The sequence below is a fragment of the Dendrobates tinctorius genome, unplaced genomic scaffold (assembly GCF_039654945.1).
Source record: "Dendrobates tinctorius isolate UK_male_01 unplaced genomic scaffold, ASM3965494v1 ptg000157l, whole genome shotgun sequence".
NCBI classification, from domain to species: domain Eukaryota; kingdom Metazoa; phylum Chordata; class Amphibia; order Anura; family Dendrobatidae; genus Dendrobates; species Dendrobates tinctorius.
Genome location: NW_027361824.1, coordinates 18,219,009 through 18,655,648, shown reverse-complemented (window position 1 = coordinate 18,655,648; position 436,640 = coordinate 18,219,009). Strand labels below are relative to the sequence as shown.

Below are 436,640 nucleotides of genomic sequence, written 5' to 3'. Positions count from 1 at the left end.
CTCTCTCTCTCTTATCTCTCTCTCTCTCTCTTATCTCTCTCTCTCTCTTATCTCTCTCTCTCTCTCTCATCTCTCTCTCTCTCTCTCTTCTTATATCTATCTCTCTCTCTTCTTATATCTATCTCTCTTCTTATCTCTCTCTCTCTCTCTCTTCTTATCTCTCTCTCTCTTCTTATCTCTCTCTCTCTCCTTATCTCTCTCTCTCTCTCTCTCTCTCCTTATCTCTCTCTCTCTCTCTCTCTCTCCTTATCTCTCTCTCTCTCTCTCCTTATCTCTCTCTCTCTCTCTCCTTATCTCTCTCTCTCTCTCTCTCTCCTTATCTCTCTCTCTCTCCTTATCTCTCTCTCTCTCTCTCTCTCTCTCTTATCTCTCTCTCTCTCTCCTTATCTCTCTCTCTCTCTCCTTATCTCTCTCTCTCTCTCTCCTTATCTCTCTCTCTCTCTCTCCTTATCTCTCTCTCTCTCTCTCCTTATCTCTCTCTCTCTCTCTCTCTCTTATCTCTCTCTCTCTCTCTCTCTCATCTCTCTCTCTCTCTCTCTCTCATCTCTCTCTCTCTCTCTCTCTCTCTTCTTATATCTATCTCTCTTCTTCTCTCTCTCTCTCTCTCCTTATCTCTCTCTCTCTCCTTATCTCTCTCTCTCTCCTTATCTCTCTCTCTTCTTATCTCTCTCTCTTCTTATCTCTCTCTCTCTCTCTTCTTATCTCTCTCTCTCTCTCTTCTTATCTATCTCTCTCTCTTCTTATCTATCTCTCTCTCTTCTTATCTATCTCTCTCTCTTCTTATCTATCTCTCTCTCGCTCTCTCATATAAGTATTTGATACTCTGCCGATTTTGTAAGTTTTCCCACCTACAAAGAATAGAGAGGTCTGTAATTTTTATCGTAGGTACACTTCACCTGTGAGAGACAGAATCTAATAATAAAACCCAGAAAATCACATTGTAGGATTTTTACATAATTAAATTCCATATTCTTGCATGAAATAAGTATTTGATCACCAACCAACCAGTAAGAATTCTGTCTCACAGTCCTGTTAGTTTTTCTCTAAGAAGCCTCCTGCTCTGCACTCATTACCTGTATTAATTACACCTGTTTGAACTCGTTACCTGTCCACACACAATCACACTTCAACCTCTCCACCATGGCCAAGACCAAAGAGCTGTCTAAGAACACCAGAGACAAAATTGTAGACCTGCACAAGGCTGAAGTGGGCTACAAGACAACAGGCAAGCAGCTTGGTGACAAGGCATCAACTGTTACCCCAATTATTAGAGGATGGAAGAAACACAAGATGACTGTCAATCTTCTTGGGTCTGGGGCTCCATGCAGGATCTCTTTGAAGTTTACCTGTGACCATCTGGATGATCAAGAGGAGGCATGGGACAAGGTCATATGGTCAGATGAGACCAAAATAGAACTTTTTGGTATCAACTCCACTCGCTTTGTTTGGAGGAATAAGAAAGATGAGAACAACCCCAAGAACACCGTCCCAACCGAGAAGCATGGTGGGGCAAACATCATACTTTGGGGGTGCTTTTCTGCAAAGGGGACAGGATGACTGCAGCGTATTGAAGGGAGGATGGATGCGGTCATGTATCACAAGATTTTGGCCAACAACTTCCTTCGCTCAGTAAGAAAATTGAAGATGGGTCGTGGCTGGGTCTTCCAGCATGACTATGACCCCAACACACAGCCAGGGCAACTGAGGGGCTGCTCCTGAAGAAGCATTTCAAGCATCTGCATTGGCCTAGCCAGTCTCCAGATCTGAAACCAATAGAAAATCTTTGGAGGGAGCTGAAACTCAATGTTCCCCAGCGACAGCCCCGAAACCTGAAAGATCTGGAGTAGATCAGTATGGAGGAGGGGGCCAAAATCCCTGCTGCAGTGTGAGCAAACCTGGTCAAGAACTATTGGAAACAAAGGTTTCTGGATCAAATATTAAGTTCTGTTTTTCTATTGTATCAAATACTTATTCCATACACTAAAATGTAAAATCATTAATTACGGTATGTAAAAAAATTCCCCACTGTATTTTATCTATCTTATCTATTTATCTCATCTCTCTTTCTGTCTATCAATCTACAGTGGATACGGAAAGTATTGAGGCCCCTTTAAATTTTTCACTGTTTCATCGCAGCCATTTGGTAAATTCAAAAAAGTTCATTTTTTTTCTGATTCATGTACACTCTGCACCCCATCTTGACTGAAAAAAAACAGAAATGTAGAAATTTTTGCAAATTTATTAAAAAAAAGAAAAACTGAAATCTCACATGGTCATAAGTATTCAGCCCCTTTGCTCAGTGTTGAGTAGAAGCACCTTTTGAGCTAGTACAGCCATGAGTCGTCTTGGGAAAGATGCAACAAGTCTCTCACCCCTGGATTTGGGGATCCTCTGCCATTCTTCCTTGCAGATCCTCTCCTGTTCCGTCAGGTTGGATGGTGAACGTTGGTGGACAGCCATTTTCAGGTCTCTCCAGAGATGCTCAGTTTGGTCTAGGTCAGGGCTCTGGCTGGGCCAGTCAAGACTGGTCACAGAGTTGTTCTGAAGCAACTCCTTTGTTATTTTAGCTGTGTGCTTAGGGTCATTGTTTTGTTGGAAGGTGAACCTTTGGCCAAGTCTGAGGTCCAGAGCACTCTGGAAGAGGTTTTCATCCAGGAAATCTCTGTACTTGGCCGCATTCATGTTTCCTTCAATGGCAACCTGTCCTGTCCCTGCAGCTGAAAAACATCCCCATAGCATGATGCTGCCACCACCATGTTTCACTGTTGGGATTGTATTGGGCAGGTGATGAGCGATGCCTGTTTTCTCCACACATACCGCTTAGAATTATCACCAAAAAGTTCTATCTTCGTCTCATCAGACCAGAGACTCTTATTTCTCATAGTCTGGGAGTCCTTCATGTGTTTTTTGGCAAACTATGTGGGCTTTCATATGTCTGGCACTGAGGAGGGGCTTCCATCGGGCCACTCTGCCATAAAAGCCCGCCTGGTGGAACTTTGCAGTGATAGTTGACTTTGTGGAACTTTCTCCCTCTGCATCTGTGGATCTCGGACACAGTGATCTTGGGGTTCTTCTTTACCTCTCTCACCAAGGCTCTTCTCCCACGATTGCTCAGTTTGGTTGGACGGCCAGGTCTAGGAAGACTTCTGGTGGTCCCAAACTTCTTCCATTTAAGGATTATGGAGGCCACTGTGCTCTTGATTCTCATTTGGTCTGACATGCGCTGTGAGGTCTTTTATAGACAGGTGTGCTCCTTTACTAATCAAGTCCTATCAGTTTAATTTAAACACAGCTGGAGTAGAACCATCTCAAGGAGGATCACAAGGAAATGGACAGCATGTGACTTACTGTAGATATGAGTGTCTGAGCAAAGGGTCTGAATACTTATGACCATGTGATATTTCAGCTTTTCTTTTTTAATGAATTTGCAAAAATTTCTACATTTTGTTTTTTTTTTTAAGTCAAGATGGGGTGCAGAGTGCACATGAATGAGAAAAAAATGAACTTCTTGAATTTACCAAATGGCTGCAATGAAGCAAAGAGTGAAAATTTTAAAGGGGTCTGAATACTTTTTGTACCCACTGTATCTATCTATCTTACATTACACATGGTATTTTTGGAACTATAAAGCACACTTTTCAGCCATACATTATCTTTGTGTGTTTTCTAGTCCGGAGGTGGCTTCTGGTGATGGAGGAGAACACTGACACCGCGTCCTTCCTTACCACGGCGTTCTGCAGCCGCACAGCTCTTTCCCTGTAACACTGATCAGTCTGGTTGGTGCAGGGCACAAATCACGGACGTTATCTTTGACCCATCCCCAATATTAGACCGCTCACTGACAAAGGGATAAAACTTAGACTATTAATTATTGATTAATAAAGGTTAACATGTACAGATAGTGCAGCCGCTATTCACACCCTGGAGTCAAGGGATTTGTGAAAGTGAGGGGGCAGTTTGTACCTCATCCTATATGGGGGGGATTTTGTCTATTTGTCATCAGCGTGTGAACATTGACTGCACAGTCTGTATATTTTACACTATTAATTATTGGTTAATAAAGGTAAAGTTTTATCCCTTTGTCAGTGAGCGGTGATTGGTGCAGAGCAGGAGAGAAAGCGACCAGGAGCTGCGCATCACTAAACTGCACTGATCCCGCAGGTCCTGACGAGCTGAAGGAGCTTTCAGGACAGAGGAGTGTGATGGTGTTTGCAATGTATCTGTGTGTGATGAGGCAGATCTGTCTGTGTAAGATGTAGAAGAGCTGTGTGAATGTGCTCTAGCAGAGCAATGTGTGTGTATAATGTAGCAGAGCTGTGTGTATGTAACATAGCAAAGCTGTGTGTGTAATGTAGCAGAGCTGTGTGTATGTAACATAGCAGAGCTGTGTGTATGTAACATAGCAGAGCTGTGTGTATGTAACATAGCAGAGCTGTGTGTGCAATGTAGCAGAGCTGTGTATGTAACATTGCAAAGCTGTGTGTGTAATGTAGCAGAGCTGTGTGTATGTAACCTAGCAGCGCTGTATGAGTGTATAATGTAGCAACGCTGTGTATAATGTAGCAGAGCTGTGTGTATGTAACATAGCAAATCTGTGTGTGTATAACGTAGCATCGCTGTGTGTATGTAACCTTGCAAATCTGTGTGTATAATGTAGCAGCACTGTGTGTATAATGTAGCAGAGCTGTGTGTATGTAACATAGCTAAGCTGTGTGTGTAATGTACCAGAGCTCTGTGTGTGTATTGCTGTAGAAGATCTGTCTGTGGTTTGATGTGTAGCAGAGCTGTGCGTTTGTATGTATATTTAGATCAGAGCTGTGTGCGTACAACAGAGTTGTGAGTAGCAGAGCTGTGTGTGTAGCAGAGCAGTCTGTATATACAGCACAGATTTGCGTGTGTGCATATATACAGAAATGCTGTGTGTATGTGCACTTCTATCAGAGATCTATGTGTATATAGAGCAGGGCTAAGTGCATATACTCTACATGCAGCAGTGTTGTGTGTATGAGTGCGCTGCAGAGTGTGCGTGCTGTGAAGCTTTAGGTGAATAACACACTGTGTCAGGTGCGTGCGTGCTCCTGTGTGTGTGAGTGCACATCGCTCTCCTGTCTTGAATATTTGCTACAATGAATCCATGAAATATATGACATCATGGATTATTTCCTAATCTGGATGAAAATCACTGTAGCGAACCATCAGCTGTGCCAAGTGCTAGGTCTTAAAGGGGGTTGTCCAGAATTAGAATAATACTACACCTTTTTTTTTTGTCCGGAATCGCCGTCGCCACCTCTAACTATAGGTTGTCTGGTATTGCAGTGCCACACACCTCCCATGACCAGGGGTGGCACGGTTGCTGAAAGAAAGAAGCCATATTTTACTAATGGGGTTGGAAAACGTGGCTGCCATCTTCCATAAAAAGCAGCTCCTAAGTTTACAGGTTGTATCTGGTATTGAAGTGAATGGAGTTGAGCTGCAATACCACTCGCATCCTGTAGAAAAAGGTGGCGCTGTTCTTTGGAAGAAGGAGAAAGCCATGTTTCTGAAATCCACAACTCCTTTAAAAATCGAAAACTGAACGGTAGGATGAAATGTTTTCCTAGTCCCTGTATGTAACCTTGGTGTGTAGCATGACGGCACAATCTGCTGGGGACAGGGCGGTGTAATTGCAGCTGCCGTTCGTTTAGTCGCACATTATCCCCTTTTCCTCTATTACCCTGTGATTACATTGTGAGAATAGATGGTAATAACACCCGGTGTGCGTGCGAGTCGCTGCTGCCATCATAGTCACCTCTCCCGTCCATCATATCTCCATAATTACCCCCGCCATAATCTTGTCTTGCATTTCACATGGTGTTCGTCTGGAAGATTTCACTACAAATCCCTTGTATCATTAGGACAAAGTCTGCAGTGCCAGAAAAACAAACAAACGTAGGTTTCTGCACAATTTTACGTTTTCCTGCAGATTTCACCATTTGCATTGCACACAACGTTTATACTGCCACATGTAGGAAATAGTTTTTACCGCTATAACCAAATATGGGGAAAAAACCTATAATCCAACATGTATACATAAAAAAGTGGTGCCACTAATGACCTGGCACCTGGGGCTTGTCAGCACCATGAATCCTGACGAAATTGTATAGCGGTATCATGTGACAGTGTGTGGCACTTAATGTAAGGAGCTGTCATTCTGTCTCATTATTTGAGCACTCTAAGGCGGTAATAGGCATTGTGTCCTGATTATGATTTACTTACATACAAAGTTATTTGGTCTCTTGGTTTATATTAGTTGAGAACTGTATGGTGATATTTATTTGAGCATTGTGTGGCCCTCTTATCGGATTCCTTTACGCATGGAGCTGTTGTTTTAATTACTGCATGTTGATATTGTTTGTGCTCTATATGGCGCTATTAACTTGGGCATTGAGTGGCCATATTAATGGATTGCTTTATGGAGTTGTTACTCTTTCATTCTGTAGTTCTGTTGAGTATTGTTTGGCGGTATTCACGTAGGCATTGTGTGTTGCGGTTATTGGATTGCCTTTTTGTGTGAAGTTGTTACTTAGTCACTCTGTGGTGGCATAATTTGATAACTGTATGGTGATATTAATTTAGGCATTGTATGACTGATATTGGATTGCTTTATATGTGAAGTAGTTACATTGTCACTCTTTAGTGATATTGTTTGAGCACTATATGGCATTGTTTAGACATTGTATGGCACTTTTATGTGAGCACTGCATGGCAGCATTATTTGAGGCGTTATATGGTACATTTATTAAGCGCTATATGGCAGCACTAATTTAGACATTGTATGGCACTTGTATGTGAGCACTGCATGGCAGCATTATTTTAGGCGTTATATGGTACATTTATTAAGCGCTATATGGCAGCACTAATTTAGACATTGTATGGCACTTGTATGTGAGCACTGCATGGCAGCATTATTTTAGGCGTTATATGGTACATTTATTAAGCGCTATATGGCAGCACTAATTTAGACATTGTACAGCACTTTTATTGAGTACTGTATGGCAGTGTTCATTTTCACATCATAGGGCATTTTTATTCAGCATAGTATGGCAGTATTTTGGCATCATATTTCACATTTATTGAGCACTGTATTGCATCATTAATTTATGCATTGTATGACACATTTATTGAGCACGGTATGGCAATATTATTTTAGGCATTGTATGACCTGTTTATTGAGCATAGTATGACAGTATTAATGTAGGCATCGTATGGCACTTGTTGAGCACTGTTAGGCAGTATAATTAATTTAGGCATTGTATGGCACTTTGACCTGTTTGGCGGTATTATTGGATTACTTTATGTATAAAAATTGTAGACATTTGCGTACTATATGGCAGAACGTACTGTGGCGTTGTATGACGCTGCTATTTAGGCACTCTGCAGTATATTTTGTTGGTGTCAGCTTTGTATAACAATGTATTAAGACAAACAGGGCATTCTAATGTGGGCACCACACTGTACGGTTTGTCTGTGCACTGTATGGCTGAAAAGTACCGCTTAGGGTATCATCCATGAGCGATCCACTCTGCACTGGTTGTTTCAGATTACTTTGCTGTTCTGCAGTTTAGCAGAATTTCCAGACTATTGGAGGCTGGGCAGAAGAAAAAAATGAATCCTGGCCCTTTAAATATTATGATGAAGAGATTTGCTCCATATCATTGCGTGCAGCGTGGACCGCTCATAGATAGGTATGGCTGGAAATTAAAGGGGAGGTTCTAACTTAATGCAGAGGAAGCTTGGCCACTTGATAAAATACTGCGTTCCAAATCCTAGATTTCAGCAGCTCTGCTAGCTGTCGGTGAATGGAAATGCTCCTGTTTTCCTGCAGAGAACCTGTCCAGCTCACACAGCTGCGGGGCTGTGATACACATGTAGTGAGTCTGCTGGAAGGCTTATACCTTCTACTCTAATAACTGCCCCGAGTAGGGACGATAGAACGTGCACGCCTGCCGAATATGAAGGCCCCAGGGGCGGCTCCTGACAGCTCTGCTCGGTAGTCCCCATCTAACCCCCCCATCTCCTCCTAGGTGACAGGTTCTGAAATCCTGCACAGTATCAGGTCGGTTGAGCTCCAACTTCCCCAGAGATTTGCCAATTTATGGGGCTGCAGCACTGTATCCCCGGCACTGTTTACCTGTCCCAGATACTTCTTTTTTTGGCAAAGGCTGTTCCTGCCCCTTTCCCTGAGATGGGGGCTCCGCTACTGCGGTACCAGGCTCAAGCTAAACATAAAGCAGCACTCCGCAGCAAGCTTAACGTTCTCGGACGTTTATTCTGTGGTTAAATGCCCAATAGATGTGAACGGACAGCTGGCTCTCTCCATTCAATTCCATGGAAGTTTTGCATAGTTCTGTACTTGTGGGGGGTTGGAAACGGGGCCCCGTTCTCGAGATACATGTGAGTCTCCCTTCAAGACCCCATTTCCAGCCCCTGTAAGTGCAGATCTCTCCTTTGACTTCTATGGAAGATTCCATAGAAATGAATGGACAGAGCCACCTGTCCAGTCGCAGAGGCGTGCAGTGGGACCCAGACGTTCATAGCGTGATATCAAAGATGAGAATATCCCTTTAAGTCTAAATATTGGGGAGCGTTCTGCACCCTCCGTGGAGTGTTACTTCTAGAGGAAGGTTCTGTGGATTTATTAAACGTTGCAATGTGTCGTGTGTTGCTGAGCTGGCGATTGCGGCGCACATGGCGCCCATCTTGCCCGATCGTTAACGGGCACTGCCCTTCTCTGGCTCTTCTTGCAGAGGGATGCCCCGGCTTGTGTAACGGCAACGGCAGGTGCACGCTGGACATGAACGGCTGGAACTGCGTGTGTCAGCTCGGATGGAGGGGCTCAGGATGTGACACGTCTATGGAGACCGCCTGCAGCGACGGCAAGGATAACGATGCCGGTAAGCACCCTGCTCGCAGTGGTAATGGTGGAAGCGTCCCTCTCAGCGTAATTATACGGAGTGCTTGTCATCCATCCTCCTGATGGGGTAATTGCAGGAGGCGCGCGGCCATTATTTGCGTGCAGGTAATGTTTGTCATTTACTTCTCCTATAATTATCGTCAAAATCCGCTCGCTTCAATCTGAGGGTCATTTCCACGCATTTCAAGCCGAAGAAAACCGCGCCGCCTCACTAGTAACAATACCGCCAACGCCGTTTATTTGTTTAGGGACTGGAAGACAAAACCCCAATCCCTTATTAACTCTTTGTGCTGTTGGTTTAAAAGGATGGTCCAATTGTACTACAGTGTGCTCAGGGTCCCTGTGTCCACTACCTTGTTCCACATCCACTGACCTTTAGTCTAAAGAAACAGTCAGCAAGCAGGTAATCACACCTGCCCTAGATACGTAGCCGAGCTCATATGATGCACTGCGGCAGTGAAGCAACAACAGCTCAGCCAAGAGTCCACCAGCAGAATAGTGAGTGCAGCTCTGGGGTATAATACAGGAGGTAACTCAGGATCAGTAATGTATGTACACAGTGACTGCACCAGCAGAATAGTGAGTGCAGCTCTGGGGTATAATACAGGATGTAACTCAGGATCAGTAATGTAATGTGTCACGGTCACGTGCGGCTGGACACTGTGCCCCCAGCAGGGCAGATTTAGATGACACGCGTGACCCTGGATACACCGCCTCCAGTGGGGCGAATTTAAATAATAAGACTTGCAGCTGGATACGCCGCCTCCAACAGGCGAATTTAGGTAATACACGTAACACATAAATCTGGAAACCCCGCCTCCAGTAAGGCGAATTTAAACCATAAGGGAAACCTGGGTAACAATAACAATGGGGGCCCTGCGATAGGGAAGGGGAAAGTGGAGACCTCCTGCACTCCCCTGAGTCAGTGACTCTACACTCCTAACGTTCCCTAGGCCGGTTCCGCACCGGGCGCCGATCTGGATACCTGATATCCCTAGCTCGCCCTGCACCTAAACCCTCACTAGGGAATTGGTCGGTGCGGAAACTAATCCCACCACTGCACTAAACACACATAAGGAAAAATGACAATACAGGGGAACACCACTTAGCTTTGCTCTGTTGCTTATGCTCCCAGCAACAGAGCCACCACCTGCGTGCATCTTTTCCTCCAACCAGATCCATCACCATAGTGCAGCCTTGGAGCAAGCAGAGTCCACCACCTATGTGCAGCTGTCCCGAAAATGAGTCCAGCTTCTGCCAAATAGTCCAGCATGCTTGAGCTCAGCTTTCAGCAACCAAGTCCAGCATGCTGAGTGCAACTCTACACCATAGTCGCCGCTCCACCAAACCATGCAAGCACTTCCTGCTGACACCATAACTGCGACTCCACCACGCCATGCCAACCCTTCTTGGAGACACAATAGTTGAACTCGACCAATCCATGCCAGCACTCCTTGCAGGCACCATAGCTGCTACTCGAGGGCTCTGACTGAGCTGCCCGTGACTCTCCTTCAGCTCCCTCCTTCACCCAGGCTTTCTTGCAGAGGAAGACCTGTCACCAACAGTGATTGATACACCTGACACTCTTTTATAGAGCATTCACACCTGTTACTTAATCACGTGCACAAACTAAGGTAACCAAGTGCAATGACCCTAATGGCCAACGGGGGAAAACTACAACTGAAATCACCACAGTGCACTGACCCTAATGGCCACCGGGGGGCAAAAAATCACCTTTGGCACACAGCCAAAGGAAAAAAGTTAACTTGTGCATTTAAACTGTCAGATCCAACCTGGATCATGACACATAATGTATGTACACAGTGACTGCACCAGCAGAATAGTGAGTGCAGCTCTGGGGTATATAATACAGGATGTTACTCAGGATCAGTAATGTATGTACACAGTGACTGCACCAGTAGAATAGTGAGTGCAGCTCTGGAGTATAATACAGGAGGTAACTCAGGATCAGTAATGTAATGTATGTACACAGTGACTGCACCAGCAGAATAGTGAGTGCAGCTCTGGGGTATAATACAGGATGTAACTCGTGATCAGTAATATAATGAATGTACACAGGGACTGCACCAGCACAATAGTGAGTGCAGCTCTGGAGTATAATACAGGATGTAACTCAGGATCAGTACAGGATCAGTAATGTAATGTATGTACACAGTGACTGCACCAGCAGAATAGTGAGTGCAGCTCTGGGGTATAGTACAAGATGTAACTCAGGATCAGTAATGTATGTACACAGTGAATGCACCAGCAGAATAGTGATTGCAGCTCTGGAGTATAATACAGGATGTAACTCAGGATCAGTAATGTAATTTATGTACACAGTGACTGCACCAGCAGAATGGTGAGTGCAGCTCTGGAGTATAATACAGGATGTAACTCAGGATCACTAGTTTTTTCTTGACCGTGTCAGTTTAGTATATGTACTCGGTTGCCATTTTTACATTTTGCTGTTACATGAGACATTTTCTGCCTTTCCCCCTCACATTGTGCTCTATTGGGGGTTTGACGCTTGCTGTTACATATGATATCTTGTATCCAGTCCAGACTTGATATAAATGGCGTATCACATAAGGTCATCTCCACAGCGGTCTCCCCTTGTATCTACTTTCTTGATGAAATCCACATTTGTAAGGTGTCAGATTGTTTATCTGGAGTTATTAAATATCAGCATTCATGAGGAGCGCTCAGATATCTTACAAGGCAAAGAAACCGGTAGTGCGGGCGCGATGGCAACAACCACGGAAGTAAAGGGGACTCTGGTGAGGAGCGGGGCGTCAGATGCTATTATTGGGGTATCTGAACGATTGACAATGATAAGAAGATGACTGTGACTGTTAGTGTACATAGCACTATTATGGGGGCACTGACTGATTAGTGTTGTGGGCTCTGAATGCCGCTGCAATTACAGTATATGGGGGCACTGACTGTGGCTGGCAATGTTATGGGGGCACGGTCTGTGGCAGGTAGAGGCTATGGGGACATGGACTGGCTAGCCAAGTTACAAAGACACTGATTGTGGCTGGGATTATTACAGGAGCCCTGACTGTGGCTATTATGGGAGCTCTGTGGCTACTAGGGCGCTGACTGTGGTTGGAACTGTTACTATGACTGGGGCCATTATGGGGGCACTAACTGTGGTTGGCAGTATTATAGATGCACTGACTTTGGCTGGGACTATTATGGGGGCACTGACCGTGGGTGGGGCTGTGACTGGGATTATTCCAGGGGCACTGACTGTGGCTGGGACTATTCCAGGGGCACTGGCTGTGGGTGGAACTGTTATGGGGGCACTGACTGTGGGTGGGACTGTTATGGGGGCACTGACTGTGGGTGGGACTGTTATGGGGGCACTGACTGTGGGTGGGGCTGTTATGGGGGCACTGACTGTGGCTGGGACTATTCCAGGGGCACTGACTGTGGCTGGGACTATTCCAGGGGCACTGACTGTGGCTGGGACTGTTATGGGGGTACTGACTGTGGGTGGGACTGTTATGGGGGCACTGACTGTGGGTGGGGCTGTTATGGGAGCACTGACTGTGGGTGGGGCTGTTATGGGGGCACTGACTGTGGGTGGGGCTGTTATGGGGGCACTGACTGTGGGTGGGGCTGTTATGGGGGCACTGACTGTGGGTGGGGCTGTTATGGGGGCACTGATTGTGGGTGGGGCTGTTATGGGGGCACTGACTGTGGCTGGGACTATTCCAGGGGCACTGACTGTGGGTGGGACTGTTATGGGGGCACTGACTGTGGGTGGGGCTGTTATGGGGCACTGACTGTGGCTGGGACTATTCCAGGGGCACTGGCTGTGGGTGGAACTGTTTTGGGGGCACTGACTGTGGGTGGGACTGTTATGGGGGCACTGACTGTGGGTGGGACTGTTATGGGGCACTGACTGTGGGTGGGGCTGTTACGGGGGCACTGGCTGTGGGTGGAACTGTTATGGGGGCACTGACTGTGGGTGGGACTGTTATGGGGGCACTGACTGTGGGTGGGGCTGTTATGGGGGCACTGGCTGTGGGTGGGGCTGTTACGGGGGCACTGGCTGTGGGTGGGGCTGTTTCGGGGGCACGGTCAGCGTATTACCCCTTTTCATGTACATGTGAGGACCGGTTAGTGGGACTTTTCTTCATGCCACCGCGCAGAGCGAGAGCTAATCCTGCTCCGTCTGACTCTGGAATTACTCGGCTCACAGAGCCGGATTAGTGTAAGTGCGGATATCATAAACCTGGAGATTTCCTTAATTGACATCATAAAACAAGATTTTTTTTTTCTACTGGAAGCTGCTCGCATCGTAAAGATCAACTGCTCCACGTAATGAGCCGAATGTCTCCTCTGTAAAACATGCAAGTGTAGCAGAGGTGAACCCGGCACTAACTCGGAGAGCTTGCCCAATGCAGAAGATTAGGTGCAGTCCTATGTAAAACCACGGATGATGAATCGTAGCAACTACATGAGTGGTATCCAATGAAAACCCGAGCTCTGCTACACTGGCGGACTCTAACTCGGCTGCATTTGACCCCCCAGCACTCGTCCCCTGTAGAATCAGTGCACTGAACGTTATAGTCTGTTACGACACTACTACAGATGAAGCAGAGCTGGATTTGTTCTCAACCCCTGAGAGTTATAATATCATGTTGGATTTACCTGCAGCTCCATGTGAATAATTATAATATTTCTATGGCTCCAGCGTATTCCGCAGCATTGTACGGTCCGCTCTGCTACATCTGACTGTGGCACGTCTGCAGCGCTCTGTTCTCACATGAACCTCCTCAAATTCTCATCCTTTTCCCAAACGCCCTTATAAGCCTCTCCATCCAGCTTATTGCACGATGCTCCGGTGTAACTAAATACTTCCAGTCCTTCTGGCTTCTTTGTGCAAGACTTTTTTTTCCCTCTCGTCTGGCAGATGTCGCCATGTGGACGTATCCGTCTTCTCACAGCCGAGTGACTCCACAAGTGACCACTCCAGAAACCACTGACTGCTCCGGCACTCGCACGCAGAGATTCTGCACTTCTGTCTCTAAGAGACGGCGGAGGGAGATGGTCCCCGTAATCATACTGGGGTTTACTGTCCTGGACAAAAGGGCCCGATACTCCCCACTGTCTATTCCAATGATCAATGCTGTTCATTGCTAACAATGAAGTCCCTCTGAGCACTGTCCGACACAGGATCAGTACCTCAGTCCATTACAGACCTTAAGTTACCTCCTGTATGATCCTCCAGAGCTGCACTCACTATTCTGCTGGTGCAGTCACTGTGTACATACTGTACATTACATTACTGATCCTGAGTTACATCCTGTATTATACTCCAGAGCTGCACTCACTATTCTGCTGGTGCAGTCACTGTGTACATCCATTACATTACTGATCCTGAGTTACATCCCGTATTATACCCCAGAGCTGCACTCACTATTCTGCTGGTGCAGTCACTGTGTACATTACTGATCATGAGTTGCATCCTTTTTTTATACCCCAGAGCTGCACTCACTATTCTGCTGGTGCAGTCACTGTGTACATTACTGATCCTGAGTTACATCCTTTTTTTATACCCCAGAGCTGCACTCATTATTCTGCTGGTGCAGTCACTGTGTACATACATTACATTACTGATCCTGAGTTACATCCTGTATTATACCCCAGAGCTGCACTCACTATTCCTCTGGTGCAGTCAATGTGTACATACATTACATTACTGATCCTGAGTTACATCCTGTATTATACCGCAGAGCTGCACTCACTATTCTGCTGGTGCAGTCACTGTGTACATACATTGCATTACTGATCCTGAGTTACATCCTGTATTATACCCTAGAGCTGCACTCACTATTCTGCTGGTGCAGTCACTGTGTACATACATTGCATTACTGATCCTCAGTTACATTCTGTATTATACTCCAGAGCTGCACTCACTATTCTGCTGGTGCAGTCACAGTGTACATACATTACATTACTGATCCTGAGTTACATCCTGTATTATACTCCAGAGCTGCACTCACTATTCTGCACATTTCTGAGCTGTGGTCTCTGTATCCCTTGCTGGTTCAGTGTTTTGTCTTGTGATATTTATTCCGGGAAGTGTTGTCTGATGTAGAAAATACTGCCGCACTCGCGTTCTTCATCAGCTATTGAGATTGTACCATGACATGCTTGTTGACTGTTTCCAATAGTAACCAGGAAATCTTTCCAGGTGATTGGTCAGTTTGCTTCTGTGCTTGGACCGTGGGGGTCGCACAGTCTCTTGTGTCCAGCGCCTCCTCCCCTATATACTCTGTCACATGTGATCAAGTATATCGTGGCTCTTTTGTGGGGGGGTCCATGACCTATGCCGGGGGCCAAAATCTTATTCCTCCCGTTACTAGTGTTATAAATAATATTAACCTTCAGATTTTTCTTTTGCAGACGGGTTGACGGATTGCCTGGATCCCGACTGCTGCCTGCAGCAATCCTGTCAGACAAACGCCCTGTGCCTGGGCTCGCCAGACCCTCTCGATATAATCCAGGAGACCCAAGCCCCCGTGACCCATCAGAACCTGCAGTCCTTCTACCACCGGATTAAATTTTTGATTGGCCGGGACAGCACTCATTCCATTCCAGGAGAGAACCCGTTTGATGCAGGGTCAGTAAATGCTAATCAATTTATTGTTGTAGCAGAACCGAATCTTTTGTCTAGCATTGCCGAGCCGGATTTTTGTCTGGCATAGCAGAGCTTTGTTTTTGTCTAGGAGTAGCAGAGCCGAGTCTTTGCCTGGCATAGCAGAGCAGAGTTTGTTCCTTGCAAAGCAGAGCCAAGTTTATATCTGGTGCAGCAGAACCAAGTTTATATACGGCAAAGCAGATTCGAGTTTGCCTGGCATAGTAGGGCCGAGCCTTTTCCGCGGCGTAGCAGCAGGGCCGAGCCTTTTCCGCGGCGTAGCAGCAGGGCCGAGCCTTTTCCCCGTCGTAGCAGCAGGGCCGAGCCTTTTCCCCGGGGTAGCAGCAGGGCCGAGCCTTTTCCCCGTCGTAGCAGGAGGGCCGAGCCTTTTCCCCGGGGTAGCAGCAGGGCCGAGCCTTTTCCCCGTCGTAGCAGGAGGGCCGAGCCTTTTCCCCGTCGTAGCAGCAGGGCCGAGCCTTTTCCCCGTCGTAGCAGGAGGGCCGAGCCTTTTCCCCGTCGTAGCAGGAGGGCCGAGCCTTTTCCCCGTCGTAGCAGGAGGGCCGAGCCTTTTCCCCGTCATAGCAGGAGGGCCGAGCCTTTTCCCCGTCGTAGCAGGAGGGCCGAGCCTTTTCCCCGGGGTAGCAGCAGGGCCGAGCCTTTTTCGCGGGGTAGCAGCAGGGCCGAGCCTTTTTCGTGGGGTAGCATCAGGGCCGAGCCGTTTCCTAGCAGAGCAGGGACGAGTTTTTGATGTTTATTATGTCATAGGACTATTATAATTTGTTTTCTATTGGGCCCTCATCCTCTACATAACAGTTGGGTATTATATGCCGTTGAGTGTGTTTCCCCGGGGGATGGGGGTGGTGACTTTTTTTGCATCAACATGGCAGCCGTTAGTGGGACCAGTGTGGACATGAGGACTCATGCAGGACATACGAGAGGGACGGGGCGGTGTCCCTTAGGCATCTTTGATTTCAAAGGGAAAACCTGCTCCACCTGCCCTTCTCCATATGCCTCTGTATTTTGCATGCACAGATGGAGCAGCTTTTATTGCACGGGCCGTTCATCTCCTGCTGCATTACTTTCTCTGTAGTCATCATATGACTAGTCCAGAATCTTTATAATATATAAATATTAATTTCCTTATTCTGCAAAGAGGAGAAAAAAAAAAAAAAAAAGCAGCTTTTTGGAAACTGTCAACATGCTGCTGACATCTTTACAGTAAGAGATCCATCAACAGCAGCTTGTGAATGGTTTCCGTCACCATAATAATGCATCTGCTCACTGGTTATTCTTCTCTGGGTGGAGTTCCTATTCTTTTGGATGTTTTATAGGTATTTGATTGAGTGAACGAGCTGCCCTCAACAGGGGGGGGGGCTCATCCCACTGCAGCCGCAGCAGCTTCCCCAGTGTGGCCAGGCCCAGGGGTATACATTTCAGGAGATGCACATCAATTAAGTGCAATATTAAAGTTGTACATAAATTGCCCTTGTTCAACCAGTTCTGTCCGGAGCAGAAAAAACTTTGGACGCAGCATTTTGTATTGTGCAAAAAAAATAAAAAATCATGTAAAGGTTTCTAAAATAATATAAATAAATTATCACAAGAATCATTTAAAATGTAAATATTTGTTAAAGTTGAAAAATTAAAAAAAAGTTACTTTTTAATAAACATGCTGCCCCCTAGTGGATATTCCATATTTACCTCCATAGCAGTCTGCATGCGCCTCTGCTGATACCTATCTGTATGTATGAGTTGCCTCCACTGCTGGACTCATTAACTACCTGTGTAATCATCACATGTATAGTTCAGCAATGCATATAAATATACAATTACATTGTCCTTTTGAAATTTTTTTTTCTTATTTTTTAAATTCTGGTTCGATTTTCATTTTTTGTTTACAAAAAACAGTGATGGAAACCATCAGCAAGTTGCTGTTCAAGAGGTCCCATGCACTTTATAGCTCTCTTTCATATGGAGTCACAATAGGGTCTCTATTGTAGCACCAGATCCCTCAGATTTTGGAAAACTGGGTGGGACTTAGTTTGTTTTGAACCAGCCTTTACCTTCTAAGCTCCTCCCCTTAAAGTTATAGGCATCATTTTATTTAAACATGATCTGTCTTCAACCACCACTAGGTGGAGCTCACTGCATACAGTGTTGTTAACAAAGGGGTTGTCCACTTTTGGACTAATTAATTTCTTTCCTTAAATGTGTATTTGGGGCTAAATATTCTATTTAAAATTGATTTTTATAAAAATTTATAAAAAACGTTGCACCTTTTTGCCTCCTATAGCCTCCATATTGCCCTATCTCTCCAGCTGCGGACAGCTATCTCAATTACGTGAGCTCGTTTTCACAGTCTGATGGGAGAGTCAGTAATTCGTTTATCTTTTCTTCATTTTTTTTTCTTTTGGTCTTTTTCTGACCTCCTCTAAGCCATAACAAAGTTGGATGTGTAGGGGGGAAAAAAGAGCCTGTAAAAGCAAAATGGTGCAAAATTTTTAATTAAACCCAAAAGCAAAAATAAATTTTAGCCCCAAATACATCTATTTAAGTAAAAAAAATTGTATGTAATGTTTTTTCCAAAAGCTCTCTTTAAGGGTTGTCCGGGATTTTTACATAGATGACTGACCAGCTACTTTTGGTGTCGCCGGCTGATGCAAGTGCTCAGTTGAGGCATTGCTGATGACCGACCAGCTGTTTTTGATGCCGTCGGCTGATGGAAGTGCTCAGTGGTGGCGTTGCACAGCACAGCTCTGTCAATGGCATAGTGTCCGTGTCAGAGTACTGCACATGCTCCACCTATTCCAAACATTAGGATGCGGATGTGCAGTACCTGGCCGCTGCCACAATACAGTTGATGGCACTGTGCAGCTCTGCAACTGAGCACATCCGGCTGGCAGAATCGGGAACGGCTGGGGTGCCGAGGGTGGCAACCTCACCGATCAGATGTTGATAACCTATCCTAAGGATAGGCTAATATTGTAAAAGTCTTGGACAATCCCATTACGTTCCGTATTGTTTTTTTGTTTTGTTTTTTTTGCACTGCATGTGTGCTTCTAAAAGCCAAAAATGACCTAAGTGAAAGTCTACTGACCCCCAAGTATCAGTTGTGCCCATACCGTGCTGACGATTTGCATTACTCACCCTCTTTACTAAAACTTCCCTTTTTAGTGGTAAACATCAAACTTCGACCCAATGAGCGCGCAGCTCAATCTGCAGAAGTAAAAACAATCTCGAAAACGTCCACATTTATTTTAATTCTCCCTGCGTGTTTCCTGCCCGGGAATCCAGTTAAATACGGTATAATCATGCCTGCGCTCGCTGATATTAGGCAGTCATGCCTTTCTGGTGGCAGCGGCTTTAGAAACCCGCGTAAAAGCGCTCGCTCAAAGAACGGCTGGATGTAAATCTCTTCTCACACTGTGTAAATGGATCTCGCCTCGTGAGCTTTCAGCGTTCCCATCCCAAGGCTGCCCAGAAGCGGCACAGACTGTGCCATTCCACTCGCTATGCCAGGCCCATTACTGAACAACGTCTACCATGGAGAGGAATAGATTTAGCCGTATTTATAGATAATTTTGCTGTTGCTTTTCCAGAACTCTTAAGGGTGTTTACACGTTTGTTACAATTTGAACAAAACATCAATTGCTTTTTACTTAGCTATTTTACTTTTTTTTATTGTTGGGTTGTATGAGGTGGAAAAAAAAACATTTAAAGGAGAACTTCAGCTTTTGGTGAACCCTTTCCCCGCTACTTTTTTTTTCAACAGGGTTGTCTGACCCAATCCTTGCTTTCCCCTATATTTTATGCCAAGAACTATGACTACATTGTTCGCTGCAGGGTACAATGGGCAAGGACTGGGTCAAGTGTCATCCCATAAGGTGCTTGCATCCAGTTGTGGCCCATAATCTGGGCAGATGAAGGGCTTCTTGGACACTCCTGATAACGTGGTATACATACACAATGCTTATCAATCCAAAGGTGGTGTAAATAAGGGAGGGTCCACTTTGCCATCCAAGTTCCCAAATATAACTAAAGGATCAATTGACATCCTTCTCTAAATGGCTTGTATTTTTTCCCTTTGTTGTCATAAGGGAAACCAAAAACTGTTCATGGGTTGACCGATAACTGCTGAATTGCACACACCGACTGTTATGAATGAGTCACCGGAGGAAGAAAAAACAAAAATGCAAGCTAAGTCCAGAAAACCGGAGAGGTTGGTAGCTAGTGGATTGCAGACCCCTGATCCTATTCACCACAACTAACAGTAGCCGTGGAGCATTCCTACGATGGTCCTAGACGCATCTTCACAGCCGGACAACTAAATAAGCCTAAAGAAAGAAAGGGGAAATCTAACCTGCCCCAGAGCAGACCCCAAAGCAATAGACAGCCCCCAACATGTATTGTCGGTGAAAACAGATGAAAACACAAACACAGACAGAAAGACAGGCAGAGCAAACGATGGGGCCCAACTAACTAGATAGGAAAGGACAGAAAAGATGTTGGCTGCAATCCGCAAAAACCCTACCAAAAATGTCCCAACACGTCTGATAGGAAAAACGGCCCTGAAGTCACTAGACTTCAAAATCCCTATATCAGCACTCCGATATATTCTGAAGACAGAGCAAAAGAGATTTAACCGATCAGGGACAAAAATGGAAATTCAGCAAAGCCCCAGCCGGGGCTGGCTGAACACAAAACTAAGCAAATCAGACAAAATCTCATGGAACAATAACAGAGCAAAACTTGGCTTTAGAAGACAGGAACTGAACTGGAGGCCAGAGCTCAGAGCAGAGACATCACCAGCAACCCTACAGGGCGTCGGCTGCCTTATATCCACTCAGAGATTCCGGATGTCCAATCGCAGTCCACCTGTTCAGGTGACAGTTCTCTCCCATCCAAATCAGTTTCACGACCTCCCTTCACCAGCAGAGGGAGTTCATCGGACATCAATGGTGGACCCTTTTAAAATCTTACTACGTCTTATTTGCCATCTCTTTCGAAATTTGCTGAGGCTCCTGAAACACTGCAGAGGTCTCCGTGAAAGCGGCGCTGCACCAACTCTTTTGATTTACATTGACGCTAAACTCTTGACAACTAGGGGTGCATTCAGAAGGTGGGAGCATGGCACATATGGAGTGTGACTTGCCTTAGCAGTAATCTAAACGCAGCTTTGGAAGGGACTAGAGTATATAACTTATGCCTTATTTTCTTTATACGAATTATTATTTTTATTTTTCTTGTACCCTGCATTTGCAAAATTGAGCAGTGAAAAAAAAACCAAAACACTGGACTACACCAGCTTTATCTACAGATGGGAAACAGCTGTGATTGCTGCATAAATATTTAATGGATGGAGGATTTTATTTTTTTATTTTTTTATTTTTTCATCTAAGTGGTTCTCAAACCTTTCTGGTCAATTTTTTTTTAAGTGCAAAAATAAGTCAACCTAAGCTGTTAAACAAAGTAGGGAAAATAATGTTTTTTTAGGATTTTTTTTTTTGATTTTTTTTTTATAAAGCATATGACTTTCACCTCTGGGGAGTGATTATTCTGTTCAAGTGAAAGCACCTGATGTGAAAATGGAATAATAAGGATTATCCGGTGGTCTGAAAAACACACATTTTAAGAGCAAATACAAAAAGGGAAAAAAAAAAAATCAGTTTTAGAAATATGAAAATGTTGACGTAAATTGTTAAAGGTAAAAGCTTTATCAGCGTCATAATAAGATAATAAATCCTTTGCTGGAAAAAAAAATACTAAAAAAAAAAAAGTACTAGGAGTAAAGACGATGCAGAGAGCCCGCATTATCCACCACATGTGAGTGTGGTTTGACATGAGGGTGAAATGAGAGATGTTTTAGATGCATAGTTTATAAAAAAAAAAAAAAAATTGTATAGTGCCGCCATGACATGCAAGGGTGCAATATGTACATGATGCAGTGCAGCGTATAAGAGGTACAGTAAAGGTTCCTATGGGTGCCCTATAGCCATGTGTATGATGCATAACCAAAATGTTTTCATCCTCTGACTTGATATCCTGCGAGAGATATGGGAGGGGGCACGGGTTTGAAGTTCGGTTATTCATCCCTTTGCTGAGTTTTCATCTGTTATATCATCTGAGGCTCCTTTTATCAGTGTGATCTGAGAAATCTGCTCAGCCCAGGTCTCAGCTTCCCTTACAGACTCTGTAAATAATGCAAAACTCAACTCCCCTAAGGGAGAGGCGGGAAGACTCCAGCGCTGAGCCGTCCCAGATGACGATCTAAATTACTATGCAGTTTTCAGATACATAGAGCTCTAGATCAGGATCTGAGAGGGGGAAGGGGACTGGAATTGGATGAGACTTGCTGCATTATAAAGAAGGTTACAGATTATACTAAAAGTACACCCTCATACTAACAATAATACTGCCCCCATGTAGAAAAGAAACATAGGCAAACACAGGGGGGAACATACAAACTGCTTCCAGATGTTGTCCTTGGTGGGATTTTAACCCAGGACCCCAGCGCTGTAAAGCAGCAATGTTAACCACTGCACAACTAGCCCCATCTTATATACAGGAATATAACTACTATAATACTGCTCCTGTGTACAAGAATATAACTACTATAATACTGCCCCTATGTACAAGAATATAACTACTATAATACTGTCCCTATGTCCAAGAATTTAACTACTATAATACTGTCCCTATGTACAAGAATATAACTACTATAATACTGCTCCCTATGTACAAGAATATAACTACTATAATACTGCTCCCTATGTACAAGAATATAACTACTATAATACTGCTCCTATGTACAAGAATATAACTACTATAATACTGTCCCTATGTCCAAGAATTTAACTACTATAATACTGTCCCTATGTACAAGAATATAACTACTATAATACTGCTCCCTATGTACAAGAATATAACTACTATAATACTGCTCCCTATGTACAAGAATATAACTACTATAATACTGCTCCCTATGTACAAGAATATAACTACTATAATACTGCTCCTATGTACAAGAATATAACTACTATAATACTGCCCCTATGTACCAGAGGCGTATCTAGGCTTTCTGGCACCCGGGGCAAGAATTTGGTTCGGCGCCCCCCCCCCCCCCCTCCCAAGTACATATGCGACTTGCACAGTTAGTCATGTACCCACGAGCTGCTCTCCCTAATGCTCTCAATGTTCAGTAAAAAACTGAAAGCAGGAAGAGAAGCTCGTTGTCACAGGACCATAACTATGAAAATCGCATATGAGTGAAGTGTCCATGTGATGACTACTGGAACCTGCAGAGCTGAATCCTGACATTGCAGCTTCTGAATTCTCACAACGAATGCACTGCACACTTTTAGGATTCTCCCTTGCCGATGTACAGTCATATCAGCACAAGTATGTGATTTACATACTTCTGGCCACATTCCGACTAGACGTGTCCGGCCTCGCTCCGTTCATTTTCATGGAGTGAGGCCACACGTCTAGTCAGCATGTGACCGCATGTATGTAAATTTCTGGCACGAGAGAATCCTGACAGCATTCAGTGAGCACTGTGAGAATTCAGAAGTCTGCAGTCACATAGAATGTCTGCAGACTCAGCGAAAACCTGGACAATCCCTTTAATGCTCCTAACAAATAAAAACATGAGACTTAGTCAGTGTCACAAATAACATTTACATCCAGGTACCTTATAGATGACGTCGTCTCTGCAGTCGTTCTCCTTTTCTTCATCTTGTCCAAACCCCATGATGAGTTTTCTCATCCACAGCCGTCTCTGCAGACTTCCATCTTCTCCGGTCTTCTGCAGCAAATCTCCACACGATGCCCTTAAAGATAGAAGTGTTATTATAATGCTCCCAAATAAAAATATCTGCAATATACTGTCACCTCACACTATTCCCCTCCCTCCTCATACTGTCTCCTCATATATTTACCCCCTCACTCTCTATACTGTCTGCTCACACATATCCCCGACTCCCCATACTGTGTCCACATACATTCACCCGTTCGCACCCCTTACTGTCTGCACCCATCCCCATACTGTTTCCTCATACTCTTCATTTTGTGTCCTCAAATCTCCCCACACACATTAAATACCATCCCCACTCCAAATCCCCCATCACTAATCCCCCACACACATTAAGTACCCCCCCATCCCCACTCAATAACCCCTCATCCCTACTCCCAAATCCCCCCACACATTATGTACCCCCACTCCAAATCTCCCCACACATTATGTACCCCCACTCCAAATCCCCCCACACATTTCCCCCCACTCATTAACCCCCATCCAACCCCCATCTCCACTCATTAACCCCCACAGTCATTAACCCCATCTCCACTCATTAACCCCCACAGTCATTAACCCCATCTCCACTCATTAACCCCCCAATCATTAACCCCCATCCCCACATTAACCCCCATCTCCACTCATTAACCCCCACATTAACCCCCATCACCACATTAATCCCATCTCCACACATTAACCCCCATCCCCACATTAATCCCATCTCCACACATTAACCCCCATCCCCACATTAATCCCATCTCCACACATTAACCCCCATCACCACATTAATCCCATCTCCACACATTAACCCCCATCCCCACATTAATCCCATCTCCACACATTAACCCCCATCCCCACATTAATCCCATCTCCACTCATTAACCCCCACACATTAACCCCCATCTCCACTCATTAACCCCCCACTCATTAACCCCCATCCCCACATTAATCCCCATCTCCACTCATTAACCCCCATCCCCACATTAACCCCCTTCCCCACATTAACCCCCATATCCACTCATTAACCCCCATCTCCACTCATTAACCCCCATCCCCACATTAAGCCCCATATCCACTCATTAATCCCCATCTCCTATCTTCGGTGGTTCTTCAGCTCCACAGTGGAGCACACTTACCACCAGGGTTCTCTCTGGGTGCCGGGGAGTGACGTCAGCAGCGTGATCACATGACCTGATCACTCTGCTGACGTCGCTCTGACCCGGCGGTCAGAGCTTCAATTGTACTGGCTTCTGTATAGACGCCAGTACAATTGCTGCCTGGGAGTCGGCGCGGCCTCCTTCTCTGCGTCGGCTGTCAGCTTGACAGCCGACACAGAGAACCGCCGACACACAGGACGGGGGGCGGCAGAACGCAGCCGCCGGGGGAGAGACACTGCCGACCGCTGCATTAGGCGGCCGGGCGGCCCGACTGCGCCCCCCTGCTGCCTGCGCCCGGGGCAACTGCCCCGGCTGCCCCCCCCTGGATACGCCACTGCTATGTACAAGAATATAACTACTATAATACTGCCCCTATGTACAAGAATATAACTACTATAATACTGCCCCCTATGTACAAGAATATAACTACTATAATACTGCCCCCTATGTACAAGAATATAACTACTATAATACTGCCCCCTATGTACAAGAATATAACTACTATAATACTGCCCCCTATGTACAAGAATATAACTACTATAATACTGCTCCTATGTACAAGAATATAACTACTATAATACTGCCCCCTATGTACAAGAATATAACTACTATAATACTGCTCCTATATACAAGAATATAACTACTATAATACTGCTCCTATGTACAAGAATATAACTACTATAATACTGCCCCCTATGTACAAGAATATAACTACTATAATACTGCCCCCTATGTACAAGAATATAACTACTATAATACTGCCACTATGTACAAGAATATAACTACTATAATACTGCCCCCTATGTACAAGAATATAACTACTATAATACTGCTCCTATGTACAAGAATATAACTACTATAATACTGCCCCCTATGTACAAGAATATAACTACTATAATACTGCTCCTATATACAAGAATATGACTGACTACTTCTAACACCAATTTCTGTAGTGTTTGTGTTGATATATAATCTCCTTTCCATTTTCCCCTTGGATCCTCCTCTTGTTTTGCAGACATGCTTGTGTGATCCGCGGTCAGGTGATTACATCAGACGGGACCCCGTTAGTCGGCGTGAACATCAGCTTCGTCAGTGCGCCTCTTCTGGGTTACACCATCAGCAGACAAGATGGCAGGTAACACTATCTGCACCAAGAAAAAAATGACCTTTTTTTTTTTTTTTTTTTCCTGTTGGTTTTTTTTTTTTTTTTTTGCTTTAGATTGTTGTGTGGTTATTACATATTTGATCTAATATCTATGGTTCCTGTCATTAATGGTGGAACTGTTTTGCTCTCAGTTGGGTTCTGTCCATGCTTAGCTTTACACAGAGTTAAAGTCAGCCATATAATACCGCCCAGTAGTGCACGAAGCCTATTGGCACCATGCGGCCATAGCTCTGTAACATAATTCACTCGTGACCCCAGAGGAGCGGTTACTGTGGAGAAGCTGTCGGGAGTAAAAAATTAAATAGTACAGCTCCCCCATTCCTTCCATCTTCTAAATGCATGTGCACAAGTCCTGGACCCCCTCTGTGGATACTGGGGCACCACTTTGTAGACTTCCACCTACTGTGCTGCCTTGTAGACTTTTGCAACCAATTTTTCATTTTGCGTATGCAGCTTTTATGTGTTTCCTTGGTTACAGACATCAAACATACTTTATGCAATCTGACCCTGCAGGTCCTTATTACTCCTCTCTGTCTGTAGTTACCCAGAAATACACAGGACTGCAGGATCTGACTACACAGGGTTTGATTGTAGTCTGTTACCATAGTGATATGTGCGTTTGCATTGAAGCTACATGCACACTTTTTTTTTTTTCTTGTTATGACGACTTTGCAAAGTTAGTTACATTTTTCTTTATTTGTGATAGATTCCAATAATTGAAAACAGGTTTGCAAAAGTATTCATACCCTCTAATGCGAATTTCAAAAAGCCCCGCAAAGTATCTCGTTTGTAACTCTTTACCGCCAGTCACCGAATAGATTTACATTAGCTTTCAACTTGCAGATGTAGAGTGGAAACGACATGTAAAAGTGTCACGGCAAGGAGATTTATGTGACAACGAAGAGGTGTGCGGAAACATCTGGGAGCAATCATCATAAATAAGTTATCACGCCATGAATACATTTGTTTGGAGCCTCGTAGGAATCCTGGCGTAACAAGCCCTATAATATATTGACAATTACCCAGTAATGCTTATCAGATTAGCTCACATTCTTTATTTTATTATTTTTTTTTTTCATTTATTTATTTTGGATTTTTTTTTTATTATCCGCTGATTTACATTCAATATTAGATCATGTGACCCTGGCAAGATTGAATTTAAATAAATATCAGATTCATTTATAAAAAAAAAAAAACATATACACACTGCTTAAAAAAATAAAGGGAACACTCAAATAACACATCCTAGATCTGAATGACTGAAATATTCTCATTGAATACTTTGTTCTGTACAAAGTTGAATGTGCTGAGAACAAAATCACACAAAAATCATCAATGGAAATCAAATTTATTAACCAATGGGGGCCTGGATTTGGAGTCACACACAAAATTAAAGTGGAATGTAATGTCCAAGTTAAAATGATGCTCAGTATTGTGTGTGGCCTCCACGTGCCTGTATGACCTCCCTACTGTACAACTCCTGGGCATGCTCCTGATGAGGTGGCGGATGGTCTCATGAGGGATCTCCTCCCAGACCTGGACTAAAGCATCCGCCAACTCCTGGACAGTCTGTGGTTGGTGGATGGAGCGAAACATGATGACCCAGATGTGCTCATTTGGATTCAGGTCTGGGCAACGGGTGGGCCCAGCCCATAGCTTCAATGCCTTCATCTTGCAGGGACTGTCGACACACTGCAGCCACATGAGTTCTGATATTGTCCTGCATTAGGAGGAGCCCAGGGCCAACCGCACCAGCATATGGTCTCACAAGAGGTCTGAGGATCTCTTCTAGGTACCTAATGGCAGCCAGGGTACCTCTGGCGAGCACATGGATGGCTGTGCGGCCCTCCAAAAAAAATGCCACCCCATACCATTACTGACCCACTGCCAAACCGGTCATGCTGAAGGATGTTGCAGGCAGCAGATCACTCTTCATGGTGTCTTCAGACTCTGTCACGTTTGTCACATGTGCTCAGTGTGAACCTGCTCTCATCTGTGAAGAGCACAGGGAGCCAGTGGCGAATTTGCCAATCCTTGTGTTCTGTGGCAAATGCCAAGTGTCCTGCACGGTGTTGGGCTGTGAGCACAACCCCCATCTGTGGATGTCGGGCACTCAGACCATCCTCATGGAGTCGGTTTCTAACCGTTTGTGCAGACACATGCACATTTGTGGCCTGCTGCAGGTCTTTTTGCAGGGCTCTGGCAGTGCTCCTCCTGTTCCTGCTTGCACAAAGGCGGAGGTAGCAGTCCTCCTGCTGGGTTATTTCCCTCCTACGGCACCCTCCACGTCTCCTGGTGTACTGGCCTGTCTCCTGGTAGCGCCTCCAGCCTCTGGACACTACGCTGACACAGCAAACCTTCTTGACACAGCAAACCTTCTTGCCACAGCTCGCATTGATGTGCCATCCTGGATGAGCTGCACTACCTGAGCCACTTGTGACCAAAACATCTGCCAGAAAGCATTGGTACTGAGATGTGGTCTGTGGTCCCCACCTGCAGAACCACTCCTTTATTGAGGGTGTCTTGATAATTGCCAATAATTTCCATCTGTTGTCTATTCCATTTGCACAACAGCATGTGAAATTGATTGTCAATCAGTGTTGCTTCCTAAGTGGACAGTTTGATTTCACAGAAGTTTGATTTACTTGGAGTTATATTCTGTTGTTTAAGTGTTCCCTTTATTTGTGTGTATATACTTTTATGTGTGTGTTTATATATGTATAAATTGCATTTGTGTAATTACTTTTGGAATTTTTATTTTTAATTGTTATTATCTAATTATATATACTAGATCATGTGATCCTGACATGAGTCACATGATCCAATGTAAATAAATGTACAATGTATTTATTTTCTCTTTAATTTTTTACTTTCTTTTGGAGTTTATTTTATTTAATTTTTGCAAGGTGATTACATATCTTAAATTGTGACCCTAACATGATCTAATAATTAAATGTTAGGTTTATTATATACTAAATGTTCATTTTTTACTTTTGGATTTTTTCTTTTAATTATCAGTGAATTATCAGTGAATTACTATATATATATTTGTCATGTGCCCCTTGCATATGATAGTTAGCTGAATTGTGTCACTATACCTCTCTAGGGGGAGTAGTTAACGTGAAAGTTAAAAATTTTGCTTGCGTCATTATGTAATTAAAAAAAATACCCTTTTTTGATTTATTTTTTTTAAATTCAGAATATATTTTCTATTGTGATCCTTTCTATTATGGTATTGATTTTAAATTACATTTTTATTGGGAATTTTGTTAGTTTGATTTTACAATTTTTTTTTATTAAAAATAATTGTTTCATAAATTTCCATTTTTTTTTTATGGATTTGTGTGTTTTTTTTGCTCATTCATTTTTGACAGCTTTGACCTGGTAACCAACGGTGGCATCTCCATCACATTGCGGTTTGAGCGGGCGCCGTTTATCACGCAGGAGCACACGCTCTGGCTGCCCTGGGACCGCTTCTTTGTCATGGAGACCATCACAATGAGACTGGAGGAGAATGAGATCGCCAGCTGTGACCTGAGCAGCTTCGCCCGTCCCAATCCCGTCCTCTCGCCGGCCCCGCTCACGGCGTTTGCCAGCTCGTGCTCGGAGAAGGGTCCCATCGTCCCTGAAATACAGGTAAAGAAAAAAATACAAGAACTTGGCGGCTCATTGGTTTTCTGAAAGTTTTGCATTTCATTCTCTTGTCACATCCAAAGCTGCATTGAAAATGTTGGAATCACTGTGTCATCAGCTTCCACCAAGTAAGAGCTTCTTTAGAGAGATGTAACCACCGGGGGCGCACAAAGAGTCGAGAAGTAGTTCAGCATAGGAGAAACCAGAAATTTGAATGCTGCTCTGGGTGTGAATGGAGAAAACCTTCTCCATTGTCATTGTTTTGTTTTGTTTTTTTCTTTTGCCTTTTTAGTTCTCAAACTTGACTTTTATATTCTCCTGTCACATCCGGATCTACATTCTCTATTTTTTTCACACATTTTTATTCTCCTGTCACCTCCAGAGCTGCTTTCTCAATTCTTTCACTTTCATTTTCCTGTCACCTCCAGAGCTGCATTCAGAATTCTGCTTACCGCCTCTTGAAAGTTCCTAATAGAGAACTGTTTTGTAGCTCTCATCGCCAAAGTTCAATTTTTGTGGACATCGGGGGGGGGGGATGTGAATCAGTTTAGGTAAAGTGCTAACAGGAAACATGCAGTAGTTTGAATGCTGCTCTGGATGTCACTGGAGAAGGAGTCCTTTATATCATTACAAGTATAACGCCACAGTTGGTATTCTGACTTCTGCATTTTTAGTTCTCATTCTTGAATTTTATTCTCCTGTTACATCAGGAGCTGCAATCTCTGTTCTTTCTCATACCTGACCTTTATTTTTCTTACCATATCCAGAGCTGCATTCAAAATTCTGCTCATCTTTCTATTGTAATTTGCTAACAGATAGGTCTGATCACAAAAGTTCATTCTTTGTAGAGAGCGGAGTGGATGCGAGACAGTCTAGGCAAAGTGCTAACAGGAAATGCTGCTTTGGATGTGAGTGGAGAAGATGTAAGCCAAGGTCTTTTTCAAAGTAAAAAAAAATATGTTTTAGCAGAAGTATTTTTAAAATGTTGATACATTTATACAAAGATTCCAAAATTATTTTCTCGCTCACATCCGAAGCTTCAGGGTAATGTGAGGTTATTCAAAAATCTTAATGCAGCTCTTTATGTGACTAGAGAAGTCTTTAAAATTATAAATCTGGTCAGGTAGTGGAAATCAAATTGTGCTTTTGTACAAGTATTGACACTCTTGTCACATTCAAAGCTGTGTGGTTTTGTACAAGCATTTCTAAGAACACAATAATCTTGTCACATCCAAAGCTGCATTCTTAAAGTGACAGGCACAACGCAGAAATATCCAAACTTTTATCATCTTCAGCAAGTGTAGAAAAGGATCCTCGGCGGAGCCACCTGCTTAATGGCAGCCATTTGTTCAATTAGCTAACGAGATCTTAGAGTCGTCTTAACCATGAAATCGAGGACTTCAAGCCTCCTGAACACTGTTTACATTTCAGGCGGGATAAATGACTCTGTCTGGGTGATGGAAGACTTCACCCTGGAAGGAAATTAAAGCGTACTTTACATGCGTGCCATTGTTTACCGCCTCAGGAAATCAGCCATATTGCTAAACTTGCAGATTTAGTTTTTCTGCCTTTAGCCTCAATTTATAATACATGACTGGCTTAACGTCCTTCAGAGCTGCGATTCCTCATGTGGAAAAGTGGAGGCAGCGTACTTCACATGGTTGGCGCTTTCCCTTGGTTCATATTGGGAGCCAGTACTGCACCCAAAGGAGGCATCACAGAGCTTTCTGGGACATGAATACGTCACCAGAACCACCATCAGTACACAAATATGTCATCAGAACCATCATTAGTACATGAATATGTCACCAGAACCATCATTAGTACATGAATATGTCACCAGAACCATCATTAGTACATGAATATGTCACCAGAACCATCATTAGTACATGAATATGTCACTAGAACCACCATCAGTACACAAATGTCACCAGAACCATCATTAGAACATGAATGTCACCAGAACCACAATCAGTACACAAATATGTCACCAGAACCATCATCAGTACACAAATATGTCACCAGAACCATCATCAGTACACAAATATGTCACCAGAACCATCATCAGTACACAAATGTCACCAGAACCATCATCAGTACACAAATATGTCACCAGAACCACAATCAGTACACAAATATGTCACCATAACCATCATCAGTACACAAATATGTCACCAGAACCACAATCAGTACACAAATATGTCACCAGAACCATCATCAGTACATGAATATGTCACCAGAACCACCATCAGTACACAAATATGTCACCAGAACCACCATCAGTACATGAATGTGTCACTAGATCCACCATCGGTATATGAATACAGCAACAGACCCACAATAATGCTCGATTATGTCACCAGAACTACCATCAGTGACCTCAATCTTCCTTCTCTGCCCTTTCCTTTTTCCTTTTCTTTCCTTTGTCAGTCTTTACTTGCTTTACATTCCTCATCTAGAAAGATCCAACCCCTTAGTGACCAAACCCCATTTTTCAATTTTGAAATGTATCACTTAGCGTGGTAACATCTCTGGAATGTTTCAATATTTCCCCCGTGATTCTGAGCCTTTTTTCTTTCGTGACACATTGCACTTTGTTTGTGGTAAACTTAGCTTTAGTTCTTTGTTTATTTAAGGAAATATTGAAATATTTTGTAAAATTGGCAGTTTTCACATTTGATTGTCACACCACACAAAAAAGCTAATAAATAAAATTTTCCATTTGTTTCTTTTACGTACCCATCATTTTTTTTCAAACGTCCTTTTATTTTTATATTTTTTTAGGGTGTTGGAATGATGAAAAATGTATTTTCAAGGAAATTTAAATTATTTATTTTTTTAAGAAACTATTGACTTTTGAAGTGACTTTGAGAGTTCTGTAGATTGAAAAAAAAAAACGCAAATTAATAATTTTTTTTATTGTATTTTTTTTTTTAAACGGCGTCTCATGATGTACTCAAAACTGTGGTCAGGAAGTTTAACCAATCAAGGATTAATCAAGTTGAATGAAAAGTTGATGGTCATTACAGCAAAATATGGTGATTTTTTTTTTTTTTTTTTTTTTAAAGGCGCTACAAGTAGAAATTAAAATCCCTGGAACCAAAATCAAACTGAACTATCTGAGCACAAGGAGCGCGGGTTACAAGTCCGTCCTGAGAATCAGCCTCACTCACCTTGCCATCCCGTTCAACCTCATGAAAGTTCACTTAATGGTCGCTGTCGAGGGCCGTCTCTTCAGGAAGTGGTTTGCGGCCGCCCCGGATCTCTCTTACTTTTTCATTTGGGACAAGACCGATGTGTACAGTCAAAAGGTCTACGGGTTGTCGGAAGCTTTCGGTACGTTGTCAGACTAGTTCAAGTTTGTTTTATGTTCCATTCACACCCAAAGCTGCAACTATCTGTTTCTGGGTGTTATTGAAACCCTGAAATTTTACAGATGCAGATAGTGCCCTCTTCTATCCAATTTGAGTAGTCGCCCATCACTAACCGCAATTTCATCTCTTTTTCCCTTCCCAGTGTCTGTGGGCTATGAGTACGAATCCTGTCCCGACCTCATTCTCTGGGAGAAGAGGACTGCGATATTACAGGGCTATGAAATCGAGGCTTCCAAGCTGGGGGGATGGTCTCTGGACAAACATCATGCTCTCAATATACAGACCGGTGAGTGATACCGTGTTTTTTATTCATCAGACTTGATTTTAATTTTTTTTTATTTTTTTTCATGAATCATCAATAGTACAACATGAATATAAGAAGCTTTTGTAATATGTCTTATCAAAGAAACCAGCTTCTTTCTCCTTCTGGACTGATCATTCATTCTCAAAATTTGTTGCTCCTTCCTAGAATGTGTGTTCCTCTAGCTCCTCCCTAGAATGGCTGTGTTTCTCTCTAGCTCCTCCCTAGAATGCCTGTGTTTCTCTAGCTCCTCCCTAGAATATCTGTGTGTTCCTCTAGCTCCTCCCTAGAATTCCTGTGTTTCTCTAGCTCCTCCCTAGAATGTCTGTGTTCCTCTAGCTCCTCCCCAGAATGTCTGTGTGTTCCTCTAGCTTCTCCCTAGGATGTCTGTTTCTCTCTAGCTCCTCCCTAGAATGTCAGTGTGTTCCTCAAGCTCCTCCCCAGAATGCCTGTGTTCCTCTAGCTTCTCCCTAGAATTCCTGTTCCTCTAGCTCCTCCCTAGAATGTCTGTGTGTTCCTTTAGCTTCTCACTAGAATGTCTATGCGTTCCTCTAGCTTCTCCCTAGAATGTCTGTGTTTCTCTATAGCTCCTCCCTAGAATGTCTGTGTTCCTCTAGCTCCTCCCTAGAATATCTGTGTGTTTTTCTGTAGCTCCTCCCTAGAATGTCTGTTGCTCTAGCTCCTCCCTAGAATGTGTTCCTCTAGCTCCTCCTTAGAATGTGTTCCTCTAGCTCCTCCTTAGAATGTGTTCCTCTAGCTCCTCCCTAGAATATCTGTGTTCCTCTAGCTCCTCCCTAGAATATCTGTGTTCCTCTAGCTCCTCCCTAGAATATCTGTGTTCCTCTAGCTCCTCCCTAGAATATCTGTGTTCCTCTAGCTCCTCCCTAGAATATCTGTGTTCCTCTAGCTCCTCCCTAGAATGTGTTCCTCTAGCTCCTCCCTAGAATGTCTGTGTGTTCCGCTAGCTTCTCCCTAGAATGTCTGTTTCTCTCTAGCTCCTCCCTAGAATGTCTGTGTGTTCCTCTAGCTTCTCCCTAGAATGTCTGTTTCTCTGTAGCTCCTCCCTTGAATGGCTGTGTGTTCCTCTAGCTCCTCCCTAGAATGTGTGTTCCTCTAGCTCCTCCCTAGAATGTGTGTTCCTCTAGCTCCTCCCTAGAATGTGTGTTCCTCTAGCTCCTCCCTAGAATGTGTTCCTCTAGCTCCTCCCTAGAATGTGTTCCTCTAGCTCCTCCCTAGAATATCTGTGTTCCTCTAGCTCCTCCCTAGAATATGTGTGTTTCTCTGTAGCTCCTCCCTAGAATGTCTGTGTGTTCCTCTAGCTCCTCCCTAGAATGTCTGTGTGTTCCTCTGTAGCTCCTCCCTAGAATGTCTGTGCGTTTCTTTAGCCCGTTTCCATAAGCACTGTCAAACTGTCATTTGATATCTCAATAATGGGAAAAATCTTTCTCCATTAAATACAGATTTTACCAATGAACTGAGAGTGATAAATCATTCCAGGCAAAGAAATAAGTGGATTTTTATGATTAAATATATTATAAAATTGTTTATTTTCATGTGTACTATTAATTTATTAAATAAAAATGTTACTCTTTAATTATATTTCCAAAAAAAAAATTGGATTCTGACTCTTCGAATTCTGTCTGATAACAAGGAACAAAGATTACATTCACCTATGCTGAAGCAAGTTGAAAAAAATGTAGAATTTAGATGTAGTGTCCCTTTAAGAAGATATGTTTCCTCCCTCTTATTTGCATTTTGAATATTTAGGCGGTAATACTCTTAAAGGGAAAGATCACCTCATATTTCTAGTATATAATAATAATCAGTGTGTGTATGTAAGAAGAGTAACCCGTTTCTTCTTTTTGGGATCAGGTATCCTTCACAAAGGCAATGGAGAAAATCAGTTCATTTCCCAGCAGCCGGCTGTGATCGGAAGCACCATGGGCAACGGGCGCCGTCGAAGCATCTCCTGTCCTAGCTGCAATGGCTTGGCAGATGGTAACAAACTTTTGGCACCAGTGGCCCTGACTTGTGGCCCCGACGGGAGCCTTTTCGTTGGAGACTTTAACTACATCCGAAGAATCTTCCCCTCCGGCAATGTCACCAACGTCCTGGAGCTAAGGTATTTGGAGTAGACATCACAGAAGGGGTCACCCTATTGTTTTGTCCCTAAAAAAAAATGTCGCTCTCAATTTGGAGGACCCAACTTATTCATTTGAAAAGGTGCTGTGCAATACCTCCTTTCACCTGTAGTGGCCGCTGTATGGAAAACGTAAGGCTGGCCACAACTTTCCCTGATCCCAACTGATCGTTGGAAATTCTTAACTTCCTTTATTAAAGAGGTTTTCAGGTGGAGCTGACCCTCTCAGTAGAGGTGGTCCTCCATTTAGTGGCATGCTGGCCCTGCCCAATAGTGGTCAGTTTAATTTTTTTTTTTAGCCATTTTTATTATAAGCTGATTCCTATAGAGGGTATATTGAACACAGGAGCAGTTTCCTTTTTTTTTTAGCTTTTCTCTTAAGCACAGCTCAACGGTGACTTGTCCTGGCCTCTTTATTTTTCATTCATGACCGCTAACCAGTGCCCCCTAATGGCCGAATTAATAGCAAAAAATTAATATTGAAAAAAAAAAATTAAAACAAAATGTGCAAATGCAGAGCGGAGTTTATCATTGGGTAGAATGTGTTTGTTTTTTTTCTTTTTTTTACATTGGTCTGCAGGATGACCCACTGACTTCTCTCAATTCAGTGGGTTATAACCATGCACAAAAAAATGACTTCCCTGGCAAATTCAGCTCTGCTACATGTGTATTCTCTCCGCTTGTTAAAATTAACCTCTTTACTTTCCTACGTCTTTTACTAACACTTGCTTTTTTCTCTCCGTCCCTCTTGTCTTCTCTTCAGAAATAAGGATTTCAGACACAGGTAAGAGCTCCTCAGCTCTCCGTGCCATCCTGTCTATTGTGGGCCCCTTTAAGGGGGTCTCATTAGGAATCAACCAGTCATTGGAGGGTTAATTTGCTGATCAAACTTACTTGCCTCTTGTATTTTTTTCTTTGCTTATGTATTTATTTATTATGTATTTTATACTTGCTTTTTTATTTTTTTTAATTTTGCTCTTAAAGGGGAATTCTCCCTTATTTTGTTTTCTAAAAGATCTACTCCCATCCCTCAACCTATTTCTGTCCATGAAAGGGTTCAGAATGGCCATCGATTACGACCTAGTCTCCTCCATGTTGCTCAGGGAATGCATAAAGGGGACTCAACAGTGAACAGACTGAAAATTCATGAACCGTGATGATGGGGCTGAGGTCACTTTGGAGCAGTGGCACACAATGAGAATTGTGGGATGGAGGGCTCAAGTATCCCATTTTCTTACATATTTATGTCTGAAGGTATCTAAAGGGGGTTGACCTCCCCCCCCCCATTTCTAATTGCCCGTTTCAGGTTGGCCTATTCGTTAGAGTGGAGAGATGCTACAAACAGTAACTGTTACTCTCGGGGAGCTGACACCTAATTTTCACCTGAAACTTTTGTAATCATAGATGGTCCTACTGGCTGGGGGGCCCTATGTGATCAGCTTCAGAAAACCCCTTTTATGGTGGAATTTCCCTTGAATTGACTTATAAAAGCCTCTAAACAGTAAGACTTGGCGCAAGAGGAACAGGGCTCTAAAGAATAGGAACTTAGTCAAAAGGGACAAGGCCCTAAAATTTAGGGTCTGGTTCTAGAGGGCTCTAAAGAGCAGGGACTTGGTCAAGAGGAACAGAGTTCTAAAGAGCAGGGATATAGTGAAGAGGAACAGGGCACTAAAGAGAGGACTTGGTCAAGAGGAAAGAGGCTCTAAAGAGTAAGTACTTTGTGAAGAGGAACAGGTTGCTAAAGAGCAGGAACCTAGTGAAGAGGAACAGGGCGCTAAAGAGCAGGGACTTGGTCAAGAGGAAAGGGGCTCTAGAGAGCAGAGACTTGGTCAAGAGGAACAGGACTCTAGAGAGCAGGGACTTGGTCAAGAGGAACAGGGCGCTAAAGAGCAGGGACTTGGTCAAGAGGAAAGGGGCTCTAGAGAGCAGGGAGTTGTTCAAGAGGAACATGGCACTAAAGAGCAGGGACTTGGTGAAGAGTAACAGGGCGCTAAAGCGTAAGGACTTTGTAAAGTGGAACAGGGCGCTAAAGAGCAGGGACCTAATGAAGAGGAACAGATCACTAAAGAGTAGGGACATGGTCAAGAGGAAAGGGGCTCTAAGGAGCAGGGACTTTGTGAAGAGGAACAGCGTGTTAAAGAGTAGACATTTAGTGAAGAGGAGCAGCGGGGCGCTAAAGATCAGAGGCTTGGCTAAGAGGAGCAGGGCTCTACAGCATACTTCCCTACATATCTTCCTTAAAATCGCTCCTTTCTTTATCATTGAAAACCTCTACGATCCAGTGCCACCGGTGGGCCAGAAAAATTTGAAAAAAAATCCTCTATTGACCATTATCTAAGAATCTTGTTTCCTTCCCGCATATAATTGCCATACAAAGCGGGCGCCATTTATTACACCAGTCATTTTTCAGCATAATGTGCCTTTAAATTGGAATCTAATGGTTTTAGCAGAGATTGAACCTGGCACCGTTAATCAGTGACAGACATTGCCATCCATTCATCTTGGCGTGGCTGGTGAGCTTGGTTTTCTGCATGCCGTCATGCATGGAGAAGATGGATGGGGGGAATGTGTCACCCAGACTCCTCGCTGCTGAAATCTTCACTTTAAGACGAGGGCTGCTTGGCTAATTGCCTGGCTCGTCTTGATACATACTGTAAGACGTGATGGATGGCGGTTTTTGCTCCTCACGTTGCCGGCAATGAGCTGCGATATTAGATCCGTTGTAGCATTGTGTCTTTCATGGTTAATTAGCTCCGGCGCAGTTTGTTCAGGGAGTAATTCCAGATATAATATTTCCTGCTCGTTAGTCCACGAGAATCCACCAATCATGATTAGCCGCCAAGACGGCACAATTGTTCTCCTTGGCGTTAATTAGTGACATTTTATTAAAAGGAATTCCCCCGTTATGATTAAGGCGGAAAGTAAAAGGGGGTCATCCAGTCTTTATTCAAAGGGTCAAGGTTTGTAAGATTTACACTTGCGGTCAGTGAATAGAAACGATGTTTATGTTCGAAAGCTGAAAACCTTTTTCAGCTGAGGGATTGTAACGGTGTTCTGTATAGGGTAGGGGGTGGCTCTGACATCATTAAGGGGGCTTTCAATACAGCGCCATGACCACCCCTAAATGGTACAATCCATGCCTCCAAGCAATGTCTCCTTTTATGACCCCAAGAAATGGTGCAGCCTTGTGCCCTCCAGGGTCGGTGCAGCCTTGTGCCCTCCAGGGTCGGTGCAGCCTTGCGCCCTCCAGGGTCGGTGCAGCCTCCTGCCCTCCAGGGTCGGTGCAGCCTTGTGCCCTTCAGGAAACTGTGCCACCCTATACTTCCCAATAAACTACAGCTAGACTAGTGAGCCCCCACCTCCTAAGAAAGTGTGCAACCGCATTTCCTACAAGAAAGTGCTCATTCCCATGCCCCCAAGAAAATGGTGCAGCTCTCTGTCCCTAAGAAACTGCTCAGCCCGTTGCTCCTTGAAGTAACACATCATAGCAAACTTATGCTACCGTACAGTCAGTGACTTTGTCCAAAGGGTTCACTTCGGTTAGTGCACTGTGCCCCCTCTCATTATGGATCAACACATAGATTCTGGTCATCTTCTGGCATAATACTGTGACATAAATATTGGGGGTTGGAGGAGGAGCTACAGGACGTCCTACCAAAGGTGCATAGAGAACATTCTTGCACATTTGGTGCTTTAATGCAATGCAAGTGTAAGGAAATGGACAAGTGAGAAGACGCACACAATTAATGCCTAACCGAGTGTCTGCAAGCGAACACTGCCATCTGCTGGACAAAGATAGGAAAAGAGAAAGCAGAATTCATTACATTAGTAGGAACTGAAGAGTGAAGTGCATGTTCCCTGAGGGAAGAAATTGGAGGAGACACCAGGTCAGGTGGTAGCTGTGATGCAGTCAGTAATTATAAAAGGCCAAGGAGGGCAGTGAAAGGGAGGAGTTGGGATCTGGACCAGGATCTGGATCAGGATGGACGTGTGGCCCGACCCCATTTAAGACCCTCCCATGGGTTTTACTTTCGGCCCCAGAGCAAATCAAATCCCATCCGACTATTGGATCCACTTTAAAATACTGCAATACAGCACTATTCCGTTTACATTTACTCCCAGAGGCTTCTCCTCTCACTCCGGTGTTGTCATCCTAAATTTGTCCCTAGCCGCTCGGACTCCATTTTTCGTCTGTGGATAGATTCGGGGATGGATGGAGTAGAAAACTGGGGAGAGGGAGCCTCCTGGCCTTCTCTGAGTGACCTTACCGCCAAAACAGATCCAATACCCCTGGGCAGTTGGAGGTGTTTGCAACTTACCCACTTTTTCAGCAGCCTTCCCCCTAAAAGTTCATTTAGACGACCCAAAACCCAATTTGAGCTTTTATGTAATAGCCCGGGCCCAATCAGACACACCTTAGCTGAAACCTACTCTATGTAGATGGCCCCCTGAGCCGTTAGCCCCCTTCTTTCCTTGCGCAGTGGGAGAGAGGTTTAAATATTTCTTTTACGGAAGATCAGACAACTCAAATTTTTTCCCTTGTACTCTGTGCCTTGATTAGCTCTAGGTTCCAGGAGGCTGGCTATAAGATTTTGTCCAGATGGTACAGAGTGCCCTCGAGGTTGCACACCATATTTCCGGAAATTGACCCCAACTGCTGGAGGTGTGGAAGGGCAGAGGGCACGATTTTTTATATTTTCTGGCAATGTGACGTTTTGCAATCATTTTGGACAGAGGTGTGGGAAATTATTTGTCCGGTTACAGGCTGTTCCGAAAAGTTGACTCCGGCTCTGATACTTCTCCAACATAATGAAATCCCTCTCCGGATCTATAAATCCTCTCTGTTGAAATTTTTGATCATGGCTGCGAGGGCTTGCATCCCGGAGAGATGGAAGAGTCCCGCTCCTCCAACCATAACTCAGTGGATCGCAAAAGTCAATGAAATTATGTATATGGAGGACCTCACCTCATCCATACATGAATCATACCCAAAGTTTTGGGCTACTTGGCTTGGATGGATGGATTTTCGAAGCTCTAGTGAGTATTGTGATCTAATGCTGGAGGCAAACCCCCCTGAGGTTAACTGAAAACATCAGGCTGAGTGGTGGACTTGGTCGGGTGGGTCCTCCTTCCCTTACCCCCTCGTTTTTTTTTTTTTTTTCCTCTCTTGGGCTCCATTACTTATTTCCCCCACTCTTTTTTTGCTTCAACTGCTCTCCTTCTTCCTCTGTTCTGTCTTTTCTTTCCTATACTGTTCGTTATAAGGTAAAAAAATGTAAGACCTTCCGAATTGACCTCTACTACCGGCTCCCCGGATGTTAAGGACTCGTGGACGATTGTCTTGGTCGGGAGTTAAGTTGTATTGCTTGTATTGGTCTACTTGTCTGGTTTCAATTATTAAGTTAACCTGGATTTCGTTGTGAGTCTTTAAATAAAGAATTATAAAAAAATAGGATGGACGTGTGGTGCAGCGAGGGTGGCTTATATTTGTCAGTACGAGTGACTAGACCAGAGTAAAGGACTGAGATACTGAACACAGCTAAGTGTTTGGGGCCAGAACTGAGTGAGCGAGACTAGGGCCAAAAGAAGTGGGTAGATCATGTTAGAGGGACACTCGTGAAATCCGCAACATGAGGGCCAGAAGTACAGTACACAGGGGACCGGAGCATTAGCCTAGACTCCCATTAGGAGCGCTTCTATCCGGACAAGTTTAGATGACAAAAGATTTTAGTGGTCTCCAATAATCTGCGATCTTTGTTTAATAGGTATCCTAATCATTCAAATTACTGTGTTAGAGTAATAAACCATCTTTGGATAAGTTACCGCTGTGTCCTCATCTTCTGCACTGTTCCATCCGCGTACCTACACAGGTCACAATAGATAATAATGAAGCCAATCATCTGCATGTTACAGCCGGAAAATCTGAGATTTCAGCTTCTCCCCATCTCCTCTGCCCTGTTTGGTGCTTATTCTTCTGTGTAGGGAAGGTCTGTAGTCAGGCTTATGGGGGTTAATTACACTGCGCCGGGAGGGGGGTATCCAGGGCACAGAGCAGTATCAATTTGCCCCCTAATGGAGCACAACGTTCAAATGGACGACGTAAATGAGCCGGATCACAAGATTCTCACCTTCTCTACATATTTCCAAGTCTCCAGAATAAGAACCATACCGCCACCATTATCCTAAATATTCAGTAACAGACAGAGCAATAATAATCTAATCTTATAAAGAATCTGTCGTCCAATCACTGCTTCTACTGTAGACAAAAAAAGTAAATAAAATCATAATATTTACATAACAAATAATTCTTAGGCTATGTGCACACGTTGCGGATTCTGCTGCGTTTCCGCAGCGTTTTTGCCGCTGCGGAAACGCAGCAGTTCCGCTGACCAAGTACAGTACAATGAAACCCTATGGGGTTTCAAAAACGCTGTGCTGACGGTGCGGTTTTTTCCGCGCGGTTTTGCTGCGGGTTTTTTTCCGCAGCATATCAATTGTTTCTGCGGATTCCGCTGCGGTTTCACACCTTTAACATAGTAGAGGTGTGAAACCGCAGGGCAAAACCGCAGACCAAACCGCAGGAAAACCGCAGGTCACTTTACCTGCGGTTTTACCTGCGTTTCCGCGCGGAAAAAACCGCAGCGGAATCCGCAACGTGTGCACATAGCCTTAGACTTAAATTCTTGTACATACGGATAGTATTTTAGTAGTTATACTCTTGTACATAGGGGTAGTATTATAGTAGTTATATTCTTGTACATAGGGACAGTAATATAGTAGCTATAATCTTGTACATAGGGGCAGTATTATAGTAGTTATATTCTTGTACATAGGGAGCAGTATTATAGTAGTTATATTCTTGTACATAGGAGCAGTATTATAGTAGTTATATTCTTGTACATAGGGGGCAGTATTATAGTAGTTATATTCTTGTACATGGGGGCAGTATTATAGTAGTTATATTCTTGTACATAGGGGCAGTATTATAGTTATATTCTTGTACATAGGGGGCAGTATTATAGTAGCTATATTCTTGTACATAGGAGCAGTATTATAGTAGCTATATTCTTGTACATAGGAGCAGTATTATAGTCGTTATAATCTTGTACATAGGAGCAGTATTGTAGTAGTTATATTCTTGTACAGAGGAGCAGTATTATAGTAGTTATATTCTTGTACATAGGGGCAGTATTATAGTAGTTATATTCTTGTACATAGGAGCAGTATTATAGTAGCTATATTCTTGTACATAGGGGCAGTATTATAGTAGTTATATTCTTGTACATAGGAGCAGTATTATAGTCATTATAATCTTGTACATAGGAGCAGTATTGTAGTAGTTATATTCTTGTACATAGGGAGCAATATTATAGTAGTTATATTCTTGTACATAGGAGCAGTATTATAGTAGTTATATTCTTGTACATAGGAGCAGTATTATAGTAGCTATATTCTTGTACATAGGAGCAGTATTATAGTAGCTATATTCTTGTACATAGGGGCAGTATTATAGTAGTTATATTCTTGTACATAGGAGCAGTATTATAGTCATTATAATCTTGTACATAGGAGCAGTATTGTAGTAGTTATATTCTTGTACATAGGGGCAGTATTGTAGTAGTTATATTCTTGTACAGAGGAGCAGTATTATAGTAGTTATATTCTTGTACATAGGGGGCAGTATTATAGTAGTTATATTCTTGTACATAGGGGCAGTATTATAGTAGTTATATTCTTGTACATAGGAGCAGTATTATAGTAGTTATATTCTTGTACATAGGAGCAGTATTATAGTAGTTATATTCTTGTACATAGGGGCAGTATTATAGTAGTTATATTCTTGTACATAGGAGCAGTATTATAGTAGTTATATTCTTGTACATAGGGGCAGTATTATAGTAGTTATATTCTTGTACATAGGAGCAGTATTATAGTAGTTATATTCTTGTACATAGGAACAGTATTATAGTAGTTATATTCTTGTACATAGGGGGCAGTATTGTAGTAGTTATATTCTTGTACATAGGGGGCAGTATTGTAGTAGTTATATTCTTGTACAGAGGAGCAGTATTATAGTAGTTATATTCTTGTACATAGAGGCAATATTATAGTAATATTCTTGTACATAGGGGGCAGTATTATAGTAGTTATATTCTTGTACATAGGAGCAGTATTATAGTAGTTATATTATTGTACATAGGAGCAGTATTATAGTAGTTATATTCTTGTACATAAGGGCAGTATTATAGTAGTTATATTCTTATACATGAGAGCAGTATTATAGTAGTTATATTCTTGTACATAGGGGGCAGTATTATAGTAGTTATATTCTTATACATGAGAGCAGTATTAGAGTAGTTATATTCTTGTACATAGGGGGCAGTATTATATTAGTTATATTCTTATACATAGAGGCAGTATTATAGTAGTTATATTCTTATACATAGGAGCAGTATTATAGTAGTTATATTCCTTTACATAGGATCAGTATTATAGTAGTTATATTCTTGTACATAGGGGGCAGTATTATAGTAGTTACTGTCCCTATGTACAAGAATATAACTACTATAATACTGTCCCTATGTACAAGAATATATTATAGTAGTTATATTCTTGTACATGGGAGCAGTATTATACAGTTGTGGCCAAAAGTAATACTCAGTTTCTTCCTGAAAATGATTGCAATCACAAATTCTTTGGTATTATTATCTTCATTTAATTTGTCTTAAATGAAAAAACACAAAAAGAGAATGAAGCAAAAAGCAAAACATTGATCATTTCACACAAAACTCCAAAAATGGGCCAGACAAAAGTATTGGCACCCTCAGCCTAATACTTGGTTGCACAACCTTTAGCCAAAATAACGGCGACCAACCGCTTCCGGTAACCATCAATGAGTTTCTTACAATGCTCTGCTGGAATTTTAGACCATTCTTCCTTGGCAAACTGCTCCAGGTCCCTGATATTTGAAGGGTGCCTTCTCCAAACTGCCATTTTTAGATCTCTCCACAGGTGTTCTATGAGATTCAGGTCTGGACTCATTGCTGGCCACCTTAGAAGTCTCCAGTGCTTTCTCTCAAACCCTTTTTGTAGTGCTTTTTGAAGTCTGTTTTGGGTCATTGTCCTGCTGGAAGACCCATGACCTCTGAGGGAGACCCAGCTTTCTCACACTGGGCCCTACATTATGCTGCAAAATTTGTTGGTACTCTTCAGACTTCATAATGCCATGCACACGGTCAAGCAGTCCAGTGCCAGAGGCAGCAAAGCAACCCTAAAACATCAGGGAACCTCCGCCATGTTTGACTGTAGGGACTGTGTTTTTTTTCTTTGAATGCCTCTTTTTTTCTCCTGTAAATTCCATGTTGATGCCTTTGCCCAAAAAGCTCTACTTTTGTCTCATCTGACCAGAGAACATTCTTCCAAAACGTTTTAGGCTTTTTCAGGTAAGTTTTGGCAAACTCCAGCCTGGCTTTTTTACGTCTCGGGGTAAGAAGTGGGGTCTTCCTGGGTCTCCTACCATACAGTCCCTTTTCATTCAGACGCTGACGGATAGTACGGGGTTGACACTGTTGTACCCTCGGACTGCAGGGCAGCTTGAACTTGTTTGGATGTTAGTCGAGGTTCTTTATCCAACATCCGCACAATCTTGCGTTGAAATCTCTTGTCAATTTTTCTTTTCCGTCCACATCTAGGGAGGTTAGCCACAGTGCCATGGGCTTTACACTTCTTGATGACACTGCGCACGGTAGACACAGGAACATTCAGGTCTTTGGAGATGGACTTGTAGCCTTGAGATTGCTCATGCTTCCTCACAATTTGGTTTCTCAAGTCCTCAGACAGTTCTTTGGTCTTCTTTCTTTTCTCCATGCTCAATGTGGTACACACAAGGACACAGGACAGAGGTTGAGTCAACTTTAATCCATGTCAGCTGGCTGCAAGTGTGATTTAGTTATTGCCAACACCTGTTAGGTGCCACAGGTAAGTTACAGGTGCTGTTAATTACACAAATTAGAGAAGCATCACATGACTTTTCGAACAGTGCCAATACTTTTGTCCACCCTCTTTTTTATGTTTAGTGTGGAATTATATCCAATTTGGCTTTAGGACAATTCTTTTTGTGTTTTTTCATTCAAGACAAATTAAATGAAGATAATAATAACAAAGAATTTGTGTTTGCAATCATTTTCAGGAAGAAACTGAGTATTATCTGACAGAATTGCAGGGGTGTCAATACTTTTGGCCACAACTGTAATAGTTATATTCTTGTACATAGGGGCAGTATTATAGTAGTTATATTCTTGTACATAGGGGCAGTATTATAGTAGTTATATTCTTGTACATAGGGGGCAGTATTATAGTAGTTATATTCTTGTATATAGGAGCAGTATTATAGTAGTTATATTCTTGTATATAGGAGCAGTATTATAGTAGTTATATTCTTGTACATAGGGGCAGTATTATAGTAGTTATATTCTTGTACATAGGGGCAGTATTATAGTAGTTATATTCTTGTACATAGGGGGCAGTATTATAGTAGTTATATTCTTGTACATAGGAGGCAGTATTATAGTAGTTATATTCTTGTACATAGGAGGCAGTATTATAGTAGTTATATTCTTGTATATAGGAGCAGTATTATAGTAGTTATATTCTTGTACATAGGGGCAGTATTACAGTAGTTATATTCTTGTACATAGGGGGCAGTATTATAGTAGTTATATTCTTGTATATAGGGGGCAGTATTATAGTAGTTATATTCTTGTACATAGGGGGCAGTATTATAGTAGTTATATTCTTGTACATAGGGGCAGTATTATAGTAGTTATATTCTTGTATATAGGGAGCAGTATTATAGTAGTTATATTTTTGCACATAGGGGCAGTATTATAGTAGTTATATTCTTGTACATAGGGGCAGTATTACAGTAGTTATATTCTTGTACATAGGGGGCAGTATTATAGTAGTTATATTCTTGTATATAGGGGGCAGTATTATAGTAGTTATATTCTTGTACATAGGGGGCAGTATTATAGGAGTTATATTCTTGTACATAGGGGGCAGTATTATAGGAATTATATTCTTGTACATAGGGATTAGTATTATGTCAGGAGCATAAAGATTTTAAAAATATACATTTTCACTATCCTCTGCTGTTAGAATTACCTTATATTTCCAGCACCTTTTTGGTGAATTCGTTGATTCTGCTTAACTGTTTAAGAAAAGATTGGGGACGTGAGAATGAGGAGCCTTGGCTTATACGGTAATTTAAGGTCCCCAAGATGAAGAAATGTTATGGGTTCAACCTTTGCTAAGCAGAGGTCTATAAGATTTAACATGCTGATGGAATTTCTTTAAGTTGTCTAGTGGGATTCATCTTCGAAGCTTGAGATGTTTGGCCTGTTGAACACTTCCCATTGTGTTATTGAATGTGGCTTTAGGTTTATTTCTGTGTTGTTGTTTTTTTTTTTTTTTTAAATTGCCATTTCTTTGTCTTTTTCGTTCATGTTGTTCCTGAATAATCACATTTGGCTTTTTGCCCTCTTTCCTCGACCTTGTGTCTTCCTTGATGTTCCGGAGCTCTGATGTGACCATCTTTCTTTGTTTCTTTCCATTAATTACAGCCACAGCCCGGCCCATAAATATTACTTGGCTACAGACCCAGTCACTGGCGCCATCCTTCTTTCCGACACCAACAGCCGACGGGTCTACAGGATAAAGTCAACTACAGTTGTGAAGGACGTCGTGAAGAATTCCGAAGTGGTGGCAGGAACCGGAGACCAGTGTCTACCCTTCGATGACACACGTTGTGGAGATGGAGGCAAAGCCATAGAAGCCTCTCTTAACAACCCTAGAGGTAAAGGAAATTATGATAACCATGAGTGCAAAATGGCAGTCAGCAGTTTAACCAGGTTTCGACTCCTCCGTACCAGTGAATTCGAGATAGATGGGTGAATATTTGACATAAACATACTGAGTCTTCCTCTTGGATGTGAGAGGGTCCAATTGTTCCTTCAAAGTTCATGTCTCATTCTTAGAAGAATTGCATATGTCTTGTGTCTTTTTGTTGTGACCTCTCAACTGGAGAAGAAAGAGTGTTAAATTTTCCACTATTGTTGAGAGAGACTTGTTAACTAGATGGAAGTCACTGATTGATCGTAGATGTGGTCTATGGGTGACAGCACCTAATCTACATGTTCTTGGGGCGGTCTCGAATTGTTAGTCCCATTGATTAATTAGGCCAGAAACCAGCACTTTTCCAGAAATGATGACCAAGTCCCAATTCTGGATTTTTTTTATTTTAGGGTTTCATTTATTGGGGGTCTATAAAGGAAAGTTCTGCTTTCCTTTCAACAGTTACATATTCCCTAAAATGCTTATATGGGATTCTCCAGGTGTAAGATATTATTCGCCTCTCCTTAAGGAAGGTCTGACACCCGGCACCGCCTCCAATCAGCTGTTACCTAGAGCTGTGGGTAGTTGTCTGAATTTCATGTTGTATGGAGCCACAACAGCACATCCTGTTTTTGAGTATTGCAGCCCAGATCACATTGACTTGAATTTTCTGAGTGGTGGGAATGTCGGACCATCACTGGTCTGATATTGGTGACCTGCCATAAAGCCCCTCATACATATTAGCCTAAAGTATATCAGGGAATTCATTTGTATGGTGGCCTCTAGATTCTTCCCCGACAGATGATGCTGGGGTGGAAAGAAGGATGCATCTTGTTGATTTCCAATGGACGATCTTTTGGATGACCACCTCTGACCATAGCACTCTTGTAGGGAGTGGAGGAGCACTTGGCCGGCCACAGCACTCCTGAGTATGAGGGAACCAGGAGAGTGATCTGTCTGCCAAACCTTCGCTCAGCCAGCAGCCATCTAATATGTAAGGGGGTTGGGGTTAAAGGAGAGGTTTTCAATATCTTAGTCCTAACTAAAGGGCACGGTTGCACCATCTTAAAGGGGTTGTCATAACTGCTGAAGTGTCTCATGTAAAATAGAAAAAAGTCTCATCTCCTCCTGGGCAGGCCCTCCTCCGATGTCTCCCTTTGGTCTTGTGATGTCTTGTGACCGCTGCCGCTAATCAGCGTCGGAGATGGGTATTATTTTATGATGGGGTTGAGCTCTTCAAAAAAAAACAATAGGGTCAATTTATGTTTCTCTTAAACTCCCAAAGCAGAAGAAACAAGAAAACCACTTAGACTAAGTAGTCAGATGCTGTTTGTATCTTCTGGAGAACGTTTTCTGACGTCCTAATTTCGAACCTTTATGGGGTTGTTTAGTAAAACATGGCCGCTTTCGTCCATAAACAGCGCCACTCTTAGGTTGTGTCTGGTATTGAAGCTAGAATGGAACTACGGGGCTAAGTAAGTTGCAATGCCACTAAAACTAAAATAATGTTTAAAAAAAAAAAACCTAAGAAAAAAGTTTTCTTCTGGACAACCCCATTAATTAAAAAGCAATTCGGTTCCTTTAAGCATTGAAATGTTCTAGTAAATGACTAATTTTCCCCATGGAGGAACGCTCTCGCATTTCTGAAAACGCTTTCGTTCATATATCACAAGTTATGGAGCGGGGTCAGGAGGATTTATTTCATTCCTTTTTCGTCCCTTTGTTCCCATTTTTCTACAAAAAAAAAATGCTGTGAGGCCTAGATTAACATACAAAAAAAAGATATATTCCTCGCACCATAAACCGGGAAAAAAAGAAAAAAGAAACTTCCCTGCCTTCAATCAATCCCAAACCACAAGTGACTTTTAAATCGAGCCATATGAGACCTCGGCTGCATTTTCATAATTTCACTGTAATCCTCGTCCGCTGCGAAATGTCTCCACCATATGTAGAATTAGACGTCGCAAAATCTTTATATCCGAAGGGAATGGCTTTCAGGAAGACTTATCCGCACGCCTTTGTCATCTCGGTGAACCGTAAACTGAAGACCAAGCCTAAGTTTTCGTGGATTAAGGAACTCGATATCTCCCCCGACCCCCGTCCTGTTGTCACTCGTCATCCATCGCGGGGCAATTAATAATCCGCTGGCCCCTTGTAAATTTATAAATCCAATTATCACATTATTTAAAGGGCCGGAGTCGAGGCAAATGGGTCCCCTAATGCGTTCTAAAGCTGACGACGGTATAGTGACTCGGGGAGGATTTTGTACCTTTTTTACGGCCGGAATTCAGAAATCTTTTTTCCAGCCGCATAAGATTTGCTTTGTAGGATCGCAAATTAGGGCACCGAGGGATTATACAGCGACCTCAGGGGAGCCAGGGTTGGCAAAGAACGGGTTAAGCGATTGCAGGATTCTGTTGTGTGCCATAAACGATCTCCATTGATCTCCAATCTAAGTGAACCCCTCCATAAAAAGGCTACTCTAAACTATGAACATCATCGTCACCCCTACCCGTAGAAAAGCATAGCTCCTCTTTTCCAGAAACAACGCCACTCCAGTCCGCGGGTTGTACGTGGTATTGCAACTGTTTTTGGTTTAGTTTAGTGAAGCTTAGTTGCAATACCAGACACAACCTGTGGAAAAGGATGGCGCTGTTTCTGAAAGGAAGTAGAAAAGGAATCCTGCAAAAAAATGGATAGTGGGCGATGTTCTCCTGTGCGTTTCACTCTCCTTACAGTTAGATGGCGCTGTTCTCGCAGCAGAAGGAACATTAATGACTGATTAAGAGTCTGGTGGGAGGAGCAGAGCACAAACAGAGTCACAATGTGCTCATGGGAACTGTAGTTTTTATTGCATTGTGCCGAATTAAAAAAAAAAAAAGAATAATAGAAAACAGTAAAGTGAAAACCGGGCGCAGGACGGGAGGAGGTTAGAGAATCCACCGTTACGTTATAAAACTTGAAGCCACCCCTTTAAGACGCCCTGGTGCAGATTTTGCCGTCGCGCTCCACAGACTCCACCTTTCTGTGGGTTAAATCTCTTCTATTTGTGCCTGATTAATGAAATGCGCGGGGAGGGCGACTTTTCTACATTAATCTCTATGTTAGTAACGTATCTTGCGTGTTGCTCGGAACGTGAAGAAATTATTTATCAAGTGATAACTGCAAATGCAGAAAAGAAAAAAAAAAACCCACCGCCGCATGGGACCTCCTGCTGCTTCTGTGCACGCTTCTAAAATGTGTCGGTGGATTATTGGAGTCTTGCGGGGGCACATGACAACATGGAGGCCCCAGCGCTTCACACCGCCGCCTGGGTGTTTAATTAGAATCACAGCTCTGTACGCCGGGCGCCGTAATCGCTACAGCCTGGAAGACAGACCTTCATGTTGGAGTCGATCTTACGCTCAGCATTGATCAGAGTTTCGGACGTGAGCTGTCATCTCAGTTCTGGGGAGTGGGGGGGTGTCTTAAAGTGATAAGTTGTATGTAGCCATGTCCATCTATAATTACTGAATGACTAAGACTTCTACCAGAATGGAGGTGATAGCTTAGTGTTGAGTAAGAGCAGACTGTCTGATTCTTAGTATCATCATTGGGGGCATCATGGGTATTCCTGGCCTGAAGAAGGCTAGAGCATTCTGTGCCATGCAAGGACCAGAGGAGCATGACGTTATTGTAGTCTTATTGCACGACATTTAACATAATGAAATGATAATGCACCATGGTCAGACTGTCACAGGTAATATCCACTGACTTCCATTTACAATCTTTTATGATTTCTATTGACTTCGTTTCACTATGATGTATAATATATGTTGACCATAAAATGTTTCTCATTGACCATAATGTAAGATTGCCATTGATCGTAGCATATGGTTTTCATTGACCGTGGCGTATGGTTTCCATTGATTGTGGCGTATGGTTTCCATTGACGGTGGCGTGTGGGCTTCCATTGAGGTGCCTTGTGGGTTTCCATTGACTGTGGCGTTGTGCGTTTCCATTGACGGTGGCGTTGTGCGTTTCCATTGACGGTGGTGTTGTGCGTCTCCATTGACGGTGGCGTTGTGGGTTTCCATTGACTGTGGCATGTGCGTTTCCATGGCGTATAGTTTCCATTTACCTTTTGCTCGTGGTTTCCACTGCCGGTGGAGCTGTTTCCATCTCCATGACACACTGTTTCCACTGACCATTTTTTTATGATACCCATTGACTTCCTGCAACATCATGACAGCAATGCAAACACCCGGTTTTCGGGCAACCAAACCCGAACAGTAACACGAACTTCCTGGATAAGTCCGTGTTAGGGGTCCATGCACGAACAGTAGGTGTTCGGTACGGACGACGAACTTTACAGTTCGGGTTTTCCCACCTCTACTTCTGATATCTAGCCTTAGCCTAAAGGTAAGTATGCAGAATTTGAATATCGGATGGTCCCCTCCAGGTCACATAACTTTCCCTTTAGAAGAGCCGCTGGGTTACACTTACATCTAATGGTCATTGGGGGTATGAACGTTGGTGACAACTGCTGCTCTTGATGGTAGGTAGCTACATTGACTGCAAAATAAGTATTCAATGGCATAAAATGTGTTGGCATTCCAGACTTGTTCCAAATTGGTCGTCAAACTTAAATGTCTAGTCTAGACTGCTATTTCTGGCTTGCAATGCCCAGGACTAGAGCTTTCTAAGCAATATACCTGGTTATACCATCCAACTAGGAACATTTCTTTGAAGGCATTTGGATGGAGAATTTGGTGCACCATGAGATTTTGGGTTTTCAGTTCTTGCCTTAAACACAAGGCTTCTGTTGACCAGTGGTCAGTTTCTAGATTGAACACGTTTCGCAACCAAATAGAATCTTGACATGTTGCTCCTCTTCTCCAGGCATCACTGTGGACAAATACGGCCTCCTCTATTTTGTCGATGGAACCATGATACGACGCATCGACCAGAACGGCATCATTTCCACCCTCCTGGGCTCCAACGACCTGACCTCGGCCAGACCCCTGAGCTGTGACTCCATTATGGATATCTCGCAGGTACCATTATGTCCTTTCCGTAGAGGTTTCTGGTAAGATAATGTGACTCAAGTTGGATCCGATTAGCTGGCACGGGTATGCGTAACTCACTCTCTCGCCCAAAATTTACAACAGCGGGGAAGTAAGAGGATTTTGGTCGTATCAGATTGCAAATTAGTTGCATTTGGAGACCTGCTGTGCTTTAAAGAGCCGAGGATAAAGACATGTTGCCATTTGTTTTCCTCATTACGGTAATGATAAATCTGGTTTGTGAAGGATGGAGATCAAGGAAAGCGGTTTAATCTTCCGCTGAAAGTCAACTTTTTTCTTAAGATCCATCGGATGTTCTGTATATTGCATGCCCGCCGCCGCGTCTTGTATGGTCTGACATCCCTCCTATAAGATGTTTTTATAGACTTCTCATTGTAAATGACCATTTATGGAAAACAGCCTTCTCTTTACTAACATTAGTTATATCATCTTTTACTCTAATTACTACCAGAGCTGCATTCAAAATGATGCTCACTCCCCGGTATGGTCTTCGACATGCTCCGTAATTTCATTGCGTAGAGGAGTCAAAAAATAAACTATATGTGTAAGCAGCAAAATTTCGATGCAGCTCTAGATGTGACCTGAGGACTTGATGAGTATATCTGATGCAGTCACTACAACTAAACCTATTGCAGTTTAATTGATCAGTTTCCTAAACTTATTCTTTAGTCACATCCAAAGCTGCGTACAAATATCTGCTACGCTCCTTCCTATACCTGTGATGGAGAATTTTGATTATGAGCTCACTTGGAGACATGGATTATGGGGATGGATATGACCTGTGCATAGACCATACATAACGGGAAGTAAAATGCAACCTTATGCTGTAGCACGGACACCAAGACATAGCAGACGTGCTGCCAACAAGCATGATGTGGGCCTCCTCCTGGATCTCTCCAGCACTGGTGGGGTCAGAGGTGATGAAATATTTAACCCAGCTATAATAAGAAATGGGGTTTAAAAATTGAAAATCTCCTCTGACTGCCGAGAGCGTGCGCCTCTACTTGATTTCACAGAGCTGCGGTGTGAGCGCTGCTCCGAAGATTATTGCAAGCTATGGAAGCATGCATTATTAAAGAGGAAAGCACAGACTGTAATGTTCTAATACAAGAGGGGGTAAAGTCGGCCCGTGGCCAGGAGGACAGTGCATAATTCAGGGCTTGGCCTGGAACTCTGACAAGAAGAGACTGCAGCAGAGGGAAGAGCAGCATACCAGCGGTGCCTCAGGCCTCATATTCAGCGAGAGGCAAAGATCACTTCTCCGTGTTTATAGCTTAAACTTACATCATGTCTTATACTCTAGTCACATCCAAAGCTGCATTCAAAACTCTACATGTTTTCTATCAGTTCTCTTGCTGCGGTACTCAATACTGATAGGTGACTTCTGCCAGAAATCTTTTATCTGTGGTGGGGCATGGACAACAGTCCAAACAGACCATTGCATGTTTCCAGGTACAAGAGTTGTGGGTGGTGGTCATATTGTCCCCATACACATTGAGTGATTGTTATCCCATGCACTTAGGCAATATCTCCTGGCCTTCAACCAGTTGGAAGATGCTGGGTCACCAAAAAGTCTATATTGACTTCTCATCAGCCTAACTTCCTGGTGGCCACCTCAAGATAGATTTGTTCTTGTCCGAACTGGCACTTAATCTGTTCTATGAAGCTACGTAAAACTTGGACAATATTTTGTTTGGTGCATCTCTAGTTTCTTGATTCCAATTTCCAGAGACTCGAGTTGCTCAATATCACTATGCTCACCATCATGGTCCAAGCAGGTTGCTATGTGGGCCAAATTGTAGCTTTGGGTGAGTAAGATGAAAGCCACTTCAGAAACAGCTGAGGTTTTTCTTGTAGGATTTGCTTCGACTTTTTGTGTTTTTGTTCAGTTTCTGATTTTGCTATTTTCTAGGTTCGTCTTGAATGGCCTACTGACTTGGCGGTGAACCCGATGGATAACTCTCTCTACGTCCTTGACAACAATGTGGTGTTACAGATCTCTGAGAATCACCAGGTGCGCATTGTGGCAGGAAGACCGATGCATTGCCAAGTTCCTGGCATTGACCACTTTCTGCTAAGCAAGGTAGCCGTTCATGCCACCTTGGAGGCCGCCACTGCTTTGGCCATGTCTCACAATGGGATTTTATATATTGCCGAAACTGACGAGAAGAAGATCAACCGGATAAGGCAGGTCACCACCAATGGTGAAATCTCTTTGGTAGCTGGAGCTCCAAGCGGTTGCGATTGTAAGAATGATGCCAGCTGTGAATGTTTCTCTGGAGATGATGGCTACGCAAAAGATGCAAAGTTGAACTCCCCATCGTCTCTCGCCGTTTGTGCCGATGGTGATTTGTATGTGGCCGACCTTGGGAATATTCGGATTCGCTTCATCCGCACCAATAAACCCTTCCTCAACAGTCAGAACATGTATGAGGTGTCTTCTCCCATTGACCAGGAATTGTACCTATTCGACACCACTGGCCGACACCTCTACACTCAGAGCCTGACAACCGGAGATTATCTGTACAACTTTACCTACACCGGAGATGGAGATCTTACTCTTATCACTGATAACAATGGTAATACACTCAACATAAGACGGGATTCCACCGGCATGCCCCTCTGGTTGGTGGTACCTGATGGACAGGTCTTCTGGTTGACCATTGGCACTAACAGTGCCCTGAAGAGCGTGTCAGAACAGGGGAATGAGTTGGCTATGATGACCTACCATGGGAATTCGGGTCTTCTCGCCACCAAAAGCAACGAGAATGGCTGGACAACATTTTACGAGTGAGTATGAACCTAACCAACCTTTGTGAAATTCTGTTTCCTCCTAAAAGTTCTTAGTTGTCTATTTCTACAAACTTTTATTCAGGCATGTACTTTGATCCCATGACAACCTCTAATGAGACCATTGTTTTTTCCTTTGTATAAGGGTTGTCATCCTGCTTTCGTAGATTCTCAAATGATAAATCTTGCAGGCAATATTTATGCTGGGTCAAATTTAAGGTGGACATTTAGATCAGGTTCCCTGGGGTCTATTTGCCAGTTCCTTATTTTAACTTTGGAGAAGAGGTGACCACATGAATGTCTAAGGGTATTTAGGTTGTCCCCCATTACCTTCATAGAAATCAGTGAAGAAGTCCAGGTTTGACTAACATAGGTAGGTGCTGTCAGGGTCCCAAAAGTGGGATAGGGACCCTCAACCTGATTTTTGTCTCGGGACCTCCACCATGGTTCTACCTCCTCTGATGTGGCTTTATGGAAAAGGTGGCCACATATGTGTCTAAGGATTTGTAGACTATCCCCCATTGTCCCGATCTTCATTGGAGAGGCCCGATCTGCAACTTACATGTGACTGTGATGAGGGTCAGGTGGGGTGAAGGTCCTAAAAGAGGGAAATGGAAGCCAAACCAATTAGGGACCTTCACCAAACCTTATAGATGTTCTCCAATCTGTAATTGATAGAAAGTTCTTTTTACTATAAGCTGAATGGCCCACTACTGGGATTTCCTGCGATCTGCTGGGATCTGATGGAAAACCTGGAGGAAACTGTTCAATTTTCCTGCAGTGACACCCCAGGTGAAATAAAGTATTACATCATGCTAGTTCAAACCATGAGAGAGAACAGAGAACACCATGAAAGGGTTTGTCTAGAGACTAAAAAAAAAATCTACATACAATGCCAAGTGGCTGAGAAGTTGACAGGTGGACAACCCCTTACAATCCAGCCACCAATGGTGACCATATTAGCTGTCGCCAAGATAATCTGAGAGTAGAGGAGGACTTAAGAAAGCTTTTCATTTTGGATAGAAATGTTCTTTAGCTAGATCCGCACGGGTCAAATACCTTCCATCTATTTTTATGGGAATCGGAAATCTGCTTCACAGTACACGGCCATAAATCGTGACCGTGAAGGATTATTGTACTTCCCTTGTGGGAGAAAACATTTTTATGGTCTTAAGTTTAAAACCTAAGAGCGCGGCCACATAAATTATTGAGCGTCTCGGAAAGAAAGAGCCGTCTATAAATGTATTTCTGCCAATAGTAAATTGGATACAAACTTGCGCGGGGTCAGAGTTTTCCATTCGAAGCTCTGATGACAAGCCACGTGGTGGCATTGAAAGCCCGAAATTAGATCTGGCGAGAGGACGGAGGTTCCGGTAATGGTAATTTATAGCTCGTACAGAAAAACGTTTTTCATCAACTTTTAACATGAAGGAGGAGAGAAAATGATTCCCTGTGGCATCCAAGAGCAGAACCACAACTTAGAAAAACGCCAATTGTTATTGTTTGTTTTAAAAAAGACGTGATGCTCCAGTGTCAGTCTACACTGCAGCTCTGTCATTGTTTTCGCCAATAAGTGACGTTGGCTTACAAGAAATGCCAACCGGGAGCTGATTGTGTGCTAGAGACCTCACTTTTACGTTTCCGTCTCTCCTTGTTTTTATACCAGAGGCACAATATTCCCCGTTACATCGCAGCACTCCGCATCCCACCTTGCAACGAGCACCAAAATTGCCGGCAGCCATTAAACCCTGATGATTGTCTGCAGCAGCTTTAGTTATTATTAGCTCAATGTACACAATTTTACTCTCGTCCCTGTTAGTAAAGATGCTAATAGTGTGTACATTGTGACCTAGTTATTTATTTTTTGCAGAATGTGCCAAAATGGATAAATGTGCCTCTGCTACATTACAGGCGGATTTTGCCTTCTGCTCTATATAATTTTTTTTTCCCCTTTCCATGTCATTATTTATTTATTTATTTATTTATTTATTTTTTTAAAAAACCTTGTTTCTTATCAAATTTTGTTATTTTATTTTTATTTCATTTGCTTGTTTATGTTTTTGCTTTTAGCTTGATTTATGCTTGATTTATGTAATCTCATCCATTTAATTTATTTTTATTTCACATTTAATTTTACAAAAATAATTATCAATTTCGCACAATAGGCTCTATTCACTTTTTGGCTAAATTGGATCTGGTGTATGAATATTTCTAATTATATTTGGGTTTGACATGTCTCCTATGAGCAAATATGCTTTCATTCTTTTTTTTAATTTGTTTCTATTTTATTTACGGTACATTTATTTCTGTTTTAGTTGATTTTCTTTTTCATTTTTTGTTATGCTTGACTTTACCTAGGGTTATTTTATTTTTTTGTCATTTTTTTTTCCTTTAACAAAACTGACAATTTTTATCAGGTATGACACCCTAGTAAGGCTAGTTTCACACTAGCGTTTCCGGGCGCATCGCACGGCCGCCGCTAAGCTCCGCCCCCGGCCGCGCCCCCTCCGGTCAGCTCCTCCTCTGATCGCATGACGCTGCATACAATCAGCTTACCCTATTTTTAGCATTGGGTACACTGGCCGTGTGCTGGTATGTTTTTGACAGCGCACGCGCCCTTTTTGCGCTGCGCTGATGTGCGCCAAACGCACTGTGTTGCATTTTTGTCAGTTTTTATCTTTTTTTTAACCAAATTGGCAATTTCTATCACAATAGTACAACACATTGTCTTAATGATGGTTCCCTTTAGTGGTCAGTATAATATCACCAAGTAATAAAGATGTATCTGCTCCTCGGGGGCGGGTTCGCTAAAACACTGCCCACACTAGACTAAAACATTTTTCTATTGGCCACATTTTCCAGGAAAAGCCACAAAGCAAAGATGGAGCAGGAACCATGCTTTTATATGGAGTCTGGGTGACTCTGATCGCTTCATAATTGTGGCTTCTGTAACCTGATACTTCCTGGGGTTGTCGTACTTCGACAACAAACACAGTGGTATTGAACGTAGTTGGGTTTTAATACTAAATTCCAATTTCTAAAAATATTTTCTTTCCAGCTGACCCCATTGTCCCACCTGCACAACTCTGTAAAACCTAGAAAGACACTTGAAATGTTTCCATCTCTTCACCATGTTTCTCATTTTCAGGTACGACAGTTTTGGCCGCTTGACTAATGTCACCTTCCCCACGGGGCAGGTCAGCAGCTTCCGCAGCGACACCGACAGCTCGGTGCATGTCCAGGTGGAGACGTCAAATAAAGAGGATGTTACCATAACAACCAACCTGTCAGCATCGGGCGCTTTCTACACGCTGCTGCAAGGTAAATTGTGCCTGCACATGGCCAAAACTGGTCAAAGAGATGTAGCAGAGCAGAATGTGTTAGGGAAAGCTCTCATTAGTGCATTTAGATAATAAGGCTGGGCCCGACGGGCATTGGTACTGCTAGGACCCAACATACTCTGTTCCAGCTGAGTCAGACAGGCCTTGGCCCGGCGTGTGCTTGACAGGCCTTGACTCGGCAGGCCTCACCTTGGCGTGGGCTCGACAGGGCCTCGGCTCGGCGTGGGCTCGACAGGGCCTCGGCTCGGCGTGGGCTCGACAGGGCCTCGGCTCGGCGTGGGCTCGACAGGGCCTCGGCTCGGCGTGGGCTCGACAGGGCCTCGGCTCGGCTTGGCTTGGGCTCGACAGGGCCTTCGGCTCGGCGTGGGCTCGACAGGGCCTTCGGCTCGGCGTGGGCTCGGTTCGGCTCGGCCGGCCTCAGCTCGGCGGGAACTTGGCAGTCTTCAGCTCGCCAGTCTTCGACTTGGCCGGGGTTCGGTAGTCTTTGGCTTGACCCAGGGCTTGACAGACCTGGGCTCGGCGGGCCTCTGCCCGGATTGGGTTCGGCAGGCATCTGCCCGTCGTGGGTTCGGCGGGCCTCTGATCGGCGTGGGTTCGGCAGGCCTCTGCTCGACGTGGGCTCGACAGGGCCTCGGCTCGGAGTGGACTCGACAGGGCCTCGGCTCGGCTTGGGCTCGACAGGCCTAGGCTCGGCAGGCCTCAGCTCGGCGGGAACTTGGCAGTCTTCAGGTCGCCAGTCTTCGATTTGGCCGGGGTTCGGTAGTCTTCGGCTTGGCCCAGGGCTTGAACAACCTGGGCTCGGCAGGCCTCTGCTCGGCAGGCCTCTGCTCGGCGTGGGTTCGGCAGGCCTCTGCTTGGCGTGGGCTCGGCAGGCCTCTGCTTGGCGTGGGCTCGGCAGGCCTCTGCTTGGCGTGGGCTCGGCAGGCCTCTGCTTGGCGTGGGTTCGGCAGGCCTCTGCTGGGCGTGGGTTCGGCAGGCCTCTGCTGGGCGTGGGCTCGGCAGGCCTCTGCTGGGCGTGGGCTCGGCAGGCCTCTGCTGGGCGTGGGCTCGGCAGGCCTCTGCTCGGCGTGGGCTCGGCAGGCCTCTGCTCGGCGTGGGCTCGGCAGGCCTCTGCTTGGCGTGGGCTCGTCAGACGTGACTCAACTTGAGAAAATCCAAATATTGACATGACAATTTAGCGGCACAAGTAGAAAAAGGAGCATATGGGGACTGATTGCTAATTTATGTTATGGGTTCTTCCGCAACTCCCCTTTCAGACTGGGCCCAACAGACTCGATTCTGCTACATTCTCTCTCTCTTTCTCTCCCTCTTTCTCTGTTGTATTTTAGTTTGACCAAAACAAAGTCACAAAACCAAACTGCCCCTCTTGTTTTCCAGATCAAGTGAGGAACAGCTATTACATCGGGGCGGATGGGTCCCTTAGGCTCATTCTGGCCAACGGCATGGAGGTCGCCCTTCAAACAGAACCTCACCTCCTCGCGGGTACTGTTAACCCCACCGTCGGCAAACGCAATGTCTCCCTGCCTATAGACAATGGTCTCAATCTGGTGGAATGGAGACAGCGCAAGGAGCAGGCCCGGGGGCAGGTCACTGTTTTTGGACGGCGACTGAGGGTAAATTGATATTTTTATTACTTCCGCCATTATGGTTCCATTGAACAGCTTGGAAATACACATTGACATAAATGGCTGCATCACTGTGGGCATTAATCATAGGTCATGTCAGCTAACGTTTGTGGGGTTCTTCACCAAGGTCTGGTGAGGGTTGGTTATGCTTAATACCTCAAATTTAATATATAAGAATAGTATTAAAGATGTTGATTATCCCTCCAGGTCCACAATAGAAACCTGCTGTCTTTGGATTTTGATCGCGTTACAAGGACTGAGAAGATCAATGATGACCACCGGAAGTTCACCCTGAGGATCCTGTACGACCATGCTGGTAGGCCAAGCCTCTGGTCACCATCCAATGGCCTAAGTGGAGTAAATGTGACGTACTCGCCTGGAGGTCATGTGGCAGGAATTCAGAGAGGAACCATGTCTGAGAGAATGGAGTATGACCAAGCGGGAAGAATCGTATCCAGGACCTTTGCCGATGGGAAGTCATGGACCTATACCTACCTAGAGAAGGTGTGCGGACCTTGATATCCTCTTAGAAATAATTTTGATGTAATCTCTGCACACCGTGATTAAGTGAATGGTGACTCAATTAACAATGTAAACATTTATTTTATAAAAAAAAATTCAAAAATGTGAATTTAAAACATTTTTATTTCACAAAATGCAATATAAACTTTTGTCTTTTAATTAAACAAAAATAAGTATTTTTTATTAAATTTGCGAAATTATTTTTTTTCAAATATAATTTTTTTAAATTAAATGAAAATATAAAAAACACAAATTTAAATGTTAAACTATTTTTATTTAATTTCAAAAATTATATTTAAAAGAAAGTGTTTTCACAAATGTCATCTCAAACTATATTTAAAAAAATTGTAAATATTTTAATTTAAAAAATAGCCATGATTTTCTAAGTGCCGTAACATTTTCTTTTCAATATTTTTCTTTTTTTAATTTAACTTAAAGTGATTGTCCATTACTTTTTTCATTTATGACTTATCTTAGGATGTCCAACACTTGTCACCCCCGCCGATCGGGTGTTGTCAGTGGCGGTAGCCACCGGTTGGAAATGCTCACTTGCGGAGCTGCTCCATCTTCTGATAGTGGCGGCAGCTGGATACTGCCCATGTGCCTCCTATTGATTTTAATAGGAGCAGATGTGTAGTACCCTGCTGCCGCCACTATCAGAAGATGGAGAGACTCCGCAAGTATATCCGTCCGGCACCCACCACCGCCACAGAGAACAGCTGATTGGCGGTGGCGTCAGGTGTCTGACCCCGACCAAACAGACATTGATGACGTATCCTAAAATGAAAAAGTAGGGAACAGCCTCTTTAAGATATGAAATTGAAAAATATGTAAACATTCAGTAATCGTGGCTATGTGCCATCATTCACCATTTTTGTTTTCCTTTTTCTTTTTTTTTTTCCCAGTCCATGGTGTTACTACTTCATAGCCAGAGACAATACATCTTTGAATTTGACAAAAACAATCATCTGTCTTCAGTCACCATGCCCAATGTGGCTCGACAAACACTGGAGACCGTCCGCTCCATAGGTTACTATCGGAATATTTACCGACCCCCAGAGGGCAATGCCTCCGTTATCCAGGACTTCTCGGAGGAAGGGCAAATGTTGCAAACTCTCTACATGGGCACTGGAAGAAGGATCATCTACAGATATGGAAAGCTATCAAAGCTTGCCGAGATCTTGTATGACACCACCAAGATTGCATTCACATACGATGAAACGGCCGGTATGTTGAAGACTGTGAACTTACAAAATGATGGTTTTACCTGCACCATCCGTTACCGGCAGATCGGACCTTTAATTGACCGGCAGATTTTCCGATTTACTGAGGAAGGAATGGTCAATGCTAGATTTGACTACAACTACGACAACAGTTTTCGGGTCACCAGTATGCAGGCCGTCATTAACGAGACTCCACTGCCCATCGACTTGTACAGATACGATGACGTATCCGGTAAAACAGAGCAATTCGGTAAATTTGGGGTCATTTATTATAATATCAACCAGATCATCACCACGGCAGTCATGACCCATACTAAGCAGTTCGACACGTATGGACGAGTACGGGAACTACAGTACGAAATCTTCAGATCCATGATGTTTTGGATGATGTTGCAATATGACAACATGGGTCGTGTGGTGAAGAAAGAGCTCAAGGTCGGACCGTACGCAAACTCCACTAGGTACACCTATGAATATGACAACGATGGACAGTTACAGACAGTATTTGTCAATGACAAACAACAATGGAGATACAATTACGACCTGAATGGTAACTTGCATCTGTTGAATCCTGGAAACAGTATCCGCCTCATGCCTCTAAGATACGATTTGAGGGATCGGATCACCAGACTTGGAGATGTTCAGTATCGGATGGATGAAGACGGTTTCCTGAAACAGAGGGGGAACGATATATTTGAGTACAGCTCTGCCGGTCTTCTCGTGAAAACTTATAATAAACTCAGTGGTTGGATGGTGAAGTATCGATATGACGGTCTTGGAAGGAGAATTTCCCGGAAGACCAACAACGGTCAACATTTACAGTTCTTCTATGCCGATCTTGCCAACCCTACTAGGATCACACATTTCTACAACCATTCTAGTTCGGAGATAGCTTCTTTATATTATGACCTACAAGGCCATCTCTTTGCCATGGAACTAAGCAGTGGAGATGAGTTTTACATTGCTTGTGACAACATCGGTACTCCCATGGCGGTCTTTACCGGTTCTGGACTTATGATCAAGCAAATCTTTTACACCGCCTATGGCGAAATCTATCTGGACTCAAATCCTAACTTTCAGCTTGTTATCGGCTATCATGGTGGCCTCTTTGACCCTCTCACTAAGCTCATCCACATGGGTCGCCGAGACTACGATGTATTAGCCGGTCGATGGACAAGCCCTGACCATGACATATGGAAGCAGCTTAGCACCACCAACATTATGCCGTTCAACTTGTACATGTTTAAAAACAACAACCCTGTGAGCAGATCCCAGGATACAAAATGCTACATGACCGGTAAGTCCAGTGGAACCTCTTGACCTATTTACAATTTCTTCTTTTTATGGTTTACGGTGGGTTTAGGTTTAGCTCCAAAAGGTACATTAATGACCTATGTGTGTGGCGGCGCACCAGCGTCCCACCGGCTAGGAACACAAGCCAAGATCTCAAGAACCTTTAATTCATTCCTTAATTTCTTTATTTTTTTTTTAAAGTTGATGGGCTTCACCCCATGCTTGAGTCTGCACCTTCTTGTATAATTTTCAGCGAAAGACATCATTATGTAGTATATACAGGTTATGTAGTCCATGACCTAGAATGCAGATTTTGGCCTTTTTTGTAGGCCATTCCTGATGACCTCCTATTGAAATAATTGATATCAATCAGGTTGATAAGAATCTAACCGATCAAAGGAGACCTTTTACATTAAGAAATTTTGGTCTCCAGATGTTAGTGTCACGTATCCACTAATTTTCATTCTGAGCACCCACAATAGATGGTTTCTCTGGGGTATTTTTTTTTTTTTTTTTGTTTAGCACTGTTACTCTTTTTCCAAAAAAGGTGCCTGAAACTGGTCATAGTTTTACTTTTCTTAACAATCAATTTTGCAGGAAATTTCTACAAAAAAGTTGCATTAAATATTCCATTTTGTAAGACTTGAGCCAATCAAAATTGCACATGGGGAGCAAAAATATTTTTCAATTGTTTAATTTGACTAATTGTGCCCGTGTCTTACATTCCCCACTGTAGGGTATGTGTCTATGTTCTGGATTTGTAGCAGAAAAAAATGCAAACGAGCCTTTTTTTTTTTTTTTTTTCCTTCAGCATTTTGATGCATTTTTCACATTTATTATGATGGGTGAAAAATGTTGAAGGAATTCAAATCTGCAAAGTAAAAATATGCAGCGTGTAGACGAGACATCAGAGATCTCATTCTCTTTGTGCTGTGTTTTCGCTGCAAAATTGCAACGTGTGAACATTTTTTGGAATTGTTTTCACGGTGTACGTTTTGTGCTAAAAATGACGTCTGAATAGGATTCTGCTCATTGATACGATTACGGCGATACCAAACTTCTTCAGGTTTTTTTTCTCTTATCAGAAGTTTGAAAAGTTACATTTTTGGGGTTCTGTTCCGAAACCCATAGTTTTTATTGTTTGGGTGATGGAGCTGTGTGATGGTTTATATTTTTACATGGGCAAGACATCGTTTTTAATATCATTTTGGGATAGATGTGATGTTTTGAGCGCTTGATACAGAATTTTTTTTGGGAAATGCAGCAACCAAAATATTGGCGTCCTTGAATTTTTTCCGTTTACGGTGTTTAACAATCGAGTTAATTATGTTTGATCGGACTAAATATGTGATTTTTCTTTATACCTTTTTATTATATTTATTTTTAATAAGGGAGGGATTTGAATTTGTACGTGTTTTTTTTTTTCATATTTTTTTAAACTTTTTAAAAAAAATTTTCACTGTTCTTAATAGTCATCTGATCGCTTGTGCTATGTACGGCGATGCCATCGCATTGCTGCATATAGTAAAAATCATGCCGTCATTTGAAGCTCGGCCACAGGCAGTGTTTCAAGGGTGCTCCGTAATGACAAACACGGTGGTCTTCAACAGACCCTGGCTGTGATGGCAACCCATCTGCGAGCCGCGATCACGTCATGGGCGAGCTGATGAGCGCTCCCTCACCAGCGCATTGTTAATGCCACTTTCAGAGCTTGATAGTGGCATTTAACAGGTTAACAATCGAGACTGACACTTCGTGCCACCCGCCATTGTTAGGGGCAGCTCCTGGTTGCAACACACAGCCATCACCTGCCATGTATGTGGTGAGCCTTCTCCATACTCCCGCTTCCGACTTGCAAAGGGGTTAAAAGGGGGATCTGTTAGATTTTTGCTATGGAAGAGCAGCATGATGTAGGGGCAGAGATCCTGATTCCAGTGATGTGTCACTTACTGAGCTGCTTGCTGTAAGTTTGAAAGGGATCGCTGTTTTCTCTGCTGTAGATGGAGCAGAGCTGTGTATAACCCCGCCCACACCGTTGATAGGCAGTTTCCTGTGCACACTGTACATTGTCAGCCAATCAGTGGTGGGGGCGGGGTTACACAGATTAGTTGGACTGCTGCCCACATGATATCTAGTCCGGCATTGATAATCTGCTGTTAAAAGTATATTGTATTGCAACTACAGCAAGTGCTGGCCAAGTGACACAACACTGGAATCGGGCTTTATGCCCCTACATTATACTGCTCTTAGATTACATATAAACTCCTGCTGACAGATTCCCTTTAAAATTAGATTTGCTATAGGGAAATTTTTCGGTTTCAGAATTCGAGTAATATACTCTTGAATGTCAAGTGTTTTTTTTATTTAACCCTTCCTTTGCCGTGTAGCCCAGATTCTTTGCTCTTTTATAAAGGATCATATATACAGCTTTATTAATTAGTAACGTCCTACCAATCGCGGGCTGGCACTTAATTAAACGTTGGCATTTGATCGTGACCTCGGCCTTTTTAAGTTTCATCTTTTCAAGGTCGTTAATAAATGGCGGCACGTGACGTGATTGATTATTGTACCGGGAGTCTTTCCCCCAGAAGAAAGTGTTCAGGAGGATGCGGCCCGTACGTGAGATTAACCATCCGTGCACATTGCAGATGCCGCCGTTGTTGCTGCTGCCGCCGGTGCTCACATCTGTTCTGTTACGACCTCATTGCGATGTCATCAAAAACCTCCATGAATTACCGAGCGATTGTAGCTTGTGCACTTAAAGGACTCGTCCTCGTTTCTAGAATGTGCCATGGGTTAAATCTTGCATAACGCCTTGAGAAACTTTGCGAATGTTTTGTCTCGGACTGGTTTTCCTCTGTTTTTGTTTTTTATTCTTCTCCACTCGAGAACGGTCGGTGACTACCTGGTATGAAGCCATGGGTCCAGGTCATGTGACCTAAGGAGTGCAACAATGTAACAGTCGACTAATGCAACAGGATCTGGCTACACATGGAAGATTTTTAGATATTCTCTTACTTAAAGGGGTTGTCGCACAAAGGATTGGTCCTGTATCCCGTGTGAATGGAGCGGCGGGTGCAAGCGCATGTTGGTGCTTCCTTTATTGTTGTGGATCTCTTCTGATCGGTGGGGGGTCCTAATGGTGGGACCCGGAGTCTTCAGATTGTTAATTGTGAGCAACCCCTTTAAGTCACCCATACAGTTCCAGTAGCTGTCAGCTGAACCTCTGCGACCTAACACACTCCCCATACACATGCACACTTGGTTTGGCGGAGCGTGCATGTGTTCTCAATGAGCTGCTGCCCTCCTGTCCTTGGTGACGGTATCTCTTCCCTGAGAACATAGTTTGGACATGTTAGAATTCAGGTTTCTTTAAGTAACTCGCCCGAATTCTTCTCTGTTCCTTACCCCAGATGTCAACAGTTGGCTGCTCACCTTCGGCTTTCATCTGCACAACGTGATCCCCGGTTACCCCCGGCCGGACATAGATGCCATGGAGCCTTCTTATGAATTGGTCAACACTCAGATGAAGACCCAAGAATGGGACAACAGCAAGGTAATGGGATCCACCAGAGCGACGACATTTCCATAACTGTTTTTATCCATCTGCCGAAGGTCAACGTTTCGCTACTTATCTTGGGGGCTTCTGCGGCTCATAAATGGCAGGAAGGCTTACTCAGCATTGTGTTCATAACAAATACTTCTAATAGTTTCCCCCCGCTTATATTTACTTCGGGGACCCTCGTATCATAAGAACAAGCAGCTCCGACTCCCCATTTTTCCAAATGAGATTACTCCAATTAACTTTACCATTTATTCTCTGCCGGCACGCATTGGCACCCATTCTGCCACAAGCGTTGGAACCCCTGCCCATCAGTCATCTATCCTATGGCAGGTGGCATCTCACTGCCTCCCCTGCTTGCTCAGTGTCTGTGATTTTAGCAGGCAGAAAGTGGTTTCTGCAGCTCTCATCCCGTGGCCGCTGGATCGGGAACCTGTGAATTGATTGGCGCCCTCTCTAATTGTAGAACAAACCCTCAACTGAACTAGGTCTGGATATATATTCAACCTCTGAGCATAAACATGTCATTTTTTCAATTCAAATTTTTTATAGTGATACAAAGTTGAAAAATCCCCTGCACAAAAATAGTGCAAAATGACAATTTCTTATTCCAGCCACCACTAGAGGGAGCTCGCTGCCTACTAGTTCAATGTGTATTGAGGTCCTAAGCTCCCCCTAGTGGTGGCTCCAGGAAGTCAGAAAGTTATCATTTAGCTATATATCTATGTAGTGGATATGTTTTTGTTGTTTTTTTTTTTTTTTCTCTCTACGCGACTGTATGACTTCTGTTTATTTCTTTTTTAATTTTCACTTATTTTCATTATTTATTTGCTTGATGTGAAATAGTGCCGGTCAGATTCCTTGAACGAAAATGTGTATTGGGACCAGACTGTCCCAAAGGAGCGTCCAGAAGGTCAAATTTCACAAAGTTTTAGTGAAAGGTCGCTAACTTTCTAAAAACAAGATGTGAAAAGCTGAGAAGGCCGTGCCCCCTCCCCCACACCTATGGTCTCCCAGGTCCACAGTTAAAACACTTTCTCTGTGAGATTTCACACCACGCTCCTGTATCCACACATAATGGATTTTACACTTTCAAGTGGTTACGGCTAAATGACTTTTTAATTTGTGATGCAATCAATTATGGATGTCCAAAGGCGTCCATTAGTCAGAGAGCGCGGCCACGGGAACAATCCAGCCTGTGTGCGCTATTCAGTACTGCGGTCGGCCTCATCAGCCTTTTATAATGCTAAAATTGGGGCGATGGTAGGGGGGGCAGTTAAAAATGAATATTAATCCTTTTAGGCTTGGTTTGTTCCTGAGAGTCCGTTTTTAAAGGGAAAGTAACACCAGGGTCAGATCCCATGAGGTTAGGGAAGCCATACAGTGCCCCAAACTGCGGGGGTACAGGTGGTCCCGTACAATCTCCTTCTGAAGATCCAGCTTGTCCGAGGTCAACACTGGCGTCCTGTCACATTGCCAGGTTTAGGATCTGTCTTGTACTAAAACTGTGGGTTACACATACAAGACTTCGCTCCCCAAAAAAACAGGATACGCCAAGTCAGGAAGGAAAAATAGTTTTTCCCCTATTAAAACCAAAACCACTTTGGGAGTAAAGAGTTCTGTGGTTGGCACAAATATGGAGGCTCAGTTGCTGCCACTATTTTAGGGGCTCTGGGTGGGACTACTGCTGTTTTAGGGGCTCTGGGGCTGTCTCTATTTTAGCGGCTCTTGGTGGGGCTGCTGCTGTTTTAGTGGCTCTGGGGCTGTCTCTATTTTAGCAGCTCTACGAATGTCACTATTTTAGGGGCTCTGGGTGGGGCTGCTGCTGTTTTAGGGACTCTGAACTTATCTCTATTTTAGGGGCTCTGGGCGGGGCTACTGGTGTTTTAGGGTCCTTATTTTAGGTGCTCTACGACTGCCGCTGTTTTAGGGGCTCGGGGGCTGTCTCTATTTTAGGGGCTCTGGGTGGGACTACTGCTGTTTTAGGGGCTCTGGGGCTGTCTCTATTTTAGGGGCTCTTGGTGGGACTACTGCTGTTTTAGGGGCTCTGGGGCTGTCTATTTTAGGGGCTCTACAAATGTCACTATTTTAGGGGCTATGGGTGGGGCTATTGATGTTTAAGAGGCTCTGGGGCTGTCTCTATTTTAGGGGCTCTGGGTGGGACTACTACTGTTTTAGGGATTCTGGACTTATCTCTATTTTAGAGGCTCTGGGTGGGATTACTGCTGTTTTAGGGGCTTGGGCTGTCTCTATTTTAGGGGCTCTGGGTGGGGCTGCTTCTGTTTTAGTGGCTCTGGGGCTGTCTCTATTTTAGGGGCTCTATGAATGTCACTAATTTAGGGGCTATGGGTGGGGCTACTGATATTTTAGGGGCTCTGGGGCTGTCTCTATTTTAGGGGCTCTGGGTGGGACTACTGCTGTTTTAGGGGCTTGGGCTGTCTCTATTTTAGGGCTCTGGGTGGGGTTTCTGCTGTTTTAGGAGCTGTGGGGCTGTCTCTATTTTAGGGGCTCAGGGTGGGGCTACTGCTGTTTTAGGGGCTCTGGGGCTGTCTCTATTTTAGGGGCTCTTCAACTGCCACTATTTTAGGGGCTCTGAGTGGGGCTACTGCTGTCTTAGGGACTCTGGACTTATCTCTATTTTAGGGCTCTGGGTGGGGCTTCTGCTGTTTTAGGAGCTGTGGGGCTGTCTCTATTTTAGGGGCTCTGGGTGGGGCTTCGGCTGTGTTAGGGCTCTGACTGTCACTGTTTTAAGGGCTCTGGGTGGGACTGCTGCTGTTTTAGTGACTCTGGGGCTTCCGTTATGGGCTCAGCGGCTGCCGCTATTTAAGGGGCTCTGCGGCTGACTCTGTTTTAGCATCTCTACAACTGCCACCATGTTAAGGGGCTTTGCAGCTTCACTATTTTAGGGTCTCTGGGTGGGGCTGCTTCTGTTTTAGGGGCTCAATGGCTTTTAAGTGCCCAGGTTATTTATGAAGGGTTTTGGACACGTGACTGAACATTTTGCCCAAAATATCAGGCTGATCAATCTCTAAAGCAGTAACGTGACATAACCCTGATGATAGAGGGTGAGAAGCCGTGGCCTTTAAACCCCTGACTGTTTTTTGTTTCCCAATTGTCATGTTTGCGAGGGTGTGGAATGGGGGGATGTGTCATGTGACCCCTTCTTTGCCCCACTGAAAGGCTGAGAGATCGTAAAGAAGAGATTATAATTTTGCTTTCCAATCTGCTGATTTGCGGGTGCAACCTCGTGTAATTAGGATTAAAAAAATGTTTTCATAAAAATATATACAGAGCGATAATGATGGATGGTGTCTCTTTAAATAACTGACCATAAAACAAAATAATTCTACAACAATTCGGGTCCTTTGTAGAAGCCGCGCTGTGGCTGAGAACTCCACACACGTCCGACCTTTCCACGCCGGAAAACTTTCATCCGTCATTTCCAGCCGCTCTTCAATAATCTGACACTCCGCTTGATGTTTTTGTAACTAGAAAGACTTCAGATCAATCATCCTAAAGTTCTAGTTGTTGTAGATGAGAAACAGAAATTCTGGAGGAAATCAGAAGACCCTCAAGAGACAGACCACCCACGGGGAAGAGTCAGGGGTGTTCAAATCCTTGTTGCTTTGTTAACTTGTTACTTAAAGGGACGATAAACACTTTTTTTTTCTCCCCGTGGTCTTCCAATGTAAGGACAGGCAACTAAGTTCTTAAGAATCCCAAATGAGTAAATTAGAGGGTCTTCGTAATGTAGCAGTGGGTGGGGGGCTTCTGCTTTAGCCCAACAGAAAAACGGTCAGAAACAGAAGTTGTGATACTTTTGAGGCCCCTTAATTTTAGCGATGAGTTGGGGGGGATTTTCTCTTATTCCTCTAGTATGAAAAAAAAAAAATTACCCTGAAAAATAGTAAATTTTTAAAAAAACATTTTGCCTTGTTTTGCAGTCAATCTTGGGCGTCCAATGTGAGGTTCAGAAGCAGCTGCAAGCCTTCGTCACCCTGGAAAGATTCGACCCCGTCTACAGCTCCCCCATCGCCGGCTGTCGCTCGAAAAAAGGCAGCAAGAAATTCGCCACCATCGGCTCCATCTTTGGGAAAGGGGTGAAGCTTGCAATGAAAGATGGCCGCGTCACCACCGACATCATCAGCGTGGCCAACGAGGACGGGAGGCGCGTTGCCGCCATTTTGAACAACGCTCAGTATTTGGAGAACTTGCACTTCACCATTGATGGTGTTGACACTCATTATTTTACCAAGCAAGGACCTCCGGAAAGCGACCTGTCCATTTTAGGTCTCAGCGGTGGCAGGAGAACCTTGGAGAACGGGGTCAACGTCACCGTATCTCAGATCAACACTGTTCTGGGTACAAGGACTAGACGATACACAGACATCCAGCTACAATATGGCACCTTGTGCCTCAACACTCGTTACGGGACCTCCCTGGACGAGGAGAAGGTTCGCGTCCTGGACCTGGCCAGACAAAAGGCAGTGTCTCAGGCATGGCTCAAAGAGCAGCAGAGACTTCGAGACGGCGAGGAGGGTCTCCGAGCATGGACAGAAGGAGAAAAACAGCAATTACTGAGCACAGGACGGGTTCAGGGCTACGACGGTTATTACGTCATTTCCGTGGAACAATATCCAGAACTTTCAGACAGCGCCAACAACATCCACTTTATGAGACAGAGCGAGATGGGCAGAAGGTGACATAGACGGTCATTGTGTTGACTTCTTGCCAAAGACAGCTACTGTGGTGGTGGCCGCGTACCCGAACTGTGTTGTAATCAAGCCTTTTTTTTGTTTGTTTTTTTTTGTTTTTTTTTTAATAAAATAATGCAAAAAATCCTAAAAATGAAATAAAAGCTTAAAAAAAAAACAACAACAAAAAAATCGGACCTAGTAAAGAAAAATAAAAAAGAGGCGTCCTTGAACTTGAAACGTTGCAACTTTTCTACATTTTTATTTTTTAACTAATAACGTTGGCCTTCACACCAGTTGGAATTTCATCGGAAGGTGTTTCAGCTGTTGCGTCATCACAGCAAGGTTTTTTTGTTTTTGTTTTTTTTGTTTTTTGTTTTTTTTTTTTACCTTTTGTGAGGATTTCAAGATGTTACATCGGGTCTCTGTTGCAAAAATAATGGGAAAAAAAAATAATTAAAGAATGGATGTCTGGGCAGAAAGTTTTGTTTCATCATTCTCAACTCTGGAGCGGGGATCGACGCGGCTTTTGTGTGTTTTTTTTTTTTTTCGATGGAGATGAAGAAGAAGAAGAAGCAGTGGACAAAAAAAATATCTATTCAGCTCTAACTTTTTGAGAACTGAAGATTTTGCCTTGATTTTAACCAAAACTGTTCGGATCATTTACCTTGTGTCATGATGCAGTATGCGGGAGAATGGATTCATGGATTCTCTGTCCCCCAATGTGTTGCTTGTGTTACATTTTTCGAAAACAGTTGATAGTATTTTCCCCTTAAACAGGTTTGGGTGGGTGAGACTCTGGATGGCTCAGCTTCTTTTTTATTTTTTTTTTATTTGTATTTTTTTGGGGTGGGGACGATTGGACTCGATGATATCTTAAAAAAAAAAAAAAAAAAATGCTTACGCCTCTAGAGGACTCCACCTTCACTCAGGGCCGCAAAATGTTTTTTTTTTTTTTTTTTTTTTTTTTTGGGTGGGTGGGGGAGCTCCCGATGGTAGACCATGATTTTGACATGACCAATGGTTTTATTAGATTTTTATGTTTTTGACATTCATTATGTTAAAGGGTGGCAGTCATTTTTTTTTTATTCTTTTTTTTTTATTTTTTATTTTTTAACTATTTAGGAACCAGAGAGCCCCCCCCTCCCTTCCCCAAATCACTGGTTTCGAGCCGCGGAAAAAATGTCTGCCAGCCCTTATCTATTGGAAGTCGTCCTTCTTATCGGAGCGTCATCTCATCCATCGGTCACTGAATGTGTTATGTGCATCTCATCTCGGACCCATCCAGACTGTTCTTTCCTGCTGTTCAGCTACAACCGTCATGGACCTTGGCCAAGCAAACATGCAATTCTATTGGCGGGGCGTGATAATTTTTTAATTTATATATATTTTTTTTATTTTTTCTTATTTAACTGACAGCTGTTACGTTGGGAATGGATGCGTCGAGGTAGCGGGATGATTCGGACTCCTTTGTAACTGAGCAGCGCAGGTGATAACATGGCGCATCCTCCGTCATCAGTGCCCGCCGATATATCCTCCGTAATCGGTGCCATACCAAGTCAGATGCGTAGAGATCTTTGGCATGGATCGGTCTTTGGTTCTATTAGTAACCAGATATTAGATGGTTAATGTTCTTGAAACTTTTATTTTAGGGGGCTGGGGGGGATTAGAACTTTTTTTTTTTTTTTTTTCCATTTTTTTTTTTTATTTGTTTTTTGTTTTTTAGTAAAAAAAAATTGGATTCATTCCCAACAGGAGGAAAAAAAGAAAAAAAAATAGTCCCTGTGGGAAAATGTGTTCCTTTTATTCCCTTTTGCTGAGATTCAACCCATTTTTAAAAAAAAAAAAAAAATTTTTAAATTCTTAAAGGGATTGTCCAAAAAAAAGGTTCCCTTTTTCAAGGAATACCACACACAGCCTGTGGATAGGGGGGGCGCTGTTTTTGGAAGGAAACAGGCGTGTTTTCTAATCCTGGACAATCCCTTTAAATATTACTTAGGAAACAAACATTAAAGCGCAATTCTTATGGCTTTAGATTATATAGGGAAGTTTTACAGTAGTATTGTTGGGCTCTGTTCACACAGGCCTTGTGGATTTTGTTATGGTGCCCACCAGCCACCGATGACGGTGATTTGGGGTTTTCCCGCTATGGCGTCCACCGTTTCGACAGGATGAATACGTTCATGCCCTTCTTCCCTAGACTTTCCCTTCACTCATTCTACTGATCAGCTTAAAGGGCAACTCCACTTCCATACATAATCCCCTCCACTGAGCAAGAGACCGAGCTCCTCCCATGCTTAAAGGGGCTGTACCAAGATCACACGTCATTAACTACCACTGGAAAGGACCTGCCAATCGCCTGGGACTTGCACTGATCACGGGTCAGGAGTCCTCCCCTTTAAGTGAACATATCACAATACATTTAGAAAAATGTGTCTCTTCCTTTTGTAATTTTTTTATGATTTTTGGAATTGCTCTTTAAATGTTTTTTTTTTTACACTTAACTGTATGTTGTTAGGTCTAAAAATATAATTGGGTTTTATCAAAACATTTTTGCCCCATTTTCTGCTTTTACAAGCTCTGTGGTCATAAATCGGCCCAGAGGAGGTCAGAGAAGATGGACGCAAGAGTTACAGACTCTCAATCTGAGGGTCCTTGATGGAGTCTCAGTTAACTCTTTCTGCAGTAAAAAATGGACGCTACAAGACACGGTGCAACATTATTAATGAATCATAATTTTTTTAAAAATTTAGCCCAAATTACTTGTATTTAAGTAAAAAAAAAAAAAAATTCTCATAAGTGGGAAAAAGCCCTTTAAGGAACTGGTTTTCAGCACCGCAGTATGGTAGAGGCATGCCCGCTATTCCTGCGACTCCCGGGGTCCGATTGCCCCCCCATCATGTTTCACATTTCAGTATTTTTATCCTTTCTGTTTCCCCTAATGCTATAACTTCCGCCTGTTCTTCACCGCCTGGAATCGGTCACGTCCCTCCCTTCTAGAATTACTGAATTGAAGCCATGGGGTTTCTTCAAGGCCCGGAGCAGCGAGCGCAGCGCTCGCCCTCTGATCCATAGAAGTTGATGGCAGATAAGGAGCGTCTGATGCGGCCACCGAATTAGCAGCTGAAATCAGTTACAAACGGGTCTGAGCTTCCTGGAAAACATCTCCATGGGATGGCGACTGTGTAGATAGAAGTGTTTACCGGTTATCCCTTTACTGGTTATTCTGTGTCTTGTATAAAAGAGGAAAAAAAAAAGAAAGAGAGAAACTTAGAGATGTTATTTTGTAACAAAAAAGTGAAAAAATACAATAAAAATATAGTGATGAGAGAATAAAAGTAATTTAATAAAGAGACAGAATCTTCTTTTAATTAATTTTTTTTTACAAGTTTTGAAAAGTTAGAGGTTTTGTGAAAAATGTCTTTCGTATAGAAGTTCAATTACTGATCCTGAGTTAAATCCTGTATTATACCCCAGAGCTGCACTCACTATTCTGCTGGTGCAGTCACTGTGTACATACATTACATTACTGATCCTGAGTTACATCCTGTATTATACTCCAGAGCTGCACTCACTATTCTGCTGGTGCAGTCACTGTGTACATACTTTACTGATCCTGTACCCCAGAGCTGCACTCACTATTCTGCTGGTACAGTCACTGTGTACATACATTACATTACTGATCCTGAGTTACATCCTGTATTATACTCCAGAGCTGCACTCACTATTCTGCTGGTGCAGTCACTGTGTACATACATTACATTACTGATCCTGAGTTACATCCTGTATTATACTCCAGAGCTGCACTCACTATTCTGCTGGTGCAGTCACTGTGTACATACATTACTGATCCTGAGTTACATCCTGTATTATACCCCAGAGCTGCACTCACTATTCTGCTGGTGCAGTCACTGTGTACATACATTACATTACTGATCCTGAGTTACATCCTGTATTATACCCCAGAGCTGCACTCACTATTCTGCTGGTGCAGTCACTGTGTACATATATTACTGATCCTGAGTTCTGCAGCAGTGGGGGTGACATGCTCTCTCTGTTCTGTACACTGTGGGTCACTTTCGTCCTTCAGCCTACACAACGGCAGGTCCAGAGTGGAACGATGCGATGACACAGGGCGAGAGTCTCGGTGCGGTGGCGTCACCACATTCTTCTGTATCCTGTAGCCATCTGCTGCTGAACTCGCTCAAGTTTGGTGAGTCATATAAAAATATAAAGCCAGCTCACTGACTTGATAGGAGCACGGAACACCATCCCGCAGTGGTCAATTCAATGTAGAAATAAGGAGAAAAATCCAGCTCCACACGAAATCAAGTTTCCAAATTTATTCCGACATGGATAATGAACAAGTCAGCTCCAGGACTGCATCAGCTCACACAGGAGCGACATCAGCGACGCGTTTCGATCGCTACAAGCGATCTTTATCAAAGCTAACATATCAAGATCACACACTTGTTCATTATCCATGTTGGAATAAATTTGGAAACTTGATTTCGTGTGGAGCTGGATTTTTCTCCTTATTTCTACAAGTTTGGTGAGTACATGATGCGTGGAGGCAATGAACGTGGCCTTTACAAACAGTGGGGGGCTCCTAAGGAGGACCCCATAAATACTAAGTGGAGGCCATCATATGGAGTGTGGGGGCTAGTGAGGGGCAATGACACTGATTGGAGGCTACTAAAGGTGCCATGATACACAGTGGGTATAACAGTGTTGGGGTCATCAAACAGTTTGTGGACTACTAAGGTGGTCAGTATGCTGTGTGGGTGGTAATATACAGTGAGGGGGCATTATACTGTGTACAGGGGAGCATCATGCTGTGTATAGGGGAACTTTACAGGGGGAGACTAGGAACATTACTACCATAAGGCTAAGTGCACACATAGCGGAAGTTACCGCTGGAATTCCGGATTCCATTCCGCGGGAAAATCGCATTTTAAATTCCCGCGATTTTCCCGCGGAAAAACTCGCGATTTGCAAGCGTAATTAGCTTGCAGAATTGCTAGTGTTCTCCAAGCGATCTGTAGCATCGCTTGGAGAACTGATTGACAGGTTGGTCACACTCGTCAAACATAGTGTTTGATGAGTGTGACCAACGTTTTACTATGGAGGCCGCCTATGCGGCATCAGTAGTGAAAAGATCTAATGTTAAAAATAATTTAAAAAAATTAAAAAAATCGGCTTATATTCACCTTCCGATGACCCGTGCAGCGTCTCCAGGCCTCCGCGATGCTCAGGCAGGTCCCGTTCCCAGTGATGCCTTGCGGCAATGACCTTTGATGTCGCGGTCTCGCGAGACCGCTACAGTATCGCGTGATAGCAACATCAGCAAAGGTCATTGTCACAAGGCATCACTGGGAACGGGACCTGCCAGAGCATCGCTGAAGCCTGGGGACGCTGCGCGGGACATCGGAAGGTGAATATAACCCGATTTTTTTTTTTTTTTTCTATTTTTTACAGAGATATGGTACCCAAAGGCCAGAGGACAGTCTCCTCTCCTCCGGACCGTGGGTACCATCCGCAATTGTTCTGCTTACTTTTCACATGGTGGGCACAGCCACATGCGGAAAGGAAGCAGAACAATGCATTCCTATGTGGGCGGAATTGCCGCGATTCTGCAAAATAATGAGCATGCTGCGTATTTTTCCGCGATGCGATTCCGCCACGGGAAAATCCGCAGCATTAGCACAGCATTGCGGAATCCCATAGGAATGCATGGGATCCTTTTTTTTGCGCTTTCGCGGCAAAATCGTGCGTTAAAAACCGCTGCGAAAAAACTGCGACATGTGAACGCAGCCTAAATATAAAGTGAGCACTTATTGTTATAGAGGTTATTGTGACTGTCAAAGGGGCACACACAGGGCAGTATTATTTTCTAGGGGACAAAATATCGGCACTGTTTTCTAGGGCACTTGCACCCGGCACTACTATATTCTGGAGGGTTGCTTTACCATCTAGAGGACACAGAGAACCACACAGCAGGTGCAGTAGTAATAGAGACACATACGGCGGCAGCATGGGGGTATCAGCAGGATGAGGAGCTTGTGCAGGTTAGAAGTAGATGGGGACGGTGCAGGAGATGTGAGATATCTCTATGTTGTAATCTCTGCAGCCGAGTCCTGGATGGAGAAGTTGTCGTGGCGGTCTGGGCCAGATGGAAAATTAAGAAACGGTGAACGATTCCACCAGAAAGAATGTCAGCTGTAAGTCACCATCTATAACTGTGCCGTGATCTCTTATACACTGGGGAAAATAAGTATTTGATACACTGCCAATTTTGCAAGTTTTCTCACCTACAAAGAATGGAGAGGTCTGTAATTTTTATTGTAAGTGCACTTCACCTGTGAGAGACAGAATCACATTGTAGGATTGTTACATAATTAAGTTGCATCTTATTACATGAAATAAGTATTTGATCACCGACCAACCAGCAAGAATTCTGTCTCTGAGACCTGTTAGCTCTTCTGTACCAAGTCTTCTACTCTACACTCGTTACCTGTATTATTTGCAGCTGTTTGAAATCGTTACTTTTATAAATGACACCTGTCCACACACTGTCACACTCCAACCTCTCCACCATAGCCAAGACCAAAGAGCTGTCTAAGGACACCAGGGACAAAGCTGTAGACCTGAACAAGGCTGGAATGAGCTCCAGGACAATATGCATGCAGCTTGGCGAGAAGGCAATAACTGATGGCACAATTATTTTAGAAAATGGAAGAAACAATCTTCCTGGCTCTGGGGCTCCATGCAAGATCTCATCTGGTGGAGTAAGGATGATTCTGATAAAGGTCAGGAATCAGCACAGAACTACACAGGAGGACCTGGTCAATGACCTGCAGAGAGCTGGGACCACAATGTCAAACATTACCGTTAGTAACACAATATGCTGTCATGGATTAAAATCCTGTAGGGCACACAAGGTCCCCCTGCTCACGCCAGTACATGTCCAGGCCCATTTGAAGTTCACCAATGACAATCTGGATGATCCAGGAGAGGCATGGGAGAAGGTCATGTGGTCAGAAGAGTGAGTACAACCCCAAGAATATCGTCCCAATCGTGAAGCTTGGTGGGGGAAACATCATACTCCTGAGGGTGGAGCTACACATGAGTAGTCCACGAAACGTGGCTCCTGAGTCACAGATTGGCGACCCCCTACTCTAACAAGAAGCAGTGATTGCCAGCAGAGCCCATTTAAAAGTTTGGGCAAAATTTTGCACCCCCTTAGATGAAGTAGCAGCCCCCTACACTACGCTACCAACAATTCTCTAAAATTCCGTTGATTTTAGATAATGGCTGAGCACCAGTGATCTTATTTAACCCTCTTGGTCCATCACTGGCACCAAGAACACGCCTTTACCCGGGGAATGGTCAGTCCACTGTATGGCGCTGATCACAAATTACGTCTGATCGATGCCGGTGCACTGTATCCGATCCCCACTGATCTAATATTGGCGATTGATCCTAAGAAGGTGGAACTCGGGTTTATTGCTTCCGCCAAGGGATAAGTCTTCCTCTACGTCAGGTTCTGGATGTTCTTACGGGTAGAGACCTCCGGTAGGAATCTATTTTTGAGTAAAGTTCAGGCGTCCACTTAGTCCTTCAGTTCTATATCCAGATGTATTAGAGAAGGTGTAATCTTCCATCCCGGGCATTACCGATACCATAATGAGCATAAATCAAAAATTGAGAGGAGAAAACTAATAAGGTAGCCTTTGAGCCGTGTCTTATAAATGTCAGGATGATCGATGACGGCTCTATTCATTATGCAAAGTCGCTGCACTTAACATGAAATTTTAGAATCTGATTTTATGTTCTACACAAAGAGCCTCCCCCGCCCCGGTACACCGCCGTCTGCCGCACTTCACTCACTGCCTGATTGAAACCAAGACTTCAGATTCTAGTGAATGACGAGAGGAGCTCGACCAGGAAGCTGAGGAGAAGTGTGGAATAAAGTCCCACAGCACAAAGTATGAGTCTGGCGTCACCTCCAAACTGATTCGCAGTCCAGCCCTAGATGGGATCGCTAAAATAAAGTTTCTTGTAAAGTTTCTTCTTCTTTAAAACTGATGATGTATCCGCTATATCCGTCATCGATACCAAATCGGAGGATGTCCAACTCCTGACACCTCCACCGATCCGCTCACCAAAGGCATCAGAATTGGCGCAGCTCTGTACATTGTGTAGCATCTGTGGATGGTGCTCACGCTATGTACGGAGTTCGACCACTTTTGGTATGCTGCAGCCCTTTCAATCGGTTGATCGGAATGTTGCTGTGAGTCAGCTCCCACCAATCAGGTGGTCATTATTAATGGAGATATTGCCTTTCAACTTTTTGCCCTCCTCAGATCCAGCGCTGTGTCTCCACCCCTACTCCTATGTATGCGTATAGATTGCAGCGGTGACGTCACATCTACTGCACTGCAGCCAATCACCGAGCTCAGCGGCTCTGCCGATGTGGACCCCATGAGCCACTGAGCTAATTGATTGATTGTCTGCAGTGCTGTAGATGTGACCTCACTGCTGTGGTGGCGAATCGACGCTGGACCAGGGGAGGGCAAGTACCAGATGATATTTTTTTCACAGCAAACACATTTTTACAAAGGATGAAAGGAAAAAACCCCTTTAAAGAGGTCTTGTCACCTGGTCTAAAGTGACTAGTGACTGCTCATTTTATTCCCACAGCCCCCTGGGTAATATTTTCTTTTATTTTAAGTCCACCATGTGATACCAGATATATATATTTTATACAAATTTTTATTTCTTTACAAAGGGACGTGATTCAAAAGGATCCACTTGGGCGTGTCTAGGCTGCTCTGCATAAATACCCTGTGAGCGACATCCCTTTGGTAAAAGAATAAACTTTAGTATTAAATAAAAATCACCGATATTTCTTAAATTGTATTGCAGAGTTAACAATAAAAAAACAAAAAAAAAATCAGAATACTCCAGTAATCTGCAGGCAGGGTTGCAATGATTGTGGTTGTAGAGGGTGGACCATGGTCGGGCCCATGCGGCAGGTATGTAAGTTGATGCCAGCAGATATTCCACCTGGATGTGTGTCAGAGGACGCAAATTCAGCTGAAATGTATTGTGATGCAGAGACCCGCCGGCTCCCTGCACTGCAATACAAGTCACCAGCCAATCAGAGGCCGGCAGCTGATGCAGACAGGCTGTGAATGTTGTAGATTGATGAATTGTTGTTATTTACCTTGTAATTCAGTAGAAAAAAAGGAAAACCCATGTAAATTACGTATTGATATAGCTTGGATGGATTACGGTACTTAAAACTTAACTTTTACTCGGTATATTAAAATGATTAAACAAAATAGCAAAAAAGTGAAGACGTGTGCACAAGTGCCTTACTGCAACATGTGGACAGTAAGGTGTAGTGGTACCAATAAAGTCTCCGATAATATATCCTACATGAAAATTCAAGACTACTAATTTTAATATTGCCAAAGGAAATGAGTTTCAACGTGCCCAATATATATATATACAGAATCCTCTCCTTGGGTATTGATTCATATCCCCTTAATTCTTTAAGAGACACTTATGTTAATTATTCTTTCATCGGGAGATCATATCGCAAATTAATATTGATCATCAAGCAATTTTGAACAAATACAGTAGGATAAGGGCATACATGATTTGTGTATGCAACCCCACAAAAATAATAATCCTAGCCCAAGCAACCACTACATAAATACCAATATAAAACAAGATGGGTTAACTATTCGCCCAGTGCAACCTAATGCAGCATACATAGCAGAGTGCCACTAAATTACACCATAAGATGCTCAAGAGTGGTTTATGGGATCGTGCTTCCTCCCATCATACCAAAAGCATGCATGGAAACCATCAATTCTTAAAAGTGCAATTCATTTCCCATTTCCCTTCAACCTAGGGTACAAAATGAACATCAGCACATCGCATATGTATCTTTTAAAGCAGGGATAAGGAACCTCAGGCCCCAGGGCCATTTACGGTCCTCGATGACCTTTTATCAGGCCCCCGGGCAGATTCTCAGGGATCGCATTCTTGGGCAGGGAGCTGTATTTGCCACAAACTCATTAATTTCTTCTTGCTCTGTTAGCACACACACGCAGTGTTCACTAATGAACACATAAGGGCATGCATTGAAAGATTACGTCCTGACACCAGTGCCAGAGTCAGGATGTAATTTGTGGGCGGAGTTTATACTGCCCCCGAAGGATGGTATAAATATCCAAATGGCCCTTGGCAGAAAAAAGATTCCCCACCCCTGTTATAAAGGAAGAGAAAGGTTTGATCTCACCCAGTTTATTAGAGGGGACATCCGGTACCGCATTCATCTCGCCCCTTGACTATTTGGTAGTAATCAAAACCTTAACTTCATTTGACGTCTCACGACGCATTTCGTCCTTGGGGATTCATCAGGGGTCTTTTTCATGCTGATGTCCATTTTGTACCCTGGGTTGAAGGGAAATGAGAAATGAAATGCACCTTTAAGAATTGATGGTTTCTATGCATGCTTTTTGGTATGTGAATACATTACCATAAAAACATCAGTACATGAATACAGCACCAAAACCACCCACAGTACATAAATGAATCACCTAAACCATCATCAGTACATGAATGTAGCACAAAATCATCATGAGTCCTTGGGTACTGCACCCTAACGATCATTAGTATATAAACACAGCTACAGAACCACCATCGGTATATAAATACATCACCAGATCCATCATCAGTAGATGAAAGCAGCAGTAGAGCCATTGTTATTACATGAATTCACCACCAAAACCACCAATCAGTGCATGAATGCAGCACCAGAACTATCAGTACATGAATACAGCAGCAGAACCACAATCAACGCATGAATGCAGCTCCTGAATCATCATCAGTACATGAATGCAGCTCCTGAATCATCATCAACACATGAATGCAGCTCCTGAACCATCATCAACACATGAATGCAGTACCTGAATCATCATCAGTACATGAATGCAGCTCCTGAATCATCATCAGTACATGAATGCAGCTCCTGAATCATCATCAACACATGAATGCAGCTCCTGAATCATCATCAACACATGAATGCAGTACCTGAATCATCATCAGTACATGAATGCAGCTCCTGAATCATGATCAGTACATGAATGCAGCTCCTGAATCATCATCAGTACATGAATGCAGCTCCTGAAAGATCATCAACACATGAATGCAGTACCTGAATCATCATCAGTACATGAATACAGCTCCTGAATCATCATCAACACATGAATGCAGTACCTGAACCATCATCAGGACATGAATATATCACTAGAACCAACATCAGTAAATTAATAAAGAACCAGAACTACCATCAGTACATATAGTACCAGAGCCACCATCAGTACCTTAATACAGCACCAAACAATTGCAATGTGAGGTCAGCCACTATATACAATTTTATTGTATGAATCTGCAATTCCCATTATGTCCTAAACAATGGTAAGGAGATGATGGTTGTTGTTGTTACCAGCCATTATCAGACTCTGGACAATACAGGAACCACAGTACTGATTAGACGCGGTCACTTACACTATTAAACTTTTAAGTGTAACTTCGCATTTTAGAGATATCTTATATGCATTAGACCGTTTAATTCTGAGTAGATTGCGGAGATCTGGGTCCTGAGACCCTCACCGACCACTCAAAAGACATCTTGGAAATGCATGGTTCAAGAGACAGGAGCCTATGACGTTTGACTTCATCCTTTGTTCTCTGATGCCTCTTCATAGATTGATAGATGGTGGAGAACCTGGCCCCGAGATCCCCACCAAATCAGCTCAGAAATGAAGGGTCTAAAACACGTAACAATTCTTCTTAAAGTTTAACAGTTGCCGGGGGGCTACGGGACGATCAGGACAGGGACGTATTACATAGGTGACACTTGATGGAGATTGCTCCGGTCCAGCACCGGCACTTAAATCATACAACCTGGCTCTGATTCATACGGGTCGTGTTTGGGCAGCATGAATCAGATGACCGGTTCCCCTAAAATATAATAGTTCTTGGCAGCATGTTGTCTTGTGCAAAAAAGTGCTGCCAAGAATAATGTTATTCTATGTGCAATATCCAAGAAGTATCATTTCTCCTTGCAGAGAATGACATGCTAAGCATGTCGAGGTCAGGAGACTTAAAGCCGCAATGCTCCTTTGGGAAATATGCTAATTATGCAAATTGTCTCTTCAGAGAGGAAGAGGACTAGAATTCTAGTGTCACCTATTGGAGGTAGCAATCCTAAAAGTCAATGTTGACCCTTTACCGAGCCTTGTTACATGACTTAGGATAAAAGCCAAGCCAGAATTTTTAGCATATTTCCCAGAGGAGCATTGCGGTTTTAAGTCTCCTCACCTCGACATGCTTGGCATGTCATTCTCCACAAGGAGAAATGATACTTCTTGGATAACGGTCAGACGCCTCTTACATAGCCAAACCAGATCTCCCACTTTGCACTGATGAGGGGCAGTACACCGAAACAGTGTCTGCAAATGAAGATTCTGGCTTGGCTTTTATCCTAAGTCATGTAACAATTCTATGTGCAGACATACATATTGTCGATCATTCTCTGCGCATAACCTGTTTGCACAGAACTTTTATTAAACGACTGTCGATCGGCTTCATATAGCCAGTTGACAGTCGTGTAAAGGCTGTGATTTCCCCCCGTGTAAATGCTCCCTTAGAGATCTCCTCTGATTGGAGTGGTAGTCTTCCCTTTGTTCATCTGGTCCAGATGCCATTTTGACTTGCCACAGCAGGTCTTCGGAGACTACCATCTTTTCTGGTCTCTTGCAGAAGATCCTGACATGATGCCATAAAAACAATTGTCAATATAGCGCCGCCTCAATAAAAAATAGCCACCTATGTTGTGCACTAAATAAGCCCTAAGCTGTGCCCCTGAATAAATAATTGCCCCTAACTGTGCTCCCAGCACAAAAAATTACCCACACACTTTTTCTCTTATAGCCTTAACAGTGTCCCCCATTATATACTATGAGTGAGACACTGTCCTCCCTTATGAACTATATAATCGCAACACTGTCCATTATGAATTATACTGAGTACAATGTCCTCCCTTATGAACTATGGCCTCCAGACAGTTCCCACCTTGGGTGCTCCTTATCGCTTCACTATACATCCTGTGGTAGATTGGCTCACTCGGCTACTCACAGAGGTAGACACAGGAACATTTCTTGTCCTCGTTTATTTAACCCCTTTCCGATATCAGGCGTAATAGAACGCTGGTGTCGGACTCCCTCCCTTTGATGTGGGCTCCCGCGCTGAGCCCACATCTTTTCCGGCACATATCAGCTGTTTTGAACAGCTGACATGTGTCTAACAGCCGCGGGTGGAATTGCGATTCGCTCTAAACTAGTTAAATGCCGCTGTCAATCTGTGACATCAGCATTTAACTCGAGCTTCCAGCAAGCGCGCTGGAAATCCCACCCATCAATGACCCTGTCATGTGATCGCGGATCACCAATGGATCAGCATGACAACCAGTGGTCTCCAGCAGACTCCTATGGTTGTCATTGCCAGATTGCTATAAGCGACGCCTGGTGGCCGGCGCTCATGGCAAGTGAGCAATTCTGCTACAGACAGGCGATCTGATCATCGCCTGTATGTAGGAGAGCTGATTGGATTGTGGCAGCATCTAGTCTTCCATGGAGACTATTGAAGAATGCCAAAAGTTAAAAAAAAATTTAATTTAAAAAAAAAAAAAAAAAAGTTTAAATCACCCCCTTTTGCCCCATTAAAAAGAAAACAATAAAAAAGAAATTAAACATACACATATTTGGATTAACCTGATTGCTAAACGGTGTAGCAAGAAAAAAAATCAAAATGCCAGAATTACATTTTTTTGGGTCACCGTGTAGGGAAGGTGACCGGACGGACGGACTTGTCAGAATAGAGAAAGGAAGGTTTGCACAGTTTAGACAGGTGTCAGTTATTACAGTGGTGAAACAGCTAGGAAAGTGTAGTGGATGTGCAGTACCTTGGGTTGACCATTAGAGGGCAGGGAGGAGTGTGAGCATAGGACTTGAAATCAGCTTAGGGCTCAAGAAACCGTTGGTCATGGGGGGAGGAGTCAGAGGGAACCGGGAAAGTTATAAATTTGACAGGAAGGTTCCAGAAAGTTCCAGTCCCCAGGGGGAGCTCAAGTGACAGGAGGACTACGACAGTTTGTGCACTGTGAGAGAACCAAACCAGGGGGACTGAGGAGAGAGAAAGTCAGGGGGGTGGTCCTGAAAGGAAAGTACCGCAGTATAGACGAGGCACTGAGGTAAAGCATACCGTACTGAGAGAGACGACTGATCAGCAAAAGTGCTGTTGGTTTACGGGCCTAAGGCGGCCACAGTGATGGATCTGACAGGAGCGTCGAAGAGTGAAGAGGAGACGGTGCGTACATGTACGTCCCCGGTGTAAAGTACGGTGTGCGTGAAGCGGCCCTGGAGATGGATGGCCGCGAAGGAAATATTGTGGTGTACTGTGAGGGCCGTCAGTCGGACGGTGAGAGAATAAACTTGGACCTGTTGAACCCGAAACTTGCCTCATCTTGTGTCTATACGTTGCTGCGCGGTACCCAGAGGGACCACCCCCCAGCCCGGCCCACCGACCCTACACTTGGCATAGTCGGCAGGATCGCCGCCGCTAATACGTCATCTTCTGCGGCAGGCCTGCCCCAAGGGATGGAAAAAGACTCAGACTGCTCTGTGTGGATTATAAGCACCTGTGGAATACAAATCACCCACCTGTGGATTACAAATCGGGAACGCTGTGGAGGACCCGCGTTGTTAACAGAGGATCCGGGGCGGTACCAGGTACTGTGCAGGATGGCGGTGTTACTTCAATGCAGAGGAGAGGTCCGGGTGTTTACAGTTGTTCAGAATGGACTGGGACCCCCTCCAACGTACCCCAGGGGAAAGCGGTATGTACCCGGAGGCCGACGCTCCCATACACTGGATCTTGGCAGATGCGTGGAGAGGCCTGCCAACGGCCCACCCAGCAGAGGGAGTGGCACAGAGGAAAAGCTTGGCTGCAGCTGCTTGGCGCCATTCGACTGCTGCCCAATGGACGGTATGAGACGCTGCGGGTGTCGAGGCATCTGGCGCCTGGAGTGCCGATGGCGGCGGGAGGTCGGGCTTCGCCAGAAAACGTCCCCCTCAGAGCCACGGGCAGGCAGCTGGATGTTGAGTGGAGAAGCGGAGCCTGTGCGGAACAAGCGGGAGCAGCCACCGAAGTTACCAGCAGAGAGCCTCCCTGCGGAGCCCCTGAGCCTGGAGGCTAGCCCCGCCCGATGGCAGGGTGAAGAGCGGAGACTGCGGGAAGAGCCGCGTGATGACTTGACAGAGGCCACGGCGCCGGGGAAGGTGAGAGTTCCCCCGGCCCTGACAGTGACTCCGCAAGCGGCTCCTACCATTCAGCTGCAGCACGTGGCACCCTGTGTTTCCGGGAGCCCGGCTAAGGAGGGCCCTACCATCTATGCAGAATTGAGCAGGGCCTCCGCTTCTGGTTCTGAACCGCCGCGCCCGGTGTCACCGGTGCGGAGTCTGACCATAGAAGACGCTGTTGCATCCCCTCTGTCACTAGTGACCTCATCTTCAAAGTCGGCCGCTACCCCGGCTCCGGCTGAAACTTTAGGTGCGGCCTGCCCTGCGGCCGCGGTTATGCCGGCGCTGGAACCGACTGTGGCCTGTTTGACAGGCCCCGTGGCCCAATCCTCTGAGAACACGGCTGCTCCCACCCGCCACCCGGCCCCAGCGGCTGTTGGGCCGCTGACATCATGGGCCACCTCTGCCCCGCTCCCTTCTTTGGTGGAGCCCCGCCCGCCGGACTCCGGAGCTGGCAGTGTACCCTCCGTTTGGGTTGCGGAGGTTATCAAGAAGGAGAAGGCCCGGGAGCAGGAGATATGGAACCTGCTCCATGCAAAGGGAGAGGCTGGTATGGCGGCTACGAGATCTTTGGGGCGGCTCGTGTATACGAACATCGCCAAAGGATACGGATTCATACGGGATCTTGCGACTGGCCAGAAGGTTTATATAAACATTACCTCTATTTGTCATGGCCGGGCTTTGCAAGAGGGGGATCTGGTGTCTTATTATAAAGAATACTGCCCCCGTGGTTACTATGCGGTAGCCGTGCTTGCAGAGTCTGAGGAACACGAGCCCCCGTAAAGAGAACTGTTGCGGACACTCTCGGTATCCCGGGAACTCCACGGCTGTGGGGCCCCTTACTACTGACCACCAGAAGGTGGATTGAACTGTCAGGAGTTTGTTGCACCGTTGTGCAGGTTATAAGGACAGTTGCGTTCTGAATGAAGATTTTTCTTATTTCCTATTTGTTGTTTAATTGTTGCGACTATCTCCTCTTTCTTTTCTTTTTTAAGTTCCTTTTATGGGAAAGTATACGTAAATATGTGGCATGACAGAGCGGGGATACGTAGAAGAGAGAGAGTGTCCATGTCCAAGGAAGGGGGGGAAGAAGATATGTGATGTTTTGTTATATGTTGGTTTTAAAGCATTAGTAAAAAGAAAAAAAAATGTAAAAAAATGGGGTACTTGTGATATTGTAAAGTTGTTTTGCTGTATAATATGCACAAGAAAATGCAACAGGTCCGGGTAAGAGAGGGTCTGAGCGACCAAAGGGAAGTGTGAGACCCGAAGGAGGTCTATGTGTTGAGAGGGTCTGGCAGACCGAGACGCCGACCATGACATGTAACCAAAAGAAAGGCAAAGAGATGGAAGACGTGAGAAAGACAGTCATCCCAGGTCAGGTCCCTGACACCACGGACACCCCTGAAGGAAGAAGGCGGACGCCGACAATGATCTGGTATGTGTAAGGCCTCGATCATGGCGTACCGGATACTGGAAGTTGACAGAAGGGGAGAGTAGGGGAAGGTACACGCCGGAAAAGAGAATCCAGGTGTACCTAGCCCAATTTGAAAGACGTTTTCATGTGGCGTGCGTGCTGGTGAGTAGCAGTAGGCTGCTCGAAGCATGGTGCTCCCGGTTTGGTTCGGCCCCCGCGGGTAGTGGGTTTGGCCCAACAGCTGGTCCGACAACAGAAGGTAGGGTAAGCTTCGGAACGACGAAGGCAGGGACTAGGATTTTCGAGGGCGACAATAGACAAAGGAAGAGAGAGTGTAGGGAAGGTGACCAGATGGACGGACTTGTCAGAATAGAGAAAGGAAGGTTTGCACACTTTAGACAGGTGTCAGTTATTACAGTGGGGAAACAGCTAGGAAAGTGTAGTGGATGTGCAGTACCTTGGGTTGACCATTAGAGGGCAGGGAGGAGTGTGAGCATAGGACTTGAAATCAGCTTAGGGCTCAAGAAACCGTTGGTCATGGGGGGTGGAGTCAGAGGGAACCGGGAAAGTTATAAATTTGACAGGAAGGTTCCAGAAAGTTCCAGTCCCCAGGGCGAGCTCAAGTGACAGGAGGACTACGACAGTTTGTGCACTGTGAGAGAACCAAACCATGGGGACTGAGGAGAGAGAAAGTCAGGGGGGTGGTCCTGACACGAAAGTACCGCAGCATAGACGAGGCAAGGAGGAAAAGCATACCGTATTGAGAGAGACGACTGATCAGCAAAAGTACTGTTGGTTTACGAGCCTAAGGCGGCCAGTGATGGATCTGACAGGAGCGTCTAAGAGTGAAGAGGGGACGGTGCGCACATGTACGTCCCCGGTGTAAAGTACGGTGTGCGTGAAGCGGCCCTGGAGATGGATGGCCGCAAAGGAAATATTGTGGCGTACTGTGAGGGCCGTCACTTGGACGGTGAGAGAATAAACTTGGACCTGTTGAACCCGAAACCTGCCTCATCTTGTGTCTATACGTTGCTGCACGGTACCCAGAGGGACCACCCCCCAGCCCGGCCCACCGACTCTACAACTGCAACATTGCATTAAAATGCAATAATGTGTGATCAAAAGATCGTATCTGCGCCAAAATGGTATCATTAAAAACATCAGCTCGGAGCGCAAAAAATAAGCCCTCACCCAACAAGAGATCACGAAAAATGGAGACGCTACGGGTCTCGGAAAATGGCGCAATTTTTTTTTTAAACAAAATTTGGAATTCTTTTTCACCACTTAAATAAAATAGAACCTAGACATGTTTGGATTCTATGAACTCATAATGACCTGGAGAATCATAGAAGGTCAGTTTTAACATTTAGTGAACATGTTAAAAAAAATACAAAACAACACTGTGGGATTTTTGCAATTTCACCACACTTGGAATCTTTTTACCATTTTCCAGTACACGATATATTAAAACCAATGGTAGCGTTCTAAAGTACAACTTGTCCCACAAAAAACAAGCCCTCACATGACCATATTGACCAAAAAAATTAAAAAAGTTATGGCTCTGGGGAGAAGGGGAGCAAAAAATGAAAACGCAAAAGTGAAAATACTTCCGATCATAAAGGGGTTAAACTATACTGCGTAAACCAGTGCAGGGTTCAACAAAATAATCATGGCCTTTCTTGCATATTGGGAAGTCAAAAGATCACATATAGCACCATCCATATGGCTGCAGGGATCCACCCGCTCAGGACAAACAGGTTTCAGTAATTAGCCTATACTATAAACAGAGCTCTCCTCTCCAGGCACACTGAACGACTTAGAAGGCTGACTATCTACCTTTTAAACCCAACCCTGGGGAGAAGATATAGTGGATAAGTAGTGAACAGTCTCCCACCTGCTCTTCAGATGTTCACTTAAAAACCTAGCCCTTACAACCCCTCTTATCACTTAGTGTGCTGGAGCATTGTTCCTAGATTTATATCACTGAAGCTAATAACCTCAGTGATATATATCTCCCATCCAGTACTTTACCAACCCCCATGCTGACCCTTCTCCACGCTGTGCCATCTTGACACTGTCCCCTCATACTAGCCCCTCTTCTTACTGTGCTACATCTCTATACTGTGCCCTTCTCTATTTTGTTCCCCTTCTCCATACTGTGCCCCCTTTTCACACTGCCCATGATAGTTTGCCCTCACACTATAGTACTGTCCCCTGATACTGTTCCCTCACTTTCTATACTGCTCCCATAATGTGCCCTCATACAATATACTGACCTTCCCCATACTGTGTCCTTTCCCTGTCCCGCCATACTGCAACCCCCTTCCTAATCTGTAGTAAAAGTTTCTTGAATCTTGGCTCTACCAAGTACTTATCTGCTCCCCGCTCCTGCGTCTCCTCCTCCTCTGTGGCGCTCTGCAGTATGAGGAGGTGTCATCAGACAGACGCCAGCAGAATCAGCACGCCGTCAAACGTCAGGGCAGGGAGGCTATTCCTCTGACCTCGGAAGTGTTTGTGAATAATGCAACCCCTTTTCTGCATATAGATCAGTTTTTTTTATATGATGCATTTTTTTTTTCCTTTTCTTCTGACGCCCCCCCCCCGCAATCTGCCGCCCTAGGCACTGGACCTCCGACATAAGCTGTCTTATTTCAATGTTGCTTGTTCTTGGTAACACTAATATTAACAGCTTCTTTGCAAATCCGATTACTGCTTCCAATATTTCCAAAAATACCTTGAGACTCCGTTTCGTCTGTGCCCATTTACATGTCCGCCATAAGCTCGCATTTCTTACCATCCTCCCCCACAATTTAACCTCGTTCTCCAGACGCCCCATAAACATTCTATGACTCGCTCCTCTTATTGACTCATTTTTACGTCTTTTTTTTGCCCACATGTATGTAATAAGATTTCGCCTCTTGCAGGTTCACATAAGAGAACAGACATTTCTTTTATGGCTGATCCCCAGAGGAGCGCCTGTCATATAAAATAGTCCGCGCCGACCCACACGTGCACGTGTTTAGCGCTGATTCGAACCTGCTGCCGCTGCGTGTGCAGGTGCTGGGGGGGGCTGCGGGTCGATCCGGACGGGGACGTATTACATAGGTGACGCTTGATGGAGATTGCTCCGGGTCCAGCACCGGCACTTTCCAAATTTGTGCTTTTAATGGAAATAAGATTGTGCTCCAGTCACAGACGTCACAGCTCACATGTGGTGCATGAACCCCGTTATTAAGGGGCATCGCGCAAAATCCATGAGAAGCCTTAAATCACCGGATCCAGATATTGTAACGGGCAGATGCTGGAAGTTTTATGGCCACTGCTTTCTAGATACTTGTTTTAATAAATATGGATCCACATTGTGCTTGTCCTCAACGCACGGAATTCACAGTTACCAACTTTAAAGAAGAGTAACTAAACTTTAATTATTTTTTTTTTTAGAACTTTGTCCAAGTTATGAAACTTTGCAAATCCGTATATTCAGGAATTAATCTTCATTCCTGTAAAATAAAAACTCATTTAAGCGGCTTCCATGGCAATTTTTTACCAATATTTCTTTATTTGCCTTCAGCTGCACTGATATCAGAACGTACTCATTTGGAGTACAGATGATGGCAGTGATGGCTCAGCACCTCAGTCACTAACCCTGGGGAGAAGCTGCTGCAGGAGATTGCTCTGATAAGCAAAACACTCATAGGAGAAGACAGGAGCCAACCCGTCACTGCCATCATCTGTACTCCAATTGAGTGCGATCGGATCAGTGCAGCTATAGACTAGGGAAAATTAGGGGTCTGGAAACCGCTTGCATGCAGTTTTTTTGTTTTTTCTTTTTTTTTTATAGGAATGAAGAGAAATTGGCAAATATTTGCCAAGTTTTATAACTTTCTATGCTGGACAAAATTATGTTTGAAAAAATAAGTTCTTTAAAAAAAAAAAAAAAAAATTGCCCCCCGAAAGCCCCATCCTAGAATGCCCTGTGTGCCTTCAGTAGATGAAAAATAGTATAAATGTCTCCAATTTCAGGTGGACTTATATGGGAGCTCAAATCACACATGGTACATGTGATGTAATCCCCCCATAAATACCCTTAAAAAAAAGATTAACCCCCTAAGCAAATATAGACCCTCGTCCCCCTAAATATATACATCCAAAATAAATATAAGCTGTCTTTAAAAATAACCTCGGACGAGACTACCCCTTAATATAGACTTGAAAATCCAATAGATCTGCATCAGCGATCAGACTCTCCACCTACTTATATAGACCCCCCTATTTAAGCACACCTGAGACCATACCCCCCCATTCATGCAGACCCCAGACCAGACTCCCTACATATTCAGATTGTAGCCCAACTATTTATACAGAGCAGACGCACCGAAATCTCACCCTGTACCCCCTTGGGGCTGCTGTCAGGACCCTGTATGTGGTGACCCCAAGAAGTGCAAGAAAGTTGGAGTTCTGCCAGTTGGTTTGGCAATTTTCGGTACCTCCATAGAAGTGAATGGAGGCGAATAGTTTTCCATTCCCAGTGGCGCAATTCCTGACCCGTAGAGAAGACGCACGTCTATCGGTGACTTATGTCAGATACTGTCGTTCTGCCATGTATATCCGAGAGGGCACAACACAAAGCTTATATAATTAAGGCTCGTTTTGGAGGGAACAGTTCCCGGTACTGGCCCATCTGTATTGGGGGCATCTAATAGTCTATCCAAAATGGATTAACCCTGTAAGATATTGTGGGAGAAAAATGTGATGACTTTATTCCCTGATGAGTTATCAAAAACTAAAATGTCTAACTTCCCCCAAGTTTTTGTTCTCCTCCTTGCCCACACCAATCTGTTTCCATAACAAATGTCCATCCGAATCGTGAAAAAAAATGGGCGTTTAAAAAAAGTTTGACATTCTAGGGGATAACGTGGGTTTTTGTTTTTTTTTTTACCATTTTTCATGATTTGACATCATGGCACTGAGCACCTAAAACGCATCGTTTTGCACGGATAGTCGGCGCTCTCGGGACGCTCGTTCTGAGCTAACGAAATAATTCACCGACGCGTTTCACCCAATTAGCGTTCGTTAATGCAGATCTGTTTTCTGGTGAAATGAGTCCCGACATGTCTCATGTGTCTGTGTAGAGCCGGCAGAAAAGGACATGGAGAGCTGAGCTCGGTGCTTAACCAGGAGATACATTTTCTGCTAAGTGCCCCCCACTGCAGACTCTTTATTATGGCAGGACCCCGAGAACCGGTGCGCTAAGGCCTCGTTGCACAACAGCGAAGCAGAGACGCTTAGCCGGCTGTGAGTTACCAGAACGCCTGAATCCGGCAACCGTCTCCCCGCGTCACAGGGTGGTAGGACTTGCAGAATATTCCTGTAATATTGTAACCTCTTTATATTGTCGATATAACTGTGCCACGTCAAGAAAACGGGACTCTACAATACTGGTTTTTATCAATTAACAAAATGCAAAGTGAATGAAGAAAAGAGAAATCTAAATCCCATCTATTCTTCTAGATATTCTAAATATTGTTCCAAACATCTTGGAGACCTGACCCCAGATCTCCTGTGTATAAGAAGAAGCCTCTCTGATGGAATTACATGGTGGATAAGTAACTGGTGTATTTCTCACCATTGAGGACACCATTAATCCTTACCAAATTCATAACTCCATTTACTGAAATACATCCCCATTCTTGTAGGACCCTCCACTGTGCGTCACGCTCCTTCAGACCCTCATTATGGTGCCGCTCTCTAGCTTTCCTAGCTGATCTGTGCAGCTTCCATTCAGAGAGAGACCCTGGCATGTCTCTCTCTTGCTTAGCTATACAGCTCACATTTTGGCTGGTCACTCACCAACAGCACACACAATTCTGCTTCATCCACCATGATTACACACATCGTGAACACAGGCCCTGGTTCTAGTAAAGCTAGGCAGGTACATCTAAACAAATCCTGCAGAGCTAGGACTTAACCCTATCCTACCTGGCTCTGCTACACTAGCTATCTGTCTGTTTAAAAATAGAAAAGACGTAGACGCACCAGGATAAGGAGGGTGCAGCGCCTCCATGGCAAAGACTAAACCATCCAGATAAGAAGTAACGAATGGAGGCAGCATACCAAGCAATATGGCAAAAAACAAACAGGGTTTAGTAGCCCATAGTGACATTTCGGTTCTGAGGTCCTTGACTAAGGTTCTTACCTCAAATCCGAAACATTGCCACTGCCACTTTGGGCTAATAAACCACCATCTTTTTCTGTCTATCTATTATCTATCTGTCTGTACTTGAGTTTCAGCTTGCGCTTCCTAGAATTTTCCATCCAATCCTTTAATAAATGGCGGGATTGTGTATTACAGTCTTTGCTGATAAGTAATAATAACAGCGGCAGACACTAATTGGCTACAATGTAGAATAAAAGCGGCAATTTATCCGTGTCAATAGCGAACACATTCCGCAAATGGTAAGAATAAAATATGTGGATGTAACAATTAATAGACGGAACGACTCCAATAAACAAATGAACATGTGCGAGGCACAAAGAGAAGAAGGCAGAAACAGCTGGGAACGAGCAAAAGACGATTAATAACACAGAAATTAGGGAAATAACGTCGTCTACAGTAAATCCACCTGGAGCTGGAGGAGATGAATATGTTCCGAATTTGAGAAACGCGGTTTAAGGTGAGCGTTTCTAAAGAACAGCGCGTTTTACAGGTGGGATACATTTCAGGGTTGTGCTCCGGGCCGGAACCTGGAGTTTATTTATGCCGTAAATCAAGAACAAGGTCCCTAAAAGCAAAAGGCAAAAGAGAAAGAAAACTGTAAGTTAGATAGACGAGAGATAGATAAATGATAGATATGAGAGTAGATAAATAACAGATAAATAACAGATAATGACAAATATAAGATAGATACATAGAGGAAAGACTGAAATTACTATAGATATACCAGCGTGGGCCATTATATGGATACACCTAAAGACAATGGGAATGGTTGGTGATATCATCTTCCTGTTTGTGGCACATTAGTATACGGGAGGGGGGAAACTTTTCAGGATGGGTGGTGACCATGGTGGCCATTTTGAATCCAACTTTATTTTTTCCAATGGGAAGAGGGTCATGTGACACATCAAACTTATTTAGAATTTCACAAGAAAAACAATGGTGTGCTTGGTTTTAACGTCACTTTATTCTTTCATGAGTTATTTACAAGTTTATGACCAGTTATAAAATGTGTTCAAAGTGCTGCCCATTGTGTTGGATTGTCAATGCAACCCTCTTCTCCCACTCTTGACACAGTGATAGCAGAAGTAATGCTAGTCTAAGGGGGTCAGATTCCTTGTAGGAATGCTCGGACCTGACACCCATAATGTGGTGGTGCACCATCTTGCTGTAGACAATCAGGGAATGTGCCATCTTCAGTGCATAAAGAGGGCAACACATCATCATGGGGCAATGTCAGATATCCAGTGGCATTGGGGTTTCCATTTATGAAGAATGGCCCCACTATCTTTGTGCCCCATATACCACACCATACTATCAATTACGGGTGTCAGGTCCGAGCATTCTTACATGACCAGTTTCCTGGAAAGTGGATTGGTCGTCGTGAGCCAGTTGAATGGCCACCAAGGTCTCCCGATCTGACCCCCTTACACTTTTATCTTTGGGGTCATCTGAAGGCAATTGTCTATGCTGTGAAAATATGAGATGTGCAGAAGCTGAAACAACGGATTCAGATGCTGGACGGATGACACGGAGATGGCATTCCAGGAACTGAAGAAAACTCTGTGTAAACATCCTGTTCTGGTCGCACAGACTTCAGCAAAGAGTTTGTGGTCCAGACGGATGCGTCAGAATTTGGTTTGGGAGCCGTCTTAAGCCAAGTAATAAGTAGAGAAGAACATCCCATCTTGTATTTGAGCCGAAAGCTCTCGTTATGCGAGAAGAACTACGCCATCATCAAGAAGGAGTATTTAGCCATAAAATGGACCGTGGATACAATGAGGTACTGTCTACAAGGACAGAGGTTCAAACTTGTGTCCGATCATGCCCCTCTGAGATGGTTAAGGGAGAAAAAGGCTAAGAACGCCGGGGTGACTAGGCGGTTCTTAGGCTTCCAGTATTTCAAATTCCATGTATAACAGCGGCCCGGAAAGTCACACGGGAACGTACTGTAGATGCCCTCTCCCAAATGACCTATCTGGTGTCTGAAGGTGCCAAAGCACCCCGGCTTTGGGCAGAGGGGGGAATATGTGACAGGGTCACTGGCATGGTGTGTGAGGTGAGATATGTGTCATGGAGACTACTTTTCTCCATGATCTAGGGACCCCATAAGTTTATTTTCAGCATGATATGTGCTGAAGGAGTTAAGCCGCTATGTTATGGGCGGGATTTTAGGTGAGTAGGTAAGAGATGGGTGTAACATTTACTCACCATGTCTCCACCTCAAGGGTATGGTTGGGGAAATAAATGTCCAGCCATATTTTTTTCTGTGGTCTGTGTTGTGTAGAGGCAAGAAAGCCCTAGGCTGACGTTCCTGTGGGAGCTGCCGTATGTGTTGGCCCAGAAGTGCTGGGCAGGACTGTTTATGAACGTTTTATTTCCTTTTGAGCCAGAAAGGCTGTTTTTCTATTACCATTTTGAGGTTTATGATACAATAAACCACCCAGTGACTTTAACCCACGTGTGCCTGTGTCTACCTCGAGGAGCAGGTAAGTGAGCCGACCTGCCACAATAGATAATAGATACAGTAGATGATAGAGACTTACTAGATAGATAATAGATAGATGATAGATAAAATATATGGGATAGATAAATCAATCTATCAATGAATCCAAAAAATGGAGGCAGCACACCAGTAGATAGAAAATCACGTGCAGTTTAATTGCTCATGTGGCGACGTTTTGGTCTAAGGTGTGGACCTTTCTCAAGTAATACAAAAGTGCAAGTGCATGATATTTATGGCAACCAAATTACCTAGGTATGTACTTAGCAGCAATTAACAACAGTTCTATCCTATATCACAATCATTTACATAAGATATAGACATAATGTGATAATAATTGATAGAATGTGCTACAGCGCTTAATTCATAAAACATACAACCACATAAGTAGATATTTGAATCAATAACATCATTAGTGATCGGTGACAGCTGAAAACGATTGACCCAATATATGACTCACCCCAGTCATATTTGAAAAGCTGAGATAGATAATAGATGATAGATAGGTAATAGATAGATAATAGACAAATAATATATATTTATATATAGATGATAGATAGATTAATAGATGATAGATAATAGATAATGGATAGAATGTTAGATAATATATAGATAATACTTAGATAATTGATAGATGATAGATAATAGAATGATAGATAGATGATAGATAATAGATAGGTAATAGATAGATAATAGACAAATAATATATATATATATATAGATGATAGATAATAGATTAATAGATGATAGATAGATAATGGATAGAATGATAGATAGTAGATAGATAATAGATGATAAATTATAGATTATAGATAGATTATAGATAGATCTGAGATAGATGATAAATAGATGCTGTGTATTCCAGTTTTAGGGGGTATTTGCCTGCTGAATCTCCCAAATTTTCTCTTTGATATAGTTAAGTGAACACAAAACACTTAAAATGTCCAAACATTAGAGAGGTTTTTCCACTCAGATTTTCATCCAGCAGTGCAGCCTTTTGATAATATACTCACTGTTAGGATTCAGTTTGAGTGGTCGTCACATGACCACAATAGAACACGGAGAGAAGAGGATGAGAACCTTAGGCCTCTTCCACACATCAGTTTTTTGGTGTCAGTCGGAATCCGGCAGTTTTGGAAAAAAAAACGGATCCATCGCAGATTGTGAAAAACTGATGCGACGGGTCCTTTTTTTCGCTGGATCCAACTGCCCTACCTTGTAATAATATTGGAGCATGCTCAGTTTAAAAAAACTGAATCCGTCGCTGGATTCCGTCATTTGACGGACAGCGAAGGATCCTGCGCCCATAGGCTTCCATTATAGCCAACGACGGATGGCGCTGGATCCGTCGCTGTCCGACTTTTTGACGGAGACAAAAAACGTTACTTCATCTGTCGTCTCTGCCTGACGGGCACAAAATTTCCGACGGACCCAGAGAACAATGAACGAAACATGAGGCCATCCGTTGCAATCCGTCGCTAATACAAGTCTATGAGAAAAAAATGGATCCAGTGGCATCAGTCGCTAGATACATTTTTTCTAAAAACGACAGATTGCGACTGATGGAAAGGGGCCTTAGTGTTCTCTTGTGGTCACATGACGACCACCTGTGCTGGCTAGCAGAACAAAGTCCTAACAGTGTGTATGTTACACAATGCTAGTATTCAGGAAGCTGCACTGCTGGATGACAGTTTGCTCTGGGGTGGAAAACCTTTTTAAATAATCACCCAGCACCAATTCTTGTGTGCTTTGTCCATACATTCATGATTCCCCCCAGTATTGTCAATGCAAGCAAGCGGGCATGTGGCTGATTGTATGCGATTTGCATGCTAGTTTTCATGTGCTGACTAGACTCATCCAGCTTCTCTCTATTCACTTGTATGGAGAGAAACTGAATGTGTCTAGTCAGCAGGTGACCACAAGTATGCAAATCACATACACACAGTCACATGACTCCCTGCTTGCACTGGAAGTACTGGGGAATCATGACACAGTGCACTTGACACACTGTCACAATTGAGAAGGACTGGACGTCCCTCAAAAATTGATGAGAAGACTTGAAGGAAATTAGTTCTGGAAGATGCAAAGAGTCTTACAGCAACACTAAAGGAGCTGCATGAATTTCAGGCCAGTCCTGGTTGTGACATTCTTCATATGTCTGGACTGTGGGATAGGCCGGCAAGACAAAAGGTTTTATTTGCAAAGAAAAGTTTGGCAAAGGCTTGTGGAAATGTGTTCCGGTCTGATAAGACCAAAGTTGAACTTTTTGGCCATTATTCGAAAAGTTATGTATAGGGTAAAACCAACACTCTGCATCACCAGGAGAACACCATACCTACAGTGAGGCTTAGTGGAGGCACCATTGTGCATTGGGAATGTTTTTCAGCAGCTGGAACTGGGGCTTTAGTCCAGAGAATTATGAACAGTTCCAAATATCTGTCAATTTTGTGGCTATTTTCAGTGCTACAGATCGACTTTCGTGCATTTCAATAGGAGCTGAGGTGCAGTTCCCAAGTTTGGCCACTGTACAGTGTATGGAGCTGATGGATAAAATATAGCGCAGTTTTCTCTTCTACTGAATAAAATCCTGACTTATCGCCTCCTAAACTCTTTTGTTTCCGATATTTCCAGCACTCGTGACTTGTAAATCTGTAATGGACGGCAACTTCCTAAGAATGGTTTATTGAAACCTCTAAAACTATATGAGATTTGTCCTCAATGTCGGATTAAAATTCAGCTTGGTATTTACCTTCCTTTTATTACATTCACCACCGAATACGAGCCGTCGCTTCCCGCATATTTATAAAATGTCACTTGATCCGTTCGTTCTGTAGGGAACGCCGTCTAATCATATATTTGCTTCCTTGGTAATTCCCTAGTAAAATTTATAAGGCACAAGCTCGCAGGCTGAAATTAAAGCTGCCTCCTGTGTACAGGTCTGTCGGCCCCAGAACGCGCCGAAGCTGCGACATGATTTAAAACTGAGTATTTCTTCCTATTTTTTTTTGGGGGGGGGGGGGCACCTCTGTTCTGAAGCTAAGAAACGGGATCCAGGAAGTCATTAAACACAAGTCACATCGGCAACTGGAAATAAAAAAATAAAAAAAAAAACTTTCTTTTTTCCAAAAACAGCGCCACCCATATCCATAGGTTGTATTTGGTATTGCATATCAGGATCATTCACTGTCCCTATATGCCACAGATTTGACTTAAAGGGAATCTGTCACCCCATTTTTCGAGTATCAGCTGCTGGCACCGCCATCAGGGGCTTATCTACAGCATTTTGTAGTGCTGTAGATAAGCCCCCGATGTAACCTGAAAGATATACTCACCCAGGGGCAGTCCGGGTCCGGTTTTGGTCCGATGGGTGTCGCGGTCCAACTCTTCTTGGTCCAGTGATTTTGTCAGTCTCTACTGTCCCACAGACACAGAAAACAAGGGTATTTGGAATACCCAGCTTGTTCCCCCAGCAGTATGCACAAGACCTTCCAATCCCCACACAACCGTGCTCTTCATATTTAAGTTTATGAAGAACCAATTCCAAGTTCTCGTAGGTTTCCTTCAAGTGCACGGAATGACCTACAGGGATGGAAGAGTAAAAACCACCATTGTGGAGTGAAACTGCTTTGAGACTTCTTTTTGAAGAATCTATAAAAAGACACTATTGTGCTGAATCATATTGGATTTTGAATTGACCCATCAAACCTTTCGACATCGAAACAATAAACCAACAGTGTCTTCCTGGTCAAAGTAAAGAACAAACTTCCTTTCACGATGTCTGAACCCTGAAAAAGACTCCCCTGGAAACATTAAATTCCTGCTTTTACACCTTGATCCACGTAATTCAGATGCATCTTTGGGAAGATTCAAGTCTCTTACTAAATCCTTCATCTCCGCCTGGAAAAAAAAATATTGGTCTTGTACAGTTGTGCTCAAAAGTTTACATACCCAGGACGTACTTGGACATTCCAACATGACAACGATCCAAAACACAAGGCTAAGTCCACCTGTCATTGGCTACAGCAGAACAAAGCGAAGGTCCTGGAGTGGCCATTTCAGTCTCCTGACCTCAATATCACTGAGCCACTCGGGAGATCTCAAGACCGAAGTTCATGCTAGACAGCCCAGGAATTTACAGGAACTGGAGGCTTTTTGCCAAGAAGAGTGGACAGCTTTACCATCTGAGAAAATAAAGAACCTCATCCACAACTACCACAAAAGACTTCAAGCTATCATTGATAAAACAGAAAGCAAAAAACACAAATATCCTGAACTAAAAGTAAAAAATATACTGCAAATAATGCATAAAGGTAATAATAATAATAAGGGTATTTAGTAAACATAATTTTGATCAAAATAATGTACAAGCCATCCCGCCACGTCACGGCAACCCTTGTGGGACAGTCCCTACTCTAGTATTTAAAACCTTTTCACTTGCCAAGTGGCGTAAATGTGAACAAGGGTCGAGCGGCTGAACCACTAGTAACAGCTTGGGCCAGACTGGATGGCTTTCCCAGCTCAGAAAAAGGGCGGTCACACCATATATGCACTGAATGCACAATGAAATGAATAAAAAACAAATCTGAACTGAGAAAAGTAAGTTAATGTGTATGCACAATGTAAGTGCATATTAACACATGACCATTAACCAGAGAAAACAGAAAGCAAAAAACACAAATATCCTGAACTAAAAGTAAAAAATATACTGCAAATAATGCATAAGGGTAATAATAATAATAAGGGTATTTAGTAAACATAATTTTGATCAAAATAATGTACAAGCCATCCCGCCACGTCACGGCAACCCTTGTGCATACACATTAACTTACTTTTCTCAGTTCAGATTTGTTTTTTATTCATTTCATTGTGCATTCAGTGCATATATGGTGTGACCGCCCTCTTTCTGAGCTGGGAAAGCCATCCAGTCTGGCCCAAGCTGTTACTAGTGGTTCAGCCGCTCGACCCTTGTTCACATTTACGCCACTTGGCAAGTGAAAAGGTTTTAAATACTAGAGTAGGGACTGTCCCACAAGGGTTGCCGTGACGTGGCGGGATGGCTTGTACATTATTTTGATCAAAATTATGTTTACTAAATACCCTTATTATTATTATTACCTTTATGCATTATTTGCAGTATATTTTTTACTTTTAGTTCAGGATATTTGTGTTTTTTGCTTTCTGTTTTCTCTGGTTAATGGTCATGTGTTAATATGCACTTACATTGTGCATACACATTAACTTACTTTTCTCAGTTCAGATTTGTTTTTTATTTATTTTTTTTTTTTTTTAAGCTATCATTGATGTTAGAGGGGATAATATACGGTATTAAGAAATAGGGTATGTGAACTTTTGATCAGGGTCATTTGGATGTTTTGAGTTGTCATTATGATTTAAAAAGAGAAAACTAAGTAGTTTGACAATAAATGGCTTCACCCAACCACTAACCATGAGTGGAGAAAAAGATTTGGTGTTATCATTCATATTCTCTGAAAAAAGGCCAAGAAAGCAAAAATTCTGCCGGGGTGTCTAAACTTTTGAGCACAACTGTTTCACCTCCAATGTCAGCACTTGATTCATCATCTGGTTCAGGTATGATTCCATCTTTATCGGAGCTAGGTATCTTTTCCAAGGTATCAGGGTACTGGTATATCTGTACCATGGGGGATGGGACAAAGTGGAGATTGGGGTACAACATGGAATGCTTCAATTTGGAATTATAACCTTTCACATTGCAAGAACAAAAGTAACAGTCGTGACTATGGTTCTTTTGCCTTCGCCATACCATAGGAATCCCATAACGGAAAGCTTTTCGGAGGTCCTCAACACACTGTTTGTACACTTTATGAGGCACCCAAACTTTATCTTGATCTCCAAGTTTTAGTCCGAAGTATGCGAAGTAGACTTTTTTGTTCACAAAGTCTGTAATATTCAGCTGTTGATTCACCACAAATGAAACAGAAACGGTCAGGAGAATTAATACACTTCCGCAAAGCCATAACGCTAATACGGGGAAACACGGTTGATGACTGAAATTAAAATCCAAGGTTCTGGAAAGCATAAGGACCTTTCATTATGTCACTCTCCTTAATAGGAAGATCATTTGTCCCTGGCACATGCATAGGACCATATCTTGTAAGATAGTACATAGTATTATACCTGTACATGATAGTATTTTCAAAGACATGCTTTAGTCTGTTATGTTATTTTTTATGTATTTTTCCTTTACACTTAGTATTTAAGGACTTTTTTTTTTCAAGACAAGGGAAAGAATGAAATTTTCCTTAGTATTGTATGAAGAGTTAGCTCACGTGGGTCTGTCGGCCATCAGGGTATTGTATTCAACTCTTTCACATAAATGGATGCTGTCACTCACTGGAACGAAGGAGAAAAAAACAATAAGGAAACCTATGTTACTGTGGAGCGACAACTGGGAATATATGTGTCATTCAATCCAGGATGTGCCAAAAAAATGTCCTTTTATGTGACAACAAAACGAGCGGCTGCTTTATTTCCAATGAAACGACATCCAGGTATCTGTTGACAATCACTATTCTGTTAACAGTTCAGATGCCGATACTTCTGTAACCCATCCAATTCTTTTTAGATAGCTATTGTCAGATCCATCTATGTTTGGCAAAACTGCCTTACAGTCAGCTCTATCAGACATCAATCCTGGCAATTACAGTGTTACATACTCATGGTCATTAAAGAGGTTGTCCACTACTTTGACACTGAGGACCTTACGATAAGTTGTAAAAAGGATGAAAATGCGTTAGCTAAAAATGCAAACTTCATGGTAATGTTAGGATATGTTGTTATAGTCTAAGATATGTGGAACCTGTCTAATGTGAGGGATAGGTATGTGCATTAATACGTTTTGAAAATGAAATGCCCTAGATTTAACATACCCAGGCTGCAGGAGCAGCAGGAGTGATGTCTGAAGTGTTGATTGCAAAGCCTAAAGAGTTAGCACACTGAGCGGCTGTGGGTGATGCTAAGCCATTGGCAGTATTGAGTTAGCATTAACATTTCTACCCACACCGTTTTGTTGATGTTTTGAGTTCAAAGAGAGAAGAAGGCAAGGAAAGGGGTAACACTTTTTAATCGGTGTGCCACCCCAGGAAGTCAGTCAAGACTACAGAGGAGCAAATAAGAACTGCAATGGCTGTTGTCTGTCCCAGGAGAAAGAGATAAGCCCTCCTGGTTGAGAGAGCCTCATTCCAGAGAGAGCAAGGTTTGCCACCTCCTGTGAGCGAAGCATGTATCTGCTGACAGGGCAAAGTTAGTCAAAATAAGAGCAGAAGGGAACATAGAGACTTTTCCTGACTGCGAGGTATGCTGTACAAGAAATGTCTGAAGCCTGAGTGTGAAGAGAAACAGAACATCAGAGACGATACACAAGTGCCTGTGCGTGACAAATTTTTCATACGGTAAGTGTCAGAAGGCCACAAGTGTGCACGCTGACAAACAAGAGCTACTGCAGGGGACTGCTGCCAAGAGAGGTGACTTTGAGAAGGATCCATAACCCAAACCAGCTTTGTAGTCTTGTACTGCGCTGCACTGCAAAGAATGCAAATGCACTGTGATTGTAGTCAGGAAGTGCAGCTGAAGTGTTTGCCAGCCGATCGTTGCAAGTACGAGCCAAGTGTCGCCAGTTTTCGCTCATTGATGCCAACCAACTTTCTAGCTCCATTCAAATCTGTTACCGCTTAAAGAGACATCGTGATCATCAAGCTTTTTAACTTCTAGTGAATAAAATTCACTTGAACTGTGGCTGATTTCTGTCAGCATTGCTTTTATCATACAAGTGGAGAGACCACTCTGTCCAACAAGGTTTAGTGTATACATAGTATCTAATGGGGCCAACACACACAGTTCCTCGGAACTCCTACATTAGGTCATCAATATCAAATTGCTGGGGGTCCGACATCCAGGACATCCATTGATCAGCTGTTATCAGTTTTTGTGGCTGGATGTAAACAGTGCAACAATGTACAGAGTAGAACGGCGCAGCTCCGCATACTGTTTAGTGGTTGTCAGGTACTGCAGCTCAGCTCCTATTCAATAGAATGGACGACAACCAGTTTCCAGAGCTGTGTGGTTCTGCTTCCTAAGTGGTTTACATCCAGCTGTTGTATAAGACCCTTACCATTCTTATATTAATGGCCTGTCGGAGGGATAGTCTTATGATAATGTAGCAACTCACTCAGGAAAATAGGTAACACACAAAAACTGCAACTGACCCTGCCGGGTCCTGTACAGGCTTGAGATCCTGACCCTGAAGTCCCTAGTAGTTCTTAGGTGAGCAACGATAGCACTAACCACAGAATAAATGATGGCAACTCAGACCTATACTGCCTGAAAGGCCGTCGAGCACTTCCCATTCCTCCTAAAGAACCGGAGCGCAGAGGAGAGTGCAAATTACCTACAGAAGGGAAAGTGTGCTAAAATAGAAAGAGATCCCAAAGTAAGTCAAACAAACCATGAAATATATAAAAAAAGGTTAAAACCAAAACCTGGATAAGGATTAAGAAGGAATTAATAAAATACCCAATATTGTATAAAGAAGGAGAAGGGACAATAATATTGGAGGAATAAATAAAGCCTTTATTGAAGGTGATTGGCAAAAAAATGGCACTATGTTAAAAGGTGCCCGCACACAAAGATAAAAACAACAATAAAAGACAGACAAGTATATATGAATAAATAAAATACAATAGGGACCACATGGAGGTTACCAAGTATAAGGGGACTAAAATAACAAAAATGATAAATAATCATCCATTGTAATGAAATTCATAAATACATATTAATCCAGTCCCACATAAATACCCTATAACATGCCACACCAAAAAGTATAAAATATACAATGAATTAAATATTTGTCACCCTATATGGTGTGGTGGTGGTCCGGAAGAGTCTATTTTTGAGTGTTTTTTCACTCTTGTCTGTTGGACGCATGGATCTCTTATGGATGATTTTACATACTGTATATCATTTTACATATTTGACATACATTCTCTATATTTGTATAGATTGTTTTTCATTATCATTTCCATTACGTCCTTTTTCGTTTTGGTACTATAAAAAAGATTAAGTACATACTGTTAGAGAATATGCCACCAACTTCCTGAAAAGAAACAGAAGATAGGTGCAGGTAAAGAACATAAACAGGAGAGAGATAAACCCTAGTGTGACGGACTCAGCTCCTGCTGAGCCCATTTTTGAGTGGACCCTCTGTGTCGTGACACCAACTCACGAGGGCGAGCTGACCTTGTGTGAATCCACCCCCTAAACAGGGAGTGTCAGGGGCAAGACCAAGGGGGTGAGCCACCACGACTGCTGGCACCAGACAGCCGGCTCATGGAACACTATGTGAGTGACTGACGACCAGGGACAAGCAGGAAACCAGACAAGACAAGAGGTAAGTGCAAGGTATCTTCATTGAGAACTTCAGGATACATTCATTGCAAACGTAAAAACAAAACGTGCAGGGTGCGTGCGTGGGCACGCCAAGGTCCATAGCATAGCACGTGCCAGGTGGCACGCCTGGGTACGGGTAAGGCACAATGGCATCGGACTCCGGACCGCTGGCAACGATTGACATGATCAGGTATCAGGCTGCGGACATCAGCTCCAGACATCAGGCCGCAGTCATCCAGCTTACGATCTCTGGCAGCAATCGGCAGGTTCCGGGCATCCGGCAGGCAAACCAGGGTTCAGGCAAGGAGGCACGACAGATATCCAGGCGTGGTGCGAGTTAAAGAACATGCCAAGGTCCGAGGCTAGGTGCGTGTGTAGGGGACACGCCAAGGTACAAGGCTAGGTGCGTGTGTAGGGGACACGCCAAGGTACAAGGCTAGGTGCGTGTGTAGGGGACACGCCAAGGTACAAGGCTAGGTGAGTGTGTAGGGGACACGCCAAGGTACAAGGCTAGGTGCGTGTGTAGGGGACACGCCAAGGTACAAGGCTAGGTGAGTGTGTAGGGGACACGCCAAGGTACAAGGTTTAACCAACGAGACAGGGCGCATGTGTAGAGACATGCCAAGGCACAAAGTAACAAGCAAGACAGGGTGCATATATAGAGACACGCCAAAGCATAGGATAAGACAGAGTGCGTGTAGAGACACGCCAAGGCACAAGGTACAAGACAGAGTGCGTGTAGAGACACGCCAAGGCACAGGGCAGGACGTGTGCTAGGAGCCACGCGGGACGCACACCTCACTGGCCAGTGCACACTGCTGTAACGCCAACACGAGGCACGACTAAGGCACAGGAGGCGGGCAAAGGAACCTTCGTGCTAGGAGCCACGCCAGGGTTCAAGACAGGGTGCGTGCTAGGAGCCTCGCCAGGGTTCAAGGCAGGGTGCGTGGTAGGAGCCTCGCCAGGGTTCAAGACAGGGTGCGTGCTAGGAGCCTCGCCAGGGTTCAAGGCAGGGAGCGTGCTAGGAGCCACAACAGGGGGCATGCCACACTGGCCAGTGCACACGGCTGTAACGCCAGCACGAGGCACGACCCTGGCACAGGAGGCGGCCAAGTTGAACCCACGCCGGGGTTCAAGGCAAGGACAAGGCAAGGAAGAAGGTACGGAACACAGAGCAGAACATAGGCAGAAACAGAGAATCAGATCAGAGCGAGAACAGAGCTAGCAGCGGAGCGTAGGCCGAAGCCCAGAGCCGCGCCAAGGAAGAGCCTTGGGACTAGACATGGAAAAGAGCACTAAAGAGAGGAGAAATGGTGCGTGTGCCAGGGAGCCCTACAGGGCGCCATAGGAGAGAGCAAGGCAGAGCAAGCAAAGACTGAGACCATAGGGAGGAACACAAGGCAAGGAATAGCAAGGCAGAGAACACAGGAAGGACTACAAGTCAAAGCATGACAAAGACAAGACATGGCACAAGACAAAGGGAGCGACCGAGCAGACATACAGCCCTGCAGGGAAGCAACACAATAATCAGGCCCTGAGCATAGGACTGATATAGGGCATAGCACCTCCTCTTCTGGGTCAGGACCAGGGGAGAACTTCCAGTTCAGATGCCCAGGACCACAGAGTGCAGTCACATGATCAGGATTCCAGACATGAAGAGATGATTGCAGAACCAGTGCTGAAACCTAGGCAGGTCACATGATCAGAGTTCCAGACATGACGAGATGAATGCAGAACCAGCCTATGCTGGACCATAGGAAGAACATGATCAGGGATTCTAGACATGACAAGATGATCACAGAAGGCAGAGCAGAAACGCAGGCATCTTGCAGACCAACAGTCATGAGGTGAGTGTGCACACTGCTCCAGGGTCATGAGGCAAAACAGGCATGGCGGATATGGCGGACGTGACACCTAGCTGGTCTTTCACTGACTGGCTTAAACTACCCTAGTATGGCTGGACATCAAAATGAGACTATAACCTGAAGGCAATACCAGCAGGGGGATAGTATATAAAGCCACATCCAAAAGGTGATCGGGCAGACAAATAAGTAAACGAAAACACCTGTAACCCTAAAAAGACTGAAGCAAGTATAAAAGAAACTAAACACCCAGAGAAAAGGTGTATCTACTGTGGTTCGGCGGACAGAGAAGACAACCACAAAGCACAGGCTCAAGGGATCGAAAGGCCGGACCTCTATTCCTTTTGACTTGGGCCATACTCTTTAGAGGCCTGTTCCTCTTGATCTAGGCTCTACTCTTTATAGCACTTTTCTTGATCTAGCCCTAGTTTTTAGAGTCCTGATCCTCTTGATCCAGACTCTATTCTTTAGAGCCATGGTCTTCTTCAACAAGGTCCTAGTCTTTAGAGCCTGTGGCGCTCGCGGCCGTGCCCAGCCGCGCCGCCGCTCCGGTGGCGCCGGCTGTTGCCGCCCCCTGCCGGCGCTTCCGCCGCAGCGCGATATCTTACCCTGCGCCTCGTCCTCCGACGTCCCTGCGCCCCCTCCTTAGGTCGCGGGCGGGCGCCAGCGCTCTCTCTTCGGTCAGCGGTGGGCGGCGCTGAGGGCGGTGCGTACCGCCCACTTCCGGGTTCCATGATATTTCAGGCGTTCTCTCCGTAGAGAGGACGCCTGAGGATAGTGTGTTGCCTTACACTGTGTTCTGGCCCCCTCTGTCGTGTTAGGGATCTAGTTTAGGTCCTCTTTCCGTCCCTCTGCTGGTCTCAGTCCTGTCTCGCCTCCTCCTTGTCTCTCCCTCTCTCCGCTCCCTGGGCCTCGTATGTAACCGTCTCTGTACTTCCATCTGTGTCCTCCTAGTGTGCACTCCCTCGGCTCCTGTGCCTCCTCCTGTGTCCCCACTAGTAGCGGCTGCCCGCCGCCTCCTCATCCTATAACCCTGCTCTGTCCAGTATTCTTGGCCGCGCTGTCGCTCCGTGTCCCCGAGCCGTCCCTCCTGGTACCGGCTGTCGCGGTTCTGTCCTCTGCGGTGTTGCCCCTAACGATCCCTGTATAGGGGTCGGTCATCACCTGGCGTGCTCGACCCAGGGGCTCCAGATCCGCGACCCAGAGGGTCCACTCTCGGACATTGTCCTTCCCTGTCCGTTACAGTATCCTCAGGCCATGTATCGACTACCGGGGCCTGAACAACATCACGGTTAAGAATCGATACCCGCTCCCTCTGATTCCGGAATTGTTCGACCGGCTGAGAGGGGCTCGGATCTTCACGAAGCTGGATCTACGGGGAGCCTACAATTTGATCCGGATCCGCGCAGGGGATGAGTGGAAGACGACCTTCAATACCCGTGACGGCCATTATGAGTATTTGGTCATGCCGTTTGGTCTCTGCAATGCTCCAGCCGTGTTCCAGGAGTTCGTTAATGAAGTGTTTCGGGATCTCCTGTATTCGTGCGTAGTAGTGTACCTAGATGATATTCTTATCTTTTCGCCTGATCTATCCTCTCATCGGAGAAGCGTACGCATGGTCCTGCACCGACTCCGGGAGAATCACCTCTACACCAAAATTGAAAAATGTCTCTTCGAACAGACCTCGCTACCCTTCTTGGGGTATATTATCACAGACGCCGGTCTAAAGATGGATCCCGAGAAACTCTCTGCAGTACTCAAGTGGCCCCGTCCTGTCGGTATAAAGGCCATCCAGCGTTTCCTTGGATTCGCAAATTATTACCGACAGTTCGTGTCGCATTTTTCCACGGTGACAATACCCCTCACGGCCCTGACCCGTAAAGGAACTAAGCCAAACAGCTGGTCTCCCGAGGCTGAAGACGCCTTTCTGGCGCTAAAACGCTCCTTTGCCTCAGCGCCAGTCTTACATCGGCCGGTGGTCAGTAGGCCTTTTGTTCTAGAAGTGGACGCCTCTTCCACCGGAGCTGGGGCGGTTCTCTCTCAGCAAGCCTCCTCAGGTCAACTGGTGCCCTGCGGGTTCTTTTCCAGATCCTTCTCACCTGCAGAGTGCAACTACTCCATTGGAGACCGGGAATTGCTGGCCATTAAGATGGCTCTAGAAGAATGGCGGTACTTGCTCGAGGGGGCGGTGTATCCCTTTACTATCTTCACGGACCACAAAAATTTGGCCTATCTGCAGTCCGCGCAGAGGCTCAACTCCAGACAGGCCAGATGGGCCTTGTATTTTTCTCGGTTTGATTTCAAGCTGCACTTCCGGCCCGGCGATAAGAACGTCAAGGCGGATGCACTCTCCAGGTCCTTACAGTCGCCTGAGGAGGACGAGGGTCCATCATATATTATCGAGCCTACCAAGATGATCACGGTGACCCCTGTGAACTTTTCTGCTCCTCCACCAGGCAAGACCTTCGTGCCTCGGAATAAGCGTCTGGAGGTGTTACTCTGGGGGCACTCCTCCAAGGTTGCTGGGCACGTCGGGACCAAGAAGACCCTCTCGCTTCTCGCCCGTTATTACTGGTGGGCCACTCTCCGCCAAGACGTGGTGAATTACGTTGCTTCTTGCACAACCTGTGCTCGGAACAAGGTCCCAAGGACCCTTCCCTCTGGCCTTCTCCATCCGTTGCCTGTTCCGGAGGCCCCATGGCAACAAATTGCTATGGATTTCGTGACTGACTTGCCTCGCTCAGCCGGTTGCACCACCATCTTAGTCGTAGCAGACCGCTTCTCCAAGATGGCTCATTTTGTCCCTCTGGCCGGATTGCCGTCAGCCCCGAAGTTGGCCGAGATCTTCATCCACCAGATCTTCAGGTTACATGGTCTCCCCCTACGGATTGTGTCTGATCGTGGGGTTCAGTTTACGTCTCGCTTTTGGAGGGCTCTCTGCCGACTTATGGGTACATCCACCGATTTCTCCTCCGCTTATCATCCACAGACCAACGGGCAAGTGGAACGGATAAATCAGGGCCTGATAACCTATCTGCGTCACTTTTCCAACGCTCATCAGGACAACTGGGTCTCACCTCTACCTTGGGCAGAATTCGCCCATAACAACCACCCCAGTGAGTCGACGACCAAATCTCCGTTCTTTGTGGTCTCTGGTCGCAATCCGGGGGTTCCACTGCCCTTTACCACGTCATCAGGAGTTCCGGCAGCAGATGCTCTCGCCATAGAATTTTCTAAGATTTGGAGGGAGACCAGAGAGTCCCTCGTGAATGCCAGTGCTCGAATCAAGAAACATGTGGACAAGAGACGAAGGGACCTTCCTCCGTATCATCCTGGCGACAAGGTCTGGCTCTCGACCAAGCACATCCGCTTGAAAGTTCCTTCCAATAAGTTGAGTCCTCGTTACATCGGCCCCTTCGAGGTGCTAAAACGCATCAATGAGGTGGCTTATAAACTGAAATTGCCGGCCTCACTCCGGGTCCCCAACGCCTTTCATATCTCGCTCCTGAAACCAGTAGTTCTGAATCGGTTCCAACCAGCCTCCATTGCCCCTCCTTCGCCTGTTGGTTCGGATGACATCTTTGAAATAAGGGACATTTTAGCCATGAAAAAGGTCAGGGGGAGATCCCTCTTTCTTATTGATTGGAAAGGGTTTGGCCCTGAGGAGAGGTCCTGGGAGCCTCGAGAAAACATCAACGCCCCCCTAATATTGAAAAAATTTCTGGCCAATCTCAGAAAGGGGGGATGTAAAGGGGGGGGTACTGTGGCGCTCGCGGCCGTGCCCGGCCGCGCCGCCGCTCCGGTGGCGCCGGCTGTTGCCGCCCCCCGCCGGCGCTCCCGCCGCAGCGCGATCTCTTACCCTGCGCCTCGTCCTCCGACGTCCCTGCGCCCCCTCCTTAGGTCGCGGGCGCGCGCCAGCGCTCTCTCTTCGGTCAGCGGTGGGCGGCGCTGAGGGCGGTGCGTACCGCCCACTTCCGGGTTCCATGATATTTCAGGCGTTCTCTCCGTAGAGAGGACGCCTGAGGATAGTGTGTTGCCTTACACTGTGTTCTGGCCCCCTCTGTCGTGTTAGGGATCTAGTTTAGGTCCTCTTTCCGTCCCTCTGCTGGTCTCAGTCCTGTCTCGCCTCCTCCTTGTCTCTCCCTCTCTCCGCTCCCTGGGCCTCGTATGTAACCGTCTCTGTACTTCCATCTGTGTCCTCCTAGTGTGCACTCCCTCGGCTCCTGTGCCTCCTCCTGTGTCCCCACTAGTAGCGGCTGCCCGCCGCCTCCTCATCCTATAACCCTGCTCTGTCCAGTATTCTTGGCCGCGCTGTCGCTCCGTGTCCCCGAGCCGTCCCTCCTGGTACCGGCTGTCACGGTTCTGTCCTCTGCGGTGTTGCCCCTAACGATCCCTGTATAGGGGTTGGTCATCACCTGGCGTGCTCGACCCAGGGGCTGCAGATCCGCGACCCAGAGGGTCCACTCTCGGACATTGTCCTTCCCTTTCCATTACAGAGCCCTGATCCTCTCGACTAAGATCCTACATTCTAGATCCCTGTTCTCTTTGCCCAGGCTCTATTCTTACAAAATAGATAGTGTGGTGCCCCTGAGGGTTCAGTCGCCACAGAGGTACTGCACCTCCTCCTGACTTGTGGTACCCCACCATTCAGGTAAGGTGGAGACACCTGACCACACTCCAACACCTGCATCCCACACAACATAGTAGTGTAGCAAAGCACCCTTTGGTGGCTCCCTGCTTGGAACACGAAGAGTGCTGGGAGGTGGGTGGAGCTTAGTCTGCACAAGAGAGCGGGAGATTATTAGGACTAGGTCAGTCTGACGAGGTCAGTCTGTGAGAGAAGATCCCCTGAGTGGGATGGATTGAAGGAAGTGCTGCAGCAGACCTCAGTGACCTGAGTCTGCTGGCACAGCAAAGAGATATTCGGAAAGCCTAATTCTCCATAAGAAAGATAGTTTTGTACAGAACGTAAGGAGAAGAAGAGAACTAAGGATTAGGGTTAGAGCAGAGCCCTTCCTCAAGTTCTAAGCGCTTGGCCGGGGTCCGGTCCCCGAGGTTGTATGGATACTAATGGTCCTGCAGCAGACACCGGAGGAATAGAAGTCATCACCACTTTATTCCCACACAAGACTTGGGGGCACAACAGCAACGTGAGTGAGCCGGGACTTAGTAGCAAGGAGTCCCCGAAGCAGGCTACAGCTGTCTACTGTACAAGTAGAGTTCAAAGAACATCTGAAAGGAGGAACTCCAGTGTAACTCAGTACTGTGAGTACTTCAAATATGGGGTTAAAAGGGAGACGTTCAGAAAAGGCATATGTTGGAGGAGTGTTGGAACGGAGTACTTCATCTTGCCTGGAGGTTGGCTGAGCCCCCAGCCTGGAGGACACAGCACCGAGGCGGGCACCTGTATGCACAACAGACTGTGAGTAAAGCTATGGAACTACATGCCCTAGTGTCCTCCGCTTATTCCTGCGCCAACACACTCAGCACTGCTACATCTCGGTGCTTAACACTGCACCATTACACTCTCCTCACTACCTCTCCATCTACACTGCCCTGGGACTACAGCCCTACCTGTGGAGGGCCACAACATCATTGCTGCACCACACCATCTGTCCCAGAGGATCTGTCTGCAGCATCGGCTTAACATCTTCATTGCCGAACACCACAGGTGGCGTCACGAATCATTCACTTAGGCTAGTTTCACACTAGCGTTTAAACGACGCGCGCACGGCGCCGCTAAGCCACGCCCCCTGCCGGCTCCCTGCCCGCCCCTTCCTGTTATCGCCTCCTCCGAGCGCAGAGGGCTGCATGCGTTATGCGCACCCTATCTTTAGCATAGGGTGCGCAGGCCGTGCGCAACTATGAATATAGCGTGCGCTGCGCATTTTTGGAGGTGCGCCATGCGCGCCGAACGCAGCATGTTGCATTTTGGCGCGCACGGCGCACATTCAAAAATGCGCAGCGCACACTATATTCATAGTTGCGCACGGCCTGCGCACCCTATGCTAAAGATAGGGTGCGCATAACGCATGCAGCCCTCTGCGCTCGGAGGAGGCGATAACAGGAAGGGGCGGGCAGGGAGCCGGCAGGGGGCGTGGCTTAGCGGCTCCGTGCGCGCGTCGTTTAAACGCTAGTGTGAAACTAGCCTTATAAACTTTAATCATCAGCCACACTATTCCTTTTACAATGGACGCCCAGGGCCACGGACCGGGTCACAGCTACCGTGACATCTCCCATTGAACTCCATGGGCCCGGTACCGAGTACCCCGCCGCCCTGGGTGCGAGGGCGATCCATTAGCTGTTGGTCTAACATTATCGTTCCCTTCTCTCCCGTACCCAGGAATACTTGCTTTGGCTAAACGCTCTTGTGTTCTCTATGAGAGAACTGCTGCCAAACTCCTCTGGCGGTGACTTATCTAACGGAGAACAAAGTGATCGGCCATTGAAATTCTTATGGTTGGATGCTACTTTTCCTTACTTTTTGTGGGAAAGTCAAAAAGTCCCGTACACGTAAGACTGTAAGACTGTTGGCCAATCCCACTGATATCAGCTAGTTTTATCGACTTTAGTTTATATGTATGGGGCCCTTTGGAGCCATAAGCCTTGGTATCTACTCTCAAAGGTCCTATTTCTTTCACAGTTATGTTCAGTCTGACAAACCCCAACACTGACAATACCCTGCAGGAAACAAGGCGCCAGCCATAGTTCTACACTAACCATCTCAGCTTACCTCTATCAAAGCTCTAGCTTAGACCCTTTCCCTAGAAGTTACCATTGTCTTCTAGAAGAAACCTCACCAAACCACCCTCCTCCATGATGAGCCCTTCCCTAGCCCCTGATCCCCAAATTAAACAGTCATGTTGTTAGCCCACCATTTGGTCCTATGACTACTAGGCCTTGCTGAGATACGGTAACTACCCTCTTAGAGAGACTTCCCCCTGCACATTGAATTAATTTCCACACCTCCCACCATCAAGCAGCCCATTGATATTTTTCCTTCATGGGCAAACCGCCATCGGCCCCTGGTTCTGCACCACTGGACCATTGTCCATGAGCACGGACCTCCTACTAATTCTATCATTCAAAGTATCAACGACCAGATCGGCTAGTGGAAATTATGTGTTAGGTCAGCAAGTCATGGGATAGGAGAAAGGGTGTCATCATCATTGGGAACCATAGGAGTCAGACCGGCACCACAGTATTCTAGAGCACAAAAAGAAGTGGTGTGGAGGTCAATGAGCCCTTTTCGGTGGGTTCTTATAGATTTCATTGGGCTACATAACTCAGTACTGGTCTTGCATGATGTTTTACCTACATACAGTGTATGAGCCCTGCAGTTCTAGTGGTAAGACATGAGGGCATAGGGAGCCTAGAGCTGTTTATTCTATGTGTGTAAGGTCAGAAAGTCATAGCATCCTCGAGGGTAGATCACACTCAAGCCCTAGTCACCCAACGAGTGACATTGAGCCCTGGCAAGAATAAAGGCAGCGGCAACAGACCAAACATAAGCATTTCTCCGAAATCCTCTACTACGGCCCTTTTTTATTTTTCCTCTCATCTGTCACTTCTTATATAATTTTTCTTGCAGACTGCAGTCATTTCATTTTGTTGTTTGCATCAAATTTACAATTCTCTTTGGCAGCCCGCGCCCCCTGAGTACATTTCCATCATCAGCTTATATGGCAACCTGAGATCGACTGATCGCTGCAGAATAGCAGTTTTGTATTCCATTTCTCGCCTAAATCGCTCATGATTTTATCACGCGGGATGGAAAATACGTACGCTTCCCAAATGCAGAAATGGTTAACCCTGTCTGCTGCCTGATGCCGAGCGAACGCTTGCAGACTGTCTTTGCAGTGAGCAACTTTTTTTTGTTTTTCCATTGAGAACGCTGAAGACGCTGAAGACGCTTCTCTTTATCTTTTATAAGATATTAACTTTCTGCATCATTTACTATGAATGACACATTATCTTTATTCTCTGGGTCAATATTTGTATAGGGTTTTTTCTGTTTTGCTGAAATTAAATAAAGGTTTTATTAAAAAATATATTTTCTTTTATGCCATCACATTTTTAGACATTTTAGGGGCTGGCTGTGTGGACATGCGTGGGGCTGGCTATGGGGACATAACAGGAGGGACTATCATATTATGTGGCAGACTGTGGAGAACTTTATACTGGGAGCTGTGGTGGACATTATAACCGGGCTGTGGGGTCATCATACTATATACAATATGTGGGGGCATCATATTCTACAGGAAACTCTAGGGACCATTGTATGGGGGCTGTGGAGGGCAACATACTATATAGCGGGCTGTGGGGCATGCTACAGTAGCTTGCAAAAGTATTCCCCACCACTACCATCACCACCACCCCGTCTCCCTTGGGCTTTTACCTATTTGATATATTACAACTTGTTGCGTTGTATGCGGATGCGTATGCGTGCGGTATTTTGACGTGTCTGTCAAACGCAACATGTGCATTTTCTTGCGTTCGACGGGCACGTCAAAACGCCACACGCGGACGCATCCGCCTGATTACCCAATGTTAAAGATAGGGACGCATGCGTAAGTAGGCTGAGCTTTAAGTAAAGAAGTCCGCAGCACCACGCTGCGGACTCAAATGCTAATTTGAACTTGTTCTACGTGTCACATGTCTCTTAGTATATACACTTTACCTTTTCTGAAAGACCACAGAGGCTGAAACACTAATAACAAGAGGCACCACTAACCAAACACCACCATGAAGACAGAGGAGGTCTCCAAAAACCACCATGAAGACCAAGGAGGTCTCCACACAACACAATGCAGACCAAGGAGGTCTCCACACAACACAATGAAGACCAAGGAGATGTCCAAACAATACCATGAAGACCAAGGAGATCTCCAGACAACACCATGAACACCAAGGAAATCTCCAAACAAGTCAGGGACAAAGTTGTTGAGAAGTACAAGTCAGGGTTCGGTTATAAAAAAAATCCTCACAATCTCTGATGATCCCCCGAAGCACCATGACATCCATTATCATGAAATGGTAAGAATATGGTACTACACGAGACCTTCCAAGAGAGGGTCGCCCACCAAAACTCTCAGCCAGGGCAAGGAGGGCATTAATCAAAGATGCAACACAGAGACCAAAAGTAACTCTGAAGGTGCTGCAGAGTTCCCAAAAAGAGACTGGAGTATGTGTCCATACGACCGCAATAATCTGTCCCTTCATAGAGGTGGCCTTTATGGAAGAGTCGGCAGAAAAAAGTCTTTGCTTACTGTACACACAAAAATTGTAACACTCGTTTTGAGTTTGCCTAAAGACATGTGGGAGACTCCCTAAATGTACGGAGGAAGGTGCTGTGGTCAGATGAGACCAAAATTGAACTTTTAGGCCACCAAGGTAAACATTATGTCTAGCGTCAAAGCGGCACAGCTCATCACTCCAAGAACACCACTCCCACAGTGAAACATGGTGGTGGCAGTAGCATGCTGTGGGTGTCATGGTCATGCGTGGCTGGACACAGCGCCTCCAGCAGGGCGGATTTAGATGACACGCGTGACCCTGGATTCACCGCCTCCAGTTGGGCGAATTTAAATAATAACACGTGCAGCTGGATACGCCGCCTCCAACAGGCGAATTTCGGAAATACACGTAAGTCTGGAAACCCCGCCTCCAGTAAGGCGAATTTAAACAATAAAGGGGAAACCTGGGTAACAATAACAATGGTGGCCCTGCGGTAGGGAAATGGGGAAGTGGAGACCTCCTGCACTCCCCTGAGACAGTGTCTCTACACTCCTAACATTCCCTAGGCCGGTTCGCACCGGGCGCCGCTCGGGATACCTTTAAACCCTAGCTCGCCCTCCACCTAAACCCTCACTAGTGAAGTGGACAGTGCAGAAACTAATCCCACCACTGCACTAAACACACATAAGGAAAAGAGACAAAACAGGGGGACACCACTTAACTTTGCTCTGTTGCTTACGCTCCCAGCAATAGAGCCCACCACCTGCGTGCATCTTTTCCTCTGACCGGATCCAACACCATAGTGCAGCCTTGGAGCAAACAGAGTCCACCACCTGCATGCAGCTGTCCAGAAAACAGAGTCCAGCATGAGTCCAGCTTTCCGCCAAAGAGTCCAGCATGTTGAGTCCAGCTTTCCAGCAACCGAATCCAGCATCATGAGTGCAGCTCTACACCATAACTGCCACTCCACCAAGCCATGCAAGAACTCCTTGCTGACACCATAGCTGCAACTCCACCAAACCATGCCAGCCCTCCTCGCAGACACCATAGCTGCCACTCCAGGACTCTCACTGAGCAGCCCGGGACTCTCTGTTAGCTCAATCCTTCACCCAGGCTTGCCTGTAACTGAGGACTAATCACCAACAGTGATCAACACACCTGACACTCTCTTATAGAGCAATCACACCTGTTACATAATTGCATGCACAAACTAAAGTAACCAAGTGCAATGACGCTCACCGCCACCGGGGGGGCAAATTTAGAACAAAAGACACCACAGTGCAATAATCCTAATGGCCACCGGGGGGCAAAAACCAAACCTTGGCACACAGCATTTATCTGTCAGATCCAACCTGCATCATGACAGTGGGATTGTTTTCCAGTAGCAGGGACAGGGAAAATGGTCCGAGTCGAGGGGAAGATGGATGATGCAAAATACAGGGATATTCTTGAGCAAAACATGTCAGTCTGTCAGTGATTTGAGACTGGGAAGGAGGTTCACCTTCCAACAAGACAATGAACCAAAGCATACTGCTAAATCAACAGTCGAGTGGTATAAGAGGAAACATGTAAATGTTCTGGCGTGGCCGATTCAAAACCTAGACCTTAATCCAATTGACAATTTGTGCTCAGCCTTGGCTGTTAACCAGGCTAAACCATAAAACCTGGAGCAGTTTTGCTTTGAGTTATGCATGGGCAAAAACTGGAACTAGAGAAGAGCAGAGTTAGAGAGTGGAGACTGATGTAGCAGTGATGGAACTAGAGAATAGCAGAGTTACCGAATGGCGGGTGATGTAGCAGTGCTGGAACTAGAAAAGAACAGAGTTACAGAGTGGAGAGATGTAGCAGTGCTGGAACTAGAACAGAGCAGAGTTACAGAGTGGAGAGATGTAGCAGTGCTGGAACTAGAGAACAGCAGAGTTACAGAATGGCGGGTGATGTAGCAGTGCTGGAACTAGAGAACAGCAGAGTTACAGAATGGCGGGTGATGTAGCAGTGCTGGAACTAGAGAACAGCAGAGTTACAGAATGGCGGGTGATGTAGCAGTGCTGGAACTAGAGAACAGCAGAGTTACAGCAGAGTTACAGAGTGGAGGCTGATCTAGCAGTGCTGGAACTAGAAAAGAGCAGATAATGTAAAAGAACTTGGCACTCAAATGGCAAAGTGGATTAGATCCTTTGTTTTATTTGCATCCAGATTGTATGTTAAACGTTTTCGATCCGATAATGGATCTTCATCAGAACTTCTCTAAAAGAGCATATATACAAAAATAGAAACAAATCTTTATTATTGAGTGTCATATTTTTAGAGAAGATAACAAACATTACAATGCATAAGAATAATATATACTTCAAGAAACAAGGTTGAACTATTGTCAAGGAATATAAATCTTGTCAAACAGTATCTTGAAGGTGAATCCCAGGTGTGAAGTGATCCGTGAGGTAAGGTATATAAATCGATGTTAAGGAGATATCCGCCAAAAATACCTATAAAATCTACATCAGAAGTGAAACCATGATCAAGGATATTATGGAGTTCCAGTATCAAGGTGCCAACCAAAAAGTGAAAAGAGCAGAGTTACAGAGTGGAGGCTGATGTAGCAGTGCTGGAACCACAGAACAGCTGAGTTACAGAGTGGAGGCTGATGTAGCAGGGCTGGAACTAGAGAACAGCAGAGTTACAGAGTGGAGGCTGATGTAGCAGCGCTGGAACCACAGAACAGCAGAGTTACAGAGTGGAGGCTGATGTAGCAGTGCTGGAACTAGAGAACAGCAGAGTTACAGAGTGGAGGCTGATGTAGCAGCGCTGGAACTAGAGAACAGCAGAGTTACAGAGTGGAGGCTGATGTAGCAGCGCTGGAACTAGAGAACAGCAGAGTTACAGAGTGGAGGCTGATGTAGCAGTGCTGGAACCACAGAACAGCAGAGTTACAGAGTGGAGGCTGATGTAGCAGTGCTGGAACTAGAGAACAGCAGGGTTTTCCAATTTAGGCTGAAGTAGCTGCGCAGTTTGCAGTGGTGGTGCTGTTTAGTTGCAGGAACACCAAATTACCTGGTTGGATGATGACATGGAGCGCGTCTTTTGCTGCAGTCAGGTGAGGAGCCAACGATAACCTCCAAGCTGCACAGATCAATCTAGGCGCAGCCATAGAAAGAGGAGGTGGCGAGAGCCAGCAGGGGCCATGCAGCCTGGGTGACAAATTTCTTTTATTTCTAGCATTCAGTTCAATTCTTATAAAACCAGATACATTTTTCTCTGATTGATCTCAGACATCGCAGATCCTCAGCGAAGCACTCCCAATATAGGAAACACATTGCAGCCCGTCCAGAGCTATGGAGGCGGACGGCTGTATACATATATATCAGTCTGTACATCACTGCTCAATGTGTTTCCTACACTCTCAGGCTTTCTACTGATCCAGACATGTTGTATCAGCATTTTGTATCTTTTTTATCTTTGTCATCTACATGAAAAGGCCTAGATGTCTATGGCTGTCTTCTTCCAAAATCAGCGCCACCTCTGGGTTGGTTCCAGTATTGTAACTCTAGATCCATTGTAGATCCATTGGAGTGGATTGTGCAAAGTTGTAATACCGCAAATAACCTGTAGACAATGGTGGCGCTGTTCTTTTTTTTTTTTTATTCTTTTTTCCTTCTGACAACCCTTTAAATAAAGCTCTGTGGCATCCTCAGAACCAGCAGGTCATGGAACTTTTTATTTATAGTGAAATTAATTAACACAGCATCCAATAATTCAGGAAAAAATCTGATAATGAGGTGGGCTGGGGGGGGGGTTTGCCCGAAATTTTATAGAGAACACCAAAATAAGAAAAGACAATTTTTTTTTAAAGGACCGAAATTGCAGATTGACTAAAGTGGCGGGTCCTGTATATGAGGAGCACAGTGTGCCGAGCTTGTGCCATGATGTGACGTGGGCAGTGTCATGATCTAAGGATAGAAATGCAGAACAGCGGATGGTTACAGATGTAGATAGCGGTAGGATTGGAGTTCTGCAGCGGCACAGAGTATTTCAGGAGAGCAGTAAGGACTGTCACACTTATGTCTGGAGTCTCGGAGTCTTTACATGAGAAGTTATACCCCTCCCCCGCTCGCCGTATACACATTCGGCGTGCGCCGTGAAGTCACGGTTATACGGGTGCAGATGATTGAAGTTTTAGCGGTCTTCCTCTCGTTACATTTCCAAAATAGATCAGAGGCCTAATTATGTAAACGAAGACTTTGTCTGCTGCTTACTGCATACCCAAGCAGCAATTACGCCGCCGCCCTATAACTAAATGAATATGGATCTGAATTAATTGCCTGAATCTGTTTAATGTGATAAGATTCCCGACACGTCCCCCTCGCGTCCCTCTGCTGACACCGGCAAAGCAAAATTTATATAGGATAATGCCGGGTGTCGAAGTTTTGTAAATAAACCTCCATCGTACAGGGAAGTACTATAGCAGAACTACAAATTCCAGCATGCCCTTATGGGGTTAAAACCAGTCCCTACACTGTTAAAACCTGTGTGTGGCGGGCAGGACATTTCAATATGTCCTTCGTTTTTCCAGCGAGTAGGGGTCAGGATGGCGCAGGAGCTGTTGCACTGATAAAAAGAAATGCCTGCGTCCTAGGTAGATAGAAAGTAGGGGAGAGTGGAGGACTGAGCGTCAGCCCGGGTTGAGAGGCACACAGTTAGGTCCTGAGAGGTCCAAGGTCTGGAGGGGTGGAGACTGGCTCAGTAGGTACCCTTTTGTCTTTTGATTTTTTTCTTTTTTTTTTACCATGAGTTATGCAGTCACCAAATAAATAGGACAACCGACCTATGCACATATATGCCTGAGATCTCGACACAAAAGGATGTATAAAAGATGAAAAATAGCTCAATATTAACCTATAAAAATAATCCACAAAGAGCAAAGCATTAGTTCAGGTAATTAGAACCCATTATATCAAATGTTTGGCTCAAATACCTAGATGTTTCGCCAGTCTAACAGCTTCTTCAGGGGTTCAAACAGATAATGTATAAATAATATAATATGCATAATAATATGTATAAAATATGAAATGGATCAAAAAATATAAATAGCAATAAAAAGTATACAGTACCTAGTCTATAAAAGTGAAAGTGATTGGGTAAAAGTAGTTGTGTAGTTGTCATATTGACTGTTGTGTTCCAGTTTTTCCTTATCAGGGAGCCATCTTACATCAATAGGATGCAATGTCATGATGTTTTTAAAGAGGCGCTCTATGCCATCTTTTGTGAATGACATCGGAGACAATTGACAGAAAAGTGTCCATATATTTTTACCATCTGCAGGAAGTGATTGGGTTGGACTTGTAGGGATTGTGGTCTATAAATTGAGCATTCAGATAAAAGACATACAATCGTGTCTTATGTAGGATTCTGTCAGTACAAGAGAACAGTCATTACCTTGCCACGCTCTAATAATGAGATGACTCCGCTTATTCTGTCTCAGTCTACACAGCAAAGCAGACAAGTGATTTACAGAAAACAGGAAGCATCCTCCCACTGTGACACCTCTAGTGGTCAGTTTGAGAATTGCAATATTTTAAGATATGCAAAAAATTTAAAAAAATAAACTAGTAAGATGAAATAAAAATGTCATTGGAAAGCTACGTTAATTTCTAGCTGATAAAAAGTTCTAGCAAAATTAAATCTATGTTCTATAGAGGCAGGCAGACAAAATTCCTGTGGAAAAAGAACACATTTCTCCCTAGAGCAACCTAATAACACACAAACCGAGCTATTACCTTTTACCAAGTTGCCGCATTTAAATATGCAATTTTCAGGTCTGTAATTTGGGTCACTTTTCAATAAACATTCAAGATTTTCGGTGTTGTGATATATTTTTTCCTACCTTTTAGGAAAATGTAAAAAGGGTAAAAATGAAACCCCGGGAACCTTTGGTAAATTGTGTGAACAGTAGGCAGTTATCATGTGCGAATGAGAGGAGAGGCGCGAGGAAGAGGTTAGGTAAATCTCTATCATTGAAAGGGTAATGTAGACAGGGACGGTGTTACCAAGGAGACTCGTATTCCGGAATCAGCGGCGTGATCAAGGAGAGAAAAGTGCAACCCATGAGATAAGAGGAAGAGCGGAAAATACAGACGGGAAAACGACAAAAGGCGCTAATGCAAGAGCAGGGGTCCAAGATAAACTCAACTAATGAAAAACTATAGTAATATATTCAATCAGGACGTACGGCAGTATTATAGTAGCTCTCTACTATATACGGTAATCGTCTAATTCTGTTTGTCTGTTTATAACGGAAATCCCACGTCGCTGATTGGTTGGTCACGGTCCGATGGGTGTCGCCGTCCTGTCCGGCGCCTCCCATCTTCATACGATGACGTCCTCCTCCTTGCTTCTAACTCGGCTCCTGCGCACACATACTTTATCGGCCCTGTTGAGGGCAGAGCAGAGTACTGCAGTGCGCAGGCGCCGAACTTCTCTGACCTTTCCCGGCGCCTACACAGGAGCCGAGGCTGAAGCAAGGAGGAGGACGGCATCATATGAAGATAGGAGGCGCCGGACGGGACGGCGACACCCACCGCACCCGCCCCCCGGTGAGTATAATCTAATGTGTTTTTCTTATTTTTCAGGTTTCATCGGGAGCTTATCTACAGCATTACAGAATGATGTAGATAAGCCGCTGATTGCAGTGGCCCCAGCTTATGGGGCAAAAATGAGGTGACAGATTTCCTTTAAATAAACTACATACATAATATAGAATACCCGAATCGGGCCACCATCTAGTATTCTTATACATAGGGGCAGTATTATAGTAGTTATATTCTTGTACATAGGGGAAGTATTATAGTAGTTATATTCTTGTACATAGAAGCAGTATTATAGTAGTTATATTCTTGTACATAGGGGCAGTATTATAGTAGTTATATTCTTGTACATAGGGGGCAGTATTATAGTAGTTATATTCTTGTACATAGGGGCAGTATTATAGTAGTTATATTCTTGTACATAGGGGCACTATTATAGTAGTTATATTCTTGTACATAGGGGCAGTATTATAGTAGTTATATTCTTGTAAATAGTGGCAGTATTATAGTAGTTATATTCTTGTACATAGGGGCAGTATTATAGTAGTTATATTCTTGTACATAGGGGCAGTATTATAGTAGTTATATTCTTGTACATAGGGGCAGTATTATAGTAGTTATATTCTTGTACTTAGGAGCAGTATTATAGTAGTTATATTCTTGTACATAGGGGCAGTAGTATAGTAGTTATATTCTTGTACATAAGAGCAGTATTATATTAGTTATATTCTTGAACATAGGACCAGTATTATAGTAGTTATATTCTTGTACATAGGGGGCAGTATTATAGTAGTTATATTCTTGTACATAGGAGCAGTATTATAGTAGTTATATTCTTGTACATAGGGAGCAGTATTATAGTAGTTATATTCTTGTACATAGGGGGCAGTATTATAGTAGTTATATTCTTATACATAGGAACAGTATTATAGTAGTTACTGTATATTCTTGTACATAGGAGCAGTTTTATAGTAGTTGTATTCTTGTATATAGGAGCAGTATTATAATAGTTATATTCTTGTACATAGGGGCAGTATTATAGTAGTTATATTCTTGTACATAGGGGGCAGTATTATAGTAGTTATATTCTTATACAGAGGGGCAGTATTATAGTAGTTACTGTATATTCTTGTACATAGGAGCAGTTTTATAGTAGTTGTATTCTTGTATATAGGAGCAGAATTATAATAGTTATATTCTTGTACATAGGGGCAGTATTATAGTAGTTATATTCTTGTACATAGGGGGCAGTATTATAGTAGTTATATTCTTATACAGAGGGGCAGTATTATAGCAGTTATATTCTTATACATAGGAACAGTATTATAGTAGTTATATTCTTATACACAGGGGCAGTATTATAGCAGTTATATTCTTATACATAGGAGCAGTATTATAGTAGTTATATTCTTGTACATAGGGGGCAGTATTATAGTAGTTATATTCTTGTACATAGGAGCAGTATTATAATAGTTATATTCTTGTATGTAGGTGCAGTATTATAGTAGTTATATTCTTGTACAAAGGGGCAATATTATAGTAGTTATATTCTTGTACATAGGAGCAGTATTATAGTAGTTATATTCTTGTACATAGGGAGCAGTATTATAGTAGTTATATTCATGTACATAGGGAGCAGTATTATAGTAGTTATATTCTTGTACATAGGGGAAGTATTATAGTAGTTATATTCTTGTACATAGAAGCAGTATTATAGTAGTTATATTCTTGTACATAGGGGGCAGTATTATTGTAGTTATATTCTTGTACATAGGGGCAGTATTATAGTAGTTATATTCTTGTACATAGGGGGCAGTATTATAGTAGTTATATTCTTGTACATAGGAGCAGTATTATAATAGTTATATTCTTGTATGTAGACGCAGTATTATAGTAGTTATATTCTTGTACAAAGGGGCAATATTATAGTAGTTATATTCTTGTACATAGGAACAGTATTATAGTAGTTATATTCTTGTACATAGGGGTAGTATTATAGTGGTTATATTCTTATACAGAGGGGCAGTATTATAGCAGTTATATTCTTATACATAGGAACAGTATTATAGTAGTTATATTCCTATACACAGGGGCAGTATTATAGCAGTTATATTCTTCTACATAGGAGCAGTATTATATTAGTTATATTCTTGTACATAGGGGGCAGTATTATAGTAGTTATATTCTTGTACATAGGAGCAGTATTATAATAGTTATATTCTTGTATGTAGACGCAGTATTATAGTAGTTATATTCTTGTACAAAGGGGCAATATTATAGTAGTTATATTCTTGTACATAGGAACAGTATTATAGTAGTTATATTCTTGTACATAGGAGCAGTATTATAATAGTTATATTCTTGTACGTAGGGGCAGTATTATAGTAGTTATATTCTTGTACAAAGGGGCAATATTATAGTAGTTATATTCTTGTACATAGGAGCAATATTATAGTAGTTATATTCTTGTACATAGGGGGCAGTATTATAGTATTTATATTCTTGAACATAGGGGGCAGTATTATAGTAGTTATATTCTTGTACATAGGGGGCAGTATTATAGTAGTTATATTCTTGTACAAAGGGACAATATTATAGTAGTTATATTCTTGTACATAGGAGCAGTATTATAGTAGTTATATTCTTGTACATAGGGAGCAGTATTATAGTAGTTATATTCTTGTACATAGGGGGCAGTATTATAGTAGTTACTGTATATTCTTGTACATAGGAGCAGTTTTATAGTAGTTGTATTCTTGTATATAGGAACAGTATTATAATAGTTATATTCTTGTACATAGGGGCAGTATTATTGTAGTTGTGTTCTTGTACATAGGAGCAGTATTATAGTAGTTATATTCTTGTACATAGGGGGCAGTATTATAGTAGTTATATTCTTGTACATAGGGGCAGTATTATAGTAGTTATATTCTTATACAGAGGGGCAGTATTATAGCAGTTATATTCTTATACATAGGAACAGTATTATAGTAGTTATATTCTTATACACAGGGGCAGTATTATAGCAGTTATATTCTTGTACATAGTATTATAGTAGTTATATTCTTGTACAAAGGGGCAATATTATAGTAGTTATATTCTTGTACATAGGAACAGTATTATAGTAGTTATATTCTTGTACATAGGGGGCAGTATTATAGTAGTTATATTCTTGTACATAGGGGGCAGTATTATAGTAGTTATATTCTTGTACATAGGAACAGTATTATAGTAGTTATATTCTTGTACATAGGGGGCAGTATTATAGTAGTTATATTCTTGTACATAGGAGCAGTATTATAATAGTTATATTCTTGTACGTAGGGGCAGTATTATAGTAGTTATATTCTTGTACATAGTATTATAGTAGTTATATTCTTGTACAAAGGGGCAATATTATAGTAGTTATATTCTTGTACATAGGAACAGTATTATAGTAGTTATATTCTTGTACATAGGGGCAGTATTATAGTAGTTATATTCTTGTACATAGGAGCAGTATTATAATAGTTATATTCTTGTACATAGGGGCAGTATTATAGTAGTTATATTCTTGTACATAGGGGACAGTATTATAGTAGTTATATTCTTGTACATAGGGGCAGTATTATGTAGTTATATTCTTGTACATAGGAGCAGTATTATACTAGTTATATTCTTGTACATAGGGGGCAGTATTATAGTAGTTATATTCTTGTACATAGGGACAGTATTATAGTAGTTATATTCTTGTACATAGGAACAGTATTATAGTAGTTATATTCTTGTACATAGGAACAGTATTATAGTAGTTATATTCTTGTACATAGGGGCAGTATTATAGTAGTTATATTCTTGTATATAGGAGGCAGTATTATAGTAGTTATATTCTTGTACATAGGGGCAGTATTATAGTAGTTATATTCTTGTATATAGGAGGCAGTATTATAGTAGTTATATTCTTGTACATAGGGGCAGTATTATAGTAGTTATATTCTTGTACATGGGGGCAGTACCCCAGGACCCAAAGCTGCAAGGCTGCAGTGCTAACCACTGAGCCATGGTGCTGCGCAATAATAAAATTAACACAAACTTTGTGATTTTACCTTTTCATAGATATCAAACATGATATGGCTATTGTCAGCAATCTAGCCACTATTAAATTGGGGCTTTATAGGCCTGTCTCACAGTTATGGAAAAATATGCATATTCTTCCCCTATTAGTCCTGAATTTAAAAATGTATATCCATCAATATTAGATTGATGCAAGCCCCAATATTCATAACTTTCCACAGGCACCGAACTGTCTAGTTGCAGATGTCCAGTTTCCACTGAAGAGAACAAGACTTACCTCTAAAGGTGTTCGCTTCCCTTCCTCTTGAATCTACAAATCTCAGTCTTTCTGACTTCGTTTAACAATAGACATCCTGTTTTAATTACATATACACTATGGGGAGTCTCTATAGCTTCAAAATGAACTTGAATGGTTAGCTCTTTGTATCTTAGTTAGCTTTTGTCATTACACCATATGTTCAATGTAGTTCTATTTCCAAAAGGGTATTAGATTGTAAGCTCTTTCTGCTGGAGATTGGGGGGGGGGGTGGATGCCCCCACCCTGGAGATGCTTTTCATTTTTCTATAACAGTGAACTTTACAGGTTCATCAGACATGTGGCTGCTCCATTTACGTTGATGTCATTTTCGACGCATCTGTTGATCTACTGCATACATTTTGGTTGTCCGACATTATTTAGTCTACTTGCATTTTGCTAGTGATTGCAGGGTCATTGGAGTGGGTTGATGCTATATTGAATGGTGCTGCAGGGGCTGCTGTTTGATATTAGGTCCCGTTATTCATATCTCCTTTCTTTGTTTCCTTTGATCTCGATTTTATCCCAACCATACTGGTAGGTTAATGGATTTTTAAGTATATTTTCCTTACTCCTTATGACCGATGTATCCTTTAAAGGGGTCAATGGAGTTATAGATAAGAGTAGAACGTAGGAATGAGATAAGATATATGTAAACCTTAAAATACGTGGAAATTTTTTGTCTATGTACAGGTCCTAAATTTATGGATAATTGTATTGATGATGCTAGATACTATGCCAAAGAAATTTGGCTCTTGCTTAGGATTCAATGGCATGTATAATCGAGCAGCAAATCTGGATAATGATGTGGTAGATACATGCTCTCCACCACCTTCAGCACTGGAGACCAAAAGGGCCATAATGCGCTGGCCAAGATCAAGACATTTTTGCAACTAGTTTTGGACATGGGCTACTGGCATTATCTCCATATAATGCCATCCACCAAGAGATTACTTCAGCTCCCAGTGAATCCATATGCAAAGACTTCCTGTTAGTGGCAGCTACAAACAAAATTTTTGCACATATTTTTATGGATACTGGGGTCAAGGTTTGAATCAGGTCAAGGGCAACATCTGCATGAAGTTGTATGATCTCCTGATGTTTGCATAATGCTGAGGACAGGTTACAAACCAGGCAAACGCTCTGCCGGCGAAGTGGCACTGTTGACACACTGGTGGAATATCGGAGAAGCAGAGCTGAGCGATGCAGGAAGTTCCGTAGTAAAACTGGTCTAGCAGTATTAGAACAGCAAAATAGTAGTGCTGAGTTTGTTACGGAGTCAAGGCTGAGCTTTCAGCAAATCGACCAACTTAAATTGTTTTGGCAAATTCGCTTATTACGAGTCATCGCAGTCTCAGCTGTGCTACATCAGTCATCACTGTACTAACTCTGCTACATCAGACATCGCTGTCTCAGATCTGTTTCATCAGTCATCACTATCCCAGCTCCTGAAGATCAGTCAGTTGTTCCAGCTCTGCTATATCAGTCATCGCTGTCCCAGATCTGTTAGATCAGTTTTTCCAGCTATGCAACATAAGTCATTACTGTCCCAGCCCTGCTACATCTGTCATTTCTGTTCCAGCTCTGCTACATTAGTCATCGATGCTGCAGCTCTGCTACATTAGTCATCGATGCATCAGCTCTGCTACATCAGTCATCACTGCTCCAGCTCTGCTACATTAGTCATCGATGCTGCAGCTCTGCTACATTAGTCATCGATGCATCAGCTCTGCTACATTAGTCATCGATGCATCAGCTCTGCTATATTAGTCATCGATGCTCCAGCTCTGCTATATTAGTCATCGCTGCTCCAGCTCTGCTACATCAGTCATCGCTGCTCCAGCTCTGCTATATTAGTTATCGCTGTTCCAGCCCAGCTACATCAGTCATCACTGCTCCAGCTATGCGACATTAGTCATCACTGCTCCAGCTCTGCTACACCAGATGAAGATGTCTTCGATATCACTCCATCCTGACAGAGGATGAATAAGATGACTGATATTGATCATTGATAGGGAAATACTAGAACCTGTTGTTATTTCTCAACCATTAGGATATTGGACTGTTTCATCCTCAGACATAGCAGAGTTTAACCCAGGACAACACGGCGGGCATTTCTCCACGCGGTCACTGACGGCTGCGTTACCGGCTGCTGCACATCTAAATGTTTTGCCCGCTGATACACAACACAGAGTTAATTGGTCAATTTGTGGAAAATTAGAGATTGTTCCAAATTCAGGCATCCTCATCGCCCCCCCGCGGACCCTAGAGGAGCGGAGCCATGGACCGGAGCTCGTAGTCGCACACAAGAGGCGGCGTGGGATTAACTCGCCAATTAGTTTTATTGCTGAGTATGATGCGAATAATAGAGAGAAATGCTCCATATAGCGGCAGCGCCGGCCTTCGGCAGCGAGCCGCCCATCCTCATCGTCATTTTCATTAATTTGTCACACTTTAATTACGTCCTCTGCATTAGTTGCCAGCTCAATACCCAGGTCAGACGGTGTTAATTATAATGAACTTTTTCTTTTTCGTGCTTGCTTTGTTGTTTTTTGGCTTTTTTTTTTTTCTCCTCTGCCGGTCGATTATTTCAAGTGGAAATAAGAGAAAAAAAATTTTTTTTAATTTTTGCAGCGGTGCTGGAAAATCAAGCTGTATTGTCAGCGGTTATGGTGCAGCGGTGCCCTTCACTTGGGGCACAGGGCTAAGAGGGCAATTATCACCGCGCTCAGACCAAACGAGATGCCCTAAACAAGATGGAGGGCACACCTGGAAATTGCTATAGGCTGGGAAGGCGCCAACGCTGATGGAGTCGATAAATGGTTGTAATGACATGGCGGGCGCCCAAGTCTTGTCTGTGAAGTGAGAAGAAATGTTAGCACCTTCTGTGCACGACTCTCCAAGGACAGTAACCATAGTAACTTGTGTGATTCCCCGCACACAGGAAGTGGGACAGGAAGTAGCTGACTGCATTTCCTGTTGACATTATTTATTTTACCTAGATTGCCTTCTCTGACACACGGTGGTCAACTAAATTCTGCACACACAGCTCTGCTATAAAACACTCAGCTCTACTACATAGACACACAGCTCTGCTTCATACACACAATTCTGCTAAATACAGTTCAGTAAGGCCGTACTGGGCCGCAGGCCCTCAAAGGGAGGACGACATGACAGGGTTGAGGGGAACTATAGGAAGGTGACATGTAAGGGGTTGGGTAAGGAAAGGGTTAAAGGCTTGAACAATAACAAGGGGACGAGGCTTCGGAGGGGTAGGAGGGGTCACATGAGGGAGGTGGGGGGGTACTATAAGAGGGTGTCGCCATCTTAGTGGGGCAACCATTTTAGGTGCCCCATTACAGTAGGAACAAGCTCCCACCAACCCACCCAGATTTATGTGGTTATGGTGGAACTGTGTACAGGATCCATAGATATGGGGTGTATAGTGGGTTAAGAATTCATGTTTCCTAACAAATGTTTTGCATTTATGTATATTCGTCATGGCAGCTCGGCGTGGCGGGAGTGGTCCTCGAGGTTGGTGGTGCCGGGAAATGGCGGTTTGGAGGGGGGGGGATCTGTAAGGTCCTGGACTCCCCCTTGGGTGGATTAATGTGGAACGGAACATAATGGTCACACTGAGGAACAGAAGCGGAAATACGCGGGTATTTCGGGTGGATATTGTCCGGTTGAGTCTATTAGGGTCTCTGAGCTGGTGCTTCACGGCTAGAGGCAGGACTCGTCCTGGGGACAAGGTTTATGGGGTCATTGACCTGTGGCAGTTACAATTTTGGGGCCTTGAGGACCGCCCCTCCTTTGGGAACATTGTTTTGTAAATGTTTGTTAAAATGTTAATAAAAGGCTGCTGTGGCCAATTTATCCAGTAAAGGTGTCTGAGTCATCATTTAGTGGGTTCGGCAATCCTATATTAGAGGGGGAGGAATCTATAGGTATCGCGAATACCCATTGTCATGCTACATACGCACAGTTCTGCTACACACAGAGTTCTGTTACATACACACAATTCTTCTATACATACAGCTCTGCTACATGTACACAATTCTGCTACACATACAGCCCTGCTACATGTACACACAGCCCTGCTACATGCACACAATTCTGCTACACATACACCTCTGCTACATGTACACACAGCCCTGCTACATGCCCTAATTCTGCTACACATACAGCTCTGCTACATGTACACACAGCTCTGATACATACATACAATTCTGCTACACATACAGCTCTGCTACATGCACACAATTCTGCTATACGCACAGCCCTGCTACATGCCCTAATTCTGCTACACATACAGCTCTGCTACATGTACACACAGCTCTGTTACATACATACAATTCTGCTACACATACAGCCCTGCTACATAAACACAATTCTGCTAAACATGATTTTTTCAAGCTAAAAGGCACGTCACATAGTCCAGATAATAGTAATTTCATTTTATCATGTAACACTCTGCTGCTATAACAGTGCTAAATATTATGTTTATTGTGTCACAAAAAATCTATACATTGACCATTATTACCAATAATACCATACTAGGCTAAAATACTGCAAGACAATGACTACTGTCATCACTACAACTCAGTGAATATATCATATGTCTACATACTAAACACACAATACAAAGACCAATACTACCACCATACATCTCTGTATACTACTATATATACCACTTTAAAACACTAAACAAAACAATATTACCGCCATACAGTGACCATATAGTCATATATATATATATATATATATATAGTGATTTACAGGTTAATTTCTTTCTCATTGACACTTCTTCCATGTGGCATAGACTAACATGGCGATTACTTGACAACTTGTATCTGCAGACAGAGTGTGACAGATGCATTTTACTTCTCACATTTCCAGCTCATCCCCACCTATTACCAACTCCCCCCATCATCCTGCTGCTCCCAACTCTTTAGCTCAAATAATAATGTCTCCAGAGCGCCCAGGCCGTCAGTATCACACATTGCTCAGATACACAGCTCAGCAGTCACACAGAATAGGGTTAGATACATGATCTCAATAGTAAGTATCATACATGATGAAATTAGATACACTATTTTAGTAGTCTGTATCACACATGATCGGCTTAGATACATTATCTCAGCAGTCACTATCACACATGATGGGATTAGATACACCTTCCCAGCAGTGTCCGTGTGTATTCTGGCTCAGATACAGGCTCTTCTGTTGCTGGCCCCTGTCATTTACGCTCACTTATTGGTAGCCGACTGTCCTAGAATCCGGCGCTTCCATAATGCATGAATTTTTCACAATCTCAGTGAGGTTCTGTGAGCGGCGGATCGCTGCGGAGCCCGGCGTAATTACAGCTGCATGTTTCATTATGCCGCTAAGATAACGCACTCGGCAAATGTATATTTAATGCGTGATATTTAGATGACATGAGCGAATAAAACATGCAGATTCTGGAAAATATATTTACACAGCGTCCTGATTACACGAGACAGCCAGGAGAGACGCACGCTGAACTTAGACACCCAGACACTGCGCTCATGGGGAACAGCGGGGATTATAATCTGATTAACCCACTCATTGCCAAACTGCAGCCAACTCCACCCAGTCCCTAAATGCTGCACACAAAAACACTAGTCCCAGAGGGTGCACACATGCCAGTCCCAGAGGGTGCACACATGCCAGTCCCAGAGGGTGCACACATGCCAGTCCCAGAGGGTGCACACATGCCAGTCCCAGAGAGTGCACACATGCCAGTCCCAGAGGGTGCACACATGCCAGTCCCAGAGGGTGCACACATGCCAGTCCCAGAGGGTGCACACATGCCAGTCCCAGAGGGTGCACACATGCCAGTCCCAGAGGGTGCACACATGCCAGTCCCAGAGGGTGCACACATGCCAGTCCCAGAGAGTGCACATGTAAGGTACTAGCAGGAACGCGTGATGCAGTGACGAGCAGGAAGCAGAGCAAGAGTTAACAGGTTCTTTACGCAAAGAGATTTTAACGGTTACTACTCCACACAGGGAGTACGAATGTATGGAAGTATACAAATACAGGAGGGGGTAAAACGGTAGGGGGATGTATCGTTAACAATAGACAGTTAAAGCAAATTAACTTACCAATCTGTGGCTCCCAGACGGAAGAGGTTGAAAGATCCCACGATGGCAGCGCAGTTGGCGCGAAACATCTCTGAATCGGACCCAGATGAAATTGAAGCACTGTCTCTTTACCGAAGCGGCGTATCCTGGCCTTTCCAGACGTGGTCTTCCAATCCTGGAACACGGTGTTGAACAAGCGATTGTAGATGACGCAGCAAGAACGACATAAAGTCTCGAGGTGCAGGCCACAGCAGAGTCTCCCGAATCAGCGTGTAACACGAGGTCAGTACTGCGAAGCTTGTCAGTCACTGCAAGGGGTACCAACCGGTCAGGGCTGGCGGGTTCAGGGGTCTGCAATATGCTCAGCTCTGTTTGTGTACAGGTTGCTCGCGCAGGGAAGGACAGGCCACCGAAAAGGCCTCCTGGTTGGCGTGGAACAGCGGAGACAGAGTCAACCATCTCCTTGAACGTACCGTCTTCCCGCCAGAAGTCCCGTTTTCGCTCGTTCAGCCCCTTTTATGTCCACCCCGCCCCCTACAGTCAGGTGCAAAGGTCTGCTACAGTCAGAATGTCCTTCCCCCAGCAACAATGGTGACAGCCCTGACAGTTCCAGCCCGGGCACACAAGAAGCCGCCCTAGCCTGGTCCATCTCCCTACACACACATGTCAGTCCCAGAGAGCTCACACATACAAGTCCCAGAGCGTGCACCCATGCAAGCACAGAGAGTGCACACATGCAAGCCCCAGAGTGCATACATGCAAGTCCCAGAGAGTGCACACATGCAAGCCCCAGAGAGTGCACACATGCAAGCCCTAGAGAGCGCACACATGCAAGCCCCAGAGGGCCCACACATGCAAGCCCCAGAGAATGCACACATGCAAGCCCAAGAGAGTGCACACATGCAAGCCCGAGAGAGTGCACACATGCAAGTGTGGTAAAGGCAAGTACGCAGGATGCAGTGACGAGACGCAAGACAGATTGAACTTTAGGTAATAGCTTTTATGGATTGATGCCGGTAGGGCTATACTAAGCAACCAAACAAAATAACAGAAATCGTCCTCGCAGGGACCCAATACAAGCGAACACTGGTAATGAGAACATGACTACTCCGGCAGCGGCCGGTCAGTATAGAGCCGCGGTATGGCCAACTACGGGTTCTTAGTTATATTATGTCACTTATCTGTCCTGACGTCCCTCGGCGTCCTGGACGATGGTACTTCGGCGTCGCAGCCGCTGGGCCCAGCTGCTGAGGATCTGGCGTAGTCTTCGGGCGTTCCTGCGCCCAGGCGAAGCAGGGGCACAACAGGCCCTAGAAGAGTTCTTTGGCGGAGTGTCCCCCAGCAGAGGCAGCGGAGTACCGCCCCGAACCAGGGCGGGCAGCGGCGGTGTTGAGTGGCGGTAGGTAGGCCACCGGCGCAGCCAGCAGCTGCACGAGGGAGCCAGCGGCGGGCGACGGCCCAGCCCTTGCCACGGACTGGAGCGGGGTGGTGGTGGCTGCGGGCAGCAATGGACAAGCCACAGCCACGGTCGGGAGTGGAGCGGTAACGGCTGCAGGCAGGCCACAGCCGTGAGCTGGAGTGTGGCTGCAACGGCCGAGGGAAGGTCGCAGTCGCAAGCTGAAGTGAGGCGGCGTGGGCCGTGGGCTGGAGTGAAGCGGTGGTTTCCTGTTGGTGAGCTCGGCAACGTCTCCCTGCCGTCCACCGTGAGTCTCTCCTGTCGCTGTCCTCTCCTCTGGTTACTGCTCATGGTTCTGGCTCCCTGGCGCTCCCACGGTCTCCTGCTCCTTCTCTCCTGTACTGCTGACTCACTCTGACTGGCGTCCTCCGCCCCTTTTATATAGGCTCCTCCCCCAACCATGCTGTCCGTCTCGGCGGTCCATCTCCTAACTCTGCTCCCCGGAAACAAACCCCCTAGGAACCTAGATGACGGTCCCCTTGGTTCCGGCCCGGACACTCAGCGGAGGCCCTTCCTCCTACACAAGCCCAAGAGAGAGCAAACATGCAAGCCCTAGCGAGCACACCCATGCAAGCCCCAGAGAGTGCACACATGCAAGTCCCAAAGAGTGCACACATGCAAGCCCCAGAGAGTACACACATGCAAGCCCCAGAGTGCATACATGCAAGCCCCAGAGAGTGCACCCATGCAAGCCCCAGAGTGCACACATGCAAGCCCCAGAGAGTGCACCCATGCGAACCCCAGAGAGCCCACACATGCAAATTCCAGAGTGCTCCCATGCAAGCTCCAGAGAGTGCACACATGCAAGCCCCAGAGAGCACAGACATGCAAGTCCCAGAGAGCGCAGACATGCAAGTCCCAGAGACCAGAGAGTGCACATATGCAAGTCCCAGAGAGTGCACATATGCAAGTCCCTGAGAGTGCACACATACAAGCCCCAGAGAGTGCAGAAAATGTAAAGTTTTTTTCTATCCGATGGTGAGTGCGCTCCTCGGTATTGTAAGCGTCATGTCACATTCTCTATTTAATATATTGGAAGATTATACCAAGTGTCTGCCGCTTCTTATCTTCACCGACAACTGTGACCTCATTACTGTCAAAACATGAAATGGACAATGTAGTCGTGACCCCGCCGCGTGCGCACAAGCTGGAATTCTGCATCTCAGCATAAATTACTGTCTACCGCCAACACAATCAATACATTGCTGAAATGGTGAAAATGCCAAACATCTGCAAAGACAGCACAACGGTGATCTCATGATGAAATGCATCATAAGCGAACAGGACATTAGAGACGTGATGGTGCTATAATGAGTGAAGTGCAGGCAGGCAGCATGACTGGCAACAAAGGACCAAGCCACAACAGAAAAGTATGGGTCTCTGCCCAAAAGCCGTACTTTGGCACCTAACAGCCATAGAAGGCCCTATAAAACCCCTCCAATCCCGAATGTAGATGTTCTCAATTGTGGCCATCATGTGCACCTCTCTGACCTCTAAGGAGTCACCCCACCACTCTGTCCGGCACAAACTCAAAGGGCCATCCACCCAACGCAAAGATAACCAACATGGGTGTGTAGCTTAGGAATGCCAGCCATGTAGCCCTGGAGGGTTTTGTAGCTAAATTGGCATGTTTGACCATGGTGGTCCTTAGCGTTGCATTCTGAAGGGATCCTAATTCTTATATCTTCACTGGCCTAAAAACCAAATGACACGGATCGATAAGTCAGGAGTAGGTTGATCCTAGGAGGAGGCTGATGAAAACAGTTCTCAGTCTACCTGGTGATGGACACTTGTTTTAGAGGAACTCTTAAGAATCTTTAATGTTGGCAGCACCCACCGATTTTAACAGTCTTGGTTGACTATTAGGTTTCCCAATTTTTCTCAAATGAAGAAAATCCGTCATCCCTATTTGAGATGACGATACACAGCTACTGGTGACGCAACCAATTACACCTATATATGGTGAGGTCAAGAGTAACAGGTGTCGGCTAAATGAGCATTCACATATGTGTGGCCAACTTTATATTGAGCCAGTCCTAGAACCTAGTGATTCCCTTAGATGTCACTTAGAGGTTTGCAGCTGCTTTTGGTGGGGATGTTTGAGGGTTTTCTGCTCCACTGCTACCTGTATGGACCAGTAGTAGTGCCCATAAGCATTCAACGGACCAGTAATGGTGCCCATAAACGTTCATCGAAACAACCAATCCCGCTGAGATCGACCAATAATCTCACCTGTATGAGGATCAACTAGTAGTCGCTCTCAGGGGCATGAAGGATGGTCAACTTGGATTTTATCCATCTTTCTATGGGAGATAACTGCATGTTGAAGGGGCCTGGCTTATTCTGTACCCCCCATTGAAATATACATGCATGTTTGGCCAAGGTGAGCATGCATGTTGTGAAGAGTAGCATGGCCTACATGAGCAACCGTTATTCAATGTGCCTGATTCTCAACTTGGCACGTTATCACCAATACAAAAGGATGGCTAAAATGGAATTGTGACAGTGTATGCTCACCAACACGAATTCCCCCATATGGTAATTGCTCAAGGTTCAAGTGTCAATCACAATGTCCTGCATCATATAAAACTAACACCAGAACAATAGTGTCAGTAACAATGACCCATACAGCACCAGTCACAGATCTCCATACAGAAGTAGACCCCATGCAGCACCAATGGCAGTGCCGCCATACAGAAGCAGCCTCTGGACCGACAATAGTACCACTAGCAATGCCCTATACAGCATCAGTGGCAGTGCCGCCATACAGAAGTAGCATCCAAACCCACAACAGTGCCAGTGACAATTAGTATGCAAAAAAAATCATTGTATTATGCGCAAAGTGTAAATACACCTTGCCACTACAAACCACTCAACTGTTGAATCATATAGAAACCAGAGAACCACAGAAGTTTTAATAAAATTACAAAAGTCTTTATTAATTCATTATAAAGTTAAAAAATACTCAAATAAAAAGAGATGTGTTCTGACAGACACCAAAACAGGACCAAGGGGAGGTGAAGCTAAGAGCAGTGAAACGCGCGTCGGGGTGCATTGGACCGGCTCCTAAGTACTGGGTGAGAGCATTTTTTATCCCCCCCTCTGTCCTCCATATAAATATCTGGTCATATGGATATGGTATATGGCAAATGGCAATAAGATGTGATATTATGGAGGATAATTTATGGTTACCCGGTCCCCATAAAATATAATGGTGGTGATTTTTATACAAAATTGAGAGCCTGGGGTTTATTGTGTCTATTGTGTATTGACATAATACAGGGGCTCACTTGTGGAATATATTATCGGACATATAAGACTATGATGTGGATATGTTGTACTTAGTGCCATATGGTCCTGTTTTGGTGTCTGTCAGAACACATCTCTTTTTAGTTGAGTGTTTTTCAACTTTATAATGTAATAATAAAGACTTTTGTAATTTTATTAAAACTCCTGTGGTTCTCTAGTTTCTATAGTGCCAGTGACAATGCCCCATACAGCACTGGTGGCAGTGCCCCCATACAGAAGTAGACTCCGGACCAACAATAGTGCCACTAACAAAGCCTTATACAGCACCAGTGGCAGTGCCGCCATACAAAAGTAGACCCAAACCCACAACAGCGCCAAAAACAATGTCCTATACAGCACCAGTCACAGTGCCCCCAAACAAAAGCAGACCCCGGACACATAACATTGCCAGTAACAATACTCCATACAGCACCAGTCTCAGTGCCCCAATACAGAAGCAGCGTCTGGAACCACAACAGTGCCTTTTTATTCCCACTGCTCCCCTGAATATGCTCGTTTTGGGTATTTTTATAAATACACCTCACAATTCCATAGATATAGGTTTTTTTTGTGATAACTTTTATGATCTTTACCAAGGGGGCGGTGCTCACAGGGTAATATCGAAGAGCAGTCCAAAGACACGCCCCAGAGGATCCTGTGAGTCACACTCACTAAAAACTAAAAAGGCCATTATCATTGAAACCTTCTGGGACTATCACACTGGATATGGGTATCATACTACTGTATGTGGTAGCCTGTGGGACTGTTTATGAGGAACTGAGGGACCAATATACTGTGTGTGGGCTGTGTGGAGGCATCATACTGTGTGTGAGGGGCTGTGGGACCATCATAGCGTTTCATAAAAGTGAAAGGGAAGAGCAACAATTCTGCACACAATCTGTTTTTGAAAGATAAGACATGTTGTTTTTTATCCTATATAACCAACTGAAGCCCTGAAAAATATCAGTAGTAATAACAATTTATAATTATAATATTATTATTAGTATTATTACTTTACTATATACGAAAATTCTGAACATTGCAAACAAAATTGTGTCTCCATTTCCTGAGACTCAAAATATTTTTATTTTTCAGTCGATAGAGATGTGTGAGGTCTTGTTTTTTGATGGGGCGAACAGCAATTCTGGAAATATTTATCTTTTTCTTTATGGTGTTTTTGGCACAGGTTTTATATTTTGATAGAAGGTTTACAGATACGGCTGTACCAAATATGTTTTTTTTTTCTTTACTTTTAAAGTGGGAAAATAGGGGGGATTCAATTTTTTTTTATTGCTGAAAAAAAACTTTTTTGTTACTTTATTTTGTAGTGCCTCTCTGATTTCTCTGCAGCTTTACAGCTTATAGCAAAATTGATGGTTCCCTATGAAGACCGTAATACGGAATTATATTATTTTGGAGTGGTCACATGATCAACCAAGGCAGTAATATAAAAATGTGTCAATACTTATATGACTGATTCCAGCAAATAAATAAATGTACATATATGGTAAAAATAGTGCCGCCCGAAGTAACAATGTCGGCTAATAGTAATAAAATGTCACCGCTCCCATCAAATCTGACTTCCCATAAAATCATATAAGTATTGCCCCCACCGTATTAACAAGCGGTGACACATGCGGCGGTAATTGATATAGCGATATTCGTGGTAACAATACAGCGGGTGTCAGCTTATCAAACCAGTTTATTAGGGCCGCTGACAGTCACCGCGCTGATATCAAAGTGATTGTGTGTGATTCACCGAGAAACACGACTCCGGAGTGACAGCTGCGGTAATATCCTCCCTGTGAGTGGCAGCACGGTGCACATTAATTATCAGCGAGGATGCAGCATTGTATCCTGTGCGGATGAGGCTGAGCCCGCACCGCGCGTCCATATAAATAAAGCCACATTTACCGTCCATTCCTAGCAGGCACCAAGCGTGTAAAGGTATAGAGGATGCAAAAATATTCACCAAAAAATCTGGGGAAAAAAATGTAATATTCTAATACAGTATATTTTATCATTATAATTATGTTGTGATACGCGATAAAAGCACTGACATGACACAGCGGGGGGAATAACATGGAATAGATGGTGACAATGGCTGCCAGCTGACAGCTACGGAAGCAGGAAAAATGTGTGGGTCTTGTGGAGTGTTCCCGGTATACGGCACGTCTTGTCGGTTGTTCCTGGTATACGGCGCATTTTGTGGGGTGTTCCCAGTATATGGGAGGTCTTGTGGGGTGTTCCCAGTATATGTTGGTTATAGTGGGGTGATTAGGTATACGGCAGCTCCTCTAGGGTGTTCCCTTTATAAGGTAGGTCTTGTGGGGTGTTCCCGGTATAAAACAGATCTTGTGGGGTGTTCAGGTATACAGTATGGCCGCTCTTGTGGTTTGTTTCCAGTATACGGCAAGTCATATGGGGTGTTCCCGGTATACGGAAAATCCTGTGGGGTGTTCCCAATATACGTTGGTTATTGTGAGGAGTTCAGGTATATGGCAGCTTTTGTGTGGTGTTCCCTGGTATACGACAGGTCTTGTGGGGTGTTCCTGATATACGGCAGTTCTTGTGGGGTATTCCTTTTACGGGAGGTCTTGTGGGTTGCTTTCGGAATACAGCAGGTCTTGTGGCATATTCTCGGTATACGGTAGATCTTGTGGAGGGTTCCCGGTATAAGGCTGGTCTTGTGGGTTATTCTTGGTATAAGGCAGGTCTTGTGAATTGTGCAGGTCTTGTGGATTGTTCTCAGTATACGGCAGGTCTTGAGAGGTGTTCCCAATATACAGCAGGCCTTGTGGGGGGTTCCTGGTATATGAAAGGTCTTGAGGGGTTTCCCTGGTATATGGTAGGTAATGTTGGGTGTTTCCGGTATTCGGCAGGGTGTGTGGGGTTTTCCTGGAAAACGGTAGGTCTTGTGGGGTGTTCCCGATATACAGTGGGTCTTCTGGGGTGTTCCCGATATACGGTGGGTCTTGTGGGGGTTTCACGGAATACAGCAGTTCTTGTGGGGTGTTGACGTATATGGGTGGTCTTGTGGTTTGTTCCCAGTATATGGTGATTCTTGTGGGGGGGGTTCCGTGTATATGGCAGGTCTTGTGGTTTGTCCCAGTATACAGCAGGTTTTGTGGGATGTCCCCGATATACGGCGAGACTTGTGTTTCAGGCAAACAGGAGGTCTGGTTTGGTGTTCACTATATACGGTTGATGTTGTGGTGTGTTCATGCTATATAGCAGGTCTTGTGGGGTGTTCCCAGTATATTTTGTTTATTGTGGGGTGTTTCAGCCAAAAGCAGATTTTAATGAGGGCAATCTGGGCTACTATACGGGGACTGAGGCTCTGGGGGGTCCCATGATAGGATTGCCCTCAGTAAAATGTTTTGTACCGTCATGTGTGGCGCACATATCCCTGAGCTCCCTTGGCAGCGCCAATGACACAGAATGGCAGTGGAGAGCCCGGGGAGCTCCTGTTGCCTCTGCTGTGATGTGCAAGCGCGATGACATCATCAGCTAGTGCCCGCGCAAAAAGGTTATCGCGTGCCTGTATGTATGCACTGGCCAGTAGAAGTGGAGCCTCTGGGACCGGAGGGGGAACGGGAGCAAGGTGAGTATGTCTGTATGTGTTGTTTTTTTTTTTTTTATTAATATGTATATGGGATATGAGGGCTCGTATTGTGTATAGGAGGCTACATGCAGGCTCATAATGTATATAGGGCTATATAATGTTTCTCACTGTATAAAGGAGGCCAAGTGCAGGCTCATAATGTATATAGTAGGCTATGTGCAGTCTCATAATGTATATAGAGAGCTCATACTGTATATAGGAGGCTATGAACAGGCTCATAATATTTATAGAGTGATCATAATGTGTATAGGAGGTGTGACAAAGTCACTGGCAAAGTACTGAAGGGGATAGTTGAAAATCAGGGCTACAGAACTTCAACTTTCATGCTGAACACAGGCCTGGGAAGCTGCATGGTAACACAGATGTCTTGTCCTGTTTGGTGACTGAAGGTGTCAAAACCCCATCTTAGGGATATGTGACTAAGTCACTGTCAAAGTCCTGGAGGGTTTGTTTCACTGAGTGTTAGTTTCAGAGATATTAACCTGGGAAAATGCTCCAGCACACTAAGTGCTGAGAGGGGTTAATCAGCCATGTTTAGTGCTGGGCTGATTGAACAGCTGTAGAGTTGGAGGAGTGCAGAGGATAAATACCCAGCCATCTAAAGCATTCAGTGTGGGGTGAACCTGGAGGTGCAAGATTTTGAGCCGTGTTTTCATGTTAAGAGAAGCTGAACCTTTTGTTGTTTGTACCCAGTGGCGGATTATAATGAGGTCAATTTGGGCAGTTGCCCCGGGCCCAGTGGGGTTAAGGGGCCCACAACCCAGGCCAGTAAATTGCCCCATTATAATCCGCCACCGCGCAGGGCCGGATTATAGGCAGGGCAGGCGGGGCTTCAGCCCCGGGGCCCCCACCACAAGAGCTTCTAAGGGGGCCCCCACCACATTCCTGCTGGCTGCTGCAATGGCACTCCATCTTCTCCCCACCTAAAAGTGAGTGACCGTGGGGGCGGCATTATGTGCTCTGCTACCAGCAGCATCTACAAGTAGCCTGAACGCTGATGCTGCTGGTAGCGTGCAAAGGCTTGTGATGAGATCACAGGAGGGAAGGTGTCAGGGCCCCGATCATGTGACCCCTGTCTCCTCCCCTCCTGTGACCTCATCACAGGTCCTGTGCGCACAGCACTGAGAGCAGCCATGTATGTGGAGTGTGGCTCTGCGGGTGGAGGTCGGTGCTGGAGGCCCCATTATTCTCTATGTGGAGTGCGGCTCTGCGGGTGGAGGTCGGTGCTGGAGGCCCCATTATTCTCTATGTGGAGTGCGGCTCTGCGGGTGGAGGTCGGTGCTGGAGGCCCCATTATTCTCTATGTGGAGTGCGGCTCTGCGGGTGGAGGTCGGTGCTGGAGGCTCCATTATTCTCTATGTGGAGTGCGGGTGGAGGTCGGTGCTGGAGGCTCCATTATTCTCTATGTGGAGTGCGGCTCTGTGGGTGGAGGTCGGTGCTGGAGGCTCCATTATTCTCTATGTGGAGTGTGGCTCTGTGGGTGGAGGTCGGTGCTGGAGGCTCCATTATTCTCTATGTGGAGTGCGGCTCTGCGGGTGGAGGTCGGTGCTGGAGGCTCCATTATTCTCTATGTGGAGTGCGGCTCTGCGGGTGGAGGTCGGTGCTGGAGGCTCCATTATTCTCTATGTGGAGTGCGGCTCTGCGGGTGGAGGTCGGTGCTGGAGGCTCCATTATTCTCTATGTGGAGTGCGGCTCTGCGGGTGGAGGTCGGTGCTGGAGGCTCCATTATTCTCTATGTGGAGTGCGGCTCTGCGGGTGGAGGTCAGTGCTGGAGGCCCCATTATTCTCTATGTGGAGTGCGGCTCTGCGGGTGGAGGTCGGTGCTGGAGGCTCCATTATTCTCTATGTGGAGTGCGGCTCTGCGGGTGGAGGTCAGTGCTGGAGGCCCCATTATTCTCTATGTGGAGTGCGGCTCTGCGGGTGGAGGTCGGTGCTGGAGGCTCCATTATTCTCTATGTGGAGTGCGGCTCTGCGGGTGGAGGTCAGTGCTGGAGGCCCCATTATTCTCTATGTGGAGTGCGGCTCTGCGGGTGGAGGTCGGTGCTGGAGGCTCCATTATTCTCTATGTGGAGTGGGGCTCTGCGGGTGGAGGTCGGTGCTGGAGGCTCCATTATTCTCTATGTGGAGTGGGGCTCTGCGGGTGGAGGTCGGTGCTGGAGGCTCCATTATTCTCTATGTGGAGTGCGGCTCTGCGGGTGGAGGTCGGTGCTGGAGGCTCCATTATTCTCTATGTGGAGTGCGGCTCTGCGGGTGGAGGTCGGTGCTGGAGGCCCCATTATTCTCTATGTGGAGTGCGGCTCTGCGGGTGGAGGTCGGTGCTGGAGGCCCCATTATTCTCTATGTAGAGTGGGGCTCTGCGGGTGGAGGTCGGTGCTGGAGGCTCCATTATTCTCTATGTGGAGTGCGGCTCTGCGGGTGGAGGTCGGTGCTGGAGGCTCCATTATTCTCTATGTGGAGTGCGGCTCTGCGGGTGGAGGTCGGTGCTGGAGGCTCCATTATTCTCTATGTGGAGTGCGGCTCTGCGGGTGGAGGTCGGTGCTGGAGGCCCCATTATTCTCTATGTAGAGTGTGGCTCTACGATTCGTGACCCCCGTCACGTGACAAGGGGGGCCCACAGAGTCTGAACTGCCCCGGGCCCTGGCTACCCTTAATCCACCCCTGTTTGTACCTGAAGCTGGCAGATTCCTGTAGCAACAAGGACTGTGCCATACGTTATATTTTGGTTTTCCTGTTAGGCAGGGAAGGCCAGGTTTGTTTTGCACTGGTTTATGCAGTATATTTAATAAACCAGTTGAAGATTTAAAGTGACCTCTGTGTTGATCTGAGTGGGCTGATCTACCAGAGAGGCTATGTGCAGGCTCATAATGAATAGAGGAGACTATATGGGAGCTTATTCTGTATATAGAAGGCTATGCGCAGGCTCACAATGTACAGTTGAAACTAGAAGTTTCCATACACTATATAAAATGCCACATCTGCAGGTTTTTCTCAATATCTGACATGAAATCAGAATAAACCTTTCTTTTCCCGTTTTAGGTCAATTAGGATTACCATAATTATTAATATTTGCTAAATGCCAGAATAATGAGAGAGAGAGAATGTTTTAAGGTGTTTTTATTACTGCAAAGTGAGAAGTTTCCATCCATTTCATTAGTATTGGTACCATTACTCTTACACTGAATGACTTGGGTCACACGTTTTGGATCTCCTTCCACAAGCTTCTCACAATAGTTGGTGGGAATTTGGGCCCATTCCTCCTGACAAAACTGGTGTAACTGATCCAGGTTTGTAGGTCACCTTGCTCGCACCGGCCTTTTCAGCTTTGCCCATAAATTTTCAATAGCATTGAGATCAGGGCTTTGTGATGGCCACTCCAAAACTTTGACTTTATTATCCTGAAGCATCATTGTAACCATTTTGGCAGTATGCTTCGGGTCATTGTCCTTTTGGAAGACCCATTTCTGCCCAAGCTTTAACATCCTGGCTGATGCCTTGAGATGTTGCTTCAGTATTGCCACATAATCTTCTTTACTCATGATGCCATCTATTTTGTGAAGTGCACCAGTCCCTCCTGCAGCAAAACAACCCCACAACATGATGCTGCCTCCCCCGTGTTTCACAGTTGGGATGGTGTTCTTAGGCTTCCAAGATTCTCCCTTTTTCCTCCAAACGTAACAATGGTCATTATGCCCAAAAAGTTCAATTTTAGTTTCATCAGACCACAGGACATGTCTCAAAAATTAAGGTCTTTGTTCCCGTGTGCATTTACAAATATTAAACTGGCTTTGTTATGCTTCTTTTGGAGTAATGGCTTCTTCCTGGCAGGGTGGCCTTTCAGCCCATGTTACAGTGCTCATCTCACTGTGGATATTGACCCAATCTTATCAGCTTCTGCCATCATCTTCACAAGGTCTTTTGCTTTTGTCCTTGGGTTTATATGCACATGTTGAACCAAAGCAGGTTCATCTCTCCCAGAACCCGTCTCCTTCCTGAGCGGTATGATGACTGGACATTCCCATCTTTTTTGTACTTTCATATAATTGCACAGATGAACGAGGCCCCTTCTGGTATCTTGAAATTGTACCCAAGGATGAGCCAGACTTGTGCAAGCCCACAATTCTCTTCCTGATATCTTGGCTGATTTCTTGAGACTTTCCCATGATGCTACACAAAGAAGCATTGTGTTTCAGGTGTGCATTAAAATATATCCACAGGTGTGTCTCTAATTAACTCAGATGTTGCCAAAAATCAAAAGCTTCCAAACACATGACATTATGATATGGGCAGTCCATAATTGTTTAAACCAGGGTTCCCCAACTCCAGTCCTCAAGACCCACCAACAGATCATGTTTTCAGGATTTCCTTTGTATTGCACAGGTGACGCAATTATCACCTGTGCAATACTAAGGAAATCCTGAAAACATGATCTGTTGGTGGGTCTTGAGGACTGGAGTTGGGGAACCCTGGTTTAAAGGCATCGTAATCTTAGGCCGGGGTCACACTGCGTTTAGGCAGTCTGTTAGACGGACTGCGTTACACCGCTAGCGGGTATAGCATAACGCAATCGCATTATGCTATACCGTTTAACCAGCCCAACATCGCTATGCATTGGAATAAGTTCAATATAGAATCACTGCACACGAAGATTATGCCTGCATCCCCCACTGCGCCACCAATGATCGATAATCCTTTGAAATATTGCCTAGCAGTGACATTATTTACCCGGTGACCACAGACACTCTTCTCAAAAGGGCAACTATGTGATAAAGGCTGTTGTCAGGCCGAAACGTCAGCTGTCGCTTCTTCACCGTCAATTAATAAAAATACTTCACTTTGAGCATAATCTACGTGTGCAGTGATTCTATATTGAACTTGTACTTACGGGAGCCTTGGCTCCTTTTCACTAGCACAATGTACGCAACCTTCCAGTCGAGTGCTAACCATCTCTATTATCTAACGCTATGCGTTGAACGGGCTGGTTAAACGCAATGTGAATCTAGCCTTAGTGTATGGGAACTTTTAACTTTGCAGTAAGTAATAAAAATGCCTTAAAACATTCTCTCTCTCTCTTTCTCTCTCTCTCATTATTCTGGCATTTGGCAAATATTAAAAAATATGGTAATCCTAATTGGCTTAAAACAGGAAAGGATTATTCTGATTTCATGTCAGATATTGAGAAAATCATGCAGATGTGTCTTTTATATAGTGTATGTAAACTTCAAGTTTCAACTGTATATAGGAGGCTATATGGGGGCTTATAATGTACTAGCTGAAGAGCCTGGTGTTGCCCGGGAATAGTAACTAACTGTAGTTAATTATAACAAATTATAATGATTATCCTCCATCCCATAGTCCCGTGCCCATATACTGAACATACATATCCTCCATCCCATAGTCCGGTGCCCATATACCGAACATACATATCCTCCATCCCATAGTCCGGTGCCCATATACCGAACATACATATCCTCCATCCCATAGTCCGGTGCCCATATACCCATCATACATCCTCCATCCCATAGTCCCGTGCCCATATTCCCATCATGCATATCCTCCATCCCACAGTCCAGTGCCCATATACCCATCATACATCCTCCATCCCATAGTCTCGTTCTCAGTTACCCATCATACATATCCTCCATCCCATAGTCCGGTGCCCATATACCCATCACACATCCTCCATCCCATAGTCCCGTGCCCATATACCCATCACACATCCTCCATCCCATAGTCCCGTGCCCATATTCCCATCATACATATCCTCCATCCCATAGTCCAGTGCCCATATACCCATCACACATCCTCCATCCCATAGTCCCGTGCCCATATTCCCGTCATACATATCCTCCATCCCACAGTCCAGTGCCCATATACCCATCACACATCCTCCATCCCATAGTCTCGTTCCCAGTTACCCATCATACATATCCTCCCAAGTGATGGGTGTCACAATATGGAAACTGCTAGTTGTACCAGCCTCTTGCACGGTACCACCAGCGGAACACCGCCGCACCACACAATCACACACTGTATATGCCATACACACTACACACACACACTCTATACTTCGTACGCACCACACACACACACACACACACTGTATATGGGACGCCCTCACACCCAGGACATTGGGGTACTCGGTACCGGGCCCGATGGTCCTCAGTGGGAGATGTCACGGTAGCTGGAACCCGGCCCGTGGCCCTGGGCACCCATTGTAAATGTTCAGTGTCAATGTGTAAGTCGTGACACCACCTGTGGTGTTCGGCAATAGAAATGTAAGCCGACACTGCAGACAGATCCTCTGGGACAGATGGTGTGGTGCAGCAGTGATGTTTTAGCCCTCCACAGGCAGGGCTGTAGTCCCAGGGCAGAGTAGGTGAAGTGACACGTAGATGGTGTAGTGTCAGGCGCAAGGGATGTAGCAGTGCTGGGCAGGTTGGCGCAGGAATAAGTGGAGGACACCAGGGCTTGTAGTTCCAAAACTTTACTCACAGTCTGTACTACAAACAGGTGCCTGCCTCCTTACCGTGTCCTCCGGGTCAGAGACTCAGTCAACCCCCAGGCCAGATGGAATACTCCTTTCCAACACTCCGCCAACATGTGCCTTTCTGAACGTCTCCTCTATAGCACCTTTAGATGAAGTACTCCTAGTACTGAGTTACACTGGTGTTCCTCCTGTCCGATGTTCCTATGAATTCTACTTGTACGGCAGACAGCTGTTGCCTGCTTCGGGGACTCCTTGCTACTTAGTCCCAGCTCACTATCCAGTTGCTGTTGTGCCCCCAAGTCTTGTGTGGGAATAAAGTGGTCACTACTTCTATTCCTCTGGTGTCTGCTGCAGGACCATTAGTATCCATACAACCTCGGGGACCGGGCCCCAGCCTTGCGCCCAGAACTTCTAGGAAGGGTTCTCTTCTAACCCACGTCCTCTGTTCCCTTTTACTGCTCACGTTCCGTAGTAGTCTTTCTTTCTATGGAGAATCAGGCTTTCAGTCGATGTTGCTCTCTCTCTTCCTTTCCCGTGCCAGCAGCTCCAGGTCACTGGGATCTGCTGCAGCACTTCCATCCATCTATCCCTCTCTCCGGGGATCTTCTTCTCTCCAACTCTCTAACCAACTGAACTGTTGTCCTAAACTCTTCCCGCTCCTTGTAATGTAATCTAACTCCACCCGCCTCCCAGCACGTTTCGTGTTCCAAGCAGGGAGCCACCACCAATGGGTGCTTTGCTACACTCCAAGCAGGGAGCCACCGAAGGTGCTTTGCTATACTCCAAGCAGGGCGCCACCAATGGGTGCTTTGCTACACTCCAAGCAGGGAGCCGCCGAAGGTGCTTTGCTACACTACTTTGTGGTGTGGGCTGCAGGTGTTGGAGCGTGGTCAGGAGTCTCCACCTTACCTGGATGGTGGGGCACCACACCTCAGGAGGAGGTGCAGTACCTCTGTGGCGACTGAGCCTCAGGGGCGCCACATATACGCTGTACACAGCCTCTTGCACGGTACCACCAGCGGAACACCGCCGCAAACACGCCGCCACCGGGATCAGCCGAATGATTCACTGACCGCAGCCATCTTTGCATAGGAGGAGCGCATGCGCAGTTATAATGTGAACGCTGCTATCTGTCTGCACAAAGATAGCGGCAGCCTGATTTACTGCGCCTGCGCGAATGAATCAGTCGGCTGATCCCGGCGGCAGATGAGCGACATGTCTACAGGCAGAGGAATCCGGTCATGTTAGAGGAGTTTTCCCACAAGCGAAAGTTCATTTTAATAATTGTCTGTGTTGGACCATGTACAGAACATACCACAGCTCCTGGGCAGGGGAGGAAGCAAAAGACAATACTGACATTACAGCAGGGGATCACAGAGGATTCATTTTATGAGGTAAAATATTTCTATGACTGTTTTTAAACAATATTTTACCTCACAAAATGTATCCTCCGTGCTCTCCTGCTGTAATGTCAGTATTGTCTTTTGCTTCCTCCCCTGCTCAGGAGCTGTGGTATGTTCTGTACACGGTCTGACAAAGACAATTTTTAAAATGAAATTTCGTTTGTGGGAAAATCCCTTTAAAAAGCAATTATCAATGCCAACATGGACCCTACTAAAAAGTACACCAATGACAATCAAAGGAAAGCAGCAAAGGCACAACATCGAAGACAGCAAAGGGCAAATGAGACTCTTAAAGAGCAACAGCATCGCTGGGACAAAAACAATGCATGTAAGCGTAGGCGTCTAGCAGATGAGTCCCCTGATGGAAGAGCACATGGGTACACAGGTCAAAGAAGAGATGACATGAGAGGAGAAGACAGCAGATGGGGGAGAGATAAAGCACACAGGGATGAGAGAGACAGAGCACAGTAATACTGTATATAAGGAGCTATGTGGGGCTTATACTGTATATAGGAGGCTATATGGGGCTCAACTGTATATAGGGAGCTATGTGGGGCTTATACTGTATATAGAGAGTTATGTGAGTACTCATACTGTATCTAGGTAGCTATATGGGGGTTCATACTATATATAGGGAGCTTTGTGGGGCTCATCTAATATATAAAGCTCAATGTATGTATGTGTGTATGTATGTTTGTGTGTACTGTATGTCCGGGATCGGCATCTGCACCGTCGCAGATACAGCCACAAAATTTTGCACAGTCACACGTCTGGACCCTGAGAGCGTCATAGACTATGTTGTGAGGCGAAATTTTAACATCGCATGTTCCAATTCGCCAAACAATTTTGCCCCTATCTACATACTGGGGAAAAAGTGTATGTATGTATGTGTGTATGTCCGGGATTGGCATCCGCACCGTCGCAGCTACAGCCACAAGATTTTGCACAGTCACACGTCTGGACCCCGACAGTGTCATAGGCTATGTTGTGAGGCAAAATTTTAACCCCGCGCCTTCCAATTCACCAAACAATTTTGCCCCTTTGTACATAATGGGGAAAAAGTGCATGTATGTGTAGGGTCGTTGGGCCGGGCTGGGGGGGTGGTCCCTCTGTATACCATGCAGTGACGCACAGACAAAAGATGGAGGCAGATTTTGGGTGCAACAGGTCCAAGTTTATTTCCCGCCGTCCGACAGACGGCCCTCACAGCACACGGCAAATTCTCTTCACGGTCCTCCGTATCCAGGCCCCGTTACACACACACACCGTACTTATCACCAGGGATGTAAATACACGTACCGTCCCTTTTCACTTAACGACGTTCCTGTCAGCTCGGTCACTGTGGCCGCCTTAGGCCCGTACACCAACAGTAATTTTTGTGGTCAGGTATCATCTTCAACTCGGTATGTGTTTCCCCGGGGCCTCGTCTGTACTGCGGTACTTCATGTCAGGACCACCCCCCTGACTTCCTTTCTCCTCAGTCCCCTGGTTAGGTTTTTCCTCACAGTGCAGCAACTGTCACAGTCTCCTCGTCACTTGAGCTCCCCCTGGGGACTGGAACTTTCTGGAACCCTCCTGTCAAATTTATATCTTTCCCTGTAACTCCGCCCCCCCATGACCAACGGTTTCTTAGCCCTAAGCTGATGTCAAATCCTATGCTCACACTCCTCCCTGCCCTCTAATGTCAATTCCAGGTACTGCACTACACTATCCTAGCTGTTTTCCCTTCTGTCATAACTGACATCCTGCCTGACAAGTGCAAACCCCTTTGAAACCTGACCAGTCAGTCCGTCCATCAGGTCACCTTCCCTACATATGTATGTATGTATGTATGTATGTGTGTATGTGTGTGCGTATGTCCAGGATTGGCATCCGCACCGTCGCAGCTAGAGCCACAAAATTTTGCACAGTCACACGTCTGGAACCCGACAGCGTCACAGGCTATGTTGTGAGGCAAAATTTTAACCCCGCGCCTTCCAATTCACCAAACAATTTTGCCTATTATTCTTATCATTTCTATGGTGTTTTCGTCCTTCTGTAAAGCTGGAAATAACACAATTTATTACCGTGCCAACACAGACCACCCTCTGACACAGACTGCAGGGGGAGCCCAGTATCACACAGGATAGGATTAGATACACAGCTCAGCAGTCAGTATCACACAGGAGAGGATTAGACACACAGCTCAGCACACAGTATCACACAGAATAGTATTAGATACACGGCTCAGCAGTCAGTATCACACAGGAGAGGATTAGATACACGGCTCAGCAGTCAGTATCACACAGGAGAGAATTAGATACACGGCTCAGCAGACAGTATCACACAGGAGAGAATTAGATACACGGCTCAGCAGACAGTATCACACAGGAGAGGATTAGATACACGGCTCAGCAGACAGTATCACACAGGAGAGGATTAGATACACAGCTCAGCAGTCAGTATCACACAGGAGAGGATTAGTTACACGGCTCAGCAGTCAGTATCACACAGGATAGGATTAGATACACGGCTCAGCAGACAGTATCACACAGAATAGGATTAGATACACAGCTCAGCAGTCAGTATCACACAGGATAGGATTAGATACACAGCTCAGCACACAATATCACACAGAATAGTATTAGATACACGGCTCAGCAGTCAGTATCACACAGAATAGGATTAGATACACGACTCAGCAGTCAGTATCACGCAGGATAGGATTAGATACACGGCTCAGCAGTCAGTATCACACAGGATAGGATTAGATACACAGCTCAGCAGTCAGTATCACACAGGATAGGATTAGATACACAGCTCAGCACACAGTATCACACAGAATAGTATTAGATACACGGCTCAGCACACAGTATCACACAGAATAGGATTAGATACACGGCTCAGCAGTCAGTATCACGCAGGATAGGATTAGATACACGGCTCAGCAATCAGTATCACACAGGATAGGATTAGATACATAGCTCAGCAGTCAGTAACACATGATAGGATTAGATACACGGCTCAGCAGTCAGTATCACACATGATAGGATTAGGTACACGGCTCAGCAGTCAGTATCACACAGGAGAGGATTAGATACACAGCTCAGCAGTCAGTATCACACAGGAGAGAATTAGATACACGGCTCAGCAGACAGTATCACACAGGAGAGAATTAGATACACGGCTCAGCAGACAGTATCACACAGGAGAGGATTAGATACACAGCTCAGCAGTCAGTATCACACAGGAGAGGATTAGTTACACGGCTCAGCAGTCAGTATCACACAGGATAGGATTAGATACACGGCTCAGCAGACAGTATCACACAGAATAGGATTAGATACACAGCTCAGCAGTCAGTATCACGCAGGATAGGATTAGATACACAGCTCAGCACACAATATCACACAGAATAGTATTAGATACACGGCTCAGCAGTCAGTATCACACAGAATAGGATTAGATACACGGCTCAGCAGTCAGTATCACGCAGGATAGGATTAGATATACGGCTCAGCAATCAGTATCACACAGGATAGGATTAGATACACAGCTCAGCAGTCAGTATCACACAGGAAAGGATTAGATACACGGCTCAGCAGACAGTATCACGCAGGAGAGGATTAGATACACGGCTCAGCAATCAGTATCACAAAGAATAGGATTAGATACACGGCTCAGCAGTCAGTATCACGCAGGATAGGATTAGATACACGGCTCAGCAATCAGTATCACACAGGATAGGATTAGATACACAGCTCAGCAGTCAGTATCACACAGGATAGGGATAGATACACATGTTGTTTATCAAAAGGCTCTTGGATGAGTTGAAAATAAAATACTATCAATACTTGGGTAATCGTTTAGTTAATTTGTGTTGCAAATCTGTAGTGTTGAATATATGATGTGAAATGTTTTTATGTGCAATATAATCATTATAATTTGTTATAACTAGCCACAGTTGGTTACTAGGCCCAGGCAACGCCGGGCTCTTCAGCTAGTACTGTATATAGGAGGTTATGTGCGGGATCATAATGTATATAGGAGGCTATATGGGGGCTCATACTGTATATAGGAGTCTATATGGGGGGTTCATACTGTGTATAGGGAGTTATGTAAGTGCTCATACTGTATCTTGGTAGCTATATTGGGGGCTCATGTTGCATGTAGGGGGCTATGTGGGGGCTCATACTGTACGAGGGGCGATCCAAAAGTAATGATAATCGGTTATTTCTATTGCACACAGAAATTAAAATAAAATGTTTTCTTCTCTCTTAGGTACCCACTAGTCCAGGAAAAAAAAATCACTTAAATAGGCCACGATTCCCGGGAGCTACATTCATTTGAATATGAACTGCCAAGGAGTGAACATCAAAATGGAAAAAAACGAGCTCAGAGCTGTCATCAAATACCTCTGCTTGAAAAAAATGTCTACCAAAGACATACACAGCGACTTGGTGGAAACATTGGGGGACTCTTCTCCTCCATATTCCACAGTTGCATGCTGGGCCAAGGAATTTAAGCTGGGAAGAACATCGACGGAAGATGAACATCGCGAAGGACGCCCATCCACGTCCCTCAATGAAGAAAACATGAAAAAAGTTGAAGTTGTGTTGGCAGATCGAAGAGTGACTATCAGGCATGTAGCTGAGGTCACAGGGATCTCATATGGCAGTATTCAAAGAATCCTTGCAAAAGAATTGCATATGAGAACGGTCTCCGCGCGTTGGGTGCCAAAAATGTTAACCGACGAGCAAAAGAAGAAACGAGTTGACGTTTCAATAGCAAATCTCGAAAAGTTCCAAGCAGACAAGGAGAATTTTTTGTCACGTTTTTTGACCATGGATGAGACCTGGATCCACCACTTTGATCCCGAAACTAAACAACAATCGATGACATGGAAACGAGCCGACAAACCGACGCCGAAGAAATTCAAAGTGTCAAGCTCAGCAGGGAAGGTTATGGCGTCCGTTTTTTGGGACGCTGAAGGAATTATTATGGTGGACTATTTGGAGAAGGGAGCCACTATTACGGGCTCCTACTACGCAGAACAAATAAGAAGATTGCGGGAGGCTGTCAAGGAGAAAAGGCGCGGCAAACTGCGGGCTGGAGTGCTGCTTCACCAAGATAACGCACCGGCTCACAAAGCTGCAGTGCCATGGCTACCATTCAAGAAGCGGGCTTTGAACTGGTGGAACACCCCCCATTCGCCAGATCTAGCCCCCAGTGACTTCTTTCTCTTTCCTCGGCTCAAGGAACACCTCCGGGGCAAGAAATTTGACGACAATAGCGACGTGATAACCGCTGTTGGGGAGTTTTTCAAGGGTCAAGATCAAGAATTTTTTTCGAAGGGAATTCTAAGTTTAGAAAAGAGATGGACTAAATGTATAGACTTGTTAGGAGACTATGTAGAAAAATAATTTTTTTTTTTTACTATATTCATTGTGTTTATTATTGATTATCATTACTTTTGGATCGCCCCTCGTATATAAGGGGATGTCAGCATACTTAATTTTGTTCAGTATTAAGTCATACAATTAATAACTTTTTTTATATTATGTAAATTTTGAGCAGAATTAATTTCAGGCTATTGGTTCAGCCTCCCCAATAGTCACTGTCTCTCATATGGCCCCTATGCAAAATTAATTTCCCACCCCGATATGCAGCGGGTCTTGTGGGATATTCCCGGTATATGGTCGGTCTTATAGAGTCCAGCTGGTATCTGTCAGGTCTTGTAGGATGTTCAGGTATATTGTGGGTCTTGTAGGGTATTCTTGGTATACAGCAGGTCTTGTGGGGTGTTCTTGGTATACGGCAGGTCTTGTAGGGTATTCTTGGTATATGGCAGGTCTTGTGGGGTGTTTCTGGTATACGGCGGGTCTTGTAGGGTGTTCCCGGTATGCAGCAGGTCTTGTGGGGTGTTCCTCGTATACGGCAGGTCTTGTGAAGTCTTCCCAGTATATGGCAGGTCTTGTGGGGTGTTCCCGGTATACGGCAGATCTTGTGGGGTGTTCCCGGTATACAGCAGGACTTGTGATGTGTTCCCGGTATACGGCAGGTCTTGTGGGGTGTTCCCGGTATACGGCAGGTCTTGTGGGCTGTTCCCGGTATGCGGCAGGTCTTGTGGGCTGTTCCCGGTATACGGCAGGTCTTGTGGGCTGTTCCCGGTATGCGGCAGGTCTTGTGGGGTGTTCCCGGTATATGGTCGGTATTGTAGAGTCTTCCTGGTATACGGCATTATAGCATCGGATCTATGATAGAAAGTAATCAGGACACCCAGAGCATCGCAGCTCACGGAGGACGTCTTGTGACTTTGACATGTCACCTTTCGGATCCCACATTGCCATGGTATGATTTATATTACGGCGCTGTTCATCTCTGGCAAGGGGATCGGTGCTGCCACCTTCCAGGTGCCCGCTGAGAGAGCAGGAGCCTCTTTATAACGTGTCAGATATCCATTACCCTCAGTTCAAGCTTTTCATCAGAGACAACCATGCTGTCACCGGAGCAGGGTCGGCCGCGGCCACCGCGGGTCTGTGCAGAAACGTGCCCTTGTCTCCTCTCTGCTCCATGGCAGGAGGACACAAAAGCCGTGAAGATGAGCTCACGTGAAATATTAGGACCCAGACACACACGGCTGATCTGTCCCATACCTGCAGCTGTAAGAACAGTGGGGGCACTGGGGCATCCGGTACTGCCAGCTCAGTACTAGAAATGTATATGGATGTCACTGTTATTATGGGGGCACTGTGGATATCGCTGTTATTATGGGGGCACTGTGGATATCGCTGTTATTATGGGGGCACTGTGGATATCGCTGTTATTATGGGAGCACTGTGGATGTCACTGTTATTATGGGGGCACTGTGGATGTCACTGTTATTATGGGGGCACTGTGGATGTCACTGTTATTATGGGGGCACTGTGGATATCGCTGTTATTATGGGGGCACTGTGGATATCGCTGTTATTATGGGGGCACTGTGGATATCGCTGTTATTATGGGGGCACTGTGGATATCGCTGTTATTATGGGAGCACTGTGGATGTCGCTGTTATTATGGGGACACTGTGGATATCTCTGTTATTATGGGGACACTGTGGATATCACTGTTATTATGGGGGCACTGTGGATGTAACTGTTATTATGGGGACACTGTGGATGTTGCTGTTATTATGGGGGCACTGTGGATATCGCTGTTATGGGGGCACTGTGGATATCACTGTTATTATGGGGGCACTGTGGATATCGCTGTTATTATGGGGAGCACTGTGGATATCGCTGTTATTATGGGACACTGTGGATATCACTGTTATTATGGGGGCACTGTGGATATCACTGTTATTATGGGGGCACTGTGGATATCACTGTTATTATGGGGGCACTGTGGATATCACTGTTATTATGGGGACACTGTGGATGTTGCTGTTATTATGGGGGCACTGTGGATATCGCTGTTATGGGGGCACTGTGGATATCACTGTTATTATGGGGGCACTGTGGATATCACTGTTATTATGGGGGTACTGTGGATATCTCTGTTATTATGGGGACACTGTGGATATCGCTGTTATTATGGGGACACTAGATATCGCTGTTATTATGGGGACACTGTGGATGTTGCTGTTATTATGGGGGCACTGTGGATATCACTGTTATTATGGGGACACTGTGGATGTCGCTGTTATTATGGGGGCACTGTGGATATCACTGTTATTATGGGGGCACTGTGGATATCGCTGTTATTATGGGGACACTGTGGATATCACTGTTATTATGGGGGCACTGTGGATGTCGCTGTTATTATGGGGACACTGGATGTCGCTGTTATTATGGGGGCACTGTGGATGTCGCTGTTATTATGGGGGCACTGTGGATATCGCTGTTATTTTGGGGACACTGTGGATATCGCTGTTATTATGGGGGCACTGTGGATATTGCTGTTATTATGGGGGCACTGTGGATATCGCTGTTATTATGGGGACACTGTGGATGTCGCTGTTATTATGGGGACACTGTGGATATCGCTGTTATTATGGGGGCACTGTGGTAATTACCAGCGTCAGCCTATGTTAGATGCGGTGGTGACGCCGGTAACTTACTGTGAATTGGACTTTATCTCTCATAATGGTTGGATAAAGAATCCGTGCGCGCTGTGCAGGGTAATGCTGCCCCCTACTGGTGGACTGACAGCTGTACAATTAGGCCCTAAACATTAGGGTGTGTAGCCATACCCCAGGACTGTGCTGAGGCCTAGCTGTAGTGGGGGCACAGATTGCAGGTGCTCCCGGGCCTAGAGTGACCAAAAAGTCCATTAAACACTCCAATAACGACCGGTGATAGTTGGGGCCCTTTTAGAGATTTTGCATTGGGGCCTATAAGTTTTGAGTCAGGCCGCTGCCGGGACGGACTCTAATCTGCAGCCGTTTCGCCCTCTGCTAAGAGGTTGTGTTTTCATGAGCGCGCCGCTCACCTGGCTCCCACTACCTACGTGGCCCGGGGAGCAGGGCACCCTGAAGATGCACAGTATTTAGGGGGAACAAATTAGGTTTCTGATTGAGCTGCATTCACTTGTCATAGCTGTGCACTGAACAAGTAGAGCTGCAGTGTAAAGCATGGGGATAAGAGAAAAGCCCATTACACAAGGGGTCACTTTCAAGCTCTCTAAATTTCCAATAGACAAAACTGCTGAGGTGGAGATGTAGGATAACAAAGCAACGCTGCAGGATAAAGCATGGATGAGGATCCAGGAAAAGACTCTTTAATGGTGGGTAGTAATGAAGGTAAATGGCACTGTAGAAATCTCTTACCTCTACAGAACTCTTCGCTCTGGGGGACGGCGGGTAAAAGGGGACATTGTGGATAGCGGTAGATTAATTTCTTTATTAGAAGGAATGATATTGCCCCAGGTTGAAATGAATAGGAGCCCTCAGAATAGGAGCCTGACTTCAGGGGTGCGGGCCGTCAGGTGGACATTCTTGGCTCAGGGTAGCGGTCAGGTGGACATTCTCGGCTCAGGGTAACGGTCAGGTGGAGGACAATCTCAGCTCAGGGTAGCGGTCAGGTGGAGGTGTCATGTCGGACGCTGTTCACACCACAGCATCCGGCAGGCAGAGGTAGTTCCACCTCCAGCCACTATAGCCTCAGTGGCGCCGGTTTGATCTTCAGGCTCTCGGGGGTTAATCCTGCTGGAGACCAGGTTGGAAGGTTAGTCACGCCCACGGTCTTTAAATAGTCATACTGGCATATGGGCGTCGCCGATTATAGCTTGTGTTTCATACCAAGTGGTTCCGGTCTGGAGTGGAGGTGTTCAAGAGAGAGAGATTCATATCTGGTGTCGTATGATCCGTCGTTATCCTTTCTCCTTCCCATATTTGTGTTTAGTTGTGCCCTGTTCACATTACTGTTTATTCCTGTGTGTGTGCGGCGCAGTGCAGTTTAAGTTCTCCCTGTCTGTCATTATTTGTGTGGGAGCTTTGGTGGTGACTCCTCACTGGGTGGAGGGTGGAGGGTTAAGTGCAGGGCTGAGCAGGAGATAAGGAAAGGTCGGAGGCTCAGGCATTTGCACCTTCAGCAAAAACCCTGGGTTGAGGGTCAGACAGGGTTTCCCCTAGTAAAAGGGACACCACAGGGGCCCCGGGTATTTCAGCCTTAGTTGAACTAAGCCCCCGTGACATTATAATCGGCCCACATTTTTTCAGGAGTCCATGGATCCATTAGATTCCATAACCCGCCAGTTGGCGGCGCTGTCCATACAGGTCTCCGAGTTGAAAGGGGCAGTTCAGCAGCAGGGCCTGGTAGTAGCAAAGGTGCAAACGGCATCAGCAGGTATCGGTGCAGAGCCGAAGTTTCCGCTGCCAGAACGATTTTCAGGCGATCGCAGCAAATTTGTCGTATTTCGGGAGGCCTGCAAGTTATACTTCCGCATGCGGCCAATATCCTCAGGTAATGAGGCCCAGCGAGTAGGGCTGGTGTTGTCATTACTGAGTGGTGACCCCCAAGCATGGGCATTTTCCTTACCAGCTGACTCTGCTACATTTCATTCGGTCGATAATGTTTTTTCTGCCCTCGGGCTCATTTACGATGACCCTGACCGACTGGCTCTAGCGGAATCTAAAATCCGCGCCCTCCGCCAGGGGGAGCGCTTGGCAGAAGACTATTGTTCGGAATTTCGCCGCTGGGCTGTAGACACACAGTGGAATGACCCAGCACTGCGGAGCCAGTTTATTCATGGGGTATCAGGGAGGGTGAAACAAGCCCTCCTGATGTATGAGACTCCGGCATCATTGGAGTCTGCCATGAGTTTGGTGATACGTATTGATCGCCGTTTTCGTCAGGGGGCACAGGAGACGCTACCTCTGGGGGAAAACAGAGGTGCAGGTGTGGTTGAAGTAGATGAGTCCCCTGAACCTATGCAGATTGCTGGCGTGGCACAGGTTCAGCCTCGCGCTCCGGGATTCCGGAAGCCCGGAGCATGTTTCTACTGTGGTAAAGGAGGTCATTATGTTAACGTTTGCCCGGTACTACCTAAGAGGGTCACACCGGCGGAAAACTGTTAAGCTCAGAGGGTATGGAGGAGACCCAACTGAGCGTATGCATATCCTCCATGATGGTATCTCAATGTATGCTCCCTGCCAAGGTTATTATCGCCGGCAGAGAGCTACCTATATCAGTGTTTGTGGATAGCGGTTCCGCCACCAATCTCATAGATGAGGAGTTTGCACACACCGCCGGGTTTAAGATCGAAAAACTTCCTCACCCCATACAGGTGGTGACCATTAATGCTGTTCCCCTCCCTCAAGGGGAGATTACTGAGTTTGTGGCAGAGGTGAAACTCCACATTGGGGTCCTACATTCTGAGTCGGTTACATGTAGGGTCCTCCGTAATCTCCCAGCTCAAATGGTCCTGGGTTTTCCATGGCTGTCCAGGCACAACCCGGTAATTGATTGGAAAACTCAGGACATAGTACAATGGAGTGGTTTCTGCCAAGACAATTGCTTGGCCATATGTGTGTCCGCCGTGACGCCCAGCCTGCCGGAGGCTTTGCAGGATTTCGCGGATGTTTTCTCTGAGAAGGGTTGCTCAGAACTGCCTCCACATAGAGCCTATGACTGTGCTATTAGGTTAAAACCCGGGGCCAAATTACCTAAGGCCAGGATGTTTAATATTTCTGGTCCTGAGAGACAAGCTCTTAAAGACTACATCGCGGAGAGTCTGAGCAAAGGTCACATCCGGCCTTCGTCCTCGCCTGTAGCCGCGGGGTTTTTCTTCATTAAGAAGAAAGATGGGGGGTTACGCCCGTGTCTGGATTTCCGAGAGTTAAACCAGATTACGATCCGTGATCCCTACCCAATGCCGTTGATCCCGGATTTGTTCAACCAGGTAGCGGGGGCGAAATGGTTTTCCAAGCTGGACCTCAGGGGGGCGTATAACCTCATAAGGGTCCGTCAGGGGGATGAGTGGAAGACGGCGTTTAACACTCCTGAGGGTCATTTTGAGAGTCTGGTTATGCCGTTTGGGTTGACCACCGCGCCTGCCGTTTTCCAACATTTTATTAATGATGTATTTGCTCATGTCCTGGGGAGATTTGTGATTGTATACCTGGATGATATCCTCATTTATTCTAGCGATCGGGACACTCATTTGGAGCATGTTAGGCAGGTGTTACAGTTGCTCCGGGAGAACCAGCTCTATGCTAAGCTGGAAAAATGTTTATTTTTTGTCCAGGAGTTCCCCTTTTTGGGATATATTGTGTCCGCAGCCGGTTTTAAAATGGACACCGCTAAGGTGCAAGCGGTGTTGCAATGGGAGAGGCCGGAGAGTCTGAAAGCACTCCAGCGGTTCCTTGGGTTTGCGAATTATTATAGGAAATTTATAAAACACTTTTCGACTGTCGCCAAACCGCTCACGGACATGACAAAAAAGGGTGCCGATCTGGCGAACTGGCCTGAGGTGGCTATACGTGCATTTGAGCGTCTGAAGAATAGTTTTGCTTCAGCCCCCATTCTGGTGCAACCAGACGTGTCTAAACCTTTTGTGGTAGAGGTTGATGCGTCGGAGGTGGGAGTGGGGGCAGTACTGTCTCAAGGCTCGTCCTTGAGCGAGATGCATCCATGCGCCTACTTCTCCAAGAAGCTGTCGCCGGCCGAACGGAATTATGATATCGGCAACAGGGAGTTGTTGGCCATCAAACTGGCTTTTGAGGAATGGCGACACTTCTTGGAGGGGGCGGCTCACCAGGTCACAGTTATCACCGACCATAAGAATCTGCTCTATCTGGAGTCGGCCAAGCGTCTGTCTCCTAGGCAGGCTCGCTGGGCATTGTTTTTTACTCGTTTCAATTTTCTTGTGACGTACCGTCCCGGGGCTAAAAACACCAAGGCGGATGCTTTGTCTAGGTGTTTTCCGGGGGGAGAACCGCGGGAAGAGCCGGTACCCATCCTCCAGAAAGGGGTAGTGGTCTCGGCTCTCACGACTGAGGTAGAGGCGGAGATTGCCGAGTCCCAAGAGGAGGTACCACCAGGACTTCCCGCCAACAAATCATTTGTACCCCTGCATCTTCGGCCTAAGGTGTTGAAGGAACACCACGATTCGGTACTGGCTGGTCACCCAGGGGTGAAGGGCACCTTAGAGCTGGTATCGCGTCGTTTCTGGTGGCCCAAAATCCGGCAGGATGTGGTCTCGTACGTGGCAGCTTGCATCACGTGCGCTAGGGCTAAGTCACCCCGAACCCGTCCTGCTGGCACGCTACAGCCTCTGGGGGTACCCAATAGGCCATGGACAGAAATCTCCATGGATTTTATCACTGACTTGCCAGCCTCGGCAGGGAACACGGTCATCCTGGTGGTGGTTGACCGTTTTTCAAAGATGGCGCATTTTGTGGCGTTGTCCTCTTTGCCCAATGCTAAGACGTTGGCTCAGGTATTTGTGAAGGAGGTGGTCAGACTCCACGGAGTACCGTCTGACATAGTATCTGATAGGGGTACGCAATTTGTGGCGAGGTTTTGGAAAGCTTTTTGCTCAAGGTTGGGGATCAAGTTGTCACATTCATCGGCGTTTCATCCACAGTCTAATGGACAAACTGAGCGCATGAACCAAAATCTAGAACAGTATTTACGATGCTTTGTGTCCGACAACCAGGAGGAGTGGTCTACTTTCCTTCCTCTGGCCGAATTCGCATTAAATAATCACCGCCAAGAGTCATCAGGAGAGTCTCCATTCTTTTGTGTGTACGGTCAACATCCTCAGTTTTGTACCTTACGTCAGGGTGACTCCGGGGGTGTCCCGGAGGAGGATCAGCTAGGAGCCCAATTGTCATCAGTCTGGAGGCGGGTGAAACAGCGTTTGTTGAGCATGAGTGCCAGGTACAAACGGGTGGCTGACAGTAGACGCGTGCCAGGTCCGGACCTGTGTGTGGGTGAATGGGTGTGGTTAGCTACGAAGAACATAAAACTCAAAATCCCATCTTTAAAATTGGGCCTTTTAGGATTTCTGCCATCATTAATCCAGTGGCTTATCGGTTGGAACTTCCTGCGGTGTACAGAATACATAACGTTTTTCACAGGGCTTTATTGAAAAAGGTGGTAGGCTTGGTGGACACGACGCCGATGCCACCTCCAGTCATGGTGGATGGCGAGTTAGAGTTCGAGGTCGCCAAGGTAGTGGACTCTCGAGTAGTACGCCGTACTCTTCAGTATTTGGTGCACTGGCGGGGGTATGGTCCAGAGGAGAGGTCTTGGGTTCCAGCCTCAGACATACATGCGGATCGGCTGGTCAGTTCTTTTCACCGTCGTCATCCGGACAAGCCGGGTCCTATGAGTCTTGAGGGCCCTGGGGTCCCTCGTAGAAGACGGGGTACTGTCATGTCGGACGCTGTTCACACCACAGCATCCGGCAGGCAGAGGTAGTTCCACCTCCAGCCACTATAGCCTCAGTGGCGCCGGTTTGATCTTCAGGCTCTCGGGGGTTAATCCTGCTGGAGACCAGGTTGGAAGGTTAGTCACGCCCACGGTCTTTAAATAGTCATACTGGCATATGGGCGTCGCCGATTATAGCTTGTGTTTCATACCAAGTGGTTCCGGTCTGGAGTGGAGGTGTTCAAGAGAGAGAGATTCATATCTGGTGTCGTATGATCCGTCGTTATCCTTTCTCCTTCCCATATTTGTGTTTAGTTGTGCCCTGTTCACATTACTGTTTATTCCTGTGTGTGTGCGGCGCAGTGCAGTTTAAGTTCTCCCTGTCTGTCATTATTTGTGTTGGAGCTTTGGTGGTGTGACTCCTCACTGGGTGGAGGGTGGAGGGTTAAGTGCAGGGCTGAGCAGGAGATAAGGAAAGGTCGGAGGCTCAGGCATTTGTACCTTCAGCAAAAACCCTGGGTTGAGGGTCAGACAGGGTTTCCCCTAGTAAAAGGGACACCACAGGGGCCCCGGGTATTTCAGCCTTAGTTGAACTAAGCCCCCGTGACAGGAGGACATTCTCTGCTCAAGGTAGCGGTCAGGTGGAGGACATTCTCTGCTCAGGGTAGCGGTCAGGTGGAGGACATTCTCTGCTCAGGGTAGCGGTCAGGTGGAGGACATTCTCTGCTCAGGGTAGCGGTCAGGTGGAGGACATTCTCTGCTCAGGGTAGCGGTCAGGTGGAGGACATTCTCTGCTCAGGGTAGCGGTCAGGTGGAGGACATTCTTGGCTCAGGGTAGCGGTCAAGTGGACATTCTCGGCTCAGGGTAACGGTCAGGTGGAGGACATTCTCTGCTCAGGGTAGGAGTCAGGTGGAGGACATTCTCGGCTCAGGGTGGGGGTCAGGTGGAGGACATTCTCTTCTCAGGGTAGGAGTCAGGTGGAGGACATTCTTGGCTCAGGGTGGGGGTCAGGTGGAGGACATTCTTGGCTTAGGGTAGCGGTCAGGTGGAGGACATTCTTGGCTCAGGGTAGGGGTCAGGTGGAGGACATTCTTGGCTCAGGGTGGGGGTCAGGTGGAGGACATTCTCTTCTCAGGGTAGGAGTCAGGTGGAGGACATTCTTGGCTCAGGGTAGCGGTCAGGTGGAGGACATTCTTGGCTCAGGGTAGCGGTCAGGTGAAGGACATTTTTGGCTCAGGGTGGGGGTCAGGTGGAGGACATTCTCTGCTCAGGGTAGGAGTCAGGTGGAGGACATTCTCTGCTCAGGGTAGCGGTCAGGTGGAGGACATTCTCTGCTCAGGGTAGCGGTCAGGTGGAGGACATTCTCTGCTCAGGGTAGCGGTCAGGTGGAGGACATTCTTGGCTCAGGGTAGCGGTCAAGTGGACATTCTCTGCTCAGGGTAACGGTCAGGTGGAGGACATTCTCTGCTCAGGGTAGGAGTCAGGTGGAGGACATTCTCGGCTCAGGTGGAGGACATTCTCTTCTCAGGGTAGGAGTCAGGTGGAGGACATTCTTGGCTCAGGGTGGGGGTCAGGTGGAGGACATTCTTGGCTTAGGGTAGCGGTCAGGTGGAGGACATTCTTGGCTCAGGGTAGGGGTCAGGTGGAGGACATTCTTGGCTCAGGGTGGGGGTCAGGTGGAGGACATTCTCTTCTCAGGGTAGGAGTCAGGTGGAGGACATTCTTGGCTCAGGGTGGGGGTCAGGTGGAGGACATTCTTGGCTCAGGGTGGGGGTCAGGTGGAGGACATTCTTGGCTTAGGGTAGCGGTCAGGTGGAGGACATTCTTGGCTCAGGGTAGCGGTCAGGTGAAGGACATTCTCTTCTCAGGGTAGGAGTCAGGTGGAGGACATTCTCTGCTCAGGGTAGGAGTCAGGTGGAGGACATTCTCGGCTCAGGGTAGGAGTCAGGTGGAGGACATTCTTGGCTTAGGGTAGCGGTCAGGTGAAGGACATTCTCTTCTCAGGGTAGGAGTCAGGTGGAGGACATTCTTGGCTCAGGGTGGGGGTCAGGTGGAGGACATTCTTGGCTTAGGGTAGCGGTCAGGTGGAGGACATTCTTGGCTCAGGGTAGGGGTCAGGTGGAGGACATTCTTGGCTCAGGGTAGCGGTCAGGTGAAGGACAATCTTGGCTCAGGGTAACGGTCAGGTGGAGGACATTCTCTGCTCAGGGTAGGAGTCAGGTGGAGGACATTCTCGGCTCAGGGTAGGAGTCAGGTGGAGGACATTCTTGGCTCAGGGTGGGGGTCAGGTGGAGGACATTCTTGGCTTAGGGTAACGGTCAGGTGGAGGACATTCTCTGCTCAGGGTAGGAGTCAGGTGGAGGACATTCTCTTCTCAGGGTAGGAGTCAGGTGGAGGACATTCTTGGCTCAGGGTGGGGGTCAGGTGGAGGACATTCTTGGCTTAGGGTAGTGGTCAGGTGGAGGACATTCTTGGCTCAGGGTAGGGGTCAGGTGGAGGACATTCTTGACTCAGGGTAGGGGTCAGGTGGAGGACATTCTTGGCTCAGGGTAGGGGTCAGGTGGAGGACATTCTTGGCTCAGGGTAGCGGTCAGGTGGAGGACAATCTTGGCTCAGGGTGGCGGTCAGGTGGAGGACATTCTTGGCTCAGGGTAGGGGTCAGGTGGAGGACATTCTTGGCTCAGGGTAGCGGTCAGGTGAAGGACAATCTTGGCTCAGGGTGGCGGTCAGGTGGAGGACATTCTTGGCTCAGGGTAAGGGTCAGGTGGAGGACATTCTTGGCTCTCCCACTCCCATTGTCTCCCGGGTGTCCCTCCTGAGACCTTGCGATCTCGTCTCCCCTGATCGGAAGGTTCAGGGAGGAGGGGGGGTAATGTTAGGAATCTGGGTTCTATAATGCCTATGCAGGAATCCAGATTCTCACATTTGTCTCCAGAGGCTAAGTCCTTTTTTCCAGCTTCTGAGCATGCCCACGGGACGAGCTCCCATTGAAGTTCAGGAGTCACGTGCCCAGGTCCTGCTCCTGATTTAATTGGCTTAGCTCAGGGCTCTGGAGATTTCCGGCAGGTCCCGCACTCTATAAAAAGTGCACATGGCCGTTCTGCCATGCTCTAGTATTTTTATACTGCTGCTGTGTGAATGGTGACAGATGCTTGGACTGGTGACTGACTCATTAAGAAACCCCTTCCCTCGGTTATTACGTCTGTGTGAGTGGTATTCTGTCAGCACCTGCGCTAACGCCAACGCGCACAAGCTCCATCTTCCAGCAGCTTAGCGTCCTGCATCGTGCTTGCAGCCTTTCCAGGCGTGCGCAGTTGCGACGCCGCGCACACGTGTACACGGTAAGGCTACTTTCACACATCAGGTTTTCGGCGTCAGGCGCGATCCGGCGTCGTGCCGGAATGCCGGATCCGGCAAATGTTTTGTAAAACCTGATGTGCCGGATCCGGTTTTCTGCCGGATCCGTCTTGTTCTTGACAGACAAAACCGTATCCGTCTCATCCGGTTCATCCGTTTTTCTATCCGTTTTTCGACGGATTACGCCGGATCCGGTTTTTAAAATTGACCCTTGTGGCCTTCCGAACCGGATTGGCTACTGGAAAACTATATATAGCATGTTCCTACAGCCCTTCTTTGACAGGTTGTAGAGAAGAAAGTGCAGGTTGGAGAGAAGAGCAAGTTACTGGCGAAGATGGATGTTGTCATTGGAAATATTACCACTAGAAGTTCTGTGACGGTTTCAGGGACAATTTTGCACTATACTTTATGTCACCTCAAGGCAGAGTACACTGGCAGGATGACAGAGTGTGAAAGATTTGTGCCCAACCAAACTTGTGTACCTTCTGGACCAACAGTATATACCTTTGCCAACCAAAGTTGGCTATCTTGTCATGTCTTACTATTTTTACCTTTAGGCCACAGGTGTGTACCTGGTTGTGTTTTATGCAAAGTATTTCACCTTTTAACAAAAGTTGTGTACATTGGTAGGAAATCACCAACAATAAACACAACTTTTTAGGTGAAATACTTTGCTTCAAACACAACCAGGAACACAACTGTGGCAAAAAGATAAAATTTACCCACAGTTATATACCTGGTTTTGAATACCTTTTTACCTTTGAAATACCCTGTATTTAACCTTTTTTTTTAAACATAGTTCGCCGCAGAAAGAAATGACAGACAACCATTGTGAAACGATAATTTAACTTTTATTTAAAATTTTTTTTTTTTTTGTAAAATGTTTTTAAAGTGCAAAAAACTTTTTTAATAAAGGTTTTAAACCCAATGGGCATTTTTATTACAAAAAACACACATTACAAATCTGTGTACTGTGGGGTGGAAATACTGCTGGAGGGGCTGCGGGACACTTCGACACTGGGTGTGTGGAGAGAGGACTGGGATCGTGGTGGGGAAGGAACAGTTAGAGGTGAAGGTGTGGAAAAAGCTACAGAATGGGTGGACATGTGGGAGGCAGAAGAGGTGGTGGGCGGTGGAGTGGAGGGTTGGGCAGGGACTGTAGGAGCAGATGATGTTGATGGAAAGTTGTATGGGGAAGGAGTTTGGTACGGGGAAGGAGTTTGGTACGGGGCAGGTTGCTGGAAGTGGGGAGATGTCTGGTACTGGGGAGGTTGCTGGTACTGGTGAGGTTGCTGGTATGTAATAGGAGGGGGAGGATGGAAAGTGGCTGGAGGGGGTGCAGATGTAATAGGAGGGGGAGGATGGAAAGTGGCTGGAGGGGGTGCAGATGTAATAGGAGGGGGAGGATGGAAAGTGGCTGGAAAGGGTGCAGGTGGAGGAACTACAGCGGTGGGAGGTGGAGATTGGGAGGTAACCTGCTGTAGAGCACCGTGGCACGAATGCATTACATGCATCTGCTGGGTAGGAGATAGTGTTGCCATGCGCTCCACAACAGACCTGAAAAAGGTGTGGTTTGGCGAAGATCTTGCTTCTGAATGCATGGTTTGCAGAAGTGTCTTCACCTCCAGAATGCTGGAGTTGATCTGCTGAAAGCCTGCGGAGATTTGCTCTGACAAGACTTTTAGACAGTTCTGGAAAGATGCATTCAGATGCAAGAACTCTTGCGCATAACTCTTTTCCTGACCCCTCTGCCGCTGCCGCCCAGTACCCGCAGGTGTACTAGAGGTGGCAGGGGCAGAAGGGTGGGGTAAAGGGAAAGCGATCTCCTCACCAGCAGCTTCATGTAATGTAGGCGGCCACGATGCTCCTGTGCTGGTGGATGGGACAGATGGGTCGAATGTGTGGGAAGGCTGGGAAGGTGCAGATGTACCGGGGCGGTCGAAGTGTCCCTCGGTGCCGGTCTCCTCAGGGATCGCCTCAGAAGGGTCCAATCGTGCTGCTCACCGTGCTGTGGAATAAAGAGAAAAAAAAACAATTAAAATACTGACATGGTATGGCCCTGGCTGAAAAAAAAAAGTTACATCTAACGTTTTTTTCACATGTGGTGTGTAATATTTACCTTCTGGTGAGCATTGTTTCCCGGAGGAACGACAGGGCTTGTGCGTACTTGTACTTGCTCCTGCGTCCTCCAGATCCACTCGGGGCCCACATCTCTTTATTGAACTCCTTCTTGAAACGATCCCTCACAGACCGCCACCGATTCACAATTCTGTTCCCTGAAACGAGAAAGGACAAAGTGGTTAGTATACAACATCAGTGTTTCCCAAACTCCAGTCCTCATGGTCCCCAGGGGTCATGTTTTCAGGATTTCCATAGTAAATAGAAATCCTGAACACATGATCCGTGGGGACCACGAGGACTGGAGTTCGGGAAACACTGGTTTACATCAAGCAACCGGTACTGTATATACTTACGCTCTTTAATCTGGGCCCGAGCTTCGAGGTCCTCCCAGCGGTCCACAAGGAGCGAACAGATTTCCTCCCAGAGTCGTCGGGTAACGATCAGGTCAGCATGGCGGCTGTCAGCCATATTCCAGAGCGGCTCCCTTTCTCTGACGAGATCGATGAGGCGGTCCACATCGAGTCCTCCATCCTCACCGTCAGAGTCGGGAGCACGCTGTGAAGGCTGTTAAAGAAAAAGACAAAAATAACATAAGCCTCCACAAAAGAAATGAAATAAAAAGTGCAAAAAAAAAAGCAAAAATATTTATACTTACACGCTGGTGACCGCCGCGTTGCTGTCGCCGACGACCCTGGGAGGCACTGCGAGGACCTCTTGGCCGAGCACCAGATTGGGAAGACTAGAGAAGAAAACAAAAAATGTTATGTCTTTGGATGTAGGCATTTGTTTGCTGTGTGTGGTCTGCAGAACATTGTTTTCTATGTGTTGTGTGTAGTGTGATGTTGTGTTTCTGCGTTTGATGCAAAAAACTTACCAATTGTGAGCCCACTCCAGGTGTCTGTCCACCCCTTCCTTCTTCTTCTGGGAGCTCCTCTTCATCTTGTGATTCCTGTTTTGAAATAAAAGGCAATGAATAGACATATATTACAGAGATGATGGATTTTGGAAATAAAAACTTACCGTCAAACGCTGACGATGCGAGGGAGGGCTCCCAGAAGAAGATGTGCTGTCCTGTTGATGGCCAGACTCCATGGCTGTGGGTATTGCTGCTGCTGTTGCTGCTGCCAGTGATGCCATTTCTGCTGCTGCTGCTGCTGCTGCATCTCTTTGGCGGCTGTTGAATAAAGAGAAACAAAGGGCCAATGAATATCTTGATATTCCATGGCCCTAGTTTGGAGGAATGGGGGATTTGATAATTACCGTCTCTCATCTGCTGCTGGACTCCCCTCCTCAGCATGTTCCATTTGCTGCTCCATTTGGGGTGGTGCTGATGGTGCTGCTGCTGCAGATGTCTGCTGCTTTCTCCTGCTCCTGGTTCTTGGCTTGGGTGGCATGTTGGGTGTGGCTGAGGGTCCCATTGTCTTGCTTTTATATATCTCCTGTGGGCAGAGCTACTGAGCATGCTCAGACCAAAAAACCGGATCCGGCGCATTGCGGCGCTCATAGGCTTTCATTGTGTGAAAAAGCCGGACGCGCCGGATCCGGCGTGTCCGGCTTTTTCGCCGGAGACCAAAAACGTTACAGTAGCCGTTTTTTCCAGACGCCGGATCGCGACACATTGCCGGATCCGGCGAAAACCGGATGAAACGCATGGCCATCCGGCGCGATCCGGCGCAAATGCAAGTCAATGGGGGGGAAACCGGATCCGGCATTGCATTTCGCCGGATCCGGTTTCTGTCAAAAGCGCCGGATCGCGCCTGACGGCGAAAACCTGATGTGTGAAAGAGGCCTAAGTCCGCTCGGTTGTAGTGACTATCCTTAACTACTCCGGTTTCCGGCTACCGCACGTGTGCCGCTGAGATCCTGTGCTGTTAACAGGCTCAGCGACACTATTTTGTGTTATTTTTCCCTGCAGCTCTGTGTGCTTTAACAGAGCTTGCCTTATTGCAGCTGGGTGAGTTAGAACCCTGTGCATATTAGTGCTCTGCCTCTCCCAGCAGCAGTTTTGTCATCCACCGCACGGTGGACCCCGAGTGGCGAAGGCACTTTAATTTTTTTTTTTTTTTTTTTTAGTGCCTTCCGCCACTCCTAACACTTGGCTCAGGGTAGCGGTCAGGTGGAGGACATTCTTGGCTCAGGGTAGCGGTCAGGTGGAGGACATTCTTGGCTCAGGGTAGCGGTCAGGTGGAGGACATTCTTGGCTCAGGGTAGCGGTCAGGTGGACATTCTCGGCTCAGGGTAACGGTCAGGTGGAGGACATTCTCTGCTCAGGGTAGGAGTCAGGTGGAGGACATTCTTGGCTCAGGGTAGCGGTCAGGTGGAGGTCATTTTTGGCTCAGGGTGGCGGTCAGGTGGAGGACATTCTTGGCTCAGGGTGGCGGTCAGGTGGAGGACATTCTTGCCTCAGGGTGGCGGTCAGGTGGAGGACATTCTTGGCTCAGGGTAGCGGTCAGGTGGAGGACATTCTTGGCTAAGGGTGGCGGTCAGGTGGAGGACATTCTTGGCTCAGGGTGGAGGTCAGGTGGAGGACATTCTTGGCTCAGGGTAGCGGTCAGGTGGAGGACATTCTTGGTTCAGGGTGGCGGTCAGGTGGAGGACATTCTTGGCTCAGGGTAGCGGTCAGGTGGAGGACATTCTTGGCTCAGGGTAGCGGTCAGGTGGAGGACATTCTTGGCTCAGGGTGGCTGTCAGGTGGAGGACATTCTTGGCTCAGGGTGGCTGTCAGGTGGAGGACATTCTTGGCTCAGTGTAGCGGTCAGGTGGAGGACATTCTTGGCTCAGTGTAGCGGTCAGGTGGAGGACATTCTTGGCTCAGTGTAGCGGTCAGGTGGAGGACATTCTTGGCTCAGTGTAGCGGTCAGGTGGAGGACATTCTTGGCTCAGTGTAGCGGTCAGGTGGAGGACATTCTTGGCTCAGTGTAGCGGTCAGGTGGAGGACATTCTTGGCTCAGTGTAGCGGTCAGGTGGAGGACATTCTTGGCTCAGTGTAGCGGTCAGGTGGAGGACATTCTTGGCTCAGGGTAGCAGTCAGGTGGACATTCTTGGCTTCGGGTAGCGGTCAGGTGGAGGACATTCTTGGCTTCGGGTAGCGGTCAGGTGGAGCCTGGAGGACATTCTTGGCTTCGGGTAGCGGTCAGGTGGAGGACATTCTTGGCTCCGGGTAGCGGTCAGGTGGAGGACATTCTTGGCTCCGGGTAGCGGTCAGGTGGAGGACATTCTTGGCTTCGGGTAGCGGTCAGGTGGAGGACATTCTTGGCTTCGGGTAGCGGTCAGGTGGAGGACATTCTTGGCTTCGGGTAGCGGTCAGGTGGAGGACATTCTTGGCTTCGGGTAGCGGTCAGGTGGAGGACATTCTTGGCTTCGGGTAGCGGTCAGGTGGAGCCTGGAGGACATTCTTGGCTTCGGGTAGCGGTCAGGTGGAGGACATTCTTGGCTCAGGGTAGCGGTCAGGTGGAGGACATTCTTGGCTCAGGGTAGCGGTCAGGTGGAGGACATTCTTGGCTTCGGGTAGCGGTCAGGTGGAGGACATTCTTGGCTTCGGGTAGCGGTCAGGTGGAGGACATTCTTGGCTTCGGGTAGCGGTCAGGTGGAGGACATTCTTGGCTCAGGGTGTTATCTCTTGTGTACTAAACTTTGGAGTGATGATTGCAAAATTGTTCCCATGCAGTAAAAAAAGATGACAGCATCTGCGTGTGCTTGTGTGCTGGTGGGTAACTGGGTGACTACAGGCAACGCTGTACATCCTGACGCATTAGTGGCGGTATTCCATGTGCAGACCCCCAAGACGGCTGATGACATCTCTGCTGGAGTGACAAGGATAAAAATACAGCAAAAAAGGCAGAGATGCTTACCTGTCAAGGCCTCCAAACAAATGCAGTGGACCCATATAGTTAAAATGGCGGCAACACAGGTGCAAGAATACCGATGAGACAACCGCTCACATCCTACCATTCCATGGAGGGGGCGGCTGCTTGGTATATAAAGGCACAATGAAGACTTGTATGTGGCGCTGTTCACACTATGGCAATGCACAGCATCCAGGTTAACAGCCAAGTAGTGACACCCTTCTATTAGCTCAGGCGGGCTGCCCAGCGCTATCAAGATGCATCCCATGTGAACAGACACCACAGTTTACAAGACCAAAAGGGCCCAACTGCACCCTGAATAAAAAGTGCAAAAAACAAACACATTAAAAAATGTGAGGTATTAGCTGATATTTTTTCCTCGTCACGGATCCCCATGTTTACGAGTCCATAACACTAAACAGCAACAGCACAAAAAGAGGACTTGAAAATCCTCCAAAAATTCAAAAATAGGATGCAGTGGACCCATATAGTTAAGATGGCGGCAGCACAGGTGCAAGAATACCGATGAGACAACCGCTCACATCCTACCAATCCATGGAGGGGGCGGCTGCTTGGTATATAAATGCACAATGAAGACTTGTATGTGGTGCTGTTAACCTGGATGCTGTGCATTGCCAGGGCCGGCGTTATGGGCAGGCAGACCAGGCAGCTGCCTAGGGCCCCTGCTCCCCCAGGGGCCCCTAGCTAGCGGCACATCACACAGCCGCTATGGGGCTCCTGTGAGGCAGGGGGGCCCGCCTGCCCCCAGCGCCACTCCCGCCGCCGCACTGAAGGAGGCAGCGATGGAGGAGAGAGCGTCAGCTGACGCTCCCGCTCCCATCATTCCCCGCTCTGCCTCTGACACAGCGGGGGTGCGATGACGTAATCGCGCTCTCACTGTGTGCCAGACAGAGCAGGAGGAGACAGGAGCAGCCAGCAGCGCGGGCACGAGGAGAAGGTGAGTAGTGTTTTTTGTTTTTTTTTTTAAATCAGTGTGAGTACTGGACTGTGGGGCCACTCTGGGGGGACTATATACCATGCTGGCCTGTATCATACCATGCTGGGGGGGCTATATACCATGCTGGCCTGTATCATACCATGCTGGGGGGGCTATATACCATGCTGGCCTGTATCATACCATGCTGGGGGGGCTATATACCATGCTGGGCTGTATCATACCATGCTGGGGGGGCTATATACCATGCTGGGCTGTATCACACCATTCTGGGGGGCTATATACCATGCTGGGCTGTATCATACCATGCTGGGGGGGCTATATACCATGCTGGGCTGTATCACACCATTCTGGGGGGCTATATACCATGCTGGGCTGTATTATACCATGCTGGGGGGGCTATATACCATGCTGGGCTGTATCATACCATGCTGGGGGGGCTATATACCATGCTGGGCTGTATCATACCATGCTGGGGGGGCTATATACCATGCTGGGCTGTATCACACCATTCTGGGGGGCTATATACCATGCTGGGCTGTATCATACCATGCTGGGGGGGCTATATACCATGCTGGGCTGTATCACACCATTCTGGGGGGCTATATACCATGCTGGGCTGTATTATACCATGCTGGGGGGGCTATATACCATGCTGGGCTGTATCATACCATGCTGGGGGGGCTATATACCATGCTGGGCTGTATCATACCATGCTGGGGGGGCTATATACCATGCTGGGCTGTATCACACCATTCTGGGGGGCTATATACCATGCTGGGCTGTATCACACCATTCTGGGGAGCTATATACCATGCTGGGCTGTATCATACCATGCTGGGGGGGCTATATACCATGCTGGGCTGTATCATACCATGCTGGGGGGGCTATATACCATGCTGGGCTGTATCACACCATTCTGGGGGGCTATATACCATGCTGGGCTGTATCATACCATGCTGGGGGGGCTATATACCATGCTGGGCTGTATTATACCATGCTGGGGGGGCTATATACCATGCTGGGCTGTATTATACCATGCTGGGGGGGCTATATACCATGCTGGGCTGTATTATACCATGCTGGGGGGGCTATATACCATGCTGGGCTGTATCATACCATGCTGGGGGGGCTATATACCATGCTGGGCTGTATCATACCATGCTGGGGGGGCTATATACCATGCTGGGCTGTATCACACCATTCTGGGGGGCTATATACCATGCTGGGCTGTATCATACCATGCTGGGGGGGCTATATACCATGCTGGGCTGTATTATACCATGCTGGGGGGGCTATATACCATGCTGGGCTGTATTATACCATGCTGGGGGGGGCTATATACCATGCTGGGCTGTATTATACCATGCTGGGCTGTATCACACCATTCTGGAGGGCTATATACCATGCTGGGCTGTATCATACCATGCTGGGGGAGCTATATACCATGCTGGGTGGGGCTATATACCATGCTGTGCCGTATTAAACCATTCTGGAGGGCTATATACCATGCTGGGCTGTATTACACCATTCTTGGGGGGCTATATACCATGCTGGGCTGTATTATACCATTCTGGGGGCGCTATATACCATGCTGGGCTGTATTATACCATGCTGGGCTGTATTATACCATGCTGGGCTGTATTATACCATGCTGGGGGGGGCTATATACCATGCTGGGCCGTATTATACCATTCTGGGGGGTTATATACCATGCTGGGCCGTATTATACCATGCTGGAGGGCTATATACCATGCTGGGCTGTATTTCACCATTCTGGGGGAGCTATATACCGTGCTGTGCTGTATTATACCATTCTGGGGGCGCTATATACTATGCTGGGCTGTATTATACCATGCTGGGCTGTATTATACCATTCTGGGGGGGGCTATATACCATGCTGGGCTGTATTACACCATTCTGGGAGGGGGGCAATATACCATGCTGAGATGTATTATACCGTGCTGTGCTGTATTATACCATTCTCGGGGGGCTATATACCATGCTGGGCTGTAATATACCATGCTGGGCCATATTATACCATTCTGGGGGGCTATATACCATGCTGGGCCGTATTATACCATTCCGAAGGGCTATATACCATACTGGGCTGTATTACATCATTCTGGGGGGGGCTATATACCATGCTGGGCTGTATTATACCATGCTGTGCTGTATTATACCATTCTGGGGGGCTATATACCATGCTGGGCTGTATTATACCATGCTGGGCCATATTATACCATTCTGGAGGGCTATATACCATGCTGGGCTGTGTTACACCATTCTGGGGGGCTATATACCATGCTGGGCTGTATTATACCATGCTGGGCTGTATTATACCATGCTGGGGGGCTATATACCATGCTGGGCCGAATTATACCATTCTGGGGGGCTATATACCATGCTGGGCTGTATTACACCATTCTGGGGGGGCTATATACCATGCTGGGCTGTATTATACCATTCTGGGGGTGCTATATACCATGCTGGGCTGTATTATACCATGCTGGGCTGTATTATACCATGCTGGGGGGCTATATACCATGCTGGGCCATATTATACCATTCTGGAGGGCTATGTACCATGCTGGGCTGTATTACACCATTCTGGGGGGGCTATATACCATGCTGGGCCATATTATACCATTCTGGAGGGCTATATACCATGCTGGGCTGTATTATACTGTGCTGTATTATACCATTCTGGGGAGATATATACCATGCTGGGCTGTATTATACCATACTGGTCTGTATTATACCATTCTGGGGGGGCTATATACAATGCTGGGCTGTATTATACCATTCTGGGGGGCTATATACCATGCTGGGCTGTATTATACCATGCTGGGCTGTATTACACCATTCTGGGGGGCTATATACCATACTGGGCTGTATTACACCATTCTGGGGGGGCTATATACCATGCTGGGCCATATTATACCATTCTGGAGGGCTATATACCATGCTGGGCTGTATTATACTGTGCTGTATTATACCTTTCTGGGGGCTATATACCATGCTGGGCTGTATTATACCATACTGGTCTGTATTATACCATTCTGGGGGGGCTATATACAATGCTGGGCTGTATTATACCATTCTGGGGGGCTATATACCATGCTGGGCTGTATTATACCATGCTGGGCTGTATTACACCATTCTGGGGGGCTATATACCATACTGGGCTGTATTACACCATTCTGGGGGGGGCTATATACCATGCTGGGCTGTATTACACCATTCTGGGAGGGGGGCTATATACCATGCTGGGCTGTATTATACCATGCTGTGCTGTATTATACCATTCTGGGGGGCACTATATACCATGCTGGGCTGTATTATACCATGCTGGGCTGTATTATACCATGCTGGGGGGGCTATATACCATGCTGGGCCATATTATACCATTCTGGGGGGCTATATACCATGCTGGGCCGTATTATACCATTCCGAAGGGCTATATACCATACTGGGCTGTATTACATCATTCTGGGGGGGGCTATATACCATGCTGGGCTGCATTATACCATGCTGTGCTGTATTATACCATTCTGGGGGGGGCTATATACCATGCTGGGCTGTATTATACCATGCTGGGCTGTATTATACCATGCTGGGGGGCTATATACCATGCTGGGCCGTATTATACCATTCTGGAGGGCTATATACCATGTTTGGCTGTATTACACCATTCTGAGGGGGCTATATACCATACTGGGCTGTATTACACCATTCTGGGGGGGCTATATACCATGCTGGGCTGAGTTATACCACGCTGTGCTGTATTATACCATTCTGAGGGGGCTATATACCATGCTGGGCTGTATTATACCATGCTGGGCTGTATTATACCATGCTGGGGGGCTATATACCATGCTGGGCCGTATTATACCATTCTGGAGGGCTATATACCATGCTGGGCTGTATTACACCATTCTGGGGGGGCTATATACCATGCTGGGCCGCATTATACCATTCTGGAGGGCTATATACCATGCTGGGCTGTATTACACCATTTTGAGGGGGCTATATACCATTCTGGGCCGTATTATACCATTCTGGAGGGCTATATACCATGCTGGGCTGTGTTACACCATTCTGGGGGGGCTATATACCATGCTGGGCTGTATTATACCATGCTGGGCTGTATTATACCATGCTGGGCTGTATTATACCTTTCTGGGGGGGTTATATACCATGCTGGGCTTTATTATACCATTCTTGGGGGGCTATATACCATGCTGGGCTGTATTATACCATGCTGGGCTGTATTACACCATTCATGGGGGGCTATATACCATGCTGGGCTGTAATATACCATTCTGGGGGGGCTATATACCATGCTGGGCTGTATTATACCATGCTGGGCTGGATTACACCATTCTTAGGGGGCTATATACCATGCTGGGCTGTATGATACCGTGCTGTGCTGTATTATACCATTCTGGGGGGGCTATATACTATGCTGGGCTGTATTATACCATGCTGGGCTGTATTATACCATCCTGGGGGGGCTATATACCATGCTGGGCCATATTATACCATTCTGGAGGGCTATATACCATGCTGGGCTGTATTATACTGTGCTGTATTATACCATTCTGGGGGGGCTATATACTATGCTGGGCTGTATTATACCATGCTGGGCTGTATTATACCATTCTGGAGGGCTATATACCATGCTGGGCTGTATTATACCCTGCTGGGGGGCTATATACCATGCTGGGCTGTATTACACCATTCTGGGGGCTATATACCATGCTGGGCTGTATTATACTGTGCTGTATTATACCATTCTGGGGGCCTATATACCATGCTGGGCTGTATTATACTGTGCTGTATTATACCATTCTGGGGGGCTATATACTATGCTGGGCTGTATTATACCGTGCTGTATTATACCATTCTGGGGGGCTATATACCATGCTGGGCTGTATTATACTGTGCTGTATTATACCATTCTGGGGGGGCTATATACCATGCTGTGCTGTATTATACCATTCTGCAGGGCTATATACCAGGCTGGGCTGTATTATACTGTGCTGTATTATACAATTCTGGGGGGGCTATATACCATGCTGGGCTGTATTATACCATTCTGGGGGGCTATATACCATGCTGGGCTGTATTATACCGTGCTGGGCTGTATTATACCATTCTTTTGGGGCTATATACCATGCTGGGCTGTATTATACCATTCATGGGGGGCTATATACCATGCTGGGCTGTAATATACCATTCATGGGGGGCTATATACCATGCTGGGCTGTAATATACCATTCTGGGGGGGCTATATACCATGCTGGGCTGTATTATACCATGCTGGGCTGGATTACACCATTCTTAGGGGGCTATATACCATGCTGGGCTGTATTACACCATTCTGGGGGGCTATATACCATGCTGGGCTGTATTATACCGTGCTGGGCTGTATTATACCATTCTTTTGGGGCTATATACCATGCTGGGCTGTATTATACCATTATGGGGAGCCTATATACCATGCTGGGCTGTATTATACCATTCTGGGGGGGCCACATACCATGCAGGGCTGTATTATACCATTCTGGGGGGGCTATATACCATGCTGGGCTGTATTACACCATCCTTGGGGGGCTATATACCATACTGGGCTGTATTACACCATTCTTGGGGGGCTATATACCATGCTGGCCTGTATTACACCATTCTGGGGGGGGGCTATATACCATGCTGGGCTGTATTATACCTAGCTGGGCTGTATTATACCATTCTGGAGGGGCTATATACCATTCTGGGCTGTATTATACCGTGCTGGGCTGTATTATACCATTCTGGGGGGGCTATATACCATGCTGGGCTGTATTATACCATTCTGGGGGGGCTATATACCATGCTGGGCTGTATTATACTGTGCTGCCCTGTATTATACCATTTTGGGGGGCTATATACCATGCTGGGCTGTATTATACCATTCGGGGGGGCTATATACCATGCTGGGCTGTATTATACCATGCTGGCCTGTAATACACCATTCTGGGGGGGCTATATACCATGCTGGGCTGTATTGTACCATGCTGGGGGGCTATATACCATACTGGGCTGTATTATTCCATTCTGGGGTGCTATATACCATGCTGAGCTGTATTATACCATTCTGGGGGAGCTATATACCATGATAGGCTGTATTATACCATGCTGGGCTGTATTATACCATTCTGGGGAGGCTATATACCATGCTGGTCTGTATTGTACCATATTGGGCCGTATTATTCCATTCTGGGGGGTTTTATACCAGGCTGGGCTGTATTATACCAGGCTGGGCTGTATTATACCAGGCTGGGCTGTATACCATGCTGGGCTGTATTAGACAGCCCAGCATGGTATACAGCCCAGCATGGTATGCAGGCTGTATTATACCATGGTGGGCTGTATTATACCATGGTGGGCTGTATTATACCATGGTGGGCTATATACCATCCTGTGCTGTATACCATGGTGGGCTGGGCTGTATACCATGGTGGGCTGGGCTGTATACCATGATGGGCTGGGCTGTATACCATGTGGTTCTGGGCTATATACCATGTCGTGCTGGGCTATATACTATGCGGCTGTGTTATATACCATGGGGGGTACATTTTACATTATATTCTATAGGGGGAGGCTGTGTTATATAATATGGGGGGCTACATTATATTCTATGGGGAGGTGGGCTGTATTATATTCTATTTGGGGCTGCATTATATTCTATGGGGGGCTGTATTATATTTATTATATCCTATGGGGGCTGCATTATACTATATAAGGAGGGCTACATTGTATTCTATGGAGGGGCTACATTATACTATATAAGTGGCTGCATTATATCCTATGAGGGGGTTGCCATATATTCTATGGAAGGGCTGCATTATACTATATGGGGGGTGGGGCTGCATTATATTCTATGGGGGGTTACATTATATTCCGTGGCGTGGCTGCATTATACTATAAGAGGGGGGCTACATTATATTCTATGGGGTTTACATTATATTGTATGGTGGAGATGCATTATACTCTGTGGGGTGGCTGCATTGTGCTCTATTGGGTGCATGCATTATACTATATATGGGCTGCATTATACTGTATCAAGGACTGTGGTGAATACATTATATGAAGAACTATGGGGTGCATTATGCTATGGGAAGTGAATTGTACTACCTGAGTGACTATGGCGGTGCATTATACTATGAGGAGTGTATTATACTACACTGTGTTCCAAATTATTATGCAAATTGGATTTAAGTGTCATAAAGATATAATTTTTTGTTTATCAGATAAACTCATAGATGGTATTGTGTATCAGGGCTCTTTGGATCACTGAAATCAATCTCAAATGCCTGTGATAATTAGCTTATCAGATGAGCTCAATTAAAGGAAAACTGCTTAAGAATGATGTTCCACATTATTAAGCAGGGCACAGGTTTCAAGGAATTTAGGAAATAAAAAGGATCTCTCTGCTGCTGAAAAGCATCAAATAGTGCAATGCCTTGGTCAAGAGATGAAAACATTAAATATTTCCCAAAAACTTAAGCGTGATCACCGTACTGTTAAGAGATTTGTGGTTGATTCTGAGCACAGACATGTTTGTGCTGATAAAGGCAGAATGAGGAAGGTTTCTGTCAGGCAAGTTCATTGGATTAAGAGAGCAGCTGCTAAAAAGCCATTACAAACCAGCAAACAGATATTTAAAGCTGCTGGTGCCTCTGGAGTCCCTTGAACCTCAAGGTGTAGGATCCTTCAAAGGCTTGCTGTGGTGCATAAACCTACTATTCAGCCACCCCTAAACAGTGTTCACAAGCAGAAATGGTTGCAGTGGGCCCAGACATACATGAAGACTAATTTTCATACAGTCTTGTTTACTGATGAGTGTCGAGCAACCCTGGATGGTCCAGATGGATGGAGTAGTGGATGGTTGGTGGATGGCCACTATGTCCCAAGAAGGCTGCGACGTCAGCAAGGAGGTGGAGTCATGTTTTGGGCCGGAATCATGGGGAAACAGCTGGTAGGGCTCTTTAAGGTTCCTGAAGGTGTGAAAATGACCTCTGCAAAGTATATAGAGTTTCTGACTGACAGCTGTCTTCCATGGTATAAAAAGCAGAAACGTGCCTTCAGGAGCAAAATCCTCTTCATGCATGACAATGCACCATCTCATGCTGCAAAGAAGTCATTGGCTGCTATGGGCATAAAAGGAGATAAACTCATGGTGTGGCCACCATCTTCCACTGACCTCAACCCTATAGAGAACCTTTGGAGTATCATCAAGCAAAAGATCTATGAAGGTGGGAGGCAGTTCACATCAAAACAGCAGCTCTGGGAGGCTATTCTGACTTCGTGCAAAGAAATACAAGCAGAAACTCTCCAAAAACTCACAAGTTTAACGGATGCAAGAATTGTGAAGGTGATATCACAGAAGGGTTCCTATGATAGCATGTAACTTGGTCTGTTAGGAATGTTTTGGTGTTAAATAGCTTTTTTGTTCAGTGAATGTGACCTCCTAATGCTGCAAATTCCACAAATGAACATTTTCAGTTCTTTAAAACATATCAAATGTTTAGAAATTCTACTGTGCCTAATAATTTGGAACAGTGCAATTTGAGTTTTTATTCATTTTGGAGATTATACTGTTATCATTGGGAGGTTTCTTCAATAAAATTTGATGTATACTCTAACCGGTGATGACTTTTATTAGACTGACTGTCATTTGTACCGACTATTTAGGAAAATCTGAGAAAAATATCATTTGCATAATAATTTGGAACACAGTGTATTTTGAGGACTGAGCAGTGTATTCTAATATATGGAGGGCTATGAGGAGTGTATTATATTATATGGAGGACTGAGGAGTGTATTATACTATATGGAGGACTATGGGAAGTGTATTATACTATATGGAGGACTGAGGAGTGTATTATACTATATGGAGGGCTATGGGGAGTGTATTATACTATATGGAGGACTGAGGAGTGCATTATACTATGGGAAGTGAATTGAACTACATGGATGACTGAGGAGTGCATTATACTATATGGAGCACTATGAGCAGTGTATTATACTATATGGAGGACTATGGGGCAGATTATATTATATGGAGGACTATGGGGTGTAAACTGTAGATGTGCTGCTGATAACATGATACTGTATGGTGATCTGTTAGGGTGTGTGCATACGTTGCGGATTAGTCTGCGGCTTTTTCTGCAGAGAATCCATATCTCTTGCCAGAAACCGCAGGGTAAAACACATGCATTTTTCCTGCGGATTCCTAGCATGTGTACAGCGGATTTGATGCAGGTTCTAGTGCGGTTTGGCAGTGCGGATGAGAGATTGATTGATTTGTATGTCCCAGAACGTACTCTGCAGCTGCGGTTCCGCAAAAAAGAAGTAACATGCTGTGGAAAATAAACCGCAGCAAATCTGCGCGGAATTTTCCGCAGCATGTGCATGGCGGATTTGGTTTTCCATAGGATTACATGGTACTGTAAACCGCATGGAAACTGCTGCGGATCCGCAGGACCAAATCCGCTGCTGATCCGCAGCAAAAACCGCAATGTGTGCACACACCCTTAGTGATCCATTAGTGATCGTTCTATCCCCATCATTCTTTCTCAGACGGTGGAAAGAGGCCGGGAAACAAGTATTGAACGACTTCTTCAATTTTGTCGATCATTTAGCGGCCTGAACTCAGCGCATGTAAATACAATAGAAATGCTTCTGTGTGATGTGCAGTATGTTAGCATTTGGGGCCCCATTTTAAACTTTGCCTAGGGCCCCACTTTGCCTAAAACCGGCCCTGTGCATTACCATTGTGTGAACAGTGCTATTGCTTAGCACATTATGATGGTGTACTAGGCGGCAGTATTATATTAGTACTACTGCTTAGCACTGTGGTGGTGTACTAGGTGGCAGTATTTTATTAGTGCTACTATTTAGCACTTTTTGATGGTTACTAGGTGGCAGTATTATCATGAATGGTCCTGAATGCTGCAGCCAGGATCATATTCCTCGCCAATCGTTACACCGATGCCTCTACCTTGTGCCAGTCATTACACTGGCTACCCATCCACTCCAGAAATCAGTATAAACTTATTACCCTCACCCACAAAGCCCTCCATGGCTCAGCACCACCCTACATCTCCTCCCTCGTCTCAGCTTACCACTCTACCCGCGCCCTCCGTTCTGCTGATGACCTGAGGTTAACATCCTCAATAATCAGAACCTCCCACTCCCGTCTCCAAGACTTTTCACGTGCTGCGCCAATTCTTTGAAGTGCACTTCCCAGGTCAATACGATTAGTCCCCAATCCCCACAGTTTAAGTGTGCCCTGAAAACGCATTTGTTCAGACTGGCCTACCGCCTCAACACATTAACCTAATCTATCCCTGTGTGGCTCATTTCAAAATTTTTTACCATAATCAGGTTCTTCGCATCATGTTCTCATATGCCTTTTGCAATTAATAGCCCTCTGTGTCTGTACTATTACATATTTAGACTGTTAACTGGTTCATGCAGCAACAGGAACACCCGATTCTTACACCATGGCTGGTCCGAGCAATAAAAGCAATTGTTACCATCCACCTTTCGTGTCCCCCCTTTTTCCTCATAGACTGTAAGCTTGCGAGCAGGGCCCTCATTCCTCTTGGTATCTGTTGATGTATGTGGTTATTGTTATGCTGTAATGTCTATTGTCTGTACAAATCCCCTCTATAATGTAAAGTGCTGCGGAATATGTTGGCGCTATAGAAATAAAATTATTATTATATTAGTGCTATTATTTAGCACTGTATGATGGTGTACTAGGCGACAGTATTATATTAGTACTTTTGCTTAGCACAGTATGATGGTGTACTAGATGATAGTATTATATTAGTGCTGCTGCTTAGCACTGTGGTGGAGTACTAGGTGGCAGTATTATATTAGTACTATTATTTAGCACTGTATGGTGGTGTACTAGGTGGCAGTATTATATCAGCACTATTGCTCAGCACTGTTTGATGGTATACTAGGCAGCAGTATTAAATTAGTACAATTGATTAGCACTGTATCATGGTGTACGGGGCGGAAGTATTAGCACTATTGCTTAGCACTGTATGATGGTGTACTAGGCAGCAGTATTATATTAGTACAACTGATTAGCACTGTATGATGGTATACTAGGTGGCAGTATTATATCAGCACTATTGCTTAGCACTGTATAATGATGTAACATGCCTTTAAATAGGAAAATATTTAATTTTTACAGCACTGGGTTGCATGAAGCAAGAAATGATTGCAGTTCCGCCTGTCAATCACCAGCAAGAAAGGCAGGCATGTAAAACCAGTGGGCACAACTGTTTATCCATGCCCCGATGCATAATCATAATTAGCATATTTGATTAAAGGGGTTTTCCATTTTTGGATACTTTTTTTTCCTTAAATGAATATATTTGAGGCTAAAAAACAAAACAAAACCATTTTTGCAATTATGTTTCATTAAGCATTTGACTTTTAAAGGTACTTTTGTTTTCCTGCACATTCAACTTTGATGTGGCCTGTGGTCATAAAACAGCTGAGAAGAGCTCAGAACAAAAGAGACAAGAGAGTTACACACTCCCCGTCTGACAATCATAGCGGACTCACTGATGGATTCTCAGATAACTCATTCTGCAGCAAGCAACAGACAGTGCAACATAGAGGCTGCCGAAGGCGAACGGTGCAAAATGTTGGGTGAAATCCAATTGCAAACACTATTCTTAGGCCAACAAAGATGGACAATCCTTATTAAATTTCAGTCCCTGCAGAATGAAGGCGGCGAGTATAGCAATAAATGATATTTTTATAGGCGCTTTATCCCCTAAAGACCATGAGGATCATTCATACTGTCAATTTTCCGGTGCATTTTATATTGCTGCAATGTCATTATAGCTGTTATACGTTCATTGTATGGCTTTATTACGTGTGCACTACATGGCAGTATTAGCACTTTTTGGCACCACGTGCTGCAATGTTATTTTGGCTTTCTCATGTGTGTGTTGTAGTTGTATGGCATTATTACGTGTGCACTATATGGCAGTATTATATCAGCACTGTTGTTTGGCACCATATGGTGCAATGATATTTTGGCTTTATAATGTGTGTATTGTATGGTATTATTACATGTGCACTGTATGGCAGTATTATATCCAAACTGTTTGACACTACATGGTGCAATGTTATTTTGGCTGTATGGTGTGTGTTGTATGGTATTATTAATTGCGCACTATATAGCAGTAATATATGAGTACAGTTTTTTGGCACTTTATAGTGTGCTATTATTATGGCTTTACCATGTGTTCGTTGTATGACATTATTACGTGTGGACTATATGGCGTTATTATATCGGCACTGCTGTTTGGCACCATTTTACGCAATGTTATTTTGACTTTACAGTCATATGTAAAAGTTTGGGCACCCCTATTAATGTTAACCTTTTTTCTTTATAACAATTTTGGTTTTTGCAACAGCTATTTCAGTTTTATATATCTAATAACTGATGGACTCAGTTATATTTCTGGATTCAAATGAGGTTTATTGTACTAACAGAAAATGTGCAATCTGCATTTAAACAAAATTTGACCGGTGCAAAAGTATGGGCACCCTTATCATTTTCTTGATTTGAACACTCCTAACTACTTTTTACTGACTTCCTGAAGCACTAAATTGGTTTTGTAACCTCATTGAGCTTTGAACTTCATAGCCAGGTGTATCAAATCATGAGAAAAGGTATTTAAGGTGGCCACTTGCAAGTAGTTCTCCTATTTGATTCTCCTATGAAGAGTGGCATCATGGGCGCCTCAAAACAACTCTCAAATGATCTGAAAACAAAGATTATTCAACATAGCTTTTCAGGGGAAGGATACAAAAAGTTGTCTCAGAGATTTAACCTGTCAGTTTCCACTGTGAGGAACATAGTAAGGAAATGGAAGAACACAGGTACAGTTCTTGTTAAGCCCAGAAGTGGCAGGCCAAGAAAAATATCAGAAAGGCAGAGAAGAAGAATGGTGAGAACAGTCAAGGACAATCCACAGACCACCTCCAAAGACCTGCAGCATCATCTTGCTGCAGATGGTGTCACTGTGCATCGGTCAACAATACAGCGCATGCATAACGCCTTTTTGTATGACCAAACAACTCAATCTTTGTTTCATCAGTCCACAGGACCTTCTTCCAAAATGTCACTGGCTTGTCCAAATGTGCTTTTGCATACCTCAGGCGACTCTGTTTGTGGCGTGCTTGCAGAAACGGCTTCTTTCGCATCACTCTCCCATACAGCTTCTCCTTGTGCAAAGTGCGCTGTATTGTTGACCGATGCACAGTGACATCATCTGCAGCAAGATGATGCTGCAGGTCTTTGGAGGTGGTCTGTGGATTGTCCTTGACTGTTCTCACCATTCTTCTTCTCTGCCTTTCTGATATGTTTCTTGGCCTGCCACTTCTGAGCTTAACAAGACCTGTACCTGTGTTCTTCCATTTCCTTACTATGTTCCTCACAGTGGAAACTGACAGGTTAAATCTCTGAGACAACTTTTTGTATCCTTCCCCTGAAAAGCTATGTTGAATAATCTTTGTTTTCAGATCATTTGAGAGTTGTTTTGAGGAGCCCATGATGCCACTCTTCATAGGAGAACTACTTGCAAGTGGCCACCTTAAATACCTTTTCTCATGATTTGATACACCTGGCTATGAAGTTCAAAGCTCAATGAGGATACAAAACCAATTTAGTGTTTCAGGAAATCAGTAAAAAGTAGTTAGGAGTGTTCAAATCAAGAAAATGATAAGGGTGCCCATACTTTTGCACCGGTGAAATTTTGTTTAAATGCAGATTGCACATTTTCTGTTAGTACAATAAACCTCATTTGAATCCAGAAATATAACTGAGTCCATCAGTTATTAGATATATGAAACTGAAATAGCTGTTGCAAAAACCAAAATTGTTATAAAGAAAAAAGGTTAACATTAATAGGGGTGCCCAAACTTTTACATATGACTGTATGTGTGCATTGTACGACACTATTATGTGTTTCCTATGTGGCAGTCTTATATGAGCACTGCTGTTTGGCACCATATGGAGGTATGATTTCTCCCTGGCTGGCCTTGAGCTTGCTCTGATCACATGAAGCCCAGTTTATGGTTTCCCTTTGAACTTGTCTGTATTTTGGCAGAACCTTAATAAATTGTCTTCTAAGCCTAGAAAAAATGAAGAGGAAGCAATAAGGAGAAAATAAATAAGAGTGCCGGCCTTTAGTTCTGGGATCAGGGAGAGGTGACCGATTCTCAGAAAACTCATTAGTATTATCTCCAGGAGCAATGTCACCCCGGAAGGTTTGTTATACCATCCTCTATATGTGCAGGCGCCATGGAGAATAGCTGGGGATGTGCTGAGGACCCCAGGACATAGGAGTCATGGTCAGGACCTTGGTCATTAGAGGATATATATGCACCCACTCCAAAAGGAATCCTCACCAACTTCAAGGACGAGTGATCTTTTATTTTTTTTCTTAATTATATGCAAGTATTTGGGGCGAAAAGTAATTTTTGCAATTGGGTTTCATAAAAATTTACTGAACCGTTTGCCTTTTACAGACTTTTTCTGCTGATTCAACTCTGATGTGGTTTTAGGGTATAAATCCCGGTGAAAATAGCTCAGGAAAAAAAAAGAACCACAAATTCTCAGTGCAGCATCTGACAGATTCTAAGGCTACGTGCACACGCTGCGGATTGGGGGGCGGATTTGGCCGCGCGGATTTTGTAAAATCTGCAGGTAAATCTGCAGGTCAAAAGACCTTGTCCAGGAGGTCTCATCTTATTCTGGGAGGGTATGAGCAAATGCATAAAAACTAGTTGAGTTTTTGAGTTGATCAAAAAAGTTTTGCAGGAAACCAGACCAGCGGCCCAAGTCCAGTCCCTAGTCTGTGGCCGCCCGAACACAGCCCTATACGCCTCCTCGTACCTGTTGGCAACCGCATGACACGGGGCGTATGCCGTGAATGCGTCGTAACAAAAACACTGCGCTGCCGGAAGTTTTTGAGTTTTTTTTGGTTTTATTTTGCAGATTTTTCCTAACAAAAATTGTGGATTTTCCTGGCTGAAAAATCCACGTTTAAAATACACGCAGAACTCGCAATTTTTTTTTTTTAATGCTGTTTAAATCTATTTTTTTTTTCTGTGTTAATTTTCCACGTACGAGAAAAAGAGTTTGGTCCGAGTGCCAAGCGTTTTTCCCATATGTGGGGAGAAAAAAAAAATTCTCCACCTTCTCCTTTCTAACAATCTTGGACAATCAGACTGCACTCTGATGTCATCTGAGTGCAGTACAATTTTTTTTTTTCTTTTTATTTCACAAACCCATAGACTTACACTGCCCATTTTGATCCGACCTCCGGATCAAAATCGGACACGTCTCCTCGATCTTGATGTGTAGTCTGCGAAAAATCATTTACCTATGAATGGCCCCATAGACTATCAAAGGTGATCCGTGAAAAACACTAATGGCACTCGTACCCTAAAATCGGATGAGTGATTTTGTATGCATTTTAATGATGATATAGCAAAAGTGTGGGTGCAAAAACCTCACAAATAAGCATAAAAAACTGCAACATTTTACTAACACGCAGAAAGCGCGCCAAAGAATTGACATGATGCGTTAAAAAGACATAGAATTATAAAGTGACATCATGGGGGCCCAGGATCTTCAAGATCTTGCCCTAGAAGGGCCCCCATTTGCAGTGCAGGGGCCCCTTGTGTGGCGTGTACGGCTTTCCTCGCACATTTCTTTCTTCTCCATACCCTCCTCGGAGACGAGCGGCCGCCTGGAGCAGCTGTTTACCATAATTATACAGAATGCGGATGATAAACTATGGCGCACTATTCGTTAGAGTGTGTTCTCCATCTGTCTGCTCCAGGTTAGGAAAAATGACTACTGCCTGTTTTTTTTATTTATTTCCCTATTTACAGATCGGCCCCGTGCTCCGGACCCTACAGCTTTTTTTTCAAATCTATAACATAAACAGAAAAAGCAAAAAAAAGATAAGAAAAATTGCGCAAAGAACCAGAAACCGCCGTCGGCACGTGAAGAAGCGCGCGCTTGATTCTTTCCGCGAGACGTGACGATCCGAGCTTTTATCTGCGTTACAAGATGTTCCGTCACAAGACATTACTAATATCGTTGTAATGCAGAGCCGGCCCGAATGTCGCCCAAAAGCTACAGGAGAGCGACTGCGAGGAGAGATAATACGGGATTTAATAAGCGCACCGCTTGGCATGTAGCGTGCAGCTAATAAAATGCAAGCGCTGGTCGCCTAAGCGCATTGTAGCTCGTACTTACACGAGATGCGGAGGCGTCTTCGGGTATTACTGTCACTAATTCTCGTTATCATTGAAAAAAAAAATATATGGATAATTTTCTGCTGCCTTTTATTTCCGAGGATCTGACCAGAAGTGTTATCACAAGGCCCAGTAATCCTAATAAAGCTGCCAGCGGATCTGAGAGCAAACAGAGGAACTGTCCTCTTATAGGGAAACAGAGGAACTGTCCTTCTCTTATAGGGAAACAGAGGAACTGACAGGTGACAGCCGCTCCTTCTCTTATAGGGAAACAGAGGAACTGTCCTTCTCTTATAGGGAAACAGAGGAACTGACAGCCGCTCCTTCTCTTATAGGGAAACAGAGGAACTGACAGGTGACAGCCGCTCCTTCTCTTATAGGGAAACAGTGGAACTGACAGGTGACAGCCGCTCCTTCTATTATAGAGAAACAGAGGAACGGACAGGTGACAGCCGCTCCTTCTCTTATAGGGAAACAGTGGAACTGACAGGTGACAGCCGCTCCTTCTCTTATAGGGAAACAGAGGAACTGACAGCTGCTCCTTCTCTTATAGGGAAACAGAGGAACTGACAGGTGACAGCCGCTCCTTCTCTTATAGGGAAACAGTGGAACTGACAGGTGACAGCCGCTCCTTCTCTTATAGGGAAACAGAGGAACTGACAGCCGCTCCTTCTCTTATAGGGAAACAGTGGAACTGACAGGTGACAGCCGCTCCTTCTCTTATAGAGAAACAGAGGAACGGACAGGTGACAGCCGCTCCTTCTCTTATAGGGAAACAGTGGAACTGACAGGTGACAGCCGCTCCTTCTCTTATAGGGAAACAGAGGACCGGACAGGTGACAGCCGCTCCTTCTCTTATAGGGAAACAGAGGAACTGACAGATGACAGCCGCTCCTTCTCTTATAGGGAAACAGAGGAACGGACAGGTGACAGCTGCTCCTTCTCTTATAGGGAAACAGAGGAACGGACAGGTGACAGCCGCTCCTTCTCTTATAGGGAAACAGTGGAACTGACAGGTGACAGCCGCTCCTTCTCTTATAGGGAAACAGAGGACCGGACAGGTGACAGCCGCTCCTTCTCTTATAGGGAAACAGAGGAACTAACAGGTGACAGCTGCTCCTTCTCTTATAGGGAAACAGAGGAACTGACAGGTGACAGCCGCTCCTCTTATAAGGAAACAGAGGAACTGACAGGTGACAGCCACTCCTTCTCTTATAAGGAAACAGAGGAACTGACAAGTGACAGCCGCTCCTTCTCTTATAAGGAAACAGAGGAACTGACAGGTGACAGCCGCTACTTCTCTTATAAGGAAACAGAGGAACTGACAGGTGACAGCCGCTCCTTCTCTTATAGGGAAACAGAGGAACTGACAGGTGACAGCCGCTCCTTCTCTTATAGGGAAACAGAGGAACTGACAGGTGACAGCCGCTCCTTCTCTTATAACGAAACAGAGGAACTGACAGGTGACAGCCGCTCCTTCTCTTATAAGGAAACAGAGGAACTGACAGGTGACAGCCGCTCCTTCTCTTATAACGAAACAGAGGAACTGACAGGTGACAGCCGCTCCTTCTCTTATGGTGAAACCGAGGAACTAACAGGTGACAGCTGCTCCTTCTCTTATAGGGAAACAGAGGAACTGACAGGTGACAGCCGGTCCTTCTCTTATAGGGAAACAGAGGAACTGACAGGTGACAGCCGCTCCTTCTCTTATAACGGAACAGAGGAACTGACAGGTGACAGCCGCTCCTTCTCTTATAAGGAAACAGAGGAACTGACAGGTGACAGCCGCTCCTTCTCTTATAGGGAAACAGAGGAACTGACAGGTGACAGCCGCTCCTTCTCTCATAGGGAAACAGAGGAACTGACAGGTGACAGCCGCTCCTTCTCTCATAGGGAAACAGAGGAACTGACAGGTGACAGCCGCTCCTTCTCTTATAGGGAAACAGAGGAACTGACAGGTGACAGCCGCTCCTTCTCTTATAAGGAAACAGAGGAACTGACAGGTGACAGCCGCTCCTTCTCTCATAGGGAAACAGAGGAACTGACAGGTGACAGCCGCTACTTCTCTTATAAGGAAACAGAGGAACTGACAGGTGACAGCCGCTCCTTCTCTCATAGGGAAACAGAGGAACTGACAGATGACAGCCGCTCCTTCTCTTATAGGGAAACAGAGGAACTGACAGGTGACAGCCGCTCCTTCTCTTATAGGGAAACAGAGGAACTGACAGGTGACAGCCGCTCCTCTTATAGGGAAACAGAGGAACGGACAGGTGACAGCCGCTCCTCTTATAGGGAAACAGAGGAACGGACAGGTGACAGCCGCTCCTTCTCTTATAGGGAAACAGAGGAACTGTCCTTCTCTTATGGGGAAACAGAGGAACTGTCCTTCTCTTATAGGGAAACAGAGGAACTGTCCTTCTGTTATAGGGAAACAGAGGAACTGTCCTTCTCTTATAGGGAAACAGAAGAACTGACAGGTGACAGCCGCTCCTTCTCTTATAGGGAAACAGAGGAACTGACAGGTGACAGCCGCTCCTTCTCTTATAGGGAAACAGAGGAACTGACAGGTGACAGCCGCTCCTTCTCTTACAGAGAAACAGAGGAACGGACAGGTGACAGCCGCTCCTTCTCTTACAAAGAAACAGTGGAACTGACAGGTGACAGCCGCTCCTTCTCTTATAGGGAAACAGAGGAACTGACAGGTGACAGCCGCTCCTTCTCTTATAGGGAAACAGAGGAACTGACAGGTGACAGCTGCTCCTTCTCTTATAGAGAAACAGAGGAACGGAAAGGTGACAGCCGCACCTTCTCTTATAGGGAAACAGAGGAACTGACAGGTGACAGCCGCTACTTCTCTTATAACGAAACAGAGGAACTGACAGGTGACAGCCGCTCCTTCTCTTATAAGGAAACAGAGGAACTGACAGGTGACAGCCGCTCCTTCTCTTATAAGGAAACAGAGGAACTGACAGGTGACAGCCGCTCCTTCTCTTATAGGGAAATAGTGGAACTGACAGATGACAGCCGCTACTTCTCTTATAAGGAAACAGAGGAACGGACAGGTGACAGCCGCTCCTTCTCTTATAGGGAAACAGAGGAACTGACAGGTGACAGCCGCTCCTTCTCTCATAGGGAAACAGAGGAACTGACAGGTGACAGCTGCTCCTTCTCTTATAGGGAAACAGAGGAACTGACAGGTGACAGCCGCTCCTCTTATAGGGAAACAGAGGAACTGACAGGTGACAGCCGCTCCTTCTCTTATAGGGAAACAGAGGAACTGACAGGTGACAGCCGCTCCTTCTCTCATAGGGAAACAGAGGAACTGACAGGTGACAGCCGCTCCTTCTCTTATAAGGAAACAGAGGAACTGACAGGTGACAGCCGCTCCTTCTCTCATAGGGAAACAGAGGAACTGACAGGTGACAGCAGCTCCTTCTCTTATAAGGAAACAGAGGAACTGACAGGTGACAGCTGCTCCTTCTCTCATAGGGAAACAGAGTAACTGACAGGTGACAGCAGCTCCTTCTCTCATAAGGAAACAGAGGAACTGACAGGTGACAGCCGCTCCTTCTCTCATAGGGAAACAGAGGAACTGACAGGTGACAGCCGCTCCTTCTCTTATAGGGAAACAGAGAAACTGACAGGTGACAGCCGCTCCTTCTCTTATAGGGAAACAAAGGAACTGACAGGTGACAGCCGCTCCTTCTCTTATAGGAAAACAGAGGAACGGACAGGTGACAGCCGCTCCTTCTCTTATAAGGAAACAGAGGAACTGACAGGTGACAGCCGCTCCTTCTCTTATAGGGAAATAGTGGAACTGACTGGTGACAGCCGCTCCTTCTCTTATAAGGAAACAGAGGAACGGACAGGTGACAGCCGCTACTTCTCCTATAGGGAAACAGAAGAACTGTCAGGTGACAGCTGCTCCTTCTCTCATAGGGAAACAGAAGAACTGACAGGTGACAGCTGCTCCTTCTCTTATAGGGAAACAGAGGAACTGACAGATGACAGCGGCTCCTTCTCTTATAGGGAAACAGAGGAACTGACAGGTGACAGCTGCTCCTTCTCTCATAGGGAAACAGAAGAACTGACAGGTGACAGCTGCTCCTTCTCTTATAGGGAAACAGAGGAACTGACAGATGACAGCGGCTCCTTCTCTTATAGGGAAACAGAGGAACTGTCAGGTGACAGCTGCTCCTTCTCTCATAGGGAAACAGAAGAACTGACAGGTGACAGCTGCTCCTTCTCTTATAGGGAAACAGAGGAACTGACAGGTGACAGCCGCTCCTTCTCTTATAGGGAAACAGAGGAACTGACAGGTGACAGCCGCTCTTTCTCTCATAGGGAAAGAGAAGAACTGACAGGTGACAGCCGCTACTTCTCTTATAGGGAAACAGAGGAACTGACAGGTGACAGCCGCTCCTTCTCTTATAGGGAAACAGAGGAACTGACAGGTGACAGCCGCTCCTTCTCTTATAGGGAAACAGAGGAACTGACAGTTGACAGCCGCTCCTCTTATAGGGAAACAGAGGAACGGACAGGTGACAGCCGCTCCTTCTCTTATAAAGAAACAGAGGAACTGACAGGTGACAGCCGCTCCTTCTCTTATAGGGAAACAGAGGAACTGACAGGTGACAGCCGCTCCTTCTCTTATAGGGAAACAGAGGAACTGACAGGTGACAGCCGCTCCTTCTCTTATAGGGAAACAGAGGAACTGACAGTTGACAGCCGCTCCTCTTATAGGGAAACAGAGGAACGGACAGGTGACAGCCGCTCCTTCTCTTATAAAGAAACAGAGGAACTGACAGGTGACAGCCGCTCCTTCTCTCATAGGGAAACAGAGGAACTGACAGGTGACAGCCGCTCCTTCTCTTATAAGGAAACAGAGGAACTGACAGGTGACAGCCGCTCCTTCTCTCATAGGGAAACAGAGGAACTGACAGGTGACAGCAGCTCCTTCTCTTATAAGGAAACAGAGGAACTGACAGGTGACAGCTGCTCCTTCTCTCATAGGGAAACAGAGTAACTGACAGGTGACAGCAGCTCCTTCTCTTATAAGGAAACAGAGGAACTGACAGGTGACAGCCGCTCCTTCTCTCATAGGGAAACAGAGGAACTGACAGGTGACAGCCGCTCCTTCTCTTATAGGGAAACAGAGAAACTGACAGGTGACAGCCGCTCCTTCTCTTATAGGGAAACAAAGGAACTGACAGGTGACAGCGGCTCCTTGTCTTATAGGGAAACAGAGGAACTAACAGGTGACAGCCGCTCCTTCTCTTATAGGGAAACAGAGGAACTGACAGGTGACAGCCGCTCCTTCTCTCATAGGGAAACAGAGGAACTGACAGGTGACAGCCGCTCCTTCTCTTATAGGGAAACAGAGGAACGGACAGGTGACAGCCGCTCCTTCTCTTATAGAGAAACAGAGGAACGGACAGGTGACAGCCGCTCCTTCTCTTATAGGGAAACAGAGGAACTGACAGATGACAGCCGCTCCTTCTCTTATAGGGAAACAGAGGAACTGACAGGTGACAGCCGCTCCTTCTCTTATAACGAAACAGAGGAACTGACAGGTGACAGCCGCTCCTTCTCTTATAAGGAAACAGAGGAACTGACAGGTGACAGCCGCTCCTTCTCTTATAAGGAAACAGTGGAACTGACAGGTGACAGCCGCTCCTTCTCTCATAGGGAAACAGAGGAACTGACAGGTGACAGCCGCTCCTTCTCTTATAGGGAAACAGAGGAACGGACAGGTGACAGCCGCTCCTTCTCTTATAGAGAAACAGAGGAACGGACAGGTGACAGCCGCTCCTTCTCTTATAGGGAAACAGAGGAACTGACAGATGACAGCCGCTCCTTCTCTTATAGGGAAACAGAGGAACTAACAGGTGACAGCCGCTCCTTCTCTTATAGGGAAACAGAGGAACTGACAGGTGACAGCCGCTCCTTCTCTCATAGGGAAACAGAGGAACTGACAGGTGACAGCCGCTCCTTCTCTTATAGGGAAACAGAGGAACGGACAGGTGACAGCCGCTCCTTCTCTTATAGAGAAACAGAGGAACGGACAGGTGACAGCCGCTCCTTCTCTTATAGGGAAACAGAGGAACTGACAGATGACAGCCGCTCCTTCTCTTATAGGGAAACAGAGGAACTGACAGGTGACAGCCGCTCCTTCTCTTATAACGAAACAGAGGAACTGACAGGTGACAGCCGCTCCTTCTCTTATAAGGAAACAGAGGAACTGAAAGGTGACAGCCGCTCCTTCTCTTATAAGGAAACAGAGGAACTGACAGGTGACAGCCGCTCCTTCTCTTATAAGGAAACAGAGGAACTGACAGGTGACAGCCGCTACTTCTCTTATAAAGAAACAGAGGAACTGACAGGTGACAGCCGCTCCTTCTCTTATAGGGAAAGAGAGGAACTGACATATTACAGCCGCTCCTTCTCTTATAGGGAAACAGAGGAACTGACAGGTGACAGCCGCTCCTTCTCTTATAGGGAAACAGAGGAACTGACAGGTGACAGCCGCTCCTTCTCTTATAGGGAAAGAGAGGAACTGACAGTTGACAGCCGCTTCTTCTCTCATAGGGAAACAGAGGAACTGACAGGTGACAGCCGCTCCTTCTCTTATAGGGAAACACAGGAACTGACAGGTGACAGCCGCTCCTTCTCTTATAGGGAAACAGAAGAACTGACAGGTGACAGCCGCTCCTTCTCTCATAGGGAAACAGTGGAACTGACAGGTGACAGCCGCTCCTTCTCTTATAGGGAAACACAGGAACTGACAGGTGACAGCCGCTCCTTCTCTTATAGGGAAACAGAAGAACTGACAGGTGACAGCCGCTCCTTCTCTTATAGGAAAACAGAGGAACGGACAGGTGACTGCCGCTCCTTCTCTTATAAAGAAACAGAGGAACTGACAGGTGACAGCCGCTCCTTCTCTTATAAAGAAACAGAGGAACTGACAGGTGACAGCCGCTCCTTCTCTTATAAAGAAACAGAGGAACTGACAGATGACAGCCGCTCCTTCTCTTATAGGGAAACAGAGGAACTGACAGGTGACAGCCGCTCCTTCTCTCATAGGGAAACAGAAGAACTGACAGGTGATAGCCGCTCCTTCTCTCATAGGGAAACAGAAGAACTGACAGGTGACAGCCGCTCCTTCTCTCATAGGGAAACAGAGGAACTGACAGGTGACAGCCGCTCCTTCTCTCATAGGGAAACAGAGGAACTGACAGGTGACAGCCGCTCCTCTTATAGGGAAACAGAGGAACTGACAGGTGACAGCCGCTCCTTCTCTTTTAGGGAAACAGAAGAACTGACAGGTGACAGCCGCTCCTTCTCTCATAGGGAAACAGAGGAACGGACAGGTGACAGCCACTCCTTCTCTCATAGGGAAACAGAGGAATGGACAGGTGACAGCCGCTCCTTCTCTCATAGGGAAACAGAAGAACTGACAGGTGACAGCCGCTCCTTCTCTCATAGGGAAACAGAGGAATGGACAGGTGACAGCCGCTCCTTCTCTCATAGGGAAACAGAAGAACTGACAGGTGACAGCCGCTCCTTCTCTCATAGGGAAACAGAGGAACGGACAGGTGACAGCCGCTCTTTCTCTCATAGGGAAACAGAAGAACTGACAGATGACAGCCGCTCCTTCTCTCATAGGGAAACACAGGAACTGACAGGTGACAGCCGCTCCTTCTCTCATAAGGAAACAGAGGAACTTACAGGTGACAGCCGCTCCTTCTCTCATAGGGAAACACAGGAACTGACAGGTGACAGCCGCTCCTTCTCTTATAGGGTGTTATGAGTAGCAAGAGTGGACCCTCTGGGTCACGGTACCGGGATCACTGGGGCGAGCTGGCCAGGTGGTGCCATTCCCTATACAGGGACCGTTAGAAGCAGGTCCGAAGGAGTCGAATACCGTGACAGCTGATACCAAGAGGGGCGGCTCAGGTGTGAGTGAGACAGACAAGGCAGAGGGTCAGGAGCGACTGGAGTCAGGAGCGACTGGAGTCGGGAGCGACTGGAGTCGGGAGCGACTGGAGTCGGGAGCGACAGGGGTCAGGAGCGACAGGGGTCAGGAGCGACAGGGGTCAGGAGCGACAGGGGTCAGGAGCGACAGGAGTCAGGAGCGACAGGGGTCAGGAGCGACAGGAGTCAGGAGCGACAGGAGACAGGAGTCAGGAGTGACCAGACGGGGTCAGAGTACCGTACGGAAGGGACACGATAACCAGGCATCTCCATGAGAGAGGAGCCATCTGATATACCCTGTGCTGGAGCTTGATTGGCAAGTGCTCCACTGGAAAGTTGCACAAGGGGTTAAGAGAGGGGAAGAGCGCGCGCCCGTGGCCTAGGTCGCATGCCCGAGACAGGAGCAGAGAAAGAGGAAGAAGCCCTGTGCAGAGCTGCAGGACGGAAGACCGGGAGTGCCGCGCGCCGGCTGGAGCGGGGAGACGGGGAGAGACCCAGGGAGCCAGGAGCAGGCAGAGCGGGACCCGGCAAGACAGGTGACGCCGGCCCCGACCTGACAGGTGGTGCCGGCGTGACAGTACCCCCCCTTTACGTCTCCTCCTTCTAAGATTGGCCAAGAATCGGTCCATGATGCGTGGAGCATCCACATTCTCACGCGGTTCCCAAGATCTATCCTCAGGACCAAACCCTTTCCAATCGATGAGGAAAAAGGTCTTTCCCCTAACCTTTTTCATGGCCAAAATATCTCTCATTTCAAAGACGTCATCGGCCCCTACTGGCTGAGGAACAACAGGAGGCGCTGGGCAGAACTGATTGAGGATGACCGGTTTCAGGAGCGAGACATGGAAGGCGCTATGGACCCGGAGTGAAGCAGGCAGCCTCAATCTATAGTCCGTATTGTTGATACGTCCAAGAATCTTGAAGGGGCCGATGTACCGGGGGCCCCAATTTATACGAAGGGATTTTCAAGCGGATGTGCTTGGTCGACAGCCAGACTTTGTCTCCTGGATGGTATGGTGGGAGATCCCTCCGCCTCTTGTCGCCATGTTTTTTCATCCAGGCCGCGGCTTGTATAAGAGCCTCTTTGGTCTTCCTCCAGACCGGGAAAAGGGCATCAGCAGCGGGTACGCCGGAGGATGAAGATACTGGAAGAGGCACACCTGGATTCTGACCAGAGACCACAAAAAACGGAGACTTGGTGGTGGATTAATTGGAGTGATTGTTATGGGCGAACTCTGCCCATGGAAGAAGATCGACCCAATTGTCATGATGGGCGTTAGAGAAGTTCCGCAGGTAGTAGGTCAAGACTTGGTTGACCCGTTCAACTTGCCCGCTGGTCTGTGGATGATAAGCGGAAGAGAAATCCAGTGATATGCCCAAGAGTTTACAGAGTGCTCTCCAGAAGCAGGAGGTAAACTGTACCCCACGGTCAGACACGATTCGCTGAAGAAGTCCGTGTAATCTGAAAATCTGATGAATGAAGATTTTAGCCAATTCGGAGGCCGTTGGCAAGCCGGGTAACGGGACAAAATGGGCCATTTTGGAAAACCAATCGACTACCACTAGAACAGTCGTGCATCCAGAAGAGCGGGGTAAGTCGGTAACAAAATCCATGGCAATGTGTTGCCAAGGAGCTTCGAGAACAGGCAACGGCTGAAGGAGGCCGGAGGACAAGTATGGCACCCCTGAGGGTTCAGTCGCCACAGAGGTACTGCACCTCCTCCTGAGGTGTGGTGCCCCACCATCCAGGTAAGTTGGAGACACCTTACCACACACCAACACCTGCACCGCACACCACAAAGCAGTGTAGCAAAGCACCTTCGGCGGCTCCCTGCTTGGAGTGTAGCATAGCACCCCTTGGTGGCTCCCTACTTGGAACACGAAACGTGCTGGGAGGTGAGTGGAGTTTAGTTCACATAAAAGAGCGGGAAGAGTTGAGTCAGTCAGTCAGTCTTTTCATTCAGTCAGTGAGTGAGGATGTAGAAGGAAAGAGTGTGAGACAGAGAAGATCCCCGGGAGAGGGATGGAAGAAGGAAGTGCTGGCACAGGAAAGAGACAGAGAAAGGAAGCTTGATTCTCCATTGGGAAGAAGGATTTGGGTCGCCCTCCCAGGGCTGTGGGGTACTCGGTACTGGGCCGGTGTCAGGGGGATGTGTCACAGCAGCAGTGACCTGGACCGTGGCCCTGGGCGCCCAAGTCAATGGCGGAATGTAAATGTAGTTATTAGTTCGTGACGCCACCTGTGGTGTTCGGCAAGGGAGGTGTTAAGCCGACGCTGCAGACAGATCCTCTGGGACAGATGGTGTGGTGCAGCAGTGATGGTATAGCCCTACACAGGCAGGGCTGAAGTCCCAGGGCAGTGTAGTTGTAATGGTTGTGGAAAGGCGCAGGCAGTGTAAAAGATGGTACCCAGATGTAGCGGTGCTGAATGGGTTGGCGCGAGAATGAATGGAGGACACCAAGGCTTGCAGTTCCAAAGCTTTACTCGCAGTCTGCGGTACACAAGGGTGCCTGCCTCCGGGCCGTGTCCTCCGGGTCAGAGACTCAGCCAACCTCCAGGCCAGATGGAAAGCTCCTCTCCAACACTCCGCCAACATGTACCTTTCCTGAACGACTCCTCTATTGCACCTTAAGGTGTGAAGAGCTCCAGTACCGTGGTACTCTGGAGTTCCTCCTGTCAGATGTTCCTAACAACTCTACTCGTATGGCAGACAGCTGTAGCCTCTCTCGGGGACTCCCTTCTCTGGAGTCCTGGCTCACTATTCAGTTGCTGTTGTGCCCCAAGTCTTAGATGGGAGTAGTGCATTTACAGCCAACTACTCCACCGGTGTCTGCTGCAGAACATTAAGTGTCCATACAACCTCGGGGACCGGGCCCCAGCCTTGCGCTGAGAACCTATAGGCAGGGTTCCTCTTCCAACCCACGTCTCCTCTCTGTTCTCCTACTCCTTCATTCCGTACTGATCCTTCTCTCTCTTATGGAAGCTTAGTTTGCAGTTCTACATCTTTCTCCTTCTGTTCCTTTCCCGTGCCAGCTGGCTCAGATCACTGAGGCAGCTGCAGCACTCCTTCCTCCATCCCTTCTTCCAGGGATCCCCACTCCTCCCGAGTGGCTTCCTCTCCCAGACTCTCCATCTGACTGACCTGTAATCCTATACTTTCCCACTCTTTTATATATCTCAACTCCACCCACCTCCCAGCACATCCAGTGTTCCATGCAGGGAACCACCAGAGGTGCTCTGCTACTCTCTAAGCACTGAGCCGCAATGTGGTTGTGCAGAACTACCCTGTTGTGTGGGGTGCGAGTGTTGGAGCGTGGAAAGGAGTTCCCACCTTACCTGGATGGTGGGACACTACACCTTAGGAGAAGGTGCAGTACCTCTGTGGTGACTGAGCCTCAGGGGCGCCACAGATTAGCACGGAACGTGAGGAGAATAAGAGAGCAAGGACCAGGGTTAGTGGAGACCCCTTTTCAAGTTCTAAGTGCAAGGCCGGGGTCCGGTCCCCGAGATTGTACGGATACTAATGGTCCTGCAGCAGACACCGGAGGAATAGAAATAGTGACCACTTTATTCCCACTCAAGACTTGGGGACACAACAGCAACATATTGGTGAGCCGGGACTTAGTAGCAAGGAGTCACCGAAGCAGGCTACAGCTGTCTACCGTACAAGTAGAGTTCATAGGAACATCTGTGTAACTCAGTACTAGGAGTACTTCATGCGCTATAAGAGGAGATGTTCAGAAAAGGCACATATGTTGGCGGAGTGTTGGAAAGGAGTACTTCATCTTGCCTGGAAGTTGGCTGAGCTCCTGACCCGGAGGACACGGCACGGAAGCGGGCACCTGTACCTGCACAGACTGTGAGTAAAGCTTTGGAACTACATGCCCTGGTGTCCTCCACTTATTCCTTTGCCAACCTGCCCAGCACTGCTACATCCCTTGCGCCTGACACTACACCATCTACGAGTCACTTCACCTACACTGCCCTGGGACTACAGCCCTGCCTGTGGAGGGCTATAACATCACTGCTGCACCACACCATATGTCCCAGAGGATCTGTCTGCAGCGTCGGCTTACATCTCTATTGCCGAACACCACAGGTGGCGTCACGAATCACTCATCATAAGCACACTGAACATTTCCCTTTTACAATGGGCGCCCAGGGCCACGGGCCGGGTCCCAGCTTTGGTGACATCTCCCATTGAAGCTCATCGGTCCCGGTATCGAGTACCCCACCGCCCTGGGAGGGCGACCCAAAAGCTTCTAGGTACCTTGTTTCTGGCACAAATTGAGCAGGAGGCCACGAAGTCTGACACATCTTGGCGTAGAGAAGGCCACCAGTAAAAACGGGAAACCAGCGCAAGGGTCCTCTTGATGTCAACATTTCCAGCGATCTTGGAGGAGTGGTCCCAGCATAGTACTTCAGCCCTTTTGTCTTGCGGGACGAGGGTCTTGCCAGGCGGCACGGAATGGAGGTTCACAGGAGCAACCGTGATAACTCGGGCAGGATCGATGACATGCGACGGAGCCTCCTCCACTTCGGGTGACTGCAGGGACCGGGAGAGGGCATCTGCTTTGGTATTTTTGTCACCGGGTCGGAAGTGGAGCTCAAAGTCGAAGCGAGAGAAAAACAATGACCACCTGGCTTGTCTTTGAGCCGACTGGAGGTAGGCCAAATTTTTGTGGTCAGTGAATATGGTGAAGGGATGGACTGCACCTTCCAGGAGATAACGCCACTCCTCCAGCACCATCTTTATGGCCAGCAACTCTCGATCCCCAATCATGTAGTTACACTCTGCGGGTGAAATTGAAGAAGAACCCGCACGGAGCCAAGCGCCCAGTGGACGTCTTTTGGGAAAGAATCGCCCCAGCCCCAGTAGAAGATGCGTCTACCTCCAAGAAGAAGGGCTTGCCGACCTCTGGCCGATGCAAAACCGGAGCCGTGGCAAAGGCCCGCTTCAGGGCGAGAAATGCATCTTCAGCTTCCGAGGGCCAGATGTTCGGTCTTGCTCCCTTCTGGGTAAGGGCAACAATAGGCTTGGTTAAAGCAGAGAAGTGCGGGACGAATTGCCTATAGTAATTTGCGAAGCCCAAGAACCGTTGAATGGCCTTCACTCCAACAGGTCGTGGCCATTTGAGCACCGCGGACAATTTCTCTGGGTCCATTCGCAACCCCGAGTCCGTGATGATATACCCCAAGAAGGGTAGGGAGGTCTGCTCGAACAGGCATTTCTCCAACTTGGCATAAAGTTGATTCTCCCGCAGGCTTGCAAGACCAGGCGAACACTCCTCTTGTGAGAGGTCAGGTCTGGTGAAAAGATGAGGATGTCATCTAAATATACCACAAGGCACGAGTATAGAAGATCCCGGAAGACGTTGTTAACAAATTCTTGGAAGACCACTGGGGCATTACAAAATCCAAAGGGCATGACCAAATATTCATAATGGCCATCCTGCGTGTTGAAGGTGGTCTTCCACTCATCTCCAGCACGTATTCGGACCAAATTTTAGGCCCCTCATAGATCCAGTTTGGTAAAGATCCGGGCACCACGCAGGCGGTCAAACAGTTCGGGGATAAGTGGTAGAGGATACCTATTCTTGACCGTGATGTTATTTAAGCCTCGGTAGTCAATGCAAGGTCGAAGGGATCCATCCTTCTTACGAACAAAGAAAAACTCGGCCCCTGCTGGAGAAGACGACTTCCGGATAAAGCCCCTGGCCAAGTTTTCCTGGATGTACTCCATCATGGCTGAGGTTTCTGCAGGCGACAAAGGGTATATTCTTCCCCTGGGAGGAGTAGCTCCAGGAATTAGCTCGATTGGGCAATCGTAGGCCCGATTCGGAGGAAGGGTCTCAGCTTCCTTCTTGTTGAAGACATCCGCAAACGAATGGTAGGCAACGGGAAGCCCTGGAAGGTCCATGGGCACTTGGTGCAGACTGGTACGGGTAACAGGCAGCAGAAAATGTTCTTGGCAAGAGTGACCCCAGCGAAGGACTTCCCCGGAGCGCCAAGCAAGGACTGGCTCATGCGACCTGAGCCAGGGCAGGCCAAGGAGCAGAGCGTGAGACAAATTAGGCAAAACATAAAAAGCAATTCTCTCCCGGTGGATATCTCTGATCTGCATTTCCAGCTCGAGAGTGACCGTGGTGACGGGAACAGGTAACGGCTTGTCATCCACCAAGGTGATCACACGCGGCTCTTCAAGGGTGACGACAGGAATCCGAAACTTGTCCACCTCTTCCATCCGAATGAAGTTGCCCGCCGCAACTGAGCCCACATACGCCTCCACAGATCTATGCTCCCAACCTAGGAGAATTAAAGCTGAGATAGTAAGGGGTAGAGAGGCAACAGAGTCACCTAGGAAGGCCTCTCTTACCTGGCCTAGGCGGAGGAGTTTCCCGGCCTCTCAGGACAGGAACGCAGGAAGTGGTTGGTTCCACCACAATAGAGGCATAAACCTTGCTCTAACCTTTCCCTGCGCCGCAGCTCTGATAGCTTAACGCGATCCACCTGCATGGGCTCCGGGGCAGAACTACTGGCAGGCTTGAACGAACGAGGACTGGGGGCAGGGTTGAACCTAGACGGCCTCTCTCCCTGACTGTCTCGCGGGAGCGTTCCTGGAACCGCAAGTCAATACGAGTAGCCAGGGATATAAGGTCCTCTAAAGAGGTGGGGGTGTCCCGACCAGCAAGCTCGTCCTTGATTTTCCCCGAAAGCCCCCTCCAAAAGGCCCCAACCAACGCCTCATTATTCCACCCGAGCTCTGAAGTCAAGGTCCGGAAGCGGATAGCATACTGTCCCACGGTAAGAGTTCCCTGTCGGAGATTGAAAAGGGACTCTGTGGTGGAGGTCAGACGCCCAGGCTCGTCAAAGACCCGGCGGAAAGTATCCAGGTAGTTGTGTAGGCTGGATACCACTGGCTCATCCCACTCCCACAGGGAGATCACCCATGCCAAGGCCTCCCCCTCGAGATGGGACACGATAAAAGCCACCTTAGCCCTATCAGATGGGTATTGCTGGGGCAGCAGCTCGAAATGTAGGCGGCACTGGTTAAGAAACCCCCGGCATAATTTGGGATCCCCGCTATACCTAGGAGGCTTCCCCAAACATGGCGGTGGGTGAGGTGCAGGGTCGTGGGGCGGGGCAGAGGCAGCTGCGGACGACTGCAGGGACTGCAAACGGTTATCAACAGACACCATGTAATTTAGAATATGGGACTGAGTATCACGCTGCTGTGCGAGCTCCTGCTGGAGTGCCGCCAGCAGAGGGGCGCTCCCTGAATCGGAGGTTTGAATGGCAGATAACCGAGTGTCCATGGACTTCATAAAAGCCATAATCCGGGTTTGGTTCTCCCGCAAAAAGAGTTGTTCCTTTTGTGTGGCTGCCGAGGTACCAGCGGGGTCCATCGCCTGATTATACTGTTATGAGTAGCAAGAGTGGACCCTCTGGGTCACGGTACCGGGATCCCAGGGGCGAGCTGGCCAGGTGGTGCCGACCCCTATACAGGGACCGTTAGCAGCAGGCCCGAAGGAGTTGAATACCGTGACAGCTGATACCAAGAGGGCGGCTCAGGTGCGGGTGAGACAGACAAGGCAGAGGGTCAGGAGTGACTGGAGTCGGGAGTGACTGGAGTCGGGAGTGACTGGAGTCGGGAGTGACTGGAGTCGGGAGTGACTGGAGTCGGGAGTGACTGGAGTCGGGAGTGACTGGAGTCGGGAGTGACTGGAGTCGGGAGTGACTGGAGTCGGGAGTGACTGGAGTCGGGAGTGACTGGAGTCGGGAGTGACTGGAGTCGGGAGTGACTGGAGTCGGGAGTGACTGGAGTCGGGAGTGACTGGAGTCGGGAGTGACTGGAGTCGGGAGTGACTGGAGTCGGGAGTGACCGGAGTCGGGAGTGACCGGAGTCGGGAGTGACCGGAGTCGGGAGTGACCGGAGTCGGGAGTGACCGGAGTCGGGAGTGACCGGAGTCGGGAGTGACCGGAGTCGGGAGTGACCGGAGTCGGGAGTGACCGGAGTCGGGAGTGACCGGAGTCGGGAGTGACCGGAGTCGGGAGTGACCGGAGTCGGGAGTGACCGGAGTCGGGAGTGACCGGAGTCGGGAGTGACCGGAGTCGGGAGTGACCGGAGTCAGGAGCAACAGGGGTCTGGAGTCAGGAGCGACTGGAGTCAGGAGCGACCAGACGGGGCCAGAGTACTGTATGGAAGGCACACGATAATCAGGCGCCTTCATGAGGGAGGAGCCGCCTGATATACCCTGTGCTGGAGCTTGATTGGCAAGTGCTCCACAGGGAAGGTGCAGAAGGGGTTAAGAGAGGGGAAGAGCGCGCACCCGTGGCCTAAGGCGCATGCCCGGGACAGGAGCAGAGAAAGAGGAGGAAGCCCTGTGCAGAGCTGCAGGACTGAAGACCGCGGGTGCCGCGCGCCGGCTGGAGCGGTGAGCCGGGGAGAGACCCAGGGAGCAGGAGCAGGCAGAGTGGGACCCGGCAAGACAGGTGACACCGGCCCCGACCAGACAGGCGGCGCTGGCATGACATAGGGAAACACAGGAACTGACAGGTGACAGCCGCTCCTTCTCTTATAAGTGAAAGGAAGATGAACTGTGTTGCAGTGTTCTTACCACTGAAGACCAATCGCACTGTGTGAAGTGTTCCGCGTCTTTGCATATTTTGTGAATTGCGGTATAATGTATAATATAAGTATTGTTAGTAATGTAAAGTATAGGGTGTATAGTGTAGGACATAGTGTATAAGATAGGTAGTATAGGGATAGATAGCAGACTGTAGTTTTAGGTAATGACATTTCGGTAAGAGAGTTCATTTTTAGGAATAGCCCACAGTGTGAAGGGCTGAGTGTTAGTGTAAGTGACAGCTTCCTGTAGTCAGAGAGTTTGGAGTCCAAGTGGGCAGTGCTGCCAAAATGAATGATCCATAGGAAAGGAAACAAAAGTTAATTTTAATCAATAGATCTTGGAATAATAAGTTTCACAATTGGATGTGTATAAATAAAATGTTCCTGTCCAGAGATAATGTTATAAATGTGCCCCTGCTGTGTACTGTGTAATGGTCGTGTCTGACCATGCAGGAACATGGTGTGATCATACCACATCTCCTGGGCAATGGGTGGGGGTGTAGTGTAGTGAGATCGGAGGGTCCGGGTTCCACACCAAAGCTAATGTGCGTCCGGTTATGGCAACAGAATCTTAATACAAGTAAGTACATATATAAAGACAAAATACAAGAATACAACTGTATTTATAAATAAAAATCCCATTGTACTTTGGGTGTAAAATGCGGTGATAATACCAGTAAGCAGCAGCGCGAGCCGCTTCATTCCTTACTTAGATATAAATAGATTTAATAGCGACACTAAATGTCACGTAATAGAAAAGTTATTACAGGCTGCAGATATAAAGCAGTATTGTAATGTGCCACATAATGTACTTTACTTTCTTTATAAATAACCTAAAGTAAAAAAAATAAAAAAAATACCCAGACACATCTTATTTCTATCCGTATAACATGGAGAGGAAATGAATCCTGATGCTGGAAATCTTAAGCCCAACATCTGCTGAGTTATGACGCCCCGGCAAACTCATTCCTATGCACATCCTCAGGTCACCCGCTATCCACGGCACATATTTTACAGCTCCTGTCAACTTTCAATACGTCATCGATCAAAGTTGTGCGCCGCTCTGTAGATACACGAGCCGTATATTCCTTTTAGATTCACGTGTAGGTGCCCATAAACAAGACGCTTGACGCGTAGGACAATCTATTCATTGCCACTACTGACTTCACAAATGAGACGTCAGGGTAAGGAAAGAAATGAATTGGCGTCTCCAGTGTAGGAGAAACGGCAGTGGCCGAGACTGCTCATTTAGACGGCTTCCTACTGGGCCGTGGTGGTCATTCCAGCGAGCCACGTCTTATGGAAACGCGGAGATTTTCTGGGCCGTGGGATGTGGTACTATATTATTTTGGTGGCTTGATAGGTGGCAATTTTTACGTTGCCTTTTTTCACATTGGTGCCCATTTTGGTTACACTTTTTTTCTACGTTGATACACATTTTAGTGTCTATTTCTTGTGTTGGAGCACATTTTGGTGGCTCTTGTTTACATTGATGCACATATTGGGGGCCCCTTTTTTATATTAGAGCATATTTTTTTGGCTCCTTTTTTACGTCGGTGCACATTTTTGTAGTTATTTCTTATGTTGGTGCACATTTTGGTGGTTCTTTTTTTACGTTGATACACATTTTATTATCTATTTCTTGTGTTTGAGCACATTTTGGTGGCTTTTTTATGTAGGGGCACATTTTGGTGGCTCCTTTTTACATTGGAGCACATTTTGGTGGCTATTTTGTTATGTCGGAGCACATTTTTGTGCCTTTTCTACATTGGTGCACATTTTGGTGGCTGTGTTTTCTTTTTTACGTTGATACACATTTTAGCGTCCATTTCTTGTGTTGGAGCACATTTTGGTGGCTCCTTATTTACAATGGAGCACGTTTTTCTGGTTCTTTTTTCACATTGGAGCACATTTTGGTGCTTTTTTTTACCTTGGTGCACATTTTGGTGGCACTATTTATGTTGGTGCACATTTTGGTGGCAATTTTTATGCTGGAGCATATTTTTGCAGCTATTACTTTGGGGCACATTTTTGTGGCTCCTTTTTTACATTAGAACACATTTTGGTGGCTCTTGTTCACATTGATGCATATTTTGGTGGCTCCTTTTTATATCGGAGCACATTTTGGTGGCTCTTTTATTATGTTGAAGCACATTTTTGTGCCTTTCTTTTACGTTGATGCACATTTTGGTAGCACTTTTTTAAGTTGGAGCACATTTTGGTGGATCCTTTTGACATTGGATTACATTTTGGCGGCATTTTTCTTAAGTTGATGCACATTTTGGAAACTTTTTTTTTCTGCTGTCCAGCATTGAAATTGCAACGCCAAGAAGTAAAAATTGTGGAAATTCTGAAATCACTGAACTGTAAATGATGAAAAAATGGAAATAAAATGTTCAAAACACCTGGATTTTGTCAGTCTGGATTGTGAACCACTTCCAGCCTCGGCTGCTATTGATGGGGTTATTAATGGTCGTCTGAGTAATGTTATGCACTTAGGCAAATCATCAAGATCCGCTGCTGGCATCCCCTGATGACACTGTCCTTTAGCTGAAACATGTTGGGGAGGGAGGATAAGTTCTATAATATTACTTTTGCTATTCTTCTGTAAAGTGATGACACCCCGAGGTGTCATCAACTGAATTAATCTAGGAGGCTATCTAAAAAACATCAGTAATTATAGGCAGGTTAGGGACAAGTTAACAATACCTTGAATGCATTTTAAAATGTATTTAATAAAAGCTAAGTTTTATGGCTTGTTAGGAGGAATTTCTATAATGGGTTCTCCCCTTTTTGTCAATAATGAATATATTCCTTCCAGGCCATTTCTGTCTCCTTGTTTTGGTTTGTCATTTGGCACCAGGCACCTTTGCTGACTTCTATTGCTTGGCTTCTTTGGCGTTTTCGAGACTTCAAACTTGCCGGGTGCCAGAATTCGCCATAGACGGCCAAGTGAAGACTACCCTTTTGATCGGACCATGGAAGACAGGTGTGGGGTGCATGAACATTATTATTTTTTTATCGCTTCTAGTCCTTTTGAATCCTGAAAAATGGCTCATTTTATGTTAAATTTGAATCAAGTTCCATTAGCCACTAAGCGACTAGCTCATCTCCAGTTAGCACATATATTACTGCCTGCCCTGCCTTTCTTTATAAACGATGTCGGTACATCGTTCTCCCTCACTGTCTCTATGATTGTAGACACAGACAGTACTTCCTTCGTTTCTCCCTATTAAAAATGTTGGCTCCATCAGTACTTCCTTCCTAGAAATGATGTAGGCACAGACAGTACTGCCTCCTTGTCTCTGCCAATAAATAATGTAAGTAAAGACAGTACTGCCTTACTGACTTTCCCAATGAATAATGTAGGTATAGACAGTACTGCCTCCTCATCTCTCTTTATAAAAGACAGAAAACTTTCAAACGGGAAGATGCAATAGTCCTACTGTAATTTGGAGTCTCCTTCCGTGCCCTTTTTTTTTTTTTGCATCAACTCTGGGGCACATTTTTTTCCAGGCTACAAAAGGACTGCTGAATCCAGTACCTAGTCTGTCTAAATAAAATGATTCCTTAGGAGAAAACTTTGCCTTGGGTGCACACACGGTTGGAGAAACATTAGTGGTGGTTTGTGTCTCGCAGGTCAACTTGCATGGATTTTCCTTTAGTTTCGCACTCAAGAAGTGTGGCATACCGCTGCATGGGCACGTCACTACGGGTGCACGCACAGTCACTTCCACAAGCAATGGCTGGTGCGGACTGGACCTAGACTTCTCCTCGCTGCACACTCACATACTCCAACACACTAAGGCAAAATTCTTTCCTCCATGGGTCTAAATTGTGTCAGAGAGAGCACAACTATAAGTATATGGGCAAAGTATTGGGGCTGGCAATATGGCCCCCCTCAGTGTACCACCATGGAGCAGCACCTATACGCTACCCAATTGATACTATTGCAGAATTTCCGGGCAATGGAACCTGTGACTAAGTAAACCCCCTTCGAACTGGCTGGTGAGACCTCAGACCGTGTCACGAATTTGGCATCCATAATAACTAAGAGGCTGTGCTATAAATGTCAGGACAAGCCCCCCAGCACTTATTTCTAATGATTGGATCGGGTTTGGACCCACAGTGACAGGACACTGAAAACAGATCCCATACTTTCGGAAGTGTACTAGAAAAACAAACAGCCTTATGTCCTTCAACTTTTGGAAGTGATTGTGTGGGAGACTTTGAGGTGGGGAACAAAGCATGGTGCCAAAAAAGTTGCACAACACGACTTCTTCTCACACCTGTCAATTCTGAATTGTATAGAGGGACACTAATGTTTTTTACAGTCAAACCATGCCCACTTACCCCATTTGCCCCACAGTTCTTTTTGAGCACCCACACAACACAAGCGCTCCTAATGAAGCCCCATAGTATTTGCATGAAGTGTAATATCCATAATATCAACAGAGCCCCCACCACGTATCATGATACACCCACAATACCCCTCCACACAGGATGCCCTGCCTATGCTCACACACAGTAGGATGCCCCACCGTGCCCCCACCATATATCATCATGTGGATGCCCCACACTGCCCCTGGGTCGCCCTCCCAGGGCTGTGGGGTACTCGGTACCGGGCCGGTGTCAGGGGGAAGTGTCACAGCAGCGGGGACCCGGTCCGTGGCCCTGGGAGCCCAAGTAATGGGGGATGTAGTTAATGGAATGGAATAGTTCGTGACACCACCTGTGGTGTTCGGCAAGGGAGATGTTAAGCCGGCGCTGCAGACAGCTCCGCTGGGACAGATGGTGTGGTGCAGCAGTGATGGTATATCCCTCCACAGGCAGGGCTAATGTCCCAGGGCAGTGTAGTGGTGGTTGGCACGGGGATGTAGCAGTGCCGTAAGGGTAGGAAGCAGACAAGACACAGCGGGGTGCAATTTCTGTACCTTTACTTGATAACTGCAGTCCAGGGTCCTGATTACAGATGGTATTGGAGCAGGCTAGCCTGGAAGCAACTCAGGGATTCTGTCTCACAGACGGGCTGTGCAGTCTCCTTCCTAGCGCCTTGTGGTGTGAAGCACTCCAGTACTTAGTTACTCTGAAGTTCCTCCTGTCAGATGTTCCCAAGAACCTCACTTGCATGGCAGACAGCTGTAGCCTCTCTCGGGGACTCCTCTTTAGTCCTGGCTCTCTATTCAAGCTGCTGTTGTGCCTCAAGTCTTAGATGGGAGTAGGGCATTTACAGCCTCCTACTCCTCTGGTATCTGCTGTAGGACCTTTAGTATCCGTACAGCCGTGGAGACCAGGCTCCAGTTCATGCGCTCTCAGCTGAGGGAGCTCTCCTTCCTAGCTCAACCTCCAGCTTCCTTCCACACATCTGCAAACTTCACCCTCTGCAGACTATCTGACCACTCCTTCCTCTTGGCCCTCAGAGGGCACCCCTCCCCTCCATCCTGGTTCAGAGTTCCCCCTGGTGGCCTGGAGTGGAACTGTGTTGCATGTATGGATTGACTGCGAGAGAGACCCTTCATTGCCTCCAAGCCTGGCATTACCCTCCCCTGGAGGAAGGCAAAACCACTGTGGCGACCATACTCCTGGGGGCTCCACATTCCCCCCTAGTGCAAGTCAGCACTCCTGGGCTGAACAAAAGAAAACATGAAAGACATATAAACAATTGAACAATAATAATTTGTACAAGATTTGAAAAACCAAGAGCTCAAAAATGGTCCTATGATGATAAGTCCAGCATCAATGTCCATGGTCCATTCCTGGGCAAATGGTAAAAGTTTTTGACCACACACAAGTCCTGTGGTTCAGTGTCCATAAAGAAAACAAGAAAACTCCAAGGGAACTCTTACAGGTTACCTGTAGGCACAAAACTTGAAAAACAGTTACATATTTACACAATTTCAACAATTACATTACTTTATATACGGTATCTAACTGGTAGTATGCCTTGTGTGGTGAGGGTAGACCTGCGTACTACTGTTGTAGTGGGTAATTTACTGGATACACTACTGGGGGTTCTTTGTAACACAGGGATACTGGACTGACTGTGACCTCTTAGACTCACCAAGGGTACAACAGGTTCACCACTGGCAGGGCGAGGGTTCTCTGGCTCCACTGCTGGTTTGGCATCTGCTACCCAATTTTCCTGATTCTCTTGAGTCACATCTTCCTGTGCTACCGATTGGGGAAACAGTAACACTGGCACCACTATAGCATCGTTCACTCTAGTCCAATTCGCAGGGAATTCTCCAAGCACTGTGCTGACCTTCTCTTCTTCAACTATGGGCTGGATGTTATCTGGTTCTTCTTTCCTTTCCTTCAACTGGTCAGGACACAACTTCAAATGATCTCTTGATACCGCTGCTGAGGTCTCTCCTCCATCTTTACTCACAAGGCATACCTTCGTATTATCAAAGTTCGAGGGCAGAATGGTATAAGGTTCAGCTTCCCACTGATCATCCAACTTGTGCAATCTTCTCTTTCTTTTCAAGACTTGCTCCCCCGGCGACAAAGGGACGGCAGGTGCATTTTGATTGCAGAGCTTCTCCTGCTTTTGCCTTGCCTGAGCCAGACTCCTTTCCACGCATTCTTGAACTCTCCGGTACTGTTGCTGCCTCTCCGTGTCCCAATCAGCATCTGGGGACGCCACTTCAGGTGTCAGGACTCCCATGTCCAAGTCAATAGGCAGTTTACCAGGTCTGGCTCTCATCAAATAGGCTGGGGTACAGTTGGTGGAGTTCACTGGGATATGGTTGTAGAAGTCCACCAGATCGGGCAACTTCTCTGGCCACAGATTCCTCTCCAAGGGCAAAGTCTTCAGGAGGTCCATCACTACCTGGTTCATCTTCTCGCACATGCCATTGGTCTGTGGGTGATACGGCGTTGTCCGGATCTTCTTACAACCATACAGGTTACAGAATTCTTGGAATACTTCTGCCTCGAAAGCTGGACCTTGATCTGTCAGCACTCTTTCAGGATGCCCATGTGGTCTACAGAAGTGCTGCTGGAATGCTCTGGCTGCTGTCCTGGCAGTTTGATCTTTGACAGGCACAACTACCAGGAATCTTGAGTAGTGGTCCACAAAGGTGAGTGCATAGATGTAGCCTGACCGGCTTGGAACCAGCTTCAAATGGTACAGGGCCACTAACTCAAGGGGCTGTTTGGTGATGATCGGCTGTAGGGGAGCTCTCTGGCTGTCCCGATCCTTTCTGCGCAGGTTACATTGTCCACACTCCCGGCACCACCTCTCAATGGCTTTCCTCATACCAGCCCAGTAGAACCTCTCTCGGAGCAATGCTTCCAACTTCTTCCATCCCAAGTGTCCAGCTCCATTGTGGTATGCTTCCAGGACCATCGATGCCTCTCTCTTCGGGACTATCACCTGCCAAACCAGCTTATGAGTGCGGGCTGTTGTGAATGAGTCACCGAAGGAGGAAAAAACAAAAATACAAGCTAAGTCCAGAAAACCGGAGAGGTTGGTAGCTATCGGATTGCAGACCCCTGATCCTATTCACCACAACTAACAGTAGCCGTGGGGGGTTCCTACGGTGCCCTAGACCCCTCGTTCACAGCCGGAGAACTAAATAAGCCTAAAGAAAGAAAGGGGAAATCTAAACTGCCCCAGAGCAGACCCCAAAGCAATAGACAGCCCCCAACATGTATTGTCGGTGAAAAGCAGATGAAAACACAAACACAGACAGAAAGACAGGTTGAGCAAACGATGGGGCCCAACTAACTAAATAGGAAAGGACAGAAAAGATGCTGACTGCAATCCGCAAAAAACCCTACCAAAAATGTCCCAACCGTCTGATAGGGAAAAAGGCCCTGAAGTCGCTAGACTTCAAAATCACTATATCAGCACTCAGGTATATTCTGAAAACAGAGCAAAGAGATAAATTGATCAGAGACAAAAATGGAGCTCAGCCCGTCCCAACAAAGGCAGGCTGAACACAAAACACGAAGCAAACAGACAAAATCTCATGGAAAAATAAGAGAGCAAAAACTTAGCTTTCAGTAGACAGGACTAACTGGTTGCAAGAGCTCAGAGCAGAAAGGATCACCAGCACCCCTGTAGGGCGTCGGCTGCCTTATATCCACTCAGTGATTCCGGGTGTCCAATCAGGCTCCACCTGTTCAGATGACAGGTTCTTCTCAACCCAATCAATTTCACTACCTCTCTTCACCAGCAGAGGGAGTTCATCAGACATCAACGGTGAAGGGGAAAGTGAACTCACAACAGCGAGCATTGATACTCCTCCGACACAGCTTCCCTTCATAAATGAACAGTCGGCCCCTCTCCTTCCACAAGTGCTGAGTTTCTTCAGGAGCATCCGACTCTGGACGTGAGTCAGCTCGTGTCAGCAGCTCATTCACCAGGCAGACTGCAGGGTCACTATCTTGCGTTTCTGCCCAATCATGATGGGGCAATGGGTTCAGGGTCACCTCCTTCAAGCCAGACCGTCTGTTTCTCACTCCTTGAGCATGCTGGGCCGCAAGTGACCGGTGGAAGGGAGGTAGCTCTATCTCTTCAAGAGCCTCAGGTTCTTCTCCGGCATCTGGTAGGTTAGGCATTCTGGACAGCGCACCAGCATTGGCATTCTTGTGCCCTGCCCGGTACTTGATGGTAAACTCATAGTTCGATAGCCGAGCCATCCATTGCTGTTCCAGTGCACCTAGTTTTGCAGTGTCCAAATGCGTCAACGAATTGTTGTCTGTGAAGATAGTGAACTTGGCAGAGGCTAGGTAATATTTGAACCTTTCGGTGACAGCCCAGACTATGGCAAGGAACTCCAGCTTGAAAGAACTGTAATTATCAGGGTTCCTTTCAGTGGGGCGCAGCTTCCTGCTGGCATAGGAGATCTCTCTTTCTTTCCCATTCTGTACCTGCGACAGTACTGCTCCTAGTCCCATGTTGCTGGCATCCGTGTACAGCACAAAGGGTTTATCATAATCTGGGCAGGCCAGAACTTCGTCACCTGTGAGAGCCATCTTCAACCGGGTGAAGGATCTCTCCAACTCTTCAGTCCATTCAAAGGTGGAATTTTTCTGTTTGGTCTTCTTGGACTGCCCCACCAGAAGATTTTGCATAGGGGTGGCTATTTCAGTAAAGCCCTTGATGAATCTTCGGTAGTAGCCTACCAGTCCAAGGAATTGGCGTACTTCATGAAGGTTGCTGGGCTTCGGCCAGTCCCGGATGACTGTGACCTTATCAGGATTCGGTGCCACACCTTCCGCACTGACCACATGACAGAGGTACTGCACCTTGGGCTTCAGGAGGTGACACTTGGAGGGCTTCACCTTCAGGCCAAAATTGGACAAAGCTTCAAACACTTCAGCCAGGTGCTCCAGATGATCTTCATAGGTTTTGGAGAAAACAATGACATCATCCAGGTACAACAGGACCGTCTCAAAGTTCATGTGTCCCAGGCAGCACTCCATCAGCCGTTGAAATGTTCCTGGAGCAGTGCAGAGCCCAAATGGCATATAATTGAACTCACAGAGACCCATTGGAGTGGTAAATGCGGTTTTCTCCTTGTCTGCCTCTGCCACGGGAACCTGCCAATACCCACTGGTGAGGTCCAAGGTGGAAAAGTAATTAGCAGTTTTAAGTGCAGCCAATGATTCCTCAATTCTAGGTAATGGGTAGGCATCTTTACGTGTAATGCTGTTAATTTTCCTGTAATCAACACACATTCTCATGGTACCATCCTTTTTCTTTACAAACACTATTGGAGCTGCCCAGGGGCTACAACTGTCTCTGATGACCCCTGCCTCCTTCATCTCCCTCAACATACTCTTAGCACACTGGTACTGTGTTGGGGGTATAGGTCTGTACCTCTCCTTTATGGGTGGATGGTCTCCCGTGGGGATATGATGTTGAACCCCTTTTGCCTGCCCAAAATCTAGTGGGTGTTTGCTGAATACCCGCTCATACTCTTGTGTCACTCTGTAAACCCCATTTTTCTGGTATGAAGGTGTAGAGTCAGTTCCCACCTGCAGTTGCTGACACCACTCATCTGGATGCTTCACAGAGCCATTGTCCTCCACCGGATCGGATGAGACCAAAGGCTCTGCTGCCTGCAAAGAGTTGTTATTAACAGTGAGCAGCTTAGCAACTGTGGCGTACCGAGGTATTGTGGCTTCCTCTTCCCCACAATTCAAAAGGCGTACAGGTACTCTACCTTTTTTTACATCAACCAAACCGCTGGCTGTCAGGACAGTGGGCCGGCTCTCGGAGTATACGGTTTCTACCAATGCCTGGTAATCTCTCCCTCTAAGACCTATAGCTGCCCGACACCAAACCAACATTTCACATCTGGGGGGTATTACAATGGGGAAGGGATCACTCACTCTGACGCTGCCAATCTCTCCGCCAGAGAGTTCCACCTGTTGTCTTTGCATCAGGGCTCGGATCTCCTTCTGCAGGACTTGTTCTCCGGAACCAGCAGTCTCAGCCACCTGTTGCAACAAGACAATAACCTCAGACAGTTTTCAATGACATTTGTACCAAGAGTCATCATGGGATTATATTCATGTCGGTCAATATCAACAACTATTAACCCTTGAGACTTTAGCTCTACCCGCCCCACTTTGACAGTAATTTCTTTACATCCTATCTGCGGTAAAGACTGACCATTACTAGCAACTACTGTCAGTTCATCAGTTGGGCCACGGGCAAGTTCAGAATCAGCCCAATACCTTTTATACAGAATGTACGGCATAGTGGTCACCTGGGAGCCAGTGTCCAGCAAAGCGTTCATGGGGATGCCGTCAATCACCACAGGAAGGATTGGTCTCCCTCCCACATACTTGGCTCTCCAGTTCTTTGGGCCTGGGGATCCTACTCCTGGGGGTTGGCCCTTTGCCCCAGGGGTTGCTCGTTTAAAGGACAGTACCTGGCAAGATGACCTGCCTTGTAGCAGCGACGACAGATGGGACGTCCGTCCTGGTCATAGCGATTGTTGTTCCTTCCTCGAAGTGGCGGGGCTCTCCTCCTCCGGAGCCACAGGACATCCTCTGGACTGGAAGCAAGCTGGATCTTCTCTTTGGAGGACACCTGCAGGGACTGCATGGTTTTGGTGAGTGCAGCCATTCCTTTGTTCAACTCCTGGACCTGTAGACGCAGCTCCTCAGTGGGATCTTTATCCAGAGTTTGGGCATCAGCCTCCACAGGGATGGAAGGGAAAGATGGGGCTTCCTGATGGTAGGTGATCGCTAGGCGCCTAGGGGGCGCTGGACGGCTGTCATTGGATTCCTGCAGTACCCGAATAGCCCTGTCCTTAAATTCAGCAAAGTCCAGATCAGGGTTTTGCAAGGTTATGATACGCAACTGTCCTCTGTGGGTACTGGACAGGAGTCCTTCAAAGAACTGCTCGTTCAACAGTTTATCTTCTTCCTTTACGCTGTCAGGATCAACTTGCTTGACTGCTCGCAGCGCCTCCTGCAGGTTGAGAGCATAGTCCCGGATACTGTCCTGCGCCTTCTATTTACAGCCAAAGAACCTCATCTTGATTCCAGCTGCAGTGCGAGTGTCAAAGGTGCTCTTCAGTTTGGCCAGGACCTTTGCAACAGTCTCTTTATCAGTGTCCTGCCAGGCTTTCGCTTCTCTCAGCGCTGCACCTGTTAACTGTCCAATCAGGATATTTACTTTCTGGCTTTCAGACAGAGAGTAAACTTTGAACAAACTGCACAGTCTCTCTTTAAATTCACCCAGGGTGTGTGACTCACCCGAGTACTGCGGTAGCCAGGCCGCTCCAGGTATGTTGGGCATGGATAGCGGCATTATGGGGACTGCTGCGGCGGGCGCTCCTCCTTGCGGTGCTGTGGGGTTAGCAACGGCGTCCGCCGTTGCATTGGCTTGCGGCGCGAACATCTTCTCCCCCCCCCTAGTTAATGTTTGCCAGGGCCGGGGGGTTGTGTGAGCTCACCGGCGGCCACTTCACAGGCCCGACGCTCCGGGCTGTAGGCCTTAGCTCCTCCTCCTCTTGCGAGCTGTCCTCTCTTCCCGCGCGGCACTTCACTTCTTCGCGCTCTGCGGCAGGCTCCGCCCACGAAGGCCCACCTCTTTCTTCCCGCGCGCGCCAATCAGCGCGGCAATGGTGGCAACTGGCGCCAATTACACACAGTACACAATCACAGTCTATGGCACACAGGACCTGGGGATACCGGGCACCGTAATCCTGTTCGTGACACCAAAATTGGGTCACCCTCCCAGGGCTGTGGGTTACTCGGTACCGGGCCGGTGTCAGGGGGAAGTGTCACAGCAGCAGTGACCCAGTCCGTGGCCCTGGGAGCCCAAGTAATGGAGGATGTAGTTAATGGAATGGAATAGTTTGTGACGCCACCTGTGGTGTTCGGCAAGGGAGATGTTAAGCCAACGCTGCAGACAGCTCCGCTGGGACAGATGGTGTGGTGCAGCAGTGATGGTATAGCCCTCCACAGGCAGGGCTAATGTCCCAGGGCAGTGTAGTGGTGGTTGGCACGGGGATGTAGCAGTGCCGTAAGGGTAGGAAGCAGACAAGACACAGCGGGGTGCAATTTCTGTACCTTTACTTGATAACTGCAGTCCAGGGTCCTGATTACAGATGGTATTGGAGCAGGCTAGCCTGGAAGCAACTCAGGGATTCTCTCTCACAGACGGGCTGTGCAGTCTCCTTCCTAGCGCCTTGTGGTGTGAAGCACTCCAGTACTTAGTTACTCTGAAGTTCCTCCTGTCAGATGTTCCCAAGAACCTCACTTGCACGGCAGACAGCTGTAGCCTCTCTCGGGGACTCCTCTTTAGTCCTGGCTCTCTATCCAAGCTGCTGTTGTGCCTCAAGTCTTAGATGGGAGTAGGGCACTTACAGCCTCCTACTCCTCTGGTATCTGCTGTAGGACCTTTAGTATCCGTACAGCCGTGGAGACCAGGCTCCAGTTCATGCGCTCTCAGCTGAGGGAGCTCTCCTTCCTAGCTCAACCTCCAGGTTCCTTCCACACGTCTGCACATTTCACCCTCCGCAGACTATCTGACCACTCCTTCCTCTTCGCCCTCAGAGGGCACCCCTCCCCTCCATCCTGGTTCAGAGTTCCCCCTGGTGGCCTGGAGTGGAACTGTGTTGCATGTATGGATTGACTGCGAGAGAGACCCTTCATTGCCTCCAAGCCTGGCATTACCCTCCCCTGGAGGAAGGCAAAACCACTGTGGCGACCATACTCCTGGAGGCGCCACCCCCCCACCACATATCACCACAGCGCCCCTCCACACCGGATGCCATTAATATGCTCACACACACTAAGATTAGGATGCCCCACAGTGCCCCCACCACATATCATGATACAACCACAGCACCCCTCCCCACACAGGGTGCCCTGCCTATGATCACACACATTAGTATTAGGATGTCCCACAGTTCCCCCACCACATTTCATAATACAACCACAGTGCCTGTCTACACAGGATGCCATGAATATGCACACACAGTAGGATGCCCCACAGTGCCCCTTTACTAACCCAATATTGTACCCACACATCATGCGTCTCACAGTATAATGATAATATCCAAACACAGGTGAATGCCCCACAGTGCCCCCTTCCTATCCCCCAGTATTGTACAAACACATGATGCCCCCCACCCTATTTTGAAACGTCCACAGTGCTCCTCACACATGATGCCATAATGTCCACACACGGATGCCCCACAGTGTAACTTTCTTACCACCAGCATGGTTCCTACTTATGATGCTCCTGCCAAAAAAAACTGTATGATGCCCACACATGATCTCCTAAAATTGCCCACGCACACATAGTAGCATACCCCATAGGGCTCACCTTGGCTCCCACTCCACCTTCAGACCTCTGCTCTGGACTGTGTAGTCTGGCACCACCTTCGCTGACCCTCAGACAGCACAGGTGAATGGTGGAGCAAAGAACTGACGCTCCCCACTCCACCATTACAGTCAACAGTATATGCATCCTAAGAGCACAGATACAGGGCAGCAGGATAGCTTCCTAAAGTTTGCACTAGCCCGCCAGATCTGATACGGTTGGAGGTCTGCCTTCTCATGGGCCTAAAGATGAAGCATCTCGGTGCCACTCCGAAAAACTTCTGGAAGCGCTTCTTCCTGGACATTTTGAGAAGATTTGCTAACTCTTTTAGGAGTTCGGGAGGTCTCCTCTTTTCCCAGGAGAGTTCATAAGTACCAGAGGTGCTCCTGAAAAAAGGCGAGACCACCCAAACTCCGAAAAGAGTGGTCAAATCTCTATGGATACCAGCGCTTCTTCTGTGGAGGGGCGCCGTGCAAGGGGCGTGTAGAGCGTGAAAAAAAATCATGGGGGGGGTGCTGACCTGATGAAGGGGCATAACTATGGAGGGAAAAATGACTGTGGCGCAAATATGGAGAAGTGCAGCATGTTAACAGCAGCGACTGGAGCTAGTTCTGATTGCTGCCTTTTAACCCTTCACATGCCAGTCTCTTTAAGAGACGTGATCCCGGAAAGGGCACAAAAGGGTAACCACTATGTGTTGTCATGGCAACTTTCTGAAGGCCCCTCTACGTCTCCACCATATTGGTGCTCCTATTAAACTTAGCTACAGGTTGATTCCTTCATAGGACAATACGCGCTCACACATTTTTTAAGCCTGTAAAATAAATATGTTTGGCAAAAAGACAAAAAAAAAAAAATAGTTATGCCTCATGGAAAAATTGGGGGTGGAATAAAAATCCACAGGTCATGAAGGAGTTAAAATGTATTCATGTTATGACTAAAATATATCATGTAATAACCAATTTAAACAGAGTAAATTCTTCAAAAATAGCCTCATCACACGGGGGGGGGGGGGGGGGGGAAACTACATTTCCCACAACACCTTGTTCCTTCCGATCACTACCTCTCCGCTCTGCTGCTGGTGATAATATACTTGTCTCCAGTGCGGCGGCCATTTTGGCGGCGACTCCCATTGGATTAGACTTACGTTTGTCTTCAAGAAAATGGCAGACAATTGTCATTTTCTTTCTGTAATTTTGTGACTGAGGGGTCGGAGCCTGCAGCCGGCAACATGTGAGGAAGGAGAAGTCCCTGCAGTGCAATGTGAGGTGAGGCAGGGGACTGGAGGGAGAAGGGTAGAGGCGCTGCTGGGAGAGTCAGTGGTGGGGACGCTGAATGGCGGGGGAGCTTCCAAGCTTCTGGTGCTGCAATGCTGAGACTTGTAGCTCCACAATAACCTCGATATCTATGTTGCCTTTTATTTAGTGCCAAAATGCTGGGATTCTACATTTACATACTGCAATTGCATTTTTTTCTGTTCCTTATACAGGTGGAAATCTACAAGGGAAAAAAACAATAAAAACGTCTAGTTCTACAGCGTCTTTAACTGCTTACAGCGCCCTCATCAGCAGGATTGTGCACAGTAACCCACAGACCGCGTCCGGTCGGTGCCGTGATACTGATTAGGCCGGGGTCACACTTGCAACTGCAGTGTGAGAAACTCAACGCCCCAATACCCGGCACTGGCGGTTCGGACTGGAGCATAGAAATACCTGCAGCCGCACACTGCGGTCCCGAGTTCTGGTGGCAGTGCTGGGTATTGAGGCGCGAATTTCTCACATTGCAGTTGCAAGTGTGACCCCGGCCTCACAATTATACCTGGTGATGAAATCCGTCTTGTTGTTTATGCCCCGGAGCACGAGCATATCATTAACTCAGAACTGAAAATAAAGATTACACAAGAACCACAAGACGGATTTTGTCACCAGGTACCACTGTAAGGCCGGGATCACACATGCGAGAAACTCAGAGGAGTCTCGTTTCTTAATACCTGGCACAGCCGCCGGGACTCGGGAGCGGAGCGTGCGACTGCATGTGGGTCGCCCTCCCAGTGTCAGGGGAAGGTGGCCCTGGGCGCCCAAGTAATGGGGGAAATGTAGTTAATGGAATAGTTTGTGACGCCACCTGTGGTGTTCGGCAAGTGAGATGTTAGGCCGATGCTGCAGACAGATCCTCTGGGGCTGGTGATGTGTTGCAGCCTAGATGGTGTAGCTCCCCACAGGTGGAGCTGTAGCCCCAGGGCCGTGTAGTTGTAATGGTTGTGGAAAGGCGCAGGCAGTGCAAAGGATGGTACCCAGATGTAGCGGTGCTGAGCGGGTTGGCGCAAGGATGAATGGAGGACACCAAGGCTTTCAGTTCCAAAGCTTTACTCACAGTCTGCGGTACACAAGGGTGCCTGCCTCCGGGCCGTGTCCTCCGGCTCAGAGACTCAGCCAACCTCCAGGCCAGATGGGAAGCTCCTCTCCAACACTCCGCCAACATGTACCTTTCCTACACGACTCCTCTATTGCACCTTAAATTGTGAAGATCTCCAGTACCGTGGTACTCTGGAGTTCCTCCTGTCAGATGTTCCCAAGAACTCTACTCGTATGGCAGACAGCTGTAGCCTGCTTCGGGGACTCCCTTCTCCTGAGTCCCAGCTCTCTAATCAGTTGCTGTTGTGCCCCAAGTCTTAGATGGGAGTAGTGCATTTACGCCTACTACTCCACCGATGTCTGCTGCAGAACCATAAGTGTCCATACAACCTCGGGGACCGGGCCCCGGCCTTGCGCTGAGAACCTATAGGCAGGGTTCCTCTTCCAACCCACGTCTCCTCTCTGTTCTCCTTACTCCTTCGTTCCGTACTGATCCTCCTCTCTCTTATGGAAGCTTAGGTTGCAGTTCTACGTCTTTCTCCTTCTTTCCTTTCCCGTGCCAGCTGGCTCAGATCACTGAGGCAGCTGCAGCACTCCTTCCTCCATCCCTTCTTCCAGGGATCCTCACTCCTGTCTGAGTGACTTCCTACCCGCCTGACCTTCTGCCAGACTGAACCTGTAATCCTACACTTTCCCACTCTTTTATATATCTCAACTCCACCCACCTCCCAGCACATCCAGTGTTCCAAGCAGGGAACCACCAGAGGTGCTCTGCTACTCTCTAAGCACTGAGCCGCAATGTGGTTGTGCAGAACTACCCTGTTGTGTGGAGTGCGAGTGTTGGAGTGTGGAAAGGAGTTCCCACCTGACCTGGATGGTGGGGCACTACACCTTAGGAGAAGGTGCAGTACCTCTGTGGCGACTGAGCCTCAGGGGCGCCACACATGTATTTCTGTGCAGCCGCACGCTCCGCTCCCAAGTGCCAGGTATTAAGATGCAAGACTCGTCCGAGTTTCTCGCATGTGTGATCTCGGCCTAATCAGTATAACAGTGCCGACCTGACGCTGTATGTAAGTTGCTGTGCACAATCCTGCTGACAGGTTCCTTTTAATGTGCAGGAGTTGTCATGAAATCACATCATACATTTATACAGATTTTCTGCACACAAAAATGCAGCAGAAAAAACTTGGCAAATTTTATAAGGCTATGTGCACACGTAGTTTTAGGTCCTGCGGACTTGGAAAAATCCGCAGGTAAATTCTCAGGTCAAAAGACCTGCGGATTCACACCTCTACAATGGAGAAGGTGTGAAACCGCAGCGGAATCCGCACGAAGAATTGACATGCTGCGGATTTGAAACCGCAGCAAATCCACGCGGAAAAATCTGCAGCATGTGCACAGCGTTTTTCAGTTTACCATTGAAAACAATGGTACTGTACAACGCAGCAGAATCCGCACCGTGTGCACATGGCCTTATTGCGTTTGTCCTTTTTTTTTTTTTTTTTTGTTTGTCATCTGTTCTGTTCTTCTAATTGCACCTTTTTCTTTTAATTTGCACCTTTTTTTAAATCTATTTTATACATATTCTCCTGTTTCGTTTTTTTCTTTTCGGTTTGTCCTCGTAGACAGGGTTTTTATTTTCCAGATATTTTCAGCCAATTACGCACCCATCCTGCAAATAGATCTAAATTTGCATCCACGGCTTGGCTTCCACCGAAATAACACAGATCACAGCAATCTCTGATCCTGTCTGTTTAACCCCTGAGGTGGCACAATCATCAGGGACTGTTGCAATCTAGTCTCCCTCTGTCATTATATCGCCCTCCTGACGTGAAAACCTGAGGCCCCGTAGGGCATCTATGGCTGAATACCTATTAGTTTGTTACATTGTGAAATTTAATCACATTTTTCCTGTGGGATTTTATGTAAAAATAAAAAATAATACCGTAATTTGCCTATGGTGTCGCTAAAATCCCTAAAATAAAATGAATGTACAGTTAGGTCCATATATATTTGGACAGAGACAACATTTTTCTAATTTTGGTTCTAGACATTACCACAATGAATTTTAAACAAAACAATTCAGATGCAGCTGAAGTTCAGACTTTCAGCTTTCATTTGAGGGTATCCACATTAAAATTGGATGAAGGGTTTAGGAGTTTCAGCTCCTTAACATGTGCCACCCTGTTTTTAAAGGGACCAAAAGTAATTGGACAGATTAAATAATTGTAAATAAAATGTTCATTTCTAGTACTTGGTTGAGAACCCTTTGTTGGCAATGACTGCCTGAAGTCTTGAACTCATGGACATCACCAGACGCTGTTTCCTCCTTTTTGATGCTCTGCCAGGCCTTCACTGCGGTGGTTTTCAGTTGCTGTTTGTTTGTGGGCCTTTCTGTCTGAAGTTTAGTCTTTAACAAGTGAAATGCATGCTCAATTGGGTTGAGATCAGGTGACTGACTTGGCCATTCAAGAATATTCCACTTCTTTGCTTTAATAAGCTCCTGGGTTGCTTTGGCTTTATGTTTTGGGTCGTTGTCCATCTGTAGTATGAAACGACGACCAGTTTGGCTGCATTTGGCTGGATCTGAGCACACAGTATGGCTCTGAATACCTCAGAATTCATTCAGCTGCTTCTGTCCTGTGTCACATCATCAATAAACACTAGTGACCCAGTGCCACTGGCAGCCATGCATGCCCAAGCCATCACACTGCCTCCGCCATGTTTTACAGATGATGTGGTAAGGTTTGGATCATGAGCTGTACCACGCCTTCGCCATACTTTTCTCTTTCCATCATTCTGGTAGAGGTTGATCTTGGTTTCATCTCTCCAAAGAATGTTCTTCCAGAACTGTGCTGGCTTTTTTAGATGTTTTTAGCACAGTCCAGTCTAGGCTTTTGATTCTTGATGCTTATGAGTGGCTTGCACCGTGCAGTGAGCCCTCTGTATTTACTTTCATGCAGTCTTCTCTTTATGGTAGATTTGGATATTGATATGCCTACCTCCTGGAGAGTGTTGTTCTCTTGGTTGGCTGTTGTGAAGGGGTTTCTCTTCACCATGGAGACTATTCTGCGATCATCCACCACTGTTGTCTTCCGTGGGCGCCCAGGTCTTTTTGCATTGATGAGTTCACCAGTGCTTTCTTTCTTTCTCAGGATGTACCAAACTGTAGATTTTGCCACTCCTAATGTTGTAGCAATTTCTCGGATGGTTTTTTTCTGTTTTTGCAGCTTAAGGATGGCTTGTTTCACCTGCATGGAGAGCTCCTTTGACCGCATGTTTCCTTCACAGCAAAACCTTCCAAATGCAAGCACCACACCTCAAATCAACTCCAGGCCTTTTATCTGCCTAACTGAGAAAGACATAATGAAGGGATTGCCCACACCGGTCCATGAAATAGCCTTGGAGTCAATTGTCCAATTACTTTTGGTCCCTTTAAAAACAGGGTGGCACATGTTAAGGAGCTGAAACTCCTAAACCCTTCACCCAATGTTAATGTGGATACCCTCAAATGAAAGCTGAAAGTCTGAACTTCAACTGCATCTGAATTGTTTTGTTTAAAATTCATTGTGGTAATGTCTAGAACCAAAATTAGAAAAATGTTGTCTCTGTCCAAATATATATGGACCTAACTGTAAACCACATAATGAACAGGGTTAAAAAAAAAAAAAAAAAAAAAAGCAAGAATTGGATTTTTTTTCTATTCCTCCCTCTTATAAATGGGATAACAAAAAATTATTTGCACCCCAAAATGATTCTAAGCTAAAAAATAACTTTTCCACACAAAAAAAAAAATCAAGACCCCCGTCAGTGGGGGGGGGGGGGGGAAGTGTTGCCTCTTGGAATATAGCGACCCAAAACTCCCCTGGAAAAATTAGTAAGTTATATGAACTCCAAACATTGCCTTTAAGGGTTATTACAAGTTCTTACTTCTCTACCAGTAAGATCTCTGGGGGTCCGTACCCTGGGGTCTCATGAATGAGACTCTGAAGTGCCCCTTGGGATTTTAGCCATGGCCTCTTTTATTGTTGATGGGGCTGGCGGAGGTAGACAAGCGGTCCCCGGCCGATCTTGAATACGTGATAGCGGGCGAGTGGTCTGCACCTCGGTGGTCTTGATAACGTCGCTAGGATCCTATATATAGATGTTTCTTTTTTTTTCCCTTTCAAGGTCTGTGCCCGTTCTCCGCTTGTCCTCCTCCTCCTGCCACCATGTTTGCCCCCAGGAAGGCGGCTTTCTCCATCCTTGGACCACACCCTTGGCGTCATTGTCACCGGAGTCGCGGTACAGCGACCACCAAGCTCAGCGTGCGACAAGCTCTGGTTGCAAACGTCGACCAGGGAGAAAAGAGAGTAAAAATCCAGGTAATTGTGCGATGTCTCCTTTATCATAATGTCCCACTTTTTCTTCCTTGTTTGGACTCACAGGTTTAATACTGAGCATTGATGGTGGTACGGAATAGTCTAGTGGCTTAAAGGGTTATTCCTCATTTTCCTAGATGGCTATTGTGAAATAGATCTTTTTGCAATTCTTGTTAAAATTTGCAGCCATTCTTGAGATATTGACACTTTTCTTTTGTTTACAGCTCGTTGCCTAGGAGACCGACCACCGCTGCTGTCAAGCTCGTAAGCAGCTGCCCGGAATTAGGAGCTGCAGCGATTCCAGCCTGCTTCATGTAATGCTTCCACACTCTGAGCATATCTGGCAGCAGTGGTCGGTCTCCAAGGCAACGAGCTGTAAAGAAAAGTGTTAATATCTTAAGAATGGCTGAAAATTTTAAGACACAGTAAATTGCAAAATTGCTTTTATTTCCCAGCTCTATCCGACAATACATGATCTATAGAGAGGGGAATAACCATTGAATAGTTACTACAGCCCCTTATAAACATTCGCTCCATTAATTGTGTATGGGACCACTGGAGAAAGCAGAGCGCTGTGCTATGGATAGGGGGCAACCATTATTTTGGGAATAACCCTTTAATACCAGTATATTTTCTGGTCGACCGTAGTGAAAAGGGGAACTTCTTCCCGCCATTGGATGTGCTGGTGTGGCTGAGCCCGCTCCACACATGGCTGTATTATAGCAGCACCTGCCTCGATGAGCAGCAGCTGGAGTTCAGCTCCGGTTGCTGCTGTTTAACCATTTAGATGCCGTCTGTCGGGATCCAAAAGGTTGTGAACCAATTAGTATGTTATGTTGCGATCGTGGGGTGACAATGGGTCATCTTGGCAGCCGGAGACCTTGGGTCTCTGCCATCTTCGTACTCCCATGAAGCACAGGAAATTGTCATTTTTCACTACACACCGCAATACCACTTCATCCCAAACCTCACCACAGTCTTCATCCCAACCCTAACCCATCTCTTCAACCTATCACTAACAACTGGTGTTTTCCCCTCAAGCTTTAAACATGCCTCCATCACACCTATCCTCAAAAAGCCCTCTCTTGACCCATCCTCTGTATCTAGCTATCGCCCTATATCACTTCTCCCATATGCCTCCAAGCTACTGGAACAACACGTCTACCTTGAACTGTCCTCCCATCTCTCTTCTTGCTCCCTCTTCGACCGCTTACAATCTGGCTTCCGGTCACACCACTCCACTGAAACTGCCCTTACTAAGGTCACCAATGACCTCTTAACTGCCAAGAGCAAGCGACACTACTCTGTCCTCCTCCTCCTGGACCTGTCGGCTGCCTTTGACACAGTGGACCATTCCCTATTATTACAGACCCTCTCATCCCTCGGCATCACAGACTTGGCCCTCTCCTGGATCTCATCATACCTAACAGACCGGACATTCAGCGTCTCCCACTCACACACCACCTCCTCACCTCGCCCCCTATCTGTCGGAGTCCCACAAGGTTCAGTCCTTGGGCCCCTGCTGTTCTCTATTTACACCTTTGGCCTGGGACAGCTCATAGAATCTCATGGCTTTCAGTATCATCTTTATGCTGATGACACACAGATCTACATCTCTGGACCAGATATCACCTCCCTACTAACCAGAATCCCTCAATGTCTGTCCACTATTTCATCCTTCTTCTCCACTAGATATCTGAAACTCAACATGGACAAAACAGAATTCATCATCTTTCCCCCATCTCACGTGACCCCCCCTACGAACCTATCAATTACAGTAAATGACTGCCCACTCTCCCCAGTCCCACAAGCTCGCTGCCTCGGAGTTATCCTTGACGCTGATCTCTCCTTCAAACCACATATCCAAACCCTTTCCACTTCCTGCCGACTTCAACTCAAAAATATTTCACGCATCCGTTCATTCCTCACCCAAGAATCTGCAAAAACCCTAGTCCATGCCCTCATCATCTCTCGCCTTGACTACTGCAACCTCATGCTCTGTGGCCTCCCCTCAAACACTCTCGCACCCCTCCAATCTATTCTAAACTCTGCTGCCCGACTAATCCACCTGTCCCCCCGCTATTCCCCAGCTTCTCCCCTCTGTCAATCCCTTCACTGGCTCCCAATTGCCCAGAGACTCCATACATCTGTGACCTCGTCTCCCGGTACTTTCCCGCACGCAACCTCCGATCCTCACAAGATCTCCTTCTCTACTCCCCTCTTATCTCCTCTTCCCACAATCGCATACAAGATTTCTCTCGCGCATCACCCCTACTCTGGAACTCTCTACCACAACATATCAGACTCTCACCTACCATCGAAACCTTCAAAAAGAGCCTGAAGACCCACCTCTTCCGACAAGCCTATAACCTGCAGTAACCACCGATCGACCAAACCGCTGCACGACCAGCTCTACCCTCGCCTACTGTATTATCACCCATCCCTTGAAGATTGTGAGCCCTCGCGGGCAGGGTCCTCTCTCCTCCTGTACCAGTTATGACTTGTATTGTTTAAGATTATTGTACTTGTTTTTATGTATACCCCTCCTCACATGTAAAGCGCCATGGAATAAATGGCGCTATAACAATAAATAATAATAATAATAATAATAATACTGAAGTCACAGGTTGAAGACCTTCAATGGGGACTAAAAAATAATTAAAAATATCAATTTGAATCCTGCTTCATTCTCAGCCCAAAAATAATAAAAAATCATATTTGATAAGATTGCATTTCTACAATAACTTCCGGGTTGTGGGATCCCACAACTTTCTACGGCAGCATCTGAGGTCCGACTGCGAGGTCTCAGAGTTCAGACTAAACGTGGATATTTCTGTGGTGCAGCCTGTTGGCCACTAGATGGCAGCACTGGGTAAACTGCAGTATAAAGTCATTTACTTTTCTGTGGAGAGATGTTACAGTGCTGCAGCCTGCGGGGGTCCTCCACCTGTCACTGGAGGGGCCGGACTGCATCTGTGTATACACTTCTTGTCCTGACATCACGCCAGCCTTTCTAGAAAACACCGGCGATTGTCTAAACGCTGTGTCTAATATCATGTCCTCACTATATCTGAAACTGAACCTGTCAAAGACTGAACTCCTGGTGTTTCCTCCCTCTACTAATGTACCTATACCCGACATTGCCATTTCTGTGTGTGGTTCCACTATTACTCCCCAGCAACATGCCCGCTGTCTTGGGGTCATACTTGACTCCGAGCTTTCCTTTGTCCCCCACATTCGATCACTGGCTCGCTCTTGTCATCTGCACCTCAAAAACATTTCTAGAATTCGACCTTTTCTTACCTTTGACTCTGCAAAAACTCTGACTGTTTCTCTTATTCATTCTCGTCTGGACTATTGTAACTCTCTTCTAATCGGTCTCCCTCTTACCAAACTCTCCCCTCTCCAATCTGTCTTGAATGCTGCAGCCAGGATCATATTCCTCACCAATCGTTACACCGATGCCTCTACCTTGTGCCAGTCATTACACTGGTTACCCATCCACTCCAGAATCCAGTACAAACTTATTACCCTCACCCACAAAGCCCTCCATAGTTCAGCACCACCCTACATCTCCTCCCTTGTTTCAGAATACCACCCTACCTGTGCCCTCCGTTCTGCTGATGACCTGAGGTTAGCATCCTCAATAATCAGAACCTCCCACTCCCGTCTCCAAGACTATACACGTGCTGCGCCAATTCTTTGGAATGCACTTCCCAGGTCAATATGAGTAGTCCCCAATCCCCACAATTTTAAGCGTGCCCTGAAAACACATTTATTCAGACTGGCCTACCGCCTCAACACATTAACCTAATCTATCCCTGTGTGGCACAGTCAAAGATTTTACCATAACCAGATTTCCCGGATCATGTTCCCACATGCTTTATGCATCCATTAGCCCTCAGTGTCTGTACTGTTACACGCTTAACATTATGGCTGGTCCATACAATCAGGGCAACTGTTACCACCCACCTTTCGTGTCTCCCTCTTTCCTCATAGACTGTAAGCTTGCGAGCAGGGCCCTCATTCCTCTTGGTATCTGTTATTATCTATGTGATTATTGTTATGCTGTAATATCTATCATCTGTACAAGTCCCCTCTGAAATGTAAAGTGCTGCGGAATATGTCGGCGCTATAGAAATAAAATTTATTATTATTATTATTATTATAAGTGACATCCTCTCCTGTATCATTTTACAGGGCTGGGTCCGCTCCGTCCGCTCACAGAAAGAAATTTTATTCCTACATGTCAATGATGGCTCATCATTGGAAAGCCTCCAGATTGTGGGTGAACCCCATCATAAACACAGGTAAGACGTGCAGGAATCATGATGCTGATTACCTCCTGTATTATACCCCAGAGCTGCGCTCACTATTCTGCTGGTGCAGTCACTGTGTACATACATTACATTACTGACCCTGAGTTACATCCAGTATTATACTCCAGAGCTGCGCTCACTATTCTGCTGGTGCAGTCACTGTGTACATACATTACATTACTGATCCTGAGTTACATCCTGTATTATACCCCAGAGCTGCACTCACTATCCTGCTGGTGCAGTCACTGTGTACATAGATTACATTACTTATCCTGAGTTACATCCTGTATTATACCCCAGAGCTGCACTCACTATTTTGCTGGTGCAGTCACTGTGTACATACATTACATTACTGATCCTGAGTTACATCCTGTATTATACTCCAGAGCTGCACTCACTATTCTGCTGGTGCAGTCACTGTGTACATACATTACATTACTGATCCTGAGTTACATCCTGTATTATACTCCAGAGCTGCACTCACTATTCTGCTGGTGCAGTCACTGTGTACATACATTACTTTTCCTGTATTATACTCCAGAGCTGCACTCATTATTCACTCCTAGCATCTTTGCTTAGTGCCATCAGTTTCGGCAGTTCGGTGGAGATCTCCGGATCGTTGGTGAGGAGTCCCAGTAAATCACAGAATGTGGAGCTGAAGGCCGAGGAGATTCATGTATTAGGAGCCTGTGATTCCCAGGTAGGAGGAGAAGCTGCTGTCACTGATGTTACAGGCGATGTCCGTGCTGCTCTCTCCCCCCTCTCACAGCTGCAGACATTGATGTGTTTTATCTTTGTTACTTAATTATTTGTTTTTGCAGGATTTTCCCTTGAAAATAAAGGAGCGTCACCCTCCAGAATACGTCCGGCAGTTCCCTCACCTGCGCTGCAGGACAAACACATTCAGCTCATTACTCAGGGTCCGCAGCGAAGCTACGGCAGCCATACACCAGTACTTTAAGGTTTGGATGTTTCTCCTTCAGTCGGGTGTCATGTCGAGGCCGGATGTTCCTGTTTAACCCCTTCCTGACATCACACGTACTATCCTGTCCATGGGACCCGGGCCCCTATGCTCATGGACGGGATAGTACGTCTCAGCGATAAGCGGCGCCCACATGATGAGCGCCGCTGATCGCGGCCGGGTGTCAGCTAATTATCACAGCTGACACCCTGCACAATGTGTCAGGGGTGGTCACGGACCGCCCCCAACACGTTAACCCCTTGCACACCGCGATCAAACATGATCGCGGTGTACCGGGGGTTAAAGGGAAGCATCGGCAGGGAGGGGGCTCCCTCCGTGCTTCCCTGAGCCCCCCACGGCAGCGCAATGTGCAGCGCTGCTGCGGGGGCTCCTTCCCTGCAGGCCTCCGAATCCAAGATGGCGACGTGGGCCTGCAGGGAGCCGGCTTCCTCAGTGCCTGCAAAGCGCAGGCATGAGGAAGTCTGCAGCAGTGCCTGTGACAGATCGCTGATCTGTCACAGTGATCTGTGATGTGACAGATCAGCGATCTGTCACAGGACAGTGATGTCCCACCTGGGACAATGTAATAAAGTTTAAAAAAAAAAAAGAACGTGTTAAAATAATTTTTAAAAAATCGCCAAATAAATTAGAACAAAAAAAAATTCCCCCAATAAATCCATTTTTTGGAAATAAAAAAACAATAAAAGTACACATATTAGGTATCGCCGCGTCCGTAACGACCCGCCCTATAAAACTGTCACATTAGTTAACCCCTTTAGCGAACCCCTTAAAAAATAAAAAACGAAGCAAAAAAAAATGATTTATTATCATACCGCCAAACAAAAAGTGCAATAACGCGCGATCAAAAAGACGCATATAAATATCCATGGTACCGCTGAAAACGTCATCTTGTCCCGCAAAAAACGAGCCATCATACAGCATCATCAGCAAAAAAATAAAAAAGTTATAGCTCGCAGAATAAAGCGATGCAAAAATAATTATTTTTTTATATAAAATAGTTTTCATTGCATAAAACCGACAAAACATAAAAAAAGACATAAATGAGGTATCGCTGTAACCGTACTGACCCGAAGAATAAAACCACTGTATCAATTTTATCGCACGCGGAACGGTGTAAACGCACCCCCCAAAAGAAATTCATGAAAAGCTGGTTTTTGTTCATTCTGCGTCCCAAAAATCGGAATAAAAAGCGATCAAAAAATGTCACGTGCCCGAAAATGGTACCAATAAAAACGTCAACTCGTCCCGCAAAAAATAAGACCTCACATGACTCGGTGGGTCAAAATACGGAAAAATTATAGCTCTCAATATGTGGTGATGCAAAAACTATTTTTACAATAAAAAGCGTCGTTTAGCGTGCGACAGCCGCCAAACATAAAAACCGCCATAAATAGTAAATCAAACCCCCCGCTATCACCCCCTTAGTTAGGGAAAAATAATAAAATAAAAAAATGTATTTATTTCCATTTTCCCTTTAGGGTTAGGGCTAGGGTTAGGGTTGAGATTAGGGTTAGGGGTGTGTTGGGGTTCGGGTTGGAGTTATAATTGGGGGTTTCCACTGTTTGGGAACATCAGGGGCTCTCCAAATGCAACATAGCGTCTGATCTCAATTCCAGCCAATTCTGAGTTGAAAAAGTCAAATGGTGCTCCTTCCCTTCCAAGCTCTTCCATGCGCCCAAACAGTGTTTTACCCCCACATTTGGGGTATCATCCTTCTCAGGACAAATTGCAAAACAACTTTTGGGGTCCAATTTCTCCTGTTACTGTTAGGAAAATAAAAAATTGGGGGCAAAAATATCATTTCTCGTTCGCCTTATTGGGGGACACAGAGACCATGGGTGTATGCTGCTGCCACTAGGAGGCTGACCAGGGCCGGCTCCAGGTTTTTGAGGGCCCCGGGCGAAAAAGTCTCAGTTGGCCCCTCCTTTAACACATACCACGATTTATGCCGTGTGACATCCGTGGTGACGGCCAAAAATGGACTTCTCTCTGTGTGGATCACACGGACACGCATGTGATCCACACGGACACTCGCTCTGTGGCAAAACACGTTCATGTGATGGAGGCTACTGATTAGTAGTGTACGCATGAAAGAAAGAAGAGAGGGGAAATAAAGAACAGAAAGAAAGAGAGAGAATGGAAGGAAGAACAGAGAAAGATACAGAGAGAGAAAGAAAGAAAGAACATAGAAAGAAAGAGAAAATAAAGAACAGAGAGAAAGAAAAGAACAGAGAGAGAAAGAAAGAGGGTAAAGAAAGAAAGAACAGATAGAGAAAGAAAGAGGGGAAAGAAAGAACAGAGAGAAAGAAGAAAGAAAAAAAGAACAAAGAGAAAGAAAGAGTGGACAGAAAAAAAGAACAGAGAGAGAAAGAAAGAAAGAGGGGAATAAATAACAGAGAGGGAGAGAAAAAAGGGGAAAGAAAGAACGGAGAGAGAAAAAGAGTTGACAGAAAAAAAGACCAGGGAGAGAGAAAAAGGAGGGGAAAGACAGAACAGAGAGGTAGAGAGAAAAAGAAAGAGGGGAAAGAACAGAGAGGAAGAGGGGAAAGAAAGAACAGAGAGAGAGGAGGAAAGAGAACAGACAGAGAGAGAACAGAGAGCGAAAGAACAGAGAGAGAGAAAAAAAAGATTAGAGAGAAAGAACAGAGAGAGAAAGAAACAGAGAAAGAAAAATTCTATAAAGATACTATAGCAGCCCAGCTCCCATTGTAGTGCCCACCTGAGCCTCCTGGTGCAGGACATATCATGATCCGCTCACATGGCCGACATCCCCGATTCCAAGGCGATCCCGCTGTCCGCGCTGTTGGAGGAGGACACGGTGATGGATCTGAAGCATTCCCTGAAGTGCCTCCATGGTTCCGTCACAATCTCCTACTGAAATGACCTAATTTCTGGTCAGCTTCCAGCACGTCACTTCTGGTAGAACGTTACGTGCAAGTTTTAAATTGCTCCTTGGGGCTCCGCTGTGTACTCCTGTGTCCCACGGGGAAAGTAAGCTCCCGGCTGGGGCAGTCTCTCTCTCAAAATCGGGACTGTCTCGCTGGATCCGGGACAGTTGGGACTCGGGAGGTATAAATGCTCCCCACCATACACCTCGTATACGCACGGCTTCGCTTTGTATGCCTCGTACACACACGGCTCCGCTCCATACACCTTGTACACACGCGGCTTCACTCCGTACACCCCCGGCTCTGCTCCGCTCCATAAACACACGGCTCAGCTCCGTACACACAGGGCTCCGTTCCGTACATCTCGTACACACACGGCTCTGCTCCATACACCTCGTACACACACGGCTTCGCTCCGTACACCTCGTACACACACGGCTCTGCTCCGTACACCTCGTACACACACGGCTCTGCTCCGTACAACTTGTAAACCCCTCCTGGCCCCACCCAAAAACACACACGGCTCTGCTACATCCACCTTGTTAAACCCCTCCTGACCCCACACAAGTACACACACGGCTCTGCTACATCCACCTTGTAAACCCCTCCTGACCCCACACAAGTGCACACACGGCTCTGCTACATCCACCTTGTAAAACCCCTCCTGACCCCACACAAGTACACACACGGCTCTGCTACATCCACCTTGTAAACCCCTCCTGACCCCACACAAGTACACACACGGCTCTGCTACATCCACCTTGTAAAACCCCTCCTGACCTCACACAAGTACACACACGGCTCTGCTACATCCACCTTGTAAACCCCTCCTGACCCCACACAAGTACACACACGGCTCTGCTACATCCACCTTGTTAAACCCCTCCTGACCCCACAACAAAGTACACACACGGCTCTGCTACATCCACCTTGAAAAACCCCTCCCTGACCCCACACAAGTACACACACGGCTCTGCTACATCCACCTTGTAAAACCCCTCCTGACCCCACATAAGTACACACACGGCTCTGCTACATCCAACTTGTAAACCCCTCCTGACCCCACACAAGTACACACACGGCTCTGCTACATCCACCTTGTTAAACCCCTCCCTGACCCCACACAAGTACACACACGGCCCTGCTACATCCACCTTGTTAAACCCCTCCTGACCCCACACAAAGTACACACACGGCACTGCTACATCCACCTTGAAAAACCCCTCCCTGACCCCACACAAGTACACACAAGGCTCTGCTACATCCACCTTGTTAAACCCCTCCCTGACCCCACACAAGTACACACACGGCTCTGCTACATCCACCTTGTAAAACCCCTCCTGACCCCACACAAGTACACACACGGCTCTGCTACATCCACCTTGTAAACCCCTCCTGACCCCACACAAGTACACACACGGCTCTGCTACATCCACCTTGTTAAACCCCTCCTGACCCCACACAAAGTACATACACGGCTCTGCTACATCCACCTTGTAAACCCCTCTTGACCCCACACAAAGTACACACACGGCTCTGCTACATCCACCTTGTAAAACCCCTCCTGACCCCACACAAGTACACACACGGCTCTGCTACATCCACCTTGTTAAACCCCTCCTGACCCCACACAAGTACACACACGGCTCTGCTACATCCACCTTGTAAACCCCTCCTGACCCCACACAAAGTACACACACGGCTCTGCTACATCCACCTTGTTAAACCCCTCCCTGACCCCACACAAGTACACACACGGCTCTGCTACATCCACCTTGTTAAACCCCTCCCTGACCCCACACAAGTACACACACGGCTCTGCTACATCCACCTTGTTAAACCCCTCCCTGACCCCACACAAGTACACACACGGCACTGCTACATCCACCTTGTAAACCCCTCCTGACCCCACACAAGTACACACACGGCTCTGCTACATCCACCTTGTAAACCCCTCCTGACCCCACACAAGTACACACACGGCTCTGCTACATCCACCTTGTAAACCACCTCCCTGACCCCACTGTCCCACACATAAACGTTACCTCATCCATCCAGACCAGCACTATAATGAAAAGCGACCAGCACAGCAGAGTCCTGCAGCCGCCCTGATCATGTGACCCGTGACTCCTCCCCTCCTGTGACCTCATCACAGGTCCTGTGCTGGCACCGCACACGATTACAGCCGAAGGAAGCGATGATCATTGCTGGCTGTAAGGGGCTGCGTCACTGCGTGGGTCCCTTGAGGAGGGCGCAGGATGGGGTCAGTACATGGGGGGCGTGGCGGCGGCCGGCGGGTATCCCAGACAGCGTGAGTGGGCCCTCCCATCTCGCCAGGGCCCCGGCACCTGCCTGGGTGCTGACGCCGGCCCTGAGGCTGACACTATGCACAAAAAAGTTAGCTCCTCTTCCGCAGTGTACACCCCACCGACCGGCAGGGAATTCCTCAGTTTAGCTTAGTGTCAGTAGGAGGTGGACACGGGTCTTTGATTAGACCCATATCTACCTCGATGTGCGTCGTTCCTTTTCAGGTTTTTCCGGAGGGATACAGTGTGTATAGTCACATCTGTACTCCCACAAGGAGTCTGTGAGTACGGCATGTACTGCCACCCCGTATCCTCGCAGTTCTCCGTAGCAGGACCAGCAGCCTTCCTGGCGGACGCCAACACGAAGACGTGTCAGCGATTCAAGGGGTCCTTGCCGTCAGTCTCCCACCCACTCGCCTACCAGAGCCTGTCGGTTGGACGAGACGCAGACGTCCTTCAGGAATTTGGTACCTTTCTTCGGGCCCGGGACGGGTGAGTATTGGGACCCTTTGGTCTCCTCAGTGGATACGGTGGCAGCGTTCCCCTTGGAGCAGGGATGCGGTGGCGCTGCGGACACCTGCGGTTATCCTGCGCATTCATGCAGCCTCCGCTCTCTCTCTTACAGCCAGTTCCCTTCCCTCCTGACAGTTTTCTTTTGCGGCAGCGGCTGCGGCACTTCCGCGCCGACCCCGTGCTGGCAGACAGCCGCCGCTATTAATTTAGGCCCCGGCTTCAATTCGGGCCTACTTCAGCTTCGCGGCCACGCCCCCCGCCCCTTTCTACTAAGCGGGCTTGTCTCCTGCCCGTTCCAGGTCCTCACACCGCCTCATTCTTGCACCCCAGCCTATTCTTGGCCAGCGGGCGGTGCCTCTTTCAGCCTGGCGGTTAGCTCCGCCCTTCTTCCCCTGGAAGCGCGCGTTTTTCCCATTCCTCTCAGGCGGTCGCCATCTTCCCAGCCTGTCAGCCGGACACCGTCCTGTCAGCCGGATATCGCTCTCTTGGCCTGTCAGCCGGATTTTGCTCTGACCTGCAGCTGCAGACAAGCCGGAAAGCATTGTCTCTGGGGACACCGGACCGTGAGTAGCTCTGCATCTGCAGACTGACACCCTCCTCTGCCTTCTGTCCACCAACCTTCCGGCACTACCTCAGTTATCACTATGTCTAACTCTAAATCTGACCGTAACCGCCCTGCGGCTCCCTCCTGCACTCTAGTCAAGTACTTTGCGTGCTCTTCTTGCAATCGCAAACTTCCCTCAGGTCAGTCCACTCCCCTCTGCCTGGACTGTAGCAATCCAATTCAGCCTGACTCCGCCCAGGAGCCATCTATGGCCCCAGGTGAGAGTGAACCCCCATGCCTGGCTGGGCTTCATCTCTTTCACAATCAGTGGCAGACCTCACCAGGGTGTCTCAGTCCCTAGTAGCCGCTCTGGATAAGTTGCCACTGGACACTTCTGCAGGGTCCAGCAGGTCTCAAGAGATTCCTTCTGAGTCAGCCAGCGCAAAAGACCCAGGCAGGATCTCCAGCCGGAAGCCTCTCCTCGTCCCATCTCACCGCATAGTCCTTCTCAGCAGCCTCCTTCCCAGGCCTCCTCTCCCGAGTCAGGTGAAGCGTTCTCGAACAGGTCTTCTGAGGGGATTTTAGAGCTGGATTCGGACCAGGATGCGAACATGAAGGTTACGGTGCAGAACCTCATTGCAGCGATTCACCAGACCTTCGAGATTGCTGACCCCCCTGCGAAATCCTCAGATCAGGAGGTTTCGTTCAGACGGGCGGAAACACCCTCCAGGGTATTTCCTTTCCATTCCGAGTTTGGAAAGATTTTTACCAGGGAAAGAGAAGATCCGACCAGACGCTTTCAAAGAGGAAAGCGTCTCGGCATACTGTACCCGTTTGCTAAAGAGCTCACGGACAACTGGTCTGCTTCTCCCTCGGTGGACCCGCCCGTGTCCAGACTTTCTAATAACACGGTTCTCCCGCTTTCAGGCGTGGCGTCTCTAAAGGATTCTAATGATAGGATTATAGAATCCCTAGCTAAGTCCGCCTTCGAAGCGGCTTCAGCGGCGGTATGTCCAAGCTTTGCTTCATCTTGGGCAGCAAAAGCCATAGCTACTTGGGCAGAGGATCTTCGTCAGGGCATCCTAGATAAAGCACAACCAGAGCGATTGGCCGATCTCGCCAATCAGATTTCCTATGCGGGGGATTATCTGCTTTCTGCTTCTTTGGATGCCGCATCCTGCGCAGTTCAGGAGTCAAGCAACGTTGTGGCAATCCGACGTACAATTTGGCTCAAGGCCTGGCAGGCGGACTTGTCTTCTAAAAAGTCTCTTACTAATCTGCCTTTTCAGGGAGTACGCCTCTTTGGATCCCAATTGGACCAGAATATTAAGGACGCCACCGGAGGCTCGAGTTCCCGCCTCCCTCAGTCCAAGCCTCGCAGACCTCCACTAAGGCGTCAGTTTCGACCCTTTCGGGCTTTCCGCCGTTTCAATACGGCGGAGAACCCATCCAACCAACAAAGACCGCAGGCGCGCCAAGATAGAAAGAAAGTTTCCTTCAGACCCACTCCTTCCTGGCGATCCCACTCTTCCCAGGGCAGACCATCCAGATCCAGATCTGGACGGTCTACATCTACATGACTATCGTCGGACTCCCGAGGGTCCCTTCCGATTGGGAGGTCGACTTCTCTTCTTCAGGGACGTCTGGCTGGCCTCAGTAGAGGACGCTTGGGTCAGGGAGGTTGTATTGTCAGGCTACAAGATAGAGTTCGTTTCTCTTCCACGGGATCGTTTCTTCGAATCCCGTCCTCCAAAAGATCCAGCCTTGATCCTGGGTTCTTTACGGCCATCACCTCTCTCCTCAGTTCCGGGGTGATTGTGCCCGTTCCTGACTCGGAGCAGTTCACAGGATTTTATTCGAACCTTTTTGTGGTGCCGAAAAAAGGCGGGGCGGTCCGACCCATCTTGGATCTCAAGCTTCTCAACAAGAGAGTACGCCTTCGCCACTTCCAGATTGAGCCGGTTCGTTCGGTAATCGCTTCCACGGAGGAGCAGGAATTAATGTGTTCAATAGACATCGAAGATGCCTATCTACACGTGCCCATATTCTCCGGACATCAGAAGTTCCTGCGTTTTGCAATTCGCCAGGAACATTACCAGTTCGTCGCGCTCCCCTTCGGTCTCGCCACCGCTCCCAGAGTCTTCACGAAGATCATGGCTGCGCTGATGGCCTTGTTGAGGATCAGAGGTCTCGTTCTTTTTCCGTACCTCGACGATATTCTGATCAAAGCTTCCTCTTTCCAACAGGCTCGCCTAAGTTTGACGATCGTCCTAGACACCCTTTCCAATTTCGGGTGGATCGTCAACAGGAAAAAGTCCTGTCTGATTCCTTCTCAACATCTTGTGTTTCTGGGCCTACTGTTCGACACTCGTCGGTCAAGGGTCTTTCTCCCACGAGAGAAGATTCTTTCCCTGCAGCAGGATGTACGATCGCTGCAGACCACACGATTTCCGTCCCTCCGAACAGCTATGAGGGTCCTGGGAAAGATGGTGGCGGCGATAGAGGCAGTTCCCTTTGCCCAATTTCACGCCAGACCTCTCCAGCACGCCATTCTGTCGAGGTGGAACAGGTCGGCTCTGTCCCTAGATCGCCCTGTATGTCTTTCATGCCGGGTCAAGTGGTCACTCAACTGGTGGTTGACGTCACCTCTTATCCACTTGGGTCGGTCTTTTTTTCCCATTCACTGGCAGATTGTAACAACGGATGCCAGCCTCCTCGGCTGGGGTGCAGTGTTCCGCAATCACACTGTTCAGGGTCGTTGGTCGACTCAGGAATCAGCTCTGCCGATCAACGTCCTAGAGATAAGAGCGATCTATCTGGCTCTCGTCCTCTGGGAGAGGCTGCTCAGAGGCTTGCCTGTCCGGATTCAGACAGACAATGCCACAGCGGTGGCATATGTCAACCGCCAAGGAGGGACACGGAGTGTCTCAGCTCTGGCAGAAGTGTCCAAAATTCTTCATAGGGCAGAGATTTCTGTCCCGACAAGTTCCGCAGTACACATTCCCGGCGTAGACAACTGGGCCGCCGATTTTCTCAGCCGCAAGGGTTTCGCGGCGGGAGAGTGGTCCCTACATCCGGAGGTGTTTCATCTGCTCTGCCGTCGATGGGGAACCCCGGATGTCGACCTGATGGCGTCTCGCCTCAACAGGAAAGTCCCACAGTTTGTTTCCAGGTCTCGAGACCCTCTGGCAGTGGGCGCAGACGCTCTGGCCGTTCCTTGGTCGCAGTTCGAACTCCCCTACCTGTTCCCCCCTCTGCCGCTTCTTCCCAAGCTGTTGAAGAAGATCAAAGCAGAAGGAATTCCAGTCATTCTCATCGCCCCGAATTGGCCCAGAAGGTCTTGGTTCGCGGACATTGTCAACCTTCTCGCGGACCCCCCTGGAAGCTTCCAGACAGGGCAGATCTACTGTCTCAAGGCCCGATTTGCCACCCCAATTCTCGGCCGCTCAATTTAACGGCGTGGCTGTTGAGACCGAGGTTTTGAAACGGGCAGGATTCTCCGATCGAGTAATTCATACCATGATCCGAGCAAGAAAGCCATCATCTTCCAAAATTTATTATCGTACTTGGAAGGCCTATTTCACCTGGTGTGAGGCCAATGACTTCGCGCCCATGTGCTTTTCTCTCCCTTCTGTTCTGGCGTTTCTTCAGGCAGTGCTGGATGCGGGACTTGCCCTCAGTTCTTTGAAGGGTCAGGTTTCGGCGCTGTCTATTTTATTTCAGAAGACGTTGGCCTCCTGCCCTCAGGTCAAAACCTTTCTTCAGGGTGTAGCTCACACGGACCCTCCGTACCGAGCGCCCGTGGTTCCATGGGATCTTAATCTGGTTCTTGTGGTTCTGCAAGATCCTCCTTTTGAACCTCTCAGGGATGTTTCCCTTTCTCTCCTTTCTTGGAAGGTAGCTTTTCTGGTGGCCATCACTTCCATCCGGCGCGTGTCGGAATTGGCGGCTCTTTCTTGCCGCTCGCCTTTTTTGGTACTTCACCAGGATAAGGTAGTTCTGCGGACTCCGGCCACGTTTCTTCCGAAGGTGGTGTCCTCCTTTTACCTCAATGAGGATATTGTTCTGCCTTCCTTCTGTCCGAGTCCATCTCATCCTCGGGAGCGGTCCTTGAACAAGCTGGACCTGCTCAGGGCGCTGAGAGTCTATCTGTCTAGGACGGCTTCCCTGCGAAAGACAGACTCTGTTTTCGTAATTCCAGATGGGGCGCGGAAAGGTCACCCGGCCTCCAAGGCTACTATTGCTCGCTGGATCAGATCGGCAATTTTGGAGGCATACCGGGTTAAGCATCGAGTGGCTCCTCCGGGGATCAGAGCACACTCTACCCGGGCAGTGGGTGCTTCCTGGGCGGTACGCCACAGAGCTTCCGCGCTGCAGCTTTGCAAAGCTGCAACCTGGTCATCGGTTCACACGTTTGTAGAATTTCACAAAGTCCACACCTACGCTTCGGCGGACGCCAGCCTAGGTAGAAGGATTCTGCAGGCAGCGGTGGTGAGTCCGCTGGCCTGATGGAAGTTTGTTTCCCACCCGAGGGACTGCTTTGGGACGTCCCATGGTCTCTGTGTCCCCCAATAAGGCGAACGAGAAAACAGGATTCTTGGGTTGCTTACCGTAAAATCTGTTTCTCGGAGCTTTCATTGGGGGACACAGCACCCTCCCATGTTCTTTAACTCCTGTTCTTTCTTTGGTTGATTGGTTACAGTTGAGTTGTTTGTTCTGTTTTAAATCTATTCTGTTGCTTCTCCTACTGCTTTCTCACTAACTGAGGAAATTCCCTGCCGGTCGGTGGGGTGTACACTGCGGAGGAGGAGCTAACTTTTTTTGTGCATAGTGGCAGCCTCCTAGTGGCAGCAGCATACACCCATGGTCTCTGTGTCCCCCAATGAAGGCTCCGAGAAACAGATTTTACGGTAAGCAACCCAAAAATCCTGTTTTTTGTGGAAAAAAATGATTTTTTTTATTTTCACGCCCGGGCGTTGTAAACTTCTGTTAAGCACTTGAGGGTTCAAAGTGCTCACCACACATCTAGATAAGTTCCGTGGGGGGTCTAGTGTCCAAAATGGGGTCACTTCTGGGGAGTTTCAATAGTTTAGGTACATCAGGGGCTCTCCAAACGCACATGACACCCGCAGACCATTCCATCAAAGTCTGCATTCCAAAACGTCACTACTTCCCTTCCGAGCCCCGACGTGTGCCCATACAGTAGTTTTCTCCCACATATGGGATGTCAGTGTACTCAGGACAAATTGGACAACAACTTTTGGGGTCCAATTTCTCCTGGTACCCTTGGGAAAATAAAAGAATTTGTGACTAAAAGATCATGGTTTTGGGAAAAAATACGAATTTTTTATTTTCACGCCCGGGCGTTATAAACTTCTGTGAAGCACTGGAGGGGTGAAAGTGCTCACCACACAACTAGATAAGTTCCTTGAGGGGTCTAGTTTCCAAAATGGTGTCATTTGTTGGAGGCTTCTACTGTTTTGGTACATCAGGGGCTTTCCAAACGTGACATGGTGTCAGATCTCAATTCCAGCCAAAAACGTCAAATGGCGCTGCTTCCCTTCCGAGCTCTGCCATGCGCCCAAATAGTGGTTTACCCCCACATGTGGGGGTATCAGTGTGCTCAGGAAAAATTGCACAATAACTTTTAGGGTCCTGTTACCCTTGGGAAAATAAAAATTGGGGTTGAAAGATCATTTTTGTGGAAAAAATATGATTTTTTTAATTGTACTGCTGTACGTTATAAACTTCTGTGAAGCCCTTGTGGGTTTAAAGCAGGACTGTGGAGTCGGTAAGCCACAGTTGCGACTCCGACTCCTGGATTTTATCAGGCTCCGACTCCGGCTCCGACTCCGACTCCGACTCCTTCATAAATGGCCAATTCATAACAACAAATTTACTGTTGTAAAATATTAAACATCGTGCTTATTCAGTTTCTCACCATCATATAAGTAATCAGACCACTTAGAGCAAAAACTACATTTATTAGAATACAATTAGAATATAGCAAATAACTTTTATAAACTTTTATAAACTGTAAGTAAATATGCAATAAACACTTTTATGCAGTTAATAAGAAGAAATCTATAAATTTGTCCTCAGAAAAAGTATTGCCTCTGTCAGATCCTCCTTCATGGATGCCCTCAAATCTGATCTAATTATTTTGAGAGCAGAGAACAACCTCTCTACACTAACTTGTGTTGGTGGCAAAGCAGTAACCACTCGGGCAACATCTCTGACAATGTCAGGATACAGAGGAATCGCTTGTTGCACTGTTATTTTTGATGAACGGTCAAATTTCTCAATTTCTTTTAGTGCACATGAAAAATTCTGCTGAAATGTACTGGGTGTGTTCCTTGATGGGGATGACTCTTCTTCTATGCGGGAACGCTTTGCACGGTCCTTGTGATCCAAATATTTTTCGAAATTAAATTCTTCATCAGTTGATGATGAGGGTGAAGATGTGGCAGGACGACCAAATTCTTCTTGTTCCTCCTGACTGTTCTGCAACCCTTTTATTCCTTACTGCTATTTCAAACAGAGCTTCTTTTCCTTTACTTAGCTGTTGATCATCTAGAAGAATCCGATGCATTGGGTCTACATAAACAGCTGCCAAAAGAATGTTATTTTGTAATAGTAGCTCCTCTCTCCGTTTCATTGATGTAGCAATGCCACTTGCAATTAACCCTCCTCTTTGGGACAGGCGAAACATCAGGTTCTTCCACTCCTTTAAGAAAATACCTGGAGTTAAGTCCTCTGCTTGTAATTTTTTAGTCACTGTAAATGGGTGCTCTAGCAATTTTTCCAGCTCAGTCACCTGATTCCACTGACTTTCATTTAGCATCAGTTGAGGGTTAGCCATGTCTACAAGAAAGGTTTTCAGTTCAACCAAGCGCTGAATCATTAAGTAAGTACTGCCCCATTGTGTGGCTTGATCAATAATTGCCCCTTTTCCAGCACGTCTCTTCAAAATTGAGTCAACTTTAGGGGTTCTGGCAACAGTAGCCAATTTTCTCACCTTGCCAATCAGTGCAGCAGCATGTCCTTCTTGCAGACTGTCTCTTATAGCCAGCTGTAGCGTATGCACAACACAGCGCATGTGATGAAAGAACATATTGACACAGTTTCAACAAGATCATCTAAACTATCATGTTGCTGTTTATCTGAAGCAACTTCAGTTTGCTCCTCAGTTACAATACTGTGTTCCTCTATTTCAAACATTTCTGTGTCTGTGGACCCAGAATGTTCTTCTAGCTGCTGGTCACCATCATTACTCTCATTCATTAGCTTAATAGTACTTATCATATTTGAAGCATTGTCAGTTACGACAGAAAGAACTTGCTCTTTTTTAAGTTCATAATCTTGCAGAACCTTTTCCACCAAGACCTGGAGAAACTCACTGGTGTGATGAGCTTTGGTGTCTTTTACTGCCAATGTCTTGGTAACTATTTCATTTTTGTCACAAACAAATCGGACATTGATGGCAAAATAGTTCACTCTGTGACGTGTGCAGGCATCCATTTTAAGAAACAGAAAGCATCCCTTGAGAGTTTTTTTAAGTTCTTCCTTTTGTTTAAAAGCTTCTTCGATTACTAATTTTCTAATACTCTCTCTCTCCAGAGAAACACCAAGCTTGCGGGCCATTTCCCCATTCAGACACATAAAAGCTGGTCGTGAAAATAATGAAATAGGCACACTATCCTTTACAACAAGCTCTATGATCTGTTTTTTAAATGTATCTACTGTCATTGTCACAGTAACTTTGTCACTGACAAAATATCTTGCAACTGATGGCTGCAAAGTTCTCTGCTCCTTTGTTTGGCTGGAAGAGCTGGGCACTGGTTCATTGGTTTGGATGCAGTCTTTCTCATCCACTGCTTTCAGTACTTCTGGATGAAAGCGCTGTAAATGTCTCTTTAGATTAGAAGCTCTGGTAGGAGCATTTTTATCTTTGCCTGAATATGCACTCATCTTGGCGTCACAGCATTTGTTTTCGTCTGGATCATTTGTCATACACTGACAGACATAATGTTTTCTATCTTGAGTGATGGTGAAATGTTCAAATACAGCTGATTTAATGTGATACTTCTTTGACATTCTCAGGTTTTTAATTCTGCATTCACAATCCAAATGACAATTGTTTTTCCTAAAAACAATTGTACAAAATTATTGCCAGGTCGTACAACTGATATAGTGGTCAGTAATACTGTTATTATTCCTCATGTACTCACAGTTAACTGATGCAAAGTTTGTTGAAAGGATAATACTTCTAAAGGGGGTTTTACACTAAGCAATATCGCTAAAACGTCACTGGTTTTGTGACGTTATAGCGATATTGCTAGCGATATCGCTATGTGTGATACTTACCAGCGACCGGCTCCCCCGCTGCTCATCGCTGATCGCGCGAGAATGTCCGGCTCCATTTCTCGTCGGGCGCTTCCTGCTGGGCTTCCTGCTGTGACGACGAGCGACGCGTGGACGCGGGCGGGAGGACGCAGGATCGCTGTGTGTGAATGGTAAGTATCGTGCGCTGCGTCGCTGCTGCATCGCTGTGAGATCTTTCTGTATGAAAGCTCACTAGCGATCATTTAGCGATGCACCAGCGATCCTGACCGGGTCGGATCGCTGGTTGGATCGCTGGTGCATCGCTAAATGTAAAAGGGCCTTTACAGTCTTCCTCTTCTGAGTAGCAGGCAGCTGTGAGATGCTTGGAAGACGCACACCTAGTATGATCTAGTCTAGAGGAGGAGCTTTACTACTAAGAATTTGCAACACATTTTCACTTTCAGTTTCATACATTGTAAGTAGGGGGGTTGGGGCAGCATGAGGTTAACCAAGTATAAGATTAGATAAGGGCAGTGGAGAACAGTGACACACAAGAAGTAAGAAATGTCTCTATCTCCAGCAGAACTGCTTATCACTGTTGTTCATACTTTGATAGAACATATATATTTGAGTAACATTTATAAAATTCATATGAAAGTTCAATTATGAAATATTAATACATTTTTTTTAAAGCTGGAGTCGGTACATTTCTACCGACTCCACGACTCCGACTCCGACTCCACAGCCCTGGTTTAAAGTTCTCACCACATATCTAGATAAGTTCCTTGGGGGGGTCTAGTTTCCAAAATGGGGTCACTTGTGGGGGGTTTCCACTGTTTAGGTACATCAGGGGCTCTCCAAACGTGACATGGCGTCCGATCTGAATTCCAGCCAATTTTGCATTGAAAAAGTCAAACGGCGCTCCTTCCCTTCTGAGCTCTGCCATGCGCCGAAACAGTGGTTCCCCCCACATATCAGGTATTATCATACTCAGGACAAATTGCACAATAACTTTTGCAGTCCAACTTCTCCTGTTACCCTTGGTAAAATAAAAAAAATTCAACCTGAAGTATTTTTTTTGTGAAAAAAAGTTAAATGTTCATTTTTTTTAAATATTCAAAAAATTCCTGTGACGCACCTAAAGGGTTAATAAACTTCTTGAATGTGGTTTTGAGCACCTTGAGGGGTGCATTTTTTAGAATGGTGTCACTTTTGGGTATTTTTTATCATATAGACCCCTCAAAGTGGCTTCAAATGTGATGTGGTCCTAAAAATAAAATGGTGTTGCAAAAATGAGAAATCGCTGGTCAATTTTTAACCCTTATAACTTCCTAACAAAAAAAAATTTTGCTTCCAAAATTGTGCTGATGTAAATTAAACATGTGGGAAATGTTAGTTATCAAGTTTTTTGTGTGCCGTATCTCTGTGATTTAAGGGCATAAAAATTCAAAGTTGGAAAATTGCAAAATTTTCGCCAAATTTCCGTTTTTTTCACAAATAAACGCAAGTTATTTGAATGAAATGTTACCACTAACATGAAGTACATTATGTCACAAGAAAACAATGTCAGAATCACCGGGATCCATAGAAGCGTTCCAGAGTTATTACCACATATAGGGACAGTGGTCAGAATTGTAAAAATTGGCCCGGTCATGAACGTGCAAACCACCCTTGGGGGTGAAGGGGTTAAATAATCCCTTCTGCCTAACTAAAATCACTTCGTTTTGTGTATGCAGCTGCGGTGCAGAGCTAGGTGTCTCCACGGTTACAGACTACAAGCAAAACCCTGTGTAGTCTGACTCTGCATCACATGTCCGTCCTTCCCTCTTCTGCTGCCTACAGGAAGAGACATGTAACAGTGGAGACACATAGCTCTGCATGGAAGCTGCGTACCCAGAATATTTGAATCCAGATTCTTTGCGGCCGCAGTGTGTGAACACCGCCTTAAGCAAGTTCTCCGTTTCCTTCTCTTTGGTCTTGGATAATGGATGAGTATTCAGAATTCGGCATTGCAATTAGCAGCATTACACCATGTGACCACTAGATGGAGCTGCTTTTTATTAAATTAATTTTTGCTGTCATAAATCAGTTTCTTATTATTAAAGTTATTTTTTTTTGGTTTGTTTCTTTGTTTGTTTGTTTTCTTGTACTTCTGAGAAAGCTGGGTGACAATTCAGCTTTATTGATTGTTACCCAGTTTTTCCAAGCTGTCATTTACTGTATGACCACAAGAGGGTGCTAGAGTATAAGGAAAGTGTGGTCCTCTCTCCCCCCTAAATCGTGCATTATCCTCCTGTATCAGTGCTGTCACTGTAACTCTCCGCTGTGTATAATTATCTCTGTCTTCTCTTTGGTGATAGAGTAATGGATTCACCCACATCCACACCCCCATAATTACCTCTAACGACTGCGAGGGTGCTGGAGAACTCTTCCAGGTGGAGGTAAGCGAGCTGGAGTCATTAAAGGGTCTACATTTGCTTTAGAGTTGGAAAACAATCCCTTATTCTCTGTTGTCAGCCTTTATAGGTGGAGCGAGTAACGATGTTTACATGTGCAGACGTTTCCCCCTTATTGGAGAGATACTGATATTTCTCCACTAGGGGGAGCACTGTACCAGGTGCTGATTTTATCATTTCTCATAGGCCCCAGGCAGAGACTGCGGTCTGGAGGGTGACGGCGGGTTTTTCGGGGTTCCTGCGTTCCTTACCGTGTCCGGACAGCTGCACCTGGAGATCACGTCAGGGTAAAGCTGCCAAATCTCCCAAGACCCCCGATGTTTCCCGTGACTCCATCTGAGGGCATGTGTTATATTCAGCTCTGTGATTGCCCTGACCCAAACGTGGGACACGGCCCCCTGTCCTGCATACAGTGGGGGGAGATAAGTATCTGATCCCTTGCTGATTTTGTAAGTTTGTCCACTGACTCAGACATGAACAGTCTATAATTTTAAGGGTAGGTTAATTTCAACATTGAGAGATAGAATATCAAAAATAAAATCCAGAAAATCACTTTGTGTATAAATTATATAAATGTATTTGCATTTTGTAGTGAGAAATAAGTATTTGATCCCCTACCAACCATTAAGAGTTCTGGCTCCTACAAACCAGATAGACGCTCCTAATCAATTTGCTCCCTGCATTAAAGACAGCTATCTTACATAGTCACCTTTATAAAAGACTCCTGTGCACAGACTCAATTAATCAGTCAGACTCTAACCTCTACAACATGGGCAAGACCAAAGAGCTTAATAAGGATGTCAGGGACAAGATCATAGACCTGCACAAAGCTGGAATGGGCTACAAAACCATAAGACGCTGGGTGAGAAGAAGACAACTGTTGGTACAATTGTAAGAAAATTGAAGAAATACTAACTGGCTGTCAATCGACATTGATCTGGGGCACCATGCAAAATCTCACCTCATTGGTTATCCTTGATCATGAGGAAGGTGAGAGATTAGCCTAAAACTACACGGGGGGAACTTGTTAATGATCTCATGGCAGCTGGGACCACAGTCACCAAGAAAACCATTGGTAACACATTACGCCGTAAAGGTTTAAAATCCTGCAGTGCCCGCAAGGTCCTCCTGCTCAAGAAGGCACATGTGCAGGCCCGTCTGAAGTATGCCAATGAACACCTGGATGATTCTGTGAGTGATTGGGAGAAGGTGCTGTGGTCAGATGAGACAAAAATTGAGCTCTTTGGCATTAACTCAACTCTCCGTGTTTGGAGGATGAGAAATGCTGCCTATGACCCAAAGAACACCGTTCCCACTGTCAAGCATGGAGGTGGAAACATTATGTTTTGAGGGTGTTTCTGTGATAAGGGCACAGGACTACTTCACAGCATCAATGGGAGAATGGATGGAGCCATGTACCGTAAAATCCTGAGTGACAACCTCCTTCCCTCCACCAGGACATTAAAAATAGGTCGTGGCTGGGTCTTCCAGCAAGACAATAACCCAAAATATACAGCCAAGGTAACAAAGGAGTGGCTCAAAAAGAAGCGCATTGAGGTCATGGAGTGGCCTAGCCAGTCTCCAGACCTTAATCCCATAGAATGGAGGGAGCTGAAGTTCCGAGTTGCCAAGCAACAACCTCAAAATCTTAATGACTTAGAGATGATCTGCAAAGAGGAGTGGAGCAAAATTCCTCCTAACATGTGCGCAAACCTCATCATCAACTACAAATGACATCTGACTGCTGTGCTTGCCAACAAGGGATTTGCCACCAAATATTAAGTCTTGTTTGCCAGAGGGATCAAATACTTATTTCTCACTGCAAACTGCAAATAGATTTATATAATTTACACAATGTGATTTTCTGGATTTTATTTTTGATATTCTATCTCTCAATGGTAAAATTAACCTCCCCTTAAAATTATAGACTGTTCATGTCTTTGTCAGTGGGCAAACTTACAAAATCAGCAAGGGATCAAATACTTATTTTTTCCCACTGTATTCCTAGGGCTTCCAATCATGGAGGTCGCAATGGTCCATCCTCCGTGTCTGATCCTATTCATATGACATAAATGGCCCCCTGGTTCACACTGTGGGGGGGGTCCCAGAGGTTGGACCCCTGGGTATCCTACAGTCGGCTTGTCTTATTGATAACTATCCTTTTAATTTTTCTTTCAGGGGGTTCCAGAAAGTCTTCACCTTCGGCCCCACGTTCCGAGCAGAGAATTCGCAGAGTCGGAGACATCTGGCCGAGTTCTACATGGTGGAAGCGGAAATCTCCTTCACGGAAAGCCTGGAGCACATAATGCAGGTGGGTGTAGAGAGTGGCCGCGTCATGATTTTTGTGACTGCGCTGCCCCTTGTATGCTCCTGGGGGTGCAGAGAGGGGCCGCGTCAGGGGTCTTGTGATTGCGCTGCCCCCCTGTATGCTCCTGGGGGTGCAGAGAGGGGCCGCGTCATGGGACTTGTGACTGCGCTGTCCCCCTGTATGCTCCTGGGGGTGCGGAGAGGGGCCGCGTCATGATTCTTGTGACTGCGCTGTCCCCCTGTATGCTCCTGGGGGTGCAGAGAGTGGCTGCGTCATGGGTCTTGTGACTGCGCTGCCCCCTGTATGCTCCTGGGGGTGCGGAGAGTGGCCACGTCATGGGTCTTGTGACTGCGCTGCCCCCCTGTATGCTCCTGGGGGTGCAGAGAGGGGCCGCGTCATGGGACTTGTGACTGCGCTGTCCCCCTGTATGCTCCTGGGGGTGCGGAGAGGGGCCGCGTCATGATTCTTGTGACTGCGCTGTCCCCCTGTATGCTCCTGGGGGTGCAGAGAGTGGCTGCGTCATGGGTCTTGTGACTGCGCTGCCCCCTGTATGCTCCTGGGGGTGCGGAGAGTGGCCACGTCATGGGTCTTGTGACTGCGCTGCCCCCCTGTATGCTCCTGGGGGTGCAGAGAGAGGCCGCATCATGGGACTTGTGACTGCGCTGTCCCCCTGTATGCTCCTGGGGGTGCGGAGAGGGGCCGCGTCATGATTCTTGTGACTACGCTGTCCCCCTGTATGCTCCTGGGGGTGCAGAGAGTGGCTGCGTCATGGGTCTTGTGACTGCGCTGTCCCCCTGTATGCTCCTGGGGGTGCGGAGAGTGGCCGCGTCATGGGTCTTGTAACTGCGCTGCCCCCCTGTATGCTCCTGAAGGTGCAGAGAGTGGACGCATCATGAGTCTTATAACTGCGCTGGCCCCCTGTATGCTCCTGGGGGTGCGGAGAGAGTCCGCATCATGGGTCTTGTGAATGCGCTGCTTCCCTGTATGCTCCTGGGGGTGCAGAGAGGTGTCGCATCATGGATCATGTGACTGCAGCCCCCTGTATGGTCCTTCTATAACTTTAGCAGTGGGGTCAGACCCTTCTCGGGGCATAGTGTTACCTTACATGTATATTGTCCATCACTGTATATCCACAGCCTTGTTCTCTTTTCTTCTTGTAGGTTATGGAGAATTTGTTTAAAGACACAACTGCAGCGTTACTGTCCGCTTGCCCCGAAGACGTGAACCTTTTCTTCAAACACGTGTCCCCGGGACAGCAAGTGAGTCAGAAGCTATGTTCACACATGGCGTTTTTGCAAAGGTTTTTTTTTTTAACACTACCATCAAAGTGAAACACATGTCAATAATGCCATTCACACGCTGCATTTTTTCTCCATGCATTATTTTTTTTTACAAATCTGCAGCCTGTCAGGGTTTTTGCAACTTTTTTTCCTGAATGGAGAAAAAAAAAAAAAAGATGCTACCTACAGAAAAAATAACAAAACACAAAATGTGAACATACACGTAGGGTTCGTTTACACCACCTGATTTTGCAGTCATTATGCAAGCAGACCGCTCTAACGATACTCAATGAATGATCTGTCATAGATCGCTCCGTGAACATAGGCTGACTGTCAGGAACACCGCACTGCACTTGCTCACTGAGCCAGTACGCGTGTCCTGAGTACAAAAACAGTGCTCAAAGATACCTGTGGAGCGGGGCAGCAGCGGTGACAATGCGTGCTTCAGACTATCATGGAACCCATGACCGATCCTCAACGGAATATCCCTTCCAATGAATAAGGTACTGAGGTCTCCGGCGCACCCACCGTGAATCAATGATGCGCCCTACCTCGTACTCCAGTTGACCCTCTACCAATACTTGTGGAGCCACGGATGAGGGATCTTCTCTAACTGTCCCCACAGGTTTTAATAGGGACCTGTGGAAGACGTTAGATATTTTGAAGGAGGTGGGCAACTGTAATCTGTATGCCACCGGGTTGATCACCTCTACAATCTTGTATGGGCCAATAAATTTTGGGCCCAACTTCATAGAGGGTATCTTAAGTTTGATGTTACGGGTGGACAACCAGACTTTTCCCCCACTGTTAACGCAGGACCCAACCCCCTCCTCCTGTCCGCAAAATGTTTGTACTTCTTCTGGGCTTTGGAGATGTTCCCCTGCACCTCCCTCCAGAGGGTTTTTAACTGTTGTACCATCCCCTCGGCACCAGGGCAATCCGAATCCATACGGGAAAATTCCCCAAACTGCGAAACAAACCCATAATTGACCTGAAAGGGAGACTTTCCGGTAGACTGATTAATACGACAGTTGAATGCAAATTCTGCCATGGGCAATACCTCACACCAGTCTTCCTGTCTGGAGGAGGCCAGGCATCTCAGAATCTGCTCCAATGACTGGTTGGTGCGTTCCGTTTGTCTGTTGGATTCCGGGTGATAGACAGAGGAGAATGACAACGTGACCCCCAACTTCATACAAAACGCTCTCCAAAACCTGGCCACAAATTGGACACCCCTGTCCGACACCACGTTCACAGGCACTCCATGCAACCGAACTATGTGCTGTATAAACAAGCGGGCCAAGGTTTCAGCAGATGGTAACGCAGGTAATGGCAAAGAGTGGGCTTGCTTAGAAAATCTATCAACCACTACCCATACCACTGAGTTGCCCTTGGAAGATGGAAGATTAGTGATAAAGTCCATGGACAGGTGTGTCCATGGTTTATCCGGAATTGGCAAAGGCACCAATTCCCCGGCCGGCCGGACCTGAGAGCTTTTAGAGCAAGCGCACACCCCACAAGAATTTACAAACCTTTTTATATCAGTACCCATAGAGGGCCACAAAAAACCCCTAGCTACTGCCCCCCGGGTAGCTGCAATACCAGGGTGTGCACTTAACACAGAATCATGAAATTCTTGAAGGAGTGTGGGACGGAATTGTTCGGGTACAAACAATGTACCTGGGGGTTTATTCCTGGGAGCCTGTGCTTGTGCTTCCAGAATCTCTCTCTGTAACTCAGAGGAGATTTCGGCTACAACCACTCCCGGTTGAAGAATGGAGGAAGGAGGTTCAGGAGGGGACACAGAATCAAAACTTCGGGATAAGGCATCCGCCTTTACGTTTTTAGACCCTGGTCGGAACGTGATGGTAAAATGAAATCGAGAAAAAAAAAGTGCCCACCGAGCCTGTGTGGGGGTCAATCTCTTAGCAGACTCGATATAGGCCAGGTTTTTATGATCAGTGATGACCGTAATAGGATGAGCAGCCCCCTCCAAAAAATGCCTCCATTCTTCAAAGGCCGATTTAACTGCTAACAATTCCCTGTTATCGACATCATTGTTTCTTTCGGCCGAAGAGAACTTCTAAGAGAAAAAGCACAGGGTTTGAGGTTAGTCAGGGTAGAGGGGCCCTGTGACAATACTGCCCGCACCCCCACCTCCGAAGCGTCGATCTCGACGATAAAAGGTCTTGACGAATCAGGTTGTACGAACACAGGGGCTGTAGTAAAACACTTCTTTAATGTAAGGAAGGAATCTTTTGCGGCCACGGACCAATTTTTTACATTTCTCCCTTTAAGAGTGAGGTCCGTCAAGGGTTTCACCACCTGCGAGAACCCTTTAATGAATTTCCTATAATAATTAGCGAAGCCCAGAAATCACTGCAACCCATTCAGGTCATGAGGCTGCACCCAATCGGTAATGGCCTGAACCTTCCCTGGATCCATGCGGAATCCCTCCCCGGATACAATTACACCCAGAAAAGATAGTTCTTGCATAAAAAATGAGCACTTCTCCAGCTTAGCATAAAAAAAGGTTCTCCCGGAGTCTCATAAGAACCGTACATAAATGGTGTAAGTGTGACTGACTGTCCTCAGAGTATATCAAGATGTCATCCAAGTAGATGACTACATAACGCCCAATCAAGTTAGAAAAAACAACATTAATGAAGTTTTGAAAAAACCGCAGGAGCGTTAGTGAGGCCGAAGGGCATAACCAGGTTTTCAAACAGCCCCTCAGTTGTCAGGAACGCTGTTTTCCATTCGTCCCCCTCCCGGATCCTTATAAGGTTATAAGCCCCTCGTAGATCGAGCTTAGAAAACCATTTGGCCCCCCGTGAGTTGGTTGCATAGATCAGGAATCAACGGGAGAGGGTACGTGTTCTTAACAGTAATTTTGTTCAGTTCCCGAAAGTCGAGGCACGGTCACAACCCACCAGCTTTTTTCTTTACAAAAACCCCCGCTGCCACGGGTGAGACCGAGGGCCGAATATGCCCCTTGCAAAGGCTTTCTTTGATGTACTCTTTCATAGCTTGGCGCTTAGGCCCGGACAAATTAAACAAACGAGCTTTGGGTAATTTGGCTCCAGGTATTAAATCGATAGCACAATCATATGGTCTATGTGGTGGGAGCGCCTCAGCCTCGCTTTCGGAAAACACGTCTTCAAAGTCTCTCAGGTACTCCGGAATACCCTCCAGACCGACAGATGACACAGATACAGATCTTATCGGATTGACCAAAGGAACCGGGTTACAACACAAACCATTATCATTACATCCCCATCGGATGATCTCCCCCTTCACCCAATCAATGAGAGGATTGTGGCGTTGCAACCAGGGCATCCCCAATACCAGTCCTGCAGGCAGATTATTCATAATGAAACAACTTAACTTCACATGAGTGGAACCCATTTTCATAGAAAAAATTTCAGACATAAAGCAAATTCCATCCCGGGTAAGAGGGGATGAATCTACAGCCACAATTTTAACAGGGTCTTTTAACCTGACTGTCCCTATCTTATTAAGAGTCACAACTTGGGCATCAATCAGATTAATGGAGGAACCACAGTCAACAAATGCAGTGGTCATAACAGGACCGCCAGCAAGTTCCAATTCAACCTGGAGCACCATCTTTGTACGTGAAAAAAAATGTACCTGAGAGTCTGGACAACCTCCTCGATTGTTGCCCAGACTCAGTCGTTTCTCTGATGGTTTCTCTGAAGAAGGGTAGGAGAGGCAATTCCTTTTCCAATGTCTAGAGGCTCCACAGTAAAAGCATAGTAGATTGTCTCTACGGTGCCTTCTCTCTCTCTCCTTAACCGAGACCGACCCAACCTCCATGGGCTCAGATACAGGTGCAGTGTCACACAATTTGGGGTACAAGGGAGACTTGTTGCATCATTCCTCTAGCACGTAGCCTCCGGGCCATACGGACCGCCTGCATCATGGAATCCTCCAGGGTATCAGGAGGCGTGTCACGGGGTCCTTCTCTGGTATCACACAATCAACAGAGCAAGCGAAGAGTGAACAATTCCAAGACCTTTATTCAGGCAAAAATACGAAAAGGTCCATATTCAGTCCACCACACAAAGGATAAGATAGTCCAGAATAAGAATGCAGTCCAGTATCAGGATAAAATGTCCAGGGAAACAAGATTCCACAATTCTAGCACCAGAGGATAAAAATGGGTCCTTCTCTCTGAAATGCAGCCTTTTCACCATCTTGTCTCTACTGGAACTGACTTGTCCAGCTGCCGTTCTTCCCCCCACCCCCTTCCTTGTCCAGGGGTAATCGAACAAGTTGCCTCCCAGAGGAGAACAAAAGGCCTTAGGGATTAATGCACTACAGGGGGTCATCAAGAGACAGATACAGTGAGGCTGTAGACTTACAATGTAATAAGAAAAACACTATGAAAATAACTGGAATTGTTAAAAATAGGAATATACAAAAAATGACATCCACATAACATATCACACCATCACAAGGCGGATGTAATGCCAGAGCGTCCTGCAGACGGTCAGACAGGCCCCTGCGAAACAACCCCCTCAGGGCGGCGGCGTTCCAGGATACTTCGGCGGTCCAACGTCTAAACTCTGAGCAGAACCATTCAGCAGAGTTCCTCGCCTGTGTCACACTCATCACCATATCCTCTGCCAGACGCACTCTATCAGGCTCATCATAGATGTGCCCCAGAGCCTCAAAGACCAAGTTCACTGACATACGTTGAGGAGCAGAGGAAGACAGAGAGAAAGCCCATGCCTGTGGAGCCCCCCGAAGTAGGGAAATGACGACCCCCACCCTCTGGAACTCATCCCCGGAGGAGCGAGTCCTCAGACAAAAAAAAAAGCTTGCATCCTTTTTATCCCCTGAGAAAGGGTCAGGCAATTTGACCGGAGATTCGGCGGATGCCAATGACACATCTCTACCCCCAGAACTAGGAGCCCCTGCAGCGACAGCCCCCTGCACAGTATCCACCAACTGTTGCTGGGTATGGGCCATCGTGCGCGGTTCCACATTAAGTTTGTGGAACATTTGGGTCAGGTGCTTGACCTGATCAGCCAAAGCTTGTATGGGATCCATGAGGATAACACTTTTTCTTTTTTTTTTTTCCTTCAGAGGAAAAAAAACCCGAAATGGTCAGCTATAATGTCAGGAACACCGCACTGCACTTGCTTACTGAGCCAGTGCGCGTGTCCTGAGTACAAAAACAGTGCTCAAAGATACCTGTGGCGCAGGGCAGCAGCGGTGACGATGCGTGCTTCAGACTAACAGGGCCTGGTGCACGTGACTGCTGGGGGCGTGGCCTAAGCTCCACAGAGCTAGGAGCTGAGGAAAACTGCTAGAAAGGTAACTACGGGACAAGTTACCAAGGGGCATAGACAGGGACGTAAACCAGATCAACCCGAGGTCAAAGCACGAGATAGCAGGACAGAACCAAAGGGTTAGACAGAGCGGATAGTCAGGATGAAGCAATAGATCAGAAAACCAGAGCGGGCAATGGACGGTACAATGGGGCAAACGGTAATGGAGTAACGATAGCCAAGCCAGGAGGTCAGAACCGGAGAAGACAATAGTATCAAAATGAGAGACGGAGAACAGCGTGAGGGGACAGACTGGGTCATACATGGGAATCAAACAAGCAATGCAGTATACAAGCACTCCAGGGGGGTCAGACACACAGCCAGAATAACAGTATATTTGGCAGGGAATCCTAGTCTGGAGTGAGTATAAATACCCCTCCCAGATCCAATGGGAGGCCAGCAAAATTAACCCTGAGAAACCAGGACATTAACCATGTCCTAACCATGACAGTACCCCCCGGTTTCTCAGGGTATCTGGCATGAAAAGCCCGCACCAGTCGATCAGCGTGCACCGAACTGGGCGGAACCCATGACCGAGTCTTGGTTACACAGGACTATGCGCTGTTGAGAATGTTTTCTTTTTTTTTTTTTTTTGAGAAAAAACATAATTTCACCCACTGTAAGAGCGTTTTGCTCATTCGTCAGGTGATCAGCTGCATGTTCACACTGCACGATCCTCCTGTGAATCCTACAGAGTGAATAGACCTATCCCATTTCTGGGCTTCACAAGAGTACCAAGATGGCGGTTGCCAATGCAGTCCATCGCCTCCCTGAAATTGCATTCTGGGGAATGGACGCCTTATTGGATACCCTAATAGCATTTAATGGGTAAAACAGCAGCGATTGCTTAGATCAGAGAACTCGAGTTGCTGGTGTTAACCATTTAAATGCTGCTGCTAATAAGCATTTAGATGCTGCTATCAATCACTGACAGTGGCATTTAAATGGCCCGCTTGCTGCTGTGCTCAGTGCTCACGCATCAGGTCCCCTTAGCCCTATGTTACTATGGCAGGTCGGGGTCTGCTGAAGGTCCCACGTGGCCACCATCTTGGTCCTCCTATGAAGATCAGCTATTGGCCGTGGTTACACTATATACTTTGATCATAATTATAAATGATCAAATGATTTCAAGTTCAACTGCCTCATTACTTATAGTATGTTCCTTGTATATGGAGACGCATCTTTTTATCATTGTTTTTATGATTTTGGATGCATTTTTGCAAATTTCATCATTTTGTTTTCCTTCCCCTCCAGGACCGGCTGGAGCGAATGATGAGGAATAATTTTATTGTGTAAGAATTTAATAATATCTATGCATGTAGCTGCTGTCCCCAAAAGGCCCACATCGCCTCAGCCTGACCAACATAGTGTATGCTCTATCAGAACATCTTGGGATTCCCGAGGTCCCGGGACACCCTGATACCGGCCCTGGGGTTAGGTATAGATCACACACACATATGGTATCAGCTTAGGCCATAACATCGGCTCCATTCCTGTAAGATATTGGATGCAGCTTTAGTTGTAACCGGAGTAGAAGACACGAAGCAGACAAAGTAAGCTTCTTTAAGGTCCAGGTTATACACAGTGTTAACATGTTGTGTAGTGGCGCTACGTCCTACCCTGTGGAACTACAACTCCCAGTGTGTACTCTCCCTGCCCCTGTCCGGTGACGATTACACACCTCGGCCTGTTTCTTACTTTTTTCTTATTTCTGTTTTCCAGAATGTCTTATACCGAAGCCATAGAAATTCTCAAGAAAGTGGCAACTTCATTTCAGCACAAAACTGAGGTTGGTGATAAGTCTGCGGTCTATATTGTATGTGTACTATGTTCTTGTGGGTACAGTCCCGTTATACATACCCCAAATTGACCCTGTTAAAAATCCCCTAGCAGAAAGCAAGCCCCCTAAAAAATAGGTATTACTATTTAATTGTAAAAATGGGGGAAAAATAAAGAAAATTACGGTACTTTATTTAGCCTACCAGGTCTGATCATTAAGGTATTAAAGAGGACCTTTCACCAAATTTTTAACATTGGACTGGGACACGCGATGCAATAGTGGCTGCAGAGCAGAATAACATGGCTCTGTTTTTTAAGTTTTGCCTCTTCGTTGCGGAGATAGTAACAAAGTGTTTGGCACCTAATGAGTTAACTTTTGTTAAGTCCAAGCGAATGTTATCAGACAGTTTTCACTCGGGGTGTGTACTTCTTCTCCCTGTATGAGACTGACCAATCGTAAGCAGGTATCAACACAGTGGAGCAGAGGCAGGGCTAAGTTTTCCTGCACCCAGGGCCAAAATTCAGTTTGGCGCCCCCCTTTTTCTCCTATCCAGGGCTTGTGATTTGGGTAATCATCATGTGACTGCTCAGTGAGTATATTACATGCTGTTCAAGTTGCTTGAATGCAACAGACATAAGTGTGATAACATCTCACACACTGAGAAACCTGCTCTATACTATGGTGGGGGTATGTTCTTTTTCCACTTTGTTGCTGCCTGCTTATGATTGGTCAGCATCATACAGGTGGAAGAAGTACACGCCCCCCAGTATCTGACAACACCTACTTGGACCTAGCAAAAGGTAACTCACGACTTTTGCAATCCATTTTTTAGCCCTTTTCATAATCAGCGGTGTATGCCACGAAGACAATGCAAACTGCAGTGGAATTACATACAGTCTTAGATTCTAGCTGCAAGCTCTGTCAGCAACCAGTAATGAGCCAAAACCAAAGAAACAAAACAGTAAATCTTTGTCCGAGGTGATTAAAAAGCCAAAAAGAGATGTAACTTAATAATAATAATAATAATAATAGATGAGTCAGCAGCTACTTGCTGATGGTTTCCAGGCAAAATCTTACCAGAGTAAAAAAATAAATAACTGCTGTAAAAAATTGTAAAAAAATGGAGAATTTTATGTTTTTTATTTATGTAAAGGATCTGGAAAATTGAATGCCGTCTGTTTCTTGCAGTGGGGCTGTGACTTGCAGACCGAACACGAAAAGTATTTGGTCAGACATTGCGGCGATGTTCCCATCTTTGTCATCAACTACCCGTATGACCTCAAGCCTTTCTACACTCGGGACAATGACGATGGGCCTCAGCATACGGTAAGTAGCGTGGTCCACAGCCTCCTTTGCTTTCCTATTGGGCAGACCCATCATCCCATGCATACTCTGTTCAAATAGCTTTGTTCAGAAATCTCTTATCGTTTTGTGTACACAGGTCCAATGCAAATTTATGTCAACACAAATCAGACCCATTTAAATTTTAAAAATAAACCAAAAAATGGAGGATTATTGTAGGCCCGTCAATGGGGTTAAAAACGTGATATCTACAGATGAGTGAATCGATTCGCAAGACCCTGGTGCAATGGCCACATCAGTATTCCGTGGCCCCAAAGTTGGGAGCCCTGCTAACCGCTTCCTGGAATCACTGGTACCTCTTCTAATTTGTAGGTCCAGTGCGACCGCATCGTTGCGGCATGACACACGCAGGACCTACTAATCAGAAGAGGGAGCAGAGACACCGGCAGGTAGGAAGAGGTTCGCATTTTTTGATTAAGAGAAGAAACAAGCTTTTTTTACTAGTTGGAAACCATCAACAAGTAGGTGTGATAACAGCTGATGACTGAACTTGTTACGGCTTTGTGTATCCTAATCAGGAGCATACTGAAAACAAATATATATCTGTATATTTTCTTCAACATGCAAATATTTTATGAAAATAGTGATTTATTTTTTTTGCCAAAAAAAGCGTAAAAAAATAAAAATATTATGTATATATGTCTACTGAAAAGACAAAAAATCTCTCATGATCCAGATGCTGGTAAAAATAGTCAGAGAGTCAAAAACTTTTGGATTGGGTAAGAGAGTTTATAACCCCCTGTGTTCCCCCTGGGATCAATGGAGACTGTACATTCGAAAGACTGTTATTGAAGGGGTGTGATGACAAAGAAAAGTTCCTGAGGACACTCACAGTTGTACAGGAAACGATGGCCAGCAGGGGTGATGACTAGAAGAAGAGTTCTTATATCACTCCTCTGGACAGTGATTGGTAGTATTGCTGTAGATTGTTCAGGGAAGGAGCCATAACAATCTGTTATGAGGCCTGATAACATGTTGAAAGATTCCTGGGCACTCGTTAACCTGGGATAACAGAAGTTTTGTACAGGGGGAAAGATGACAACAATTAGATTGCAAGAAGGATGATAACAAGAAAAAAAGTTCCTGAGGACACTCAAGATTGTACAGCTGATAGAAAATGATGGCCAGGAAGGCTGATAGCTATAGGAAGAGTTCCTGTATCTCCCTTTGCGTCATTGGGATTTTCAAAGGGGGATGACAGCAACAGGGAGAGGGGTGATAACCTGTAAAAAGTTTCCTGTATTTCTCCTTAGCGTTGTTAGAAATTGTTCGGTGCGGGGTGGGTATTGACATGACACTGACACACTGTAATTGCAAGAGGCCTGATGACATGCCCCTTCCTTTGGATAAATGAAGTTTGTACAAAGGAAAAGATTGCAAAAAGGAGATTGCAAGAGGGATGATGATAAGAAGAAAGGTTCCTGCAATCCCTTCCCTGAACTAATAGAAAGTTTGTACAAGGAGAAGGATGACAAAATGAGATTGCAGTAGGGGTGATAACAAGGAAAAAGGTTCCTGCAATCCCTTCCCTGAGATCATTGAAGCTTGTACAGGGGAAAGGATGAGAAAAACGCGATTGGAATAGGGATGATAACAAGAAGAAAAGTTCCTGCAATCCCTTCCCTGAGCTAATAGAAAGTTTGTACAAGGAGAAGGAATGACAAAAATGAGATTGCAGGAGGGATGATAACAAGGAGAAAGGTTCCTGCAATCCCTTCTTCTGGAATCAGCTGTACAAAAAGATATTTATTGGGACAATATAAAGAAATGTTATAATCATTTGTTAGCGTTGATAACAGCAACTTACTGACTGTTTCCAGCAAGACATAAAGTGGAAAATAACTGCGCAATTAATACGACGGGGAAGTAAATGTAAAAAATCCTTTTTGTAAACCTTGCCCGCCGCTGTATTACACCACATTGCCCCATAACTGAGATCGAAAGTAGGGGGAAAAAACGGTTCTGTCTTAACAAGTTCCCACATTAAGTAATTTCCACCATCAGATCGAGAAAAAAAAAAAAAGAGATGCTTTACTGTGGGGAAAGGTGAAGGTCTCGGAATTCTGTGACCCAGTGACGGCATCCACATAACGGAACTTTTTTTGTGCATTTTTTTCCTTTTTTTTTTTTTTTTAATTAAACTGTAAACTTTGATACAAAGTTCCACCAGTGCAAACTGTTTGGCAGTGTTCACACGATGCAGTCAGGTGAGCTAGGACATCTCTATAGTAAAGGTAGCCCCCCACCACGTGACCAATGGCTGTTTGGCTACCCCCCCCTTGCAGGCGATACGTGGAGGATGAGGACGCACTGAGTCTCCCTTTATCGCCCCCTGCAGGCAGCCGCCGTGGATCTGCTCGTCCCAGGGATCGGGGAGCTCTTCGGCGGGAGCTTGAGAGAAGAGAGACTTCACGTCCTGCAGTCGCGTCTCGACAGGTAACGCTCGAGATTTTATATGGTTTGATTCTTGAGGTGCCGGATTATTGGACATGATGAACTATTGGAAGTTCACAGATAGACGGAAGAAATGTTTATACTTGGCCGTACAGCTGCGCCGTAGTGCAGAGACATTATTCTTTACAGTGTACCATAATATGGGACATCAAGAAGAAGGGGTGTAGCCTGTGTACAGTATGGCAGTGATACCAGCGGTGTGACACCTGTGTACAGTATGGCAGTGATACCAGCGGTGTGACACCTGTGTACAGTATGGCAGTGATACCAGCAGTGTGACACCTGTGTACAGTATGGCAGTGATATCAGTGGTGTGACGCCTGTGTTCATTATGGCAGTGATATCAGCGGTGTGACACCTGTGTACAGTGTGGCAGTGATATCAGCTGTGTGACACCTGTGTACAGTGTGGCAGTGATATCAGCGGTGTGACACCTGTGTACAGTGTGGCAGTGATACCAGCGGTGTGACGCCTGTGTACAGTATGGCAGTGATACCAGCGGTGTGACGCCTGTGTACAGTATGGCAGTGATATCAGCGGTGTGACGCCTGAGTACAATAAGGCAGTGATACCAGCGGTGTGACACCTGTGTACAGTATGGCAGTGATATCAGTGGTGTGACGCCTGTGTTCATTATGGCAGTGATATCAGCGGTGTGACACCTGTGTACAGTATGGCAGTGATATCAGCGGTGTGACACCTGTGTACAGTGTGGCAGTGATATCAGCGGTGTGACACCTGTGTACAGTGTGGCAGTGATATCAGTGGTGTGACACCTGTGTACAGTGTGGCAGTGATATCAGTGGTGTGACACCTGTGTACAGTGTGGCAGTGATATCAGCGGTGTGACACCTGTGTACAGTGTGGCAGTGATGTCAGCGGTGTGACACCTGTGTACAGTATGGCAGTGATGCCAGCGGTGTGACACCTGTGTACAGTATGGCAGTGATACCAGCGGTGTGACACCTGTGTACAGTATGGCAGTGATACCAGCAGTGTGACGCCTGTGTACAGTATGGCAGTGATATCAGCGGTGTGACGCCTGAGTACAATAAGGCAGTGATACCAGCGATGTGACACCTGTGTACAGTATGGCAGTGATATCAGCGGTGTGACGCCTGAGTACAATAAGGCAGTGATACCAGCGGTGTGACACCTGTGTACAGTGTGGCAGTGATATCAGTGGTGTGACACCTGTGTACAGTGTGGCAGTGATATCAGCGATGTGACACCTGTGTACAGTGTGGCAGTGATATCAGCGGTGTGACACCTGTGTACAGTGTGGTAGTGATATCAGCGGTGTGACACCTGTGTACAGTGTGGCAGTGATATCAGCGGTGTCACACCTGTGTACAGTGTGGCAGTGATATCAGCGGTGTGACACCTGTGTACAGTGTGGCAGTGATACCAGCGGTGTGACACCTGTGTACAGTATGGCAGGTGGACTCCTTCACACTCGACACCATGGTTGTTTGTACGTTCTCACACATTCTACAAATTCAAGCACGAGGTGTGGCCCTCGCTCTCTCCCTCCCGCGCTGGGGCCGGGGCACTCATGCATGACACAGCTTCTGTGCTATTTTTATCTTTTGCTCAATTAATTCAATGTACATTTGTTAAAATCCCAAATCAGGGCCAGATGACGGCCTCACATGTCACTGAGTGTGCGCCCAGCACCCGGGTCTTATTACCAAGCAGCTGACTCCAATAAGGAGAAAGTTATTTCTAGGATTATTGTATGGGAGAGATGATGGTGGGGGTAGCATGCAAATCGGTAATTATGTGTCGCCTAACCCATGTGTACCGTCCCATTATCTATACTGATAAGTTATATAAGAATTATAGTAATTGTATTCTTGTACATAGGGGGCAGTATTATAGTAGTTATATTCTTGTACATAGGAACAGTATTATAGTAGTTATATTCTTGTACATAGGAGCAGTATTATAGTAGTTATATTCTTGTACATAGGGGCAGTATTATAGTAGTTATATTCTTGTACATAGGGGCAGTATTATAGTAGTTATATTCTTGTACATTGGGGGCAGTATAGTAGTAGTTATATTCTTGTACATAGGAGCAGTATTATAGTAGTTATATTCTTGTACATAGGAGCAGTATTATAGTAGTTATATTCTTGTACATAGGGGGCAGTATTATAGTAGTTATATTCTTGTACATAAGGGCAGTATTATAGTAGTTATATTCTTGCACATAGGGGCAGTATTATAGTAGTTATATTCTTGCACATAGGGGCAGTGTTATAGTTGTTATATTCTTGTACATAGGAGCAGTATTATAGTAGTTATATTCTTGTACCTAGGGGGCAGTATTATAGTAGTTCTATTCTGGTACATAGGGACAGTATTATAGTAGTTATATTCTTGTACATAGGAGCAGTATTATAGTAGTTATATTCTTGTACATAGGGACAGTATTATAGTAGTTATATTCTTGCACATAGGGGCAGTGTTATAGTAGTTATATTCTTGTACATAGGAGCAGTATTATAGTAGTTATATTCTTGTACCTAGGGAGCAGTACTATAGTAGTTATATTCTGGTACCTAGGGAGCAGTACTATAGTAGTTATATTCTTGTACATAGGAGCAGTATTACAGTAGTTATATTCTTGTACATAGGGACAGTATTATAGTAGTTATATTCTTGTACATAGGGGCAGTATTATAGTAGTTATATTCTTGTACATAGGGGCAGTATTATAGTAGTTATATTCTTGTACATAGGGGGCAGTATTATAGTAGTTATATTCTTGTACATAGGGGGCAGTATTATAGTAGTTATATTCTTGTACATAGGGACAGTATTATAGTAGCTATATTCTTGTACATAGGGGGCAGTATTATAGTAGCTATATTCTTGTACATAGGGGGCAGTATTATAGTAGTTATATTCTTGTACATGGGAGCAGTATTATAGTAGTTATATTCTTGTACATAGGGGCAGTATTATAGTAGTTATATTCTTGTACATAGGGGGCAGTATTATAGTAGTTATATTCTTGTACATAGGGGGCAGTATTATAGTAGTTATATTCTTGTACATAGGGGGCAGTATTATAGTAGTTATATTCTTGTACATAGGGGGCAGTATTATAGTAGCTATATTCTTGTACATGGGGGCAGTATTATAGTAGTTATATTCTTGTACATGGGAGCAGTATTATAGTAGTTATATTCTTGTACATAGAGGGCAGTATTATAGTAGTTATATTCCTTTTGGAAGTGCATTGAGCAGCAAGGTGGTGTGCTGGTAAAAGGGGAAACAAAAAAAAAAAAAAACTCTTTTAAATCTTCTTCGTGAGCGAGTGTGAACGAGCTGAGTGTGACCTGAGTGTAAGTGCGAACTGTGGTAAGTGTGTGACTTGAAATTCAGTGACTTTAGATTCAGGGAGTTTCCAAGGGAGGTCTTACTGAATTGCTGTTATATTAATACTTTTTTTTTTTTTTTTTTAATTTGTTTTTGCTTATCTTATTGTCTGGTGCAATCCCCATTAGGATGTGCTCCACTATTGCCAATGCCATCCAGTGCACGTCTTGCCGCATGTATGAAATCCTTGAACAGCCGGTTGAGGGTGCATACTGCTGTGCGAGATGTGAGCACGTTGTGCATTTGGAAGCCCAGATACTGGATCTAAATGTGCAGCTGGCAACACTGAGATCCATAGACAATATGGAAAGGAGTCTTCTGCTCACTGAGCAGACGCTCAATGGGATAGATGAGGGGGGGATGCTAGGTTGGAGCTGCAGGACAATGAAGCAGCTAGCTGGGTGACAGTTAGAAGGCGGGGTAGAGGGAAGAGCACCAGGGAGGCTAGTCCTGATCTGGCACACCCCAATAAGTTTGCTAAGTTGGCAGATGAGGGGAGTGTTAGTGCAGGAGTAGCACTGCTGCAGCAAGGCATGTCCTCTGAAAGCCGGAGGAGTGTCTGCTCCAGTAAGGGGGGAAATAGGAGAGCAGGGCAGGCCAGACAGGTTCTGGTAGTGATAGACTCAATTATTAGGGGAACAGATAGGGCAATCTGTCACAAAGACAGGGATCGTCGAACGCTGTGCTGCCTACCTGGCGCTCGAGTCCGACACATCGCTGATCGGGTTGACAGATTACTGGGAGGGGCTGGAGAGGATCCAGCGGTCATGGTGCACATTGGCACAAATGACAAAGTTAGAGGTAGGTGGAAGGTCCTTAAAGATGATTTCAGGGAATTAGGCTGTAAGCTTAAAGCAAGGACCTCCAAGGTGGTATTTTCGGAAATACTTCCTGTACCACGTGCCACACCAGAGAGGCAACGGGAGATTAGGGAGGTTAATAAGTGGCTCAGGAATTGGTGTAGGAAGGAGGGGTTTGGGTTCCTGCAGAACTGGGCCGACTTCTCAGTTGGCTACAGGTTCTACGCTAGGGACGGGCTGCACCTCAATGGGGAGGGTGCAGCTGTGCTGGGGGAGAAAATGGCTAGAAGGTTGGAGGAATGTTTAAACTAGGGATGGGAGGGGAGGGTATTCCTTTTATAGGAGGGGAAGACAGTGCAGATAGAGACCTGGGCACAAATAATGACATTGGGGGTGGAGGTGGCATGGGGGGTGGGGTTAGAACAGTTAATAATTTGAGAAAGAATAGAGGTACAGAGAGATACATAAAGTGCATGTATACTAATGCCAGAAGTCTCGCCAACAAAATGGAGGAATTGGAGTTAATGTTGTTGGAGCATAATTATGACATGGTGGGGATATCTGAGACATGGTTGGATGAGAGCCGTGACCGGCGGATAATTTACAGGGCTATAGTCTGTTCAGAAATGACCGAACAAATAAGCGAGGGGGAGGCGTGTGTTTATATGTAAAATCATCCTTAAAACCCGTCCTTCGTGATAATATATATGAATCTAATGAAAATGTAGAGTCCCTGTGGGTAGAGATAAGGGGAGGGGGGAAAAATAATAAATTACTGATAGGGGTTTGTTATAAATCTCCAAAAATAATGGAAGTAACAGAGAATATCCTCATAAAGCAAATAGATGAAGCAGCGACTCAAGGAGAAGTCATTATTATGGGGGACGTCAACTACCCTGAAATACATTGGGGAACCGAAACCTGCAGTTCCAGCAAAGGTAATAGGTGTCTGACAACGATGAGAGACAATTACCTTTCACAACTGGTTCAGGACCCAACAAGAGGGGGGGCACAGCTAGACCTAATATTAACCAACAGGCCAGACCGAATATCAAATGTAAGGGTTGGGGGTCACTTGGGTAATAGTGATCACAAAATAATAAGTTTTCATGTATCCTTTAATAAGATGTGTAGTAGAGGGGTTACAAGGACACTAAACTTCAGGAAGGCAAATTTCCAACGGATGAGAGATGATCTTGGTGCAATTAACTGGGACGATATCCTGAGACATAAAAATACACAAAGAAAATGGGAGACGTTTATTATCCTCCTGAATAGGACCTGTGCACAATATATACCGTATGGGAATAAACATGCGAGAAATAGGAGGAAACCACTATGGCTAAATAGAGCTGTAAGGGGCGCAATAAGAGATAAAAATAAAGCATTTAGAGAATTAAAGCAAGTAGGTAGTGATGAGGCATTAAATAAATACAGAAGATTAAATAAATTCTGTAAAAAGCAAATCAAAACAGCAAAGATTGAGACAGAGAGACTCATTGCCAGAGAAAGTAAAAATAATCCCAAAATATTCTTTAACTACATAAATAGTAAGAAGCTAAAAAATGATAGTGTTGGTCCCCTTAAAAATAGTCTGGGTGAAATGGTGGATGAGGATGAGGAAAAAGCCAATATGCTAAATGACTTTTTTTCAACAGTATTTACACAAGAAAATCCCATGACGGATAACATGATCAGGGATAAAAATTCTCTGTTAAATGTCACCTGCTTAACCCAGCAGGAAGTACGGCGGCGTCTACAAATCACTAAAATTGACAAATCCCCGGGCCCGGATGGGATACACCCCCGAGTACTGCAGGAATTAAGCACAGTCATAGATAGACCACTATTTTTAATCTTTAAAGATTCCATAATAACAGGGTCTGTACCACAGGACTGGCGTATAGCAAATGTGGTGCCAATATTCAAAAAGGGGACAAAAACTGAACTTGGAAATTATAGGCCAGTAAGTTTAACCTCAACTGTGGGTAAAATCCTGGAGGGTTTTCTAAGAGATACTATACTGGAGTATCTGGAGAAGAATAACCTTATGACCCAATATCAACATGGGTTTACAAGAGACCGTTCCTGTCAGACTAATCTGATAAGCTTTTATGAAGAGGTAAGTTCCGGACTGGACCAAGGGAATGCAGTGGACGTGATGTACATGGACTTTTCAAAAGCTTTTGATACGGTGCCACACAAAAGGTTGATACATAAAATGAGAACAATGGGGATAGGGGAAAATATGTGTAGGTGGGTTAAGAGCTGGCTCAGGGATAGGAAACAAAGGGTGGTTATTAATGGAGCACACTCGGACTGGGTCACGGTTAGCAGTGGGGTACCACAGGGGTCAGTTTTGGGCCCGCTTCTTTTTAACATATTTATTAATGACCTTGTGCATAGAGAGTAGAATTTCAATATTTGCAGATGACACTAAACTCTGCAGGGTAATTAATACAGAGGAGGACAATTTTATATTACAGGAGGATTTATGTAAACTAGAAGCTTGGGCTGATAAATGGCAAATGAGCTTTAATGGGGATAAATGTAAGGTCATGCACTTGGGTAGAACGAACAAGTTGTATAATTATGTGCTTAATTGTAAAGCACTGGGCAAAACAGTCACTGAAAAAGACCTGGGTGTATGGGTGGACGACAAACTCACATTTAGTGGCCAGAGTCAAGCAGCTGCTGCAAAGGCAAATAAAATAATGGGATGCATTAAAAGAGGCATAGATGCTCATGAGGAGAACATAATTTTACCTCTATATAAGTCACTAGTGCGACCACACTTAGAATACTGTGTACAGTTCTGGTCTCCGGTGTATAAGAAAGACATAGCTGAACTGGAGCGGGTGCAGAGAAGAGCGACCAAGGTTATTAGGGAACTAGGGGGTCTGCAATACCAAGACAGGTTATTACACTTGGGGTTATTTAGTTTGGAGAATCGAAGGCTTCGGGGTGATCTTATTACAATGTATAAATATATGTGGGGACAATACAAAGACCTTTCTAATGATCTTTTTACTCTTAGACCTGTGACGGGGACAAGGGGGCATCCTCTACGTCTGGAGGAAAGAAGGTTTAAGCATAAGCACAGACGCAGATTCTTTACTGTAAGAGCAGTGAGACTATGGAACTCTCTGCCATATGATGTTGTAATGAGTGATTCACTACTAAAATTTAAGAAGGGACTGGATGCCTTTCTTGAAAAGTATAATATTACAGGGTATATACACTAGTCTCCTTAATATTGCGTTGATCCAGGGAGCTAGTCTGATTGCCGTATGTGGAGTCGGGAAGGAATTTTTTTCCCCAATGTGAAGCTTACTGTTTGCCACATGGGTTTTTTTTGCCTTCCTCTGGATCAACATGTTAGGGCAAGTTAGGATAGGATATGGGTTGAACTAGATGGACTTAAAGTCTCCCTTCAACCTTAATAACTATGTTACTATGTATTCTGTACATAGGGGGCAGTATTCTAATATTTATATTTTGGTAAATTAGTGATGAAGATGTTCTCTAGTTAGTTGCTATTTTTGTTCTCTTTATTTCTCTAGCTGATCTATGTTTCTCTCAGGGTTATGACTATAAGTCTGTGCAGTATAGTAGGGCTCCTATGTTTTCTTTATTAGGTACATATACGGTGTGTGTGTGTGTGTGTATATATATATATATATATATATATATATATATATATATATATATATATATATATGTGTATATATATGTATATATGTGTATATATATATATATATATATATATATATATCTATATATAGAAAACCAAAAGCAAAACACAAAACAAATATCCTGGAATAAAAAAGTAAAAACATATATTGCAAAAATTGCATGAAGGTAGTAATATCTATATATATATATATATATATATATATATATATATATATATATATATATATATATATATATATATATATATATATATATATATACACTATCTGCTTGTCCTCCGTGTAATCTGTCTGGTGATACCCTCTTGCTATGATGGAGCGTGTTGGCGTTAGCTTTGCTCCGGACAGGTTCCTGGCTCTGATTTGCGCCAGTCAGTGATGTAATTGATTAACAGATCGTTCCAGACCTACTTAATTCACGTGGAATGTGTGATGATCGTCTGCCTTAGATACCGAGGTTATGGAAAGTTCACAAATGTATTTTGCTGCTCCTTCGACTGTAACCAACTTTAAGTGCAAAATTATGATTTTATCTCTTGTTATAAATTTCGTGTTCAGAATTCTCTGGTTCACTTATCGGTGTTATTATCAGAGTATTGTGTGATGTCATTGGTATCACAGATGGTGCTCAGTAATGTAATGTATTGTACACAGTGACTGCACCAGCAGAATAGTGAGTGCAGCTCTGGAGTATAATACAGGATGTAACTCAGGATCAGTAATGTAATGTATGTACACAGTGACTGCACCAGCAGAATAGTGAGTGCAGCTCTGGGGTATAATGCAGGATGTAACTCAGGATCAGTAATGTAATGTATGTACACAGTGACTGCACCAGCAGAATAGTGAGTGCAGCTCTGGGGTATAATGCAGGATGTAACTCAGGATCAGTAATGTAATGTATGTACACAGTGACTGCACCAGCAGAATAGTGAGCGCAGCTCTGGAGTATAATACAGGATGTAACTCAGGATCAGTAATATATGTACACAGTGACTGCACCAGCAGAATAGTGAGTGCAGCTCTGGAGTATAATACAGGATGTAACTCAGGATCAGTAATGTAATGTATGCACACAGTGACTGCACCAGCAGAATAGTGAGTGCAGCTCTGGAGTATAATACAGGAGGTAACTCAGGATCAGTAATGTAATGTATGTACTCAGTGACTGCACCAGCAGAATAGTGAGTGCAGCTCTGGACACACCCAGGAAGAGGAGGAGCGTCGCAGCTGACCGTCTGCAGGCTGGGATTTTGCTAAGCTCCTGGGAAGGGAGGTTTTTTTTTCCTGCAAGGACTTTCCATCTGCCCCCTTCCCAGTAAAGAGGACTCTACCTGGGACTGAGCGCCGGGGCTGTGCCCCTGCCTCCCACCCCCCGGCAAGCCAGCTGGGGGTGGGGGGCCTCATCCACCACCAGGAGGCCCAAGGCACAGCCAGCCAGTCCCAGGGATGGGGAAAAAGCGGACACCAGGGGGCCGCAAGGCTCCAGGGTCCGGGACCCCTGAAGTGAAGGCTGTGGCAGGCCCTTCCCCCGGAGGTGCAGCAGCCGGCAGAGGTGAGGCGGGGCCCCCCCTTAACATCTGAGGCTCCAAGGCTGCGGGAGAGGCGGCTACCACCTACGCCTCCCGCATCCATGCCCACCTCTCCGAATATGAGGAGGCCGGGAAGCAGCTGAGGAGACTTCGGGGGGAGTTGGAGGGAGCCAGGATAATATCTAAAAACAGGCTCCGTACCTCAAAGAAAGCGGAGGTCGCCGCCACAGTACAGCGGCTGGAAGAGGAGATTCGGGCCCTGGAGGGCCGGCGAAGTGTCATCATGGCTGGCAGCGGCCCCTTCCAGGAGAAGCTGCGGAACGAGGACCGGTTCAGGGCCATGGCCGGTGGGTCTCCTGGGGGGTCAGGAGGCCCCACACAGGTGGAGGAAAGTGAGGAGAAGGAAGAGCAAGATGGCGCCCACGCTACACCCGGGCCACCTCCACCTGAAGACCTGACGGACACCAGCAGGAGTCAGGTAACATGCAGTGGGATAGCCCCCGAGCAATTGGCCCTCCCGCTGGACTCCAGTAACGCGGAGCAAAGCGGGAGCGAGGGGGAGGATGGAGGGAGCGGGAGTAATACCGAGGGGGGCTGCCTCATCCTCAGGCAAATGCGGCAGATGGAATCCCCAGCACGGTTTGGCACGCTGTTGTTTGGGGATGAAGTCTGCCCGGAGGATGAGGCAACCGGGAAGAGGAGAAACAGGAGGCGCAGGCGTAAGGCCTCTGAAGGCGTGGAGGAACAACTGGTTTTTGCTCCTCTTCCCGGGGCCCCTCTGTCCCGCTATGTGGAACCCGCTACCCACCCCGGCTCGGGCCCTGTGGTGGGTCCGCAGCGAGGGAGCGGGGAGAGAGATGACTGTTGTGACCTGACTGTCGCATCTGGTGACAGTTCAGACCAGGGCAGCGACATGGAGGTCGGTGCTGGTTGTGGTGTTGGTGGTGGTGTCCAGGCTCAGCCCTCAGTGGCAGGGGGGGCTGGCCTGGCACCAGGTAAAGTTGGTACCGCCAGGGCCGCACCTCCGGCGGCGAGTGCTGGGGCTTCTGGGCCCCCCACGTACGGATCCGCTAAGTCTGGATCACTAGTGGGGGTCCAGAAGTCTAGGAAGGGCGAGCAAAAAATCAAACAACAACTGAAGCGGTGCAGGGAGCTGGTCGCTCCCATGGCGGCGCCCGTGGTAAGAGCGGGGTCTCCGGCACGTTGACCCAAAAGGGGGTCCGTGCGGGGGGCTCCGCCGCCACTGGGCGACGAGGGGGAGTGGCCGTCCCTGCCCGTGGCAAGTGGTGGGCACAGAGTGGCGGCGGTGGTCTGCGAGGGGGGCGGGGCCTCCCCGAGTGTTGCCCGGCCTGCAAAGGCTGTGGCATGCGGGGGGGGCGTGTCCTCCTCGGCCGCTGTCCCGCTCGCTACGTCCGCGTCACCTGGGGGGGCGTGGCCTCGCAAGGGGTCACTGCTCTGCCCGTGGTGGCCGTGACTGGCGGGGGGGCGTGGCCACGGCAGGCCCGCTGCCCTCTGTCCCACCCACCCTCCCAAGCAGTGCAAGCAAGCTGCCCCCAAAAGCTGGCGGTGGGTTGTCGGGGTCCCCAGCCCACCTACCTTCATCTGAGGGTGCGGGGACTCTGGCGCCCCCTGGCAAGCCGGCAGAGGGAGTGAAGAAGGATGCAGGGCAGGGAGCTGTGCCAGAGGCCGTCCCTGCCCAGAGCAAGGAAAACAAAAGAAACTCTGAAAAAGAAAAAAAAATGGTGCTGGAGAAACCAAGAGCTGCTCCCAGGCACAGCCAGGGAAATGTGCAGTATGTCATCAGCGCTGAGGCACTTAAAGGGGCAGCAGCACTCTTAGCCAATAAGGGCAATCATGGAGCACCTGGCCAGCTAGGGCCCCCAGCAGGTGGGAGGGAAAATTGCGGCAAAGGAACTGTTAATGCTGATGTAAATAAAAATGTAAATATAAATAAAATTGGTGCTGAGGAGTATGAGGAGTGCGTGAGTGAATGTGAGAGCGGGGTGACTGATATTTTTGAGGAGTTGTTTGTGGACGTGAATGGGGATGTGAGTGACATGGATGAGGGAGTGAATGTGGCTGAAAGTGCTGGAGTGAATGCTGGGGTGAGTGGGAATAATAGAGTGAATGGGAGAGTGAGTGGGAGGACAAATGAGGGTGCAGGCACAAGTGGTGGTAGGAGGGCTGGCCCATCTGCCCCCCCGGCCGTGAGACCCCAACGTAACTATGCGGGGGCCGCGGCTGGGGGTCAGGGTGGTCCTGGGGGGGTCTCCTCGCCTCCGGGCTCCAGGGACGGCGCTTTGCACCACCGTTTCCTGGAGGCCCTTAAAAGGGGAGAAAGGTCGGTAACAGTAGAGGGGAGGACAGTGGACCTGTCTTTCTGGATAGAGAGACACGGCCTTGCTGCCTTCCAAAATCAAAGGGAGGGAGGGACTGTTTGGTCTCTCCCCACAGCCGGGCAGGGGCCGCCAAGAAGGAATGTGGTCCGTCTTAGGTGGTGGGGCAATGAAGCTATTCCACCCAGGAGCAAGGTGGTGGAGCTCCTCCTAAAGATGGGCTTCGGGGCGAATGACATCTTTGCCCTGATACATCCTTCGGCGTCCCGCTTCTTTGATGTCAGTTTCGTGTGGCCAGAGGGGCTTGAGCTCTTCTGGTCGAACTACGAGCTGGTGCGAGAAGAGCCCGGATGGCGAGACTTCGTTGCGCAAGCGGTGTCTCGCCAAAATGCCGTCAAGCGAGTGACCGTGGTGACTTGTAACGAGTCGCTCACAGGCGTGGACATAATGACGTGGCTTTCTCGTTACGGGGGAAGTCATCGAGGTCACAAAAAAGAACAGGGATGAATTTGGCATCTGGTCGGGGGGCTGGACCTTCATGGTAAAGCTGAAGGTTTCCGGCGGCACGGTCACCCACATCCCTTCCTCGGCGTTCTTGGGGAGGGACAGGATCCTGGTCTTCTACCAGGGGCAACCGAAGGTCTGCCACAAGTGCGGCGACCCCACCCACTTCAGCGCCAGCTGCAAGGTGCAGAAGTGTGCGTTGTGTGGTGGGGTAGGCCACCTGGCTGCCTTGTGCAAAGACATTCGGTGCCACCTGTGTGGTGACCTAGGTCACCCGCTCAGCCGCTGCCCTCGCTCTTTCTCCAATACCGCTGCAGGCCCGGTGGGGGGAAACCGTGAGGGGGTAACCTCTGGCGGTGCTACTGCCGTGGCAGGTGGTGGCGGAGGGGGAAGGGCTGAGGGGCCGGTGAGGAAGGGCAATGCTAAGGCAAGGGGCCCCGCGTATGAGCGGAGGCAAGAAAAACGCCATGGAGGCAAGGGGCAGGTGAAGCCTCGGGAAACTGGGGTGATGCCTGCCCCTCCCTCTAGGCCCGTGGCAAAAGCCTCTGAGGCCCTGGGAGAGAGTGCGGTGAGTGAGGAGATCAGGAGGATGGAGAGAGAGGAGAAAGCGGCTGACTCAGACGACTCCTCTCGTTATGAAAGTGTCGACGAGGATGTCGGGGCAGCCTACAGCATCAGGTGGCAAAAACAAGCGTGCCAACCGTAAATCGGGAGGGAAGAGGGCTGACAAGTCTTCACAGTGCCCCCCGCCCCCGACCACAAGAGTGCATACGGAAGGGCCCGCTGACCCCCCTCTGATCAGACTCTCCAACCGGTTCAGCTCCCTCGGAGGTTCAGATGATGATCCGCAAGACGAGGGTGCTGGGCCGCGGGTAACACCGAAGGGTCCTTCGGGGGATGGTGGAGTCCGTCCCTCAGGGGTCACTGTTCCTCCTGAGGGGGGGACAGGCCTGGAACCCAGGGGCGAGGACACTGGGGGGGGAGGGATGGACACGTCGGGGGCTTCCCTAAAAAGGAAGGTGTCTGACCCCTCCCCAGGAGGAGGTGATAGCGGGGCAGGGAAGAAACTGGCCATCCAACTCGATCACCCATGATGGCTGAACTCGCCCCGTTGACGCTGGCGTCCATTAATGTCGCCAGCATTAAGTCAGATGCGGCTCGCTTCACGGCCTTTGATTTTTTCTCCCGGATTGAGGCAGAAATTTTATTTTTGCAAGAGACCAGACTAACGGACATGGGGGCCATCTTTAAAGCACGGAGGGAGTGGAGGTGCGGGCCCTCATACTGGTCTCTTGCGGCTGAGCCGTATAGCGGGGTGGCAGTCCTTTTTAAGACTGCAGATGTTGAATGCCGACGGGTTACTGAGTTGGAAATGGGGAGGTGCCTGATCCTAGATGTCTTCATGAGGGGACAAGAGCTCCGGCTCATTAATATCTACGGCCCACAGTCCAAGTGGGACCGTAAATGTCTCTTCCTGAGGATCAAGCCCTTTCTTTTTACGAGCCGACAGGTGGTCTTCGGTGGGGACTTCAACACCGTTATGAGGTTCCATGACCGGGGGGGTCCCGGAGACCGCCTGGCTTATGACAGCGTCGCGCTTAATAGCATAGCTAGTGAAGCTCGCCTGGTGGATGTCCACATCCGGCACACCCCAGGCCACGGGGGTTTCACCTACCATAGGGGTAGCAGTAGGTCTAGAATAGACAGGTTTTTTTTAAAGGAGGACGCCATCTTTTCTGCTGTGTCCGCCGTTGAGGTGGAGTTCTCCGACCACTGTTTAATTTTCTTTTCTCTGAATGTTGCAGAGACTCCTCGGATGGGAAGAGGGCTGTGGAAGCTCAATTCGTCCCTGCTGGAAGAAGCGGAGGTGAGACAATCCTTCGAGGATTTTCTTCAGAGCCAGGTACCGCTGTTGGATCTCTGTAGTAGTAAGTCAGAGTGGTGGGAGATCTTCAAAAAGCGGGTGGCGGGGTTCTTCCATCAGCTCTCGAACCTCAGAAGTCTGAACAGGCACCGCTTGTATCAGGCTCTGGGGAGGAAACTCGAGCAGCTTGTCTCGACTGGAGGTGACCGTGAGGAAATCTCCAGAGTGAAATCTTTACTCAAGAGGTGTCAGTATGATAGACACACATCTTTAGTTTTTGAGAGGGACTTCGGGAAGTACCGCTCGCCCGACCCTTACAGAAACTGTAAGATGTCAGTGAATTGTAAGATGGTGACAGGACTGATCGACAGTACGGGGTCCCTGAACAGATCCAAATCAGCGATCCTGAAGGTGGTCAGATCCTTCTACTCGCGCCTCTTGGAAAAGAAGGATCTGGATCGGGATAGGATGTCGGCTTTCCTGGCTGAAACCGTCCCTGAGCCAGGGGGTGATCCCTCTCTTCGTGTTTTGGCAGAAGAAATTAGGGAGGAGGAAGTGAGACTGGCCATTGATGGGCTTCGGCCCAAGAAATCGCCAGGTCCGGATGGCTTAACATCCGAGTTTTATAAGACTTTTAGGGACTCCTTGGTCCCCCTCTTGACAGGGGTCTTTAATGAGTGTCTATCCTCGGGCACTCTTCCCGACTCAATGAGGAAGTCAGCCCTAATTATTCTGTCAAAGGGTAAAGATCCGTCCCGTATCGAGAATTGGCGTCCCATAGCGCTTCTCGATACGGACCGGAAGGTTCTGGCCAAAGTGCTGTTTAATCGGCTGGTGAAGTTTGCACCCCGGCTCCTTTCAGGGGCCCAGCATTGCTCTGTTCCAGGCCGCAGTACTTTTAGTGCTGTGCTCGGTGTCCGGGAGGCAGTGGAGCAGGGTAGGGCAGGCCACTGGAAGGGGTACTTGCTGTCGTTAGACCAAGCGAAAGCCTTTGACCGGGTCAACCACGAGTACCTCTGGTCTGTCCTTTTGAGGTATGGTCTGCCTGGGAGGTTTGTAAAATGGTTAGAGATCTTGTACCAAGGGGCTGAGACTTTTCCGCTGGTGAACGGTTGGTCAGGTCGCCCTTTTGAGGTGAGTTCTGGGGTCCGTCAGGGCTGTCCGCTGAGCCCGCTTTTATACGTGTTCGCGATCGATCCCTTCCTAAGGAGGGTAGATCGTGGACCGTTGGCGGGAGTCGGGATGGACCAGGCGGGCTCTGGGTCCTCTCTGAGGGTGGTGGCGTACGCCGATGATGTTTCCCTTTTCGTGTCCTCGAGGGGGGAGGCGGATTGGGTCATGTCAGAGGAAGTGCGCTACTCGGAGGCATCCGGGTCCATGATCAACTGGGATAAGTGTGAAAGTCTCTGGCTGGGAGGGGGAGATCCTAGTTTTGATCTCCCGGACACCCTTCCAGGGCCCAAGGCCACCGCCAAAATTCTAGGCATCGAATTTGGCCCCGGGGACTACCCCCCCGGCAAAATTGGGAGGGCAGACTTAAGATCGCTGCCCAAAAGGTGGACCAATGGAAGGGTTGGTCTTTGTCCCTAAGGGAAAGGGTTGCCCTGGCTAAAGGCTTTCTGCTTCCCTTGTTAATTTACCTAGGCAGCGTGTGCATCTTGCCAGAACCTCTCTGGACACGGGTCTATAGCCTGTTCTTCCAGCTGTTATGGGGGAATAGGCTCAACCTAATCAAGAGAGAGGTCACATACCGCACGAGGAGACTAGGTGGGTTGGGTATGGTCAACCCGGTAGTGTTCTTAGTGAACACCTTTCTTAAAGCCAACATTTCCAACCTCTGGCTAGAGAGGGCTCCTCCGTGGGTAGTCTCCTGCAAGGGTTGGTTTCGGCCCTTCTTCCAGGAATGGGAGACAGGAGGGCAAGTGAAGGACCTCCGCACACCTCATGGGCATCTCCCGGCTTATGCTACCCCGGTTCTGAAGGTGATCCGCCGGTGGGGTCTGGGAATGTGGGAAATCAGGACCATGTCGCGGCAATGCCTTGACAGGAGGGTTCTGTTGACCCATTTCCAGAAGCCCCTGGCCCTTAAGGATTGCCCAGGCTGGGATCTGGAGGTGGGGCTCGGGCTTTTAAATTCTAAGCGGATCCCCAAGAAGTTTTGGGACTTGACCTGGCGCTGCTTCCACGGGAGGCTGTATGTAAAGGATAACCTGAAGTGCAGGAAATCCGATGATCGGGGTTGTCCCCGTGAGGAGTGTGGCGACGTGCTGGAAAGCATGGAGCACTTCCTGCTTCAGTGTCCCTTTAATACAGAGGTTTACAACAGGGTGGGGGCTTCCATACGTTGGCCGCGGCTGGCGTCCCTCTCCTATGCCGAGTGGGCCTATGGAGCGTTCAGAACTCTGGGTGGCCGAGACCGGGGCACTTTATTCCTAGTCAGTGTAGTGGTTAGGTTCTACATTTGGAATGCACGGTGCTTAGTTTCGACGCGGCAGAAAGCCCTCCCAAGGGAAGAGGTGGTTAGTAACATCCTGGGTGACCTGGTGAAGGTGCGTTCTTTGGAGTTCGAAAGGTTGGGTGTGAGGAGGGCCTCTTGGCTTTGGAGGGGCCTTTCCTTTTAAAAACGCACTCTAGGGAGAGCTAGATTTTGTGTGAATGTGGGTAGGGACAGCATAAGGTGGTGTGGGTGGTGAGGGACAGAAGTAGGGGCAGATAGGGACAGGAAGGGACAGGCACTGAGGGACAGATAGAGAGTTAGTTATGATAAGGTAGGTAGAGTAGGGGCAGGTAAGGACAGATAGGGACAGTTTCTTTAGGGACAGAAGTAGGGACAGTCTTAGTTGTTGAGTGACAGGGTGAATGTGTTAGTGAGGGATGGGGCCTCTAGAACTCCTTTTTCCTGGTGGTGGGCTACTGCATGGCACATCTAGATTTTTGTTTTGAGATAGAGAAATAATGGATATTGGGCTTGCAGGCACTGAACTTGGGCCTGTAAGTAAAGGTTTGTGGTGTGGTAATATTCGGTAAAGTAAATGATGTAATGACATTGCATTGTAATATTGTATTGTAATATGTATTGTAGTATATGTATTGTAGTATGTGTTGTTATTCTTTTCCGTAGTCAGAGGTGCATGGGGGGCGTAGTGAGGTTGGGAGGAGGGTGAATGGGGGGGTGAGAGCGGAAAAAAAAAGTAAAAGGACCCTAAAACAAGGGGAAAAGTGGCGAATGGATATAACATACACCATGGACCATGGAAATTATGGAAAATGGACCATTTTTGAGCACATCGGGGGCAAATGGGTGAGGGTTTTGGCTTGTGGGCATAAACTTTCGTGCTCATCAGGCCTAGACGTGATAAGGCCATGGACATTTATGGACCTGTGGTGTGGGTGGTGGGAAAAATAATAAAAAAACAGGAAAAAAAAAATATATATATATATATATGTTGAGGTGTTAAGCTGGTGTAGGTAATTTTGCCAAAAAAGAATTGGCTAGGTTTATTTAAGGCAGCATGGGCCAAGAATATTATTTCTGTTTTCCTGTATATAGGTATGGGTGGAAGTGTGAATGGGGAGTGAAAGAGAGTGAATGGGGGTGAAAGATTAAAAACTGTTTTTCATTATTTTATGGGAAAAGTTTTCTGTTGGAAAGTTTCTGCTGGGGGTCCCCTCCCTAAGCTGGAAAGCTTGGGGGCTATAACAAGTTGCGGTTTTGCACAAGCTTCTGTATGTCCTAAGTGTATGATTAATGTGTGTATTTTGGTTTATGTGTTTTCTTTTCTGGAATGTTGTGTTGTATTGTTTTTGATATTTTCTAATAAAAGAGATACAGGATGTAACTCAGGATCAGTAATGTAATGTATGTACACAGTGACTGCACCAGCAGAATAGTGAGTGCAGCTCTGGGGTATAATACAGGATGTAACTCAGGATCAGTAATGCAATGTATGTACACAGTGACTGCACCAGCAGAATAGTGAGTGCAGCTCTGGAGTATAATACAGGATGTAACTCAGGATCAGTAATGCAATGTATGTACACAGTGACTGCACCAGCAGAATAGTGAGTGCAGCTCTGGAGTATAATACAGGATGTAACTCAGGATCAGTAATGTAATGTATGTACACAGTGACAGCACCAGCAGAATAGTGAGTGCAGCTCTGGGGTATAATACAGGATGTAACTCAGGATCAGTAATGTAATGTATGTGCACAGTGACTGCACCAGCAGAATAGTGAGTGCAGCTCTGGGGTATAATACAGGAGGTAGCTCAGGATCAGTAATGTAATGTATGTACACAGTGACTGCACCAGCAGAATAGTGAGTGCAGCTCTGGGGTATAATACAGGAGGTAACTCAGGATCAGTAATGTAATGTATGTGCACAGTGACTGCACCAGCAGAATAGTGAGTGCAGCTCTGGGGTATAATACAGGAGGTAGCTCAGGATCAGTAATGTAGTGTATGTACACAGTGACTGCACCAGCAGAATAGTGAGTGCAGCTCTGGAATTAAAGATATCTGACTGTGAGGATGATATTTTATTTTGTCCTAGTTACCATTTATCATTGCTTTTCCTGTCCTTTTTAGGTTAGGACTGGCTGATACGTACCAGTGGTAAGTTCCAATTCATTATTCCCCCATCCATTCTAACCACTTATTTTCCAATTGAATTGATCCTACAGTGTAATTTGTGCGCTGTCTGGAGTGCAGCTGAAATGGACTTTAGGGAACTTTCCTGTTTTGTGCCACTCAGCTGCTCTCAGCCAATCGGCATCACCAGGCATGTCCTCGAAGATGATGATTGGCTGAGAGCAGCTTGCTGCAGTGTTTTCTTACTACTCTCCTCCTTCATGTCCTGTTCAGCTCAATGTTAGGCGTCCTTACAACTTCTCACCATTTTTCCTCTCTTGCAGGTATCTAGATATACGTCGGTTCGGATCTGTTCCACACGGCGGTTTCGGGATGGGATTTGAGCGATACCTGCAGTGCATTTTGGGAGTGGACAATATCAAAGATGCCATTCCGTTTCCAAGATTTCCTTATTCCTGCCTCTTATGAGTCTAACCGGACAGAAAGACGTCATCACTGATTATTTTTTATATTTCATATACTTACAGTTTGCTCCCACCCTATGAGCGCAGAAGAGGCTATTTTTCTGCTGGCTTTAGGGGCAGCTGACTGGCATTGAGTGCAATCATGTCCTTCATTATTAGATCCTTTTCTGGATCGCTCTCCATTCTCCTCTCTCAATGCCACTTGCCAAAAAAACTGGAACCCAAAGTTATCCCCTCCCCTAACATGAGAAGGACATACATGATCCACGTGTACTTTACAGGGGTCAGTTTGGTGTTGATCAAGGTCGCTCTGCCGCCATTTATATAAAATAATCATAAATCACCATTATGTTTGGAGAGTATAACAAGTTACAACTTCAATGTTTTTGCTTTCTTAAATACCTTGAGTTACAGCCAGAGCTGCAATCCAAATTCTGCTACAACTTCATAAGAGGAATTGCTGCCGTATATAGCGCTGGCAAGTCCCAAAATGCTCCACAGCAGAGCAAGCGTAGTACAGACTTTGAACCAGCAGAGGGCAGCAGTGAGACAATGCAACCCGACAACTAGCAGAAAATCAGCTGAATTTTAAATGCAGCTCTGGATGCGGAAACTGTTTTTCTGGGATAATAAAATTTCATCTGTTGGGGTTTTACTTTTGTTCCCATGCTGGAAGTTGTAGTTTTGCAACAGCTGGAAAGTTACAAGTTTGGGGAGATCTTTAGAAGGGTTTGTCCAGGTTTTCATTATCATGGCTACTTTGTCGACGAAATGGCGCCCATTGCACAATAGTCCCATTGAAATTGAATGGAGCTGCAATACCACATACGATCTGTGGCCAGGGGTGGCGCTGTTTCTTTTTTTTTCAAAAAACAAACCATGTTTTAATAATCCTGGAGAATCCCTTTAAATGTTGTATTAAAAGAATGTTTTATGACACAAGGGGCCATATTACAGGTACCGCCTCTCATCCATGCTTTACACTGCAGCGCGGCCTATTTACGTTGTGTTAGCAGGACCTCCGTACATGAAGAGTTGGATTTTTGTTAAAAGAACGCAAAAATCCACAGCTTATCCGACCCATGTACACATATTATACTAAAAAAAAAAAAAAACTTTTGTGCACCTCCTTCCATTTGCAGGACCCTCACAAGAAAACTGGCTGTGCTGGTAAGTGTGGATAATAATATCAATACTAGTGTTATGTCTATAGCACCAACCTGTTCCGGAGCACTGTATGGCAAGTCAGGTGTTACATGCTGGAGTCCGGGGCAGACGGCTGCCGCTCCATGTGTGAGCCGTAATGGGGCGTACATTGGGGAGTCCTGCTCTACTCCAGTACGTCCCCAAGCCATAGAAACGGCCATGTTTAATCCAAGCAGCATAATCCGCGCTCCCGTGTGGTCTCCAGGATTCACCAATTCAATGTCCCCTACATTATATACACGACAGAAATGGACGTCGACCCCAGCAGCCCCGCGTAATGCTGCTTTAACTCCGGATCAGCGACATCAGTGGGTGCTTCAGAAAAGTCGTGAGATGCCACAATTCTGTCCTGGAAGACCCCCGAACCCTCCGAAAACTGCATATTGTGCCTGCATAACAGCGGGGCAGGGGGCTTATACCGCTGGGACCATCTACATTATCTGTCTCGTGATGAAGCCTTCTGCTGAGTGATCTCTATTATCTATCTATTCATTATCTTTCTATTATCTATCTATCTATCATCTATCTATCATTCTATTCTCTGACTATTATCTATCTATTATCTATCAACTATTATTTATCTATTTTCTGTCTATTATCTATCTATCATCTATCTATTCATTATCTATTATCTATCATCTATCTATTCATTATCTATCTTTCTATTATCTGTCATCTATTATCTATCATCTATCTATTGATTATCTATCTTGTTGCTGCATTTTGCGGGACCCTCCATCCCCCGCTCCTGAGAAGCTCACGTCAGTGAGGACCCTCTGCCTCGCACCGTGCCCCCCTTGGCTGCCAATGTTTAGGGACACTCTCTAACATATAAGGAATTAATCCACCATGAAATGATATACTTTATTAATAATAGTTACATTAAGGTCGGCATCCTGGCGTCGTGACTCCCGGTAGCTTCTTTTGATGGACTACTTCTTAAAGGGAATCTTACACCCTTTTTTCGAATATGAGCTGCCGGCACCGCCATCAGGGGCTTATCTACAGCGTTCTGTAATGCATTCTGTAATGCTGTAGATAAGCCCCCGATGTAACCTGAAAGAGAAAAAAAAAAGAGATTATACTCACCAGGGGGACGATCCGGTCCAATGGGTGTCGCGGTCCGGTGCCTCCCTTCGTACGATGCTGTCCTCGCAGTGGACTCGCAGTCCTCTGCCCTGTTAAGGGCATAGCAGAGTCATGCAGTGCGCAGGCGCTGGGAGAGGTCCGGCGCCTGCGCACTGCAGTATTCTGCTCTGCCCCCAACAGGACAGAGCAGTGCGCCTGCGCAGGAGCCACGACAGGAAGGAAAGAAGGGAGGCGCCGGACTGCGACACCTATCGGACCGGACCGCCCCCCGGTGAGTATAATCTAACTCTTTTTTCTCCTTCGTCTCATTGGGGGACACAGAGACTGTGGGTGTGTGCTTCTGCCGTCTGGAGGCCGACACTAAGTGTACAAAAAAAGAGTTAGCTCCTCCTCCGCCGCATACACCCTCGCCCCTAGGCCGGGCGTAACTCAGTTTTTTGCTTAGTGTCTGATGGAGGCACACGCAGTCTGGAGTTCCAGACTAGATTTTTTTTTTTTTTTTTTTCTTCCCTTTTTTCTATGAAGATAAGATAGGGGCGACGGTTCCTATAGAGAGGATCCGATCTCCCCAAATCACCAACGGGCGACCACGTGTGAGTAACCCTCCACGTGTCCTCTCCCGCACCGAGGGACACATCTGGGACTTTTTTCCAGACATCTATTTTTTAACGAAAGAGGGGCAACGCGTCCTGATTAGAGGACTCGGTTTCCCCACAACTTCATCAGGAGCACGTGTGAGCAGAACCAGGGGTCAGCCTCCGCGTTGCTACTCTCCTACAACAGCAGTGTATGGAGGACCCGTCCACCCCTTGGTAGTGAGTCCAGGGGGTTGAATCGGAGGCGCAGGTGAGAGCGTACAGGGGGAAGAGGCCGCGAGTAAGACCGACAGAGCCCCCCCCCCCCGCGCGCCTGCACGGCGGATGGCCCTGCTCACCTGTTTAGTATATGGGGGATCCGCTCCTGGAGCGCACCGCAAGTTGGCGCTGGTGGGTAGCGGTAGCCAGGGCGTTGCACCCGGGCTCCGCACGCCGCGTGTATCACGGCCGGAAGCCCGCCGGCGGCCGCAGCCCCACTGCAGAGCGCGAGTATCGCGCGAGGCCGCGCGCCGACTTCCGGTGGTAGCCGGAAGTCCCGCCCGCTGACTTCCGGTGGTAGCCGGAAGTCCCGCCCGCTGACGCGGCGGTGACAGCGGCGATGGTGGAGACGCGCGATATAGGGCAGGAGGTCAGAGGCGCAGATCCCGGAGAGACTTCCGCCCTAACACATCGCATCCACGCAAGGAGCCGGTGGGTGAGTGTAACTCCGTTTGGAGAACCACGCTGCTTGTCAGGGAAGAGGTTACCCTCCTCCTCCTTCTACTCTGCCTTCAGCCTGTGCAAGTATGTCTGCAAAAGGAAAAGCTCACTCTTTCCTTTACGCGGTTTGCGTGTCCTGTGGGGTCAGGCTGCCAAAGGCACAGGCGGGTAAATATTGTGAAGCCTGTGAGTCGGAGCGCGCCCAGGAGCCCCCCACTGTTTCTGAACCGAGGGGTCAGGACCCCCCGGAATGGGCGGTGTCCTTATCGCAGTCTATGCTGTCCCTTACGAGGGCAATTGAATCCCTTCAGGGCCCGGGCGGGAGCAGGGAGGGGGGTCTGCCAGCGGAAGAGAGCTCGTCCTCGTCTCAGGACCCTCCAACCATTAGAGGTCGCTCCAGTACCAGGCAGGCTCATATCAAGAGAGTTCGTTCCCCGTCGGCCGGACCCTCCGGGGCTTCGGCGGCGGGTAGTAGGGCATCCCGTTCCCCGTCACTGAGCGCTGGGAGCGATCAGGATGAAGGAGAGGAGGAAGAGGCCTGGAATCTAGAAGGTCTGGGGTTCCAGGATTCGGTGGACAGTCTTATTGAGGCAGTCAACCAGACATTAGAGATCGAGGACGATGTGCCCACAGTCTCAGGTCACAAGGTCTCTTTTAAGAAATCCAAGCGACCACATAGAAGATTTGCCACGCATCCGGAGTTTGAGGAGCTAGTCCAGAAACATAGAGATCACCCGGATAAGCGCTTTGCAATGCAAAAAGCGCTACAGGCAAAGTATCCGTTTCCTCCTGAGCTCCATAAGGCTTGGGTAGAGTCGCCAGTAGTGGACCCTCCCGTGTCACGTTTAGCATCTAGGTCGCTATTGTCAATACCCAGTGTTTCCTCTATTAAGGACCCAACTGATCGCCTCATGGACGGGCTGGCCCGCTCGGTATATGAGGCAGCAGGGTCGGCTCTGGCCCCCTCCTTTGCGGCGACTTGGGTGGCTAAAGCCATGGTTTCGTGGGGGGAAGCTCTGTATAAGGCCCTCCAGGACAGGGATCTGCCCGCGGAGGTCTTAGAGGTGGCAAATCAGATGTCAGGGGCAAGTGATTATCTTGTCAGCGCCTCACTGGACGCGGCCGAGTGTTCGGCGGTGGCAGCGGCGAATGCGATCGCCATTAGGCGTGCATTATGGCTGAGGCTGTGGAAAGCGGATTCTATCTCTAAAAAATCCTTGACCTCATTGCCTTTTCAGGGCAATCGATTGTTCGGTGAGAAGCTGGATAGGCTTATCTCAGAAGCCACAGGGGGGAAGAGTAGTTTCCTTCCGCAGCAGAGAAGTTGCCCGGCATTCAGGCAAACGCAAAGGCGTTTTCGACCCTTTCGTAGCCCCTGGGGGGGGACTCCGGCCAGGACATACTCCTCCGCAAACGATGGCCAGAGTAGGGAAAAACAAGTCTCTTACAGGGCCAATCCGCTGGGTAGAGGCCGAGGCCATTTACCCAGAGCGAAGGGGGCCAAGCCCCAAAAGCCTCCAGCTAAATGACTGGAGGCGCTCCGTACCTACGGACGACAGGGTGGGCGGACGCCTACTAAGGTTCAGCCACGTTTGGGTCGCAGTGACATGCGACACTTGGGTGGCAGAACTTGTATCGTCCGGGTACAAGATAGAGTTTGTCGGACGGCCACCACAGCGATTCTTCCGTTCGCGACTTTCCAAGATAGATTCGCAGGCGGAGAGTTTGTTACAGGCTGTAACGACGCTAGAGCACAAAGGGGTTATCGCCCCAGTGCCGCAGGGCGAAGAGTCGCAGGGGTTTTACTCCAATCTTTTTTCGGTCCCCAAAAAGGACGGGACTGTGAGGCCGGTTCTGGATCTAAAGATCCTAAACAGATTCATCAGGGTCAGGCGATTCCGGATGGAATCCCTCCGCTCGGTCATTGCAGCCATGGATCCAGGGGAATTCCTGGCCTCAATCGATGTGCAGGATGCATATCTGCATATTCCGATATTCCCCCCACACCAGAGGTTCCTGCGATTTGCGATCGGAGGACGTCACTTCCAATTCGTGGCTCTGCCCTTCGGTCTGGCCACTGCCCCCAGAGTCTTTACAAAGATAATGGCGGTGGTTATGGCCATCCTGCATGCACGGGGCATAACGGTGTTACCTTACCTGGACGACCTTTTGGTAAAGGGGCCGTCGTTTCAGGAGTGCCAGGACAATGTCAATATTACTCTGGATACCCTGGCCCGTCTGGGCTGGCTGATCAATTGGAGCAAGTCGTCCTTGATTCCAGCCCAAAAAATCGTGTTCCTGGGCATGATTTTCGACACCTCCCGGGGGCTGGTGATCCTCCCTCAGGACAAGGCGCAAAAAATCAAGCAAGGGATACGGAACCTTCTACAGCCGGGCTCCAGATCCATCCGGTATGGCATGAGTGTGTTGGGCAGAATGGTGGCGGCGATAGAAGCAATCCCGTTTGCCCAGTTCCATCTCCGTCCGCTTCAGCATGCGCTCTTGACAGCATGGGACCGGAGGCTGCTGTCTCTCAGTCATCGGTGCAAATTGTCTCCGCTGGTACGGGGTTCACTCCGGTGGTGGACTCGCGACTCGTCTCTGCTCCAGGGGAAGCCCTTTCCCCCGGAACAATGGTTGGTGGTGACGACCGATGCAAGCCTGCAGGGTTGGGGAGCAGTTTTCCAAAGTCACATAGCCCAGGGGCGATGGTCGGTTCAGGAGGTAATTCTCCCGATCAACATTCTGGAGATACGGGCAATACGATTGGCCCTACGACATTTCCAGTGTTTCCTGAGACACCGGCCGGTGCGCATCCAGACGGACAATGCTACAGCAGTAGCATATGTCAACCATCAAGGGGGCACACGCAGCCAGGCAGCCATGCGCGAGGTCGGACTGGTACTACGTTGGGCGGAGAAGAACCGCGTGGTAATTTCAGCGGTGCACATTCCAGGAGTCGAAAACTGGGCGGCAGATTTTCTCAGCCGACAGGGGGTTGCGGCAGGGGAATGGTCCCTGCACCCCGAGATCTTTCAGCAGATCTGCCAACGGTGGGGGACACCAGACGTGGACCTTATGGCATCCAGAGAGAATGCCAAGGTACTAAGGTTTGTCGCTCGATCCCTCGATCCGCAGGCAATCGCAGCAGACGCACTGGTGCTCCCGTGGGGCCAGTTTCGTCTCCCGTACTTGTTCCCCCCGCTGCCGCTGCTTCCAAGAGTTATCAGGAAAATAAGGAGAGAGAAGGTTCCAGCAATTCTGCTGGCCCCAGACTGGCCCCGGCGGGCCTGGTACGCAGATCTGGTCCAACTAGTGGTGGACGTACCCTGGCGTCTTCCAGATCGGCCGGACTTACTGTCCCAAGGGCCGATCTGCCATCCGAACTTAGGGGCCCTGTGTTTGACGGCGTGGCCATTGAATCTTGGCTGTTAACACAGGCAGGATTCAGACGCGATGTGGCGGCCACGATGGTGAGTGCCCGAAAGCCTTCCTCGGCGAGGGTGTATCATCGGACTTGGGAAGTATTCTTCCGTTGGTGTAGGGATCGTGAAGTGGCTCCTCTGGTTTTTTCGATCCCCAACGTGCTGGCTTTTCTACAGGCAGGGCTGGACGCAGGGTTGGCCCCGAGTTCCCTCAGAACGCAAATCTCGGCCCTGTCGGTACTTTTCCAACGAAAAGTCGCTTCCGTCTGGCAGGTTAGGACGTTTATGCAGGGGGTCGCACATTTAGTACCCCCCTATAAGGCGCCGACGGAATCATGGGACCTGAATTTGGTGCTCAGAGCCCTTCAGGAGGCCCCTTTCGAACCATTGCAAGAGGTCTCCTTACCTTACCTGTCCAGAAAGGTCGTTTTTCTAGTAGCCATAACGTCTATTAGGCGGGTTTCGGAATTGGCGGCCTTATCTTGTAAACCACCGTTCCTAACCTTTTATAAGGATAAGGTAGTTTTAAGGCCAGCTCCCCCCTTCTTGCCGAAGGTTGTGTCTGCATTTCATATCAACGAAGACATCGTCTTACCCTCGTTTTGCCCGGCACCGGTGCACAGGGTAGAGAAGGCTTTGCACACTCTGGATCTGGTAAGAGCTCTTAGGAGGTATGTGGCGAGGACGGCGCCATTCCGCCAGACAGACTCTCTATTCGTGGTTCCAGAGGGACGGCGGAAGGGGCTCGCTGCGTCCAGAGCGACTTTGGCCAGATGGGTTCGCCTGACGGTCCAAGAAGCTTATCAAATCAGTGGCACGCCAGTTCCGGCAGGGATCAAGGCTCACTCGGCACGGGCAGTGGGTGCCTCATGGGCACTACGACACCAGGCTTCAGCGGAGCAGGTATGCAAAGCAGCTACCTGGTCCAGTTTACATACGTTTGTCAAGCATTATAACGTACATACCCAGGCATCCTCGGATGCAAGCCTGGGAAGAAAGATCCTCCAGGCAGCAGTTGCGCACCTCTAATCAGGGGCGCAAATTAGCATGGATTGGGTGAGTTAAGATCCCGCCCAGAGGACTGCTTTAGGACGTCCCACAGTCTCTGTGTCCCCCAATGAGACGAAGGAGAAACATGGATTTTTGTGAGTACTCACCGTAAAATCCTTTTCTCCGAGACGCTCATTGGGGGACACAGCACCCACCCTATCAGCCAGTTGGCTTTTACTTATTTTGAGTTTTACAAATCCTTGTACAAGGTTTAGGGTGGTCCCCTTTTTCAGACATATAGTTTCTTGCCTGAGTTTAAGGCGCGTTCTCCTACTGCTTATGCACTAAACTGAGTTACGCCCGGCCTAGGGGCGAGGGTGTATGCGGCGGAGGAGGAGCTAACTCTTTTTTTGTACACTTAGTGTCGGCCTCCAGACGGCAGAAGCACACACCCACAGTCTCTGTGTCCCCCAATGAGCGTCTCGGAGAAAAGGATTTTACGGTGAGTACTCACAAAAATCCATGTTTCTTATCTTTCAGGTTACTGTAGGGGGCTTATCTACAGCATTACAGAATAATATAGATAAGCCCCTGGTGGTGGCAGCTCATATTCGAAAAAAGGGTGTGACAGATTCCCTTTAAGAGGAGAGTAAATAGTGATGTTATTCATTTATTCCTTTCCTCCCCCCTTGTTTCACCACTACCCGCTTTCTTATCGCCCTGTGACTTTGTTCTGGTGAAGTGGTGGCTGTTCATCGTCACCTTCTTTGCCATCGACTAGTAGATCTAATTAGGAATATTCGTGTGTTTATCTTTCATTTACTTTTAACTATTATTAATAACGTCTAACTTTTTATGAGGAGTTTATTTCTTTTTGCCTACCAAAAAAATAGGATATCTTTATTAAATATGCATTAAGAACAGGACACTTAGAAAAAGGTGAAGCAAAGACTCGAAAGGTAGAAGAAGAAATGTATCCTCTTAAAGAGAAGCACAGGAGGTCAGAGGGGGTGATATAAATGTCCCTAATACGCCATGAAAAGACTCCCCCTGCCTTGAGGTTGGCTCCCTATTAAGCATGATATAACACCCTAGTACAGCAGTTCTCAACCTGTGGGTTGCGACCCCAGCGGGGGTCGAACGACCAAAACACAGGGGTCGCCTAAAGCCATCGGAAAATACATATTTCCGATAGCTTTAGCCGCTGAGAAGTCGTGCTACCGTCTGCAGCAGCGCTATTCAGCTAGAACGCACGCCGTTATGGATGCGCATTCCAAAATGAATGCCTGCGCGCATGCGCAGACATGATTGCATCATCCGTCCGGGGCCTAAGGGGCGGGGGGAATGCTCCACAGTCCATAGCAGCGCATTACGTGTGTCCGGCGCTTGCTGACATCATCAGTGGGCGGACGCAGCAAGCGCCGGAGGACTGAAGCCTAGGAGGCGGAGAGGCAAGAGAGCCTGCGAGACAGCCTGCTGGTGTAAAAAAGGTTAATAATGTAAAACTGACAGTTTTAAAGTAGCCATCAAAATTATTTTTTGGTTTGGGGTCACCGCAACATGAAGAACTGTATTGCGGGGTCACGGCATAGAAAGGTTGTGAACCACTGCCCTAGTACAACATAACTAGTCCAGGACATATAATTAACACCCCGATCATCCAGCAATAACCAGTATGCTCAGGGAAGAGAGTGAAGATATGTATTCACTAGATACTGAAAAGTAGGTGAGATATGAGTATAAAACACAAGATATAACTGTAATAAGCTGTTAATATAACGGGAAGCCTTAATAGTGTGCAACAACAGCAAAATAGGTCTTCTATCCCATACTGAAAAATCCTCAATATCCGATCGGGGCTCAATAAGGAAGTGGTACCTAGCTCACTCTTCCTTGGGATCCATTATCCGTCAGCCTGATGCATTTTCCCCCTATTTTTTGGGTATAAGGGTTCATCATGGGATTGTTTCCCACAATATATCCCTGTGCACATAGGTCATTGCTGCAAGATCTGGGTGTTCTTTATATCTCTTGGACTGGTTAGATTGTACTAGGGTGTCTAAGGGGGTACTGAGCTGGGGAGCCATATCTGTAAGGCAGGGTGAGTCTTTTTAGGGCATATTAGGGATGTTTATATCACCCCTTACTCAGTGGAGTAACTTGAAGCTCATTGGCCCCAATGCAAAAGCTCCGACGGGGCCCCCAGTTATTAAAAGGAATGTGTCAACAGGTTTTTGCCACCTGATTTGAGAGCAGCCTGATGTAGGCAACGAGAAGCTGAATCCAACGATGTATCACTTAATTTAATGGGTGCAGCAGTTCTGACACAGTTTTTAGATTTAGCAATGCAGCAGAGCTGAGGAAGCTAATCCCTCCCCCCAAACCACGCTCTGTATATACAATGTCCATAGACCGTGAGCTGCTTGTCACAGGAGGGGGCGTGTTGGACTAGCACGCACGCTCTGTTGTGTCCCAGCGTTGATAAACTCCTGGTTTTAAAACAATAATTGTAAGCAAACAAAACCACAGAGCTTTATAAGAGAGGCATCACTGAAATCTGTGTTTTAACCCCTACCCCACGCTGTCTTCAGATTATATAGCAAAAACCTGATGATAAATTCCCTTTACTAGTAATAGTCTTTTTATATGGGCCAAAGGGACCATTTGAGCCCCCTAGGCTCCAGGGCCCAAATGCAATTGCAATGCCTGCACTTACTAGCGTTACGCCCCTGCCCTACTGACCTCCTGTGCCACCCTTTAAGAGGATACATTTCTTCCATCTTTCTAGTCTATGCTTTAACTTATTTTTGTTTATTCGTGCCGTTTTTAATGTATATTCAATAAAGATTTCTTTTTAAGGCCGGGGTCAGATTTGCGAGAAACTCGCACGAGTCTCGCGTCTCAATACCCAGCACTGCCGCCGGCACTTGGGACCGGACGTGTGCAGCTGCATGTATTTCTATGCAGCTGAGCGCTCCGGTCCCGAGTGCCGGGTATTGATGCGAGAGAATCGCATTGTAGTTGCAAGTGTGAACCCGACCTTATGGTTTTTCTCTGTATGTGCCACTCCTGGTTTTGCCATACAAACCATGATGAAAAATCACTGACATCTGAATGAGCCATCGGTTTATTTCTGCTATGACAGACAGTTTTTCATATCCTCCTAATTTTTTATTTTTTTAAGTATCAAATAAATAAGGCAGCACTCTGTAGCGTCATAGCTTGCAAATATGAAAGTTGAACATTAGAAATATGAAAAATTGAGCATGCTTAGCGCATAAATTGGTGACTTCATGCGTACCTGGAAGCCACGTTAAGGCGATTCTCGTTTTTTTAGGACCTAACACTACCAAACTTTTCTTAAACTAAAGTCTTTATATGTATGGGAATCTGTGAATCCTCTCTATATCTGGAGGGGTAGGGTCCTGATCTTTCTTTCTTGAAATTTTTATTTTTTTATTAGCCAATGTTTAGAGAAGCCCCCCTGCGCCACAGTTTATTATTTAGGGGAATTTAGTTGCGCGGTATCTACAATTTATTACCAATGACAGTCGCATATCCATCAAATGCCTGAAAAATGACAAACCTTCTAAATAATATATTAATGATGGTAGATAATGAGATTTATTTTTTCAATAATTTTGTAATAAATAATGAGCTTCCTCTTCCAGGCTCAGGGCTGCTCTTCCCTTCTTCTGCTCTGCTCCAATGTTTGTAAATATTGACCCTTTGGAACGTTGGTGTGTCTCTTTCTTTTCCTCAGCGTTCTCTCCCATCTTTTGTATCATTCCTTTTCTCTTAGTTGTGCAGTGTGTCCAGGGGTGAGCAGCCCAGCCCCCTGCCATGCCTACTTCATTGGAGTAGGGTGTGGTTAGAACCCATTGCTGCTCTGGGAAATACACAGGCAGTTAGTTTCCTGCTTCCTATAAGGCAGCTGTAGCTAAAGACAAGAGGAGACAGCAGTGACTGGGGCAGTGCAGGATGAAGGGGAAAAACTGATCAGTCAGCAGCAGCACAGTGACTTTACTGTGTCCTCATACAGAGGGGACACTGTGCCTAGCTGTCCCCCCCCACACTCATGGCACTGGACTGCAGAAGAAAGATCTTCATTAATGATCCCTCAATGCTTTTGGATTGACACATAAGGATAAGGAAGGCTTTTATCTTTTTTTTTTTTTTGCCTTTGATTGACACATCCAATTCCAAAGGGGGTCTCCTTTTTTTTTCTTTTTTTTTTTTTTTTTTATCTGGGCAGGATGAGTGAAGGAGAGGTGGTCTATGCTGGCTGGTTGAGAAAATCCCCTCCAGAGAAAAAGTTGAGGAGATATGTAAGTAACAGCTCTGATTGTAGGATGATGCCTGGTGCTGAGTATATAGAGACTATTAATTGTATTGTGTCTGGCAGGAGGGGAGGGGGGGTACGGTTAGGAGATCGCTTTGCACCTGTCACAGGTGCTTGCATTGTAAACAGGGGGAGATCCATCACTTATTAACCCCTCCCTTGCCTGAACTCCCAGCTCCAGTTCTCTGTACTGTAATCTGAACTTTTTGGGTTTTTTTTTTTTTTACCAGTGTTCACCCTGGGGTTAATCCAGCTTTTTGTGCATATTATGTGCTTTTTTTTTTTTTTTTTTGCACCCATTTAACTAGTCTGACCAGTTGGGTTTGAGCAGTGACAGCATTAACCCCTGGGAGACTAAGCATGAAAGAAGGGCTGTTTAACCCTTTGACAGTTAGCAGAGGGTTAATGAATGGAATCTCCATGCATCTCTGCTGTGGGAAGCTAATTCCTATATCCATTCCAGTATGCAGAAGGCCAGTGGGAAATTTACCAATTATCTGCCTGTAAAGAGGGTGTGGATGCTGTACATGGCCTCTGCCTTCTGTACTCCTGGCCACATGGACCCTGTTATGCTTGGCCATCCTCCCCACCCTGCATTAGCAGCAAGCTTTCTTTTCTTTAGGTGCTGTAGGACTACAAGTACCAGCCCTCACCCCTCATATGGGGCCAAGTCATTTATTTACCATTCCATTTTGCTTGACCATCCACCCAGGAATGATGCTGCAATTTCTGTTTTGCTCCCCCCTGTCATTCTCCAGTTCTCCTACAGGGTCCATCACATGTACAGCTGTATGGGTGCAAGTCTTGGGTCCCCTGAGCTTTTTTTTTTACCTGGGGCTATAAAGATGTTCTGACAGAGTTCTATAATATTTGGTGTAGATTGGGCGCTGGTGGAGTGTTGTGTGTTGCAACAGTTCACGCTGTGTCAGTGTTACTCCTGTTGAGATTGCAATGACCTGGAGGGGAAATGATGATGGGTCCTTTGTGCGGTCGTTCTAAAATATTTCAAGGGTGGGACTAAGGTGAAGAGAGGGGTAGATGGTGTATTAAAAAGGGAAGATGGAGGCCAAAGCTGCGGGAGAAAGAACGTTTCTGAAATTCGTCATAGATGGTACTTTAAATCGTGTGTAATAATTCACATTGCGCATTTGGTAAATTTAAGGCAGTGAAAAAAAAAAAGTGGTTGTGCTGATGCCAGTCTCTTACTAATGGCCATCCCACATTTTAGGGGTCCAAGAGCTGGCACCACAACTAACTTTTAATTTCCTGGAATCTTGTGGGTCGCAGATTTATGAACCTCCTATGGAGGGGTCTTGCGCAGGCTTGTGGACCCCCCTCCTATGGAGGGGTCTTGTGCAGGCTTGTGGACCCCCCCTCCTATGGAGGGGTCTTGGGCAGGCTTGTGGACCCCCCCTCCTATGGAGGGGTCTTGCGCAGGCTTGTGGACCCCCCTCCTATGGAGGGGTCTTGCGCAGGCTTGTGGACCCCCCCTCCTATGGAGGGGTCTTGGGCAGGCTTGTGGACCCCCCTCCTATGGAGGGGTCTTGGGCAGGCTTGTGGACCCCCCCTCCTATGGAGGGGTCTTGGGCAGGCTTGTGGACCCCCCCTCCTATGGAGGGGTCTTGGGCAGGCTTGTGGACCCCCCCTCCTATGGAGGGGTCTTGGGCAGGCTTGTGGACCCCCCCTCCTATGGAGGGGTCTTGGGCAGGCTTGTGGACCCCCCCTCCTATGGAGGGGTCTTGCGCAGGCTTGTGGACCCCCCCTCCTATGGAGGGGTCTTGCGCAGGCTTGTGGACCCCCCCTCCTATGGAGGGGTCTTGCGCAGGCTTGTGGACCCCCCCTCCTATGGAGGGGTCTTGCGCAGGCTTGTGGACCCCCCCTCCTATGGAGGGGTCTTGCGCAGGCTTGTGGACCCCCCTCCTATGGAGTGGTCTTGCGCAAGCTTGTGGCCCCCCTCCTATGGAGGGGTCTTGCGCAAGCTTGTGGCCCCCTCACTATGGAGGGGCCTTGCGCAGGCTTGTGGACCCCCCCATAGAGGGGTCTTGCTTAGACTAGTAGATTACCTCCCACCACCCCTAATGGATCGGTCTTGTCAGGCTTGGGAACCCCCCTATGAATGGGTCTTGCGCAAGCTTGTGGACCCCCCAATGGAGGGGTGTTGCGCAGGCTTGTGGACCCCTGTTCCCAATGGAGGGGTGTTGCTCAGGCATGTGGACCCCCCCACTATGGTGGGGCCTTGCTCAGGCATGTGTGGACCCCCCACTATGGGGGGGGTCTTGAGCACGCATATGGACCCCCCCAACCTCTATGGAGGGGTTTGTCCTTCTAAGCGTCAGATGCGTGAAAAAATAATTTAAACCTAACTCATGAACCCCCCCCCTTCTGATTATGTTGAATACAACACTGGGTGGGTGTGCTAATTTTCAACATGGTCTTTGAAACCATGTTGAACTCATGCGTGTGTGATACCAATGACCTTGGCGCTGCATTGTCCATGTAGAAGATCACTTTCTAATCAATAGGATCATCCACTGTCAGGATGTTCTGCTTTCTATGTATTCATGCTGCAGTGGTTATTGGGGATGGAGAGTGTCGTGTGCGGGGCAAATGTGCATGTTACTGAGAATATGGAACAAGCAAGTTGGGGTTATCTATTAATTCCCATGCCCTCAGGTTCCATGACAATCCAATAAGAAAATTGAAAATGGTGTAAATCCATCCTATAAGATATTAGAAGAATTTTTAAAATAGTGCACCATATGGCGGCACACAAACCAATAATTTCCACAATAAATGCATCAGTTATTGCTACGCGTTTTGCCTAAATGGGACTTTTGAACCCGAGTGGCGAGTTGGCAGCACTTGGAGAATAGTGTCAAGAATCACTGTAGAAATGAGCCAAACTAATAAATGTAAATGTGAAGATTATACAATGAAGAGGAACGCTCGGTCTGCTGTGAATGTTACTGGTAGAATGGGACAGAACTGTAACCAAGTGACAAGTGCTGACGTTCTCGTGTATTCTCTTAAGATAATTGTGTTGAGTAACAGTGATCTCCGAAGCCACGAAAGGAAAAAACAGAAGCTTGAGAGCAAAACTGCCAAAACTATTAATATTAATAATGAAGAGGTTTTTAAAGCAGTGTGCCAGGATGCAAGACTCATTATATTCATCCATATTACATCTATGTAAGGTTTTATACCGCATTCAGTATAATTACACAAGGTAAAAAGTTACTTCAGAAACAGCTATATAAATAATACTGCCCCCTATGTACAAGAATATAACTACTATAATACTGTCCCCTATGTACAAGAATATAACTACTATAATACTGCCCCCTATGTACAAGAATATAACTACTATAATACTGCCCCTATGTACAAGAATATATCTACTATAATACTGCTCATATGTACAAGAATATAACTACTATAATACTGCCCCCATGTACAAGAATGTAACTACTATAATACTGCCCCCTATGTACAAGAATATAACTACTATAATACTGCCCCTATGTACAAGAATATATCTACTATAATACTGCCCCTATGTACAGGAATATAACTACTATAATACTGCTCCTATGTACAAGAATATAACTACTATAATACTGTCCCCTATGTACAAGAATATAACTACTATAATACTGCCCCCTATGTACAAGAATATAACTACTATAATACTGCCCCTATGTACAAGAATATATCTACTATAATACTGCTCATATGTACAAGAATATAACTACTATAATACTGCTCCTATGTACAAGAATATAACTACTATAATACTGCCCCTATGTACAAGAATATAACTACTATAATACTGCCCCTATGTACAAGAATATAACTACTATAATACTGCCCCCTATGTACAAGAATATAACTACTATAATACTGCTCCTATGTACAAGAATATAACTACTATAATACTGCCCCTATGTACAAGAATATAACTACTATAATACTGCCCCCTATGTACAAGAATATAACTACTATAATACTGTCCCCTATGTACAAGAATATAACTACTATAATACTGCCCCCTATGTACAAGAATATAACTACTATAATACTGCCCCCTATGTACAAGAATATAACTACTATAATACTGCCCCCTATGTACAAGAATATAACTACTATAATACTGTCCCCTATGTACAAGAATATATCTGCTTATAATACTGCCCCTATGTACAAGAATATAACTACTATAATACTGCCCCTATGTACAAGAATATAACTACTATAATACTGCTCCTATATACAAGAATATAACTACTATAATACTGCCCCCTATGTACAAGAATATAACTACTATAATACTGCCCCCTATGTACAAGAATATAACTACTATAATACTGCCCCCTATGTACAAGAATATAACTACTATAATACTGCCCCCTATGTATAAGAATATAACTACTATAATACTGCCCCCTATGTACAAGAATATAACTACTATAATACTGCCCCCTATGTACAAGAATATAACTACTATAATACTGTCCCCTATGTACAAGAATATACTATAATACTGTCCCCTATGTACAAGAATATAACTACTATAATACTGCCCCCTATGTACAAGAATATAACTACTATAATACTGCCCCTATGTACAAGAATATATCTACTATAATACTGCTCATATGTACAAGAATATAACTACTATAATACTGCCCCTATGTACAAGAATATAACTACTATAATACTGCCCCTATGTACAAGAATATAACTACTATAATACTGCTCCTATGTACAAGAATATAACTACTATAATACTGCTCCTATGTACAAGAATATAACTACTATAATACTGCCCCCTATGTACAAGAATATAACTACTATAATACTGCTCCTATGTACAAGAATATAACTACTATAATACTGCCCCCTGTGTACAAGAATATAACTACTATAATACTGCCACTATGTACTAGAATATTACTATAATACTGCCCCCTATGTACAAGAATATAACTACTATAATACTGCTCCTATGTACAAGAATATAACTACTATAATACTGCCCCCTGTGTACAAGAATATAACTACTATAATACTGCCACTATGTACTAGAATATTACTATAATACTGCCCCCTATGTACAAGAATATAACTACTATAATACTGCTCCTATGTACAAGAATATAACTACTATAATACTGCCCCCTGTGTACAAGAATATAACTACTATAATACTGCCACTATGTACTAGAATATTACTATAATACTGCCCCCTATGTACAAGAATATAACTACTATAATACTGCCCCCATGGGTCCATAATATCTACCTTCCAGTATCAGAGTCTGTATTCGCTGCCCCTTTTCTTAGTACTTTGTTCCCTCCTGTGATTGCAGTCATTTATCTTTCAGGAATACTTTTTCATTAGTGTTTGATTAATTTGACTTCTGATGAAATGATGGTTATCTCGTTTATTAATCTGTGATAAGTTTCTGCTGCCACCAATAAAGGATTTTTCTTATTATTATAAAGTTCATATATTAATCATCATATATGAAAGTCGGGGACTTTTTTTTTTTTTATCTTCAAGGAAATTAGGCTGCCATAATATATTGACAATATGCTAATAAATGTAGGATATATAGTGCTACATTGAGCATCTTAGTTTTAGTATATTTCTTAAGAACGGTCGACTCGTCGTTTTATGGGTGCAAAGCCCCAAAACTCCTGCAGTCATACAGTTAAATGATACAATTTTATCGGTCAGAGTTCACCACTAGAGGGCGTTCTGGGTACTTGCTGCTTGTGATGACTTGTCTGAATTAATTTTCTACCGCTCCCCTGCCCCCTTTTTCTATCGTTCTCCTCCTCTGCCTCTTAAACTCAAGTTGCTCTGAGAAGAACTGCTAAAAATTGTTTGGATGAAACTAGAACTACCAGATCACTGAGGGATTAGATTACAGCTGCCTCAGAGCTGGATTCACAACTACACTGCTCAGTACTTCTGTATAATCTCCTCCAATGCTGCTTCTGAACTTGTGCTATGTAGACTGGAGAGCAGCAATCCCTCATCTGTGCTGTGTATGGGAGACATCATAGCAGCTCGTCTCTACCCACCAGCTCAGAGACAACTGAAAATTAGAGATGAAGCCTGCAAAGGGGAAAACTGGTGAAAAATGCAGAATAGATGATATTCGTCGTGTACACGCACATTCCAGCTTATTCTGCAGTCACCCGAAATGACCTATCCGCTCTAATAACAGACACTATGAGCGACTGTCGAGGAGTGACAGATCACAGCAGGACGGATTGTGTAGCTGCCCTCCGAAGCCTCCTCCCCATCGTCCTGCTGGCCATTTATGTTGGCATTATGCACTGGTGCTTGGGCACTCTATGGCAGTATTATGATTTAATGTAATGAGGTTTGCCCACTATGTGGCAATATTATGTTGGCAGTATGTGGTGCTGTTTTGGCAGTGTACGACTGTTAGATGAGCATTATGTAGTTATGTATTATGGACACTGTATGGCAGAAACATGCGGCATTATGTAGTGTTTTGGCACTGTATGGCAGTGTTATGTACTAGTGTGGGCACTGTATTGCATGGGCATTATGTAGTGCTGTGGGCACTACTTAGCGGCATTCAGTGGGTACTGTATGGCAGTATTATCTGGGTATTATGTAGTGGTAATGGGACACTGTATGGCAGCATTATGTAGGAATGTGTGAGCATTGTATGGCAGTATTATGTGGGCAGTGTCACGCTGTTAGAACGCTGTGTGGCAGTATTATGTAGTGGTGTTAGGATAGCTTTCAGTCCTGCTCTCGCAGAACATTCCATCAGTTCAGTATTTAGGGCTAAAAAAAAATTTTCACGATTGGTGTTCATTAAAAATGTTGCACGGTTTTGCTATTTACGGGCTTTTTGCTTCCTGACGCATTCAGTTTTCGATGCGGTCTACAGTCATAAATCAGCTGAGAAGAGCTCAGAAAAAGACCCATAAGAGCTAATAATTCTCCTCTTGGACAGTTAGAAAGAGCTCGCTGACGGATTCTCAGTTAACTCATTCTGCAGCCAGTAATTGACATGAGGTTATAGAAGACAAACACAAATCACAATCACAAAAATTATTAGCCAAAAGACATGCATTTAAATACAGAAATAAAAGGATGCCCTTAAATTGTGGACAACCCCTTGAATTCCAAGCTGAAGCGACGCGTTCACCGCTGCTCCATGTATATTTTTAGGACGCGCTATATAAAGAAGGTGCACGTCAGCTGTCTCGTTGAGTCGGTGTGATTGAAGGGTTAACGGCGCAGCTGGCCCACCTATCGGCAAATCCATTAGTTCCCTTTTTAGGGGGGCTTTGTGTAAGTGTAAAGAGAACGGCACTTTAATGCAGTAACAGGAGAGGATTAGAGAGGACGTCGCTCCCCTGGGCCTGGAAATGCAGGAACCTTCATCAATACCGCTGGCCTCCCATCATCACATGTCCTCCCTGATCAATAGCCGCCCCGTCCCGGACCCTTCCCCCTCTGTCCTCTGCGGGGGGCTCTGATCTATCTGATATGATCCCCCGGAGCAGTGCTCCTGGGTCGGTGTCGTCGCCCCGACGTCCGTTGCAGATTTTGCTTTGTCTGCAGAAAATAGTATATAATAAAATCTAGAAAATTGAAATGACGTTTCCTGGATTGTGACTTTGTATGCGTGACCGTCGGACGCCGCCACGTGGCTCCCTGGTCACTAATGAAGTGGTGGCGGTGCCATTGTCTGGTGGGAGACAGCTGGGTGACACACAGGCGGCAGACCCTGGAGCAGATGGCGGACCAGGGAGGGAAGCGTTACTTATTTATCTGCAGATAGTATCAGGTTCTAATAAGGTAGCGGTGTTACAGAGCCATACTGTCTGCGCCGGCACGTGTCTCCTCTGGGCCTCAGTGATGGCCGCTCTGAGCTGGCGTCCGAGCCCATCAGTGAGCACAGCGGATGGTTGTTTTATGCAGGATGTGTATTGTCCCTGGTGGGAAGGTGGCGGTGTTATTGCTCTGTACAGGACCCTGCAGTGGTGTGAAATGTTGGTCTGAACAAAATGGGAATCCTCTTGTTCCCTGGTGGCCAACTACAAGAAACAGGTGATCTGGTGGTGGGAACACTGGCCTCTTCCTTACGCGGCCAGCGTCGGGGGGTCCACAACCTGTTCCTTGTTCGACCAGAAGTGGAAACGTACACGTGTGGCCATCTGTGGGAATGTCACCTGTTTACCGAAGCATCAATAATGGGAAGCCAAGGCCAGTTCCCTGGTGGGCTAGTGGTGGATCACTTTTCCCCTTCCCTGGTTGGGGGTGCCCTACTTTCCCAGGCTGGGGAGCCCCTTGTAAATAGACCTGGATTCTAAAGGGTTAACGATGGTGCATGCTCAGTGGCGGTGTGAGCGCTCCTATATCGGGCGCAGGGCAGCACATGGCCACTTGCGTCACGTCTCCGACATTCAGATGATACAGCAGATTATTGTATATTTATAGGGGCAGTGCGGCTTACTATGACCTGACTGGGGGGGGGGGCAGAGGAAGCCGGACCACCCGGCCCACATGCCTGAATGAGGCCCTGACGTAGCCACCATGCCACATACAGATGCACCAAAGACTCCGAGATTGATAATTCCAAGATGGATATTGGATCTGGTGCCCCCCGAGGACGGGAGGGCTGTGGACCCCCAGGTGTTGGGGACGCGTCCAGCCACCTTCTCCCGGATGTTCGCGGAATGGCTGCCTACATGAGACCCATCGTCACAGTCTCGTTGTCTGTCCTTTAATTACCAGCTCGTTCTCGCTTTTCCTAGAATTTTTTATTTTTTTTTTTTTTCCTTTTCCATGAAAGCAAATTACATTCTGCATAATTTACGCTGAGTCTCCTCCGACCGTCCCAACAACATCGCAGCTCTGCCAAGTGCGGGCGGTGCTGTCATTATGGCCGCTGCACCATCCGCTGCTCCCAGAGATAATCTGCCTGCGAGGCTCCATGTATCCAGCGGACAGGAAGACTTGGAGCAATTTAAGGTTTTTTAAAGGGATACAGATCCCTTGAGGTGGGAAGAAAAAAAAAGGTTGGTGTTAATTCAGACCCTTAAAAAGTACCCATCAAGGGGGTGATAAACGTCAGCCATCTAAGCTATGGTAGCCAATCAGCAGAGCCAAAAAGACTCACATGACCCTTCCCTAGTCATTTGTAAGTTCTAGGAGTTTATTGCTGATGGATATAAAATGTCTACACACCCCTGTTAACATCCCGGGTTTTTGTCACTCCTGTCTGGAAGCTTCATTACATAACGTTTCCCTCCTTTAATGTCACCCATAATATATACAAATCCATTGACAAATAAACTGAAATGTGGAAAAATAAAGAAATCATGTGATTGCATTAATCTTCACACCCTTTATACTAATACTTGGTTGAGGTTCCTTTGACTTGATTACAGCATTCAGTCTTATTGGGTCGGAGTCTATCAGAATGGCACATCTAGAATTGGCAATCTTTGCTGCTCTTCCTGGCACTAGCTCCACATCGGTCAGACTGTGGAGGCATCTTCTATGTACAGCGCCCTCTTCAGGTCACAGATTGTCACTTGGATTTGGATCTGGAGTCTTCCAAAACTCATCTCTGTTTTGGTGATTTGGAGGTCGTTTAGGGTCTTTGTCTGCAGAAAGGTGAAATTCCCCCTCCTGTTCAGTTTTTTAGCAGAGACCTGGAGGATTCTTTGCAAAAATTTACTAATAATTCCCTCCTCCATGAATTAAGCTCCTGTTCCAGCTGCCAATAAGCGGCCCCAAAGCACAGTACTGCCTCCAGCATGCCTCACTGTGGGTATGGCGATCTTTTGGTGATGTGCAGTAGGGTGACCGCAAAAAATCGATGTCGGAATTTTGTACGTCTGGACCCCACAAAACGATTCCCCTTTCCAGATATTGAGATAGCCAAAATTTGAGCTCAATCAAACGACGTTAACCTGTGCCGCTCGTCGCTCAAAGTTTGAAAAAATCCAAATTGAGGTATTTTAAGATTTAGGTATTTTGCATAGTCTGTTAGACTATAAAGAATGTGACAACAACATTGCAGAAATAGCCCTGACCAAATTTTCGAACCATTTGTGGTATTTGAATGCAGAGTTGGTGGGATTATCGTTTTTTGATCCCACCATTACAGACAATGAAAAGTTGTTAATGGCTAATAAATTGCTCAGTAGCACAGATGAACCATCAGAGCACGCTAGGGTTGTAAATCCAAAAGTTAGGAAAGAAAAATTAAAAGAGGTGGGAAGTAACCGACTTTAACGACCTTCTGACAAAAGATGAAGAACAAAAGCAATATGTCCTGCAAGTTGTAAGCAAATGCCGAGTATTATATTCTGACGTTTCAAAAACTACTTTAACAAAAGCTCTAGAATAGATTAGATAACTATGTAAAATTATCAACTCATGTAGGTTAGCGTGCTCTGATGGTTCATCTGTGCTACTGAGCAATTTATTAGCCATTAACAACTTTTCATTGTCTGTAATGGTGGGATCAAAAAACGATAATCCCACCAACTCTGCATTCAAATACCACAAATGGTTCGAAAATTTGGTCAGGGCTATTTCTGCAATGTTGTTGTCACATTCTTTATAGTCTAACAGACTATGCAAAATACCTAAATCTTAAAATACCTCAATTTGGATTTTTTCAAACTTTGAGCGATGAGCGGCACGGGTTAACGTCGTTTGATCGAGCTGAAATTTTGGCTATCTGGAAAGAGGAATCGTTTTGTGGGGTCCAGACGAACAAGATTCTGACATTTTTTCCCCCCCATATGAGATCCGGTCACCCTAATGTGCAGTGTTAGCTTTGCACCTTTTGGAATTATGGCCAAGAAAAAATTTCCCCCATCGTTCTCATCAGACCAGAACACATTTTCCCACATGGCTTTGGCACACTTGATATAGGTTTTGTCAAAAGGCAGCCGGGCTTGCATGATTTTCCTTGTAAGAAAAGGCTTTTGTCTTGCCTCCCAACCCCATAGACCAGACTTATGAAGAATACAGGAGATTCTTGTCACATACAGGACACAAACAGGACTAGCCTGACATCCCTGCAGCTCCTGTTTCTGTAGGCCTCTTGGTAGCCTCCCGGACCAATTTCCTTCTCGTCTTTTCATAAATTTGAGGGACATCCAGTTTTAGGTAATTTCACTATTGTGCCAAATTTTAAGCCACTTCTTGACTCTTCAATGTCTATAATGCCTTGGAAATGTTTTGTACCCTTCTTCTGACTGATACATTTCTATGATCCGGCATCCCAGTGCGGAGCTTTTGCACCTGACTGTGTCCCAGCATGGAGATGATCTGCTTCATATCATTGTATAGCATAATGCACATAGCAAGAAAAACACTCGCAGCGACGTTGCACGCTGAGGGTGTTGCACGCTGAGGGTAATGCACAAAGGGCCGTGTTAGTGCATGCAGTGAGAGCGTCCTATTTTATGAAATGTCCGCGGGGTCGTTGGGTCCTATATTTGCTGCCTCGCTCCCCTACGGTAATAATCTGCTTTGCTGCTGATTTGTGTAACGAACACTTGGTTATCTCCATACAAATGTTTCAGCTGTGCTGGGACTGGTTGTCGGTTGTCAAGCCTTCTAATATCCTGACACATTGCTCCACCCTCGACCCTACAATGCTCCCGGGACACTAAACTCTGCTTTTCACGTTTATGATGCGCTGTCTCCCGCTGCTCTAAGTCGCCTCGTTTCAGTCTGGAGAACTGGGTGGAGCAGATTAATATTCTTCTTCACACCCATTGACTTTAATAATGATGTCGCCTGTGAGCCGTAAGCGGATCCGATGCTCGGATTACAGGGTCGCCCTCCTCCCTTATGTATCCTGACGTCACAGGCTTTAATGGAGCTACGCTGTAATACCAGACACGACCTGTGGACAGACGGGGCGCTGTTTGGGGAAGCCGGCAGCCATGTTTTTCTAATCTTCTACGACTCCCTTTGCTCCTTCTGGTGGCAGAAATCCCATAATTGCCCTACAGGCATGGCTGGCGCTGTCCTTGGTGCTGACTTGGACTTGTGCTTTAGTCTTACGCCGGATAATGATCCTATAAAACCCAGAGAAACCTATAAATCCCTTCCCCGATCCTATAAATGATGCGGCACATTGGCACAGCGCGCCCGTCACTAATGGGATGTTTATCTGTCTCCACAAACAAAAGCCTCGCACAATGGCTCCTCATCTGGTCCCAATAACCAGTCAACGTGGCCATTGTCTGAGTTGCGACGTGATGGCCGCCATGGAAATGTGAACCACACGTTGTGGTAATGCGAGCCGGAGAGCAGGCGCGCCCCCCCCCCCATGCCGGGGTCCCCCGCCGTTATTACGCTTTGTCACTTTCATGCCGGCATTCACCTTCAGCCTGGACGTGATAAGATGCCGGATACAGGTATACGATGCAAAATTGCTCGGGATTTCCACGTCAACGTCTGTTACGTGGCACATCAGGATCAACAGCGTTACATAGGACTGCAGGTGCCAAAAGTGCTGGGTTTTGTGTAAATTCCACTTAATCATTGCCTATTTCCAAACTTTTCTTTTAGCTTTTAATTCCTCGCAGTTTAGAAAGTTTCTACTTGTCAGTAAATGAAGTGTTTTCTGACCTCAGGCATACGCACTGGCAGGTGGTTGACGCATGCGCGGAAGGTGCTAAATACAGGTGGATTGAGCATGTACGTTTCCTGCAACTGAAAGTACCGTCCACATCTAGCAATGACCCGTAGACCGGGAAGTAACTAGCATTCCTTCACCATGGGTTAGTATTGTCACAAGGTGATGAAATGCACGGCCGTATTGGAAAATAGAGGCACTTTTCTAAAACTTTGGGGGCACTAAGCATCCAGCCAAGATATATGAACTGGAAAAAAAAACCTTTTTAAGGTATAAATGCCCAAGCCGGATATATTTTTTTTTTTTTTTTTGTGGTACACAAAGCCCTCCTTTAGTACATAAAACTAGGAATTGAAGGACACGAGCAGAGATGTACCAGTGGCCACAAAGTAGTGTTGGGTCATCACAAAACCTGGCAGAGGCCTTCAGGGCATGAAACCCTCCAACATAGCTTTGAAGGACACCAATGGCCTAGCTATCCTTGGAGCAGGGAAACTTGCACCTAGGCTCCAGGGTATGAGCTCCATAGTGGACGGCACCTTGTCCTAGTGTCTTGGGGTCATAATGAACAGCAGCGGACCCTCAGTGGTAAATATATGTTTCAAGGTGGTTGGGAAAGTGACGGACCATTTGTCTTGGGCTCTGCCTTGTGGACCTTTTTTGTCTTGATTGTTGCCCTTTGGACCTTTTTTATCTTGGGCTTTGCCCTTTTGGACCTTTTTTGTCTTGGCCTCGACTCGTTGGACCTTTTTTTCTCTTGGTCTCGGCTTCGTAGACCTTTTTTCTCTTGGTCTCGGCTTCGTAGACCTTTTTTCTCTTGGTCTCGGCTTCGTAGACCTTTTTTCTCTTGGTCTCGGCTTCGTAGACCTTTTTTCTCTTGGTCTCGGCTTCGTGGACCTTTTTTCTCTTGGTCTCGGCTTCGTAGACCTTTTTTCTCTTGGTCTCGGCTTCGTGGACCTTTTTTCTCTTGGTCTCGGCTTCGTGGACCTTTTTTCTCTTGGTCTCGGCTTCGTAGACCTTTTTTCTCTTGGTCTCGGCTTCGTAGACCTTTTTTCTCTTGGTCTCGGCTTCGTGGACCTTTTTTCTCTTGGTCTCGGCTTCGTGGACCTTTTTTCTCTTGGTCTCGGCTTCGTAGACCTTTTTTCTCTTGGTCTCGGCTTCGTAGACCTTTTTTCTCTTGGTCTCGGCTTCGTGGACCTTTTTTGTCTTGACCTCGTCTCCGTGGCCTTTTTTGTCTTGGCTTCATCTCCGTGGAGCTTTTTTCTCTTTGGGCTCGTCTCTGTGGACCTTTTTTGTCTTGGCCTCGGCTCTGCTCTGTTACTGAGGTGGATATTTTCTCCTTATCCATAAGAGACTTCTATGTAATCCGTTGTCTTTACCCCTCAACATCTGACCTTTTTAGCAATTTCTGCGCTCTTCTCCGCTGTTGATCTTTCGTCCTGAGGTTTGATGAAGAATATAAGCTCCTGATATTCTCGGGGACCTCTGGGACCATTCATGGATTTCACTGTAGAGATGAGTTGAATATACTTTTGTATCTCAAGAAATTGCATGAAAAGCAATTCCCTATTACCAGTGTGGTTAGTGCTCAGAATAGAATGTGACTGGGCACAGTGTAATGCTTTCATAGAATCATAGAATCATAGAATCGTAGAGTTGGAAGGGACCTCCTGGGCCATCTGGTCCAACCCCCTGCTCAAAGCAGGATTCGCTAAATCATCCCAGTCAGATGTCTGTCCAGCCTCTGTTTGAAGACTTCCATTGAAGGAGAACTCACCACTTCTCGTGGCAGCCTGTTCCACTCATTGATCACTCTAACAGTCAAAAAGTTTTTTCTAATATCTAATCTGTGTCTCCTCCCATTCAGTTTCATCCCATTGCTTCTAGTCTTTCCTTGTGCAAATGAGAATAAAGTTGATCCTTCTACAATGTGACAGCCCTTTAGATATTTGTAGACAGCTATTAAGTCTCCTCTCAGTCTTCTCTTTTGCAAACTAAACATTCCCAAATCCTGCAACCTTTCCTCATAAGACAGGGTTTGCAGACCGGTCACCATTCTGGTTGCTCTTTTCTGAACTTGCTCCAGTTTGTTGATGTCTTTTTTAAAATGTGGTGCCCAAAACTGGACACAATATTCCAGATGAGGTCTGACCAAAGAGGAGTAGAGGGCAATAATGACTTCACGTGATCTAGACTGTATGCTTCTGTTAATACATCCTAGAATTGCATTTGCCTTTTTTGCTGCTGCATCACACTGTTGACTCATATTCAGTCTGTGATCTATTAGTATACCCAAGTCTTTTTCACATGTGCTGTCACGTAGCCCTATTCCTCCCATTCTACATATGCTTTTTCCATTTTTATTGCCCAGATGTAGTACTTTGCATTTTTCCCTGATAAAAACCATTCTGTTAGTTGCTGCCCACTTCTCCAGTTTATTTATATCTTTTTGAATCCTCTCTCTCTCTTCTCTAGAATTAGCTATCCCTCCTAGCTTTGTGTCATCAGCAAATTTAATCAGTTTACCCTCAATTCCTTCATCTAAATCGTTGATAAAGATGTTGAACAATAGAGGGCCCAGGACAGAGCCCTGTGGTACCCCACTTGAGACATTCTTCCAACTGGATGTGCAGCCATTTACGACCACTCTTTGGGTCCGATCACTAAGCCAGTTATGAATCCACCTAACAGTTGCCTTGTCCATTCCATACTTAATCATTTTTTCAATAAGGATTGTATGAGAGACTTTGTCAAATGCTTTGCTGAAGTCAAGATATACTATATCTACAGCATTTCCTTGATCCACCCAATCAGTGATACCGTCATAGTAGGAAATTAAGTTAGTCTGACATGACTTATTAGTTACAAACCCATGCTGACTCTGTTTAATCACTTCATTCTTATCCAGGTACTGACATACATGTTGTTTAATAATTTGTTCAAAGATCTTTCCTGGTATAGAAGTCAGACTCACCGGCCTATAGTTACCTGGGTCCACCACCTTCCCCTTTTTGAAGATAGGAACAACATTTGCTCTTCTCCAGTCTTCTGGCACTTCTCCTGTTCTCCAAGAATTTTCAAAGATTATGGAGAGGGGTTCAAAAATTTCTTCTGCTATCTCCTTCAGTACTCTGTACTCTGGGGTGTAATTCATCTGGACCTGGAGACTTGAATACATTTAGGTTAGCTAAGTGTTTCCTCACTATCTTTCTGTTTATAGATATCCTGGATTCTTCTATTCCCTTAACAGGACAGTGAATAACAGTTGATGTTACATTTCCTTTCTGAGAGAAAACAGATGCAAAATAGGAATTTAAAAGTTCAGCCTTCTCAACATCCTGTCTTACCATTTCATCATTTTCATCCTGTAAAAATCCTATAGCATCTTTGACTTTTCTTTTACTTTTGACATATCCCCAAAATCCTTTATTATTGCTTTTGACATCTCTTGCAAGCCTCAATTCATTTTCAGCTTTAGATAATCTGATTTGTGCCCTGCAGGTTCTGCAGACAGCATTATATTCTTCTTTAGATATGCCTCCCTCTTTCCATTTTATAAACATTTTTTTCTTCCTTTTTAGCATGTGCTTAAGTTCTGTGTTCATCCATCCTGGTTTCCTTAAATGCTTCCTATTCTTCCCTCTTTTCGGAATTGTTAACAATTGTGCTTTGAGAATTTCATTTTTCAAGATTTCCCATCCTTCCTGGACATTTTTGTCTTTAAGGATATCCAGCCATTGGATCCCTCCAATTCTCTTTCTGAATCCCTTAAAATCTGCCTTTCTGAAATCTAACCTTGACGTCTGAGTCTTCACAGGTCTTCCGCCTCTAGTTATCCAAAATTCTAAAATAGCATGGTCGCTACCTCCTAGGGTCCCAGCCACTTTTACCTCCTCTACCATTTCCTCCCTGTTTATAAGGATTAGATCCAAGGTAGCAGTTCCCCTTGTTTTCTCCCTTACCTTTTGGAAGATAAAGTTGTCAGCAAGAGAGGATAAGAATTTCCTTAACCTGTTAGTTTTGCCTGAGAGAGATTCCCAACAAATGTCAGGATAGTTGAAATCTCCCATGACAACTATGTCATATTTTTTGGAGAACTTGGCCATTTGATGCATAAAGAGTTCATCCATATCTGCAGCTTGCACAGGCGGCCTGTAGTAAATGCCTACAATGGTGTCCTTTCCATTGTTCTGTCCTTGTATTCTTACCCAAACAGTTTCCACAGAACTCCCAGTCTCTGAAGCTTTATTTCTCCTGTAGGAGTGCTGCAGGGAAACTCAACACCTAATGCTTGATTTTTTTTTTTTTTCTACTGGCCATAGCCGGTCGTTGAGGACCTGTGATCAGCTCATAGTCAAGGGACTCTGATAAGAAGTGGGGAATTGTCGAAAGTGGAAAATCCTTTAAGGGGCGTTGCAATCTATGGACTATCTTCCATATACCCTATTAGGGGGTTATACAAAATATGCAATGGAAATAATAAAACAACTAGCCAAATGTGAGGGTCCGGCTAGCCCTTTAGTTCTCGTGATCATCTGGGATCCTAGAAATAATGTTTTAGGCCCTTAATATCCTGAGAGGGGTCAGCATTAATAGAATGTCAATGGCTGTCTTAAAGGGGATGACAGGTTCCGGTCCCACTTAAAGGACCCCGCTTATTGGGAGAACTGGATCCCCTGATCTCCATTCTGTAACGTGATGGGATTATAATGGCCACTTATGTATCATCTCTGGCTACTTCTGACTCCAGAACCTTGTGCCCTACTGGACGCAAAGAGAGACACTCGGTTGTCTTTTGACCTCCGATTTTTTTTTTTCTGCTTGTCCGAGATGTGAACCAGACACGGTGCTGAGATATCTGGACCAGTGAGAGTGCAACCAAAATAGACCGTGACCACCTGTCTCTCATCCTCCATTGCAGGCAGTGACTGCGGTATCAGAAAACTTTTTTTCAGAAGTTTTGATCCTTGAGTTTCCCAGGTGCGAAGACCCCCGCTAATTGCACCTTCTTTTCAGTAATGGATTGGGGGTCTTTACCTGGACCCCCTACCAATCCTCAACTACAAAGTAGATATTTGGGCCACCTCAGAGTCCAGGGCTCAGGTGCAACGACAGTCACTGCTCCACCTATAGATATGGGGACTAAGGGAGACAAAACCTGCCCCAGCTGGGGGTGCAAAAAGTCGCCTTGGAGAAATGACTTCCTTAAGTGTTTGTCCGTGTTTTATGGATGCATTTGGATCTAAAAAAAAAATAAAGAAAAATCAAATATTTTAAATTTTACAATTTTGCTTTCACAGTATTTTTTTTTCAGCTTTATTTATTTTCCCTGCACATTCTAGTGTGTCATCATATACAAATTGACGGGAGCTCAGAAAAATACATAAAAAACGAATTACAAACTCTTCCATCAGACTGTTAGAATGAGCTCGCTGACAGATTCTCGGTTGACTCCATTCTGCAGCTAGTAATAGTGCATTACCCGGAGGCTATAGAAGGCAAACGTCCTCTATGGATATTCTAAAATAGATTTTTTTTTTTTCCTAGCGACAATTTCCCTTTAAATAATAAAGCATTAACTAATGTTAAACCATGTGTAAAACCGTCACATGCTGGAGCGGTGATCTTATGGGCCCGTGTAAAGACTCTCCAAATCACATTTTCTCGGTGTGACGTACCGCAGCTGCGCAGCGCGTGTCACAAACAACATTCCTCACATTTCACAAGGGAGACGCTCACTACTGAGCCACGTGAAGACGTTTCACCTCCAAAAATAGGCGACTTTTTGGCTTAAAATGTTAAACTTGTTTTCTGCAGAGCGAAGACCAGAATTGTCTCAAGATCTGACATCAAAATGACTGTCCCATAGACGGTGAATAGAGCGGTGATGGCATGCCATTAAAACAGGGGATTCAGGACCCCCTGCAGGAAATCGGTGGGTGTCCTAGTGGCCAAAATCCCCCCAAACCATATACCAGTTCTAAAGTATCCAATGGAAAGGTGAAAACTGGTAAAACAAAAACAGAACTGGAATAATGAGCCTAGTAGGAATGTATATAATATACTATTATAGCTCCTGTACAAGAGTGACGCCTATTTACCCCAATATAACTACGGTACTATAATACTGCCCCCTATGTACAGGAATATAACTACTATAATACTGCTCCTATGTACAAGAATATAACTACTATAATACTGCCCCCTATATACAAGAATATAACTACTATAATACTGCCCCTATGTACAAGAATATAACTACTATAATACTGCCCCCTATGTACAAGAATATAACTACTATAATGCTGCTCCTATGTACAAGAATATAACTACTATAATACTGCCCCCTATATACAAGAATATAACTACTATAATACTGCTCCTATGTACAAGAATATAACTACTATAATACTGCCCCCTATGTACAAGAATATAACTACTATAATGCTGCCTCCTATGTACAAGAATATAACTACTATAATACTGCCCCCTATGTACAAGAATATAACTACTATAATACTGCTCCTATGTACAAGAATATAACTACTATAATACTGCTCCTATGTACAAGAATATAACTACTATAATACTGCCCCTATGTACAAGAATATAACTACTATAATACTGCCCCCTATGTACAAGAATATAACTACTATAATGCTGCCCCCTATGTACAAGAATATAACTACTATAATACTGCTCCTATGTACAAGAATATAACTACTATAATACTGCCCCTATGTATAAGAATATAACTACTATAATACTGTCCCCTATGTACAAGAATATAACTACTATAATACTGCTCCTATGTACAAGAATATAACTACTATAATACTGCTCCTATGTACAAGAATATAACTACTATAATACTGCTCCTATGTACAAGAATATAACTACTATAATACTGCCCCTATGTACAAGAATATAACTACTATAATACTGTCCCCTATGTACAAGAATATAACTACTATAATACTGCTCCTGTGTACAAGAATATAACTACTATAATACTGCTCCTATGTACAAGAATATAACTACTATAATACTGCCCCTATGTACAAGAATATAACTACTATAATACTGTCCCCTATGTACAAGAATATAACTACTATAATACTGCTCCTGTGTACAAGAATATAACTACTATAATACTGCTCCTGTGTACAAGAATATAACTACTATATTACTGCTCCTATGTACAAGAATATAACTACTATAATACTGCCCCTATGTACAAGAATATAACTACTATAATACTGCCCCCTATGTACAAGATTATAACTACTATAATACAACCCCCTATGTACAAGAATATAACTACTATAATACTGCCCCCTATGTACAAGAATATAACTACTATAATACTGCTCCTGTGTACAAGAATATAACTACTATTATACTGCTCCTATGTTGAAACTCATTAATAATTGCCCCGTATGTATAGAGCCATCACTCCTATAGCTGTAGTTAGGATTGCAGTATTGTTGCCCCCCAGCTCTCCCAAAAGCAGTGTCCGCTGATGTAATGTAGTCTAGCTCCTATATACTGTGTGTATATAGTTATATCAGCGGCTTATTTGTCTTTTTGGACTGAACTGTCAGAATGAGATTCTGTGATTTACCCGGAGGCTTTGATGAGTTTGGATGGAGCCTCGTTAGTCGGAGTGGCTCTGAAGGATGTCTTTCGGCACAGTTCGCTGAGAGCGAGGCACCGCGCCAGATGTGTTAAACTGTGCGCGGTACGAGCCGCTCAGATTATTGGATGTGACACCTCCTCGTATACAGGTGAAGGGTTCACTTCCTCGTTAGTATTTCTTAGAATCTCTTCTGCCTTCAGACATCACAGGACGCCATATTGTCAGTGTCCGGAGAGGTCCCCGAGGTTTGAGGCACCTTATGGTACACAATGATTTCACTATTTACATGGGGTCTTCTCTTCAACAAAGCGATGGTGCCAGACACGTCATTGGGATTTATCGATGGGCACCTCTTGGGTAATGCTGTGTACAGCGCCCCGTACAGATGGACACTTCGATTCAAGTTTGGATTTGAGCTGGGTCATTTCCAAACTCTCATCCTCCTGCTTCGCCGTTCTTTCGGTGACTTTGGAAGTCACTTGGGGTCTTTGACGTAATGAAAGTTCCTCTTTATCTTCAGATTTTTAGGTTTTGTTGCAAATTTGACTGATATTTAGAACTGTTCATTATATCTTCAACCTTGACTACAGCCGTAATTCCAGCTGCCGAAAAATGGCTCAAAACCACAATGCAGCCTCCACCATGCTAAACACTGGGCATGGTGTTCATTTGCTGATGTGCACAAATCGCTTTGCACCTTCTGGAATCATGGCCAAAAAGTTCCCCCTTGGTCTCATCAACCATAGCATATTTTCCCGCTTGCTTTTTGCAGACGTGATTGACGTTTTGCCAAAATGTCAAACTGTGCTTGGTTATTTTTCTGTGTAAGCACAGGCTACCGTCTTGCCACCCTAGTCCACAGGCCAGACATTTAGAGAATATCGGAGATTGTTGTCACTTGCAGGACACAACTAGTACTTGCCAGAAATTCCTGCAGCTCCTTTAATGTTGCAGTCAGTCTCTTGGCACCACCCTGACCAATTTTCTTCTTGTTTTTTCATTGGTTTGTGATGGATATCCACTTCTTGATGACATCGTCACAGTGCTCCATGATAGATCTAATACCTTGGACACCTTTTGTTTCCTTCTCCTGACTGATAACTTTAAACAATGAGATCCCTTTGCTGTGTTGTCGGCTGTTCATAAACAATGGATTTTGCTGTAAAATGTAACAAAGGAAATGTCAGTAAAATCCTCATAGAACAGCGAAACCTTGTGGGGTAAATGTGAATCGCTGTAAATGATGGCGACCATGCACGGACTATTATATAACGTGAGCATGAATGTGATTGGTCTCAACTAAAGACACCCACATTCCCAACTATAAGCGGGTGTTCACACTTATGCAAGCATATTATTTTACCATTGTTTTTTTTTCGCCTCAATTTCATATGTACAGTTTATAGGCGACATTAAAGGCGGAATACGTTCTGAAACGTTTCTTCTTGGTAGGATTATCTTGCATGCCAAAAACCTGGCATTTTAACAGGGGTGTGTACACTTTTTTTTATATTTACGGTAGTTAGACACCAAAGACTTGGAAATGCTGTCAAGCCCTAAGTATTGAAATAACATGCATTGTATAATTTCACGTGTGGTGCTCTATCACTGTGTTGTGGTATTTATTGGTCATTATGTGGTGGTATTAGTTGAGGACTGTTTGGTATTGCAGACATTATGTTGGTACTTGAGCCCTGCATGGCGGTATGTGTGTATGTATGTAGATAATATAGCATTCAGGTACTGGTTGGTGACTGTGTGGTGGTACTGGTTGATCACTGTGTGGTGGTACTGGTTGATCACCCTGTGGAGGTGCTGGTTGGTCACCATGTGGTGGTACTGGTTGGTCACATAGTGCTGTTTGGACTTGTATAGCACCGTTGCTGGAGTATGTGGTGGTTGGCTAATAAATGGTTATCATACCGTACAGTGCAATATGGCAGCATTTCTTTTGCATCTGGCTCTAGTTACAGGCAGCACTAGTGCAGGCGAGAGTTTGCGTATGGTCCCAGGTTGTCCAGGATTAGAAAAACATGGCTGCTTTTTCCCAGAAACAGCACCACCCTTGTAGATGGACTGCTTTTGGTATTGGAGTTCAGCTCCATTGTAGTGAATGACACTTAGCTGCGATACCACACATGACCAATAGCCTTGGGTGGCGCTGTTTCTGGCAGAAGCCACCATATTTTGCTGATTACATGGGATGACTTTTGGGTGAGGCAGAGAGTTGGCCGGGCTCCGCCGAGGACTCTTGTGACTCCAGCTGCTATTTCTGGAGCGACGCGCTCACATCCTTTTGATCCTCAGTCATTGGGCAAAAGTTCAGGGGAAATCGCTTTTGTCTTTGAACTTTGTCCTGATTTTCGTACGGCTGAGATACATTTATAGAGAAGCTGAGATGCCAACAAGACGTGATGTATAGATTGTGACACACATGTGCATCCTGAGTAACATAGTGCTAGTGTAGCTAAGCCTGTGTGATGCAGTCTACTGGGCCGCCGTATCCAAGCCTGTCATCTTGTACTGTGTGCCGACCTGCGTATCTAAGCTTGTGTTGTATACTATTTACCAGGCCACTGTACCTAAGCCTGCCATGTGCTGAGCTGTGTATCTAAGCTTAATGAGGTACTGTGTACTGAGCCACTGTATCTAAGCCTGCCAGAAGCTGAGATTCACAGGTCTAAGCCTGTTGTGTGATAGTCTGCTGACCTGTGCATCTAAGCTTGTGTGATAGTGTCTGATGGGTCACCGTATCATATCTGGTACTGTCTGTTGACCTGTATCTAAGCATATGTGAGGTCCTATTTAATAGGCCATTGTATGTAAGCCTGTCATGTGCGGCACTGTTTGGTGACTTGTGTATCTAAGCTTATGAGGTGCTGTCGATTAGGCCAATGTATCTAAGTCTGTAATGTCCTGACCTGTGTATCTAAGACTGTCATGTGATACTGAATGCTGGACCAGTGTATCTAAAATCATAAAGTGATTGCTGAGCGGTGTATCCAAGCCGATCATACGATTCTCCATCTTTTTTATATACTCTTAACGTTCACATTTTGTAAGACTTTTTTGGTGTATCTGCTCCCTCAGAGGATTGCCCAGACTGGGCACAACTGTACCAAACCCTCACCTGTGAGAAGAATCAGGAATAGGGGAGGTTGAAGCCTCTAGAGGTAAACGTGAGCCTCCTTAGTTCCCGTCAGGAAGCAGAAATCTTGCAAATAACAAGAAATTGAAGCACAAACGGCGTTTAAGGATGTTGGCTGATGGTTTACACCTCTCTCCTTGTCACGTCCACATTTTGCCAATCGTATGATTAAATACAACACGTTATTCTGCCAGTACAATATGTGCTGGAGCAGACGCCTCATACTGTCACACTGTGTTCTGTGCGGCCATCATGTCATTTTCAGCAGCTTAGGTGTTTGTGGAGTCACTGGGACGAGGGCGATCGTTCTACACATCTGACGATACATGGTGTCCTCACCAGCAGAGAGATCGGGAGGATGGCACAGCACACCGAGGGTCAGGCGGCCATTGCCTCTGCACCAGGCCTCAGCCTAAAGGAGTGGCCATTATCCTACTGAGTAACCTCACCTACAGGGGCTGATATTTTGGGAAAAAAAGTGTAAAATATTAAAATCTCCCATAGCCCTTAACATGTGTGTTCGGGGAAGGTCATACCTGGCCTCTGCTCCACCTGTCCTCATTTCTGCTGCCCTCAACCGTCCCCATCTACCCAAGGCTGTGCCTGGCCATCTCCTCCTCTCAACACTACTCGTCCCCCATCTCCCCTCAACACTCAATGGGTGATTGGTGGATCCTGTGTTATCTACTGTATATAGAGGTGTTAGCATTCATTGTACAGGAAGAGGAGGAGGTGAGCTGTGATATCACCTATTATGAATGGTGGATCCTGTGTTATCTACTGTATATAGAGGTGTTAGCATTCATTGTACAGCAGGAGGAGGTGAGCTGTGATATCACCTATTGTGAATGGTGGATCCTGTGTTATCTACTGTATATAGAGGTGTTATCAGTCATTGTACAGGAGAAGGAGGTGAGCTGTGACATCACCTATTGTGAATGGTGGATCCTGTGTTGTTCCTGGTGTATGGAGGTGTAACCTGTCAATCTAATTGTTGGCTGTGATGATACTGAGGTTGCTGAAAACTATTACTAAAAATAGAGGAAGTTAGGGTCTAAAATATACCCCACTAGTCAGTGTGAAAATTGCAAGATTAGTAATATTGTGTGGGATTTTTATCAATAGAAATTATATGAAAAAAAAAAGTTTTTAAATCCTATAAGACAAAAACCTGATCTGACTAATCAGTGACTTTCTGATGGCTCCTTGTCTCTTTAGCCCTCCTGGTTCCTTGGCCGTGTTCACACTGTTGCTTTGCTAAATACTCAGTTTGCCGCTCTCCTGTAGCGCTGATTGGGAAGGCTGTGAGACTTATTGGCGCAGTGTAGCCGCAGCTCAGCTGACCTCTCTACATGCATCCAGTTAACAAGATGGTGTTTGTGGTTGGTGGGAAGCGAGCACCTGTACGGGGAGCGGCGGATCACATCTCTGCTCCAGGCTTTCAACTTCTTCCTCCGCACCCCCTGCTGGACCGGGTCCAGGGAACCTGAGAGCTTTCTAGTGTTCTCCGCCAAGGTCATCGAGACCTCTGCACCTGCTACACTGAGAGCAAGACTACCACAAGAAGACTATTAGCTTATGGCACCAACATATTCCGGTATAACCTGGGCATCTCCTGTATATAATCATATATGTACAGCTGGTATAACCTGGGTATCCCCTGTATATAATTATATATGTACAGCTGGTATAACCTGGGTATCCCCTGTATATAATTATATATGTACAGCTGGTATAACCTGGGTATCCCCTGTATATAATTATATATGTACAGCTGGTATAACCTGGGCATCTCCTGTATATAATCATATATGTACAGCTGGTATAACCTGGGTATCCCCTGTATATAATTATATATGTACAGCTGGTATAACCTGGGCATCTCCTGTATATAATTATATATGTACAGCTGGTATAACCTGGGCATCTCCTGTATATACTGTAATTATATATGTATAGCTGGTATAACCTGGGCATCTCCTGTATATAATTATATATGTACAGCCGGTATAACCTGGGAATCTCCTGTATATAATTATATATGTATAGCTGGTATAACCTGGGCATCTCCTGTATATAATTATATATGTACAGCTGGTATAACCTGGGCATCTCCTGTATATAATTATATATGTACAGCCGGTATAACCTGGGCATCTCCTGTATATAATTATATATGTACAGCCGGTATAACCTGGGCATCTCCTGTATATAATTATATATGTACAGCTGGTATAACCTGGGCATCTCCTGTATATAATTATATATGTACAGCTGGTATAACCTGGGCATCTCCTGTATATAATTATATATGTACAGCTGGTATAACCTGGGCATCTCCTGTATATAATTATATATGTACAGCTGGTATAACCTGGGCATCTCCTGTATATAATTATATATGTATAGCTGGTATAACCTGGGCATCTCCTGTATATAATTATATATGTACAGCCGGTATAACCTGGGCATCTCCTGTATATAATTATATATGTATAGCTGGTATAACCTGGGCATCTCCTGTATATAATTATATATGTACAGCCGGTATAACCTGGGCATCTCCTGTATATAATTATATATGTATAGCTGGTATAACCTGGGCATCTCCTGTATATAATTATATATGTACAGCTGGTATAACCTGGGCATCTCCTGTATATAATTATATATGTACAGCCGGTATAACCTGGGCATCTCCTGTATATAATTATATATGTACAGCCGGTATAACCTGGGCATCTCCTGTATATAATTATATATGTACAGCTGGTATAACCTGGGCATCTCCTGTATATAATTATATATGTACAGCTGGTATAACCTGGGCATCTCCTGTATATAATTATATATGTACAGCTGGTATAACCTGGGCATCTCCTGTATATAATTATATATGTACAGCTGGTATAACCTGGGCATCTCCTGTATATAATTATATATGTATAGCTGGTATAACCTGGGCATCTCCTGTATATAATTATATATGTACAGCCGGTATAACCTGGGCATCTCCTGTATATAATTATATATGTATAGCTGGTATAACCTGGGCATCTCCTGTATATAATTATATATGTACAGCCGGTATAACCTGGGCATCTCCTGTATATAATTATATATGTACAGCTGGTATAACCTGGGCATCTCCTGTATATAATTATATATGTACAGCTGGTATAACCTGGGCATCTCCTGTATATAATTATATATGTACAGCTGGTATAACCTGGGCATCTCCTGTATATAATTATATATGTACAGCTGGTATAACCTGGGCATCTCCTGTATATAATTATATATGTACAGCTGGTATAACCTGGGCATCTCCTGTATATAATTATATATGTACAGCAGGTATAACCTGAATATCGCCTGTATATAATTATATATGTACAGCTGGTATAACCTGGGCATCTCCTGTATATAATTATATATGTACAGCCGGTATAACCTGGGCATCTCCTGTATATAATTATATATGTACAGCCGGTATAACCTGGGCATCTCCTGTATATAATTATATATGTATAGCTGGTATAACCTGGGCATCTCCTGTATATAATAATATATGTACTGTGTACAGCTGGTATAACCTGGGTATCCCCTGTATATAATTATATATGTACAGCTGGTATAACCTGGGCATCTCCTGTATATAATTATATATGTACAGCTGGTATAACCTGGGCATCTCCTGTATATAATTATATATGTACAGCTGGTATAACCTGGGCTTCTCCTGTATATAATTATATATGTACAGCTGGTATAACCTGGGTATCCCCTGTATATAATTATATATGTACAGATGGTATAACCTGGGCATCTCCTGTATATAATTATATATGTACAGCTGGTATAACCTGGGCATCTCCTGTATATAATTATATATGTACAGCTGGTATAACCTGGGTATCCCCTGTATATAATTATATATGTACAGATGGTATAACCTGGGTGTCTCCTGTATATAATTATATATATACAGCTGGTATAACCTGGGCATCTCCTGTATATAATCATATATGTACAGCTGGTATAACCTGGGCATCTCCTGTATATAATCATATATGTACTGTGTACAGCTGGTATAACCTGGGTATCCCCTGTATATAATTATATATGTGCAGATGGTATAACCTGGGTGTCTCCTGTATATAATTATATATATATACAGCTGGTATAACCTGGGCTTCTCCTGTATATAATTATATATGTACAGCTGGTATAACCTGGGTATCCCCTGTATATAATTATATATGTACAGATGGTATAACCTGGGTGTCTCCTGTATATAATTATATATATATACAGCTGGTATAACCTGGGCGTCTCCTGTATATAATCATATATGTACAGCTGGTATAACCTGGGCATCTCCTGTATATAATCATATATGTACAGCTGGTATAATTTGGGCATCTCCTGTATATAATCATATATGTACAGCTGGTATAACCTGGGTATCCCCTGTATATAATTATATATGTACAGCTGGTATAACCTGGGCATCTCCTGTATATAATTATATATGTACAGCTGGTATAACCTGGCCATCTCCTGTATATAATTATATATGTACAGCTGGTATAACCTGGGCATCTCCTGTATATAATTATATATGTACAGCTGGTATAGCCTGGGCATCTCCTGTATATAATTATATATGTACAGCAGGTATAACCTGGATATCGCCTGTATATAATTATATATGTACAGCTGGTATAACCTGGGTATCTCCTGTATATAATTATATATGTACAGCCGGTATAACCTGGGCATCTCCTGTAAATAATTATATATGTACAGCCGGTATAACCTGGGCATCTCCTGTATATAATTATATATGTATAGCTGGTATAACCTGGGCATCTCCTGTATATAATTATATATGTACAGCTGGTATAACCTGGGCATCTCCTGTATATAATTATATATGTACAGCCGGTATAACCTGGGCATCTCCTGTATATAATTATATATGTATAGCTGGTATAACCTGGGCATCTCCTGTATATAATTATATATGTACAGCTGGTATAACCTGGGCATCTCCTGTATATAATTATATATGTACAGCCGGTATAACCTGGGCATCTCCTGTATATAATTATATATGTACAGCCGGTATAACCTGGGCATCTCCTGTATATAATTATATATGTACAGCTGGTATAACCTGGGCATCTCCTGTATATAATCATATATGTACAGCTGGTATAACCTGGGCATCTCCTGTATATAATTATGTATGTACAGCTGGTATAACCTGGGCATCTCCTGCCATGTTTTTCCCGGTTGGTCACATTGTAGCCATGTCTCTGTCCCTGGCGGTGATACTTCCCGCTTGCTCCTCATCAGCACTTAGCTAGATTGGGTGCAGTGAGATACCAATCATTGTGATTATGGCCGCGGCTTTCGGGCTCTGTGTCCTCGGTGCGTTTATCTCCCATCGGCTCCTGCGCCCGGGGCCTGGACTGGACGTGTATTAAATTCACTCAGCAAATTACAGTCTGTGGAGTAAATTAAACTGACCGGATGCAGATTCTCATTTGGAGTTTTCTGTATTATTTTTCTTTTTTTATCTAATTTTCTTCTGAGTGTGCTAGATGAGCGCACTGCGATCACAGGCGGACAATGACAGAATCCTATATTGTGTACCATGCTGATAGAGCAGAAACTGTTTCTCTAAATTCCAACCTAAGAACTCTGGTGACTTGCAATGCAAAAAAATGCAGAATTTATAGAGTTAATAGAGGGGGTCCGGTCCCTCAGTGCCGGGGACCTGTCCTGTCCTGCTTTACATATGTGGCCTATTGGTGTGGTTGGGTTCTGTGTAATGCTTCATTTCTCCTGTGGTGGCGCTGTACAGAAACCAAACACTGCCGGGCTTCACAGGTTACTCGCTGATCGAGAGACCTTGAAATAAGTGAGGATTGGAGGACCCCGCTAACTAGGTCTTCAAGGTGGGACATTAATACTGCATTCACCCTTGTAGCCTGTGACCTCCCAGGATAGACCATTAAATAAAATGTTCTTGTGTAGATATCATGTAGGAGGCGAGTCTGACCTCCGATGTCAGATGCGGAGCCCCACCCAGGCGGAGCCCCTCAGATGTCAGATGCGGAGCCCCTCCCAGGCGGAGCCCCTCCGATGTCAGATGCGGAGCCCCTCCCAGGCGGAGCCCCTCCGATGTCAGATGCGGAGCCCCTCCCAGACGGAGCCCCTCCGATGTCAGATGCGGAGCCCCTCCCAGGCGGAGCCCCTCCGATGTCAGATGCGGAGCCCCTCCCAGGCGGAGCCCCTCCGATGTCAGAGGCGGAGCCCCTCCCAGGCGGAGCCCCTCCGATGTCAGAGGCGGAGCCCCTCCCAGGCGGAGCTCCTCAGATGTCAGATGCGGAGCCCCTCCCAGGCGGAGCCCCTCCAGTGTCAGATGCGGAGCCGTTTATTTCCGTGTCGATGGCTTGTCTCGGACTTTCTGGGTCCAGGACAAGCTGTTAGATACTTATTGATCAGCGATGATGATGAGGAGCCATTAGTTCAGGGGGCTCTCGTCATCCCAAGGTGACTGTGAATGTCGGCGTGGTTTCCAGTCACCGCTCCCCCCCCCCGGAGTCTGCGCAGCTACAAATTCTACAGGGTGAGCTGGGGGGACAATCAGATAAATCATCAGTCTATTGGAGATGGTGTAGCTCTAAGCCCATCATGGGATACAGTCTGCTGATTCAATGTATCAAATCCGATGATGTGATGGGCTCAGCTAGTAACCACTACCATATGGGGTACTGTGCCGAGATGCATATCTAATCCTACTGACCTGCTGTAGCTAAGGCTTTCATTGATGGTAGTGTCTGAGCTGCTGTATCTAAGCTTATTTGTAGTACTCAATTACTTAATACTGACTGCTGCGCCGTGTATCTAATCATATCCTGTGTGATACTGACTGATGCGCCGTGTATCTAATCATATCCTGTGTGATACTGACTGCTGAGCTGTGTATCTAATCCTATCCTGTGTGATACTGTGTGCTGAGCGGTGTATCTAATCCTATCCTGTGTGATACTGACTGCTGAGCAGTGTATCTAACCCTATCCTGTGTGATACTGACTGCTGAGCCGTGTATCTAATCCTATCCTGTGATACTGACTGCTGAGCCGTGTATCTAATCCTATCCTGTGTGATACTGACTGCTGAGCCATGTATCTAATCCTATCCTGTGTGATACTGACTACTGAGCCGTGTATCTAATCCTCTCCTGTGTGATAGTGACTGCTGAGCCGTGTATCTAATCCTCTCCTGTGTGATACTGACTGCTGAGCCGTGTATCTAATCCTCTCCTGTGTGATACTGACTGCTGAGAAGTGTATCTAATCCTATCCTGTGTGATACTGTCTGCTGAGCCGTGTATCTAATCCTATCCTGTGATACTGACTGCTGAGCCGTGTATCTAATCCTATCCTGTGTGATACTGACTACTGAGCCGTGTATCTAATCCTATCCTGTGTGATACTGTCTGCTGAGCCGTGTATCTAATCCTATCCTGTGTGATACTGACTACTGAGCCGTGTATCTAATCCTCTCCTGTGTGATACTGACTGCTGAGCCGTGTATCTAATCCTCTCCTGTGTGATACTGTCTGCTGAGCCGTGTATCTAATCCTCTCCTGTGTGATACTGCCGCTGAGCTGTGTATCTAATCCTATCCTGTGTGATACTGACTGCTGAGCCGTGTATCTAATCCTCTCCTGTGTGATACTGACCGCTGAGCTGTGTATCTAATCCTGTACTGTGTGATACTGTCTGCTGAGCCGTGTATCTAATCCTATCCTGTGTGATACTGACCGCTGAGCTGTGTATCTAATCCTATCCTGTGTGATACTGACTGCTGAGCCGTGTATCTAATCCTCTCCTGTGTGATACTGACTACTGAGCCGTGTATCTAATCCTCTCCTGTGTGATACTGACTGCTGAACGGTGTATCTAATCCTCTCCTGTGTGATACTGACTGCTGAGCCGTGTATCTAATCCTCTCCTGTGTGATGCTGTCTGCTGAGCCGTGTATCTAATCCTCTCCTGTGTGATGCTGTCTGCTGAGCCGTGTATCTAATCCTGGTACAGCTCCGGTCTCTGGCTGTCTGGGCTGTGGTGACCTCGGCACGCGGCGTCTCCAGCGATGGCGTCCTGGGAATGGCACGAGGGGCATCTTAAGCCTTGGTGACATTCCTCCTAGAGGGAACCTGAGGACTGCGGCGTCGGTGCTGGGGACGAGGTCTGATCCCTGCAGCCGCCGTCACGGACACATCAGTGTTAGAGAATCGTAAGAATGGCGCAAATATTCGTAATTGTATCCCAGATCCTGCGCATGGGGCGACACATGTCCTACAGCCAAAACTGCAGCTGGATACATTTCCCTGAGAGCAGAAAATCTATAAAAATGTACCGTATCTAAAATAATCAATATTCAGTAACGCGCTCGGATACAGGAATATTTTATTTTTTTTCTTGATTTCAATGCAGAAGCTCCGAGCTCTTATGTTCCACTCGGATTTTAGGTTTTTTACTCAAAGACTGAGATTAAATCACTGAGGCTTATCTGTTCCCTCACAAGAGAATTGTTTATTCCAGATATGCCAAGAATGAAAAAGCCTGAAAAGATGAGAAATTCTGCATCAAATCACAGATTGTGACCGAGTGTAGATCTCTCCACCGCTCCATGTATTCCTACCTTAGTGACACCCAAGGAGCAGTATTATAGCAGTTATATTCTTGTACATAGGGGGCAGTATTATAGTAGTTATATTCTTGTACATAGGAGCAGTATTATAGTAGTTATATTCTTGTACATAGGGGGCAGTATTATAGTAGTTATATTCTTGTACATAGGGGCAGTATTATAGTAGTTATATTCTTGTACATAGGGGGCAGTATTATAGTAGTTATATTCTTGTGTATAGGTGCAGTATTATAGTAGTTATATTCTTGTATATAGGTGCAGTATTATAGTAGTTATATTCTTGTACATAGGGGGCAGTATTATAGTAGTTATATTCTTGTACATGGGGCAGTGTTATAGTAGTTATATTAATGTACATAGGAGCAGTATTATAGTAGTTATATTCTTGTACATAGGGGCAGTGTTATAGTAGTTATATTAGTGTACATAGGAGCAGTATTATAGTAGTTATATTCTTGTACATAGGGGGCAGTATTATAGTAGTTATATTCTTGTACATAGGAGCAGTATTATAGTAGTTATATTCTTGCACATAGGAGCAGTATTATAGTAGCTATATTCTTGTACATAGGGAGCAGTATTATAGTAGTTATATTCTTGTACATAGGGGCAGTATTATAGTAGTTATATTCTCGTACATAGGAGCAGTATTATAGTAGCTATATTCTTGTACATAGGGCAGTATTATAGTAGTTATATTCTTGTACATGGGGCAGTGTTATAGTAGTTATATTAATGTACATAGGAGCAGTATTATAGTAGTTATATTCTTGTACATAGGGGCAGTGTTATAGTAGTTATATTAATGTACATAGGAGCAGTATTATAGTAGTTATATTCTTGTACATAGGGGGCAGTATTATAGTAGTTGTATTCTTGTACATAGGAGCAGTATTATAGTAGTTATATTCTTGTGCATAGGGGTAGTATTATAGTAGATATATTCTTGTACATAGGGGCAGTATTATAGTAGTTATATTCTTGTACATAGGGGCAGTGTTATAGTAGTTATATTAGTGTACATAGGAGCAGTATTATAGTAGTTATATTCTTGTACATAGGGGGCAGTATTATAGTAGTTATATTCTTGTACATAGGAGCAGTATTATAGTAGTTATATTCTTGCACATAGGAGCAGTATTATAGTAGCTATATTCTTGTACATAGGGAGCAGTATTATAGTAGTTATATTCTTGTACATAGGGGCAGTATTATAGTAGTTATATTCTCGTACATAGGAGCAGTATTATAGTAGCTATATTCTTGTACATAGGGCAGTATTATAGTAGTTATATTCTTGTACATGGGGCAGTGTTATAGTAGTTATATTAATGTACATAGGAGCAGTATTATAGTAGTTATATTCTTGTACATAGGGGCAGTGTTATAGTAGTTATATTAATGTACATAGGAGCAGTATTATAGTAGTTATATTCTTGTACATAGGGGGCAGTATTATAGTAGTTGTATTCTTGTACATAGGAGCAGTATTATAGTAGTTATATTCTTGTGCATAGGGGTAGTATTATAGTAGATATATTCTTGTACATAGGGGCAGTATTATAGTAGTTATATTCTTGTACATAGGGGGCAGTATTATAGTAGTTATATTCTTGTACATAGGGGGCAGTATTATAGTAGTTATATTCTTGTACATAGGGGGCAGTATTATAGTAGTTATATTCTTGTACATAGGAGCAGTATTATAGTAGTTATATTCTTGTACATAGGAGCAGTATTATAGTAGTTATATTCTTGTACATAGGAGCAGTGTTATAGTAGTTATATTCTTGTACATAGGAGCAGTGTTATAGTAGTTATATTCTTGTACATAGGGGCAGTATTATAGTAGTTATATTCTTGTACATAGGAGCAGTATTATAGTAGTTATATTCTTGTACATAGGAGCAGTGTTATAGTAGTTATATTCTTGTACATAGGAGCAGTGTTATAGTAGTTATATTCTTGTACATAGGGGCAGTATTATAGTAGTTATATTCTCGTACATAGGAGCAGTATTATAGTAGCTATATTCTTGTACATAGGGCAGTATTATAGTAGTTATATTCTTGTACATGGGGCAGTGTTATAGTAGTTATATTAATGTACATAGGAGCAGTATTATAGTAGTTATATTCTTGTACATAGGGGCAGTGTTATAGTAGTTATATTAATGTACATAGGAGCAGTATTATAGTAGTTATATTCTTGTACATAGGGGGCAGTATTATAGTAGTTGTATTCTTGTACATAGGAGCAGTATTATAGTAGTTATATTCTTGTGCATAGGGGTAGTATTATAGTAGATATATTCTTGTACATAGGGGCAGTATTATAGTAGTTATATTCTTGTACATAGGGGGCAGTATTATAGTAGTTATATTCTTGTACATAGGGGGCAGTATTATAGTAGTTATATTCTTGTACATAGGGGGCAGTATTATAGTAGTTATATTCTTGTACATAGGAGCAGTATTATAGTAGTTATATTCTTGTACATAGGAGCAGTATTATAGTAGTTATATTCTTGTACATAGGAGCAGTGTTATAGTAGTTATATTCTTGTACATAGGAGCAGTGTTATAGTAGTTATATTCTTGTACATAGGGGCAGTATTATAGTAGTTATATTCTTGTACATAGGGGCAGTATTATAGTAGTTATATTCTTGTACATAGGAGCAGTATTATAGTAGTTATATTCTTGTACATAGGGGCAGTATTATAGTAGTTATATTCTTGTACATAGGGGCAGTATTATAGTAGTTATATTCTTGTACATAGGGGCAGAATTATAGTAGTTTTGTCTATTCAGTGTAACACTTCTTGCTCTCTGTAGGATTGGACTAGTTGTTACGTTGCCTTTTTACTCCATGCTGATTATCAGACAGATGTTAGCCTGAATGCACGGATAGGTTCCCCGGCAGCGCTCGGAGCAGCGTCAGTAACTGGCTGCTCACATCAGATTCCTTCTGGCCCGTTCTGTGCGTTCAGCTTTGTGTCATTACTTCCATAGTTTTGTTTAATTACAATTATTTAACACTTTTTTTTGTTTGTTTTATCTACCAGAAAAACCGAAAAAAATTTTTTTGTCCATCTTCGAGGATGGGGACAATGGCAAAAAAAGAAAAATATGGCTCCATATCTCATTTTCTGTGATTCCAGTAATATAAATACGTTTGCGGAGCTTTTTAACCCCTTTTGCGCACCCTGCAGTACACGTACATGCCAGGCGTAATACGCAGCCGACATCTGCTCGCGACAGCAGCGATCGCTGGTTAACTATTTTAATGCCGCTGTCAATCATAGGTGTGATCAAATTATTACAGGTTAAAGTCCCCTGGAGGGGGGGGGGACTAAAAATGAAAAAAAAGGAGGTTACATGTAAAATTAAATGTTAAAAAACTAAGAGTTTTTAACTTGTTCCCTCCCTCTCCTTTTGTTAGTTTTATTATAAATAAATCTAGAAAATAATATTTTGCCGTCACCGCATCCCTAAGCCTGGTCTATTACAAAAAAATATTTAAAATTTTTGTTAAACTCTAAAACAAATAAATAAAAATGCAATGAAACGGGATTAATATGACGTGTGGGGAAAAAACGAAAGCGCAAAAAAAAAAGTCTGTTCCTGAAGGGGTTAATATATGTGCGTTGCTATTTATCGGGAATGTTTTTTGTTGAGGAGGGAAGCAGATGGATTTTATAGACCATGGGCGTCTCCACCGTAAGAGCCGGACCCCCGGCTGACGGCAGTGTGAGCGATATTGCGCAGGAGAAGCGATATCCATCTTCATGATTGAGCGTGGCATCTGTCCAATGTGCCGTCACGTGCCGTCTGTGGCCGCCGGTTGCTATTTCTGGCCGGGCGCGAGGCGGCTAATCAGAAATGTAATCAAAATGAGTAAAGTCACAAGTCAGGAGGAGGACATGGGGCCGACCCGCTTGGCCTCATACATGACCCCTCTCCATATGGAGCCTCAGGCCGGGGGGAGAATATATGGAAATCTGTGTTTTGTTTTTTGGGCTCAAATGAACCGGGAGGTGCAAAATTTATTATAATTTTTTAAATTTTATAAGTGAAATTCTCACTTTTCTACTCAATGCCAAGCGGCTGCTGTATTGGTGTAAAGCCCCCATCCCTGGTGCTAGAAGTATGGTGAGTGATATAGGGGGTGCACATAGTTTGGCAGAGGAGTCATTTCTGCTCCGTCCATTAGAGCACAGTGTAATAGTGCCGCCACATCTGAGGGATAGTGATTGCTATAATGTGCACGTTTCCCACAATCCTCTCTGTCCTCCTATAGACGTGTAGCATAATCTCCGGCCCCATCCGGTCATTACCTGATATTACGGTAGTCATCACCTGAAGATGAGAAGATCATGCAGGACTACGCCGCCCATCGTGTCACCGATTATAAAGCCATTATAATGCAGTCATCGGGGATGGTGTGCAGCTGATCGGTGTACCTAAACCGATCGTGTGTGATACTGTCTGCTGAGCTGCTGGTATTTAAAGGGGTTGTCTGGTTTTGGGGTACAAGTCTGCAGATATTCCGCCTCTGGGAGCAGCCGTATGCCTACTGATGGCCACATTCCGACTAGACTTATCCATCACGACTAGTGGGCACGTGACAGTATGTGTGCAAATCGCATACTTGCAGTAAGGTCCCCACAGCTTCGAGATCCGGCATCGGAGCGTCCTGCTCACGTGGTGACTGCAGACGACCCCAAGGCCGGAGGAGAACCTCTATAATCCTGTGTGTGAAATAGTCGGCCGGGCATAGAACACTGGCCCTGTGCAACAAGCCAAGTGGGCAACCCCTCTCCTGTATTTGCCATTTCTAAGCAGTTTTTCTCCAAATTTCAGTCTGCATAATACCGCCATATACAACCCTCATAATACTGCCATATAATGACTCATGATAACGCCATATAGTATCTCCATATACATACCTTATGATACCGCCATATAATGCTTCATGATGCCACCATACAGTACCTCCGTATACTGCCCATGTAATGCTGCCATGTTCAGCCCTCATAATACCGCCAAAGAGTGCATTCATGTACTACACTCATGATACCATTACATAGGACTTCTATGTGTGACCCTCATGATAGCGTCCTATATAACCCTCACAATGCTGCCAAATACTGCCATATGCCACCGATATAATACTGCCATATAGTGCCTGCATAGTATTAGGTTATTTTACTTTGCACCTTTTTCGGTCACACAAGGGCCTGGTTTCCCCCCATAACTATTACCACCACGGGTCCATTTTTACTAATCCTGTGGTGTATGATCCCGCTGCTGGGATGCTGTATCTAAGCCTCTGTGTGATACTGTCCCAGCAGTAATGTGAGCTCATCAGCTGGTGGCAGATGGGCTCCTCTGAGTCGCTGTCTCCCTGGGCAGTGATCTCAGCCAATTAGCTAATTGATTTTCGGAGGTGACCCGGTGGTGACTTATGGGGCCGCACTAACATTAACCGTGAGAAGGGCCACGTGTCCTCCGCCTTCTCCATCACCAGTGACATCTCAAAGTGCTGAGCAGGTGATCACAAGACCTGCACCGATCATCTGTGCAAGGACTCGTCTGCCTTAAAGGGGCAGGATCATATTAATATTATGGTGTAGTGATAATATCAGTCCTCAGGAGAAGGCACTGACTTCAGACTGTATTTACTGCTCTAGAGTATAATGCAGGTCATAACTCAGTAATGTAATGTACACAGTGACTGCACCAGCAGAATAGTGAGTGCAGCTCTGGGGTATAATACAGGATGTAACTCAGGATCAGTAATGTATGTACACAGTGACTGCACCAGCAGAATAGTGAGTGCAGCTCTGGAGTATAATACAGGATGTAACTCCGGATCAGTAATGTAATGTATGTACACAGTGACTGCACCAGCAGAATAGTGAGTGCAGCTCTGGAGTATAATACAGGATATAACTCAGGATCAGTAATGTAATGTATGTACACAGTGACTGCACCAGCAGAATAGTGAGTGCAGCTCTGGAGGATAATACAAGGTGTAACTCAGGATCAGTAATGTAATGTATGTACACAGTGACTGCACCAGCAGAATAGTGAGTGCAGCTCTGGGGTATAATACAGGATGTAACTCAGGATCAGTAATGTAATGTATGTACACAGTGACTGCACCAGCAGAATAGTGAGTGCAGCTCTGGAGTATAATACAGGATGTAACTCAGGATCAGTAATGTAATGTATGTACACAGTGACTGCACCAGCAGAATAGTGAGTGCAGCTCTGGGGTATAATACAAAATGTAACTCAGGATCAGTAATGTAATGTATGTACACAGTGACTGCACCAGCAGAATAGTGAGTGCAGCTCTGGGGTATAATAAAGGATGTAACTCAGGATCGGTAATGTAATGTATGTACACAGTGACTGCACCAGCAGAATAGTGAGTGCAGCTCTGGGGTATAATACAGGATGTAACTCAGGATCAGTAATGTATGTACACAGTGACTGCACCAGCAGAATAGTGAGTGCAGCTCTGGGGTATAATAAAGGATGTAATTTAGGATCAGTAATGTAATGTATGTACACAGTGACTGCACCTGCAGAATAGTGAGTGCAGCTCTGGGGTATAATACAGGATGTAACTCAGGATCAGTAATGTATGTACACAGTGACTGCACCAGCAGAATAGTGAGTGCAGCTCTGGGGTATAATACAGGATGTAACTCAGGATCAGTAATGTAATGTATGTACACAGTGACTGCACCTGCAGAATAGTGAATGCAGCTCTGGGGTATAATACAAAATGTAACTCAGGATCAGTAATGTAATGTATGTACACAGTGACTGCACCAGCAGAATAGTGAGTGCAGCTCTGGGGTATAATAAAGGATGTAACTCAGGATCGGTAATGTCATGTATGTACACAGTGACTGCACCAGCAGAATAGTGAGTGCAGCTCTGGAGTATAATACAGGATGTAACTCAGGATCAGTAATGTATGTACACAGTGACTGCACCAGCAGAATAGTGAGTGCAGCTCTGGGGTATAATAAAGGATGTAATTTAGGATCAGTAATGTAATGTATGTACACAGTGACTGCACCTGCAGAATAGTGAGTGCAGCTCTGGGGTATAATACAGGATGTAACTCAGGATCAGTAATGTATGTACACAGTGACTGCACCAGCAGAATAGTGAGTGCAGCTCTGGGGTATAATACAGGATGTAACTCAGGATCAGTAATGTATGTACACATTGACTGCACCAGCAGAATAGTGAGTGCAGCTCTGGGGTATAATACAGGATGTAACTCAGGATCAGTAATGTAATGTATGTACACAGTGACTGCACCTGCAGAATAGTGAGTGCAGCTCTGGGGTATAATAAAGGATGTAATTTAGGATCAGTAATGTAATGTATGTACACAGTGACTGCACCTGCAGAATAGTGAGTGCAGCTCTGGGGTATAATACAGGATGTAACTCAGGATCAGTAATGTAATGTATGTACACAGTGACTGCACCAGCAGAATAGTGAGTGCAGCTCTGGGGTTTAATACAGGATGTAACTCAGGATCAGTAATGTCACATTTATAATTGCTTTTCATCCAGTTTATTGTTAGCATATTGATATAAATGATGACCTGCTTATAAATGATATGTTCAAGCAAACAGAACACAGTGGTCTCCTCCCACCTGATTTTTGGTCTTTTGCAAGCACCTTGTAGCGCATGGGACTGGATGTAAAAAAGATTTAACCATTTAATTTATGCTCCTTATTTCACGTTTGGGAGTAGGGGGCACTAATGGCACTCGTTTGTCTGAAATCAATACATGATGTCGGCCCCCTCTGTGTATGGGCACCTCCACGTCCGTGATTAATATCCCCCGTGATCCGGGCTGGTGGGTGCTGGTGCTGTAAGTCTGGAGTACATCCATAATTGATTTGGGAAGGCGCTGGGTTCCTCTTGTTACTGTAGCGGGGAGGATGCAGTGACCCTATTATGTGCACAGCTGCGAGTCTGGTTTATCTAGACCCTGACAGAGTAAAGCAAATGGCGTTCTGTCCTAATTATCCCGAGTCTTGTGTAGAATGCAGGACGTGGCTGAAATTAGCCGTGAAAAATGGTTCTCATCCCTGTACACATCCTCGTCTCAGCCTGCGGAGTGTAATGTGTGCTGTATATAATGAGTATATTCTAACAACCCGCCTATAGGTGATGGTGTCCAGGAAGACCACTACAGTCCAGGTGCATTACTTACAGGGAATGTCCATTTTTACACAGTCTGTATAGAGGACTAATTAATACATATACTATGCAGGAAGTGACTCATTTCTCATCCTGAGTTACATCCTGTATTATACTCCAGATCTGCACTCACTATTCTGCAGGTGCAGTCACTGTGTACATACATTACATTACTGATCCTGAGTTACATCCTGTATTACACTCCAGAGCTGCACTCGCTATTCTGCTGGTGCAGTCACTGTGTACATACATTACATTACTGATCCTGAGTTACATCCTGTATTATACCCCAGAGCTGCACTCACTATTCTGCTGATGCAGTCACTGTGTACATACATTACATCACTGATCCTGAGTTACATCCTGTATTATACTCCAGAGCTGCACTCACTTTTCTGCTGGTGCAGTCACTGTGTACATACATTACATTACTGATCCTGAGTTACCTCCTGTATTATACCCCAGAGCTGCACTCACTATTCTGCTGGTGCAGTCACTGTGTACATACATTACTGATCCTGAATTACATCCTGTATTATACTCCAGAGCTGCACTCACTATTCTGCTGGTGCAGTCACTGTGTACATACATTACTGATCCTGAGTTACATCCTGTATTATACCCCAGAGCTGCACTCACTATTCTGCTGGTGCAGTCACTGTGTACATACATTACATTACTGATCCTGAGTTACATCCTGTATTATACCCCAGAGCTGCTCTCACTATTCTGCTGGTGCAGTCACTGTGTACATACATTACATTACTGATCCTGAGTTACATCCTGTATTATACTCCAGAGCTGTACTAACTATTCTGCAGGTGCAGTCACTGTGTACATACATTACATTACATTACTGATCCTGAGTTACATCCTGTATTATACCCCAGAGCTGCACTCACTATTCTGCTGGTGCAGTCACTGTGTACATACATTACATTACTGATCCTGAGTTACATCCTGTATTATACCCCAGAGCTGCACTCACTATTCTGCTGGTGCAGTCACTGTGTACATACATTACATTACTGATCCTGAGTTACATCCTGTATTATACCCCAGAGCTGCACTCACTATTCTGCTGGTGCAGTCACTGTGTACATACATTACATTACTGATCCTGAGTTACATCCTGTATTATACCCCAGAGCTGCACTCACTATTCTGCTGGTGCAGTCACTGTGTACATACATTACATTACTGATCCTGAGTTACATCCTGTATTATACCCCAGAGCTGCACTCACTATTCTGCTGGTGCAGTCACTGTGTACATACATTACATTACTGATCCTGAGTTACATCCTGTATTATACCCCAGAGCTGCACTCACTATTCTGCTGGTGCAGTCACTGTGTACATACATTACATTACTGATACTGAGTTACATCCCGTATTATACTCCAGAGTTGCACTCACTATTCTGCTGGTGCAGTTGCGTCGCCCTCCCAGGGCTGTGGGGTACTCGGTACTGGGCCGGTGTCAGCGGTATGTGTCACAGCAGCGGTGACCCGGACCGTGGCCCTGGGCTCCCAAGTAATAGGAAGATGTGTATGGTGGAATGTAGATAAATGAATAGTTCGTGACGCCACCTGTGGTGTTCGGCAAGGGAGGTGTTAAGCCGACGCTGCAGACAGATCCTCCGGGACAGATGGTGTGGTGCAGCATTGGTGGTATAGCCCTCCACAGACAGGGCTGATGTCCCAGGGCAGTGTAGATGTGGAGACACTTAGATGGTGTAGTGTTTGGCGCAGGGGATGTAGCAGTGCCGGGCGGACGGACGCAGGAAGGAATGGAGGACACCAGGGCATGTAGTTCCAAAGCTTTACTCACAGTGTGTAGTGCCCGCTTCTGTGCCGTGTCCTCCGGGTCAGGGACTCAGTCAACCTCCAGGCAAGATGGAATGCTCCATTCCACGCTCCGCCAACTTATGTGCCTTTTCTGAACGTCTCCTCTATAGCGCCTTTAAGTGTGAGTGTGGTTTTCCATGGAATTAGAATATAAGATTATCAGCTGCCATTGACTGACGCTATTTACCCCTTATTGTGTTTGGGGGACTTTTTGTGACGGCAATCAAATATAATAGTTTCATAATTGATGTTGATTGGCCCTATATGTACCCTTATAGAATTGTTATCAATATTTCGGAAGGTCAGTAAGGGATAGCCTACGTGGAGCGGGGACACCAGAACAACATAGGGTGAAACAGCTCCGCTGCTAGGTAGGGCCATCTGTAAATAGGGACTGATAGTATAGTGTCATTTGTTTCCCCATGCTCTGTTATCCCATAAAAATAAGTATTTTTCCAGCTACTGTTCCTCACCCGTCTCTCATTTTGGTGGTTTGTGGCAGAGTCTTCTGATTGTGATACATTGAACTCAGCCATTTGTTGTTCTTCAATGTGATATACTCTAGACATAGAACTCAACAGGGTGAGCAGGGACAGCCACCGTGGAGCGGGGGCGCCATTTGCGTTCCAAGAGGGTGCCAACCTCCACTGACAGGTAGGGGAGAAGTTATAGGGCCCTATAGGGTCAAAACAGAGTGTATATCCCCACCTGACATGGTATCATAGATTTGACTTAAGCTGGATTTTTTGTAAAAGTTGATCAGCAATTTTTTGTGCCTTTTTTTGAGATTTTCTCCATTTTTTAAAGAATTGTTAATAAATCTTTTAAATAATTAGTTTTTTGTTTAGGAGATTCTGCACAGGAGAAAACTGGTGAAAAACGCAGGATACAAGTAGTGAAAGAGCCAAAAAGCGTATTAAAAGTATACAAATATCAGAACTGATAGAATTCTTAGAATTTGATCATTATAAAATAGACGATCTGTCACATAATTTGCCGGCCGCTGAATGTGGAGATTTGGATATTTCTGTGTTTTTGCCATGTTCTGTGACCGTCCGCTTTTGTTCTTTTAATCTAAAGGAAGCGAAGGATTTTATTATTTTTTTTTTTTTACAAGACTTTTATTCAGTTTTTCAAGGCCCGAGGAAATAATACAAAATGTAAACTTCCCTCAGGTGAAGGCAAAGAAATTGTTTCACTTGTCTTAAAAATTGTATCAAATTTGTAATAACGGAGATAAAGTAACACAATGAGTCCGAGAACGGAGAGGTGACACTTTGTTTCATTTTTGTTTGTTCCCGCAGTTTGTATTTTTTTTTTTTTTCTTTCTACTGCCTAAACTGTTCAGTAGTGACGCCCCCCCTCCCCGGCTCTGTCACACGATCCTCATTGGCCACGGAGTTCTATATGCAGTTTCCATATTTGTGGCACAGACAAGTATGGAGGATATATGTATGTAGCAGCCAATGTGCCGGTCTAAGGCTATTGTGCCCACGTGTGCAGAATTTTCCTGAGCAAAACCTGGCTCCTTTGAAGGAAATCCGCTTTTTTTTTTTTTTTTTTGCACGTTTTTTTCCGGAGCATCCTAATTCAATGAACGTAGTGGCAAATCCGGAATTTTCTGCAAAATTAATGAACACGCTGCGTTTTTTTCCATGATGCTTTTTTTTGCGGAAAAAAATGCAGCATAGGCACAGAAATTGCGGAATGCGTTCTAATATGGGATGCTTAATGTATGCGTTTTTTAAGCGTTTTTGCAGGGAAAAATGCGAAAAAAAGCGAAAAAACCTGAACGTGGGCATACAGCCTAAAAGAGAGCCTTAACCAGGATGTTCCATATTACTGGGTATTTATTGTTTTGCAGCAGCTAAGGGTTGTATTATAAGGTTCTGCATCCAAAATGGGTATATAGAGAGCTTCTTCACCAGCCAAGGCGGGCTAGGCTTGAGGTTCTGCAACAGCCGAGGCAAGCTAGGCTTGAGGTTCTGCAACAGCCGAGGCAAGTTAACATAGTCCAACATAGCAATGAACATAGTACTTTTTCCTATCTAGAAAAAAGGACGTTCATAATGGAATGAACAAAAAGGCAACTCCCTAGGCTTGAGGTTCTGCAACAGCCGAGGCGAGCTAGACTTGAGGTTTTGCAATAGCCGAGGCGAGCTAGGCTTGAGGTTCTGCAACAGCTGAGGCGAGCTAGGCTTGAGGTTCTGCAACAGCCGAGGCGAGCTAGGCTTGAGGTTTGGCCGGGGCGGGCTAGGCTTGAGGTTCTGCAACAGCTGAGGCGAGCTAGGCTTGAGGTTTGGCCGCGGCGGGCTAGGCTTGAGGTTCTGCAACAGCCGAGGCGAGCTAGGCTTGAGGTTCCGCAACAGCCGAGGCGAGCTAGGCTTGAGGTTCTGCAACAGCCGAGGCGAGCTAGGCTTGAGGTTCTGCAACAGCCGAGGCGAGCTAGACTTGAGGTTTTGCAATAGCCGAGGCGAGCTAGGCTTGAGGTTCTGCAACAGCTGAGGCGAACTAGGCTTGAGGTTCTGCAACAGCTGAGGCGAGCTAGGCTTGAGGTTCTGCGACAGCCGAGGCGAGCTAGGCTTGAGGTTTGGCCAGGGCGGGCTAGGCTTGAGGTTCTGCAACAGCCGAGGCGAGCTAGGCTTGAGGTTCTGCAACAGCCGAGGCGAGCTAGGCTTGAGGTTCTGCAACAGCCGAGGCGAGCTAGGCTTGAGGTTGTGCAACAGCCGAGGCGAGCTAGGCTTGAGGTTGTGCAACAGCCGAGGCGAGCTAGGCTTGAGGTTCTGCAACAGCCGAGGCGAGCTAGACTTGAGGTTTTGCAATAGCCGAGGCAAGCTAGGCTTGAGGTTCTGCAACAGCTGAGGTGAGCTAGGCTTGAGGTTCTGCAACAGCTGAGGCGAGCTAGGCTTGAGGTTCTGCAACAGCCGAGGCGAGCTAGGCTTGAGGTTCTGCAACAGCCGAGGCGAGCTAGGCTTGAGGTTTGGCCGGGGCAGGCTAGGCTTGAGGTTCTGCAACAGCCGAGGCGAGCTAGGCTTGAGGTTCTGCAACAGCCGAGGCGAGCTAGGCTTGAGGTTCTGCAACAGCCGAGGCGAGCTAGGCTTGAGGTTTGGCCGGGGCGGGCTAGGCTTGAGGTTCAACTGGGGCGGGCTAGGCTTGAGGTTTGGCCGTGGCGGGCTAGGCTTGAGGTTTGGCTGGGGCAAGCTAGGCTTGAGGTTTGGCCAGGGCGGGCTAGGCTTGAGGATCGGCCGGGGCGGGCTAGGCTTGAGGTTCGGCCGGGGCGGGCTAGGCTTGATGGTGTGCCCATAGGTATGTGTAAACAACTACTCAGCAGATCTTGGCCCCTTCTTTACCCATCTTGTGTTCATCCTTCCTCGGCCTCCAGAACTCTATTGTATATTTAGTCTGTCCCAAAAGCAACCAGGAAATCTATTTATTTCTTTGAGTGTGGCCATTTCCTCCTTGTTTCCTCCCTTATGATACTAAGAATTTTGGCGTAAGCGACGCCTATTAAACTATAATCCTGGAATATGTGGCACTTAAAATAAATAAAATAAAATTAATGAACATTTCTTTCATTCATTCTTTTCTTCTTTCCCTTTTTGGGTGCAACTTTCTGTGTTTATATTTTTTTAATACAGGGCTCCAAGTCCGCTGCACTGACCTAGCCTTAAATAGTAGCATTCTGTCTGTCTGCAGTCACCACTAGAGGGAGCACACCGTATACTGATTTATCATTGAAATCAATGTGGATGACAGTGTGCAGTGAGCTCCCTCTATTGGTGGCTACTGGAAGACAGTATTCTCATATTTTATTTCAGGGGATTTGGAGCTTTGTATCTAGAAATACACTATATAAAAATCTAGAATTATTCAGCACATAATTTCACTTTTTTAGATTTTTTTTTTTTAGAATATTTACCACAAGCTTCTCCAGCTAAATTAGACTTTTTAATAGGATTCCATGGATAATAAATGGTGTCCAATTTCCGGTAAAATTATTTTTTTTGTGTAGCTGTATTGTGCATTGTTGGGTCGCCCGTCTGTAGGAATTTGCTATATTTAGCGGGGTCTTCCTTCCTGTGGCTCGTGTCGGAGGCTTTTTCATGTCTTTTTTTTAATTTTTTTTTATTTGTTTCCTGTTATTTAAAGTTCTGTCCGATTCCTTTCTGTGAATGTGGAGGACTTTATTAGCTCGTGTCCGGCGTCCCCTAATGTGTCATAGTATAGCAGCTGTGGTAGCCATTCACCGGGGCTTCCTAATCGTCTGTCTCTCGATACCGACTTGTCTGAAAAAAGTAAGTGCATCCCATGTATGAAAATATACAAACTAATTTTGATGTTTAAAAATAAATAGAAAATCCCAGATCCGCCATTTTCTAGGGTGGGAAATGTAAGCGCACCCTACAACCGACTTCCAGCAGTTGTTTTATATGAATCAATTTTGGGCAGTGCAAGTATCAGGGATTTCTTCTACATCCTCACCCACCCTCCATGCTCATGATCCCTGGGATTTAGAACGTGACCTTCCTTCTTTTTTTTTTTTTTTCGTGGCTCTACTTTTAGGGTTATACCAATTTTTCTAAACCTGATTTCTGGGAGAAATTCTATTATATGCATAATCACATCAATTGTCGAATCGACCTCCTCCCGTTCCTGCCCTTGAATGGACCGATGGATGCTGGGACCCGATGGCATGGAAAGGTTAGGGGATCGCTGGTTCCCATCAACTTTCGCAGTGCCCATAAGATTGGCCAAAGATTTCGGGAGTCCACAAGGTCACTCCTTTTTCAGGTAGATTTGCCAAATTTCTTCTGGGAGTCAGTTTCACTTTTTTGGGGGATGGAGGTTTGGTAAATTTTTCCAGAAGTCCTTTATTTTGTTTTCCCCCATAAGATATTTGGGAAATGTTCGCTTTCCTCCCACTTTAGTACCACCCACCATGCTTTATAGTGCAGGTACCAGATTCTTTTGGTAAAATGCTGCGCCTGCAGAAAAATAGCTTTTGTTTTACAGCATCAGTTCAGACATGTCGAAATGTCGTAGTTTAGCTCAAGAGGTTCATAAGTAAACTTTAAGGTTTTTTGCACTCTGCATAGGCAGCAACTAATATAAGGTCGCTGTATATTGCAGCAGTCAATGACCAACTGCTCTAGACTTCTGTGCTTTGTATAGACGGTAGCTGAGAGATGACAAAGCAAAACCCACATGTTACAAACCCGACACAGGATCTATGTTTCTAACTTTTTAACTATGATGCAATAAAGGAAGATTTAGAAAGATCTGTTGCTTCGGAAATCCGTTTTAATTTTCATAGTACTGTATCATTGATTTGCAAAGTTGATTGCCACGGAGCAGCTGAAAACAAAACAAAAAAATAAAATTTTCAGCCACATGAAAAATAAGAAAACACTAACTTTTTTTCCATCTTCAAAGTACCTCATTATGTAAAGAAATAAAAATTAATGTGCCTAAAGTAAGAAATTAAAAACTTAAAATGGAAAAATCTGAAATATAAATATGGTATAGCCGTATTCCTACAGACTTGCAGAACAAGAATAAAGTATGTCAATAATGCCACACGGTGAATGTCATAAAAAAAAACAAATCAACGAAAAGTTTAATACATTGTACCCTTAAAAATGTGCCTGTCATAACAAAAAAATAACAAGCCCTCAGTCGGTTCAAAAATTGGCTTTGTACTGGGGTTCCCAAAAAATGTTGCATCGGGATGTGTTTTTCTAGCGTAAATTTCTGCAATTCCCCTATCCCGCCGCAGATTTCCCAATCCTGACAGTGGACGATGTGCACCCTGTCAACGATGTGCACCCTGTCAGGATTCTGCCCTACTTGCTTGTTTGCTCGCTCGATTAGTCATTTGTGATCCCTCGCAAGCGATTTTTGTCTATTTTGTGCTCTAGCTTCTCAATGTTCTATTGAGAGAAGCGGACGAGAGGCTAGTCGAGCGCGACCATCGCAATTAAGGGGAATCCTGACAGTGTGCACAGTGCATCATATCAGCAGTCTAAAGTAAAAGTCTAAAGGGGTTAATATCTTCTAAAAACCAGCGTATAGTGATGTCTAAACAAATGTAGAATACAGGGAAAAGAATCAAAACTAGGGGAAAAATAAAAACTTTTGTTAAAATCTAGAGTTTGTTATTTTTGTAAATCTTTTGGTTTTATTTTTGTTTCCGATTTTCAATGTTTTTTTTTTTATCCATATTTTTAATAATTCTATTGTCTTTGAGTTTTAATTCTTGCCACCAAGACAGCTGTTTTTGGGGAGAAAGCATCAAAATCCACGTTAGCTGGAAGCAGGCGCACCAAATTTAAGAGGCATAGCCCCCATCATTCAACAGGGTACTTGGTGGGGTAATGAGGGAATTATGTAAAAAATTGCAACAATCTCTAATCCTTTTGTATTTATTTTTGCATGATCCTCAGCCCTTGTCGCTCTCCTCGCCCGCTGCCTGCACACCCGGTCTCCTTTGAGTGTGATTTGTAAGGTTGCGAGTAATATGACTGTCAGGGGACGGCTGACGCTGGGATATACAGATCCATTGATGCCAGACCCTGGAGCGCTGTCTCAATTGCTTTACTCCCTTTTAATAATCTACTTCCTCTAGCTGTATAAAAAGAGAGAAACAACGATGATGGTAGCCGCCGTGGCCATGGCGGTACCAGAATATTCTACAAATACATATAGTGTGTCTGTGCGTCCTCCCCCAGGATAAATATCACCTGAGAAATTCACCGGTCGCCCCCCCAATTATACAGAGTGTGAAGACTACTCTAAAAGGAGTTGTCACAGGAAAAATGTACCTATCTAATAGAAGATCGGGAGGGGGGGTCCCGTCATTTCTTTCTCTAGGGGGTGGTATTGGTCTGAAATTCCAGTTTTTTTTATGCCATTTTCTTAACCCAAACATAGAACTGGGCACAAAAAAAAAACAGCAAGACCAATCTATAAACTTTTTTTATCCATTCCTTGCTTTGATTTAAAAAAAAACAAAAAACCAAAAAACTCTAGCCACCAAAGTCATGGACTGAACAGCCCATTACAGAACCCTAAATATATGCAGACCCCAGACCAAACCCATAAATATACAGGGGCTTCTCACAAAATTAGAATATCATCAAAAAGTTAATTTACTTCAGTTCTTCAATACAAAAAGTGACTCTCCTCTATTCTATAGAGTCATTACACACAGAGTGATCTATTTCATGTGTTTATTTCTGTTATTGTTGATGATTATGGCTTACAGCCAATGAAAACCCAAAAGTCATTATCTCAGTAAATTAGAATACTTTATAACACCAGCTTGAAAACTGATTTTAGAATCCGACATGTTGTCCTACTGAAATGTATGTTCAGTAAATGCACTCAGTAATTGGTCAGGGGCTCCTTTTTTATCAATTACTGCATCAATGCGGCGTGGCATGGAGGCGATCAGCCTGTGGCACTGCTGAGAGGTTATGGAAGCCCAGGTTGCTTTGATAGCAGCCTTCAGTTCGTCTGCATTGTTGGGTCTGAGGTCTCTCATCTTCCTCTTGACAATACTCCATAGATTCTCTAAGGGGTTATGGTCAATCGAGTTTGCTGCCAACCAAGCACAGTGATACTGTTGTTTGTACACCAGGTATTGGTACTTTTGGCAGTGTGGACAGGGGCCAAGTACTGCTGGAGAATGACATTTCCATCTCTATAAAGCTTGTCGGCAGAGGAAAGCATGACGTGCTCTAAAATTTCCTGGTAGACGGCTGCGCCGACTTTGGTCTCGATAAAACACAGTGGACCTACACCAGTAGGTGACATGGCTCCCCAAACCATCACTGATTGTGGAGACTTCACACTAGACCTCCAGCAGCTTGGATTGTGTCCTCTCCACTCTTCCTCCAGACTCTGGCACCTTGATTTCCAAATGAAATGCAAAATTTACTTTAATCTGAAAGCAACACCTTGGACCACTGACAACAGTCCGGTTCTTTTTCTCCTTGGCCCAGGTAAGACGCTTCTGGCGTTGTCTATTGGTTATGAGTGGCTGACACAAGGAATGCGACACTTGTAGCCCATGTCCTGGATACGTCTGAGTGTGGTGGCTCTTGAAGCAATGACTCCGGCAGCAGTCCACTCCTTGTGAATCTCCCCTACATTTCTGAATGGTCTTTTCTTAACAATCCTCTCAAGGCTGCAGTTATCCCGGTTGCTTGTGCACCTTTTTCCACCACACTTTTTCCTTCCACTCCACTTTCCATTAATCTGCTTGGATACAGCACTCTGTGAACAGCCGGCTTCGTTAGCAATGAGCTTTCGTGGCTTCCCCTCCTTGTGGAGTGTGTCAGTGACTGCCTTCTGGACATCTGTCAGGTCAGCAGTCTTCCCCATGATTGTGGAGCTACTGAAACAGACTAAGGGACCTTTATAAACACTTAGAAGCCTTTACAGGTGTTTATTGTTAATTATTCTAATTTACTGAGATAATGACTTTTGGTTTTTCATTGGCTGTAAGCCATAATCCTCAACATTACTAGAAATAAACACGTGAAATAGATCACTCTGTGTGTAATGACTCTATATAATGAGTTTCACTTTTTGAATTGTTTTCCAAAATTTGTATTAACATTTTGTATATTTTAACAGTCAACAAATTAACTTTATCAAAGCATATTGACATTTTCGCCTTACATCTGTTCTCTGAGATGATTTATGCAGAGGGGAAATGGGAAGGGTCTTTGGGAAAAGGGGTAATAGAAGGGTAAAGGGACTGGGATGATGGTAGAGAACTCGGATTAAATAACTTTACATATTCTAGGCAACACATTAAACAAGTGGAAAAAAAAAATTTTGAATAAAGTATCCTGAGGCACCTGAAGCCCGTAAAAAGGATTAGGGTTAAGTTTAGGGTTTGGGAAATGTTGAATTCCAGTGGTTCCACTTCTTCTCATATGTATTCATGCAGCCGTTGATCCTAGCGAATTTGAGGTCCAAAGAGTTATGGATGTGAAGTCTGTCGACAACGTTAGCAATTTGTGGGGTATCAGCTTGTTTCCAGTGGAAGGCTATCCGTTTTTTGACTATTAGAAGGATATGTACCAAAACATATCTCATGGAAGGATGAATGTTTTCTAGTCCCAAAAGCTAGCAAGGCTGTTTGTGGGGTGAGAGGGTAGTCTTTTTTTTAAGGAAATTATTGATAAGTAGGGAAACCTGATTCCATAATAGTTCAATCTTTGGGCAAGTCCAGAAAATGTGGAGCAGGTCTCCTCTGGAACCACATCCCCTCCAACATAAGTGTGAGTGGTCGCTGTTGATGCGTGAACGTCTTACTGGGGTGAAGTACCATCTATTTACCATCTTATAAAAGGATTCATGAAGGGGTAGGAATATGTTAGAGGAACTGAAATAAACAAACTTTTTGATGATATTCTAATTTTGTGAGAAGCACCTGTATATCTCTATATATAAAAGTGAATGTATGTATGTGTGTGTATCACCAACCAATCACGAAGCAGCAGAGTGGGACGCGGATGGAGAGCGGGGCTGAGGACGGATACAGCAGGACGGTGCATGGAGAGCGGGGCTGTGGAGGGAGAGAGCTGGAGAGCAGGGCAATGGAGGATGAGAGCAGGGCTGTGGAGGGATAACGGGACACGGATGTAGAGCGCGGCTGCGGAGGGATAGAATGGGACGGCGGGTGGAGAGCGGGGCTGTGGAAGGATAACGGGACACGGATGTAGAGCGCGGCTGCGGAGGAATAGAACGGGACGGCGGGTGGAGAGCAGGGCTGTGGAAGGAGAGAGCGTGATGGTGGCTGGAGAGCGGGGCTGTTAAGAGAGCGGGACCCACAGTTAGGTACTATGCCCGGGCAACGCCGGGCTCTTCAGCTAATGTTATATATTGGTGGGGTTGGCATCAGAGGTGCGTATATACCATATGCTCACTGTGAGCCTCAATTACCTGCATAGTAGTGGATGCAGCTGTGGCTTCGTCCTTCACTAGTCAGTCAATTACGTAATTGTCCTAATGATTGGAGGCAGCGGAGTGCGTGTTCTTTGACAAACTGTTGGAAGTGGTGGGATCTGAGCAAAATCCACCTCCCTCTTGGTGTCATCTTTGACATACTGGTGACAGTGGTGGGATCTGTGTGATCGCTTCAGTGTATCCGTGACAAACTGTGGGTGTCAACTGTGGGATTCCCACCCTGGTTGTCATCCTTTACAGTAATCTCATGACAAAAAATGTAATTGTTTTTAGCCTCCTCCTCTTCCTTTTTTTTGTGAATCTCATTTTTGTACGTTAGACGTGTCTCCTGCACCACAGACTCCATTTATCAATTTTGATGTCTTTGGTAATATTTGGTCCAACAATTGATCAAGTACTTCTACTATTTGGAGATAAGGACAGGGGGAAGTGGTTTGAGAAGAAATCTATCATTCTGAATGAAGCCTCCTAATAGATGAGGACCCCATTACTCACCGTCGTCTCTGACAGATCATACATTGTCCTTGTCTATTAATTGCAGTTCATGTCCCAGTTCAGTGGTTGGAAGCTACAGGATTAGTGAGTCCCCAGGAGTTCAGATGTATTTTTGATGGTTCCATTGTCAATAATGGAACAATGTCGTCCGTGTTATTATTTTGTCGCCACACATTTACAATATAGGCGGCATTGATCCAGGTTTTCCTGCCATCCACTTGCGGGTTCACCTCTATCATTCATTTAATCCACAAATCCTGTTTTCTCTACAAGCTGATGGCCACTATTGATCATTTATGCTTTTTTTTTGTTATGCTTTTTATTCTCTTGTATTGGTTGCTGTTTTCTGTGCAAAATTCTTTAAAATGATGCATGGGGTTCGTGTATTATTATTTTTTTTTGTGCAAAGTCAGACTGTTGGTTTTTTTTTCCGAGTTTAACTGTTTTTGTGACTTTTTTGTCACTCAGAAATTAAACCCCAAAAAAACTGATGCACTTCAAAACAACCCAGCGAGTGAGAGAACTGGGGTGGCGTTTCACCAAAGTTTTTTGCTACTTTTTGTGAAAAGTTGAACCTAAAGAATCATCCGGTATTGTTAAACTTTGCCCATAATGCAGAAAAAATAAACAGGCGAGCATACATAGAATTCGGGGCTATGTTCCTTTGCTGAAGGACCCTGTAGTTTGGTTTCATGGCTCCGTAGAGCTGTGGTTCCACCTTGGTTTTCACCCATAGTCCTGCTTTTAGTGTGTGGTTCTGGTTGACCTCATCACTCCAGTGTCTCCATTTCTATCGGAAGTTCTTAGGATGTTGTATTTTGTTTGTCGTCTTTTGAGCCTACTTTTCATTACCATCCACATCCTGGACGGTTCTTGACTGTTCCTTATCTCGCAAACTTTTTTTTTTTATATCATTTTGAGCTATTCCATAGATTAAAACAAAGACTCTGGTCTATCAAGCCCCACCTTTGTCCACCAGCTATACATTGTCTCACTAGACTGTTTATAACCCCCAATGCCATTTGTTCAGAGAAGCCTCCAGCCCTGTTATAACGGCTGTTATAGTGTCTGCCCTTATTACCTTTTGTGATCAAGTATTCAGTCTGACTGCTCTAACTGTAAAGAATCCTTTCCTATTTAGTTAGTAAAGCTGAGATTGATAGTCTTGCACGCTTTAGACTTCTTGTGATGGTAACGTTTCCATTCTGCTCAGATGATTTTTCTTCCCCATTGTGAACAAGTATCGGGTCTTTTAAGCATAAAAACACTATAGAATAATCACAGGGGTTGTCCAAGCTTGGGGCTCAAAATTGTAGACTTGTGAATCCCCTCTCAGGATTCGCCATTGGCGAGTTTGTGACCACAAGTATGGTATTTACCTACGTGCAGTCACATACAGACTAGACGTGCGCAGTCTGGCTCCATTCAAGGGAGTTGAGAAAGCGAGGCTGAACACGTCTAGTCGTAGTGTGGCCATAAGTATGCAAATTGCAGACGGGTTACATGATCACCAAAGAGAGTCCCGACAGTGCGCTCTGTAAGGTTTCACAAGTCTGCAGTCACACGGAGCGACCGCAAGCTCCAGTCTCAAGCCTGAACAACCTCTTTTAAAAGGTGGGAACACGTAAGTCTAATTTCTAATCAATCACAGGTTAGTCTGATTTTGCACCACAGATTGTGCTCCTTTTTAAGTTTTGTATCCTCTTCTCATGCTTTTTTATTTATATATATATATATATATATATATATATATATATATATAATATAATATATATTTATATATTATATCGCTTTTTTTTTGTATTGAGCAGTTTTACAAATCTGTTTATTTTGGGAAATATTTTATGTGGCGTACTTCAAAGCTGTTCTCTGCTATATTTTTGAACTTCTCAGGGGAAAGCCAGCCTGAAGAGATGATAAAATAACAAAAAAAAAAAAAAAAAACCCCGAAGTTATGATCGGAGATGTGCAGCGCTGGAGAAGGGAGGGGGATTCCAGTGGCATGTCTGTTATTCTCGCTCCTGGATCCCTCCTGTGATGTTTAAACGTATTGGAGACGTCCCCTTTAATACACAAATTGCCATTAATGTTGACTACAACTGTAAGAAATTCAAGTGGAAGGTCCCGCTTGATTTAGTCAGATCTTTTACTCAGTTTTTATCAATCCTGAAATTTAAGGGTATTGTCAATGTCTTGATTTAAGCTTTTTTTTAATTTAATATTATTATTTTTTTTTATTTTATTTTTTTTTTTTTTATAAAGGTTCTTGACAAAAAAAACACATCTTTTTGGGAAGAAAAAAAAGTCTATGCGCTGCCAGCTTCTATTGATTTTGTGAGGGCAAACTATATAGCTATATTCTGGCTCCTAGAGAGGCATTGCAAGCAAGGCTCACCTCTGCAATGTCGGTGTGTCCTAAACTATAGATAAGGGTGGTCTTCATGAGATGCCTTTTTATCTGTTTATCGCATGACCAGTAAATATCAAAGCCTTCGCCAACTCCAATTTTTGTAGGACCTTCAAAAAGTTTTCCTCCATCCTTCCCATGAGGTATATTTTGATGTTGCCACATGTGGATAAGTTAATAGTTTTTTTCACCACTAGTGTCACCAAGTGCCCCGAACTATAGTCCACTGGTAGGCATCCAGGAGAGTGATGAGAAGGTTTTTGCTTTATCTCCTCACTTGTGAAGTCTTCAAAAATATGCATGCTTACCTACATATAGCAAGAGGTTCAATGGGTAAGGGCTACAAGGTGTCCGAGATGATACCTACTAAAGGAACATGTCCCGAGAGGTTCAGATGCGTATCAGTGGTGTTTCAACAAGATGTTTGCTCTTCAAGCCCCTCAAAGAGAGTTCATCATAATAGTGGTTCTTTCTATCCATCTAGATATCCTTAAGCCTTCCTCTTTCCTTACGCCGCCTTCTTCTTCTGCCTTTAGACCACATATTTGAAAACAACCAACAGATGGACAAACAATCAAGGATTCCTTTATCTGTATCTAATGCCAAATTCAAATGTCCAAAAAACATGATCTGAGGACAAACCATGATATTCAGATCAGCTGCAGATCTTCTGACTTGAACTCAACAACCTTTTTATAGGCATAGAGGAGGCTGTTGGGATCTGGTCTGGACATCATGGTCCATACTTGTATCTTATTTGTGTCAGGAATCCAGGATTTTTATTGTATCATGTTTAAAATACATTCATGGCTGCTTGTGATCAAGTAATGGCAACAAAGTTCACCGCATGGGGATATTCTCTAGGTCTCTGTACGCGTTTCGAGCACAAATGCTCTTAGACTCAGAGTCAGACACACCAGAACAACAGTATAGCTGACAGAGAACCCTGGTAAAGAGTGAGTATAAATACCCCTCCCAGATCCAGAAAGAGGCCACGAACACTTAGCCCTGTGAGTGCAGGGCAAGAACCCTGTTCAAACCATGACAATTTGATGGACATGTAATGTTCTAGCAGGAACACGGGATGCAGTGACAGACAGGAGGCAGAGCAAGGGTTAACAGGTTTAATAGCTGGGAATACTCCACACAGGGAGGTAAAGGGTTAAACAAGGGATAAAGCAAAGGATATGGTGAAGAGGAGAACAATGTTTCCGATCACGGCAGTTCGTTAGCACGTGAGTGAGGAAATCCTTAAACTGCAGCTCCTGCTGCGAACTCAATAGTGCCGGCAACGGCGGGCGCAGTGTCTTTTCCAGAAGTATACTGTAGACGATGATCCGTCTTCTGGCGGCAGTGGTCGGTCTCCGGTACTTTCCACTGCCCCTAGTCCATATACTGCAGGTGGCTAACAAAGGCATGGGTCACAGCTCTGTACGAGCCCAGTGTGGTTCCTAAACGATCTTCATTGGTGCAGTCAGGTCACAAGTGTCAGAGCAACTATCTGCTGACAACGTCAGGGCGCAAGTGTCAGTCTAATACGCAGTCCCTCCTGGGCAGCGCATGTGCGGTACTCATGATCACGAAGTGTACAGCACCTGGTCCTCTCTTGCGGTCACTGGACACACACCGCACATCCCGCTCTCCCTCGTCCCCACTGTTGGCAGCGGGTGACGCTGATCTGCTTGGCGCTGGTGCTCCCGGACGGAGCACAACTCTCTGTGGCTGCTTCAACACCCGGCTCGGCTCTGCTGTGTGCATGGCTCTACACGGCTCTGCTCTGCACGGCTCTCTCTCTCCGGATTACTGCTGGGCAAACTGCTTCCCTCAGCACAGCAGTCGCTGCCCTTCTGATCGCCTGCAGCCTGGCCTGTCACAGCACCGGTACTCTTTTGTCAGGATGGGGAGCGGAGCGCACCACTCACCTGTCTGCACGCTGCTCTGCCCTGGCGCCAAACTGACCTCCTTCGCACACTTTCTCTTTTTTCCTCTTCCGCCCCCCCCGACTGCAGGAAGACCCTCCTTCTCTAGAGCTTCCTCCAGACACCAGGGGAAGGTCCACCTCTCTAGTTCCGGACCAAGCACGCAGTTACCCGCTGCCTCGTCGATCCCCTTACAGACATAATGGACTATTGTGGTAAATACTGCATGGTATGGGTCAAAAATAAAAATCCAAGAGCTAAAAAGTTGGTAATGGCTGATAACTCTAAGCAAGCAGCGTAAACTGCCCATTTGGGCCCAAATTAGTTTTGGGACAAAATCAGGTCCTGTATCTGAGTCATGATGGTGATTTGGACCCATGGTGTGGATTCGTAACCAGCATTGACTTCATTACAGGCTGATTTTAACAATGTTCCTCATTACTAACAATTGCGACACCAAAGACTCGGGTGGAGTTTCTTGGCAAATATCATCTTGGTGTCAATATTCCAAAAGAGCGGGATGTGTATGTTTTGGGATTGTGCGCAGAACGTAGGATCTGCCACCCCATCTCCCTCCTCTGCTGTTTTCCACGGATTTATCTATGGAATGGAGGATGTCTGCTTTTGATTTCCACAATGGTTTTCTGCCGCACTTGTGTTTTTGTTGACTTAAGCTTCCCTAATATCGGGGCAGCCTGCAGAGTGACCTGGTAAAGCTGCTCCCTGGAAGTCCACCACCACCCCATGTGTGGATTGATTGGCCAAAGAGTAGGAGGGAGGGTAAGGGGGAATTATTATTAAGACTTTTTTTTTTTTTTAAATGTTATTACACTTTATATTAAAGTAAATCTTTTTAATATGACTGCTATTTTGATTGTGCAACAATGGAACAAATTAGTTTTCTTAAAAGTAAAGTTTTCATTTATTTAAAAAGTTTGGTATTTTTTTTTTTTTTTAGCCCCCAGCTCCCCACTAGATGGAAATAAAAAGAAAATCTTTGAAAAATTGCCCCCAGGATGGGCAACATGTTTTAACAGTAATACTAGATCGGGGTCTATATTCAAAGGTTTTCTACAGTGTTAGAAGTACACTATTTACTGCATATATTTTTGTACCCCCTTTCGGCCTATTTTATTAAAACTCTTCATCAGGTTTGGACTGGGGCCTTTATTACTTAAGGGGTCTGTATTTACTTATTGGGTCTGCTATGGGGTCTGTAGTACTTTATTTGTTTGCTCAAAATTGTTGTATTAGTTTAGGAGTTTAGTCCGATGTCTATTTATTTCAGGGGTCTGGGGTAAAGAGAATTATACTATTGTATTAGTTTAGGGGGGGTCTGGAGTCTGTGTTAGTTCAAGGGTGTAGTCTGGAGTCTGTCTTAGTTTAGGGGGTCATGGTCAATCTTAGTTTTGGGGGTTGCTTGTTTTTGGTTAAGGGATCGAATTGTTGAATTTGCTTAAGGGGTCTGGGGTCTAATTTTATTTAGAGATCTAGGGTCCTTTTTAAATCGTCTGGTCTGGGGTGTATTAATTTACAATGCCTGCAGTCTGTTAGTTGGGGGAAGGTGTTCTGTGTTTGTGAAATTGCTGTATATAGGTGTATTGGTTTTGGGGGGGGTCTTCTCTGGGGTCTGCTCTGAGATTTCTAACAACGGAAGCCCAGGCTTGGGGCTCAAGTCTGCAGTCACTACACGTGACTGCATACTTGTGAATCATCACAGCGCCCAGTGCCAGTGCGAAGCGTGGGCGGGCACGTGAACGCCAGTATGCAGTTTGCCTACATGTGGTCACCTACCGACTAGATGTGCTTGGCCTCATTCAATACAAGTGTAATGAGTGAGGCCGGACATGTCTAGTCGGAATGTGGCCGGAAGTATGAAAATCTCATACTTGAGATCACGCATCTCCCTGCTCCCAGCGTCGGCACTGGATAATCCTCGCAGTATGCACTGTGTACTTTGAGGGTTCAAAATCTGCAGTCACATAGCGAAACTTAAGCTGCAAGCATGGACAACCCTTTTTGTTCTTGGGTTTGTATTACTTCAAGTTCAAAGGTCTTTTCTGGAGTCTATTGTTTTGTGGATCTATTCTAGGACCTGAATTAATTTAGTGGGTCGGGGGTCTGTGTTAATTTGGAGTTGTCTGTTAGGGATCTGTTTAGAGATCTAAATTGTTGAATTTGTTTAAGGGGTCTGTTTTTATTTAGTGGTGAAGAGCCCTTTAACAGGTCTTGTCTCGGGTCATTATTTGATTAGGCTGTCAAGCCCTGTGGTCTGTTATAGTTTAGCAGGTCAGGTCTGGGATCTGTATTTGGGGGATGTGGGGTCTAATCTGCAGTCTATTAAAATGCAGATGCCCCAAGACCAGACCCGTGAATTTAGTTTACAGGGTCTGGCCTGAGGTCTACCATTAATTTAGGTGCTTGGAGTTGTAAAGTGCGCAAGAGCGGTAGTCATGACTGCTCTGGCACTTTGCAAACAAACTGTGTCCTAGTGTGCTGCCCGATGTGGGGTGCATCACACTTGTTGTAGGCTGCAGGCCTCCGCTGTCACCAGGCCTCCATCTTGTGGAGCCACCGCTCACAACTCGGGGACACCAAGTTCATTGCAACAAACAAACATTTACTAGTGTAACATCTCTGCCGGCATCACTGCATGGCTTCACATCTCCCATCAGGCTGATACACCATCTTACTCACCACTCCTGGCCATGCTGTGAGTTCTGTCTTCTGCCTGCTCCATGCTGTGAACCTCATGTCCTCTGCTGGATGTGCACATACTTCCTGGCTGTATGCTTAGAGTGGCGGAGCCGGTACTTCCTGAGTCTTACAGAGACAGTGTGCACACTGCTAATTTGTCCCCAGCCTATTGCCAAGAGGTACCGGGTATTTTAGGCATCTCCACCCATAGGGATGCCTGAGCAACAAACTCTGTCAATCTGTACTTTGCTACTGAGTTGCCAGGTCCTGTCCTGTTTCTGTCTTCCTGGGGGCTGAATACCTTCTACTCTGCTCGCCACTCTGCAGCTCTGCTCTCCACGCTCTGCGGCTCTGCTCTATCAGCGCCCCGCGGCTCTGCTCTGCTCTCCGCTCCCTGCGGCTCTGCTCTGCTCTCCACTCCCTGCATCTCTGCTCTGCTCTCCGCGTCTCTGCTCTTCACTCTGCACCCTGCGGCTCTGCTCTCTGCCCTGCAACTCTGCGCCCTGCGGCTCTGCTCTCCCCTCTGCGCCCTGCGTCTCTGCTCTGCTCTCCGCTCCGCGCCCTGCGGCTCTGCTCTGCGCTCTGCGCCCTTCTAGTCTGAACTGGTTCCTACCTGCTCCCTTATCCTACTCGTACCTGACTGTGTTCCTACACAACCCATAACGGTTCCAGTTCCTCCAGTTTGAGCCATGCCCGTGTAGGGGAAGTGGACTGACGTACAGACCTGTCTGTAGTGGGAAGGCAAAGGTATAGTGTATTGTAGGTGTACTGTTATAGTGAAAGATGGGAAACAGCTGGAGGTAAAGATGTAGAGTGTAATATTGGAGTTTGACCACAAAGGGCAGGGGGGAGCGTGAGAACAGGACTTAACAGCAGCTTATGGCTTCGAAAACGCACAGTCATGTGAGACGGGTGACAGGAACCCAGGAGGGGATTTCCCAAGGAGGGGGACAAAAGGAGCAGGAGGGGGTTCCAGGTGTGTTCAGTCTGGGGAGAGGAGCTCAGAGAAAAGGAGGCAGAAAGAGAAGACGGACAACAGCAGAAAGCTCCTGAAAGAGACTGAGGAGGAGAGACGGTCAGGGGGTGGCCCCGACGAGAACCGCAGGACAGACAAGGCCCCGGGGGGTACCAAACGGACGACGTACTCGGACTGGTGAAGCGCTTGTCGGTAGATAGGCCTAGGGCAGCCACAGTGAAAGAGCCGCGAGGGATGCCACTACTACAGGGAAGGAAAGTGAAGGTACCCGGGCCTGTGTACGGAGAAGTGTGGAGTTGCTGTGGTGTATTGCTGCGGTCGTCTGGAGGACGGCCAATAAACACGGACCTGTTGGACCCAGCACTGTCTCCGTCTCAAGTCTGTTCGCGGTAAGCAGTGGACCACCCCCAAATCTGCCCCTTACCATACCCGCCTGCCTGCCAGGGTGCTAGCTGTGCCAGTCTTGCCCGCACCTGTCACTAGTGTTTAGTCCCCCAGTGGGATCAGCTGCTACTGCCAGACACAGCCCTGGAGTGGTACCTGGCAGGTACCTGCTGCACAAGCTTGACCTCACCACTAGAGGCTTCAGTGAACACAAGGTAGCTGCTTAGTCATGCCCCTTTACAGTAGTCTGGTTTGTGGCACAGTGGAGCAACAGTCCTCGCTCGTGCCATCCAGTCTGGGCGCAAGCCTTACAACTAGTTAATCTAAGTTCATCAAGTGGTAACACCCCACGTGGGATAGGGCACAGCAATTAATTTTTCTTACTTTCTTAGCACAACACATCTTCAGCCCTACCATTCGTTCCTTCTTGAGCATCCCTTTGCCCAATGGCTGTGTTGGCCCCAGGGATCTCCCTTTCTGTTCAGCAGTGCACCCAGAAGCCATTATCTTCTGTGTTGGTGGGTCCCTGTCCATCTTCGCCTGTACACCAAACGACACGATGTGCCTGGCAGACCCTATGTCAGACCTTGGGCCCCAGAAGCAACAGGAGAGAACACTTGGGATTCCTGTATTGTGTCCCACTGCCTCAAATGGTAGACATATGCTGACCCTAACAGCTAACTGGGCTTGAACTTGGACTTTTCACTACACTTCTCTATCTATCTCACTGTCAGGAAGTACCCACATTTTATTAACACTTGTTCCCACCCACTGGGCTAGTTCTACTAACTATGTCCTATCCTATAAACTAAGTCTAATATCTAGTATATACTGTATACCACTTACTATATAAACAATACTTATCCTATCTCTAATCTAACATTACACTATACACACGGCATGAGTGTTGTCTTCAGAGGTGGGAACGCAACAGAAGAAGCCATCATTATTACATTCCTCCCCTCTCTGAATATGGTTGTCCTCGACCATTCTGGAACCTGTAAGACCGTACGCAGCATATAAATTTCACATAAAACACATTCTACCCTGGGAAGAGAAGACTACTGGTTTTGCGTGTTCATTGCTGGCGAGTGCACTGACTCCGGAATAAGAGTTCAAGTTCCAATTGTCTCCATGGGTCTGCATGACCCCGGTCTCACCAGTTTGGAGACCCTGAAACAGTCGGTCCAGATCCTTTATAACCAAAGGCCTGGTGCCAACACATCCGTAGGTCCAGGAACACGGTCCATACAGTCCCTCATCAGTCCTTTAAGACAACGGTACAGTTCACACTGTCCTGACCTGGCTTGAACATCAGGTTGTCCATTTCCTGCCCTCCTCCTTTTGTGAACAACAGTTCCTTTAAATTGCAAAGTGCTGCCCTGGTATCAGGCTCGTAGACCCTTGTGGTAAAGCTAATAGAAAAACAAAGGAAGAGTCTATGGGGGCAGTGTGCGCAGTCCATAGGGACAGAGTTTTTGACCCTTTATCAGTTCAGTCTCTCAATCTGGCAGGGGGATACACAACAGTGTGCAAAACTTCGGCCTTTCTGGCCAACACCCAGGGTTTCTCAATTCATTTAGGGCCTCCTGCCCTCAAATGCATAACAGTTCTTTTCTCACTTTACTTTTCTTTTTCGTGCAACAATCACAATTTCAACTTGGTCAGGGAAGACCTTTTGTTTTCGGGCTGCCATGTTGGATGCTTCGGCTGCCTTCACATCAAAGTCTCCCTTGGTCCAGACCGCCCAACATAGAACGTTGAGTGGGGGCCCTGGGAAACTATCACTGTGGTCGGAGTACTGGCTGCTACAGCAAGGGCCGCGTCTTTGACACTGGTGGTGGAGGATATGGTGCTGGACCCTGTCTCCCCGCTGTTCTTCCAGGTCCGTTCTGCTGTGCTGGAATGGGTGGTGTCAGAGCCATGGCCGTAGTTTCTCCTGGTCGCAGCTGGAGGTTCACTCTTGAGGCTCTTCCTCCTCCGGCTGGATAACGGTCACTACTACCACATACCACCCTCACCGTCTGTCTTCTTTAATGAAATTTAGGCAGTCTTCTTGCCACAGCATGTAGGGCTCGTGTTGTAAGGAACTGGCTTTCACATATACCTTGTCGCCAGTAACCGCCACCTGTATGAGCCTGTATCCCCTCGCAGAGCCGAAATATCACTCGACTCCTTGTGTCATCCGGTTGCCAATCTCACCACCTGCACGACTCTTCAATTGGACCCACACCCACTTCTCAGTCTTGTCTTTCGATGACCACCGCCAATCATTTAGCCTTAGCGACGACCGGTGGCGGTTCTACATGCAATGGGGCAGAAACTGTTCTCTGGGATGGGACCTCTATGGCACCATAGCCTCCAGCTGCTCTGCCTGGCTGCAGGGTTTCTGCCATACCAACACTGCCACTCCAGCCTGGGGGCAAGTTTGGGTTCTGGGACTGGCCAGGGAACCTTGGTCTTGTGGGTCTGGTTCCAGGTGGCGAATCTTTTCTGAGTGCTCGGGTAGATCTTCCAATGGCTGCATTTTCTGCTCCAATGGCTTCATCTTTCCCTGCCATTCAGCCCATCCGTGTCCACTGCGGAGTGCTTCATTGTAGAATAGAACTATTTCATTGCTTCCTGCTTGCTTTCGCTTATTGTCACCAACAATGGTGCTGGCCTGCTGTTCAAAGCGTCTACTCTTCCATGGCTAACTTTCTTAGTGGAGATACCTCTGGCTCGCCAGCCCATTTTTATGGGAGTCTCTGCCCATTCTCCATTGACCTGCTGCAACGCGTGGGGTTTCTTCTGCCGCCGCTCCCTTTAGGGGTGGGCACTGCTCATAACAGGCTGGCCTCTCCAGACAAGCCACTTCCTAGGCTGGATGGATTTTCACACACTTTTGCTTCTTACGCCCACAATGGGCTTTTCCTTCTTGCCATTTCGTGCTGCCCTGCTCCATCTTTGTTTTCACTGGATCTTTTCTATCAGTTTTCTTGATTCATGGACCGATCCTGCAGACTACTCCAAATGTAAAGCATGTGAGGGTGGTAGTCATGATGACCGAGCTCCTGGCTGGTCACAGTCTGGCACTTTACAGACAAACTGTCCCAATGAGCTGCCAGGTGTGGGGCGCCTCAAACTCTGTGGAAGACTTCAGGCCTCTGTTGTCTCCAGGCCTCCATGCTCAGGAGCCGCTGCACACAACTCGGGGGAGACAAAGTTTATTGCAAGAAGCAAACGTTTACTAGTCAGTCCAAGTTCATCAATTGGTTAACACATGGGATAAGGCACAGCAATTCATATGGTTTATTTTCTTAACACAACTTCAACCTTACCTTTCGTTCCTCCTTGACCATTCCTTTGCCTATTGGCTCTGTTAGCCCCCGGGATCATCCTTCCTGTTCCCACATTGAACCCGGGATCCACTGCCTTCCGTATTGGTGTGTCCTTGTCTATCTACCCCTGTACCCCAAAGGACACGATGTGCCCGGAAACCCCTATGCCAGACCTTGGACTCCGGGCACGACAGGAGAGTCTGCTTGGGAGTCCAGTATGGCCTCGAATGGTAGATGCATGCTGACCTTAACGGCCCACTGGACTTGAACTCGTCACTGCACTTCCCTATCTATCTCACAGTCAGTAAGTGCCCACCTTTAGAACACTAGTTCCCACCCACTGCGTTAGTTCCTAAACGCATTGTCCTTATCCCATGCCCCATACTGATGCTAAACCACTTAACAAATAAGTGGTACTTATCGTATCCCGAGTCTAATCCTGTGCTTACCCAGCACTATGCATTACTCACTTATACACTTTTAATTACTTACATGCTGCACATTACCATAACACATTGTGGAAGACGCACATCACCATTCACATTCCATGTAAAACCGCATGACACTGTACACACAGTGCGATTGTCGTTTACAGGGGTAGGAACGCAGCAGAGTAGTCCATTATTACAGAGTCTGAATTAATTTTGGGGGTCTCTTGTGTATAAATCTAAATTATTGTTTTTAGGTGTATTTAAGGTGTCTGACGTCCGTATTTAGGATGTTGTATCTGGGGTCTGTTGGATAGACGGTGCGATGATGGAAGTCATGGGGCCCCACCTTGCGATGTAGATACTTCATGTTAGGAGGAGCACACGTCATGGTTTAATACAACACTCAGACACTGATATTTCGGGTGTATCTGTCTCTTGTAACTCTAGGTCAGGACTATACACGAGATGGCGGTTGCCATGTTTACGGTGTGATTTCAAGAAATGGGGGGCCGAGGTAGAATCAGGAGAGGAGTCTGCCATTTGGCTCGTGTCATCTCAGGACAGTCAGATTTTGCACGTTGCCTGGTTCTGATGGAATCACATTGTGTGATTGAAAATCACTTGTACAAACGGCAAAATTGTGGTGGCCGAACAAGAACGCGTGATTTCCCTCAATGGCTTTTGTTCTTCTCGTTCAGTGACTGGTTTCTTTTTTCATAATTTTAGTTTAATTCATTTTTTAAAAGAAAATAAATAAAAGGGAACCAGTCACTGGGATTGTTCACATTAATTGTAGAACTAGTGGGGCTAACGAGCCAGCACAAAGCCTTTTTGAGGGAGGCTAAAAAAAATGACTTATCCGTTAGATAGTTATTTTGCCAGTTTTTAAGATCATTGCTTGCATTTAGTAAATGTGGAGTATAAAAAAAATAATAATAAAAAGAAAATCTAATGACAATCATGTGGGTAGAACCAAATTTTCAGCAGACGGGGCCGACACACAGAGGTGTGTTGAGGGTCTACACACTGTTTGCTACAGCCTGATTGCTGTTTGACAGGGACTGCCCCAAACATCCAACTTCTGGGCACGGTTTTGCTAAGCCTTCCCCTTTTTGGAAACAGGATTCACAACAGTTGAGATCGTTGGCAAATATGAACCACATGAGGTGCACACCCCTAACCACAGTCCTGCCCTGTTTAGTGTCCCTGCGCAGGAAGCAATTCTTCAACGTGGACCCCCCATTTCCAGGACTGCAGACCTAAAAATGTTTCCACAGACCCAACCTTTCATATTTCTTCTATGTTGATCCTCACCTTTTACACCACGTCCATCTCCAGATGGTAACGGCACCCCCTGTGTACCACCTCCACATGGTAATGGCGCCCCCCCCGTGTACCACCTTCATATGGTAACGGCTCCCCCTTTGTACCACCTCCATACGGTAATGCGCCCCCTTTGTACCACCTCCATACGGTAACGCCGCCCCCTTTGTACCACCTCCATACGCTAATCCTGCCCCCTTGGTACCACCTCAATACAGTAATGGTGCCCCCTTTGTACCACCTCCATATGGTAATGGCGTCTCCTTTGTAGCACCTCCATATGGTAACGGCGCCCCCTTTGTAGCACCTTTATATGGTAACGGCGCCCTCTTTGAACTGCCTCCATACGGTAATGGCTCCCTCTTTGTACCACCTCCATACGGTAACGCACCCCCTTTGTACCACCTCCATACAGTAACGCCGCCCCCTTTGTACCAACTCAATACAGTAATGGTGCCCCCTTTGTACCACCTCCATACGGTAATGGCGTCCCCTTTGTAGCACCTCCATATGGTAACGGCGCCCCCTTTGTAGCACCTCCATATGGTAACGGCGCCCCCTTTGTAGCACCTTCATATGGTAACAGCACCCCCTTTGTACCACTTCCATATGGTAACGGTGCCCCCTTTGAACCACCTCCATATGTTAATCATGCCCTTTTTGTCTTTGCACAGGATAATAATTCCCTTTGTGCTAAAAGTCCTTTCCACCATTTCACGGCTCTCTGCTCCAGACTAGACTTGTCAACATCTCTGACAGTCCGGAAGGTCTCCCTCATTTCCGGCATAGTTGCCAAGTATGGCCATGCCCACTGGTGTATGGTCCTGTGCTGTTTCAGTAGAGGCTTAAAGGTCCCAATTTTGCCCATAAGATGAAGGACCATGCATCTCCACATCCATGCGCTTTTGCACAGAAAAGTCCTTTCCACCATTTCACGGCTCTCTGCTCCAGACTAGACTTGTCAACACCTCTGACAGTCCGAAGGTCTCCCTCATTTCCGGCGTAGTTGCCAAGTATGGCCATGCCCACTGGTGTATGGTCCTGTGCTGTTTCAGTAGAGGCTTAAAGGTCCCAATTTTGCCCATAAGATGAAGGACCATGCATCTCCACATCATGCGCTTTTGCACAGAAATGCTCAATCAACATGCCTGCCTCTGAACAGGTTCCTTCGCTTGCAGACTGCGGTAGTGGCCACCATTTTTAAGGCGGTTGTGAGTATGGCCTAAAGGGAAACAGTATCTTCAGTTTTTAAGGAGTCTTCTTATCTCACAGGAAACAGCGGTATTGGGGTTTTGTCCCATCCTATAGCCTGTCCATTTTTTTTCTTGACAGCCTCAAGATATAATTGACCCAACCAGTCTTCAGGTTCATACTGGCCAAGAGCACTGTCCAGGTAGTATCTGGAGGGTAGGCACAGGGCAAGCAGGGACTATGCTTCAGTTTCTGGGTGCCACCGTTTTTGGATACAGAGATGGGGTGGCCATAGTGAGTGAAGAGCAACCAGGCCACCCCTGTTTGCTGTGCATGGGCAGCGTTCGGGTGGCACATGTAATATTCTATGACATTGTGTTTGTCCTCCGGAGAAAAATATGTTTATTGTGGAGCTTTTCACCAATGGCCATGTCATCCATGTCTCAGCAACCTGATGTGAGCTGAAGGAACGCCGCCCGTCACAGCTGTCACCTGACGTGTCTCTCTCCTCTCCGGAGCATATCCCAGACACGGGTCCCTAGGCGCACTGTCCGGATACTGTGACAGCAGACACTGATGGCCTCACGGGGCAGTGCACGCTCTGCAGTCATCTCAAACGTATCCATGTATCCGCGTATGAAATCTGTCATGTCTGCAGGACTAGAAATGTGGATGACGGCAGCGGAGAACTTATGAGACCTGATCCTTATTGTATATAAAGGGGCAGCCGAGTCAGCGACCCTTTATGGAAGAAGAGCCCCAGATGACCCGAGACTTGTGACATACTTGAATCTTAATAACAGTGGTATAGTGGTATTATTACACATGGTATGGCGCTGTTTTTAAAATTACTTTAAATATGTAGCTGTTATTTGGTCACTGATGGCATTTCAGCACTCAATGGCGGTTCTGTACAGTGTCATTGTATGGCACTATTAGACTACTGTTATTTGGTCACTATATGATGGTATTATTTCAGCACTATATAGCAGCATTTAATGTGGTTCACTGATTGTCAATCTACAAAGACCAAATAGAATCTTCATTCCTTAAGTAAACCAATAACTGCCACATGGCACCATGACACGCTGAAATAAAACCAGCACATAGTGACCAAATGGAACCTTCTTAGAATATTTCAGCAATATGTAACAGTGTGTATTGTGGCGCTGTTACTAAAGCACAGTACAGCATATATTTGCAGTATAAGTTGGTGGTGGCGGCACTATATAGCATTTTTATTCGAGGTCATTGTATGGCAGGGTTATACAGCTGGCACTATTGGGTCATCATACTGTTTTGGTGCAAATACCTGGCCACTGTATGTGTGACCGTACAGCATATGGAGGAAATGGACACAGCGAGAAGGTCACTGCAAGGAGCATTATAAATTTTGGGGTGTTCCATAGTTGTGTGCTATCTGGGAACCGGCCTCAGGAACAGGGGTAAGCCAAGATTGAAGAATATTAGACGAAGGAAAACTCATGTTTAAGAATTAAAAAAAATAAAAAATTGGTTTCCAATATATTGTGTATCCACAGGTTAGAGGATAAAGGTATGATTGCGGTATGACTTCTACCAATCATGAGACTGTGGACCCAAAGTCCCCTGTGTGAGAAGAGCGGTAGTGAGCATGTGCGAGCGCTGGCTATAGTAGTGGTGGCTGCACATGCTCACTACAGCTCCATTCACACAAGCGATTTTTGCCCTCTTTCTAGGGATCGGTGGGGGGTCTCTGTAGCCCAATCTGCAGTGACCTCTTATAATTTGTTCTGTGAATTGGTGAGCTATTTTAATTACGGGACAACCATTTTTACTTCACACACCCTTTTCAGTTCAAGTCAAAATGTAGACTAAAGGAAGTGGAAATTTTTATGATTCTCTACTTTGTAGTCACAAGGATGATGGTCACCTCTGATCCTCTGATAATCTATGGTCCTAATATTTTCTTTTAGATTCTCTTTTTGGAGGGTGGTTGGAGGGGGAGATGAATAGAAGGTATTATGATTTTATTATTTGGTTTATTTTGTACATTTATCAAAACATTAACCGCTTTCATTTGCTTATTGGTGTAGTAGTCAATTCCTTTCTTCCATTCCCCCACAAAGAGATGAAGGTAGAAGTCATAATATGGACTGTATTCGGGCCTATCATAGAGAAAAATTAAAATCCATAAGACCTTTCCAGATAGGGGACAGAGTACCCCACATTGAACATAAGGTATTAATTATACCGGGGAAGAGATCTGACTTGTTGACCTTCCTTGAAGTAGGGGTTTCCTGCTGTGAGCAGGTAATTGCAACAGAAGATTTGCTCTTGTAAAAAGATGGACTGAAATTCATTTAAGCAAAGATGGGGGGGGGGGAAGTATGCTTCGAAGGCATAAGCTTCCTGTGGTCAAAGCACAGGTCCCCAGAAGTTTTTGAGCCAGTGGTCATTGATGACACTTGGGGGTTTGAATTGATGCAATATTTATGGGAGATATATTTTCGGCATTGTAGCAAAGAGACGAACATAAAATATCAATGGAAGGCCATTCTATCCCCTCCAACTTTAATGACGGACTGATGGATGATGTTATCCAGGCCATGTTTCATCTCTATATAAACAGGGCCGCAGCTATAATGAGGCAAGTTGAGCCAGGTGCTGAAGCGGCAGGCAAAAGGGGGCGGCATTATGCGCTCCTCTACCCGCAGCACCTACAATTTAGCCTCTGCACGCTAGTGCTACGGTCGTGCAAGAGGCTGTAATTGATGCGGTCACAGGAGGGAAGGAGTCAGGGGGGGCCCCTGATCATGTGACCCTGACTCCTCCCCTCCTGTGACCTCATCACAGGTCGTGTACGCATCAGCCCTTGTTTTATACAGGACTCTGCTGTCTGTGCTGGCTGTCATAGTCCTGGATGAGGGAAGTTTATTTGTGGGGTCAGGGGGGTTTACAGGGTGTATGTAGCAGAGCCGCGAGAGTGTGAGGTGTACGGAGCAGAGCTGCAAGTGTACGAGGTGTACGGAGCAGAGATGTGTACGGAGTGGAGCTGTGTGTGTGTACGAGGTGTACGGAGCAGTGCCGCGAGTGTGTAAAGAGCAGAGCCGCGTGTGTACAAGGTGTAAGGAGCAGAGCCGCGTGTGTACGAGGACCAAGGTGTAAGTAGCGGAGCCGCGTGTGTGCACGAGGTGTAAGGAGCGGAGCCGCGTGTGTGTACGAGGTGTAAGGAGCGGAGCCGCGTGTGTGTACGAGGTGTAAGAAGCGGAGCCGCGTGTGTGTACGAGGTGTAAGGAGCGGAGCCGCGTGTGTGTACGAGGTGTGCGGAGTGGAGCCGCATGTGTACGAAGCGGAGCCGCGCATGTGGGAGGTGCACGTTGTAGAGATGTGTACGCAGTGGAGCTGTGTGTGTGCACGGAGCGGAGCCGTGTGTGTGTATGAGATGTACGGAGAGGAGCCACGTGTTTGCGAGGTGTAAGGAGCAGCGCATGTGCGAGGTGTGCGGAGCTGCGCGTGTGCGAGGTGTACGGAGCGGAGCAGCGCGTGTGCGAGGTGTACGGAGCAGAGCTGCACATGTACGTGGTGTATGGAGCAGAGCCGCATGTGTACGAGGTTTACGGAGTGGAGCCATGTGTGTACTGAGTGGAGCCGTGTGTGTGCGAGGTGTACAGAACGGAGCCGTGTGTGTATGAGGCATAAAAAGCGGAACCGTGTGTGTATGATGTATGCGGAGGCATACGTGTACAAGGTGTATGGTGGGGAGCATTCATACCTCCCAGAGGAACAGTCCCGATTTTGAGAGAGATTCTGCCCCACTGCCCCGGCTGGGAGCTTACTTTTCCCGCGGACACAGGAGTACACAGCGGAGCCCCAAGGAGCACTTTAAAATTCGCACGTGACGTTCCACCGGAAGTGACGTGCTAGAAGCTGACTGGAAATGAGGTAATTTCGGGAGGAGATTGTGACGGAACCATGGAGGCACTTCAGGGAATGCTTCAGATCCATCACCGTATCCTCCCCAACAGCGCGGACAGCAGGATCGCTGTGGACTCGGGATGCCGGCCATCTGAGCAGATCATGATATGTCCTGCATCGGGAGCTCAGGTGGGCACTACAGTGGGAGCCGGGCTGCTGTAGTATCTTTATAGAATCTTTCTCTCTCTGTTTCTTTCCTCCTTCTTTCTCTGTTATTTCTTTCTTTCCCCTCTTTCTTTCTCTCTTCTTTCTTTCCCCTCTTTCATTCTCTCTCTGTTCTTTCTTTCTCTCTCTGTTTTCTTTTTCTCTCTGTTCTTTCTTTTCCTCAGTACCAGTGAGTGTGCCCACAGTACCAGTCGAATAAGAGGGGTAGGAAACTAGGTGGCACTGGTCACATTGAGCCTCTCATACTTTTTACTGGTTTATAATCATATGCCCTGAGCACCCCCCATAAAGTGGACCAGCGCCAGACAACAGGGTACAAACAAATCACTATTACTATCATTCCAAATGGACAATTATATAGGTAAAGTTAATGATGTCCCTGTGCCAAGCACTGCAGAGGATCAGAATACACTGAGGAGATCAGAACAGCGGGGTTTGGGTAGAAGAATTATATGGGGCCCATTACACTGTGTGAAGTAATATATGGTGCCTATTATGCTGTATGTAGTAATATATGGTGCCCATTATACTGTATGAAGTAATATATGGTGCCCATTATACTGTATGCAGTAATATATGGTGCCCATTATGCTGTACGAAGTAATATATGGTGCCCATTATGCTGTACGAAGTAATATATGGTGCCCATTATGCTGTAAGAAGTAATATATGGGGCCCATTATGCTGTATGAAGTAATATATGGTGCCCATTATACTGTATGAAGTAATATATGGTGCCCATTATACTGTATGAAGTAATATATGGGGCCCATTATGCTGTATAAAATATTTGGGGCCCATTATACTGTATACAGTAATATATGGGGCTCATTATACTGTATGAAGTAATATATGGGGCCCATTATACTGTATGAAGTAATATATGGTGCCCATTATGCTGTATGAAGTTATATATGGGGCCCATTATACCGTATGAAGTAATATATGGGGCCCATTATACTGTATGAAGTAAAATATGGTGCCCATTATACTGTATTAAGTAATATATGGGGCCCATTATACTGTATGCAGTAATATATGGTGCCCATTATGCTGTACGAAGTAATATATGGTGCCTATTATGCTGTATGAAGTAATATATGGGGCCCATTATACTGTGAAGTAATATATGGGGCCCATTATACTGTGAAGTAATATATGGGGCCCATTATACAGTATGAAGTAATATATGGTGCCCATTATACTGTATGAAGTTTTATATGGGGCCCATTATGCTGTATGAAGTAATATATGGGGCCCATTATGCTGTATGAAGTCATATATGGGGCCCATTATGCTGTAGGAAGTAATATATGGGGCCCATTATGCTGTAGGAAGTAATATATGGTGCCTATTATGCTGTATTTAGTAATATATGGGGCCCATTATACTGTATGAAGTAATATATGGGGCCCATTATACTGGATGAAGTAATATATGGGGCCCATTATACTGGATGAAGTAATATATGGGGCCCATTATACTGGATGAAGTAATATATGGGGCCCATTATACTGGATGTAGTAATATATGGGGCCCATTATACTGTATGAAGTCATATATGGGGCCCATTATACTGTATGAAGTAATATATGGTGCCCATTATACTGTATGAAGTAATATATGGTGCTCATAATACTGTATGAAGTAATATATGGGGCCCATTATACTGTATGAAGTAATATATGGGGCCCATTATACTGTAAAAAGTAATATATGGTGCTCATAATACTGTATGAAGTAATATATGGGGCCCATTATGCTGTATAAAATATTTGGGGCCCATTATACTGTATACAGTAATATATGGGGCTCATTATACTGTATGAAGTAATATATGGTGCCTATTATGCTCTATGAAGTTATATATGGGGCCCATTATACCGTATGAAGTAATATATGGGGCCCATTATACTGTATGAAGTAATATATGGTGCCCATTATGCTGTATGAAGTAATATATGGGGCCCATTATACTGTATGAAGTAATATATGGTGCCCATTATGCTGTATGAAGTAATATATGGTGCCCATTATGCTGTATGAAGTAATATATGGTGCCCATTATGCTGTATGAAGTTATATATGGGGCCCATTATACTGTATGAAGTAATATATGGGGCCCATTATACTGTATGAAGTAATATATGGTGCCCATTATGCTGTATGAAGTAATATATGGTGCCCATTATGCTGTATGAAGTTATATATGGGGCACATTATACTGTATGAAGTAATATATGGGGCCCATTATACTGTATGAAGTAATATATGGTGCCCATTATGCTGTATGAAGTAATATATGGTGCCCATTATGCTGTATGAAGTAATATATGGTGCCCATTATGCTGTATGAAGTTATACTGTATATGGGGCCCATTATACTGTATGAAGTAATATATGGGGCCCATTATACTGTATGAAGTAATATATGGGGCCCATTATGCTGTATGAAGTAATATATGGTGCCTATTATGCTGTATGAAGTAAAATATGGGGCCCATTATACTGGATGAAGTAATATATGGGGCCCATTATACTGGATGAAGTAATATATGGGGCCCATTATACTGGATGAAGTAATATATGGGGCCCATTATACTGGATGAAGTAATATATGGGGCCTATTATGCTGTATGAAGTAATATATGGGGCCCATTATACTGTATGAAGTAATATATGGTGCCTATTATGCTGTATGAAGTAATATATGGGGCCCATTATACTGGATGAAGTAATATATTGGGCCCATTATAATGTATGAAGTCATATATGGGGCCCATTATACTGTATGGAGTAATATATTGGGGACATTATACTGTATGAAGTAATATATGGGGCCTATTATACTGTATGTAATAATATTTGGGGCCCATTATACTGTATGGAGTAATATATGGGGCCCATTATACTGTATGGAGCATTATATGGGGCCCATTATACTGTACGAAGTAATATATGGGGCACATAATACTGTATGGAGCATTATGTGGGGATAGGTGATGACTTTCTGTTTGTTGTGGATCAGACCGCTGGGACCCCCATGATCCTGGGAAATGTAGCTTTGAAGAGCACCATGTAAATGGAGCTGTGGTCAGTCATACGCACTGTGGTGCCATTCACCTGTGGCTCTTCAAATAACTCCTTAAAGAGAGTGATGAGGGGACGACAAAGTATAGCAAAAATTCACTGATCGGGGCGATGAGTGCTATAGTTTGTGGGCTGGTGGGATTTGTGTGGCAGGGCTGCATTTTTGTCCCAGTCCGGCCCTGTGCCAGGCCTACCATTGCCATTATTGACCCTCATTCTGGATACTTATGTGTTGTTTATCTAAATCAAAATGTCCACTATTGTACTCAGTTTTACAGGATAGATATGAAAATTTACTTTGTGTGCGGGGGGGGGGCTTCATTTTGCTGTTCGCCTCAGGCAGCAGAGAGGCTAGGTTCACCCCTGTATATAAAGGTAAAGTCTCAAGAGGAAGCATGACGACCATATGTACCACCTGGAACCTCAAGGGTTGAAGATATCCTGTAAGTTGGGGATCTCGTAAAATTGTAAAAGAACCTAGCAGTTGCCACAACCAGCCCCACATGAGCTCACCAAGGAGAGTTATGTGGGCGTAAACTTGATCTAATAAAAAGCAGTATTTGGGTTTGATCATTTTCAGTCCTGGAAAGTTTGGCTTGCTGTGGATTTTGTTCGTTTTCCTAAGAAGTACTTCCTTCCGATAGGCTCTGAGCCATTTCCATGACATCAGGTTTAGTACTTTTCTTTTGTCATCCCTTCTATATTATGTAATTGTGTATATTGTATTGTTTTAATTTGTATAATCTTGGTTTATTTTTATAAACACTGCCTACCTTTCCAGATTAAATATATAAAATGTAATAGCTCTGTTCCTCTTGCTCTGTAAACCGCACCCCTGAAGCCATACGCTACCTGTAACGGGTGTCCGATCGGTCTGTATTAACGATTAGTGGTGGCAGCTAGTATTTCCCGTTTTGTTATTGTGGAGATGGCAGTGAGCAAACGGGGCTGTATGTGTACACCCCCAATTCCCTTTGAGTTCCCCAATAACCAGCCTAGTAGAAGCAGCCGTGGCCTCGTCCATCACGTGTCAGTCAACTGAGTTATTGTCCTGACTATTGGAGGCAGCGGGGTTGCATCCTCTGACAGACCGGTTGCAGCGGTGGGATCTGTGTGACACCCCCCGAGGCTGCTCTTGTGACTGGGTCGTGTTACTTTAATTAAAGGGGATGTGACTTTTTTTTACTAACTTTTGACAGATTTACTGATATCAGACAGGCATGTCTTCCTGTGCCCTTCCTGAGCCAGAAAACTTTAGTACCTGCAAGCAGATGGCTCCCGTTTGATCTTCAGACCGGAGAGATCTGATCCTATTAACTATCCCTCCTGAGAAATGCAAAGTGATAAATATTTATTTAGATGGAATTCTGGGAGTTTTATTAACAGACTTGTTAACTCCTTCTCTTCCCAAGTAAACTGGATTGTAAATATTTATGTGCTTGCCATTAAACTAGGGGAAAATATTACCCATAGTTGCATTTTTACAGTTGTCCTTGACCATGAAGGAATAAAAAAGTGTCTATATATTATTATATATTTTATTATATATTATTACCTATATTATTTGATTATATATATTATTATCCAACTTGTGACTACAACTCCCAGCATGCCTAGTTGGGTGGTCACTACTTTACAAGAGATGGCCCTAGGAGCTAACAAAGTGCAATTAACTCTAAAGATGTCTGCGACTCCTTCATGTCACGCTCAGGCTGTCACTTGATTAAGGACAAAAGATCTTTATTCTTCAACAAATGTGTTTTCTCAGCTCCTGCTAAAAGCCCTCGCAGCGCCAGCATTTCACTTTCGCAGTATTTCTGCAGATAAATAGACGTTACCCGAGACGATCCAGACATCGCTGTATTAAAATCTCAGTGGTCACATAACGGCGAGGCATTAGCTTGGCACAGCGCCATAACTCATCCCTGCCCGAACTTCACTCCGATCATTAGCCGTGCCCGCTACATCGACGACGTTTTTACTCTTTGCGGTGACGCAGGCCTAGTGCTGACACTGGCTGTCACTGACATCGGTTTATGGTCCTTTGTACTTTTGTCAGGCTGGAAAAAAACAACCTGGAAGAGGAAAGCAGATGGGGAGTGACCCATTGTGAGCCACTTTAGTATATAAAGTAGATGACGGTGGTATTCATGTGCATTGTATGGCGGAAAATAACTTTATATAAGGAGGCCTGCGTTTCTCATAGGAAAAAAATCTGAACCCTGTATGGAGAATAGTGGGATACTGACACATTTCCCTTCCAAGAGCTTGTCATCTACAGATAAAATAGCTTACGCTCTTATGGGAAGGATTTCTACAAGATTTTGGAGGTATCTTTTTGCCCCTTCATCCAGAAGGGTATTCGTGAGCTCAGACCCTGATGTTGGGGGCAGGCCAGGCTCACATTCTCCGGTCTAAGTAAGGCTAAGGTCCGGAATCTGTGCGGCCGCTCATGTTCCCCTCCATGTCTGTATGGACCGTGTGCACTGGGCATGGGGAACAGGAACAGAAAAGGGTTGCCCCCCCCCAAACTGTGGATAATTGTAGCTTCAGCTTTGTGGGAACAATGTCTCGTGCTGATGATTAAGATTTCCCATCACTGGAGCTGAGAGTCCGAGGCCGCCCCCTGATAACAGCCCATAGCATTATCCTCCTCCCCCCATCTGTACAGGGGGCACAATGCAGTCAGGGGGTAACGTCCTCTTGGAGTCACCAAACCCAGATCCTCCATGAGACGCAGATAGAGAAGTGTGGTCCGTCACTGCACAGAACACGTCTCCTCCAGAGTCCAGGGGTTGCTGTACACCACTCCATCCGACTCTCAGCATTGTGCTTGGTGATGTATGTCTGCATGCTGCTGCTTGGCCACAAAGCTTCTGGTGAGGGCGCAGTGTTTGTGCTAATACCAGAGGAGGTCTGTAATCTGCAATTATGGGGGCAGCAGAGTGGTGGTGACTTTTCTGCCCTCTGCTCCCCAGCACTTTGCCCCCCGCTCTGTAACATTATGGGGGCTACACTTCGTGGCTGAGTTGCTGCGGTTCCTTCCATTTCTCAATAATATCATTCACAGGAGATGGGGGAAGATCCATGAGGAAGAAATGTCTTGGACAGACTTGTTACCCCGGTGGCTTCTATTCCAGGACTGTGCTGGTGTCGGCACCGGCCGCTCTGTCACATGGTAGTAAAGGCAGACGGCATGGCGGGGGGGCCTGATGTTTTACACCGGGGTACGATATTATATAATGGGGCTGGATGTTATTCACCAGGGGAGACAATGGGTCTGATTAACACGCGCATCCAATCCTTGTCCATATAGTGTATGTTATATACCGTAATGCTATGCCAGGGGCATGACTTTTACTGACTGCAGCCATCTTGAATACTTAAATGGGGGTTTGATTTTTTTGTTTATAAATTTGTGCATCGGAGCCTATGACCGAGCTAATTTTCCTACTCTTTCTACTAACTTTTCTAAATTTCTATCTGTACTTTATTCGACAAGACTGTTCATAGCTCGTAGCCTTGGCGGAGGCATAGCTTGAGTTATTTAGTGATTTATCATTTAATATTTTTGCATAAAATATTAATTTTCTAGTTTTTTATTTTTTATAGTCTGTGCTGCTGAATGAGCTAAATAGGAAAGTTTACTTTAAATTTAACCCCTAAATGCTCCATCACTTACTTTGTACAGCAGAAGCCGAGCAGTGATTGACAGGCGGGCTACAACTGTGACCCCTCGGAGGTGGCCGTCAGTAACCCTCTTTGTTAGTCCATCAGTTTTGCTTGTGGAATATAGAATATAAAAGAATTAAGTTTTAAGGAAGTTTATCGAAAAAAAAAAGTTGCTCTGTTTTCTGGGGAAAAGGTGGAAGACGCCCAATATGGCCACCAATAAAGCAATGCCAGGAGTTTGTCCCTTTTTTGTTTTCCTAGACCTGAGTGGGAAATCTACATATGTTGGTTATCTCGGAAAGCCAGGAACCGCTCAAAGCGAAAACTGTAATGGCGGCAGATATATTGTTTGTCACCCTGTTCAAGTATTCTGTTATGATGAGACTTCAGGTTTAGTGGGGAGAGTCTCTCATTTATAACTTCTATCAATTAATCAGAGCAAAAAGAGAATCTCGTGTCTCTGGAGGACCCGACAGCCCATTGATTACAATGAGAACCATGTAATACTCTGTTTCTCCTGTGGTGGCACTGCAGGGAGAGTGAATACTTACTCTAGATTATAGCCAATCGTTAGGGATTTTGGTCTTTCTGGTCCTCCTTTTTAATAACACTTTTTGACTCCTGATTAACATGTACATTTTTTGGAAATACATTGATGAACGTTATCGTCCTGCAAAACGCAAGAAAGGAGCTTTAAAAATTGTATGACCGCTCAATGGATGGAATTTGTATGTGTGTGACCATGTGCGATCCTCCAGGCTGTGCTGGCCGACCACTAACGGTATTTCTGTTTTACCTAGGCGTGGAAGAAACGTTGGTTCATCCTTAGGAGTGGACGTATGAGTGGAGATCCCGATGTCCTGGAATATTATAAGAATGACCACTCTAAGAAGCCCATCCGGGTCATCAACCTCAGCTGCTGTGAACAAGTAGACTCCGGGCTGACCTTCAACAAGAAGGAACTCCAGGACAGCTACGTCTTCGACATAAAGACAAGTGATCGGACGTTTTACTTGGTGGCCGAAACGGAAGAAGAAATGAATAAGTGGGTGCGGAGCATATGTCAGATCTGCGGATTTAACCAGTCTGATGAAAGCTCAGGTAGGGTAACCCGTTTCTTAAAGGAAAACTCCACTTCCGAGCAACGTACACTCTTCAACATTGAAATTGTAAAACTAAGGATAGGTACCTGTTACTGATCTGCAAATAAAATAAAAATTGTCTGGAGTATGAGCTCCACATGCAATAATCTTACATCTTCGATTGCTATCACTGAGGTTATTAATGGCCGTTTGAGGAAGGTTCTGCCACTGAATGCACTTGGTCAGTTCATCAAGATCCATTGCTGGCAGCTCCTGTGTGATCACTAACCAATGATGTCCAGATGTGCTTAATGGGAGACAAGTCTGGAGAGGCTGCAGACATGGAAGCACGGTAGCATGCCCAACATGCAGCCTGACATTGTGGTGTTGAGAAATGGCCAAATCACTGGTTCCACAACTAAATCCATGTAATGCTGAGCTGCACCTGGAATGCGGACAAGAGGGATCCGGCTACCATATATTACGCAATCACACACCATTATCGTGGGAGTAGGACCAGTGTGACGTTCTTTGGTGGATGCTTCTTCGTGGCGTTGCACCCATGGTCTGGTCAGATTTGGAGAGCGTCGTGTAGTGGATCCATTCTGTGCTGCAAGTGAAATTAGATGTCCTACACCAAGCCTAAGACTTCAATTTCGTCTGGAGATAAAGTGGACAATGCCATGAAGGAGCCTTCGTGAGGGAACATCATACCGATCTTGCTCTCGGAATTATGGTGTGAGGTGGAATGATGTGCAGTTCTCAGATTCCACTAGTCTTCCTTCCAGGTTCACGAACAGCTCTGCATTGCATTGGTTTGGTTGAGGACCCAATGGTGACGCCATTTCTACAGAGTGTCTGAGGAGCTGGTTTTCAACACAACGCCATGCCGCATGTTGCTCGTGCTACTGTGAGCAGCCTGCATGTAAAAAATGATCTACCATGAATTGCATCCTCTCTCGGACATGTCTCCCATCGAGCTACATCTGGGACGTCATTGGCCGGTGATCACACAGGAGCTGCCAGCAGTGGATCTTGATGATTTACCCTAGTGCAATCAGAGGCAGAACCTTCCTCAGACGACCATTAATCACCTCCGCGATGGCAGCCGAGGCTGGAAGTGCTGGGATTTCTGCACGTGGCTCAGAATCCAGACTGAATAAAGCAAAATGTTTTGTAAATTTTTGTTTTTCACCATTTGCAGATCATGAATGTCCCCATCCTGTCATTTCCACAAATTCACCACTTTTCCTTCTTGGTTTTGCAATTTTTGTAGAGGTTGAGTACTTTTCAATTTGTGTAGAAGGACCAATGGCTTTGTGGATACTTCCCAGATTAGTTCATGATGTCTGCTGCAGCCACCTCCATAGTTGTCGTGTATTTTGAGTGCACATGAAGTATAGGGATGTGGCCATATTGCATCTGGGACCAACGTGGGTGTGATGACCTGAATGGTCACCTGGATTCCTGAGTTGTATGTTTGATCGGTGTCTTGAGTAGCAGCCACTTTAGTTAATTCTTTTGAACGCGTCATGTCAGATTTATTTGGGACTGTCATACATTAAAAAAAACGAAAGTGCTGAAAAACTTTTTAGAACTTCGCTTCCTTTGAAGTTCTTGTGTCAGTCCTTGTTACACGCTGATGTGCTCAGATGGGTTTTTGGGCTTCTTTAATAATTGAGATTCTGCACGGTAAGCAGGAAGCCCCCCTCCATTTCTGATGTATCGCCTGAATGCTACGGTAGGATGGACTCTGTCACTTTCACGTTATGACATAAGAACCGTGTCCTGATTTTTATCATTTTCGGCAGAGTTGGCGCTTCGTAGCTTGCTGCAATTAATGTACAGGTCAGCGGTTCCCATTAGCTGTGAGGACTGAACGTGAAGCGGCTTTACAGCACGTAGCGGCACGATCAGCGGGTTCCAAAGGGATACGTGACATTATGCGACTTGTATATACAAGAATTGCTAAAATATAGTGGACAAATGTATGTGCCTCCTTCTATTGGAGGATGTTTTACCATGTTAGCCAGCCCCATCTTCTCTTGTTGGGACTCCTTTGCTGATTAAACCCAGTCTGGGAAGGCAATGTGGCCCAAGAATTGTGCTTTGACGTTTCCATGGGCCAAACCCGAGACTGCCATACACAATGCCAAGCAGCAGCAGCTAAAGCCAGCAATTCGGGAGCGATTGAGGTTAATTGTATGGACTTCAGAATCAACTCTCACTAGCAAAAATACCCCAAAATGGACTTGTTTAGAGCTGGAACTGTGAGACCATGTTGTAGTAGCGGCCCTCGAGAGGAACTCTGGTGCACCAGATTGTTTAATTTAATACAATTTTTCATAATTTATAATTCCTCTAATGATCAGGGACTTTTTTCTATCTGTAAAGCTCTTGTTGGCATTCACAGTCTTCTGTTGCAATGAATTAATCATTTCTCCCAGTCCAGCGTCTGTATTTGCCGGATTGCAGTGATACGTGAAATTGTCATACTTGCTGTGCAGGTCCCGGGCGCTTTACTTGGTACATCATTAAATTGTCCTTGACAAATACTGCACAGGGGCGCATGACTACAGACATGACTCGTAGCCAGTCTGTGTCACCAGCAGTAATGAGCAACTGCAACTAGTATGTACAAGAAGTTGGCATGAATATTTACAAAAAGCGTATTCTGCCTGATCAGTCTCATGTGCTTTAACCCCTATGTTACATGAGCCAGCAAGCGGATGACACTGATATTAATAATGCTGAACAGCTCTGGGGTATAATACAGGAGGTAACTCAGGATCAGTAATGTAATGTACACAGTGACTGCACCAGCAGAATAGTGAGTGCAGCTCAGGGGTATAATACAGGATGTAACTCAGGATCAGTAATGTAATGTATGTACACAGTGACTGCACCAGCAGAATAGTGAGTGCAGCTCTGGAGTATAATACAGGATGTAACTCAGGATCAGTAATGTAATGTATGTACACAGTGACTGCACCAGCAGAATAGTGAGTGCAGCTCTGGAGTATAATACAAGAAGTAACTCAGGATCAGTAATGTAATGTATGTACACAGTGACTGTACCAGCAGAATAGTGAGTGCAGCTCCGGAGTATAATACAGGATGTAACTCAGGATCAGTAATGTAATGTATGTACACAGTGACTGCACCAGCAGAATAGTGAGTGCAGCTCTGGAGTATAATACAGGATGTAACTCAGGATCAGTAATGTAATGTATGTACACAGTGACTGCACCAGCAGAATAGTGAGTGCAGCTCTGGGGTATAATACAGGATGTAACTCAGGATCAGTAATGTAATGTATGTACACAGTGACTGCACCAGCAGAATAGTGAGTGCAGCTCTGGAGTATAATACAGGATGTAACTCAGGATCAGTAATGTAATGTATGTACACAGTGACTGCACCAGCAGAATAGTGAGTGCAGCTCTGGGGTATAATACAGGATGTAACTCAGGATCAGTAATGTAATGTATGTACACAGTGACTGCACCAGCAGAATAGTGAGTGCAGCTCTGGGGTATAATACAGGATGTAACTCAGGATCAGTAATGTATGTACACGGTGACTGCACCAGCAGAATAGTGAGTGCAGCTCTGGAGTACAATACAGGATGTAACTCAGGATCAGTAATGTATGTACACAGAGACTGCACCAGCAGAATAGTGAGTTCAGCTCTGGGGTATAATACAGGATGTAACTCAGGATCAGTAATGTAATGTATGTACACAGTGACTGCACCAGCAGAATAGTGAGTGCAGCTCTGGAGTATAATACAGGATGTAACTCAGGATCAGTAATGTAATGTATGTACACAGTGACTGCACCAGCAGAATAGTGAGTGCAGCTCTGGAGTATAATACAAGAAGTAACTCAGGATCAGTAATGTAATGTATGTACACAGTGACTGTACCAGCAGAATAGTGAGTGCAGCTCCGGAGTATAATACAGGATGTAACTCAGGATCAGTAATGTAATGTATGTACACAGTGACTGCACCAGCAGAATAGTGAGTGCAGCTCTGGAGTATAATACAGGATGTAACTCAGGATCAGTAATGTAATGTATGTACACAGTGACTGCACCAGCAGAATAGTGAGTGCAGCTCTGGAGTATAATACAGGATGTAACTCAGGATCAGTAATGTAATGTATGTACACAGTGACTGCACCAGCAGAATAGTGAGTGCAGCTCTGGGGTATAATACAGGATGTAACTCAGGATCAGTAATGTAATGTATGTACACAGTGACTGCACCAGCAGAATAGTGAGTGCAGCTCTGGGGTATAATACAGGATGTAACTCAGGATCAGTAATGTATGTACACGGTGACTGCACCAGCAGAATAGTGAGTGCAGCTCTGGAGTACAATACAGGATGTAACTCAGGATCAGTAATGTATGTACACAGAGACTGCACCAGCAGAATAGTGAGTTCAGCTCTGGGGTATAATACAGGATGTAACTCAGGATCAGTAATGTAATGTATGTACACAGTGACTGCACCAGCAGAATAGTGAGTGCAGCTCTGGAGTATAATACAGGATGTAACTCAGGATCAGTAATGTAATGTATGTACACAGTGACTGCACCAGCAGAATAGTGAGTGCAGCTCTGGAGTATAATACAGGATGTAACTCAGGATCAGTAATGTAATGTATGTACACAGTGACTGCACCAGCAGAATAGTGAGTGCAGCTCTGGAGTATAATACAGGATGTAACTCAGGATCAGTAATGTAATGTATGTACACAGTGACTGCACCAGCAGAATAGTGAGTGCAGCTCTGGGGTATAATACAGGATGTAACTCAGGATCAGTAATGTAATGTATGTACACAGTGACTGCACCAGCAGAATAGTGAGTGCAGCTCTGGGGTATAATACAGGATGTAACTCAGGATCAGTAATGTATGTACACGGTGACTGCACCAGCAGAATAGTGAGTGCAGCTCTGGAGTACAATACAGGATGTAACTCAGGATCAGTAATGTATGTACACAGAGACTGCACCAGCAGAATAGTGAGTGCAGCTCTGGGGTATAATACAGGATGTAACTCAGGATCAGTAATGTAATGTATGTACACAGTGACTGCACCAGCAGAATAGAGAGTGCAGCTCCGGGGTATAATACAGGTGGTAACTCAGGATCAGTACAGTACAGGATCAGTAATGTATCCCGAGTTACATACTGTATCATACTCCAGAGCGGCACTCACTATTCTGCTGGTGCAGTCATTGTGTACAAGCATTACATTACTGATCCTGTACTGATCCTAAGTTGCTGGATCAGAATAGTGAGTACAGCTCTGGAGTATAATACAGGATGTAACTCAAGATCAGTACAGTACAGGATCAGTAATGTATCCCGAGTTACATACTGTATCATACTCCAGAGCGGCACTCACTATTCTGCTGGTGCAGTCATTGTGTACAAGCATTACATTACTGATCCTGTACTGATCCTAAGTTGCTGGATCAGAATAGTGAGTACAGCTCTGGAGTATAATACAGGATGTAACTCAAGATCAGTACAGTACAGGATCAGTAATGTATCCCAAGTTACATCCTGTATTATACCCCAGAGCTGCACTCACTATTCTGCTGGTGCAGTCACTGTGTACATACATTACATTACTGATCATATACTGATCCTGAGTTACATCTTGTAATATACTGTATCATACGCCAGCATGTAAACGCCACAAGTAGAAGTGGAGCCTCTGTGACCAGAGCAGAGGGCTGGGGGAATGGTAGCAAGACGAGTGTGTTTTTTTTTTTTTTTTTTTTTTTCTTGTGTATGGCATGTGTGTAAAAGCTCATACTATATGGAGGGGCTCATTCTGTATATGGGAGGTTATATGGGGATTCATGCTGTATCTAGGAGGCTATGCGGGGACCCATACTGTATCTAGCTAACTATGAAGGGCCTCATACTAATAATAATAATAATAAATTTTATTTCTATAGCGCCGACATATTCCGCAGCACTTTACATTTCAGAGGGGATTTGTACAGACAATAGACATTACAGCATAACAATAATCACATAGATCATAACAGATACCAAGAGGAATGAGGGCCCTGCTCGCAAGCTTACAGTCTATGAGGAAAGAGGTAGACACGAAAGGTGGGTGGTAACAGTTGCCCTGATTGTATGGACCAGCCGTAATGTTAAGTGTGTAACAGTACAGACGCAGAGGGCTAATGGATGCATAAAGCATGTGGGAACATGATGCGGGGAACCTGGTTATGGTAAAACTTCTGGCTGTGCCACACAGGGATAGATTACTATAGATACTGTACATAGGGGGTTGGGTGGAGACTCATACTCTATATAGGGGTATGCCTGCATACATAACACTGCTCAATATGAAGCTATGCAATAATATAAAATGTTAATATTGAGCAGCATTGCTTTCAGCCTATTGGTTCGGGCACCACAGTCACTGTCTCTCATGTGGCCCCTCGGGAATATTAATCTCCCACCTCTGCTCTATTATGTATAGTGCTGTACATAAGGGAAATATTTGCGCAGCGCTCCGCTATCTGTCGTCTTCTATCTACAGATGTGCACCACCAGAGCACATGGGTGCTCGGTCATGTGACTATCACATGATCTATTAAAGGGGATCATGGGTCATGCCTCGTGATACCTCTGGTACCTGGGGGGTCCCTCGTCTTCTAAACTGCCCGAGGCCCTGGCTACTCTTAATCCTCCCTTGGTTATGATCTCTCCTTTTTCGAGCATGTGCTCATGCTACGTGCGGCTGGCACCTTTTATACAACGTGTGGCGCTTCGGGTGTGCCGGGTCATCACGCAGAGGATGATTGAGATGAGCGGGTTTATCTGTGAGATGTCTCCGTTCCCGGCCTCAATCACATTCCGGCTCTTTCTGCCATTCCTTTCTAGATGTCTACTGTAAATATTTAAAGGTTAATATTAATCCAGACATGGCGGAGATAGGAGGCTTCATCTTTACTGGTCAGTCTGGAGCAGATCGTGTAAATAGAGCCGGAATGGCGGTGCATACCTCCCAGGAAGAAGTCGGGGGTCACCCACAAGCGCTTTACTCATCTGAAAAACCCCTTAAACATACTTGAATTTTAATATAAGGAAAAGTTCTGCAGCTTCGATTATTCTTTGACTTTCGGACCTTTATTGTTTGGACACTTCCCCCTTGCTGTCAGTGAATGGGGTCTGCGCCAATTTATATTTGGAGGCTGAAAACTTGTATAGATCTAAACTTCTTGGAGCTGAGAGTTTGCCTCATATGGTACCCACTGTGAACACAACACTCCATAGTGATCCATTTCACCTGTCCTGATACATTGTAATGAGATCAGGAGGGGAGTGAAGCTTGGATCTTGTGTTTCTTTTTATTGTCTCATAATGTAAACCAGAAGGTTCCCATTCCACCCGGAACTTGGGTTGGATTCAGTGCAGTTCACACACAGTAGTTTTGTCTTATGACAAGCACACAAGGAGTGTCATTTTCCTGAGAGTTCAGATGCAGCTCAGCCACATGTCATGTGTGATACTAGTAGCTGAGATGTTGTATCCATCTGTACTAGCATGTGTGTTACTGTCTATTGTTGGGTTTCTAAGCTTTTTACGTTCGATTTCGATGCTTTCATATAGAATCGCTCAATAATTAATTTTTTTTCCATTGTGGAACAATACATCCTGGGAAACTTCTCCAAATTTTCAGTCTTTCAGATACATTGTGCTGTGACTGCGATGACCCCCCCCCCCCCCCCAGCTCTGTTCTATCCTCCCATGCTCATTAGCGTGGCCCTATCTCGTGCTTCCACCTCTCCCCCATAACACCGTCCTTCACAATCCCCTCTCGATAATCTGCGGCCTCATTATTTCTCTGTTCTCTCTTGGCACATCGAATGCAGAATTTTGCCATAAGCCGGGCTCGGAGCGCTTCCTGCTCGGTGACAGTCGCAAGGACGCTTTAAATGGCCACTCTGCCTGTACATGGCGCTCACAAGACTTCACCCACTAAGATGCCCCAGAACCTGAAATACAATGCCATATCCAAATGATTACCCTATACAGTGGTGGCCAAAAGTATTGACACCCCTGCAATTCTGTCAGATAATACTCAGTTTCTTCCTGAAAATGATTGTAAACACAAATTCTTTGGTATTATTATCTTCATTTAATTTGTCTTAAATGAAAAAACACAAAAGAGAATGAAGCAAAAAGCAAAACATTGATCATTTCACACAAAACTCCAAAAATGGGCCAGACAAAAGTATTGGCACCCTCAGCCTAATACTTGGTTGCACAGCCTTTAGCCAAAGTAACTGCGACCAACCGCTTCCGGTAACCATCAATGAGTTTCTTACAATGCTCTGCTGGAATTTTAGACCATTCTTCTTTGGTAAACTGCTCCAGGTCCCTGATATTAGAAGGGTGCCTTCTCCAAACTGCCATTTTTAGATCTCTCCACAGGTGTTCTATGGGATTCAGGTCTGGACTCATTGCTGGCCACCTTAGAAGTCTCCAGTGCTTTCTCTCAAACCATTTTCTAGTGCTTTTTGAAGTGTGTTTTGGGTCATTGTCCTGCTGGAAGACCCATGACCTCTGAGGAAGACACAGCTTTCTCACACTGGGCCCTACATTATGCTGCAAAATTTGTTGGCAGTCTTCAGACTTCATAATGCCATGCACACGGTCAAGCAGTCCAGTGCCAGAGGCAGCAAAGCAACCCCAAAACATCAGGGAACCTCCGCCATGTTTGACTGTAGGGACCGTGTTCTTTTCTATGAATGCCAATTTTTTTTCTCCTGTAAACTCCATGTTGATGCCTTTGCCCGAAAAGCTCTACTTTTGTCTCAACTGACCAGAAAACATTCTTCCAAAACATTTTAGGCTTTTTCAGGTAAGTTTTGGCAAACTCCAGCCTGGCTTTTTTATGTCTCGGGGTAAGAAGTGGGCTCTTCCTGGGTCTCCTACCATACAGTTCCTTCTCATTCAGACGCCGACGGATAGTACGGGTTGACACTGTTGTACCCTCGGACTGCAGGGCAGCTTGAACTTGTTTGGATGTTAGTCGAGGTTCTTTATCCAACATCCGCACAATCTTGCGTTGAAATCTCTTGTCAATTTTTCTTTTCCGTCCACATCTAGGGAGGTTAGCCACAGTGCCATGGGCTTTAAACTTCTTGATGACACTGCGCACGGTAGACACAGGAACATTCAGGTCTTTGGAGATGGACTTGTAGCCTTGAGATTGCTCATGCTTCCTCACAATTTGGTTTTTCAAGTCCTCAGACAGTTCTTTGGTCTTCTTCCTTTTCTCCATGCTCAATGTGGTACACACAAGGACACAGGACAGAGGTTGAGTCAACTTTAATCCATGTCAGCTGGCTGCAAGTGTGATTTAGTTATTGCCAACACCTGTTAGGTGCCACAGGTAAGTTACAGGTGCTGTTAATTACACAAATTAGAGAAGCATCACATGATTTTTCGAACAGTGCCAATACTTTTGTCCACCCTCTTTTTTATGTTTGGTTTGGAATTATATCCAATTTGGCTTTAGGACAATTCTTTTTGTGTTTTTTCATTTAAGATAAATTAAATGAAGATAATAATACCAAAGAATTTGTGTTTGCAATCATTTTCAGGAAGAAACGGAGTATTATCTGACAGAATTGCAGGGGTGTCAATACTTTTGGCCACGACTGTACATCCGTCAGAAAATGTTATGTGGATTTGTAATGAAATTGGCAGAAATAATAGAATAGATCGTGGAAGAGGCAGATCTAGGGTTTGCTCTGCACTAGGGCAAAAATTCAGTTTGGTCCCCTCTTATGCTGTACATCACAGGCTGTGTGCCCACGTTGCGTTTTTTGTGCATTTCCACAGCGTTTTTGCCGCAGCAGAAACGCTTAAAAAAACGCTAATAAAACACATCCCCATGCATTCTTATGGGATTCCGCAGTTGCTGTGCCCATGCTGCGGAATTTCCCGCTGCGGAATCGGATTGTGGTAAAATCCGCAGCACACCCATTATTTCTGCGGAATCGCAGCGATTCCGCCGCCATAGGATTGCATTGAAACGCTCACTTCACGCATCTGACTATGTCCACCATGAATAAAGTGAGCGCTTCCTGTGCAGATGGTACCCAGGGTCTGAAGGTGACTCTCCTCCATGCCCTGGGTACCATATTCCTGTAAAAAATATTATTAAAATAAAAAATAGGGATATACTTACCCTCTGTCGGCCCCCGGAGTGCTCCCGCCTCTCAGCCACGCTGCCGGCATCTTCCGTTCCCCGGGATGCATTGCGCGAATGACCTCTGATGACATAGCGGTCTCGCGTGATGCTACGTCATCAGAGGTTATTGTCACAAGGCATCCCTGGGAACGGAAGATGCCGGCAGCGTGGCTGAGAGGCGGGAGCACTCCGGGGGCCGACAGAGGATAAGTACTGGTATATCCAGATTTTTTATTTTTTTTAAATTATTTTTAACTTTCTATCTTTTACTATTGATGCCGCACGCATAGGCAGCCTCAATAGTAAAAAGATGGTCACACTGTTCAAACACTATACTTGATAAGTGTGACCAACCTGTCAATCACTTTTCCAAGCGATGCTTCAAATCACTTGAAAAGCGCTAGCATTCTGCAAGCTAAAAGCGCTTGCAAAACGTTTGTGTTTTGTGGGAAAACGCATTTGAATTCCGCATGCGTTTTACCCGCGGTGGGGAGTTGCGGAAATGCTGCGGACATTTCCGCAGCATTTCTGCAACGTGGGCACTTAGCAATACAGTTAGAGTATTTGTCATGTGACCACTTCTGCAGTTTCCACATTGCGTCACGTGCCAATTTGGCTCCTTTTCCTGCTTCCATACTTTTCCGTGGTATGCATACTTCTGGCCACATTCCGACTAGACATGAGCGTCCTCGCTCAATTCACACGTCTAGTCGGAAGGTGGCCACAAGAATGCATACTTGCGGTCACATGACAGCTCTGTTTTGCCGCTGGCACCAGAGCATCCTCAGTATGTTCTGTACACAAATTCAGGCTTCGCAAGTGAAAAACCTGGACAACCACTTTAATGTCCTAACATAAATACAAATGTAGTAATCCTTAACTAGTCATACAGCACAATTTTTTATTAACATACCATAATGGTCGTGTATCACATAATCTTAAAAGTTATGGATTGTTACATGTGTACAGGATCAGAGCCAATAATGGTATATGCAGGTGGTGGATGTCCTAATGGTGCAACTTGTGCAGCTGCTGCTGGGGCCTAAGTGATAAAAGTCCACGTCTATTTCAAAAGCATGTTAAATTGTGTGTTTGGCCAATAGCGCATATTTAATGTTCTGGCACAAGGGCCCTATTCAGTTTGTGCCTGCTCCAGAGTACATAAATACATCACCAGAACCATCATCAGTACAGGATATAGCACTGGAACCACCGCATGAGGGGGCTGATGGGAGCCAGTACATGCATGTATCTATGATCTAACAAATTGCTAGAAAGACCCCTCTTCCCCTTTTATATATTCTCTGAGCTAGCTGTCAGTTTAACCATCAGTGTTGCTGCCTGGTAGACACCTAGGACCATTGAATTAGGTGGCTTGATTGTGCCCTTTTGCTTGTGCCCTTTTGCAGACAGGGCCCAGGGCAAATACCCCACCTACTCCCCCCTAGATAGGCTTCTTTATTGCAGAATATAGCCAATACATATAGGGCCTCCTGAAAGTGCAACTAACGCCACCACACTCTAAAGACAGGAGGGCTTGATACTTCATTGAGAGTCGATTTTTTTTTTTTTTGATTCTTGAACTAACTCATGATTTGACTGAGCCTCTCTCTTTGAGGTCCCCATAGCGGCTTCATAGGTTGCATCTATGATAGATGTGTTTGTTTTAAGGGATTATCCGGAGTTGAAAACAGTGCCACCTCTGTCTACAGGTTGTGTGCAGTATTGCGACCAGCCTTACACACATCAATGTAGCGACCCTGCAATCCAAGACATAATGAACATGGGTGACCTAGACCTGGCACTGACCGAGCTTCTGTCTCCAATTTACTCCTAGCAAGGAACCCCGGTGCAGTATGTTCCTTTACGGCGACGGAAGTGGGGTAGACTGCAGAAATATACAAGATCATCTGCCAAAAAGCACATGAAGTAGACTTAACAGCTGAGAGCGGTGAGCGGCCAGTAAAGGCCCACACACCGTGCGGTTACATCAGCGTGCGAGATTTCTCCAAACCTGGCAGCTGCGAGCTCCAACCTCCCCGAGAATGACTGCTGGCGACCTGGAGATGAGAATGAGAACGTCTCCCGTGATTTCTTCTCCGTAGCTGTCTATACATTTAGACATCAATGTCGTCACTAGGTTTGGACGTTGACCCTCAACACAAGGCTTGATGTTCAAACATGTCATTCAAAATGGTACAGCCTGGGATATAGGGTCACGAGAGCCTCATGTCTGGAGTGTATGTGGGCCTACAGCAACGCAGCACCCAGCCGTGCCTGCTTTGTGCCACCTTATGGTCTGGAAGCCGTACGCTTTACCATGTCTCCCACTTGGGCCTACTAGAAGAAATGATTCTGAGGGACCATCCTCCATCTATACAGAACATGTACATATTCATTACTAAGCCCTCAATGACATGCTCCCAAAGTTATGATGCGGCCGCTATGTAATGAGAACTCCGATCCTGGCCGTTATACCCTTACATGCCTCTGCCAATAGAGACTGCGGCATCTAAGCAGTTCTATAGTAAGAGCTGGCCAAGGAGCGTTGGCCAGTAATTTTACCTTACCCCATAGCTATGCCGATAAAATTCACAGCTACAACCAACAAAAAAAAAGAGTCCTCACATAGATCCGTTAGTGGCATCCATTTAATTTTCCATTTTTGCCCTGCCCTGGGGATATTTCCTCTCCTTCATGTAAGAGCCATTACTTTTTTATTTTTTTTTATTTTTATGTTTTTTTTTTTTTATTAATTCTCCATCGATTTAGCCGTAGGCTTCTCGCGGGAAGAGTTGTAGTTTTTAATGATATTTTTAATTTTACCATACAATGTACTGAAAAAAAAAAAACAGCTAAAATTTGAATTGGGGTGACATGGTGGTGCATGTAATGCAACTCGACCATTTTGTCTCTCTGGGAATTTTTTTTTTAACCACAAACATTGTGGTGAATATTTGGCGGACATGCTTCTTCAGGATGGAGCAATTGCGGAGCTGCCCAACCCTTTTATTTTTTTTTCCTTTTTGTTTTTGATTTTTTTAACCAATATATAAAATTTTAAAAAATCATAAGTGGTTTGTGTTCCAATTCTCTGAGACTCGTAACTTATTTTTCTCCCTAACGGAGCTTTTTTTTTTTTTTTGTTTTGTATGGCTTGCTGTAATTTTTATGGCAGTAAATAAGATGTTTTAATCACTTTATTAAATTTTTTTTTTGGGGGGGGGGGGGGCGTGGCGGCACACGTCTGCAAAAAATCTGAAATTTTGGCCTTTTTTTTAACCTTATGGATTAATTATATATATTTTTATTGTATAACCTTTACGGCAGCAGAGATACCAAAGACCAAAATGGCAGCGACTGGACCTTTTTAGAAGGCCCCTTATTGCCTTGTTAAAAGATCAGTACTCTGCGATTGCACCTCAAGGGGGCTGATGGGCGCCAGTAAATGCCGACCGTTTAAATACTTGTGTCCGTGATTGACAGGCTGTTGATGTGTATGTATATAATATATATACACACAGTATATGTATAATATGTTTTTGATAAACACTAGGCCTCATTTATCACTTGTGTACATGTGCATCAGCCTTTGTCGCTCCTAGCAACCAATCAGAGCTCCGGTTTCATTTTTTAAACAGCTCCGGTAACATGAAAGCCGTGCCGGGATTGGTTCTTCCTAGACAGACTCCTAAATCTGCCCCAAAATGTACATTTATTACTAGGCCTCATTTTAATCAAATGTCGAAAGAAAAAAAACAAAAAACGACCTGTCTTAATTGTCCATATTTTATTTTTTCAACTGTCTTGGTAAAATGGGTTTGCTCTGTGATCGGTTGCTGAGTTTTTCTGTCAGACATTTTTGATAAACCTGTCCCAGTAACGAGTTATTTTTTTTTTAAGACGCCGTCAGGTCCCTATATTTACTCCCTTATAACAGACATGGCTAAATTAGTAGTAGTTATTTATCTGCGAACAAAGACTTCCCCGGTGGAGTATTATTTCCCGTCCCACTGTCCTTGTCAACAAGCTGACAGGATTTTGCCCATTTCCTGGGAAGATGTCTAAATAGACCAGTCGCACAGTTGGAAATGCTTTTGGAAATCTTTGCATAGGAAGTCATCCCACCCCCAGCCTCCTGACAGTCACTAGTAATGTCCTCCCATCCCATCCTAGAACACCAGCGATATTTTACAGATGGATTAACAGCACAATCCTTGGTTTTGAGATGTAGGAAAGCGTTATGGGGTTAGGGTACTTTTTATAGGAACCCAAAGTGTTAGGGATTTTTGGGGGATGAAGTTACAACCACGACTGCATATAGCGGAATACAGTGTAGTCTCAGGTCCGTCTCAATAGTGCCCAGATCATTGGAGATCCATAGCAAGTCTCATTCCCCCACAGAAATCAATGAAGCCAGGAAATCTGTATACTGCAGGGTTCAGGGGTGAACATAGAAACTATAAAACTACTGCTATGGGGCTCCATAGTTTCTAAATGTTCCCCTCCCACCAAAAAAAAAAAAAAAATAAAAATATATATATATATATATATATATATATATATATATATATATATATATATATATATATATATATATATATATATATATATATATATATATATATATATATATATATATATATATATATATATACACACACACACACACACACACACACACACACACACACACACACACACACACACACACACATACTATTACCTGGGAGGTCATTAAAAGTACATAGGTACCAAACATGTATGGCTATTTTTATCACCACTTAAATAAAAAAAAATCTAAAGTTTGTGTGTGTAAAAAAAAAAATTTTTAGGATCTGAGGATGGATGAGGACTTTTTTTTTTTTTTTGGTGCGCCAAGCTGACATTTTCGTAGACACGATGGTTTGATCGCCTGCTATTGCATTTTATTGCAATGTTACGGCAACCAAAAAACATAATTCTGGTGTTTCAACATTTTTTTTTCTCCTTATGCTGTTTACCGGTCGGATTAATATACGTTATATTTTGACCTGGCTTTTCTAGAAAAAGGGTTACCTAATGCGTATTTTTTTTTTGAATGGGATAAAAGGGGGTTAATATATGTATATAAATAAAGGGAACACTAAAATACCACATCCTAGATACAGTATCTCTGAATGAAATATTCCTTCCAGTTCTTCCAGTTGCAAATGTTTATTCATTGCATAGTAGAATGTGTTCAGAATAATTAAAACTTAACATTTTATCAATGTAAATCAAAATGAAAATCCCATGGAGGTCTGGATTTGCAATGATACTCAAAATCAGAGTGGAAAATCAAATTACAGGCTGCTCCAACTTCAGTGGAAATGCCTCATGACAAGGAAAAGATGCTCAGTTTTGTGTGTGGCCTCCACATGCCTGTATGACCTCCCTACTGTACAATGCCTGGGCATACTCCTGATGAGGCGGTGGATGGTCTCCTGAGGAATCTCCTCCCAGACCTGGACTAAAGCATCCACCAACTCCTTGACAGTCTGTGGTGCAACGTGACGTTGGTGGATGGAGCGAGACATGATGTCCCAGATGTGCTCCATCGGATTCAGGTCAGGGGAACGGGTGGCCAGTCCATAGCTTCAGTGCCTTTGTGGGGAGGAGGACCCCCATATAGTGTTTGGGCCGGAACCAGGGAGACCGCCATCAGGGTTATTGAAGGAACCACACCAGGGAGACAAAGACAAAGGGAGACATGTGACTGAAGTTGTCAGGGCAACAGGGGGCAGGGCTAGGACACAAGGAGCAGGGGGCGCGCTGAGGTGGCAGTTGGGAGAGAGCCAGAGAGAAGGCAGGAAGCAGGGTGACTGGCAGGGGCACCGACAGGAGCCTGTGAGTAGGAAACTGTGCATTTACCGACAAGAGAGACGGGAGAGACTGTTACCGGAGACTGCTCCCCGCCCCCGTTCTCAGAGAATCATCCCCGCTGCCCCCCGCCTTTGTGGGAGAGAATCTTTACCTCAGGTTGTGGCCGTGAGTACACATAACCAGGCCGCGGAGGCTTGGACACTTCCCCCCAGCCTTCCCCCACCACGGCGACCCTGCCGTCACCGGCCTGAAGATACGCCACCTCGTCATAGGCGAGATTAAAGGCCCGCTACCCCGGCTTTGGGAGAGACTCCTTGAAAAAGACGGCTTCAGATCATCTGTGGTACTGCGTCATCACCGCGTGCCACCAGCATCGTTTTCTTCAGGTCCTGTTGCGCCCCACCGGCATCGCTTTCTTCAGGGCCTGTTGCACAACACCGGCATCGCTTTCTTCATGGCCTGTTGCGCCCCACCGGCATCATTTTCTTCAGGGCCTGTTGCGCCCCACCGGCATCGTTTTCATCAGGGCCTGTTGCCCCCCACCGACATCGCTTTCTTCAGGGCCTGTTGCGCCCCACCGGCATCGTTTTCATCAGGGCCTGTTGCGCCCCATCGGCATCGCTTTCTTAAGGGCCTGTTGTTCCCCGCCGACATCGCTTTCTTCAGGGCCTGTTGAGCCCCGTTCCTTCCTGGAGTAGCGAGGTGTCAGGACAGCCGCCTCAGCGACCTCTACGCGGCCACGCTCTCGAAACCGGCAACCCCCTGGAAGGCTAAGTGCAATATAGTCTTGTTAATATTGTTGAGTCCCTGCGTGGACTGTTAGTTTTTTTTTTTTCTTTCATGTATGTTGGTTCAACCAAGCCTAGCGGCTACAGTTATATAAAAGTTATTTCACAAACCACCATCCGTCTAGTGTCTCGTCACTGCATCCTGCAAACCTGCTCAACCCTACACTTGGCGTAGTCGGCAGGATGCAGTCTCCGAGCACGGACAGTGGTGGCCCAGGTCAGGGGGAAGCTGTAAACTCTGTAAATAATGAGGGCCCCCGTACCAGCATTTCATTGGGGGCCATGCTGAACAACTTGCCTAGATTCTCCGGCTCCAATACTATGCTATGGAGCTGGACAGAGCGAATGCAGGGGCTCTTTCGGATGCACCCAATGACCCCTGACCTGGAAGCTGAAGTGGCACTCATGGCCCTAGACGGGGAGGTGCGGAGGTCAGTGATGTTGAAACCTCCGGGGCACCGCAACACTTTTGAAAAGGTGTTACAGATAGTGGAACAGACCCACGGGGATCCCACTAATGTGGGAGAGTTAAGGACCCGTCTGTTTAGTCGGATGAAAACAGAGGGGGAGACGATTACTCAGTATATGAATGTACTCCAAGAATTGCATACGGCTATTGAAAGAAAAGACAGGGTAGGGGTAGGACCTGTTGACATTACCCTACGTGACCTACTGGTGATTGGACTGCGAGATCCACTGATAAAGCAGGCATTACGGGAACAGATCAGAATGAATCCCCAAATAGACTTTTCAGAAGTGGGAAGTCAGGCACGGGTTCGGGAGCAAGAGCAGGGGATGGCGGTCCCCGTGGGGAAGGTCTGAGGTGTGGAGGCCTCCTCGAACACAGTTGAGGATTCTCAGTGGGTGGAGGAGATGAAGCGAGAATTGAATAATATTAAGAGCGAGTTAGCTGAAGTAAAGAGAAGAACCGAACCTGAGACTGGACGACCTAGTGTTAATCCCGGTCCCTGGGGGTCACGCTCTCCGCGGGGTGGTCAGTCTATACCGGCCCGGTGTTATGAGTGTGGAGAACCAGGCCACCTCGCCCGAAAGTGTTCACGGCGTGGGAGATACACACCCCGGCGGCCATTAAACTAAAGGGCTCCGGACTGGGGGGATGCCGCTCGGAGCCGAAAACCACAACTAGGGGTGGTGGAAGTCCCGAAGATTTGGTAGCAAAGTGTCTGGTAGTTTGGGCAGAAGTAGAGGGCCGGGCCGTCCGGTGCCTAGTAGACACGGGGTCGCAAGTAACCACTATGCCCGTAACGTACTTTCAACAAAACTTTCCGGAGGCAGCAAGGCCTCAGTGGGGGCCCATGATCAGACTAGTAGCTGCCAACCAACTGCCGGTCCCGGTTGCCGGGGTAGTGTGGGTGCAGGTGACGTTGTGCGGTAAACCCCTTGGCCGCAGAGGGGTGGTGCTGACTCAAGGAGAAGCTGATCAATGACACCCCGTCACCCTAGGCATAAATATTTTAAGAGTTTGGTAACCTGTTGCTTAATGATCCCACACAAAAGATACTGAAGCAGTGGGGTTCTCGCACAGCTCAGGGACAGGTATTCCAGCAGCTGGTGCGAGGTGCGCAGGTGCATCAGGACTGCCAGGAGGGTGAGGCTCTGGGGAAGGTCATCGCGTCAGCGGCACCCCTGCTTGTGCTGCCTCCTGGACAGACAGTGGTGGCCCTGCCAATTTGGGCCCCGATACCTTTGGAGGGCATGGAGGTGCAGGTGGAGCCGTGTCACTCAGAGCACTTATCTCCTGGCATACTGGTGGCCCGTTCCCTCGCTACGGTGCAAAAAGGAACCGTCCTGGTGCGCTGCGTTAACCTTGAAGACCGAGATACCATTCTGAAAGCACGGACTGTACTGGCCAAACTAGTAAAGCCTTTAGAAGAAGTGCTGCCCGCTCCTGCGGTTCAATTATGAGTACACCCCGAGGATCCTTGGGAGGTAACAATACGAACCTTACAGGCCCACGAAGTCTCGACACAAGAGAAGGGCCGAAATATTTTGGAGCAGATGCGGGCCGAGCTTTCTGGACTAACTGCAGCCCAACTTTCACAAGTAAAAGCATTGCTGGGACAGTACCATGAAGTATTTGCTAGCCATGAGGACGACTTTGGGTGTACCACCGCCATCACTCATGAGATCCCCACAGCAGGAACGGCCCCTATCCGAGAACGATATCGACAGATTCCGCCACAACTCTATCAAGAGATGAAAACTTTGCTGGCCCAAATGCTGCGAAAAGGGGTGATACGGGAAAGTCAAAGCTCCTTGTCGGCCCCAATCGTGTTGGTCCGGAAGAAAGATGGTACACTACGATTCTGTGTGGATTATCGTAAATTGAATGCTTGCACTATTAAAGACTCATACCCATTGCCCCGCATAGAAGAATCCCTGTCTGCATTGGGCAAGGCAACATATTTTTCGACCCTGAACTTGGCCAGTGGGTACTGGCAGGTGTCCATGTCAGAAGAGGACAGAGCTAAGACGGCGTTCATAATGCCCATGGGACTGTTTGAGTTTAATCGGATGCCATTTGGACTGGCCAACGCCCCCGGGACCTTTCAGCGATTGATGGTGCGATGTCTGGGGGATCTCAATTTTGAGGCCACGTTAATCTACCTGGACGACATCATTTTCTATGCCGCCTCCTTCGAGGACCACCTGAAGCGGTTGGGACAGGTACTCAGCCGGTTGCAAAAGTATGGGTTGAAGGTGAAGCCTCAGAAATGCCATCTATTTCGCTCTCAGATTGAGTATCTGGGTCATGTCGTTTCGGCAGAGGGTGTGAGGCCATCCCGGGAGAAGGTTGCTGCTATCCAGGAATGGCCTACCCCCGAGACGGTGAAAGATGTGCGGGCTTTTCTGGGGTTAGCTGGATATTACCGTCGCTTCGTAAAGAATTTTGCATGTCGAGCTCGAGCCCTGCATGACCTGCTGAAGGGGGCTCCCGCTGGGGCCAATGGGCGAAAAATCCAGTGGCAACACCCTCAGGAAGAGGCCTTCCGAGACCTCAAGGCTGCACTTTCGGATGCCCCAGTGTTGGCTTATGCGGATTTCACTCAGTCGTTCATCCTGCACACTGACGGGAGTCTTCACGGGCTGGGGGCTGTGTTGTCACAGGTTCAGGATGGCCGGGAGAGAGTGATAGCATATGGAAGCCGTTCACTCCATGACTCCGAGCGTAACCCTGACAATTACAGCTCTTTTAAGCTCGAGCTCCTCGCAGTGGTGTGGGCTATGACGGAGAGATTCGCTGAGTACCTAGCGGGCTCCGAGGTGGTAGTGCGAACTGACAACAACCCACTGGCACATTTGTAAAACGCCAAGTTGGGGGCTTTGGAGCAGCGATGGGTGGCCCGGATGGCGAAGTACAATTATAAGATTATCTACAAAAGAGGGGCCGAGAATGTCCATGCAGATGCCCTCTCCAGGATTCGACATACAACTCCCGGACAGAATCGAGACGAAGAATTAGAAGAAGAAATACCGTTCGCTCTTACCGCTGCCGTGCTCACCAATGTTGATTCAAAAGTATCTTCCCCAGAGGCCCACAGGGGCATCCTGGAACAATCTTGGGATAAGTGGATACAAAAACAACAAGAAGATGAAGAAGTTGGACTTCTCCGGACATGGGTCGCCGCTGGTCAATTACCCACTGGTACTCAACGGCAAACTTTGACCCAAGACCTGTCGCTGATGCTGCGACAGTGGGAGAGACTGATTATCCGAAAGGGACTACTGTACCGTAAAATCACTTCGCAAACAACCTCAACGACTATGTGGCAGGTGGTTACGCCCGGAGCTCAACTACACGAACTGGCTCTAGAGGCTCACGAAAAAGGGGCCCACTTTGGAGTTAAAAAGACTTTGCAATGGTTACAACAGAAAGTTTATCACCCACGCTTGTCGGCTGTTGTGGATGAAATTTGCCGTACCTGCCGCTTATGTGAATTGGCTAAACCGCCCGCTCAGAGAGCCGCAACACAGACTATTGTGACTTCAGCACCCCTTGAGCTTCTGACGGTGGATTATCTGACCATTGGGCCCGCATTCCAGGGATACGAACACTGTCTCGTTATGGTGGATCATTTCACCAAGTTCGCTGTGGTCACCCCTACTCGAGACCAGACCGCGGAGTCGGCCGCCTCCGCAATTTGCAGAAACTTTATACAAGTGTACAGCTGTCCTCAACGTATACATTCCAACCAGAGAACAGGGAGCATGTTTTTTGGGGAAAGTTATGGAGGAACTACATCATCTCTATGGAATTGACAAATCCCGGACCACACCGTATCACCCGCAAGGAAATGGGGCTTGTGAACGATTTAATCGGTCATTGATTCAAATGCTGCGTACTCTGGAGAGTGACAAGAAAGCTCGTTGGCCTGAATGTTTCTGAACTAGTATGGGTTTATAATAACCGGGTACATCAAGTTACGGGCTATATGCCTTATTCCCTGCTGTTTGGACGAGAGGGTAAAGGAATCATGGAGGTAGAGATGGACCCCGAAGAGCCTCATCCCTGGACCGGAGTGTCGTCCTGGGTCTGAAATCATCGCCACAGGCTGCAAACTCTTCACCGAATTGTACATACCAAACTCCAAGACTGGGAACACCCAGGGAAGAATACAACTTCCCCTCCTCATCTCCAAAGTGGGGACCGTGTGCTGGTACTGGATCAACGCCCCCAGAACAAACTGGAGTCACCTTGGGAAGAGAGTCCTTATCGGGTACTACGCCGTATCCACCCAGAAGGACCTGTGTACGAAATACGGCCCGAGCAGGATGAAACACTGCCCACCCGTATTGTGCATCGTAATATGTTACGCCCGTGCAATTTCCACTGACCCGAAACAACTGGAACCCATCCCGTTGACATCCGAACCGGACGAGGATGTCCCTCCAAACCCCAAAGGCCCTCCACTCAATAATGAGCCAGTTGACCCAATTAACCCGCCTGCATCCTGCAACCCCCCAATGTCCACCACCCCAGAAGATTTCACCCCAGTCGAACTTAGACGCTCCGAGCGGTCAACAGCCTGCAAACCCCCCGAACGGTATGAACAAGACCAGTTCGTATGGCAACGAATATCAACACCCTTACAGGCCAATCTCAATAGAATAACGCCCTCGCCCGAGGACTGGCGAGCTTACAGGGTGGGGGAATGTGGGGAGGAGGACCCCCATATAGTGTTTGGGCTGGAACCAGGGAGACCGCCATCAGGGTTATTGAAGGAACCACACCAGGGGGATTGCAAAGGGAGACATGTGACTGAAGTTGTCAGGGCAACAGGGGGCGGGGCTAGGACACAAGGAGCAGGGGGCGCGCTGAGGTGGCAGTTGGGAGAGAGCCAGAGAGAAGGCAGGTAGCAGGGTGACTGGCAGGGGCACCGACAGGAGCCTGTGAGTAGGAAACTGTGCATTTACCGACAAGAGAGATGGGAGAGACTGTTACCGGAGACTGCTCCCCGCCCCCGTTCTCAGAGAATCATCCCCGCTGCCCCCCGCCTTTGTGGGAGAGAATCTTTACCTCAGGTTGTGGCCGTGAGTACACATAACCAGGCCGCGGAGGCTTGGACACTTCTTCCCAGCCTTCCCCCACCACGGCGACCCTGCCGTCACCGGCCTGAAGATACGCCACCTCGTCATAGGCGAGATTAAAGGCCCGCTACCCCGGCTTTGGGAGAGACTCCTTGAAAAAGACGGCTTCAGATCATCTGTGGTACTGCGTCATCACCACGCGCCACCAGCATCGTTTTCTTCAGGGCCTGTTGCGCCCCACCGACATCGCTTTCTTCAGGGCCTGTTGCGCCCCACCGGCATCGTTTTCATCAGGGCCTGTTGCGCCCCACCGGCATCGCTTTCTTCAGGGCCTGTTGCGCCCCGCCGACATCGATTTCTTCAGGGCCTGTTGAGCCCCATTCCTTCCTGGAGTAGCGAGGCGTCAGGACAGCCGCCTCAGCGACCTCTACGCGGCCACGCTCTCGAAACCGGCAACCCCCTGGAAGGCTAAGTGCAATATAGTCTTGTTAATATTGTTGAGTCCCTGCGTGGACTGTTAGTTTTTTTTTTTTTTCATATATGTTGGTTCAGCCAAGCCTAGCGGCTACAGTTTTATATAAAAGTTATGTCACAAACCACCATCCGTCTAGTGTCTCGTCACTGCATCCTGCGAACCTGCTCAACCCTACACCTTCATCTTGCAGGAACTGCTGACACACTCCAGCCACATGAGGTCTGGCATTGTCCTGCATTAGGAGGAGCCCAGGGCCAACCACATCAGCATATGGTCTCACAAGGGGTCTGAGTGTCAGGAACACCGCACTGAATTTGCTCACTGAGCCAGTGTGCGTGTCCTGAGTAAAGCGAACTGTGCTCAAAGATACCTGTGGAGCGGGCAGCAACCGAGTAGATGTGTACTTCAGAGCAGCAGGACCTGAAGCATGTGACTGCTGGGGGCGTGGCCTAAACTCCAGAGAGCTAGGAGCTGCAAGAGAACTCCTAGCAGGGTAACTGCGAGACAAAGTTGCAAAGGGGCATAGACAGGGAGGATAGTCAGGACGTAGCCAATGAGTCATACACAGTGATAGCTGCAAGGTACAAGAGGGGCGAGCAGAGAGTAGTCAGATCACAGGCAACGAGTCATACACAGAGAGGGAAGCGCAGTACCGAATCAACAGGCAAACTCACAACGAGGAACAGAACCGGGTCAGAACCATATAAACAAGCTATAACAACGAACAGGCACACAGAGGTCACCACACTCGGTAAAAGGCAAAAGTATAACTGACAGGGGTTGGAGCTTCCCAGGGGTTTAAGAAGCTCTCCCAGAACCAAAAAGAGGCCACAATCATTAACCCGAGGTGTGCAGGTCAAAACCTGCACTGAGCTCCAGACATTAACCCCTGACGTGCAGCTCAAAAACCTGCACTGGGATCATGACACTGAGGATCTCATCTCGGTACCTAATGGCAGTCAGGCTATATCTGGCGAGCACATGGAGGGCTGTGCGACCCTCCAAAGAAATGCCACCCCACACCATTACTGACCCACTGCCAAACCGGTAATGCCGAAGGATGTTATAGGCAGCTGATCGCTCTCAACGGCATCTCCAGACTCTATCACATGTGCTCAGTGCCGACCTGCTTTCATCTGTGAAGAGCACAGGGCGCCAGTGGCGAATTTGCCCATCCTGGTGTTCTGTGGAAAATGCCAAGCGTACTGCATGGTGTTGGGCTGTGAGCACAACCCCCGTCTGTGGACTCAGGCCATCCTCATGGAGTCGGTTTCTAACCGTTTGTGCAGACACATGCACATTTTTGGCCTGCTGGAGGTCATTCAAAAGTGACCAAAACATCAGCCAGAAAGCATTGGTACAGAGGTGTGGTCTGTGGTCCCCACCTGCAGAACCACTCCTTTATTGAGGGTGTCTTGATAATTGCCAATAATTTCCATCTGTTGTCTATTCCATTTGCGCAACAGCATGTGAAATTGATTGTCAATCAGTGTTGCTTCCTAAGTGGACAGTTTGATTTCACAGAAGTTTGATTTACTTGGAGTTATATTCTGTTGTTTAAGTGTTCCCTTTATTTTTTTGAACAGTCTATATATGTATGTGTGTGTGTGTATATGTGTGTGTGTGTGTGTATATGTATGTATGTGTATATATATATATATATATATATATATATATATATATATATATATATATAATTTTTTTCTTGTGAGCTTTGATGCAGTCAATTCGATGTAAGATGATGCGTCTCAATTCTTTGCACAGCTGAGGGTTTGTTAGAATTGCATCCAGCCTATACATTCCACAGGGAGCTACACAAATAGTCAGCAACATGTCTTCTCTATCCTGATAGATTCTTGTGGTATAACTGTACAGCAAATTGGACATAATTTCGATAAGATGTCACCTGTGAGAAGGTTCGCGTTCACTGACTGGTAGCAGAGATCTTGAAAGCGGTAAATAACTGAAATGCAAAGTACAGGACGTGATAAAGTTGCAGAACTCTGCCTGAGCCCTGAGTTGTGGAGGAGTTAACCTGCTGACATGACTGCGACATTTCATTAGATGCTTGAGTTGGCGCTGCTAATGAGGAGGAAGTTTTTACCTTGGCGTTTGGCAAGTGGGCGGATAGATTAGCGGCACAATCTTGCCTTTTCACACCCCTATCTCCTGAGCCCCCAATGTACTGAGGAAATGAATGTTCTAATCCGCAGGGTTCACAGGACGCCGCGAGTGGGAGTGGGAACAGGGGAAGAAATTGCTTTTTCTTTGGAGGTTACTTGTCTAATCTTCAGTTCTGGAAAGGAAATTTAGAAGAATATATAATTGCTATACAAGGTTTCTACTGTACATAGCACTGCAGCCTCCTACAATACTGCCACGATTCGTCGCTGGGTTCTGTATTTATGACTACTTATCACTAGGATAGGCCGTCGCTGGTGGGTGGGAAGCGATCACTGGCACCCCCACTAATCTGCGCGGTAGTCCAATGGGCCCAGGTGCAAAATGTGGATCGGAGCCCCTCCTGCATGTTGGTCAGATGTGTGGATCCTTGTAGTGTTATAGATCCTATTATGACATACTGTGTCCACCCCTTGGATCGCCCTCACCCAGGGCAGCAGGGTACTCGGAGCCGGGCCCTTTGATTTCAATGGGAGATGTCACGGCAGTGGTGACCCGGTCCGTGGCCCTGGGCGTCTATTGCAAAAGGGGTATGTTGAGTGTGCGGATGATGATTAAAGTTTATTAGTGAATGATTCATGACGCCACCTGTGGTGTTCGGCAATGAAGATGTTAAGCCAACGCTGCAGACAGATCCTCTGGGACAGATGGTGTGGTGCAGCAAGGATGGTGTGTCCCTCCACAGGCAGGGCTGTAGTCCCAGGGCAGGGTAGATGAAGTGACGGTGAGGGGAGACGTGGATGGTGCAGTATTACGCACAAAGATGCAGCAGTGCTGAGTGTGTTGGCGCAGGAATAAGCGGAGGACACCAGAGCATGTAGTTCCAAAGCTTTACTCAGTCTGTTGTGCATACAGGTGCCCTCATCCGTACCATGTCAGGCTTTCCATCAATGTTCCTCTCCTGTGCCAGCAGACCCAGGTCACTGAGGTCGGCTGCAGCACTTCCTTCATCCATCCCACTCAGGGGGATCTTCACTCTTCCACTCTCTCTGTCAGACTGATTGACTGACTAAATCCTAAACTCTTCCCGCTCTTTTGGTGCCCACTCAACTCCACCCGCCTCCCAGCACGCTTCGTGTTCCAAGCAGGGAGCCACCAAAGGGTGCTTTGCTACACTACTGTGTCGTGTGGGATACAGGTGTTGGAGCGTGGTCAGGTGTCTCCACCTTACCTGAATGGTGGGGTACCACACCTCAGGAGTAGGTGCAGTACCTCTGTGGCGACTGAACCCTCAGTGGCGCCACATACCCTCCCATTAAACACAGCACGTCCGCGGGCTGCAAGTGAAACAAAGTTAGACAAAACAAGGAACATACAAAAAATTTTTGAATGCTTAATAAACAATACTTATCTAAACTTCCCAATGTGGGAGGCACTCACTCTTGAACGTTGCAAACAATTTAACTAACTAGCTATGTCAAAATATAGTACCTAATTAAAGTGCTATGGGCAGTAAACTCACTACCAGATCAAATATTATCATTAACACATTTCTTTCACCTTTTTACTATTACTTCTAGACTTCTAGACCCTAGGTGACAACCGCCGATGCCTGTTTCGTCACCTGCATTTTCAAATCTTCATTCAAATTTTCATCTTTATTCATACATTAACATTAGTCTAAACTCTGTAGAACATTCACTGTTCCTGTATAAAATCTGTTCTATTTCTTTATTAAACACTACCACTATTTACTTTTTCTATCAAAATGCTAAACATTATTATTAAGTGCAATTACGTAAAGTAGACATTGATCAAGCCAAGATGTCTTGAAATGTCCCTATTAAAGCAGGTCTATGTAAAACCAAGAGAAGGCACCTTAAGAGGTGCAACTATTTACAGGACAGTTCTGGATCATTCATTGTCCATGATCTCCACAGTTCAAGTATAAAAGGCTGCCAATGAAACTGGGCAAACTGGAATAACATGATGAACAAAACCAAAAATGAAAAAGGCATAACAGTGCCTATACCCTCCTGGGTAACAGTTAGTTATCTTGTAGAAATGTTCTTTATTGTTGGTCTCCTCCTGGGGTGGTGGAAGCTGGTTTCTTTGGCTGCTTCCAGGGGAGATTTTCAGGCTTTCCTCTTCCTGCTGGTGGATTTACATAGGAGGAGGTGGTCACTGGTTTCACTGCTGCCTGTGGTACAGCAGGGGTAGTGACATGTACCATTGGGTGCTGAACTGGAATAGAGGTGGCTTGCTTAGCTTTGGCGGGTACAATTACCACTGTAGGAGGTATTCCTGCTGGGGGAACATAAGCATTTTCCCTCTTGTAGGCCGCGATGAAGTCCTCTGGTATGCGGCGCACATTCAGGGCATACCAGCCATGTAGCCCCTCATGCCGGGTAAAGGTGACATATTCTCCCGGGTGCAAGTCAAGAGCTGGGTGTCCCCTCCGGAGGTGGGACTTTACATCCCTCCGGCTGAAGAACTGAAGAAGAGGTCAGAAATCCTCTGGGGGTCCGAGATGAAGCCAAACCCCCGTTCTTGGTTGACATTCAGGACCTGACCCCATCCTGCTGAGTCCCGGGGACCGTAGTGACCGGCACGGACCCTTTCTTTCCGGTCCATGTCAGGGCCCAGCACTGCCAGACTCCGCTGTTCCCGATCCCTCTGCTCGGCTGCCAGCTGGCGGATGGTCTGTTGGCATCTGGCCTCCGTCTCCTCCTCCTCCTCCCGGGACCGGCCTCTACCCACAGTGGACACGGCACTACCGCTAGGGGTTCAGGTGTTTCCCCCCAGGGACTCGAATGCTGCCGGAGGGAGAACCAGGGCATCAACGGTGGGTGCCGGTGGTGAAGGTTCCACGGGCGTAGGCCCTTCCTGGGCGCGATGCCAGTTCAGAGTCCAGAGAGCCTCCTGTCTCAGCCGCAGGCGGTGTGTCAGCTGGGCAATCTCGTCCTCCAGCTGCTGGCGGTCCATTGTGGAAGCAAGGTTGAAGCCTTCAGCCATTGCGCCGGTGAAGTTCAGCTCAACCTCCTCGCGCTCTTCGGGCCTCCTTCCTTCTTCCAATATGGCGTCCTGGCGTTCTCTCTCCTTCCCGGGTTCCTTTCCCGCCACAGGGCTTCGCTCCTCCTTCTGGGGGCGACGTCTTCTTCCTACTCCTCCATACCTGGCCAGTATACGAACCCCTCTGAGGGTGGGCCATGTTTCTGTTACATAGAAGTTTAGGCAGAGGAGGCCCAGAACAGTTCGCGCTCTTTTCTTAGGACCACCCATGTTGTCACGCCCTTCTTCACCGCTCCGGCGGCCATTTTGAGAGTCCATTTTACAGTCTATGATTTTGGTTATTTTGCACATTTTCAGTAATTAAGTCCAATAAATCTTCGGCACACAGAACCCGGTGGCACCAGGCTTCGTCATCCTGTTAGTGACACCAAATAATGGATCTCCCCATGCCGTGGCAGGGCCGAGGGGTACTCGGAGCCGGGCCCGTTGATTTCAATGGGAGATGTCACGGCAGCGGAGACCCGGTCCATGGCCCTGAGCGTCCATTGCAAAAGGGGAATGTTGAGTGTGCGGATGATGATTAAAGTTTATTAGTGAATGATTCGTGACGCCACCTGTGGTGTTCGGCAATGAAGATGTTAAGCCGATGCTGTAGACAGATCCTCTGGGACAGATGGTGTGGTGCAGCAAGGACGGTGTAGCCCTCCACAGGCAGGGCTGTAGTCCCAGGGCAGGGTAGATGAAGTGACGGTGAGGGGAGACGTGGATGGTGCAGTATTAGGCACAAAGGTGTAGCAGTGCTGAGTGTGTTGGCGCCGGAATAAGCGGAGGACACTAGAACATGCAGTTCCAAAGCTTTACTCAGTCTGTTGTGCATACAGGTGCCCGCATCCGTACCATGTCCTCTGGGCCAGGAGCTTAGCCAACCTCCATGCAAGATGAAGAACTTCGTTCCAACACTCCGCCAAGATATGTGCCTTTTCTGAACATCTCCCTTCTTGCGCTTATAATGAAGTACTCACAGTACTGAGTTACACTGGAGTTCCTCCTTTCAGATGCTCTTAGAACTCTACTTGTACAGCAGACAGCTGTAGCCTGCTTCGGGGACTCCTTACTACCTAGTCCCGGCTCACTCACGTTGCTGTTGTGCCCCCAAGTCTTGTGTGGGAATACAGTGGTGACAACTTCTATTTCTACGGTGTCTGTCGCTGGACCTTTAGTATCCATACAACCTCGGGGACCGGACCCCGGCCATGCGCTGTGAACTTGGGAAGGGTTCTGCTCTAACCCTAATCCTTAGTCCTTCTCTCCTTACGTTCCGTACTAATCCTTCCTTCTTATGGCGAGAGTCAGGCTTTCCATCAATGTTCCTCTCCTGTGCCAGCAGACCCAGGTCACTGAGGTCGGCTGCAGCACTTTCTTCATCCATCCCACTCGGGGGATCTTCACTCTTCCACTCTCTCTGTCAGACTGACTGACTGACTAAATCCTAAACTCTTCCCGCTATTTTGGTGCCCACTCAACTCCACCCACCTCCCAGCACGCTTCTTGTTCCAAGCAGGGAGCCACCAAAGGGTGCTTTGCTACACTACTGTGTTGTGTGGGATGCAGGTGTTGGAGCGTGATCAGGTGTCTCCACCTTACCTGAATGGTGGGGTACCACACCTCAGGAGGAGGTGCAGTACCTCTGTGGCAACTGAACCCTCAGGGGCGCCACACCCTCATGTAATAATGTCCTCTGTCCTGGCTCCTTCTTGAAGTAATCTCCCCATCCTGGGCCCCTTCCAGTATACTGTAATTCCCTCCTTCCTGGGTCCAATGCTTTAACATTTTCCCCAGGCCTGGTAAAATACCCCCCTTCCTGGGCCCTTTCCTATATAATCCCTTCCATCCTGGGCCTGATGCTATAACATTTTCCCCAGTCCTGGTATAATGTCCGCCTACCTGGGCCCCTTACATTCTTTTTCAGCGCATTTTAAAGAGACCACCTATTATTCTTGCCTTCCTCCACTCCCACATCACGCGGAATCCTCTTGCGTAGCCAGCACAGGAACCGGCAACTAACTATGGTGTGGCGGCTTGTCTATTAAATTAGAAAATGGTAGCACACCAAATATGAAATATGTGAAATACGAATAGCAAAATGACTTTAGTAATACATTTCATAATGGCTTTTGTAAGGCATATCAAATATGAAATAAGTGAAATATGAATAGCATAATGGCTTTTGTAATCTAGAAAAACATATGAGATACTTAGCACAAAATTTGGCCAAAAGATGTGAGCCCATTCACCAACGACAAGGTGATCTCAAATTGAATGGGTCCCTATACTGACTGCCTGGTGTGAACTGACCTCTGGCTATTCATATTTCACTTATTTCATATTTGATATGCCTTACAAAAGCCATTATGAAAAGTATTACTAAAGCCATTTTGCTATTCGTATTCCACATATTTCATATTTGGTGTGCTACCATTTTCTAATTTAATATGTAAGCTGCCTTTTGGTATGCACCTATTCAGACCTATTCAGACTAGTTCTAGATGTGCCGTCAGTTTTTCCACTATTTGTGGCGACTTGTCTATCACATGATGTCACTGCCATACGCCACACGTCACTGATAAGCCTCTGATTTGCTGGCGGCGTATATTACAGCGCAGGGAGTTGGCGGGTCTCTGCACCACAATACATTTCACCTAAATGGGCGTCCGAGGAAGATGCACATCCAGGTGAAATTGATGTCGGCGGGCCTCCCTTCAGCACAGGCACATTTGCGTTTGCACCCTCTATGACCGTGATTGTTGCGCCCCTGACAACAGCCCTTCATTAAGCCACTGTGCTTGCCCTGAAACTCTGACCCATACCTCTTTTTGGTCCTTTTATTCTCATCAATGTAAGGTCCATACTGTCAAAAATATTTTTTTACCTATAAATCCCGCTGTTGTCCTGAATCCAACAATGTTTTCCTTTTCATCCTGCGCCTCTGTTCCCGAGAAAAGCCTTCCCTCGTCACTAATACGTCAATCTTTTTAGCCAAGTGGGCATGGTCCTCAAAAGTCACACATAAAGAGTGGATGACCACGCCCACTTGTATAAAAGTACTCGATTTATCTACAGGGAAGAGGAGATCATATCTCTGGAATGGAGAGGAGCAGAAAGTAAAAAAGAAAAAATTGTCAGATTCGGAACAGCGATATTTATACTAGGTAAGAAACAATACAATTACATATTTCTGGCAAGTGACAGGTGATTTTTTTTTTTTTTGTCAATTTTATTTTTTTACTAGCTGAAGAGCCCGGCGTTGCCCGGGCCTAGTAACTAACTGTGGCTAGTTATAACAAATTATAATGATTATATTGCACATAAAAACATTTCACATCATATATTCAACACTACAGATTTGCAACACAAATTAACTAAACGATAACCCAAGTATTGATAGTATTCTATTTTCAACTCATCCAAGAGCCTTTTGATGAACAACGCTTTTGGTTTTTCCTTTCGGTGCAAAGATGAACAGGTTTTTGTCAGTTCCAACTCTTGAACAGGCCACGTAAAGTTGACCATGAGAAAAGCATGGAGATTGCAAATCGATCCCTACTACTTTCAAGGACTGTCCCTGAACCTTGTTAATGGACATTGCAAATGCCAGTTGAAGTGGAAACTAGAGGTGTTTAAAATCCTCTCCTTTGGCACATCCTGTTGCTGAGCTGTGTATCTAATCCTATCCTGTGTGATACTGTCTGCTGAGCTGTGTATCTAATCCTATGCTGTATGATACTGTCTGCTGAGCCATGTATCTAATCCTATTCTGTGTGATACTGTCTGGTGAGCCGTGTATCTAATCCTATCCTGTGTGATACTGACTGCTGAGCTGTGTATCTAATCCTATCCTGTGTGATACTGACTGCTCAGCCATGTATCTAATCCTATCCTGTGTGATCCTGTCTGCTGAGCCTTGTATCTAATCCTCTACTGTGTGATACTGTCTGCTGAACCGTGTATCTAATCGTATCCTGTGTGATACAATCTGCTGAGCCATGTATCTAATCCTATCCTGTGTGATACTAGGCTTCCCCTAGGCACCCCCTGCTGTCTGTGTCAGAGGGTGGTCTGTGTTGGCACAGTAATAAATTGTTCACACATTTGTGTTTTTTTTTGTTTTTTTTTGCTACTTTTTTTATGCAAATTTTAATCTGCATTTTACAGTACCAGCAAAAGTGAGATTTTTGAAATCTCATGCACAAACATTTATTTTTCTGGACTGAATTGGAAAACTGCTGCAGCATGTCTCTTCTTTAAAGGGAACCTGTCACCATTTTTCTGTCCTACCAGCTAAAAATATCATTTTATTCAGTGCCAGCTATGCATTCCCTAAATAGTTATGTAACCCCCTGACTCCCCATATATCACTCATAAAAACCTTTTTTATTTCTCCAGCGATGTATGCTAATGGGGTCCATCCGGTCCGATGAGTGTGGCTTCGGTTCACTCCACCCCTTTCCTCGACTGCTGCATGCAGTCCTTGACGTGAATAACGCAGATTGCTGTGAGATATCGAGCCTGCGCAGTCAAACGGTTTCTCGTGCATGCGCAGTATGCTTTGCCCAAGTGCCGGCAAAGCCTAAAACCATTTAGGGAACATATAGTTGACACTGAATAAAATACTTTTAGCTGGTAGGCAGGGTCTTATTGGCCCACCGAAGAATCGGACGATTCTCCGGTGGGCCCAGGCACTGACACCTGCTGGAATACTGGCCAGCAGCCGCCTATGGCCCCCACTGCTCTAGGGGCCCCCAGCCAGTGGCTATAAGGCCCTTGAGTGAAGGGGACCCACCCTGTGCCAGCGGAATCAGCAGCTGGACACCGGATCCTGTCCCCGCTGCTATAGAGAAATTAATATTCACCCTTCCCCACGACCCCATGGGCGTGGAGAGGAGTGAATACCATTTCACTTTAATAGCGGGCAGCGTTAACCACAGGCTGCAGCTAACACTGCCCACATGTAAAGCCCTACCACCATCGCTCCACTCTCTCACACTCACACACAAATCAACGCATAACATACACACACGCACCCAGACACACAAATTCCCCCCACCTCTCCGCAAGTTCCCCGCAGCACATCCCGGCATCCTGCTTCCTGCCCGGCGCTTCCTGTCTGAGACAGCGCAGCTGGATGACGTTGTCTTTCAGCGTGCAGCTGTTTCAGACAGAAAGCTGCCAGCGAGGAAGAGGCTGCCAGGATGTGCTGCGGGGAACTTGCGGAGCGGTGAGTGGTGCTGTGTGTGTCTGTCTGCCTGCATGCGTGCGTGCGTGTGTGTATGCGGTGCTTTGTGTATGAGTGTGAGAGAGTGGTGCTTTGTGTGTATTAGAGATGTGTTTATTGGAGATTGGCAATGATGTGGTGGTGGTGGGGAAGGATTTTTATTATTATTATTATTATTTATTTATAAAGCACCATTGGTGAGGAGTAGCGAGGAAAGAGATGAATTAGTCGGGTGGCAGAGTTGAGGATGGACTGGAGAGATGCAAGGGTGTTAGCAGGGAGGCCACAGAAAAGGATGTTGCAATAGTCGATGCGGGAGATGATGAGGGCATGCGCAATCATTTTAGTAGAGTGAGGGTTGAGGAAGGGACGGATTCTGGAAATATTTTTGAGCTGGAGGCGACAGGAGGTGGAGAGAGCTTGGATGTGCGATTTGAAGGACATGACGGAGTCCATGGTTACTCCGAGGCAGCGGACCTCCGGTACTGGGGAAAGTGTGATGTCATTAATTGTTATAGCTAGGTTGGGTAAGGAAGATCTGTGAGATGGAGGAAAGGTGATCAGTTCAGATTTATCCACATTGAGCTTAAGGAAGCGAGAGGAGAAGGAGGAGGATATGGCTGATAGACACTCTGGGATTCTGGACAGCAGAGAGGTGATGACTGGGCCAGAGAGGTAGATCTGAGTATCATCAGCATAAAGGTGGTACTGGAATCCGTGGGACTTTGAGTTGCCCCAGGCCAAGTGTGTAGATTGAGAAGAGTAGGGGTCCTAGAACAGAGTCTTGGGGGGACTCCAACAGAGAGAGGGTGGGATGAGGAGGTAGTGTGGGAGTGGGAGACGCTGAATGTGCGGTTGGAAAAGTATGAGGAGATCCAGGATAGGGCGAGGTCTTTGATGCCAAAGGGGGAGAGGATCTGTAGTAGGAGGCAGTGGTCAACTGTTTCGAAAGGAGAGGACAGGTCTAGAAGCAGTATAGAGTATTGTCCATTAGCTTTGGCTGTATGTAGGTCATTGGTAATTTTTGTCAGGGCTGTCTCGGTGAAATGATGGGGACGGAAGCCAGATTGTAGATTGTCAAAGGATGATGGGGTGTTGGGGAAGGAGGCAATGATGGGGTGGTGGGGGAGAAGGCAATGATGGTGGTGGGGGAGAAGACAATGATGGAGGTGTTGAAATGGGCAATGATGGGGGTGGTGGGGGAGAAATTAATGATGGTTGTGGTGTAAAGGACAATGATGCTAGTGGTGGAAAGGACAATGCTGGTGGTGAATGGGCAATGATGGATGTTGTGGGGGAGAAAGCAATGATGGAGGTGGTATAAAGGACAATGAAAGGAGTGGGGGGGGAGAATGATAGGGGTGGAGGGGGATGAAGGCAATGATGGAGGTGGTGATGAAGACAATGATGGGGGTGGAGAGGGGCTGCATTATAATCTATGAGGGGGGCTACATTGTACTTTTTGAGGGGGGCTACTTATACTCTGTGGGGGACTGCATTATTCTCTCAGGGTCTACATTATATTCTGGGGGGGGCTACAGTATACTCTATGGGAGCTGCATTATTCTCTCAGGGTAATACATTATATTCTGAGGGTGCTACATCATACTATATGAGGGGGGCAGCATTATGCCCTATGAGGGTTCTACAGTATACTCTGGGGGGGGCTGCATTATATTATGTGGTGGGGCTGCATTATACTATATGAGGAGTGCTGCAGTAAACCCTATGAGGGTGCTACATTATATTCTATGGTGGGGGCTGCATTATACCTTATAAGGGGATTGCATTATATTTTGTGGGGTGCTGCATTAGATTCTATGAGGGGAGCTGCATTATATTCTATGAGGGGGGGTTACATTATCTTCTGAGGGAGGCTACCCTAACTCCTGCTACATAATTAAGAGGTGTACTACGTTATATTATACCCTGATGTTAGCGAGTTGTACCACACAATTGGTGGTCTTGTATTTACGTCTATGTAGCTACATAGTGGTCCCCAAGAATGATTTTCTCTGGTAGGCCCAAGGTGCTGCAGTCCGACGCTGCTGGTAGGGCAGAAAAGTGGTGACAGGTTCCCTTTAAGCCTTTGTGCTGCATTTTTTCCAACCATAGAAAAGAATGATTAAGTGCAAAACATGCAGGTATCAAGTTTTGCTGCGTTTTTGTTGCAAAAACTTTAAGTTGCATCATGTTTATATCTTTTTATTGCACTAAACTTGATCAGCATGCACAAGAGACAAATGTTAAAAGCACAGGAAAAGTTGCTTTTTTTTCTTTTTTTTGTAAGCAGCTTCTTTACTGCCAAGAGAGCAGGTTTTACCTGCTGAAAATAATGCAGCAAAAATGCAAAGTAGAGCAAAAAACGAACATAGAGCAAAACGGACTCCAAGGCTATCTGGGTAGACGTGACTTTTGTTCTTTAGATGTATAGGGTTGGATTCAGTGTACCAAACCCTCAGCTCTGTTGGGAACTTGGATTTCTTTGTATGATAAATCTGGGCATATACAGTTACCAGGAGTCGGAGAAAGCTTGGTGACAATGGTGACAACTTTCTCTAGACCTCTAATGGTGCCCACGTTGGTTGTCGCCCACTTTTAAGGCCACAATCTGTTCCTTATGTAGCAGCCAGTCATTAACATGAACTTTCTATTACTTTTTTTTTAAGTGTTTTTTTGTTTTATGTTTTTTTATTTCTAAAAATAACAATTCAGTTAATCCCAGTGTGAGCGCTGCCATGCCTTATGAATAGGAACCAGATTTTCTGGCTCTTGTTTCCCCCCCAAAAATGATCTGCCTTTTACTGGGGGGGGGGTTATGTGACAATTGTGACACTTCCAGCTGAATCCAATTTTTACATTTTATTAAATTAACTTTCCGTAGCAAAGTAACTGTCACATAATGCTTCCCATCCCGGCTCGGTACTAATAGGAATCTCGCGGAGTGACATTATTTCTAACAGATCGCTGTGTGAAGCGTCGTCTCCAGGCGCCATCTGCTTTACTTTATAGGACAATTGGGAATGCGTCATGACTTATTAGGACGAGACTGCGCTGATGGAGGTCATCAGGCCCCCCTAAAAGCCGCACTACATCTCTGATGCCTGTTAGGGCCCAAAAACCCGTCTGCCAAACGATTAGAAATAAAAAAACCCATGTCTAATAAATGTTAACTAGTAAAATACATCAATTCCCTTTGAGTTAAAGGGGAGGTAGAATAAGACCAGACATTGACTAGGGACCTGGCTCTGAAGACTGGACCTCTACATGGCTGAACTTTTTTTTTTTTTTTTTTTTTACAGGAGTTTTTTCCTAGATCATTCCCCCCCCCCCTCTACTTAAAGTCAATCACCTAATAGGCTCCTGAAACTAACAAAACAAAAAAAAGCACAAAACTTTTCTTTAGGCTTTTGATTTATGATCTAAAGATCGGCTGCAAATCTGTTCTGCGTCCACGTATGGCATAGCAGACACTAACTTAAATCTTCGTCCATTGAGTTTCACCAAAGTGCAAAAATAGCAGAATCTGTGTCTGTAGAGAAGTAAATGTGAAATATTGATGATGGAGGTAAATACATCAAACTTGTAACAATAGGAAAAACCAATAATGATAAATGGTGTCAAATTCTTTCCATATATAACTAACAGTAGTGACCCCTACAGGCCGTATATCATCACTACAGTGCATGGGATCTTCCTGCAGTTTTTCTCACTTTGTCAGTTGTAATACTACATTTTACATTCAGACTGCAGTGCTTTATACATCCATCTGTGCTTGATACACCACATTCTATGCATTTCCAGCGTGCTCAGTGTTTGCACATTGTTTTCAGCTCTGAAACCTACCCAAAGATATCAGCTTTGAAATATAATATATAACTACTAAAGTATGAGTAATATATGTACACAGTGAGTGCAGCTCTGGAGTATAATACAGGATGTAACTCAGGATCAGTAAAGTAATGTATGTACACAGTGACTGCACCAGCAGAACAGTGAGTGCAGCTCTGGAGTATAATACAGGATGTAACTCAGGATCAGTAATGTATGTACACAGTGTCTGCACCAGCAGAATAGTGAGTGCAGCTCTGGAGTATAATACAGGATGTAACTCAGGATCAGTAATGTAATGTATGTACACAGTGACTGCACCAGCAGAATAGTGAGTGCAGCTCTGGGGTATAATACAGGAGGTAACTCAGGATCAGTAATGTATGTACACAGTGACTGCACCAGCAGAATAGTGAGTGCAGCTCTGGGGTATAATACAGGATGTAACTCAGGATCAGTAATGTAATGTATGTACCCAGTGACTGCACCAGCAGAATAGTGAGTGCAGCTCTGGAGTATAATACAGGATGTAACTCAGGATCAGTAATGTACTGTATGTACACAGTGACTGCACCAGCAGAATAGTGAGTGCAGCTCTGGGGTATAATACAGGATGTAACTCAGGATCAGTAATGTAATGTATATACACAGTGACTGCACCAGCAGAATAGTGAGTGCAGCTCTGGAGTATAATACAGGATGTAACTCAGGATCAGTAATGTAATGTATGTACACAGTGACTGCACCAGCAGAATAGTGAGTGCAGCTCTGGGGTATAATACAGGATGTAACTCAGGATCAGTAATGTAATGTATGTACACAGTGACTGCACCAGCAGAATAGTGAGTGCAGCTCTGGGGTATAATACAGGATGTAACTCGGGATCAGTAATGTAATGTATGTACACAGTGACTGCACCAGCAGAATAGTGAGTGCAGCTCTGGAGTATAATACAGGAGGTAACTCAGGATCAGTAATGTAATGTATGTACACAGTGACTGCACCAGCAGAATAGTGAGTGCAGCTCTGGGGTATAATACAGGAGGTAACTCAGGATCAGTAATGTAATGTATGTACACAGTGACTGCACCAGCAGAATAGTGAGTGCAGCTCTGGAGTATAATACAGGATGTAACTCAGGAACAGTAATGTAATGTATGTACACAGTGACTGCACCAGCAGAATAGTGAGTGCAGCTCTGGAGTATAATACAGGATGTAACTCAGGATCAGTAATGTAATGTATGTACACAGTGACTGCACCAGCAGAATAGTGAGTGCAGCTCTGGGGTATAATACAGGAGGTAACTCAGGATCAGTAATGTAATGTATGTACACAGTGACTGCACCAGCAGAATAGTGAGTGCAGCTCTGGAGTATAATACAGGAGGTAACTCAGGATCAGTAATGTAATGTATGTACACAGTGACTGCACCAGCAGAATAATGAGTGCAGCTCTGGAGTATAATACAGGATGTAACTCAGGATCAGTAATGTAATGTATGTACACAGTGACTGCACCAGCAGAATAGTGAGTGCAGCTCTGGAGTATAATACAGGAGGTAACTCAGGATCAGTAATGTAATGTATGTACACAGTGACTGCACCAGCAGAATAGTGAGTGCAGCTCTGGAGTATAATACAGGATGTAACTCAGGATCAGTAATGTAATGTATGTACACAGTGACTGCACCAGCAGAATAGTGAGTGCAGCTCTGGAGTATAATACAGGAGGTAACTCAGGATCAGTAATGTAATGTATGTACACAGTGACTGCACCAGCAGAATAGTGAGTGCAGCTCTGGGGTATAATACAGGATGTAACTCAGGATCAGTAATGTAATGTATGTACACAGTGACTGCACCAGCAGAATAGTGAGTGCAGCTCTGGAGTATAATACAGGAGGTAACTCAGGATCAGTAATGTAATGTATGTACACAGTGACTGCACCAGCAGAATAGTGAGTGCAGCTCTGGAGTATAATACAGGATGTAACTCAGGATCAGTAATGTAATGTATGTACACAGTGACTGCACCAGCAGAATAGTGAGTGCAGCTCTGGAGTATAATACAGGATGTAACTCAGGATCAGTAATGTAATGTATGTACACAGTGACTGCACCAGCAGAATAGTGAGTGCAGCTCTGGAGTATAATACAGGATGTAACTCAGGATCAGTAATGTATGTACACAGTGACTGCACCAGCAGAATAGTGAGTGCAGCTCTATACAGGAGGTAACTCAGGATCAGTAATGTAATGTATGTACACAGTGACTGCACCAGCAGAATAGTGAGTGCAGCTCTGGAGTATAATACAGGATGTAACTCAGGATCAGTAATGTAATGTATGTACACAGTGACTGCACCAGCAGAATAGTGAGTGCAGCTCTATACAGGAGGTAACTCAGGATCAGTAATGTAATGTATGTACACAGTGACTGCACCAGCAGAATAGTGAGTGCAGCTCTGGAGTATAATACAGGATGTAACTCAGGATCAGTAATGTAATGTATGTACACAGTGACTGCACCAGCAGAATAGTGAGTGCAGCTCTGGAGTATAATACAGGAGGTAACTCAGGATCAGTAATGTAATGTATGTACACAGTGACTGCACCAGCAGAATAGTGAGTGCAGCTCTGGAGTATAATACAGGATGTAACTCAGGATCAGTAATGTAATGTATGTACACAGTGACTGCACCAGCAGAATAGTGAGTGCAGCTCTGGAGTATAATACAGGAGGTAACTCAGGATCAGTAATGTAATGTATGTACACAGTGACTGCACCAGCAGAATAGTGAGTGCAGCTCTGGGGTATAATACAGGATGTAACTCAGGATCAGTAATGTAATGTATGTACACAGTGACTGCACCAGCAGAATAGTGAGTGCAGCTCTGGAGTATAATACAGGAGGTAACTCAGGATCAGTAATGTAATGTATGTACACAGTGACTGCACCAGCAGAATAGTGAGTGCAGCTCTGGAGTATAATACAGGATGTAACTCAGGATCAGTAATGTAATGTATGTACACAGTGACTGCACCAGCAGAATAGTGAGTGCAGCTCTGGAGTATAATACAGGATGTAACTCAGGATCAGTAATGTAATGTATGTACACAGTGACTGCACCAGCAGAATAGTGAGTGCAGCTCTGGAGTATAATACAGGATGTAACTCAGGATCAGTAATGTATGTACACAGTGACTGCACCAGCAGAATAGTGAGTGCAGCTCTATACAGGAGGTAACTCAGGATCAGTAATGTAATGTATGTACACAGTGACTGCACCAGCAGAATAGTGAGTGCAGCTCTGGAGTATAATACAGGATGTAACTCAGGATCAGTAATGTAATGTATGTACACAGTGACTGCACCAGCAGAATAGTGAGTGCAGCTCTATACAGGAGGTAACTCAGGATCAGTAATGTAATGTATGTACACAGTGACTGCACCAGCAGAATAGTGAGTGCAGCTCTGGAGTATAATACAGGATGTAACTCAGGATCAGTAATGTAATGTATGTACACAGTGACTGCACTAGCAGAATAGTGAGTGCAGCTCTGGAGTATAATACAGGAGGTAACTCAGGATCAGTAATGTAATGTATGTACACAGTGACTGCACCAGCAGAATAGTGAGTGCAGCTCTGGAGTATAATACAGTGTGCACCTCACTGTGCTTTAAAGAAGCCCCTATGCTTCTTTAAAGCATAGTATGTAACTCCTTTTGCCTGTTATATAGCAATACCATCCCTGTGGCTGTTGACTAACCAGGACTGCGCACAGGGCACAGCATCTGCACGTAGAACAGGATGCATAATTACTCTTTTCATTGTTAAATTACATCCGGATGCAATGATTCATGACTCCAGCATTACACATCCATAATCTCGTTTATGCCACTGTGGAATTATACTGAGCATCTTACTGGAACATCACTTCTCTGTTTGCCACGCTCTTTCACAAACCATTATGCATAATAGATCTAAATCTTTCTTCAATGTAGGAACATCCCTACTGGAGTAAAAATAGAGGGAGTTGGTTATTTTCTTCATTTATATAGTTAAAGAATTGTAATACTGCTCCTATAGACAAGCATAGAAAATAACTTATCTGCTGTAGATGAGGATGACATTTTATAGTAAACTTATTTTTTCTACATAGGAGCACTATTATAGTAGTCATATTCTTGTCCATTGGTGCAGTATTATAGTAGTTATATTCTTGTACATAGAAGCAGTATTATAGTAGTTATATTCTTGTATATAGGAGCAGTATTATAGTAGTTATATTCTTGTACATAGGAGCAGTATTATAGTAGTTATATTCTTGTACATAGGGGCAGTATTATAGTAGTTATATTCTTGTATATAGGAGCAGTATTATAGTAGTTATATTCTTGTACACAGGAGCAGTATTATAGTAGTTATATTCTTGTAAATAAGGGGCAGTATTATAGTAGTTATATTCTTGTACATAGGGGCAGTATTATAGTAGTTATATTCTTGTATATAGGAGCAGTATTATAGTAGTTATATTCTTGTACACAGGAGCAGTATTATAGTAGTTATATTCTTGTAAATAAGGGGCAGTATTATAGTAGTTATATTCTTCTACATAGGGGCAGTATTATAGTAGTTATATTCTTGTACATAGAGGCAGTATTATAGTAGTTATATTCTTGGACATAGGGGCAGTATTATAGTAGTTATATTCTTCTACATAGGGGCAGTATTATAGTAGTTATATTCTTGGACATAGAGGCAGTATTATAGTAGTTATATTCTTCTACATAGGGGCAGTATTATAGTAGTTATATTCTTGTACATAGGAGCAGTATTATAGTAGTTATATTCTTGTACATAGGAGCAGTATTATAGTAGTTATATTCTTGTACATAGGGGGCAGTATTATAGTAGTTATATTCTTGTACATAGGAGCAGTATTATAGTAGTTATATTCTTGTACATAGGAGCAGTATTATAGTAGCTATATTCTTGTACATAGGGGCAGTATTGTAGTTATATTCTTGTACATAGAGGGCAGTATTATAGTAGTTATATTCTTGTACATAGGGGCAGTATTATAGTAGTTATATTCTTGGACATAGGAGCAGTATTATAGTAGTTATATTCTTGTACATAGGGGCAGTATTATAGTAGTTATATTCTTGTACATAGAGGCAGTATTATGGTAGTTATATTCTTGTACATAGGGGCAGTATTATAGTAGTTATATTCTTGTACATAGGGGCAGTATTATAGTAGTTATATTCTTGTACATAGGGGCAGTATTATAGTAGTTATATTCTTGTACATAGGGGCAGTATTATAGTAGTTATATTCTTGTACATAGGAGCAGTATTATAGTAGTTATATTCTTGTACATAGGAGCAGTATTATAGTAGTTATATTCTTGTACATAGGGGGCAGTATTATAGTAGTTATATTCTTGTACATAGGGGCAGTATTATAGTAGTTATATTCTTGTACATAGGAGCAGTATTATAGTAGTTATATTCTTGTACATAGGAGCAGTATTATAGTAGTTATATTCTTGTACATAGGGGGCAGTATTATAGTAGTTATATTCTTGTACATAGGAGCAGTATTATAGTAGTTATCTTCTTGTACATAGGAGCAGTATTATAGTAGCTATATTCTTGTACATAGGGGCAGTATTGTAGTTATATTCTTGTACATAGGGGGCAGTATTATAGTAGTTATATTCTTGTACATAGGGGCAGTATTATAGTTGTTATATTCTTGTACATAAGGGCAGTATTATAGTAGATATATTCTTGTATATAGGAGCAGTATTATAGTAGTTGTGATGAAGTCAGCTTACGCTGAGTCATTTTCTAGAGTGGACCCTCTGGGTCGTGGCACCCACCGAGGGCGAGCTAACCTTTTTGAGGATCCACCCCCTATACAGGGAGTGTCAGGGGCAAGACCAAGGGGGAGAGCCACCACGATTGCTGGAACCAGACGGCCAGCTCAAGGAGACACAATGTGAAGTGTCTTGCGACAAGGGACAACAAGGGACGTGTAGGAAACAAGACAGGACAAGGCGTGGGTTCAAGGTATCTTCATTAAGGCGAACTCCGAGTAACAACAGGTGCAAAACGTGATAACAGGAAAACACAGCAAGATGCGTGCATGGCACGCCAAGGTCCATGGCATGGTACGTGCTAGATGGCACGCCTAGGTACAAGCAAGGCTCGATGGCATCGGACTCCGGACAGCTGGCAACGATCGACAGGACCAGTGCATCAGGCTGCGGACATCAGCTCCGGACATCAGGCCACAGTCGTCAGGCTTACGATCTCTGGCAGCGATCGCCAGGTTCCGGGCATCCGGCAGGCAAAGCAGGGTTCAGGCAAGGAGGCACGACAGAGCTCCAGACATGGTGCGTGTTAGGGAACACGCCAAGTTCCAAGGAAAGATCAAGGCAGGGTGTGTGCTAAGGCACACCAGGGTCCAAGGCAAGGTGCAAGGCAGGGTGCGTGCTAGGGACCCGCCAGGGTCCAAGGCAAGGTGCAAGGCAGGGTGCGTATGTAGGGGACACACCAGGTTCAAAGTACAAAACACTGTGCGTGTGTAGGGGATACGCCAGGGTTCAAAGTTCAAAGTACAATACATGGTGCGTGTATAGGGACACGCCAAGGTTCAAGGTCCTGGGCGCGCTAGAGGACCTGCCAGGGTTCAGGCTAAGGTCCTGCACGTGCCGAGGGCACGCCAGGGTTCAGGCTAAGGCAAGGGTCTGCACGTGCTAGGTGACATGCCAGGGTTCAGGCTAGGTCCTGTGCGTGCAAGGAGGCACGACAAGGTTCAGGCTAGGACCTGTACGTGCAAGAGGGCACAACAGGGTACATGGCAATAAAACCTGCACGTACTTTTACAGACGCACGGGGAGGTATGCCAAGGAGCAGGCTAGGGCCTGCGCGTGCTAAGAGGGCATGCAAAGCACAGTGCGAAGGCAGCGTGGGTGCAAGGAAGCACAGAGCATGGCTGGGGCACTGGCTAGCTGGTCGGGCTGCGGCTCAGACTGGCGGGCAAGAGTGAGGTGAGCACGGCTGAAGCACAACAGGCAGACACAGCTTAGTCACTGGCCGATGAGCACGGCTGAGGCACAGACAGGTGGGCACGTATAGCGTGGCATGGCTGAGGCACAAACAGGCGGGCGAGGGAAGCCCAGGCACGTGAAAAGGGCACGTGAAGAAACAAGGCAAGGCAAGAAACAAGGCAAAGCAAGGCAAGGTACAGAACAAGGAGCGGAACGTATGCAAAAGCACAGAGCGGGGTCAGAGAGAGTAAAGGGCTAGCAGCGGAGCGTAGGCCGAAGCCCAGAGCCGGGTCAAGAGAGAACCTTGAGACTAGCCAGGAAGAGCACCATAGGACAGAGTCTAGCAGCGGAACATAGGCCGAAGCCCAGAGCCGGGTCAAGGCAGAACCTTGAGACTAGACATGGAATGTGCTAGCGAGCACCAGAAGACCGAGTAAGGAAAACCAGGCAAAGACAGAGAACGTGGAAGTACTACAAGGCACAGAATAGCAAAGGCCAGACATGGCGAAAAACAGGCAAAAGCAGAGAACATAGGAACGACTACAAGGCAAAGCATAGCAAGGACAAAACATGGCACAAAAGACAACACAAGACAAGGCACGGGACAAGAGACAGAGTACAAGCACAGTTCGTGTGCAGAGATGCACGACAGGGCAGAGTGCAGGGGCACAGAATACAGGGAGCGATCGAGCAGACCAAGCAGCCATGCAGGGAAGCAACATGATACTCAGGGCCCGACCATAGGAAGGGGCGGTCTGATATAGGTCATTAGCACCTGCACTTCCGGGTCAGAACCAGGAGAGGAATTCCGGTTCATTTCCTCCAGGATCATTGAGAGGCTAGCTAGATCAGATTCTGCTGGACCATAGAGAGGGTCACATGATCAGGGCCTCCAGGACCACAGAGAGGATTGCTGGATCAGATACTGCTGGACATAGAGAGGGTCACATAATCAGGGCCTCCAGGACCATAGGAAGGATTGCTGGATCATATACTGCTGGACATAGAGAAGATCACATGATCAGGGCCTCCAGGACCATAGGAAGGATTGCTGGATCATAGTGACGATCACAGCAGGTAGAGCAGAGACGGGCGCGCACACAGCAACTGCATGCAGTCATGAGGTGAGGTGCGCATGCACACTGCTCCAGGCATCTTGCAGCACAACAGTCATGAGGTGCATGTGCACACTGCTCCTGGGATCTTGCAGCATAAGACCTAACGGGCATGACAGCTCGGTGCTCGTGCACACTGCTCCAGGGGTCATGCGGCATAACTGACATGGCGGGTATGACAGCTCGGTGCGCGTGCACACTGCTCTAAGAGTCATGCGGTATACCAGACATGGCGGGCATGACAGTAGTTATATTCTTGTACATAGGGGGCAGTATTATAGTAGTTATATTCTTGTACATACGGGGCAGTATTATAGTTAGTTATATTCTTGTACATAGGGGGCAGTATTATAGTAGTTATATTCTTGTATATAGGGGGCAGTATTATAGTAGTTATATTCTTGTACATAGGAGCAGTATTATAGTAGTTATATTCTTGTACATAGGGGGCAGTATTATAGTAGTTATATTCTTGTACATAGGGGGCAGTATTATAGTAGTTATATTCTTGTATATAGGGGGCAGTATTATAGTAGTTATATTCTTGTATATAGGGGGCAGTATTATAGTAGTTATATTCTTGTACATAGGAGCAGTATTATAGTAGTTATATTCTTGTACATAGGAGCAGTATTATAGTAGTTATATTCTTGTACATAGGTGGGCAGTATTATAGTAGTTATATTCTTGTATATAGGGGGCAGTATTATAGTAGTTATATTCTTGTACATAGGAGCAGTATTATAGTAGTTATATTCTTGTACATAGCAGTATTATAGTAGTTATATTCTTGTACATAGGAGCAGTATTATAGTAGTTATATTCTTGTACATAGCAGTATTATAGTAGTTATATTCTTGTATATAGGGGGCAGTATTATAGTAGTTATATTCTTGTACATAGGAGCAGTATTATAGTAGTTATATTCTTGTACATAGGGTGCAGTATTATAGTAGTTATATTCTTGTACACAGGAGCAGTATTATAGTAGTTATATTCTTGTATATAGGGGCAGTATTATAGTAGTTATATTCTTGTACATAGGAGCAGTATTATAGTAGTTATATTCTTGTACATAGGGTGCAGTATTATAGTAGTTATATTCTTGTACACAGGAGCAGTATTATAGTAGTTATATTCTTGTACATAGGGGGGCAGTATTATAGTAGTTATATTCTTGTACATAGGGAGCAGTATTATAGTAGTTATTTTCTTGTATATAGGGGCGTTATTATAGTAGTTATATTATTACCTAATTTATTCTTTCTTTCCATGCAGATTCCTTAAGAAATGTGCAGTCTATGAACCATGGTCCTAGATCCTCTCCTGCAGAATTTAGTTCCACCCACCACTTACTCAGGGAAAGAAAGTCGTCTGCTCCCTCCCACTCCAGCCAGCCCACCCTATTCACATTTGAACCTTCATCAAACCATATGCATCAGACAACGTTGTCCGCAAGCGCACCCCAGGATTACCTTTTTCTTCATCAATGTATGAGCCGGAGAACAGAGAATATGAGGTAAGTGCAGCATCTGTGCATGGACTACCTAATGCTGTGGTGACAACAGCTTGGCCTCCTTGTCCCTTGTAGTCTTAGGTAATCAAAAATCCAGTCCTTGTCTCATCTCTGCTTCTCCACCATGATTTACACTGCAGCTTTGCTTCTTTGTGTACATTATATTCTTAGCATTTTGTAGAATGTTCTCTTTTGTTTTTCAGAAGCGCCAGTTTTTCTCAAGCCACGCGGTCTTCCTTTTTCATGCGTAGTGATACTGCTGTTCAGAAGTTGGCTCAGGGTTACGGGCACTGCATGAATGGAGTGAGTGGTCAGGTCCATGGTTTCTACAGTTTACCAAAGCCAAGACGGCTCAGCTCCGAGTTAAGGGACAGCGCTTACGACCTCCCCAGGAGCTTTGGTTCAGACACTCCAACAAAATCCAGCCTTACTGCACTAGAATGTGAAAATGAGGACGTTTACACCTACAAGACTCCGAGCAACGCTCTATGTAAAGAGTTTAGTGACCTCTCGACAGACTCGTATGACCTTCCCGGCACTCCTCTTTCAGCTTATCAAATACCAAGGACCTTTACATTGGACAAGAACCATAATGCATTGGGATTAGCTTCCAATGATTTCCAAAATGCTCCTCCACCAAGACCTCCTAAACCGGGTCATTCAGAAACCCGTTGGGGAAGTCCTCAGCCAAATAATGGGGACAACATAGGGGTTGTATCTGTCAACATTCCAAGGAGGAACACATTGCCAGCCATGGAAAATAGGCGTCATCGAGGTAAGGACTTACTGCTGCTGGTGTATTGTAAGAAAGTCTGGACTGGCAATCTGTACAAGAATAACTACAATAATACTGCCCCATGTGCAAGAATATAACTACTATAATACTGCTCCCTATGTACAAGAATATAACTACTATAATACTGCCCCCTATGTACAAGAATATAACTACTATATTACTGCCCCCTATGTACAAGAATATAACTAATAATAATACTGCTCCTATGTACAAGAATATAACAACTATAATACTGCCCCTGTGTACAAGAATATAACTACTATAATACTGCCCCTGTGTACAAGAATATAACTACTAGAATACTGCCCCCTATGTACAAGAATATAACTACTATAATACTGTCTATATGTACAAGAATATAACTACTATAATACTGCCCCCTATGTACAGGAATATAACTACTATAATACTGCTCCTATGTACAAGAATATAGCTACTATAATACTGCTCCTATGTACAAGAATATAACTACTATAATACTGCCCCCTATGTACAAGCATATAACTACTCTAATACTGCCCCCTATATGCAAGAATATAACTACTATAATACTTCCCCCTATGTGCAAGAATATAACTACTATAATACTGCTCCTATGTACAAGAATATAACTACTATAATACTGCTCCTATATACAAGAATATAACTACTATAATACTGCTCCTATGTACAATAATATAACTACTACAATACTGCCCCATGTACAAGAATATAACTACTATAATACTCTCCCCTATGTACAAGAATATAACTACTATAACACTGCCCCCCTATGTACAAGAATATAGCTACTATAATACTGCCCCCTATGTACAAAAATATAACTACTACAATACTGCCCCTATGTACAAGAATATAACTACTATAATACTCTCCCCTATGTACAAGAATATAACTAGTATAACTCTGCCCCCCTATGTGCAAGAATATAGCTACTATAATACTGCCCCCTATGTACAAGAATATAACTACTACAATACTGCCCCTATGTACAAGAATATAACTACTATGATACTGCTCCTATGTACAATAATATAACTACTATAATACTGCCCCTAGGAACAGGAATATAACTACTACAATACTGCCCCTATGTACAAGAATATAACTACTATAATACTCTCCCCTATGTACAAGAATATAACTACTATAACACTGCCCCCTATGTACAAGAATATAACTACTATAACACTGCCCCCCATGTACAAGAATATAGCTACTATAATACTGCCCCCTATGTACAAGAATATAACTACTATAATACTGCCACCTATGTACAAGAATATAACTACTACAATACTGCCTCTATGTACAAGAATATAACTACTACAATACTGCCTTTATGTACAAGAATATAACTACTATAATACTGCCCTCTATGTACAAGAATATAACTACTATAATAATGCTCCTATGTACAAGAATATAACTACTATAATACTGCTCCTATGTACAAGAATATAACTACTATAATACTGCTCCTATGTACAAGAATATAACTACTATAATACTCTCCCCTATGTACAAGAATATAACTACTATAATACTGCCCCTATGTACAGGAATATAACTACTATAATACTGCCCCCTATGTACAAGAATATAACTACTATAATACTGCCCCCTATGTACAAGAATATAACTACTACAATACTGCCTCTATGTACAAGAATATAACTACTATAATACTGCCCCTATGTACAAGAATATAACTACTACAATACTGCCTCTATGTACAAGAATATAACTACTATAATACTGCTACTATGTTCAAGAATATAACTACTATAATACTGCTACTATGTTCAAGAATGTAACTACTATAATACTGCTCCTATGTACAAGAATATAACTACTATAATACTGCTCCTATGTACAAGAATATAACTACTATAATACTGCCCCTATGTACAAGAATATAACTACTATAATACTGCTCCTATGTACAAGAATATAACTACTATAATACTGCCCTTATGTACAAGAATATAACTACTATAATACTGCCCCCTATATACAAGAATATAGCTACTATAATACTGCCCCTATGTACAAGAATATAACTACTATAATACTGCCCCTATGTACAAGAATATAGCTACTATAATACTGCCCCTATGTACAAGAATATAACTACTATAATACTGCCCCCTATGTACAAGAATATAACTACTATAATACTGCCCCTATGTACAAGAATATAACTACTATAATACTGCCTCCTATGTACAAGAATATAACTACTATAGTACTGCTCCTATGTACAAGAATATAACTGTAATACTGCCACAAGAATATTAATAAGAGTGGTTAGGAGTAATTTCTGCTGTTCCTGTGACAGTTTTGTAGTTCTGGCAGTGACCTCTTCTTTCTCTCACCTTTCTGCATATGTGAGCAGCCTCCTCCTGTGAAGGCTATGACTATCCTCATCTTGGAGATTTCAGCACGGAGCAGTCTGTGGAGTCAATCAATGATGGGTTCAATTCCTACCTTGTGAGTTAATAGCTGTATTGTGATTTTACCATTGATTATAACTTTTCAGGACTAACTACTGGTAACATCTTCCAGTCAGAGCACTGGCCCTCCACATCCTAATAGATGTCCCACTTTCCATTAGGCTATGGAAAAGCCTGTGAATTCGGGGGCTCAGCCCTCTATGCCCCCTGATTGCTGACATATAGGAGAGGGGAATGAGAGTTGTCAGTGTTTGACTCCTTACATGGTGAGGTCAATAGCCACCGCTGCATGTAAGGAGTTTGACAGGGGGAGATCGTGCCCTATATGACTTCATTGGATTTCCCACAGAAGGAGACCTAGCAAAGATCTAGTGGTCGGTCATGCGTAAAAGCCTGATGGAATCGTGCAAGACTCACAATTTATTCGACTGCTTGCTGTATATCACTGATAACACCTTATCCGAGCTCGCTCATCACTAATCTGCACATTAAAAAATATTTAATAATAAAAATAGTGGTATGGTTACTCCTCACCAATGATGAATGTTGATTGAAGATGATGATGATGAGTTAGCTGTGCAGTACAGTGAAAATAATGCAAATGACTGCACGGCATACTTGACGGGTTAGAGCTCCACAGTGTTTCTCTTCAGGTTGAGGAGACTTTTCTGCCAGGACTACTTCTGCCTGTGGTCCTTTGGGTGGGGGTTTGTTCGAGCAATTTCAGTTTCAGAGCATATTCAAAATTGGGATCCCTCTCTTCTATGTAGGATTGAAACTGTTTGTGATCCCTCAAGATCATTCCAAAACGTTCTCCTCTTGTTCTTGAGCTGATACCTCTTCGCTTGCTTACTTGGTCAGCTCAAGCAAGTCATCATCCTTCTGCGGGTCAGAGTTGGCCTCGATAGTGTGTTTACTTCTTCTTCGGTGCAATCATCAAATACTTTACCCCCCACGTAAATTTGCCCATCTCACGGCCTTGTTGACAGCTTCATTGTGAATCTCCTCCGGTGAGAAGTCCTTGCAGTCAGCGGCTGCATCTGGCCAGAGTTTTTTCCAGTATGTTTTGAGAGTTTTTCGGATTTCATTTCTTCCTGGGCAGACTGAATTATTGTAAGGCACAATCCTATGGCGAATTTCTTACAGTATTCTCTTTAAGGTGTAGTCCTCCATCATATCCATTGTATTGACCAGATGTTGCAGAGAGTGGTGTGTGTAGAGGGCCTTAAATCCACGGATCATGCCTTGATCCGTAGGTTGTATCCTCACGGATGGAGGTGGTGTTGACAGGTGGGGGAGAATTCAATCTGTACACCATTATACCACAGGGGGTGTCGATGAGTAGCAACACCTTAACTTTAAGGCCTAGGTTGAGGTTCTCCATTTCAGGGATGAAACACCAGTGGAGCCAGTCGGATGGTATATCTCTGGATATCCAGGCCTTGGGGTTATGCATCCAGTACACAGGCTGGACATTCTAATTCTTGTTCCTGAGGGTCCTGGTGTTTCCAGACTTGGTTTGAGCAAGTGGCCATAATGAGCGTGATTCTGTCCTTTTGTGCCTTAAATCATCTATCTTTGGCCTCTTCCTTCCTCAGATATGTTCTCGATGGCAATTTCTTACAGAATAATCCAGTCTCATCCATGATGAAGACCTTGTTTGAAGGTCTCTGGATACCTCTCTACGGCTTCTAAGTCAGCCGATGCAGTCTCTTCATGCCATCTCACACTTTTTAGGTTATAACTTTTAGAAAACTTTTAACACCAACCCCCCTCCTGGCCTGAAAACTTCCAGGATGTGGTGTTGTCGATGTTTCTGGCAACGGATCTTGTCAATCCTCTTCAACAAGCTTCTTATAATGATTTGTAGCCTTCTCCCGAATCGCTTCCCCTTGGAACGGGATATCTTTTTTACGGTAGTCTTCAATCCATAATGAAAGGGCAGACACCATCTTGACAGTGTACAGGACTCTTTCTCTGCTGCATGCATGTTGATTTTGGAGACCAATTTTCTAATTTCGGCCTCTTTCCTCTTTATAGGGCGTTTGGTTTCATTCATGCCATATTGGCCTAGGTCATATTGAGCCTAGGTTATCGCCCATTTCTGATACAGCACAGTATCAATTCTCTATGAACACAAAGCATCCGAGCAAAACACTTCTGCAGGGTTTTCCCAGGATTTTGCAATTTTAGCTGATCTGTGAAAAAATCGCAAATGCAAATTACTAGGTTTCAATTAAAAATGTTGTGAATTCGCGAATCCCGACTTGTGAATACATGAGTTATTACTGTATCTTCATCCTGGGGAAAAAAACAACCTGTCAATAAAATAAAAAATCATCCTGACTACTTGTGTATTAAACGTTGGTTCGCGTTTTGTTTTGTTTTTTTGGATGCTTCTTGGGCCTGGATTTCTCAATCATTGAAAAATGTATTCTTTAGCAAACAAAAGACTCCATGACGAGGTCAGAAAGTGCCGACTCTGAAGACAACTACGTGCCCATGAACCCCGGCTCGGCATCGCAGTTCAACTCCGAGAAGCTGAACGACAATGCTCAGAGCGTGTATATTCCCATGAGCCCCGTCCCCCATCACTTTGATTTCCTGGGGTTTTCTTCTGCAACCCTTCCTGCCCGCAAAGGAAGTACAGCCTCCCTGTGCCAGCGGCCGACCAGAGTCAGCGACATCCAGCCTCCACCAGTCAACCGCAACCTGAAACCCGATAGGAAAGGTAAGCAGGCTTTATTGAGCGGCACTGGTTACCGGGGGCTACTGTTATGTAATTCAGACCCCTTCCCTTTGGCCTTTTGTAAATTTTCAACCCTCCTTGCCCTTTTCCACGTTTCCAGTAAGTTTTTCAGTATCCGTCTCATTCATCCTCACTTCCCACTGTCTTTCCGTTCCTAAAGTCAACCTGCTATCCATTTACTCACCTCTTCAGCCCTCCTTAAGTCCCGCCAACCTTCTGTTCCCATCACCTGCCTTTGTAACTAACTGACCATTTATCTATCCATCCATCCCTTCCATTGTACTTTCCTCTGTTCGTCTGACCATCCTTCCTACCTCCTGATATTTATGCCGGCTCTCCCGCCGCTCCTCCTCCGTGCCTCTCCCACCGCCCCTCCTCCGGGCCTCTCCGGCCGCCCCTCCTCCGGGCCTCTCTGGCCGCCCCTCCTCCGGGCCTCTCTGGCCGCCCCTCCTCTGGGCCTCTCTGGCCGCCCCTCCTCTGGGCCTCTCTGGCCGCCCCTCCTCTTGGCCTCTCTGGCCGCCCCTCCTCTGGGCCTCTCTGGCCGCCCCTCCTCTGGGCCTCTCTGGCCGCCCCTCCTCTGGGCCTCTCTGGCCGCCCCTCCTCTGGGCCTCTCTGGCCGCCCCTCCTCTGGGCCTCTCTGGCCGCCCCTCCTCTGGGCCTCTCTGGCCGCCCCTCCTCTGGGCCTCTCTGGCCGCCCCTCCTCTGGGCCTCTCCCCGGCCGCCCCTCCTCTGGGCCTCTCTGGCCGCCCCTCCTCTGGGCCTCTCTGGCCGCCCCTCCTCTGGGCCTCTCTGGCCGCCCCTCCTCTGGGCCTCTCTGGCCGCCCCTCCTCTGGGCCTCTCTGGCCGCCCCTCCTCTGGGCCTCTCTGGCCGCCCCTCCTCTGGGCCTCTCTGGCCGCCCCTCCTCTGGGCCTCTCTGGCCGCCCCTCCTCTGGGCCTCTCTGGCCGCCCCTCCTCTGGGCCTCTCTGGCCGCCCCTCCTCTGGGCCTCTCTGGCCGCCCCTCCTCTGGGCCTCTCCGGCCGCCCCTCCTCTGGGCCTCTCTGGCCGCCCCTCCTCTGGGCCTCTCTGGCCTCCCCTCCTCTGGGCCTCTCTGGCCTCCCCTCCTCTGGGCCTCTCTGGCCTCCCCTCCTCTGGGCATCTCTGGCCGCCCCTCATTTGGGCATCTCTGGCCGCCCCTCATCTGGGCCTCTCTGGCCACCCCTCCTCTGGGCCTCTCTGGCCGCCCCTCCTCCGGGCCTCTCTGGCCGCCCCTCCTCCGGGCCTCTCTGGCCGCCCCTCCTCCGGGCCTCTTCGGCCACCTCTCCTCCTGGCCGCTCCTCTTCCAGGCCTCTCCCGCCGCTCCTCTTCCGGGCCTGTCCCGCCGCTCCTCTTCCAGGCCTGTCCCGCCGCCCCTCCTCCGGGCCTTTCCCGCCGCCCCTCCGCCCACTTTCAATGTTTTATTCTGTATTCTTATTCTCTTTTTACCCACAATTACCTGCCCCACAGCTAAACCAACCCCTTTGGATCTGCGGGGGACCACCATAATTGATGAACTTCCCTTCAAGTCTCCAGTCAGTAAATCCTGGTGCAGACAGACGTGAGTACAGCAGTTGTCGAGTGTGATCCGTATATATCTGACCAGTAATCCGGCATCAGAAGAATAATAAGCCTGTACGTCTGGTGAGTGATTAATAATGATGGCCTATAATCCTCTCCCAGGCATTCGCTAAAATCCAGCTCGTCTCAATACTGCCGCCCGGTGTCCACACAGAGTATTACCAGCACCAGCTCCGGGGACAGTGAAGAAAACTACGTCGCCATGGTAGGTGGTCAGTGTGGGCGCTTACTGGGTCAGGGAAGCTTTGTGCGCTTTATGGATTTTTATTATAAGCCAGACCACAAACACCGATATTGTATCTGACATATCAAAGTAACAAGTGTCCTCCATGGTTTCCCTTATAAGGGGCGTCCACGGTACATTTTGATTATCATTATATTATATTATTCTTTAAGCAAAATCCAGTGTCTGCTTCTCCGGGAACCAGCGGTACCAACAGTCCGGCCCAGAAGAAGAGCACCGGGAGCGTGGACTACCTGGCGCTGGACTTTCAGCCGGTGTCACCAACCCCTCATCGGAAGGTACGTCGAAATATTGATGGATGTAATTGTTTTAGTATTTTTCTGTCGCCATTGTGTAACCGGGGTTCGTTTTTAGACCACTTTTGCCCAAGGCCACACTTTAAGTGGGGGCCCAAATACTCCCACTATGACACAGCTCTTCAGTGCTCATCTCTCCGGCCTGTCTGATCCTCGCCGCAGACTCGGATCGTCGCCAATCATGCTGAAATCTTGTGAAGGTCACAATGACCTCCAATATAATCCTTGGAACGATCTCCCATTCTTGTATCTGCGTAGATGAGTGTGACAAGGGAGGAGAGCATACATTATCCCTTCATAGACCAATACCATTCAGGACCCCTGGAAAGCTGGATGACCCCATATATGACCCTTATTACAGCTCTCCAGCATTTTCAATCAGCACTAGAATGAGGAGTAGTCTATAGGTGTGTGATAAGGACGGAGGCAGATGGGTCGCCCCCGTCCCAGGGCTGTGGGGTACTCGGCACCGGGCCGGTGTCAGGGGGAAAGTATCACAGCAGCTGTGACCCGGTCCGTGGCCCTGGGCGCCCAATATCAATGGTGGTTTGTAATATAGTTTATGAAATAGTTCGTGACCCCACCTGTGGTGTTTGGCAAGCAAGATGTTAAGCCAACGCTGCGTGCAGATCCTCTGGGGCTGATGGTGTGTTGCAGCATAGGTGGTATAGCTCCCCACAGATGAAGCTGTAACCCCAGGGCAGTGTATAGGCGCAGGTAGTGTAAAGGAGGATACCCAGATGTAGCGGTGCTGACTGTGTTGGTGCACGATGACTGGAAGACACCAGGGCTTGTAGTTCCAAAGCTTTACTCACAGTTCGTGGTACACACTGGTGCCTGCCTCCGTGCCGTGTCCTCCGGGGTAGAGACTCAATCAACCTCCCGGGCAAGTCAGGGTTCTCCTCTCCAACACTCCGCCAACATGTACCTTTCCTGAACGACTCCTCTATTGCGTATTTTAGTGTGAAGAGCTCCAGTACCGTGGTACTCTGAAGTTCCTCCTGTCAGATGTTCTTAACAACTCTTCCTTGTACGGCAGACAGCTGTAGCCTGCTTCGGGGACTCCCTTTATCCTGAGTCCCGACTCTCTATACAAGCTGCTGTTGTGCCCCAAGTCTTGGATGGGAGTAGTGCATTTACAGCCAACTACTCCACCGGTGTCTGCTGCAGAACCATAATTGTCCATACAACCTCGGGGACCGGGCCCCGGCCTTGCGCTGAGAACCTATAGGCAGGGTTCCTCTTCCAACCCACATCTCCTCTCTGTTCTCCTACTCCTTCATTCTGCGCTGTTCCTTCTCTCTCTTATGGAAGCTTAGGTTGCAGTTCTACATCTTTGTCCTTCCTTCTGTTCCTTTCCTAGGGAGCTCGTTTCACTAAGACCAGTCCTCAGCCTCGCCTGACTGTCTTCCTCCGCCTTGAGCTCCCCTCAGGCTGATCTGTAATTCTAAACTTTCCCACTCTTTTATATCTAACTCCACCCACCTCCCAGCACATCTCGTGTTACGAATCAAGGACCCACGAAAGGTGCTCTGCTATCCTCTAAGCATGGAGCCGCAATCTGGTCCATTGCTGAACTATCCTGTGTGTGGGTGCAGGTGTTGGAGTGTGGAAAGGAGTTCCCAACTTACCTAGGCAGTGGGGCACTACACCTTAGGAGAAGGTGCAGTACCTCTGTGGCGACTGAGCCTCAGGGGCGCCACACAGACGCCTCTGCATGAAAACAGATTTGCCTTTTTAGGACTTTGGGAAAGTAAAGTTGGGTGACCTCCAGTGTGGCTGTGATTAATGGGATTATCTCCGATTTTCTATAGACCTGAATGACCTTTCTACGAGGAGGTTCGTGTGTTTAATCTGCCATTCAGGAACTTGGAAAAGCTGGGTCATGGTGACTTTTTATTTTTTTTCCTTCTCATCCTGTTTGTGTTACCTGCAGCCCTCCACGTCTTCTGTCGCATCCGATGAAAAGGTGGATTACGTCCAAGTGGACAAAGAGAAGACCCAGGCGCTGCAAAACACGATGCAGGAGTGGACGGATGTGCGCCAGTCTTCGGAGCCCGCCAAGAACGCCAAGCCGTGACGGCGCCACCCCGTGGACAGTAGTGAAGACGAGCTGGAGCCTCCGCGATGCGACCGACCACCATGCTGCTTGATCTGCCATTACTATAGCGGAGAACCGGCGTTGTGGGAGGAGCTCTCAAACGCAGAGATTCCCTGCTGACGTTTTTACCTCTTAAAGGGGCCGCAACACCTTCTAGATTACTATATTCAATGCTTCATGTAGCACTGAGTATTACATTGACTGTAAAAGTGCATCGGTCACACCCTGGCCACCATATTGTCCGTTCTCGAGCTCTAATATTAGAGACTGGCATCCTTCACAATGGGGGAGAGGGGCTGTTTATCGTATACACGGCATACAAATTTCTTTTCAAATTTGTTTGAAGCTGTGCCTTTAAATTGCCACAAAGCAACATCTTGTTTTGCAACAATGATGGACATTTAGGAAACCTAGTGCTTGGCCGTCATAACAAACGGTCATCTACACGCATAGAGATGGTAGTTTAAAGAGTCTTGTCAGGTGTTATACAGAGGGGAAGAAAGTATTTAGTCAGCCACCAATTGTGCAAGTTCTCCCACTCATAAAGATGAGAGAGGCCTGTAATTGGCATCATAGGTGACCACAACTATGAGAGTCAAAATGAAAAAACAAATCCAGAAAATCACCTTGTCTGATTTGGTAAGATTTATTTTGCAAATTATGGTGGAAAATAAGTATTGGGTCATTAACAAAAGTTCTTCTCAATATTTTGTTATATATCCTTTATTAGCAATGACAGAGGTCAAATGTTTTCTGTAAGTCTTCACAAGGTTGGCACACACTGTTGGTATGTTGGCCCATTCCTCCATGCAGATCTCCTCCCCTCCTAAGGTTTTCTATAGGGATGAGATCTGGAGACTGGCTAGGCCACTCCAGAACCTTCATATACTTCATATGAAGCCACTTCTTCGTTGCCCTGGCGATGTGCTTGGGATCATTATCATGCTGAAAGACCCATCTACGTGACCCATCTACGTTTCATCTTCAGTGCCCTTGCTGATGGAAGGAGGTTTGCACTCAAAATCTCACGATACGTGGCCCCATTCATTCTTTCATGTATATGGATCAGTCGTCCTGGTCCCTTTACAGAGAAACAGCCCCAAAGCATGGTGTTGCCACCCCCATGCTTCACAGTAGGTATGGTGTTCTTTGGATGCAACTCAGCATTCTGTCTCCTCCAAACATGAGGAGTTTTGTTTCTACCAAACAGTTCCACTTTGGTTTCATCAGACCATATGACATTCTCCCAATACTCTTCTGGGTAATCCAAATACTCTCTGGCAAACTTCAGACGGGCCCGGACATGTACTGGCTTGGGGGACACGTCTGGCATTGCAGGATCTGAGTCCCTGGCAGCGTAGTGTGTTACTGATAGTAGCATTTGTTACGGTGGTCCCAGCTCTATGCAGGTCATTCACTAGGTCCCCCGTGTGGTTCTGGGATTTTTGCTCACCGTTCTTGTGATCATTTTGACCCCACGGGGTGAGATCTTGCGTGGAGCCTCAGATGGAGGGAGATTATCAGTGGTCTTGTAGGTCTTACATTTTCTTATTATTGCTCCCACAGTTGATTCCATCACACCAAGCTGCTTGCCTATTGCAGATTCAGTCTCCCCAGCCTGGTGCAGGGCTACAGTTTTGTTTCTGGTGTCCTTCGACAGCTCTTTGGTCTTCACCATAGTGGAGTTTGGAGTGTGACTGTTTGAGGTTGTGGACAGGTGTCTTTTATACTGATAACAAGGTCAAACATGAGCCATTACTACAGGTAATGAGTGGAGGAAAGAGGAGACTCTTAAAGAAGAAGTTACAGGTCTGTGAGAGCCAGAAATCTTGCATGTTTTTAGGTGACCAAATGCTTATTTTCCACCATAATTTGCAAAATAAATCTTACCAAATCAGACAAGGTGATTTTCTGGATTTGTTTTCTCATTATGACTCTTATAGTTGTGGTCTACCTATGATGCCAATTACAGGCCGCTCTCATCTTTTTAAGTGGGAGAACTTGCACAATTGGTGGCTGACTAAATACTTTTCCCCACTGTACTCTAGTCCCTTCCAAAGCAGCATTCAAATTGTTGCTGTCTGCCATTTAGAGTCTATCCATGCTTGACAGCCGCTTGACTGTTGCATTGTGGGAGCAGAATGTGATCTGTTTCTGCAGGGAAATGTGAATTGGGGGCCTAGCAGATATCTAAATGCAGCTTTGGATGTGAATGGAGCATTGGTTCTTTTAAAATTTTCAGATGTAGCAGGTGAATTTTGCATTTGGTCTGTCATTTGGATTTTTTTTATAGCTTTTCTATAAAATTTCAGTTTTTGCATAGCAATATTCTAATGGGGCTGTGGACAAAAAAAATTCATTTAGACTGTTACTCAAATTGCACCGGGTCCTCACTGGTGTAAAATGTACAGGTGTCGTGTGGCATGGTCACCACTGTGCTAAATATTTTTATTGCTATAGTATCTGGACAGAAAAGCAGAAAAGGTGCCCCCAGCAGAAGAAAAAGGGGCTATTGCGGTTATGGCTTCATCTCCATCTTTCCAACCTTGGCAGGGAGGGAATTGCAGGTTTACTGTCGGCAGGGGCTGAGCTATACAGTTTTTCACCCCATATTTCCATTGTTAGATCTTCACAAAGATGCTTTGAAAAGTAAAGAAGAGATTTGCTCCGCCCCTGAGGACTGAGCTGTTCTTCAGGGGTGGAATAAATCACTCTATTTACTTACTTTCCCATGAGGAAGATGTTGACAAAGATGCTATGTAGGTTAATGTTGGTTCAGCCCACCCTGAAGATTGTATTAGGGTAGGAGAAAATCACTTTTTTAAAACTAATCTGCAAATCATTTCAATTTTACATGTTCCTCAGGGGCGGAGTAAATCAACTAAACTGTGGACACCATGCAAGTCATAAAGGAGACTACTTCTGTAGCAAAGGCAAAACTTGAAGCTCATAATATTGGCAGTCATAATGCTGGAGTCCTCTTAGGCGGCAGATGATCTTTCGAGGTCCTTCGCACATTGGGGCCCAGGTGCAGCTGTTAGCTCTGCACCCTCGAGCTGTGACCCTGCTACGGTTTGTGGTCTATAACTATGTCTGTGCAACAGTTACTACAAATGTCGTCATACAGTAGCCAAAAACGGTTACAGGCTTGGGTTTCTTTTTTTTTTTTTTTTTTTGGGGGGGGTGGAGAGGGGTGTTGTTACTATTTTTTTTTTCTTTATTACTTTAAAATTCACATTAGGTGAATTTCCGACATCTAACGATATTTCTATAAGTAGTGAAACACTGTGATTGCGAGAGAACTTTACTACCACAAACACTTAATTTTATTTTTTGTGTGGAGCCTTTATTAGTATGGCTGCTGTTTTCTGCATCTGTTCAGATCAATTTTTTTTTTAGCTTTTTCTATGTTTTGAGTTTTCTTTTACACTTTGTTATTATTTTGCATTTGTTGATTTTTTTCTTTTTATATATATATATATATATATGATCAGTGTGGAGTTGATGGATACAGTCGTGTTTAGCACTTTTTTCAGAATCCTGGCCGCGCTTAGTTAGTTATATCTATGTAGTGTTGTACTAATTGCGGGAAAAAAAGCACTACTTAACTTAATGTTTGTTTTT

General features: G+C 45.8%; 3 protein-coding genes across 6 annotated transcripts; all 3 read left to right on the top strand.

The window, feature by feature from the left end:
• The first annotated feature begins 8,617 nt into the window (after positions 1-8,617).
• On the top strand, positions 8,618-74,531 carry TENM4 (teneurin transmembrane protein 4). Its single transcript, XM_073548656.1, has 17 exons — positions 8,618-8,933; positions 15,377-15,593; positions 25,573-25,692; positions 29,097-29,358; positions 32,424-32,691; positions 32,872-33,015; positions 34,903-35,152; positions 35,934-35,954; positions 46,792-47,024; positions 51,944-52,098; positions 54,041-54,918; positions 58,067-58,239; positions 59,637-59,872; positions 60,092-60,388; positions 61,312-62,926; positions 66,336-66,478; positions 70,429-74,531. The coding sequence occupies exons 1-17, from the start codon at positions 8,690-8,692 to the stop codon at positions 71,185-71,187; spliced, it is 6,015 nt and encodes a 2,004-aa protein (XP_073404757.1). The 5' UTR covers positions 8,618-8,689; the 3' UTR covers positions 71,188-74,531.
• Positions 74,532-159,050: 84,519 nt separating this feature from the next.
• NARS2 (asparaginyl-tRNA synthetase 2, mitochondrial) lies at positions 159,051-284,866 on the top strand. Of its 4 annotated transcripts, XM_073548655.1 has the most exons (16): positions 222,563-222,713; positions 227,970-228,163; positions 232,361-232,470; positions 233,059-233,179; positions 233,301-233,441; positions 250,398-250,478; positions 250,680-250,780; positions 252,672-252,804; positions 253,962-254,060; positions 260,693-260,730; positions 261,161-261,227; positions 262,407-262,544; positions 264,919-265,016; positions 279,097-279,158; positions 283,745-283,771; positions 284,071-284,171. In XM_073548655.1, the coding sequence occupies exons 2-15, from the start codon at positions 228,011-228,013 to the stop codon at positions 283,747-283,749; spliced, it is 1,347 nt and encodes a 448-aa protein (XP_073404756.1). In that variant the 5' UTR covers positions 222,563-222,713; positions 227,970-228,010; the 3' UTR covers positions 283,750-283,771; positions 284,071-284,171. The 4 variants fall into 4 exon arrangements, with proteins under 4 accessions (XP_073404755.1, XP_073404754.1, XP_073404756.1 ...); XM_073548654.1 differs by lacking the exons at positions 222,563-222,713; positions 279,097-279,158 and adding an exon at positions 159,051-159,316 and having other exon boundaries at positions 284,071-284,866; XM_073548653.1 differs by lacking the exons at positions 222,563-222,713; positions 279,097-279,158 and adding an exon at positions 164,613-164,671 and having other exon boundaries at positions 284,071-284,866.
• Positions 284,867-295,671: 10,805 nt separating this feature from the next.
• GAB2 (GRB2 associated binding protein 2) lies at positions 295,672-433,529 on the top strand. The gene is made up of 10 exons (XM_073548651.1): positions 295,672-296,544; positions 375,657-375,957; positions 422,542-422,782; positions 422,983-423,554; positions 425,974-426,068; positions 428,474-428,762; positions 430,265-430,355; positions 430,478-430,580; positions 430,772-430,897; positions 432,852-433,529. Exons 1-10 carry the CDS (start codon positions 296,473-296,475, stop codon positions 432,993-432,995), a joined length of 2,034 nt encoding a protein of 677 aa, XP_073404752.1. The 5' UTR covers positions 295,672-296,472; the 3' UTR covers positions 432,996-433,529.
• The last annotated feature ends 3,111 nt before the right edge of the window (positions 433,530-436,640 follow it).

Bases quoted from the DNA above. Each gene is read 5' to 3' on its own strand.
- TENM4 (XM_073548656.1), top strand. From the start codon at position 8,690: ATGTGTCGTGTGTTGCTGAGCTGGCGATTGCGGCGCACATGGCGCCCA. The intron at 52,099-54,040 runs GTACCATTATGT...GCTATTTTCTAG, and splicing joins CCATTATGGATATCTCGCAG to GTTCGTCTTGAATGGCCTAC. The intron at 66,479-70,428 runs GTAATGGGATCC...CTTGTTTTGCAG, and splicing joins AAGAATGGGACAACAGCAAG to TCAATCTTGGGCGTCCAATG.
- NARS2 (XM_073548654.1), top strand. From the start codon at position 228,011: ATGTTTGCCCCCAGGAAGGCGGCTTTCTCCATCCTTGGACCACACCCT. The intron at 233,180-233,300 runs GTAGGAGGAGAA...TTGTTTTTGCAG, and splicing joins TAGGAGCCTGTGATTCCCAG to GATTTTCCCTTGAAAATAAA. The intron at 252,805-253,961 runs GTGGGTGTAGAG...TTCTTCTTGTAG, and splicing joins GCCTGGAGCACATAATGCAG to GTTATGGAGAATTTGTTTAA.
- GAB2 (XM_073548651.1), top strand. From the start codon at position 296,473: ATGAGTGAAGGAGAGGTGGTCTATGCTGGCTGGTTGAGAAAATCCCCT. The intron at 422,783-422,982 runs GTAAGTGCAGCA...TTTGTTTTTCAG, and splicing joins CGGAGAACAGAGAATATGAG to AAGCGCCAGTTTTTCTCAAG. The intron at 430,581-430,771 runs GTAGGTGGTCAG...TTATTCTTTAAG, and splicing joins AAGAAAACTACGTCGCCATG to CAAAATCCAGTGTCTGCTTC.